This window comes from Typopeltis vanoorti, chromosome 5 (assembly GCF_054136105.1).
Source record: "Typopeltis vanoorti isolate ZY-2024b chromosome 5, IOZ_Tvanoo_1.0, whole genome shotgun sequence".
Classification (NCBI taxonomy): Eukaryota; Metazoa; Arthropoda; class Arachnida; order Uropygi; family Thelyphonidae; genus Typopeltis; species Typopeltis vanoorti.
Genome location: NC_143553.1, coordinates 20,387,390 through 20,883,863, shown reverse-complemented (window position 1 = coordinate 20,883,863; position 496,474 = coordinate 20,387,390). Strand labels below are relative to the sequence as shown.

At 37.8% G+C, this 496,474-nt stretch overlaps 1 protein-coding gene across 1 annotated transcript; it reads right to left on the bottom strand.

The window, feature by feature from the left end:
• Positions 1–119,179: 119,179 nt before the first annotated feature.
• On the bottom strand, positions 119,180–480,473 carry LOC150106258 (beta-scruin-like). The gene is made up of 7 exons (XM_090392967.1): positions 480,415–480,473; positions 457,438–457,635; positions 387,161–387,381; positions 349,375–349,556; positions 281,048–281,152; positions 230,859–230,975; positions 119,180–119,383 (listed from the first exon to the last, which is right to left on the bottom strand). The coding sequence occupies exons 1-7, from the start codon at positions 480,471–480,473 to the stop codon at positions 119,180–119,182; spliced, it is 1,086 nt and encodes a 361-aa protein (XP_090249093.1).
• Positions 480,474–496,474: the final 16,001 nt, after the last annotated feature.

Below are 496,474 nucleotides of genomic sequence, written 5' to 3'. Positions count from 1 at the left end.
GTTGACTGCACTCATATTATGCAATTATTATTATTATTTTAATAAATTAAAAAAAAAGAAAAAGAAAGAAAATTAAATAAATAAAATAAAATGAAATTGTTGAGATCTCATTTCATAGCTCTGTTTTCAATATTCTGCCTAGACTACTGAGAGATAAATAAGTTACCATGTCTGCATTAGAATAATATATAAGAAATTGAATATGAGAAAAAATTAGTCTTGGGATCCAAGGAAAAGAAATGATTGTGGAAGGATGGCATGCTAGACAAAAATAGGAGTACAGTGACTGATGCAGAAGACATAGCATAGTTGTTTAATGATCACTTTATTGGGATATTTCATCCCAAAAAAAATTTAATTTTATGACTAGAGTGTTTGAGATGAGAGTGTTTTAAGATGTATAGGGTAAGAAACTGATAGCTTCATTGATTTGGCTTTTCAATGAGACTCTGGCTATGGGAAAGGTGCCCAAGGAGTGGAAGGAGGGTAAGACTATTGAGTTTAGATATCAGGCATAAAAGGTTACAGTAGAATGGAAGTGTCAAACTATACTATGGACCAGTTTATTTTTTCTGTGGTTATTAAGATTTTGGAGAAATTAATAAGTTTGTATACAGCATTGGGCAGATGAGGGTAATAGGTCTGTAAGTGTCAGCATGGATTTAAGTGACACTCATTTTAATAATCTGATTGCCTTTTAAAATAAAGTGACAAGAGCAGTTGATGAGAAAGGCATGCACTGCCTTTCTTGGATTTTACAATTTTACAAAGGCATTTGACAGTGTGCAACATGATATGCAGATATTTAAGTTACAGCATATGAGTTTAGATATCAGGTTGGTAGTGAAGATTGGTAGTGGCTGTCTGAGTGACATTAGAGAGTTGTGTATGAGTGAGTGGTATCAAGGAAGTTGAAGGTTACAAAGTGGGGTTCATAGTGCTAAATTGTGAATGAAGATATTTATAATTAATAATACTTCATTCATAATTAACAAGACCTACCATATCATAAGCAGGATTTATTTAAATTTATTTTGTTAGTCTCTTGCTTATAAAATGTTATTTATGAATTCCTTTTTAGTTTTGTTAGTTAATTTTATTTATGTAATTTTTAAATATATTATAGACATGAAACGCTTCTATATTAAAGTGTCATTTATTTTATTTGCTTTATTCTTTTAATAATAATATTAGAAACTAGTGCAGAAAATAGGATAATATGTATAAGAAAAAGAAGAAATAGGTGGATAATTTAAACCAAATGCATAAAGGTTATATTATCCTGAGTCCATAAATCAGTCGTGGAAATGGAAGATTCTTTTAAGTTTGTGTTACTACAAAGTAAAAGTCAGCAAGGACTTAAAAAATTGTTGTTCAATCTCCTTAAGATGTGATAAAGCTATATTCTGGTAAGATTACCTATACTAAACTTAGTGAGAAGTAACGAAAATTAGTTCTGCCGAAAGTAAATTGTTCCTAGTTGTTGCATTCAGCGAGTTAAGATTTAATGTGTGATGTGCTAAGACTTTTTCCTCTTCAAGTGACAAGTGCTATTTTATTGAATTAAGTGTTCATTGACTGAACGAGAATATTGAGAGGCATATTTGTTGTAATTTAGGAATCTCGAACGTACAAGAACTAATTTTGATTAACTGAGCTTAGAGAATTACAAATAAATGTCTGATGGTTCACAAGTTGTATTCTTTCTGAATATCTTGAACTGATTTGATATTTTAAATGTTTTGAGATGTAACCTTGATCAGAGTAAGGTTATGATAGAAGTTCTCTGTAATAAGAAGAATAAGATCTGTTAAATATAATCTTTAATTATAAAGTTTAAGCTCAGCTGAGTAGTATACTAGAATCTTAATGAGAGCTTTATATTCGTTTAATTATAATGTCCCTGTTGGAATACTGTGTCATGATGTAATTTATGTGACACTGCATTGAATAATTTTGTTTGAAATGAATTTTGTATTTGCCTGATTGTTTCATTGCACCGCTCATTAAAATAATACGAATCTCAGCAGGAACCCTATGTAGTAAGAATAAAAATCTCGGCCTAAAATCAGCTTATGATAACCTAATATAGTTGAAGGTTGATTTATCTAAATTGTTCTTGCAATTCAGAATATGGAGTGGTGCAGTACAATATAAATTTTCTTCATATTCAATTGATATATCAGCCTACAACCAATTAAATACTAACGAGAGAGTTATGAGACGATAAAATTTGATTGAGCAGAAGTTACGATCCAACAATAGGACTTGGTATTGAGATCTGTATTGTTTATCCTTTATATTGATGACACTGTCAATGGAATGTAGCTGGATATGCAGATGTTTGCAGATGGTGTGAAATTGGACAGAACTATTATAAATAGTGGCAGTGTGGTACCCCATCAGGGGGATTTCCATAAGCTGGAAAGATTGGCACATGAATTAGAATAGTTTAATGGACTAAATGTAAGATTATTATTATTATTCATGGCACCTCCAAGGAGTCCGAAGACTCATCGCGGGAGGACACCCACTGTACAACTCCCTGTTTCCACTACTATACCAAATACCAAGCATCTACACCAATGCCATCTACCGCCCACAACCACCACCACAGTTAGTATTTTTTGTCTGTAAATTGCATGTGTTCTGAAGGGCCGATTTGTCTGTATGCGGGATGAAAAACCTGAGTTTCTGGGAAAAAAACCTTGCTACCTCCGTATGAGATCAGCTAACTCACCTTCAATTGAAAAAGTCCATATAAAGATTCCTCCCGTCACGATGGGAATCGAACTTAGGCCTTTTCTAATTGAAGGGCACAACGCACCATTGTTCTTCAAATTGCGGTACGGAGGCGCTAATAAGATCTTAAAGTTTGATAACCATTGATGGGAGGCTGCACATTCTGTTGGTGGAATTGTACTAGAGGAAGTGGAGGAGTCAAAAGGACTTGCTGTGATGACTAGTAGAAACCTGAAGTTTTTTTTTTTTCCTCCTTTCATAGAGATTTATGGAAGGGGAAAAAAATAGAGAACATTCTGTCAAAAGTGTTTTGTGAGTGAATATGAAAAGAGTGAAGAAAGTAAGAAGGATGATAGTGGTGAGCTGGTGATCCATTGATAAGAGGAGTGCTTGAGGAGAGTATGATGAAATCGTATTTTCCTAGTGCTACAATTAAGGATGTCGGTGATGTTGTAAGAATGCAGACAGATAAGGTGAAAGAGATGTTTATTTTAGCTGCTACAAATGATTTAACAGGTGTGGTATGTGAGAATACATGAAAGAGTTGCTAGTGCATGCAGAAAAGAAAAAGTAGAGTGAAAAACTAAACGCTGTCTGTTGTCACTATATGATAGAGGTGAGCTTAGACAGAGAGCTATGATTGCAAATGAATCAGTGCAGAGACTGCACAGGAGGAATGATGTGGAGTGAGTTTGATGGAAGGAAGGATTTATATAAGGTGAATGCCTTGCATTTGAATGAATTTTGTGTAAGAGTGTTGAGAGAGAATAGTTTATGGAAGTTTTTTCACTTGGCTATGCTACCAATTATCTACAAGTATCCCTTGTTTAACGATGTTTTGCTTAACGCAGGATTTGATTAACGCAGCAAAATTAATTGCGACAATTCCTTTATATATGCAGCAAGAGTTTTAATTAATGCGCCTTTAAATTTAGCATGCAAAAATATATAAGCCTCGAGGAGTGTTTCCTGGCCAAGAGAAAGTAAGTCAGTAGCATGATGATGTTGATGATAATCAACTTGGTCATCCAAACTCTCTTAATGATTTGTGTGGGAATGTGAAAGTTTTATTCTTTCCACCTTTCCAAACTTTCAAAGGCAAATGGAAGAAAATGTGATTACGCTCCAAGAATTTTGGAAAAAATTTAACATTAAACACGCAATTGAAAACATTCATGACTTGTGAGAGCAAGTGTCTTCTAGTTGCATGAGAGCTGTTTGGAAAAGGAAAAACCTTTTGTAGAATGTGGTTTTCAAAATACTGTGAACAACGTGGTTGAAGAAAATATTGCAATTGTTGAAGACCTTGGTTTTGATGGTGTTGATGCAGATGTTAAAGAATTATTGGATTCAAATTCAAATTTAAAAGATTTGAGGGACAACAATCTTCTTGAAATTGAACAACAACGCACATATGAAGACAATGAACAAATGGAATGTGAAGATAAGGTTCCAAAGGAGATAACAATCAAAGAACTGGATGTAATTATTATTATTATTATTATTCAGGCTTCCATGGAGTCAAAAGACTCATCGAGGGGAGGTCCCCCACTGAGAAACACAAAGTCTATCATACCACTTGTTAAACTCATTTATCGTTCTCGCTCTCACCACTCCATCAGGCAATGCATTCCACAGTTCAACCACCCTCCATGCAAAGAAACCACTCCTCACCCTCTTGCAAACAGTTTCCTTTCGTAACTTCCAGGGATGGCCTCTTGTCATCACTCCTTCCCGCTGTTCAACCAAGCGAAAGAACTTCCCAGTGTCAACTCTGTAACCACCTTTCAACCGTTTAAAAGTCTCAATCATATCACCTCTCCTTCTTCTATCCACCAAATTCTGCAGTCCACATTCCCTCAGCCGATCCTCATAACCAAAATTGTACAGTTCTGAAACCATCCTTGTCATCTGTCTTTGTACCCTTTCCACAGTTTATTTATCCCCTTCAAATTCTGGGGACCAAATCTGAGAACAATAGTCTAAGTGTGGTGTGGCAGTTTAGAATTCCTTAAGCAGCAAGTAATGGATATGGATCCAGATGTTAATCGAAGAATGCTTGTTTGCCGAGGTCTAGAGAGTCATTTTGCTTGTTATCATAGAATTTATGCTGATGAGAAAAAAAAAACTAAAACTGATCAAAGGCCTCTTGATAACTTTTTTGATTAAAAAAAAAATTGCAGTAACTAATGTAGACACAAGCATTTATTAAACATCTATTTTGCATTCATTTTTTATTTTTTCTAAAAGAGTATCATATAAAACGAATTATTAATACAGTAATCGATCGTGGACGAATTGTAATTTTTACCATTGATTATTATATTGAGCCATTTTATTTTATATTGAGCCATCTATTTTGCATTCATTTTTTATTTTTTCTAAAAGAGTACCATATAAAACGAATTATTAATACAGTAATCGATCGTGGACGAATTGTAATTTTTACCATTGATTATCTTTCTGAGCAATAAATACAAAATGTTATATTCAGGCAATGACAATCAAGGAAAAGAAGGAGTAGCCATAGTATTCAACACAAAATATGAGGCTAATCTTCTTGAATGGCAGTCAGTCTCAAGTAGAGTAATGTGGGCAAATATGAGAATGGGGAACTGGACAATGAGACTTATTTGTGCCTATGGTCCCACAGAAGGTTCTACTAAGGTAGAAGTGGAGGAATTTTTTGAGGCTTTAGAAAAAGCAACTGACACAATGAAAAAGGAAAAGTTGGTCCTTGTTGGGGATCTAAATAGTAGAGTAGGAAATGATTGTGAGACATACAAAAATATTTTGGGAAAATTTGGAGAAAAGAGCAAAGCTAATAATAATGGCAAATATCTGTTGGATTTCTGCTCAGGACATGGACTGGTTATTACTAACACCATGTTCCAACATAAAAATGTGCACAAATTCACATGGAGAGAAGAGGCTAGGAATAAGAAAAGTCTCATTGACTATGTTATTGTTGATAGTGATGTTTTCTCCCTGGTGCAAGACACCAGAGTGTACAGAGGATTTGAAATTGGAAGTGATCACTATTCAGTCTTGAGCAGGATAAAATTGAATTTCATATTGAAAAGAATACCATGTAAGAAAGTTTTAAAGAGAATAAAAGTTGAGCAGCTCTCAGATGTGAACTGTAGACTAAAATACAGAAAGATTATCGAAAAGAAAATGAAAGAGTTTGAGAACAGGAATCAAACCTTGGAGATTCAGTGGCAAACTCTGAAGGAAACATTGATTGATTCTGCCAGAGAGGCATGTGGTGAGGTTGTGTGCAAGGATAAAAAAATCAAAACTCCCTGGTGGACACAGGAAGTTAAAGAGGCAGTGAAGGAAAAGAAGAAAGCATATCAAAAGTTCCTAGCAAATAAGTCAGCTTTTACTCTTACAGAATACAGAGACAAATGTAAGAAAGCTAAACAGTGTGTAAAACTAGCTAAACAAAAGTCATGGGAGGACTTTGGCAAGAATATAGAAAATAAATATCAAGAAAGTGGCAAAATATTCTGGAGGTTGTTGAAGAAGCTTAGGAATGGAGGAAAGAGTGCTGTAAAAGGAATTAGAGATGATAAAGGTGAAATGAAAACAGGAGAAAAAGATATCCTTGAAGTATGGAGTAATTACTTCGAAAAACTGCTAAATGAAACAAGCAGTGATGACAGCATAGTGATAAAAAACACTGACCAGGCATGCAGTCAGGAATACATATCCATACTTGAAGTAGAAAAAGCCATCAAAGGCTTGAAATGTGGAAAGGCAGCAGGAGTAGATAATATTCGACCAGAAATGCTGAAGTATGGTGGTATAAGAGTCTTACAGTGGCTGCACTGCATAGTTCAGAAAGCCTGGACAGAGGGACGAATTCCCGATGATTGGAGTAGAGCTCTCATAGTACCCATATATAAAAAGGGAAATAAAACTGAATGTGAGAATTACAGAGGTATTTCCCTACTGAGAGTTCCTGGCAAGATCTATGCAAGTATACTTGAGAAACGGTTGAGAAGAATTGTGGAAGAAAAGCTTGGTGAAGAACAAGCTGGATTCAGGCCAAATAGAGGCTGTCAGGATCAGATCTTCACTTTACGACAAATAGTCGAGAAAGCATGGGAATATAACAAAGATCTGTATTTAAGTTTTGTCGATTTGGAAAAGGCATATGACAAGGTGCCAAGAGAGAAGCTATTCAATACGCTGCAATTATATGGTGTCAATGGGGCATTATATCAAGCAATACTTAGTCTTTATTTGAGTTGTGAGTCAGCAGTTAGAATTGAAGGAAGTACAGGAAGATGGTTTAATGTTAAATCTGGTGTGAGACAAGGATGTACATTATCCCCTCTGTTATTCATTATCTATATGGATCACATTATGAAGGAATGTGGTATTAAACCTGATATCAGAATTGGAGATGTTAATGTCAGCTCTTTGCTTTATGCGGATGATGTTATACTTCTAAATAAATCCGCTACAAGTCTGCAAGATTCTCTGACTAAATTGAATAGCTGTTGTAATAGATATGGTATGAAGGTCAGCAATAAAAAGACAAAGGCAATGAAAATAGGCAGAATCATTGAAAATGTCAACTGTGTTGTGAATGGAGAACCTGTGGAACAAGTAAAACATTTCAGCTACTTAGGCACAATTTTTACTGAAGATGGTAAACTAAATATAGAAATAGACAACAGAATCAGCAAAGCTGGTATCGTGGGAAGTCAATTGAATAAATTCATATGGAATAAGAAAGAAATTAGTCGGAACACTAAATTAGCTGTATACAAGCCTGTGTTCAAACCAATTTTAACTTATGGATCTGAGAGCTGGGTCAGAAGTAAAACACTTGACCAAAGACTAGAGACCGCAGATATGAGAGTCCTGAGAAAGATTAGAGGCGTGAACAGATGGCATCAATGGCAATATCATATTAAAAATGAGGATATTAGGAAAGAACTTGACATTGTCAGCATCCAGGAATGCGTTAGCAGAGCTAATCTCAGATGGTATGGTCACTTAAATAGAATGGGAGAGGAAAGATTAGCAAAACAAGTGTTCTCTGCCAGGTTGGCAGGAAAATGACCCAGAGGAAGACCAAGATATAGGTGGATTGATACGGTACAAAGTGCCTTAGACGATAGATATATAAGATCTGATAATGTTGGAGTCTTGACAAGTAACAGACTGATTTGGAGGAAAATTGTAGATAGGAAGTTAGTAATGATGTAATTTTTTTCATGTAGTACTGTCATATCCTGTACACCCCTTGAGGGTACATGGCAGGAATTTGATGATGATGATGATGATGATGCGATTTTGATATAGGCGGTAACATCGAGGGAATAATTAATCACATCAATCAAGAGATACCTGTATTTGATTTAATCCTTTATCCAAGTGTAAGCAAACAAAGTTTGTGCCTGAAGTATTTTCAGGATTGGGGCAACTCGTGGTAAAGGTGGAGTAAGTTCTGATCACTAGCCTTATTATCTCCCATAATGCAAAACACATCTCCTTGTGGACATGTATAATGCTATGCATTTAGGGAAGGGCCACTACCCAGACCAGTTTCAACCTTTACTGAGGTCTCATCAGTGGGAGCCAGACCCAGAGGTGGTGATACTAAGGTGGAAGTAATGCAGACATCATATCAACATATACCAGTTGCCAAAAGGTGTCAACACCTTATTATTAAAATTCTCTGTATTAGAGATAGTTGATGGAAGAAGTTTTTTCACTTGGCTATGCTACCAATTATCTATTTGGATTAATCCTTTATCCAAGTATAAGCAAACACTTGGATAAAGACAAAAGAGATGTATTTCAGCAGCTATGCATGGATACAAAACTTGGAATCTACAAAATTCTGATTTGGACTGAGCCATACAAAATAAGAAATGAATGCCTTATGAGGAGCATTGTATAGGGATTCCATTATCAGAAGTAGAGTGAATGAGAGGATGCACAAGGTTTATTTTATAGAAGCAGAATGAGTAGGGTGATAGGCACATTGGATATGAAGAGTTAGTAGTAAAAGACTTGGTAGTAGTACTAGAAACAAATGACTCAGTTAGAAACAAGGACAAGGTAAGTATAGATATCATCAAGTTGTTGAGGAATATAAAAGATAATAATGTGGTAGGAAAGTCAGTGTGCTGCCCAGATATGGCAGTGATGAGGTGAGGTAGAGAGTAAAGATCATGAATGGTATCTTAAAAATAATGTGTGAAGAACCGCAGTTTGTAAATGTGTGGAATGAAATGAAACTGTATAAAACGGACCTAATGCATGTAACTGTTTTTGGTGTGAGACATTTGGAGAGGAAGTTGCTGAAAGGAAGAGTAATTAATGCAAATGGATATTTGAGGAAGTAAGAATTGATGTGGAAAAGCAAAAAGGAAACAAAGAAGTGCTTAGCATGAGTGAGGAGAATGAGAGACCAGAGGTGCAAGACAAAGGAAATGAAGCATGGAGAGGGAGACTTCAGCAGGAGAAAAGTCAACACTGGAAGAGGAAGTGAATGTGTGAGTAGTCAAGAAAGGAATGGGATGACGAGGAATGCAGAGGAGGAAAATCATTTGGGTATAGAAAGTGTTCGGGAATGGATGGGAAGATATGAAGGAATAGCATCTAAGAAGTGGTATATGTACAATTTGTTATAGACTCAGAATGAACTGTTATTCATACTCATATTATTATTATATGGGTATTTCCATGCAGTCTGAAGACTCATTATGGGAGACCAACACTAACTTTTATACACACAAAACTATCATACTCCTAAAACTCATTCATTGGCAGGGCACTCAGAACTAATTAAGACAATCCATTCCACTCATTCACCACTCTCCATGCAAAAAATCTAGCCTGCACACTTCCACAAATTCCACGAATGACCCCTAGTTCTCTTCTATTTGTTACGTGTTGAAAAATTTCCTATGTGTCGATCTTATAAAACCCCTTTAAAATGTTATTTATATTGGTATTTAGACTATTTTTGCTTAGGAGTATCCCTTTTTTTATAATGTCATTGGCTTTATAGACAAATTTTAGGGCATTACTGATGTTTTAAATGGACAGATATATGAAGAATATATAGGAAGAAAAGCCAGCCATACCTTTGTGGGATGTTGCTGTCTTCTTTTTTTTTTCAGTAGCATCCTGGCATATGGCAATATACATTCATTGTTGAAGGAAGAAAGTATGACCTAAACGAAAGGAGGGTGGGAAAAGTGGCGTTTGAGAGATGTGGGAGAATTATTGGTGATCCGACCTCCCTTCTGCACAGGTCATACTTCCTTCCTTCAACAAAGAACACATATTACCATATGCCAGGATGCCACAAAAAGAAGATAGCCAGCAATATCCCACAAAAGTATGTTCAGTTTTTCTTCCTATATATTTTTCATATATCTGTCCATATAAAACATCAGTAATGCCCTAAAATTTGAGAAAAAAGCCAATGACATTATAAAAAAAGGGGTACTCCTAAACAAAAATAGGCTAAATAGCCATAAAAATAATATTTATTTAGAGGAGTAACATGGAAATTTTCCTAGAAATAATACCCCTTTAATAAGTAATAAGTTTATATCAAGTCCCCTCTTTTCTGCCTATTAACCAAACATGCACCTTCAACCTATCCTCACAAGTGGAATGTTGCAGGGATGGCTTCGTAGGGATAGTGGCTTGAGAAATGAGGGATGTACACTATATCACAGAGCCAGATGGAGTATGAGGGGAGTAATAATGGATATAAGAATACTAGCAACACAATGGTTTTTCTGTATACACATGCTAGGAGCATTAGGAATAAAGGGAATGAATTACTGGCATTGATTGACTCACTCTCTCCAAAGGTAGTTGGTATCAGTGAAACTTGGTTAACTGAGAACGATGTTCTAACAGGGATAGAAATCAAACGGTATAGAATATTTTGGCAGGTTAGGGAAGGCAAAGGTGGTGATGGAGTATTACTCATTATAACAGATGAATTGTGCATGCTCAAGGTGGAGAATCTCAGTGGAAATAACACTAATGGCATTGAGAGTTTGAGAGCATCAGAGGATCTGATTGCGACTAAGATGATATACTTACCCCGTTGGTGAGAGTGAGATCATGTAGCCCTGACTTGGATAATGAATAGGCATGTGAAAGCATCAAAAGAGATGCCTTAGAAACCAGCTTGTAGCAGTACAACAGATGAAAATATTTGAAGGAAGAGGGGGTCATAAGTACATGGGAGATACTTAAGATAAAATTATTGACAGCAGTGACAGATTGTAAACCTGGAGTGAAGAAGATAAAGCAATTTGGAGTCAAATGGATGACAAAAGAAATAAAACAGTGAAGAATTTATGGAGACATAACACACGTCTCAGAATAATTACTTCAGTTATCATTAAGAAAGTAATGTTTGACGTTTCAACCTCTGTATTGAAGTCATCATCAGGAAAACATACATATGTACAGGACACAAGCAATATGACACTACAATACACTATACAAAACTAAGATGAATCTAAATGTTTGTTAATCATTTTCCCCAGCCTGACCTCTGGTGGGAAAAAAAAAACACTGAATTACATTAAGCAATTTCTAAAGTCCTCTCATGTTAAGATTTTTTTTCTGTTTGGAGTTGTTATGGATGCTATATGGGTTGAAGATGTGTACTGCAAATTCTTAGAATAATTAATCCATCGTTCTTGTTCAGATTTGGATGATGCTTCAGAATTTCAGAAGCTTCTTTGAATTTTCTTTCATACAAGGTTTTGCAGTGTAGGGACTTGGTGCCTTTCCAGTCAATTCTGTGACATGTTTGGAATGCACAGTCTGACAGGCTTGTTTTACGATAGTGGAGGTATTTAATGTGGTGTTTGTGTTCATCTTTTCTAATTGGGATGATGCATCCTGTTTCCCCTATGTAAGGTAGCCTACAGATACACTGAATTTTGTCAACTCCTGGGTGGGCAAGGTATGGAAGATCTTTGGAAAAGCTAAGTAAATTTCTTAATTTTGCCATGGATTTGAAGGTTGTCGTAATATTGTATTTAAGTAGTGTAATAGACAGTGTTCTATCTATTTTTTATGAAATGCCCCTAATGTATAGTATGGCATCTTATAATCTTTTTTGCTTTTAATGACATTTTTTATGGAGGATCTTGTGAGCTTTTTTTTTATTTTTTATTTTTTTTTATTGCAGCCATTTTTACAAACGTTTGGTTAATAATTTAAAATCTTGGTTGAGAGCTTATTCACTGGAGCAAATTGTTAGGGCTCTGTGTTTGAGGGTGCTGTTGACTCCTAGTTTTTGTGCTGAATGATGGTATAAATTTTTCTGTGTGTGTGTAGGTTTGCAGTAGACTTTGAAGGAGAGGACGCCTGAGGGAAGACGTGTGAGAAGTGTGTCCAGAAAAGAACTTTTTCTAGACATATTTCAATCATATTTTCTAGGGGCATTTTGGAAAAAATAGATAGAACACTACTTCAAAACAATATTAAGACAACCTTCAAATCCCTAGCAAAATTAAAAATACTTAGCTCTTCCAAAGATCCTCTTCCATACCTTGCCCACCCAGGGATTTACAAAATCCTATGTACTTATAAGCTAACTTCATAGGGGAAACAGGGAGCACTATCTCAATTAGAAAAGATGAACATAAACCCCCACATTAAATATCTCCATTATGGTAAAACAGACCTATCAGACCATGCACTCCAAACATGTCACAGAATTGACTGGAAAGGCATCAAGTCCCTACACCTCACCAAAACTTGGTTTGAAAGAAAATTCAAAGAAGCCAGTGAAATGCTGAAGCATCATCCAAATCTGAACAAGAATGATGGATTAATTATTCCAAGAATTTGGAGGACCCATCTTCAATCCGTATAGTATCCAGAACAACCCCAAACAGAAGAAAATCTTAATATAAGAGGACTTTAGAGACTTAATATAAGAGGACTTCAGAGAAATGGCTTAATATAGTTCTGCTTTTTTTTTTTTTTTTCACCAGAGGTCAGGCTAGGGTAAATGATTAACAAATTTAGATACATCTTACTTTTGTATAGTGTAGTGTCATGTAGATTGTATCCTGTACATACGTATGTTTTCCTAATGATGACCTCAATGCAGAGGTTGAAAAGTCAAATTTACTTTCTTAATGATAAGTAAAGTGATTATTCTAACATGTGTGTTGTGTCTCCATAAATTATTCACTATGAATGATGATCACTGTGTACCCTTCAAAGAAATAAAAGGAGAATTGCAAAAGAACGATTATGAAAGGCATATAAAGAGAGGTAGATAACAGTTGCATGAAGAATATAAGGCTCAGACTAGGAAAGCAGCTAGTATTGTAAAGAGAGAAAAATTTGAATATGAGTGGAGACTGGCACTGCAATTCAAGAAGAATCCCAAAGAGATTTTTTATTATGTGGCAAGCAGGAGGAAAAATGATAGTGGGGTAGATTGATTTACATAGTTGAGCTAGTTAATGATCTTTATTAGAGTGTTCCATCCTGGGTACTCCAGGCTTTATTTCTAGAAAGTTAATGAGTGGTGAAGTGTTAGTAGTGAATGAAGAGGATGTATTCCAAATAATGAGTAAAATAAATGTCAATAAGGTAGGGGACTAGATTGAATTATCCCACATGTTTTAAGGGAATGTACTATGGAATTAACAGTGCCATTAATTTGGCTCTTTAATGAAAGTCTTGCAAGGAACAGTTTCCTGGAGAGTGGAAGTAGGGTAAGATAGTAGCATAGCATAAGGGTGGTGGTAGAATAGAGCTATCAACTGTAGGCCTGTTTGTATTTCTTTAGTAGTGGTTAAGATTATTATTATGATTATTATTATTATTATTATTTCCCAAGACTTCATGGAGTCAAAGACTCATCTGGGAGGTCCTTTTATCACACACACATCTCATCATACCGTTTCTTAAACACACTCAAACTCCTTGCAGACACCACACTCTCAGGCAAGGCATTCCAATCATTCACAACTCTGCACGAAAAAATCTGCCTCTCACTCCCCTACTCACACCCTCTTTATACAGTTTCCAGGGATAACCTCTGGTTCTCCCCTGATTTCCCACTATTCTCTGTAGAACTTCTCCACCATTGATCTTATAACAACCCCTTACCAACTTGTAGGTCTCTATCATATCTCCCCTCTTCCTTCTCTCCACCAGACTCTGCAAATTACATCTTCTCAATCTTTCCTCATACTCAACATTCCAGAGGTCAGAAACTACCTTAGTCAGTCACCTTTGCACCCTTTCCAACATCTCTTCATCCTTCTGAAAACCCGGTGACCAAATCTGGGCACAATAGTCCATGTGTGACCTAATCAAAGCCTTATACAATGGAACAAGAATCTCCCTACTTCTACACGTCAGTGTCCTCTGCATGATTCCCAGAAGTCTTTGTGTTGTCTTCACAATTTTGGCAATGTGTCCCCTAAATTTTAGATCCTTATCCACTATCACCCCCAGATCTCTTATTTCTTTATACAATGGAACAAGAATCTCCCTACTTCGACACGTTAGTGTCCTCCGCATGATTCCCAGAAGTCTTTGTGTTGTCTTCACAATTTTGGCAATGTGTCCCCTAAATTTTAGATCCTTATCCACTATCACCCAGAGATCTCTTATTTCCTCTACCTCCAACAATATATTCTCACCAAGCATAAATACTGCATCCCATCTTTGTTTTCCAAATTTTAAAACCTTACATTTTGCAACATTGAACTCACATTCCCATTTGCTTGCCCAATCACTCAATTTATTCAAGTCTTCTTGCAAGGCCACAACATCTTCACTACACTTTATGGTTCGTCCCAACTTTGCATCATCTGCAAACAACTGAATATCTCTCCAAATCTTTGCCAATATCATTAATATACAAGTTAAATAGTAATGGCCCTAAAAAAGACCCCTGAAGCACTCCACTAGTGACTTTCCTTTTCCTGGATATCAACTCCCCCATACACAACTTGTTGTTACCTATCAGATAGCTAGTCTCCAATCCAATGCACTAATCTAATATCCAACCCCATCTGCTCTAGTTTGACTGTTAACTTATCATGAGGTACTCTATCAAAAGCCTTTGCGAAATCCAAGTATATTACTGTGTATCCTTCTCCTCTGTCCAAGGAAGTAGTCACTTTATTGTAATAAGTAAGGAGATTACTAAAACATGACCTCCCTTTAGCAAATCCATGCTGTCCATCAAAGATTATACCATTGTTGTCAACCCAACTCTGGATCCTAGTTCTCACAAGCCACTCCAACAACTTAAACACAACACCTGACACAGAGATAGGCCAATAGTTTGATGCTTGAGTTCGATCACCTCCTTTATGAAGTCGCACAATCTTGCCCTCCTTCCACTCTTTTGGAGAAATTGGTAAGAACTTATACAAAGAGTTCTTATACTAACATACTTTGGGCATATGAGGGTAATATTATTAATGCAGGCACAACATGCATTTGTTAAAGGGTGCTCTTGTAAAAGATCTGTAAAATGATTGTAAAAGGTAATCTGGTTACCTTTTACAATAGAGTAACAAGAGCAGCTGATGAGAGCAGAAATACACTATCATTATTTTGGATTTTTTCAAGGCATTTGACGGGGTGCCACATGGCATTGGTGATTGGCTCTTTGGCAGATATCAGAGAGTTGTATATGGGGGAGCAGTATCAGGGTGTAGGAAGGTTATGAATGAAGTTCCACAGGATTCAGTCCTGGGACTGGTGTTGTTCAATCTTTATGTCAATGATATTGTCCCAGGACTACAGGGAGATGTTCAATTTTTTGCAGATGATGTGAAGTTTGGAAGGGTTATTAGTAATAGTGTTGATGTTGGCTCTTCAAGAGGATTGAAATAAGCTTGGAAAGGTGGGCAAATGAATAGGAATTTTAGTCCTGCACACTTCCACAAGTGTGGAAGGTTCAGATTGCAATTAAATGTAAAGTTTTGAAATTTGGGATCCACAGACAGGATGCTTCGTACTTACTTGGTGAATTATGCTGGAAGAAATGTGGAGGAAGCAAGGGATCTTGGTATGATTGTGGATAGAGATTTAAAGTTCTGGGGACATATTGTAAAGGTTGTGATGACATCTCAGGGAATTGTAACAATGTAGAGGAGAACACTGGCCATGAGAGATAAAAGTGTGTTGATTACACTGCATAAAGCTTTGATCAGACCACATCTGGATTTCTGTGCTCAGATCTGGTCACTGGGATTTAAAGGGGATGAAGTAACCTTTGAGAGGGTTCAGAGACAGATAACAAAAATGATATCAGGACTGTACAATGTTGATTATGAGGATATTATGAAGATTGCAGTTTGATGAATAGAAGGTAAAAGGGGGAAGTAGATTTGATTGAGACATTTCAGCTGTTGAAGATTTATTATCTATTAACATTGAGATATTTTTCATATGGCAGAATGAGAGAAAGGAGCAAGGAAAAGGAGCTATCCCTGAAAGTTGCAAAAGGAGGTGGTGAGTAAAAGGGTAAGAAGTAAGTTTTTGAATGGAGGTTGGTAGGAGCTTGAGCAGATGGTGAATGTGCAGACTATGGATGATTTTAAGGAGTACTAAGATAGACTTTGTGTTGACTAGTGTTACTCTCCCATGATGAGTCTTGTGATTGCATGGAGGTCAGGAAAATAGTATTATAATATTATTTTTTAAATCTCAGTGACAAAGTTTATTATTCTCGGCATGTATACATAATATTTATAAATATGCTACTGAAGTATGACTATCACATTTTCTGTTCACTACATATATATTCAGTACAGAATATTGAGTAAATAATGTTATATAAATATGTATAAACATTAATACTAACAACATATTTTAGATTTTTTCTTACATATATATTTCCAGTGATTCATTTAATATGTGATACACATCTCAATGTGATACACAGCATGTATCCTTTTCAACCAGAACTGCATAGCCTTACATTTTGCAACATTAAATCAACAACTATTATCCTTTGTCCACAATGCCAATTTATGTAAATCATCTTGCAGGATATATGCATCACCTTATCAACTATTTCTCTCCCCAGTTTTGTATTATCAGTAAAAAAATGAATATCCCTCCTCCCTCTTAAATCTTTCTGTATCTCATTAATATACAAATTAAAGAGTAGTGGTCCTGGTACTCCACTAGTCACTAATTGTCCTAGATTTCTACTCCAACATATACTATTCTCTGGTGTCTGTCTGTCTGTCAGCTAACCTCATATCCATGCTACCAGCTGCATATCAATTCCCATTTCCTCCAACTTTTGAAATAGTTTTCCATGCAGGCATTCTGTCAAGTGCCTTTGAAAATGCAAAGTCCACTTTAGTAACATGGTGTAGCCATTTCTCATACTGAATTTTGCTGTCACATTATTATAAAAATGTGTGTAAATTACTAAGGCAGGCCTTACTTTTACAAAGTCATGCTGCCCACCATAGATTACATGAAGGTGACTCCAAGACAAAAGTAGCAAATTACAGGCCAATTAATATCTCAGGAGTGGGTTGTTAAAGTATTGGAAAAGTTGGTTAAAGGTGAAATCCAGTAATCCGTGGCTCCACCGACTACTGGATTTAATTTTCCAATATTTTTTAATAACCACTCCTGAGATATTAATTGGTCTGTAATTTGTTACTTCTGTCTGTTTTGGAACCAACTTCATGTAATGGAACTATATTACTCTCTTTCCACTTCCTAAATCTTCTCAGAGCTGAGACTTAGATTGAACAGTTTCAACAGAGGAAATGACAATTCTTGTGCACATTTACGTAGTATACAGGCTGACATGCTATTCAATCCCACTGCTGTATTCACATTGATTTTTTTGTCTATATGTCTATATTTTTGTCTATACCTTCTTTTCATCTATCTCAATTTTGACATGAGTCTCTTTCACATCAGCAACTTCAAAATTTCTACCTGGAGGATTCACTTTGGTAAAGTGATCTCAAAATAGCAACTCAACTTTCTTTTGCTTCAGTCACTTTCCTACCATCAGCAATGATTAAATTCATCCTTCCATAGTCATTTCCCCTCTTACTTGCTATACAAATTTCATTTGTATAGCAAGTAACCTGAAATCAAGAAACCCTTTCTGGTCCATGGATGAACTCTTCACCTGCCTTACAATCAATATCAATATCTGACATGTGGAGAGAACTGATCCAACAATCTCCCAACAAACGGCTTCCCGGCTGAAGATCCCTATGATCCGCAGCCTGGTTTCACTCTTCCTAGGAAGATCTGGTTATCTGTCAACAGGATAAGAACTAACCAGGGCAGAAGTAGTTACTTACTACACAAATGGAAACCGTCAGGCTACCCTTATTGTGAGTGTTCCCCCATAGCCCAGGTGATCATTCATATTGTGAACGACTGCCCAAGGCACCAATTTCATGGTAACCTCCAAGACATTCACAAGGTGATGGATGAGACCCTGAATTAGCTTTCTGAACAAGATATTAATCTATAGCTGCATTGTACTATTTTCACCATAAGAATAAATAAATAAATAAACTGATACCAACAACCTTTGGTGAGACTAAGTCAATCAATGTCATAAACTCATTCCCTTTATTCCTAATCCTCCTATTTGTATACAGAAAAATCAGTATTGCCAGCCTTCTTATACCTATTATTTCTCCCCTCATACTCAACCTGGCTCTGTAGTATAGTGTACATCCCCCCCCCCATTTTTTCTCAAGCTACTAATCCCACATTAGGCCATTTCTGCAACATTCCATCTGTGCAATTATCCTGGCTCAACACACTCACTTGCCCAGAAAACAATAGTCTCTTCAAATGCTTGTGCCCTTCTGCATTCAAATGCAATCCATCTCTTGCTTACAGCTCCTTTCTATCCTCAAATGTACTCTATGCATCCAAATATTCCCGACATCTTTTCCTGCACACTTTCACTATCATCTCATTCATCACTGCTCTTCTCCACTCTGCATTATCATACTGAGGCAACACGCTCACTATATTTCCTTGGACATGTTTCTACCACACCATGTCTAACATCAACATAAATCTTGTGCTACATGATTCATGTTACCTCTCAGGTTATTCGTTCCGGCTATTACTATCATCTCCTCCACACTTTCACTCTTCCTTACTGCCATTGCATACTACTCTCTATCATTCCACCAGACAAGCACTCTTCTAGCATTCTACTCTACATATCCTGAATCATCGAATCTCCATACATGACACTCCAAATAGATTCGTTCATGCTTTTCTCACTGGCATCCCTGACTGTTACAGCTTTCAATCTTTGTACCCTTTCTCTCCCAATCTCCCTCTCACCTCTCTATCCCTTGTGTTCACACTCTTTCATTTTTCTGCACTTTCCTCTCTTCCACTGTCTCTCCCATTCTCTTTCCTTCCTCTCTCTTTCTCTCTCTCTCTCCCCTTTTCTCTCTGATGCTGTTCTCTTACAACTACTCTCATTCCTCTTACACCTGCCAACCTCTCTATCCTCCCAAGATCTTCATTCACCCTCTTCAACTTAATTTTCATTCATTCCTTTCATCTCTTCCTCAGCAGTTCTATTTCTCTCTCTGGGAATTCTGCTTTCAATTGCCATTTACATTCAACATGGACATCAGACAAACCCTCTCTGTTCACTAAACTACCCAAGGCTAAATCTATATGCAAGTCTTTAATATTCTCTCCATCTTCCAAAACACTACTGGCATCCACAAACTGAAAGTCACCTGTTTCAGAAGCACTATCTCTGCCATTGCTAAATCCCAAGATGACACTCATGCCTCCCAGCACCTCCCACTGTGTGCATTTCATGCATATATACACATTCCCATCTCGCTCTTCACATCTTAAATAATGGGATGCGTTCATACCACATGCGTAGTAAACTACAAAATGTTCAACTAGGTTATGAATAATGTAGTCTTTAAATGGGAGAAGGCTAGGACTGTTACTGAAACTGACATCCATCATGCTGAATATAATCTCTGTATCTGGAGACAATACTGCGATAATAAAATCCTAATGAAATACTAAACAAATACCACAGAATTATACAAAATAATCATCAGTTCAAATAGTGCAAACTTAAATACTAGTATTGTCACGGAATAAACACCTTACTACTAATACTTATCTCTTTTTAACAGCTCACTCATTGCATCTATCTTCGCATACTTGCAGCACTTATAAAAGGTTTTACTGTCTTCTTCTTTTTCCTCTTCTGGTGCATATGCCCCAATTATTATTATGTGACCTCTTAATGTTTTAAGTCTATTAGTCTTCCAGTCCAGTAGTTAAAATATACAATATTGTTCTTCATAGATTTGTGTATCAAACCTTATACCTGCTTGCTCTTTCTGATTTTTTTTTCCCTGTGCTATAGATTTGTATATAGTTATTTGTTTCTTTGATACCTTTTTGCTTTTTTTTTTGTTTCTGATACTGTATATATATCTTTACATTAGATTGGTTTTATTGTTGATCAAGTTTCTCTTTTTTTGTGTGTGATGCTTGTTACATTCCAAGATGAGATTTTCATTATATTTTCTTTCTTCCAGTTTCGTTTATCATTTCCTGAATCATGGTTGTTTCCCTAATAGTTTGTCTGGCTTTTATTTGATTGAGACTTGAAAGTGTATTAAATTTCCCCAGGACAGGTTACTAGCCTTTTGCTAAGTAAGTTCAGTGGTGAGTTGGTACCTAATGCCTCTGGACAGGCAGTTCTAGCAGCATTTACTCTTATAGGTATACCACCAATACTTGGTTGCGGGTGCCTCATTTGTACTTTTAGAACAGGTTCGACCATGAGAAGGTGAGGTTGGCATTTGAGTGGGAGAGGCTATATATTGCACTTCACCACCCATTCCCATGATTATTATTATTAGTGGTAGTACTTGACACTTCCAAGGTGTCCAAGGACTCAACTAGGGAAAGCACTCTACAACATACAATTCACTGACTCAATACTTAATCTATCAACTACACACAGTGTCATGAATGGCTCACTATACCACCACCATTAGTAGTTTTTATTTGTAAATTGTATGTGTTCTCTAGGCAGATTTTTTCAACACTGTTTACCAGTTTTGAAAAAGTCCATATAATGATTCGTCTTGTTATGATGAGAATCAAACTCAGATCTTTTCCCAATGAAGGACACAATGTGAATGCATTTACAGTAAGTATGGTGAGCTGTGTGTGTGGCAGATGAGTCTTTGATTCCATGGGGTTTGAAGATAAATAATAATAATAATAATCTTAATATCATCAAAGTGACCATTGTGCATTTCTTGAATTATTGATAAATTGTATTTTTGTTATGTATATTCATATTGTGAAATATAATTTTCACAAGCAACTTGATATAAAACATGTTCCTGTAGTCGATTTTCAACTGAATATCCTGTTTCAACTGAATCTGGGGAACACTAATGAAGGAGAGAGAGGAGTTATTTTTTGTGGATGATAACCAATTAGCAATTTTGTTGATAGGAAAAAATGTAGGGATTAAATTTTATCTCTTTGGGATCTTTGGAATTGCCTCGAGATGCCCACAATATATGGAATTGGGACATGCTGTACAGGTTTAAGTTTCTAAGAGATGGGCTTATAAGTATCAAGGATGTGTTTAAAATTCACTGTATTATTTTGTATTATGATGCTTTGGATGGTGTGACTGGAATGAGCTCATTCACCTGAGAATTGTTGGAATAAGTGTACATTAAAACCTTGCGATTAATTAATCCATCAGTTAATGTGCGCTAAGTGAAATCACGTTAAGTGAATACAATAAACAATAGGAATAATTATAATGCATCGATCAGTTAGTGTAAATTTGAAAAAAAAATCTAAGCTATATTAGAAGATAAAATCATCAGAGTTAATAAAAATCAATTCCTTAAATTTTTATTTAATGTCTGAACATTTGACTAAGTTACTTTTTTACAAAAAAATTAAGTAATGATGTTTGAATAGTGCTCGCCTTTTTCATTTTGTCATGCAATTTGTGATAGCTGGCTATCGCTTTAGCAAGATATCGGGAGACTTTGAAGCTTTGTTACAAATCAGGATCAGCATCAAACAAAATTTCCTTAGCATGCTCGATGTTATTGAAAACTAGTTGAAGTTCTTTTGCAGTTAGCTTCTTAGTCATAACATTATCTTCTCATTTGCACTCCTTATTTTCTTCTTCTTCATATGCATGCTGTTCTTCTAGTTGAAAGAGATCATTCTCACTTAACTGTTCTGAATGGGAATTGAGCAAGTTTCTCACATCTTTATTATCCAGTTCATTAAATCCAAGTTCTTTTCCAACTGTGCTGATTTCTTCAATAATATTATCAGCTCAGTTATTAAAACCAATGAAATTTCGCACAACATAAAAAATCTGCATTAACTGATTGATCACTCGCTTAAACGGGAAATGGTATCATTTCACTCAATCGTGCTAACTGATTATCAAGCAAATCGAATTCACGTTATGCGAGGTTTTCCTGTAATATGATTGGATGAGAATTATATCCTGACAGGGATAGAGATGAAAGTGTATGGTAATTTATGTGAAGAGAGGAAAGGAAAGAAGGAAGGAGGAATGTTGCTGATAACAGGAGTATGTGCACAAAAAATAGACATATATGTGTGTGGGGGGAGGAAGTACTAATGTCAGTAGCTTTGAGGTAGTATGTTGTGAAGTGAATGTGAATGGGACTAATTATCTAGTTGAATGTTGAAACAGGCCTGGGAATGTGGAGGGCAATGATAAGCAAATGTAGAAGCAAAATCAGTCATTACAGGTGATTTTAAATAGTGATATTACTATTACTATTATTACGGGCAACTCCAGGGAGTCATTGGATTCATCGAGGGAGGCCCCAAATCATATTCATCACAACTATTTGACATTCATACAGTATCTATCATACCTCGCCTTAAACTCATTCACTGTCACAGCATCCACCACAGACTCAGGGAGAGCATTCCACTCATTCACTACTCTAAAAGTAAAGAACCCAGCTCTAACACCTTTACTAACCACACTTTTGCCGTTTTCATGGATGTCCCCTAGTCCTCCCACAACCAGCCCTGTTCTCAAAAATATCTTCTGAATTAATTTTATAGAAACCCTTCAGTAATTTGAATGTCTCAATCATATCTCCCCTCCTCCGCCTATCAACCAATTTTTGCAACCCACAAATCCTCAACCTGTTCTCATACGGTTCATTCCACAGACCTGCTATCATCTTGGTCACTCGCCTCTGGATCCTCTCCACCTCCTCCCCATCAAGAAGAAACCTAGGTGACCAAATCTGAGCACAGTAGTCTAGATGGGGTCTTATCAAGGCTCGATACAGAGGAACAATAACCTGCTTGTCTCTGCTTGTCATCGTATTCTTCAGCAACCAAGTGATTTGATGAGCTGTTTTGGTCACTTTTGCAATGTGTCCCCTAAATTTCAATTCCTTATCTACCACCACTCCTAAATCTCGTGCCTCATCAATTTCCTGGAGCACGGTTCCACCAATGCAGTAAACTGCCGCCAATCTTTTCACCCCAAAATGCATAACCTTACATTTTGCCACATTAAACTGACATCCATTCTCCTTAGCCCAGACCTCCAATCTATCCAAATCATCCTGCAAAATTTTGACGTCATCTGCATTCACTATTGACCTACCCAACTTCGCATCATCCGCAAACAAATGAACTGTTCCTCTCAGATCATTTCCTATATCATTTATGAACAAATTAAACAGCAGTGGTCCAAGAACAGATCCTTGTGGCACACCACTAGTCACAGGCCGTCTTGTGGACTCTACTCCCGAGTAAACCACTCTCTGATATCTCTCCGTCAACCACCCTCCTATCCATCTCACCAACCCTATGTCCATTCCCATATGCTGCAATTTACTGATTAGAATTCCATGTGGAATCCTGTCAAAGGCCTTGGCAAGGTCCAGTAGAATCACAGTAAACCCATTACCCTTATCCAGTTCAGCCGTCACTGTGTTATAATACGTGAGCAAGTTACTGAGGCATGACCTACCCTTCACAAAACCATGCTGTCCCCGATACAGTATCCCATTTTCTTCTATCCAATCTTGTATTTTCCTCTTGACTATTTTCTCTAAGACCTTGACAGTGATTCCTGATATGCTAATCGGTCGGTAATTTACTACAGCAGTCTTGGAACCACCTTTATGCAGTGGAACTATTTTCCCCTCTTTCCACCCGCTCGGGACTAACCCAGACCCGAGACTCAAATTAAACAAAATGGTCAAGGGTACTGACAATTCTTTAGCTGCTTCTCGTACAACACGAGCTGGTATACCATCCAATCCCACAGATGTATTGACATTGAGGTTATGCAATAGACTACTCACCTCCACTTCATTCACCACAATTCCCGTATAATCTACTGGTTTATTCGTTTCTGCAATGTCACCACCTGGATGATATACTTTTGCAAAGTGCTCACTCAGTAACTCAACTATCTCAACTGATTCAGTTACCTCCCTACCATCGGCATTCTTTAAAATCAATCTGCCATGTACATTTTTCCTTTTACTTGCTACATATCTAAAAATCTGTTTAGGATTCTCTTTAGCCTGCATGGCCAATGTTCTTTCGTAATCCTTTTTTGCTTTTCTTACCACACTCGTCACCCTTCTGGCCTGTGTTTTATACCGTTCATGTGCCTGCCGGTCACCCTTCTCCTTAAATTCCCTCCATAGTTGTTTCTTTTTTTGCAACTCAAGCTTAATGGTGTTATTCATCCATTTAACCCCTACTTGATTTATTATTCGGACTCTAGGTATAGAGTCAGCCATTGCTTCATGCAAGCACTTCTTAACTACCTCCCATGCACTATCAACTTCTAGTCCTTGCAGTTGTACATGCCATGGCACTGAACTAATCAAACTCCTAAGCTTGTCATACTTTCCAGCCTGATAATTCCACATGTACCCTGTCTTAATTGTAAATTCGACTCCTTTAGCCACCTCCCAAGTCAAGACCCTATGATCACTCTCACCGAATGGTGGCAATGTGGTCATATTTGTTACAGCCAAATCCTCAGATGTAATTACTAGGTCAAGCACTCTCTGACCCCTAGTATTTTCCATTACATGCTGTCGCAGATAGTTATCCCTTAATAACCGCATAAAATCCAGTTCCTTCCTCCCGTGTGTCCTCTCCTCACTCCAATCAATGCGAATATAGTTGAAATCTCCCATAATAATCACCCTCCTTCCACCCATTTCTTCTATTTGCTTGTGTATACTGTCACCACCATCTTTTCCATCACCTGGTCTATAGCAGCACCCAATTGTATATTTAGTTCTGCTAGCCACAATCTCACACCAAATGGCCTCAAATGTGCTCTTTTCTCTATCCTGCAATTCAACTTCTATTCTCCTTGGCTGGAGCTCATCAGCTATCATCAACAATACTCCTCCCCCCATTTTATTCTCTCTGTCATTCCTGAACACACTATACCCATCACATTCAATCCCACTAGTTATATCATCTACAGTCAGCCATGTTTCACTAATACCTATAGCCTGTGGTCTGGAAGTGCCAACCATGGCCAAAAACTCTTCCTTCTTGTTCCTAATACTCCTAGTATTAGTGTACATGAATTTAAGACCCCCATTAGCTCCAACCCTACCTTGATGCCTTATATTAACTATCCCACTCAGATTTGTTGTCCTTATTTGCTCTGGCATATTATATTCATTCTTACATTCAACTGCCTCTATAAGGACTGTATCTCTACTCCCCCCCCAACAAATCTAGTTTCCCTGAATTTGCACATCCACTACATTCAGCAACACTTTCTCAAGTCTTCTTACACCGTAACCATTCAAATGCAAGCCATCCATCTTATATAGATCCTTTCGCCCATCAAACTCACTCCACACATCCACAAATTCCACACCACTCGTCATACATAACCCACGCATAAAGTCATTTGCAATTATAGCCCTCCTTTTAAACATTTCACTGTCATACCGTGGCAAAAGACTAATCATTCTAACTCTCTCACTCTTTTCTTTTGCTACCTCAAACAATTCATTCAGGTCTTCTATCATTTCCATTTTATCTCCTTTCAAATCATTCGTACCTGCCACAACAATCATTTCTTTCACCCTTTCCTTTTGCTCTCTAATAGACGCAGTTACGTCCTTTATGGTCGCACCAGGTTGGTACGATTTTGTCAAATCCTCTACTAACACACCTCGTACTAACGAGTCTCCATACAGCACTCTATCCTTCATTTTGTTCATGTTCACATTCATACGTCTATTTTTCCTGTCATACCTTTTATTATTGGTTGGTTCATTCAGTCTACTTTTGTTCATGCACTCTAGCTGCTGTTTTGCTCTTTCTATCGCACTATTCAACAACGCAATCTCACTCAATGCATCTATCTCATCTTTTTTGTTCTCTGAGAAACCATTTATACTATCATTCACACTTTCTACATTCACACTCTCACAATTTTCATGTACAACCTTGCCGTTTCCTGTCATATCCCTGTTTCCTTCATTCTGAAGGTTGACAAAAATATCACACTCACGATCCGAAATACACTTCAATTCCTCATTCTCCCTATATTTTCTACACACATTCAATCCTTTATTATCATCTAACCACACTCCGACCGCACTCCGCAAAGCGTACATTTCACAGCTAGTACACTGACTCATTTCTTTTATGCTACCGTTCTTTGATAACGATGGCTTTATTCCATATAGAATGGAATAAAGAGATGGAATCTGAGAGTAATGATAATGTACATTTAGAGATTTTGAGGGATAACTCCTTACACAGCATGAAATGGAGAGTAAATGATAATCAAAATATTTGATTTCATTATTTCATCAGGGGACTTTTCAGTATGTGGCCAAGAAGAAAGAAAGGATTCAGATGAAAATGTAGAATGGCACCAACAGTAGATGATATTGTTCAGAAATTTAATGAACAATTCATCAAAATATTTTGTAATTGGTAATTACTGCAACAAGCAGAGCTTGAGTGTAGGGAGAATGGACGAAGGATTCATGATGAGTGAGCAGGATACACATGAAGAATTAAGTAAACTTGATGTTAATAAAGACTTGATGATATATCATCTTATGTCTTAAAGGAATATACCATTGATTTAAAGGTAGCATGTCCTTGTTCCACTTCACAAAGAGGCTAATAAAATTTACACTTCAAATTATAGGTCAAGCTCAGTGCTTTGAATAGTGATTCAGATGTTGGAAAGGTAGGGGAAAGCTAAGATATAAATATAGTTTCTATCCTAGGCTGTATCCAAGAACTCAGAATTTAAACTGATAATCACAGCATTCTTTATGATGGTCAACAAGGGTTTGTTAAAGGAAAATCATGTTTTAGCAGTCTGCTTATATATTGCAAGGTGATTGGCAAGTACAATGGGCAAGGGAGAAGTAGATTATTATTATTATTTCGGGCTACTCCAGGGAGTCCTTAGACTCATCGAGGAAGGCCCTAAACATCATGTCCACACAACTATTTGACATTCTCACATATCTATCACACCTTGCCTTGAACTCGCTCACTGTCATAGCACCCACAACAGACTCTAGCAGCTTATTCCACTCATTTACCACTCTAAAAGTAAAGAACCCAGCTCTAACACTCCTGCTAACCACACTCTTGCCCAGCTTCCATAGGCGTCCCCTAGTTCTCCCACCACCAGTCCTGATCTCAAATATATCCTCTGAATTAATCCTATAGAATCCTTTTAGCAATTTGAATGTCTCAATCATATCTCCCCTTTTCTGCCTATCAACTAGTTTCTGCAACCCACAAATCTTCAACCTGTTCTCATATGGTTCATTCCATAGACCTGCTATCATCTTAGTCACTTGCCTCTGGATCCTCTCCACCTCCTCCCCATCAAGAAGGAACCGAGGTGACCAAATCTGGGCACAGTAGTCAAGATGAGGTCTTATCAGGACTCGGTACAGAGGTACAATAACTTGCTTGTCTCTGCTCGTCAAGGTATTTTTCAACAACCAAGTGAGTTGATGAGTTGATTTAGCTAATTTTGCAATGTGCCCCCTAAACTTCATCTCCCTATCTACCAACACTCCCAAATCCCTGGCCTCATCAATCTCTTGGAGTACAGTTCCACCAATGTGGTATACTGCTGCTAATCTTTTCACCCCAAAATGCATAACCTTACATTTTGTCACATTAAATTGACATCCATTCTCCTTAGCCCAGAACTCCAATCTATCTAAGTCATCCTGCAAGACTCTGACATTTTCTGCATTCACTATTGCCCTACCTTGCATCATCAGCGAACAAATGAACTGTTCCACTTAGAACTTTCCCTATATCGTTAATGAACAGATTAAACAGAAGTGGTCCAAGAACAGAACCCTGCGGCACACCACTAGTCACAGGCCGTCTTTTGGACTCTACTCCTGAATAAACTACTCTTTGATATCTCTCCATCAACCACCCACCTATCCATCTCACCCTATATCCATTCCCATATATTGTAGTTTACGGATTAGAATTCCACGTGGTATCCTGTCAAATGCTTTTGCCAGGTCCAGCAGTATCACTGTAAACCCATTTCCCTTATCCAGTTCTGCCGTCACCTTGTTATAAAACTTGATCAAGTTACTGAGGCATGATCTACCCTTCACAAAGCAATGCTGTCCCCTGTACAGTATCTCATTTTTAACCAATCCATTCCTGTATTTTTCCCTTGACTACTTTCTCCAAGACCTTGACAATGACTCCTGATATGCTGATTGGTTGGTAATTTGCCACCATAGTCTTGGATCCTCCTTTATGCAGTGAAACTATTTTCCCCTTTTTCCACGCCTTCGCGACTAAACCAGACCTGAGATTCAGATTAACAACATGGTCAAAGGCACTGATAATTCCTTAGCCGCTTCACGCAAGACCCGTGCCGGTATACCATCCAGTCCCACAGATGTATTCACATTAAGGTTCTGTAATAGATTATTCACCTCCACTTCATTCATCACAATTCCCGTATAAACTAAATGGTTCCTTCATTTTTTCAATGTCACCACCTGGATGATATACTTTTTGCAAAGTGCGCGCTCAGTAACTCCACTATATCGACTGGTTCAGTGACCTCCTTACCATCGTCATTCCTTAAAATCATTTTGCCATGTACAGTTTTTTTCCTTGCTTGCAGCATACTGAAAGAACTGTTTGTGATTCTCTTTTGCTTGCATAGCTAGTTTTCTTTCATAATCGGCTTTTGCTGTTTTTACCACACTCATTACCCTTCTGGCCGGCACTTTATATCGTTCATGTGCCTGCAAGTCACCCCTTTCTTTAAATTCCCTCCACAGTTGTTTCTTTTTTTGCAGCTCAACGGACCCTAGGTATACAATCAGCCATAACCTCCTGTAAATGCTCCTTGACCACTTCCCATGCTCTATCAACGTCCAGCCCTTGCAGTTGCACATGCCATGGCACTGATCCAAGCAATCTCCTAAGCTTGTCAAACTTGCCAGCACGATAATTCCACATATACACTGTCTTAAGCAAAAATTCTACACCTTTAGCCACCTCCCAGGTAAAGACCTTATGATCACTCTCACCAATAGGCAGCAACAAGGTCATATTCATTACATTCAAATTGTGAGATGCTATTAAAAATTCAAGCACTCTCACACCCCTAGTATTTTCAATTACATGCTGTCTCAGATAGTTATCCCTTAATAATTGAATAAAATCCATTTCCTTCAATATGTGTCCTCTCCTCCTTCCAATCAATGTTACCATAGTTGAAATTCCCCATAATAATTACCCTCCTTCCATTCATTTCATCAATTTGTTTATGCATACTATCTCCACCATCTATTCCATCACCTGGTCTATAGCAGCACCCAACTGTATATTTTATTCTGCCAGTCTCAATCTCACACCAAATAGCCTCAAATGAGCTCCTTTCACTATCCTGCAATACAACTTCAATTCTCCTTGGCTGCAGTTCATTATCTATCATCAATAACACCCCTCCCCCCATTTTATTGTCTCTGTCCCTCCTAAACACACTATAACCTACACATTCTATCCCACTAACTATATCTTCTTCCATCAGCCATGTTTCACTAATGCCAATAATCTGCGGCCAGGAAGAGCCAATCAAGGCCAAAAATTCTTCCTTCTTGTTCCTAATACTTCTGGCATTAGTATACATGAAATGCAGTAATCCCTTTGTCCCACCCCTATCTTGATGCGTTATTCTAAACGTCCCATTTCCATTTTTTGTCCTTAGTGCTGGCTCGGGTACATTATATACATTTTTACACTCAACTATCTCACTGAAGTTTGCATATCCGCTCTCTCCCCTCCTTGGTAGTTCTAGTTTCCCTGGTTCTGCGCATCCATTTTCACTTCATTCAGCAACACTTTTTCCAGTCTCCGCACACCAAGTCCATTCAAATGCAGGCCATCCATCTTGTATAAGTCATTTCGCCCATCAAACTCATTCCACACGTCCACGAATTCCACACCACACCGTCTGCATAACCTGCACATAATGTCATTTGCGATTATGGCCCTCCGTCTAAACTCTTCTCTGTCATACCGCGGCAACAGGCTCACCATTTTAACTCTGTCACTCTTTTCTTTCGCTACCTTTAACAATACTTTCAAGTCCTCTCTCATAAAAAATTTATCACCTTTTAATTCATTCGTATCCACCACAAATATTAATTCATTCACCTTCTGTTTTTGCACTCTAATACTCTCACTTACATCCTTAAATTTCGCATCTGGTAAGTACGATTTAGTTACACTCCTATCTATCACTCCTCTTAATAACGAGTCACCATACAACACTCTTTCCTTCATTTCAGAAACTCTCCCACTCTTATGCTGTTTATTTACGTTAGCCCGAATCACTCTGGAAAGAGTTTTGCAGGTGCTCTAATTGCCGCTGCGCATTTGTATCACTGCGCGCAACCTAGCGATCTCACTTCCTAGAAATAATTCCTCATTTTTTTTATCATTCAAACCATTTTCTCTTTCTGTATAGTTGCTCTCACTCTTTCTTAGATCAGTGCGCTCATTGCCATTTTGTACATCGCAATTCCCTATCAAGCCACTATTTTCACTCTCATTCTGGCTTTCTTTAACCATAACTGTCTCACAACCTGACACATACTTCAACTCCTCACTTTGCTTACACTTTCTGCACATTCTCCCACCACTATCACTTTCAATCCAAACTCCAGCCTCATTCGGGAATGCATACATCACATTGGACAAATTCTCTCACATTATAGTTTTTGAACAATGCCGTCGTATTTTTGGACGCCATTTTCTTACGTCGCATTGCCGCCATATTCAAATCTATGAAACGTATCGTTAAATCTGAATTAAATAACGGAATTCACACCAAAATCACACAGACACAACAAGCTACCAGAATTAGACAATATTACGTTATGATTTTAACGTATATTCTAATTATCATTCAAAATTATACTTAGCTTTCAGGAGCTCCCTGAAAATACGACTGACCGTCTGGCCCTCTAGCCTTTGACAAGGGAGTATATTTAGATTTTGAAAAAGTCTTTGAAAGATTACCATATAAGAAGTTGTTAATTATACTGGAATGGAAAGTATTATATAATAGTTTAGTGCAATGAATAGATAATGGTTACCTGATAGGTATCAGTGAGATGAAGGATGGTGTCGGTGGAGTATGACTGAATAGGATAAAAACTAATTTTGTGCCCCAGGGTTTTGTTTATAGACTACTCCTGGTAAACTTAAATGTTAATGATATCTGGAAATGACTTGAAAGGTTGTGTCATAGATGAGATATATGGTTTTATGAGAGGATCTAAAGAGATCATGTGAACGAGCAGATAAGTTAGCTGCCAGTACAGTGTTTAAAGTGTAAGGCTCTAAAATTTGGAAAGCATGGATGGGATGCAGAATAGGTGATAAATATACAATTGGTCAGGATGTCTTGCAGGAGGTTGAGAAAATAAACGATTTTGGAGTGATGGTGATTAGGACCTAAAATTTAGGGTGGTGCATACTGCTAAAATTGTGAGGCCACCACAATGATTATGGCATTTATTATTATTATTATTATTACATGACACCTTCAAGAGGTTCAAGGACTCTACACAAACAATCATCTCAATTACTGCAACTTATACAATACTCTATTGATCATCTTCATGTGATGATGCTAGGCACCATCTATACACAACATCTGCCACCCACTAATAGTAATTTTTAAGTTGCCTATGCTGGCCAATTTGCCTGTACACCATATGAAAAACCTGAGGTTTACAGAATAAAAACCCTTCTACTTCCATGAGATCAGAAAACCACACATATCAGGTTATCCCAAAAGCAATGTCGTTTTTTAATTTGTAGTTTTTCAAAAGACACTTGAAAGATATGTTACCAGTACGAGACCACATGATTTGGCAGATCGCTGGTTGGCATCATTTATGGTTAGAACTAGGAGTGATTGACTGAGTGATGGAGACAGAGAGTTGTAGAGTATGTGGCCTCCCTCAATGAGTCTTTGGACTCCGTGGAGGTATCTGATAATAATAATAATAATAACAATAATAATAATAATAATAATAATAATAAAAGTGTCTCAGTTTATCTAAACAAGAATTTTTAAACTTTATAAGTACTGCTAAGCCGAGGTGGCCTCATTCGAAGGAATTCCACTTTGCAAGAACATCATAACACACATAAGTTATTGCTTAAATAATCCTTTATTACTATGGAGGTCGCTGAAGAGCACATTAGGCACATCATGCTTTATGAAGTCAAAAAAAAAAGGCAACAATGCTGTAAACATTGTAAAAAAAATGTACAAGAAGTGTATGGTGATAATGTTTTGAATGTGCAAAACTGCCAGTGATGGTTCTAAAATTTTTGACAAGAGGATTTTAGCTTGCAAGACTCCCCTCACTCTGAGCATTCTGTCTCTCTCGACAATGATATGCTGGAAGACACTACTGCAAGAAATGCTAATGCAACGGTTGAAGATTGTGTGCAAAACTGTTGAAGATTTAACAAAAGATCTTAATTCATCATCATCGACCATCCATCACTATTTGCAAGAACTAGGAATAGTGTCCTAAGCTTGGCAAGTGAGTTCCTCAGGAAATGATCAACAATCGAAGAGAGTGCATCAGCATCTGCACTGCTCTTCATTTTCGAGAAGTTCAAAATGCTTTTGAGTCGTGTAGTCTCTAGTGATGCAAAGTGGATACTTTACAAGAATATTAAGCACTGAAGGCAGTGGATTCATTCAGGGAAACAGCCAAAACAAGATCTTCACCCACAGAAGATTTTTGTTAAACATTTTGTGGGACAGGGCTGGCATTATACTCTTTGAACTGTTGTCACAAAACCAAACAATCACAGCTAAAATATAGTGTGAACAACTCAATCTTTTTAATGAAAAACTGAAAGAAAAGAGATGGTCTCTGGTCAATCAAAAGGGTGTTATTTTTCACCATGATAATACATGCCCTCGTAGTGCAAGAATCACCTGTACCAATATTGAGGAACATGGCTGGGAAAATCTTCTACATCCTCTGCATTCTCCTGATCATACACCTTCAGATTACCACTTATTTCAAAGTTTGCAACATTTAATTAATGAAAAACAATATGATACATTAGAGGCACTGAAATTGAGCCTATGCTTCTTTGCCTCCAAACCTCCTGTGAATCTATAGAAATGGCATTATGAAGCTTTCACAATACTGGAAGAGTGTTATTGATTCAAATGGAGAATACATACTTGATTAAATTAGCAAGTAATTTATCTTTTATATCCTTTCAAAACTTAATGCTAAAAACAACATTACTTTTGGGATGACCTCTTGTCATCCCAAGATTCCTCTTGTCATGACAATAATTGAACTCAGGTCTTTTCCAATGAAGGGGAACAATATTCTGTTGTTCTTACACTTGCATTATCAAAGCACATTATGCAGAGGAAAATTATATGTAGAAGCAAGGAAGTTTCCTTGTATAAAGCCCTAATTGGGATGCATACTGATGCAGATTTGGACCCTGGTTTGCAGGGGGATGAGAAATCTGGAAAAGTCCAGAAACAACCAACTTAAGTGGTTTCTGGACTCTGGAACATTGAATATGAAAAAAAATTTTGAGAACAGTGCCATTTCTGGCATGCAAAGACGGATGCAAAGTGTGAAGTGAGCTGAAATTTGATGATTGTGTGGTATTTTGTTAGTATTTTACTGTCTCAGTATTATCTCCATGTGTATTGATTGTATTCAATATGGCGGCCACAGGGGGGGCGCTACACCTAGCCTCCCACTATTTAAAGACTACATTATTCATAGTATAGTCAATGATTTTGTAGCTTGCTATGCATGCAGCATGTCTGCATGCTATTGTTTAAAAATGTGGCAGTGTGAGACAGCAATGTATATGTATGCATAAAATATAGGCAGTGGGAGGTGCTGGGAGACATAAGTGTCTTGATCTCAGGATTTAGCAGCTGCAGAGATAGTGCTTTGGAAATATGAGATTTTTAGTTTTTGAATGCCATTAGTAAACTGGAGGGTGGAGAGAATGTTAAAGACATATATATGGATTTAGCCTTGAGCAATTTAGTGGGCAGAGATGGGTTGTCTGATGACCATGATTGTGTGTGTGTGTGAATGTAAATTGAAAGCAGAATGTATGGAGAGAGAGAGAGAGAAAAACAGAACTGCTAAGAAAGAAGATGGAAGGAATGAAGACTGAATTGAAGAGGGTGAATGATGATCTTGGGAGGATATAGAGGTTGTTAGTGTGAGAGGAAGAAGATTAATTGTAAGAGAAGAGTATCAGAGAGCAAGGGGAAAAGGAAGGCAAGAGAAATGGAAGAGGGAGGAGAAGAGAGGAAATTACAGAAAGTTCCAGAGTGTAGAAGCAAGGCATTAGAGAGGAACATGATGGAAGATGCAGCGGAAGAATAGAAATTGGAGAAAGCTGAGAGATTGTGGAAGCAAGAGATAGAGAGGAATAAGAGGGAGGAGGAGAAACAAGACAGATTAAAAGCCATAAGAGTCAGGGATGCCAGTGAGAGGAGGATCAATAAATCTGTTCGGAATGTCATAGATGGCAATTCTATGATGTGCTTGTCTGGTAAAATGATAGAGTGTGAAGAGGGGTGAAAGTGTAGAGGAGATGACTGTAATGATTGGGATGAATGACTTGGGAGGGAGCGGGTATTGAGCAGAAAGAGATTTGAGGTTGATGTTAGAGAGAGAGTGCGACAGAAATGTAACTGAGAAGGTTGTTCTAACAGGGTTAGAAATTGAAGGGCATAGCATATTACAGCAGGATAAATATGGTGGGAGTCTTATCATGATAAGAGATAAATCGTGTGCTCTCAAGGTGAAGAATCTCAGTGGAAATAACATTAATTGTTTTGAGAGTGTACAGTATGAGATAGATGTTTATACGAGGGTTGTTTGAAAAGTTTGGTAAAAAATAAGTTAAACACATTTTTTTGGAAAAAATCACCTTTATTTCTCAACATAGTCTCCATCGAGGTCTACACATTTGGTCCAGCAAGTTTTCAATTTTTTCATCCCATCTAAAAATAGGATTTGTCAAATTGTGCAAAATAGCCATTGACAGCCTTGATGACATCCTCAATTGAAGAAATTTTTTACCACCAAGCCAAATTTTTAAGTTTGGTAACAAGAAGAAATCGCTCGGGGCCAAATCCGTTGAATACGGTGGATGTGGATCCAATTCAAATCTCAATTCATGCAATTTTTACATTGTGACAGCTGATGTTTGGGATGATGCATTGTCTTGATGAAAGGGCACTGCTTTTTGTGCACCAATCTGGGCTGTTTTTACTTCAGTTTTTCTTTTAAATGGTCCAACAATGAAGCATAATAGACTCCTGTTATTGTTTTACCCTTTTCCGAATAGTCTATCATGATAATTCCATAGGAATCCCAAAACACAGTGGCCCTCACCTTCCCGGCTGACAAAACAGTCTTTGCTTTTTTCAGCAGGATAGAAATTTTCACTGGCTCTTTCACTGGGCATTGTCAACTGTTTTGACTGCTGCTTGGACTCAGGTGTGTAGTAGTGGATCTAAGTTTTGTCTACAGTCACGAATTGACACAAAAAATCCTGTGAATTGTGATTAAACATTGCCAAACACTGCTTTGAAATGTCTGTTCGCATGCGTTTTTGATCAACAGTCAACAATCGCGGCACCCATCATGCACAGATTTTTCATGTGCAATTTTTTCGTGCAGGATATTATACACTCATTCAGTTGAGATGCCTACAATCTCACGCATTTCCACTAGGCGGTCTTCCATAATGACACCATTGATTTTGTCACTCATTTTCTTCATAGTGATCTCAGTTGGGCGTCCAGAGTGTGCTTCATCTTCGATGGATTTATGACCACGTTTAAACTCACTTATCCAAAAATAAATAGTCTTTAATGCTGGTGCAGAGTGTCCCCATGAACTGCATCTAACTTCGGCTTTCATCTGTGTGGCCGTCCACTTCTTCAAATAAAAGTGTTTTATCACTGCATGAAACTCATTTTTCTCCATTTTTATGAAAAACGAGAACACGGTCATTTTAAATGTTTGCCAAACAAGAACTACGCATCACACATAGCAAAATTTTGCCAGGGGTCATGAAAACGATGATACACACTGACACTAGTATGAATGAACGAATTCTGTTGCCTTCTATTGGAAATATATCAAACTTTTCAAACAACCCTTGTAAGACAGGATATTTAGTGTGATGTTGTTATAGACTAGAAAATATAGATGGTGACGAGCAGAAAATGTTTAGCAAATTAGTTTGGCAAGTGAAAGCGAGCGATCATTATGGGGAATTTCAACAATAGTGATATAAACTGCAGAGGAGATACATGCAGTAATAAGAGAGCCTGAATTTTTGGATTTCTTGAGGGACAACTGTCTTAGGCAGAATGTTATGTAAACAACATGAGGATCAGGAGTATTGGATTAAAAAGTACAATATGAGGAGACTGCAGCCAATAAGACCTAGAAAAATCCCTGAATAGTTCTATCTGCTACATACTGATAGAACTTTCTGGAATTTTTGTTTTTGGTTATTATTGGCTGCATTTCTTTTTTTGTATTGACCACAGATCACAGGACTATAACATTACATGGTTATAGGTCCTGTGACATACAGCATGCTTCTCATATTGTATTTTTGCTTTCCTTACTAGCCATGTTACCTTTCATGCCTGTTCTTTATACTTCTCATACAACTAATTATTACCTTATCCCCTTATCTGGTAATGTGTCCCTCCCCCCTCCTCCCTTACTTCATGAAAAATCCACTTTGCATTAATTCTGAAACTGCAATTTTTTAAACCTTCTTTCTTCATATTCAACATTCCAGAGTCCAGAAAAAACACTTAACAACTCAGTTGTCCTTATCATCTTCCTATAAAAATAATTATGGAATAATGATAATTAATTAATGGAAATGGTAGATGATAGGTAACCACTTTGGAGAATACATTAGAAGTATTTAATGAAGAGTTCATCAAAGTATTTCATCCTGGTAAGTGTGATATCATACAAAGCAAGGACAGTATTGCAAAGAGGACCTAAGAGTGAGTAGGAGAACATCAAGAATGTTTTTAAGAAACTGATATGATTGCAATAAACTAGCTGGTGAGGGGGGGTCTGTACAATAAAAATGAGGAGGAGGAAGAAAGAGTCCATTCCTAGAAGCTGTATAAGGAGAGTGTAAGCATGAAAGTGAGTACAAAGTTTTTTGTTTGAAGAGTAGTAGGTAATTGGAGGACACCACCTGGGTGCATGATGATTGTGAATACAGTAAATGAGCTCAATGTATAGTTTGAAAGCAGGAAGGGTTTCCAACAAATATTTGCACTTCATGGAGGTGTATGAAAATACTTGTCCATGAAGTGAAAATAACTACATAATGTTACACATAGCAATGCTTTTTAGTTGTGGGGGAGAATGGTATGCAATGGCACCTTTATTAACAGTGAAATGAGAATTACGGACAGGGTTGTCAAAATTAAATTATCCATGTTTAAGGCCTTGTGGAGCACGAATACATTGTGCATGCAGCAGCAGCAATATCTGAGAAAAAATAAAGCGGTTCCAAAATTCACCAGCAGGGGCTGTATGATGTACTGAATATAGATTATTATTATTAGACACCTCCAGGGAGTCCAAAGACTCATCGAGAGAGAGAGCGTGCCAACAGCATCGACCGATTGATCCCCTCCAACTACTAACCACGCTCAAACTTGCTTAACCTTTTGCTGAGCCATTAGTAGCAGAGGCTCTACCAATCGACCAACCTTTTGATGTAGTAATTTTTCTGTGCGTGTAAGATGGAGAAAAGTGACACAAGCATAAATAACATATTTTTATTCACTTCTATTATGCATTCGCAGGCTGTACTGTTCAATGTGTTGCCCTTCCTTGTATGCCACAAACTGCACCCTTTGCACAGTCTCTTCAACGACAGAACACAGCTGATGGAGATTGATGTTGCACAGATGCTGCATTATGTTGTCTCTTAGCGCTGGCAAGTTATTAGGATGATCTTCATAAACCCTGTCTTTGAGAAATTCCCAGAGCCAGAAGTCACAGGGGGTTAGATCAAGTAAACAAGGCAGGCATGCAGTGGGAAATACTTAGCTGATCATTCTGGCTCTGTAAAATGTTCTCGAAGAACCTCCAGTACAGATCAACTGATTCCCATCCTGCATGAAAATGACTGAATTCATGCATGGGTGCTGCTGTATCTGTGGCACAACAAAATTGCTTATCATATCATGATACCTCTTGGCAGTAACTGAGCAGGTCAAGGATCCAACTGGCATATGTCCTCTAAGAAGAATGGTCAAATGATAAACAACACTGTAAACCCGCACCAGACAATAACTTTGAATAAATGCAAAGGAATTTGTTTGATTGCATGTGGGTTTTGCATAGTCCATATGTGGATAGCAATTGTGGGTATTCACAGCTCTGTTTCAGTTGAAAGTGAGCCTTATCTCCCCACAAAATCATCCATGGCCTCCAATTCCATGTGAGAAAAGAATGTTAAAGCAAATGTCAGTTGACTTTCAAAGTCCTGCAGGCACAACTCCTGTGTCAGTATTATCTCAAATAGGTAGAAATGCAGAATCTTCCATAGAATTTTCCAGACAGTTGTGTAAGAAGCATCCATAAAGGTTCCTCACATCATGGAAGGGAATCAAACCTAGATCTTTCTGACCAAAGGGCTTCGTCTATAACGACTGAGCTATGGAGACTGCAGAGAAGTACCATATGAACTTTAATGATGGATCATTAATGATGTGTTATATTCAGGCATATAATGTGTCAACTCAGAATATGAAGATAAACTTCTTGTCTGGAAGGCAATTTCGAGTAGAGTTACATGAGCATCAAAATGGGGAAGCGGCCACTTATGAAACTTATTTGAGCTATCTGATAGGTATCAACAAGTTGTGTATGTGGGGAGCAATATCCAGGAAAAGGAAAGTCACTAATGGTGTGCCTCAGGGGTCTGTTTTAGGGCCATTACTGTTTAGCTTGTATATTAATGATATTGATGAAGATTTGGATGGATATTTGAGTTGTTTGCAGATGATACAAAATTGGGATGAACCATGAAGAATAGAGAAGATGTTGTGGTCCCTTACAAGAAGACTTGAATAAATTGGGTGATTGGGCACGGAAATGGGGATGTGAGTTCAATGTTGCAAAATGTAAAGTTTTAAAATTTGGAAAACAAAGATGGGATGCAGAATTTATGCTTGGGGAGGATATATTGTTGGAGGTGGAGGAAATAAGAGATCTGGGAGTGACAGTGAATAAGTATCTGAAATTTAGGGGACACATAGCCAAAATTGTGAAGACAACACAAAGGCTCTGGGAATGATGTGGAGGACACTGACTTGTAGAAGTAGGGAGATTCTCTATAAGGCTTTGATTAGGCCACACGAACTATTGTGCCCAGATTTATTCACCTGGTTTTCAGAAGGACAAAAAGACGTTGTAAAGGGTCCAGAGGTGACTGACTAAGCATGAAAAAAACCTGCTTCTCACTCCCCTACTCACACCCTCTCTAAGGTAGTTTCTAACCTCTGGAATGTCAAGTATGAGGAAAGATTGAGAAGATGCAACTTAAAAGAGTCTGGTGGACAGTAGGAAGAGGAGAGATATGATAGAGACCTACAAGTTAGTAAGGGATTGTTATTGGATCAATGCCAGAGAGGTTCTACAGTAAATAGTGGGAGATCAGGGGTCATCCCTGGAAACTGTATAACGAGGGTGTGAGAAGCAGGTTTTTTCATGCGGAGTTGTGAATGTTTGGGATACCTTGCCTGAGAGTGTGGTGTCTGCAGAGAATTTGAGTGTGTTTAAAGCATGGAATGATGAGCTGTGTGTATGATAAAAGGACCTCCCGGATGAGTCTTTGACTCCATGGGGTCTTGGGTAATAATGATAATAATATTTCCAGAGAAAATTCTCCTAACGAAGAGGAGTAATTTTTCAAGTGATTAAAGAAGACAGCTGAATAACGAAAATGGAAAAGTTGGTGCTATTAGATATCTAAACATCAGGGCAGGAAAATGAATTCCAGACATACAGAAAGGTATGCCTGGGATCATTCTCAATAATTTCTTCAAAATCTTAAGAAGAAATACAAACTGGTCTAAGCTTGACACATTATATTGAGGTATAAAAGTCTTGCAGTTTCTATACTGCATAATTCAGAAGGCCTAGTCAGAAGGTGGAATTCCAGATGATTGAAGTAGAACTCTCATAGTTTCCTTCTATAAAAAGGAAAATAAAACTGAATGTGAATAATTACAGTGGAATTTCTCTACTAATTGTTCCAGTTAAGATTTATGCAAATCTAATTGAGAAGAGAGCAAGAAAAATTGCAAAAGAGTAAATATGGAGAAGAACAAGCCAAGTTCAGGTGAAATAAAGGTTGTTAAGATGATTTTTGTTTTATGACAAACAATTGAGAACTTGTAAAAATATAACAATGATCTATATTTAAGTTTTGTAGATCTGGAAAAACCATGGGATATAGTCTATATTCAGTAGTTAGAATTGAAGGAAGTAGAGAAAGGTGAGTTTGATGTAAAATCAGGTGTGAAACAAGGAAGAATTCTATCCCCACTTATTCATCATCTGTATGGATCACGTTTTAAAAAATAGTGGAATAGTGGCATTAAACCTGATATCTGAACTGGAACTATTAAACTTAGTTCTTTGATTTATATAGATGATGTATTCCTATAAATCCTGTGCAAGTCTCCATTAATATTTAACTATAACCTGAATGACAGCTATAACAAATTTGGAATGAAAAGTAGCAATAAAAAGACCTAAATTATGACAAGAGGCAGGAATTTCAACTGTATCCTCATGGAGAATGTAATGAACAAGTAAAATATTTCAGCTATTTAGGCACAATATATTAGAAAAATACTTTAAACACTAAAAAAAATTCAAAATGCCAATTCATCTCACTTCAATAACCATCAAATAGGCATGACCCACTCTAAATTTAGAATATATATTATAATAATTAATAAAAAAAAAACATTTTTTTCTTTCTCTCTTCTGTTGACAAACCATACTTCACAAAAATATACATAATGGGTATGATGAGTTTCGTGAGGATAGAAGCGGTAAAAAGGGAGGGGGAGTGCTATTGATGATAGAGAAAGAGTTATGTCTATACAAAGTAGAGATGCAAGAGGGAAATAGTGGCAGTGGTTTTCAGGCAGTATGGTGTGAGATAGAGGTGAATGGAATCAAATACTTGGTTGGATGTTGTTATAGACCAGGTAATGTGGATGGGGGTGATAATGAAAGGTATAATCAAATTAGTCAAGCAAATAAGAAAAGGGTGATCATTATGGGCAATTTTAATTATGGCAATATAGACTGAAATGATGAGATAGCAACTGAAAGTAAAGAAAATGAGTTTGTTGAGTTTTTGAGGGATAACTACCTCAGACAGTATGTAACAGGGCACATGAGGATTGAGGGTCTAGGACTTAGACATCTCATCAGAGGATGTAATTATAAATGAGGTGTCAAATCATCCTCAATTGGTGAGAGTGACCATGAGGTGATTACCTGGGTGGTTGATAGCAGTATGAGGACCTCTGTGAAAAAAGGGTATAAATGGGAATTACAGGAGGGGGTGATTATGAAGAGCTCAGGAGACAGCTTGCGGGTGTAGCATGGAATGAGGAGTTAGCTGGAAAAGAGATCAATGCAGCCTGGGGGATTTTCAAAAACTATCTAGTAGATGCAATGTCTAAGTGTATTCCAAGGGTGAGAAGGTTAAATAAGGTAGGTGTGAGATGGATGAATAAAGAGATTAAGCATGCGATACAGAGAAAGGGGGCATTGTGGAAGCAGCATAAGAGAAGTGAAGTGGAAATAACCAATCCCATGAGGTCTACAATGACCAGGCAAGGAGGGTGACTTAGTTGGTGAGGGAAGTAAAGTGAGGTATGAACAGCAGTTAGCTAATGAAGCCAAAAAGAATCCTAAGGAGTTCTTTCGATATGTAGCCAGCAAAAGAAAGAATTATGGAAGGATGACAATGACAGGAGAAAATGGTAGAAAGACAGCTGTTGCAGAATGTGTGGTCGAGATACTTAACGAGCAATTCATAAAGGTCTTTCAATCTTGTGAATGTGACTTCATGGAGAGATTGAGAGCAGTAGATGATGGGAAGGAGAGACTGACTGTAAGTGAGCAAGAGGTGTATGGAGAGTTGAGTAAACCAGATGTTAACAAGGCTGTGAGACTTGATAATTATTATTATTATTATTATGTGACCAGGGAGTCCAAAGACTCATCAAGGGTGAATGTGCCAACACCATCGAATGATTTCGCACCTTCTAACTACTAACCGTGCTCAAACCTGCTTAACTTTTTTTTTGCGAGCCATTAGAAGCAGAGGCTCAACCAATCGAACAACCTTTGCTGGCTAATATATCACCATGTATTCTGAAGTAATGTGTCAGGGAGTTGACACCTGTCTTGACATATTTTTTTAATATGAGTCTTGCACTCGGTCAAATTCCTAAGGAGTGGAAGGAGAGCAAGTTTTTGCCACTTCATAAAGGAGGTGACTGAACTCAAGCATCAAACTATAGGCCTATCTGTGTGTCAGGTGTTGTGGTTAAGTTGTTAGAGAAGCTTGTGAGAACTAGGATCCAGAGTTGGGTTGACAACAATGGTATTATCTTTGATGGACAACAAGGATTTGCTAAAGGAAGGTCATAGCAACCACAAACAAAAATCTCAATACAAGAAGACTTGGTGAAGTTTTTTTCCCCCCCCTGAACATTCAATAGCAACCTGTACTGTACAAATCCAGAAGATAATTGTAATATAATAATATGAACTGTATAATTCCAGAAGAATCCTAGTACGTGAGGACTTTAGGAGAGTTTATTCTAGTTTTTATTGGTAATTTTTTTTTAAATCACTAGAGGGCAGGCTAATAAAAAAAAAAAAAAAAAGATTAGTTAACAACGTAGATGTAATTTACCTGTATAGAGTGCAACAGCATGTAGCTTGGTTCTTATACCCATGTATCCTTCTGATGATGACTTCAATACAGGGGTCGAAACATCAAGTTATTATTTTATTATTAATGAGTAAAATAATCTTTTCAACATGTATGTTTTGTGTCCCTAAATTCATAAATATAAAGGGAGGGCATGTTTAGTAGTCTACTTATTACAATAAAGTGACTGCTTCCTTGGACAGAGGAGAACGATACACAGTAATATACTTAGATTTGCAAAGGCTTTTGATAGAGTACCTCATGATAAATTGATAGTCAAACTAGAGCAGACGGGGTTGGATATTAGATTAGTTTGGATTGGATTGGATTGGAGACTGGCTATCTGATAGGTATCAACAAGTTGTGTATGGGGGAGCGATATTCAGGAAAGTCACTAGTGGAGTGCCTCAAGGGTCTGTTTTGGGGCCATTACTGTTTAACTTGTATATTTACGATGTAGGTGAAGATTTGGATGGGGATATTCAGTTGTTTGAAGATGATGCAAAGTTGGGATGAACCATGAAGGGTAGTGAAGACGTTGTGGCCTTACAAGAAGACTTGAATAAATTGAGTGATTGGGCATGGAAATGGGGATGCGAGTTCAATGTTGCAAAATGTAAGGTTTTAAAATTTGGAAAAAAAAAGATGGGATGCAGAATTTATGCTTGGTGAGGATATATTGTTGGAGGTGGAAGAAATAATAAGAGATCTAGAGGTGATAGTCGATTAGGACCTGAAATTTAGGGGACACATAGCCAAAATTGTAAAGACAACACAAAGGCTTCTGGGAATGATGGGGAGGACACTGATGTGTAGAAGTAGGGAGATTCTTGTTCCGTTGTATAAGGCTTTGATTAGGCAACATGGACTATTGTGCCCAGATTTGGTCACCTGGTTTTCAGAAGGATGAAGAGATGAAAGGCGCTTGACTAAGGTAGTTTCTGACCTCTGGAGTGTCGAGTATGAGGAAAGATTGAGAAGATGTAAGTTGCAGAGTCTGGTGGATAGGAGGAAGAGGGGAGATATGATAGAGACCTACAAATTGGTAAGGGGTTGTTATAGGATCAATGCTGGAGAAGTTCTACAGAAAATAGTGGGAGATAGGGGGAGAACTAGAGGTCATCCCTGGAAACTGTATAAAGAGGGTGTGAGTAGGGGAGTGAGAGGCAGGTTTTTTTCATGCAGAGTTGTAAATGATTGGAATGCCTTGCCTGAGAGTGTGGTGTCTGCAAGGAGTTTGAATGTGCTCAAGGCATGGTATGATGAGCTGTGTGTGTGTGATAAAAGGACCTCCCAGATGAGTCTTTGACTCCATGAGGTCTTGGGGTAATAATAATAATAAAGTGAGAGCCAGCAGATGAGTCAAATGAGAAACATGTAAAACTTTCAAATAAATGATCCGTAAGTTCATAGTTCTGTATTTATTACTTAGTAAATATAATTCTTCAGAGAGCTACTGATTTATCTGCCACGTCTGGATATGCTGCTGATGTGTGGTATCATCGGAAACTTGTGGTATCATTAACATATAGTATACTTGGCATTTTTTTTTTTTTTAATGAGAATCCCACCCATGACAGATGGTAAACTTATAGTATATTGACACTGATAACATGGATAGGCCAAATGCTATATAATCCTGATTCATTCTCTAGAGATTCACCTTGGAACTTTTTTCAAGTCACTTTAGCCTTCCATTAAACAGGATGAGTCTCACAATAGCCTAGTTATGAAATTCATCTATTACCTAAAGGCATTCTAAAACATCTGTGCCTGTAGTAGGATTTGAATGCACTAATTAAATCATTTCATTTAGTAGATTAAAAAATTAAATGATACTTTTTGACTTAATGGTATGAACATTAATTTTAATTGTTAATATTTGTTACATTTATTAAAATATTACTATTAGAATTTACAAGAAAGGTAGACATTCCATACCTGTGACATAAACAACATCACGCATAATTGCTGCTGCATGATGGTTTCTAGGTTCAGGCATTAAACCAAGAAATTCCCACCTATCTTTTAAGGGATGATATTTTAGTACACTTTTCCCTGAAACATAAAATTCATTATGAATAAATAAATTTAGTACAAATCATGATTTGAATATTTTTAATGGAACTAAGTATCAAATTAAATCACATTGGAATGAGAATAATGTACTTACTTACTTAAATAAAGCGCCAATAGGCTTCACTTTGGTGATGTAACATTAGGCTTCACTTCGGCAATGTAATGAGAATAATGTATACTATTAAAATCCCCATTTTAAATTAATGAGACAGTCAAATTTCACATTTTTTCCCCTTTTTTTCATCTAAGTTTCCAGAAATAGATACTTAGAACTACTTTTATTGGGATCCAGAAAACAAATCAGGTTTTCTAACAGTATGTAGAGATTTTGTGTTTGTGTGCATTAATGTACACATTGAATGCACACACTGACTTAAGAGATAGCCATTTTTTTAGAATGAAGTGTAAATGATACACATTTTGCTGTCATCATGGTAATAGTGTAGTTAGTTCTAGTTATATTCTCCATTCAATGAATGGACACAGCAAGTATTTTTTAAATGTAATAAAAATAATGGACTTTGATTATGGTCATCTCCTTTAGTGCAAAGTGCATTATTGATGACGATGATGGCTAGAATGGTACTAGCCAAGATAAGTTTTGTTTTATATATTAAAAAAAAACTTTTAGTGAAAATTTATTTATAGCGGTAACTGATATTGAATGAGTAGTAATTACTGAGATTGTTAGTAGATTTTGTAGCAAAACTTGTGTAATACAGCTTACAGTAAACAAAGGCAAATGGCAATGAGAAAAAAAAAAAAAATAGATGCACAGTGGGAAAATCAAATGTGGTGGTGAACAGTGTGGATTTTTCCAAGTTGACTTTGAAATATCAGAAATATTAATTAAGGTTATTATAATTTCTTCAAATAATAGGAAAGATCTAACAGATAAGCGTAGGTGTTGATGGTTACTCATGACTTATTTTTCACAGTATTAACAACACCACACGCGCTTTTATCACAAAGATTTTTTATTAACGCTTATATTTCGCTGATTTTTCAACACAGCATCATCAGAACACAACACACTTGTATATGCGACAGTGAGTGAAAACAATATAATTGCAAAAGACAAAAGATCTAAAGTCCTATTTTTGGCACCCTCTAACGAAAAAAAAAAGGAAAAAAGACCACCTTTTTCTGACCACTGAACTCCAATACCTGCGCCATACGTTCTTAACCAATGGCTACAATCCCTACAAAAGAGATAAAATACTACATAGGCCCATTACTCTGCCCTCCCCTAATACACAAGAATACAACATGACCATTTCTATTCCCTATATCAGAGGTACATCGGAATAGATAGCCAAAGTATTGTTGAAACATGGCCTTCGCTTGACTTTCAAACCTCATGTCAAGCTGGCAACTCTGATCCGCTTGCCTAAGGATAAACTTCACCCTTTAGCACACCCAGGAGTGTATGAAGTTCCTTGTGACTGTGACTTGGCCTATTATTGGCAAACAGGAAGATCAGTAAACATCCGCCTGGAAGAACATGAAAGATACATTCGCTACTATTACTATGGCAAGTCGGGACTGGCAGACCATGCTTTGGACATTCCTTCACACAGGATTAGATGGAGGAAAATTAATGTGCTATTTAGGAGTCATCATAGATCTGAAAGATTATTTTTTGCCTCAGCAATGGCTTTGAAGAATTCTCCCAACCTTAACAAATATGGTTGCATTAATTTGCCAAAAATTTGGAAGACGGTTATCCTAAGAAAAACTCCTGGATAGCTTCTTTTTTTTTTTTTTTTTTGTTAGAGGGCGCCAAAAATAGGACTTTAGATCTTTTGTCTTTTGCAATTATATTGTTTCAGTCACTGTCACGTATATAAGTGTGTTGTGCACTGATGATGCTGAGTTGAAAATCAGCGAAATATAAGCATTAATAAAAACATCTTTGTGATAAAAGTGTGTATGTGTGTGTGGTGTTGTTAATACCGTGAAAAATAAATCACGAATAACAGGAAAGATATGATGTTTTCATGATCAGATTACATCATCTAGGGATGTGTTTGTGAATGGTGTCTCATCTTCCTTCTGTTGATGAGAGTGGCCATGAAGTGATTACCTGGGTCATAGACAGTCATATGGATTTGGGGGGGGAGAATGTATGTGGATATAAGAGGCTGGTGATTATGAAAAACTTCAGGGACAACTTGGAACTACAGCATGGAAAGAGGAATTTGATGGAAATGAGACAGATGATGCTTGGGCACAAATCAAGAGATATTAACAGCAGCAATGTCTGAGTATATTCCATTTCCGTTTCTCAAAATATACTTACATAAATCTTACCAGGAACACTCAGCTTGGAAATACCTCTGCAATTCTTGCATTCAGTTTTATTTCCCTTTTGTATATGGGTACTATGAGAGCTCTACTCCAATCATCTTGAATTCGTCCCTCTGTCCAGGCATTCTGAACTAGGTAGTGCAACTACTGCAAGACTTTTAACCTTCATACTTGAGCATTTCAAGTATGAAATGCTCAAAAATGTTCAAGTATGAAATGCTCTAAAAGGAATTAGAGATGAGAAAGGTGACATGAAAACTGGAGAAAAAGATATCCTAGATGTATGGAGTAATTACTTCGAAAAATTGCTAAATGAAGCAAGCAGTGACAGTACAGTGGTAAAAAACACTCAACAAGCATGCAGTCAGGAATACATATCCGTATTTGAAGTGTTTTTTACCACTGTACTGTCACTGCTTGCTTCATTTAGCAATTTTTCGAAGTAATTACTCCATACATCTAGGATATCTTTTTCTCCAGTTTTCATGTCACCTTTATCATCTCTAATTCCTTTTACCACACTCTTTCTTCCATTTCTGAACTTTTTCAACAGCCTCCAGAATATTTTGCCACCTTCCTGGTATTTATTTTCTATGTTTTTTGCCAAAGTCTTCCCATTACTTTTGTTTAGCTAGTTTTGCACAGTGTTTAGTTTTTTTACATTTTTCTTTGTATTCTCTAAGAGCATAAACTAACTTATTGCCAGGAACTTTTAATATGCTTTCTTCTTTTCATTAACTGTCTCTTTACGTTCCTGTGTCCACCATGGATTTCTGATTACATATAACCTCACCACATGCCTCTCTGGCTGAAACAATCAATGTTTTCTTCAGACCATACCAATATTTCCAAAATCTTAACTATGATGGCAGAAACAAATTAAATTGGTTTATAGTTTAATATTTTAATTTAGCACCATCATCATATGTCACTAAAGTAGAATTGTAAAGATCCAAGCTCTAAAGGCCTAATAACATTTTTATATATGTTATTCTGAATAGATCTGATGGGCTTAAGTATCCCCTTTAGCATAAAGAAATACTCATACTGCAGTGATGTGGCAATGTCTAACAGCTTTCTTTATATAACTGCTCTATAAGAAAAGGTTTTATATATGACTAGTCTTTTTTTTTTCAAAGAGTTCTATGTTTGGAGGAGAGTACATGCTTAACAAGTACAGATATTGTCAATTTGTCCAAAGTGTTACAGACCACCTCAAGACAAGCAGGAGGGCAATAGAGTCTATCCTTTGGTCACAGCTTAGAAAGAAAAAATTTTATTAATTAGGTGAAAAGTCACTCTTTAACAAATGGATTTAAGTAATTTTGAGATTTTTTCAGAGATATATCTTTGATATATGGGATGGCAATACAGTTGACACAACCTTCAGAGACTGGTGACACAGAAACAATGTAACTCTTAATAGTTTTATTTATAAATGACTTAGTAATGCTGTTAGGCAAGAAGACAGTTTGATAAAATGTAATTCTTGTATTAATAATGCCTCACTGAGTGATTATCATGCATAAGAGATTTAGTGGCTGATTTTGGAGTAGGATGGTGTTGTGACCAAGCATGGATTAAGTTTAATGTGTTTTATTTTTTCTATAGAGAGAAAGCCAGTGGCACCCTGTTTCCCATCTGCTGACAAAGCATAAACTGGTCTAAGGAAGGAAGGAAATGCATTCTATAGTCACCTCAAAATCCATAAATCTAATGATCAGGACTTATTGACTGCATAGGTTCATCTTGTTAGAAAGCTGCAAAACATATGTGTAATTTACAAGATATGTTACATTTTTATTGCATATATGAGTCCCAAGAGCTTTGCTTTAGTAACAACCAATTACAATTACTGCTTCTCCTAGATTTACTATTATTATTATTCAGGCCTCCATGGAGTCAAGAGACTCATCATGGGAGGTCCTTCCTAGGAAACACAGAGACTATCATACCACTATTTGAACACATTAACCGTTCTTGTTGTCACCACACTATCAGGCAATGCATTTCACAGTTCCACCACCCTCCATGCAAAGAAACCACTCTTCAACCTCTTGCTCACAGCTTCCTTTCGTACTTTCCAGGGATGGCCGCTTGTCATCATTCCTTCCCGCTGCTCCACCAAGTGAAAGAACTGCTGTACTTTCAAGAACAGTGTTCACTCTGTAACTGCCTCTCAACAATTTAAAAAGTCTCTATCATAACACCTCAATCTTCTATCCACCAAACTCTGCAGTCCACATTCCTTCAGCTGATCCTCATAACTAAAATTGCACAGTTCTTAAACCATCTTTGTTATCTGCCTCTGTACCCTTTCCACAGTTAATTTATCCCCTTCAAATTCTGGGGACTAAATTTGAGAACAATAATCTAAGTGTGGTCTGATCAGAGTCTTATACAACGGAATGACAACCATTTTTATCTCTGCAGGTCAGCGTCCTTCTCAGTATTTCAGCAATCCTATGGGTTACCTTCACCATCTTTGCAATATGTCCCCTAAATTTTAGGTTTCTATCAATCATCTACCCCAGATCCCTTGTCTCCCCTACTTCCTCCATACAGCACCTCCAATTCAGTATGCAGTCTCCCATCGATGTATCCCAAACTTCAAGACTTTACATTTTCTGCATTAAACCAATACCCCATTCATTTGCCCATTTGTGCAGTTTATTCAAATCCCCTTGCAGGATTGCCACATCTGCACTATTACTAATAACCCTGCCAGCTTCACATAATCTGAAAACAACTGAATATCCCCTTGAAATCCGTTTACAATGTCATTGATATAAAGGTTAAACAATACAGAACCCAGTACTGAGCCCTGTGGAACCTCACTTGTAACCTTCTGCCTCTTTGATATTACCCCACCATACACAACCCTCTGAGACCTATCAGATAGCCAATCCTGAATCCAGTTAACTAACCTGACATCTAAACCCATGTGCTGCAAATTAAGTCTCAGCTTATCATTTCGTACCCTATCAAATGCCTTTGCAAAATCCACAAAAATGGCACCTTTCCCTCATCAACTGCTCTTGTCACTTTATTATAAGAGGCAATCATATTACTAAAGCAAGAGTGTCCCGTAACAAATCCATGGTGATTCTCACAGATAACATTACCCTCATCTGTCCAACACTGTATATAGTCCCTCACTAATTTCTCCAAGACCTTAACAACTACTGATGACACACAAACTGACCTATAATTAGACACCTCCAGTCTGCTACCCCTCCCCTTATGCAATGGCACTATCTTACCTTCCATCCATTCCCTGGGTACCTTTCGGGTAGCCAGACTTTCATTGAAAAGCCAGATCAACGGAGTTGTCAGCTGGTTAGCACATTCTCTCAAAACCTGTGGTGAATACCATTCAGTCCCACAGATTTACTGACATCTAGAGTACTCTGTATTTGGAATACACTCTCCTCTTGCACCTCTAATCCTCGAACCTGTCCTATCCCTCTAGTATTAAAACCTATTTCTCCAGGATGAAATACTCCAATAAAGTGTTCATTGAACAATTCCACTATGTCCTCTGCATCAGTCACTCTATTCCCATTTTTATCCCACAATGTCATTCTTCCACAATAATTTCTCCTCCTACTGTCCACATAGCTAAAACATTCCTTATGATTTTCTTTGGATCTTCATGCCAATCTCTTCTCATATTCCAGTTTCACCTTCCTTACCTTACCATACTAGTCACTCTCCTGGCCTGAGTCTTATATTCTTCATGCATCTGCTCTCCACCCCTCCCCTTATATCTCTTCCAGAATCTCTTTTTCACCTGCAGTTCCTGTTTGATATTGTTTGTCATCCACTTTACACCAAATTGTGTTCTCTTCTTCACTCATAGAATACAGCTTACTATTGCTGTTAACAAATATTCCTTCACCATTTCCCAAGCACTAATGATATCCTGGCCTTCCAATTCTGCCCTTCATGGAACTGCCCTAAGTTGATATCTAAGACTATTATAATCATCCGCCTTTTAATTTCACATATGTTCCTTTTTCTTTGATACTCCTGCATGTCTATTTAACTTCCATTTCAAAACCACATGGTCACTCTCTCAAACTGGGGAGGGGAGGAGATGCAAACTCAGTTATTATCAGCTCTTCTGATGCTATGAACAAATCCAAAACTCTTGAACCTCTTGTTCCCTCTATTACATGTTGCCTAAAATATTTGTCCCTCAAGAATTCTAGAAATTCCATTCCCTTATAGCTACATGCATCTTTCTCTTCCGAATTTATACTGCTGTAGTTAAAATCTCCCATAACAATCATTCTTCTTGCACTTGCTAAGCGCAAATGTCTAAACATCTCCTGGTCCGTACCCTCTGTGCACCTTGGTTTGTAGCAACACCCCACTAAATATCCCGTCTTGCCTATCTCTACCTCACACCATATGCTTTCAAAATCATTACTGTCACTGCCTTGCAAAGCCTCCACTCTTAGAGGACATATGTCATCACTTACATAAGCAGTATTCCCCCCACCATGCTTTCCCTTTCAATCCTGCCCAAAAAATGCTGTATCCTGCTACTTCAATTCCTGTTATTATATCATCTTCCATCAACTACATCTCTTGGTATCTGTTAAAGATCTCTCCAAGAGCTGCAATTGTGCATTTATTCTGTTCTAGCATCAAAAGTGGATGGGTAGCAGATCTACTCTTAATTTTACAGGTTTTATCCCAGATTGATATTATGTTAGTTGATCTGGTTACTTCTTCTGTAACCAGATCAGTCAAACTGGATCTACAAGATCCATTATATATATATAGTGAAACCAATGGGGTATCCATAACTACAGAATAACATGAATTTCACATTAAATAACTTTTTTATTATGTTAATATTTCATTTTATGTATCATAAGACATCATCATCAGTACAATTATCGAACAAAAACAGAAATCAAATTCAAAAAACAGCAGCGTGCTTGCTTAAATTGGAATCCCTCTACATATAGTTGCATGTTAATGGATTAAAACTACTGGGCTGAAATTAAAATTAATTAAATTAAATTAAAATATAACAGATAAATTATTTAATACAATTCAGGATAGCAATTTTCCAAACTTTAGGATTAGTGAGACAGTCATTCGGATTAAGATTAGGTCTATGAAGTAAGGCTTCAGCACTTTCATTATATAAATGTTCATGTTCATATTATGGATCTATGTAGTAGCTTAGTGTTTTTTCATTGGATCCTGTGGTTAGTGTTTTCATTTCCATGTTGTGTAAGGCCAGATTTGTTTATTTATAGATCTGCCTGTTTGTCCATAGTGAGACAAGTTAGACAAATATGGTACTTCGTATACACCAAGTAGCATCATTGGTGAGAGTTTGTCTTTTGGAGAAGGTAGCAAGTTGTGGATTTGGTTGATGGGTTTATAGGTAAACTATAAAATAAATTTTTTTTTTTGATAAACTCCATAACAATTTTATTAGAGGAAGATATTATGTTCATTTGATGGATCTGATTAGCAACTCATTTTGGGTTTGTGAGGTTTTATTTATGTATCAGATTTTGAGAACTGTGGATGGATAGTGTTCATGTATCTTCCTAAAGAAAAATATTCAAGACATTAGATTCAACACCGATACTTGGAATTTTGTTAATTTTGGATTCCTCTGTGGATACATAGCTATCAAACTTTTCTTTTTACATGTCTGAAATACATTATGGAAAATTATGGAGACAACTACCATGTTAGAGCAAAACTTTAGTTTAATATAAACCAAAACGAACACTCGACATTTTGATCTTCATATCAAGATCATCATCTGGAGCATACACATATATACAGAGAAATAAGCTGCACTACAATCTACATAGTTTGCTAAAGTTACTGACCAACTGTTACAAAAATTATTGGCCTGCCCTCTGATGAAAAAAAAAACCTTTATTACATCAAAGCTAGAGTCCTATTATTATTATTATTATTATCCATTAGGTTACAAAATTAAATTGGACTGGAGAGCAACATGTTTTTTTATATATATATATATATAAAATAAATTAATTAAAAAAAACTATGTTTATACATACAAAATTTCAACCGATTGGTATGGAATCTTCTTCTTTTCAGCCATTTTCTGTCAACTGCTGAACGAAGGCCTACTCCATTTCTTCCCACCTTTCTCTGTTCTTAGCAATGGTTGACCAATTTTACCCAACAAAATTTGACAATTCATCACTCCACCTTCTTCTAGGATGTCCTCGTTTCCCTTCTTTAGGAATTCAGTTCGTTAATATGGTGGTCCATCGCTCATCTTCTCTTCTGGACCAATTTCCATTTTAGTCGCTTGTGGTGAAGAATGATGTCAGTGATGCGAATCTGGCTTCTTATCCAGGTGTTTCGCTTCTTATCTTTTAATGAGATGCCTAGCATCAACCTCTCCATTTTTCTTTGAGTTCTTGTTAATTTATTTTCCAGTGCTTTTGTTAGCGACCAAGTTTCACAACCATATGAAATGACTGGAAGTATACAATGGTTAAATGTCTTCCTTTTAAAACAGAGAGTGGGACATCATTCTTTTGAAAAATGCTTTTCAATTTTCTGAATGCATTCCAGGCAACTTGAACTCTCCTATTTATTTCCTTTTGGATTCCACAGTTTAGATCAGTGAGATGACCTAAGTATGTATATGAAGAGACTCTTTTGAAGAAATTGTTTTCTATTCTTATGTTTTGTGGTGTTACAAAATGATTAAGCATGATTTTAGTTTTTTCTCCGTTTATCTGTAGACTAACTTTTCTGCTTTCATGATATAGGTCTTCTATGATTATATTAAGGTCTTCTGGAGTGTTTGCAAAAGTTATGATATCATCTGCATATCTTAGGTCTGTTAAGTTTCTGTTATTAATTTATATATCAAGGTTTGTCCAGTTTATATTATTAAATATTTCTTGAAGGACTGCTGTAAAGATTTTGGGTGATAGAGCGTCTCCTTGTCTGACACCTTTTTCAATTGATGTTTTACTGCAACTCGTGTGAAGTTGGATTGCTGCTGTTGAAGTGAGACATATTATTATAATAATAATTATTATTATTACTTAAATATAAAGCGCAAATAGGCTTCAATTCAGCGATGTAACATTATTTTAAATTAAGGGGATATTAAATCCCACATTGTTTCAAAACCGAATAAAAAAACTCAAAGATCGGAATCAAAGAGTTTCATGCCAAATATAGTAAACTATAAAAGTATCGGCGACTACTAGTGTAAGCTAAAGCACGTAGTACAAAATAGGGCAACTCGTAGCAAAGGTGGGTAAAGATCTGATCACTTTTGGAGACTACTAGCGTAATCTAAAGCACATAGTACATGTAGTACAAACTAGGGCAACTCGTATTTTTGAATTTGTTATACAATCAGGATATTTTAGCTGGCAAAACAAGATCTATAGACAAGTGGAAGGTACTGCCATGGGTAGCCCTCTGTCTCCACCTTTGGCAAACTATTTTTTGAACCATTTAGAAGATACCTTGTTCTCATCCATTCATCCTCAACCCTCTCATTGGTTTCGTTATGTTGATGTCTTTGCTATTTGGCCTCATTCTGAAAATGAACTTACCACATTTCTACAACCAATCAATAGCCTTCACCTACACATTCAGTTCACCATGGAAAAAGAAAAGGCTGGTAGTTTACCATTCTTGGACATCCGCATAACACACACGGCATCCGGTAATTTTTTCAACCAGTGTTTATCAAAAACCTACCTTCACTGGCAGATACATCCATCAAAAGTCTACTCATCACATCTCTCGAAAAAATTGGTGTTATCCATTCCTTAATTAATACAGCACATCAGGTGTGCTCATATCCCTCAAGCTTACAACAAGAACTTCTTACAATCCAAAAGTTAATGGAATTTAATGGTTACAACCCTAATCAAATCCAGCAGATAATGGACTCCTATGTTCCAACATCTCAGGATTCGTCAAATATCACAGGGTTCCAATCCCTTATATTTCTGGCATCTCGGAACTGATTGGTAGAATTTTGAAGAAGTATCATCTCATTCCCGCATATTGTCTGATCAACAAAATTTCTCATCCGTTGGCATCTACAAAAGACAAACTGGCACACCTCTATCATTAGCTGGCATTTACCAGATACCGTGTGAATGTAATCTAACATCTTTGAAATCTTAAAAGTCTCGTCTGGCACAACATAGTATTGACACTAAACACGATATCCAGTTCGATAAAGCTCGTTTTCTCCATAGATGCAGGTTTAAATATGAACGCCTTTTCAATGAAAGTCGTAAAGCCCTTTTACATTAGCCAAATCTGAATATCAGAACAATTTCTCTCTCTCTCCCCCAAATGTTTGGGAGATTCTTATCTTATGTAACCATCCAAATTAGTTGTTTAATAATATTTTTAATAATATTATTTATTAATACTAATTTGTAGCATGTGGCAAAAGCTTTTAATTGGTAAACTTGGTATTTCTTCTGGGTCTGACCTCCACTGATGAGGGTTCTACTGAAGAGGTCTAAATCAGTGTTCTATTATACACTGCTTATGGTACAGCTTTTACTTTCATAACCTTTATTTAGACCCTTTGGTGGATGCACTGCCAAAGGAGATGAGCAGTTCACCTATCTGAGCATCAACCTCTAGAAGCCACCTGCTGGTGGCTTCTAGAGGTTGATGCTCAGATAGGTGGTTGCTTTTTGCCTACCACTGAGTGGAGTTGAGGCTTCTGCAGGTTTTGTCTGGTGGAACCACTGCTGAGTTTAATGGAGTATAATGAGTTAGAAAGATCCTTTTGGATTACTCATTGAGGTTAGAGTCATCTGAAGGAATGCCTAGATTTTGTAGATGATTCTTTACGTATATATAACCTGCTTCCTGGGGAATAGAGCAGTTCTTCTTGGTAGCATGTTTTTGCCACACTGAGTAGAGTCACTCTGTGCATCAATAATAATAATAATACTATAAAAGTACTTTTCCACTCTCTCATCTCATCATATCATTCTTCAGGATCAATCATATGCATAAAACATATCAGTCATTCAAAGAAATTTTAAACCAATTTTCATTCACCAGAGATCATTTCATGATTTTAATTTGCCATCATCTAATAATAATATTGGATTAATAACTGTGTATGTTTCTACTTCACAATGTTTATTTACTTTTCTCTCATTTTAATATACTGTGTAGTTTTGTGTTCATAGTCAGCTATGTTTCAACTCAAAACAGAAAAAGCAACTAGACCACTCATTATATCCACAATTCCTGAAAGTAGGTCTGTCTTTCTACTATCTTTGAAGATATATCAGTAGTTCTACTTTTAGTCAAATATTAATTTGCTACAGTATTTATATCCACAATTCCTGAAAGTAGGTCTGTCTTTCTACTATCTTTGAAGATATATCAGTAGTTCTACTTTTAGTCAAATATTAATTTGCTACCGTATGCAGGGGTGTGCAAACTGTAGCTTGCGAGATGCATGTGGCTCCCGAGACAATACTGGTTTTCATTGCCATTTTTTCTAAACTTTTATATTAATAATCTATAGTGGTATAGTATGTACCAATATTAGAATATTTTATTTCGTAAATGCTTTAAAGATAAGTAAAAAACACATATTTTAAAATTTTACATTTTTAGCTATTAAATGGTACTGGCCAAAAGGGTTGTTAATATGGATTTTATTATCGTATTTGGTTGGTAAAAAGTGTTTCGACATTTTATGACCTGTGTAGCTCCAGCCAAAATTAGTTCCAAAAGTGACTACTATGATCGCTGCATTACCCACTGCCTCTGTTGCCTGGACTCTGTGTCATCACTCTTCATGCAGTACACACAAGTTACGTGCTTGTGGTGGTAGCAGAACATAACTAGTGAATTTTAGTGTAGATAAGTACTTTTCTAATTAATAAATAATTAAGATTGATTTGAGTGAAAGTTGTGAAACCCTTGTTTAAAATGACTGAGCAACAGAAGAGTATAAAAAAGGAAATACAAACAAGAAATGAGAGTGTTTAACTAACAATGGGAGGACGATTTTAACTGAAACAATATGAAGGATTGTTTCAGTATTGTTTCAGTTTACTGAAACAATATGAAGGAAACTTAGAAACACTTCATAATGATTTTGAGAATAGGTTTGAGAAACTAAAAAAGGTAAAGCCATGTTTTGGATTTCTTGTGAATCCTTTTGTGATTGATGTCATCAACGATGGATGTCCTGTTGTTGCACCTTTTACCGCGGATGTTGCTTCAATAGAGCCAGAGTTTACTGAGCTGCAAGAAGATGTGGGTTTAAAGCTGGTACATAAAAGGTCATCTGTAACTGACTTTTGGAAACAAATCCCAGAAGCAAAGTATCCCAATCTTCAGAAAACTGGCTTCCAAGGACAACTTACTGCTGTGAATCTTTCTTCTCTGTAATGAAATTTGTCAAGTCAAAACATCGTGCTATCCTCACTAACAGCCACTTCACTAAGCTTCTTAAAACAGCTTTGACATCCTACTAGCCAGATTTTAAGCTATTAACTGCAAAAATGAAGAATCAATCAAAGCCTTCAACGAGCAGAGATTAAACATATTCTTCTTTGGTGAGTAGGACTACTATATAGTTGTATATTTTATTATTTATAAATACAATTTTAAAATAATATTTTCTGCAGCCCTTGAACATTCAAAAATGTATTATATGTGTCTCTTATTACTGAAGAACTTGCCCACCCTGACCTATGCCTTAATAATGTGAATAGGCAAAAGCAAGGATTACTTATGGATACCCCAGTTATACTGGAGGAAGTTGGGGAGACAAGAGATCTGGGGTTGATGATTGATAGAAACCTGAAGTTTAGGGGACATATTGCAAAGGTGGTGAAGGTAACACAGAGGATTGCTGCAATTATGAGAAGGACACTGACCTGCAGAGATAAGACAGTTATCATTCCGTTGTATAAGTCTCTGATCAGACCACACTTGGATTATTGTTCTCAGATTTGATCCCCAGGATTTGAAGGGGATAAATTAACTGTGGAAAAGATACAAAGACGGATGACAAAGATGGTCTCAGGACTGTACAAGGATAGTTATGAGAATTGGCTGAGGGAATGTGGACTGCAGAGTTTGGCGGATAGAAGAAGGAGAAGTGATATGATTGAGACTTTTAAACTGTTAAGAGGTGGTTACAGGGTTGACACTGGGGAGTTCTTTCACTTGGTTGAACAGCGGGAAGGAGTGATGACAAGAGGCCATCCCTGGAAGTTACGAAAGGAAACTGTGAGCAAGAGGGTGAAGAGTGGTCTCTTTGCATGGAGGGTGGTTGAGCCGTGGAATGCATTGCCTGATAGAGTGGTGAGGGTGAGAACGGTCAATGAGTTTAAGGAGTGGTATGATAGACTTTGTGTTTCTCAGGGGGAACTCCCCTCGATGAGTCTTGACAGACTTTATGTTCTTAGGAAGGACCTCCCACGATGAGTTTTTTGACTCCATGGAGGCCTGAATAATAATAATAATATACTCATACCAGACATCATTATAAGAATGAACATAAAACAATCTGTTTCTCTGACTAATGAACCTTTGTGACATTCATTATGAAGTCAGAGATGCAAAGGTGGCCCACAAGTATAAAAATGTCACTGACTTTGATCTATTATTATTATTATTCAGGCCTCCATGGAGTCAAAAGACTCATTGTGGGAGGTCCTTCCTAAGAAACACAAAGTCTATCAAGACTCATCGAGGGAGGTCCCCACTAAGAAACACAAAGTCTATCATACCACTCCTTAAACTCATTGACTGTTCTCGCTCTCACCACTCCATCAGGCAATGCATTCCATGGTTCAACCACCCTCCATGCAAAGAAACCACTCCTCACCCTCTTGCTCACAGTTTCTTTTTGTAACTTCCAGGGATGGCTTCTTGTGATCACTCCTTCCCACTGTTCAACCAAGCGAAAGAACTACCCAGTGTCAACCCTGTAACCACCTCTCAACCGTTTAAAAGTCTCAATCATATCACCTCTCCTTCTTCTATCCACCAAACTCTGCAGTCCACATTCCCTCAGCCGATCCTCATAACTATCATTGTACAGTCCTGAAACCATCTTTGTTATCCACCTTTGTACCCTTTCCACAGTTAATTTATCCCCCTTCAAATCCTGGGGACCAAATCTAAGAATAATAGTCCAAGTGTGGTCTGATCAGGGTCTTATACAACGAAATGATAACTGTTTTATCTCTGCAGTCACCGTCCTTCTCATTATTGCAGCAATCCTCTGTGTTATCTTCACCACCTTTGCAATATGTTCCCTAAATTTCAGGTTTCTATCAATCATCAACCCCAGATCTCTTCTCTCCCCTACTTCCTCCAGTATAACTCCTCCCATAGAGTATGCAGTGTCCCATCGATATTTCCCAAACCTCAAGACCTTACATTTTGCAGCATTAAACTGACCCCCATTCATTTGCCCATCTATATTATATACTATATTATATTTATAACTCATCATAACACTAAATATGGGTATAGACCATATTGGTCTGTTCCGGTCACATTATCCATCCAATATCCTTTGGATATTGGATATTTGCAACTTATGACACTTGAGTGAAGTTTAGAGGACAATGTCTGTCCCTTGCATTATTCCTAAATACCATTAACTCCAAATTCCTGAAACCTGGAACTTCCACATGCCTAGTTACCTTTAAACTAGGGTTCATATATTTTTGAAAAAAAAAAAAAAATACAGGACACTTTCGGTTTGAATAAACCAACAAAATTTTATTGCTTTTCTTACTTACAAACATCAGCAAAGAGAAAATAATTTAATTAATTATAGCAATCTTAAAATTGAACTTTAAACAATACTAAATCATTGATCTTTGCTTGTGCTATACTTCTCAGATGACTGTATTTTCTCAAGTAAAGAATGATCATGTGTTACCAAGTTATGAAATTCCACACAGTCCTTATTGAAAAACACTTTAACAATGAGCATAGCTTTCACAGTTTCTACAGATCACCTATTCTTTTCGTTTGTCCATAAGGAGTTCATCCGAGAAAACAGTCTTTCAATACTACTATTTGTGTCAGGAATGCAGCAGAAGAACTCAACAATCTTCTTCAAATTTATTAATTCATTTACTCCAACACTGTTGAATAATTCACACCAAATTTCTTCTTTCTTCTCTGTAATTGTCTTTTTTAAGATCATCACCTCATCAAACAGTTCAGTTTCATTGATTTTTGTGTTTGGGCAGACCTCTTCAATAGTTGTTACACTCTTCTGCACACTTTTCCAACTGAGACTGGCTTTCAGATTTTTTAATAAAATCCAAGACAAACTTTCAAAAGTAAGAGTGTCAGAAGACCATTCTTGGATGTATTCTATACAGGTGTTATAAAATTCATTTTTATAATTACCATAATTCTTCTCAATGATGAGTCCATCTTCAATTAATGCCTTCAGTAAGGACTGTTGCTTCCTCGTTGCAAAATCATTATCTCGTCTTTGCTGAAGTTTCTCGAAGAGGCTTTCAATAATGGATTTTGCTTCAGCAAGAGTGACTTTCTCACCTTCAATTGCACAAATTGTTGCATGAAACATTTCAGATCAGCATTCTAGAAATGTGGCTATTAGCTGTGAAACTGGATTACAAAAGAAATTTTTTAGAAGCAATTGTGGTTTATCAAGTGAAAGAACATATGATTTGAGAACTTCGTACATCTCATTCATCCTTTTGAGAGCAGGGTACAGAGACAACCATTGCGTTTTTGAGTGCCCTGACACTGTCTTGTACTCAGTATTTAAAAAGTCATAAAAACCTTTGAGTGTATGTACTCTAACAGTATAGATATAAAAATGCTGATATAATTTTTCAGTGACAGCTTGAACGTCCATGGGCAATGTATCAGCTGCACACCGTATGGTATTATTTATGATATGGGATGAACAACCAACTCCTATCAATGTACGATTCAATTTTGATTTCAATTTATGAAAAACATTGTTCTTTCCTCTTCTGGAACTACCACCAAAATTTGTATAGGTATTATCTGCTGATAAGGCAACAACTTTCTTTTCAATATTCCACATTGTCTAGATATTTGCCATACATATTCTGTAAGTTGGTCTGCAGTTTCACACGATAAATCTAAAAACTCTAGAACCATAGTTTTGATGGCCTCTTCTGGTATGAAGTATCGAACTAGAACTTAGAACTGGAACTATTTTCAAAGCACTGTGGTTATAATTGTCTATCGTTATTGACACATAATTAGCTTTCTCAAGTTCGTTTCTGAAAACAGCAATTGCATAAGGTGCTAATACACTCACAATTATAGCTTGAGTCTTCTTTTGACCGAAGGTGAACTTTTTGTCATATAGTTTCTGGATTATTTTCGACGTGCAGTCCATCGATGAAACTCTGGTTATGCATGCATACATATGCAAATGTAGCTTTATCAGCTGCAAGATTTCTTTCCACTTCACCCATTGTTTTTTTAGAAAAATAATCTGACACTTTACTACTTACACTTTCATTTTCTGCTAATTTGTGTCTCTTCGTAGCGATGTGCTGCGTGATGTCTGACCAACCGCTATGTTGTATGCTGAATATTACATTACATTGTGTACATTTCACTTTGCCATCACAATTACATGGTATAATAAAAGGGTATTCAGTCCTTAGCTTTTCTGTGAGAACACACTTTCTCTTCGGCATTTTAAAGGCATATAAAATAATAAAACTAATTACGTTTCATAACAGATCTGTGTCATATCAAATAAGCCGTGCTTAGTTATTACAACGTCCGCTAGTTGCACTATTATCGCAACATGTCAGTACTGTCAATTGATAAGACAATTTTATGATCAATAACTAATATCGATTTCTTGGCAATTACATGTTTTATGTTTAAGAATGGGAATGTTAAACACAAATCCACAAATTACGGGACAATTGTGCATCCCGAAGAGTTTTATCGGGACGCCAGGACACAAACTCATAATAAGGGACAATCCCATAAAATACGGGACTTTACGAACCCTACTTTAAACCTTCCGAGTTGCCAAGCATGTAGTGGTTCCAGGCAATGAGTGTGTACTGATATATAGGGTTCAGCACTATTAGAAGACAGCATCTAGCAGGGCCATCAGATATTATTATCTGACTACATGACACTGCTTAAATGGATTAGTAAGCTCATTATGGAAGATGAAACTCTATAGAAAGAGAATGACGCAGAGAGAGACTTTTAAAATAAGAAGGAGAAACAGGTGCATGAGGGGCGTAAAACAAAAGCTAGAAAAAAAACAGGCAAAGTAAGGAAGAGAAAAATCAGATAATGGAGAGCAGGTAACTGAGCAAGATATATATTCAAGTAGCAACAGCAAAGTGCTTGATGTAGTGAGAACAGAGAAGATAGAGGCATGTGCAGGACATACTGCAGATCTTGATGAAACACAGCAGTTTGGTTATATGAGATTTTGGTACATGTACTTAGAGAATTTAATTATTTCAATTTGATTCTTAACATGAGCAAAATCAGTAAATCATAGAAAAATCAATATACTTAGAGCAGAATTAATGATAAAGCTGAACAGAGTATGAATTCAGGAGTGTGATGGATGGACAGAACACAGAATTCTGTAAGAACAAAAAATATAGGCCCTTCCCATAGCAAAGTCATGCTGATTTTGTTATTATGGAGAGGTTCTGTATTAGTAAGCAGTTCTCAGTTTATGATGGAAAATAATAATGCTCTGAATAATGCCAGCCTGGTTGGCCAAGCGGTTAGCATATCTGCTCTCCAGCCAAAAGGCTGTGGGTTCCAATCCCACCGTGGGCATGGATGTTTATGATTGTCTGTGGAAATACTAGTGGTGGTGGTGACGAGCGGTAGATGGCGCACTTGAGGTTAGTTGTAGTTGGTGGATTGAGTGGTGGTGACAGAGAGATGTAGAGTAGGTGTCCTCCATTGATGAGTCGTTGGACTCCCGGGAGGTATCACGTAATAATAGTAATAATAATGATAATAATGTTTCTGAAGATGTCATGGTCTGACTGCTGTTTTGAATGGTTGATTCTTGTCAACAACTAAATAGGAATCTTCTTCTCAGCACTATGGATTTAATCTTTTGTGCTATTGATGGGAGACTGCATACTCAATTGGAGGAGCTGTACTGGAGGAAATAGGGGGAGACAAAAGATTTGGGAGGGGGTGATGATGGATAGAAAACTGAAATTTTGGGAACATATTGCAAAGGTGGTAAATATGGAAGAAGGACGCTGACCTGTAGAGATAAAAGAGTTATCGTTCCATTGCATAAGACTCTGATCAGACCACACTTTGACTATTGTTCTCAAATTTGGTTCCCAGGATTTGAAGGGGATAAATTAAATGTGGAAAGGGTACAAAGGCAGATAACAAAGATGGTTTCAGAACTGTACAATGTTAGTTATGAGGACCGGCTGAGGGAATGTGGACTGCAGAGTTTGGTAGATAGAAGAAGGAGAGGTAATATGATTGAGACTTTTAAACTGTTGAGAGGTAGTTACAGAGTTGACACTGGGGAAGTTCTTTTGCTTGGTGAAACAGTGGGAAGGAGCGATGACAAGGGGACATCCCTGGAAGTTACAAAAGGAAGTTGTGAGCAAGAGGGTGAGGAGTGGTTTCTTTGCATGGAGGGTTGAACAATGGAATACATTGCCTGATAGAGTAGTGAGAGCAAGCACGGTCAATAAATTCAAGGAGTGATATGATAGACTTTGTGTTTCCTAGGAAGGACCTCCCACGATGAGTCTTTTGACTCCATGGAGGCCTGAATTTTTTTTTTTTATTGGTTTACATGTGATACGTACATTACATGCATTTGGTTACATATGATACATCTTGGATGAGAACTAATTTCTCTGCTTTCATCCTCGAAGCTTATATGTAAGCTTATCTGAGGATGACACCAGTTGGTTATTATTTATTGTTTTTTTTTGCTGTGTTGGGAAGCTACGAAATCTATGATTGAGAAATTCGCGCACGCGCGCACACACACACACAATAACTTGGAATGTATTGATGCGTCGCTGAACTGGAAGCCTGAATGAATATATTGTGTTTCATTAAGTTTGTATGGTATTTTGGGTGTGTTTTCTTCTTCATAATATGTCCTTAGAGCTCTTTTCAGGCTATTGTAGTTTGTACGGTTTCTGTATTCAAAAGGTAATTTGTTTATGATGTCTGGGACGTAGAAGTTTCACGTGGCCCTTCCGTAGTGATTATTGTATTTATATGTGATATAATTAGTTGTCTGAGGTCTTGTTATACGGTATGTATTTCTGAATGTCCTGTAGTTGGCATCGAAATAATGTTTTGGCAAAGCTGCATAGTGACATAAATGTTTTGCTGTCAGTATTTTGTGTTCTGACATTGCAATGTATATATCAGTTTTATCATTTTGTACTGTAGCAACATTAATTTGTAGGGTACATAGAAAGCATACGTTGTTATAGTGTATCTTAGTATATTTTGGCATAGTGCTTTGTATATTAGTGTTTTTAGGCATATGGGAACTATGTCTTTTAACCTGTAGAGTTTGCCACTTATTGTTCGGAGTTTGTTGTGTAAATGGTTTATGTGACTGTTCCAGTTCATATCTGCATTGAAGTAAATTCCAAGGTATCGTATTGCTTCAACCTGTGTGATTATAGTGGCTTTGCTGTTCTGTGTGTTTTTTATGTTGGAAAGTGGATGTTGCATAGTTATATATTTGTTATCAACTGGTCGAGTCAGTGGATTTCTGAATATCATTAATTTTGTCTTTTCTGAGTTTAGGTGTATGGAGTTTTTCTTGAGCCAGTCTATGATCAGATTTATGTCATGTTGCATATTTGTTTGGGCTATGCTTGCATTATTATGGATGGATATTATTGCTGTATTGTCTGCGTATTGGAATGTCTTACCTTTGAGTGGAAGCTGATTAATATCATGCATGTAAATGTTGAATAGAGTTGGGGAGAGTACAGCTCCCTGTGGTACTCCACAGGTTACTGGTAGCTCTCTGCTTCGGTTTGATCCGATACGTGTGATATGCTTTCTATTTCGTTCAGAACGTTCGCATTTCTGACAAGATTTGAGACACTGATTAGCCATATGTCCGATCTCCATGCAGTTGAAACATTTACATTTGGGGCAGTCACCACTGAAGTGATCATTATGAACCACACTGCAGGCACTGCCTTTGTACTCTGGGATGTACCAATGTTGATAAAATTTGGTAAGGGTGTCTTCATAACCATGAAGGTGATATCACCAGAAAACCAGTTTGGATCTTCACCTGATAAATCCTTCCATATGTTACCAATCTTATCCCATTTTGAAGAATTTCATTACTGTTCTCTATATATTCCATTGCAAATCTTTCAATTTTTACTGTTTTAATCTGGTTCCTGACCATTACAGGAATAATTGCACTGCCTTTGAAAGTAAAACCTTGCAATAGTTTTCCCTTGTTTCCACATCTTTAGCTACAATTAAATATTTCCCTCTGCTATATGGGATGAAAGAATAAATGTTGTTAGCACCGACTATCTCTTTTAAAACCTTAGTCACACATCTTGCTTTGTCACATCCGGAGTTTCAATTCCTAGATTTCGCACCCTTGGAGGAATTGGTACCATTATCTCAGGTAGGGAAAAAGACTAAAACATCTGCATTGATGGTAAGAGGGAAAAAAAAACCTTTCAGTTGTAAGACTGTGAATTAAATAATCCTGTGATACAGAAAAAATACTACACCAGCAGTAAATGCTCTATTTGAGCTAATATAAAACGGCTGTCATCAGTGGCGGCTGGTGACAATAGAAACAGGTGGGGCCAAGGGCCAAAAACAATTTAATTTTTTTATATTTATAGTTATTATTTCTATTACAATAATGTTTAGTCAGAATCTACTGATGCGAGCTATTAATTTTTTTAAATTGTTAGGACGTAACATGGGCTCAAACATATTAATAACACGAAAACTCGAAAGATTTGCAGTTGCGGGTATAGCTCAACTGACTAGAGCAAAAAAAAAAAAAAAGCTCAATGGACTGGAGCAGTAAACTGGAAATCCAAAGACACTGGTTCGACTCCAACTGGCTGCCCTGCAAAATGTTTTCATTTTTCAAGTGTTAAAACAAAAAAGTTATTATTTCTATTATTTATTTTATAAATCAATGTTGAAACTTCCGAGATTCTGAGAAACGTTTTTCCAATAAGCTATCAATTTGTTCATAGCTAAAATGTATTGTTTATGGACGTAATAAAAATTTAAACTTTAAAATAAATTATAACAAAAAACGACAACAATAATTAAACACACTCAAAACAATAAAACAGATCAACAATGAGAATAAATAATAAGACAATGAAAGAATCGCCCGCTATTTAAGTACAAACGCAGTGACTGGGCCAGACTAATCTGACCCCCAAGATAAGAGTTGCGCCCGGTAAACAAACACGATCATTAGTGTATGTGCTTCACAATCAAAGAATCGCGTGCAATGTATGTACATGAAAATACAGTGACTGGGACAGACTAAACTGGCCTTAAGATAAGCGTTGCACCCGGTAAACAAACACGATTGCTAGTGCACTTGCCTCGTACATGTCCTGTGTTCTACACGTATAAAATAGGGTCAGCCGTGGCTGGCCCCAGAGACAGTACTAAGTCGCATTATACAATATTGCCAAAAAATAATTACAAGAAACATATTTTTTAAAACTAAAATTATTGGGCTAGTTATACAAATATAGGTGGGGCCCGGCCCCTATAGACGATCCACCACTGGCTGCCATGATACCACCAAATGTAATCCCATAATGCTTTACAATAAAACTGTAAAAAAAGAAACCAGTTCTGGTGGGGGCAAAATCACCACTAGCACTAATAAAATAAAATCAAAGTAAAAAAGAAACAAAAGAAAACCAAAGTATTTATCCTGCCGAAATCCAAGGTGTCATCAGTGGGAGCCAGAACCAGAAGGGATATCAAGGTTCAAGAAATGCAGAAATCATATTTCAATATACAATTAGTCAAAAGGTGTCACACCTTATTACTAAAATACTTTGGATTTTCAATATCCATCTCTGGATTAGAGATGGATATTGAAAGTTATTTCTCTTGGTTATACTATAAATTAAAGATGTCAAGAAATTATATTCTTGGTTTCATCCTTTATCCAAGTGTAAGCAAATAAACATTTGCATGTGAAGTAATATCATGACTGTGGCTACTTGTATACAGAGGCTAATGACATAACATTAATCACCTTAGTATCCCATAATGCAACATGCATACCCAGACTGGTTTGAACCTTTATCAGTGATGTCTTATCAGTGGGAGCAGACCCAGAAGTTCTAAATAAAGGTCAAAACTAGTCTGAGTAGTGGCCTGGCCCTTCCAATAATGCATAGCATTATATATGTCCATAAGGGTACATGAATTGCATTATGGGATATTAAGGCAATTGATGTGAAGTCATTAACAGTCTATACAACAGTAGCCCAGTTGTGAAGTGACTTCCCATGCAAACTTTGTTTGCTTACAGTTCGATAAAGTATGAAACCAAGAATATAATTTCTTGGAATCTTTAATTTATTATCGGTGTTTATAATTTGCTATCATAAACTTAGCTCATCCTTTATGCAAAAGAATGATTTTGCTCTCCTTCCACTCACTTGGAACTTTGCTAAAGCTGAGACTTAAACAGCTTAGTCAGAGACATCACCAGTTCCACTGCACATTCTCTTTAAATGTGAGCCAATATTCCATTGATCCCACAGCTGTATTTCCATTTGGATTCTGCAATATTCCAAGTACCTTGAATTCATCAACTATTGTTGATGAATTAGAGGTACTTGGTCCCTCGAATCAGTCCCTGTCACCTCTGCCATAACTATATCTTCACTTGGATATTATACCCTTGAAAAATGGTTTCTTAGTAGCTCAGCAATTTCACATGCCTCTGTTACCTCTCTGCCATCTGCACTCATTAAATTTATCCTTCCATAGTCATTGTTCCTCCTATTTGCCATATACTGAAAAAATTCTTGCACATTATTTTTTGCTTACACAGCTAGCTTCTCCTCATAATCTGATTTTGACTTCCTTATAGCACTTGTCGCCTTTCTTGCTCGTTCCTTGTACTTTTAATGAGTTAGCTTGTCATCCTTTCCTTCAGTGTTACATGGAGATCAGCACTGATTTTACACAAATTATGAACTTTACAACCATGTTATAAATAATTATTTTAATTTCCCGATGTTTCGACCTTCATATACAGAGACAAGCTAAATTACATTTCTCGCAGTATGCTGAAGAGACGATGACTTCATCCACGGTTATTCTACTGGCCTGACCTCTAGTGAAAATAAAATAAAATTACAATAAATAAATGAAATAAATTAACTACATCAAAGCTATATTCTATTAAGACAACATCAGAGAAACATTCTTTCATATATATAGGTTTGTTACAGTAAAAATGATGTCCTAATTTAACATGACAATTATTATATTAGATTTAGGATCTTGGAAACATATAGGACAAATTTCCTTCTTGTATCACAGTGCTCATTGCGCATGCACTACATTCTGGCTATTTTGTATGGCAAAACACTTTCTATTTACAAAAAGAAGGCACAGCCATGGGCTGACCATTATCCCCCCCCCCATTGCTAACTTCTACCTGGAACATTTTGAGCAACATGCTCTAGATTCCTCCCCTTTAAATCCCAAAGTCTGGCTTAGATATGTTAATGATGTTTTTGCTATCTGCCCCCATAGCAGCCAGACATTAGACTTTCCTCAGCCACCTAAATAAACAACACAAACGCATACAATTCACAATTGAGATTGAAAAGCAAAACACATTTCTGTTTCTAGATACACTTATCACACATCTTCCTTCTGGCAGTCTTTCCTTCACTGTTTACCGAAAACCAACACACTGGCCAAGATGGGTAAATGAATGGGGGTTTCAGTTTAATGCAGCAAAATGTAAGCTCTTGAGGTTTGGGACAGATTGACGGGACGCTGCATACTCTATGAGAGGAGTTAAACTGCAGGAAATAGGGGAGAAGATATCTAGGGTTGATGATTGATAGAAACTTGAAATTCAAGGGACATTTTGCAAAGGTGATGAAGGTAACACAAAAGATTGCTGCAATAATGAGAAAGACACTGACCTGCAGAGATAAAAGAGTTATCATTCCGTTGTATAAGACCCTGATCTGACCACACTGAGACTATTGTTCTCAGATTTTTGCCCAGGATTTGAAGGGGGATAAATTAACTGTGAAAAGGGTACAAAGGCTGATAACAAAGATACTGTCAGGCCTGTATAATGTTAGTTATGAGGATGGGCTAAGGGAGTGTGGACTGCACAGTTTGGTGGATAGAAGGAGGGGTGATATGATTGAGACTTTTAATCTGTTGAGAGGTGGTTACAGGGTTGACACTGGGGGAGTTCTTTCACTTGGGTTGAACAGCGGGAAGGAGTCATGACAAGAGGCCATCCCTGGAAGTTACGAAAGGAAACTGTGAGAAAGAGGATGAGGAGTGGTTTCTTTGCATGGAGGGTGGTTGAATCATGGAATGCATTACCTGATAGAGTGGTGAGAGCGAGAATGGTCAATGCATTTAAGGAGTGGTATGATAGACTTTGTGTTTCCTAGGAGGGACCTCCCTCGATGAGTCTTGATAGGCTTGTGTTTCTTAGAAAGGACCTCCCACGATGAGTCTTTTGACTCCATGGAGGCCTGAATAATAATAATAATAATAATATATACATATAAACTCCTACCACCACCCAACACAAAAACTAGTGGTCATTAATAATCTAAAAAATAGGGCTTTGAAGATTTGATCTAATGAACAAGCACTTAAAGATGAATTAAAAGTTATCAGCAATACCTTCCTAAAAAATGGTTACAGCCAAAATATTATCAACAAAATTCTGTAGAAGACCTCACTTAAAAACAAAAACTTACTCAACTCATCCAAGGAACCACTCCACTCACTTAAAAACAAAAATAAACAAGACTACAATAAAACTGTAACCATTCCATACATTAAAGCAATATCAGACAAAATAAACAGAATACCACAAAAATACAACCTTAAAACCACCTTTAAACCTCCTGCAAAATTAAAGAACTTACTCAACTCATCCAAGGATCCACTCCCTCAGCTGTCCCACTATATTCATTGCACCTGTAATTTGTCCTATAGGGGAAACAGGATGCACAATTCCTATCAGAAAAAGGAACATAAACAACACATTAAATATAATAACTACAGTCAAGCTGGTCTTTCTGACCATGCCCTGAACACTTTACATAGAATTGACTGGAAAAGTACCTGTTGTTTACATCACACCAAAACATGGTATGAATGTAAATTTAAGGAGGCCTGTGAGATTCCTATCATCACCCTAATCTTAACAATAATGGTCTAAAAATTGCAGGAATATGGAAGACACATATTCTACCCACTTAACCTTTCTCCCTAAGAGTTAATTATAAACAAGACCATTGGTAATTCAGGATCCTAAATCTAATATAACAATTGTCATGTTAAATTAGGAAATCTTTTTTACTATAGCAAAACTATCTATATGAAAGAATGTTTCTCTGATGTTGTCTTAAATAAAATATAGCTCTGATGTAGTTAATTTATTTTATTTCATTTATTTATTGTAATTTTATTTTATTTTCACTAGAGGTCAGGCCAGTAAAATAACTGCTGATCAAATCATTGTCTCTTCAGCATAGTGTGAGAAATGTAATTTAGCTTGTCTCTGTATATATATATATACACATGTGTGTGTGTGTGTGTGTGTGTGTGTGTGTGTGTACACCAGATGATGACCTTCATATGAAGGTCTAAATGTTTGAAAATTAAAATAATTATTTATATCATGTTTGTAGAGTCCATAATTTGTGTAAAATGAGTTAGCTTGTCAAAACATCTTTTTTTTGCAACTCTTGATTAATGATATTACTCATACATCTAACTCCTACCTCATTTACCCTTCTGACCTTTTGTATATGGTGTGATATTGCTTCTTCTAGATACTCCTTGACTATACCCATCCTTTCCTTCCAGATCTTTATGCCATTGTATTGCTTCAAGCTGTCTCCTAAGTGTATTATGATCACCTGCCTTATGTTCCACATATACTCCTTCTTAACTGGAATTTCCATGTTTTACTACCTTTCAAGTCAAGACCACATGATCACTTTCCCAAATTAGAGGTAAGGTAGCCACATTAGTTATGGATAGGTCTTATGATCCTATAACAAGATACAACACTCTCCATCCCTCAGTCCCCTCAGTCACATTCTGCTTCAAGTAGTTATCTCTCAGTAAGTCCATAAATTCCATTTCCTTCGTGCCACATGATCTTTTCTCCTTCCAATCTATGTCTCCAAAGTTAAAGTTCCTCACAATAATTAATCAACTTGTATTCATTGTTCTAATCTGCTAATGCATGTCTTACACATCATCCCTGGCCTATAGTCGAAAGCAATTTCGTATTTTGTACTATTGGCCTCAGTCTCACACCATACTAACTCAAAAGAACTGTAATCTGCTCAACTGACTCCTACTCTTGTTGGCTGCAATTCATCTGCCATCATCAGCAGCACCCCATACCCTGTCTTGTGTAATCTATCCTTCCTGAAAATAGTAAATCGATCACATTCTATCCCTGTAACTAAATTATCTGCTGTTAGCCAAGTCACACTAATGGCTATAACTTTTGGCAAGACCCTAAGCAAAAAACTCCTTGCTTTTATTTGTGATGCTTCTGGCATTGGTATATATAAACTGTAGTGTCACCTTAGGTCCAGAACCACCTTTGATTCTTGAATTGACTACCTGATTTGATATTATTATTATTATTATTATTATTATTATTATTATAATGTGACACCTCCAGGGAGTCCAAAGACTCATCAAGTGAGGACACCTACTCTAGAACTCTCTCTCTGTCTCCACCACTCATCCCGCCAACTACAACTAACCACAACTACACCAACACCATCTACCGCCCACCACCACCACCTCTAGTATTTCCACAGACAATCACAAACATACATGGTCACAGTGGGATTCAAACCTGCAGCCTTTTGGCTGGAGAGTGAATACGCTAACCACTCGGCCAACCAGGCCAGCAAAAAGTGCCTCAGCAAGGCAAATCTCATCCCTGCAGCTCCCTCGAACTGAGTGTGCTCTTGAATGTTATTCACATCATTAGCACTGCTACTATCCGCTATACAGCGGATAGACACAGACTTTTCATGGGTACATTCACACAGACTTGTCTCCATCTGCCTTAATTTCTCTGGTTTTCTTGACTTTGTACTTCCACACTATCAGTGAACAAAGCTCTCTCTAGACACCTAACTCTGAATCCATTTAAGTGCAGTCCAACAGTAGTGTACAAATCTTTCTGTCAATCAAACTCATCCTTAGGTCCACAAACTCTACATCATTCCTTCTGCATAACATAATCTGTGGATTGATTTATTCCATAACATTGCCCTTCTCAGTTCACATGTATCATAGCATGGCTGCAGACTCACAAACTTCACCTTCTTGCTCTTCTTATTCACTTCTTCCAATAACTCTTTCATATCCTAACACATCTTTTCATATCGTTTATACATAAACAATTTCAAAGCAGAATTATGTATTATCAAAGAACAAGCCAGATATCTTAAAATTAACTTTTAACTTATATGAACTTATAGTCCACAGTTAGCCTAGTGGCTATGAGCATCACAACCATGTGCCTGGAAAAGGAGTGTCCTGGGTTCGATTCCCATCACTGACAAGAGGAGCTTAAGGATCTTTCTCAGACATTGCCAAGTTAGCCAGTCTTTGGTGTGGGCAGCGGGGTTTTTCTCCCCAGTTTACCTGGGATTTTTTCTCCCGCAAGCAGGCAAACCGGCCCAGTGAACACACGCAGCTATGGTGAGGCAGCCATAGAATATACTGGGAGGCATAGGGCTAGTCATTTTATCCTAGGGATGGTACAACTTAGAAGGGCTTAATATAGTTCTGTAACAGGCCAATAGGCCTAACACATAGAAGGGAGAAGAAGAAAAACTTATATGAACATGAATAAGAAGAGCATATATCAAAAAATAAATAATTTAATAGAATCAGATCACCATTTAAGCCTTACTTTGGATTAGTGGACCAGTACTGGAAATAAAAGGTATTTCATTCAGTATGGCTGTTTATTCAGATGATGAAAAAATTTTTAACTTAGGATTAGTTCATATGCCTGGAAATAGGTTCCACTGATATTCAAAATATTGTGGACTCACAAATGAAAATTTGGAATAATTAAAAAAAAAAAAAAAAGAAAAGAAAAAAAAAAGCATATTGTGGCTAGATATAATGACAGATGGAGCAAGGGTGATACTGAAGTTTGGATATGAAAGCTCAGCTGAGACTCAGAAACCCTAGAGACTAGTGTAGTGAGGAAGGAGAAACTGTCATCTGATATATGAATGAATATTTGGTGAGGCAGCAAAGCATTCTCAGAAAATTCTACAGCATTATTATTATTATTATTCAGGACCCCTATGGAACCATAAGACTCACTGTTGGAGCTCTATATTAAGCAATATATTATTATTATTATTATTATTATTCAGGCCTCCAAGGAGTCAAAAGACTCATCGAGGGAGGTCCTTCCTAAGACATAAAGTCTGTCAAGACTCATCGAGGGGGAGGTCCCCCCCCTGAGAAACACAAAGTCTAACTTCCAGTTAGACTTTGTGTTTCTTTTCTGGAAGTTCCAGTAACTTCCAGGGATGGCCTCTTGTCATCACTCCTTCCCGGTGTTTAACCAAGCGAAAGAACTCCCCAGTGTCAACCCTGTAACCACCTCTCAACAGTTTAAAAGTCTCAATCATATCACTTCTCCTTCTTCTATCCACTAAACTCTGCAGTCCACATTCTCTCAACCGATCCTCATAACTCTCCTTGTAGAGTCCTGAAACCATCTTTGTCATCCGTCTTTGTATCCTTTCCACAGTTAATTTATCCCCTTCAAATCTTGGGGACCAAATCTGAGAACAATAGTCCAAGTGTGGTCTGATCAGAGACTTATACAACGGAATGATAACCCTCTCATCTCTGCAGGTCAGTGTCCTTCTCATAATAGCAGCAATCCTCTGTGTTACCTTCATCACCTTTGCAATATGTCCCCTAAACTTCAGGTTTCTATCAATCATCAACCCCAGATCTCTTGTCTCCCCTACTTCCTCCAGTATAACTCCACCCATAGAGTATCCAGCATCCCATCGATGTTTCCCAAAACTCAAGACCTTACATTTTGCTGCATTAAACTGACACCCCCATTCATTTGCCCATCTATCTAGCTTATTTAAATCCTCTTGCAGGGCTACCACATCTGCACTATTACTAATAATCCTTCCCAGCTTCGCATCATCCGCAAACAACTGAATATCCCCCTGCAATCCACTGGCTATGTCATTGATATAAAGGTTAAACAATATAGGTCCTAGTACTGAGCCCTGTGGGACCCCACTTGTAACCTTCTGCCTCCTGGAAACTGCTCCACCATACACAACTCTCTGATACTTATCAGACAGCCAATCCTGAATCCAGTTTACCAATCTGACATCCAGATTTCCATCAGTTGACCATCCATTAAGCAATATAGAAACAAAGAAACAAAATAAACAAAATTTAGAATTTAGCATTGTGTGGTCTGCATATATAATGAATAGATAGCAATTTGTCAATGAGAGAAGCATCACCTATATGTAATATTTTCTCCTTTAATAGCTACGGTCTAACACAACCGTAGCAATGTCTTGAAGAGCAATATTTCAAGAATTAGTGCATTCTCTTTTATAACAAAACCCTTGACTTGGCTGTTTATGATTCTGTGTATTTTTTGGGGACTATTTCCAGAAAAATTGAACACCAATTTCTCATGGGTTTGATAAGGGAAGGACTCCCTTAAGTAACTACGTTATTTAAGGGAGTCATGATTTTTCTAGATTTTGCAATGGTGTTTGTAGGATGCTGCATTACAGACTATTGAAACTGAGAATAAGAATAAATTGTTGGTAATCTGTTTAGAGGTCTGTTGAATGATAACAGCTAGCAAAAGAAAAAGAAGACAAGCAAGGCTACTGTTGTTAAATTTGTATAATAATGATCAGTTCCATCGTGCACCAGCTTGAGTGAGCTGAATGTTAAATTTTCAAGAATTTTGAGAACCAGTTGTTAAATAACCAATGGCTATAAACTGTAGTGGTATGCACTTCAATCCACAATGGTTAACAGCATTTGGGCAATAAGCTTAGAAGTTTATGGTGTATATGGTGACATGGAAAATACAGCCAGGGTGTTCTTATTTCAGGAAGGACTCAAACTGGTCTGTGGCCCGTGGAATTGTGTATATGAAATTATGCTTCCCCCCCCACACACACACACCACAGCACATGTACGGATTATCCCCATTAGCAGTTGCACAGGAATATATTATTATTATTATTATTTATATATAAGTTGCAAGCACACACATATAAACAGTTAAATCTACACCTGTAAAAAATGAGGATATTAGGATATTAGCATCAACGAATGTGTTAGCAGAGCTAATCTCAGGTGTGGTCACTTGAATAGAATGGGAGAAGATAGATTAGCAAAACAAGTGTTCTCTGCCAAGTTGTCAGGAAAAAGACCCGGAGGAAGACCAAGATATAGGTGGATTGATACAGTAAAAAATGCCTTAGACGATAGAAATATAAGATCTCATAATGTTGGAGTCTCGACAGGTACCAGATTGATTTGGAGGAAAATTGTTGAGAGGAAGTTAGTAACGATGTAAGTTTCATGTAGTACTATCATATCCTGAACACCCCTTGAGGATACATGTCAGGAATTGATGAAGATGATGATGAAATCTAAACCTGGCTCATGATGAGTACTGAAACAAATCAACAAAACCATCGTTATCTATTATCTCCCTCAGATAAGCTCTGCAGAAGCTTATCTGAGGAAGAAAGCAGAAATGCCTCTCAAACAAGTATATCAAAAAGAATGTATCAGTAACTTGACTGAATTTTTATAAATGAGTAAAATATCTGTATTAAATACAGAATCTATAAAATATATATACAGGTAGGTCTCAACTTACAATGACTCGACTTATGATGATATGCATTTACGACAGCCAATAATTATTATTAAAACTTCTCTAATTTAACTTTGCTGCCAACATATACATACATATATCACATTGCTTTTGTATATGCATTGCAGCATCACCATTAGTTGACAAGCAAAGCTTATCACCAATACACAATAGCCACTGCTATGATTCACCCACTTCTAACTTATCACAGCATTTGGCACGTTAGTTGATAATCAGCAGTCGAAGTGTTCGTTTCTCTCGTTGCAATTTTTTTATCTCATCATAACCCTATCATGTCCAGTAAGAGAAGTAATACTACTGATAAAAATTCCAACATAAAAAAGAAGGCAAGGAAAGCTTTAAGTTTGGATGTTAAAATGAAGGTCATTAAAGCATATGACAAGGAAAGAAAGTCGGTGAAATAGCACGAGAAGAAAAACTATTGCATTCAACTGTTTGAACAATTATAAAAGATAAATCAAGAATAATGGAGGCAGTTAATAAGAAATGTACAATTTTAATGAAAAAAAGAGAAGGAACAATTCATGAAATGGAGAAACTTTTAATAGTATGAATAGCTGATCAGATCAACAACAATATTGTTCCCAGAAAGCACACAGCCTATTTGACAATTTAAGGAAACAACAAGAAGATAAATACGGCGAGCATACATTTAAACCTAGTAAATGTTGGTTTTATCAATTCAAAAGCTGATTTAACTTACATAACACACGAATAACGGGAGAAGCTGCTAGTTCCGATTTTGAAAATGCCGAAATTTTTAAGAAAAATCTGAAACAGATGATAAAAGATGAAGGCTATTTGCTAGAGCAAATTTTTAACATAGATGAAACTGGACTGTTCTGGAAAATAATGCCAGAATGAACTTACATTCACAGAGAAGCAACATTGACGCCTGGTTTTAAGTCATTTAAAGATAGGAGTACGCTTCTTCTTTGGAGGAAATGATGCTGGTTTTACTGTTCACAAACCCCAAGAGCTTTGAAAAACATTCACAAGAATAAGTTGCTGGAGTAATCCTAAGGCTTGGATGACAATTGTTTGATTTGAAGACTGGTTCGTAAATTGTTTTATTCCAGAAGTACGTGACTACTGTCTTGAAAAAAAAAAATTCCTTTCAAAATTCTGTTGCTGCTTGAAAATGCTCCAGGACATCCTCTTCATATCAACGATCTGAATGAAAATATAAATGTGATGTATCTACCACCCAATACAACAACTGTGATTCAACCTATGGATCAAGGTTTGATTACTACATTCAAGATATATTATCTGAAAACTACATTTTCTCAAGCATATTAATATTTTTCTCAAGCTTTATTAATAAGGTCTAGCACCTTTTGGCTACTTGTATACTTCTATATTACTTCAATCTTAGCATTTCTTCCGGGTCTGGCTTCCACTGATGAGACTCAAGTCAAAACCAGTTTAGTAGTAGCCCTTCTCATTATGCATAGCATTATACACATCCAAAAGGATGTGTGCTTTGCATTATGGGAAGTGATATGATTACTAAGGCAAGTGATGTGAAGTCATTAGCCTCTATATACAAGAAGCTCAGACTTGAATATATTTCACTTGCAAAATATTGTTTTGCTTCCTTGGGCAAAGAATTAAAACCAAGTATATAATTTCTTGGTATCTTTAATGTATAACAGAACCAAGGTAAAAAAAAAAAAAAAAAAACTTTTAAAAGTTGAAAGTTTATTTTTCACTTGGTCAGACTATAATAAATTTAGTTTAATCCTTTATCCAAGTGTGTGCAAGCAAAGTTTGCACCTGAAAGTATCTTCAGGACTGGGGTAAAGTGGTACAACAGTGGGCAACTCCTTGCAAAGGTGGAGCAAGCTACCAACACGCCTATCTCAGTATCTCCCATAATGCAAAACACATCTCCTTGCAGATATATGTATAATGTTATGCATTAAGGGAAGGGCCACTACCCAGACTAGTTTCAACCTTTATTGAGGTCTCTTCAGTGGGAGCCAGGCCCAAGTGGAGATACCAAGGCAGAAGCATTAGCAAGGTCATCTCCTCCTATAGGAGCTGCAAAAGTGTGCCACTTTTTTATTAAATTACTCTGGATTTAGGGAAAGATGTTGAAAGTTTATTTTTCACTTGGTCAGACTATAATAAATTTAGTTTAATCCTTTATCCAAGTGTGTGCAAACAAAGTTTGCATCTGAAAGTATCTTCAGGACTGGGGTAAAGTGGTACAACACCGGGCAACTCCATGCAAAGGTGGAGCAAGCTACCAACACTCCTATCTCAGTATCTCCCATAATGCAAAGCACATCTCCTTGTGGATATGTATGTTGGTAGCTTGCTCCACCTTTGCAAGGAGTTGCCTGGTGTTGTACCACTTTACCCCAGTCCTGAAGATACTTTCAGGCACAAACTTTGTTTGCACACACTTGGATAAAGGATTAAACTAAATTTATTATAAACTTTTAAAAGATTTCTGTACACACAATCAAAGTCTTACCTGTAGTCTATAAATACTAAATGTTTTATTGGTTTATGCAGAGTTCAGAGGTCTGAATTCCATTTAACTTATTTTTATCAAAAATAAATTTTGTAAGGCTGTCTGAAAATGTGTTAAGAGACACTCAATTAACCTTGATACAGCTGCCATGCTGAGAGAAAAAATAAACAGCACATTCTACAACATATTACTCACCATATGAATAATTAAGAGGATCTCTAGGATGCAGTCCTCCCAGTACTAATGCTACTGGTACCGAGTCATCCTGTAAGTGATCAACAGATCTCATTGTTTGAGAAAATGAAGGCAACGGATCCACTTTTTTCAAACCAAGAACTTTCCTAAAAAACAATATAAAACAATAAAAACACAGGCATGCACACAGACAAACAGTTCTTATAACCACCTAGAAGAAAAATGATATTAAAGCAACTGATATAATCACAAACAATAAAGAACATACAAAGATATAAGAATATAAGTTACCTTCATAACTCTGCTACTAGCATGTTCTTTCTTGGGATTATATGAGTTGCTTTAATATCATGTATATTATTTCTGGGAAAACTCCCATGTTACTCCTCATTATAAACTATTATAATACAGCTATATTGCCTGCTTCAGTTTAGGAGTGCCCCTGTTTAAATGTCATTGGCTATTTACTCATGGGTTCTTAGGGCATTATGAGTGTAGATGTACTAAAAAGTATATGTAGCTTAAGGAATAGAAATTGCACATACCTTTTTCTGGGTGTTGTGGCTTTTCCTCTGTCTGCGATGTCGAGAACTGCAGAGTGTGTGTGTGGTGTGGAGGGGGGGGGTAGGCAGTTTGGTAGAATAAGTTAGAAAAAACCCGGGTTTTTTCTAACTTATTCTACCAAACTGCCTACCCCCCCCCCTCCACACCACACACACACTCTGCAGTTCTCGACATCGCAGACAGAGGAAAAGCCACAACACCCAGAAAAAGGTATGTGCAATTTCTATTCCTTAAGCTACATATACTTTTTAGTACATCTACACTCATAATGCCCTAAGAACCCATGAGTAAATAGCCAATGACATTTAAACAGGGGCACTCCTAAACTGAAGCAGGCAATATAGCTGTATTATAATAGCTTTAATATCATTTTGTCTAGGTGTTCATCAGAATTTTCCAGCCTTCCCTCCTTCATATATATATATATATATATATATATATTTAGAAAGATATTTAATGACTAAAAACCGAGAATTAATTAAAAGCATTAATGATAAAAAACACAACTAGTTTTGGCTTTTTATAGCCTTCATCAGGTATCTTTTTAGGAAGAGGAAACAACAATAAAAACTGAAGATTCTAAAAACTGAGAAGCACAGATAAATTTCAGTACATAATTGAAATAAAAAACATTGTATTAACATTCAAGTTGTTCTATTTTCCGTACCATTATTTGTTGTATGAGTGGTAGCAGACTCTCGAGAACGCCGGTACTGAATAACAGCAGTATGGCTCTCAGGGATGTTATAGCTTAAATTGTTGTTTAAATGTTCAGGATTAAGGACGATCTCCCTGGATTCCACTATCTTTCTTTCAAATTCATCATGGCAGCAGAAAATGTTATCAGATCTATCCCAGGAAATTGAGTGACCTTGAAAATCATCATGAGGATTATTAGAGAAGAGAATATGGCTGGATAAGGCACTGGTATGTGATCTTTTATAGGAGATGTCTCTTTTATGTTCCTCCATACGAAGTTCAATAGACTTATTAGTTTGACCATAATAAGGAACATTACAGTCACACCATAGTTTATATACGCCAGGATATTTCAGATTATGAGGCTTAGGCTTAGGATAGCTTATAAGAGATCGGATTTTTGGAAGTGTAGTGAATAATGTCCTGATATTGTATTTCTTAAGGACTTCAGCCAATTTTTGAAGACCGAACTGATGTATGGGATTGAGATGCTACCTTTAAAATTGGTAGTTTCTGTATTGCAGTGCCTAAGAGAATGTATAAGAAATTTCTTAATGGTTTTTTTATAATATCCATTTTGTTCAAAGACATGTGAGAGGTGATTAATTTCTTTTTGAAGTTCATCTGGATCGTTTAAAAGAGAGTGGGCTCTGTGTCACAAGGTGGAAATAGTTCTAAGTTTTTGTGGTGGAAAATGATGAGAAAGATTGTGAAGATATTAGTATGCGTTGGTTTTCTGTACATAGAGATTCTAAATTTTCCACAGCAGCGTGAGTTTTATATCCAGGAATGGTAGGGAGTTTTCGTGTTCTAGTTCGGCTGTGAATTTTATATTTGGATGTTGGTTATTGAGATGATGAAGAAAATCCATGAGAAAGTTTTTGCCGTGACTCCATATAATAAAAATGTCATCTACATAACACTTCTAAACTTTTGGTTGAAACGAAAAGGACAATATAGCTCTTGTTTCGAAGTCCTCAAGGTAAATATTCGCCAGAATAGGGGATAAAGGGTTCCCCATCGTCAAGCCCTGGTTCTGTTTATAGATGGTGTCTTGATTTCAGAAGTAGCCAGATTGAACGCAATGCTTTAATAAAGCAAACGTTTTTTTGGATAATTTATCCTTTAATAAAATTAATACTTCTTCAGTTGGTACATTTGTAAATAATGAAATAATATCTAAACTGGCTATAATATCATTCTCATTGATGGATATATCTTTTATATGTGATACAAAGTTTATGGTGTTGTTGATGAACGATGAAGACTTATTAGAGAAAGACTTGAGGTATTTTGCAAGATGTTTTGATAGCTTTTAGGTTGGAGAGTCAATACCTTCCACAATTGGGCGAAGAGGAATGTTTTCTTTATATATCTTCGGGACTCCATAAATATGTGGTATAAGTGGATGTAGGGAGCTTAGAGAAAGACGTACATTGCGAGGAAGTTCAGTTGTATTCTGTAGTAAATTATTAGTACTGTTTTGTAGTTCATGTGCTGGATCTTCCTGTAATATTGAATATGTGTTATTTTCAAGTAATTAAAGCATCTTACTATGGTATTCTTCAGAATTAAGGATAACTGTGGCATTTCCTTTATCTGCCGGTAAAATTATATTTCTGTTCTTTTTTAGATTTCTAATAGCTTGTCATTCAGCTGAAGAAATGTTATCTGTTGGAGGTTTTGCATTATTAATAATAAAATATGGATTCAATACGAAGAAGTTTAGCCAAATGAGTAGGAAGAAGTGAAGTAGCTTTTTCCATTTATGTAAGAAGAGATTCTTTGGGAATAAATCTTGGTGAAGGAATGAAATTAAGGCATTTGCTGAGAATATCTTTTTCGACATCTGTAAGAATATGAGAGGATTTGTTTATTACCACTTTGTCTGGACTGATGCAGGCTTTTGTAATATCACATGTATTTTGTACTCTCTTAAGATTCTCAAATTTCCTGATAAGAGTAATCTTATTATTATTTTGTATTTGTGTTGCTTGTGTTTTACTATTAGAAATAAACTCATTTAAGCTATCATTATCCAGAAACTGTCCAAGCTTTTCAATTAAAATTTCATTTATATATATATACAGGGTGTTCGGGATAAATTTGACATATTTATAATTAATTATATTTTTCCGTAAGTTACATGTATTAACACACACTTCTCTTCATTTAAAAGTTTGGACCCTTCTTCATTCATATACAAGATGTCAGAAAGGATGGATAGCTGGAACCCACCTGAATCATGGAAGAGAATAACTTGTATCATGATGATTCGTGCCCGCCATCAAAATAAGGATATTACGACTGCTGCCCAATGCTCCCTGAATACAGTAAAAACAATCAGGCATGAACTAGAGACTTGCAATGGTGACTACGAGGATGTAGCAAGAAGAAAGATCCCTAGCAGACGATCTGATTGCGTTCGTACAGCAGAATTCCTCGCAAATCTGCAAGAACAGGTGTTGAAGAACCCTGGCATTGGAATTCGGGCTTTGTTCGTGGAGTTGCTAACTGTAGTCAAGCCCTGGATAACAAGGGTAGCCAATGGTAGGCCGTATGTATGGCAGCAGGATTCGGCCCCTTGCCACACCTCTGGGAAAAGTCAAAAATGGTTGTCTGAAAATTTCTACGACTTCACCAGTCCAAATGTTTGGCCTCCAAACTCCCCAGACCTTAACCCCATGGATTATTTTGTATGGGGCGCAGTTGAAAAAGACACCAATCGCACTTCCAGTAATACAAAAGCCCAGTTAATGGATAAAATTAAAACAGTTTTTGCGGCCCTTCCCAGGGAGACTGTAGCATCAGCTTGTTCGAGGTTCCAAAGCAGAATTGAAGCTGTGATCGATGCTAATGGTGGTTATTTTGAGTAAATCTTGTTGATAGTATTGTAATTAACTCTGCCTGTAATGTTTTTTTGTCAATTCATTAAATTTAATAGATACAAAGAAGATTTTCTTTTTCCTTACGAAACTGTCAAATTTATCCCGAACACCCTGTATATATATATATATTTATAAATGAAAACAAGGGTGTTCAGTTTATTGAAATATCAGTACTAGGAGAGATAGCTGAATTGATGAAAAGAAACTGAAAAAATTACAAAGTATCGCAAGTTGCAAGTCGAAGTTGAACAAATTGGGCAAAAGAAAACGAATGTTATTCCCATAATTATTATTATTACGTGACACCTCCAGGGAGTCCAGAGGTCATCGAGGAAGGACACCTACTCTACATCTCTCTGTCTCCACCACTCAATCCTCCAACTATAACTAACCGCAACTACACCAACACCATCTACTGCCTGCCACCACCACTAGTATTTCCACAGACAATCACAAACATCCATGCTCATGGTGGGAATTGAACCTGCAGCCTTTTGGCTGGAGAGTGGATATGCTAACTGTTCAGTCAACCAGGCAGAAAAACTTCCTCTAGTCGCCGACTAGATTTGAACCACCAAGTTCTTTCTTCGTGCGGTCGAGCATCGTAGAGTGCAAACAGCACTTCTTTTGAGCTACACAGGCTCTCAATAATAGCATAATAATAATAATAATATTAATAAATAATAATATTAATAATAATAATAACATGTGCTTTAGGCACCATTCCCAAAACACTGAAAAAAAAAAAAAAAACATCTAGAAGCACTCGCGTTAGATGGATTAAAAACCAGGTAGTTGCAAAAGGCCGCTTTTGTACAGCACAGCATTCATATTCAGAAGGCATTTCCACAATTCATGGAATATAATCAGTCTTTCACTTAAGGCTGAAGAAGCAAATCAAGTTTGGATGAATATTATATACATATAATATTCATATCATATAATATAATATCGACTATAATATATATATAATATCAACAGATCTCATTGTTTGGGAAAATGAAGGCAGTTGGAACCACTTTTTTCAAACCAAGAACTTTCCTAAAAAACAATATTCATATCATATCATATATCATCATGCATATCAAGGATTTAGGCCTAGCATGGCCCGTTCCAGCCTTAGAAGTCATCGTTGAATCATTTAAGAGGACGTCCTGGTTTTCTTTTTCCAAATGGCTTGTTTAGGTAATCTTTCTGTTTTCATTCTTTGAATGTGTTCCATCCATTTATGTTTCCAACCATTTATCATATCATATATATATATCATGTATATATATACATGTAGAAAGTTTTTTACCTTGGGTATAATATATGTTAAAGATACCAAGCTATTTTAAATATAAACCTTGTTTTTTACTCCATTTCCCAAGTAAGCAAACAGACAAGTCAGTCAAGTTTGCGCCTGCAAGTGTTGCAAGTCTAGCTGACCCTGCAAGTAGTGCAAGTCAAGGCAACTCGTGGTAAAGGTAGAATAAGCTCTGATCACTATTCTTAATATTTACCCTTAATGCAAAGCACATCTCCTGGAGGAGATGTACCCAGACTGGTTTCGACCTTTATTGAGGTCTCGTCAGTGGGAGCCAGGCTAAGAAATACTAAGTTTTAAGTAATACAGAGCTTATAAATATTTTACCAAAACAAGTTACAAGATAAAATAAATATTTTAACAAGTTAAAATATTTATAAGCTCTGTATTACTTTTATTACTAATAAAGTTTTCTGTATTACTATATTACTAATATTTTACCAAAACAAGTTACAAAATAAAATAAATATTTTAACTTGTTAAAATATTTATAAGCTTTGTATTACTTAAAACTTAGTATTTCTTAGCCAGCCTCCCACTGACGAGACCTCAATAAAGGTCGAAACCAGTCTGGGTAGTGGCCCCTTGCCTTTAATACATATCATCATACATCTCCTCCAGGAGATGTGCTTTGCATTAAGGGTAAATATTAAGAATAGTGATCAGAGCTTATTCTACCTTTACCATGAGTTGCCTTGACTTGCAGGCTCAAACTTGACTGACTTGTCTGTTTGCTTACTTGGGAAATGGAGTAAAAAACAAGATTTATATTTAAAATAGCTTGGTATCTTTAACACACACACACATGAGGATTTTAAGAGAGAGACATACAGGAAGTCAGGTACTCGTTGAGGTAGGCCACATACTACCTACACCAGCTGTCATCTGTCATATCTGTTCTTGAATTCATTCATACTATTTGCACACAACATCCAATGGCAATCCATTCCAGTCACACACCATTCTATGAGAGAAAAATCTAGCTCCCACCCCTTCTCGACAGCATCCATTCTCAACTTCCAAGGATGATCTCTTGTCTTTGCCCACCCTCCATAAACTGAAAACTTCCATCAACTGAAATCCTGTGTAACCCTTTCAGAAGTTTGTAAGTCTCAATTATATTATCACTCTTTTTTTCTGTTTGCTAGTGTCTGCAGTCAACAAATTCTTAATCTGTTTTCATAATCAGTATTCCACAATTCTGATATAATTTTTAACACTCTCCTTTGCACCTCTCCACTATATCAGAATCACAATGGGAACCAGGAGACCATACATAGCACAATAGTTCAAGTGAGAGCTTCCAAAGGCATTCTAAAGAGGCAAAATGATTTCTTTATCTTTACTTGTAAAGGTTCTTCTCAGCATTGCAATTATCCTCTTAGCTGTATTTGCAATATTTGCTAGATGGTCCTTGAACTTCAACTTGCTTTCTACTAAAACTCCAAGATCATTAGCCTGATCACTTTCTTCTAGCATAAACCTGCCAGTGTAACATGATATCTCATAACACCAAAGTGCAACTCTTCATCTCCACCACTTGACATTTACTATACTGAACTGATAGTCATTTTTACATGCCCATAATTCCAGCCTATTCAAATAACTCTGCATGTACTGCATATTAGCTGCACTCTTAATTACCGTGCATATTTTTGCATCATCAGCAAATAGCTGTATGTGGCATATAAAATCCTTCCCAATATCATTAATGTATAGATTGAATAACAATTGACCACAGGACTGATTCTTGTGGCAAACAACCAGTTATCTTAAATCTTGCAGATTCACTTTCCCCATATACCACTTTTTGATATCTGTCAGTTAGCCATCCACTTATCCATGCCAATTAAATTATTATTATTATTTGACACCTCCAGGGAGTCCAAGACTCACTGAGGGAGACACCTACTCTACAACTCTTCATCTCCACCACTGAACTTCATCCACTAACCACATCATCTACTGTCCATCACCACCACTTGTATTTTCACAAACCTCTCCATTACTTCCACCTTAGTATCACCACCTCTTGGTCTGCCTCCCACTGACGAGACCTCAATAAAGGTCAAAACCGGTCTGCAAGGAGATGTGCATTGCTTTATGGGAGATACTAAGACAAGTGATGAGAACTTAGTCCACCTTTACCATGAGTTGCCTCAGTCCTGAGGATACTTCAGGCACAAACTTTGTTTGCTTACACTTGGATAAAGGATTAAAGTAAATCTGTTGAGTATCATGATCATTGTCACCAACTGGAGGCAGAATAGTTACTTCTTTATATAAAATAGCCTCTGACACTATAATCAAATCTAACAATCTTTGACCTCAAATCTGATCTGTCACATGCTGCTTGAGGAAGTTATCACATAACAGCTCAATAAATTCAGTTTCATTCTTGTCATGAGATTTTACTACTACCCAATCAATGTTCAGATAATTATCATCCACATTACTCGTTTCTCACTCATCTTTATTTGGTGATCCATTCCTTCACTGCTAGAAACTGATCTAACAAGTTTGTAGCAACACCCCACAATAATTCATTATCATTAGCAGTACATACCTTCCTCTCCTATCCTGTCTATCCCTCATAAATATACTGCACTTGTTTCACTTGATACTCGTTGTATGTCTGCCTCTGATATCAGGTCTCACTAATGTTGAAGTCATTTCACAACTGGGCTACTTGTGTATAGAGGCTAATGACTGCCTTAATATCCCATAATGCAATGCAATGCATATACCCTTATGGACATGTATAATGCGATACATCATGGGAAGGGTCACTATCAATACTGGTTTTGACCTTTATTGACGTATGTTTAAGTGCAGAGATACCTCTCCAAAAATTCATGCAATCCCTCAGATTACCCAACACTGAGTGACCCGAAGGATCATTTAACTCGGTGGTAGTTCCTCTCAGTGAGAGGCTCATCCCCACTGCCAAGAAGAACCCTCAGTGGTGGCTTTGCCCAACAACGGGCTCATACCACCCCCTAAGCAGAGCCTCTCATATCTCTGTGTGGCAACCACTTCAACGCTAAACTGCATCAGTGGCAGCCAGACCCAGAAGTAATACCAAGGTTGAAGAAATGCAGAAGTCATATTTCCATACACAAGTAACCTAACGGTGTCACACCTTATTATTAAAAGACTCTGGATTAGAGATGGATGTTGAAAGTTTCTTCACTTAGTAATACTATAAATTAAATATGCCAAGAAATTATATTATTGGTTTCATCCTTTATCCGATTGTAAGCAAACGAAATTTGCACGTAAAGTTGCATCACAACTGCATTACTTCAATCTTGGTATCACCTCTGGGTCTGGCTCCCACTGATGAGACCTCAATAAAGGTCGAAACCAGTCTGGGTAGTGGCCCTTCTCGTAATGCATAGCATTATACATGTCCATAAGGGTATGTGCATTGCATTATGGGATAATAAGGCAATCGATGTGATGTCATTAGTCTCTACACATACATGGAGCCAAGTCATGAAGAGACTTCCTGTTCAAACTTTGTTTGCTGACAGTTGGATAACGGATGAAACCAAGAATATAATTTCTTGGCATCTTTAATTTATAGGTTTCACTAATGCTTATAATCTGAGGTCCCAATGTATTGACCAAGGAAACAAATTCTATCCCTTTGTTTCTTAGACTCCTAGCATTTGTTTACAGACATAAGCTAAATGCATGTTTTTTTTTTTGTATACCTATCGCTGCAGTTTGCATGATCTTGACAACTTGCAGATCTCTTTTCTTATCTAGCACCGTACTTATGCAGATATTTTTGCAGGTGACTAATAAGCCTGATCCGAACAAACACAAATCGTTCTTTCCTCGCAATCATTTCATGATAATGCTCATTCCCATCATTAACACAGCTACATAACATTGTCATAATCTTACACACAGATTCATATTATTCCTCCGACCATAATTTAGTTTCCCTAACTCTGTGTGTTAGGCCTCTTAGTAATTAATAATTTCTCATGACTTGGATACACAACACACACACACACACTCAAGTATAAGTCATCCCATGTATAGAAATCCATTATCCCCTGAAGCTCACTCTAGACATAAAAAATAATCATCATCATCAAATTCCTGATATGTACCATCAAGGGGTGTACAGGATATGATAGTACTACATTAAAAACTTACACCATTACTAACTTCCTATTAATTTTACACAAATTATGGACTCTCCAACCATGTTATAAATAATTATTTTAATTACTTAAATTAAGGGGATATTAAATCCCTCATTGTTTTAAAACCGAATAAGAAACTCAAAGATCGGAATCAGAGAGTTTCTTGCGGAATATAGTAAACTATAAAGTATCGGCGACACTAGCGTTAGCCAATGCAAGTAATCCTAGTACGTAGTACAATACTGGGCAACTCGTTGCAAAGGTGGAGGAAGTTCAGATTGCTATTCTTAGGTATTTTCCATAATGCAAAAACACATTTCCTAGGAAATGTATGCTGTTATTACATTATGGAGGGAGGTCATTACCCAGACCGGTTTCAGCCTTTTTTGAGGCTTCATCAGTGAGTAGCTAGACCTAATACCAAAGTGTATAGTGAAAAGAACTTATGTACTCTGCGAACGAGTTTTCCAAACAGGTGCAACCATTAAGTTACTTAAGTATAAAGAGCTAATAAGCTTCATTTCGGCAATGAAAACATTACTTAAATTAAGGGGATATTAAATCCCGCATTGTTTTAAAACCGAATAAGAAACTCAAAGATCGGAATCAGAGAGTTTCTTGCCGAATATAGTAAACTATAAAGTATCGGCGACACTAGCGTTAGCCAATGCAAGTGATCCTAGTACATAGTACAATACCAGGCAACTCGTTGCAAAGGTGGAGGAAGTTCAGATCGCTATTCTTAGGTATTTTCCATAATGTAAATATAGTAATATAGTAAACTATAAAGTATCGGCGACACTAGCGTTAGCCAATGCAAGTGATCCTAGTACATAGTACAATACCGGGCAACTCGTTGCAAAGGTGGAGGAAGTTCAGATCGCTATTCTTAGGTATTTTCCATAATGTAAAAACACATTTCCTAGGAAATGTATGTTGTTATTACATTATGGAGGGAGGTCACTACCCAGACCGGTTTCAGCCTTTTTTGAGGCTTCATCAGTGAGTAGTTAGACCTAATACCAAAGTGTATAGCAAAAAGAACTTATGTACTCTGCGAACGAGTTTTCCAAACAGGTGCAACCATTAAGTTACTTAAGTATAAAGAGCTAATAAGCTTCATTTCGGCAATGAAAACATTACTTAAATTAAGGGGATATTAAATCCCGCATTGTTTTAAAACCGAATAAGAAACTCAAAGATCGGAATCAAAGAGTTTCTTGCCGAATATAGTAAACTATAAAGTATCGGCGACACTAGCGTTAGCCAATGCAAGTGATCCTAGTACGTAGTACAATACCGGGCAACTCGTTGCAAGGTCTAGCTACTCACTTCATCAGTGAGTAGCTAGACCTTGCATTGGCTAACGCTAGTGTCGCCGATACTTTATAGTTTACTATATTCGGCAAGAAACTCTCTGATTCCGATCTTTGAGTTTCTTATTCGGTTTTAAAACAATGCGGGATTTAATATCCCTTTAATTTAAGTAATGTTTTCATTGCCGAAATGAAGCTTATTAGGTCTTTATACTTAAGTAACTTAATGGTTGCACCTGTTTGGAAAACTAGTTCGCAGAGTACATAAGTTCTTTTCGCTATACACTTTGGTATTAGGTCTAGCTACTCACTGATGAAGCCTCAAAAAAGGCTGAAACCGGTCTGGGTAGTGGCCTCCCTCCATAATATAATAACAACATACATTTCCTAGGAAATGTGTTTTTACATTATTATGGAAAATACCTAAGAATAGCGATCTGAACTTCCTCCACCTTTGCAACGAGTTGCCCGGTATTGTACTACGTACTAGGATCACTTGCATTGGCTAACGCTAGTGTAGCTGATACTTTATAGTTTACTATATTCGGCAAGAAACTCTCAGATTCCGATCTTTGAGTTTCTTATTCGGTTTTAAAACAATGAGGGATTTAATATCCCCTTAATTTAAGTAATGTTTTCATTGCCGAAATGAAGCTTATTAGCTCTTTATACTTAAGTAAATTATTTTAATTTTCCAAAGTTTCGACCTTCTTCGGACTCCTGGGAGGTATCAGGAATAATAATAATATTACGGTATCATCTGGAGTATACACATACACACACATATATATATATACAGAGACAAAATAAATTACATTTTCCGCAGTACGCTGAAGAGACAATGATTTGATCGATAGCTATTCTACTGTCCTGACCTCTAGTGAAAGTAAAATAAAATTACAATAAATAAATGAAATAAAATGCATTAACTACATCAAAGCTATATTCTATTTAAGACAACATCAGAGAATCATTCTTTCATATACATAGTTTTGTTACAGTAAAGATGATGTTCTAATTTAACATGACAATTGTTATATTAAATTTAGGATCCTGAATTACCTATGGTCCTATTTATAATTAACTCTTAGGGAGAAAGGTTAAGTGGGAAGAATATGTGCCTTTCGTATTCTTGGGAGTTTTAGACCATCATTATTGCTAATATTAGGGTGATTGATAAGCATCTCACAGGCCTCCTTAAATTTGCTTTCATACCATGTTTTGGTGATGTAAACAACAGGTGCTTTTCCAGTCAAATCTATGTAAAGTGTTCAGGGCATAGTTACATAGAATTGACTGGAAAAGCATCTGTTATTTACATCACACCAAAACAACACGGTATTAATGTAAATTTAAGGAGACCTGTGAGATTCTTATCAATCACCCTAATATTAACAATAATCATGGTCTAAAACTCTCAAGAATATGGAAGGCACATATTCTTCCCACTTAACCTTCCTTAAGAGTCAATTATAAATAGGACCATAGGTAATCCAGGTCCTAAATCTAATATAACAATTGTCATGTTAAATTAGGACATCATCTTTACTGTAACAAAACTATCTATATGAAAGAATGTTTCTCTGATGTTGTCTTAAATAGAATATAGCTTTGATGTAGTTAATGTATTTTATTTCATTTATTTATTGTAATTGTATTTTATTTTCACTAGAGGTCAGGACAATAGAATAACTATCGATCAAATCATTGCCTCTTCGTCATACTGTGAGAAATGTAATTTAGCTTGTCTCTCTGTGTGTGTGTGTGTGTATATATATATATATATATATATATACACACACAGAGAGACAAGTTATATTCTCTGTATATATATAGAATTATGAAGAAATTCAACATAAAGACCAACTATACTACTCTGCCAAAACTTCGTTCTTTTCTGAGTCGACCAAAACCAAAACACCACCAACTGCATTTTCCTGGTGTTTATAAAATTATGTGCGACTGATCGACCTTATTTTGGCCAGAAAGATAAATCTGTTTCACTTCGTTTTGAGGAACATACACATGACATCTCCTACAGTAGAACACGAGCGAGCGCCCTTTCCAGTCATGTGCTCTTCACCACAAACTCTAACCTCGAAGAACGGCAACACCAAGTTGATTGGGACTGCACAACCAATTTATATATATGTAAGGATGAATTTGAAAGTAGTATTATAGAATCAAAAGAAATAGTTCTGGACCCTTCAGACTTCAACAACAATCTAAGCTACAATTTGCCTGATTCACATAGAACAGTAATCCAATACTGGCGCTCTAAAATTAGCTATCACACACATTCTACTCATGCCAACAGTAGCATGCGGTCACCTATTCAATTTTTTTTTTCCTTTTAATGTTACACGGTGATCAGCACTCATATTTGTAAATTTAGGGACAAAAAACACACGTGCTGAACAGATTATTTTATTAATTACTAATAAAATAAAACTTGATGTTTCGACCCCTGTATCGAGGTCATCATCAGAAGAATACAAGTGTATAAGGAACCAAGCTACATGCTCATGCCCTGTATACCGGTAAACTAAATCTACGTATGGTTGCACTAATTGCGTCTGTTCACCCAAAGATTGTCAGAATAAGTGAGACATGGTTAGATGAGGACGACATCCTGACAGGAATAGAGAGGAAAGGATATGACATGTTTCGTGAGGATAGAAGGGGTAAAAAGGGAGGAGAGTGCTATTGATGATAGAGAAAGAGTTATGTCCATACAAGGTAGAGATGCAAGAGGGAAATAGGGCCAGTGTTTTTGAGGCAGTATGGTATGAGATTATTATTATTATTATTCAGGCCTCCAAGGAGTCAAAAGACTCATCGAGGGAGGTCCTTCCTAAGACATAAAGTCTGTCAAGATTCATCGAGGGGAGGTTCCCCCCCCCCCTGAGAAACACAAAGTCTATCATACCACTCTTTAAACTCACTGACCGTTCTCGCTCCCACCACTCCATCAGGCAATGCATTCCACGGCTCAACCACCCTCCACACAAAGAAACCACTCCTTACCCTCTTGCTCACAGTTTCCTTTCGTAACTTTGGTAGGATGTTGTTATAGACCTCGTAATGTGGATGGTGGTGATAGTGAAATGTATAGTCAAATTAGCCAAGCAAATAAGAAAAGGGTGATCAATTAAAATCACCCATTATGGGTGATTTTAATTATGGCAATATAGACTGGAATGAAGAGATAGCAACTGGAAGTAAAGAAAATGAGTTTCTTGAGTTTTTAAGGGATAACTACCTCAAACAGTATGTAACAGAGGGCATACGAGGATTAAGGGTCTTGGATTTGGTCATCTCATCAGAGGATGTAATTATAAATGAGGTGTCAAATCATCCACCAATTGGTGAAAGTGACCATGAGGTGATTACCTGGGTGGTTGGCAGCAGTGCAAGGATCCCTGTGAGAAAAGGGTATATGTGAAACTACAAGGGGGGGGGGGGGGGTTGATTATGAAGAGCTCCGGAGACAGCTTGTGGGTGTAGCATGGAATGAGGAGTTAGCTGGAAAAGAGATCAATGCAGCTTGGGGGATTTTCAAACACTATCTAGCAGATGCAATGTCTAAATGTATTCCAAGGGTGAGAAGGTTAAATAAGGTAGGTGTGAGATGGATGAATAAAGATATTAAGCATGCGATACAGAGAAAAAGGGCATTGTGGAGGCAGCATAAGAGAAGTGGAAGTAACCAATTTCATGAGGTCTACAAAGACCAGGCAAGGAGGGTGACTTGGTTGGTGAGAGTAGCTAAAGAGAGGTATGAACAGCAGTTAGCTAACGATACCAAAAAGAATCCTAGGGAGTTCTTTCGATATGTAGCCAGCAAAAGAAACAATGATTATGGAAGGATGACATTGATTGGAGGAAATGGTATAAAGACAGCTGTTGCAGAATGTGCGGTGGAGATACTTAATGAGCAATTTATAAATAAATTTTACAGCCTCTTTCCTCAATTTATGAGTTTTTATAACAGCCTCCAGAATACTTTGCTACTTTCTTGATATTTATTTTCTATGTTCTTACCAAGCCTTCCCATGACTTTTGTTTAGCTAATTTTACACAGTGTTTAGCTTTCTTAAATTTGTCTCTGTGTTCTCTAAGAGCACACGCTGACTTATTTGCCAGGAACTTTTGATATGTTTTCTTCTTTTCCTTCACTGCTTCTTTAACTTCCTGTGTTCACCATGGGGTTCTGATTTTTCTATCCTTGCAGAGAAACTCACCACATGCCTCTCTGGCTGAATCAATCAATGTTTTCTTCAGGATTTGCCACTGACACTCCAAGGTTTAGTTTCTGTTATCAAACTCCTTCATTTTTTCTTTATTAATGTTTGTGTATTTTTGTCTACAGTTTACATCTGAGAACTACTCAAATTTTATTCACTGTAAAACTTTCTTACATGTTCTTCTTTTCAGGATGAAATTCAATTTTACTCTGTTCAAGACTAAATGATGATCACTTCCAATTTCAAATCCTCTGTACATTCTGGTGTCCTGCACCAGTTGGAAATCATCACTATCGACAATAACATAGTCAATGAGACTTTTCTTATTCCTTGCCTCTTCTCTCCATGTGAATTTATGTATATTTTTATGTTGGAACATTCTCATAGTAATAACCAGTCCACGTCCTGAGCAGAAATCCAACAGGCATTTGCCATTATTATTAGCTTTGATCTTTTCTCCAAATTTTCCAAAAATATTTTTATATGTCTGACAATCATTTCCTACTGTGCTATTTAGATCATCAACAAGGACTAATTTTTACTTTTTCATTGTGTCAGTTGTTTTCTCTAAAGCCTCAATAAATTACTCCACTTCTATCTTCATAGTACCTTTTGAGGGAACCATAGGAACAAATAACTCTCGTTGCCCAATTTCCCATTGTGATATTTGCCCACATCACTCTACTTGATATTGCTTGCCATTGATCATATTTTGTGTTCAATACTATAGATACACCTTCTTTTCCTTGATTGTCATCGCCTGAATATAACATTTTGTATTTGTCAGTAAAGCTGTGGGACTGGATGGTATTTCACCACAAGTTTTGAGAGAATGTGCTAAGGAACTGACAGCTCCTTTGACCAGGCTATTCAATGAAAGTGTGGCTACAGGAAAGGTGTCCAGGGAATGGAAGGAAGGTAAGATATTGACACTTCCAGTCTGCTACTGCCCTTATGCAATGGGCGGTAGCAGACTGGAAGTGCCTAATTATAGGCCAGTTTTTGTTTCATCAGTAGTTGTTAACATCTTGGAGAAATTAGTTAGAAACCGTACACAACATTGGGCAGATGAGGTTAATGTTATCTGTGAGAGTCAACATGGATTTATGAGGGGGTGCTCTTGTTTTAGTAATATTCTAGCCTTTTAAAATAAAGTTAGAAAAGCAGAAAATGAGAGAAAGGCATATACTGCCATTTTCTTGAATTTGGTGAAGGCCTTTTACAGGGTGCCACATGATAAGCTGATATTTAAGTTGCAGCACATGGATTTTGATGTCATATTGGTCAACTGGATTCAGGATTGGCTATCCAATAGGTATCAGAGAGTTGTGTATGGTGGCTAAAGTGGCTAAATCAGCTCATCAACTCACTTGGTTATTGAAAAATACTTTGACGAGAAGAGACAAGCAAGTTATTGTACCTCTGTACCGAGCCTTGATATGAGACCTCATCTCGACTACTGTGCCCAGATTTGGTCACCTAGGTTTCTTCTTGATGGGGAGGAGGTGGAGAGGATCCAGAGGCGAGTGACCAAGGTGATAGCAGGTCTATGGAATGAACCTTATGAGAACAGGTTGAAGATTTTTGAGTTGCAGAAATTGGTTGATAGGCGGAAAAGGGGTGATATGATTGAGACATTCAAATTGCTAAAGGGTTTCTATAGGATTAATTCAGAGGATATTTTTGAGATCAGTACTGGTGGTGGTGGGAAAACTAGGGGACATCTATGGAAGCTGGGCAAGAGTGTGGTTAGCAGGAGTGTTAGAGCTGGGTTCTTTACTTTTAGAGTGGTAAATGAGTTGAATAAGCTGCCAGAGTCTGTTGTGGGTGCTATGACTGTGAATGAGTTCAAGGCAAGGTATGATAGATACTATGAGAATGTCGAATAGTTATGTGGACATGATGTTTTGGGCCTCCCTCGATGAGTCTAAGGACTCCCTGGAGTCGCCCGTAATAATAATAATAATAATAATAATACTTCGCACATCATTTTCTCCTATCACATCACACTACTCGTCTCCCGTTCGTCATTCTCTCCAATCACACTACTCGTCTCCCGAATTAAAAAAAAAAAAATAAATAAATAAATAAATAAACAAACAAATAAATAAAAATATATATAAATAATTAATAAATAAAATAAATAAAAAACTACAATAAATTCTGCAAAAGTCCTCCTGTTTGCTATTGCATGTTAAGAAAAAAAAATAACAAAAACACTTCATCAAGTCTTCTAGTAGTGGGATTTTTCTTTGGCTTGTTCTGGTTGCTATAAAGGTTGCCAGTGGGTCCTCCACATTCTTGGAATTGTTAGGTCATCATTTTTGTTCAGATTTCGATTATGTTTCAGCATTTCACATGCTCAAACATAATCCAAATTCTTTAAATTTTCTCTCAAATCAGGTTTTGATGTGGTGTAGGGACTTGATACCTTTCCAATCAATTCTGTGGTATGTTTGGAGTGCATGGTCAGAAAGGCCGGTTTTTCCAAAACAGAAGTATGTAATGTGTCATTTGTGTCCGTCCTTCCTAATTGGGATGGTTCACCCTGTTCCCCTATGTATGATAGGTTACATGTGCATTGTATTTTGTATACCCCTGGGTGGGCTAGGTGCGGAAGAGAATCTTTGGAAGAACTGACTAGGTGTGTTAATTTTGTCAGGGATTTAAAGGTGATTTTGAAGTTGTATTTGTGTAGTGTTCTGTGTATTTATTCTGAAATGCCTCTAACATATGGTATGGCAATAGCATTCTTGAAATCTTTTTTGTTTTCACTAGTATCTCTGTGGAGGATCTTGTGAATAGTTTTTTTGCTGTATCCATTTTTTATAAATGTATGGTTGATGATCTTGTATTCCTGGTTTAGAGCTTGTTCATTTGAACAAATAGTTTGAGCTCTGTGTTTAAGAGTGCTTATGACCCCTAATTTTTGTGTTAGGTGGTGATAAGAATTTTTGTGTATGTACTGACCTGTGTGTATAGGTTTGTGGCAGACTGAGAAGGAGAGACAGTCTGAGGGAAGAAGTGTGACGAGTGTGTCTAGGAACGGAAGAGAGTTGTTTTTTTCCATTTCAATGGTGAATTGGATACGTTCGTGTTGCTTGTTCAGGGAGGCTAAGGAATGTATTTAAAGCTTCATGGCCGTGGGGCCAAATGGCAAAAATATCATCGAGGTATCTGAGTCAAAGTTTGGGCTTTAGGCATGCTGACTCTAGAGCTTGTTGCTCAAAGTCTTCCGTATAAAAGTTAGCTATTGGGGGGGGGGGGGTGAGCCCATGGCTGTATCCTCTTTTTGAAGGTACAAATTGTTTTGCCACACGAAATATCCAGAGCGCAGAGTGGAGTATGTGGAAAAAGAGGGCCATGATGTCGTGTGGAAATACGTTCTGTAGGAGCAAGATAGTATCATTGATCGGGACACTGGCAAAAAGGGAAGTTATGTCAAAACTGACTAATAAATCTTGGTCGTTGAGTGTAATGTTTTTAATTTTGTTCATGAAATGTGTATTTTTTATGTAGGAAGGGGACTGACCTACGAATTCCTTGAGTGTGGCCGCTAATTTTTTGGCTAATGGTAATTATCGCTGTTGATTCCTTGAACAATCGGACGTAGTGGTGTGTCTGTTTTGAGTATTTTTGTTTTTGGCAGGCCATAAATTCTTGGAGGGCAGGCATAATCAGGTATTAGTTTTTTTGTTGTTTCTTTGGGCCATGTGTTAAGGGATTTAATTAATTCAGTTTTTTCTTTTTAATGCATTTCGTGGGGTTGTAGTTTACAATTTGGTAGGTGTTGCGGTCCGATACTAAATGGTTCATTTTTTCTATGTAAGTTGTCCAATCTAAAACAACAGTGGCACTCCCTTTATCTGCTTTTGTGATTATAATATCATGGTTATTTTTTAGGGATTTGAGGGCTAGTTTTTCCGTTTTGTTTAGGTTGCTGCTTAGTTTTTTATTTGAATTTAGTATCCAAGATGTTCCTATGTGTATTTTGTTAGCTAGATTGGCAGGGAGGGATCTAAATGGTTCATTTTTTTCTATGTAAGTTGTCCAATCTAAAACAACAGTGGCACTCCCTTTATCTGCTTTTGTGATTATAATATCATGGTTATTTTTTAGGGATTTGAGGGCTAGTTTTTCCGTTTTGTTTAGGTTGCTGCTTAGTTTTTTATTTGAATTTAGTATCCAAGATGTTCCTATGTGTATTTTGTTAGCTAGATTGGCAGGGAGGGATCATAAACCTCTCTTGATATGATAAATGATATCAAGTTTGTTTACTGACCTCAGCGCAATGGCGTAGTTTAGACCTTTCTCCAGCAGTGAGAGTTCACCTTGGGTGAGATTGTAGTTTGATTGGTTGATAACCAGGTCATGGTCCGATGGTGGTTGGTTGCTCCTAACTTTGTTTGTGGGTAATTGGCTGCGCCTTGTTTAGGGGCATGTTTGTTTAGGGGCATGTGTTTAGGGCATGATCAGAAAGGCCAGCTTCACCATAGACATTAAATATAAAGATCGTTTATGTTCCTTTTGTTTGATAGATAGTTGTGCATCCTGTTTCTCCTATATATGGTAGATTACAGGTGTAATAAATACAGTATACTCCAGAGTAGGCCAGAGGAGGGAGCGGGTCTTTGGATGAGTTGAGTAAGCTTTTTAATTTTGCAGGAGGTTTAAAGGTGGCTTTGAGATTGTATTTCTGTAGTATTCTACTTATTTTATCTGATGTCCCTTTAATGTAAGGAATGTTATAGTTTTATTGTAGTCTGGTTTATCTTAGTTTTTTTATTGAGGTCTTGTTAGAATTCTGTTAATAGTGTTTTGGCTGTAACCATTTTTTAGAAAAGTTGATAACTTTAAATTTGTCTTTCAGCGCTTGTTCATTGGAGCAAATCTTCGAAGCCTTGTTTTTTAGAGTATTAATGTCACCAACTTTTTGTGTTGGGTGGTGGTAGGAATTTAGGTGTATATTGGAAGTTTTTTTTCCACTAGGTTAGACTATAATGAATTTAGTTTAATCCTTTATCCAAGTGTAAGCAAAGTTTGTGCCTGAAGTTCTTCAGGATTGAGGCAACTAGTGGTAAAGGTGGAACAAGCTCTCATCATTACTTGTCTCAGTTTCTCCTATAATGCATAGCACATCTCCTTGCTGGGGTGCATTAAGGGAAATTTGTTTGCTTACACTTGGATAAAGGATTAAACTAAATTTATTATAGTCTAACCAAGTGGAGAAAAAACTTCCAACATCTTTAATAATAATAATTTAATAATAAGGTGAGACACCTTTTGGCAACTTGTATATGTAAATATGACTTCTCTATTACTTCCACTTTGGTATCACCACCTCTGGGTCTGGCTCCCACTGATGATACCTCAATAAAGGTTGAAACCAGTTGGAAGCTTGGGTGATGAATGGCAATGCTGTAGCCCATGAAGTTAACTGAGGCACAGCTGTTTCTGTTACCCAGTCAGATGACAAATGAGCAGCTCTGCTCAGTGGTGGGGTGAGCCTGCCACAGGGTAGAGCCAATGCTGAGAGTTCTTCTCAGTGGCAGGGTGAGCCTGTTACCGAGGGGCACAACGCTGAGTTTTTGGAGTTTGACCTGTACTTGAACATTCAATAAAAGTTGAAACCAGTCTGGGTAGTGGCCAGTCTCTTGATGCATAACATTATATATGTCTGCAAGGAGATGTGCTTTGCATTATGGGAGATACTAAGACAAGTAGTGATGAGAGCTTTGTCCACCTTTACCACGAGTCGCCTCAGTCCTGAAGATACTTCAAGTGCAAACTTTGTTTGCTTACACTTGGATAAAGGATTAAACTAAATTTATTCTGTGTACATATTGGCCAGTTTGTGTTGGTTTCCGGTAAACAGTGAAGGAAAGACTGCCTGAAGGAAGACGTAAGACAAATTTATCTAGAAACGGAAGTGTGTTCTGTTTTTCAATATCAACTGTGAACTGTATGAGTTTGTGTTGTTTGTTTAGGTGGCTAAGGAAAGTGTGTAGTGTCTGGCAGCTATGTGGAAAGATTGCGAAAACATCGTCAACGTATCTAATCCAGACTCTGGGTTTAAAGGAGAGGAATCCAGAGTGTGTTGCTCAAAATGTTCCATATAAAAGTTAGCAATGGGGGGGGAGGGCAGATAATGGCGAGCCCATGGCTGTGCCTTCTTTTTGTAGGTAGAAAGTGTTTTACCACACAAAATAACCAGAACATAATACATGCACAGAGTGCCATGATATCTGGAGGAATTTTTTCTGTAAAAGAAGGATTGTGTCATTGATTGGGATATTCATAAACAGGGCAGAGATGTGAAAACTGACTAATAAATCATTTTTTTCTAATGTAATATCTTTGATTACATTTATGAATTGTTGTGTGTTTCTGATATAGGAGGGGGAATGACCTACCAACTCCTTGAGTGTTGCCACTAATTTCTTGGCTATGTGATAATTTGGGCTGTCTGTACCTTCGACTATTGGCCGGAGTATTGTGTTTTGTTTGTGTTTCTTTGGTAGACCATAGATTCTTGGGGAATGAGCATAGTGTGGAAGTAAATTTTTGACTGTATCTTTAGGCCATGTAGTAATTAATTTAAGTAGTTTCTCTGTTTTATTTTTTATTCTATTGGTTGGGTTGTAGTTAACAAGTTGGTATGCACTATTAATATTATTGTCTAAGTCTAGCAAATTCGTTTTTTCTAAATATGTGGTTTGGTTTAGAATAACAGTGGCACTTCCTTTATCGGCTCTAGTTATTATGATGTTCGGATTTGATTTTAGTGATTTCACCGCTGTTACTTGTTGTTCCGTTAATTTTCTTGTTATTGTTTTCTTAGGTTGGTCGATTGGTAAAGCCTCTACTACTAATGGCTCGCAAAAAGTTAAGCAAGTTTGAGCACAGTTAGTAGTTGGAAGGGGTTCAATCGTTCGATGCTGTTCGCACGTTCTCCCTCGATGAGTCTTTGGACTTACTGGAGGTGTCACATAATAATAGTAATGATAATGATAATAATAATTTATATTTAAAATGTTGGTGGTTTCTAAACTTATTTTATCTGCTATGGTATTTGGGATGAATCTTAAGCCTCTTTCAATATTGCAAATAAAATCCAGTTTGTTCATCGATCTAGATGCTATGGCAAAGTTTAGACCTTTGCTGAGTAGCGAGAGTTCATCTTTGTTTAAGATGTGGTGTGATAGGTTAACTACATTACTGGCCAATATATACACATAAACTCCTATCACCACCCAGCACAAAAACTAGGTGTCATTAATACTCTTTATTCTTTTTCTTTTATTCTTTTTTTCTATAGAGCATCTTTTTTCTAAAGAGTATTATTTTTTCTATAGAGCATCTGCTTTGTCTAAAGTACGACAGATTGCAGTTACAAGGAACTTGATATACAACAGGCAGAATGTCTCTGCCTGTTGTATACCTGATGAGCTTATTTTTAGAAGAGGGAAAATAGGTGGATATTTTGTTAGGATATAAGTGGGTGTTAAATCAAATTTCTTCAGAATTCTTGAAATTGGTTCTGAAATCCCAGAAATATATGGAATTGGTACTCGACGTATTGAAGTGCAGAAAGAACTTTCAACTATCAAACATCACATGAAATTAAATGGATTCTCCGAAAAAACTACACAACATCTGTTCGATTCCTACAATCCAATCCAGAACAACAAAGAATAAATATGTCGAGTTCCAATTCCATATATTTCCAGGATTTCAGAACCAATTTCAAGAATTCTAAAATATGATTTAACAGCCACTTATATCCTATAACAAAATATTCACCTATTTCCCCTCTTCTAAAGATAAATGCTCAACTATGTCTCTGCCTGGTGTATATCAAGTTCCTTGTAACTGCAATATGTTGTACTTTGGACAAACAGGAGGCTCTATAGAAAAAATAATACAAGAACATCAATCATACATTCTTCACAACAAATCCAATAAGTCTGAATTGGCACAGCACGGGATAGAGACAAGCCACAATATTCTCTGGTCCAAGACTCGCCTTCTACACAGATGTCGCTATAAATTCGAATGCCTCTTCAAAGAGAGTGCTGAGGCCTCACTTCAACACCCTAACTTGAATCGAAATGATTGTATATCCTTGTCAAAAATATGGTAAAGTTTAATCTGGATAACATGCTAAAATATATATATATATATATATATATTTATTTATTTTTCTTAATTGAGACCTTTAATTCTTACATTAGTCTTATGTTGTCTTTAACTGAATTTATAAATTAAGATGGTTATATGAAATTGTGAATTAATACCTATAATTTATTCATCACTCTGATGAAAATTACCTGTCTTTAATGCTTAGCAATATAACATATCACATTCTACTTTTGAATGATCAATTGTTTGTATTCCACCTTGTAAAAACTATTCTTGTCAAGCAACTGAGGATAGTCTATTAGTTTCAGACTGAAATATAATTTGCAAACATTATAATTGGCAAACATTAAAATATTCTTGTGTTAACGTATTTATAATGCGTTATAAATACGTTAACACAAGAATAGTTTAATGGGGGGTATTAAATTCATGTACACTAATGCTAGGAGTATTAGGAACATGAAGGAAGAGTTTTTGGCCATGGTTGGCACTTCCAGACCACAGTTTATTGGTATTAGTGAAACATGGCTGACTGTAGATGATATAGCTAGTGGGATTGAATGTGATGGGTATACTGCGTTCAGGAATGACAGGGAGAATAAAATGGGGGGAGGAGTATTGTGGTTGATAGCTGATGAGCTGCAGCCAAGGAGAACAGAAGTTGAATTGCAGGATAGAGAAAAGAGCACATTTGAGGCCATTTGGTGTGAGATTGTGGCTAGCAGAACTAAATATACAATTGGGTTCTGCTATAGACCAGGTGATGGAAAAGATGGTGGTGACAGTATGCTCAAGCAAATAGAAGAAATGAGTGGAAGGAGGGTGATTATTATGGGAGATTTCAACTATGGTCGCATTGATTGGAGTGAGGAGAGGACACACGGGAGGAAGGAATTGGATTTTACGCGGTTATTAAAGGATAACTATCTGCGACAGCATGTAATGGAAAACACTAGGGGTCAGAGAGTGCTTGATCTAGTAATTACATCTGAGGATTTGGCTGTAACAAATATGACTGCATTGCCACCAATCGGTGAGAGTGATCATAGGGTCTTGACTTGGGAGGTGGCTAAATGTGTGGAATGGGCTAGGAAAAATGGATGTCAATTTAATGTGGCAAAGTGTAAGGTTATGCACTTTGGGGTGAAAAAAATAGCAGCAGTATATTGCATTGGTGGAACCGTACTCCAGGAGATTGATGAGGCCAGGGATTTATGAGTGTTGGTGGATCGGGAATTGAAGTTTAGGGGGCACATTGCAAAAGTGACTAAAACAGCTCACCAAATCACTTGGCTTCTGAAAAATACTTTTAACATGCAGAGACAAACAAGTTGTTGTTCCTCTGTATCGAGCCTTGATAAGGCCCCATCTGGACTACTGTGCCCAGTTATGGGCACCATGGTTTCTTCATGATGGGGAGGAAGTGGAGAGGATCCAGAGACGAGTGAACAAGATGATAGCAGGTCTGTGGAATGAACCTTATGAGAATAGGGTGAAGCTTTGTGGGTTGCAGAAATTGGTCGATAGGCGAAGGAGGGGTGATATGATTGAGACATTCAAATTACTGAAGGGTTTCTATAAGATTGATCCAGAAGATATTTTTGAAAATATGACTGGTGGTGGGAGGACTAGGGGTCATGAATGGAAGCTGGGCAAGAGCATGGTTGACAAGGGTGTTAAGAGCTAGGTTTTTTACTTGGAGAGTAGTGAATGAGTGGAATAAGCTTCCAGAGTCTGTTGTGGGTGCTACGACCGTGAATGAGTTCAAGGCAAGGTATGATAGATACTGTGTAAATGTCGAATAGTTGTTCTTGACATGATGTTAGGGGCTCCCTCGATGAGTCTGTTGACTCCTTGGAGTTGCCCGGAACAACAATAATAATAACAATAATTCTTAGGGCTTTGAAGATTTCCTCCAATGAACAAGCGCTGAAAGACAAATTTAAAGTTATCAGCAATACATTTCAAAAAACTGGTTACAGCTAAAACTCTATTAACAAAATTCTCTACAAGACCTCAATAAAAAACAAAGATAAACCAAACTACAATAAAACTATAAGCATTCCTTACATTAAAGGGACATTAGATAAAATAAACAGAATACAACAGAAATACAACCTCAAAGCCACCTTTAAACTTCCTGCAAAATTAAAAAGCTTACTCAACTCATCCAAAGACCCAGTCCCTCTGCTGGCCCACCCTGCAGTATACTGTATTTATTGCACCTGTAATCTACCATATATAGGGGAAACAGGATGCACAATTCCTATCAGACAAATGGAACATAAATGACATATTAAATATAATAACTATGGTGAAGCTGGCCTTTCTGATCATGGCCTAAATACTTTACATAGAAGTGGCTGGAAAAGCACCAGTTGTTTACATCACACCAAAACATGGTATGAACGTAAAACGAAGCCTGTGAGATTCTTATCCACTACTCTAATCTGAATAATAATGATGGCCTAAAAATCCCAAGCATATGGAAGACACATATTCTACCAACGAAACCTTTCTCCCTAAGAGTTAACTATAAACAGGACTGTAGATAATCCAGAATCTTAAATCTAATTTAACAATTGTCATGTTAAAAATAGGACATCATTGTTACTGTAAGAAAACTATCTATATGAAAGAATTTTTCTCTTATGTTATCTTAAATAGAATTTAGCTCTGATGTAATTTCTAAATAATTAATAAGAAAATATATAAAAACATTTTTTTTATATATTTTCAGTAGAGATCATGCCAGTAGAATAACCGTTGATCAAATCATTGTTTCTTTAGCATACTGTGTGAAATATAACTCAGCTTGTCCTTGTATACTTGTATATACTCCAGATGATGACCTTAATATGAAGGTCGAAATGTCAGGAAATTAAAATAGTTATTTTAATAAGTATCTACCATATATTATTTTGATAAACCAAATAATATATGGTTTATATTTGGTCAGATCAAAATTATATTTTATAATTTTGATCTGACCAAATTGTATAGTCTATCTTTCAGCATTCCAATATGTTCTAATGTTTTTTATGGAATAGAAAGTATGGGGGGGATTAAGAATGACAAGGAATGAGAATGACAGATTATTTAGTAATGGATTAAGTGAGTGTGTGCATGGAATAAATAGTGCAGAAATACATACACAGAGATTGCTGAGCGATATACAAAAGAATGTGGGAGAAGATGAGGAACAAAAACAAGCATCAGTGGGGGTAAAGGATGTCAAGTTAAGAAGGAGCAGAAAAGATATTGTGCTGTATGGGGATTCTATAATTAAGGGTGTGAAGAATGGTAAAGTAATTAAAGCGTATTATCCAGGGTCAAAGATTAAGGATATAACTGAGGCTGTGAAATTGCAGAAAGATAGAGTGAGTGTGATTATTGCAGTTATAGGGACGAATGATCTAGGTAGTGAAAGATTTTCTGTGAGACAGAATTTGAAGGATTTAATGATAGCAATGGATGCAAAGAGCGTGAGTGGAAAGATCATGAGTGTGCTACCAAGATTTGACAGTGATGAATTAAACAGAAGAGCAATTATAGTAAATGGAATGATGTCAAGATTGTGTAAAAGCTTTTACAAAGAAATGAAACTGAATATTCATTTTATGAATGTCTGGGATGAGTTTGATAAAAGGAAGGAGTATTTTAAGAGGGATGGTTTGCACTTAAATGGATTGGGCACTTGGCATTTAGAACATTTATTCATAAAGGATAGAGTAAATGGTCAAAAACAGGGAAATGGGATTCGCTAGGGAGGCAGGTGATAGAGTCAGCTGTAAATAGTACTAAGGTCATTAACCCTGTGAATTTGGGATTAATTATTCACAGAAAATTAACAGTATACAGAGTGGGCTAATTCACACACAGGGAGATTATGGGAGGAAGGGAGTATTGTAGTTTATGTATACTCAGGGCTGGCGGAAGCGGGCATGGAGCATGCGGGCATTGCTACAAAGGAGGCGCCGCCACTGGGACACCGCTCATAAGTTCATTTTTAAGAAACAAAATTTTTATCATGAAAACAAAAAATTCTTAGAATGATCAATATTAAAATAAATAAGGCCAGATACACAGAATAAAAATTTTAAAAAATTGTATATTGCCGCCTCTTTATTCAGCCGGCTGTTTACAATTTTGGCAGCAAGAGCAGGCTAAATACTTACCTAAAGAATGTTGTGTCTACTGCAGTCTATCTAACGTGAAATGGTGAACAGTTTTTATGTGCAGAAACGAATTTTCGTACAAAACATTTGTTGCCAGTTAACCAGTCATATGGTACTCATCTCAGTAGGCTACTGACAGTAGTGCAGTGCGGACTATTATTTCATCTTTGTGTCATGTTGTGTAATAATTTCTTGTGGGTATAAAATAGAATTGGAATCAAAAATTAAAAAAAAAAAAGTTATCCGGTGCACAAAATCATAAGCGTCATGCTGCGAAAGAAGCAGATGTTAAGAAACAAACTGGGGCTCTTAATAAATTTGTTAAAATATTAAAATATTCTGATGCAGATTGTAACCAACTCAATACATCAGAAATCAGAGTTGAAGAACCAAGCATATCATCCAGTTTTCATGAAAGTACTATTGCAACTATTGAACAAGATAACAAGATGCATGATTTAAGTGAAAAACAGTTAGGAGATTTAGTTGTAGTTGACCACGAAACTAACACATTGTTAGTCTCTGTAAATTTAGAAGATCTAGGTGAATGGGTAAATACTAATGAAAAATTACGAGTTGTTTTAACTGACCTGTTCACAAGAAAATATAGTATATCCCATTGATACATACGGTCATAAATTTGGCAACACGTATTATAATAGAAAAATGGAAAACGGTCAGCTCGTGCCAAGAACATGGCTCATTTATTCCAAAACTTTAAATTCTGTTTTTTGCTTTTGTTGCAAACCTTTCGCACCTACCGAATCAAGTAGTCTTGTAGAAGGTTATAACGATTGGAGAAATGTAAGTACAACTATGCATAGACATGAGACTAGTTTAACTCACACGAAAAATTTCTTAAAATGGAAGGAAGTTGATAAAAATTTAAAAAATAAAACTACTGTTGATTGCCAGACTCAATGGAAAAGAAACACTGGAGTGTTTTAGAACGCTCCATTGAAATTATAAAATTCCTTGGAAGCCAAAACTTAGCTTTTCGCGAATCATCTGATAAATTATATGAAAGGAATAACGGCAATTTTTTAAAATTAGTCGAACTGTTTGCGAAGTTTGATCCCGTTATGGAAAATCATGTTGAAAGGGCCCTACAACGATAGTCAAAATTAAGATAGTCAAAATTAAATATTGGAAACTTTAAGTAATGCAATCAGGGATACAATTTTATTATCAATTCGAAAATCTAAATATTATTCCATAATTTCAGACTGCACACCTGATTTAAGTGAAACAGAACAAATGACCATTATTTTCTGGAAACAAATGACCATTTGTTTTCAGTGACATTGGAATTGTCAAGATCAGGGAAAACTTTTTAGGTTTTGCAGATATATCAGATTCCACAGGACGTGGTTTATGTGCAACAATAATGGAACAACTGGAAAAATGGAACATTCCCATTGAAGACATGCGAGGTCAAGGGTATGACAATAGAGAAAATATGAAAGGGAAAAAATATGGGCTCCAAAATTTGCTTTCAAACAAAATTCCTCGAGCTTTTTATGTGCCATGTGTTGCTCATACTCTAAATTTAATCATTAAGGATGCAGCCAAAGTGAATGCAGATACAATTATTTTTTATATTTTATTATTCAGGCCTCCAAGGAGTCAAAAGACTCATCGAGGGAGGTCCTTTCTAAGACATGAAGTCTGTCAAGACTCATCGAGGGGAGGTCCCCCCCTGAGAAACAAAAAGTTTATCATACCACTCCTTAAACCCACTGACCGTTCTCGCTCCCACCACTCCATCAGGCAATGCATTCCACGGCTCAACCACCCTCCACACAAAGAAACCACTCCTTACCCTCTTGCTCACAGTTTCCTTTCGTAACTTCCAGGGATTGCCTCTTGTCATCACTCCTTCCCGCTGATCAACCAAGCGAAAGAACTCCCCAGTGTCAACCCTGTAACCACCTCTCAACAGTTTAAAAGTCTCAATCATATCACCTCTCCTTCTTCTATCCACCAAACTCTGCAGTCCACATTCTCTCAGCCGATCCTCATAACTATCCTTGTACAGTCCTAAAACCATCTTTGTCATCCGTCTTTGTATCCTTTCCACAGTTAATTTATCCCCTTCAAATCCTGGGGACCAAATCTGAGAACAATAGTCCAAGTGTGGTCTGATCAGAGACTTATACAACGGAATGATAACCCTCTTATCTCTGCAGGTCAGTGTCCTTCTCATAATAGCAGCAATCCTCTGTGTTACCTTCACCACCTTTGCAATATGTCCCCTAAACTTCAGGTTTCTATCAATCATCAACCCCAGATCTCTTGTCTCTCCCTTACTTCCTCCAGTATAACTCCTCCCATAGAGTATGCAGCATCCCATCGATGTTTCCCAAACCTCAAGACCTTACATTTTGCTGCATTAAACTGACACCCCCATTCATTTGCCCATCTATCTAGCTTATTTAAATCCTCTTGCAGGGCTACCACATCTGCACTATTACTAATAATCCTTCCAAGCTTCGCATCATCCGCAAACAACTGAATATCCCCCTGCAATCCACTGGCTATGTCATTGATATAAAGGTTAAACAATATAGGTCCTAGTATTGAGCCCTGTGGGACCCCACTTGTAACCCTCTGCCTCCTGGAAACTGCTCCACCATACACAACTCTCTGATACCTATCAGACAGCCAATCCTGAAACCAGTTGACCAATCTGACATCCAGACCCATGTGCTGCAACTTAAATATCAGCTTATCATGTGGCACCCTGTCAAATGCCTTCGCCAAGTCTAAGAAAATTGCAGTATATGCCTTTCCCTCATCTAATGCTCTTGTAACTTTATTATAAAAGGCTAGCATATTGCTAAAACAAGAACGTCCTTTCACAAATCCATGTTGATTCTCACAGATAACATTACCCTCATCTGCCCAATGCTGTACACGGTCCCTCACTACTTTCTCCAAGATCTTAACAACTACTGATGACACACAGACTGGCCTATAATTAGACACTTCCAGTCTGTTACCACCCTTATGCAATGGCACTATCTTACCTTCCTTCCATTCCCTGGGCACCTTTGCCAAAGCCAGACTTTCATTGAAAAGCCACGTTAAAGGTATTGTCAATTCCCTAGCACATTCTCTCAAAACTCATGGTGAAATACCATCCAGTCCCACAGCTTTACTGACATCCAGAGTACTCAGTATCTGAAACACACTCTCCTCCTGTACCTCCAGACCTCATACCAGTCCTATCCCTCTAGCATTAAAACTGACTCCTCTAGGATGAAATACTCCAATAAAGTGTTCATTGAACAATTCCACTATGTCCTCTGCATCGGTCACTCTATTCCCATTTTTATCCCACAATATCATTCATCCACAGTCATTTCTCCTCCTACTGGCCACATAGCTAAAAAATTCCCTAGGATTTTCTTTGGATCTTAGGGCCAATCTCCTCTCATATTCCAGTTTCACTTTCCTTACCACACGAGTCACTCTTCTGGCCTGTGTCTTATATTCCTCATGCATCTCTTCACCTGTCTCCTTATATCTCTTCCATAGCCTCTTTTTCGCATGCAATTCCTGTTTAATATTGTTTGTCATCCACTTTACTCCAAATTGCGCCCTCTTCTTCACTCGTGGTATAGAACTTACCATTGCTGATAACAAATATTCTTTCACAATTTCCCACGCACTGGTGATATCCCGGCCTTCCAATTCCTCCCTCCATGAAACTTCTCGAAGTTGACGTCTAAGACTATTATAATCACCTGCCTTATAATTCCACATAAGTTCCCGTCTCTTTGATACTCCTGCATGTCTATTCATTTTCCAAGTCAAAACCATATGGTCACTCTCTCCAACTGGTGGGAGAGACGTCAACTCAGTTATTATCAACTCTTCTGATGCTATAACCAAATCCAAAATTTTTGAACCTCTTGTTCCCTCTGTTACATGTTGCCTAAGACATTTGTCCCTCAAGAATTCTAGAAATTCCATTCCCCTATTGTTACATGCATCTTCCTCTCTCCAATTTATACTACTGAAGTTAAAATCTCCCATAACAATCATTCTTCTTGCACTTGCCAAACTTAGCTGTCTAAACATCTCCTGGTCCCCATCCTCTGTGCTCCTGGGTCTGTAGCAACACCCCACTAAATATCCTGTCTTGCCTACCTCTACCTCACACCATACGCTCTCAAAATCATTTGTCTCACTACCTTCCAAATTCTCCACTCTTAGAGGACATAGGTCATCACTTGTCATAAGCAGCACCCCACCACCACGCTTTCCCCTCCTATCCTGGCGAAAAATGCTATACCCAGCGACTTCTATCCCTGTTTTTATATCTCCTTCTGTCAACCACGTCTCAGTGATCGCAATAATTTTTGGCCAGGCTGATGCTATCTGCGCCACCAATTCCTCTCCCTTATTCCGGATACTCCTGGCATTAGTATACAGCATATACAGGGTGTTCGGGATAAATTTGACAGTTTCGTAAGGAAAAAGAAAATCTTCTTTGTATCTATTAAATTTAATGAATTGACAAAAAAACATTACAGGCAGAGTTAATTACAATACTATCAACAAGATTTACTCAAAATAACCACCATTAGCATCGATCACAGCTTCAATTCTGCTTCGGAACCTCGAACAAGCTGATGCTACAGTCTCCCTGGGAAGGGCCGCAAAAACTGTTTTAATTTTATCCATTAACTGGGCTTTTGTATTACTGGAAGTGCGATTGGTGTCTTTTTCAACTGCGCCCCATACAAAATAATCCATGGGGTTAAGGTCTGGGGAGTTTGGAGGCCAAACATTTGGACTGGTGAAGTCGTAGAAATTTTCAGACAATCATTTTTGACTTTTCCCAGAGGTGTGGCAAGGGGCCGAATCCTGCTGCCATACATACGGCCTACCATTGGCTACCCTTATTATCCAGGGCTTGACTACAGTTAGCAACTCCACGAACAAAGCCCGAATTCCAATGCCAGGGTTCTTCAACACCTGTTCCTGCAGATTTGCGAGGAATTCTGCTGTACGAATGCAATCAGATCGTCTGCTAGGGATCTTTCTTCTTGCTACATCCTCGTAGTCACCATTGCAAGTCTCCAGTTCATGCCTGATTGTTTTTACTGTATTCAGGGAGCATTGGGCAGCAGTCGTAATATCCTTATTTTGATGGCGGGCACGAATCATCATGATACAAGTTATTCTCTTCCATGATTCAGGTGGGTTCCAGCTATCCATCCTTTCTGACATCTTGTATATGAATGAAGAAGGGTCCAAACTTTTAAATGAAGAGAAGTGTGTGTTAATACATGTAACTTACGGAAAAATATAATTAATTATAAATATGTCAAATTTATCCCGAACACCCTGTAAATGCCATTGTTTCTATACCCAGCATTATCCCTTCTAGACTCCACTGGGCTCAGTCTTACCTGACATTGTCTCCCTTCTCCCAAGTATCCACTCCCACAAGAGGCCACCCCTGCTATCATCCTCCCTGGGACACACTGACTCGTTCAGAACAGCAATCTCTCCAGATGCCTACGTCCTTCCTCATTCAAATGTAAACGGTCTCTCGCAAACAACTCCTCTCTTTCCTCAAACGCACTCCAAGCATCCACATATACCAGTCCTCTCTTGTCACACATTCTCGCTATTATGCCATTCAATATCACCGCTCTTCTGCTCAGCTCATCATTATCATACCTAGGCAACACGCACACTATTTTTCCTCTCTCTGTCTTCTTCCGTACAGTCTCAAGCAAAAATCTCATATCTCTCGCTGCCCGACTTACATTACCACTCAAGTCATTCGTTCCTACCATCACAATCATCTCATCCACCCTTTCACTTCTCTTAATTGCCATAGCCACCCTTTCTATTGTTCCTCCTGGAAAACACTCCTCACGCATCCTATCCTGAACACCACGGATCATTGAGTCACCATACATTATACCTCTTACTATTCCATCGCTCCTATTGTTTCCATTCTCTCCTCTTCTTTCATTCCCATACCTCTCTCTCTTCTACTGTTTCCATTCTCTCCTCTTCTAGCACTCCCATACATCTCTCTCATTCCCTCTCTCCTACTGTTTCCATTTTCTCCACTTCTAGCACTTCCATATCCCTCTCTCATTCTGTCTCTCCTACTACTGTTTCCATCCGCTCGTCTTCTAGCATTCCCATACCTCTCTCTCATTCCATCTCTCCTACCGTTTCCATTCTCTCCTCTTCTAGCACTTCCATATCTCTCTCTCTCATTCCGTCTCTCCTACTGTTTCCATCCTCTCGTCTGCTAGCATTCCCATACCTCTCTCTCATTCCCTCTCTTCTACTGTTTCCAATCTCTCCTCTTCTAGCACCCCCCATACCTCTCACTCATACTCCTTAAATTCTCTCTCTCTCCTACTCTGATTCGCCTTGCATTCATCTCTTCCATTCTCCTAATCTTATCTTTCATACTTCTGCTCTCATTCACTAGACATTCCACCTCCTCTTTCAACTCATCTATCTCCCTCTGCAGGTCAGTCACTCTTAATCTAAATTCACTCTCCCAAACAAAACCATCTCCTAAACTTCCACAGTCACTCACACCTTCCACACTATCAACCATTATTTTCTCATTCTCTCCTATCATACTACTCGTCTTCCTACATTCATTCTCCGTTCCTGGAGCAACAAAGTCGGATATCAATATATCTAATGTACTTATTTCCTCCAACTGCCTGCATTTTGCGCACATACGCTCTCCACTCTCTTTAACAAACCACATATGTAATTCCTTAGAAGCATACATGCTGCAAGTACTGCATGCCACAAAGTCCCTTATGATATTGCTAATAATTGAGTTCTTAAATGGCGGAGGACTTGGCGTTACGCCACTTGCGACTGCTGCTGAATCCACCATCATTCCTTACTGCCGAGTAGCGTAATCCTTAATAATTATTCAATTAATAAATAAGAGGGGAAAAAAGTACAAACATCAGAACATTTAAGTACTAATATAATTAAATAAAATGAAATATAACTAAATACAAAGTAACTTAGCTTCGTTTTGTCTTCCACCGTTACGCGTTCGATTCTGACGGTACCAACATATATTATATCGCGACAGCAACTAACTTCCGAAAAACAACCACTGAAGTACACTCGTATTCAGAGAAACAATTCAGCACTCAAAAACGCAGAAAAAAATTAGTTTCTTTGAAATTATTCAAGAAATATATAATTTCTTTTCATTCTCTTACAAATGTTGGGCAATCCTTTTAAAGTTCGTAAAAAATTTAACATTGAAACAACCATCAGAAACGCGATGGGAATCCACCCTCTACGATATCAATTACGAGAAATTTACGATGCACTTTTTGAAATTTTAAATAATGAAAATTTTAATAAAGAAACTCAACATGAAGCACAAACATTATGTGCTAAAATAAAGGACTACAAATTTATTTGCTCTCTTATAACATGATTTACTTAACAGAATAAACCCTGTGAGTAAAATGCTTTAAGACAAAAATATGAACATTACACTTGCTTTAGAATATATTGAAAACTTAAAAATATTCTTACAAGAGTATCAATAGGATACAAATTTTAAAGAAGTTCTAAAATGGCAAAAGAACTAAGTGAAGAAGTGGGCGGGGAACAAGAATTTAAAACTGGTATGGAAGTCAGACGACGAAAGAAGACACGACAATTTGACTATGAGCATCATGACGAAACGCCACAATTGCCAGAAGATAAATTCAGAGTGAATTGTTTTGTACACTTCTAGACATTGCAATGTATTCGTTAATAGAACGTTCTGAACAACTAAAAACATATTATGATAATTTCAATTTCTTGTATAGATTACTACAATTAAATAGCGAAGATTGTAACTAAAAAATTGTGACGATTTAGAGATTCTCTTGAAGGATGGCAACAATAAAGACGTAAATGCAATAGAACTATATGACGAGTTATGTACTTTCCAGGGTATTTTTCGGAAGGATAATTTAAATATTCAAAACCCTTTCGATATTCTTAATTTTATTGTGTCCAATAATTTATCTTTCCCTAACTTTTCAATTGCTTTAAGAATATTATTAACCTTACCTGTTAGTGTAGCGAGTGGTGAACGTTCCTTTTCCAAGTTGAAATTGATTAAAACCTACTTAAGAACAAGTAGGTCACAAAAAAGGCTTGTTAGTTTGGCATTAATAGCTATTGAAAATGATATATGTGCGGAATTAGACATTAAGACATTATTTCTAATTTTGTGAATATGAAACCAAAAACCCTAAAATTTTAATTTAAAAAAATTTCAAGTATATTTATGTAATTTAATTTATTTTCTGTTATTCTGTAGAGATGTTATTTTTTGAATACTTATATTAAATGTTCTAATTATTTCTGAATTCTTTTCTTATTTTCTCATCTATCTTGAGTTTCTTTTATTTTCCTAAAAGATAGTTCAACTTATAAAAATTATTAAAAATTTTTTATAAGTTACTAAGAATTTAGTAACTTGTAAAATGCAAGATTTTTTTTAAACTTTAGTTCAAATAAATGTTAACATTAATTAAAATTCATTTTAATTTTGTTAGCGATTCGGGTCGGTGAGAAGGCTATAATCCCTGTATCATTATATTCAATGATTAAAGTGAAGTGGCTTTATCAAAATGTGCTTTAACTTTTGAGAATTTTTTGAATATTCAGGTTTTTAACGATTATCCTGCCTAATCAACACCCCCGGTTCGTTACATTTAGTGAACCAACGTATGGCTGTTCTGTCAAAATTTATTTAAGAAATTTCAAATAATTTAAATTTTTATTATCGTAAAAGAACCACACACGCCCGGATCATTACAGGGGCACTTAGATAGACACTGCATGCGGATGACAAAGACCCTAGCGCCGGCTCTGGGTATACTAATGCTCGAAGTAGTCGGAATAAGTTTGAAGAATTTTTGTCATTACTTAGTATAATTTGGCCAAAAATTATAGGAATTAATGAGACTTGGTTAACTAAGAATGATATAGTTATAGGGATTGAATGTAAGGGGTACAGTATTTTCAGGCAGGACAGAGATGACAGAATGGGAGGAGGGGTTTTACTAATGATAGATGAAGCGTTAAAGCCAAAAAAGGTAGAAGTGCCTCAAGGTGATAGATATGTAGAGGTCAGTTCATTCGAGGCTGTTTGGTGTGAGATAGAGATCAACAAGGTGAAATATGTAATCGGGTGTTGCTATAATCCAATGGGCATAAGGGAGAATGTAGATAGTATGCACTGGCAAATTAGAATGATGAGTGAAGGTCGAGTAATTATTATGGGGTATTTTAACTTTGGGGACATAGATTGGGAGAAGGAATGGTCACAAAGGACAAAGAAAATGGAGTTTATACAGTTGTTAAGAGATAACTACCTGAGACAGCATGCAATGGAAGATACAAGAGATTCTAGAGTGGTGTTAAATCTGGTCATAACATCGAAGAACATATCAATAAGTAATTTAGTTACACTGTCTCCACTTGGGGAAAGTGATCATGTGGTCTTGACCTGGGAGATTGTAAGATGTGCTGAATATTCTGTTACGAAGGGATATATGTGGAATTACAAGGCTGGTGATTATGACAAGCTGAGAAGTCAGCTTTCAGCAATGCTATGGCATGAGAATTTGAAAGGGAGAGATGTTGATGATGCGTAGGAGATTCTTAAGGAGAATTTAAAGAACGCTGTATCAGAGTGTGTTCCCAGAGTCAGAAGGAGAAATCAAGTAGCAGTAAGATGGATGAATAATATTATTAAGCAAGAGTTGCAGATAAAGAAAAGGTTGTGGAGGAAGTATAAAGAAAAAGGTGATAAGCATTCCCATGAGCAGTACAAGGTACAAGCAAAGAGAGTCACCTGTATGGTAAGGAAAACCAAAGCTAATTATGAGAGGAAGCTAGCTGATGAATCCAAAAGAAACCCTAAGGAGTTCTTTTGCTATGTGGCAAGTAAAAGGAAGAATAATTATGGAAAGATTACTTTGATAAGTGTTGATGGTAGAGAAATAACAGAAGCAAATCAAATAGCTGAGTTGCTTAGTGATCATTTTGCAAAATGATCACTAAGCAACTATCACAACCAAGATGGTGCACCATCTTGGTTGTGATAGTGCAGTGTCAAATGTGTCATTGACTGATGAGAGTCTAGAGATAGACGAAATAGATGTGCTTAACATATTACAGAATCTTAATGCTAACACTGCAATTGGGTTAGATGGCATAACCAGGCTGTTTAATTTAAGCCTCAGTTCTGGTAAAGTACCAATAGAGTGGAAAGAAGGGAAAATAATTCCACTGCACAAGGGAGACTTCAAGACTGAGGTTGCAAATTATAGACCAACCAATATATCTGGAGTGGTAGTTAAGGTTTTGGAGAAATTGGTAAAAATTAGAATTCAGGACTGGGTGGAGAGCAATATGATACTTTATAAGGGACAACATGGTTTTGTGAAAGGTAGGTCTTGCCTCAGTAACTTGCTTACTTTCTATGATAAAGTAACAATAGAGTTGGATAAAGGAAATCCTTACTCAGTGATACTGCTGGACTTTGCAAAGGCATTCGACAAGATTCCACACGGAACTCTGTTGCATAAATTAGAGCAAATGGATATGGATCCGAAGCTGGTTATATGGATTAGAGGATGGCTGGTCAATAGATATCAAAGAGTGGTTTACGGAGAAGCTGAGTCCAGGAGAAGGCAAGTGACTAGTGGTGTACCTCAAGGCTCAGTGCTTGGTCCTCTATTGTTTAATTTGTTCATCAATGATATTGGGAATACTTTGAAAGGAAATGTCCACTTGTTTGCTGATGATGCAAAATTGGGAAGGGCGATGGTAAATTCAGATGATGTAGATGTCTTGCAGGATGACTTGAATAGGCTGGCGGTATGGACCAAAGTAAATGGCTGTCAGTTTAATGTGGCTAAGTGTAAGGTGATGCACTTCGAGAGGATAAGATCACATGCTGTTTACTATATTAACAGAAATGAACTGCAAGAAGTTGACGAGGCAAGGGACTTGGGAGTCATTGTGGACAGAGAACTTAAGTTTAAAAGGCATATTGCAAAGATAGCCAAAACATCACATCAAATTACATGGTTGTTGAAGAACACACTAACAAGCAGGGATAAGGAAGTTATTGTTCCACTTTATAAGGCATTAATATGACCGCATTTGGACTATTGTGCACAGATCTGGTCACCTGGATTTCTTGGTGATGAAGAAATGGTGGAGAGGATTCAGAGGCGAGTTACAAAGATTGTTGCGGGTCTGTGGGATGTTCCCTACCAGGATAGATTGAAGATCTGTGGGCTCCAAAAACTAGCTGATAGGCGTAGGAGAGGAGATATGATAGAAGCATATAAATTATTAAAAGGATTTTACAGGATTGATGCTGATGACATTTTTAAGACCAGTTCAGGAAGGGAGAGAACGAGGGGCCATTCCTGGAGATTATTTAAGAGTGTGGTTAACAAGGGTGTTAGGACTAGATTTTTTACTTGGAGGGTTGTGAAGGAGAGGAATGCATTACCAGAGGTGGTTGTGAATGCTTCATCTGTGAATGAATTTAAGGAGAAGTATGATAGATATTGTGTAAATAATGGTTAGTGCGTCAATGTGGGATCTCCCATGATGAGTCTTTTGACTCCATGGAGACACCGTTATAATAATAATAATTTCTAAAATGAATGCTGATCACCGTGTAACACTAAAAGAAAGGATAAGGTATGATGCATACTATGATGTGCATGTTTGGCTATATGATGAATCTTTAGACTGTATGGAGGCCTAGAAAAGTAATAATGATCATAAATATTTATAGATACTTCTAAATATTTATAATAGCAGATAAATATTTACTATTAACTTTGTAATCATATCTTACTTGGCTTTTTTGTAAGTATCATCCAGATAGCCAAGAGTACCAAGATTGGGATCCATATGTGGTAGCAAAGGAAGGTAACGACGCACCCATGTTCCTTTACCGGACAGTACAGGCACTACAGTATATCCTGGCGGTAAGGCTCCAAGGGCAATATTAACTGCAGAACTTGACATATTTGGGTCTGGTTCAGGAGGCCACTTCTAAAGATTTAAAAATTATTAAACCAATTATTAAAAACAGGAAAGTAATCATACTAACAAACTAAAGTAAACTATCTTCCTATCCATAACTGAAATCAAGAGCAAATCATAAAATCTGAACGATTCAACCATATATTATATGCATTGATTAGCCAGTTTATTAATTACACTTCCACCATCTGTGGCATCCACTGCTTCTATAATTTGGAATGGGCACTTGACAGTGTTAAGTGCCCATTCTAAATCACAGCATTCATTTTAGTAAAATTATGGAGACTACAACTGTGTTAGGAATTATTATTTTAATTTCCTGATTTTCAACTTTCATATTAAGGTTATCATCTGGAGTATACACATACATATATACAAAGACAAGCTACATTACATTTCTAACAGTAAGCCAAAGTGACAATGATTTGATCAATCGTTATTCTACTGGCCTGACCTCTAGTGTGAAAAAAAAACTACATCAAAGCTATGTTCTATTTATAACATCATCAGAGAACAAATTCATATAGATAGTTTTAATACAAAAAAGTAGTGGGGCCTAATTCATAATATAACAAGAGTGTTATATTAGAGTTATGATCCTGGATTGCTTACAGTTCTAATTATAATTAACTCTTAGACCAAAAGGTTAAGTGGGTAGAATATGTGCCATCCATATTCTTGGGATTTTTAGACCACCATTATTGTTAAGATTAGGATATGTGCATAATGCAGATATGAAGATTGAAATGTCAGGAAATTAAAATAATTATTCCTAACATGGTTGTATTCTCCATAATTTTAATAAAATGAATGCTAGTAACCATGTAACACAAAGAAAGGACTATATTATGGCAAGCAACCACACATTGTGTTTGTTATAGTACCAACTAAATTGCTAGAATATTCAGAACAGAGCATAAGAAAATTAATGGTACAATATCTACAACAACACCTGGTAATGAAAATCCTGTGTCTTATTATTATTATTACATAACACCTCCAGGGAGTCCAAAGACTCATTGAGGAATTATATTCTTGGTTTCATCCTATATCCAGGTGTAATCAAACAAAGTGTATGTGCGTGAAGTAACTTCATGACTGGGCTACTTGTATATAGAGGCTAATGACTTCATGTCAATTACCTTAGTATCCAATAACAAGGCACAGATCCTTAAAGACATGTATAATTCTATGAATTATAGGAAGTGCTACCACACAGACCAGTTTGATCTTTGCTGAGGTCTCATCAGTAGGAGTAGAACCAGAAGAGATACCAAGGTTGAAGTAATGCAGAAGTCATATATTTCCCATGGTATCTGGATACCAAACCAGTATCTCTTCTGGGTGTCTAGATCCCACTGATGAGACAATAAAGGTCGAAATCGGACTGGATAATGGCCCATAAGGCGCAGCATTATACATGTCTGTAAGGATGTGCCTTGCATTATGGTATACTAAGTCAACTGATGTGAAGTCATTAGCCTCTATATCAGGGGTGGTCACAACATGGTTCGCAAGCTGCATGCAGCTCGCATCCATGTGCCAAGCGGTTCTTCATGCTTTACCAGGAAAAAATAAACAAACAAGGAAAAAATAAAATTAAAAAAAAAAGCAAAGAGGGAGAGAAAAACAGAGTTAATAAAAATTACTGCAGTAAAAAAAGTTTAATTCGAAATACATTAAATGAAGTTTACTTTGAACAATCAGAATAATTTTAAAGTCGAAACACAATAATTTTAGTTATTTATTAGTAGAGGCCATCCTTCTATCCATTTTCTTACCAGCTCCTTAAAATTAGGTGTGTAATTAGTCAAAGCAGTTCTTACAAGCTAGTTCAAATGTTCATAATTTAAAACAGATCTATATTTAGATTTAATAAATTTAAGAGTCGAATATAGCACTTCACAGGAGTACATGGTCCCAAAAATGGAGATCAGTTTTCTGGCACACTGCTGTTGGATACCATTGGTCTGGAACTTGCTTCCAAAACTCATTTACGTAACATCCACTTTACTTTGTTGGCTTCAGTCCTTCGTCCTCTTGAAATTCAAAAAGCTCCAGTTTGTTTTGTAGCTGTGACATCCATCACAATTGGTTTTGAAATAGGATCAAGCACGTTCATGAAAAAGGATTTTCCAAAAAAGTGAATGTTGGATTAAATTCTCAAAGGTTGCAAAATCATTGTTGAGTTCTTTGGCCAGATAATTTAATTTGCTAACATAAGATCCCATTTCTAATTCATCCTGGCAAAAATTTGTCAGTATTTTCTTCGATAAACGAACTGATTGAAAGGTTTATTTTCTAAGAGTCTCTCTCTCTCTAGAAAAGTTGCAGTTTGCTTTGGAAGCTTAGCACGGTCTGTGAGATCAGTTGTTAGTTTTTCTTTCCCTTGATTTTTCACCGTTAGAAAACATCACTGAAAAATGCTATGCCTAACAACCACTGATCTTTGAGAAAAATTTCTCCTTCTCTCTAAGAAACTGTTTGAATGGGTCTAACAACAACAAAAAAACATTGTTTAATACACTGCTAACTGAGAGCCACCTTACTAAGCAAAACCATGATACATTATTAGAAATCTCGTCACAATTCAACCCATCGAGAAAGCTTTTGAATACTCGGTGTGTTTTAGCACTTGAACGAATAAAATTGACAATTCTTAGACCTACTTCTATTACGTGTTCAAATTTAAATCAGTTGGCAACTAGATGTTCCCTATGAATAATGCAATGTACGGAGAGGAAAGCATGATATGATTCATCATTCCCAAGGAGCCCCATGAGCCCTTTAGTTTTACCCCTCACAGTCGGAACACCATTGGTTGCAATGCGGACGATTTTTTCGTGCAATATCGAAGCTTTTGTAAGTGCAACATCAAGAGCTTCTTTGATGTCAGAGCCACATGTTGTATCTTTCAATGTTATCAGGTCTAATAGCTCTTCCCTTATGTCCAGTATCGCGAGATACAAAGTAGACAAATACAGCTAGTTGCGGTTTGTCCTAAATATCTGCAGATACATCCAAAGCCAGACTAAATACAGCACAGTTTTTCAAGTTATAGTGTAAGTTATTTACAATGTCAGCACTGATAATGGAAATTCTCCTTTCAATTATATGCCTGGAGACTGGCATCTGTTTTCAATCAAATTGAGTAGTTTATTTATTATCCGGGTCTAAAACTGAAATTATTTGCGCCATATTCTTTTTGACAAATTCTCTTTCCATGTACAGATGTTTTGCCTATGCAAAATAAAATGCTAAAATAAAACAAGCCTCGGTAGTAACATCAGGCTCTTTAGTATTCATGGACATCAATTTACTCTGACCATGCAGTTGTTCTTTCAAAGCCGACTAATAATCGGCAAAAGTATGATAGAAAAAATAAGGGTATGATAGTGAGTATAAACAAAATGAAAGAGCATGTGTTGTATGAAGATTTCTTAGTAATAGGTGTGTTAGTTGAGAGTTTAACAAAATCGTACCAACCTGGTGCGAACGTTAAGAATGTAAGCGAGTCAATAAGAATTCAAAAGTAGCAGGTGAAAGAATTGATAGTGGTGGCAGGTACAAATGATTTGAACGGAAACAAAAAGGCTATAAGTGAGGATGTGAAGGAATTGCTTGAGGTAGCAAAAGAGAAGAGTGAGAGAGTTGGGTTGGTGAGTCTGTTGCCAGAGTATGACAGTGAAGAGTATAGAAGGAGGGCCATAATTGCTAATGACTTTATGCATGAATTATGTTTGATGAGTGGTGTGGAATTTGTGGACGTGTGGAATGAGTTCGATGGGCAAAAGGATTTATATAAAATGGATGGTTTACATTTAAATGGATTTGGTCTACGGAGACTTGAAAAGGTATTTCGAATGTAGTGGAAGTGAATGTGCAGAATCAGGGAAACTAGAGTTATTAAGGGGGCAGGGGTAGTAGACATGCAGATTTTAGGGACACAGTTGAGTATGTGAATGTGTGTAATATGCCCACGTGAGTAGGAAAGACCACGAATCAGAGTGGGATAGTTAGTATAAGGCATCAAAATAGGGACGGGACAAATCGGCTTCTGCAATTCATGTATACAAATGCCAGAAGTATTAGGAACAAGAGGGAAGAATTTTTGGCCTTGGTTGGCACTTCCAGACCACAGGTTATTGGCATTAGTGAAACATGGCTGACAGAAGATGACACAGCTAGTGGGATTGAAATGTGAGAGGTATGGTGTGTTCAGGAGTGACAGAGAGAATAAAATGGTGGAGGAGTGTTATTGATGATAGCTGATGAGCTACAGCCAAGAAGAATAGAAGTGGAACTGCAGGATAGAGAAAAGAGCACATTTGAGGCTATTTGGTGTGAGATTGAAACTAGCAGAACTAAATATACAGTTGGGTGCTGCTATAGCCCGGGTAATGGAATAGATGGTGGAGATAGTATGCATAAGCAAATAGAAGAAATGAGTGGAAGGAGGGTGATTATTATGGGAGATTTCAACTATGGTAACATTGATTGGGAGGACAGGACACATGGGAAGAAGGAATTGGATTTTATGCGGTTATTAAGGGATAACTATCTGCTACAGCATGTAATGGAAAATACTTAGGGTCAGAGAGTGTTTGACCTGGTAATTACATCTGAGAATTTGACTGTAATGAATATGACCACGTTGCCACCAATTGGTGAGAGTGATCATAAGGTCTTGACCTGGGAGGTGGTTAAATGTGTGGAATTTTCAATTAAGAGAGTGTACATGTGGAATTACCGGGCTGATAAGTATGACAAGCTTAGGAGAGTGATTGGTTCAGTGCCAAGGCATGTACAACTGCAAGGGCTAGAAGTTGATAGTGCATGGGAGGTGGTTAAGAAGTGTTTGCATGAAGCAATTTCTGACTGTATACCTAGAGTCCGAATAATAAATCAAGTAGGGGTTAAATGGATGAATAACACCATTAAACTTGAGCTGCAAAAAAAAGAAACAACTATGGAGGGAATTTAAGGAGAAAGGTGACCGACAGGCACATGAATGGTATAAAGTGCAGGCAAGAAGGGTTACGAGTGTGGTAAGAAAAGCAAAAAAGGATTACGAAAGAACATTGGCCATGCAGGCTAAAGAGAATCCTAAACAGTTTTTTTGATATGTTGCAAGTAAAAGAAAAAATGTATATGGCAGAATGATTTTAAAGAATGCCGATGGTAGGGAGGTAACCAAATCAGTTGATATAGTTGAATTACTGAGCGAGCGATTTGCAAGAATATATCTTCCAGGTGATGACACTGCAGAAATGAATGACCCAATAGATTATATGGGAATTGTGATGAATGAAGTGGAGGTAAGTAGTCTATGGCAAAACCTCAATGTCGATACATCTGTGGGATTGGATGGTATTACCAGCTCGTGTCGTACATGAAGTGGTTAAAGAATTGTCAGTACCCTTGACCATTTTGTTTAATTTGAGTCTGGGGTCTGGGTTAGTCCCAAGGGGGTGGAAAGAGTGGAAAATAGTTCCACTGCATAAAGGAGGGTCCAAGACTGCCGTTGTAAATTACCGACCGATTAGCATATCAGGAATCGTTGTCAAGGTCTTGGAGAAATTAGTCAAGAGAAGAATACAGGATTTGATCGATGAAAATGGGATACTGTATGGAGGACAACATGCTTTTGTAAAGGGTAGATCATGCCTCAGTAACTTGCTCACGTTTTATAACACAGTTCTAGTAGCAAGGCTTATATGTTGGTCATACATAACTGGTAATTAGTTTACAGAATTAACAACACATATAAAGTATATTAATTAAAGGTAACTTTAATAAATAACTTCTATATTTCGGCAACGTAACGTTGCCATCTTCTGGAACATAAAGATATGGTATGTGCACGCAGGCACTAACAAAAGCAAATGTTGAAGAAAGCAAGAAACTAATATTGTTCCTAAAGTCCTAATGGTGCCCTCTGGTGGGCTAATTTGGTTGACTTGGCAGTTGGGCTGAAGTTCTCAAAATGTAAGTCTCCCAAATTTGGGGTAGTTTCATGCACCCAAATTTGTTGAGGTTAGGAACGTTTTTTAGAGCTGCTGAAGATTCCTTGAATAATCTTTCGTATTTAAACTTGCTGCGGTGTATTATTTTTGTTTTCTTCCAATGAATTCTATGGTGGGTATCTAAAGCATGGTCTGCCAGCCCAGAGCGGCTGTACTGGTGAAACCGGATGTAGTCTTTGTGTTCTGAAATCCTGATATTTGTTGTTCTGCCTGTTTGGCCAAAGTAGGACAATTTGCAGCTGCAAAGGACCTGGTATACACCAGTTAGGTCTAGGGGAAGTGATTGGTCTTTGGTAGAGCAGATAAGGGATGCGAACTTTTTATATGGTCTGTAACACGAAGTAAGATCATATTTTCTGAGGATATTGGTTATTTTCTCAGAGGTGCCATGGATGTAGGGGATGGTGATAGATTTGGTGTAATTTTTATTGTGGAGGGGGGGGGGGGTTGTGGTTTACTGGTTTGAGTATTTTTTGGATTTTTTTGGGGTTATAGCCATTGGCTAAGAAAGTGTTGTGGATGTGGTTTAGTTCAGTAGTTAGGGCGTTGTCGTCTGAGCAGATTAATTTTGCCCTGTTATATAGTGTTTTTATAACCCCATATTGTTGTGAGGGGGGGGGGATTGCTGGTGAATGTATCTGCCAGTATGGGTGGGTTTTCTGTAAACAGAGAAAACCAACGATCCATCAAGCTGGCGGGTGATTAAAGTGTCTAGAAGGGGAGGGTGTTGTTTTCCTCTTTTTCTAAAGTGAACTGGACTCTGGGGTATTGGTTGTTTAAGTGTGTTAGGAAGGAGTGGAGTGAGTCTGAGCCACGTGGCCAAATAGCGAACACATCATCCACGTAACGAAGCCAAATAGTGGGTTTTTGTGGGGCGGAGTTTAAGGCTTTCTCTTCAAAGGTCTCCATAAAAAAATTGGCCAAGGGTGGGGAAAGTGGTGAACCCATGGCTGTCCCCTCTATCTGTTTGTAGAACTTTCCTTGCCAAACGAAATAGCCTGAGTTCATTGTGAACTGAAATAGGGCTGAGATATCGGGAGGAAACTTAGCTTGGATGAGCTCTAGGGTTTCTTTGAGTGGGACATTAGTGAATAGGGAGGAACGTCAAAACTGACCATTATGTCAGTGTGTTGGAGTGAGAGGTTTTCTACACTGGCTTTAAAGTGGGCTGAGTTTTTTATGTGTGATGGTGTGTTGTCAGTATAGTGTGTGAGCGTTTTGGCTAAATGTTTGGCTAATTTATATGTGAGGGAATCAATGCCATCCACTATGGGATGTAATGGCACATTTTGTTTATGTATTTTTGGGAGTCCATATAATCAGGAGGGGTCTAGAGTTATAAGGTTTAGTTTGTTAGTGACTTCCACAGGCCAAGAAGTGACTTTCTTAAGGAGTCTGTGGAGAGTTCTAATCTGAGAGCTGGTATTGGATCCTACTTCTTCTTAATTTGTACTTTGGATCCGACATGTTAGTCACTATGATGTTCTTAAACAAAATAATAAGTTGCTAGTTGGTTTCTAATTCAAATATAAAGAAAATTTAAAATTAAAGACTGCGCCACTCTATATCTGAATCAGTTCAATAATTGAAGAAAAATCAACTTTCAACTATTTCTCCTTAAAATATATACTGGCCGAGTATATTTGACTTACTTAATTTACCCGCTTTGGTTCGAATATTTTATGAATGGTGCAGTAAAAGAGATTCGGGCAAAATACAACTTTTGATTAACAAAAACAAACATTTAATTTTAAAATCACAAATTTTACACTTAAGATCAAATCACTAATTAAGATATTATAAACACTTCAGCCTTTCTGATAATACTGTCATACAAACTCAGACAATGGTAAATTTGTTATCTCTAATACAGTCTTCTCACAGTTCCTTAAGTTCCAAATACAATAAAATCACAGTAACACCTCCTTACAAGCAAACACTTTTAAATTTACACTTTAGTTAATCTTCACAATAGTTACTGTTAACATAAGGAAATTCTAGGATGAAACACACTCACATCTCTGTATAGGAATATTAATGGTTGGAATAATCTTACCAATAATCTTCTATCTTCATCTACTTATACGTAAACACTTTTTATAACTGTAAACACTTAAACAGTATATGGCACTCATTAAATAAACCTTCTAAGCAATAACTGAATTAATCATCGGTCGCTATACACATAAACAAACGTTCTTGAATGAAATACTACTGATCACTTATGAATAAAGGCAATACACAATAATTCCTTAACTTGAGGTTTTATATGCACAGCTGTTCATTCTTCCTGCATTCATTTAATTCTTTAGGCAATATATTTCTAAGCACAGCTAACGGTAAATTTCAACTTTACGGCCTCTACTATTCTATAGAACTTCGTGCTTTGCTTCAAGGTTCTGTATGTCCTTGAAAGGTCGGCCCTGAAATTGAATCTCAACTCAAATATCGCTAGTCTATTTAGTAGTCACTCAGCTGTCTTCCGTAGCTATAATTGTTATTCTACAATTGATTAGCTAACCGCCTCTCGACTAGTAGACTTTATTAGCTGCTTGAGTGACTTGCCGACTTGCTATTATCGCACTGTGATTCCCGAATGCTCCGATTCCAACCTAATGCTAATCCTCTCTCTCTCTCTGTTTCCTATTATTCTTATTTTCCGCGTTCTTCCCTTTTTATATCCCTCCTTCCTGCCTAAATTCTTCTCGTGATTTCTTTCTAAAACTCTTTTCAATAAACCTCATGTGGTGTTCCAAAACGTGCTCGCTCACTTACATACATTTCCATGACAACAAAACAAAATATAATAAAATTGAGCTATTACATAAGGTTAAACTTTACAAACAGGAATAAATAGAGAATATTTACATTTCAAATAATGTGCAGTTAAATTATCAAATACAAGTTCTTATAATATTAACATAGTAATAATTAAAATAGCTTAATAATATTTAATACAGTCTTTTCATTACTAATACATATATCTTTGATTAAGTAATTAAATATTAGACAAATTTAAGGTAGTTATATGAATATTAAATTATAAAATAAGTTATTTACATTAAATAATTATAAGTTTAGCTTATGTGATGGAAGATCATGTTGGATTCTGAAGCAAATAATAATTACTCCGATCTCTATATATTCAGAATCCAACACTGGTAGAATTATATTCAATAGGGAAGTAAGTAGTACGGTCTAGTACTAAAGCATTAAGCTTACCTTTGTAGTCCTTTTGATTTAGCACCACAGTGGCGTTTCCCTTATCCGCTTTGGTGATTATTATTTTTTTGTTATTCTTCATTTCTTGTAGGGCTGCATATTTGTCTTTGGATAAGTTGGTTTTTGGAGGTTTGGCTTTAGTGAGAGTTGTCCTACTTTGGCCAAACAGACAGAACAACAAATATCAGGATTTCAGAACACAAAGACTACATCCAGTTTCACCAGTACAGCCGCTCTGGGCTGGCAGACCATGCCTTAGATACCCACCATAGAATTCATTGGAAGAAAACAAAAATAATACACCGCAGCAAGTTTAAATACGAAAGATTATTCAAGGAATCTTCAGCAGCTCTAAAAAACGTTCCTAACCTCAACAAATTTGGGTGCATGAAACTACCCCAAATTTGGGAGACTTACATTTTGAGAACTTCAGCCCAACTGCCAAGTCAACCAAATTAGCCCACCAGAGGGCACCATTAGGACTTTAGGAACAATATTAGTTTCTTGCTTTCTTCCTCATTTGCTTTTGTTAGTGCCTGCGTGCACATACTATATCTTTATGTTCCAGAAGATGGCAATGTGACGTTGCCGAAATATAGAAGTTATTTATTAAAGTTACCTTTAATTAATATACTTTATATGCGTTGTTAATTCCGTAAACTAATTACCAGTTATTTATAACACAGTGACGGCTGAACTGGATAAGGGTAATGTGTTTACAGTGATTCTACTGGACCTTGCCAAGGCCTTTGACAGGATACTACATGGAACTCCAATCAATAAACTGGAGCAGATAGGGATGGATAGGAGGGTGGTTGATGGAGAGATACCAGAGAGTGGTTTATTCAGGAGTGGAGTCCAAAAGACGGCTTGTGACTAGTGGTGTGCCACAGGGTTATGTTCTTGGACCACTACTTTTCAATTTGTTCATTAATGATATAGGAATGGATCTGAGAGGAAATCTTCACTTGTTTGCTGATGATGCAAAGTTGGGTAGAGCAATTGTGAGTGCACAGGATGTCAAAATTTTGCAGGATGATTTGGATAATTTGGAGGACTGGGCTAGGGAAAATGGATGTCAATTTAATGTGGCAAAGTGTAAGGTTATGCATTTCGGAGTGAAAAGATTAGCAGCAGTGTATCACATTGGTGGAACCATACTCCAGGAGATTGATGAGGCCAGGGATTTGGGAGTGTTGGTGGATAGGTAGTTGAGTTTAGGGGCACATTGCAAAAGTGGCTAAATTAGCTCATCAAATCACTTGGTTCCTGAAAAATACTTTAACATGCAGAGACAAACAAGTTATTGTTCCACTGTACTGTGCCTATATATGGGCACCAGGGTTTCTTCTTGATGCGGAGAAGGTAGAGAGGATCCAGTGACAAGTGACCAAGATGATAGCAGGTCTGTGGAATGAACCTTATGAGAACAGGTTGAAGATTTGTGGGTTGCAAAAATTGGTGTTAAGCGGAAAAGGGGTGATATGATTGAGACATTCAAATTACTGAAGGGTTGCTATAGGATTAATCCAGAAGATATTTTTGTGAATAGGACTGGTGGTGGTGGGAGGACTAGATGCCATACATGGAAGCTGGGCAAGAATGTGGTTAGCAGGGGTGTTAGAGCTAGGTTTTTTCTTGGAGAGTGGTGAATGAGTGGAATAAGCTGCCAGAATCTGTTGTGGGTGCTATGACCGTGAATGAGTTCAAGGCGAGGTATGATAGATACTGTGTGAATGTCGAATAGTTGTTCTTGACATGATTTTAGGGCCTCCCTCGATGAGTCTGTCGACTTCTTGGAGTTGCCCGAAATAATAATAATAATAATAATAATAATAATAACAATAATAAAAAAAGTTGAAAGTGTAGTTCGCCTCAGATCAGAACTAAGTGGAAATTCTTTACTAAAATTACTGTGATGCATGTCATAATGACGCTTGAGATTGCTGGCTTCGAATTGTGCAAGTGCTATTCGACATATGGCACACAGTGGTTTACTTTGTCATTTCACAAAGAGAAATTCCTCTTCACACTCTGGCCTAAATTTATGCAACATTTCTGAGCACTTGAAAAACTGTTCAACAATAACAAGCACTGTTAATACACTCACGCAACAATATGTTGAACGATACCGATAGATGACCACCGGAAGTGTAAACCAACATGTTTTGGCAGACAGGCATAGCTTATGCATCCCCACCTCCCCATGCACATACTCACTTATTCCCGTACCATCGCATCGGTCAAATCTAAGTCTTATGGGAATTATTTTAGCTCCAAAAGGACATGTAGCTGGCTACCCCTGCTCTATGTACAAGTAGCCTAGTCATGAGTTACTTCACATGCAAACTTTGTTTGCTTACACTTAGAAAAAAGATGAAACCAAGAATATAATTTCTTGGCATCTTTAATTTATAGTTTGAACAAGTGAAGGATGTTATATTCAGGAAACAAAGATCAAGGAAAGGAAGGAGTAGCGATAGCATTCAATACCAAACACTTCATTACACCTTGTATTTGATGCCAAAGATAGAAACACCATTAGATCATTAGCATGGTGTTTCTATCTTTGGCATCAAATACACTTTGATGTACTTTCTAAGGACAATATGTACTTTCTAACTTACCACACAGTTAACATCGACCTGTGTTACTGGAAATTGGTATGACACTACCTATAGCAAGATCCTTTCCATGACTGTTGGAATGTTAAAAAAGCAAATTGGAGAAATTATGCGAATGAATTGGATAAATGTGTTTGTTGGATACCTGCAAGAGTTGCGGAGTACAAGAGATTTGTAGGAGCAATCATATCAACTGCAAAAAAATATATCTCTAGAGGTTACAGAAACGATTATGACCCCAGATGGAATGAAGAGAGTGAATATCTCTACAGAGAGTTCCTGAAAAGTGAAGATCCTGAAATAGCAGATGAATTACTACATAGCCTGAACTCATCTCGAAAAACAAAATGGATTGATACGGTTGAAAACCTTGATTTCAAACGATCAAGTAGAAAAGCTTGGAATCTTCTCCAACAACTATCCACAACTAATCTACCTAAAAGAAAAAGCACAATTATCTCCCCTGAGAAAATAGCTAATCAAATCATTAATACGTCAAGGGCACCTACGGACCGTGAGCATACCAAGAAAGTTAAGAAAGAACTTAGAGCTTTAAAAACAAATGCCCCTGCTTTCTAACAAAATACCTCAATCTTCACTATAAATGAAGTAAAAGTCGTCATTAAAGATATCAAAGCAGGCATGGCCCCAGGCTTCGACGGTGTCCATCCTGAATTTCTGATTAATAGCAGGCCAAATACTATAAAATGGCTCTGTGAATTCTTTTCTGATATATTATTGACTGGCCGACTACCTAGCCAGTTTAATAAGTCAAAAATAATTGCTATTCTTAAACCTGGAAAACCACCCCAGGAGGGAAAAAGTTACAGACCTATTGCTTTATTGAGTTGCACGTATAAAATGTTAGAATTCCTTCTGTACAACCGATTGTCCATATCAATTATGCAACATGTCCTGATTGAACAAGCTGGTTTTAGAGAAAAACGTGGTTGCTGTGATCAAGTGCTCACTTTAACATCATACATAGAAGCTGGATTTCAGAAGCAAGAAAAAACATCAGCTGTCTTCTTGGACCTAACAGTAGCCTATGATACAGCATGGCATGATGGTCTTATATACAAATTTCTTAGCATTGCCCCATGTAAATGGACTTAATTTCCTCCATGCTCACTGAACGTTTCTGTCAAGTTATATTAGGAAATAAAATGTCCCGACAACAAAAACTTAATAATGGTCTTCCACAAGGGTCAGTATTGGCACCCTTACTTTATAACCTATACACACGACTTGCCTGCTACCATGTCATGTAAGTTCTGTTATGCTGATGACACTGTAATTGCCATTCGACACAAAAACACGAGTCAGGCTGAAGACGTACTTACAAAAAATCTGAAAACAATAGGTGAATATTACAAAAATTGGAGGCTCCAGCTCAATCTAGACAAAACAGAAGTATCAAGCTTTCACCTTAATAATCACATGGCAGATGTCACTTTACATATCTTCTTTGAAGGATGTTTACTACATTTGTGGCCTAATCAAAGCCTTATACAATGGAACAAGAATCTCCCTGCTTCTACACGTTAATGTCCTCTGCATCATTCCCAGAAGCCTTTGTGTTGTCTTCACAATTTTGGCTATGTGTCCTCTAAATTTCAGATCCTTATCCACTAACACCCCCAGATCTCTTATTTCCTCCATCTTCAAAAACATATTCTCACCAAGCATAAATTCTGCATCCCATCTTTGTTTTCCAAATTTTAAAACCTTACATTTTGCAACATTGAACTCAAATCCCCATTTGCTTGCCCAATCACTCAATTTATTCAAGTCTTCTTGCAAGGCCACAACATCTTCATTACTCTTTATGGTTCGTCCCAACTTTGCATCATCTGCAAACAACTGAATATCTCCATCCAAATCTTCACCAATATCATTAATATACAAGTTAAACAGTAATGGCCCTAAAACAGACCTCTGAGGCACTCCACTAGTGACTTTCCTTTTCCTGGATATCGCTCCCCTATACACAACTTGTTGATACCTATCAGATAGCCAGTCTCCAATCCAATGCACTTATCTAATATCCAACCCCATCTGCTCTAGTTTGACTGTCAACTTATCATGAGGTACTCTATCAAAAACCTTTGCAAAATCCAAATATATTGCTGTGTATTCTTCTCCTCTGTCCAAGGAAGCAGTCACTTTATTCTAATAAGTAAGTAGATTACTAAAACATGACCTCCCTTTAGCAAATCCATGCTGCCATCAAAGATAATACCGTTGTTGTCAACCCAACTCTGGATCCTAGTTCTTACACGCTTCTCCAACAACTTAACCACAATACCTGACACACAGATAGGCCTATAGTTTGATGCTTGAGTTCGATCACCTCCTTTATGAAGTGTCACAATCTTTCCCTCCTTCCGCTCCTTAGGAACTTGATCGAGCGCAAGACTCGTATTAAAAATATATGTCAAAGCAGGTGTCAACTCCTAGCACATTCCTTCAGAATACAGGGTGTTCGGGATAAATTTGACATATTTATAATTAATTATATTTTTCCGTAAGTTACATGTATTAACACACACTTCTCTTCATTTAAAAGTTTGGACCCTTCTTCATTCATATACAAGATGTCAGAAAGGATGGATAGCTGGAACCCACCTGAATCATGGAAGAGAATAACTTGTATCATGATGATTCGTGCCCGCCATCAAAATAAGGATATTACGACTGCTGCCCAATGCTCCCTGAATACAGTAAAAACAATCAGGCATGAACTAGAGACTTGCAATGGTGACTACGAGGATGTAGCAAGAAGAAAGATCCCTAGCAGACGATCTGATTGCGTTCGTACAGCAGAATTCCTTGCAAATCTGCAGGAACAGGTGTTGAAGAACCCTGGCATTGGAATTCGGGCTTTGTTCGTGGAGTTGCTAACTGTAGTCAAGCCCTGGATAACAAGGGTAGCCAATGGTAGGCCGTATGTATGGCAGCAGGATTCGGCCCCTTGCCACACCTCTGGGAAAAGTCAAAAATGGTTGTCTGAAAATTTCTACGACTTCACCAGTCCAAATGTTTGGCCTCCAAACTCCCCAGACCTTAACCCCATGGATTATTTTGTATGGGGCGCAGTTGAAAAAGACACCAATCGCACTTCCAGTAATACAAAAGCCCAGTTAATGGATAAAATTAAAACAGTTTTTGCGGCCCTTCCCAGGGAGACTGTAGCATCAGCTTGTTCGAGGTTCCGAAGCAGAATTGAAGCTGTGATCGATGCTAATGGTGGTTATTTTGAGTAAATCTTGTTGATAGTATTGTAATTAACTCTGCCTGTAATGTTTTTTTGTCAATTCATTAAATTTAATAGATACAAAGAAGATTTTCTTTTTCCTTACGAAACTGTCAAATTTATCCCGAACACCCTGTATGTGGTGATATATTATCAAGTCCCACAGCCTTATTAACATCTAGTTTATTCGAGTTATGTGGGTAAACTTCAAAATAGGGAAACGGACAGTGAAACTGATTTGTGCCTATGGTCCCACAAAAGGTTCCTCTTAGAAGAAATGGAGGAATGTTTTGAATCATTACAACAGGCAGCTGTTGTAATGATTCAAATTGTTATTGTTGACAATGATTCAAAGGAATATTTTTGGAAAAATTTGGAGAAAAGGACAAAGTTAATAATAATGGTAAGTATTTGCTGGATTTTTCTCAGGACACAGACCAATCATTACTAATACCATGTTCCAACATAAAGATATGCACAAGTTCACATGGAGAGACCACACAAGAAATAAGAAAAGCTTCACTGACTACGTAATTATTAACAGTGATATCTTCATGCTGGTTCAACATACAAGAACATACAGATCACTTCGAATTTGAAATTCTAAGTGATCATCATTTATTGCTAAGGAGGATAAAAATCGATGTTATATTGAAAAAGAACAGTATGTAAAAAAGTTTAAAAAGAATGATAGCTGAGTAGCTTTTATTGGTAAACTGTATACTCAACAAAAATCATTACTAAAGGAAAACAAAAGAGATTGAAAATGAACTAAACTTCGGAGTCTCAGTGCAAACTCTGAAGAAGACACTGACTGGTTCTGTCAGGGTGGTGTGTGGTGAAATTGTTTGCAAGAATAGAAAAATAAGAATCCCATGTATACACGAGAAGTTAAAGAAGCAGTCCTGAAAAAAGAAGAAAGCATAAAATTTCTTAGCAAATAAGTCAGCAGATGCCCTAAAAGAATACAAAAATGTAAGAAAGATAATCTATGTGTAAAAGTAGCTAAAGAAAAGTCATGGGAAGACATGTAATAATAGAGATGATAGATATGAGAAAGATAGCTAAATAACAGAAGCTATTGAAAAAGCTTAGAAATGGAGGAAAGAGTACTTTAAAAAGAATCAAAGATGATAGGGGCGAAATGAAAACTGAAGAAAAGGGTATCCAAGAAGTCTGGGGTAATTACTTCGAAAGACTGTTAAATGAAAGAATAGTGACAGGACCACATTAGAAAATTTTCAAGAGCAATGCAAAGATGAGTACATATCGATACTCGAGATAGAAAAATTCATCAAAAACTTGAAATATGGAAAGGTAGCTGCAGTAGATGATATTTGACCAGAAAGAAATGCTTAAGTATGGAGGTACAATAGTTTTGCAGGCTAAACTTCATAATTCAGAGGGGCTAGAGAGAGAGAGAGAGAGAGAATGCTGAATTCAAGATGGCTGGAGTAGAGTTGCTTGCATCTCTTATGAAAGCATACTTGAAAAGAGGTTGAGAAAGATTGTGGAAGAGATACTTGGAGAAGAACATGCAAAATTCACAGGTTGTCAAGATCAGATTTCAATTTTCAAATGCTAGAAGACGAGCGGATGGAAACACTAGTAGGAGAGACAGAATGAGAGAGGGATATGGAAGTGCTAGAAGTGGAGAAAATGGAAACAGTAGGAGAGAGGGAATGAGAGAGATGTATGGGAGTGCTAGAAGAGGAGAGAATGGAAACAGTAGAAGAGAGAGGTATGGGAATGAAAGAAGAGGAGAGAATGGAAACAATAGGAGCGATGGAATGGTAAGAGGTATAATGTATGGTGACTCAATGATCCGTGGTGTTCAGGATAGGATGCGTGAGGAGTGTTTGCCAGGAGGAACAATAGAAAGGGTGGCTATGGCAATTAAGAGAAGTGAAAGGGTGGATGAGATGATTGTGATGGTAGGAACGAATGACTTGAGTGGTAATGTAAGTCGGGCAGCGAGAGATATGAGATTTTTGCTTGAGACTGTACGGAAGAAGACAGAGAGAGGAAAAATAGTGTGCGTGTTGCCTAGGTATGATAATGATGAGCTGAGCAGAAGAGCGGTGATATTGAATGGCATAATAGCGAGAATGTGTGACAAGAGAGGACTGGTATATGTGGATGCTTGGAGTGCGTTTGAGGAAAGAGAGGAGTTGTTTGCGAGAGACCGTTTGCATTTGAATGAGGAAGGACGTAGGCATCTGGAGAGATTGCTGTTCTGAACGAGTCAGTGTGTCCCAGGGAGGATGATAGCAGGGGTGGCCTCTTGTGGGAATGGATACTTGGGAGAAGGGAGACAATGTCAGGTAAGACTGAGCCCAGTGGAGTCTAGAAGGGATAATGCTGGGTATAGAAACAATGGCATTTATATGCTGTATACTAATGCCAGGAGTATCCGGAATAAGGGAGAGGAATTGGTGGCGCAGATAGCATCAGCCTGGCCAAAAATTATTGCGATCACTGAGACGTGGTTGACAGAATTGGATATAAAAACAGGAATAGAAGTCACTGGGTATAGCATTTTTCGCCAGGATAGGAGGGGAAAGCGTGGTGGTGGGGTGCTGCTTATGATAAGTGATGACCTATGTCCTCTAAGAGTGGAAAATTTGGAAGGTAGTGAGACAAATGATTTTGAGAGCGTATGGTGTGAGGTAGAGGTAGGCAAGACAGGATATTTAGTGGGGTGTTGCTACAGACCCAGGAGCACAGAGGATGGGGACCAGGAGATGTTTAGACAGCTAAGTTTGGCAAGTGCAAGAAGAATGATTGTTATGGGAGATTTTAACTTCAGTAGTATAAATTGGAGAGAGGAAGATGCATGTAACAATAGGGGAATGGAATTTCTAGAATTCTTGAGGGACAAATGTCTTAGGCAACATGTAACAGAGGGAACAAGAGGTTCAAAAATTTTGGATTTGGTTATAGCATCAGAAGAGTTGATAATAACTGAGTTGACGTCTCTCCCACCAGTTGGAGAGAGTGACCATATGGTTTTGACTTGGAAAATGAATAGACATGCAGGAGTATCAAAGAGACGGAAACTTATGTGGAATTATAAGGCAGGTGATTATAATAGTCTTAGACGTCAACTTCGGGAAGTTTCATGGAGGGAGGAATTGGAAGGCCGGGATATCACCAGTGCGTGGGAAATTGTGAAAGAATATTTGTTATCAGCAATGGTAAGTTGTATACCATGAGTGAAGAAGAGGGCGCAATTTGGAGTAAAGTGGATGACAAACAATATTAAACAGGAATTGCATGCGAAAAAGAGGCTATGGAAGAGATATAAGGAGACAGGTGAAGAGATGCATGAGGAATATAAGACACAGGCCAGAAGAGTGACTCGTGTGGTAAGGAAAGCGAAACTGGAATATGAGAGGAGATTGGCCCTAAGATCCAAAGAAAATCCTAGGGAATTTTTTAGCTATCTGGCCAGTAGGAGGAGAAATGACTGTGGAAGAATGATATTGTGGGATAAAAATGGGAATAGAGTGACTGATGCAGAGGACATAGTGGAATTGTTCAATGAACACTTTATTGGAGTATTTCATCCTAGAGGAGTCAGTTTTAATGCTAGAGGGATAGGACTGGTACGAGGTCTGGAGGTACAGGAGGAGAGTGTGTTTCAGATACTGAGTACTCTGGATGTCAGTAAAGCTGTGGGACTGGATGGTATTTCGCCACGAGTTTTGAGAGAATGTGCTAGGGAATTGACAATACCTTTAACGTGGCTTTTCAATGAAAGTCTGGCTTTGGCAAAGGTGCCCAGGGAATGGAAGGAAGGTAAGATAGTGCCATTGCATAAGGGTGGTAACAGACTGGAAGTGTCTAATTATAGGCCAGTCTGTGTGTCATCAGTAGTTGTTAAGATCTTGGAGAAAGTAGTGAGGGACCGTGTACAGCATTGGGCAGATGAGGGTAATGTTATCTGTGAGAATCAACATGGATTTGTGAAAGGACGCTCTTGTTTTAGCAATATGCTAGCCTTTTATAATAAAGTTACAAGAGCATTAGATGAGGGAAAGGCATATACTGCAATTTTCTTAGACTTGGCGAAGGCATTTGACAGGGTGCCACATGATAAGCTGATATTTAAGTTGCAGCACATGGGTCTGGATGTCAGATTGGTCAACTGGATTCAGGATTGGCTGTCTGATAGGTATCAGAGAGTTGTGTATGGTGGAGCAGTTTCCAGGAGGCAGAGGGTTACAAGTGGGGTCCCACAGGGCTCAGTACTAGGACCTATATTGTTTAACCTTTATATCAATGACATAGCCAGTGGATTGCAGGGGGATATTCAGTTGTTTGCGGATGATGCGAAGCTTGGAAGGATTATTAGTAATAGTGCAGATGTGGTAGCCCTGCAAGAGGATTTAAATAAGCTAGATAGATGGGCAAATGAATGGGGGTGTCAGTTTAATGCAGCAAAATGTAAGGTCTTGAGGTTTGGGAAACATCGATGGGATGCTGCATACTCTATGGGAGGAGTTATACTGGAGGAAGTAGGGGAGACAAGAGATCTGGGGTTGATGATTGATAGAAACCTGAAGTTTAGGGGACATATTGCAAAGGTGGTGAAGGTAACACAGAGGATTGCTGCTATTATGAGAAGGACACTGACCTGCAGAGATAAGAGGGTTATCATTCCGTTGTATAAGTCTCTGATCAGACCACACTTGGACTATTGTTCTCAGATTTGGTCCCCAGGATTTGAAGGGGATAAATTAACCGTGGAAAGGATACAAAGACGGATGACAAAGATGGTTTCAGGGCTGTACAAGGATAGTTATGAGGATCGGCTTAGAGAATGTGGACTGCAGAGTTTGGTGGATAGAAGAAGGAGAGGTGATATGATTGAGACTTTTAAACTGTTGAGAGGTGGTTACAGGGTTGACACTGGGGAGTTCTTTCGCTTGGTTGATCAGCGGGAAGGAGTGATGACAAGAGGCCATCCCTGGAAGTTACGAAAGGAAACTGTGAGCAAGAGGGTAAGGAGTGGTTTCTTTGTGTGGAGGGTGGTTGAGCCGTGGAATGCATTGCCTGATGGAGTGGTGGGAGCGAGAACGGTCAGTGGGTTTAAGGAGTGGTATGATAAACTTTGTGTTTCTCAGGGGGGGACTTCCCCTCGATGAGTCTTGACAGACTTTATGTCTTAGAAAGGACCTCCCTCGATGAGTCTTTTGACTCCTTGGAGGCCTGAATAATAATAATAATAATAATAATTTACAACAAGCAATTGAGAATTCATAGGAACATAACTAGCATCTGTACTTAAAATTTATAGAAATGAAAAAGGCATGCAACAAGGTTCCCAGATAAAATTTCTTCAAAACACTACAATTATGTGGGGTAAATGGAACATTATAGAGAGCAATACATAATCCATAATTGTATTTACAAATTTGGGGACACAAAAAAACGCACGTGTTGAAATGATTATTTTACTTATTATTAATAAAATAACAATTGACCTTTCGACCCCTGCATCGAGGTCATCATCAGAAAGGTACACGTGCATATGAAAATAAGTTACCTGCTCTTGCACTCTACAAAATGTAAACTGAATCTACACTGTTAATTGATCTTTTACGTATCCTGACCTCTAATGGTCAGGCTAAGTAAAAGTCAAATACTACCATAGAAAGTTTTTTTTTTTTTTTTTTTGACTTGTACAGTTCAGGTTACTATTGAATGTGAAAAAAAAAAAGAGAAAAAAAAACTTCACCAAGTCTTCTTGTATTGAGATTTTTCTTTGACTTGTTCTGGTTACTACAATGGCTACAAATGGGTCCTCCACATTCTTGGAATGGTTAGACTGTCATTTTTGTTTAGGTTAAGATTGTGTTTGAGCATTTCACATGCTTCTTTACATTTCCTCTCGAAACAGGTTTTGGTGCAGCGTAGGGACTTGGTACCCTTTAAATCAATTCTTTGGTATGTCTGAAGTGTGTGTGGTCTGAAAGGCCGGTTTTTCTAAAATGGAGGTATTTAATGTGTCGTTTGTGTTCATCTTTCCTAATTGAAATGGTTCTCCCTGTATCCCCCTATGTATGGTAGGTTACATGTGCATTGAATTTTGTAAACCCCTGGGTGGGCTAGGTGTGGAAGAGAATCTTTGGAAGAATTGAGTAGGTCTCTTAATTTTGTTGGGGGGGGGGGGGGGTTGAAGTGGTTTTGATGTATTTGTGTAGTGTTCTGTCAATTTTTTCTGAAATGCCTCTAACATAATTCTTGAAATCTTTTTTTGTTTTTAGTGGGTATCTCTGTGGAGGATCTTGTGAATAGATGATCTCATATTCCTGGTTTAGAGCTTGCTCATTTGAACAAATAGTTTGAGCTCTGTGTTTAAGGGTGTTTATGACACCTAGTTTTTGTGTTGGGTGGTGGTGGTGGTAAGAATTTTTGTGTAGATAGACTGTGAAGGCGAGACAGCCTGAGTGAAGAAGTGTGACGAGTGTGTCTAGGAAAGGAAGAGAGTTGTTTTTTTCAATTTCAATGGTGAAATGAATATGTCTGTGTTGTTTGGTCAGGTGGCTAAGGAATGTATTTAGTGCATCGCAGCTGTGGGGCCAAATGGTGAAAATATCTTCGACATATCTGAGCCAAAATTTGACTCAGATACGTCGCTGACTCTAGAGCTCGCTGCTCAAAGTCTCCATATAAAAGTTAGCTACTGGGGGGGGGGGGGAGTGGTGATCCCATTGCTGTACCATCTTTTTGAAGGTAAAAATTTTTTTACCACATGAAATATCTAACCTCCCCCCAAAAAAATCCAAAAAATATTGAAACCAGTAAACCACAATCCCCTCCCCCTCACAACAAGGATTACTCTAAATCCATCACCATACCCTATATCCGAGGCACCTTGGAAAAAAATTACAAAAAAAAAAAAACATGACTTAACTTCTCGTTATATACCATATAAAAAATTGGCATCCCTTATCTGCTCTACTAAAGACCAACCTCCCCCCCCCCCCCAGACCTACCTGGTTTATACCAGGTCCCTTGCAGCTGTAAGCTGTCCTACTTTGGCCAAACAGGCAGGACAGCAAATATCAGAATTTCAGAACACAAGGACTACATCCGGTTTCACCAATACAGCCACTCTGGTCTTGCTGACTATGTGCTGGATACCTGCCATAGAATACGGTGGAAGAAAGCCACGATAATACACCGTAGTAAATACAAATATGAAAGGCTTTTCATGGAATCAGCTTCAGCCCTAAGAAACAATTCAAACCTCAACAAATTTGGCTGCATGAGACTGCCTCAAATTTGGGAAACCTACATCAGAAGTCCTTCAGCCCAATCGCCCATGAATACTAACATTGTCCACTAGGGAGCACCATCAGGAGTTTAGGAGAAATAATAGCTTCCTGCTTCTTCTGCACTTACTGTTTGTTGTGCCTGCGTGCACGTGTCTTGTTCTTAAGTTTCTTGAAAATGGCGTGACGTTGCCGAAATATTGAAGTATATTAAAATTTATTTTAATATATATATATATACTAGTTGACGTTGTAATTTCCTTAAATTATTTAGTAAAAAATGCATAACCAACGTTTAAGCCTTTCCACGAGAATGAAATATCGGGAGTGGAGTATGTGGGCAAAAAGGGCCATGATGTCGTGTGTAAATATGTTCTATAAGAGCATAATAACGTCAACGATCGGGACATTGGTGAAAAGGGAAGTCATGTCAAAGCTGACTAATAAATCTTGGTCGTCGAGTGTAATGTTTTTAATTTTGTTTATGAAATGTGTATTTTTTACAACTAAAATTAGAGCTATCCAACTAAGTTAATCTGAGATTTGGGATATCAAGATTACAGATGACTCAGACAATCACCTATTACTCAAAAACAAGGAAAAATTAATAATGAAGTTCCAAGCTCTAAAACAACAAGAAAGCACAAGACAATCAGGAATAACCAAAGGAGCAGCCAATCACAAAGCTACATCACACAGAGCAGCCAATCATTCACAAACGAAGTTAGGAGCAACCAACCACCATCAGACCATGGCCTGGTTATCAACAAATCAAACTACAACCTCACCCAAGGTGAACTCTCGCTGCTGGAAAAAGGCCTAAAGTACACCATTGTGCCGAGGCCAGTAAACAAATTACATATCATTTATCATCAGGTGAACCTAGGCAATCGCAGAGAGGCACGAAGACTATATATATATAGACTTATATAATAAATTTAGTTTAATCCTTTATCCAAGTGTGAGCAAACAAAGTTTGTGCCTGAAAATATCTTCAGGACTGGGGTAAGGTAATACAACACCAGGCAACTTGCAGCAAATGTGGAGCAAGTTAACATCACTCCTATCTCAGTATCTCCCATAATGCAAAACACATCATATTCAGTTGTTTGCAGATGATGCAAAGTTGGGAAGAACCATAAAGAGTAGTGAAGATGTTGTGGCCTTGCAAGAAGACTTGAATAAATTGAGTGATTGGGCAAGCAAATGGGGATGTGTGTTCAATGTTGCAAAATGTAAGGTTTTAAAATTTGGAAAACAAAGATGGGATGCAGAATTTATGCTTGGTAAGAATATATTGTTGGAAGTAGAGGAAATAAGAGATCTGGGAGTGATAGTGGATAAGGATCTAAAATTTAGGGGTCACATCGCCAAAATTGTGAAGACAACGCAAAGACTTCTGGGAATGATGAGGAGGACACTGACGTGTAGAGGTAGGGAGATTCTTGTTCCATTGTATAGGGCTTTGATTGGGCCACACATGGACTATTGTGCCCAGATTTGGTCACCTGGTTTTCAGAAGGATGAGGAGATGTTGGAAAGGGTCCAAAGGCGACTGACTAAGGTAGTTTCTGACCTCTGGAATGTCGAGTATGAGGAAAGATTGAAAAGATGTAATTTGCAGAGACTAGTGGAGAGAAGGAAGAGGGGAGATATGATAGAGACCTACAAGTTGGTAAGGGGTTGCTATAGGATCAATGGTGGAGAAGTTCTACAGCGAATAGTGGGAGATCAGGGGAGAACCAGAGGTCATCCCTGGAAACTGTATAAAGAGGGTGTGAGTAGGGGAGTGAGAGGCAGGTTTTTTTCGTGCAGAGTTGTGAATGATTGGAATGCCTTGCCTGAGAGTGTGGTGTCTGCAAGGAGTTTGAATGTGTTTAAGACCCGGTATGATGAGATGTGTGTGAGATAAAAGGACCTCCTAGATGAGTCTTTGACTCCATGAGGTCTTGTTTAATAATAATAATAATAATAATCTCCTTACGGATATGTATAATGTTATGCATTGAGGGAAGGGCCAATACCCAGACTAGTTTCGACCTTTATTGAGGTCTCTTCAGTGGGAGCCAGGCCTAGAGGTGGAGATACCAGGCAGAAGCAATGGCAGGCGCAAACTTTGTTTGCTCTCACTTGGATAAAGGATTAAACTAAATTTATTATAGTCTAACCAAGTGAAAAATAAACTTACAACTACTTAGTTCTTCTAAAGATCCTCTTCCACACCTAGCCCACCCAGGGGTTTACAAAATATAATGCACATGTAACCTACCATACATAGGGGAAACAGGGCGAACCATCCCAATTAGAAAGGATGAACACAAACGACATTAAATACCTCCATTTTAGAAAAACTGGCCTTTCAGACCACGCACTCCAGACATACCACAGAATTGATTTAAAGGGTACCAAGTCCCTACACCACACCAAAACCTGGTTCGAGAGGAAATTTAAAGAATCGTGTGAAATGCTTAAACACAATCCTAACCTGAACAAAAATGACAGTCTAACCATTCCAAGAATGTGGAGGACCAATTTGCAACTATTATAGTAACTAGAACAAGCCAAAGAAAAATATCAATACAAGAAGACTTGAAGTTTTTTTTTGTTTTTTTTTTAAAGATTCAATAGCAACCTGCACTGTAGAAGGCCAAAAAAAAAAAAAAAAATCTTTGTACGGAGTACTTTAGCAGGGTTTATTGTAGTTTTTTTTATTTTTTTATTTACCACTAGAGGTCAGGCTAAGTAAAAGATCAATTAACAGCTCAGATTCAATTTACTTTGTGGAGTGCAAGAGCATGTAGCTTGTTTTCATATACACATATATCTTTCTGATGATGATGTCAATACAGGGGTCAAAACGTCAATTGTTATTTTATGAATAATAAGTAAAATAATCATTTTAACATGTGTGTTTTGTGTCCCTAAATTCGTAAATATGAATGCTGATCACCATGTAACCTTAAAAGAAATAATCTATATTTGAGTTGTCAGTCAGCATTTAGAATTGAAGGAAATACAGGAAGATATTGTGATGTAAAATCAAGGATAAAAGAATGCACATTACCTCCACTCTTATTCATCATGTATATGGATAACTCAATGAAAGAAAGTGGTATTAGAATTGGAGATGTCAAACTTAGCTCTTTGCTTTATGCAAATGATGTTGTGCTCCTAAACACATTTAGTGCAAGTCTCCAGGCTAAACTGAATAACAGCTGTAACAAATTTGGCATGAAAATCAGGATTAAAAAGACCAAAACTATGAAAATAGGCCAGAGCATAGAAAACTTCAGCTGCATTCAGAGTGGAAATCTAATGGAACAATATGGCTGGTTAAATCTGGAAATAGACAACAGAATAAGCAAAGGTAGTATGGTAGGTAGCCAGCTGAATAAATTTATACTGAATAAGAGAGAAATCAGTCAAAATTCCAAACTAGCAATATACAAGACAGTGTTCAAATTAGTTTTAAGTTATGGATGTGAGAGTTAGGTTAGAAATAAAGCACTTGATCCAAGACTAGATAACACAGATATGATGGTTCTGAGAAAAATTAGGGGAGTGAACTGGTATGAATTTCAGAAACATATTAAAAATTAAGATATTAGAAAGGAACTTGGCATTGTTAGCATTCAAGTATGTGTCAGCAGAGCTAATCTAAGGTGGTATGGCCACTTGAACAGAATGGGTAAGAAATTTTTATCAAAACAGACTTTGATGCTAAGATGGCAGGAAAGAGACCTAGAGGAAGACCAAAGTTTAGGTGGATTGATTCAGTCAGAAATGCCTTAGAAGTACAGAATGTTAGATATAAGAATATTGGAGTGCTCACAAGTAACAGACTAATTTGAAGGAAAATTGTTGATAGGAGATTAATAATAATGTAAACTTAATCATGTAGTGAAGTCACAGAAATCTGAACATTCCTTGAGGGTGTGTGTATATATATGACAGAATGATCATTGACTCGGTTAACATACATAGTTTTATGAAAAAAATTGAATGACTAGAACCGAGAATTTAATTAAAAAGGTTTTAATATAAACACACTACTAGTTTCGGCCTGTAACAGCCTTCTTCAGGTGACATTATAAAAGAAAAAACACTAAACATTGAGGGTTAAAAGACTATGAACAACATAGACAGTCTTTATACATAATTAGCATGAAAACGTTGTAGTTGTATTTGAAGCTGTTCTTTCATTTGTTGCATTGTTGGGAGAGTGCGTGCTTGCTGCATCACGTGAACGCCAGTACATGATTACAGCTGAATGACTATCTGGGAGGTTGTAGCGTAAGTTGTTATTTAGATGAACAGGATTGAAGATGATTTCTCTCGATTCCACAATTTTTCTCTCTATTTCGTCACTGCAACGGAAGATGTTTGTAGATTTTTCCCAGCAGACTTTGTGACTTTGGTTATCATCATTAGGATTAGCCGAGAAAAGGATATGACTTGATAATGCACTTGCTTGCTGTCTCTTGTAAGTAATGTCTCTCATGTGTTCTTCCATATGCATTTCGACAGATTTGTCTGTCTGCCCAAAATAAGGAATATCGCAGTCACATAATATTTTATATACGCCAGGGTATTTGAGTTGATGATGACAAGGTTTTGGGTGGCTAATTAAGGAACGGATCTTTGGAAGTGGAGTGAACAAGGTTCTGATATTGTATTTTTTTAGAACTTTTGCTAATTTATGTGAAACAGTACTTATATAAGGAATAGATATATTGCTTTTGAATCTATTTGTTTCTTCTGAGTGATGTCTAGGAGGATTAAGAAGGAATTTGTTAATGATTTTCTTGGAATATCCATTAACTTCGAAAGAAGTTTTCAGATGGTTTATTTCTGTAAGCAGTTCATTTGGATCATCAAGAAGAGAACGGGCTCTATGTCCCAAGGTGGAAATTATTTCAAGCTTATGAGGAGGGAAATGATGGGACTGACTGTGCAGATATCTGTTGGTATGTGTGGGTTTCTATATATCGATATTTTTAGTTTACCAGAAGAGCGAGTCAGTTTGACATCAAGAAAAGGCAAGGAATTATCCGTTTCAAGCTCAGCAGTAAACTTAATACTTTGATGTCGGCTATTGAGATGTTCGAGGAAAACCACAAGGGATTCATGTCCATGGCTCCAAATAATGAAGACATCATCCACATAACGTTTCCAAACTTTAGGTGTTAAAATAAAGGAAGAGATAGCCTTGGTTTCAAAATCTTCTAAGTAAATATTTGCAAGAACCGGAGATAAAGGATTACCCATAGCCAGTCCATGATTTTTTTTTATATAAATATATATATATATATATATATTTATCAGGAAACTGATGATGATGATTGTTCCAGAAATATGACAGTGACCAACATACTTTGCCTGCCTGCTCAGTCGTTATATGTGAATACAAACACAACAGCATCTTCGGAATATTCACAATAAATTGAGCATCATGGATTCTACAATTTTGGATGCTGATCCACATAGATACATTAAGCAGTGGATCTCTACTGTGAACAGGCTCATCCTGAAGATGCCAAGTTGTACTGAAATATTGTGACTGAGCATGTCAGAGTCACGGTCATGCTCTTGGAAAAATATCCCAATGAACTGAGGTGCCAAACACTACTTTGAGTGATACATGATAATAAGTAGATGCAGATGGCCACTTTGTGAATAACTATACATATGTAGCTTTCGCTGCCAAGTCTCAGCTAGGTGGTCAAGGGATCAGGGCATGCAAAGATATGAATGTGTTGATTTACTCTTACCTTATTCCTGCATTATATATAGATGTTTTATCCAACAGTAAAAACCAGCATTTTTGTTACACTTTCACATAGTTCATTTCACATTTTTAAAGCTACCTTCTCTTACCACTTATGTGTTTATGCCTAGTGAAATCTTATGTAGGATAGTCTTATGTTTCTGCTATAGTAATATTGAACTTCTTCAATTTTAAATGGCTTCTCCCTGTCTTACTAGACATGTGGCTGATTAACACCCTGGCAATCTCCTGTGAAGGAGATAGCCAAGGTTATCAGCCATTGATGATTAGGGTTTGTGGGCAGGCATAAAGTAGCAAACAAATTAAGCCAAACAAGCATTTTCATCGAGTTTTTGGTTTTGGTTTTTTAGTTTGCTATTTTCGTAGAGCATGTTTTAACTGTTTAAACTGTCTCTACCATGTTTATTAATAGTGCTGTGCATTTTTAATAGTGTAAACAAGTTGACATTCATAGTGTTTTATTCATTTTGTGTAGCTATAAAATGGATACATCTCCAAGAAAGCATTGAAAATTATGTACTCTTTCTCAGCACACATCCATGACTCAAAGACAATTTGCCAATGAGTGGGTTTTGGTTCTGATCTCTCTGGAATGCTGTAGAGCGAGACAAAAGATCTGTATCCAGGACAATGTCAAAGGTGCAGCTGTGGACAATACTGCAAAGGCATGGCTGGAATTACCTCTGGTATCAGGTGGAGTCAATGTCTTGGAGAGTAGAAGTTGTTATTCATGCTAGAAGAGGACTGACACGTTATTAGGTAGTATCTCTAATATTTTGTACATTGAATGTGTATCACCAGCTAAATTTATCCCAATATCATTAACATACAAATCAAACAACAATGGTCCCAAAACAGAACTCTTTGGCACACTAATCTATCATTCAGTCTCATCTGCTTCAGTTTATTTATCAAATTGTGGTGTTGCAGTCTGTCAAAAGCCTTCGTAAAATCAAAGTACACCACTGTATATGCAATTTTATATGTTTGTATATGTATATATTTGTCTGTATATATCTGTATATTTGTCTGTATATGTATATATTTGCACTGTATATGTTTGTCTCCATGGACATGTCCAAGAAAATAATAATAATAAAAGGTATTTGTTTGGATACTGTAATGTTTGCAAATGCATTGCTTGAAATTTACATAATTTGAAAATGATATTCTGTGTTACAAAAATTGAATTGGATGAGCAAAATGAAATCTCAACAGAAGAAAGAGGTCCTGAAATAATAAAGAGAGAAGTAGAAACAGCAATTAAGGAATTAAAAAGTGGAAAGATGGAAGGAGTGGATGGAATACCTAGTGAAATCCTAAAACAACTGGAGGACAAAGGTATAACAGAAACATCGAAACGCTGCAACCTACAAAACAGAAGTATGGCCTAAAGATTTCACAGAGAGTATTCTTATACTAATTGAAAAGAGAAGCAATCATGTTAAGTGCAGTGACTACAGAACTATAAGCATACTCTCGCATGCCTCCAAAGTACTGCTAAGAATATTAAATCAACGATTGTATAATAGAGTGAAGTATTTTCTGGGGGATGATCAATTTGGATTTAGAAAAGACAGAGGAACTAGAGATACAATTGAAGTAATGAGGACCATATGCAAAAGGAATATAGAAATAAATAAAGAAGTTTATATATGTTTCATTGACCTTGAAAAAGCATTTGACATGGTGAAATAGGAAAATCTGATGGAAATGTTGCACAAAATAGATTTAGATTGGAGAGACCGAAGGTTAATAGCTGAATTATATATGAACCAGACGGCCATAATAAAGACAAAAGTAGGAAAAAACTAAAAATGTGTGATTGGCAGAGGTGTAAGACAGGGATGCTGCCCTTCACCGACACTCTTCAATATATTTGCAGAAGAAATCATAAAAGAAGCATTTGATGATGAGAAAAGAGGAATCACTATTCGAGGAAAAACAATACAAAATATTAGATTTGCAGATGATCAAGCAATATTAGCTAATACTGAAGATAAACTACAGCACCTAATGCAAAAATTTGAAAGTATATGCAAGAAATATCATCATTATCATCATCATCAAATTCCTGCCATGTACCCTCAAGGGGTGTACAGGATATGATAGTACGACATGAAAAAATTACATCATTACTAACTTCCTATCTACAATTTTCCTCCAAATCAGTCTGTTACTTGTCAAGACTCCAACATTATCAGATCTTATATTTCTATCATCTAAGGCACTTTTGTACCAAATCAATCCACCTATATCTTGGTCTTCCTCCGGGTCGTTTTACTGCCAACCTGGCAGAGAACACTTGTTTTGCTAATCTTTCTTCACCCATTCTGTTTAAGTGACCATACAACCTGAGATTAGCTCTGCTAATGCATTCCTGGATGTTGACAATGTCAAGTTCTTTCCTAATATCCTCGTTTTTAATATGATATTGCCATTGATGCCATCTGCTCACGCCTATAACCTTTCTCAGGACTCTCATATCTGTGGTCTCTAGTCTTTGGTCAAGTGTTTTACTTCTGACCCAGCTCTCAGATCCATAAGTTAAAACTGGTTTGAACACTGTCTTGTATATAGCTAATTTAGTGTTTCGACTAATTTCTCTCTTATTCCATATGAATTTATTCAATTGACTTCCTACCATACCAGCTTTGCTGATTCTGTTGTCTATTTCTATATTTAATTTACCATCTTCAGAAAAAATCGTGCCTAAGTAGCTGAAATGTTTCACTTGTTCCACAGGTTCTCCATTCACAACACAGTTCACATTTTCAATGATTCTGCCTATTTTCATTGTCTTTGTCTTTTTATTGCTGACCTTCATACCATATCTATTACAACAGCTATTCAATTTAGTCAGAGAATCTTGCAGACTCGTAGCTGATTTATTTAGAAGTATAACATCATCCACATAAAGCAAAGAGCTGACATTAACATCTCCAATTTTAATATCATGTTTAATACCACTTTCCTTCATAATGTGATCCATATAGATAATGAATAACAGTGGGGATAATGTACATCCTTGTCTCACACCAGATTTAACATTAAACCATCTTCCTGTACTTCCTTCAATTCTAACTGCTGACTTACAACTGAAATAAAGACGAAGTATTGCTTGATATAATGACCCATTGACACCATATAACTGTAGCGAATTGAATAGCTTGGCACCTTGTCATATGCCTTTTCCAAATCGACAAAACTTAAATACAGATCTCTGTTATATTTCCATGCTTTCTTGACTATTTGTTGTAAAGTGAAGATCTGATCCTGACAGCCTCTATTTGGCCTGAATCCAGCTTGTTTTTCACCAAGCTTTTCTTCCACAATTCTTCTCAACCATTTCTCAAGTATACTTGCATAGATCTTGCCAGGACCTCTGTAATTCTCACATTCAGTTTTATTTCCCTTTTTATATATGGGTACTATGAGAGCTCTACTCCAATCTGTTCAGGCTTTCTGAACTATGCAGTGCAGCCACTGTAAGACTCATATCACCATACTTCAGCATTTCTGGTCAAATATCATCTACTCCTGCTGCCTTTCCACATTTCAAGCGCCTTTGATGGCTTTTTCTACTTCAAGTATGGATATGTATTTCTGACTGCATGCCTGGTCAGTGTTTTTTACCACTGTGCTATCATCACTGCTTGTTTCATTTAGCAAATTTTGAAAGTAATTACTCCATACTTCAAGGATATCTTTTTCTCCCGTTTTCATGTCACCTTTATCATCTCTAACTCCTTTCACAGCACGCTTTCCTCCATTCCTAAGCTTCTTCAACAACCTCCAGAATATTTTGCCACCTTCTTGATATTTATTTTCTATATTCTTGCCAAAGTTCTCCCATGACTTTTACACAATGTTTAGCATTCTTGCATTTGTTTCTGTATTCTCTAAGAGTACAGGCTGACTTATTTGACAGGAACTTTTGATATGCTTTCTTCTTTTCCTTCACTGCCTCTTTAACTTCCTGTGTCCACCAGGGAGTTCTGATTTTTTTATCCTTGCAGACAACCTCACCACATGCCTCTCTGGCAGAATCAATCAATGCAAGAAATATGGTATGAAAATTAACACAAAGAAAACAAAAGTGATGAGAGTCTCCAGGAAACCAGGAAGTATAGCAAGTGAGACAATACAAATACCTTGGTAGTATAATACAAGAAAATGTGACATGGAAATAAAAGAAAGAATTAACAAAGGAAAATATGCATTTTATAGCAAGAAAAATTTGTTTTTTTAATAAAGGCTTAAGTGTCATATTTGGAGTATGACCTTATATGGGTCAGAAACATGGACAACTGGGAAGAAAGAAGCTAAAATGTTGGAGGCATTTGAAATGTGGTTATGGAGAAGAGTGGAGAAAATTAAGTGGACTGAAAAAAATCACCAATAAAGAAGTATTACAAAGAGTTGAAGAAGAAAGGAATTTACTAAAGACCATAAGAAGAAGAAAGCATAACTGGATAGGATATATGTTAAGAGGAGACAGCCTACTGAAAAGAATGATAGAAGGGAAGCGACCAAGAGGAAGAAGATGACTAATGATGCTTGATGATATAATGGGCACAAGAGGATATCAGGAAATGAAGGAGGAAGCAAGAGACAGAGGAAATTGGAGGAGGAGAATCTGCTGAGTTATACCATTGGACCTGTCAAGAGACAGAACACTAATGATGATGATGATTCTGTGTTAATTTTTTGCATTAATCATTCATCCTGTTTTTGTTAATAAAAAGTACTTAAGTGAATAGCTAAATGTTTGGAAATGTATTGTTTGAAAATGACATATCAACAGGACGTAAAAAACTATCAAAAATTCTGCCTGAAGTTGATTACTCTGAGTAGCGATTGTGATCACTACAGCCAGTCCCAAGCCTGGATAAAGGAGGAGGGCTGTGCATTGGGCTAGCAACTCAATCACATAAAAAATTATGCTACAAAACCAATACAAACAAGACCTCAGAATAGTGTTAAATGGCAACGGACCTGAAATGGAAAAAAGGATATGATCGGATTACAAAATAGGCAGAAAAAAAAAAGAATAAAATAAGAAGAAGAGATATCAAAATGGTAACTTGGAATGTAAGGACAATGAAACAAATAGAAAAGGTGAATGAAGTTGCTAATGAAATGCCGAAATATAAAATAGACCTCGCTGCACTACAAGAAATACGATGGCAAGGATAGGGGAGAATTGATAAACAACATTACAGTATTATTTATAGTAGTCACAATGAACAAACTGGTCAGTTGTGTACTGGTTTCATATTAAGCAAGGAAATATGGAAAAGTATGTTAGAATATGAAGCTAAAATTTAGAAAAATTTAGAAACATTACTGTCATTTCAGCTTGCACCAAATGAGGAGAAAAAAGAAATTGATAAAGATAGATTTTATGAGCAACTTCACGAAGTTTACAGTAAGACACAAAGGTATGATATTTTATTAGTTATGGAGACTTTAACGCTAAGATTGGGAAAGATGAAAGTCAAAAGCAACTGGCAGGTATATTTATGTTGCATAATAAAAACAATGAAAATGGAGATTTACTGAAGCAATTTGTGCATAAGATGCACATCATTTGCACATAAAGCAATTCACCTGGGAACTTGGAGGATACCAAGCAAGCACGAATGATGTAAACCAGATTGATCATGTTTTAGTCTCGAGATGTCATTTCTCCTCTGTCACTGATGTCAAGAGCTGTAGAGGTCCTAATTGTGACAGCAACCATTATTTAGTGAAAATGATTATAAGAGAAAGGATATCAAATGTGATAAAGATGACAAAAAAAAAGAAGGCTTGGTTATGGAACATAGATAAGCTTAGTAATGATGTAGATGAAGCTAAGAAATACCAAGATTACTTGAAAACCAAATTAACTAAAATTGAAAATAAAATAGCTGATAGATTCAATAGTATTGATGGAAAATGGAATAGAGTATAAAATATGATTACAGAAGCAGTTGTTGAAACGAGGTAAAAAGAAAAGAAAGTGTGATGAACAATGTGATGCAGCTATCAAAGAGCCAGAGCACAAATCAGATCTGATCTGATTTTCCATTTCAGTCATTTCCGATGTAGGTAACTTTTTAGGCATTGCCCACAAAGTATTCCTGGTGAGATTTTTACAGGGTAGTTCACCATTGCTTTTCCCCAACCTCCCAATTTTATCCGGGCTTGGGACCGACATTTCGCTGGGACGTATTCATGACTGTCATTCAAGTGTGTTCATGGGGCCAGTTTGTCTATATGTTAATCTTATTCCAAAAATGTAGTGATCAAAACAAGGAAGTATAAGGAGATAGGTAAAGAGAAGATGCATAAAGAATATAAGACACAGGCCAGAAGAGTGACTAGTATCGTAAGGAAGGCGAAACTGGAATATGAGAAGAGATTAGCCCTAAGATGAAAAGAAAATCCTAGGGAATTTTTTAGCTACAGTATGTGGCCAGTAGTAGGAGAAATGACTGGGGAAGAATGAAATTGTGGGATAAAAATGGGAATAGAGTGACTGATGCAGAGGACATAGTGGAATTGTTCAATGAACACTTTATTGGTGTATTTCATCCTGGAGGAGTAAATTTTAATACTAGAGGGATAGGGCAGGTTCAAGGTTTAGAGGTGCAGGAGCAGAACATGTTCCAAATACTGAGTACTCTGGATGTCAGTAAAGCTGTGGAACTGGATGGTATTTCACCATGAGTTTTGAGAGAATGTGCTAAGGAACTGACAGCTCCTTTGACATGGCTTTTCACTGAAAGTCTGGTTACAGGATAGGTGCCCAGGGATTGGAAGGAAGGTAAGATAGTGCCATTGCATAAGGGCGGTAGCAGACTAGAAGTGTCTAATTATAGGCCAGTTTGTGTGTCATCAGTAGTTAGTAAGATCTTGGAGAAAGTAATGAGGGACCATATACAGCATTGGGCAGATGAGGGTAATGTTATCAGTGAGAGTCAACATGGATTTGTGAAGGGGTGCTATTGTTTTAACAATATGTAAGCCTTTTATGATAAAGTTACAAGAGCATTAGATGAGGGAAAGGCATATACTGCCATTTTCCTACACTTAGCAAAGGCATTTGACAGGGTGCCACATGATAAGCTGATATTCAAGTTGCAGCAGATGGGTCTGGATGTCAGATTGGTCAACTGGATTCAGGATTGGCTGTCCGATAGGCATCAGAGAGTTGTATAGTGGATGAATATCAAAGAGGCAGAAGGTTACAAGTGGGGTTCCACATACTGGGACCTATATTTTTTAACTTTTATATCAATGACATTGTCCATAGATTGCAAGGGGTATTCGGTTGTTTGCGGATGCGAAGCTGAGAAGGGTTATCAGTAATAGTGCAGATGTGGTAGCCCTGCAAGAGGATTTGAATAAGCTAGATAGATGGGCAAATGACTGGGGGTTTCAGTTTAATGCAGCAAAATCTAAGGTCTTGAGGTTTGGGACACATCGATGGGACACTGCATAAGCTATGGGAGGAGTTAAACTGGAGGAAGCAGGAGAGACAAGAGATCTGGGTTTGATGATTGATATAAACCTGAAATTTAGGGGACATATTGCAAAGGTAGTGAAGATAATACAGAGGATTGCTGTAATAATGAGAAGGACACTAACCTGCAGAGATAAATCAGTTATCTTTCTGTTGAATAAGATTCTGATCAGACCACACTTAGACTATTGTTCTCAGATCTGGTCCCCAGGATTTGAAGGGGATAAATTAACTGTGGAAAGGGTACAAAGGTGGATAACAAAGATGGCGTCGAGACTGTATACTGCACAGTTTGGTGGATAGAAGAAGGAGGAGGTGATATGATTGAGACTTTTAATCTGTTGAGAGGTGGTTACAGGGTTGACACTGGGGAGTTCTTTCACTTGGTTGAACAGCGGGAAGGAGTCATGACAAGGGGCCATCCCTGGAAGTTACGAAAGGAAACTGTGAGAAAGAGGATGAGGAGTGGTTTCTTTGCATGGAGGGGTGGTTGAACCATGGAATGCATTAACTGATGGAGTGGTGAGAGCGAGAACGGTCAATGCATTTAAGGAGTGGTATGATAGACTTTGTGTTTCCTACGAGGGACCTCCCTCGATGAGTCTTGATAGACTTGTGTTTCTTAGAAAGGACCTCCCACGATGAGTCTTTTGACTCCATGGAGGCCTGAATAATAATAATAATAATAATAATAATTCATTTGTTTCATTGACTTCGAGAAAGCATTCAACAAAGTCTAACATAGTAAAATGACTGCACTCTTAGAAAGAATTGGATTAGATGGTAAAGACATCAGGATCACTGAAAACTTACATTGGATCCAAACGGCATCAGTTCAAGTTGATGACATTATTACAGACTCCATTAACATCAAACGAGGGGTAAGACAAAGATGTGTGCTGTCACCTCTTCTTTTTAACATACACGCAGAAGCCATATTTCAAAAAATCTTAAAAGGAAGAAAGGAAGGGATTAATGTAAATGGTGATATCATCAGTAACATCCGATACGCTGATGACAAAGCTCTCCTGGCTGACAATATTTAGGATCTTCAAAATCTTCTGGAACTAGTGGATGAAGAGAGTGAAAAAATAGGATTAAAAATAAATATCGCCAAAACTAAATTCATGGTCATAAGCAAGAAACCAATTTTTAATTCAGCACTTTCTTTAAATGGGAAACAAATAGAAAGAGCGCCAAAGTTTAAATATCTTGGATTCTGGTTAAATGAAGAATGCAATCCAGAAATGGAAATAAAAGTTAGAACTGAAATGGCAAGAAAAACTTTTCTTCTGATGAAATCAACACTGTGTAACTGCAGTTTAAATTTAGAGCTTAGAGTATGCATGGTTAAATGCTATGTATGGTCTGTACTGCTGTAAAGTGTAGAAAATTGGACCTTGAAGACAACATCGATAAAAAATTCTTGAAGCCTTTGAGATGTGGTTATACAGACGCATGTTAAAAATCCCACAGACAGCAAAAACGTCCAATCAGGAAGTACTGGAATAAGTGACAAAATCACCTGAACTTTTAGATATCATATAAAGAAGGAAAACTGCACATCTTGGTCACCTACTTTGTAATGAAAAATATAAGATACTTCAATTGATTATAAAAGGGCAGATAAATGAAAGAAGAGGACAAGGACGATGAAGAAAATCTTGGCTGGCAGACATCAGACAGTGGACTGGCATGAGCTCTGAGGGACTATTTAGAGGGGCTGAGGATCACTCAAAATTTGCCAAGGTGGTCGCCGACCTCAATAGCAGATGGCACTCAAAGAGAAGAATCTTTTTGTGAGGACGTTTACATAAATGTACTCTCTCTCTCATCACTATCTGATATTATTCTCTCATCTTTCAATGTTTCATTCATATTATCGCTTCTACAACAGCCTTATTGACATTCTGATTCACTTTTGTCATTAAGATCTCTCTCCACATCTTTCCCCACATTAATGGCACCACAAATGGATAAGCTAGGTGCAATATGTGGCCTTTCCCTGTAATTCAACCACATCTTCCTATGGTATGGCCTGTTTCCACTAAAAAGGTTCTACTGAACCCAGTAAGCACCCTTTTTACAAGGATATCTTCCTGCTGGAGGAAATGCCAACTACTAGATCTGATACGTGGATGATGAACTTCATCACCTGATAAAATACCACCACATAGCTTATTGGAGGTCTGAAGTGGTGAATGCCATGGTTTGTCTCCAGAGCAGTGGTTTTGGTTTCTGTCCCCCCCCTACCCCCTGCTTCCCCATTTAGTATGAATGTGATACCCTTCAAGGTTATGGCAAATGTACTTAGAGACCCAAACTTCCTCCATTTTAAGGAAATATTAGTAAAAATGGTGGTATATCACACACTAGCTGCCACAAGTGCAGATGCTCTAAACCTATGAGTAATGAGTCAGGAAGCTTCCTGGTCAGATGGCACATAATTCTACTACTCTTGCTTTACTGAACAGCATATTGTAGCTACATCAACTACTGTCCCACCTTTAGTGTTCAAATTATACACTTCATGATTACTTTCACCACGAAGGTGGAATCTGTGCCTTTGTGGGATCAGACATTCCTTGCCAGAGAATGGCTAATTTAGAATCCAATGCTTTTGACATCCTATGGCTGAAGGTGTCCTTGCTCCATATATTAACATTCATCTGCTGCATTTACCAGTGTCTCCAAACTTCAAAATCCACTATAACCTCTTCAATCTAACCTTTCTGATATCATCTTTCATCTCCATGAAGCTCAACCCTCTGCAATCCTGCTATTTAAATAGTGAGGCAACTTCCTAAGTGGCATTAATGTCTACAACTCCAACTGGCTCTTCTTTTCTAATACCACTGAAGAAGCTGTAAGAGATGAAGAAGTTTTTACTATAAGCAAAGACTGATGCAAATCACATGTGATGTAAATCCTACCCAAATTTCCAATAACTCTCTTTACTCTTCCAATACTCTTGATCAATCTCTTTTTAACTTCTTCTAGATATGCTGTCACCTCTCCTTTTGGAAACTCAGATCACAATCTTGTGCGAGTCTGCTCTCTCAGAGAGCAGACTCGCACAACCTTCCCTTCCACCACTACCAACCATGTGTCTTTTGGCACTGCAAAAGTATCAAGTGGTAAAACTTCTTCCTTTCCATGGTATGACTAACACTTCTGCTCTTCTGTCCCAAATTCCTGCTAAGAGTGAGTGAGAGAAATTATTCTTACTGGCATGAAAGTCTTCATTCCCCATTATACTGAAAAATTTCATCCACTTTCCAAGCCCTCATTCACATTCAACACAAAGTGTACTAAAACTGAAGGGGAAAAAAAAACTTGTGGCATGCATTAAGAACTCCAACTTCATACTCAGCCTATGCTAAAGCATGCAATAAACATCACATCTATTTCTTACTTCATAAAAGGCCAATAACAAAACTTACCTCCTATTCAAATGTTCCATTTGAATAGGAGGTAAGTTTTGAGTAAGAGCAACTTCTGCTCATCTGTGCTGTGTTTCCACTTTTATCACCCAGTTGGCACCACTCTTTTCCTCCTACTTCTGCATAGATAACCAAAGTGTCTCCCAGCATACCAGAATTCACATTAAATGTAAGTCTCCTCTGGTTTGCAAAAAGGCATCATAAGAATACTTAATGACTTGAACACTAAAAAGTCTTCCGATCCTGATGGTCTCTCTCTCTCTCACACACAACACAACACACACACACACACACACACACACACACACACACACACACACACACACACACACACACACACACACACACACACACACTATTCTCAAATACTGTGCTCCAGAGCTAATACATGTATCATCATCATCTCTACAATTTTTTTTTTTTACTTAGCTGGCACTTATCCCAACATGCAGAAACAAGCATATATCCAGCCTATTCCAAACAAAGGAGATACAAGTCTCCCAATGAACTACTAATAAATCACCATCACCTCTCTCTCTCTCTCTCTCTCTCCACTTCAAAATTATGGAGAAATTCATCAACAGTCAACCTGTCCACTACCTATAGGCCTGCCAGTTAATCAGTGACTATCAGTATGGATTCTGTCAATCTAGATCACAGCTGATCTCTTATTCTACATCACCTATCATAAGATACATACCATAGAAATGTGCTGTTGCTCTTGCCATTTCAGGAGCTTTTGACTATATTTCGCATCCAGGTCAGCAAAGAAAATTGCATCATTTGGTCTTTCTCTGTAACTGGGTAGCCAGCATTTGCTCTGGTTATTCAATGTGTGTCATGGTGGATGGCTCTCTCTCTCTCTCTCTCTCTCTTTAAGCTTTGGAACCAATGCAGGAGTGCTTCAGAGCCCTGTTCTATCAACTACCCTCTTTCTCATACACACGGCCTATTCTGAATCACGACTAATTCTATTCACAACTTTGCTTGATTCCAGTACACTCCATTTATTGTACTCATTTGACAAACCACACAGTGCTCAGACATCTCAAGCTTCAACATCGCCTTCAACCAGTGCTTTAAATGTTTTCCATACATCCTTCAAGTTTTGGTAGGATTGAAGGTGACAACTTGGCTATCTTCAATGCTGCCGAACTAGTCTTGCCTTTTAAATTATAATAGAAGAAATTATATTCTATGTTTAATCCTATGCCCACATGCAGAGTATATTCATGACTAGGCTACTTACATATAGAGACTGTTCACTTCACATTGATTGCCTTAGTATCACATAATGCAAAGTATACTTCTTCAAGATGTGCATATTGCTATACATTATGGGAAGGATCACTATCCAGATCAGTTTTGCCCTTTAGTGAGGGCTTCTCAATGAGAGCTACATCCAAGAAGATACTAAGGTTAAATCAACGTAGAAGTCTTGCCTTTTCTCTCACAAAAGAGTTCTCAGTCACTTATCTTTATCTTCAGTAATATATAAATCACCCAACAAGATCACATCTCTCTGAATGGACAGATATTTAAAAACTCTCACTTCTCCCAGCATGAGCACATCACATCAGTAGCTTCCTTAGCATCTTAAAAAAACTAGGTATTCTCTTTCACTCAAGATGCTATTTTTCACCCACTCAGCTTCTAACTCTATACCAATCTCAAATCTATCCATATTAGAAGTCTGCACATATGTTTGGTATGGTTTTCAGTCTTATGTATAGGATTGATAAAATGCTTTTTGCACTCACTAGCTAGTCTTGCTCTCCTTCAACAAATCTTTCCCACTTTTTAATGAACATTTCACACACACACTTTAGTGAATAGCATTTCACATGATGAATTTTTATGTTCTATTTCACATTAGAGGGTATAATGAACAATGTATATGATACATATGGCAGCTTTTTTAATAACTTATGAACACACACTTAGAAACAAACAAGCAAATCACTCATAAAAAAATAAACAGAAAGCCACTAAAAATCAATCAAATATCTCCAGTTATTTTCAACATATGACTTATCTTTGGCACTTAATGTCATTCTGTTATCAAATCCTTTTAATAAATAAAAATACTCTGTATGTAGTATTATTACACCATCATCATCAGGAAGTCCATAGACTTATCTAGAGGCTCTAAAAATTTCACCAAGCAATAACCAACATTTGCATGATATATGTGACACTTTGCTTTGAACTCATTTGCTGTCAAAGCACTTATGAAACTGACTCTGGGAATCCATTCATAATTCAACATTCTCAAGCAAGCAAGCAAACAAACAAACAAACAAACTAGCCATCACACCAGTTCTAATCACGCTCATATTAAATTTCCAGAAGAAATTAATTCTGTATTGAATCATTTCCTGTATATTAATCCTATAAAAACGTTTAAGCAAACTAAGTGAGCCAAGCGCTGTGGACGTGATTTGAAGAGCTCCTGACTCAGATAAGTTTTACTAGAAATAATTAAGTATATATGTGTAATTGCTTGAGTAAGAGCGGCTGTAAATGTTGTGCGCTACCGGTATTATTAGTGTGGGGGATTTTTCTTGCCTAAACTAAATTACAAAATCGTTATTATTAGATCCAGTAACCTGCAGAAAAAAAAAAAAAAAAAAAAATGGCTGTGACATTGTCATTCCATGATTTTAATTTAGATTTCAGTCGTTCGTTAAGTGTGAAGTCTGTTATATGTATTTCTTCGATTACATAAATGATTTGTGGATGTTTAGTGCGGATGGAAGAAGGGTGTGTGCGAAGTGTGACCTGAACGAGGAACTGATGAATGCAAATATGAAATTGATGACAGACAGTGTTAGTACCGATTGTGTCGCAAGTGCACGTTTGAAAGAGCGGCGAAAAAATGTTAAAAAATTAGGAAAAAAGAAAAAGAGCAATTTGAAAACCATAACGGATGTTAAAAGGGATGAAAATGAGGTGGAAATAAACGAAATTGAGAGAAAGAATGAAAGTAGAAATGGCGTAATGCAGAAATCGCAAGCGAAAAAAATCAAAAGAATAAATGATAGCAAAAAAATAATGAATGATGGCGAACGTTGGACTGAAAGTACTGAAACAAAGAAAGATGAATGACAGTAAAAGTGAGAAGAATGACAGCGAAAGTTGGATGCATGTTAGTCCGAAAGTATGGAAACAAAGAAAGATAAATGAGGGTGAAAGTGAGAAGAATGATAGTGAAAGTTGGGCATATGTTAGACCGAAAGTATGGAAACAAAGAAGGATGAATGAGAGGGAAAGTGAGAAGAGGGGGTGGAGAGATAGAAAGATTTTGGTGGAGATTTAGGTGGAGAGTTAGAAAAAATGATAGAGAGAATGTGTCGCGAGATTCGGAAAGTGAATTGGATTGGATATGGCAAGAAATGAAATGGATGCGGAATGAAATTAAGAGAATTCAGGTCAAAACTATTAAAATAAATCATGATGGCATGAAAGAGTTAACGAAAGATGAGTGAGTGGTGTTGTATGGTGACTCCATTATTAAAGGTGTGCTAGAGGATAAAATGCACAAGGTATGTTTTCCAGGCGGTAAAATGAGTAGAGTGATTGAGGCATTGGATATGAGGCGGGAGCGAGCAAAAGAGTTAATTGTATTAATTGGTACAAATGATTTGAGAGAGAACAAAGAGCATGTTAAAATGAATGTCAGGAGGCTGCTTGGAAAGATAAAAGAGAATAGTGTGACAGGAAGGGTAGTCAGTGTGTTGCCTAAGTATGACTGTGGTGAAATGAGGTGGACAGCAAGGATTATGAATGATATTCTGGCTGAAATGTGTGAGGAGATGGGAGTACAGTTTGTTAATGTGTGGAATGAGTTTGATGGGCGAAGTGAGCTGTATGGGAGCGATGGACTGCATTTGAGTGGTTATGGTGTGAGTCGCTTGGAGATACTGCTGCTGGAAGGTAGAGAAGTGAATAGAGAGAATGAATCAGATCAAGAGGGGAGTGATGTGGAAGAGCAGGAGAGTAAGACAGGAGAGACTGAAGAAGTGGATATGAATGGGGAAGTGAGCGGTATGAGTATAGAAAATGAGAGAATGGTGTGCAAGAGGAGCAGGGAAACGGGGAAGCTCAGGGTGGACAGGGGTACACAGCGTGAGAAAGGTGGATGCTCCAAGAGGAGGTGAGAGCATGTGTAGGCAGGAAAGAAATGGGATGACCAGGGATCAAGAGGAAACAGATGGAATTGCAAAGGGTTCTAAAATAAAGAAGCACAAAGGGAAATGGCCCCAGTCCAGCATGGAGGGATCACATCGGGTGAGTGGTATCAGTGGAACTAGCTGTAGATTCAGAAATGAGCTGTTGTGTTTGTATACCAATGCTAGAAGTATAAGAAACAAGGCGAACGAAATGGTTGCACTAATTGCATCTGTTCACCCAAAGATTGTTGGAATAAGTGAGACATGGTTAGATGAGGACGACATCCTGACAGAAATAGAGAAGGAAAGGTATGATGTGTTTCGTGAGGATAGAAGTGGTAAAAAGGGAGGAGCAGTGCTATTGATGATTGAGAAAGAGTTATGTCCATACAAGGTAGAGATGCAAGAGGGAAATAGGGCCAGTGGTTTTGAGGCAATATGGTGTAAGATAGAGGTGAATAGAATTAAATACTTGGTGGGTTGTTGTTATAGACTTGGTAATGTGGATGGTGGTGATAGTGAAATGTATAGTCAAATAAGCCAAGCAAATAAGAAAATGGTGATCATTATGGGTGATTTTAATTATGGCAATGCGGACTGGAATGAAGAGATAGCAACTGGAAGTAAAGAAAATGAGTTTCTTGAGTTTTTGAGGGATAACTACTTCAGACAGTATGTAGCAGAGGGCACACGAGGATTAAGGGTCTTGGATTTGGTCATCTCATCAGAGGATGTAATTATAAATGAGGTGTCAAATCATCCACCAATTGGTGAAAGTGACCATGAGATGATTACCTGGGTGGTTACCAGTAGTGCAATGACCTCTGTTAAAAAAGGGTATATTTGGAACTACAAGGGGGGGGGGGTAATTATGAAGAGCTCATGAGACAGCGTGCAGGTGTAGCATGGAATGAGGAGTTAGCTGGAAAAGAGATCAACGCAGCTTGAGGGATTTTCAAAAACTATTTAGTAGATGCAATGTTTAAATGTATTCCACGGATGAGAAGGTTAAATAAGGTAGGTGTGAGATGGATGAATAAAGAGATTAAGCATGCGATACAGAGAAAAGGGGCATTGTGGAGGCAGCATAGGAGAAGTGGAAGTAGCCAATTTCATGAGGTCTACAAAGACCAGGCAAGGAGGGTGACTTGGTTGGTGAGAGTAGCTAAAGAGAGGTATGAACAGCAGTCAGCTAATGAAGCCAAAAATAATTCTAGGGAGTTCTTTCGATATGTAGCCAGCAAAAGAAAGAATGATTATGGAAGGAAGACATCGATTGGAGGAAATGGTATAAAAACCACTGCTGCAGAATGTGTGGTGGAGATACTTAATGAGCAGTTCATAAAGATCTTTCAATCTTGTGAATGTGACTTCATGGAGAGATGGAGAGCAGTTGATGATGGGGAGGAGAGACTGATTGTAAGTGAGCAAGAGGTGTTTCTGGAATTGAGTAAACTAGATGTAAATAAGGCTGTGGGACTTGATAATATATCACTACGTATTCTGAAGGAATGTGCCAGAGAGTTGACACCTGCCTTGACATATTTTTTTAATACGAGTCTTGCACTTGGTCAAGTTCCTAAAGAGTGGAAGGAAGGCAAGATTGTGCCACTTCATAAAGGAGGTGATCGAACTCAAGCATCAAACTATTGGCCTATCTGTGTGTCAGGTGTTGTGGTTAAGTTGTTGGAGAAGCTTGTGAGAACTAGGATCCAGAGTTGGGTTGACAACAATGGTATAATCTTTGATGGACAGCATGGATTTGCTAAAGGGAGGTCATGTTTTAGTAATCTACTAACTTATTACAATAAAGTGACTACTTCCTTGGACAGAGGAGAAGGATACACAGTAATATACTTGGATTTTGCAAAAGCTTTTGATAGAGTACCTCATGATAAGTTGACAGTCAAACTAGAGCTGATGGGATTGGACATTAGATAAGTGCATTGGATTGGAGACTGGCTATCTGATAGTATCAACAAGTTGTGTAAGGGGGTGCAATATCCAGGAAAAGGAAAGTCACTAGTGGAGTGCCTCAGGGGTCTGTTTTAGGGATATTACTGTTTAACTTGTATATTACCAATATAGGTGAACATTTGGATAGCGATATTCAGTTGTTTGCAGATGATGCAAAGTTGGGACGAACCATAAAGAGTAATGAAGATGTTGTGGCCTTGCAAGAAGACTTGAATAAATTGCGTGATTGGGCAAGCAAATGGGAATGTGAGTTCAATGTTGCAAAATGTAAGGTTTTAAAATTTGGAAAACAAAGATGGGATGCAGAATTTATGCTTGGTGAGAATATATTGTTGGAGGTAGAGGAAATAAGAGATCTGGGGGTGATAGTGGATAAGGATCTAAAATTTAGGGGACACATCGCCAAAATTGTGAAGACAACACAAAGACTTCTGGGAATGATGTGGAGGACACTGACGTGTAGAAGTAGAGAGATTCTTGTTCCATTGTATAAGGCTTTAATTAGGCCACATATGGACTATTGTGCCCAGATTTGGTCACCGGGTTTTCAGAAGGATGTAGAGATGTTGGAAAGGGCCCAAAGGCTAAGGTAGTTTCTGACCTCTGGAATGTTGAGTATGAGGAAAGATTGAGAAGATGTAATTTGCAGAGTCTGGTGGAGAGAAGGAAGAGAGGGAGATATGATAGAGACCTACAAGTTGGTAAGGGGTTGTTATAAGATCAATGGTGGAGAAGTTCTACAGAGAATAGTGGGAAATCAGGGGAGAACCAGAGGTCATCCCTGGAAATGGTATAAAGAGGGTGTGAGTAGGGGAGTGAGAGGGAGGTTTTTTTCATGCAGAGTTGTGAATGATTGGAATGCCTTGCCTGAGAGTGTGGTGTCTGCAAGGAATGTGAGTGTGTTTAAGACACGGTATGATGAGATGAGTGTGTGTGTGTGATAAAAGGACCTCCCAGATGAGTCTTTGACTTCATGAGGTCTTGTTTAATAATAATAATAATAATAATAATAATACGCCTCTTTCATATCCCCCCCCCCCTTTCAACCTATCAACCAATTTCAGTAACTCACAAATACTCAACCTACCCTTCTAATAGAGCTACCACTATATTGGTTACTCGCTTCTGGATTTTTTCCAAATATGTCTATCTCCAAAAAACCTATGTGACCATATCTGTCTACAAAAGTCCAAGTGGGGCTATATTGAGATCTTTTGAAGAAGTATAATAATTATGGGTCTGCCAGAGGGTGAGGTACCAGCAAAATAAATATAAGTTTTGTTATTATATAGATAGATAGATTGTATAGTCTGTGAGTAGTTTGCAATTGGTTGCAGCCATAACTCAGTTTGCTAATGGTTTATCACCAAGTGCATCCCCATTTAAGGACTACATTTAGCATACCATGCAACAGAATGTTGTGGTGTACAGTGCTTGAAGCATGTACACATCCCAGGATGTTGGAAATGTGGCAGGTGAGAGATCGGGGTGTGCATGTCTGAGGGAAAATGTAGAAGAAGGAAAGAACTTTGTGATTTAGAAAAAAGATATCGACAAGCTATGACAGAAACAGGTAAATGCCGACCGAGAGATGAATAGAATGATTGATCATGTATGAGGAAAACAAGTGGAATGTGAATGAAAATATAAAAGTATGGAGCAAAGTAGATTTGAAACATTATGAAGTCATCAAAGTTGGCATTGATCAGGAGGATGAATATTGAGCAAGAGTAGGTAGTTGCAGAGAGAAAGAGAGAGATGCACTAAAAATGAAATGGAATGTATCAGGAATGAGTTGAGAAGCATGAAAGAAGAGATTAGGCAACTGGAAACAATGAATACAGGGAATCAAAGTAGGAGTGAGAGAGAAAGAGAGAGCAAGTTATGGGAATGATGGAGGGGGAGAGAACGGGAGAACCAGTGAAAGAGAAGGAATGAGAGAAAGGTGAGAGAGTGCAGGAACCAGGGATGAAGAGATAACAGAATGATAGGTAAGTGAAGGAATAAAAAAAAGAAAGTATTAGAGGAGAGAAAGTGAAGGATGCAGGTGAGCAAGAAAGAAACAGAGTGGCAAGAGGTGTGATGTATGGAGACTCAATGATCCATAGTATGTACAAGATAGAATTCCTGAGGAGTGTTTGCTTGGAAGAACAATATATAATGTGACCACAGCAATTAAGGAAAATGAAAGGGTGATTGTGATGGTGGGCATGAATGACTTGAGTGTGGATAGGGAGGCAAGAGATCTGAGGTTCATGCTTGAGGTTGTATGGAAGAACACCAAGAGAGGAAAGATGAGTGTGTTGCTCAGGTATAATAATACAGAGCTGAGGAGAAAAGCATCAGTAATGAATAGTATAATAGCCAGAATGTGACGAAAGAGAGACTTGGAATACATGGATACTTGGAAGGAATTTGAGGACAGAAAGGAACTGTATGCCTCCTCATTCAAATGCAATATTCTTGCATTTGAATGAGGAAGGATGTGGCATCTGGAGAAAATGTTGTTCTCCAAACAAGTCAGTGTGTCATTGCAGAGAAACTGGAATTATCAGGGTGGATGGTAGCGGGCACTCCTGCTACAATCCACCCTGGAATTTGGAATTTTTTAGCAATGTGGTCAGTAGGAGGAGAAATGATTGTAGAAGAATGACATCATTGGATAAAAATGGGAATAGAGCGACCGATGCAAAGGACATAGTGGAGTTGTACAATGAACACTTTATTAGTGTATTTCATCCTGGAGAAGTACACCCTCTGTCCAAAAAGAAACCGAACTTTTCGAAAATAAAAGAAACTAGTGGAGCATACTATTGTATCTTTTTGTTGTCGAAAATGGCAAATTCCATTAGTGTTGTATCAAGTGCTTAGGACATTTGTTTCATTGGAAGCCGAGTTATAGTGCAAAAAGTGACAGTGTGTTTTGACGAACGGTCGGAAAATGAGTTTCAAACAGAGAGCTGCAATTGACTTTTCTGTTAAACTTGGTAAATGTTTTACCGAAACACACCAAATGCTTGATAAAGCATATGGTGATGAATGCTTATCCTGTACTCAAGTTTATGAGTGGTTTCAGTGATTTCAAAGTGGTCGCGAGACATTTGAGGATGACAAAAATCCAGTCCATCCAAAAATTGGATTGAGCGAAGTTAACATCCAAAAAGTGTGTGATTTCATCAAAGAAAACCCGAAATTAATCTTACAGTTTTAAACCCGAAAACCTGTAAGATTGATTGAAGATGAATTGGGGATTCCAAAATCAACTGTACACAACATTTTGACTGAGAGCTTGGGTCTTCGTTAATTGAATTCGCGATTTGTTCCCCACAAGTTGACCGACAACCAAAAAATGTATCGAATTGAACACTGCAAGGACCTCATTAAAACCGCTCATAAGGACTCACACTTCCTTGAAATGATCGTTATTGGTGATGAAACATGGTGTTTTGAGTATGAGCCCAAAACAAATTGCCAGAGTGCTGAGTGGAGACCACCAGAAGAGGGGCATCTGAAAAAGTCGCTTGGAGAAGACAAAAGTAAAGACAATTCTGAATTGTTTCTACTATTCCAAGGGCATTATCCACAAAGAATTTGTTCCGTCTGGTGAAATGGTCAATGGTGAGTTTTATCTCGAAGTTTTGAAGAGATTGATAGCGAGTTTCATCGCTATCAATTACTTAATTCATGTCGTAGCGTATGGCATGAATATCATGATGCAGGCAACTGGTCACTTTTGCATGATAATGCGCATCTCATTGTTCTAACCTTGTGAGACAGTGTTTAAACAAAAACCAAGTTTGTGTGTTAGATCACTCGCCGTATTCACCTGATTTAGCACCCTGTGACTTCTTTCTCTCCCCCCACTTCATTTTTCAATGCAAGGAAAGCATATGACACCACTGAAAACGTTCAAGCAGCAGCAACCATGGCCCTCAACAATATCTCAAAAACCAATATAAGAAACCCATTTAACGAATTAATTGACCATGCAAAATGCTGTATCGAAGCTGAGGGAGAGTATATTGATTGAAATAAGTGATTTCAATAATTATAATTGGCCTGTGTTTTATTTTATATCAAAAGTTTGGTTTCTTTTTGGACATAGGGTGTAGGTTTTAATACTAGTTAATACAGATTCGAGGTTTAGAAGTGTAAGAAGAGAGTGCATTTCAAATACTGAGTACTCTGAATATCAATAAAGCAGTGGGACTGGATGGAATTTTGCCTTGGGTTTTTGAGAGAATGTGCTAAAGAACTGATAGCTCCCTCGACCTGGAAGGAGGGTAAGATAGTGGCATGGCATTGCATAAGGGTGGTAGCTGACCTGAAGTGTCAGACTGTAGACCATTTTGCATTTCATCAGTAGTTGTCAAGATCTTAGAGAAATGAGTAAGGGATTATATACGGCATTGGGATGATAACAGTAATGTTATCCGTGAGAGTCAACTAGATTTTGTAAGGGAAACTCTTGCTTTAGTAATATGACTGACTTTTATAATAAAGTGAAAAGAGCGGTTGATGAGGGAAAAGCATATTCTACCAATTTTTTGGATTTTACAAAGGCATTTGACAGGGTATGACATGATTAGCTGATATTTAAATTACAGCACATGGGTTTAGATGTCAGGTTAGTGAACTGGATTCAGGAGTGGCTATCTGATAGGTATCAGACTGTTGTGTATGGGGGAACAATATCAAGGTGGGTAGAAAGTTACAAGTGGGATCCCACAGGGCTTGGTACTAGGACCTGTATTGTTTAACATTTATATCAATGACATTGTCAATGAATTACAGGGGGAAATTGAGTTGTTTGCAGATGATGTGAAGCTGGGAAGGGTTATCAGTAATAGTGCAAATGTGATTACCCTGCAAGAGGATTTGAATAAACTGGACAGATGGGAAAATGAATGGGGGATTATAGTTTAATGCAGCTAAGTGTAGCTTGAAGTTTGGGATACATTGATGCTCTGTTAGAGGAACTACTGGAGGAAGTAGGGGAGGCAAGGGTTCTGAGGGGAGGGGGTGATGATTGATAGAAACCTGCAATATAGGAAACATATTGCAAAAGTGGTGAAGGTAATCCATGGAGGACTGCTGAGGATTGAGAAGGATGTTGACCTACAGAGATAAAAGAGTTGTCATTCCATTGTATAAAGTCCTGATCAGACCACACTTCGACTATTGTTCTGAAATTTGGTCCCCAGGATTTGAAGGGGATAAATTAACTATGGAGAGGGTGCAGAGGCAGATAACAAAGATAATATGAGGACTGTACTATGTTAGTTATGATGACAATGTGTGGGAATGTGTACTGCAGAGGAGTTTTAAACTGTTGAGAGATAGTTACAGGGTTCACAATGGGGAGTTCTTTTGTTTGCTGGAATAGAGGGAAGGAGGGAGGACAAGGGGCCAACCCTGGAAGCTACGAAAGGAAGCCGTGAGCAAGAGGGTGAGGAGTAGTTTCTTTGCCTGATAGAATGTTGAGAGTACGAATGGTCAATGGGTTCAAGGAGTTATATGAAAGACTTTGTGTTTTCTAGGGTGAGCCTCCCACAATGAGTCTTGTGACTCCATGGAGGCCTGAAACATCATCATCATAACAATAAATTCCTTCTTTTGATGTCAGTGGGTCCTTCAATAAACAGATAATCCAATGAACTATTTTAGCCAATTTTTCAATATTCCCTTTGAACTTTACCTCACTGTCCACCAGCATCCCCAAATACCTTACATTATTAATTTCCTGTAGCAGTCCACTTCCATAAATATAGCGTATAGATTGGAAATCTTTTCATCTCAAAATGCATAGCCTTACACTTTGCTACATTACACCAATAAACATTCTCCTTTGCACAATGCCAATTAGTCTGTTTCATCCTGCAAGTTCTTTATATTATCTTTGTTAAATACAGTCTATCCAGTTTTGCATCATCATAAAATAACTGAATATTTCCTCTCATGTCATTTTGTATATCATTAATGAACAAAATAAACAACAGTGGCCTGAATACAAACCCTACCTGCTTATCGCAGACCTTCCCTGTATTCTACACCTCTATAAATTACTCTTTGATGTCTATCCATTAGCCACCCTCTTATTCACATCACAAGCTTAATTTCCAATTCCATTTTCTCCAGTTTATGTAAAAGAGTTCCATGTGGTATATATTCTGTCAAATGTCTTTGCAACATTCAGTAGTATCACTGTGGGACCATTTCCTTTATCCAACTCGGCTGACACTTGATTATAAAAAGTGAGTAATTTATTGAGGTATGACCTACCCATGCTTACTTACACACAGTGTCATATTTCTATCCACCAAATCTAGAATTTTTATCTTTAGCCAATTTCATCAATATCTCGACCACCACTCCTGAAATGTAGATCAGTTAATAATTTCCTATTTTAGTCTTTGAGGCTCCTTGATCAGCAAGCACATTAGCAAATATTATACTGGTCAGCAAGCACATTAGCAAATATGCTTGCTGACCAGTGAGAATTAAAGACTAAAATCCATATAATTCCCACTTCATTTATCCTCCTGACTCTAAGCATGCATTTTACTACTACAGGTAGGTATTCAAAAATCTGGCAACCTCTGGACCTGAAGGGTGCTGGATTTTTGAAAATGCCAGATTTCGGATGGTTATATATGCTGTATATTTTTAACAGAAAATGACTACCTGTCCTTTAAAGAAAGAAAATTAAACACTAAATGAAAAGCTTATGAAATTTTAATGTTTCACCAACTAAATATAATGGTTCTACAGAATTTTAGTTCAACTGAATAAAATAGTTCATCAGAATTTTAATTAATAAAATGTTGATGGTGGTGAAAGCACATCTGGTTGACTTGAAACGATGTCACGACTTGAAATGATGCAGGCAACTTTCTGAATATTCACACTTGTGTTGCAATCCCAGCTCTTCATGAAACATTTTGGCTTGTTCCTTTAATAAATCACCAGAAATTTCCACACCTTCACTTACACGAAAATTAAACCAGGTTATGAGAACCTAGTCGAGTTCTGAACTTTTTCCCTCCGTCATTGACTTCCTTACAAACATTTGCTTTTTTGATACACTGTCAGAAAAGAACTTTAACAGTTTTTTTTCTGTTTTTTAATATCATACACCATTGAAGAGCCAATGTCGTATGTTTCACAAATAGTTCGCACAGACACGCCGCTATCGAGTTTTTTTAGCATTTCCACTCTCTCTGCGATCGACAACGCACGATGTTTATGTTTTACGCCACCTCTTTTCTTTGCTGAATCCATAATGGGGCTATACAGCAGCAAATAAATGATAAAATGAGATGGAATAAACAGGTTGTCACAATGCTTATCGACTACAGTGCCATCAAAACATAAACATAAACAGAAAACAGTGGCGCGCCAACGCAGTAAATTTGAAAATGTGCTCCGAAAATCCATGCTGGAAATCTGAAGGAACCGGATTATCGATGGCCGGATTTTTGAATGCCTACCTGTACTCGCTTTCAACTACTTATTTCCCATTTTCCACACACTATGAATGTCTGGTCCCTACATTTTCTTATGGCAAAGAATTTTTCCCAAGTGGCATATTAAGGATAGTTGGGGACCCTAGGCAAATTATATTTGGGGGCCCCAAAAAATAATAATAATAAAAAAGAATTTTAAAAAATAAAAGTTAGGTGACAAATAAATGAAATTTTGTACTTTTGAATTTTTTGAACTTCTGGATTTTTCTGCCTGTTAAAGGGTTAAAGGATGATAAATAATAAAATTTTTTATTTTTATTTTATTTTATTAAAAAAATTTTTTTTATCAATTTTTTTTTACATTTCATTTTTTTTACTTGCACTACACTCAAATAATGAAAACACGAAAAGTCATACTAAAAAGTTATTTTTGAAACAAACACCTCACTCTTACATGATTCAATAACAAATGAAGTTAAGGAGCAACCAGGTGAAACTTCCTATCTCGGCAATTCAATTAGTTTTCGTGACCTCGAAGCTGTCAACAGTGCCATGCGCCAACATTGGTAATGCGGTTTAATTTAAAGCGTAGATAGCGCATGCGCTGTTCAAAATACAAAATACGAAGCTTGTCAACTAGCACTGACATTGATATTGCGGCATTATTTAAAGCGTAGATAGTGCGTGCTGTTCAAAATACGTATTAAAACGTAATAATTGCTTTTAAAAAATTTTTGCTTCAAATAATCAAGATTTATGATGTTTACTGAAAACATTCATCTATTTCAAAACACTATAGGAAAATGTCTTGGCTTGGGGGATGTGAGTCTGCAGAATTTAAGGTAACCATAGTGTACCCTAGGGATCAAATCATGCTCCACTGTTATTCAATCTTTACCTTTATTATTATTATTATTATTACCAAAAGACCTCATGGAGTCAAACACTCATCTGGGAGGTCCTTTTATCACACACACAGCTCATCATATCATGCCTTGAACACATTCAAACACCTTGCAGACACCACACTCTCAGGGAAGGCATTCCAATCATTTACAACTCTGCACGAAAAAATCTGCCTCTCATTCCCCTACTCACACCCTCTTTATACAGTTTCCAGGGATGACCTCTGGTTCTTCCCCGATCCCCCACTATTTTCTATACAACTTCTCCAGCATTGATCCTATAACAACCCCTTACCAACTTGTAGGTCTCTATCATATCTCTCCCTCTTGTCCACCAGACTCTGCAAATTACATCTTCCCAATCTTCCCTCATACTAGACATCAAAGGGGTTAGAAACTACCTTAGACAGTTGTCTTTGAACCCATTCCAACATCTCTTCATCCTTCTGAAAACCCGGTGACAAATATGGGCACAATAGTCCATGTGTGGCCTAATCAAAGCCTTACACAACGCAACAACAATCTCCCTACTTCTACATGTCAGTCCTACACATCATTCCCAGAAGCCTTTGTGTTGTCTTCACAATTTTGGCTACGTGTCTGCTAAAATTCAGATCCTTATCTACTATCACCCCCAGATCTCTTATTTGATCCGCCTCCAACAATATATCCTCACCAAGCATAAATTCTGCATCCCATCTTTGTTTTCCAAATTTTAAAACCTTACATTTTGCAACATTGTACTCACATCCCCATTTGCTTGCCCAAACACTCAATTTATTTAAGTCTTCTAAGGCCAAAACATCTTCACTACTCTTCATGGTTCATCCCAACTTTGCATCATCTGCAAACAACTGAATATCGCTATCCAAATGTTCACCTATATTGGTAATATACAAATTAAACAGTAATGGCCCTAAAACAGACCCCTGAGGCACTCCAATAGTGATTTTCCTTTTCCTGGATATCAACTCCCCCATACACAACTTGTTGTTACCTATCAGATAGCTAGTCTCCAATCCAATGCACTAATCTAATATCCAATCCCATCTGCTCTAGTTTGACTATCAATTTATCATGAAGTACTCTATCAAAAGCCTTTGCGAAATCTAAGTATATTACTGTATATCCTTCTCCTCTGTCCAGAGAAGCAGTCACTTTATTCTAATAAGTAAGTAGATTACTAAAACACAACCTCCCTTTAGCAAATCCATGCTGTCCATCAAAGATAATACCATTGTTGTCAACCCAACTCTGGATCCTAGCTCTCACAAGCTTCTCCAACAGCTTAGCCCAACACCTGACACACACAGATAGGCCCATAGTTTGATGCTTGAGTTCGATCACCTCCTTTATGAAGTGGCACAATCTTGCCCTCCTTTCAGTCCTTAGGAACTTGACCGAGTGCAAGACTCGTATTAAAAAAAATATGTTAAGGCAGGTGTCAACTCCCTGGCACATTCCTTCAGAATACTTGGTGATATATTATCCAGTCCCATCCTACAGCCTTAACATCTAGCTTACTCAACTCCCCATACACCTCTTGCTCACTTACAGTCAGTCTCTCCTCCCTATCATCTACTGCTTTAATCTCTCCATGAAGTCACGTTCAGAAGATTGAAAGACCTTTATGAATTTCTCATTAAGTATCTCCACCACATATTCTGCAACAGCTGTCTTTATACCATTTTTTCCTGTCAATATCATCCTTCCTTAATCATTCTTTCTTTTGCTGGCTACATATCGAAAGAACTCCCTAGGATTCTTTTTGGCTTCATTAGCTAACTGCTGTTTATGCCTCTCTTTAGCTACTCTCACCAACCAAGTCGCCCTCCTTGCTTGGTCTCTGTAGACCTCATGAAATTGGTTACTTCCACTTCTCTTATGATGCTTCCACAATGCACTGTTTCTTTGTATCGCATGCTTAATCACTTTATTCATCCATCTCACACCTATCTTATTTAACCTTCTCACCCTTGGAATACACTTAGACATTGCATCTACTAGATAGTTTTTGAAAATCTCCCAAGCTGCATTGATCTCTTTTCCAGCTAACTCCTCATTCCATGCTACACCTGCAAGCTGTTTCCTGAGCTCTTCATAATCACCTCCTCCTTGTAGTTCCACATATACCTTTTTCTCACAGAGGTCCTCACACTGCTGACAACCACCAAGGTAATCACCTCATGGACACTCTCACCAATTCGTGGATGATTTGACACCTAATTTATAATTACATCCTCTGATGAGATAACCAAATCCAAGTCCCTCAATCCTCGTGTGCCCTCTGTTACATACTGTCTGAGGTAGTTATCCCTCAAAAACTCAAGAAACTCATTTTCCAGTTGCTATCTCATCATTCCAGTCTATATTGCCATAAATAAAATCTCCCATAAAGATCACCCTTTTCTTATTTGCTTGGCTAAATTGATTATACATTTCATTATCACCACCATCCACATTACCTGGTATTTGATTCCATTCACCTCTATCTCACACCATACTGCCTCAAAACCACTGGCACTATTTCCCTCTTGCATCTCTACTTTGTATGGACATAACTCTTTCTCTATCATCAATAGCACTCCCCCTCCCTTTTTAACCCTTCTATCCTCATAAAACACATCATACCCTTCCATGTCTATTCCTGTCAGGATGTCATCCTCTTCCAACCATGTCTCACTTATTCCGACAATCTTTGGGTGAACAGACGCAATTAATGCAACCATGTCATCTGCCTTGTTTCTTATACTTGTAGCATTTGTATACAAACACAACAGCTCATTTCTGGATCTACAGCTAGTTCCACTGATACCACTCGCTCGATGTGATCTCTCCATGCTCGACTGGGGCCATTTCCATTTCTGCTTATTCATTTTAAAACCCTTTTCAATTCCAACTGTTTTCTCTTGATGCAAGGTCATCCTATTTCTTTCCTGTCTACACATGCTCTCACCTCTTCTCGGAACATCCACCTTTCTCACGCTGTGTACTCGTGTCCACCCTGAGCCTCCCCGTTTACCTGCTCCTCTTGCACACCCATTCTCTCATTTTCTATACTCATACCACTCACTTCCTCATTCATAACCACCTCTTCAATCTCTCCCGCTCTTCCACAGCACTTCCCGCTTGATCTGATTCATTTTCTCTCACTCTACTCACTTCTCTACCTTTCAGCAGCAGTCTCTCCAAGTGACTCCACCATAACCACTGAAATACAGTCCATCGCTCCCATACAGTTTACTTCTTCCTTCAAACTCATTCCACCCATTAAGAAACTGTACTCCCATCTCCTCACACATTTCAGCCAGCATATCATTCATAATCCTTGCTCTCTGCAATCCGCAAATATCCAATGGCATATTATATTGACAAGATAATGCTAGAAAAACTGATCATGCTAGATATCTTGAAGTTGTAGTGGATAGGAATTTGAAGTTCAAGGGCAATATTCAAAGAGTGAAAATTTATGATACTGGGAAGGATATGACAGGAGACATACAGATATCTGTGATGGAAAGATAGGTAGGGTAATCAGGAATGCAACTGATATGCAGCAGCATTGGAAAAATTATTTGAAAAGGCATGAACTGAAGGCATGTGAAAATGGTTATCAGTTCAATGTTAACAGATATAAAGTTATGCATTTTGGTGTGCTAAGATATCTGATTGCATATTATATTGACAAGATTATGCTAGAAAAAAACAGATTATGCTAAGATATCTTGACGTTGTAGTGGATAGGAATTTGAAGTTCAAGGGCAATATTTAAGAAGTGCAAATTCAACTCAAACAATAATTGTGACAATGCAGAAATGCCCAGTGACATATAAGGATAAGGAAGTCATTTTGCCTCTTTAAGACCCAGAACCAGGACACAGACTTGGCCTCCTTGTTTCTGAGGTCTCCACAGATACAGCAGAGGGCATAAAGGAGAGTGCTAAAGATGATATCAACATTGCATAATGCAGATTATGAGAACATACTAAGATTTTGAAAATATCAAGGCAAGATGACAAATACCTTGATTTTCAATTTGGAATACCAAATCACAATACTCTCCAAGTATTCAACATTTACTTCCTATAACAAATGCTCTAGCAACAAATATCTGCTGAGTTGAGTCAATTTTAAAATTAACTAATTGGTGGAGATGCCCATGATGGTACATATAAATGATGGTGCAAACTATTACTATTATATGACACCTCCAAGGAGTTCAAAGACTCATTGATGGAGGGCACCTATTCTACAACTCTCTGTCTCCACCACTTCATCAACAACACCAAACCACTATTACCATCGTCATCTACACCAACGCCATCTACTGCCCACCACCACCACTGTGGTGGTAGTATTTCATGAGAAAACAGTGGTGGTGGGAGGGGAAAACTTATATGAACAAATGTTGGAACACTATCAGGAATCAGTATCAGTATAAGAGGGAGTAAAGTAGGATCTTAGTCATAGGTGATAGGACAGCATTTTAATATCACAGTTAAGAGATCAGCATTTAAGACACTGGTTATGAATGATCTTAAAGCTTCAATCATTTGTGTACTAAAGGATTTCTCAAATGAAGAAGAGGAATGGAAAGTTTTCTCATGAAAACAGTGAATACGATTTACAGCTAGAAAGAGAAGGTCACTGAAGTACAGGAAGAATTGTAGGTGAGAGCATTTAGAAAGAAATCTCATGAGAGGAAGTTTTCCACCATGATACAAAATTAATGACTAGAGAGGAAGCTGGAAATCTTATCACAAAGAGCAAGAAGGAGACCATAATATGCAGGGAAGGCCTCAATTCCAGAAATGATTAAATTACTATTATTATTATTATTAAGTAACACCTCCAGGCAGTCCAAAGACTCATCGAGGGAGGAGACCTACTCTGCAACTCTCTGTCTCCACCACTCAAATCCACCAACTACAACAAATTGCAACTACACCACCACTATCATTTCCACAGACAATCACAAACATCCATTCCCACGGAGGCATTCAAACCCGCAGCCTTTTGGCTAAAGAACAGATACACTAACCACTTGGATAACCAGGCCGGCAATCATCATCATCATCATCAAATTCCTGCCATGTTCCCTAAAAGGGTGTACGGGATATGATAGTACTACATAAAAAATTTACTTCATTACTAACTTCCTATCTACAATTTTCCTCCAAATCAGTCTGTTACTTGTCAAGACTGCAATATTATCAGATCTTATATTTCTATTGTCTAAGGCATTTTGTACCGTATCAATCCACCTATATCTTTGTCTTCCTATGGGTCGTTTACCTGCCAACTTGGCAGAGAACACTTGTTTTGCTAATCTTTCTTTGCCCATTCTGTTTAAGTGACCATACCACATGAGATTAGCTCTGATAACGCATTCCTGGATGCTCACAATGTCAAGTTCTTTCTTTTTTTCTCGTTTTTAATATGATATTGCAATTGATGCCATCTGTTCACGCCTATAATCTTTCTCAGGACTCTCATATCTGCGGTCTCTAGTCTTTGGTCAAGTGTTTTACTTCTGACCCAGTTCTCAGATCCATAAGTTAAAACTAGTTTGAACACTGTCTTGTATACAGCTAATTTAGTATTCCGACTAATTTCTCTCTTATTCCATATGATTTATTCAATTGACTTCCTACCATACCAGCTTTGTTGATTCTGTCGTCTATTTCCATATTTAATTTACCATCTTCACTAAAAATCGTGCCTAAGTAGCTGAAATGTTTTACTTGATCCACAGGTTCTCCATTCACAACACAATTCACATTTTCAATGATTCTGCTTATTTTCATTGTCTTTGTCTTTTTATTGCTGACCTTCATACCATATCTATTACAACAGTTATTCAATTTAGTCAGAGAATCTTGCAGACTTGAAACGGATTTATTTAGAAGTATAACATCGTCCACATAAAGCAAAGAGCTGACATTAACATCTCCAATTTTGATATCGTGTTTAATACCACTTTCCTTCATAACGTGATCCATATAGATAATGAATAACAGAGGGGATAATGTACATCCTTGTCTCACACCAGATTTAACATTAAACCATCTTCCTGTACTTCCTTCAATTCTAACTGCTGACTTACAACTCAAATAAAGACTAAGTATTGCTTGATATAATGCCACATGACACCATATAACTGTAGTGTATTGAATAGCTTCTCTCTTGGCACCTTGTCACATGCCTTTTCCAAATCGACAAAACTTAAATAGAGTTTTTTGTTATATTCTCATGCTTTCTCAACTATTTGTTGTAAAGTGAAGATCTGATTCTGACAGCCTCTATTTGACCTGAATCCAGCTTGTTCTTCACCAAGCTTTTCTTCCACAATTCTTCTCAACCGTTTCTCGAGTATACTTGCATAGATCTTACCAGGAACACTCAGTACGGATATACCTCTGTAATTCTCACATTCAGTTTTATTTCCCTTTTTATATATGGGTACTATGAGAGCTCTACTCCAATCATCGGGAATTCGTCCCTCTGTCCAGGCTTTCTGAACTATGCAGTGCAGCCACTGCAAGGTCGAATATCATCTACTCCTGCTGCCTTTCCACATTTCAAGCCTTTGATGTCTTTTTCTACTTCAAGTATGGATATGTATTTCTGACTGCATGCCTGGTCAGTGTTTTTTACCACTGCGCTGTCATCACTGTTTGTTTCATTTAGCAGTTTTTCAAAGTAATTACTCCATACTTCAAGGATATCTTTTTCTCCTGTTTTTCATGTCACCTTTATCATCTCTAACTCCTTTTACAGCACTCTTTCCTCATTCCTAAGCTTCTTCTACAACCTCCAGAATATTTTGCCACCTTCTTGATATTTATTTTCTATGTTCTTGCCAAAGTCATGGCAATTCTAATTTTTCTATCCTTGCAGACAACTTCACCACATGCCTCTCTAGCTGAATCAATCAGGGTTTTCTTCAAGGCTTACTGAATCTCCAAGGTTTGGTTCCTGTTCTCAAACTCTTTCATTTTTCCTTGAATAATCTTTGTGTATTTATTTATATTTATTCGCTTTAAAACTTTCTTACATGTCATTCTTTTCAATATGAAATTTAATTTTATCCTGCTCAAGACTAAATAGTGATCACTTCCAATTTCAAATCTTCTGTACACTCTGGTGTCCTGCACAAGGGAGAAAACATCGTTATCAACAATAACATAGTCAATGAGACTTTTGTTATTCCTTGCCTCTTCTCTCCATGTGAATTTGCGCACATTTTTATGTTGGAACATGGTGTTAGTAATAACTAGTCCATGTCCTGAGCAGAAATCCAACAAGTATTTGCCATTATTATTTGCTTTGCTCTTTTCTCCAAATTTTCCCAAAACATTTTTGTACGTCTGACAATCACTTCCTACTCTGCTATTTAGATCCCCAACAAGGACCAACTTTTCCTTTTTCATTGTGTCAGTTGCTTTTTCTAGAGCCTCAAAAAATTCCTCCACTTCTACCTTAGTAGAACCTTCTGTGGGACCATAGGCACAAATAAGTCTCATTGTCCAGTTCCCCATTCTGATATTTTCCCAAATCACTCTACTTGACACTGCCTGCCATTCAAGAAGATGAGCCTCATATTTTGTGTTGAATAAATACTATGGCTACTCCTTCTTTTCCTTGATTGTCATTGCCTGAATATAAGATTTTGTATTTATTGCTCAGAAAGATCTCATCAGTTTTTTTCTTTTTTGTTTCAGTCACCCCTATTATGTCGATCTGGTACTTATCTAATTCCTCCGCTAGCTCCATTTCTTTGCCATTCAGGCTTCTTATGTTGATAGTACTGATCTTTAATTCTGGTTATGTTGAGTTTGGGTGTGTTTTCAGATTTGTTCCTATAGCTGACTTTTTGCTGTTCGCCCTGGTTCCCTGGCGAAAACAACGGGGGTATTGTTTAACCGAGCGATGCCCCAGCCTGCATGAAATTTTGTCATGTTGTACCATCATTTTGTGTTTTGGTTTAACCAATAGGAATACAATTTGGTCAGCTAAATCTCAAATTGCCAGCCCATCCTCGTTCGTTCAGTATCCAGGAAGATACCGAACAGGGTGCACCACGAGAAGGTAAAGATTGGACATTAGGTCAGAAGCCCTGGTCGGTTCTCCGCATTCCTTTAAAGGCTATGTGGAGATCTCCTCTCAGTTATACAGCTTTGACCCTTAAGCACCCCACCAGGCCGGCAATATGCCTTAGAAATATTAAATATTAAATAATGTCCACACTGTCTGGCTGTGCAGATAATATGTTCTCTATTTGGCTGCATGGTCTGGATATACTCCACAATTTCTTAACACATCTAAAAACACTCCAGAATCCAGTTTACCTTGGAAAAGGAAAACAACAACAGTCTCCCATTTCTAGATACTTGACATGTCAGCCTGATGGATCCCTGGCATTCTCCGTCTACAGAAAACCTACATATACACATAGATACTTTCACCAGCAGTCACATCCCCCCCCCTACTCTTCCCAACAATATGGGATTATAAAAAAACCTATATAGGGGCAGAATTAATCAGTTTGAATAACGGTGCCCATACTACTGAACTTGACCATATCTGAACTGATCAATTTTGTCCTTTTGTATAGGGTTTCTATGAGAGTGCATGAGACTGTCCCAAGTTTGGGAGGGATGCATTTTGGGATTGTCAGCGTAAGAGCCAAGATAACCTAATTTATCCTAAACGGTGCCCCCCCCCCCCAGTGGGATAAATTGGGTTATCTTGGTCATAACAGAATTGGTAACAGAATTTAAGACTCTAGGCCTGACTTGGAGTTGCCTTTGTTCAGTCTCGTTTGCTCAGTGTTGGTGCCTGCATGCGCATGTTGCTGTTTTCTATGGTCCCTGATGACGGTAATGTAACACAGCAAAATATAGATAAGTATTAATTAAAATTTTATATAATTAATATTCTGGTATACATTGTCTTTTTATGAAAAATTAAAAGCTATCTGTAGTGAACAATTCTTCCAAGTTTAAAGGAAGAATCCATAACCAATGATTCTGAAACTCTGATCTCATGGCCATTCTACAGTAGGTAACCTTCTCAATGTCAATACTTTTAAAATTTAATCCTATTTCATGCAAGAAAGATTGCAATTCAGTTGGAGAAACTGATGTAATCACCTGATATTTCCAGAGTATGTGATCAAGTCTGATAAACAGGCTTACTCACCAAATAACCATCTTATGGTCCTTTAAAGGCTATGTGGAGGTCTCCTCTCAGTTATATCTATCTTCTATACACTTTACAAATGGCTTTCATTACATGTTCTGATAGGTGGCTCTCCTCAGATTTCTCTACCAGTGCAACAATACTCTCATGGTTTTGTACTATCATCCACTCTTGTCCCCCATACACACTTACCTTCAATAATACTTAAACCGTCAAACAAGATCAGACTTCTCTTCTTGTGCTGATTTTCACCTCTGGCAGCTTTAATTGTAGTCATAGCCTCTAATAATGTTTAGGGTCTCCCTCGATGAGTCTAAGGACTCCTTGGAGTTGCCCGTAATAATAATAATAATAATAAATTATATAAATATTAAATGCCTTAGAAATATTAAGGGTGACGAGAAGGTTTCTCCAAATGTTTCCATGGCATGTTAGCATGTATGCCAGCAAAGGTTGGTTGATTGGTAGAGCCTCTGCTACTAATGGCTCTCAAAAAGTTGAGCAAGTTTGAGCGTGGTTAGTAGTTGGAAGGGGTTCAATCGTTCGATGCTGTTAGCACACTCTCCCTCGATGAGTCTTTGGACTCCCTGGAGGTGTCACATAATAATAATAATAATAATAATAATAAATAATAATAGTAATGTATCCAATGGTGGGTGGCTAGGTTAACAAGGAGATCTGATGCGGAATAAGAATGGCAGAACCATACTGGTGATCATTAATTAACTAATGAGTCTCCAGCTAGTCAAGTAGCTGGTTATTGATGACCTTCTCGTTCACCTTTCAATGGTGTTAGTCTAGAGCACAACTAGAAGTAGACCAGGAAACTTATCAGTATGAAGATTAATGAGTTGTTAATGAAGATTTTTTCTTATGGCAAAGGATGATGATGTTACCATGCTATTACTGAAATGTATGAGAGAGAGGCAAGGGCAGGCAGAAATTACGAGTGTAGTCTGAAAACTTCTCAGCCTAACAATCAAAAAAACGAATTTATAATTTCAAAATTATTTTTATTTTTCAACATAATCTCCATTAAGACTACTACATTTATGGATTCTGGTGTGTAACAGTGAATCCAAATCTCATCCTAAGTAATAAATCGATGCACAAAATCAGTTTTATTCTGTTAAAACGCTCCAAGAACTGTTCAGAGATTTTCATGCAAGTGTGTTTTTGATTTGCTGTGAGCAAGCTGTTCACAGCAAATCAAAATTTGCACCATCTTGTGCAAAGCCGTTTCATTTGCAATTCTTCATGCAAAATATATCCTATACATTCATTTAAAATAACTATAGTCTCAGTAATTTCATGCACTTTGACTCGCTGGTCATCCAATACCATATCATGCATTTGATCAATGATTTCTGGTATTATTACACTTTTTGGATGTTCTTCACGTGGATCATCTTCAAGGTTGGTACGGCCACGTTTAAACTCGGCAGCCCATTTCTTAATTGTCGAAAACGAAGGAGAAGAGTGCCCATAAATTTTATGAACTTCGAATGAATTTCTTTTGGCATTAAACCTTCTTTTACAAAGAATTTACAACTGCACGATAGTCAATTTTATCCATTTCAGGGGATACAGACAACACTTTTGCTTCAGACAGCTGTATAAAACAAATTACTTGATAGAAGGACTTGCAATTTCACACGGATGCTTATGACAGATGTACCAACTTAGAAAAAAAAATCTTGCCAATAGCGTTGCCATCTATGGTCGAGGCCAAGAGTCTTTCAGACCACCCGCGTGTGTTGAACAGCATTAACAAGGGACCAAAAAGCGTGACTGTGAGTAGAACACAATGCAATTTTATTGCTTTTGGATCTTATGAAGTCTGCTTTGGATTTGTTGACAATTTTGTTACATTTATTTTGGAAGGTAGTGTTGGCTTAGTTAGAAGTTGTAGTTTCGATTCGAGAATAAAATGTATGCTGTATTCCTTTCACAAACTGATAAGGTAAATTGTATAGAGAACCAGTGTTTGGGCAGAGGTTTAGGGTTTGCAGTAGAGTGGAGAATGATGGTGTTTATTCTCTTAAGGAGTCTTTTTGATTATTTAGTCAGAACAGGTGTTTGGATCAAGAAATCTGGGTCTTTAGGTAGTGAAGAAGGTGGCCTGATAACCTTCTTGGTGAGATCTGAGAGAAAACTAAATAGGAGCAATTAAAGAACATTTTTTGGAATAGGCTGAATATAAGCTTATTTCCATGGTGTAGGGTAAATCCTGGTTGGGAAGGAAGGATTGAATGAAATGAGAGTATAGAATAGGCACAACAGGTAGGATACCCTCAGAACTAGAGGACTCAGAGTGTATAAGCTCTTCAGGATTGTTCTTATGCAGTGAATGGTTCTTGGTAAATTGGGGATACTTTTCCTTAGTCGTTAATGCAAAAGTTGGAGAAGATGGCTGAGGGAGTAGTGTATCTGCTCTCCAGACGAAAAGCTGCAGGTTCGAATCCTGCCATGGGCATGGATATTTGTGATTGTCTGTGAAAATAGTAGTGGTGGGCAGTAGATGGCATTGGTGTAGTTGAGTGGTGGCGACAGAGAGTTGTAGAGTAGCTGCCTACCTTCGATGAGTCTTTGGACTCTCTGGAGGTGTCACATAATTATTATTATTATTATTATTATTCATGACACCTCCAAGGAGTCCAAAGACTCATTGTACAACTATTGTAATAGGGAGGACACCTATTGTACAACTCTCCATCTCCACCACTACACCGAACCTCTACTACCAACAACATCGGAGCCATCTACTGCCCACCACCACCACAGCAGCTAGTATTTTTTGTCTATTATTTCCGTATGTTCTGAAGGGTGCATTTGTTTGTATGTGCGATGAAAAATCCCGAGTTTCCGGGAGAAAAAACCCTGCTACCTCTGAATGAGATCGGCTAACTCACCTTTGATTGAAAAAGTCCACATAAAATTCCTTCCATCATGACGAGAATCTAACTTAGGCCTTTTCCAATCGAAGGGTGCAAAAGTTGTATCCAAGCGCTTTGGTAAGGAGCCAGAACATTCAACCAGTACTTGACCATGAAATGAGTTTTCTGTTTGGTTAGATGAAAATCAGATTTGGATTTGCTTTTTTTTTTCCTTCTTCCCCCAGCTGGTGTGTGCTGAATAGGATGTTGGAGAATTGTTCTCAAACCATTAGTGACATGCCAACTTTTTTTTTTCTTGGAGTGCCTTGGCACATCTGTTGGAGAACCAAGGCTTGGATAGTAGTTGGAAAATTTTGGCAAAATGCCGATCTTTAAAGCCTTCATTCTTGTAAGAACTATTTCTGTTACTTGATCTGAGCAGGTATTTGTAACAAGAGAATAGAAAAACTAATCCAACCTAGAAATGAGAAGTAGAAGTCACCAGTTCATCCCATTTGGTACCTGTGCAACAGCAGAGGATGCTAAACTAAGAATGGCTGAGCAAAGAGTCTATTGTAAAGAAAACTTGGATGAAATTATTATCCGTATTATTAAGCGGAGAAGTGACACCTGCAGTGCAGAAGACACTTCCTAGAATTTCTTGTATTCTAGTGGGTGGACAACTATCTACGGTAGGTTGCTGCTAATGCCAAATACCTCTGCATCTCTCCCAGCTTGATTAGTTGAAATTTAAAAGGAAAGCAATGGATATGATGAGCTATGGATACTGATGTCATCAAGAAGATGATATCATTGATCACTGAAAACCAAGCTGTAGAGATAGATAAATGAAGAGGTCAGGATGCAACAAAGTTCAATCAGGAGAAGTCTAAGGTAGAGTAGATCAAACATGGTGAGGGAGTAAGGAAATTCAAGACCTAGCATTCTCTGACATCAGATGGTTACACACACACACACATGACATCTTTTGTCATGTGTCTCTCTCTCTCTCTGTGTGTGTGTGTGTGTGTGTGTGTGTGTGTGTGTGTGTGTGTGTGTGTGTGTGTGTGTGTGTGTCATGTATCATGACATCTTGTGTGGTACACATCATTAAAACTACTGTTAAGGCCATGAATGTTGGTGAAGTAGATATGGAATTTTTTTGTGTGTGTGTGGGGGGGGGGGATGAGAATTGTGTTATTTCTTTTTGTTTGAATTTTTGCGATTTTTTTTTCTTCCTTGGTATTGTATTTAATTTTTTTTTTTTTAATTTATTCCATACACAAGAGGTCAAGAGACCAATAATCACATCAGTAGCAGGTGCAGGGTACAGATGAGGACTGAGATAAAAGTTTATTGATTTTTTTTTTTTTTTTTTTGAAGAGCTGCAGGTTGTAGTTGTTTGGGAAGAATACTTAATGAGGAAGGCTGTTCCAGAGGACAGAGGTGGATTGAATAAAAGAGGAAGAGGAGAAGCAGTTTCAGAGTGCATTTGCAGTTGCACAATGAAGGGATGCTAGGCAGCTGCTGCTCTTGTATTAACAGGTGCAACAGAAAGTGGAAAAATGATAGTTGCCAATTCACTGGAGCAAGGACCATGGAAGTACCCGTAGAATAGACATAATTCTGAAACACTGCATCTGAGAGATAGAGGTTGAAGTGAATTTGTAAGAGAGGGATCATCAATGAGCCTAAGAGCTAGCATCTGGACAGTATCAAGGATTTTAAGGGAAGTTTTAGGTGCACCACCCAAATGTGAGCAAATTTAATCATTTTCATACGTATATCATCCTGCATGATCTTAATAGCATCTGTATTATTCTCCACAGTTTGTTATCATCAGGAAATAGTTCAATATATCCCTTCAGATTAATATTTTTCAAATATCATTAATGTGGATTAATATAGATGGAATATCAACACCATGCTAAAGGCTGAATTGGTTCAGCTGAATTGTTTAGGCCATTCACATGTTCATATAACTTAAGTCTCATGTCAGGAAAGAGAGTACAGGAAATAGAATGAATATATAAGAGTTAGATTGAACAAGGATGGTGCAAAAGAAAGTCTGGCTTTGGCAAAGGTGCCCAGGGAATGGAAGGTAAGATAGTGCCATTGCATAAGGGTGGTAACAGACTGGAAGTTTCTAATTATAGGCTAGTCTGTGTGTCATCAGTAGTTGTTAAGATCTTGGAGAAAGTAGTGAGGGACCGTATACAGCATTGGGCAGATGAGGGTAATGTTATCTGTGAGAGTCAACATGTATTTGTGAAAGGGCACTCTTGTTTTAGCAATATCCTAGCCTTTTATAATAAAGTTACAAGAACATTAGATGAGGGAAAGGCATATACTGCAATTTTCTTAGACTTAGCAAAGGCATTTGACAGGGTGCCACATGATAAGCTGATATTTAAGTTGCAGTACATGGGTCTGGATGTCAGATTGGTCAACTGAATTCAGGATTGGCTGTCTGATAGGTATCAGAGAGTTGTGTATGGTGGAGCAGTTTCCAGGAGGCAGAGGGTTACAAGTGGGGTCCCACAGGGCTCAGTACTAGGACCTATATTGTTTAACCTTTATATCAATGCCATTGCCAGTGGATTGCAAGGGGATATTCAGTTGTTTGCGGATGATGCGAAGCTGGGAAGGATTATTAGTAATAGTGCAGATGTGGGAGTCCTGCAAGAGGATTTAAATAAGCTAAATAGATGGGCAAATGAATGGGGGTCAGTTTAATGCAGCAAAATGCAAGGTCTTGAGGTTTGGGAAACATCGATGGGATGCTGCATACTCTATGGGAGGAGTTATACTGGAGGAAGTAGGGGAGAGACAAGAGATCTGGGGTTGATGATTGATAGAAACCTGAAGTTTAGGGGATATATTGCAAAGGTGGTGAAGGTAACACAGAGGATTGCTGCAATTATGAGGACACTGACCTGTAGAGATAAGAGGGTTATCATTCCGTTGTATAAGTCTCTGATCAGACCACACTTGGACTATTGTTTTCAGGTTTGGTCCCCAGGATTTGAAGGGGATAAATTAACTGTGGAAAGGATACAAAGACGGATGACAAAGATGGTTTCAGGACTGTACAAGGATAGTTATGAGGATCGGCTGAGGGAATGTGGACTGCCGAGTTTGGTAGACAGAAGAAGGAGAGGTGATATGATTGAGACTTTTAAACTGTTGAGAGGTGGTTACATGGTTGACACTGGGGAGTTCTTTCACTTGATTGAACAGTGGGAAGGAGTGATGACAAGAGGCCATCCCTGGAAGTTACGAAAGGAAACTGTGAGCAAGAGGGTAAGGAGTGGTTTCTTTGCATGGAGGGTGGTTGAACTGTGGAATGCATTGCCTGATGGATTGGTGGGAGCGAGAACGGTCAATGAGTTTAAAGAGTGGTATGATAGACTTTGTGCTTCTTAGGGGAGCACCTCCCCTCGATGAGTCTTGACAGACTTTATGTTCTTAGGAAGGACCTCCCACGATGAGTCTTTTGACGCCATGGAGGCCTGAATAATAATAATAATAATAATAATAATAATAATAATAATAAATTAATGCATCTAACAAATGGCCTATCAGAATCTCTCAAGTGGTAGTGAAGATTTTAGAAAATTTGGTAAGAACTAGCATGCAGAAATGGATTGATAAACAATCTTTCCTCTGCAAGGAACAGCATGGATTTACAAATGGGGGGGGGGGGATTAGCAATTTGCTCATATTTTTCATATTATGGCTGAACTAGATAAAGGGAATGGATACATTATGATGCTATTGGATTAAAGCATTTAATAGAATGCCACACATGAAAGGCTGTTAAATAAACTGGAGAATATCAGTTTGGAATATGAGCTCTTAACTTGGATAATTTGATGGTTGGCATTCAAGTATCAAAAAGTGGTATACGATGGGTGTGAATCTGCCAGATTTAAAATAACCAATGATGTGCCCAAAGGATCAGTGTTTGGACCATTTTTGTTAGATACACATATTAATGACATTGGGAAGGATCTAACAGGAAAGGTGCACTTGTTTGCTGATGATGCAAATATAGGCACAGCAGCTACTGATATCCAGCACTTACAGAATTATTTAGATAGGCTAGAAATTTGGGCAAATGATATGGCTATCAGTTCAATATTAGTAAATGTAAAGTGATGCACTTTGGCATGATGAGGTTTTTAATTTCAGATTATATTATTATTATTTTCTTGACCTCCACGGAGTCACAAAACTCATTGCAAGAGGTCAACACTAGATACTATATCAGCATAGGTATGCTACAAAAAACTGATGAGAGCTAGAAATCTAGGCATTATGGTAGATGTAAATTTGAAGTTCAGAGGTCATGTGCCAAAAATTGAAAAATACAACTCAGAGGATAATTCTGATATTGAAACAAACCTTGACTTGTAAGGATAAAGAAGTAATTTTGCCTGTCTACAAGTCCTTGATAAGACCACACCTGGACTACTGCATGCAGATTTGGTCTCCTGGGTTCCAAGGAGAAAAAGAAGTAGTGGAAAGGGTGCAAAGAAGAGTTACAAAGATTATATATCTGAAAATATTCGAGAATAGCAGTGTATGGAGATACCATTGTTAGAGAATTAGTTAATGAGAGAGTCCATATGGTCTGCTATCCAGGAGGAAGAATGAGTAATATAATTCATGTTTTGGACATGAGCAAGAGAATTAAAGGTGGTTGTGGGGACAAATGATTTAAGTGGACATAAGGAGAGTGTAAAGGCAGATATCAGTAAGTTATTCAGGAGTGAAAGAAAACAATATAGTGGGATCGGCTGTCAGTTAGCTGCCGAGATATGACAATGATGAGTTGAGATGGAGAGCCTGAGTAATGAATGGTATGCTGGCAGAGTTGCATGAGAAGTAACTGCAGTTTGTGGATGAATGGCATGTATTTCAGGGAAGGATGAAATTATACAGACATGACAAAATGCATTTGAATGGCTCAGGGGGGGTGAGTGAATTGGAGACACTGATGCTAGATGGAGGTGTAGCATGTGAAGAAACAAGAGATCTGAAGTAACAGGTCAAGTGAAAGATCAGGAGAATAGTATTCAAAAGGCTGAAATGCTTGGCAAAGGAAACAGTAGGAGTGTAACAGATGAAGAGGAAGAACAGCAATGAAAGAGGAAAAGGAAAATAGGGGGCACCAGGGCTCAAGTGCACAGGAAGACATGGCATAGAGAGAGAGAGAGAGTGGATGTTGTATAGGGATGATCAGCATAGAAGGAATAGATTGGTATGCGAGTGGGTAGTTGAGACCGAGCAGATATATGTGGTAAGAGCATGTATTGAATTGAATGCTGGGGGGGGGGGGTGAACTGCTGGCGTTAAAAATGCCACCTGGGTGGGCTGGACTATTTTTCGACAATTCTTTTATTTATGTTAACTTAGTAATTTTTATTACTTAATTAATAATTAGTTTTTAACAACTATACTTACAACTAAAATAAACATAAACATAGTGTTTTAATTTATTTCCCTATACGTCATTTTGACTTTTTGTAGTATTTTTGTGTGTATTGAGAGGAGCAGCAAACTCAGGAACTGCCCTTGGGGAAAAAAGTTCTAGCTATCCCACTGGGTAACAGGTAATATAGGAGAATGGGCAAGGGCAGGTGTGGTGGGAAGGTCACAACCAACAAGTGGCTTAACTTCAGTAGACTGGTTATAAACCTAAAAGTGAACTTCAGTGCTTATTTACAAATCGGAAATAAGGGTGATGAAATTGTTTCGCTGATTGAATAAATACATCCTAAAATCATTAGAATAAGTGAAACATGGTTAAATGAAGATGATATCCTAAAGGGAGTAGAAATGGAAGGGTAGAGTGTTTGTTGAGAAGCGATAAAGGACAAGAAGGGAAGAGGAGTGCTGCTGATGATAGCAGGGGAATTATGTTCACATAAGTTAGACATAAAAAAGGGAAATAGTCGCAATGGTTTTGAGTATGAGGTTGTGTGGTGTGAGGTTGGCATGAAGAAAAATTTAATTGAATGCTACTATAGGCCAGGGAATATGTAGTGTGGTGATGAAGAAATATATATATAAGCAAATTTGGTTAATGAACAAGGAAAGGATGATTATTATGGGTGATTTTAATTATGCTGGTCTAGATTGGAATGAAGAGAGCATTTGGGAATAAGGAAAATGAATTTCTTAAGTTCTTGACAGACAACTATCTCAGGCAGTATGTAAAAGAGATATGTGAAGATTGAGAGTTTTATTATTATTATTATTATTCCACCCTCCGTAAAGTCGGCAGACTCATCGTGAGAAGTTTTCATTCAACTGACAACATATTTATTATACCAAATCTTAAAATCCTTAACACTCCTTGCATTAACAACACATTCTCATCATGTGTTGTTAATGCAAGACATTTACTACAATTCTCCAATTCTCACCTTCTACTTTTTTTATAATCTCATCTGGATTAATCCAATAAAATCCTCTCACTAACTTAAATGTCTATATCATATCATCTCTTTACTCCTATCAATGTAACTCTGCAATCCACAGTTTTTTCAACCTCTCTCTCTCCATAGCTAGCAGTCCAAAGTCCTCATATTATGTTAGTCACTCACATCTGCACCCTCTCCAATGTTAACACATCACACTGAAAACAAGGTAACCAGATATGAGAACAATAATCCAAGTGTGTTCTGACCAGTGCGTTATACAGTGGCACAACCACTATTCTATAGTGGTTGTGCCACTATAGAATATATGTTATATATATATATATATATATATATATATATATATATATATATATATATATATATATATATATATGTTAGAATACTTCTTATCACAGCAGCACTACAATGTGCAGCCTTTGCAACACTAGCAATATGCCCTCTAAACTTCAGTGTACTGTCAACCATCACTCTCAAATCTCATGAACTTCCTGCAGTGCCACACTGCTGATATAGCAGGCAGCCTTATATTTCTGCACTCCAAAATGCAACGCCTTGCACTTATTCATATTAAAATTATAATGCCATCTTCCTGAAGGGAATTAACATCAACAGTGCTACTTATAATTCTCCCCAACTTTGCATCATCAGCAAACAACTGAAGATTCCCACTTAGTCCACATGATATATCATTTACAAACAAGTTAAACAGCAGGGGGGCCCAAAATCAGAACCCTAGGGCATGCCACTGGTTATCCTCCTTTTTTCTGAGACACTACTCATCATACGCAATCTGTTGGTATCGTTCACACAGCCAATCTCCAATCCATCTAACCATATGCTATCTGTTCTCATCCTCTGTAGAACATGCTTATACATCAATTTATCATGTAGTAATCTATCAAATGCTTTGCAAAGTCCAACAATATCACTGTATATGATTCTCCCATATCTAACATACTTCATCAGAGGATGTACTTATGAGTAGGGGGTTGTTTTCCACTTTCCTCCAGTTGGTGAGAGTGATCATAAAGTGATCACATGAGTTATGGCTAGCCATATGAAAACATCTGCGAGGAAAGCATATATGTTGAAGTACAAGGATGGTGATTATGACAAGCTTAGAATATAGCACTGAGCTACGGCATGGAATAAGGAGTTGAGCAGTAAGGAAATAAATGCTGCTTGGGAGATGACAAAGAAATACATAAAGCATCAATGTGTGAATGTATTCGAAGATTAAAAGGTTGAGAAGGTAGGTGTAAATGAACAAGGGGATGAAGCATGAAACCTGGAAGAAAAAGCAGAAGAAGGAGACACTTTGGAGGAAGCACAAGATGAATAATGACAATAAGCAGTTGAATGAAGAGTATAAAAGAGTATAAAGTGCAGGAAAGGTTTTTTTTTTCAATATGTGGAAAGTAGACTGAAGAATGATTACGATAAGGTGATGTTAATGGGTGAAAGTAAGAGATTGGTGACTGCTTCAGAAGACATAGGTTGAGGTGTTTAGTGAGCAGTTCATTAGGATGTTTCATCCTTAGTGCAAAATCAGAAGTTCAAGTGTAGAGAAAAATGAGAGAAGACTTAATGATGAGTGAGCAAGTGGTATATGAAGAGTTAAGTAAGTCAACGAGGCAACAGGACTTGATAACTTATCAGTCTTAAGGGAATTTTCCAAGGAGTTAAGGCATGGCCTATTCATTTAATAAGTCTTGCAACAGCACAAATCCCAAAGGAGTGGAAGGAAGGCAAAATCGTTCCACTTCACAAAGATAGTGAAGTGGAACAATTTCACATAAGGCTAAGGCAACAAATTACAGGCCAAACTGCATATTTGGAGTTGTGGATAAGGTATTGGAGAGATTGATGAGATATATATCCCATATCCCATAGTAGGGTTGTTCAACCCGTCGATTGCGATCGACCGGGGAGCGATTTTTGGTCAATCTCTTGTGTATTCCTCCTTACTTATAAATTTCATTAAAACTGAAAACATAATATTTTATTTATCACTATTTTATATTATTTTTAATTTGATTAAGTGTATTGCTATTGTTTATTTATTTTTCATTAAAATTTTAAAATCAGTAATTTTCGTATAAGTCCGGGGTAAATGAATTAATTTGGATCAGTGGAAGTCAAACAACGAGCCGAGTGAATACGATTATAAGCAAAGTGTAAAAACTCGATTGTAACTTAAATATTAAATATTCCAAAGCACATTACATCGATTTTTTACTTAGGTTAAGTCCCATGTGAATATTGTAAAAAAATAAACTTTGTTTGTCTCAGTATAGTTTGTATTAGATGTTTTTGTAAATAACTCTTTTGAAGCCAACTGTATATACTACTTTAATAAGAATATGTTAGAGTGTTATAAACAAAGGCAATGTTTTTGTCACCAAAGCTGTACATGGCACCATTAGAAAGACTGTTACTGAAACTTGTATGTATGAGAAAGGCTTGCAGGTTCTAAGTGTAAACATCTTCAAAAGTCAGTCAGAAAGAGTTCAAACAACTTTCCGATGGCCAGCAACTTACAATCAAAAGAAAGCAGAGGAGAACAAAAGGAGTGCTGAACTTGAAACTTAAGATGAAAGACTCATACCGATTCTTTGGGGGTTGCCAAACTTCATGTGAGGTCTCAGAGGAGGCCTGATAAAAAGGGACTGAAGCAAGCAGAAGGGATCCTGGTTCCAGAACTGCTGTCAGAGAGGAGGCCAATCGATCCAGAGTTGCCGTCAGAGAGGCTGCCCAGATCCACGTTACTTGAGAGAAGAGTTTCCTGCTTCCAGAAAGGAATTTCTCGGTTCGAGACATCGCTAGAGAGAGAGAGAGAGAGAGAGAGAGAGAGAGACTACTTCTAGGCCTCAGACAAGGTTTCAAATTGCCGAAAGGAAGAGTTCCAATTGCCGGAGGAAAGTTTCCAGGCCAGGTTAATGTCAGACATTCACCAGTGTGTTGCATTTTCATTACAATTTGATGAATCAAACGACTTCACTGATATTGCTCAGTTAATGGTATATATTCGCATGGTATTTCAAGATTATTCAAGTAAAGAAGAAATTTTGAAAATTAAACAATTATTGGGAAGAACTAGGGAAGAAGACATTTATTCGGCATTTGATGAATTTATGAAACAACACAAACTTCTGCTTTTTAAACTTGTGTCTATTACTACTGATGATGCTCCTGCAATGAAAGGTAAATCAGGCTTCATTTCATTATGTAAAAAACGATCACAAATATCCAGATTTTTTAACATACTACTGTATTATTCACCAACAAGTACTGTGTAGTAAAAGAATAAACACAACAGATGTTTTAGATATTACATTTAAAATTGTAAATTCTGTTTGAGGAAAAGCCCTGCAACGGCGGTTATTTAAATTACAGGCAGATGATGATATGAAACTTCTGTTGTAAATAATGTTCGCTGGCTCAGCAGAAGTCAATTTTTAGAAAGATTTCTTGTATTAATTAACGATATAAAATTTTTTCTTGATGAAAAAGGAGATATTTATCCACAATTGAGTGATAAAAGATGGTTGTTACACTTATCATTTTTAGTAGATTTCTATATGAAATTAAGCAATTTAAATTTAGAGTTACAAGGTAGAGAAAAAAATTAAATGGACATGTTAAGTTCAATAAAAAGTTTCCAACAATACTCACTTTTATTAAAGAAAAATATAAATGACTGCGAATTTAGACATCTCCCATATTTATTAAAATTTTTTGAACAAAATCAAGAAATTCTTTGCTATGATTTAAAAGAATTTATTCGTGAAATAGAATTAGTTGAGGAAGAAATAAATTCAAGATTTAAAGATTTTAATAAAACTGAAATGATTGTATCTTTTATCAATAACCCATTTCAAGAAAACTTGAACATCACAGAAATTTCAATAAAATTAGAGGGGCTGCTTGATATAAACCAAGCTGAAGTAGAACTTGAGATAATAAACATTCAGAATAGTTTACATTTAACATCAATAAACAATGAAGTCATTTGGAAGTATGCACATGAAAAATTCCCAATATTAACTGATATTGCGCGAAAAATTCTGTCGTGTTTCGGATCGACATATTTGTCAGAATCTGCTTTTTCAAATATGAATGTCATAAAAAATCAATTAAGAAACCAAATTACAAATGATCATTTGGATGATTGTCTGCGATTGGCCACTTCTTCATATCAACTTGACTATGAAAATATTGTGAGGTCCAAACAATTAAAAAACAAAAAAAAAGTAAATGCCAAATTTTACATTAACTTTTTTTTGTTTTTTAATCAACCAGCATTTCCTGTAACTTGTGAGTTTGTAATCAATCCATTGTTTTTTCTAACTTTGGTTTTCCAAATAGAGAAATAAATATTTTATTCCAATATATTTTTTTTTTTTTTTGTTGTATTAAAATATTTGTTATATTAAAATAATTAAAAGTGATAAATAAATTTTTAAATACACAAATAAAGTTTTTAGTTCTTTATTTTTTTTTTTTAGTTATTTATTTGTGCGTAATCAGATATCAGGTTGGGGGAACGTGATCTATATAAGAGAGTAGATCGCCGAATAACTTATATATGAGAGTAGATCGGCGAATAACTTTTTATAGAAGGTAGCTCACATAGAAAAAAGGATGAACACTACTGTCCTATAGGATACAAAAGTGGGTTGATAACAGTGGTATACTTTGTGTTTGTCAGCACGGGTTTGTTAAAGGGAGGTCATGTTTTACAAACCTGCTTATGCACTATAACAAGGCGACGAATGTATTGGAAATGGGAGATGTATATACAGTGGTATACTTAGATTTTGCAAAGGTTTTGATAGATTTCCACACCATGAGTTGCTCACTAAATGAACAGATGGGACTGCATGATAGACTAGTGAGTTGGAATAGGAGAATGGCTATCAGACAGTTATCAGCAGGTTGTGTATGGGGGAACACGATCTTGAAAGAAGAAAGTAACTTGTGGTGTGGTGCAGGGTACAGTTTTGGGCAACAGTGGAATTCAATGTATGCACCTGGCATGGAAATTTTGGAGGATGTTGAGGATATTAGCAACCTTGGAGTGGTGGTCGACAAGGATCTGAAGTTCTAAGGTCACATTGCGCAAGATGTGAAGACATCACATCAGATTATGGCTATGATTGATGCAAAGGAACTTAACTTGTAGAAATAAAGAGGTTCTGGTTCCATTGTACACAGAGTTCATCCCTAGTTTATATGGCGATAAGGATATATTGGAAGCAGTTCCATGAAAATTCATCAAAAACTGTACATTGAATGATAGTTGAATGAATGGCAATTCATTGAATAAATACTTAACTGAACAACAATTTAAAAAATGGCAAATTCATCAAAAGAACAATTTATCAAATAACAGTTCACTGAACGACAATTCGTTGCAAATGCAATTGATTTGAAAAAAAAAACATTCACTGATTATTTTTTGATGAATTCTTTCATAATTCATTGAAAGATGAATTTTCTTGAAAACTATTGTTTTAAAGTGTTCAGTACAAATACCTGTCACCCAGGATATATACAATATATGTAGGTGATCATTGAGTTGTTATAATTATTTCACTGTTTTTTGCAACATTATTATGTAAGAGTACCTGTTACTTCATCGTGTAAATAGTGATTTATCTCTAGATAGAAAAGTTTGTTCAACCTAATTTTTTCTCAACAAAAATGATGAAATCGAAATCAAAAGTAACAAATTTTAATATAGGTATTAACTATTATATGTCATTAAATTTCATCCAGCTAGAGTGGAATTATTGGTATTATTTCAAAACTTCCCTACCAAAAGTTGCAGACATCAGTGAAGCAGTTGAGAGTAAGAATGTGTATAACATGCCTGAGTTAGAATAACAAACCAAAATGGGATAGTTAGTATAAGGTGTCAAAATAGGGGTGGGGCTAGGGGTAACTTCTGCACTTTATGTACACTAATGTCAGGAGTATTCGGAATAAGAAGGAGGAATTTTCGGCCTTGGTTAGTTCTTCATGGCCGCAGGTTATTGGAATTAGTGAGACATGGCTAACAGAAGATGATATAGTTAGTGATATAGAATGTGAGGTGTATAGTGTGTTCAGGAAAGACAGAGAGAAAAGAATGGGGTAAGGAGTATTACTGATGATAGCTGATGAACTGCAGCCAAAGAGAATAGAAGTTCAACTTCAGAATAGTGAAAATAGCATATTTGAGACTATCTGGTGTGAGATTGAGGTCAGCAGAACAAAATTTACAGCTGGCTGCTGCTATAGACCAGGCGATGGAATAGATAATGGAGACAGTATGCATAGGCAAATAGACTCAATGGGGACAGGTAATTATTATGAGGGATTTCAACTATGGTAACATTGAATGGAGGGAGGAGAGGACAAATGGGAGGAAGGAAATGAATTTTATGCAGCTACTAAGGGATAACTACCTGAGACAACATGTAATGGAATATACTAGGGGTTAGAGAGTGCTTGACCTAGTAATTGCATCTGAGAAATTGACTATTATGAATATGACTATATTGCCACCAATTGGTGAGAGTGATCATAAGGTCTTGACCTGGAAAATGGCTAAATGTTTGGAATTTTCAATTAAGACAGGGAACATGTGGAATTACCAGGCTGGTAAGTACAACAAGCTTAGGAGATTGCTTGGATCAGTGGCATGGCATGTTAAACTGCAAGGGCTGTATGTTGATAGTGCATGGGAAGTGGTTAAGGAGCGTTTGAGGGAGTAATGGCTGACGGCATACCTAGAGTCCGGAGAGTAAATCAAGTGGGAGTTAAATGGATGAATAACACCATTAAAATTGAGCTGCAAAAAAAGAAACAATTGTAGATGAAATTTAAGGAGAAAGGTGCTTGCAGGCAAATGAACATGTACTGTTTGTGTGCCTGCAAGACACCTCTCTCCTGCTAGCACAGGCCAGAAGGGTAACTAGTGTGGTAAGAAAAAAAAATAGCAGATTATGAAAGGAAATTAGCAATGCAAGCTAAAGTGAATCCCAAACAGTTCTTTTGATATGCTGTAAGTAAAAGAAAAATGTATACAGCAAAATGATTCTAAGGAATGCAGATGGCAGTGAGGTAATTGAATCAGCTGAAATAGTAGAATTACTAAGCGAACACTTTGCAAGAGTATATCATCCACGCTGATATATTTCAGGAATGAGAGAACGAATGGCTGATACAGGAATTGAAGTGAATGAAATGAAGGTGAATAGTATATTACAGAACCTTAATGTAAATACATCTGTATGATTGGATGGCATAATAGCTCAAGTCTTACATGAAGTGGCAAAGTAATTGTCAGTTCCCTTCACCGTATTGTTTAATTTAAGTCTCAGCTCTGGGTTAGTCCCAAAGGGGTGAAAAGAGGGAGAAGATAGTTCCATTGCATAAAGGAGGTTCTAAGACTTCTGTTGCAAATCATCGACTGATCAGCATAACAGGAATCATTCTCAAGGTTTTAGAGATATTAGTCAAAAGCAAAATACAGGAATGGATAGATGAAAATGGGATATTGTATGGAGGACAGCATGGTTTTGTGATGGTTAGATCATGCCTCAGTAACTTGCTCACTTTTATAATACAGTGACAGCTTAACGGGATAAGAGTAATGGATTTACAGTAATACTGATGAACTTTGCTAAGGCCCTTGACAGGATACCACGTGGAATTCTAATCAGTAAACAGCAGCACATGGGGATGGATATTGGGTTGGTGAGATGGATAGGAGGGTGGTTGATGGAGGGATATCAGAGAGTAGTTTATTCAGGAGTGGAGTCCAAAAGAAGGCCTGTTACTAGTGGTGTGCTGCAGGGTTCTGTTCTTGGACCACTGCTATTTAATTTGTTCATTAATGATATAGGGAAGAATCTGAGAGGAATTGTTCATTTATTTGCTGACGATGCAAAGTTGGGTAGAGCAATAGTGAATGCACATGATGTCAAAATTTTGGAGGATGATTTGGATAGATTGGCAGTCTGGTCTAATGAGAATGGATGTCAGTTTAATGTAGCAAAGTGTGAGGTTATGCATTTTGGGGTGAAAAAATTAGCAGCAGTATATCACATTGGTGGAACTGTACTCCAGAAGGTTGACGAAGCAAGAGATTTGGATGTGTTGGATAGGGAGTTGAAGTTTAGGGGGGCACATAGCAAAAGTGGCTGAATTAGCTCATCAGATCATTTGGTTACTGAAGAATACTTTGACGAGCAGAGATAAGCATGTTATTGTTCCTCTTTATCGAGCCTTGATAAAACCCCATCTTGAGTAGTGTGCCCAGATCCGGGCCACTGGGTTTCTTCTTGATGGGAGGAGGTAGAGAGGATCCAGAGGCGAGTGACCAAGATGATAGCTGGTCTATTGAATGAACCTTACGAGTACAGGTTGAAGATCTGTGAGTTACAGAAATTGGCTGATAGGCAGAAAAGGGATGATATGATTGATACATTCAAATTACTGAAGGGTTTTTACAAGATTAATTCAGAGGAAATTTATCAGAACAGGTCTATTGATGGGAGAACTAGGGGCCATCCATGGAAACTGAGCAAGAGTGTAGTTAGCAAGGGTGTTAGAACTAGGTTTTTTACTCGGAGAGTGGTGAATGAGTGGAATAAGCTGCCAGAGTTTGTTGTGGGTGCCATGACTGTAAATGAATTCAAAGCAAAGAATGATAGATAATGTAAGAGATTTTTAAACAGCAAAATTATTTATTTATTTCGTAAGATGATTCAATGGCCATGAGCCCCTTTTCCAGGATGATACGGCACTATCTCAGTTCCCCCTATTTTTTCTGGGCTTGTGACCGGCATAGCTGATGAATCAGACCTATGGCTGGAGGGACCATCTTAAGTATTCCTGATTGTAATCCATGTGTGTTCACGGGGATGGTTTGCCTGTTCTGGGGGATGAAACACTCGAATTTCTGGGTGAAAAAAAACCCCGACCTTCGTATCAGACCGACGAACTCAGCTTTCATTGAAAGAGACCAGATAAAGGGTTCCTCACGCCACTGACGGTAATCAACCCAGGTTTTTCCAACCAAAGGGCTTCGTCTATACCAACTGAGCTATGGAGGCTCAACAGCAAAATAAAACCTGAGAACAGAGCAAGACTGTTCAACCAATGTGTATTGCCTGTTATGACATATGGAGCAGAAACTTTCAAGTCCAATCAAAAAGGAAATAATAGATAAAATGCAAAAAAACAGAAAGAAGAATGGAAAGATGTCTTCTAAACATAAGACTCAGAGATAAAATCAAAAATGAAGAAATAAGAGCTAAAAATTTTTAGATATTGGAGAAAATATATGAGGAGTGTTCAAAAATGACTGGCACAGAGAGTTCGCTGTGGCTACTGAGTGCACCTAGCCACAGATTTTGAGAACAAACTGCAATTGCCCCATTCTGCTATGAGCATTAGTTATTGAGTTACATCTGCTGAAGTGAGCATGTGCACAAGCTGTTCATTAGTTTAATGAGAAAGTGACAATGAAAGAGCTTGAAGAACAATGTATTTTACATAGCCATTTTAATTTCTTAACCAAGCATACAGGGAGGACTGTATGAGCCGAACGCAATGCTATGAGTGGTTTAAGCGTCAATGGATGAGTCGGTCAAAGATCGAGGTGATGTTGGTTGTGTTTTTTTTTTATTGGAAAGGTATTGTTCGTTATGAATTTGTACTACGTGGTCAGCTTGTAGACAAAGAGTTGAACCATAAAGGTTTAGCATGTTTGAGGGTGCTGAGCACAGGAAGAGGCTTGAATTGTGGGAAAACCAGACTTGGATGTTGCACCACGACATTGCACTGGCTTACATGTCACTTCTCATCTGCAGTTAAATGGCAAAACATCAGACATCCGTTATGGCCCATCCACCCTATTCTCTGGACTTAGCCCCAGCAGACTTTTTCTTGTTTCCCAAACTTAAAATCACTTTGAAAGCATGTTGTTTTGAAACCATAGAAAAGATTCAGGAAAATGCAATAATAGAATTGCGTGCCATCACAGAAAGTGCATTCCAGGAAGCATTCCAACATTGGAAGAAATACTGGGAACGGTGCCAGTAACAGGGGACTACTTTTAAGTGAACAGTGCTTAAAATGTTGTAAAATGAGCAATAAAGTGTTCATAGCAAAAGTTTGGTTTTTTTTAGAACACACCTTCTACTTTGAAAGAAACGGAAATGAATGGGCCACATCGCAAGACTCAAAGACAATAGAGGGACAAAAGTTTTACTGGAGTGGTGGCATATGAAGGTAGAAGATCAGCTGGAAGACCTGAAAGAAGATGATCAGATGATATAAGAAAAACAATTGGAACTCTTTGGCACCAACAAGCTCAGGATAGAAACAGATGGAGAGAATTGAAGACACCTATAGCCAGAAATGGCTATAAAAAGGATTAAAAGAAGAAGAAGAAAGCAGGCAAAAGATGGTAGATGTAGCTAAAGGAGTAAGTGGAGTTGACGGTATGGCTGAGGCTTGAATAGTAACGGTCAGGTCAGATGGTGGGCAAAATTGGTGATGAGTTAGCAATAATATTGTTTTGTAAGACATCATGCTTAGATGGGGTGGTGGTGGTGAGTTAGCAGAAGTGAGTGGTAAGACAGCAGACATGCAAGGTAAGAAAACTGTCATTGACATAAATGGCAGTGAGAAACTGAATTAAGAGATGAAAGTGGAATTGGTAAAGATGAGGCAAGAGATTAAATGTATGAGGAATGAACTAAGGAGAGTTACAGATTTTCATGGGAATGTGAGGAAGAATGGGACAAAAGATCTGAAAGAAATATTGAATGATTTGAGTACTTAGATAAAGTACTTACTGAGTACTTAGATAGAATGTAAGGAGGGATGTCATGAAGCTGTTAAGGAGAGTGAAAGATAATAGTGTGGTAAGTAATGTAGTCCAGGTTGCCCAGGTTTGATAGTGATGAGTTGTGAAGGCAAGTGTAGATTATGAATGCTATGCTAGAAAAGTTGTGTGAGGAGAAAGAAGTTCATGTTGTGAATATGTGTGATGAACTTGAGAGCCGAATAGAGCTGTATCAAAGAGATGGGCTACTTTTGAATGGATATGATGTGAGTCAGTTGGAGAAACAATTGATGGAAGAGAAATTGATGGGAAGGAAATCAATGCTGCTTGGTCTCTATGGGACCAAGGAATTATCTGGCAGAGGCAATGACTGAGTGTATTCCAAAGGTCAGGAGATTAAATAAGGTGGGTGTAAAATGGATAACTGGAGAGATGAGGCATGCAATCTGGAAGAAAAAGGCATTGTGGAAGAGGCACAATACGATTGGAGATAATCAGCATCATGAAGAATACAAAAAGCAAGCAAGGAAGGTGACCTTAACAAAAGTGTGGTATGAGAAGCAGTTAGCAAATGAGGCTAAAAGAAATCCTAGGGAGTTTTTTCGATATGTGGCCAGTAGAAGGAAGAATCATTATGGGAGGAAATGTTGGTCAGTGACAATGGGAGAATGATAAACACTGAGAAGGATATAACAGGTGTTTAATGAACAGTTAAAGTGTTCCATCCTTGTGATTGTAACATACTGCAGAACTTGGGTATGCAAAGAATGAGGGAGGATGATGGTGAGTGAGTAAGAGGTATATGAGGAGTTGATTAAACTTGATGTTGACAAGGCCATAGGACTTGATGGTGAATCACTGCATGTCTTGAGGGAATGTTCCAGGGAATTATCAAGCTTTAACTTACATTTTTAACATGAGTCTTAGATAAGATTGAGTTCCAAAGGAGTGGAAAGATGGTAAAATTGTTCTGCTTCATAAAGGAAGTGATAAGACGAAGGCTTCAAATTATAGACCAATCAGCTTGTCTGGAGTTGTGGTCAAGCTGTTAGAGAAGCTAGTGAGAACAAGAATTTGGAACTGGGTTGACAGTAGTAGAATTCTCTTTAATGGACAGCATGGGTTTTCTACAGGAAGATAGTGTTTTCTGCTTACTTATAACAAGGTGATGAATACATTGAACAAGAGGGATAAATTATCAGTAGTATATTTAGATTTTGCAAAAACTTTCAATAGATTGCCACATGGCAAAAACTAGTAGTTAAATTGGAACAAATGGAATTGGATAGTAGATTAGTGTGCTGAATTGGAGATTGGCTGTCTAATAGGTATCAATAGGTTGCATATGCATGACTTATTATTAACAATACCAACAAACTATTTTATCAAAGGATGTTTTATTAACTGCTTATATTTCGCTGAATTTCAAATCAGCATCATCACAGCACAGCACAGCTTGTATATGCGACAGTGAGTGAGTGAAACAATACAACTGTAAAGGACAAAAGATCGAAAGTCCTATTTTGGTGCCCTCTAATGTTGTAAAAAAAAAAAAAAAATTACAGCTATGTGGGAGTTGCTCTTAGAATAACAGTCTTCCAAATTTTTGGCAAATTAATGCAACCATATTTGTTCAGGTTAGGAGAGTTCTTCATAGCCGTGGCTGACTCAAAAAATAATCTTTTGGATCTGTAATGGCTTCTTAATAGCACATTCGTTTTCTTCCATCTAATCCTGTGTGAAGGAGTGTCCAAAGCATGGTCTGCTAGTCCTGACTTGCCATAATAATAGTAGTGAATGCATTTTTTATGTTCTTTCAGGCAGATGTTAACCGATCTTCCTGTTTGCCCATAGTAGGCCAAGTCACAGTCACAGGGAACTTCCTACACTCCTGAGTGTGCTAGAGGGTAAAGTTTATCCATAGATGAATGGATCAGAGTTGCTAACATGAGGTTTGATTGTGGTGCAAAGGCCATGTTTTCTCAGTAATTTGGCTATCTTTTCTGATGTACCTCTGACATAGGGAATAGAAATGGTAACGTTGTGTTCCTGTGTATTAGGAGAGGGAGGAAGGAGGTAATGGGGCTATGCAATATTTATCTATTTTGTAGGAATTGTAGCTGTTGGCCAAGAACGTATGGTGCAGATATTTGAGTTCTGTGGACAGAGCTGTATCATTAGAACAAATGGCTCTGGCTCTGTGTGTGTTATTAAAATGCCATACTGTTGGGGACTGGATGATGATGTGATTGTTTATTTAGATACCTTCCTGTGTGTGTGTGTGTGTGTGTGTGTGTGTGTGTGTGTGTGTGTGTGTGTGTGTGTGTGTGTGTGTGTGTGTGTGTGTGTGTTGGTTTTCTGTAAATAGAAAAGATAGTGATCCATCTGAAAGGCAGGTGACTAAAGTGTCAAGGAGGGGTAAACAGTTATTAGATTCTTTTTCTACTGTGAAGTGGATTTTGGAGTGTTGGCTGTTTAGGTAGGTGACAAATGCATCCAAAGTGTCTTGTCCATGAGCCAAATGTCAAACACATCATCAACACAGCGTAACCACACTAGGAGTCGTATGTAGCTGTGGTAATTACTTTGTTTTCAAAGTGTTCCATGTAAAAGTTTGTTAAAGGGGGAGGTAATCAGTATTTATATAGATATATAAATATCGCTTTCTGCCAATCGCCACCACATACCATACCGAATCAAAATCACTGAGGTAAGGTAGTGCAACACCAGGCAACTCCGAGCAAAGGTGGACCAAGCTCTCATCACTCTTTGTCTCAGTATCTCCCATAATGCAAAGCACATCTCCTTGCAGATATGTATACTGCTATGCATTAAGGGAAGGGCCACTACCCAGACCGGTTTCGACCTTTATTGAGGTCTCATCATTGGGAGGCAGACCCAAACATTGAGATACTAAGGCAGAAGCAATAGGAGAGGTCATATTTACCTATATGGTGTTGCATTACCTCAGTCCTGAAGATATTTTCAGGTGCAAACTTTGTTTGCTTCCACTTGGATAAAGGATTAAACTAAATTTATTATAGTCTAACCAAGCGAAAAATAAATTTCCAACACCTTTCTCTAAATCCAAAGTAATTCAATAATAAGGTGGTACATCTTTGGCAACTCCTATAGGTAAATATGACCTCTCTTATTCCTTCTGCTTTATTATCTCTAGGTCTCACGATAGTCCTTTAGTGTGATGTATTTTGTGTTTATACACTATACGGAAGTCCTTGAGATCCAGTTCAGTACAGAGTCCTGTAGCAGTGCCGGTAAGACTACAACTGCACGGTAAGTGTGTTTTTTTTTATTTTATTTTATTTTTTTGATTGGATACTTCACATTGATAGTTATGGAAAAACAGCTAAATGAGACAATATTCGAGGAGGTATATAAAGAATTCAAAAGACTAGGTGAACTACTTAACAACAATTGGCCGGGAAAAGTGAAACTGTACGACACATTTCCCCCTGAAAGTGTCCCAGACGTTATCACAGAAGGTCAGTCAGATTCAGTGCCTTCTACTCCTTCAGACTTTGTAGAAGAGCGAGCACACAAAAAGCGAAGAACAACAGAAGAACCACACAATGACAATAATGAAATGGAACAGAATTCTCGAGGTTCGGACACCTCCATTTCTCCCAAAGAAAAGGTGCCTCCGATCATCCTTAGAGAAAAGCAGAAGTGGGCAGCTTTAAGATCCACAATGTCTAATCTGCACATTGGTTTCATTAAGGCTAAAAACATGGATGAAGGCATAAAGATCCAGCCAGCAACAGTGACAGATTATAGAAGGTTGACCAAAGAACTGGACGAAAGAGGCATCCAGTATCATACCTTTGCGCTCAGTTCCAAAAAAAAATTAAAAGTGGTGTCTGTGAAGACATTGACACAGCAGAAATAACTGCTGACCTGAATTTTCAGGATCTGCCTCCAGTCAAGGTCAGCAGAATGTACAAAGCAGACAAGAGACTCCCATGCCATTAGTCCTAGTTGAGATTCATAAAATATACAAGGATATCTACAACTTAAAAACAGTTTGTGGTCTCATCGTCACACCAGAACCACTCCGGAAAAGATCATCTACTGGGCAGTGTCACAGGTGCCAGAAGTTTGGCCATGCCCAGAATCTTTGTAGAGCAGAATATAGATGTTTAAAATGTGGAGACAGCCACCCAACCAATACCTGCACAAAAGCCGAGGACCACCTCGGCCAAATGTGCCAACTGCAGTGGTCCTCATCCTGCAAACTACAAAGGATGTATTCAGCACCCAAAGAACAGACGGATGGAGGCAGTCAATCAGCCCTCCTCCTACAGTACAAGAACACCAGTGGCCCAGGCATCAAAATCGGAGACTCAGCAGCCACCGTCGGAGACCTCCAATAATAGAGACACGCAAAAGCAAACAAGAAGTTATGCCGATGTGACCCGTACAATTAGACCAATTCCAGAACAAAATCAACCAACAGCACCTAAAAACCTAACAGCTGTTATTACGGCCTCACTAGCAAACATGCTACAAAATTTCAGCCTATCAAACCCTACTGAAACCTCCACTAAAAGATTTCTTCGTGAAATGCAGGTCATCCTCACAGCTGTCATAAATGAATAGTAACAAACTCATTCCAGCATCTCTTCAGATAGTTGCTTGGAACGCAAATGGCCTCAAAAACAAAATTCTGGAACTCCGAGATTTCATATATAGGTATCAACCAGATGTTATTTTAATCAGTGAAACTCATTTAAGACCCTCAGACAATCCTACAATAAGGGGCTATCACCTATACAGAAATGACAGACTACTCTACAGAGGTGACGGCACTGTCATCTTCATTAAAAACTACATTAAGCACCACTCTGTGAGCAATCCTTCAACCACTAACCTTGAGATCACAGGCGTGGAAGTAGTTACCAGCTCCACTGGCAAACTGAAAATCTACTCAGCTTACAACCCTCCCCAAAAATCTCTACTTCACTCTGATCTAAATGCCATCTTATGCATCAGAGAGCCTACCATTATTGCCAGGGATCTGAATTCCAAGCATCCTGCATGGAATTGTACAACCACAAAGAAGAATGGTTGCATCCTTACCAATTACTTGACTTGACTTGACTTGAATAAATTGAGTGATTGGGCAAGCAAATGGGGGTGTGAGTTCAATGTTGCAAAATGTAAGGTTTTAAAATTTGGAAAACAAAGATGGGATGCAGAATTTATGCTTGGTAAGAATATATTGTTGGAAGTAGAGGAAATAAGAGATCTGGGAGTGATAGTGGATAAAGATCTAAAATTTAGGGGTCACATCGCCAAAATTGTGAAGACAACACAAAGACTTCTGGGAATGATGAGGAGGACACTGACGTGTAGAAGTAGGGAGATTCTTGTTCCATTGTATAAGGCTTTGATTAGGCCACACATGGACTATTGTGCCCAGATTTGGTCACCTGGTTTTCAGAAGGATGAGGAGATGTTGGAAAGGGTCCAAAGGCGACTGACTAAGGTAGTTTCTGACCTCTGGAATGTCGAGTATGAGGAAAGATTGAAAAGATGTAATTTGCAGAGACTAGTGGAGAGAAGGAAGAGGGGAGATATGATAGAGACCTACAAGTTGGTAAGGGGTTGCTATAGGATCAATGGTGGAGAAGTTCTACAGCGAATAGTGGGAGATCAGGGGAGAACCAGAGGTCATCCCTGGAAACTGTATAAAGAGGGTGTGAGTAGGGGAGTGAGAGGCAGGTTTTTTTCGTGCAGAGTTGTGAATGATTGGAATGCCTTGCCTGAGAGTGTGGTGTCTGCAAGGAGTTTGAATGTGTTTAAGACCCGGTATGATGAGATGTGTGTGAGATAAAAGGACCTCCTAGATGAGTCTTTGACTCCATGAGGTCTTGTTTAATAATAATAATAATAATAATTACTTAGGATCAAGCAACGCTGTTGTGGCAGGCCCCCACCGAACGAACTCATCTCAGTACGTTCGGCACTACTGACATCCTGGATATAGCTATCCTGCAGGATATTAAACTTCAATACAGCATCATATCTATGGATGAATTATCATCCGATTACAATCCAATTCTACTACAGCTGGGAAATCAAGAATACCTGTGTCCTCCACCGTGGGAGTCGTTCCATGGGAAAGACTCCCATGGAGGAGAACAAATGACAAATATCCATGGAGGAGGGCAAAGACCATAACAGTCTTTCCATGGAAAAGACTGTCAGCAGCACTCAAGGATTATATTGGACCTGTTCCTCACATACGCACAAAAGAAGAAGTAGAAACTGTAGTTACAAATCTCAGACAACAAATTAATTCTGCTATAAAGGTAGCTTCCTCCTACAAATCTGCCCGCAAGCCAGATCGTTTGCCTGAAGACATCATGAACTTGATCAGAGACAAAAACAAAGCTAGGAAAAGATTCCGTAACACGTTTGCACCACAAGATAAAACAAATCTAAACAGATTAAATGGCGCAGTAAGAGATACACTCAAAGCTCATAGAGACCAAGTATGGGATGAAAAGTTATCCTCCATTTCACCTACTGATCACTCCATCTGGGGACTACTGAAAATCAAAAACAAAGACAGATAGATCCCTTCCTTCAATATTCTCTGACCAGGGCCTTGCTCACACAGATGTAGACAAAGCAGAAGTTATAGCATACAATTTAGAGGAGCAATGCAGGCCTCTGTATGGAAACCTTGACTTTGACCACATATATAAGATTCACAGCAAGGTCAGACACTCACTCAAACTTCCTATCACCAGCACTGACCATATTGCACCAACATCACCTGCTGAGATATATGACATTATTAAAAAATTAAAGAACAAAAAAGCTCCTGGGCCAGACGGCATTACTAATCGGGTGATCAAACTTCTGCCCCGAAAAGCAGTAATGCACCTGACTAGTATAATAAATGCAATTTTAAGATTTCACTATTTTCCTTCCACCTGGAAACTGGCTGACATAATTCCTATACATAAGCCAGGCAAAGACCCACACCTACCACAAAATTATCGTCCAATCAGTCTCATCTCAAATCTGGGTAAGGTAGCAGAGAAGGTCATCCTCTCACGACTCCAAACCTCAGTAAATGACCTAAACATCCTCCCCAAAGAACAGTTTGGTTTTAGGCAACACCATAGTACTACCCAGCAAATCCACAGAATTGTTGAATACATCACCACCAGCTACAACTGGCACCAGTGCACAGGAGCTGTTTTCCTAGACTTATCCAAGCATTTGACAAAATCTGGCATTTTGGAATCCTACACAAACTTATCTCAGCCGGTACCTCACTAAAAATGGTTCATTTAATCCATTCATATCTTCAGAATAGATCAATGCAAGTAAAAATCAACGGTTCTACATCCTCCAAGCGCCACATCTTTGTTGGAGTGCCGCAGGGATCTCTACTGGCTCCATTGCTGTTCTCTATATTCATGTCAGACATCCCGCACAATCCTATGGCTTCCATTTTGGCCCTGTATGCGGACGATATGGCAATACTAACCAGATCTCTCAGATCCCATTTCATTACCAGAAAGCTTTAAGAAAACATTCTAAAGCTGGAGGGTTGGTTCTCTAAGTGGAGATTGGAAGTCAACCCCCAGAAAAGCTCAGCCGTTCTTTTCTCAAAAAGGCCAATGTCTCCTGTAGGAGATGTGTTACTATTCAATACTAAAATTCCCTGGTAGACAGAAACAAATTACCTGGGTGTAATTCTCGACAAAAAGCTATCTTTCAATCAGCACACCAAGTCTGCGTGCACAAAGGCATCTAAAGCCATAGCTCAGATCTATCTGCTAATTAATAGAAATAGAAGGCTCAGCAACAGAATCAAATTGCAACTATACCAGATGACGATTCGTCCTATAATCACCTATGCCTCTCCGGCCTGGAGCCACACCTCTAATGCTAACATTATCAAAATACAGCAAGTGCAGAACAAGTGCTTGAGAATGATTCTGAATGCCCGTGGTATGTTAGAAACAATCAACTCCACAGAGACACAAATATTCCCTATATTTTCTCTTTTCTACAATCCTTAGCATCCAAGTTTTTCCTAAAGACGTCCACACATCCCAACGATTTGGTTCAGTAAGCTGCAGCATACGATCCAATGGACATATTCAAATATAGAAGACCAAAAGCTATATTAGCATCCCATAGCGATACATAATCTCTGTGCCCATTCAGGGCGAGCAAACTGCTCATAAATTTTACCCTCACTGTAACCACAACAGATAGCAGGGAATATGAAAAGCATCTTGCTTCAACCCTAAAGACATAAATGTCAATTGTCAATTTATTATCTCCATGTTTGGGTCTGCCTCCCACTGACGAGACCTCAATAAAGGTCAAAACCGGTCTGGGTAGTGGCCCTTCCCTTAATGCATAGCATTATACATATCTGCAAGAAGATGTGCTTTGCATTATGGGAGATACTGAGACAAGGAATTTATTTCAGGTGCAAACATTGTTTGCTTACACTTGCATAAAGGATTAAACTAAATTTATTACTCTCTTCTTATCCTTTCTATCACCATGAAAAACATGATACTCTTTCATTTCTATTCCTATCAGGATATTATCCTTATCCAGCCATGTTTCACTTATTCCAACAATTTTTAGGCAAATAAACTCAATCAGTGAAACAATTTCATCTTCTTTATTTCGGATACTCCTGTCATTTTTAAATAAGCACAGCAGTTCACTTTTAGGTCTATAACCAGTCCTGCCTAAGCTACCTGTTAGCTGTGATTTACCCACTGCACCTAGTGGAGTGTGGAAATCATATTTATATTCCCTGCACTATTTTATCTCTTTTAGCAACTCCTGCTTAATGATGCTGTTCATCATTTTAACTCCCATCTCATTTATTTTCGTGACTGGGTAAACAGATACTTCTTTATTCAAATACTCTTTGACCATCTCCTATGTAGTAACATGTTCCCCACCTCTCCAAAATTTTTTACCATGGCACTACTCTAAGCTGACTGAACAGTTTGTCATAATCAGCTAATTTGTAATTGCACTTTTACCGTTTCTTAATAGAAAAGTTTATGTGTTGCTATCTCTCAGAGCAAGAAAACATGAGTGCAAGCAGAAGCTTTCTGGGTTACACTGGTTATTGCCAAATTTCTAAATGCTAAATTGCTAGATTTTCTGATTCTATGATCACAAGTAGTCCAGTCATGAAGATACTTCATGTGCAGATATTGTTGTATGAAGGATTAAACCAAGGATATAATTTCTTGGCATCTTTAATTTAAAACTAAAAAAGCAAATTAGCATTACAAGGAAACAAACAAACACCAATAAAATTAATCATCCAAAAAAAATAGTTCGCTTGCAGCTAATTATTATCTAAAACAACTTATCTTACAGGCCCTAAAAACTCAGTATAAGACTGTATGCCCTCTACGGGGCAACAAACTCTTTTGTACTATATTTTTTGAGTAATCGTTCACACATGTAAGAGAAAACTAAATATAATTTATTACTGCTATATATTTTGCTCAATATGTCATAAGCTTCTCCCTGAAGGGAGAAGACAGAAAAACTAAAAATCTCCCTTTCTCTCTCTCTCTTTTTTTTTTTTCTTTGATGTGGATGATTATTTTTATTAGTGTCTGTTTTGTTTTTTTTCCTTGTAAAAGTAATTTGCTTATGTAATTTTAAATTAAAGATATGAAGAAATTACATTCTTGGTTTCAATCTTTATCCATAAGCAAACAATATTTGCGCATGAAGTATCTTCACAACTGGGCTACTTGTAGTGATTTTTTTCTAGCGTAACGCACCGGAACAGTGTTCCGGCACCTTTTTTTTTAGTTTTTTCAATTTTTTAAAAGCAATTTTTGAAATAATGTTTGCATGTACATAAAGCGTGTGCATGAGTGTTACCAGGTGTCGCCCGGTAACCCGCATGCGCATGCCATTAGCATCTACGTTTGTGGCTATATGGATGTGTGATTGATAACATGCGAAAGATTTTTAGTAAAACACTTATTTATCTAAAAAATATCTTTACTGAATTGACGTAAATTTAACGTCATTATTTTCATATCCTTTTAACATTTTTTTTTACTTTTTAGTGTAAAAGTCTGACCCAGTTGTGAAGAAAATGAAAAAGATTTCCAATTACTTCTCAACCACCGGTCCCATTAATAAAAAGCCCAGAATAATAACAGACATGACGTCAAAAAATATGGAAATACTGGTGCCAGTTGATGTTTTAGAATCATCTCAAGCTAATCTTGAGGAGCAAGCCCAAACGGAAAATGACTGGCCGAATGGTTGGACATCAGATAAAAAAAAAAAGATTTTTGCTTGAATAATGAATGGTTCATATTTGAAAAAAAAAGAAACTTGGCTGTATGCATTGCAGAAAAGTTAGAATTCTTGGAATTGAAACAAAGATGGGAATGAAAATTTCCAAAGAATGGGCCAACAATGAGATTACATATTTTGACAAAGATAGGAAGCTACAGATGAGCTCACTTTGAAAAAAAAACAGTTCAATTACAGAGAATCTGCTGCACACAAAGCAGCGTTAAAAATTGTTTTTGAAGCTGAAAAAAAGACCCTTGAAAAGTTTTTTTTTAAAATCATTATCTCGTGAAAAATAAATAACCGCAAAAATTTTTTGAAATGCATATAAAGTAGCAAAGGAAAACCAATCATTCCATAATTTTGAAAGCGAATTTGATCTGCAAGAACTGAACCGAATTGAAATTATTATTATTATTATTATTATTTGACACCTCCAGGGAGTCCAAAGACTCATTGAGGGAGAGTGTGCCAACAGCATCGAACGATGGGTCGTATTCTTCATTCAACAAATGCATGTATTAATATTGCGAATCGTGTAAGTGAAGAAATGAGAAAATATGTGTTTAAAGAAATCGTTCAATTCCAAAAATATAATTTCAATGATAATTGAGGAATCAACAACAATAAGCAATAAAACCACTCTCATAGTGTATATTCGATGCTGTATCAAAGGTGTTGGAATTAATTGACTGATGAATTTATTTTTGGACTTGATCAAACTTGAAAACGTAACGGCAAAAAGTGTATTTGATTCCTTACTCCAATGTCTTAACTATTATGGGATGACAGAAAATTATTTTGAAAAACATTTAGTTTCTCTTGCATGCGATGCCATTGCTGTAATGTTAGAGTGTAAAAGTGGAATGAAAAAATTGCTGTCAGAAAAATTTCCTTCTATTATAGTTTGGCATTGTGTTAATCACATACTAGCATTATCAGTAAGTGATGCTGTAAATGATAAAGTTTATCATTTATTGATAAACTTTATGTCCTATATACCATGCTTTGCCATAAAAAGAATAGAGAGTTGCATTTATGTGCAGAATCACTAGAGGTTCAGCGGCTGCAAACTGGAAGAATTTTAAGTACTCAATGGGTGTCATCTAGTTTCCGTTCAGTTGTGGCTGTGAGGAATAATTTTGAATCTCTAGTGCAGCATTTTGAAGATGCGATACATGATCCTAGGAGAGACAAAAATGATAAATGTACTTATGATGGCTTAAGAAGAAAAATAACAGACTTTTGGAGAAACTACAGACTTTTCATTGGATCTAGGATTGATGTGACGCTCTCCAAGAATTATCTGAATTAAGTTTGGACCTGCAAGACAGTGACATGAGCCTTTACAAGGCAAATCAAAAAATAAATGCACTTGTACAAGTTTTTGAAGAAAGAAGACAGAATTTTGGACCCTATTATAGATGTGCTGCAGCTGCTGTACAATCTGCGCTTTCGTGGAGTTTTACTTCACGAAAAAGCTCCAAAAAATAATCCTCCTATTGATCCAAAAACATTTTATGCCAAATTGAAAGAGTCAATTGAAAAAAGGTTGTTTGATAGCGAAGATGTTGGGCTCGTGTGCTTGACCAAAAACAATGGCATGAAGATATTGATGCTCAGCTAACATTCGGAGAGGTGGAAATTAGAAATTTGTCAATCAGACTGCAACTAAATTAAAGAAAAATAATTTCTGGATTCCGTGAATACATTCTTGATAAGACATAAGAAACTGTGAGCAAGAGGGTGAGGAGTGGTTTCTTTGCATGGAGGGTGGTTGAGCCGTAGAATGCATTGCCTGATAGAGTGGTGAGAGCAAGAACGGTCAATGAGTTTAAGGAGTGGTATGATAGACTTTGTTTTTCTTAGGGCAAAACCTCCCCTCGATGAGTCTTGACAGACTTTATGTTCTTAGGAAGGACTTCCCACGATGAGTCTTTTGACTCCATGGAGGCCTGAATAATGATAATAATAATACCCAGAAAAACTATTGCGTTTGGTACATGCTCTGAATACCATTCCCATTTCATCAAGTGAATGTGAACACGGATTTTCGCAGATGAATTTAATTATCACTCCAACAAGAGCTCTGTTGAAGACTAAAACAGTTTCGGCACTTTTATTCATCAAACTCGTTGGACCACCTTTAAGACCTTTTGGTCCTTCAAAGTATGTTGATCTGTGGTTATTTAGAAGACGGCATTCAGCCTTAGATATTAAGAGCAAAGAAAGGAGTCGAGACGATTTGTTCGACGAGAAGTGGACAAAACTTTGGTAAACACTAGGAACGTCTCTTAGATTATATAATGTTTTTACAAATTTACTTTTACTTTTATATTTGGTCTTTGTTGTATATTTTAATTTGTTTGTTTAATTTTACATTTGATCATGTCTAAAATAAAAAATACTGAAGATAAATTACATTTAATTCATTTATGCGACTCCGTGACAGTAACAGCTGCTTTATATTTCATTTAAATTAAGATTTGAATATCATTTTCTTTAACAAAACAAAACTTTGCTAAACCCTATGAACTTCTCTTAAATTATATAATGTTTTTACAAATTTACTTTTACTTTTATATTTGGTCTTTGGTTGTATATTTTAATTTGTTTGTTTAATTTTACATTTGATCATATCTAAAATAAAAAATACTGAAGATAAATTACATTTCATTTATGCGACTCTGTGACAGCAACAGCTGCTTTATATTTCATTTAAATTAAGATTTGAATATCATTTTCTTTAATAAAAAACTTAACAAGATGTGAGTTCCAGCAACTTTTTTTCTAGAAAAAAAGCACTGGTTACTTGTATGTAGAGACTTCACATCAATTGCCTTAGTATCCCATCTGATATATCGAACAAAATATATAGCAATAATAAATTATATTTAGTTTTGTCTTACATGTGCGAACTGTTATTTAAAAATTTTATTACAAAAGGGTGGTTGCCCAGTAGAGAATGTACAGTGTCATGCTGAGTTTTTTGGAGCTGAAAGAAGAATATATCATCATCATCATCATCATCAAATTCCTGCCATGTACCCTCAAGGGGTGTACAGGATATGACAGTACTACATGAAAAAATTACATCATTACTAACTTCCTATCTACAATTTTCCTCCAAATCAGTCTGTTACTTGTCAAGACTCCAACATTATCAGATCTTATATTTCTATCGTCTAAGGCTCTTTGTACCGTATCAATCCACCTATATCTTGGTCTTCCTCTGTGTCGTTTTCCTGCCAACTTGGCAGAGAACACTTGTTTTGCTAATCTTTCCTCTCCCATTCTATTTAAGTGACCATACCATCTGAGATTAGCTCTGCTAACGCATTCCTGGATGCTGACAATGTCAAGTTCTTTCCTAATATCCTCATTTTTAATATGATATTGCCATTGATGCCATCTGTTCATGCATCTAATCTTTCTCAGGACTCTCATATCTGCAGTCTCTAGTCTTTGGTCAAGTGTTTTACTTCTGACCCAGCTCTCAGATCCATAAGTTAAAATTGGTTTGAACACTGTCTTGTATACAGCTAATTTTGTGTTCCGACTAATTTCTTTCTTATTCCATATGAATTTATTCAATTGACTTCCCACGATACCAGCTTTGCTGATTCTGTTGTCTATTTCTATATTTAGTTTACCATCTTCAGTAAAAATTGTGCATAAGTAGCTGAAATGTTTTACTTGTTCCACAGGTTCTCCATTCACAACACAGTTGACATTTTCAATGATTCTGCCTATTTTCATTGTCTTTGTCTTTTTATTGCTGACCTTCATACCATATCTATTACAACAGCTATTCAATTTAGTCAGAGAATCTTGCAGACTTGTAGCGGATTTATTTAGAAGTATAACATCATCTGCATAAAGCAAAGAGCTGACATTAACATCTCCAATTTTGATATCAGGTTTAATACCACATTCCTTCATAATGTGATCCATATAGGTAATGAATAACAGAGGGGATAATGTACATCCTTGCCTCACACCAGATTTAACATTAAACCATCTTCCTGTACTTCCTTCAATTCTAACTGCTGACTCACAACTCAAATAAAAACTAAGTATTGCTTGATATAATGCCCCATTGACACCATATAACTGCAGCGTATTGAATAGCTTCTCTCTTGGCAACTTGTCATATGCCTTTTCCAAATCGACAAAACTTAAATACACATCTTTGTTATATTCCCATGCTTTCTCGACTATTTGTCGTAAAGTGAAGATCTGATCCTGACAGCCTCTATTTGGCCTGAATCCAGCTTGTTCTTCACCAAGCTTTTCTTCCACAATTCTTCTCAACCGTTTCTCAAGTATACTTGCATAGATCTTGCCAGGAACACTCAGTAGGGAAATACCTCTGTAATTCTCACATTCAGTTTTATTTCCCTTTTTATATATGGGTACTATGAGAGCTCTACTCCAATCATCAGGAATTCGTCCCTCTGTCCAGGATTTCTGAACTATGCAGTGCAGCCACTGTAAGACTCTTATACCACCATACTTCAGCATTTCTGGTCGAATATCATCTACTCCTGCTGCCTTTCCACATTTCAAGCCTTTGATGGCTTTTTCTACTTCAAGTATGGATATGAATTCCTGACTGCATGCCTGGTCAGTGTTTTTTATCACTGTGCTGTCATCACTGCTTGTTTCATTTAGCAGTTTTTCAAAGTAATTACTCCATATTTCAAGGATATCTTTTTCTCCTGTTTTCATTTCACCTTTATCATCTCTAATTCCTTTTACAGCACTCTTTCCTCCATTCCTATGCTTCTTCAACAACCTCCAGAATATTTTGCCACCCTCTTGATATTTATTTTCTATATTCTTGCCAAAGTCCTCCCATGACTTTTGTTTAGCTAGTTTTACACACTGTTTAGCTTTCTTACATTTGTCTCTGTATTCTGTAAGAGTAAAAGCTGACTTATTTGCCAGGAACTTTTGATATGCTTTCTTCTTTTCCTTCACTGCCTCTTTAACTTCCTGTGTCCACCAGGGAGTTCTGATTTTTTTATCCTTGCACACAACCTCACCACATGCCTCTCTGGCAGAATCAATCAATGTTTCCTTCAGAGTTTGCCACTGAATCTCCAAGGTTTGATTCCTGTTCTCAAACTCTTTCATTTTCTTTTCAATAATATTTCTGTATTTTAGTCTACAGTTCACATCTGAGAGCTGCTCAACTTTTATTCGCTTTAAAACTTTCTTACATGTTATTCTTTTCAATATGAAATTCAATTTTATCCTGCTCAAGACTAAATAGTGATCACTTCCAATTTCAAATCCTCTGTACACTCTGGTGTCCTGCACCAGGGAGAAAACATCACTATCAACAATAACATAGTCAATGAGACTTTTCTTATTCCTAGCCTCTTCTCTCCATGTGAATTTGTGCACATTTTTATGTTGGAACATGGTGTTAGTAATAACCAGTCCATGTCCTGAGCAGAAATCCAACAGATATTTGCCATTATTATTAGCTTTTTTTTTATGTTTAGTTATGTTTATGTTATATTTGATTTTCATTTTATGTTTAGTTATAAATTATGTTTAGTTTTCTCTTACATGTGTGAAGCATGCATGTCTCTATTAAACAACTAGTAACTGCTCTTTTGATCATATACTCAAAGGTACAAGAGTTCTTGTGAAATGGTAAAGTGCTCATTCATCTAAAATTTTCTGGAGTAAGTGAGATGTGGTTGGATTAACAATGATATCTTCATAAAAACAGAGTCAAAAGGTTATGATGATGATGATATAATTCATGAAAACAGGAAATGCAAGAACTGGAGAAGGATGCAGACAATTAAAAGAGAAAATAGTGACAGTTTTGAAGAAGTGATGTGGAGGTGGAAAAGTTCTACTATTAGTTGGATATTGTTGTAAGTAGGGAAATGTGGTATTAGTGACAAGACAAGACAGTGCAGAAGCAAATAAGGAAAATGTGATCATTAGACAATATGTAATGGAGAAGACAAAGTCAACAGCTTTGGAATTAATCATTTCATTATAGGATTCATTGCAAATTAACACGTTCGCTGCCACGCTACTTTGGCATGGTCTGTTCCCCTACGCCGAGCTGTTTTACTTCTTCAAGGTCAGTACGATAATCTCGTTACCGGAGGTAAACGACCTACGAGTATACTCGTAGTTGGCTTGTACAGAGCATATACGGTCTATGAGAATACACAGTTTTGAAGCTAGCCCCACAAGCCAAGCATTTTCACTTCTTCAAGGTCACTACAATAATCTCGTTCCCGGCGGTAAGCGTCCTACGAGTATACTCGTAGCTGGCTTGTGAAGCAGGATTACCCACTACGAGTATACTCGTAGTTGGCAGCGAACGTGTTAAGTGCCAAATCTCACCAGCTGAAGTGATCTCATCAGCATGAGGCTGGTGTATAGTCAGCATTACTGGTGGCTGACTATGCGAGAACTTCTGAGGATATATGCAGTACAGTAACGAGGGTATGAAGGGCCTTTGGCAAGTGTCTAACTTGCGCCGCCGATCCAAAAATGACAACAATTTTGAAAAATTTATATGCAACAAGTTAAATTTTACTAAATGCAATATGTTAAATACTTACTATTAACCCCATCAAAATGAGTTGCAGTGTGTTGCAGAATTTGTGTGTCTAAAGCAGCATATTGCTGAAATTTAAAAATACAATATAAAATAGTGGACTTTTATATCTATCTATTTATTTTTATTTGTTTACATTTTTTAAGTTTTGCATCCCAAACCTAGTTGCACCTGTGGCAGGCGCCTCTTTCGCCTAGCCCTCGTTACGGCACTGGATATATATGTGAATCCACAGTAGTGACTTCTTCTTCTTCTTCTGCAGCTTCTCCCACTTAAGTGGGGTCACTGTTTCTTATGAGTCTCCTCCACACCTTCCTGTCTTGGGCTGTCACCACATCCAAATTCTTCATCTTCAAATCCTCTTCTACCAGCTCCCTCCATCTCTTCTTTGGCCGCCCACGCTTCCGCCTTCCTTGCACATCCATCTGCATGACCCTTCTTCCCACATATTCGTCCTCCCTCCTCATCACATGACCAAACCATCTCAACCTTGCCTCCTGTATTTTCGCTCCTAAGTTCGTAACTTTCACTGTTCCCCTGACATAGTCATTTCTCAGATGATCCTTTCTGGTCACACCGCACATCCACCTAAGCATTCTCATCTCTGCTACTTCCATCCTGCTAATGTTATTTTTCCTCAGGGCCACAGTTTCTATAGCATATGTCATAGCTGGCCTCACTACTGTCCTATAAATTTTGCCTTTCAGATTGATCGGCACCCTCTTATCACATAACACTCCAGCCATCTCCCTCCAGTTCCTCCAACCTGCTTGTATCCTGCATCCCACTTCCTTCTCACCTCCTCCATCTTCTTCCACTGTCGAACCTAAGTATCTAAAGTCTCTCACCTTCCTGATGACATTTCCTTCCAGCTCCAGGTCTGTCTCCTGGCCACCGCCCACTGCGCAACACATATACTCTGTCTTACTTCTGCTCAGTCTCATACCTCTCTCTTCCAGTACTTTTCTCCATCTTTCCAGTTTAGTTTCCGCTTCTTCTCTTGAATCTACACAGAGCAAGATGTCATCTGCATACAACATTGTCCAAGGTGCATCTTCTCTCACCTCCTCTGTTACCACCTCCATCACAATATTAAACAGAAACGGACTTAATGCTGACCCTTGATGCAAGCCAACTGTTACTTGAAAACTTTCTGTCTGTCCCAAACAGGTCCGAACACTTGTCTTCACATTTCTGTACATTTCCTGCACCAACCTGACATATTTCTCCGGCACCTTCTTTTCCCTCAGACACCTCCAGACTTCTTGCCTTGGCACTCTATCGTATGCTTTCTCCAGATCAATAAATACCAGATGTAGCTCCCTTTGTTTCTCTCGATATTTTTCCATCATCTGTCGTAACCCAAAGATAGCATCTGTTGTTGATCTACCAGGCATGAAGCCAAATTGTTCCTTTGCAATCTCCACCTCCTCCCTCAATCTACCATCAAGAACCCTTTCTAGGATCTTCATTGTGTGGGACATCAACTTTATTCCTCTGTAATTTTTACAGTCTTGTGCATCCCCTTTACCCTTGTAGATGGGAACAAGAGTACTCTCCCTCCATTCCTCGGGTATATTTTCCTGTTGGCAAACTTTCATGAACAGGTCCCACAGCAGGTCAATTCCCTCTTCCCCCAGTGCCTTCCATGCCTCCACTGGAATTCTGTCGGGGCCCACCGCTTTTCCATTCTTCATCCTCTTCATGGCCTCCGTCACTTCCATTCTACTGATGTTCTGCACCATCCCCTCAGAAGGCTGCCCATCTCCATCATCCATAGTGACTATACTATGGAAAGCACAGAAGACAACTTAGAGCTTAGTGTGTAGTGAGAAACTGGGTAGAAACAATTGGGTACAGTCAAGAAATATTTAACAGCAGCAAAGTCCGATGTATTGCAAAGATCTGGAAGTTAAATAAGGTAAGTAAGAAATGGATGAACAAAGAGGTTACGCTTGCAGTATAGAAGAAGAAGAAGAAGGCATTATAAAGACAGCAGTAGATGAGTAGTAATAATAATCCGTTGCAGAAGAAGTGCAAAGACCAGGCCACAAAGGTAACTCAACTGAGAAGAATAGCAAATGTAGGCAGTAAAAGAGTATGCATGAATAGCTATAAACTAATGAGGAGAAGAGAATATCCCAGAGAATTCTCTGATATGAGGACAGTAGAATAAACAATAATTATGAGTAGATGATATTAGTTGGTGATGGTAAAATAGTAACCACTGTAGAGGAGATTATTATTATTATTATTACTATTATTACGGGCAACTCCAGGGAGTCATTAGACTCATCGAGGGAGGCCCCAAATCATATTCATCACAACTATTTGACATTCATACAGTATCTATCATACCTCGCCTTAAACTCATTCACTGTCACAGCATCCACCACAGACTCAGGGAGCGCATTCCACTCATTCACTACTCTAAAAGTAAAGAACCCAGCTCTAACACCTTTACTAACCACACTTTTGCCCAGTTTCCATGGATGTCCCCTAGTCCTCCCACAACCAGCCCTGTTCTCAAAAATATCTTCTGAATTAATTTTATAGAAACCCTTCAGTAATTTGAATGTCTCAATCATATCTCCCCTTCTCCGCCTATCAACCAATTTTTGCAACCCACAAATCCTCAACCTGTTCTCATACGGTTCATTCCACAGACCTGCTATCATCTTGGTCACTCGCCTCTGGATCCTCTCCACCTCCTCCCCATCAAGAAGAAACCTAGATGACCAAATCTGAGCACAGTAGTCTAGATGGGGTCTTATCAAGGCTCGATACAGAGGAACAATAACCTGCTTGTCTCTGCTTGTCAACGTATTCTTCAGCAACCAAGTGATTTGATGAGCTGTTTTGGTCACTTTTGCAATGTGTCCCCTAAATTTCAATTCCTTATCTACCAACACTCCTAAATCTCGTGCCTCATCAATTTCCTGGAGCACGGTTCCACCAATGCAGTAAACTGCCGCCAATCTTTTCACCCCAAAATGCATAACCTTACATTTTGCCACATTAAACTGACATCCATTCTCCTTAGCCCAGACCTCCAATCTATCCAAATCATCCTGCAAAATTTTGACGTCATCTGCATTCACTATTGCCCTACCCAACTTTGCATCATCCGCAAACAAATGAACTGTTCCTCTCAGATCATTTCCTATATCATTTATGAACAAATTAAACAGCAGTGGTCCAAGAACAGATCCTTGTGGCACACCACTAGTCACAGGCCGTCTTGTGGACTCTACTCCCGAGTAAACCACTCTCTGATATCTCTCCGTCAATCACCCTCCTATCCATCTCACCAACCCTATGTCCATTCCCATATGCTGCAATTTACTGATTAGAATTCCATGTGGAATCCTGTCAAAGGCCTTGGCAAGGTCCAGTAGAATCACCGTAAACCCATTAACCTTATCCAGTTCAGCCGTCACTGTGTTATAATACGTGAGCAAGTTACTGAGGCATGACCTACCCTTCACAAAACCATGCTGTCCCCGATACAGTATCCCATTTTCTTCTATCCAATCTTGTATTTTCCTCTTGACTATTTTCTCTAAGACCTTGACAATGATTCCTGATATGCTAATCGGTCGGTAATTTACAACAGCAGTCTTGGAACCACCTTTATGCAGTGGAACTATTTTCCCCTCTTTCCACCCGCTCGGGACTAACCCAGATCCCAGACTCAAATTAAATAAAATGGTCAAGGGTACTGACAATTCTTTAGCTGCTTCTCGTACAACACGAGCTGGTATACCATCCAATCCCACAGATGTATTGACATTGAGGTTATGCAATAGACTACTCACCTCCACTTCATTAACCACAATTCCCGTATAATCTACTGGTTTATTCGTTTCTGCAATGTCACCACCTGGATGATATACTTTTGCAAAGTGCTCACTCAGTAACTCAACTATCTCAACTGATTCAGTTACCTCCCTACCATCGGCATTCTTTAAAATCAATCTGCCATGTACATTTTTCCTTTTACTTGCTACATATCTAAAAAACTGTTTAGGATTCTCTTTAGCCTGCATGGCCAATGTTCTTTCGTAATCCTTTTTTGCTTTTCTTACCACACTCGTCACCCTTCTGGCCTGCGCTTTATACCGTTCATGTGCCTGCCGGTCACCCTTCTCCTTAAATTCCCTCCATAGTTGTTTCTTTTTTTGCAACTCAAGCTTAATGGTGTTATTCATCCATTTAACCCCTACTTGATTTATTATTCGGACTCTAGGTATACAGTCAGCCATTGCTTCATGCAAGCACTTCTTAACTACCTCCCATGCACTATCAACTTCTAGTCCTTGCAGTTGTATATGCCATGGCACTGAACCAATCAAACTCCTAAGCTTGTCATACTTTCCGAACCGATAATTCCACATGTACCCTGTCTTAATTGAAAATTCTGCACCTTTAGCCACCTCCCAAGTTAAGACCCTATGATCACTCTCACCGATTGGTGGCAATGTGGTCATACTTGTTACAGCCAAATCCTCAGATGTAATTACTAGGTCAAGCACTCGCTGACCCCTAGTATTTTCCATTACATGCTGTCGCAGATAGTTATCCCTTAATAACCGCATAAAATCCAGTTCCTTCCTCCTGTGTGTCCTCTCCTCACTCCAATCAATGCGACCATAGTTGAAATCTCCCATAATAATCACCCTCCTTCCACCCATTTCTTCTATTTGCTTGTGCATACTGTCACCACCATCTTTTCCATCACCTGGTCTATAGCAGCACCCAATTGTATATTTAGTTCTGCTAGCCACAATCTCACACCAAATGGCCTCAAATGTGCTCTTTTCTCTATCCTGCAATTCAACTTCTATTCTCCTTGGCTGGAGCTCATCAGCTATCATCAACAATACTCCTCCCCCCATTTTATTCTCTCTGTCATTCCTGAACACACTATACCCATTAGAGATAGTGGAGATATTAAATGAACATTTTATAGAAGTATTTCATGCTTGGGAGTGTATTATCATCATGCAAGACTTGACTGCAGTAAAAATGGAAGAGGGACGACTGATGGTGAACAAGCAGGAGGGTAGAATGAAGTAAACATAATCTTAATAATGAAGTAGGGCTTGATAGTATATGGTTGAGTTTGGAGAGAATGTTTCAGTGAGTTAATGACAGCCTCAACATACTTAAAAATAGTCTTCAGTGAGTGAGTCTCAAAGGAGAGGAAAGGGTGCAAACTGTTCAACTTCAAAAAGAGACATTAAGACTGCATCTTTGAATAATAGGCCAATCTGTGTGTCTGGAGTTGTGATTAAGATGTTAGAAAAGTTAGTGAGAACTCTGATCCACAATTAAGTCGATAACAGCAGCAATTATTTTTAATGATGAGCATGGATTTGTTAAAAGGAGGTCATGTTTAGCAAACCTGCTCATATTACAACCATGAAAAATGTACTGGACAAGGAAGATGTATATACAGTTATGTATTTAGATTTTGGAAGATAGACGACGTCCATACAACAAGTTGGAAACTATATTGAAACAGTGGGAGTTACATACTAGTGTAATGAATTGGATAGGTGGCTGTCAGATAGCTATCAGCAAGTTTTGTATGGGGAATAGTGGTATTCCAAAAGAGGAAAGAGCTGCAGAAGTTTGCTTTCGGACCATTACTGTTTAACACATTTCAGGCCATTTCTGGAAGCTGTGTAAGGAGGATGTAAACAGAAGCATGGGGAGCAGCTTTTTCCCATGGAAAATGGCTGGTGAGTGGAATGCTTTTTCTGAGAGTTTGAAAACGGTGAATGAGTTAATGGACACTGACATGTAGAAATGAAGAGGTTATGATTCCCTTGTATAAAGCATTCATTAGGTCGCATTATAGATTACTATGTTAATCACCTGGTTTTCAGATGAATGAGGATGTATTGGAGAGGGTCTAGAATTGATTAACTATACTGGTTTCTGGAATGTTGGATATGAGGAGAAATTGAAGACTTTGCAGAGCCTATTGCCAGAAGGAGAAGGGAAGGGATATGACTGAGACATATATTTTGGTAAGGGAATGTTACTGAATCAATGTGAAGGAGGCTTTTCATAGAATTTGGGGAGACAGAAGTAGAACAAATAGCCATTCCTTGAAGCTGTATATGGAAGATGAAAACAGGAGTGTAGGGGAATAGCTTTTACATGTGGAAAATGGCTGGTGAGTGGAATGTTTTTTCTGAGTTTGAAAACAGTGAATGAGTTCATGGCTTGGACTGATGAGCTCTGTGTGTGATAAATGGACTCCCTTATTCTCATCATGAGTCTTTTGATTAAGTGGGAGTGTGATGATAATAATAATAATAATAATAATAATAATAATAATAATAATTTTGACTATGTGAGGAAATGGATAAAGATGAATAACATGAGCATAATATTGGGGGAGGGGGAACACCTTTTTAATATTTTGTCATTCATATTGTTTATTATTTATGACAATACATTGATAACAAATGTCATATCTCAGTGGATATCACTAGGTCAAATTCACTAACACAAAGCATAATTCTGTAATGTTTTGGATGGTCAGCAAATAAACTTCATTGTCTCAATAAATGGAAAAAACACTCCATAAAATTTCAGAAAAACCATTCAAACCATTAATTAAATAAATGGTGTGTGCTAAAATATTATAAGAGTAAACAGACATTAAAATTAAGATAAATTATTAACATTTCACTGAAATAACGGGCCAAGCGCTGCAGACGTGATTTGAAGAGCTCCTGATTCAGATAAGTTTTACTAGGAATAATTAAGTATATAGGCGTAATTGTTTAAGTAAGAGTGGCTGTAAACATTGTACGCTACCGATATTATTAGTGTGGGGTTTTTTTTCTTGCCTAAACTAAATTACGAAATCGTTATTATTAGACCTAGTAACCTGCAGGGAAAAAAAAAAAAAAAAATGGCTGTGACATTGTCATTCCATGATTTTAATTTAGATTTCAGTCATTTCGTTAAGTGTGAGGTCTGTTATATGTATTCCTTCGATTACATAAATGATTTGTGGATGTTTAGTGCGGATGGAAGAAGGGTGTGTGCGAAGTGTGACCTGAACGAGGAACTAATGAATGCGAATATGAAATTGATGACAGAAAGTGCTAGTACCGATTGTGTCACGACTGCACGTTTGAAAGAGAAGGATAGTGGGAAAGAGTGGCGAAAAAATGTTAAAAAATCAGGAAAAAAGAAAAAGAGCGATTTGGCAACCGTAATGGATGTAAAAAGGGACAAAAGTGAGGCAGAAAGAAACGAAATAGAGAGAACGAATGAAAGTAGAAATGGCATGATGCAGAAATAACAAGTAAAAAAAACAAAAGAATAAATGATAGCGAAAAACGAATGAATGATGGCGAAAGTTGGACGCATGTTGGAACGAAAGAAAGATGAATGACAGTAAAAGTGAGAAGAATGATAGCGAAAGTTGGACGCATGTTAGTCCGAAAGTGCGGAAACAAAGAAAGATAAATGAGAGTGAAAGTGAGAAGAATGATAGTGAAAGTTGGACGTATGTTAGACCAAAAGGATGGAAACAAAGAAGGATGAATGAGAGGCAAAAGTGAAAAGAAGGGGTGGAGAGTTAGAAAGATTTAATGATAGAGACAATGTGTCACGAGATTCGGAAAGTGAATTGGATTGGATATGGCAAGAAATGAAATGGATGCGGAATTAAATTAAGAAAATTCAGGTCAAAACTATTAAAATAAATCATGATGGCATGAGAGAGTTAACGAAAGATGAGTGAGTAGCGTTGTATGGTGACTCCATTATTAAAGGTGTGCTAGAGGATAAAATGCACAAGGAATGTTTTCCAGGCAGCAAAATGAGTAGAGTGATTGAGGCATTGAATATGAGGTGGGAGCGAGCAAAAGAGTTAATTGTATTAATTGGTACAAATGATTTGAGAGAGAACAAAGAGCATGTCAAAATGAATGTCAGGAGACTGCTTGGAAAGATAAAAGAGAATAGTGTGACAGGAATGGTAGTCAGTGTGTTACCTAGGTATGATTGTGGTGAAATGAGGTGGAGAGCAGGGATTATGAAAGATATTCTGGTAGAAATGTGTGAGGAGATGGGAGTACAGTTTGTTAATGTGTGGAATGAGTTTGAGGGACGAAGAGAGCTGTATGAGAGCGATGGACTGCATTTGAGTGGTTATGGTGTGAGTCGCTTGGAGAAACTGCTGCTGGAAAGTAGAGAAGTGAATAGAGAGAATGAATGAGATCGAGAGGGGAGTGATGTGGAAAAGCAGGAGAGTAAGACAGGAGAGATTGAAGAAGTGGAAATGAACGGGGAAGTGAGTGGTATGAGTATAGAAAATGAGAGAATGGGTGTGCAAGAGGAGCAGGGAAACGGGGAGGCTCAGGGTGGACAGGGGTACACAGCGTGAGAAAGGTGGATGCTCCAAGAGGAGGTGAGAGCATGTGTAGGCAGGAAAGTAATGGGATGACCAGGGATCAAGAGAAAACAGATGGAATTGCAAAGGGTTCTAAAATGAAGAAGCAGAAAGGGAAATGGCCCCAGTCCAGCATAGAGAGATCACATCGAGTGAGTGGTATCAATGGAACTAGCTGTAGATCCAGAAATGAGTTGTTGTGTTTGTATACCAATGCTAGAAGTATAAGAAACAAGGCGGATGAAATGGTTGCACTAATTGCGTCTGTGCACCCAGAGATTGTCGGAATAAGTGAGACATGGTTAGATGAGGATGACATCCTGACAGGAATAGAGATGGAAAGGTATGATGTGTTTCATGAGGATAGAAGGGCGTAAAAAGGGAGGGGGAGTGCTATTGATGATAGAGAAAGAGTTATGTCCATACAAGGTAGAGATGCAAGAAGGAAATAGGGCCAGTGGTTTTGATTCAGTATGGTGTGAAATAGAGGTGAATAGAATCAAATACTTGGTGGGATGCTGTTATAGAACTGGTAATGTGGATGGTGGTGATAGTGAAATGTATAGTCAAATAAGCCAAGCAAATAAGAAAAGGGTGATCATTATGGGTGATTTTAATTATGGCAATATAGACTGATATGAAGAGATAGCTACTGGAAGTAAAGAAAATGAGTTTCTTGAGTTTTTGAGGGATAACTACCTCAGACAGTATGTAACAGAGGGCACACGAGGATTAAGGGTCTTGGATTTGGTCATCTCATCGGAGGATGTAATTATCAATGAGGTGTCAAATCATCCACCAATTGGTGAAAGTGACCATCAGGTGATTACCTGGGTGGTTGCCAGCAGTGCAAGAACCCCTGTGAAAAAAGGGCATATGTGGAACTACAAGGGGGTGGGGGGATTATGAAGAGCTCAGGAGACAGCTTGCAGGTGTAGCATGGAATGAGGAGTTAGCTGGAAAAGAGATCAATGCAGCTTGGGGTATTTTCAAAAACTATTTAGTAGATGCAATATCTAAATATATACCATGGGTGAGAAGGTTAAATAAGGTAGGTGCGAGATGGATGAATAAAGAGATTAAGCATGCAATACAGAGAAAAAGGGCATTGTGGAGGCAGCATAAGAGAAGTGGAAGTAACCAATTTCATGAGGTCTACAAAGACCAGACAAGGAGGGTGACTTGGTTGGTGAGAGTAGCTAAAGAGAGGTATAAACAGCAGTTAGCTAATGAAGCCAAAAAGAATCTTAGGGAGTTCTTTCGATATGTATCCAGCAAAAGAAAGAATGATTATGGAAGGATGACATTGATTGGAGGAAATGGTATAAAGACAGCTGTTGCAGAATGTGTGGTGGAGATACTTAATGAGCAGTTCATAAAGATCTTTCAATCTTGTGAATGTGACTTCATGGAGAGATTAAGAGCAGTTGATGATGGGGAGGAGAAACTGACTGTAAGTGAGCAAGAGGTGTTTGGGGAATTGAGTAAACTAGATGTAAATAAGGCTGTGGGACTTGATAATATATCACTGCGTATTCTGAAGGGATGTGCCAGAGAGTTGACACCTGCCTTGACATATTTTTTAAATACGAGTCTTGCACTTGGTCAAGTTCCTAAAGAGTGGAAGGAGGGCAAGATTGTGCCACTTCATAAAGGAGGTGATCGAACTCAAGCATCAAACTATAAGCCTATCTGTGTGTCAGGTGTTGTGGTTAAGTTGTTGGAGAAGCTTGTGAGAACTAGGATCCAGAGTTGGGTTGACAACAATGGTATAATCTTTGATGGACAAAATGGATTTGCTAAAGTGAGGTCATGTTTTAGTAATCTACTTACTTATTACAATAAAGTGACTGCTTCCTTGGACAGAGGAGATGGATACACAGTAATATACTTGGATTTCGCAAAAGCTTTTGATAGAGTACCTCATGATAAGTTAACAGTCAAACTAGAGCAGATGGGGTTGGATATTAGATTAGTGCATTGGATTGGAGACTGGCTATCTGATAGGTATCAACAAGTTGTGTATGGGAGTGCAATATCCAGGAAAAGGAAAGTCACTAGTGGAGTGTCTCAGGGGTCTGTTTTAGGGCCATTACTATTTAACTTGTATATTAATGATATTGGCGAAGATTTGGATGGAGATATTCAGTTGTTTGCAGATGATGCAAAGTTGGGACAAACCATAAAGAGTAGTGAAGATGTTGTGGCCTTGCAAGAAGACTTGAATAAATTGAGTGATTGGGCAAGCAAATGGGGATGTGTGTTCAATGTTGCAGAATGTAAGGTTTTAAAATTTGGAAAACAAAGATGGGATGCAGAATTTATGCTTGGTGAGAATATATTGTTGGAAGTAGAGTAAATAAGAGATCTGGGGGTGATAGTGGATAAGGATATACATTTTAGGGGACACATCGCCAAAATTGTGAAGACAACACAAAGACTTCTGGGAATGATGCGGAGGACACTGACGTGTAGAAGTAGGAGATTCTTGTTCCATTGTATAAGGCTTTGATTAAGCCACACATGGACTATTGTGCCCAGATTTGGTCACCTCGTTTTCAGAAGGATGAAGAGATGTTGGAAAGGGTCCAAAGGCGACTGACTAAGGTAGTTTCTGACCTCTGGAATGTCGAGTATGAGGAAAGATTGAAAAGATGTAATTTACAGAGTCTAGTGGATAGAAGGAAGAGGGGAGATATGATAGAGACCTACAAGTTGGTAAGGGGTTGTTATAGGATCAATGGTGGAGAAGTTCTACAGAGAATAGTGTGAGATCAGGAGAGAACCAGAAGTCATCCCTGGAAACTGTATAAAGAGGGTATGAGTAGGGGAGTGATAGGTAGGTTTTTTTTCATGCAGAGTTGTGAGTGATTGGAATGCCTTGCCTGAGAGTGTGGTGTCTGCAAGGAGTTTGAATGTGTTTAAGACACGGTATGATGAGATGTGTGTGAGATAAAAGGACCTCTTAGATGACTCTTTGACTCCATGAGGTCTTGTTTAATAATAATAATATTAATATATTAATAATATACAGCTTTGAAGGTAAGAGCTTTATACTAACTAAAATTGAAACTGCTGGTGTTTCTCTTGACTGATCACCAACTTGATCTTGAGGTGCATAACCAACATAACCATCACTGTGAGAGGAATACTGCATACCTGGTCCACCTCCATATCGCTGAAAACAAAAAAGTTAAAATGAAAATAAAATATAAAGAGTTAAATTTATTTATTTATTATTTATTATTATGATTATTACAAGAGACCTACAGGGAGTCAGGGAATTATTAATGGAGGCGACATATCAGTTATATCACATGCCATAATTTCTCTTGAATTCACTTGCACTGTCAGCACGTACAATGTGCAGATAAATGCAGCTCTCACTCCTTTCTTAATTGCAACTTACATGGATGCCCTATCATCCTCTCTCTCTCTCTCTGTGCTTCATAAAATAAAAAATTCCATTTACTGGTATCCTGTACAACTCTTTTAGAAGTTTGTAGGTTTCTATTATATCACCTTTCTTTTTCTTCTCTGCGAGCAACTGCAGTTGACAAATTCTCAATCTCTCTCTCCCCCCCTCATAATCTGCATCCCACAGCATATCATCTTTAACTCTGTCCTTTGCACTCTCTCCACTGCATCTAAATCACCTTAGAAACCAGAAGACCAAATCTGCACAAATTTCCAGATGATCTCATCTTTTCAAAGCTTGAAAAGAGGCAAAATGGCATCCTTATTCTGACATGCAATGTTCATTTCAGCATTGTAATTATCCTCTGGGTTGTATTCGTAGCCTTTGCTATATGGTACCTGAAATTCAACTTCCTATCTTCTGAGCCTCCAAGATCCTTAGCATGTTTCTTCTAGCATTATCCTCCCAATGAAGGATGACCTAGGTTCAATTCTAGTCAGGTTTTTCATTCTGAAAACTCAAGAAATATGACCAAAGGGCTCACACTATTTCAGACAATGACATATTCTATTAGGGTTAGGGACTGAGAGATGGCGACACTTGTCAATCGTCTCTTCATTGGATGCAGTTTATAATTAGTAGGAGTCTTGGGCCAAATATCTATGATTGGCTACCAGTGGAAAGTGAACTGCTTCCTCACTCCCCAAAAGATAGATATGGCTAAAACAGCCTGATCCCTGTAAAGGAATAAAAGGCATTAGCTAATATTTTTTATTTTATTTTACAGTATAACATTGGATATCTCATCAGATGTAAGTGCATAACTTTACATTTACTAACATTGAACTGACAGCCATTTTCACATGCCCAGAATTCCAATTCACACAAATTAGAATTCTGATTACCCTGCTTATCCTTGCAACATCAGAAAAAAAAGTTGTATATTTTCTTTTAAATCGCTCCCAATGTCATTAATGTAAAGACTGAATAACAATGCACCAATGACTGATCCCTAGTGAATACAACTGGTCACTGTAAATCTTGCAAACTGACATGTACCATACACCACTTTTGATATCAGTTAGTCAGCCATTGTTTTCACTAAGCTAATTGTTTATAATCCAATTCCATATAATAAATTAATAACTGGCTACTCTACCGATGGTGCAACATGTGCAATTGCATGGGACAGCAAGTTTTTTTTTTGGGGGGGGCAAAATTGGTCTAAACTATACGAAAAATAAATCATAAAAAAGTAATTTATTCCTTGTCTGTTGAAACCAGACTTCAGGATGTTTAATTTTTACATAATAATTTTTTACATTTTAATTTTTACATAATAAAACTTCATTGTACTGTATATTTTTTAAAAATCATAAATTTAAAATAATATAGTATTATGTTGTGTTTATTATCGCACTGTCAGTATTAATATCATACGACGTGACAATAGCAGAACACCTATCTTGCATTTATTTCTGATTCCGTTGTTGGCCATGAGTTCACCTTGACCTGAGGTTAAATCTCATTTAATCAATGAGGCCAAACGATCATTATGAGATAACTGGATAAGAGTAAACCAATTAAAGAAATAGAATAAATATCCATAAATACAATATTATCCATAAATACAGTGATTGTTAATAATACTTTTTTTAATACAGTTATCAGGATTTGGTTTTTAAAATAATTTTAACATTCCAATACATCTGATAAAAGAAAAAAAAGTATTAGGCGCAGAATATCACAAACCAAAATCATAAAAAGAACGCGACATTCAGAAACAAAGCAGGGCTTTGCATAAATATCTAAAAACTGAAACAGCTGATGTAGTACAAGAGAAAATAAGCAAAAGAATTGAAACCAAAAATTCTGAGCTCGTGGCAAGTACTTCTAATTGCAATCCCAGTAATGTCGATATTAGTAACAATGAGGGTGGCAAAATATGCCATTGCATGGGGCTGCAAAATTCCTAGGGCTGGTGCTGACTGGCTACTGGATGGTGAGAACATCACTGCATGGACTATAGAAAGATGAGTTAATTTCCTATTTTTTGTGTGATGATATTGTGTAATTTTTAGAATGAGTATTATTATTATTATTATTACGGGTAACTCCAAGGAGTCCTTAGACTCATTGAGGGAGGCCCTAAACATCATGTCAACAACCATTCAGCTTCCACACAATATCTATCATACCTTGCCTTGAACCCACTCACAGTCATGGTACCCACAACAGACTCTGGCAACTTATTCCACTTATTCACCACTCTCCATGCAAAAAACCTAGTTCTAACACCCTTCCTAACCACACTCTTGCCCAGTTTCCATGGATGGCCCCTAGTCCTCCCACCACCAGATCTGTTCTGAAAAATTTCCTCTGAATTAATCTGGTAAAAATCCTTCAGTAATTTGAATGTCTCAATCATATCACCCCTTTTCCACCTATCAACCAATTTCTATAACCCACAGATCTTCAATCTATTCTTGTAAGGGTAATCCTCTCTACCCATCAAGAAATTACCCTGGCACCCAGATCTGGGCACAGTAGTCAAGATGGGATCTTATCAAGGCTCGATAAAGGGGAACAATAACTTGCTTGTCTCCGCTCGTCAAAGTAATCTTCAGTAACCAAGTGATTTGATGAGCTGATTTAGCAACTTTTGTAATGTGCCCACTAAACTTCAACTCCCTATCCACCAAAACCCATCCCTGGCTTTGTCAATCTCCTGGAGTACAGTTCCACCACTGTGGTATGCTGCTGCTAATCTTTTCACCCTAAAATGCATAACCCTACACTTTGCCACATTAAATTGACATCCATTCTTCTTAGCCCAGTCCCCCAATTTATTCAAATCATCTTGCAAAATTTTGACATCATGTGCATTCACTATTGCTCTACCCAACTTTGCATCATCAGCAAACAAATGAATTATTCCTCTCAGATCCTTTCTGATATCATTAATGAACAAATTAAATAGTAATGGTCGAAGAACAGAACCCAGTAGTACACCACTAGTCACAGGCCGTCTTTTGGACAATACTTCTGAATAAACTACTCTCTGATATCTCTCCGTCAACCACCCTCCTATCCATCTCACCAACCCTATATCCATTTCTCATATGCTGCAGTTTGCTGATTAGAATTCCATGTGGTATCCTGTCAAAGGCCTTAGCAAGGTCCAGCAGTATGACTGTAAACTCATTATCCTTGTCCAGCTCAGCCATCATTGTGTTATAAAACGTGAGCAAGTTAGGGAGGCATGATCTACCCTTCATAAAAACATGTTGTCCCTCATACAGTATCCCATTATCATCTATCCATTCCTGTATTCTTCTCTTGATTACTTTCTCCAAAACCTAGACAACGACTCTTGATATGCTGATCAGTCGATAATTTGCAACAGCAGACTTGGAACCTCCCCTATGCCGTGATACTATTTTCCCCTCTTTCCACCCCCCTCGGGACTAACCTGGATTTGAGACGCAAATTAAACAAAATGGTCAAGGGCACTAACAATTCTTTTGCTGCTTCACGTAAGACCCGAGCTGGTATACCATCCAAACCCACAGATGTATTCTCATTAAGGTTTTGTAATATACTATTCACCTCCATTTCATTCACCTCAATTCCCATATAACTTGTTGGATCTTTCATTCCTGCTATATCACCACTTGAATGATATACTCTTGCAAAGTACTCGCTCAGCAATTCCACTATATCAACTAATTCAATTACCTCCCTACCATCGGCATTCCTTAAAATCATTCTGCTGTATACATTTTTTCTTTTACTTGCAGCATATCGAAAAAACTGTTTGGGTTTCTTTTAGCTTGCATTGCTAATTTCCTTTCATAATCAGCTTCTGCTTTCCTCACCACACTCGTTGCCTTTCCGGCCTGTGCTTTATACTGTTCATGTGCCTGCAGGTCACCTTTCTCCTTAAATTCCCTCCACAGCTGAATCATGGAATGTATTGCTATGTGATACTTTTGATTTTGGGCAATGATTGGTTAAATATTTTAGACAGTGGTATTTTCAATCTCTGCTTCTTGTTTAACACTCTGGGATAAAATGGTGATGAGAAGATCACTGTGTAACTTGATGATAATGACAAATGAAGTGAATGGTGTTGATTTTTCAAGAATGATACAGTGTCGTGGCCATCATTGTAATATGTATGCATGGCAAGATGTTGCAGATTCCTATGTGGAGAGGTTGAATAAGAGAGATAATGAGCATGGATATGCAAGTGTGACATAAAGATGGACCACAAGGCTTGCTTGAATCAGAGTAGGAAATGTAGTGAGCAAAATGGATCTCAAGAAAGAGTGTGCAACTGGCAAGAAAGTAGGTAAAAATAATAGCAAAGAAAAGAGTGTGAATGACAAGAATGCATATAAGAATGATGGTGAAAAACAGAGTGCAATTAAGGGAAAGATAACGAGAGGTGCTGAGGGTGAAAAGCCCGAGACAGTGAGAGAATAATAGCAAAAAAATGTGATGCAAGATTTTAAAGTACAGTTCGTGTGAGCAAAGATGAGGGAAATGAAGAGAATATGATGGAATATCATCCTTAAATAATCATTCTTTCTTCTACTTGCCTTGTGAGAGCACAAGGCTGGTGATTGTGAAAAACAGAGGAGACAGCTTGCAGCTGATTCATGGAATGAGGAGTTAGTGGAAAGGAGATCAATGATACTTTGGTGCAATTCAAGAACTGGCTAGCATAAGTAATGTCTAAATCTTTTCTAAGGGTCAGAAAGTTAGATAAGGTAGATACAGAATGAGTGAACCAAGAGATTAAGCATGCAATCTGTAAGAAGATGGCATTATGGAAGTTGCATAAGATGATAATAATCAGTTGCAAAGAACAGGCAAGGAAGGTGAATCAGTTGGTTAGGTTAGCAAAAATGCAATATGAGCAGCAGTTAGCTAATTAGGCCAACAAAACCCTAGGGAGATCTTTTGATATGTAGCAAGTAGAAGAAAGAATGATTATTTAAGGATGATATTGGTTAGTGAAAATAATAAAAGGTTAACCACTGTGAATGATATAGCTGAGATATTATATAAGCAGTTCATAATAGCATATCACTGTTGTGAATGTTGCAGAGCTTCCTATAGTGGAAAGAAAGGAGGAAGATTAATTGTTAGTGAGCAGGAGGTAGTAGGTATATAGCAAATTGATAATAAGGCTGAGGGACTTGATGATATATCACTGAGTGTTTTGAGGGAATGTGCCAGGGAGTTGTCATCTACCTTGACATACTTGTTTAATATGAGTCTTACATTTGGACCAAGTTCATACGAAGTAGAAAAAAGACAAGTTTGTATCGTTTATAAGGTGACAAGACTCAAACTTCAATTATATATTTAGTTTAATCCTTTATCCAAGTGTAAGCAAAATGTAATGCACCTGAAGTATCTTCAGGACTGAGCTCTGATCACTTTCCTTAGTATCCCATAATGCAGTGCATTATGGGATAGTAAGATGGGATAATGCAGACATGTATAATGCTATGCATTATGGGAATGGTCACTACTCAGACCGGTTTAGACCTTTATTGAGGTCTCTTCAGTGGGAACCAGACACAGAGGTGATACTAAGGTTGAAGCAATGCAGAAGTCATATTTCCATATGCCAGTTGGCAGAAACCAAAAAATATGGAAATATGCCAGTTTTTGGCAACTGGTTAAACTCCAACTGAAGAGACCTAAATAACGGTCGAAATAGGCCTGGAAAGTGACCCTTCCCATAATGCATAGCATTATACATGTCTGCAAGGAGATGCTTTAGCACAGTCCAAAAGTATTATGGTGCATCTATTCCCCTTGTTTAACTCAACTATTACTTAGCAACTTAGCGTCCCCGCAGCGTAGTTTGAAGAAAGGTGGAACACATATACACTTCAGGAATGGTGCAGGTTCGATTCTCGTCTCTGAGAAGGGGAATCTTTATATCAGTTTTTATTAGGAACGAATGACTTGAGTGGTAATGTAAGTCGGGCAGCGAGAGATATGAGATTTTTGCTTGAGACTGTACGGAAGAAGACAGAGAGAGGAAAAATAGTGTGCGTGTTGCCTAGGTATGACAATGATGAGCTGAGCAGAAGAGCGGTGATATTGAATGGCATAATAGCGAGAATGTGTGACAAGAGAGGACTGGTATATGTGGATGCTTGGAGTGTGTTTGAGGAAAGAGAGGAGTTGTATGCGAGAGACCGTTTACATTTGAATGAGGAAGGACGTAGGCATCTGGAGAGATTGCTGTTCTGAACGAGTCAGTGTGTCCCAGGGAGGATGATAGCAGGGGTGGCCTCTTGTGGGAATGGATACTTGGGAGAAGGGAGACAATGTCAGGTAAGACTGAGCCCAGTGGAGTCTAGAAGGGATAATGCTGGGTATAGAAACAATGGCATTTATATGCTGTATACTAATGCCAGGAGTATCCGGAATAAGGGAGAGGAATTGGTGGTGCAGATAGCATCAGCCTGGCCAAAAATTATTGCGATCACTGAGACGTGGTTGACAGAAGGGGATATAACAACAAGAATAGAAGTCGCTGGGTATAGCATTTTTCGTCAGGATAGGAGGGGAAAGCGTGGTGGTGGGGTACTGCTTATGATAAGTGATGACCTATGTCCTCTAAGAGTGGAGAATTTGGAAGGAAGTGAGACAAATGATTTTGAGAGCATTGGTGTGAGGTAGAGGTAGGCAAGACAGGATATTTAGTGGGGTGTTGCTACAGACCCAGGAGCACAGAGGATGGGGACCAGGAGATGTTAAGACAGCTAAGTTTGGCAAGTGCAAGAAGAATTATTGTTATGGGAGATTTTAACTTCAGTAGTATAAATTGGAGAGAGGAAGATGCATGTAGCAATAGAGGAATGGAATTTCTAGAATTCTTGAGGGACAAATGTCTTAGGCAACATGTAACAGAGGGAACAAGAGGTTCAAAAATTTTGATTTGGTTATAGCATCAGAAGAGTTGATAATAACTGAGTTGACGTCTCTCCCACCAGTTGGAGAGAGTGACCATATGGTGTTGACTTGGAAAATGAATAGACATGCAGGAGTATCAAAGAGACGGGAACTTATGTGGAATTATAAGGCAGGTGATTATAATAGTCTTAGACATCAACTTCGGGAAGTTTCATGGAGGGAGGAATTGGAAGGCCGGGATATCACCAGTGCGTGGGAAATTGTGAAAGAATATTTGTTATCAGCAATGGTAAGTTGTATACCACGAGTGAAGAAGAGGACGCAATTTGGAGTAAAGTGGATGACAAACAATATTAAACAGGAATTGCATGCGAAAAAGAGGCTATGGAAGAGATATAAGGAGATAGGTGAAGAGATGCATGAGGAATATAAGACACAGGCCAGAAGAGTGACTAGTGTGGTAAGGAAAGCGAAACAGGAATATGAGAGGAGATTGGCCCTAAGATCCAAAGAAAATCCTAGGGAATTTTTTAGCTATGTGGCCAGTAGGAGGAGAAATGACTGTGGAAGAATGATATTGTGGGATAAAAATGGGAATAGAGTGACTGATGCAGAGGACATAGTGGAATTGTTCAATGAACACTTTATTGGAGTATTTCATCCTAGAGGAGTCAGTTTTAATGCTAGAGGGATAGGACTGGTACGAGGTCTGGAGGTACAGGAGGAGAGTGTGTTTCAGATACTGAGTACTCTGGATGTCAGTAAAGCTGTGGGACTGATGGTATTTCGCCACGAGTTTTGACAGAATGTGCTAGGGAATTGACAGTACCTTTAACGTGGCTTTTCAATGAAAGTCTGGCTTTGGCAAAGGTGCCCAGGGAATGGAAGGAAGGTAAGATAGTGCCATTGCATAAGGGTGGTAACAGACTGGAAGTGTCTAATTATAGGCCAGTCTGTGTGTCATCAGTAGTTGTTAAGATCTTGGAGAAAGTAGTGAGGGACCGTGTACAGCATTGGGCAGATGAGGGTAATGTTATCTGTGAGAATCAACATGGATTTGTGAAAGGACGCTCTTGTTTTAGCAATATGCTAGCCTTTTATAATAAAGTTACAAGAGCATTAGATGAGGGAAAGGCATATACTGCAATTTTCTTAGACTTGGCGAAGGCATTTGACAGGGTGCCACATGATAAGCTGATATTTAAGTTGCAGCACATGGGTCTGGATGTCAGATTGGTCAACTGGATTCAGGATTGGCTGTCTGATAGGTATCAGAGAGTTGTGTATGGTGGAACAGTTTCCAGGAGGCAGAGGGTTACAAGTGGGGTCCCACAGGGCTCAGTACTAGGACCTATATTGTTTAACCTTTATATCAATGACATAGCCAGTGGATTGTAGGGGGATATTCAGTTGTTTGCAGATGATGCGAAGCTGGGAAGGATTATTAGTAATAGTGCAGATGTGGTAGCCCTGCAAGAGGATTTAAATAAGCTAGATAGATGGGCAAATGAATGGGGGTCAGTTTAATGCAGCAAAATGTAAGGTCTTGAGGTTTGGGAAACATCGATGGGATGCTGCATACTCTATGGGAGGAGTTATACTGGAGGAAGTAAGGGAGAGACAAGAGATCTGGGGTTGATGATTGATAGAAACCTGAAGTTTAGGGGACATATTGCAAAGGTGGTGAAGGTAACACAGAGGATTGCTGCTATTATGAGAAGGACACTGACCTGCAGAGATAAGAGGGTTATCATTCCGTTGTATAAGTCTCTGATCAGACCACACTTGGACTATTGTTCTCAGATTTGGTCCCCAGGATTTGAAGGGGATAAATTAACTGTGGAAAGGATACAAAGACGGATGACAAAGATGGTTTTAGGACTGTACAAGGATAGTTATGAGGATCGGCTGAGAGAATGTGGACTGCAGAGTTTGGTGGATAGAAGAAGGAGAGGTGATATGATTGAGACTTTTAAACTGTTGAGAGGTGGTTACAGGGTTGACACTGGGGAGTTCTTTCGCTTGGTTGATCAGCGGGAAGGAGTGATGACAAGAGGCCATCCCAGGAAGTTACGAAAGGAAACTGTGAGCAAGAGGGTAAGGAGTGGTTTCTTTGTGTGGAGGGTGGTTGAGCCGTGGAATGCATTGCCTGATGGAGTGGTGGGAGCGAGAACGGTCAGTGAGTTTAAAGAGTGGTATGATAGACTTTGTGTTTCTCAGGGGGGGGACCTCCCCTCAGTGAGTCTTGACAGACTTTATGTCTTAGGAAGGACCTCCCTCGATGAGTCTTTTGACTCCTTGGAGGCCTGAATAATAATAATAATAACAACTTTTCCAAAATCTTCAGCACCACTCTACAGGTACAGACCAGTTGAAAGTTAGACATATCAGTCTTTGTCCAGCCCTCATGCAACAGGATTATTATACATTCTTTCTCCTACTGTGCTGAGACTCAAATTATACAGTCAGGTAAAAGGAACAGCCAATTCAGCTGAATGTTCTTTCAACATCAGTGCTGATATCCCAACAATATATCCATTGCTGAATTCAGATTCAGTTTATGGAACAGCTCTTGTGCCTCCTTCTCATAAACTTGGGTTTCTTCCTCCAGCATCAAGGTAGCATTGATGTCTATGTTGTATACATTTTATATTCTTTCTTTCTTTCTTTTACTTGCAATATAATAATAGAATAATTTTGTTTTGTTTAGCTTGCTAAGCCATTGTTTTTCATAGTCACACTTAACTTTTCATCTTTTGGCCTGCACCTTATAAATTTCATTACTGACATCATCCATATGCACATGTTTGTACATATGGATAATGCATAATCCATTTCATTCCCACCTTGTTTTCTTCCAATTCTAGGAACACATTTATATAATCATTATTGCAATATTAATTATCATAATTAAATTTATTAATTGTTCTTGATATTAATTGAATATTTAAAGGTTAAGCATATTATCACATTTTAGTAATGCTAATAGAAACCCAACTTTTAGCAATACTTCTGATGTGGTCACTTCCAGATCTGAACTGAAATGTTTTGTAATATCACAGTTAATTAGAGGACAATAACAATGATAATTTCTCATAAATTCTTATATAAAAAAAAAAAAACACCGTTCAGTGGTTGGTAGAATTAGGTCTTGCAGAATATGTGTTGATACTATTGGATACAGAGGATATGAAGGAGTGTGATACTGTAGTGTCACACTCCTTCCAGTTAAGCATCACTGTCAGACTGCAGTTGAAACTAGTTATGTCACTGAGTTATTTTTTGCAAATTTGTCAGAGGAAGAAAGGATTCCATTATGCAGTGTTAATTTGCTAGACAGTTTTTGTTATGGGATTACAGAGTTTATCAAAAATCTAAACAAGATCTAACAAAATGGCAAAATAAGCAATTATTTGTAACTGAAATTCATAATCATCTGTACGTTTGGGACAGATAAGATTCAATCACTGCATGTATGCTGCAAAACATGCTACATACAAATGAGAGAATGAACACATGAATGAAAGAAAAGAAATTTTCTTACTTTCTATTTCTCTGTAGCATATACCAACCAGAGACCCTAAAGATTGCCAATTCAGGCTTACAAAATTTAGGATTTTCTGAAAAAAAGTGAAAATAAAATACATCATCCAAACACAACTTGCAATAAAGTCAGCATCACAGGTTTCTCTTCATGATGATTATAAAAAAGATGAGCTGTGTACATGCAGTAACATTCCAGTAAGTATCCAAGAACTACAATGGTGTCCAAATCCTAGGAACGAACACTATTTCTGCTACACAGCTCATCATAGAGCATGTTTTCAGTGGTGGTATATCCATTAAAATTAGACAAGACATCAATGGGCTAATGTACTCTACAGATGAGAGTCATTTTAGTCTTTTCTCCAATTCTAGACAACACTTGATCTGCAGTGAATGTGGTACTGCTTACCATCATGAGAATGTTCTTGAAAGGGATAGATATGATGGTGCTGGAGTCATGGTGTGGGGACACATTATGCTTAATGGATGCACCAAGCTATGAGTGTTGGAAAAAGGGACCATGACTGGTAAAGATATTTCAACAGTGGCGGCCCATAAAGTTTTAAGTGGGGGTGCTGCCTATACAAAATAATTAAAACAAACTTCTTTTTTTCCTAATTAGTAACCAATTTATTAATAAATAAATCTACAGATTTATTTATTAATAAATTAGAAAATGTGGTACTGCTTACCATCATGAGAATGTTCTTGAAATGAATAGATATGATGGTGCTGGGGTCATGGTGTGGGGACACATTATGCTAAATGGATGCACCAAACTATGAGTGTTGGAAAAACGGACCATGACTGGTGAAGATATTTCAGCAGTGACGGCTCATGAAGTTTTAAGTATCTTATTCAAATCCTCTTGCAAGGCTACACATCTGCGCTATTACTAATAACCCTTCCGAGCTTCGCATCATCTGCAAACAACTAAATGTACTAGGACTACTTGCATTAGCTCACGCTAGTAATTGCCAATGCTTTTATAGTTTACTATATTCGGCATGAAACTCTCCGATTCTAATCTTTGAGTTTCTTATTTGGTTTTAAAACAATGTGGAATTTAATATCCCCTTAATTTAAATAATGTTTATATCACTGAAATGAAGCCTGTTGGCTCTTGATATTTAAGTAACTTAATGGGTTGCACCTGTTGGACAACTGGTATAGCAGAGTATATAAGTTCTTTTCACTATACCCTTTGGTATTAATTTTGGTCTAGCTACTCACTGATGAAGCCTCAATAAAGGCTGAAACCGGTGTGGGTAGTGACCTCCCACCATAATGTAATAACAGCATACATTTCTAGGAAATGTGTTTTTACATTATGGAAAATACCAAGAATAGCAATCAGAACTTTACCACCTTTGCTGCGTGTTGCCAGAGTTTGTACAAGGACTAAATGCATTAGCTCACGCTAGTAATCGCCGATACTTTTATAGTTTACTATATTCGGCATGAAACTCACTGATTCCGATCTTCATCATCATCATCAAATTCCTGCCATGTACCCTCAAGGGGTGTAGAGGATATGATAGTACTAAATGAAAAAAATTACATCATTACTAACTTCCTATCTACAATTTTCCTCCAAAGCAGTCTCTTGTCAAGGCTTCAACATTATCAGATCTTATATTTCTATCGTCTACGGCACTTTGTACTGAATCAATCCACCTATACCTTGGTCTTCCTCTGGGTCGTTTTGAGAACACTTGTTTTGCTAATCTTGATTCGCCCATTCTGTTTAAGTGACCATAGCACCTGAGATTAGCTCTGCTAACGCATTCCTGGATGTTGACAATGTCAAGTTCTTTCCTAATATCCTCAATTTTAATATGATATTGCCATTGATGCCATCTGTTCAGGCCTATAATCTTTCTCAGGACTCTCATATCTGCGGTCTCTAGTTTTTGGTCAAGTGTTTTACTTCTGACCCAGCTCTCAGATCCATAAGTTAAAACTAGTTTGAACACTGTCTTGTATATAGCTAATTTAGTGTTCCGACTAATTTTTCTCTCTTATTCCATATGAATTTATTCAATTGACTTCCTACCATACCAGCTTTGTTGATTCTGTTGTCTATTTCTGTATTTAATTTACCATCTTCACTAAAAATCGTGCCTAAGTAGCCGAAATGTTTTACTTGTTCCACAGGTTTCCAGTTCACAACACAGTTGACATTTTCAATGATTCTGCATATTTTCATTGTCTTTGTCTTTTTATTGCTGACCTTCATACCATATCTATTACAACAGCTATTCAATTTAGTCAGAAAATCTTGCAGAATTGTAGAGGATTTATTTATAGGAATTTAACATCATCTGCATAAAGCAAAGAGCTGACATTAACATCTCCAATTTTGATATCAGGTTTAATACCACTTTCCTTCGTAATGTGATCCATATAGATAATGAATAACAGAGGGGATAACGTATATCCTTGTCTCACACCAGATTTAACATTAAACCATCTTCCTGTACTTCCTTCAATTCTAACTGCTGACTTACAACTCAAATAAAGACTAAGTATTGCTTGATATAATGCTCCATTGACACCATATAACTGTAGTGTATTGAATAGCTTCTCTCTTGGCACCTTGTCATATGCCTTTTCCAAATCGACAAAACTTAAATACAGATCTCTGTTATATTCCCATGCTTTCTCGACTATTTGTCATAAAGTGAAGATCTGATCCTGACAGCCTCTGTTTGGCCTGAATCCAGCTTGTTCTTCACCAACCTTTGCTTCCACAATTCTTCTCAACTGTTTCTCAAGTATACTTGCATAGATCTTGCCAGGAACACTCAGTAGGGAAATACCTCTGTAATTCTCACATTCAGTTTTATTTCCCTTTTTATATATGGGTACTATAAGAGCTCTACTCCAATCATCGGGAATTCGTCCCTCTGTCCAGGCTTTCTAAACTATGCAGTGCAGCCACTGTAAGACTTTTATACCACCATACTTCAGCATTTCTGGTCGAAGATCATCTACTCCTGCTGCCTTTCCACATTTCAAGCCTTTGATGTCTTTTTCTACTTCAAGTATGGATATGTATTGATGACTGCATGCCTGGTCAGTGTTTTTTACCACTGCGCTGTCATCACTGTTTGTTTCATTTAGCAGTTTTTCAAAGTAATTACTCCATACTTCAAGGATATCTTTTTCTCCTGTTTTTCATGTCACCTTTATCATCTCTAAGTCCTTTTACAGCACTCTTTTTCCAATCCTAAGCTTCTTCAACAACCTCCAGAATATTTTGCCACCTTCTTGATATTTATTTTCTATATTATTGCCAAATTCCTCCCATGACTTTTGTTTAGCTAGATTTACACAGTGTTTAGTATTCTTGCATTTGTCTCTGTATTCTATAAGAGCACAAGCTGACTTATTTGCCAGGAAGTTTCTTTTTTGCCTTCTTCTTTTCCTTCACTGCCTCTTTAATTTCCTGTGTCCACCAGGGAGGTCTGATTTTTCTATCCTTGCAGATAACCTCACCACATGCCTCTCTAGCTGAATCAATCAGGGTTTTCTTCAAGGCTTGCCACTGAATCTCCAAGGTTTGGTTCCTGTTCTCAAACTCTTTCATTTTTTCTTCAATAATCTTTGTGTATTTTAGTCTACAGTTCACATCTGAGTGCAGCTCAACTTTTAATTGCTTTAAAATTTTCTTACATGTTATTCTTTTAAATATGAAATTCAATTTTATCCTGCTCAAGACTAAATTGTGATCACTTCCGATTTCAAATCCTCTGTACACTCTAGTGTCCTGCACCAGGGAGAAAACATCACTATCAACAATAACATAGTCAATGAGACTTTTCTTATTCCTTGCATCTTCTCTCCATGTGAATTTGTGCACATTTTTATGTTGGAACATGGTGTTAGTAATAACCAGTCCATGTCCTGAGCAGAAATCCAACAGATATTTGCCATTGTTATTAGCTTTGCTCTGTTCTCCAAATTTTCCCAAAATATTTTTGAAAAAGCAACTGACACAATGAAAAAGGAAAAGTTGGTCCTTGTTAGAGATCTCACAATCATTTCCTACTCTGCTATTTATATCCCCAACAAGGACCAACTTTTCCTTTTTAATTGTGTCAGTTGCTTTCTGTAAAGGCTCAAAAAATTCCTCCACTTCTACCTTAGTAGAACCTTCTGTTGGACCATAGGCCCAAATAAGTCTCATTGTCCAGTTCCCCATTCTCATATTTGTCCACATTACTCTACTTGAGACTGACTGCCATTCAAGAAGATTAGCCTCGTATTTTGTGTTGAATACTCTGGCTACTCCTTCTTTTCCTTGATTGTCATTGCCTGAATATAACATTTTGTATTTATTGCTCAGAAAGATCTCACCAGTTTTTGTCTTTTTTCTTTCAGTCACCCCTATTATGTCGATCTGATACTTATCTAATTCCTCCGCTAGCTCCATTTCTTTGCCATTCAGGCTTCTTATGTTGATAGTACCGATCTTTAACTCTGGTTATGTTGAGTTGGGGTGTGTTTTCAGATTTGTTCCTATAGCTGACTTTTTGCTGTTCGCCCTGGTTCCCTGGCGAAAAAAACTGAGTCCTTGTTTAACCGGGCGACGCCCCAGCTGGCATGAAATTTTGTCATGTCGTACCATCATTTTTTATTTTGGTTTTATTTTTTATTTTGAAATCTTTTATTTTTTTTATTGTTTATCATTATTTTTTATCATGAAACTCTCTGATTCCGATCTTTGAGTTTCTTATTCGGTTTTAAAACAATGTGGGATTTAATATCCCTTTAATTTAAATAACTGAATGTCCTCTGCATCAGTCACTCTATATTCCCATTTTTATCCAACAATGTCATTCTTCCACAGTCATTTCTCCTCCTGCTGGCCACATAGCTAAAAAATTCCCTAGGAATTTTTTAGCTATGTGGATCCTTGATTTTTAGATCCTTGGATCTAAGAGCCAATCTTTTCTCATATTCCAGTTTTGCCTTACTTACCATACTAGTCACTCTCCTGGCCTGTCTCTTATATTCTTCATGCATCTTTTCTTCACCTGTCTCCTCCTTATATCTCTTCCATAGCCTCTTTTTCGCATGCAGTTCCTGTTTAATATTGTTTGTCATCCACTTTACTCCAAATTGTGTCCTCTACTTCACTCATGGAATACACCTTACCATTGCTGCTAACAAATATTCCTTTACAATTTCCCAAGCACTAATGATATCCCAGCCTTCCAATTCCTCCCTCCACGGAACTTCACCAAGTTGACGTCTAAGACTACTATAATCACCAGCTTTATAATTCCACATACGTTCCCGTCTCTTTAATACTCCTGCATGTCTATTCATTTTCCAAGTCAAAACCATATGGTCACTCTCTCCAACTGGTGGGAGAGAGATGTCATCTCTGTTATTATGAAAGTATTTAGAAAGCAAAGAAAGAAACAATCAGCATTTTGGTAGAGGTTTTGTGTAGTGGTGGAAACCGTTGTATAGTAGGGGTCCTTCCGCGATGAGTCTTCGGACTCCTTGGAGGTGTCACCAATAATAATAATAATAATACTTATAGTTTTTCAGTTTACTATGGATATACAAAAGGTCATATAAACAATAATTAATATTCAAGCAGAAATATAAATAATTGACTGAATTTACTAATTTCCATAAATTCATTATATTTTAGTGTGATTCAAAACAACAAGTGTTTGTTAAAGGGACGTCATATTTTAATAATGCATTTGTGTAATTCAGCAAGATGGAAGAAGCATTTAACAAGGGAGTTGCATATTCACTATCCACTATCTGAAAAGTTCTCACCCTAACAATGAAAAAACTAATTTATAATTTCAAAATTATTTTTATTTTCAACATAATCAATCTCCTTTAAGACTAATACATTTATTCCAGCAATGCTCCAGCGCCATTATCCATCCCTGTAGTGGTTCTCAGTAAGATCTGCAAAATACCCCTCAACAGCTGCAATCACCTCTTGATTCGAAGAAAAACACAGACCAACGAGGAAAAGTTTTAGTTTTGGGAAGAGACAGAAGTCAGAGGGAGCCAAATCTGGGGAATAGGGTGGATGTTCCAACAATTCATAGTGCAGATCTCTTAATTTTCCCATTGCCAAAACACTTTTGTGGGCAGGTGCACTGTATACTGATGAAAGATGATTTTTTTTTCTGCAAACTGGGTCTTTTCTCATAAATTTCTTCATGGTAAAAGACCTGTTTTTTTTTGGTGCTGAACAAACCGGCTTCTGTCCACTGTTTTGACTCTGGTGAATCCACGTCTCATCCATAGTAATAAATCAACACACAAAATCAGTTTTATTCTTGTTAAAACAATTCCAAGCACCGTTGAGAGATTTTCATGTGAGTGCGTTTTTGATCTGCTGTGAGCAAGCGCAGCACCCATCTTGCACAAAGCTTTTTCATTTGCAATTCTTAATGCAAAATATATCCTACACGTTCTTTTGAAATGTCTATAGTCTCAGCAATTTGACACATTTTAATTCGCTAGTCATCCAAGGATCAAATGCACCATAACGTGCATTTGATCAATGATTTCTGGTGTTGTTACATTTTTTTTGGATGTCCTTCACGTGGATCATCTTCAAGGCTGGTACGGCCATGGTTAAACTCAGCAGCCCATTTCTTAATTGTCAAAAGCGAAGGAGAAGGGTGCCCATAAACTTTTATAAACTTTGAACGGATTTCTTTTGGCGTTAAACCTTCTTTTACAAATGTTGTTTATTTTTTAACGGTATATATTAGAACACAGAAACTAAGTAAATAATTAATTTATTAACTTATTGCTGATATTTCGCTGGTGTTATAACCAGCGTCTTCAGAGCACAAAAACACAGTTTGTCACAATACGCGAGACTATAACAACATGGTGTAATCAATGGACTAGTTAAACAAAAACTGTACCAGCAACACAAAGACTAGAGGCCTGATTTTTGGCGCTCTCTATCTGACAAAAAAAAAAAAAAAAAAAAAAAAAAAAAAAAAAAAAAAAATGTTTTTCCTTAAGATGACTGTCTCCCAGATCTTAGGCAAGTTAATACAGCCATATTTGTTGAGATTTGGAGTGTGTTTCAGGGCTTCTGTCGCCCCTACCGTTAAAAAATAAATGACATGTTCGACAAACACAGGTCTGTCCACATGTTTAAGGATTCTTCTTTTACAAAGAATTTTATAGCTGCACAATACTCAATTTTATCCATTTCAAGGGATACAGACAACACTTTTGCTTCAGACAGCTGTATAAAATAAACTTCTCAATAGAATGACTAGCAATTTCACATGGATGCTTATGACAGATGTACCAACTTAGAAAAAAAAAAACTTGCCAATAGTGTTGCCATCTATGATCAAGGCTGAGAACTTTTCAGACCACCCTCGCACAAGTTAAACAATAATGCCCCCCCCCCACACACACACGCACAAAAATAATAAATAAAAACCTGCAGAACATCACTCGTAACTTTTCTCTTTTGGAATGTAGCATCCCCAAACAAAACTTGCTTGCTGATACCTATCTGACAACCAATCACCTATTTAGTACATTAAACTAGTATCTAAATCTCCCATTCATTTAAATTTAGCTTCTAAATCGTGTATCAAATACCAGTGAATAGTATCAAAAAAGTTGGGCATCTCACTGTGCAACACATTTGTCACATTGCTATAATGCATAAATAAACAATCCCACCTGATCACTGAGAACAATGCTATCATCAATCCAGTTTTGTATTCAGTTCTGTTTACCATAAACTTACACATACTGCCTGATATATATACACACAAACTCTTACCACTACCCAACACAAACTAGATGTCATTAACATATTAAAACATAGGGTTTTAAAGATTTGCTCAGTGAGCAAGTAGATAAATGTGAATTAAAATTTATCATCAATATCTTCCTGAAAAATGACTACAGCAAAAATACTATCAATAAAATTCTTCACAAGGCTCCACTTAAAAACAAAAATAAACTAGATTACAATAAAACTGTAGCCAATCCATACATTAAAAGGACATCATATAAAATAAACAGAATAATACAGATCTGCAACCTTAATGGCACCTTTAAACCTCCTGCAAAATTAAAGAACCTATTCAAATCATCCAAGGACGCACTTCCTCTACTGTCTCTCACTGGATCATACTGTATTCACTGCATCTGTAATTTGCCCTATATAGGCGATACCGGATGCACGACTCTTATGCAAAAAAGGAACATAAATGGCACATTAAATTTAATAACTATGGTAAATCTGGCCTTTCTGATCATGCCAAAAGAGGCCTGTGAAAATTATTTAAAGAGTCCTGTGAAATTCTTATCAACCACCCTAATCTTAACAATAATGGTGGTCTAAAATTCTAAGAATATGGATGGCACATATTCTACCTTCATAACCCTTTGGTCTAAGAGTTAATTATAATTAGGACTATAGTAATCTTGGATCCTAGCTTTAATATATTGATATATTGATATAACATTGATATAATTGATATAACAAACACTTATGTTAAATTATTGATTAGGCCACCAATTTTGCTATATTAAAAGTATTAATACGAATTTGTTAATACTTTGTGAATTTGTTGAATTTGTATTCGATACATATTTGAATCTGATGATGATGTTATAAATAGGATATAACATTGATATAGTGTTTTTTCCACAAGATATCAGGCATTAGAATAACAGTTGATGAAATCATTGCAAATTTGGCATATTGTTTGAAATGTAATATAGCTTGTCTCTGTACGTGTGTGTGTGTGTGTACTCCAGATGATGACCTTAGCATGAAGATCAAAATGTTGGGAAATTAAAGTAATTATTCCTAACATGGTTGTAGTCTCCATAAGTTTCCGAAATGAACTGCCTATAACTTTTAGCTTCAGTTTTATCATCACCTTTCTGATATGGAACAATTTCTCCCTCTTTCCATTCCTTTGGAACTTGTCCTCTCACAAGACTTATTTGATACATATGTCAAAGCTATTGTTAATTGCTTGGAAGACTATTTGTGGCAGTACATCATCAAATTGTATTGTTGTATTGACAACAAAGTTACATACATCATGTGCCTCCTTCTTAATCACTATCAGTCCCTCTCTCATCCATCCCTCCACACTTGAACTAATCATAATGTCACACCTGAAGGCGTGTGACACATTAAGATGAAATGATCATCAAACACCTGAAATACATCCTTTGCAGCAGTTACCAATCAACGATTTTCATCCATTATCAAAATAATCATTTTGATAATGTTAATGGATGAAATTTGTAGATATTCTCACTTACCAAAAGAATTCAACAGGATTTTTTTTTTTTGGCTTGATTAACTAATTTCTGATCATAATGAACTTTTATTGTTCTAACCATACAAGTTATCTTCCTGGTCTACACGTTGTACTCCTCATGAAACTGATTATTATCCATACTGTGCTCCACCACATTGCTGGTGCATTCATCCAGTGTATACCGATCTAATTAAGCTTTCTGTTCTATGAAATATAATTAGACAGTGCTGCTGTTAAATAGCTCTTGACCAGTGCCCAAGTAGCATTTATTGTATCTCCTTTCTGCTAACTCTTCGTTTGATACTACTGCTTTGAGCCTGTCTTCTAAGCTGTTTGTAATCTTTATCCTTGTACCTACATATACTTTCCTCACAAAAGCCTTCATATGGCTGGCCACCATCAGATGATCACCTCATGTTTATTCCTCTGATAATCGCATCCTCTGATGATATAATCATATATAAGACTCTCAGTCCATGTATGTGCTTTATTATATGATGTCTAAAATAGTTGCCCCATCCATCTGTTCATTCGTCATCAGATGCAATATGGTCATTCTCTTGCTTGGCGATGTGTCACACTGGTCCTTGTTAGGTGGTCCTGCTGTATGCTTTCTGAAGGTTTCTGAAGATCATTCACTCCAGAAACATCATCCATTCATCTCATTGAGGGTATATCCCTTCCACTTTTTCCATGAGCTATTACTGTTTTGAGAAGTCCTTCTTCCATCCTTTCAATATGTCAAAAGTATTTCACCTTTCTTTTGTCAATTTCCTTGAGGAGCCTTAAAGCTCTTCTGACCCTTTCTATCACCTATCTATTTGTATGCCTTTCGGTATATGATATCCTCAACAGCCTTCTGTAACACTACACCTCGAAAGCAGCTATCCTTTTCCTTCCAGATTTCTTTAGCTTTGAAGTCTCACATTTATAGGTTGCAGGCGGAAAAACAGTTACAACCAGAATCCTCAACTTTGTGGCGAAAGATCTATCCTTCTTTTAGGATTTTCTAAAATCCTAAAATTTGTCTAATATCCTCTGGATTTTAGACAGATCTTTGACTGACAGCAATCCCTAATCTTCTAACATCTCCTGAGCAGTAATTCTTCACATTAATAATGAATCCCTGGTACTTAAACTTGCTGACTTCATCAATTTTTTTCTCCATTAACGTACTTGTTTATCAGGAGCTTCACTATCTGTATTTCCTTGGTCTCAAGACATTTTTCCTTATTTCTAGATGCCAACTCTTCATTCTAATCTCTATTACCATAATTAAAATCATCCATAATTATCACCCTTCTCTTGCTCAATTTGCCCATGCATTTCTTTGTCACTTTCTAGGCCAATAGCAATTACATATCTGTTCCCATCAATGTCCATCTCACACCATGATGCCTGAAAATAATTTATATATATACAGTAAAACCCCGTTTTTACATTCCTGCAATTTATGTTTTCCTGCCATTTATGTCATGTCCCATTGGTCCCGTCTTAAGACTTATTCTTACAATATATTGTTTTCCTGCCATTAACAACTTGATGTGGACGTTATTTCCCGTGATTTGCATTTTTTTCTCGGGTAGCAATACTGATTTTCGAATCGATTTCTGCGGAAATCTGTGCATTTCTGTTCCCAGATGGCGTTGCTTTCTACTGTAGTTTCGTTTCCGCCATTACGGTGACTTGCACACTTGCAGCAGTAATGTAGTGATGAGCGATACTGTGATTTTTCAATCACAGTACGAATTGATATTGCAGAATTTCTGCTATTATATGATGTAGAATTTCTACTATTATATGATGGTAATTTAACGTGTGAGAGTTGCTTTCAAGTTGAGGTGGTGGATTATCCATGTTAGTAACATGGAGAAAAAAAGACAGAAAATATATTTTGGTAGAAGAAAAGATGGCAATTCTGCGAAGTGTAGATTGGCATGCCGAAACACGTGTGCATTTAGCAAACGATCTTGGACTCTCCGTGTTCACTTTAAACACGATAATTAAAAAACAGGTCAAGCATTGAACTCAATGCAAAGCAATGTGGTGCTATGTCAAAAAAAAAAAAACGAAAGCAAAAACAATTAACAATTAAAGTTTTTTTAAATAGATAAATGTAAGTAATTGTAAATTCATTTATTTTCAGTTGTTAAATTTTGTAATCTAGTATGTAGACTCACATACTAGCAGTAAGTCATCTTTCAGCTTATTTTTAATGTTTTTTTACATTTCCTGCTATTTACACTTTTTTCCATCAGTCCCCTGAAAAGTGTAAAAAGGGGTTTTACTGTATATATATATATTGATCCTATACACTAGAGGTCAAGGGAGCTATAAGCACATCAGTGCCATGTGTTGTAGATGAGGACTGAGACAGAAGTTTATTGATGCTTTTTTTTTTTTTTTTTAAGAGTTGCAGGTTGTAGTTGTTTGGGAATCCTTCATGAAGAAGGCTGTTCCAGAGGACAGAAGTAGACATAAAAGAGTACAAATAGAAGCAGGTTCAGTGTATTTGCAGTTACATAGTAAAGGGATGCTGGGCAGCTGCTGCTGCTCTTGTATAAACAGGTACAACAGAAAGTGGAGGAATGATGGCTGCCATTTCACTGGAGCATTGACCATGGAAATACTTATAGAACAGACATAGTAATGAAACACTGCACCTGTGAGATAGAAGTAGAAGTGAAATTGTAAGATAAGGATAATCTATGAACTTAATTGGTTGCCTCTGGATGGCATGAAGGATTTTAAGGGAAGTTTTAGGTGCACTACTCCAAACATATCAACAGTATTCAAAACATGAGTGGATTTTTGATTTGTATATAGTTAAGAGTTGATTGGGTTTATTACTATTATTACATGACACCACAGGAAGTCCAAAGACTCATCGAGGGAGGGCACCTACTCTACAACTCTCTGTCTCCACCACTCAATACACCAACTGCAATGAACCGCAACTACACCAACACCATCTACTGCCCACCACTAGTATTTTCACAGACAATCACAAACATCCATGCCCACAGTGGGATTTGAACCCGAAGCCTTTTGGCTGGAGAGCAGTCGTGCTAACCAATCGGCCAACAAGGCCAGCCAGGTTTAAAATATAAATTAAAGATGCCAAGAAATTATATTCTTGGTTTAATCCTTTATCCAAGTGTAAGCCAATAGTTTGCACCTGAAGTATTTTCAGGACAGGGCAACTCATATATACAGGCTAATGACTTCACATCACTTGCATTAGTATCCCATAATGCAAAGTACATATCCTTATGGATATGTGTAATGCTAGGCTCTTGAATGCTAAGCTTCTTGGATGTTGAGAAGGTTATTGATGTGATGTGTTTATACCAAGAAAGACCGAAGGTAAATCTAACAGATAAGCTTAAGTGTTGATGGTTATTCGTGACTTATTTTTCATGGTATTAACGACACCACACATTTTTTTCACAAAGATGTTTTATTAACGCTTATATTTCACTGATTTTCAACTCAGCATCATCAGAGCACAACACACTTGTACACGCGACAGTGAGTGAGTGAAGCAATGTAATTGCAAAAGACAAAAGATCTAAAGTCCTATTTTTGGCACCCTCTAACAAAAAAAAAAAAAAAAAAAACAGCTATGCAGGAGTTTTTCTTAGGATAACCACCTCCCAAATTTTTGGCAAATGAATGCAACCATATTTGGTTTAAGGGTGGGAGAATTCTTCAAAGCCATTGCTAACTCAAAAAATAACCTTTCAGATCTATAACGATTCCTAAATAGCACATTAGGTTTCCTCCATCTAATCCTGTGTTAAGGAGTGTCCAAAGCGTGGGCTGCCAGTCCAGACTTGCCATAGTAATAGTAGCAAATGTATCTTTCATGTTCTTCCAGGCGGATGTTCACTGATCTTCCTGTTTGCCAATAATAGGCCAAGTCACAGTCACCAGGAACTTCATACACTCCTGGGTGTGCTAAAGGGTGAAGTTTATCCTTAGGCGAGCTGATCAGAGTTGCCAGCTTGACATGAGGTTTGAACGTGGAGCGAAGGCCATGTTTCAGCAATACTTTGGCTATCTTTTCCAATGTACCTCTGATATAGGGAATAGAAATGGTCATGTTGTATTCTTGTGTATTAGGGAAGAGCAGAGTAATGGGCCTATGTAGTATTTTATCTATTTTGTATGGATTGTAGCCATTGTAGCCATTGGCTAAGAATGTATGGCACAGATATTGGAGTTAAGTGGTCAGAGCTGTATCCAATTCATTAACCAATTCATGTTAAACCACCCCGTATTTATGGATTACCAAAAATCCACGAAACTAATAACCCCCTATGCCCCATAGTCGAGAGCATAGATAGTCCCACACATAAACTGGCCCGGTATTTAGGCAAGTCGCTTGCCCCCCCCCCCTACTGGCAACTCCTCTACGTTTGTAAAAAATTCAGTCCATTTTAAAACACTGGTTAAAAATCCAATCCTAAAAGATTCAGACATAATGGTTAGTTTCGATGTCATCTCCATATTTACCAATGTATCACTTATAGACACTTTTGATTTAATCAAGTCTAATTTTCCCCATGATATTTTTGAATTATTTAAATTTACCACGAATGCAGGTTACTTAACATGGGGAGGAAACTTCTACAAACAAATTAATGTGACTGCTATGGGTTCCCCCCTCTCTCCCCCATTACCAAATTGTTACATGGAACACTTTGAAAACAAAGTACTTACCACAGCTACATACAAGCCACAAGTGTGGTTACGCTATGTAGATGATGTGTTTGCCATCTGGCTCCGTGGACAAGACATTTTGGATGCGTTTGACACCTACCTAAACAGCCAACATCCCAAAATCCACTTCACAGTAGAAAAGAATCAAATAAGTGTTTACCATTTCTTGACACATTAGTCACCTCCTTTCAGATGGATCACTATCTTTTTCTATTTACAGAACGCCTACGCACACAGGAAGATACCTACATAAACAATCATATCATCATCTAGTCCAACAGTACGGCATTTTAAAAACACTTACACACAGAGCCAGAGCCATTTGTTCTAACGATACAGCTCCGACCACAGAATTCCAATATCTGCGCCATACGTTCTTAGCCAACGGCTACAATCCCTACAAAATAGATAAAATACTACACAGGCCCATTACTCTGCCCTCCCCTAATACACAAGAATACAACATGACCATTTTTATTCCCTATATCAGAGGTACATCGGAAAAGATAGCCCAAGTTTTGTTGAAACATGGCCTTCGCTCCACTTTCAAACCTCATGTCAAACTGGCAACTCTGATCCGCTCGCCTAAGGATAAACTTCACCCTTTAGCACACCCAGGAGTGTATGAAGTTCCTGGTGACTGTGACTTGGCCTATTATTGGCAAACAGGAAGATCAGTGAACATCCGCCTGGAAGAACATGAAAGATACATTTGCTACTATTACTATGGCAAGTCGGGACTGGCAGACCATGCTTTGGACACTCCTTCACGCAGGATTAGATGGAGGAAAAACTACTGTGCTATTTAGGAGTCGTTATAGATCTGAAAGGTTATTTTTTGAGTCAGCAATGGGTTTGAAGAATTCTCCCAACCTTAACAAATATGGCTGCATTAATTTGCCAAAAATTTAGGAGATGGTTTTCCTAAGAAAAACTCCTGCATAGCTGTTTTTTTTTTTTTCGTTAGAGGGCACCAAAAATAGGACTTTAGATCTTTTGTCTTTTGCAATTACATTGCTTCACTCACTCAATGTCGCGTGTATAAGTGTGTTGCGCTCTGATGATGCTGAGTTGAAAATCAGTGAAATATAAGCGTTAATAAGACATCTTTGTGAAAAAAGTGTGTGGCATTGTTAATACCGTGAAAAATAAGTCATGGACTGAAGGTAAATGTTAGTTCAAGATCTGATATTGTCTGGTGATTTGTGTATTACTGAGGGTAAGGTAGGTGAGCTGGGATCTCTTTTGCACAAAAAAAAAAAAAAGGCAAGATTGTGTTTTGGTGACATTGAATATGATGATAGAGTGAGGTCATCCTCACCACATTGGAAGATAGTATGTAGATCAATGTTTAAGACACAAGTTGTAGATGATCTTGTAGCCAGGGGTATCAGAGTACTGTATGGTTTGTTAAATGAGTTGGTGAGTGGAGAATACTGTGATCTGCAAAACTGTGGATAGGATTAGTAGTTACTGTAAGTAGGTCATTTATGTATAGGAGAGAGAGAGAGAGTGTGTAGGTAATAAGACAGAGCCTTGAGGCATTCCAGCATTGAAGATGAAACTCTGTGAGTCATCTACCATGACTCACAACGAATGACCAGCGAAAAGTTGGTACCAAATTTCAGATGGTAGCAGGGAGACCAAAGGATAACAGTTTGTTTAGTAGGCCTTGATGCCACACACGGGTTGAAAGCTTTGGAAATGTCAAGGGCAAGAGCACAAGTTTCTCTGAACCTTTCCATAGTATATGTCCAGTGGCGAGTGATGTATGTTATGAGATCAGCTGTGAATCTTGAACGACAGAATCCATGCTGGTGGTGGCTGATTAATTTGTGAGCCTCTAAGTAGTGGAGTTGGCAATTGAAGATTTTCTACATTATTTTGGAACAGATAGAAGTGATGGCAATTGGTTGGTAGCTTGATGATAGACTTCTATCACCCATTTTGGAACAAGATGGATATGAGATTGTTTCCACTCACTGGGATAAGTAACAGATATGTATAATAAATTACAGAGACAGTGCAGGACAAGTGTGTTAGCTGTGGACCACATTGTTTGAGAACAATTGGAGAGATGCTATCAGAACCAGAAGACTTTTAAGTATCCAAGTTATTTAGTAGTTTTCTGATGTCTTTTTGCTGAAAAACTGTAGGAGATACAGTGCTGGGATTCCAATATGGTAGGAGGTGATTTCCCTTGGTCATCTATGCAGGAGTTCAAGGAAAAGAGTAATGCCAGAGAAGTCAGCTTTATCTTTGGATGAAGTAGCTGTGGTGCTATCAGAATGACAGAGAGAGTGTAGAAGTGCAGGTGAACAGAAGTTGAATCCAATGGCTGCAAGGGACCAGAAAGCATGGCTTCCATTAGGACAGGAAGCAAGTTTTCTGCTGTTGGCCTATATGAAGTCAGATATGGATCTGTTAATGACTGATTTGCATATGCTACATGCTTAAGTATAGGCAGAGTAAGAGTAGCAAGTTGGAGTTCTCGATGTGAGTCACATGCAGTAAGCTGAATTTTTTCTTTGAGTGCTTTGATACATTTTCGGTTGAACAAGGACTTGGAAAGTGGATGAGAAGTGGGGTGAATGTGGAATGAAGGCCTTCATATATACCAGTTAGTCTAGCAATTAGTCAGACCAAGGAAAGGAGGAGTAGAAATTCCTGAGGTCATACCAATTGGCTCCGTTGTACTGCCAGATGATGCAAGGTGAGGAGTTGTTGAAGGAAGGGCATTTGTGAGACAGCAGACTTGTATAAAATTGTGGTCTGCATTGCCGAGAGGAGAGGCAACCTCTATGGTGTATCTGGTGAATGAAGAGGATTATTAGAAATTTGAGTGGGTAGACATAGGATTTGTGTTAGGTCATTACTTATAACAAAGATGTCTGCTTCTTGTCATGCTTAGTAGGTGGTTGGAGTAGGGGAGACAGTTGGAATTCTGGACATTGAGGGAACCCAGGAAGATGATCTCACTATTTGGGTAGCTGGATTGCATGTGGGTGAAGTTCATTGAAAGGAAGGTGAAGAGATCTGAGTGGTTACCAGTGTTTTAAGACCAGTAAATGCAACAAATGAATGTTACTAAATGAGGTGGGAAACGTTGAGTCATAGAAGGTCAAAAGGAGGGGATTCTAAATTAGCATTCTCTGTCAGGCTATGCCAAATTTCACAAAGGCACAAGTGCCACACTTGTGGTGAAAAGAATTGTGAAGTGTGTAGTTTGGGCACTGGATGTGGACAGTTGTAGCTGTAGCTGTGAACCGGGTTTCTGTTAGGAATAAGACGTCTAGTATGGAAGACTGCGAGTGATGGTGAATGTCATTTATATTTGTGTTAATATCACAGATGTTAGTAAAGTTGATGTGAGAGTGAGTTTTTAGTGAAGACATTCTGGCATGATTTGTATGTTGTGACTGGTTGTCATCTGACTTGCTTTTGAATGGATTAGTTTATGAGGGAGATTAGTTTCTGCTGCAATATCACTGTTATTGTTTGTGAGAGTCTTCATAAGTGTAATCATAAGTCTGGTTAGACTTATTAGAAATAAGGAGAATTACATTACAAATGCCACTATTTCTCCATTGCATCTCCACCTTATGCAGGCATAATTAATTCCTGAGTGATCATCAGCAGCAATGGCACTCCCGTCTTGTCATTCCTACTATCATTAAAAGCACTACTTCTCCATTTCTCTTCCTGTCAGGATATCATCCTAATGCAACCATGAGTCACTAATTCCAACAATTTTTGAGTGAAATTCAATGAATACCACAATTTCTCCTTTATTTCTGATGCTCCTGACTTTTGTAAATAAAGAGAAATTCATTTTCAGTTCTATAAAAAATAGATGGATTAAAGGTGCTCAGGATATTACAAGAATCTTAATCCAAATATAGACATGGGAATAGATGAGATATCAACCCATGCATTAAGATAATCTGTAAGGGGACTGACAGCTCCTCTGTTTGGGAAATTACCAAAGGAGTGAAAAAAAAAAAAAGGCAAAACAGTTCTGTTACATAAAAGATGCTCGAAGACAAAGGTGTCAAATTACAGGCCAATCCAATCAGTATCTTGGGAGTGGTGATTAATGTTTTGGAGAAGATAAAAGGAAGAACTCAGGAATGAGTGAACAGGAATATGACACTCCATGGGGGACATCATGATCTAGTGAGATCCTGCCTAAGTAATTTGCTTACTTTTTATAATAAAGTTGGATAAAGGACACAACTACAAAAAGTGATACTGTTAGACTTTGCATTCAGCAGAATATCATACAGATATATATTACAGATGATATGGATAAGAGGATAGCTGATGGACAGATATCAAAGAACAGTATATGGGAGAAATGAATTTTGGAGACATTGGGTGACTTGTGGTGTACTGCAGGGTTCTGTGTTTGGGCAACTTTTATGATGATGCAAAACTGGGAAGAGTGAATGTCAATGAAGATCATATAAAGATACTGCAGGATGGCTTAGATAGGCAGGCAGTATGGGAAAGGATAACGGATACCAGTTTAAAGTGGCAAAGTGTAAGAAATCACATGTTGCTTACTACATTGATGGACCCGGACCAACTACAGGAAATTGATGATCCTAGGATTTCTGCATGATTGTAGACTGGGAGTTGAAATTCAGAATGTATGTTGTAAAGTAGATCAAAACAGGTCATCAGATTACTTGGATGTTGAAAATCACTGATAAGCAAGGATAGGGAGGATATTATTTCTCTTTATTAGACTCTAACAAAGTTATATCTGAATTACTGTGCACAGATCTCTCAACCGGATTCCTTGGGGACGAAGATATTTTCAAGAGGATAATGAGAAAAGTGAGTAAGATTGTAATAGGTCTGTAGGTAAAAATTGAGTTTTTAATCATAAAAGAGTGAATATGATAGAAACATAAGTTAATAAAGGGGTTTAATAAGAGTGACATAGAAGATGTGGAGAGAGAACAAGTGATCACTCCTGGAAATATGTAAAAATGTAGTTAGCAAGTGGTTGAGGACTACATTTTTTGTTTGAAAGATGGAATGGCTGCGAGTGCTTCAGTGGGGAATGTTTTCAAGGAAAAGTATAACAAGCACTACTTGGAGATGTCCAAGAAAAAAGTAATAATAACGATATTTCTTGTGTACTTCAAGATGGATGGATTCATAATACAACAAGATGTACGAAAAAGGAATTCTGAATACACCTGAAACTGAGTGGGGAGGGAGGGAGTTGATATTTAGGAGAGTGGATATGGTCAGCCAGCTTAAGAGATGCTCTTTGAAATTAGTATAGAGGAAGGTGGATTTGTGGATTCAAGAATTTTTGCATCTTCCCTTATATATCTTTAAAGTTCTAGCTTTGTTTTATGAAGTTTTTGGGATATAGTAATAGTAACAGCATTACTGTAACCCGTATATTAAGAGAAATGAGTGATACAAGGAGGGACAATTATTTTGTTAATTTTTTAGCATTGTAGCCAATTACAGGAAGGTACAATGAATAAAGGAGGGAATATGCAAGGTGGTGATAAAGAAATGTATAAGAAACTTTAGTTAGTGAACAAGGAAAGGGTGATTATTATGGGTGATTTTAATTATGGCAGTATAGATTGGAATGAAAAGATGGATTTCTCGAGTTCTTGAGAGACAACTATTTCAGGTAGAATCTAAAGGAGGCATGTAAGGATTGGGAGTTTTAGATTGGATCACTTCATCAGAGGATGTAATTTTGAGTGGGGTTTTACACTTCCATCCAGTTAGTGAGAGTGATCATGAAGTGATCACATGAGTTATGGCTAGTCACATGAAGACTTCTGCGAGTAAAGCATATATGTGGAAGTACAAGACTGTTGACTATGATAAATTTAGAAGACAGCTTGGAGCAACAGCATGGAATGAGGAGTTGAGCGGTAAGGAAATAAATGGTGCTTGGGAACTGACAAAGAAATATATCAAAGCATCAATGTGTGAAAAATATTCCAAAGGTCAAAAGGATGAAAAAGGTAGGTGTAAAATGGATGAATAAAGAGATTAAGCATGAAAATTTGAAGAAGAGAATACTGTGGAGGCAGAACAAGATGAATAATGGTAGCAATCAATTACATGAGAATATAAAACAGCAGGCTAAGAAGATGACTCAGTTGTTAAGAATGGTAAAACTATAGTATGAGAATAAATTAGCAAATAAGGCCAAGAAAAACTCTTGTCAGTTTTTCAATATGTGGCAAGTAAAATGAAGAATGATTATGGTAAGATGTTGTTAACGGATGAAAGTGGGAGATTGGTGATTGTTGCAGAGGACATAGTTGAAGCGTTCAGTGAGCAGTTTATTAGGATGTTTCATCCTCAGTGTGAAATCAGAAGCTCAAGTGTAGAGAATGAAATGAGAGAACACCTAATGATGAATGAGCAAGTGGTATATGAGGAGTTAAGTAAGCCTAATGTCAATGATGCAATAGGACTTCATAACTTATCACGATATGTCTCAAAGGAATTTTCCAAGGAGTTAGCATCAGGTATGGCCTATTCATTTAACAAGTCTTGGAACAGCACAAATCCCAAAGGAGTGGAAGGAAGGAAGGAAGGAAGGCAAAATTGTTCCACTTCACAAACGTGGTGATAAGGCTAAGGCAACAAATTACAGGCCAAACTGTATATCTGAAGTTGTGGTTAAGGTATTGAAAAGGTTGATGAGATATATATCCTATAAGATACAAAAGTGAGTTGATTACAGTGGTATTCTTTGCGCTTGTCAGCATGGGTTTGTTAAAGGGGGGGGGGGCATGTTTTACAAACCTGCTTATGTATTATAAGAAGGTGATGAATGCGTGGATAGGCTTATGTTCGTCACACATGTTGAATTGGATTTAAACAGTATTGATGCGAACACAGATTGACAAGAAAATAATTATTTATTAACTTAAAAGCTAATGTGTGCTCTGAAGATGCTGGATATAATAATGAAATATTAGCTTTTAAGATAATAAATAGTTATTTTACTTGTTTGTGTGCTCTGAAGATGCTGGATATAATACCAGCGAAATATCAGCTTTTAAGTTAATAAATAGTTATTTTCTTATCAATCTGTGTTCCCATCAATACCGTTTAAATCCAATTCAACATACATTCATACAATGCATACAATGAAATACTTAGATTTAGCAAAAGCTTTTGATAGATTTCCACACCACAAGTTTTTCACTAAATGAAGGCAAATAGAAATGCATGATAGACTAGCGAGTTGGATAGGAGAATGCATATTAGACAGATATCAGCAAGTTGTGTGAAGGACACTATCTTGAAAGAGGAAAGCAACTTGTGGTGTGCTACAGGGTACAGTTTTGGGAAAATTGTTGTTTAATTTGTATATTAATGATATAAGGATAGGTCCAGCTGGTGATATACAACTATTTGCAGATGAATACAAAACTGGGGACAGTGATGAGGACTCAAACAGATGCTGTGTCTTTACAGGAGGACTTGAATAGATTGTATGAGTGGTTAAAAGTATGGAATTGCTAATTCAATGTTGTAAAGAGTAAGGTTCTGAAATTTGGTAGGCAATAGTGGGATGTAATATATATTGATAGATTTGAGTGGTAGTGGACAATTATCTGAAGCCACCCTACACAAGTTGTGAAGACATCACATCAGATTATGCAATGATGAGGAGGACCATAACTAGTAGAAATAATGAAGTTCTGGTTCATTGTACAAGATCTATATGGGTCAGACTCCATATAGATTATTGGGCATAGATTTGGTCCCCTGGTTTTTGTGGTGATGAGGATATATTGGGAACCAATTACGATCACAGTCAGTCTTCTACCTGTGGTCGTAACTGGTCTTTGGTATGCTGGATATGAAGACAAATTGAAGGAATGCAGTTTGCAAAGCTTTGTGAATAGGAAAAAACCAGGGGATATGATTGAGACATTTAAGTTGGTAAAGGGTTGTTACCAGAAGACATACTTGGAAATTGTATAAGGAGAGTGTGAGTGGGGCACATAGAGAGTGGTTGGTCAGTGGAATGCTTTGTCTGTCATTGTGGTGAATGTAGATACATTGAATGAGTTTTTAAAGTACAGTTTGATTGACTTTGTGTGTAACACTATTTGTCTCCCGTGATGAGTCTTTGAACTCCATGGAGAGCTGGTGTTAATAATAATAATAATAATTTAAGAACAATTCAAAATATAACAGAAAACATAAAATCTCTGAAAATGATCATATGAGGATAACATGAAATGAAAATACAGATTCTGAAAGTAAAAAAAAAAAAAAAAAAAAAAGTAAGGAATAGTACAATACCGTATAGAAAAGAAAAAATAATGAATATTAGCAATGATTTTTATAGAGAGCAATGTACAAAGAAACAGATCCTCTACTAAATTTAGATGAGGCAGATACTGAACCATCAATTGCAATGGCAGAATTATAGAAAGTTCTCAATTCAGCAAAGGATGATAAAATTCTAGAAAATATGGTGTATTAGTAGAACACACGAAATCAGAAGGCTGACAGTTCTCTAAGGCAGTGTTTCTCAAAGTGTGGTACACAGACCTCTGAGGGTCCACAAAAGGTCTTCAAGGGATCCGTGGCAATTTTTGGCTATGGATCATTAACGCATGGAATAAAATTTCAGTTTGAGATTGTAAAACGTTCCTATTGTATCACTGAATAAGGTACAGAGACATCTGCAGGCTGTGTAATATGTTTCTCAACAAACAGTGCAATTAGAGACAACTGGGATAAAAACGGCACTAACTAACTAACGAATCGCATGACCCCTCCCACATAAAAATGCCGTATAGTAGACAATCAAAACTATATGGTGCACCGGCAACATATGGTTTTGTTTGAGTGAACGTGTTAAAACTAAGAAATATATAGTGAATGTGTTTCAGATATTATATAAGGAATTTGGTTGAAGAGAATTAGCATTTCTTACTGAACTGTCGGCTTGCCTTTGTCAATTAGTAGTGCGATCTTTTGTTAATACGGCACCAATCATATGAACGTCTTCATAGCTGCTTTATCTCTACTGGCCCCATTGCTGTCTGTTTCGAGTTCTGCTTTCACTAGTCATTTGTTGAAGGACTGTTTGTTAAATACGGTAATTTTTTTTTAGCTTTCAAATTCTAAAGTATGGAACACTGGTTAAAGACTGGATTTTTAAAATGCGCAAAAGAGAGGAACATAGTAGATACAGGTAGCTGTCAGCAACAAGAAAATGTTGATATTGTATCTGGATCAAGTGAAATTGATAAGTGTGTGTCGTCTGACATCTCTAAAGAACCAACTTGGAAGAAGATGAGAAAACTTCGTAAGTACGATATAAATTACTTGAAATGTGAATTTTCATGGACAGGAAATGAAGAGGAACCTATTCCATTATGTGAAATTTGTGGTGAAACTTTAAAAAATGAAAGCATGAAACCATGTAATTTAAATCGCCATTTTGAATCGCAACATTCAACTTGGCCTGGTTGGCCGAGTGGTTAGCGTATCCGCTCTCCAGCCAAAAGGCTGCGGGTTCGAATCCCGCCGGAGGCATGGATGTTGTCATTGTCTGTGGAAGTACTAGTGGTGGTAGTCGGCAGTAGATGGTGTTGGTGTTAGATGATGAAGGTTGGTGGAGTAGTGAGACGAAGAGTTGTAGAGTAGATGTCCTCCCTCGATGAGTCTTTGGACTCCCTGGAGGTGTGATATAATAATAATAATAATAATAATAATAATAATAACATAATGAATGCAAGGATAAACCTGTTGAATATTTTCAAAATAAACTAAAAAATTTAAAAGAATCTCAAAAAGTGATGTCGATCGTGTCAGGAGGTGAAAACATGAAGGCTTTAGAAGCTTCATATCGTGTGTCATTATTAACAGTAAAAAGTGGTGCAGCGGAATCAAGTGGTGAAACTTTGGTCAAGCCACAGCAAATACCGTTAATTGTGATCGGAGATAATGCAAAAAGATCATTTGATCGGATTTGCCTTTCAAATAGTACTGTTCATTGAAGAGTCACTGAAATGGCTGAAAATATAAAACAAGCATTGTTATCCGATATACGTAAGAGTCGTCATTATGCGTTGCAGGTAGATGAATCCACCGAAATTACAAATTTGGCAAATCTTCCAGTGTTCGTTAGGTATAAAAAAGATCAAAAAATTCATGATGACCTTTTATATTGCCAACCCTTGCCAGAACATACAACAGGAGAAGAAATATTCAACAGTATAAATACATTTATGCATCAAAACAAGCTTGATTGTCAAAGTTGTGTTGGAATAAGCACGGACGGAGTGTAATCCATGGAAGGATCTAAAAAAGGGCTTATTTCAAGGATTCAACTATTGCATCAAATGCAAAGTCGACACACTGCTGCGTATACAGGGAGGCTTTGGCTACACATATGATGACCTAAGAAAAGTTCTTGATGAAGCTGTAAAAATCATAAATTATATTAAAGGCCGTCCTCTAAACGCCAGACTTTTCTCTCAACTTTGAAAAGAAATGGGAAGCAACTAAACACAACTTCTTTTCCATACTGATGTTCGTTGGCTTTCTCGTGGAAAAGTCCTTACTCGTTTATTTGAACTTCGGAATGAACTACAAGTTTTTCTTGATGAAAAGTTTGAATTGAAAAAGCAGCATTTACATAATTGGAAATGGCTCAGTCAATTGGCACCTGGAGATGTATTTACTGTATTAAATAGTCTTAATTTATCTTTACAAGGCAAGGAAATTTCTATATTTCATGTCCAAGATAAAGTGAACGCCACATTGGCAAAAATGAAGTTATGGCAAAAGCGGGTTGGTAACGGAGAATTTGACGCATTTCCATCGTTTCATGAATTGCTCGCAAGTTCAAATGAACAAACTAATGATGATGTGAAAATTACTATCATGCAGCATTTAAAAAGCTTACAAATGAATCTAGAAAAGTATTTCCCTGAATTGGACATTAATATTGAGTGGATAAGATAATAAAAACAAATTTAAGCCAAAGGATCTATCGTCAATAGAAGAACAACAACTTTTAGAACTAGCTTCTGATGGTTTCCTAAAAAATAAATGCAGCAAGAATACGTTATCATCATTTTGGCTACAAATACAGAATGAATTTCCTGAATTTCCTGCATTATAGATGTTGAACCCGCATCTGAGATTGAAATTAACAACTATAGAGCCATAAGCAATTTCACTCCTCTCGTTGATGATAAATTATTTCAAGTAAGTAAAACTTTATAGTATCTTTATAAAGTTTGTTCTATTAAAAATAAATCATATTTTTTGTTTACATGAACATATAAATTCAAATAAAATAGATATTTAATTTTTTAATATTTTAAATTAATTTTTAATTCTAATTAATTAATTTATTTTAAATTAATTAATTTATTTATGTTTAATTACTTAATTAGGGGGTACTTCGTAATAATGATAATTTAAGAAGGGGTCTGCGGATATCTGAAGTTTGAGAAACACTGCTCTAAGGTGATAAAAATTTCAACAACACATTAATTATAGAAAACATTCTGCTACAATGGTATAAATCAGTAATTATTTTTATATAAAGAGGACAGGAAATGTTATATCAATAAGTTCTCAATAATAATCTCCCAATAATAATAATAGTAATAATAGAAATAATAACTATAGCTCATTTGTTTGCTATCACGATTGTACAAAAATTTTATATCTATTAATGGGATTAATGGGAGGAGATGGGAGTACAGTTTGTTAATGTGTGGAATGAGTTTGAGGGACGAAGTGAGCTGTATGGGAGCGATGGACTGCATTTGAGTGGTTATGGTGTGAGTCGCTTGGAGAGACTGCTGCTGGAAGGTAGAGAAGTGAATAGAGAGAATGAATCAGATCGAGAGGGGAGTGATGTGGAAGAGAAGGAGAGTAAGACAGGAGAGATTGAAGGAGTGGAAATGAATGTGGAAGTGAGTGGTATGAGTATAGATAATGAGAGAATGGGTGTGCAAGAGGAGCAGGGAAACGGGGAGGCTCAGGGTGGACAGGGATACACAGCGTGAGAAAGGTGGATGCTCTAAGAGGAGGTGAGATAATGTGTGGGCAGGAAAGTAATGGGATGATCAGGGATCAAAAGGAAACAGATGAAATTGCAAAGGGTTCTAAAATGAAGAAGCACAAAGGGAAATGGCCCCAGTCCAGCATGGAGAGATCACATCGAGTGAGTGGTATCAATGGAACTAGCTGTAGATCCAGAAATGAGTTGTTGTGTTTGTATACCAATGCTAGAAGTATAAGAAATAAGGCGGATGAAATGGTTGCACTAATTGCATCTGTGCACCCAGAGATTGTCGGAATAAGTGAGACATGGTTAGATGAGGATGACATCCTGACAGGAATAGAGTTGGAAAGGTATGATGTGTTTCGTGAGGATAGAAGGGGTAAAAAGGGAGGGGGAGTGCTATTGATGATAGAGAAAGAGTTATGTCCATACAAGGTAGAGATGCAAGGGGGAAATGGGGCCAGTGGTTTTGAGGCAGTATGGTGTGAGATAGAGGTGAATAGAATCAAATACTTGGTGGGATGTTGTTATAGACCTGGTAATGTGGATGGTGGTGATAGTGAAATGTATGGTCAAATAAGCCAAGCAAATAAGAAAAGGGTGATCATTATGGGTGATTTTAATTATGGCAATATAGACTGGAATGAAGAGATAGCAACCGGAAGTAAAGAAAATGAGTTTCTTGAGTTTTTGAGGGATAACTACCTCAGACAGTATGTAACAGAGGGCACAAGAGGATTAAGGGTCTTGGATTTGGTCATCTCATCGGAGGATGTAATTTATCAATGAGGTATCAAATCATCCACCAATTGGTGAAAGTGACCATGAGGTGATTACTTGGGTGGCTGCCAGCAGTGCAAGGACCCCTGTGAAAAAAGGGTATATGTGGAACTACAAGGGGGGGTGATTATGAAGAGCTCAGGAGACAGCTTGCAGGTGTAGCATGGAATGAGGAGTTAGCTGGAAAAGAGATCAATGCAGCTTGGGGGATTTTCAAAAAATATTTAGTGGATGCAATGTCTAAATGTATACCACGGGTGAGAAGGTTAAATAAGTTAGGTGTGAGATGGATGAATAAAGAGATTAAGCATGCAATACAGAGAAAAAGGGCATTGTGGAGGCAGCATAAGAGAAGTGGAAGTAACCAATTTCATGAGTTCTACAAAGACCAGGCAAGGAGAGTGACTTGGTTGGTGAGAGTAGCTAAAGAGAGGTATGAACAGCAGTTAGCTAATGAAGCTAAAAAGAATCCTAGGGAGTTCTTTCGATATGTAGCCAGCAAAAGAAAGAATGATTATGGAAGGATGACATTGATTGGAGGAAATGGTATAAAGACAGCTGTTGCAGAATGTGTGGTGGAGATACTTAATGAGCAGTTCATAAAGATCTTTCAATCTTGTGAATGTGACTTCATGGAGAGATTAAGAGCAGTTGATGATGGGGAGGAGAGACTGACCGTAAGTGAGCAAGAGGTGTTTGGGGAGTTGAGTAAACTAGATGTAAATAAGGCTGTGGGACTTGATAATATATCACCGCGTATTCTGAAGGAATGTGCCAGAGAGTTGACACCTGCCTTGACATATTTTTTTAATACGAGTCTTGCACTTGGTCAAGTCCCTAAAGAGTGGAAGGAGGGCAAGATTGTGCCACTTCATAAAGGAGGTGATCGAACTCAAGCATCAAACTATAGGCCTATCTGTGTGTCAGGTGTTGTGGTTAAGTTGTTGGAGAAGCTTGTGAGAACTAGGATCCAGAGTTGGGTTGACAACAATGGTATAATCTTTGATGGACAGCATGGATTTGCTAAAGGGAGGTCGTGTTTTAGTAATCTACTTACTTATTACAATAAAGTGACTGCTTCCTTGGACAGAGGAGAAGGATACACAGTAATATACTTGGATTTCGCAAAAGCTTTTGATAGAGTACCTCATGATAAGTTGACAGTGAAACTAGAGCAGATGGGGTTGGATATTAGATTAGTGCATTGGATTGGAGACTGGCTATCTGATAGGTATCAACAAGTTGTGTATGGGGGTGCAATATCCAGGAAAAGGAAAGTCACTAGTGGAGTGCCTCAGGGATCTGTTTTAGGGCCATTACTATTTAACTTGTAAATTAATGATATTGGCAAAGATTTGGATGGAGATATTCAGTTGTTTGCATATGATGCAAAGTTGGGACGAACCATAAAGAGTAGTGAAGATGTTGTGGCCTCGCAAGAAGACTTGAATAAATTGAGTGATTGGGCAAGCAAATGGGGATGTGAGTTCAATGTTGCAAAATGTAAGGTTTTAAAATTTGGAAAACAAAGATGGGATGCAGAATTTATGCTTGGTGAGAATATATTGTTGGAAGTAGAGGAAATAAGAGATCTGGGAGTGATAGTGGATAAGGATCTAAAATTTAGGGGACACATCGCCAAAATTGTGAAGACAACACAAAGACTTCTGGGAATGATGAGGAGGACACTGACGTGTAGAAGTAGGGAGATTCTTGTTCCATTGTATAAGGCTTTGATTAGGCCACACATGGACTATTGTGCCCAGATTTGGTCACCTGGTTTTCAGAAGGATGAAGAGATGTTGGAAAGGGTCCAAAGGCGACTGACTAAGGTAGTTTCTGACCTCTGGAATGTCGAGTATGAGGAAAGATTGAAAAGATGTAATTTGCAGAGACTAGTGGAGAGAAGGAAGAGGGGAGATATGATAGAGACCTACAAGTTGGTAAGGGGTTGCTATAGGATCAATGGTGGAGAAGTTCTACAGCGAATAGTGGGAGATCAGGGGAGAACCAGAGGTCATCCCTGGAAACTGTATAAAGAGGGTGTGAGTAGGGGAGTGAGAGGCAGGTTTTTTTCGTGCAGAGTTGTGAATGATTGGAATGCCTTGCCTGAGAGTGTGGTGTCTGCAAGGAGTTTGAATGTGTTTAAGACCCGGTATGATGAGATGTGTGTGAGATAAAAGGACCTCCTAGATGAGTCTTTGACTCCATGAGGTCTTGTTTAATAATAATAATAATAATAATAATAATAATAATAATATTATATTAAATAGAATTACAGAATCATCCAAAAAATGATGCACAGTTATATAAATGAGTATACTTTGGAGCAAGATTATCTACAACAGTCATATCAGAAGTACTAACGTAATAATAAATATTGGAGAATGATTGTGGGGATTGTGGGGATACCACTGCATGAGGTTGAGGGAAGAATGGAGCATCAAATTATAGCCTAGTTTGAATTTCTTCTGTAGTTGTTAAGATTTTAAAGAGATTAGTGGAGACTGTATACAGCATAGGCAGATGAGGTAATTTTATCTATGGCAACCAGCATGGATTTGTTAAGGGACAGTCTTGTTTTAGTAATCAAATTGTCTTTTATAATAAAGTAGCAATAGCAATGATGAGAGAAAGGCATATAGCCCTTTTTTTTTCTTTTTTCTTTACAAAGGCAATTGACTGCATGCCACATGATAAGCTAAGTTAATATGGGTTTAGATATCAGGTGAGTGAATTAGATCTAGTATTGACTGTCTGATCAATATCAGAGAATTATGTATGAAGGAGCGGTATCAAGGAAGCAGAAGGTTATGAGTGGAATCCCTCATGACTCAGTATTGGGATCTATATTGTTCAACTTGTATATCAATGACAATGTCGCAGATTGTAGGGATATATTCAGCTGTTTGTAGATAATGTGAAGCTAGAAAGGGTTATTAGTAATAGCCAGTGTGGTAGCTCTTCAGGAGGATTTGAATAAGCTGAACATATGGACAAATGAATGGAGGAATTGCATTAGAAGAAGTGGAACTTTGGGTGAATGATTGAGAGAAATTTGAAGTTTAGGGGACAGATCACAAAGGTGATAAAGATAACCCAGAGGATTGCTGCAATACTAAGAAGGACACTGACCCAGCAGAGATAAGAGTTGTTTTTCCATTGTATAAAGCCCTGGTCAGACCACATCTGGATTATTGTGCTCAGATTTGGTTACTAGGATTTGAAGGGAATAAATTAACCTTGGAGCATGTGCAAAGATAGACAACAAAACTGATATCAGGACTGTGCAATGTTGGCTATGAGGATAGAGTAGGAGTATGTAGACTGCAAAGTTTGGTAGACAGAAGTCCGCGCAGTTAGCTTAGTGGCTTTGAGCTTCGCAACCACATGCCTGGGAAAGGAGTGTCCTAGGTTCAATTCCCGTCGACGATGAGGAACTTAAGGATCTTCCTCAGCCATAGTCAAGTTAGCCGGTCTTGGGCATGGACAGCAGAGTTTTTCCACCAGTTTAACTGGGGTTTTTCATCATGCAAGCAGGCAAACCAGCTTGAACACACATGGAATACAGCCAGGAATACTGACCCAGCCATAGGCCTGATTCATCAGCCTGTGCCAGTTCTGGAGCCGGGATAAAATTTTGGGGGGGCTAGATGGTGCCGTATCCCCCCGTAAAAAGGGGGACTCATGGCTACTGATTTAAATTATTGAGGAGTCATTATAGGGTTGACACGAAGTTCTTTCATATAGTAGAACAAGAGGAAGGAGCAAGGAAAAGGTGCCATTCTTGGAGTTACAAATGAAAGTGGTGAGTAAGAGGGCAAGGAGTGACTTTTTTTTTTTTGCATGGAGGGCAGTTGGTGCATTCCAGAGCCCAACTGCCCTCCATTATTATTCAGGAACTCTATAAGCCATAAAACTCATTGTGGAAAGCTCATTTTGAACAACACAAAGTAGGAGCATGAACAGTCAATGAGTTTAATAGATGGTATGCTAGACTTTGTGTTGTTCAAAATGAGCCTTCCACAATGAGTTTTACCTGAATAATAATTATAAAAATAATAGTGATATTAATGTTAGTAGATTATCAGACTAAAGATGGACAAAATGAAGCACTGAGTGAATAGCAAGAGAAGAAAACGTTGCCAAAGAACCAAATTGAGGAGTGCATTTTGATCTAAGGAATGATGAGATGGTGGATATTGGCAAAAGGCAGAAAGAACTGGAAAGTTAAGGGGAGAGACCTTTATCCAATAGTGGATGGAAAGGAAGAAGATGTCAGAAATAAGGATATTGGCAAATAAAAAAGTTCTGCCAAAAAAAAAAAATTGAATGAAAGATCTGAAATGGGTGGAGTTTTTTAATATAACATGAAGTATGATCAGTTAGGGAGTTAACGATTCAGCCACTTGTTTGGCAACTTTAAAGGAGGGTGGATTGGGGTGGAGGGGAGAAATAGTATCTACTCTAGGGCAGAGAGGTTATCAATTTGTTGTTTCAAAGATACTTGTGACATAAGACTAAATGATATAATCACGTAATCACAAGAAAGATATTTATTTAACCAAATATTTCAGTCTGCAAATAGCAGACCATCTTCAGTGGTATTACAAGAACAGTTTAAAAAATACAAGCTAGAACAATAACAATAGATCGTTAAAATTAGAACACTCCCGTGATGTTATATCACTAAGTATGAAACGGAATATATTGAAGTAGAAACATGATTGAATTTGCTATTTAAAAAAAAAAAAAATAAATAAATAAAATTAATCAATGAGTAATCTTGATTAGACTTTCCCAGATTTTTGATATAGATATACAGTCATTACGATTCAGGTTGGGGCGATGGAGCAAGGCCTCCACGCTTTCCTTGAACAAACGTTCGAACCTATGACGGGATCTATGTAAGAGGCGAGTCCTGTACCAAAAGATGCTGTGGTCAGTTTCAATCCCATGTTGAGCCAATCCAGACTTTTCAGGTTTGTTGTGAAGAATGGATGATTGATGTTCTTGGATTCTTTTATCAAGAGAACGTCCAGTCTGTCCAAAATAAGAGAGATCACAGTTGCACGGAATTTGATAAACTCCAGGAAGAGATAAAGTTGAGCGTTTGTCTTTAGGAGAAGGAAAATGAGAAGACAATTTGTTAATAGGTGAATACGTAGTTGTTAAATCATATTTCTTTAAAATTCTTGCGATAGGTTCTGAAATACCGGAGATATAAGGAATAGGCACTCGATGTATTGAAACTTTGTTTTGTGGAGGATTATAAGAATTGAGAAGACATTGAGTACTTTTTTCAGAAAAGCCATTGAGTTTCATGTGTAGTTGGATAGTAGAAAGTTCTTTCTGTAGATAATCAAAAGTAGAACAATTAGTTTTGGCTCTTCTGATGAGGCATTTTATAATTCCTGTTTTTTGACATGGATGATGAGCTGATTCTTTAAGAATATAACAACCTGTGAATGTTGGTTGTAGTTGTAAGAATATTTGAAGGTGACCAGATGAGGAGAACGTCTAAAAAAGATAACTGGTTGTTTTCTTCTAATTCCATAGTAAACTTTTTGCGATGATGCAAGGAATTAATACTGTTTAAAAAAGAAGGTAAAGCATTTTTGCTGTGAGGCCAAATAGTAAAGATGTCATCTATGTATCTATATATACAAAGTTTCAATACATCGAGTGCCTATTCCTTATATCTCCGGTATTTCAGAACTTATTGCAAGAATTTTAAAGAAATATGATTTAACAACTACGTATTCACCTATTAACAAATTGTCTTCTCATTTTCCTTCTCCTAAAGACAAACGCTCAACTTTATCTCTTCCTGGAGGTTATCAAATTCTGTGCAACTGTGATCTCTCTTATTTTGGACAGACTGGAACATTCTCTTGAAAAAAGAATCCAAGAACATCAATCATCCATTCTTCACAACAAACCTGAAAAGTCTGGATTGGCTCAACACAGGATTGAAACTGACCACAGCATCTTTTGGTCCAGGTTTAGATCCCGTTATAGGTTCGAACGTTTGTTCAAGGAAAGAGTGGAGGCCTTGCTCCATCACCTCAACCTGAATCGTAATGACTGTATATCTATATCAAAAATCTGGGAAAGTCTAATCAAGATTACTCATTAATTAATTTTATTTATTTATTTATTTTTTTTTTAAATAGCAAATTCAATCATGTTTCTACTTCAAAATATTCCGTTTCATACTTAGTGATATAACATCATGCAGCGTGTTCTAATTTTAACGATCTATTGTTAGTATTCTAGCTTGTATTTTTTAAACTGTTCTTGTAATACCACTGAAGATGGTCTGCTATTTCCAGACCGAAATATTTGGTTAAATAAATATCTTTCTTGTGATTACGTGATTATATCATTCAGAGAGGTTATCAGAATTATCCATTTTAGGATAATCCATGTATGGGGAGGGTAAAAGTTATAATTTCTTTAGTTAATTCAGGGGCTATGAAGGTGACATTTTCAAGAATATCTTTTTATTTTGGATATTTATTTCTGGGAAATAGTGGGTTCATAACCTAAAGATTCACATGCGTTGCAGTCCCTGGGCCAAACATTCATTTTATGATTGTATTTATTAGTGATGAGGACCACAGTAGGTACCACTGTGGTCCTCAATGCTAGCAAATAGGTATAGCTCAGTAGAATTGGTGGAATCGAAGAAAAGGTGTCGTGAGTTCTATTCTGGTGGTTGACATGACGAACCTCTTCTAAGCCTTTTTTGCCGGCCTGGTTGGCCGAGTGGTTAGCGTATCCGCTCTCCAGCCAAAAGGCTGCGGGTTCGAATCACGCCATGGGTATGGATGTTTGTGATTGTCTGTGAAATTACTAGTGGTGGAAGTCGGCGGTAGATGGCGTTGGTGTTAGATGATGAAGGTTGGTGGAGTAGTGAGACGAAGAGTTGTAAAGTAGATGCCCTCCCTCGATGAGTCTTTGGACTCCCTGGAGGTGTTATAAAATAATAATAATAATAATAAAATGATGCTGCTCAAAGACTGCACTACTTATATACCTTTAGATTATGACCAAACTAATTCCCAGAAATATTAAATATTAGACTTCCAAAAAAATCACCTCATGGCTCCCAGAATTAAATTAAAAAATTCAAACCATTTAGTTTCTGCTGCCTCCTCTAGAATAGAGATTACCCAAAATTCACAAATTATTTCACAGATTTCAAAATTCAATGGCTATAAAGTCAACAAAATAACTGTTCCTCACTGCATCTTACACGGGATCGCTTGTAGGCCAAAGATAGATAAGTGGAAGGAGACTTCCATATAGCCCTTTAAGAAATGCAGAGAACCAACTGCAATTTCTGAGAAAACTTCAACTTCTCATTAGTAGATATCTGCCTGGATACTGGACAAAACGAGTATGGACTGGCAGTTTCAGATTCATCTGACCAAATTGTACTTAGTATTGGCTTAAACAAAACAAATGATGGTACAACATGATGAAATTTTAAGAAGCTGGGGTGTCACTTGGTTAAATAAGGAGGACCCAGTTTTCATTAGGGAACCACAGGAAAAAGTCTGGTGCTAATATAAACTTAAATTCTACATCAGAAGATTTCAAGATAGGTGCCATCAACATAAGAAGTGTTAATGGAAAAGAAGTGAAACTAGAAGAACTGGATAAATACTAGTACTATATCGACATAACTGGTGTTAACAATGAAGGAAAAATATGTGAGGTTCATCTAAATAATAATTGCAAGATGTTATATTTAGGCAATAATAATCAGGGAAAAGAAGGAATAGCTACAGAATTCAAAACACTGAACACAAGGATATTTCTTTTTGAATGGCAAACAGTATGAAGCAGTATGATATAGACAACATCAGAATGGGAAATGAGACTGGGACAATGATACTTAATTGTGTCTATGGTCACATAAACGGTTCTACTAAGGAAGAAGTGGAGGAATATTTTTGAGCTATTAGAAAAGGCAACTGACTTAAAAAAAAGAAAAGAAAATGTTGGTCTTTAAGGTGATCTAAACAGCAGAGTATGAAATATTCTTGATGCTTCTGACATTAATGTTCACACACAATAGTCAATCATTAGGCTGATAAAACTGTAAATGTTAAAACATCACAAGTTTAACACATTCGCTGCCAACTACGAGTATACTAGTAGTTCATATATGAGCTTCACAAGCCAACTATGAGTATCGTATGTCGACTTACCGACCTCCTATGCCAAACACGAGTTAACCCTTAGTATAATTACCTTAATTTGGACCCTTGGATTCTGAATAAAGTGAAGAACACATCTGGGGGCTTGATAGAAGGGAAATAATTTCAACTAAAATATAGTATATTATGTATGTGTCTCAGAAGCCAACTATGAATGTACTCGTATGTCAATTACCAACCTCCTATGCAAAGCGCGAGCTAATCCGTAGTATAACACGTAATTTGTAAATCAATTTAAAACTGATAAAAATCAATAAAAATAATAAAATGAAATCAATAAAATAAAAACCAATTTATTCAAATTACGAATGATATACTTCAAAACAATTTTCCACGCACAATGGTGGTTTTTCCTGGCAAACAGGACAATAATAACATGTTTCGCGTCGTTGTTTGTTTCATGTACATACTCGGCATGGCTTTGTCGGCGAATATTTTTTTCTGTAGGTGGTAAAATTTCCAAATAATGAAGATCTCGAATCCTGCTGATAATCTGTGATGCTGTAAGCTTATCCATTCCAACAAAAACTGAGATAAATCGATCTCTAAATTTTAACGCAGTCATTGCATTTCCAGTAATTATATTATAAAATTTATGTGCTTTTTGAATGTATATATCAAGAATGCGTATTGCCAATTTCTTTGGCCATCTAATTGTCTTTCGCAAGAGGGAATAGTAAGAAAGCATTTGATCAGAAAGATCGATGTCTGACACATCCAAATTATAGTCCCTAACGATATTTGGTTTTAAATGAATTTTACCATTCTGATTTTTTGCATCAACTATTTAAAATTTGTGCATATTTGAAATGGAAAGAACTTTTCTCTTATCCTTCCATTTGCGATGATGAATTCATTAAATTCATCATTGCTCATATTAGCGCAAACTTCTAATTCTTTATCAGTAAGTTTTCTTTTACTGGTCATGGCGAAACTGAAGGTTTTTAGAGACTAGATGCAATAAACACATTCGTCAGTGCATGCAATATATGGGTGGGGGTAATACGAGATTACTCATAGTTGGCATATGAAACCAAATTCTGTCTGATAAGCCGGCTACGAGATTACTCGTAGTGACCTTGAAGATGCGAAAGCGCTTGGTGTGCGGGAATAAACTATGCCCAAGGAGCGTGGCAGCTAACATGCTAAACAAAGTGGAGTGGGTTCCTTAACCAAATCCCCCAACAAATTTCCACAGTCTTTACTTTTGCTTTACAAAACTAGCTTTGACATTCTGGTCATCTCTAACATATTGTCATTCTCTCTCTCTTTCTCTCTCTTAATATTATTATGTTCACAATTTTGACTTATCAGTTTATTACATGCATCCATGATTTTATGGAATTACCCAGACAAATCTAGTTTCCCTATTTGCATTCACTCTTTCAATGCCAACAATTTCTCATAGCACTGTAAACCCATTCAAGTGTTATCTATCCCGCAAGTGAAAATATTTTAGACAATCAAAATCACCCCCACACATAGTGCACATCAATTTCTCCTACATAGTCAACCCAGTGAGTCACTTGCAATTGTGACTTATCTTTTCTCTTCATTCATACTATACTTATTTCATTTCAAATTATTTCTGATCAACATACTGATATCATCAACTCCTTTTATTTGCTTACATATAACCAACTCATGTCATAAATTATCACCTGGAAAACACACTTTCAAGTTCATTCATCTAGCTGTCTCTAATTATGGAATCAACACCTACATGTATCGTGATAAAAGGTATCCTTTATTATCATAGCTTTATCTCCTATTTCTGCTTTTATACCTCGTGTGTAGAGGCTTAAGTGCTGTGAGGACATCATGTTGGAGGCTTAATGGATTTTTTACAACACTCAAAAAGAATTAAAATAGAATTTAATACTTCCTATATTTCGTCCTAGTCACTAGGACATCTACGGGGATTACAAAAACAATTAATGTAACATGCACACACAAATCTTACAATACTAAGCCCAACCACGTGGGTGATACTAAAGTCCTATCTAGGTGGAGCGCCCTCTAAGGGTGGTAGTAGGTGGCCTGGAATGTAAGGTGGTATCTCTGGTGATGAGTGTTTCCCAAATCTTCGGAAGCTTAATGCAACCATATTTATTAAGATTTGGTTGGTTTCTGAGAGCTGCTGCTTCTAAGAAAAGTCTCTCTTTCTTGAATTTGCTGTGGTGGAGCATGGTGGTTTTCTTCCATGATACTCTGTGGGTGGTGTCCAAAACATGGTCAGCCAAGCCTATATAAGCCCTACCACAAACTTGCTACCCTTATCCGTTCTACGAAAGATCAGCTCCCTCCTCTCTCGCTGCCTGGAGTTTACAAAGTACTCTGTTCCTGTAAGCTGGCGTACTTTGGACAGACAGGCAGATCAGCATCCATTCGCCTGGAGGAACACAAGTCTTACATCTGTAAATACAACTATGGCCATTCAGGCTTGGCTGACCATGTTTTGGACACCACCCACAGAGTATCATGGAAGAAAACCACTATGCTCCACCACAGCAAATTTAAGAAAGAGAGACTTTTCTTAGAAGCAGCAGCAGCTCTCAGAAACCAACCAAATCTTAATAAATACGGTTGCATTAAGCTTCCGAAGATTTGGGAAACACTCATCACCAGAGATGCCACCTTACATTCCAGGCCACCTACTACCGCCCTTAGAGGGTGCTCCACCTAGATAGAACTTTAGTGTCACCCACGTGATTGGGCTTAGTATTGTAAGATTTGTGTGTGCATGTTACATTAATTGTTTTTGTAATCCCCATAGATGTCCTAGTGACTAGGACGAAATATAGGAAGTATTAAATTCTATTTAATTCTTTTTGAGTGTTGTAAAAAATCCATTAAGCCTCCAACATGATGCTTTTATACCATTTTTTACTTCTTTATGCATTTTAGTTACTTTCTTACCTTACCTGCTAGATGCCAAGTGATTTTGTAGTTTAACTCATATGTGGTTATGAATACAAAGAAGCCTCAAAATTTCCAATATCATGCCACACTTTTCTTTTTTATATTTCTACTTTCATTTCCCCCTTCTCACACTGCTATCACTTTCTTGAAATCAAACACCTAGAAGCATCTCTACCAGCCATGCTAAACTCATTTATTCCTGATTTGAATTCTGCTTGCATTCAGCATTGTTCCCATTAACAGGTCAAATGTGCTACTGCATACCTTTTACATGTACTATATTGAATGAAGTTTATTATATTGAATTCAAACAGAGGATTCATTGCATCTAATACCACATACACATTTTATTATTATTCGTGACACCTCCAAGGAGTCCAAAGACTCATCATGGGAGGACACCTATTGTACAACTCTTCGTCTCCACCACTACACCGAACCTCTACTACCAATCATCTACATCAGCACCATCTACTGCCCACCAACACCACAGCTCGTATTTTTTGTCTGTAAATTGCATGTGTCCTGAAGGGCCGATTTATCTGTATGCAGGATATAAAACCGGAGTTTCCAGGAGAAAAAAAACTCTGCTACCTCCATATAAGATCGGCTAACTCACCTTCGATTGAAAAAATCCATATAAAGATTCCTCCTGTCATGATGAGACTTGAGCTTAGGCCTTTTCCAATCGAAGGGTGCAACGTACTATCGTTCTTCCAATTGCACTTACAATATATATATATATATAAAATAAACATTCAACACGCACGCACATACACAAATTAATTACAGATACACTTACATTAATTATTTAATTAAAAAAAACACTGACCAAAGAAAAAAGTTATCTTCTCAGTAGCAATGATAACACATCACAAATATCAGCAGCAGCATCATTTGAGAAGAAATCATGTTTTCTTGAAAGTAGGTGTGGGCATCCTGTAAATCAACATTTCTCAGTATTACAGTATTTTTAATAATATACCTCCCTCTGATACATTTTTCATCACATTAGTTACCCTGAGAGATATGTCTAAATTCTCATTCTGCAAGAATTCATGACTCAGTTATGTGTTCCATGAAATACATTAAGTTTTCTGGTAAAATGTCATCTTGACATCTAATGATTAGAATTGGATGGGTAGACCTGCAGACAAAACTCTATGAGTATTATATGAAGAACTCTTAGGTTACATAACCATAACAATTTCCTTTTTAAAATATTTGCACATAAATAGCAACATACTTAGTGGAAGCATATATTACTATTACTACTACAAGCAATAGAAGTAAAAAAAAAAAGTTCCAATTTCTTACAAGAGTTTTATTTTTCAGTGAAGATCTGGTTGAATAACCTTTGTATAATGCTTGTATCTTACTTGCTGCGAAATTCATTGTATGATGGTCAGGACTGATACCAATCTAAAAAAAAAAAATCAATATATAAACTGATAAAAGTATTCATATATTATACACATATGACAAAGATTTGTTCAAACAAAGTGAGATTTCATTTATTTATGAAAAATAAAAATAAAAATAATTAAGAATGATAACAACAGCATATGAGGAATTGTTTTAAAACTGATTCCACATATACTTTAATGAAAACCTTTTCCAATATTTTTCTGGGGTCAAATTTTTTACTGGAATCAACAGGATTAAGGGGAAAAAAATATAGTATGTTAAACAGTGAAAAACAAATAAGAAGCAGAAAGGAGGAAAGAAAACTCAAGGGATGTACATATATGATACCCGTGTCAGGGGATTGGACAATAAGATAATAGGTTGTAGATACCGTACAACTAGTTTTAACAATACTAACCACAATTCCACATCACGTGTAAGTAATATGCAAAGACATTTGACAGGTTTAGTCATGGAATTTTGTTACATACATTGCAGTATATGGAGATGGATATGAATCTGGTGATTTGAAGAACAGGGTGGCTGATGGAAAGATAGCAGACAGTATGTTATTCAAAAAGACCATAAACTTTCAGAGGAAACATTACAACTACTAAAAAAGAGAGACGAAATATGAAACAAGACAAAAACTTAAATTCTAAAATAGAACACACAGAACTATGCAAAACAATAAGGGAAAATATGGGAAATGAAATAAGATCTTATAACACTAAAAAAAAATAAAAGAAACAATTGAAAACAATAAAAATATGAAAATACTAAGAAAACATTTATCAGTTGGCAAAAGTCAAATAACTGCAATAAAAGACAAGAATGGAACCACAATAAGGAACCAAGAACAAATCCTAAGCAGTCTAGAAGAATTTTATAAAGAACTCTATAGTGATCCTTCAATAGATAAATCAAATATAAATAACTCTTCTCCACTGCATATAGAATTCATCCCCCCTATTCACTTCAGATGAAATAAGACAAGCATTAAAACAAATGAAAAATGGAAAATGTCCTAGTGAAGACCAAATCCACATAGAATTAATTAAATGGGGATGAACAATATAATTCACCATGTCACAAACCTACTAAATCTATGCCCAGAAGAGAGGAAGATATCAGAAAACTGGAAAAATGCTACTTTGATACTGTTATTTAAAAAAGGGGACAAAGAAGAAGTAAAGAACTATAGACCAATTAGCATTCTCTCCAATCTGTACAAAATTCTCTCAAAAGTAATAACAAACAGGTTAACTCCTCTTCTAGACTCAAATCAACCAGTTGAACAAGCAGGATTCTGTAAAGGCTTTAATACAATCAATCATATTCATGCAGTAAAACAAATAATAGAAAAGCAGAAGAAAACCAATTGCCTCTCAGTTTAGCCTTTATTAATTATGAAAAAGCATTTGATTCCATCAAAACTAATGCAATAATCAAAGCACTCCAGAATCACGGAGTTCCTGGAGAATATATATGGACCTCCTCCAGGAAATATACCACGCTGCAACAGCAACAATCCAACTTCACACAAGTAGCAATAAAATATCAGTTGAAAAAGGTGTCTGACAAGGAGACTCTCTATCACCCAAAATCTTTACAGCAGTCCTTTAAGAAATATTTAATAATATAAACTGGACAAACCTTGGCATAAAAATTAATAACAGAAACTTAACCCACCTAAGATATGCAGATGATATCATAATTTTTGCAAACACTCCAGAAGATCTTAATATAATGATAGAAGACCTATATCATGAAAGCAGAAAAGTCGGTCTAAAAATAAACAGAGAAAAAATAAAATCATGTTTAATAATTTTGTAACACCAAAAACCATAATAATAGAAAACAATTTCTTGGAAAGAGTCTCTTCATATATATACTTAGGTCATCTCATTGATCTAAACTGTGGACTCCAAAAAGAAATAAATAATAGAGTTCAACTTGCCTGGGATGCATTCAGAAAACTGAAAAGCATTTCTAAAAACAATGATGTCCCACTCTGTTTAAAAAGGAAGACATTTAACCAGTGTATACTTCCAGTCATCACATATGGTTGTGAAACTTGGTCGTTAACAAAAGCACTGGCAAATAAATTAACAACAACTCAAAGAAAAATGGAGATGTTGATGCTAGTCATCACATTAAAAGATAAGAAGTGAAGCACCTGGATAAGAAGCCAGACTCACATCACTGACATCATTCTTCACCATAAGCAACTAAAATGGAAATGGGCCAGACATCTATCCAAAAGAGAAGATGGGTGATGGACCACCGTACTAACGAACTGGATTCCAAAAGAAGGGAAACGAGGATGTCCTAAAAGAAGGTGGAGTGATGAACTGTCAAATTTTGTTGGGAAAAATTGGTCAACCCTTGCCAAGAACAGAGAAAGGTGGAAAGAACTGGAGGAGACCTTCATTCAGCAGTGAACATAAAATGCCTGAAAAGAAGAAGTAGTAGTAGTCATGGAATTTTGTTACATACATTGCAGTATATGAAGATGGATATGAAGTTGGTGATTTGAATAACAGGGCGGCTGATGGAAAGATAGCAGACAGTAGGTTATTCAGTAGCAGAGACCAGGAGAAGGCCTGTAACTAGTGGTGTGCTGCAACACTCTGTACTTTGGCCACTGCTATTTAATTTGTACATTAATGATGTAGGAAATGATCTGAGAGGAAATATTCAGTTATTTTCTGATAATGCAAAATTGGGTAGAGCAATAATTAATAAAAATGAAATAGAGATCTTGCAGGATAATTTAAAGAATGGTAGTATGGGCAAAGGAGAATGGATGGATACCAATTTAATTTAAATATAGTTAAGTTTATGCAGTTTGGGATGAAAAGATTACCAGCTGTGTATGACATGATGGAACTGAACTCCAGGAAACTGATGAAATTAAGTGTTGGTAGATAGGAAGTTGAATTTTATAGGTCATATTGAAAAAAGTGGCTAAAATGATTCATAGGATTACCTGGCTACTGAAGAATATCCTATTCAAGTAGAGATATGGAGATTATTATACCTCTTTATGAGGCCTTGATAAGGTCCCATCTGGAAATGCAAACAGATCTGGTCACCTAAGTTTCTTGGGGATAAAAAAGAGGAGAGAGGATCAAGAAGCAAGTGACCAAGATGGTGGCAGGTCTATTGGAATGCTCCTCATGAGGTTAAGTTGAAGACTTCTTGATTATAGAAATTAGTTGATAAGTAGAAAAGTGAAGTATACTGTATATGGTAGTCACATACAAGTTACTTAAAGATTTTTACAGTATTGATACAGAGGAAATTCTTCAATACATGACTAGAGAGAAAGAACTAAGGGTCAACCTTAGAAATTGTTCAAGCCTGTGGGAAGCAAAGTAAGGGCTAGATTTTTTGCATGGAGAGTTGGAGAGTGGCAAATGAGTCTATTGTGAGTGGCTTGTCAGTGAATAAGTTCAAAGTAGGGTATGGCACGCGTTGTATGAATGTTGGCTAGTGCTTGTGGAGATATATATAGCAGACACATACAAGTCACTCAAAGATTTTTTTAAAGTATTGAAAAGGAGAAAATTCTTCAATACATGACTAGAGAGAAAGAACTGGGGATCAACCTAAGAAACTGTTCAAGATTGTGGCAAGCAAGGGTGTAAGGGCTCTTTTTGCTTGGAGAGTAGCAAATGAGCCTGTTGTGAGTAGCTTGTCAGTGAATAAATTCAAAGTAGAGTATGGCATGTACTGTATGAATATTGGCTAGTGCATGGTTAAAGTTTGAACCCTCCCGCAACAAGTGTGTAAGCTCCATGGAGATGTCTGTGTAATAACAATAATAATAATAATATTCATCTTACTGGTATGCAGTAAACACTCACTATAGCGCACCCATTCACAAAATCGTTGGCACAGATCATAGCATCAACTCTACTGTGAAAGAAAATGCTTTGTAGCAAACACTCTGGTATGACAAATTACTCGTATGGTCCCAATGCAGTCAAGGTTGGTTGTATAATTAAATATTATCGTTATCATCAGACCACCTGGTGTCAAAATACTCATCATAGGAAGTTACACTGTCCTACATATGTCATAACATCACATACAGGAGAAATTCACACAGTCACTCCTCAATATTTCGGCATTTGATCAGGTTTGGTACAGAGTACTGCTCAGCAAACTACCATTGGTCTGCCTTTCACTCTCTGCAACTGAGTCATTAGCTTTCTCTTTGGTTGTTCACTACCATGAGTCATGGTAAGTGGTTTCCTCCCCTCAGTTTCTCCAATGCAAGAGTATGCCAGGGCTCTGTGCTTTCACCCATTCTCTTCCTCCTGTATATAATGACCTATTCTCACTGACTTCAAATCCTATTTATAGTTTCAAAGATGTATCTTTATTACTCCTATCCATAATTGGACACCTTGTAGTGTCCAATTATTAGAAACCTCAAGATCTGCCATAACCAATGTCCTAAACTCTGATCTTGTTGCTATACTTCAGTGGGGTAGAACAACTCTGAAGACTTCAATGCCACCAAAACTCAGTCCTTTCTAATCTTTCAAAAGAAAGATTTCATATCTCTTCCCTTAATTTTCAATAATACCCCAGATATCCACACATGATCAGATTTCTCTTCTTTGGCTGACCTATATCTTCCGCCTTTGCTGACACAAACATCTCAGAACAAGAGCAGGGACTGAAAAAAAATCTCAGTGTAGCTACTAACTCTGTATAAATCCCAAATCAACCTCACATAATTGGGATGAAGTATCAAGATCCTCTCTAAGATTGCTTGATGCTATCCAGAAGGTTAACTGATGATGACTCCTCTCTCTCTCTCTCTCTCTCTCTCTCAGATCCACTCCAATCCCTCTATCCTAGATATCCAGTTTCTGTCTTATGTCTGGTCTGCAGGTACTTTCATGAACAATACACTGGTCTGCTGAACTGGTCAATATCATTTCAACACTTTCCTCCAAAATCATAAGAACAAGAGCAATGTTATCCTTGATGAACATAAGATTTTAGCAATTTTGATGTAGGCAATTTGTTCACCAATGTTCCTACTGATGATCACCTTTCACTGCTACAAGATAAATTCTCAAAGAAGGTTATGGCACTCCTCAAACACTGTATTTCATCTGAATACTTCAAATATAAAAATAAAATATACAAACCGAACTCTGATATAGCCATGAGGGGTACTCTTTTGCCAGTTTTAGCAAATCCTTACATGGAAATATTTGAAAACAAGGCCTTGTTTTCAAATATTTTCGAAAGAAAAGAAAATGAATAAAGGATGAAACCATTATGGAATGAGTACGTTGATGATATATTCTTAGTCTGGAACCAACTATGGACTACTTTCAATTCTGCTTTTCATGAGCACCTGAAACAGCAACACCCAAACATAAAATTCACCTATAAATTAGAATCTAATGGTTCACTCCCATTTCTGGACCTGCTACTAATTAAGAAATCGGGTAAATTAAAGTCTCTGCATTTAGAAAGCCTACACATACTGACAGATATCTACATGCCTCATCCCATCATTGTACACCTCATCCACACCAGGAACAAGAGCCTGCTGACTCATAACTGAAAAGGCCAAACTAGCTAAAGAACTTGAACATTTAAGAAACACTTTCCTTCAAAATGGCAAAGTGTAAGGTTATGCATTTTGGGGTGAAAAGATTACTAGCTCTATACTAGTTTTGGAGCAGTTCCACCGCACTGGTGGAACTGTACTCCAGGAAATTGAGGAAAGCCAGAGACTTGGAAGTGTTAATGGATAGGGAGTTAAAGTTTAGGGAGCACATGAAGTTACTTCATGTGCAGACTTTATTTACTTACACTTGAATAAAGGATGAAACCAAGAATATAATTTCTTAGCATCTTTAATTTATAATATAAAAGTGGAAAAACTTTCAACAAATATAATGCTATGCATTATATTTGTAGAAAGTATTTTACCTTGGGTATAATAAATGTTAAAGTTACCAAGCTATTTTAAACCTGGCTTTACTCCATTTCCCAAGTAAGCAAACAGACAAACAAGTCAAGTTGCACCTGCAAGTGTAGCAAGTCTAGCTGATCCTACAGGTAGTGCAAGACCAAGGCAACTCATGGTAAAAGTAGTGTAAGCTCTGATCACTAATCTTAATATTTACCTTTAATGCAAAGCACATCTTCTAGAGGAGATGTATGATGTTTTGTATTAAAGGCAAGGGGGCCACTACCCAGACCAGTTTTGACCTTTATTGAGGTCTCATTAGTGGGAACCAGGCTAGAAATACCAAGATTTTAGTAATACAGAGCACATAAGTATTTTACCAGAAGAAGTTACCATTTATTATATCCAAGGTAAAGTATTTTACCGTGGATATAATAAATGTTTGAGGGATAACTACCTCAGATAGTATAATAAATGTAGTTTAATCCTTTATCCAGGTGTGAGCAAACAAAGTTTGCACCTGAAAGTATCTTCAGGACTGGGGTAAGGTGGTACAACACCAGAGCACTCCTTGCAAAGGTGGAGCAAGCTACTAGTAGACATATCTGCAAGGAGATGTGTTTTGCATTATGGGAGATACTGAGATAGGAGTGTTGGTAGCTTGTTCCACCTTTGCAAGGAGTGCCCTGGTGTTGTACCACCTTACCCCAGTCCTGAAGATACTTTCAGGTGCAAACTTTGTTTGCTCACACTTGGATAAAGGATTAAACTAAATTTATTATACTCTAACCAAGTGAAAAATAAACTTTCAATACCTCATATAGTATGTAACAGAGGGCACACGAGGATTGAGGATCTTGGATTTGGTCATCTCATCAGAGGATGTAATTATAAATGAGGTGTTCTACAAAATTATAAATTTTGTAGCATGCAGGACTTGCAGAATGTGTGCATCCCGGTGGTTGTATATGTAGCAGGTGAGAGAAGGGGGAATACACATATGCGCAAAATGCAAGCAATGGGAGGAACTTGGTGAGTTAGAGATGACAATAACTGACCTTGTTGAGACTATAACTTATCTCATTGAGTGAGAGATGGGAGATTCTCCACGTAGAGAAATGAGTGGTATGATAGAGGGCAAGAGAAATATGAATAAAATAATGAGAGTGGGGAGAATGGAAAGATTGAATGATTGTGAAGTTTTAGGAGATGGTCTCAATTGGAAGGATGAATGGCAAATAAGAGTGGCTGACTTGCATAGAGAGATAGATGAGCTGAAAGAGCAGGTGGAATGTCCAGGGAATGAGATGAGAAGTGTGAAAGATGAGATTAGGCGAATGGAAGAGACAAATGCAAGGCGAATCAAGGTAGGAGAAAGAGAGAGTTGTGGAAATTGTAGAAGAGGAGAGAATAGGAATGGTATAAGAGGAGGAATGAGACCGAGAGTTATGGGAATGATAGAAGAGGAGAGAATAGGAACAGTAGAAGAGAGGGAATGAGAGAGAGTTATGTGAATGATAGAAGAGGAGAGAATAGGATAAGTGGAAGAGAGGGAATGAGAGAGAGATATGGGAATGATAGAAGAGGTGAGAATAGGATAAGTGGAAGAAAGGGAATGAGAGAGAGAGAAAGATATGGGAATGAGAGAAGAGCAGAGAATAGGATAAATGGAAGAGAAGGAATGAGAGAGAGAGATATGGGAATGATAGAAGAGGAGAGAATAGGAACAGTGGAAGAGAGGGAATGAGAGAGAGAGTTATGGGAATGATAGAAGAGAATGGAAACAGTAGGAGAGAGGAATGCAGGGGAACACTGGAACCAGGGATAGAGTGATATCAGGAAGGCAGGTAAGTAGGGGAGCACAGAGAGAAAGTGTTAGAGGAGAGAGAGTGACTGATGCATGTGAGCAATTGAGGAATAGAGTGGAAAGAGGTGTAATGTATGAGGACTCAGTGATCCGTGGTGTTCAAGATAGGATGCATGAGGAATGATAGGAAGTGTGGTTTGGCAATTAAGAGGGGTGAAAGGGTGGATAAGATGATTGTGATGGTATGAACAAATGACTTGATTGGTAATGTAAATTGGGCAGCAAGAGATATGAGATTCTTGCTTGAGGGTGTAAGAAAGAAGAGACAGAGAGGAAAGATAGTGTGTGTGTTGCCTAGGTATGACAGTGACGAGCTGAACAGAAGAGCGGTGATATTAAATGGCATAATAGCGAGAATGTGTCAGAAGAGAGGACTGGAATATGTATATGCTTGGAAGGCGTTTCAGGCCAGAGAAGAATTGTATGTGAGAGACCGCTTCCATTTGAATGAGGAAGGATGTAGGCATCTAGAGAAATTGCTGTTCTGAATGAGTCAGTGTGTCCCAGGGTGGATGGTAGTAGCAGGAGTGGCCTCTTGTAAGAATGGGTACTTAGGGGACGACATCAGGTAATGCTGAGTCCAGTGGAGTCTAGAGGGGATAATGCTGGGTATAGAAACAATGGCATTTTTATATTTATACTAATGCCAGGAGTATCCGGAATAAAGGAGAGGAATTGGTGCCACTAATAACATCAGCCTGGCCAAAGATTATTGGGATCACTGAGACGTGGTTGACAGAAAAGGATATAATAACAGGAATAGAAGTAGCTTGGTACAGCATTTTTCAGCAGGATAGGAAAGGAAACTGTGGTGCTGGAGTACTGCACTCTTAGAGGACAACTTATGTCCTCTAAGAGTGGAGGCTTTGGAAGGCAGTGACACGAATGATTATGAAAGCACAGGGTGTGAGGTAGAGGTGGGCATGACGGGATATTTAGTGAGGTGTTGCTACAGACCAAGGAGAATAGAGGGTGGGGATCAAGAGATGTTTAGACAGTTGAGTTTGGCAAGTGCAAGAAAAATGATTGTTATGGGAGATTTTAACTACAGCAGTATAAATTGGGGAGAGAAAGATGCATGTAGCAAAAAGGGAATGGAATTTCTAGAATTCTTGAGGGACAAATGTCTTAGTCAACATGTAATAGAGGAAACAAGAGGTTCAAGAGTTTTGGATTTGGTCATAGCACCAGAAGAGTTGATAATAACTGAAAACAGGTTGAAGATTTGTGGGTTGCAGAAATTGGTTGATACGCAGAAAAGGGGAGATATGATTGAGACATTCAAATTGCTAAAGGGTTTCTATAGGATTAATTCAGAGGATATTTTTGAGAACAGGACTGGTGGTGGGAGGACTAGGAGACATCCATGGAAGCTGGGCAAGAGTAAGGTTAGTAAGTAAGGGTGTTAGATCTGGGTTTTTTACTTTTAGAGTGGTGAATGAGTGCAATAAGCTGCCAGAGTCTGTTGTGGGTACTATGACAGACAGTGAATGAGTTCAAAGCAAAGTATGACAGATACTGTGTGAATGTTGAACAGGTGTGATGAACATGATGTTTAGGGCCTCCTTTGATGAGTCTAAGGACTTCTTGCAGTCACCCGTAATAATAATAATAATAATAATCATAATAATAATAATAATAATAATAAAGAAGTTTGACAGAAGATGTATTATAATTTCATAATTGATGGCTTCAGGACCTACTGCACTACAGTGAGGCAGTAAAAGAGTTCTTTTTAGTTCTTCCTTAACAAATGAATAATTGTACTCCAGATCATTGTTAGAAAAATGTGGCACTTGTTTCTCTTGTTGCTCTGTCAATATTAAAAATTTAGGATAATATGAAGCTGCTGCTGAGATTCTGGCAAAATTTTTGCCGAAAGTATGTGTTGGTGCTGATCTCAACGAGATCAGCACCAACACATCCATTATGGTCTAAGGTAGAATCTATTATTCAAAATGAAGAGTTCATTATTAGTAGTCATCAGTTTGTGTTGGCACTAGCCCATTAAAGTCACCCATAAGAAGTATGCGATCAGACTGTTGCAAGATAATGTTATCAAAATTGATTTCATTTAACTCAGCATCTGGTGGTACATAAGTGAACATAAGTTATTACATTAAATCTTGATATCATTGATATTCTGGCAAAACCTATGACAGTTCTATTGTAAACATTTTATTATTGTGTTGTAGACTTGTCTGATTTTCAGGAGGTTGAGAACTCACTTCTGTCACTGGCCATCCATACTTCCCAAAATCAATTGATTTGGAGAAGTACAGATGGCCAATGTCTATTTCTTCCTCTGATAAAATATTCAATACATCAACTGATGTATCAGGATTACCTGGCAAGTTTAATTTACTTTCAGTTGATACCAAAGTATCAATTTTTTTCTGGTGAGGTATCTGGTGGTTTATCTTTAAGTTATATCTTTGCCATAAATTTTTTGACAAAAGAGTTCTCATCAAATGGAACCATTTCTGGAGTAAGACTATGGGGCATGCAACTGATGCGCTCAACAGAGAAGCACTCATAGTCATAAAGTTTGGGTATGGTGAAATGAACAGATGGTGGGAGAGACATACATGTTTGAGATGCTGTTGACATGTTCTTAGATGACACCTTCTCAGCATAAGAGGAAATTAAAACAGGTTTAGTGGTTGTTTTCCTCTTTGCATCCTGATATGATATATTTTGTTCTTCTGTTTTAATCTTATGTATTTGTTTAATTTTCCACTTCTGGTATGCACGGGAGAGAGCAGCATGTCAGTAAACTGCATCTCCCTGACAGTTGAAAAAACATTTAACATTTGTTGCCTTGCAAAAGTTGTTATTATGCTTTTTACTATCACATCGTACACAAGTGGTACACCCACAACAGTTTGGGCATGCCCATATTTCTCATATTTAAAGTATCATAGCAGATTAACAGGATACTGCTAATTTGCTAAGAGGATACTTCCAATATCCTGCTTTATGGATGTTGCAGGATGTATCAAAGTAAAGATGATGATCCTGGTCAAAATTAGGTGACTATCCCTATGTATCAGGATATACCTCACACCTGTCACTTCCTGATCTTTAAGCAGTGAACATCAAGGAGTGCCCATTCTGATATCACTGCTCTAAAAGAATTGAATGTTTTATGAAGTGTTACTATGACTGGTATTCCACCCCAGTGATGTTGCTCTCAGCAAGGTCTCAGAATGTTGCTGACATGATGTTTTCTCAAGGATATTACCAGAACATAGTTTTCTTAACACATTTGCTGCCAACTATAAGTATACTTGTAGTTGGTAAACCAGCTACACAAGCCAGCTACAAGTATACTCGTATGATGCTTACTGCTGGCAACGAGATTACTGTACTGATCTTGAAGAAGTGAAAATGCTTGGCTTGTGGAGCTAGCATCAAAACTGTGTATTCCCATAGATGGTATAAGCTCTGCACAAGCCAACTACGAGTATACTCGTATGATGCTTACCGCCGGCAACGAGATTACCGTACTGACCTCGAAGAAGTGAAATTGCTTGGCATGGGAACAGACTATGCCGAAGTAGTGTGGCAGTGAATGTGTTAACAGTTTTGGGAGATCCTACCAGTTATTCTAGACTTTTTGAATAAAGAAGGGTGACATTTTCCCTATTGTGTGTAGATGATTAGAAACACTGGTACAGAGAAAGATGTTGGAAGTATATTTTCCACTTAGTTAGGTTATAATAAATTTAGTTTAATCCTTTATCCAAGTGTATGCAAACAAAGGTTGCGCCTGAAGTATCTTCAGGACTGAAGCAACTCGTAGTAAAGGTAGACCAAGCTTTCATCACTCCTTATCTCAGTATCTCCCTGAAAGATGTTGGAAGTTTATTTTCCACTTGGTTAGACTATAATAAATTTAGTTTAATCCTTTATCCAAATGTATGCAAACAAAGTTTGAGCCTGAAGTATCTTCAGAACTGAGGCAACTAGCAGTAAAGGTAGATCAAGCTCTCATCACTCCTTGTCTCAGTATCTCCCTATCTGAGACAAGGAGTGATGAGAATTTGGTCTACCTTTACTATGAGTTGCCTCAGTCCTGAAGATACTTCAGGCACAAACTTTGTTTGCATACACTTGGATCAAGGATTAAACTAAATTTATTATAAACACTGGTACATTTAGACTAGTATCACACATCTTTTGTTTCTTACTATTTCTTTTATCAAATGATGTACTAAAGTATCAGTACTTGGTTGGGACTTTGTTAGGGACTCTGAAACATTTGAGCATAAAGATTCATGCTCAAGGGAAGATGTTTTGTTTGTTTCTATAGCAACTCACCCAACACAGAGCCACACATGAATACCAAATGAGCAGCAAGTAATGACTGCTCAGGAGTTCAATGACAGAGCTACCTGGGACACTAAAACAGCACCACAGCATGCCTTGGGCCTCGACCCCCAGACCATGGTGTGAGAGATTTACTGCAACACTGCTGACCCTTGCAGGAAAGGAAACTAGCTGAATGATCCTGGCCAGGCAATCTAGGATCACTCATCTTGCAGAGTCCAAAGTACTGCAAGACTACCAGCATGTCCATGGGTCACAATGCATTCAAACATGGGATCTGGGTGTTGGATCCAAGTAATGGTGGTCTGGAAATATGGATAGTAAAAAACGCCTCAGGAGAAATATTAGGGCCAAGAAATATGGGAAGAAAAGCAAAGAAAATGGGGGAAGAATGAAAAGGACCAGTACCATCAGCGAGGTCCCCGTCACTATAAACAGGTGCTCCATGCGAGAGCATAGAATGCAGGACTGTGAGTGTGAGGCAGGAATATAATAGACTATAGGAGGCAGCATATTTCTGTGAAGAGCAAGTGTGTGTGTGTGTGTGTGTGTGACTTCTACCCACAAAAGGTTATAAAAATCACATTAATACTGTGGGTGTGCTAAGGATTTTTTCTCTACTTTTTATTAATTTTTTACACTATTTGTATTTTTTATTTATTTCTTGCATAATCCAGAACCATAAAAACAACACACAGAACTGTTTGAAGTGGGGGAATGAGTCTCACACCAGGTGATGACAGTGATTTCCTACATAAAGACCAGTACAGTAATGAGGGTATGAAGTGCCTGTGGCAAGTGTCTAACTTGCACCCACCTAACCCAAAATGACAGAAATTTTGAAAAATTTAAATGTAACAAGTTAAATTTTACTAAATGCAATATGTTAAATACTTGCTATTAACCCCATCAAAATGAGTTGCAGTGTGTCGCAGAATTTGTATGTCTAAAGCTCTATTTATTTATTTTTATTTTTTACATTTTGCACCCCAAACCTAGTCTCTTTCGCCATGCCCTCGTTACAGCACCGATAAAGACAATCACAAATATTCATGCTTGTGACAGGATATGAACCCACAGCCTGTTGGTTGGAGAGTAGATGCACTAACCACTGAGCCAGCCAGGATGACAAATTTGCTCACATTTTTAATAATAAAGTGACAATTGCGCTGACTGATAAAGAAAATGGTAAAGAGTGATATTACTGGACTATGCAAAGGCATTTCACAGGAAAATGGATGACAGTATTACAGGATAAGGATATTATGGGATAGATAAATGGATGGCTGATGCACAGACATCACATATTATATGGTGAACTGGATCCAGGAGACCAACTATTACCTTCATCGCTTCTGTTTCTCGTGTCCTATAAACTCAGGTAACCAGATGTGGCCATATCAAAGCATTTTAAGAAATATAATAACCACTTGATTTCTTTTGTATGGTGCATTATTCAAAAGCTAGGTAATACTGTGAGCTATTTATCAACTTAACATCTTTGGAAAAATGAATCCTTATTCTGGATTAAATCTTAGGGTTTCAACATAAGAGAATCGAACTAGTGTTGATTTTGCTCTATGTTAGGAAAAAAAAAAAAAAAACTAATAAAATATTTTGTGGTAAGGCCTGAATATTCCTTCTCATTAGCAATTAAAGGCACAAAGCCCTTTGAATCCTGTACAACAAGTAGTACTTACGAAGAAGAAGAAAGGTCATTCTTCTTTGCAATACCTACAAAGAAGGAAAATATAATCCCACATGCAGTAGTACCTAAAAATCCCCTTCAGTGAATAAGACAACAAGCACAGAGAATAGAAAATTATTATCGCTCTGCACAAAAGCAGAAGTGAATCAGAGTGCAATGGTTAATCAACCTTGAAGGCAAGATGGCGAAAAAACAAACTTAATGAGCTGAGAGATGTTCGAAGAGAGTGAGGAAGAAATGTCAGGACATTAAAATTGTCATGGTGATATACATAACAAGAATAGAGAAATTTACATGCAGGCAAAACACATCGCATCAGTGGGAGCTACATCCAGAAGATTCTGAGGTTAAATTAATGGAGAAGTTCTAGTTTTTCTATATGTAAGAAAATAACGAACAAGAATAGTCATACCCTGAAGTTATGTGGTAGGTGGGACCAACAAAAAAAGCACGTAAGTCAAATTTGCGTAACTCGGAGTATAATGTTGCATGTAATTTATATATATATACAAACATACAAAATATTAGTTAATTGGTACCAAAGGTTTACAAAAACCACATATTTTTTAAGAAATATAATCATAATTGTAGTTTTTCGAACATAAAAAAAAGAAAGTTATTTCAATGTCGATGGTTTCATAAAATCTAATAGATTCGTTTGTCGGCATAATGTCTTTTTCTTGTCTCGCAAAATTTCTTCATAGCAAGCCAATGATTTTTTTATTCCTTGCCTTGTGGCTACAATTCGTTCCTCGTTAGAATCTATGTCCTCCAAAATCTGTAAACCTTTCTTTTATGATTGTTCTTACTGTGGATTCCTGTAGATCAAACTTCTTTGCTAGCTCACAAATTTTCATTCTGCCTTCAAAATCCTTAATAATGTTGAGTTTTGTTTCCAAAATCAATGTTTTTCTTTTCTTGCTAGCTGCAGAAGAATTGGACTTGCTTCTTTCGGATGACATTATTATTTTTATGTGATAAAATTTTTATCAAGAACATAACATTAAACAATTGCAAGGTTTGTAGACTATAAAAATCGTGTATGAATGGAGACTGAACGAAACGCGTCAGTGTTTCGTTCAGTCTCCATTTTTTCAGTAATCTGTTTACATATTACATGGTGATAAACACACTCAATAAAGGAGATGCATATACAGTGGTGTGTTTGGATTTTTCAAAGGCATTTGATAGATTGCTGCATAACAAGCTGGTAGCTTGTTATGTGCCACCCTACTCTAACACAGAGCCTTAGATCTGGGATATAAGTTGGATAGCTGATTGGCTGTTAGACAGGTATCAGCAGGTTCAATGTGGAGGAGTGGTATGCCAAAAGAGAAAGGTCACTAGTGAAAGAAAACAGTGATCTCTTTTGGGGCAATTTTGTTTAACTTGTACGAGGGTGGTCTGAAACGTTCTCGGCTTCGACCATAGATAGCAACACTATCGGCAAGATTTTTTTTTTCTAAGTTGGTACATCTGTCATAAGCATCCATGTGAAATTGCAATCATTCTATCAAGTAGCTTCAGACAGTTGTATTTTATACAGCTGTCTGAAGCAAAAGTGTTGTCTATATCCCTGGAAATGGGTAAAATTGAGTATTGCGGTTATAAAATTCTTTGTAAAAGAAGGTTTAACAGCAAAAGAAATTCATTCGAAGTCATAAAAGTTTATGGGTACTCTTCTCCTTCATTTTCAATAATTAAGAAATGGGCTGACGAGTTTAAATGTGTCCATACCAGCCTTGAAGATGATTCACGTGAAGGATGTCCAAAAAGTGTAACAATACCAGAAATCATTGATGAAGTGCATGATATGGTATTGGATGACCGGTAAGTCAAAGTGCATGAAATTGCTGAAACTATAGGCATTTCAAAAGAACGTGTAGGATATATTTTGCATGAAGAATTGCAAATGAAAAAGCTTTGTTCAAGATTGGTGCTCGCTTGCTCACAGCTGATCAAAAACGCAATCTCACGAAAATCTCTGAACATTGCTTGGAGCGTTTTAACAAGAATAAAACCGATTTTATGCATCGATTTATTACTATGGATAGCACTTGGATTCACCATTACACACCAGAATCCAAACAGCAGTCAAAAACAGTGGACAGAAGCCGGTTGTTCAGCACCAAAGAAGACAAAGTGGGTTCCATCAGCAGGAAAAATTATGGCATCGGTGTTTTGGGATGTTAAAGGCATTTTGTTTATTAATTATCTTGAAAAGGATAAAAAGTAACTGGAGAATATTATTCCAATATTTTAACCAGACTAGATGAAGAAATTCGTGAGAAAAGACCTGGTTTGCAATCTAAAAAAAATCACCTTTCATCAGGACAACACCTGCCCACAAAGATGTTTTGGCAATAGGAAAATTAAAGGATCTGCACTATGAATTGTTGAAACATCAACCTATTCCCCAGATTTGACTCCCTCTAACTTCTATCTCTTCCCACCCAAAACTAAAACTCTTCCTTGCTGGTCAGTGTTTTTCTTCGAATCAAGAGGAGACTGCAGCTGTAGATGGGTATTTTGCAGATCTTACTGAGAACCACTACAGGGAGATGGGATAATGGCACTGGAGCATCACTGGAATAAATGTATTAGTCTTAAGGGTGATTATGTTGAAAAATAAAAATAATTTTGAAATTATAAATTAGTTTTTTCTATGTTAGGCTGAGAACTTTTCAGACTACCCTCGTACATTAATGAGTTTGAGAATGGCTTAACTGGAGATGCGCATCTGTTCACCAATGATGCAAAGTTGGGAAGGGCTATGAGAAGTAGAGCAAGAGTTGTGGCCTTGAAGGAGCATCTGAATAGACTATGTGAGTCGGCAAATTATTGGAGCTATCAGTTTAATGTTGCAAAGTGTAAGGTCTTTGGTAGGCAAGGTGGAAAAATTTTGAAGGAGTGGGGAGATGAGAGATCCCAGAGTGAAGGTGGACAGAGACTTTAAGTTTAGGGATCGTACTGCTAAAATTGTAAGAACATCCCAACGGATTATGGCAGTAATCAGGAAGACATTGACATGCAAAAGCAAAGAGATTATGGTTCCACTATATAAGGCTTTGATCAGGCCACATATGGACTACTGGGCACTGATTTGGTCGCTTGGTTTTCAGGGAGATGAGGATGTATTGGAAAAGAAGGTTTACTAAGTTAGTGTCAGGTCTATGGAATGCCAGATACAAGGAGGGATTGAGGAAATGAAACTTACCGAACATTGTGAACAGAAGAGGAGGTGATATGATTGAGACATAGTGAGGGGTTGTTACCAGATTAATGTAGGGAAGATATTTCATAGAGTAGAAGGAGGCAGGAGTAGAACTAGAGGTCATCCATGGAAGCTGTATAAGGAGGATGTGATCAGGGCAGTGAGAAACAGGTTCTTTGCTTGGAGAATGAAATTCATTGCCTAAAAGTGAGATAAGTGGGGGAACTGTGAATGGGTTCAAGGCACAGTTCAATGATCTTTAGGCAGGAGAGAGTAAAGACCTTCCACAATGAGTCCTTTGACTTCATGGATGTCAGATAATAATAATAATAACATGAATTCAGAGATGTTGTTTGAACTTTAAAAGAAATAATTAGTGACAAATACACCATATGGAAAGAAGTCAATGAACACCATAGTGTGAGGAACAAAGAGCCTTGGTGCCCACCTTAATAAAATGTCGAGCTTCCTTTCATTATAGTGACTGCATCAATATTAGAGGGCATACTTTCCATAAGCATATGATAGTAATCATTAGGAATTTTGGCCCTTCACTCATGTAAGCATGTAATGAGGACCTGGACAGTTGTGGGGGGCAGATGTCCCATTTCTTCATCCGACACAGCAGTTCATCCCACAGACGTTCAATAGGGTTGAGATAAGTGGTCTGTGGAGGCCAGTGAAGTGTGGTTACATTAATGTCCACAAACCATGCAGCTATAGAAGCAACCTTATGACACAGTGCATTATCTTGCTGAAAGGGACAATGGTCAGTTCTGTATAAATGCCACAAAGTAGGAAGCATCACATTGCATTGTTCAGAATATTCAGATAATTCTCAGAGTTCAATGTTTGTGGAACCACAAACAGAGGTTCAAGGCAATACCAAGAAAAACAGGACCATAACATCATGCTGCCACTTCCAAACTTCATAATTGGGATTTTGTACTTTGGTAGGAGAGGTTCAGTGGGCATCTGCTACACCCACACCCATCCATCATAACTCTATAGCACAGGTTTCCAAGCTTCAATGGCCCACTATACATGCTCTTTGCACCACTGAAGATGATGCTATATATTGGTTCAGGTAATGTGGGACTTTCATATTACAGTCTTATCATGGAAACCCATCTCGTGAGCCTTAGTTCTGAATGTTTTTGTGCAGATCCTTGTTCCACTCGATGCCCAGAACTCTGCATTCAACACATAAGCTGGCAAATGGCAGGTTTACATATTATCCTTCCAGCACCCTACAGTCACATTCAGTGAGGATGTTGCATCATCCATTGTGAGCAGTGCTTGCAGTTGATGCTCTGAGATTCCATCTCAGTATGTATCACTCATTGTTGAACTGGGATGGATTTGTCAACAGTTTACCAAACAGATAATCCTGCAACATGGCATCCTCTCACAATGCCTATTTCAAACTCCTTTTCAAATGAGTTCCTTTCTTGCATCCTTTTCACACGGACACAGATGCACTGTCTTGGGAGTATCGTCTTCCTTAAATTTGGCAGCTACAACCACGTGAATCATTACATGGCGTGATGCACCTTGCTCGTGTGTGTGTGTGGGGGGGGTATCCATTGACTTCTTTCCAAGCAGTGTATGCATACCTTCACCTCTTTTGGTGAGGTCGATAACAGGGCATTGTGAGATCATCTCACAATAGATAAGCTACTACTATCAAGTTTTCACATGCAGATCAATTAGTTACTCATATAATGATCATGAATCAGGTACATATAGTGGGAAAGATCTAAAATTCATAAAGTTTTTTCAAATGTGATTACAGCTAAAACATGAATAAAGAGAATGAATGAATGCGAGAAAAAAAGGTGTGGAAATTGGCATGTATTTCCTTTTCTATGAAAATGGAACAGACAGTTCTCAAATAGCTGATCAGAGAGTCATGGAAGAGTGGTAGTTAATTTCCTGGTAATTTATTAGCAACGTGCACATTGTGGTACCTTTAACCATCTGGGCACAGATTACCTGAAACCAAAATGTTTAAAGTCTTTAATAAGCTACATTTCAGGACAATAACAACGGCATCTATGTAGGAAATGAGATAAACATGCTAAAGTTAACACCTGTCCACATAGAACCTATACAGTGTAGACTGGAAATTCAACTGAACTAATCTTCATATATAAAGAAAACAACTCCTACAGGCAACAAGTTAAGCTACTATAAACTAGTGCTATATATGAACTATAAACTAGTGCTATATATGAACTATAAACTAGTGCTCCAGCATTTTATCACTACTGCAAGAGTTTCTCATTCAAATTAAACATCAAACAGAAATCCTAACAGCAGGTACTAAGGAGCCAATAATGTCTGCACAACCAGTAAGTACTTTTAGTGCATATAATCAGTTATATTTCAATCTAAAAATCAGTCATGTGCAAGTGCCCACTATGACCACCATGTGAAACAAAGATGGCAGCAACAAAAGCCAATGATGAACAAGCACCCTGTGTCTTGCCAGCGTAGCGCCGTCGATTGCCAACAAACCCAGCAACAGTGCTGTAGCTGTAAAATTGATATCAGCGATAAAAAAAGGGTATAATGTGCGAGTTCTATTGCCTGGATACACGCTTCCTATGGAAAAATGGACAAATCGCCGCATAAGATATACATCGATCTTAACCAGCCCTATTTCTGTTCGCTGTGCCTCCCATCTGTAAAACAGCTGCTGAACTTAAAACGAATTAAAAACCTCGAACAACACATCAATGTTATGAATGAAATTCTTTCCTCCAAAATACGAGCACTAGAAACTAAGCTCAAACCAACTGATGATCAGTGCTGTAACGCAAGTTCACCATGCCCACGAATGAACTCCGTGAGCTAATTGCATCAACGGTGCATGACTCAAAGGAGTAAAAACAAACAATTCAATGCCATTATTATGAACTTTCGAAAGGACAATGGAAAAACACAATTTTATTACATTTTATCATTACTGCAAGAGTTTCTTATTCAAATCAAACATCAAACAGAAATCCTAACAGCAGGTACTAAGGAGCCAATAATGTCTGCACAACAAGTAAGTACTTTCAGTGCATATAATCAGTTATATTTCAATCTAAAAATCAGCCACGTGCAAGTGCCCACTATGACCACCGTGTGAAGCAAAGATAGCAGCAACAAAAGCCAATGATGAACAAGCATCCCATGTCTCACCAGCGTAGCACCGTCAATTGCCAACAAATCCAGTGCCACAGCTGTAAAATTGATATCAGTGATAACAAAATGGGTATAATGCGAGTTCTATTGCCACTGGATACACTTCCTGTGGTAAAAGGAACAAATCAGTGCACAAGATATACATTGATCTTAACCAGCCCTATTTCTGTTCGCTGTGCTCCCATCTGTAAAACAGCTCCTGAACTTAGGCAAACGAATTGAAAACCTCGAACAACACATCAATGCTATGAATGAAACTCTTTCCTCCAAAATACGAGCACTAGAAACTAAGCTTGAACCAACTGACGATCAGCGCCGCAACACAAGTTCACCATGCCCACGAATGAACTCCGTGAGCTAATCGCATCAACGGTGCACGACTCAAGAGGCCAAAAACAAACAATTCAATGCCGTTATTATGAACTTTCCAAAGGAAAATGGAAAAGCACTAAAAGAAGACATCATCAAATTAACAGAAGAATGCAACATTGATTCTAAAAATATCATCAGGTGCCATTGTTTTTGACCCACAAATGAAAGAAAGGACAGAACGAACTTTCCACACCTCATAAAAGTAACTTGCAACCCACCAACAACCAAATCAAATCTAATAACAGCAATCAACAATAAGTTCAAACACACTTGTTCCCAATCGAGCATTCGTGCTCAACCAGATTTAACACTTCCACAAAGAGAACAAGAACGCCAGTTTCGAAGTTACTAAACCCCACCTACTCTTTTTGGCAGAAACTCAAATCTCACCTTGACCCCAGCACTATTTGTCTCAACCTTCCAAACTACACACTTTTTAACTCCTTTCGACACAAGGGTGGCGTCTGTGCATACATCTGCTCCGAAATACCATTACAGAGAGCAACCAAACTAGATTCGCCTAACTTTACCTTCTCTGGATGAAAATATCCCTCCCCAACTCAGTCAAATTCATATTATTATTATTATTATTATTATTCAGGCCTCCAAGGAGTCAAAAGACTCATCGAGGGAGGTCCTTCCTAAGACATAAAGTCTGTCAAGACTCATCGAGGGGAGGTCCCCCACTGAGAAACACAAAGTTTATCATACCACTCTTTAAACTCACTGACCGTTCTCGCTCCCACCACTCCATCAGGCAATGCATTCCACGGCTCAACCACCCTCCACACAAAGAAACCACTCCTTACCCTCTTGCTCACAGTTTCCTTTCGTAACTTCCAGGGATGGCCTCTTGTCATCACTCCTTCCCGCTGATCAACCAAGCGAAAGAACTCCGCAGTGTCAACTCTGTAACCACCTCTCAACAGTTTAAAAGTCTCAATCATATCACCTCTCCTTCTTCTATCCACCAAACTCTGCAGTCCACATTCTCTCAGCCGATCCTCATAACTATCCTTGTACAGTCCTGAAACCATCTTTGTCATCCATCTTTGTATCCTTTCCACAGTTAATTTATCCCCTTCAAATCCTGGGGACCAAATCTGAGAACAATAGTCCAAGTGTGGTCTGATCAGAGACCTATACAACGGAATGATAACCCTCTTATCTCTGCAGGTCAGTGTCCTGCTCATAATAGCAGCAATCCTCTGTGTTACCTTCACCACCTTTGCAATATGTCCCCTAAACTTCAGGTTTCTATCAATCATCAACCCCAGATCTCTTGTCTCCCCTACTTCCTCCAGTATAACTCCTCCCATATAGTATGCAGCATCCCATCGATGTTTCCCAAACCTGAAGACCTTACATTTTGCTGAATTAAACTGACACCCCCATTCATTTGCCCATCTATCTAGCTTATTTAAATCCTCTTGCAGGGCTACCACATCTGCACTATTACTAATAATCCTTCCCAGCTTCGCATCATCCGCAAACAACTGAATATCCCCCTGCAATCCACTGGCTATGTCATTGATATAAAGGTTAAACAATATAGGTCCTAGTACTGAGCCCTGTGGGACCCCACTTGTAACCCTCTGCCTCCTGGAAACTGCTCCACCATACACAACTCTCTGATACCTATCAGACAGCCAATCTTGAATCCAGTTGACCAATCTGACATCCATACCCATGTGCTGCAACTTAAATATCAGCTTATCATGAGGCACCCTGTCAAATGCCTTCGCCAAGTCTAAGAAAATTGCAGTATATGCCTTTCCCTCATCTAATGTTCTTGTAACTTTATTATAAAAGGCTAGCATATTGCTAAAACAAGAGCGTCCTTTCACAAATCCATGTTGATTCTCACAGATAACATTACCCTCATCTGCCCAATGCTGTACACAGTCCCTCACTACTTTCTCCAAGATCTTAACAACTACTGATGACACACAGACTGGCCTATAATTAGACACTTCTAGTCTGTTACCACCCTTATGCAATGGCACTATCTTACCTTCCTTCCATTCCCTGGGCACCTTTGCCAAAGCCAGACTTTCATTGAAAAGCCACGTTAAAGGTACTGTCAATTCCCTAGCACATTCTCTCAAAACTCGTGGCGAAATACCATCAGTCCCACAGCTTTACTGACATCCAGAGTACTCAGTATCTGAAACACACTCTCCTCCTGTACCTCCAGATCTCGTACCAGTCGTATCCCTCTAGCATTAAAACTGACTCCTCTAGGATGAAATACTCCAATAAAGTGTTCATTGAACAATTCCACTATGTCCTCTGCATCAGTCACTCTATTCCCATTTTTATCCCACAATATCATTCTTCCACAGTCATTTCTCCTCCTACTGGCCACATAGCTAAAAAATTCCCTAGGATTTTCTTTGGATCTTAGGGCCAATCTCCTCTCATATTCCAATTTCGCTTTCCTTACCACACTAGTCACTCTTCTGGCCTGTGTCTTATATTCCTCATGCATCTCTTCACCTGTCTCCTTATATCTCTTGCATAGCCTCTTTTTCGCACGCAATTCCTGTTTAATATTGTTTGTCATCCACTTCACTCCAAATTGCGCCCTCTTCTTCACTCGTGGTATACAACTTACCATTGCTGATAACAAATATTCTTTCACAATTTCCCATGCACTGGTGATATCCCGGCCTTCCAATTCCTCCCTCCATGAAACTTCCCGAAGTTGACGTCTAAGACTATTATAATCACCTGCCTTATAATTCCACATAAGTTCCCGTCTCTTTGATACTCCTGCATGTCTATTCATTTTCCAAGTCAACACCATATGGTCACTCTCTCCAACTGGTGGGAGAGACGTCAACTCAATTATTATCAACTCTTCTGATGCTATAACCAAATCCAAAATATGCTGTCTCTATCGCTCCCATAATGCCACCAACCACTCTGTGCTCTTTAATTTCCTCTCCTTAAAAATAGACTTTCTCCAGTGCCACTTTCCCAACAGTGAAATCATCATCCTAGTAGATTTTATTGTTCACAACACAAACTGGCTTTCCTCCTGCAGCTGTACAGATCTTGCAGGCAGAGATGCTGAAACATTTGCCATCACTAATGACCTTTCACAACTTGTTCAGAGGCCAACCAGAATACTGATAACATGAACCACTCTACAAATACCTAGACCTACTCTTGACCAATGATCCTTCCAAATAAACAGTGAATGTAGAGGGTCCTTCTAGGCAACTCCAACCACAACCTAGTGCTCATCTCCGCTCCCATGCAACAACATATACACAGCCACTCCCATACAAGAGTAGTTTGGCATTGTAATAATGCCAAGTCGGACAGCCTCTGCAACTTCTATGCCTCATTCCCATGGCTGGACTATTGTTTCCAATCTTCCAACCCACGTACACCAAACTTATAACCAAAGTAATCCTCCATGGCATGGAAACATACATTCCCCACAGTACTCTGACCTGCTATTCCCTAACTAAACCCTGGTTTTCCAAAAGATGCACCAAGGCTGTACAAATGAAAAACCAAACATACCATTACTGGTTCAAATTAGGAACCGCATCCTCCTTTAGAGCTTATACCCAAGACCGAAATAAATGCAAAAAAAAATCGATGCTTCCAAAAATAGAGTTGAAAAGAGCAAAAAGCAGGAAATTAGCAGCCTGTCCAAATGGTAGCCAAGCCTTTTGGTCTCTCGCCAAAGCAATCGACTGTAACTTCTGCCCAACACTATTCCCACCTCAGCCACACCCAGATGGCTTCATTGCAACATCACATACAGAAAATGCCAATCTCCTAGCCTCACACTTTGCTTCCAATGCATCCATAACTGACAATGGCAAATGTTCCCCAACCATTCCAGATGCCCAACATACAATGTCCACCATATCCTTTTGCCAGAAAAAGATCAATAAAATACTGTCCAAATTAGACACAAAAAAGTCTCCTGGCGCAGATGGCATTCTTCCAATTGTCCTGAAGGTTTGTGCACCAGAACTGACTCCTCCTATGTCACCTATATATACCGTCTTACTCCACTGGTATCTATCCCACAGCCTGGAAACTGGCCTATATTCAACCCGTTCCCAAGAAGGGCAACAAGTCATTGCCGTTCAACTACTGCCTCATCTCGCTCACCTCAGTCCTATCTAAAGTAATGGAAAAAGTCATCAATTCCCAACTCCTACACTCTTTTGAAGCTACCCATCTAATATATGACCACCAGTATGGATTCTGTCGCTGCCAATCAACAGGAGATCTGCTTACATATGTCACCCATCTCTGGATGAATGCCATGGAGAAGTTTGGTGAATCTCAAGCAGTTGCACTTGGTACCTCCAAGGCATTTGACCGGGTCTAGCACAAGGGCTTACTAAGCAAGCTGCCATCGTTTGGTCTATCTCAAGACCTCTGTAATTGGATTGCCAGCTTTCTGTCTGAATGCACACTATGTGTGGTGGTGGATGGTTCCTTATTTTCTCACCATTCAACTAATGCCAGGGTTCCACAAGTTTCTATCCTCTCACCAACCCTCTTCCTACTATACATCAATGACCTACTTCAGCTGACCTCCAACCCAATACACAATTTTGCACATGACAGCACATTGCACTCCTATCTTTCTCTTGATAAACCTTACTCCACACACATCTACAGAACATCAATCACCACTGCCCTCAATTCTGATCTCCAAGCCATCCTCCAATGGGGTTCAGATAACCTAGTCAAGTTCAATGCTAATAAAACCTAGTACTGTCTTATTTCTCATAAAAGAACCATTTTCTCCTGGTATTATTATTGACAACAGCCAAATTTCCAGACAATACGAGATTTCTCTTCTTGGAATTACCCTGACATTAAGCCTCTCCTGGCATAAACACACATCAACCATTGTATCCTCAGCTTCTAAAAAACTAGGATTTCTCTTTCACTCAGGATGTTACTTCACCCCTGAACAGTTGTTAACCTTATACAAATCACAAATCTGCCCAAGCATTGAATACTGCTCTCACATAGATCGGTCTCCGCACCATGTGTATTCTACAAATATTTCCATGGAAAATGTTCATCTGAAATAGCATCACCCTCACTTAGTACTAAGCTTGTTGGAACACATGCAGCTGCTGCTCCACATCCCTTCACAGTGCACCTTGAAACCCACAGAACAAGTTTCTTCTCCTCCTCCTTCATTCTTGCAACTGCTGTACTATGGAACAGTCTTCCCCTTGCTATGTTCCCCAAGGAATACAATATACATTAATTTAAATCAAATGTGAACAAGTACCTTCTTTCCCAATCCACCACCCATACATAGTACTAATGTACTATAGGTTGATTAACCAACCTCTTGTGTATGGGCTCAACATAAAAAAAAAAAAAAGTTTCCTGAGTAAGGAAAATAAAAAGATAGAAAATTTAAAAAAATTTACTTTTTGAAGATCATACTTTGAACATATTTTGAAGAACATAGAACATATCAGTCTTCTGTCAGGCAGCACCAATAAAAAAAGTATATTGTGTGAGTTCTGTTGCCACTGGCTACATGCTTCCTTAGCAAAAATAGATGAATTGGGACACAAGCTATTCATCGACCTCAACCAGCCATTTTTATGTTCACCGTGCCTCCCCTCTGTAAAATAGCTCCTGAACTTAGGCAAATGAATAAAAAACCTCAAACAGCACGTCAATGCTATGAACGAAACTTTTTCCTCCAAATACAAGCACTGAAAACTAAGCTCGAACTAACGACGATCAACACTCGACGCAAGTTCAACCATGCCGATTAGATCTTGCAGCCAGAGATGCTGAAACATTTGCTGTCACAAACGACCTTACACAACTTGTTCAGATGCCAGCCAGAATACCTGATAACCCAAACCATGCTCCAAATACCCTAGATCTCTTCCTCACAATGGGGGTGGGACCCCAAAAGCTCCCTCAAAATGCTTGAATCAATACAGAGGAGAGCAGTTAGACTTATTAATGACCCATCTCTTATCAACACACTCACTCCACTTTTGCACAGATGATTGGGCTCTGCAATATGTATATTCTACAAATATTTCCATGGGAAATGTTCATATGAAATAGCATAAATAATTCCCCCACTTAGTACTAAGCTTGTTGGAACACATGCAGCTGCTGCTCAACATCCTTTCACAGTGCACCTTGAAACTCACAGAACAAGTTTCTTCTCCTCCTCCTCCTTCATCCCTGCAATTGTTGTACTATGAAACAGTCTTTCCATTGCTGTGTTCCCCAAGGAATACAATATACAGTCATTCAAATCAAATGTGAACAAGTACCTTCTTTTCCAACCCATACCCATCTTTTTTCCTAACCTTTTCTGAGAGCAATGTAACTAGCAAGTCTTTTTAAAGACAGGATACAGTGTTCACTAAAAAAAAATGAAGTGCTCTTGGGACATGAGTGGTAGAGACAGCTAACTCTTTTAGGTAAGGGTGGTGCTGCTGCCCTACCAGTCACTTGGTGTACCAGCCAGTTGTTATTTGTTACAAATGCACCTTGTGTCGCCACCTGCAAAATACACAAGATCAACCAACTACCAATTGGCAGAATCAGTGGAAAATGCTGGAAATCAAGTTTGGATTTATGTGAAATAAGTATAGGTAATAGACAGCAAACAGTCCTACCACAGAATGTATAGACAGTAGCCAGGATGATCTTGAGGTTTTGTCATTTATTATATGGTGTAAATCTAAAACTATTTAAAATCAAACAATTACCTAAAACCATATAATAAAAGATATATTATCATTTTAATGCTTTTTTTATTTTGCAAATTTCAAATTTCATGAGTTAAAAAAAACAACAACTTTTTTTCCACTCATGAAAAATGAAGTTTTTTATTTTGCTTACAGACATATTTTTAGCCACGTTCCCCTTTCACTTTCAAAAATTATATGGTCAGATACCATAATTATAAAGAAACCTCCCGAGTAAATCAAACCATCAACCTTTTGCCCATATCCCCACATAGAGAATATATATATATATCTTCCAAGGATATGGAAGAAGAAGTTAGAAATCAAGTACCTACAAGCTGTTGTTAGACCATGGTATAGACTAAGATATCAGAAATATCAAGAAAAATGAATTAATGGATTTCACAAGTGGTTTGACAAAACCAAGAGCTGAGAAAATTAATAAGCAAATAAATATATCATCCAATAGAAAAAAAAAAAGATTAAATTGCAGTCGTACAATCATCAGATACCAAGGGTGGGTCCACAAAACCCTGTAAAACCACTTACTCCTCCATCAAACCATCAAAGGTTTAGAAGTCATCTTTGAAATATTTGCAACAAAAAACATCTTACCCAAAATTACATCATCACAAATTAATTACACAAATACAAGTCTGGCACATCAAACCACCTAACTTCAAATGGGAAGGGAAGCAGATCGAAGACCTCAATACAATGATATTGAACTTTCGCATTGCAGCAAGGGATACATATAAACAACAAAATTACAATAACCAAAGTAATAAACTTTAATGAAAGTGCAGATATTTCTTTGATATTGTTTCTCTATTTACCAACATTCTGTTATCTGACACTATTAGTTTACTATATAATGATTTCCTTCCTGATGTTCTGAATGTTTTTGAATTTGTTATACAATCAAGATATTTCAGCTGGGAAAACAAGATCCATACAAAGATTGAAGGCACTGCCATGGGTAACCAGCTGACTACACCTTTGACAAACTATTTTTTTAAATCATTAGAAAGATACCTTGTTCTCATTCATTCATCTGCAATCCTCTCTTCGGTTTCATTATGTCGATGAAGTTTTTGCTCTTTAGCCTCATTCTGAAAATGAACTACCACTTTCCAACATCTGATCAATAGCCTTGCAGACATATATATATATAATGCCGGTAATTAGCCATTCTTGGACATCCTTCTCACTCGCCCAGTCTCCGGTACTTTGTCAACCAGTGTTTATCAGAAGCCTACCTTTACAGGAGTTGGAAGGGGACCAATCATTCGATGCTGTTGGCACACTCTCCCTTGATGAGTCTTTGGACTCCCTGGAGGTGTCAAATAATAATAATAATATCCATCAAAAGTCTGCTCATCACACCTTTCAAAAAATCGATGTTATCAAGTCATTAATTAATTGAGCACATAATGTGTCCTCCTCACCTTCATGCTTATAACAAGAACTTATCACTATCAAAACTTTAATTGAATTCAATGGTTACAAACCTCATTAAATCCAGAAGATAACTGACTCCAAAATTAAAGATGCCAAGAAATTATATTCTTGGTTTAATCCTTTATCCAAGTGTAAGCAAACAAAGTTTGAGCTTGAAGTAACTTCATGACTGGCCAACTCGTATATAGTGACTAATGACTTCGCATCGCTTGCCTTAGTATCACATAATGCAAAGTGCATATCCTTGCAGACATGTTAATGCTATGCATTATTGGAAGGGTCACTACACAGACCAGTTTCGACCTTTATTGAGATTTCATCAGTGGGAGCCAGACCTAGAAGTACACCAAGGCTGAAGTAATACAGAAGCCATATTTCCATATAAAGCAACCAAAAGGCTACTTGTATATGAGACCTCAATAAAGATCAAAACCAGTCTGGGTAGTGATCCTTCCAATGAATAGCATTATACATGTCAGCAAGGATATGTGCTTTGCATTATGGGATACTAAGACAAGTGATGTGAAGTCATTAGCCTCTGTATACAAGTCGCCCATTCGTGAAGTTACTTCTTACACAAACTTTGTTTGCTTACACTTGGATAAAGGATTAAATCAAGAATATAATTTCTTGGTATCTTTAATCTATAGTATGGAAAAACTGTTCAACATAACTGACTCATAAGATCCAAAACTTAAGAATTGTACAACAGACCACAGGGTTCCAATCTCTTAAATATCTGGTATCTATGAACATATTAGAAGAATTTTGAAGATGTATCAACTTATTCCCACATATTTTCCTATCATCAAAATTTCTCATCTGTTAGCATCTACAAAAGACAAACTATCTCCTATATCTTTAGCTGGTGTATACCAAATTCCTTGTGTAATTTGACATACTTTGGATAGACAAGCCATTCTGTTAAAAAAAGAATCAGTAAAAATCAGTAAGCTGAATACATGAAAATTCAAAAATCTGGTCTAGTCCAGCATAGTATTGACCCTATATTGGGTGGAATGAAGTTAATTTTCAAAATAGAAGCAGTTTTAAATATGAACACTTTTTCAAAGTTGCGAAACCATTTTACATTATACAAATTAAGTGGATATTAAATCCAACATCACTTCAAAGCTGAATACAGAAACTATAAAAGTTCTGTGTGAAAACCGACCAAAGAGTTTGCGAGAATACACTCGCTGCCATACTACTAGTTGCAAAAGCCAAATCTCATAGGAAGCACGAACACTCAAAGCACCCATATATATTAGCCTCCTATTGGTCCATTTTGATAAGGTATGCATCGCTGACCTGAAGCCGTTTGTCTATTTATTTCAATAATAATAATTATAATTATTATTATTATTATTATTACGAGTATTTCCATGGAGTCAGTAGATCATCACGGGAGACCCAAACTAGCAAAACAATATCTGTTATATCTCTTCTTGAATTCATTTACAGACGAAGACCTCACAAGCAAGTCGGGCAATGAAGTCTACTCATTCACCACCCTCCAGGCAAAAACCTTGTTCTCACACCCTTGTTAACCACACTCTTCTTTAATTTCCAGGGATGGCCTCTTGTTTTTCCATCACTATCACACAGCCGAAACATTTCCCCTACATCAATCCTATAAAAACCTTTCAGTAATTTAAACGTTTCTATCATATCCCTTCTTCTCCGCCTATCAACCAACCTCTGAAATCCACAAACTCTCAATCTATCAATGTAGGGAGCATTTTTACATCACTCACCAACTTCGTCACTCGTCTCTGAACCCTCTCCACAGCCTCCTCATCTTCAAGGAATCCAGATGACCAGACCTGAGCATAATAATCAAAATGTGGAAGTATCAATGCTTTATAAAGGGGAATAATAACCTCTTTATCTCTGGATGTCAGTGTGTTCCTCAACAACCAAGTAATCCTATGTGCAATCTTGGACACCTTAGCAATGTGTCACCTAAACTTCATCTCCCTATCTACCAACACCCCTAAGTCCCTAGCCTCATCGTTAATGATAGTCAATAGATCGTTAAAAATAGAACACGGCATGTGATGTTATATCACTAAATATTAAGTTTAAAACGGAATATTTTGAAGTAGAGACATGATTAAAAAAAAAAAATTAACGAGTAATCTTGATTAGACTTTCCCAGATTTTTGATGTAGATATACAGTCATTACGATTCAGGTTGGGACGATGGAGCAAGGCCTCCACGCTTTCCTTGAACAAACGTTCAAGCCTATGACGGGATCTGTGTAAGAGGCGAGTCCTGGACCAAAAGATGCTGTGGTCAGTTTCAATCCCGTGTTGAGCCAATCCAGACTTTTCAGGTTTGTTGTGAAGAATGGAGGATTGATGTTCTTGGATTCTTTTTTCAAGAGAATGTCCAGTAGGTCCAAAATGGGAGAGATCACAGTTGCAATTAATTTGATAAACTCCAGGAAGAGATAAAGTTGAATGTTTGTCTTTAGGAGAAGGAAAATGAGAAGACAATTTGTTAATAGGTGATTACGTAGTTGTTAAATCATATATCTTTAAAATTCTTGCGATAGGTTCTGAAATACCGGAGATATAAGGAATAGGCACTGGATGTATTAAAACTTTTTTGTTTTGTGGAGGATTATAAGAATCGAGAAGATATTGAGTACTTTTTTAAGAAAAGCCATTGAGTTTCATGTGTTGTTGGATAGTAGAAAGTTCTTTCTGTAGATAATCAAAAGTAGAACAATTAGTTTTGGCTCTTCTGATGAGGCATTTTATAATTCCTGTTTTTTGACATGGATGATGGGCTGATTCTTTAAGAATATAACGACCTGTGAAAGCTGGTTTCCTGTATACCGTAGTTGTAAGAATATTTGAAGGTGACCGGATGAGGAGAACGTCTAAAAAAGATAACTTGTTGTTTTCTTCTATTTCCATAGTAAACTTTATACGATGATGCAAGGAATTAATACTGTTTAAAAAAGAAGCTAAAGCATTTTTGCTGTGAGGCCAAATAGTAAAGATGTCATCTATATATCTTACCCAAAAAGATGGTTGAGGGAAAATAGATGAGAAGAGGACTTTTTCTAAATGTTCTAAATAAAAGTTGGCTAAAGCAGGAGAAAGAGGACTTCCCATGGCTGTTCCTTCTACTTGGCTGTAAAATTTATTTTGACATACGAAATATCCAGAATGTATTACGAAATCGAATAGTTTTATAATGTCTTGAGGAAAGATGTCAGCAAGTAATTTTAAAGTTTCCTTGAGAGGCATATTGGTATATAAAGATTCTATATCAAAGCTAACCATAAAATCTGTAGGTTGTAATGAGACATTTTTTAATTTTTCTAAGAAATCTGAGGAGTATTTTAAAAAAGAATTAGAGTTGCCAATGTAAGAATTCAATAATTTAGCTAGATATTTGGCTATACGGTAAGTAGGAGAATCAATACAATCTACTGTTGGACGAAGAGGATAGTCAATCTTATGGAGTTTTGGAAGGCCATAAAATCTAGGAGGTCTTGCAAAATGAGTTTTAAGTCTTTCAATTGTGTCTTTATCTAAACTGATGACTTCATCTAAGAGAAAATTTAATTTCTTTAGTTGTCTGTTGGTTGAATTATAATCAATTTCTTGATATGTGGAGCGATCTCGAAGCAAAAGAGAAACTTTTCTTCTGTAATTTGCTGAGTCCATAACTACTGTTGCTTTTCCCTTGTCAGCTTTGGTGATAATGAGGTGATTATTTTTTCTCAAGGACTGTAAAGATTTCATTTCAGAAGGAGATATGTTGGAAGGAGGAAGTTTGGCCTTAAGTAGAGAAGAAGCGGCTTCTAGGCGAAGAGCATTAGCTTTATCACTAGTTAGATGATTGAGATTCCTTTTCAATGTTAACTAGGAAATCTAGATATGGTATTTTATTTGGAACAATAGAAAAATCATGGTGGGGGAGTTTCAAGGAAGCAGAGAGTTACAAGTGGGGTCCCACAGGGCTCAGTACTGGGATCTATATTGTTTAACCTTTATATCAATGACAATGCCAGTGGATTGCAATCAGCAAATGAATGGGGTTTCGGTTTAATGCAGCAAAATGTAAGGTCTTGAGGTTTGGGAACCATCGATGGGACACTGCACACTCTATGGGAGGAGTTATACTGGAGGAAGTAGGGGAAACAAGAGATCTGGGGTTGATGATTGATAGAAACCTGAAATTTAGTGGACATATTGCAAAGGTGAAGAAGGTAACAAAGAGGATTGCTGCAATAATGAGAAGGATGCTGACCTGCAGAGATAAAACAGTTATCATTCTGTTGTATAAGATCCTGATCAGACCACACTTGGACTATTGTTCTCAGATTTGGTCTCCAGGATTTGAAGGGGATAAATTAACTGTGGAAAGGGTACAAAGGCAGATAAATGTACAGTCCTGAAATCTGAAGATGGTTTCAGGACTGTACAATGATAGTTATGAGGATCGGCATAGGGAATGTGGACTGGAGAGTTTGGTGGATAGAAGAAGAAGGAGAGGTAATATGATTGAGACTTTTAAACTCTTGAGAGGTGGTTACAGGGTTGACACTGGGAAGTTCTTTCACTTGGTTGAACAGCGGGACTTGCATAATAGTGTTCCATGGGATATCCTGTCAAAGGCCTTAGCAAAATCCAGAAGTACCAATGTGTAGCCAGTTCCTTTGTCCAACTCAGATGTCATTCTATTATAAAAAGTTAATAGATTGCTAAGGCAGAATCTACCTTTAACAAAACCATGTTGGCATCTATAGAGTGTCATATCCCGATCCACCCATTCTTGAATTTTGTCTTTAACCAACTTTTCGAATACTTTTACCACTACTCCTGAGATGGTGATTGGTCTGTAATTAACAACTGCAGTTTTAGAGCCACTTTTATGCAAAGGAACCACTTTGCCTAACTTCCACTCCTTAGGGACCATACCAGTGTTCAAACTTAAGTTAAATATCCAAGAAAGAGGCGTTTACAATTCCTTTGGACATTCACGCAACACCCGAGCTGATATTCCATTTAACCTACAACAGTGTTTGCATTTAAATTTTGCAACATATTAAATACCTCTGATTTCTTAACTTCAATTCTCACATTAGTTATTGTACAGAGATATCCTCACTTGGGTGATAGACTTTTGAGAAGTGATCATTCAGTAACTTGACTATTACATCTGATTTTGTCACCTCAATACCATCAGCACCCACTAAAGTTATCCATCTGAAGTCATTTTTCCTTTTACTTGCCACATAGCAGAAGAACTCTTTGGGATTACCCTCGATCTCATTGGCTAAGGTCTTCTCATAATCTGAATTAGCTTTTCTTACTATGCTGGTAACCTTCCCAGCTTGAGCCTTGTACTGCTAATGGGTGTACTGATTGCATTTCTCCTGGTACATTCTCCATAACAATTTCTTTTTTTTGCAGATGAAGCTTGATACTACTGCTCATCCATTTCACGCCTACCTTGTTTGTCTTCCTGACCATGGGGACACAATCTGCTTTCCTCAGATACCTGCTGATTTTATCCCATGCACTGCTAATATCTTTCCCCTGCAATATGTTCTGCCATGGGATGGCTGCAAGCTCACTCCGAAGCTTGTTATAATTGCCTGACCTGTAGTTCCGTATATACCCCTTCTTAACAGAAAAATCCACAGATTTTGCAACCTCCCAAGTCAATACCACATGACTGCTTTCACCAATTGGAGGTAACAAGGACACCTTACTTATGCATGCATCCTCTGAACCAATAACCAGGTCCAACACTCTCACACCACATGTCCCTTCTTTATGTGCTGTTTCAGGTAATTATATCGTAGAAGATGTATGAACTCCATTTCCATTTTGCTATGTGATATTTCCTCCTTCCAATTGATATCACCAAAATTAATATCCCCCATAATAATCAATAAATCTGCACTCATTGCACTAATTTGCTGATGCATGAATTCAATATCTCCTCCTGTTCTCCCTGGCCTATAGCAGCATCCAACTGTATTGTGTTGTGTTGGTCACTAAAATTTTTAAATTAGTCCAATATGAATCAGAACGAACATCTCTCTCTCCCAAAAGTTTGGGAGATTCTCATTTTATGTAAACATCAAAAATATTTTAAATATTATTTATTCATATTAATTTCTAGCTCAGAGCAACTGTTTTTAATCGGTATACAGATTACTGTATGCACCTTGTATTCCAGTTGTGGAAAGTTTTTCCACTTGGTTATAGTATAAATTAAAGATGCTAAGAAATTATATTCTTGGTTTAATCATTTATCCAAGTGTAAGCAAACAAAGTTTGTGCATGAAGTAACATCATGACTTGCCAACTCGTATATAGATGGTAATGACATCATGGACTTTACAACCGTGTTATAAATAACTCGTTTTATTTCCTGACGTTTCGATCTTCATATTAAGATCATTATCTGGAGCATATACAAATATACAGGACAAGCTAAGTTACATTACACACAGTAAGCTAGAGAAACAATGGCATGACCTCTAGTGAAAAAAAAAAATTACAAATTAATTAATTATTTAGAAACTATATCAAGCTAAATTCTATTTATGATAACATGAGCAAACATTCTTTATTATAGATAGTTTACTTTCAGTAACAATGATGTCCTATTCTTAGCATTACACTTGTTATTTTTGATTTAGGAGCCTGTATTATCTACAGTCCTGTTTATAGTTGCTCTTAGAGAGGAAAGTTCTGAGGGTCAAATACGTGCCTTCCATATGTTTGGGATTTTTAGACCACCATTATTGTTCAGATTGGGATGATTGATAATAATCTCACAGGCTTCCTTAAATTTGCATTCATACCATGTTTTGGTGATGTAAACAACTGGTGCTTTTCCAGTCAATTCTATGTAAGGTGTTCAAGGCATGATCAGAAAGGCCAGCTTCACAATAGTTATTATATTTAATGTTGTCGTTTATGTTCTTTTTTGTCTGATAGGAATTGTGCGTCCTGTTTCCCCCTATATATGGTATGTTACAGGCACAATATATACAGTATACTCCAGGGTAGGCCAGCGGAGGGAGTGGATCTTTGGATGAGTTGAGTAAGCGTTTTAATTTTGCAGGAGGTTTAAAGGTGGCTTTGAGGTTGTATTTTTGTAGTATTCTGTTTATTTTATCTAATGTCCCTTTAATGTAGGGAATGGTTATAGTTTTATTGCAGTCTGGTTTATCTTTGTTTTTAATTGAGGTCTTGCAGGGAATTTTGTTAATAGCGTTTTTTTCTGTAACCATTTTTTAGAAAAGTATTGCTGTTAATTTAAATTCGTCTTTTAGCGCAAGTTCATTGGAGCAGATCTTCAAAGCTCTGTTTTTTAGAGTATTAATGACACCTAGTTTTTGTGTTGCGTGGTGGTAGGAGTTTATGTGTTTATATTGACCAGTATGTGTCGGTTTCCAGTAAACAGTGAAGGAAAGATTGCCAGAAGGAAGACGTGTGACAAGTGTATCTAGAAACGGAAGTGTGTTCTGTTTTTTTCAATCGCAATGGTAAACTGTATGCATTTGTGTTGTTTGTTTAGGTGGCTAAGGAAAGTGTCTAGTGTCTTGCGGCCATGGGACCAGATCGCAAAAACATTGTCAACGTATCTAAGCCAGACTTTGGGTTTTAAAGGAGAGGAATCTAAAGCATGTTGTTCAAAATGTTCCATATAAAAGTTAGCAATGGGGGGGGGTAATGGCAAGCCCATGGTTGTGCCTTCTTTTTGTAGGGAGAAAGCATTTTGCCATACAAAATAACCAGAACGTAATACATGCGCAAAGAGCGCCAGGATATCTGAAGGGAATTTGTTCTGTAAAAGAAGGATTGTGTCATTGATTGGGACATTCATAAAGAGGGCAGAGAGATGTCAAAACTGAAATAAATCATCTCTTTCTAATGTAATGTCTTTGATTATGTTTATGAAGTGTTGTGTGTTTCTGATATAGGAGGGGGGAATGACCTACCAACTCCTTGAGTGTTGCTGCTAATTTCTTGGCTAGGTGATAATTCGAGATATCTATCTCTTCAACTATTGGCCGGAGTTGTGTGTTTTGTTTGTGCATTTTCGGTAGCCTGTAAATTCTCAGGGAACAAGCATAGTGTGGAAGTTGTTTTTTGAATTTATCTTCAGGCCATATAGTAATTGATTTAAGTAATTTCTCTGTTTTCTTTTTTATTCTATTGGATGGATCGTATTTAACGAGTTTGTGTGTATTATTGTCCGAGACTAACAGATTCATTTTTTCTAAATAAGTGGTTTGGGTTAGAATAATGGTAGTACTTCCTTTATCGGCTCTAGTTATTACAATGTTCGGATTTGATTTTAATGATTTCACTGCTGTTAATTCATGTTTCGTTAAGTTGCTTGTTATTGTTTTTAGGTCTCTCCAGATTAGATCATGCCCTGAGGCAAACAATTAAATATCGCCGCTGATGGATTCTAAGACAAAAATATAAGAAAATCTCCAATTGCTATTTTGTTTTTATTACAAGAGAAACATTAATGCAAAACGATTGCATAATAATATTAATTAAATGTTTGCCTTATGGGGATATCACACAATAAAACTGTTCATAAGCTCGTCTAAATTTAAATTATAGGCTATGTCTGCCTCTATCGATATAGATGCTAGACCAATCAATCTTTCTTGGGTCATTGCTGTTTGCAAATAATTTTTAATCAGTTTAAACTTGGAAAAACTTCTTTACGCACTTGCTACGATAAGAGGAATTGTTAGCATACCGACTGCGCCTACCTCACTATGGCTAAACAAGCGCCCTTATTAAACCATGCTGTGAGGCAGGCAGCCTCTATGTTACACTCTGTCGACAGTATTGATTGTTTTGATATGATTATATTTAAAATGTTGGAGGTTTCTAAACGTATTTTGTCTGCTATGTCACATGAATCTTAAGCCTCTTTCAATATTACAAATGAAATCCAGTTTGTTTATCAATCTGGATGCTATGGCAAAATTTAGACCCTTGTTAAGTATACTGAGAGTTCATCTTTGTTTAAGGCATGGTTGGATAGGTTAACTACGTTACTGTTACCTGTAGGCGATTGGTGGCTCCTGTTGTTTCTTACTCCTGGTTGGTTGTTACCATTCACTGTGGAGAAATTTGAATATGACTGTTGGTTTTGTTGATCTTTTAGTCTACGAAATTTGGAAATGAGATTTTCTTTCTTCGTTTGAAGGAAATGGTTTGCCGTGTTGTCCGTAATCTTTTCAAGGATCATCCAAATATCTGTGTTCAAGTAACTTGGAAGTTCGGATTTTACATTTTGTACCTGGTTTAGAGTAACGGCTAAGTTCTTTCTAGTATCCTGGATCTGTTCTCTAAGTAGCGCTTTTTCCATATGGTGGTATATTCTTTGCGCCTTTCTTGAGGTAAATTTTCTCTTTAGTTTGATGCAATTCGGAATGATATTGCTGTACCTACACCGTTTTAAAAAAGCCAGTCGATTGATCAAACCAGAAACATGAATCTTCATAATATAATAACTATGGTGACTATAATAACTTAAGGAAGCCTGTGAGATTATTATCAACCACCCCAATCTGAACATTAATGATGGTCTAAAAATCCCAAACATATGGAAGGCACATATTTGACTCACGGAACCTTCCTCTCTAAGAGCAACTATAAACAGGACTGAAGATAATCTAGGATCCTAAATCAAAAATAACAATTGTAATGCTAAAAATAAGACATCGTTGTTACTGAAAGAAAACTCTCTATAAGAAAGAATGTTTGCTCATGTTATCATAAATAGAATTTAGCTTGATATAGTTTCTAAATAATTAATTAATTTGTCATTTTTTTTTTTCACTTAGAGGCCATGCCAGTAGAATAACCTGTGATCGAATCACTGTTTCTCTAGCTTACTGTATGTAACTCAGCTTGTCCTGTATATTCATATATGCTCCAAATGATGATCTTAATATGAAGATCGAAATGTCGGGAAATTAAAAGAGTAATTTATAACACGGTTGCAAAGTCCATAATTTCTAAAATGAATGCTGATCACTGTGCAACACTAAAAGAAAGGCTAATCACATCACATTATTTGCCTTGGTAATTCATAATACAAAGCACATATCCTTGCAGACATGTATAATGTATACATTATGGGAAGGGTCACTACCCAGATCAGTTTAGACCTTTATTGAGATCTCATTAGTGGAAGCCAGGATTAAAAGCAGGTAGCCAGGGAGTGGATAAACATCATCATCATATTTCTGCCATGTACCCTCAAGGGGTGTACAGGATATGATAGTACTATATGAAAAATTTACATCATTATTAACTTCCTATCTACAATTTTTCTCCAAATCAGCCTGTTACTTGTCAAAACTCCAACATTATCAGATCTTATATTTCTATCGTCTAAGGCACTTAGTATGGTATCAAATCACCTATATCTTGGTCTTCCTCTGGGTCGTTTTCCTGCCAACCTGGCAGAGAACACTTGTTTTGCTAATCTTTCCTCACCCATTCTGTTTAAGTCACCACACCACCTGAGATTAGCTCTGCTAACGCATTCCTGGATGTTGACAATGTCAAGTTCTTACCTAATATCCTCGTTTTTAATATGATATTCCCATTGATGCCATCTGTTCATGCCTCTAATCTTTCCTAGGACTCTCATATCTGAAATATTTTACTTGTTCCATAGGTTCGGCATTCACAAAGCAGTTGACATTTTCAACGATTCTACCCATTTTCATTATCTTTGTCTTTTTATTGCTGACCTTCATACCATATCTATTCTATTACAACAGTTATTCAATTTATTATTATTATTATTATTATTCAGGCCACCAAGGAGTCTAAAGACTCTTCAAGGGAGGTCCTTCCTAAGACATAAAGTCTGTCAAGACTCATCGAGGGGAGGTCCGCCCCCTCCCCGAGAAACACAAAGTCTATCATACCACTCTTTAAACTCACTGACCGTTCTCGCTCCCACCACTCCATCAGGCAATGCATTCCACGGCTCAACCACCCTCCACACAAAGAAACCACTCCTTACCCTCTTGCTCACAGTTTCCTTTCGTAACTTCCAGGGATGGCATCTTGTCATCACTCCTTCCCGCTGTTCAACCAAGCGAAAGAACTCCCCAGTGTCAACCCTGTAACCACCTCTCAACAGTTTAAAAGTCTCAATCATATCACCTCTCCTTCTTCTATCCACCAAACCCTGCAGTCCACATTCTCTCAGCCGATCCTCATAACTATCCCTGTACAGTCCTGAAACCATCTTTGTCATCCGTCTTTGTATCCTTTCCACAGTTAATTTATCCCCTTCAAATCCTGGGGACCAAATCTGAGAACAATAGTCCAAGTGTGGTCTGATCAGAGACTTATACAACGGAATGATAACCCACTTATTTCTGCAGGTCAGTGTCCTTCTCATAATTGCAGCAATCCTCTGTGATACCTTCACCACCTTTGCAATATGTCCCCTAAACTTCACGTTTCTATCAATCATCAACCTCAGATCTCTTGTCTCCCCTACTTCCTCCAGTATCACTCCTCCCATAGAGTAGGCAGCATCCCATCGATGTTTCCCAAACCTCAGGACCTTACATTTTGCTGCATTAAACTGACACCCCCATTCATTTGCCCATCTATCTAGCTTATTTAAATCCTCTTGCAGGGCTACCACATCTGCACTATTACTAATAATCCTTCCCAGCTTCGCATCATCCTCAAACAACTGAATATCCCCCTGCAATCCACTAGCTATGTCATTGATATAAAGGTTAAACAATATAGGTACTAGTACTGAGCCCTGTGGGACCCCACTTGTAACACTCTGCCTCCTGGAAACTGCTCCACCATACACAACTCTCTGATACCTATCAGACAGCCAATCCTGAATCCAGTTGACCAATCTGACATCCAGACCCATGTGCTGCAACTTAAATATCAGCTTATCATGTGGCACCCTGTCAAATGCCTTCGCCAAGTCTAAGAAAATTGCAGTATATGCCTTTCCCTCATCTAATGTTCTTGTAACTTTATTATAAAAGGCTAGCATATTGCTAAAACAAGAGCGTCCTTTCACAAATCCATGTTGATTCTCACAGATAACATTACCCTCATCTGCCCAATGCTGTATACGGTCCCTCACTACTTTCTCCAATATCTTAACAACTACTGATGACACATCAGACTGGCCTATAATTAGACACTTCCAGTCTGTTACCACCCTTATGCAATGGCACTATCTTACCTTCCTTCCATTCCCTGGGCACCTTTGCCAAAGCCAGACTTTCATTGAAAAGCCACGTTAAAGGCACTGTCAATTCCCTAGCACATTCTCTCAAAACTCGTGGTGAAATACCATCCAGTCCCACAGTTTTACTGACATCCAGAGTACTCAGTATCTGAAACACACTCTCCTCCTGTACCTCCAGACCTCGAACTAGTCCTATCCTTCTAGCATTAAAACTGACTCCTCTAGGATGAAATACTCCAATAAAGTGGTCATTGAACAATTCCACTATGTCCTCTGCATCAGTCACTCTATTCCCATTTTTATCCCACAATATCATTCTTCCACAGTCATTTCTCCTCCTACTGGCCACACAGCTAAAAAATTCCCTAGGATTTTCTTTGGATCTTAGGGCCAATCTCCTCTCATATTCCAGTTTCACTTTCTTTACCAAACTAGTCACTCTTCTGGCCTGTGTCTTATATTCCTCATGCATCTTCTCTTCACCTGTCTCGTTATATCTCTTCCATAGCCTCTTTTTCGCATGCATTTCCTGTTTAATATTGTTTGTCATCCACTTTACTCCAAATTGCGTCCTCTTCTTCACTCGTGGTATACAACTTACCATTGCTGATAACAAATATTCTTTCACAATTTCCCACGCACTAGTGATATCCCGGCCTTCCAATTCCTCCCTCCATGAAACTTCCCGAAGGTGAAGTTTCATGGAGGGAGGATTAAACCAATTGAATCAAGCAATACTTAGTCTTTATTTGAGTTGTAAGTCAACAATTAGAATTGAAGTACAGGAAGATAGTTTAATGTTAAATCTGGTGTGAGACAAGGATGTACATTATCTCCTCTGTTATTCATTATCTATATGGATTACATTATGAAGGAAAGTGGTATTAAAACTGATATCAAAATTGCAGATGTTAATGTCAGCTCTTTACTTTATGCAGATGATGTTACACTTCTAAATAAATCCGCTACAAGTTGCATGCAGGAGTATCAAAGAGACGGGAACTTATGTGGCGGATTTATTTAGAAGTGTAACATCATCTGTATAAAGTAAACAGCTGACATTAACATCTGCAATTTTGATATCAGGTTTAATACCACTTTCCTTCATAATGTAATCCATATAGATAATGAATAACAGAGGAGATAATGTGCATCCTTGTCTCACACCAGATTTAACATTAAACTATCTTCCTGTACTTCAATTCTAATTGTTGACTTACAACTCAAATAAAGACTAAGTATTGCTTGATATAATTCTCCATTGACACCATATAACTGTAGTGTATTGAATAGCTTCTCTCTTGGCACCTTGTCATATGCTTTTTCTAGATCGACAAAACTTAAATACAGATCTTTGTTATATTCCCATGATTTTTCAACTATTTGTCATAAAGTCTAGATCTGATCCTGAAAACATTAAACCAAGAATATAATTTCTTTGCATCTTTAATTTATACTATAACCAAGTGATAAAACTTTCAACATCTCTCTCAAATACAGAGAATATGTTAGTAATAAGGTGTGACACCTTTTGGCCACTTGCATATGGAAATATGATTTCTGCATTATTTCAAGCTTGGTATTATTTCCGGGTTCTCTGGCTCCCACTGATGTGGTTGCCTGTTGATGCAGGATGTTTTCCCTGGGTTATGAGCAGCTGTGCTCTGTAGTGGGTTCAGCTTGCCATTGGGAAGAGCCACCGCTTAGGGTTCTTCTCCATGGCAGGGTGGGCCTGTCACTGAGTGGAACCACCACTGAATAATATGATCTTTTGGGTCACTCAGTGTTGGATGATCTGAATGACTGCTGAGTTTTTGGAGGCTTCCCCCCTCTTCACCTTTACAAAGGTCTGGGTAGTGACCCTTCCCATAATGCATAGCATTATACATGTCTGTAAGGATATTTTCTTTACACTGTTGGATACTAAGGCAAGTGATGTGAGGGTCAATTAGCCTCTATATACAAGTTGCTCAGTCGTGAAGTTACTTCACGTGCAAACTTTGTTTGCATACACTTGCATAAAGGATTAAACCAAGAACATAATTTCTTGGCATGTTTAATTTATTGCATTCCTGTTCTTTGATTTGCTTGTTTTGCCACACACTGATGATATACTGTTATTTTGTATTTTCCATGTATATAATCTCATGTTCATCCATTAAGATTTTATGACTGGATAACTTTTATTTCATATTTAAGGCAGTGTAAGAAACTCTTGCAGTGAGCCATGTGATTAAAAGAAAAAGAGGTAATGCTAACTGAATGAGAGTTCATTGGATACCGAGGCAATATGAGGTGTTTACGTTGAGCTGAAAGCTGTATATTAAGGTTAAAACTAGTCTGGATAGTGGCAGAGTCTATCTATAATGAATAACAGTATACACATCCAAAACAAGATGGACTTTGTATAAAAAGGATACTAAGACAACTGATTAGAAATCAACAGCTTCTACATACAAGTAGCGTTGCCGGCAAATAATGCAAAGCTAGGAACAGCTCCATTAGCCCTTCAAGGAGTCAAAAGGTTCATTGTGAGAGGTCCATGCAAAGAATCTGCTCCTCACTGGGGATAGAGTGAGGAGAAGAATAAGTTCTTATCTCACACCCCGCTTTTAGGGAAGAAATCTTCTATCCGTCTCTCTCTACACTATGAAAAATTTCCTCCATATTAATTTGGTAACAATGCAATAATATTCCCTTTCATTCTTCTATTCACAAGGTTCTGCAAACTGCACTCTTTCAATTTGTCTTCATACCCAACATTCCACAGACCCAACACCAACTGAGTAAATCTTTACTCGACCCGCTCTAAGCATTCTTATTCCCTTGAAACAAGAAGACCAGATCAGTACAGAATAGTCCATATGTGGTCTGATACAGGCCTTATTCAAGGAAATAACCTCTTTACTGCTGCACATCAAGGTTCACCTTATCATTGCTATAATCTGCTGCTATGTGCTTGCAATTTTAGCACAATTTTTAATATTGCCCCTGAGCTTCAAGTCTCTGTCCACAATCACACCCAGATCTCTCATCTATTAAATCTTTTTCAAAATTTCCCCATTACTTAATCTGCATTACAACCTTACTTATCAAATTTCAAGACTTTGCAACATTAAACTGATAACTCTACTCACTTGCCGACTGACAGAGACTATTGAGTTCCTCTGTAAGACCACAATATCTGTTATTATTATTATTATTATTACATAACACCATCAGGGAGTCCAAAGACTCATAGAGGGAGGGCACCTACTCTACAACTCCCCATCTCCACCAACCATCATCATCTACCGCTGACACTACCACTAGTATTTTCACAGACAATCATAAATATCCATACCCATGGTGGGATTCGAACCCGTAGCCTTTTGGCTGGAGAGCAGATACGCTAACCACTCGGCCAACCAGGCAAACACTGGTATATTTCTAGTTCAGCCTGTTTCAATAGAATTAATATACAAGTTAATTGTGTCAAATCAGATCCCTGCAGCACTCAGCTAGTGAGCTTCCTCCTTTGGAATATCACTTCCCCACTGATAACAATCTATCTGACGGTCAATCAGCTAAACAACTCACTAATCTCTAATCCAATCCCATGCATTTCAATTTAGTTACCAGCTTGTCATGTGGCAATCTGTCAATGGGCTTTAAAGAATTCAAATACACATAAACCATTCCATATGCATCTCCTTTATCCACTGAATTCATCACGTGGCTGTACTATGTAAAGAGAATGCTAAAATATGACCATCCATTAGCAAACGTCTGCTGACCATCATAGAGAATAATGCTATTATCAAGCCAGTTCTGAATTATAGTCCACACCAACTTTCTTAACACCTTAACTACAACCTCAGACACAGAAAAACCGATAATTTGTAGATTAGCATCAGCATTATCCTCCTTTTGTGAAGTGGAACAATTTCTTCCTCTTTTGACACCATTGTGACTTGCCTCTTGCAAGATTCATGATATAACAGATATGTCAGTAGTACCAAGACAATGTAATATATCATGAAGTCCTACTACCTTATTAATATGAACTAAACTTAATTGTTCATATATGAGGGTGGTCTGAAATGTTCTCGGCCTAACAATGAAAAACCAAATTTAATAATAATACCCCTCTACAGCTGCAATAATCTCTTGATTCAAAGAAAAATGCTGACCAGAGAGGAAGAGTTTTAGTTTTGGGAAGAAATAGAAGTCAGAGCGAGCCAAATCTAGGTAATAGGGTGGATGTTCCAACAATTCATAGTGCAGATCCCTTAATTTTCCCATTGCCAAACACCTTTACGGGCAGGTGCATTGTCCTGATGAAAGTCGGTTTTTTTTCTTTGCAAACCGGGTCTTCTCTCACGAATTTTTTCTTCTAGTCTGGTTAAAAGATCGAAATAATATTCCCCAGTTATTTTTTTTTATCCTTTTCAAGATAATTAATAAACAAAATGCCTTTAGCATCCCAAAAAAATGATGCCAAGACCTTTCCTGCTGAAGGAACCCACTTTGTCTTCTTTGGTGCTGAACAACTGGCTTCTATCCACTGTTTTGACAGCTGTTTGGATTCTGGCATGTAATGGTGAATCCAAGTGCTATCCATAGTAATAAATCGACGTATAAAATAAGTTTTATTCTTGTTAAAATGCTCCAAGCAATGTTAAAGATACCAAGCAATTTTAAACCTGGTTTTACTCCATTTTTCCAAAGTAAGCAAACAGACAAAATGTCAAGTTTGCGCCTGCAATTTATGCAAGACTAGCTGATCCTACAGGTAGTGCAAGACCAAGGAAACTCGTGGTAAAGGTGGAGCAAGGTCTGATCACTAATCTTAATATTTACCCTTAATGCCAAAACACATCTCCAAGAAGGGGATGTATGATGTTTTGTATTAAAGGCAAGGGGCCACTACCCAGACCAGTTTCGGCCTTTATTAAGGTCGAATGGGAGTTCATGTCTCTCATCATAGGCCTTTGGAGAATAAAGCATGCTGAGGGTCAGCAAACAGTAAGAGAGGAGAATAATGAAAGAAAGAGTAGGATAGTAGGAGGTAAAAGAGGCCTCAGTCAACCTGTTTAGCCTTATATGGCTAATTGGTCTGTGACACATATTCTATATTTATCTGTTCAAAAAAAAGAAAAAAAAATTTAACCATAAAAATTTTGACTAAAGTTCACTTATAAATTTATCCTTAATAATTTCGTCAGTTATCTATGAAGGAGATCCATTGATCTGTTTTGAAAACAGTATTTTCAGTTAGAACATTTTTTTTTATTATTTTTTTTTCTTTTTTTCTTTTTTTTTTTATAAATTACATAAAAATTAAAGGATTTAAGGTCCGGTCAGTTGAACTGAAAGGGAAAAAAATAAGGAACTTACAGACCTGGTACCACTGGGACTTAGAATGGGATAGAAGACTGGCACGGGAGATGCTGCTCACAAGGAGCAGCACCACCTCGCAGTAAGCCTTCGCAGCCCAGGTTCTCAGATGTACCCCCTTTATTTGGAGTAAAGGAAACCGTGCCAGCGAAAGCTTTGTGGCGAGGAAGAACACAGTGGTTGTTACTTTTCCTAGGGAGAGTTAGGTGGAGTTTTGGAGATACTAAAGAAATATACAGGGCTTGATGCGTCCCTGTATAAGAAAGCATATTTTCGGTGGTTTGCAGTATTTGTTCACAAATTTAAAGTCGCCTAGTAGCTGTCTCTCTTGCGCAAGAAATTTAGGAAGGTAAAAAAAGAAACCTTTCCTTATTCCTGTGTACATAAAATTTGCGTCCCGTGCTTGGGATTTTTTCCGTACCTTCCAGATGTGATACTTTAAGACGTTAATTAAAAAAATGGCAAATTTTTGGGTCTTGTTGACTGGTGGCGGGAATTGCAGGTGTATGACCTCTTCTAGTGATAGCATCGGGATTCCCAGTGCTGTGCTCAGTCTTTGCCAGACGCGTTGGGCTGGTGGGCAAAAATAAAAGAAATGCTCCACCGTTTCCACGCCCCGGCAGACATCACAAAAGGGATCGCACGGCCTGGGTACGTACCTAAATTTAACCTGTTTCACCAGGAGCTGCCCATAAGCTATTCGCCAGGCGAGATCCCGATAAAAAGGCTGTCCCCAGCTATTCTTGATGTTTTTAAAGAGAATTTCATTGTTTGTCGCGAGGTTTGGTGTATCACGCCTGGAGAGTTGGAAGAAATCCCAGTATACTGCTTTCGGTTTGTGTGTGAGGATTTCTGTTCCTTTGTCTCTAAGTACTGTGAGTGATTTTACTAGTGTGCGGTACCACTTGGGCACAACCCTTGCACGGGGTCCAGCATAGTCCGTGGTTCCAAAGAGGGGGAGGAAAAGTCCTATAAAATATCTAATTAGGAGGCCTGAAATATGGTTTGAGTTTGAGGCCTTCCATACGGTTTTGAATGTATTTGCATAAAACAAGCTTTTGAGATCAGGCAGAGCGTACCCCGCTTCTTCATGTTTTAGTTGCAGGTATTGTTTTTTAACCTAATGTTTTTTTTCGTTCCAGAAGAAATCTATGAGTTTTTTGGATAATTGGTTTTCTTGTAGCAGTGTGATGCCTGTGATATTGACTGTGTGCATCAGCATTGGGGTAATGATTGTTTTTATCACTGTGGCTCTGCCATAAAAGGAGAAAAAGGTCGGTTTGAATAGACTTATCTTTTCCGTACTTATTTCCTGTAATTTTTTAACTGGTAAAGCTAGCGACCCAGAAAAGGGAACTCCTAGTTTTGTTAGCGGCTGTGTATGCAGCGCTAAACCGTAGGGAAGTCCCGTGTTATGGAAATTTCCAAAATTTTTGATTTTGTTTTTTTGTGCATTAACTCGGAGACCACTGACTATGCTGAAGTTTTGCAGTATGTCAAGATAAATGCAGATAGACTCAGAGTCTCTGAGTGTGGCCACTACATCATCTGTATATGCTACTATTTTGCACTGTTTGAAGACTTGGGGCAATGGAATACCATTAATTGCAGGGGTGTTCTCTATTCTTTTGATGAGGGGTTCTAATGCTAGGGAAAAGAGAAGGGGAGCTTAGTGGGCAGCCTTGCCTAACCCCTCTCTTTATAGGGATTGGTTCTGTCAGAAACCCATTAATAGACAGTTGTGTCGAGGCCTCCGCGTACATATGTTTAATTGTACGCCGAAGTCTAAGGCCTATGCCTACTTTTTTTAGGGTGTCCTGTAAGTACGTGTGGCTGAGGCTGTCGAACATTTTTCCCAGGTCGGTGGAGAGAAGTGCCAGGGGGTATTTTTTTTTCCTTGGCCAGTCTGATTAGGTCTCTTAGCAGGAAGAGATTAAATTCCATAGATCTACCTGGGATTCCGTAGACCAGTGAACTTGTTATTATGTTTTCTATTCTGCCCTTAATGCATGTACAGATAATTTTTGCGAAAAGTTTATAGTCTAGGTTAGTTAAGGAGATGGGATGACAGTTATTTGACAAGGTCCGATCTCGGTCGTTTTTGGGGATAAAGATTGTATAGCTCTTAGCGAATTCCTTGGGGATGTTTCCCGAAGTGAGGAATTCGTTAAAGATCTTTACTAGTGCTGGCAGTACAAGGTCCCAGATAGATCTATAGAATTGTATCCCCAGTCCGTCTGGCCCTGGGGTCTTTTTTTGTCTTTATCCTTTTGCATGTGGCTTTTATTTCAGCTGCAGTTATCGGCCTGTCTGCAGGGCGCTAAGATGCTCGGGAAAACGTTTGACGTCCCATTCACTGAAGTCATCCGTGCCCTGCTGGTCAGCGAAGATGCCGAGATACTGTTGGTGAAAGTGACGGAGTATTTCATGGGTTGAATTTAGAATCTGGCCTATCTCCTCGAACTGGTATATCGTTCTTTCATCGTTTGCTGCCACCCATTGTTGATTGTAGAATGCAGCGGAGGGTGTTTCCAAATTTCTGAGATAGAGTCTCGTATGAAAGTCGAGGCAATCGACTCTACTCTGACGCTCTTGCTGCAGCTCTATTTCTACCTGTCTGATAAGATGTCCGCAGGGAACTCCACTCCGTTCGCTTGACCGGTACCAGCCGAGTTCCTTGTAGAGATCCCTCAGCCGTTTACGTTGTTGGTAGACCCTTTCGCGCCCACATTTTTGAAACAGTTTCTTAGCCTGCCACTTAAAGTGCAGCCAGTTTTCGCAGTCCCAGTTGATGTTTGTCCATTCATCACAGAGTTTTTGTAGCTGGTCGCTATAATTAATTAATAAGGTTATAACACCTTATGGTAACTTGTTTTGGTAAAATACTTACAAGCTCTGCATTACTAAATCTTGGTATTTCTAGCCTGGCTCCCACTGATGAGACCTCAATAAAGGTCGAAACCGGTCTGGGTAGTGGCCTCTTGCCTTTAATACAAAACATCATACATTCCCTTCTTGGAGATGTGTTTTGGCATTAAGGGTAAATATTAAGATTAGTGATCAGATCTTGCTCCACCTTTACCACGAGTTGCCTTGGTCTTGCACTACCTGTAGGATCAGCTAGTCTTGCATAAATTGCAGGCGCAAACTTGACATTTTGTCTGTTTGCTTACTTGGGAAAAATGGAGTAAAACCAGGTTTAAAATTGCTTGGTAACTTGAACATAACTATAACCAAGTTAAAAATACTTTCTACATTTATATCTCCTCCTGAGATTTTTATTTAATAAGGTTATAACACCTTATGGTAACTTGTTTTGGTAAAATACTTACAAGCTCTGCATTACTAAAAGAGACGTAAAAGAGAGCTCCAGTTTCAGTTCGAAGAAGAAAGAACCTGTGCCTTCCAGTCCAAAAGAGGATGCAGTTCCCGCGGGCCCGAAGAGAGAGTTCCATGCTCACTTTCTACAGTAGTACCTCGGCATTGGTAAGACCTTTTTTCTTATTATTGGCTCTTTTACCCATTCCTTCTGCTATCTCTTCGCTTGTTGTGAGGCATGCCGGGCATTCCCCGACTTCGCCCTTCTTTACCTCCCCCTTCTACAGCCAGTAGTTAGGTCTTCCACCAACAATGCCGTTATTCTTACCCAGAACTAGAACACTTGGCATCGAAGTCAAGCGTCTCCCAGATGAGCGGACGCTAGTGAAAGCTCTGATTGATACAGTAGGGGCAGAAAACATATACGGTTTCACACCGTACTCAAAAGAAAGATTCCAAATTGTAGTCAAAAATGACCAAACAAGAAGCAAATTATTAGAGGGTTTCCCCTGTGCGGGACAAATGATCAAACCTTATTTAATAGGGAGTTTACGGAAAACATTAAGAATAACTAGATTTCCCTTGGAATACCTGGGGAATGAGGACAACGTCAAGAAATTTTTTAGCCAATGGGGCGTTATTAGTATCAAAGCATTTGAACATGCTGATTACAAAGGCTGGAAAACAGGCGACATTGAAATACAGATGGATATGAAAAAGGAAGTTCCCAACTTCATTTTAGTATGCCAAACAAGGGTCATGGTTAACTACCCGGGTGTTAAAAGATTGTGTTTCCGATGTAACTCTGAGGGTCACCTAGGGGCAGAATGCCTAAAACTACAGTGCAGAAATTGCAAATCAACAGAGCACAAAATAGTAAACTGCACAGAAGCTTGTCTTAAATGTGGGGACTTGACCCATAAAGTGGACACGTGCTTGCAAAGAACACTCTCAGAAGCAGCTGGAGGGACCGTAACACCGATCAGGGCTATGGGCTATACCCCTCGGTAAACCTGAGGTATCATCAGGGAGCGATTTTCCAGAGCTCCGGCAACAGACCGAAAAAGAAACACTAGCAGAAAACACAACCTCCATGAAACCCGTAACGGGTAAGACACCCAGGGCAACCCGCCACATCAAGGAAATAACAGCCAAGATCGAAACCCGCAGCAAAGAGGAAGAAGTTGTAACAACCAGCGCCCCAATAAAGCGCACAAGAGAGGCAGAAACAGAAGAGGCAAAAAAGGCTAAACAAAGCAGCCTACTCTCGTCAGAAGATGAAATGGACAACATCCAAACTACAAGCCAACGCGAAGGCGTTGGCTTATAGTTTGAGGCGGTAACAAAGACAGGAAACCTATCTCCAGTAGCGGACCAACCTGCAGAACCCCATTCACATATCTGCAGCACAGACATTTATAGCGTCACAGAAATGGAATTTCAAAACGACCTCGTTATGGATATTAAAAACAGCTCCGATAGTGAATTGCACGTGGAACATGTAGAGCAACAAACAGACAAACCCCCCCTTCCTCCAAATACCAACATGGATTTTAAAATTGCCACTATAAACACCAACGGTTTACGCAACCCCTTCGCACAAAGCACTGTCTGGAAGCTCATGTTAAGGTACAAAATTAATATCCTCCTGATTCAAGAAACCCATTTTTATAAGCATTGGGACGTGGAGAACTTCTCGAGAAGCTACCCAGTCACCAGCTACTGGTGCTTTGGGGATGCTCACTAGCGAGGGGTGGGGATACTAATTCGCCCCCCAATCGCGGGGGGTTCTTCAACGTCCAGAAGGACGCCATGGGACATCCAATAACGGTGGACTGGAAGTACGGTGGCCGTACCATCCGGCTTGTTGCAGTATACGCCTCGAACAACCTATACCACAGAAGAGGCTTCTTCTCTGCCCTTGAAAACTACCTCTTGGGAGCAGAATACCTAATAGTAGCTGGGGACTGGAATTGTGTGGAAGACACACGTTTGGACAAAGTAGGAGGGAACGCATACTCCGGAACCGGCCGAACCGCCGCTCTAAAAAGATGCCGTGTAAATTTTGGTCTCGTCGATGTCTGGAGGAGGAATAACCCATTGAAGGTAGAAACAACGTGGTGCCGCGGCCAGATATCGACGAGACTAGATAGGGTGTACGTGTCCCAAAACTTGGAACAGTATGTTCAAAGGACACGTCACACCACAACACACAACGTGTCAACAGACCACAAATTGGTCATTTTAAAAATTACACTCCCAGAGGTTATGGAAACAGCCAGAGGTCCTTGGAGGCTTTCTCCTACATTTCCCAGTCTTTTTAGCGACCAGCTACAGAAACTCTGTCATGAATGGACAAACATCAACTGGGACTGGGAAAACTGGCTGCACTTTAAGTGGCAGGCTACGGAACTGTTTCAAAAATGTGGGCGCGAAAGGGTCTACCAACAACGTAAACGGCTGAGGGATCTCTACAGGGAACTCGGCTGGTACCGGTCAAGCGAACGGAGTGGAGTTCCCTGCGGACATCTTATCAGACAGGTAGAAATAGAACTGCAGCAAGAGCGGCAGAGTAGAGTCGATGACCTCGACTTTCGCACAAGACTCTATCTCAGAAATTTGGAAACACACTCCGCCGCATTCTACAATCAACAACGGGTGGCAGCAAACGATGAAAGAACGATTTACCAGATCGAGGAGAAAGGCCAGATTCCAATTTCAACCCACGAAATACTTCGTCACTTTCACCAGCAGTATCTCGGCATCTTCGCTGACCAGCAGGGCACGGATGACTTCAGTGAGTGGGACGTCAAACGGTTTCCCGAGCATCTTAGTGCCCTGCATGACAGGCCGATAACTGCAGCTGAAATAAAAGCCACGTGCAAAACGATGAAGACAAAAAAGACCCCAGGGCCAGACGCACTGGGGATAGAATTCTATAGATCTATCGGGGACCTTGTACTGCCAGCACTAGTAAAGATCTTTAACGAATTCCTCACTTCGGGAAACATCCCCGAGGAATTCGCTAAGAGCTATACAATCTTTATTCCCAAAAAAGACCGAGATCAGACCTTGTCAAATAACTGGCATCTCATCTCCTTAACTAACCTAGACTATAAATTTTTCGCAAAAATTATCTGTACACGCATTAAGGGCGGAATAGAAAACATAACAACAAGTTCACAGGTCTATGGAATCCCAGGTTGATCTATGGAATTTAATCGCTTCCTGCTAAGAGACATAATCAGACTGGCCAAGGAAAAAAAATACCCCCTGGCATTTCTCTCCACCGACCTGGAAAGAGCGTTCGACAGCGTCAGCCACACGTACTTACAGACACCCTGAAAAAGTAGGCATAGGCCCGAAATTTCGGCGTACAATTAAACATATGTACGTGGAGGCCTCGACACAACTGTCTATTAACGGGTTTCTGACAGAACCAATCCGTATAAAGAGAGGGGTTAGGCAAGGCTGCCCACTAAGCCCCCTTCTCTTTTCCCTAGCATTAGAACCCCTCATCAAAAGAATAGAGAACACCCCTGCAATTAATGGTATTCCACTGCTCCAAGTCTCCAAACAGTGCAAAATAGTAGCATATGCAAATGATGTAGTGGCCACACTCAGAGACTCTGAGTCTATCTGCATCTATCTTGACATACTGCAAAACTTCAGCATAGTCAGTGGTCTCCGAGTTAATGCACAAAAAACCAAAATCAAAAATTTTGGAAATTTCCATAACACCGGACTTCCCTACGGTTTAGCGCTGCATACGCAGCCGCTAACAATACTAGAAGTTCCCTTTTCTGATTCGCTAGCTTTACCAGTTAAAAAATTACAGGAAATAAGTACGGAAAAGATAAGTCTATTCAAACTGACCTTTTTCTCCTTTTATGGCAGAGCCACAGCGATAAAAACAATCATTACCCCAATGCTGATGCACACAGTCAATATCACAGGAACCCCACACTGCTACAAGAAAACCAATTATCCAAAAAACTCATAGATTTCTTCTGGAATAAAATATACATGAGGTTAAAAAACAATACCTGCAACTAAAACATGAAGAAGGGGGGTACGCTCTGCCTGATCTCAAAAGCTTGCTTTATGCAAATACATTCAAAACCGTACAGAAGGCCTCAAACTCAAACCATATTTCAGGCCTCCTAATTAGATATTTTATAGGACTTTTCCTCCCCTCTTTGGAACCACGGACTATGCTGGACCCTGTGCAAGGGTTGTGCCCAAGTGGTACCGCACACTAGTAAAAACACTCAAAGTACTTAGAGACAAAGGAACAGAAATCCTCACACACAAACCGAAAGCAGTATACTGGGATTTCTTCCAACTCTCCAGGCGTGATACACCAAACCTCGGGACAAACAATGAAATTCTCTTTAAAAACATCAAGAATAGCTGGGGACAGCCTTTTCATCGGGATCTGGCCTGGCGAATAGCTTATCGGCGGCTCCCGGTGAAACAGGTTAAATCTAGGTATGTACCCAGTCCGTGCGATCCCTTTTGTGATGTCTGCCGGGGCGTGGAAACGGTGGAGCATTTCTTTTATTTTTGCCCACCAGCCCAACGCGTCTGGCAAAGACTGAGCACAGCACTGGGAATCCCGATGCTATCACTAGAAGAGGTCATACACCTGCAATTCCTGCCACCAGTCAACAAGACCCAAAAATTTGCCATTTTTTTAATTAACGTCTTAAAGTATCACATCTGGAAGGTATGGAAAAAATCCCAGGTACAGGACGCAAATTTAATGTACGCAGGAATAAGGAAAGGTTTCTTTTTTTACCTTCCTAAATTTCTTGCGCAAGAGAGACATCTACTAGGCGACTTTAAATTTGTGAACAAATACTGCAAACCACCGAAAATATGCTTTCTTATACAGGGACGCATCAAGCCCTGTATATTTCTTTAGTATCTCCAAAACTCCACCTAACTCTCCCTAGGAAAAGTAACAACCACTGTGTTCTTCCTCGCCACAAAGCTTTCGCTGGCACGGTTTCCTTTACTCCAAATAAAGGGGGTAGATCTGAGAACCCGGGCTGCGAAGGCTTACTGCGAGGCGGTGCTGCTCCTTGTGAGCGGCATCTCCCGGGCCAGTCTTCTACCCCATTCTAAGTCCCAGTGGTACCAGGTCTGTAAGTTCCTTATTTTTTTCCCTTTCAGTTCAACTGACCGGACCTTAAGTCCTTTAATTTTTATGGAATTTATAAATAAAAAAAAAAAAAAAATGTTCCAACTGAAAATTCTGTTTTCAAAACAGATCAATGGATCTCCTTCATAGATAACTGACGAAATTATTAAGGATAAATTTATAAGTGAACTTTAGTCAAAATTTTTATGGTTAAATTTTCTTTTCTTTTTTTTGAACAGATAAATTGAGAATATGTGTCACAGACCAATTAGCCATATAAGGCTAAACAGGTTGACTGAGGCCTCTTTCACCTCCTACTATCCTACTCTATCTTTCATTATTCTCCTCTCTTACTGTTTGCTGACCCTCAGCATGCTTTATTCTCCAAAGGCCTATGATGAGAGACATGAACTCCCATTCGACCTCAATAAAGGTCGAAACCGGTCTGGGTAGTGGCCCCTTGCCTTTAATACAAAACATCATACATCCCCTTCTTGGAGATGTGTTTTGGCATTAAGGGTAAATATTAAGATTAGTGATCAGAGCTTGCTCCACCTTTACCACGATTTGCTTGGTCTTGCACTACCTGTAGGATCAGCTAGTCTTGCATAAATTGCAGGTGCAAACTTGACATTTTGTCTGTTTGCTTACTTGGGAAAAATGGAGTAAAACCAGGTTTAAAATTGCTTGGTATCTTTAACATAACTATACCCAAGTTAAAAATACTTTCTGCTCCAAGCAATGTTCAGAGATTTGTGTGTATAGTTTCGGCAATTTCACGCACTTTGACTTGCTGTTCATCCAATACCATATCGTGTACTTGATCAATGATTTCTGGTGTTGTTACACTTTTTGGACGTCCTTCACGTGGATTATCTTCATGCTAGTATGGCCATGTTAAACTTGGCAGTTCATTTCTTAATTGTCAAAAACACAGGAGAAGAATGCTCACGAACTTTTATGAACTTTGATTGAATTTCTTTTGGTGTTAAACCTTCTTTTACCAAGAATTTTATAACTGCACAATACTCAGTTTTATCCATTTCAAGAGATACAGACAACACTTATGTCAGACAGGTCTATAAAACAAACTACTAGCTAGAATGACTTGCAATTTCACACAAGATGCTTATGACAGATGTACCGATGCTGAATAAAAAATCTTGCCGATAGTTTTGCCATCTATGGTCGAGGCAGAGAACTTTTCAGACCACCCTCATACCTCATGCTCACTCACTATCAAGGCATCCTTCACAATACTTTCTACACTCAAGCTTCTCATGATGTCCCCCTCATGAGATTTAAATATCCTGATAAAATGTTCCTTGAATACCTTAATTATATCCTCTGATAAAGTTACAAATTGACCATCACCACTGACATCATCAATTCACAGTAGTTCTTTCTTCTACTTGCCATATATTAAAAGAATTCAGCACTTTTCTTGACTTGATTTAAGAATTTATATTTAGAATGCACTCTTGCTGTCTTTACTAACCAAGTTAACTTCCTGGCCTACTCTTTGTACTCTTTATGAAGTCAATTATTACCCACAGTCCTTCTTCCAGATTTCATTCTTAATCTTTTCATTCATCCATTTTACTTCTACCTTATTCAGCCTTTTCTTTTTTGTAATACACTCAGACATTGCTGCAGTAAAATATCTCTTGATTAGTACACAAACATAATCTGTGTCGTTTCCATGTACTATAGCTCTAGTTGTCTCCTAAGTTTTTCATGATCACTAACCTCGAAGTTCTAAGTATATCTCTTCCTCACAGAAGTTCTCACAGACTGGCTGCAACCCAAGTCATCATGTCATGTCATGGTCAATCTTGCAAATTGAAGGAAGATTTCACACACCATTCAAACTCATATCCTTTGATGAGATATTCAGATCTAAGAAATTCAACTATATTTTGTATTCTGCAACACATTAAAAAAAAACAGTTGTCTGTTAAGAACTCCTTATTCCTTGATGCTGTCTCTTCATTTCAAACAATATAACCATATTTAAATTCACTCGCAATGATCATCCTTATCTTGCTCAATAAGCCAATTTGTCTATATATAGAGGGGATAATGCTGGGTATAGAAACATTGGCATTTTTATGCTTTATACAAATGCAAGGAGTATCCGGAATTAAGGAGAGGAATTGGTGGCACTATTAGCATCAGCCTGGCCAAAGATTATTGGGATCACTGAGCCATTGTTGATGGAAGATGATATAATAACAGAAATAGAAGTAGCAGTGTACAGCATTTTTTCGGCAGGATAGGAGGAGAAAACGTGCTGGATTACTGCTTATGATAATTGACTAATTATGTCCACTAAGAGTGGAGGCATCGGAAGGCAGTGACACTAATGGTTTTGAAGGCATATTGTACAAGGTAGAAGTGACCGATACAGATATTTAGTGAGGTGTTGCTAAAAACCAGGGAGCACAGAGGGTGGGGAACAGGAGATGTTTAGACAGTTGAGCTTCGCAAGTGCAAGAAGAATGATTGTTATGGGAGATTTTAACTACAGCAGTATAAGCTGGGAAGAGTAAAATGCATGTAGTAATAAGGGAATGGAATTTCTAGAATTCTTGAGGGACAAATGTATTAGGCAACATGTAATAAAGGGAACAAGAGGTTCAAGAGTTTGGATTTGATCATAGCATCAGAAGAGTTGATAATAACTGAGATGACATCTCTTCCACCAGTTGGAGAGAGTGACCATGTGGTTTTGACTTGGAAGATGAATAGACATGCAGGAGTATCAAAGAGACGGGAACATATGTGTAATTATAAGGCAGGTGATTATAATAGTCTCAGACGTCAACTTGGGGAGGTTTCATGGAGGGAGGAATTGGAACACAGGGATAATCATTAATGCTTGGGAAATTGTGAAGGAATATTTGTTAGCAGCAATAGTAAGCTGTATTCCACAAATGAAGAAGAGGATACAATTAGAAGTAAAGTGGATGACAAAACAATATTAAAAAGAAACTGCATGCAAAAAAGAGGCTATGGAAGAGATATAAGGAGACAGGAGAAGAGCAGATGCATAAAGAATATAATACACAGGCCAGGAGAGTGACTAGCATGGTAAGGAAGGCAAAAATGGAATATGAGAAGAGATTGGCTATAAGATTCAAAGAAAATCCTAGGGAATTTTTTAGCTATGTGTGGCCAGTAGGAGGAGAAATGATTGTGGAAGAATGACATTGCGGGATAAAAATGGCAATAGAGTGACTTATGCAGAGGACATAGTGGAATTGTTCAATGAACATTTTATTGGAGTCTTTCATCCTGGAACAGTAAATTTTAATACTAGAGGGATAGGACAAGTTCAAGGTTTAGAAGTGCAGGAGGTGAACGTGTTCCAAATACTGAGTACTCTGGATGTCAGTAAAGCTGTGGGACTGGATGGTATTTCACCACTGGTTTTGAGAGAATGTGCTAAGGAACTGACAGTTCCTTTGACCTGGCTTTTCAATGAAAGTTTGGCTACAGGAAAGGTGCCCAGGGAGTGGAAGGAGGATAAAATAGTGTCATTGCATAAGGACAGAATCTAATTATAGGCCAGTTTGTGTGTCATCAGTAGTTGTTAAGATCTTGGAGAAATTAGTGAGAGACCATATATAGCATTGGGCAGATGAGGATAATGTTATCTGTGAGAGTCAACATCGATTTGTGAAGGGAGTGCTGTTGTTTGAGTAATATATTAACCTTTTATAATAAAGTTACAAGATCAGTAGATGAAGGAAAGGCATATACTGCCATTTTCTAGACTTCAGAGAAGCCATTTTACAGGGTGCCACATGATAAGCTGATATTTAAGTTACATCACATAGGTTTGGATGTCAGGTTGGTCAACTGGATTCAGGATTGGCTGTCCGATAGGAATCAGAAAGTTGTGTATCGTGGGCAGTTTCAAGGAGGCATCGGGTACAAGTGGAGTCCCACAGGGCTCAGTACTGGACCTATTATTGTTTAACCTTTATATCAATGACATTGTCAGTGGATTACAGGGGATATTCAGTTGTTTGCAGAAGATATGAAGCTGGTCAGGGTTATTAGTAATAGTGCAGATGTGGTAGCCTGCAAGAGGATTTGAATATGCTAGATGGATGGGCAAATGAATGGGGGTCAGTTTAATGCAGAAATGTAAGGTCTTGAGGTTTGGGACACATTGCTGGGATTTTGCGTACTCTATTGGAGGAGCTATACCGGAAGTAGGAGAGACAAGAGATCTGGGGTTGATGATTGAGAGAAACCTGAAATTTAGGGGACATATTGCAAAGGTGGTGAAGGTAACACAGAGGACTGCTGCAATAATGAGAAGGACACTGACCTACAGAGATAAAAGAGATATCATTCTGTTGTATAAAATCCTGATCAGACCACACAAGACTATTATTCTCAGATTTGGTTTCCAGGATTTGAAGGGGGATAAATTAACTGTGGAAAGGGTACAGAGGCAGGTATCAAAGATGGTTTCAGGATTGTACATTGTTAGTTATGAGTATCGTCTGAGGGAATGTGGACTGCAGAGTTTGGTAGATAGAAGAAGGAGAGATGATATGATTGAGTCTTTTAAACTGTTGAGAGGTGGTTATAGGGTTGACACAGGGAGTTCCTTCACTTGGTTGAACAGCGGGAAGGAGTGATGACAAGCAGCTATCCCTGAAAATTACAAAAGGGAACTGTGAGCAAGAAGGTGAGGAGTAGTTTCTTTGCATGGAGGATAGTTGAACCATGGAATGCAATGCCTGATAGAGTGGTGAGAGAGAGAGAACAGTCAATGATTTTAAGTAGTAGTATGATAGACTTTGCGTTTCCTAGGAGGGACCTCCCACGATGAATCTTGATAGACTTTGTGTTTCCTAGGAAAGACCTCCCGTGATGAGTCTTTTGACCCCATGGTGGCCTGATTAATAATAATAATAATATTTCTTTATCTACACCCGCCACATTCCTTGACTTCTAGCAACATCAAACTAACATCATTTCAACTGGAGCCTTCCACCTTACTGCTTCAAAATCACTTCCGTTATTTCCTTTACTATCATCAGCAGTACTCTCCCTCCTTCTCGCTCTTCCTTTCACAAAGAAACATCATACCTTCCATTTCTATTGCCATGATATTATACTCATATTGATATTATACTCATCCACCTATGTTTCACTTATTTCAACTATTTTCATCAAATAAACTGAAATCAACATAACAATTTCACCTCCCTGATTTCTGATATAACTGGCATTTACAAATAATCACAGCAATTCATTTCTAAGTTTATAACGAGTCCTATTCATACCATTGCTTATCTGTGGCTTCTCTACACCTGCTCATTTCATCTCACTATCATATCTCTTGAACTTTTAAGTATATTTCTTCCTCACAGAAGTTCTCACAGACTGGCTGTAAGAATTGTATTTCTCATTTATCTTCCCACATTCAGCTACTTCCCGTGCATCCTACGCCATTCCACTCCTGTGCCGATCATTCTGATACATGGATGCCTACATTCTCATTACTGGTTTTGTGAATCCAATATTCCTCACCACTGTGATGCCTCCCCCATCTCATTTCCCTGTCCATTTGCATTCCTGTTCTCACATTCTCACCTTTCACACTTTTCTCTTCTCCTTTCACTAACATTTCATTCCACTCTCTCTCTTGCTCATTCTCATCAACTCTGATTTTGTCTGATCTCTTCTTCACATTAGTACACTTCATCATCTTCAGCTGATTTACATGGATTCCATTTGAATGCAATCCACCTCTTTTATACAATTCCAATGGCCCCACAGAATGCATTCAACACATCAACAAACTCCTTTCACCTCACACATATTTATTTGTGCACTATTCACAACTTTGCACACCACTGCATATCATCATTGTGATACCTAGGCAACACAGGGACTACTCTTCCTATTGCACTTTTGTCTTTCACTCTCCTTAATAATCTCATGATATTGATGATCACATTCTTCCTATGCCTAACCAAGTCATTCATTCCTGCAGCATCAATTACTTCTCATATCCAAACCATCTATCATTCTGCTATTTTCCTCCTGGAAAACAGACCTTGTACACCTTTTCATTTGCCACACCTTTAATAACAGACTCACCATTCAGCTCTCTCATGATTCATTTGCCTTCTTTTTCTCCATTATTTCTCATTTTAGTCTTTTGCATATATCCACCAAGTGTCTAATCTCATTTTGCATATGTGTCATCTCATTTCTCATCTTAATCATCTCATTTTTCAACTCTTGAATTCCATCAGTCATGCTCTATTTTGTTAAAGGTAATCACTTCCATTTTTGTTCCTTCACACAGGCTCTCTTCCATTTCCACAATCATTCTCGCTTTCAGCCTGTCAGTCATTCTCTTTTCTATTCCCATAATTATTCCCACCTTTACTCTCTGAGTCTGTCTTTACTCTCACAAAATTTACTAATAAAAACCTACTAACAATTTTGATAATTACTATGCACTGAATTTCAAATATCCACCAAGAATTTATAATAAATAAATTTTTGCTGAAATGCATACATTTTTTTACCAATATTAAATAAAATAAAATTTATTTTTTCTGAAGCAGTTCTTGTAGTGATCTTTCTCCAATGTGTGAATCACCAGAAAAATAGCCAGAATCTTAAAGAAATAAAATCTCTGCACAGCTTTTCAGCCCACCAAAAGCTTGCTATCTCCTTATCCAGTCTAAACACTAGAACACTAAAGATCAGCTCCCAACCTCTGTGTGTCTGTATATAAAGTACGCTATTCCTACAAGTTGGCCTACTATGGATAGACAGGAAGATCAGTGAACATCCACATGAAAGAATACAAAAAAAAACACATCTACAGTTATGACTATAGTCAATCGGACCTTGCACACCATGTTTCAGACATGGCTCATAGAATAAAATGAGAAAAAAGTCTATCACAGTAAATTTAGAACAGAAAGACTGTGTGTTTGGAATCTGCAGCTGCTCTAAGAAATCATCCTAATATGAATAAATATTACTGCATTAATCTTTCCAAAATATGGGAAACACTAATACTTTGAGATCCCAGTTTACATCCTAGGCTGCCTACAGGTGCTCATAGAGGGGGGGGGGGGGTTGCACGTAGTTGGGACTCTAGTGTTTCACCCATTTGTTTCATTTGGTTGTGTGTGTGTGTGTTACAAGTCTCATATTGTACTCCCTGTCATCTATATTAGAAGAATCAAATATTATTTTAATCCTTTCTCAGTGCAGTTTCACTTTATTAAGCCTCTAACATGAGTTTCTCAGATCACTTAAGTCCACGATAATGTTTTCCATATCCCCTTATCATGCTAAAGTCTTATGGCTAGCACTTCTATGAACCTTTATTCTCTAATCTGAAACTTTAACTTCGTTATTATTATTATTATTACCCAAGACCCCATGGAGTCAAAGACTCATCTGGGAGGTTCTTCTATTATACACACAGCTCATCGTACCGTGCTTTAAACACACTCAAATTCTCTGCAGACACCACACTTTCAGGCAAGGCATTCCAATCATTCACAACTTTGCATGAAAAAAAAAACCTGCTTCTTACTTCCCTACTCACACCCTTTTGTTTACAGTTTCCAGGGATGACCCGTGGTTCTCCACTGATCTCCCGCAATTTTCTGTAAAACCTCTCCAGCATTGATCCTATAACAATCTCTTACTAACTTGTAGGTTTCTATCATATCTCCACTCTTCCTCCTGTCCACCAAACTCTGCAAATTGCATGTTCTCAATCTTTCCTCATATTGGACATCAAAGGGGTTAGAAATTACTTTAGTCAGTCACCTCTGGACCCTTTACAACATCTCTTCGTTCTTCTGAAAACCAGGTGACCAAATCTGGGCACAACAGTCCATGTGTGGCCTAATCAAAACCTTATACAATGGAACAAGAATCTCTCTACTTCAACAAGTTGGTGTCCTCCGTGTTATTCCCAGAAGCCTTTGTGTTGTCTTCATAATTTTGGCTATGTGTTCCCTAAATGTCAAATCCTCATCACCTATTTTCACCCCAGATCTCTTATTTCCTCCACCTTTGACAATATATCCTCACCAAGCATAAATTCTGCATCCCATCTTTGTTTTCCAAATTTTAAAACCTTATGATAGTGCGCATTCTTTTGTGAATTGTGCTACATTTTTTTCTCAGTAACACAAGTGTTATTTAGTGGTTCTGCTATTGGAGTTTTGTTTTTACTGAGTTTCGTTGGGTTACTGAGAAGGCCAGGTCACAGTCAGCAGCATTGCGGTGGAAGAGAAGATAAGTTTTCGCAATCAAGTATAGTTTATTATAATGTAATATTTATATATATATATATATGTTTATATATATATATATATATGTTTATATTTAGCATTTATTTATTTATATATATATATCTGTGATACAGTGATCATATATTTTTTTTGTGATTAGATTAGTAGTTACGTACATGGCAGTAAGGAATGATGGCAGACGCACTAGCAATCATAAATGGCATGTCACCGAGTCCTCCGCCATTCAAGAACTCTATTATATGTAATATAATAAAGGACTTTGTGGCACACAGTGATTGCGGCATGAATGCTTCCCAGGAGTTGGATATCTGGCGGTGAGAGAAGGGGGAGTACGTATATGCGCAAAATGCAGACAATGGGAGGAAATTAATGAATTAGATATATCGATAACTGACCTATTTGCTTCAGGGATGGGAAATGAATGTCGGGAGACGAGTTGTGTGATAGGAGAGAATGAAGTGTGAATGAGAAAATAAGAGTCGGGAGTGTGGAAGGCTTGAATGACTATAAAGTTTATGGAGATGGTTTTGATTGGGTAAAAGAATGACAAGTAAGAGTGACTAATTTGCAGGAAGGGATAGTGAGCTGAAAGAGGAGGTGGAATACCTTGTGAACGAGATGAGAAGCATGAAAGATGAGATTAGGAGAATGGAAGACATGTATGCAAGGTGAATCAGAGTAGTAGTGAGAGAAAGTTTTGAGAATGATAGAAGAGGAGAGCATAGAAACAGTAGAAGACAGGGAATGAGAGAGAGGTATGGGGATAACAGAAGAGGAGAGAATGGGAACAGTAGAAGAGAGGGAATGAGAGAGGTATGGGAATGATAGAAGAGGAGAGAATGAGAACAGTAGAAAAGAGGGAATGAGAGAATTATGTGAACGACAGAAGAGGAGAGAATAGGATAAATGGAAGAAAGGGAATAAGAGAGAGATATGGGAATAATAGAAGATGAGAGAATGAGAACAGTAGAAGAGAGGGAATGAGTGAGCATTATGGGAATGAAAGAAGAGAAGAGAATAGGATTAATAAGATAAGTAGAAGAGAGGGAATGAAAGAGAGTTATGGGAATGATAGAAGAGGAGAGAATGGAAACAGTAGGAGAGAGGAAATGGTAAGAGGTGTAATGTACGGTGATTCAATGATCCATGGTGTGCAAGATAGGATGCGTGAGGAGTGTTTGCCTGGAGGAATAATAGATAGCAATAGCAATTAAGACGGGTGAAAGGGTGGATGAGATGATTCTGATGGTAGGAACAATTGACTAATGAGGTAATGTAAATTGGGCAGCGAGAAATATGAGTTTCATGCTTGAGGTAGTATGAAAGAAGACGTAGAGATGAAAGATAGTGTGTGTGTTGCCTAGGTATGATTGTGATGAGTTCAGCAGAAGAGCAGTCATATTGAATAACATAACAGATAGAATGTGTCAGAAGAGAGGATTGGAATATGTGGATGCTTGGGCAGCATTTGAGGACAGAGAGGAATGTTATGCGAGAAACCACCTGCATTTGAATGAGGAAGGACATAGGCATCTGGGAAGATTGCTGTTCTGAACGAGTGTGTCAATGCACAGAAATTAGAATGCCCAAGGTGGATGGTAATAGGGGTGGCCTCTTGTGGGAAAGGGTAACTGAGAGAAGAGGGACAACATCAGGTAGTGCTGAGCCCAGTGGAGTCTAGAAGGGGTAATGCTGGGTAGAGAAATAGTGGCATTATTATGCTTTATACTAATTCCAGGAGTATCCGGAATAAAGGAGAGGAATTGGTGGAGCTGATAGCATCAGCATGGCCAAAAATTATCGGGATCACTGAGATGTGGTTCACAGAAGAGGATATAATAACAGGAAAAGAAGTAGCAGGTTACAGCATTTTTCGGCAGGATAGAAAGGGAAAGTGTGGTGGTGGAGTACTGCTAATGATAAGTGACAACTTAAGTCCTCTAAGAGTGGATGCTTTGGAAGGCAGTGACATAATGATTTTGAAAGCATATGGTGTGAGGTAGAGATAGGAAATACAGGATATTTAGTGAGGTGTTGCTACAAACCAAGGAGTACAGAGGGTGGGGACCAGGAGATGTTTAGACAGTTGAGCTTGGCAAGTGCAAGAAGAATGATTGTTATGGAAGAGTTTAACTCCAGCAGTATAAATTGGGGAGAGGAAGATGCATGTAGCAATAAGGAAATGGAATTTCTAGAATTCTTGAGGGAGAAATATCTTAGACAACATGTATTAGAGGGAACAAGAGGTTCAGAGTTTTGGATTTGGTGATAGCATCAGAAGAGCTGATAATAAGTGTGATGACATCTCTTCCACCAGTTGGAGAGAGTGACCATGTGGGTTTGACTTGGAAGTTGAATAGACATGCAGGAGTATCAAAGAGACAGGAATATATGTGGTATTATAAGGCAAATGATTACAAGTCTTAGACATAAACTTGGGAAAGTTTCATGGAGAGAGGAATTGGAAGGTCGGGATATCATTAGTGCTTGGGAAATTGTAAAGGAATATTTGTTAGCAGCAATAGTAAGCTGTATTCCACAAGTGAAGAAGAGGACACAATTTGGAGTAAAGTGAATGACAAAACAATATTAAACAGGAGCTGCATGTGAAAAAGAGGATATGGAAGCGATATAAGGAGACAGGTGATGATCAAATGCATGAAGCTTTTAAGACACAGACCAGGAGAGTGACTAGTATGGTAAGGAAGGCAAAACTGGAATATGAGAAGAGATTATTCCTAAGATCCAAAGAAAATTCTAGGGAATTTTTTAGCTATGTGTGGCCAGTAGGAGGAGAAATGATTGTGGAAGAATGACATTGCGGGATAAAAATGGCAATAGAGTGACTTATGCAGAGGACATAGTGGAATTGTTCAATGAACATTTTATTGGAGTCTTTCATCCTGGAACAGTAAATTTTAATACTAGAAGGATAGGACAGGTTTGCGGTTTAGAGATACAGGAGGTGAACATGTTCCAAATACTGAGTACTCTGGATGTCAGTAAAGCTGTGGGACTGGATGGTATTTCATCACGGGTTTCGAGAGAATCTGCTAAGGAACTGACAGCTCCTTTGACCTGGCTTTTCAATGAAAGTCTGGGTACAGGAAAGGTGCCCAGGGAATGTAAGGAAGGTAAGATAGTGCCATTGCATAATGGCAGTAGCTGACTGGACGTGTCTAATTATAGGCCAGTTTGTGTGTCATTTGTAGTTGTTAAGCTCTTGGAGAAATTAGTTAGGGACCATATACAACATTGTGCAGGTGATGGTAATGTTATCTGTGAGAGTCAACATGGATTTTTGAGGGGACGCTCTTGTTATAGTAATATGCTAGCCTTTTATAATAAAGTTACAAATGCAGAAGATGAGGGATAGGCATATACTGCCATTTTCTTGGATTTAGCAAAGGCATTTGACAGGGTGCCACATTATAAGCTGATATTTAAGTTGCAGCACATGAGTTTGGATGTCAGGTTGGTCAACTGGATTCAGGATTGGCCCACCGATATGAATCACAGAGTTGTATATGGTGGGGAAGTTTTAAGGAAGCAGAGGGTTAGAAGTGGGATCTCACAGGGCTCAGTAATGGGACCTATATTGTTTAACCTTTATATCAACGACATTGTCAGTGGATTGCAGGGGGGGATGTTCAGTTGTTTGCAGATAATGCAAAGCTGGGAAATGTTATTAGTAATAGTGGAGATGTGGTAGTCATGCAAGAGGATTTGAATAAGCTAGACAGATGGGCAAATGAATGGGGGTCCCGGTTTAATGCAGCAAAATGTAAGGTCTTGAGGTTTGGAACACATCGATGGGATGCTTCGTGCTTTATTGGAGGAGATATACTGGAGGAAACAAGAGATCTGGGGTTGATGATTGATAGACACCTGAAATTCAAGGAACATATTGCAAAGGTGATGAAGGTAACACTAAAGATTGCTGCAATAATGAGAAGAACGCTGATCTGCAGAGATAAAAGTTATCATTCCATTGTATAAGACCCTGATCAGACCACACTTAGACTATTGTTCTCAGATTTGCTCCCCAGGATTTGAATGGGATAAATTAACTGTTGAAAGGGTATAGAGGCGGATAACAAACACAGTTTCAGGACTGTACAATGTTAGTAATGAGGATTGACTGAGGGAATGTGGACTGCAGAGTTTGGTGGATAGAAGGAGAGGTGATATGATTGAGACTTTTAAACTGTTGAGAGGTGTTTATAGGGTTGACACTGGGGAGTTCTTTTGCTTGGTTGAACAGAGGGAAGGAATGATGACAAGGGGCCATCCCTGGAATTTACAAAAGGAAACTGTGAGCAAGAGGGTGAGGAGTGGTTTCTTTGCGTGGAAGGTGGTTGAACCATGGAATGCATTGCCTGATAGAGTGGTGAGAGTGAGAACGGGCAATAAGTTTAAGGAATGGTATGATACACTTTGTGTTTTCTAGAAAGGGACCTCCCGCGATGAGTCTTAGACTTGTGTTTCCAAGAAGGACCTCTCGTGAAGAGCCTTTTGACTCCTTGGAGGCCTAAATAATAATAATAATAATAATTACATTTTGCAACATTGAACTCACATCCCAATTCCCATGCCCAATCACTCAATTTATTCAAGTGTTCTTGTAAGGCCACAACATCTTCTCTACTCTTCATGATTTGAGATAATGTAGAAGGAAACTAATGCAAAAACTGTAGATTTTAAAAGTGTTTTTAACAGAGGTTATTTACCTATTATCACATTTATTCAGCGCCCCCCCCTTTTTTATTTGAATAAGTACTTTGTTAAATACCCTGCAAATATGTCAATGCTGATGATAAATTTGATTATATTTGATTAAATTTGATAAATTTGATTATATTATATTTGAGTTTAGTACTCAAAGAAATAATTCAGAATTAGGAGATACAAAGAAATTAAAAATAAAAATGACAGGTATTTAATATGGTAATACTGATATTAGATTTCATACCCATTTGTTTTCATTTCTAGCTATATAATCTATTGGAAGCCCAATAGCTGCAGAGCCAGCAAGTGGACGAGGAAGGGCTGCTCCATCTCGCAAACTGTCACGTTCATGATCGAAAACATCATTTTCTGTAAGAGCTTCTTTAGAGGCACTTGTAATTCCACCCAAAATATAAACTCGTCTACCTAGAAACAGTTTTATTGAAAATATCAGTTTACTCTTAACAGATAAATATCTTTTGAATTTATCTAAGAAGCAATTGTTTAAGATTAAATTCCATATGAAATGTAATAAATTTAATATAATACTTAAATATATAATTATTCTTCAATTACCAACAACTATGACTTTTATGAAAGAAATGTAGGCACTTAATAAGAGAAATACAAATTACTTTTATTTAAGGTTACGTATTATTCATGTCCTCAATTAGAAGAACAAGCCTATTTCATGACATCACAAGATTTATAACATTATTTTTATTATTATTATTACCCTAAAACCCCATAGAGTCAAAGTCTCATCTAGGATGTTCTTTTTCATACACACACAGCTCATCATATTGGATTTCAAACACACACAAATTTTTTGTAGACACCATACTCTCAGGCAAGGCATTGTAATCATTCACAACTGCATGCATAAAAACTCTCTCACTCCTTTGTTCACAGCCTCCTTATACAGCTTCCAGGGATGACCTCTTGTTTTACCCTGATCTCCCACAGTTTTCTATAAAACGATGGGAAATCACTGACAACAACACTTTGTTTCATTGCTTATTGAAGTTCCTAAGTTATCTTAACAGGAGGCATCTTGCTTGGAGAATTGCATATGGCCACCCTCCAGTCAATACTATCAAATGGAGATCCAATCTGTGACATCTGTTACCGATTGGAAACAGTAGATCATGCATTCTACAGCTGTCGTCTTGTCCTGTGTATTTAGAACAGATTATGTAATGTGTTGGGCATTCCATTACTTACAACGGAACAGGTTATTTTTTTGCAGTACCCACTACTTGTGAGCAATGGGAAGAGAATTTTGAGTTTTATAATTAATGAATTAAAATACCATTTATGGAAGATTAGAAAGAAACATGGATTTGAAAACCATCAATATGAGATACAAATGCTTTATAATATTGTATTGTAGAAATTTTATTGTTCAGTCAAATGATTTTTGTATTTAGAAAGATGCATTTTAGGAGAAAGAAGAATTCATCAGGGGGAGATAAAATTCTGTCTATTTTTACTATGAGAAGTTTTTTAAACAGTTCCATTCGCTTAGTTGAATGTGGTCTTAGGGTCAATTGCAAGGATGACTGGAGAGCAATCCCAGGCAGAGAAGGCCAACTCAAAGCAGTTGACTCAGATAAGGCTAACCACCTGAGAATCTTGTCATCTTTCATTTAAGTTTCAATTGGTGTTTTGGTTGTTCATCTACATCAGACTGGTGAAAAAAAAAAAAAAACTGATAGCTTTGGCTATATGATGATATAAAAAGAGCTGAAGCCTTTTCTCTATTTCTCATATTATCTATCTGGCTTTTATTTCTCCTAATACTATCAGGCTGTCTTGCATGCATATACTAACTGCTATAAGCCTATGATGAGCACAACTTTATTTTTTTCACCTCAATAAAGGTTGAAACCAGTCTGGGTAGTGGTCCTTCTCATATTGCATAGTATTATACATGTCCATAAGGATAAGTACATTGCACCGTGGGACTAATGCAATTAATGTGAAGTTATTAGCTTCTATATGCAAATTGCTCGTAATGTTACTTCACGCAAATTTTTAATTGCTTACACATGAATAAAGGATTAAGCCAAGAGTATAATAATAATAATTATTATTATTCAGGCCTCCGTGGAGTAAAGAGACTCATCACAGGAGATCCTTCCCAGGAAACACAAAGTCTATCATACCACTCCTTGAACTCATTAACCATTCTTGCTCTCACCACTCTATCAGGCAATGCATTCCTCCACACTCAACACAAAAAAAAACACTCCTGAGCCTCTTGCTCACAGCTTCCTTTTGTACTTTCCAGGGATGGCCCCTTTTCATCGCTCCCAAGTGAAAAAACTCCCCAGTTTCCACCCTGTAACGGCTTCTCAACAGATTAAAAGTCTCGACCATATCACCTCTCCTTCTTCTGTTCACCAAACTCTGCAGTCCACATTCCCTCAGCTGATCCTCATAATTTATTGTACAGTCCTGAAACCATCTTTGTTATCCACCTCTGCACCCTCTCCAAAGTTAATTTATCTCCTTCAAATCCTGGGGACCAAGTTTGACAACTATAATCTAAGTGTGGTCTGATCAGGGTCTTATACAATGAAATGATAACTCTTTGGGTTAGCATCGTTCTCAGTATTGCAGCAATCCTCTGGGTTACCTTCACCACCTTTGCAACATGCTCCTTGAATCTCAGTTTTCTATCGATCCCAGATCTCTAGTCTCCAGTACTGCTCCTACAATCGAGTATGCAGCCTCCCATCAATGCATCCCAAACTTCAAGACTTTATATTTTGCTGCATTAAACCCACACTCCCATTCATTTTCCCATCGGTATAGTTTATTCAAATACCCTTACTGGGATGCCACATCTGTACGATTACTAATAATAACCTTCCCAGCTTCACATCATCTGCAAACAACTGAATATCCCCTTGCAATCCATTGGCAATGTTATTAATATAAAGGTTAAACAATACAGCTCCCAGTACAGAGCCCTGTGGAACCCCACTTCTAACCTTCTGCTTCCTTGATATTGACCCACCATACACAACTCTCTTATACTTATCAGACAGCCAATCCTGAAGCCAGTTGACTAACCCGACATCTAAACCCATGTGCTGAAACTTCAATATCAGCTTATAATGTGGCATGTACTTTTACAAAATCCAAAAAAAAAATGGCATCTCCACCACTCCTCAGTTGAGTGGTGGAGATGGAGTTGTAAAGTAGATTCCCTCCCTTGATGAGTCCTTGGACTCCCTGGAGGTGTTATGTAATAGTAATAATAATATTACTGAAGTAAGAGCAACCCTTAACAAATCTATGTTGTTTCTCACAGATAACATTACCCCCCTCACAGCCAAACGCTGTATACAGTCCCTCATTAATTTCTCCAAGACCTTAACAACTACTGATGACACACAAACTGGCCTATAATTAGATACTTCCAGTCTGCTACCATCCTTATGCAATGGCACTCTCCTACCTTCCTTCCATTCCTTCGGTACCTTTCCTGTAGCCAGACTTTCATTGAAAAGTCAGGTCAAAGGAGTCAGTTCTTTAGCACATTCCCTCAAAACCCATGGTGAAATACCATCCAGTCCCACTACTTTACTGGCATGCAGAGCACTCAGTATTTGGAACACACTCTCCTCTTGCACCTATAAACCTCGAACGTGCCCTATCCCTCTAGTATTAAAACTTTCTTCTCCAGGATGAAATACTCCAATAAAGTGCTCATTGAACACCTCCACCATGTCCTCTGCATCAGTCATTCTACTCCCATTTTTATCCTACAATGTCATTCTTCCACAATCATTTCTCCTCCTACTGGCCACATAGCTAAAAAATTCCCTAGGATTTTCTTTGGATCTTAATGCCAATCTCGTCTCATATTCCAATTTTGTCTTCCTCACCATACTAGTCACTCTCCTGGTCAGACTCTTATATTCTTCATGCATCTGCTCTCCACCCCTCTCCTTATATCTCTTCCATAATCTCTTTTTCACCTTCAGTTCCTGATTGATATTATTTGTCATCCACTTTACACCAAATTGTGCCCACTTCTTCACTCGTGGAATACAGCTTACTATTGCTGCTAACAAATATTCCTTCACAATTTCCCAAGCACTAATGATATCTCACCCTTCCAATTCCTCCATCCATGGAACTATCACAAGTTGATATCTAAGACTACTATGATCAACTGCCCTATAATTCCACATATGTTCCCTTTTATTTCATACCCTTTCATGTCTATTCATCTTCCAAGTCAAAACCACATGGTCACTCTCCCTCCAACTGGGAGAGAGATGTCATCTCAGAAATTATCAGCTCTTCTGATGCTATGACCAAATTCAAAAGTCTTGAACCTCTTGTTCCCTCTATTACATGTTGTCTAAGACAGTTGTCCTCCAAGAATTCTAGAAATTCCATTCCCTTATTACTACATGCATTTTCCTCTTCCCAGCTTATACAGCTGTAGTTAAAATCTCCCATAACAATCATTCTTCTTGCATTTGCCAAGCTCAACTGCCTAAACATCTCCTGCTCCCCATCCTCTGTGTCCCTTGGCTAGTAACAACACTCCACTAATATCCTGTCTTGCCCGCCTCTACCTCACACCATATGCTTTCAAAACCATTAGTGTCACAGTCTTCCAAAGCCCTACTCAGAGGACATAAGTTATCACTTATCCTCAGCAGTATTCCACCAGCACATTTTCTCCTCCTATCCTACTGAAAAATGCTGTACCCTGCTACTTCTATTTTTGTTATTATATCATCTTCTGTCAACCAGTGATCCCAATAATCTTTGGCCAGGCTGATGCTATCAGTGCCACCAATTCATCTCCTTTATTCCAGATACTCCTGGCATTAGTATAAAGCATAAAAATGTCACTTCTTCTATACTTATCATTATCCCCTCCAGACTCCACTGTCCTCAGTGTTATCTGATGTCGTCCCCCTTCCCCCAAGCGAACACAATTTCTTGGCATGTTTAATTTTCATTTAATTCAGACCAGATAGAACACATAATAATAGTTAATGGAACTATTATTATGTGTTCATTTATTATTATTAATTAATATTATTAATTAAGCAGAAATAAATGTAATAACATCTCCAAAAATTAATTTATTATTATTATTATTATTATTAACATATGACCTCCATCATGGAGGCATGCACTATCACACACACAAAACTCATCCAACCATGCCTTAAAATGATCTAATGTGTCTATTTATATGACACTCGATCAATGCATTCCACTCACAACCACCCTCCATGCAAATAACATACTCTTCACTCCTTTACACACACCCTACTTATACAATATGGCTACTTGTTCTACCCCCCCCCCCCCCCGCACACACACAGCATTCGTTGTTTTCTTCCATGTTAACCTGGCAACAATCCCTGACCAACTCATACATCTTAATCACATCCTCTCCTCCTCCTATTCTCAAGGCACTGCAAATTACATTCTTTCAATCTGTATTCATACTCCATATTCCAAAGACCACTTACTACCTATATGAATCTTCTCTGGACCCTTTCTAACATATCCTTGTCACCATGAAAACCATATGACCAAATCTGTGCACAACAATCCATATGAAGCCTGATCAAGCACCAATGCAATTGAATCATAACCTGCTTATTTCTGCATGTGTAGATCTCTGCATCATTGCCATTAGGTGATGTGACCTGTGAATTTGAGATCCTCATCCACCACTACTATCAGATCTCCCATCTTCTCTACCTCCTTCAAAGTTTCCCTATTAAGTGTATATTTCATATCCCATCATTACTTACCAAATTTCAAAACCTTACACACTGCAATACTGAACTGGCAGTTCTGCTTACCTGTACTTCATACAATCTAATCAATTCCTCCTGTAATTGATTAGATTGTATGAAGATCTGCTTGGCTCTTCGTTGTTCTACTAAATTTTGCATCATCTGCAAATATGTGCATATTACCAATTAAACTCATCCCAATATCATTAATAAACAAGTTGAACAACAATGGCCCCAATACAGGCACTTGCAACACTTTATTTTGTCATATACAACTTCTGATAACTATCTGACAGCTAGTCACTGATCCAACTCAATAATCTTTTATCCAATTCTATCTGTTTCAATTTCTTAATATTTTCTAATGTGGCAGTCTAGAAAAAGTTTTTTGCCAAAATCTAAGTACACCACTCTCTTATGAATCTCTCTTATTCAATACATTTGTCACCTTGTTATAGTATATAAGTAAGTTGGTAAAATATGATATCCTTTTAACAAACCCATGCTGACAATCACAGAGAATACTGCTGTTATCAATCCATTTCTGTATCCTTGTTCTCATTAATCTCTCCAATACTTTAATCACAACTTCCAATATATAGACTGGCCTATAATTTGTAGAGACAGCCTTATTACCATTCTAATGTAGCAGAATAAATTTACCTTCTTTCTGCTCTCTTGGAACCTGTGCTGTTTTAAGACTCTAATTAAACAGGCAAGTAAACGCTACTGCAAATTCCACAGAACTTTCCCTTAAGACATGTGGTGATAGGATATCAAATCCTATCACCTTATTAACATGAAGAATATTTATTTTCTCATATACTTTATGCTCACTCACAATTAAGCTATCCTCCCCTATGTCCTCTTCACTTGAATTTCTCATAATTTTACCATGATGAGGATCAAATATCTTTTAAATTGTTCACTGAATACCTCAACTATGTCTTCTACAGCAGTTACTATAATACCATTTTCGTCCATTATCATCAGCATCTTACCATAACCATTCTTTCTTTTACTTGCCACATATCTGAAAACTCTCTAGGATTTTTATTGGCCTGATTGCTAATTTCTGTTCATGCTGTAATTTTGCTGTTCTTACTAACTAAGTTACCTACCTAGCCTGCTCTTTCCACCCCAATACTTTCAATGGATTGCTACCATTATTCATCGTGTGCAGCCTTCATAGCTATCCTCTTCTTCCAGATTTCATGATTAATCCCTTCTTTCATCTGTTTGACACCTAGTTTACTCAATCTTTTGACTTTTGAAATATATTCACACACTGATGCTATTAGTATTTCTTTGTCAGTTCCCAAACAGCATTTATTTCCTTACTGCTCAACTCTTCATTTGATACTATAAGTCCAAGCTGTCTCCTAAAGCTTGTTATAATTACCAGCCTTGTAATTCCACATATGTGGAAAGGATATATCCTTTTCTCATAGAAGTCTTCATATGGCTAGGCACAACCCAGGTAATCACTTCATGATCACTCCCACCATCTGAAGGAAAGTGCAAAAGCCCACTCATAATCATATTCTCTGATGAAATGATCAGATCTAAATGTTTCGATCCTTGTGTTCCTGCCTTTATAGACTGCCCAAGATAGTTGTCTGTTGATAATTCAAGAAATTGATTTTCTTTATTCTCAAATGCTAACTCTTCATTCAAATGTATATTGCCATAATTAAAATAACCCATAATAACCACCCTTCCCTTGTACACTAACCCAAGTTGCTTATACATTTCTTCATCATCATCCTCCCACATTCCTTGGCCTATAGCATCTTAAATCTTTAAGTTCCTGTCAACCTCCACCTTACACCATACTTAAAACCAATGCTCCTATTTACATCCCACATTTCTACTTTTTTATAGACATAATTTGCCTGCCATCATCAACATGACCAACCCTTCCTTTATATTCTTTCTATTCATATGAAAAACATCATACACATTCATTTCTTATCCAACCATGTTTCACTTATTCCAACAATTTTTGGCTGAGTAAACTCAATCAACAAAACCATTTCATTTTTTTCCCCTGATTATTCAATTATTTCTGATGCTCCTGCTATTTATAAATAAACATCACAATTCACTTTAGGTCTTACAAGCATTCCTTCCCATGTCACTCATAAATTGTGATTTCCCCACACCTAACCATTCCCAAATGCCTTTATCATCACTTATTCTATCTATCTCGTCAGACTTAACTACATTCCTTTCCTATACTGACCATCATCATCATCATATACACTTGTTTACTTGCTTCATAAGTTAATTTTCTAGCATAATTTTTAATACAGCACAATTACCTTTAGATGACATTGGTTTCATTTTCAGATTCAAAATTGTGAGATTCAGTTACTTTGTTAATTTATACAATTCAAATATACCTCACTAAATAAAACTGCTTCATTATCGGTAAACATAAGATTTTCTTGGGAGTTTCTGTATAAAGACTACATTCTAAGATAAAAATGCACTAGTTCTACTTTTCACTTCACTACCAATTGAGAGTAGCTAAAGAGAGGTATGAACAGCAGTTAGCTAATGAAGCCAAAAAGAATCCTAGGGAGTTCTTTCGATATGTAGCCAGCAAAAGAAAGAATTATTATGGAAGGATGACATTGATTGGAGGAAATGGTATAAAGACAGCTGTTGCAGAATGTGTGGTGGAGATACTTAATGAGCAATTCATAAAGATCTTCCAATCTTGTGAATGTGACTTCATGGAGAGATTAAGAGCAGTTGATGATGGGGAGGAGAGACTGACTGTAAGTGAGCAAGAGGTGTTTGGGGAGTTGAGTAAACTAGATGTAAATAAGGCTGTGGGACTTGATAATATATCACCACGTATTCTGAAGGAGTGTGCTAGAGGGTTGACACCTGCCTTGACATATTTTTTTAATACGAGTCTTGCACTTGGTCAAGTTCCTAAAGAGTGGAAGGAGGGCAAGATTGTGCCACTTCATAAAGGAGGTGATCGAACTCAAGCATCAAACTATAGGCCTATCTGTGTGTCAGGTGTTGTGGTTAAGTTGTTGGAGAAGCTTGTGAGAACTAGGATCCAGAGTTGGGTTGACAACAATGGTATAATCTTTGATGGACAGCATGGATTTGCTAAAGGGAGGTCATGTTTTAGTAATCTACTTACTTATTACAATAAAGTGACTGCTTCCTTGGACAGAGGAGAAGGATACACAGTAATATACTTGGATTTCGCAAAAGCTTTTGATAGAGTACCTCATGATAAGTTGACAGTCAAACTAGAGCAGATGGGGTTGGATATTAGATTAGTGCATTGGATTGGAGACTGGCTATCTGATAGGTATCAACAAGTTGTGTATGGGGGTGCAATATCCAGGAAAAGGAAAGTCACTAGTGGAGTGCCTCAGGGGTCTGTTTTAGGGCCATTACTATTTAACTTATATATTAATGATATTGGTGAAGATTTGGATGGAGATATTCAGTTGTTTGCAGATGATGCAAAGTTGGGACGAACCATAAAGAGTAGTGAAGATGTTGTGGCCTTGCAAGAAGACTTGAATAAATTGAGTGATTGGGCAAGCAAATGGGGATGTGAGTTCAATATTGCAAAATGTAAGGTTTTAAAATTTGGAAAACAAAGATGGGATGCAGAATTTATGCTTGGTGAGAATATATTGTTGGAAGTAGAGGAAATAAGAGATCTGGGGGTGATAGTGGATAAGGATCTAAAATTTAGGGGACACATCGCCAAAATTGTGAAGACAACACAAAGACTTCTGGGAATGATGCGGAGGACACTGACATGTAGAAGTAGGGAGATACTTGTTCCAATGTATAATGCTTTGATTAGGCCACACTTGGACTATTGTGCCCAGATTTGGTCACCGGGTTTTCAGAAGGATGAAGAGATGTTGGAAAGGGTCCAAAGGCGAATGACTAAGGTAGTTTCTGACCTCTGGAATGTTGAGTATGAGGAAAGATTGAAAAGATGTAATTTGCAGAGTCTCGTGGGGAGAAGGAAGAGGGGAGATATGATAGAGACCTACAAGTTGGTAAGGGGTTGTTATAGGATCAATGGTGGAGAAGTTCTACAGAGAATAGTGGGAAATCAGGGGAGAACCAGAGGTCATCCCTGGAAACTGTATAAGGAGGGTGTGAGTAAGGGAGTGAGAGGCAGGTTTTTTTCGTGCAGAGTTGTGAGTGATTGGAATGCCTTGCCTGGGAGCGTGGTGTCTGCAAGTAGTTTGAATGTGTTTAAGACACGGTATGATGAGATGTGTGTGTAAGATAAAAGGACCTCCTAGATGAGTCTTTGACTCCATGAGGTCTTGTTTTAATAATAATAATAATAATAATATACACTTTTTTGTCTATACTTTTTTGAAAGAGTTTGTTAGATATTAAAGCACAAGGGAACTTAACTATACTTTGCTGGAATAGATTCCATTCCAGTTAGGATGCAGTAAGTGATATGGTATATAGAAATTTCAGATATATGAAGTTTGCTGTGTTTTCCAATTTCTGATTACTTTATTCAGGTAAAAGTTAAATAACTGAAATCGCTGCAGCTCTGACACACCCCTAAATATAATGTCTAGTAAATGATGAATTTTTTTTTTTTTTTTTAATTTTTATTCATGGCATATTCTTTGGTTTTCATAGATATTTCATATTACTTTGATGAAATGTTAAGGAACATTTCGTTATTGCATTACTTCCTACAGTTCTTCTCTTCTGATATTATCAAATAGTTTCATAATTTATAAAGAGTAGTTGGCATTCACTGTTGAATTCCTTATTTTTCTCTACAGAATATTTTCATTATCATCATGAACCATGGGCTCACTGCCCATTGGTGTCCGATGCCTCCTTCACTATCTTCTTCCACCTTTCTTTGTCCAGTGCACAGTGTTGCAGTTTCTGTACAACAGAATATTTTAATATAAATATATTGTCTGGCTTCTTCAGGATATCCTGAAACACCTAGATGGCACATCCAGTTGATGGGGGAATGACTCTAAGATATGAGAGGTAGGAGGAAATTGAAATACCTTATCTGAGCCAACAGAGAACAGCAGCATCTGCTTCCCATGTTCGGAACAGCTGAAAGAACCATTAAGGTTGGTAAGATGAGTGGTGATGCACTGACTATTGGACATCACCTAATAAACAAGATCTGTGTGCCTAACTAAACCATCAGGGTTGGATCAAAAAGTCAGGTACTGAAAGAAGTGCATTAAGATCAAAACCAGCAAGAAACATACATACTATCAGTAGGAATGCAGAATAGCCATACTTTATGGGCTCCTGGCAAGTTAAACTTGCTTTACAAGGAGAGTGAGCAATACTGATGCAACATCATTGAATTAGCAGAGATGTAATCGACTAAGTCAGGAGGAGATGAGAGGCGGAAGAATTATCTGGACGGGAAAGAGTATAAAACATGAGGTAGGAGTTGAATTTATTCTCAGTAAAAGAGGAAGAGATGCATTATTAGGATACAAACCAGTGAATGAAAATAATAATGGCAAGATTTGCAGCCAGATAATTTAACATCGCAATGGTTGAGGTCTATTCACTCACTTTGGAAAGTACTTGAAGTAGAAACAGAATTATTCTATAACAACTTGGAAATTATCTTGAAATCAGTACCAAAGAAAGATATACTAATCATTGGAGGAGACTGGAATGCCAAGATTAGAGTGGACAATAAGGGACTGGAAAGAATAATGGGAAAACATGGATTATGGAGAAAACATTTAAAGAGGAGAAGGAATGCTAGAGTTTGCCTTGAAACACTACATGGTAATTTTCAATATGAAATTCAGCCAAAAGACTGCAGAAAGTAGACATGGAAGAATAAAGAATATGATGGATATGATGTGGAGAGGGTTCAGAGAAGAGTGACCAAGTTGGTGAGTGATATAAAAAATGCTCCCTACATTGATAGCTTGATTGAGAGCTTGTGGATTGCAGAGATTGGTTGATAGGCGAAGAAGAGGGGATATGATAGAAACATTCAAATTACTAAAAGGTTTTTATAGGATTGATGCAGGGGAAATGTTTCAGCTATGTGATAGTGATGGAAGAACAAGAGGTCACCTGTGGAAATTAAAGAAGAGTGTGGTTAACAAAGGTGTCAGAACAAGGTTTTTTGCCTGGAGGGTGGTGAATGAGTGGAATTCATTGCCTGACTTAGTTGTGAGCTCTTCGTCTGTAAATGAATTCAAGAAGAGATATGACAGATATTGTTTTGCTAGTTTGGGTCTCCCGCGATGAGTCTACTGACTCCATGGAGATACCCGTAATAATAATAATAATGATACTAATATGCAAGAGATGGATAGCATTAGTTCTGCAGTGTCAAACATTTTAAGAAGCAGACATGGAATTGGGTCATATCTTATTGATTACCAAATCAATAAGTTATGACCCAATAAGTTTAAACTCAAACAACATGCAAAACCACAGTTTAAAAGTAAGAATGATATAAAGATACTGAGCAAAGAAATCACCGGGATATACAAGAAAGTAATTGATGAAGAACTGAAATCCATTATGGAAAAGGAATTGGAAGACAGGAACAACAAAGTGGTGTCTGCAATCAAGGGAGCAGTGGAAGAAACAGTCCCAGAGACAGAAAAACCAAAGAAAAGCTGAATCTCACAGGAGACATTAAAGCTAATTCAAGAAAATAGAACACTAAAGATTAGGAAAGCAATTCTGTGAAAACGGAAGAACAAAATGCAATGAAACAAAGCAGGCAGTTAAAAGAGACAAATCAAAATGACTAGAGGAATAATGCAAGAATATCAATAAATACTATGGTGAATACAAAATAAGAGAATTGTACAAGATGATCAAAAAACATCAACAAGAAATGGAGTCCAAAGCAGAGAACCATAAAAGATCAGAACAGCAAAATCTTTATTTATTTACTTATTTAGTATATGACTCACACATGAAAAGTTACATCACATTAATCCTTAATATATATGAACACAATAATAGACATATGTACAATAATAAGACATAAGACATTCATAAAGGAGACACTCAAGAATAGGCTCCAACTGTATGTCTAGGTTGATTATCCAGTTAACGCACTTTGTGTAGCATGGATGAATTCTGACAGGCTTCCATTGTATGCACGTTAAGCACATTCTACTTAATATCATTAATTGTTTGGCGGGATGATCCACAGTCGCACCTGGGTGAGGCAATCATGCCCCATTTGTAAAGGTGGTCTGCACATCTGCCATGATTCATGCGGATTCGGTTAAGGGTAGACAAAGTTTTCCAAGGTAGGTCAAGGCATCTATGTTGGGTCCACTAATTCATGGAAATCCCCTATTGAAGTGTTACACCAGGACTCTTTTCACTTCTCCTTCATGTTGAAACTTGTCTCTGCAAGATATTTCGCTGTTAAGATTGGAGGGTGCCTTGACTTTAGCCTATTTCTATGGGTGGGATGTCTTTGTGGATTGGAAGATTTTGAATTTCCATGATTTTGTTGTATTCAGGTAGAAGAAAGTTGGATCTGTGGATATGTGGAGGTGGGATGTTGCTTAGCACTGGGAGCCAGTGTTGGAGTTGATTTCACATTTCCAGAAATAAGGCTCATAGTGGTGTTAAGCTGAGCATCAACCAAATACACATATATGCTGTTCAGCCATACAGATAAGCAGTATTCAGCTGCAGAGTAAACAAGACCGAGAGCAGTGCAGTGAAGCGTTGTTGAGGCATCCCAAGTTGTTCTGCATAGTTTTTGCAGTATATTGTTTCGTGTTTTTAGCTTGGATGCTGTGTTAATAAGATGTGGTTTAAAAGATAGAGTTCTATCCAAAGTGATGTCCAGATATTCTGGGAATATGTTGTAGCTAGACAGTTTATGGTTGAAGAAGACCTCGATTGTTTGTTAGCCTAGTTATTGTTCAAACATGAAACTTCTGTTTTGCTAGGATTTGGGCATAATCACCATTTGCTGAAGTATTCATCTAGGACTGCAAGGTCATTGTAGTAAAATTGATGTGTGTCTAGTGGATAGAGCAATGTCATCAGCATAGCAAAACTTCTTGGAGGCTGTATTAGGCAAATCTACAATGTATAAGTTAAAAAGGAGTGGAGCCAGAAGACCCTTCTGGTAATCAATTCAGTGTTCTTTGTTTGCTTTTCTTCTTGTTCATACACACTTGGAACAGGCAGTTGCTTAGTATGTTATCAATTAGTTTTGCTATTGTTCTACATGAGACTGCACAGAGCAACTTGCAGATTGCACCATGCCTCAAGACTGTATCATAAGCTGTGGTAAGATCTACAAAAGCTACAGCTGTTTTCAAGCATTGTTGATAACCTGCCTCTATATGTGTGGTGAGTGACAGAACCTAATCACAACAGCTTCATTTATGTCTGAATCCAGCCTGTTCCACTGGGACTTGTTCTATTATCTTAGGACAGTGATGGCGAACCTTTTTACCCAGGTGTGTCAAATGTCTTTTTTTTAAAATATCGACATTGTTGATGTGCCACTTGCGTACATGCATTATAAATTTAACTACATAATCACAGATGGTGACTTATACATATCATATTAGGCTATTTATTTAATAGGACATTGATATAAAGTCTATGAATTCATATTATACAATTAATTTAATAAAGTGAAATTATAAAACTTACGTTACATTTAATGACTTTTCTGTTGCTGAGTACTGGTATAAAGTTGCTTTATAGAAGGGCTATAGTGTGTATACATTTTAATGCTACACAGGTAGTGCTCAAATCATTGCTCAATCTATTTCTCCCTTTCAATTTGATATTATTTAAGGTATAAAATAGAGTTTCACAAGAGTATGTAGAAGAGAAAATTGTTAGAAGAGCTTTAGCAAAGATTTTAAGAACATGAAAGTTTTCGGGAAGGCTATTCCACACGCTTAGAATTTCACAATCTGAATTTTTACATGCGGTATCATGCAGACGTGCCCACTCAAGTTCTTCTAATTCATTTCTAAGAGCAATAGGCTTTCTTTTCCAGATAGAATTACACTGGAAGTTGGCTAGTTGCATTTCTAGATCTTTTAAATTCAACCACTAAAAGCCATCTAATTTAAGATCCATGAATTATGTTTCATCAGGATACTTTACGAATTGGATTGTTTGTTCCAACATTCAAAATTGCTTAAATCTAGAAGAAAACTGCTCAGTTACTGACTTTAGAACTTCGATAGATAGGTTGATATGTTGTTCATGATTTTTGGGGCTGGTTTTGTTAAAAAAATTTTTCTCTTGGGAAATACTTTCATTGAACCGAGACCTACCTTCGCCTTAACTGAGAGCGATCTTACATGATTTATCACAGTTTTTTCATCAGAATACCAATAGCTTTCAACATCCAAAGTGTGTCGCCTGAAACCATCAAGTGTGTCAGTGCTGACATGTGTGTCATAGGTTCACCATCACTGTCTTAGGAGCAATTCCATTGAGGATGAGCCTTTCTAGGAGCTTATAACAGGCACTAAACAGGGTGATTGGTCAGTGATTTTATGGGTTTTTGTTGATTTTTCCTGGTTTTAAGATGGGGATAATTTCTGTCCTCTTAAACTCTTTCGGAAGTCTACCAGGCTGGACAATGTCAGAGAAAAAGCAAGTCAACCACTGTCGAGCTTTTTGGCCTGTCTTCAACAGGAAATCAAGGTGAATTCCATCAAAACCTGGAGCATTGTCTGGTTTCATATCCATTAGAGCAGTGTTAACACGTTCGCTGCCACGCTACTCAGTCATAGTTTGTTCCCGCATGCCAAGTGCTTTTCGCATCTTCAAGGTCACTACGAGTAATCTTGTAGCCGGCTTATCAGACAGAATTTTGTTTCATACGCCAGTTATGAGTAATCTCGTATCACTCCCATCTTCAAGGTCACTACAAGTAATCTCGTAGCTGGCTTATCAGATCAAATTTTGTTTCATACGCCAACAACGAGTAATCTCGTATCACTTCCATCTATATATTACATGTGCTGACGCCAGTGTTTATTGCGTCTAGTTCAGTTTTAGTTTCTAGTCTCTAAGAACCTTCAATTTCACCATGACCAGTAAAAGAAAACTTACTGATATAGAAGTAGAAGCTTATGCTAATATGAGCGATGATGAATTTCATGAAATATTTGGTTCCGATTCCGAAGATGATCCTACAGACGACTCTAGCGGTGACTCCGATGATGAAGAAACTTTTGAAGATGAAGTTAGCAACCAGCCAAATACATCAACATCAACTTATTGGGAAAATTCAGAAGAAGAGTCCCCCCACAATTTGACTTTGTTGAAACTGCAGGTTTTAAAAAATTGACACTGGAAATTTCAGTATCAAAAGGTTAGTCGAACTTTTCTTTTCTGAAGATTTTCTCACAATTTTAGTAGAACAAACCAATTTATATGCTTTACAAAATATTGAGGAAAGCCGAGTTTAAAATTGATTTACAAATTATGATGTTATACTACGGATTAACTCGCGCTTGGCATATGAAGTTGGTAATCGACATACGAGTATACTCGTAGTTGGCATCTGAGGCATATACACAATATGCTATATTTTAGTTGAAATTATTTCTCTTCTACCAAGCCCCCAGACATGCTCTCCACTTTATTCAGAATCCAAGGGTCCAAATTAAGGTAATTATACAAAGGGATAACTCGTGTTTGGTATAGGAGGTCGGTAAATCGACATACGAGTATACTCGTAGTTGGCAGCGAACGTGTTAATATCTTCAAGAGTGAAAGGATGCAAATATAAAGGGTCTGATGGTCTGTTATTTTTCAAATACGTACATTCTCTTTTTATTTGAAGTGTGTGTTTTTTGTCCTTGCCGGTATATCTTGATGTGTTGACATGTATGTGATGCATGTTGGATTAAGAGAAATAGCTGATTGTTCCTGGACAGATAGGGTGCCACTATTTAGTTTTGAAAGAAATCTTGATGAACATAAGAAACAGGAGAGAGAGAGAGAGAGATGAAAAAAATACTGTTCAGAGTTATATAAGACAGAGGGAGATGCTGAGATCTAAAAGAGATTAATTGGTGAATTCAAAGAAGTATCACTACCAAGCAGAGAGGGAGAGACAGATATACTGAGGGAAGAAGTTGTAAAGGCAGTAAAGCATGTGAAGAACCATAAAAGCTGGGAATGATGAGATCACTATAGAGATGATAAAACATGATGGCAAGAGAATGACAGATGATAGATGAACTACAACAGTTGTGTAACATTGTATGGGACAAAGGCAAAGCACCAAAAGTATGGAGAGGATCAATTCTAATACCCATCCACCCCCCAAAAAAAAGGAAGCAAAATGGACTGCAAACGCTACAGAACAATTGCTCTAATGGGTCATGTGAGAAAAGTACTTGTGATCATATTAACAAAAAGAATAAGTCAAAGAGAGTAATTAACAAGAAAATCTGGAAGATGAGCAGGATTCAGAAGAGACAGAAGTACTATGCACCAAATATAAATGTTATGATTATGTGTGGAGAAAGCTCTACATAAATAAATAACTACATAAAAAAAAAAAATGATGCCTGCGGTCTAAACTTTCAGAAAGCATTGATATACTCAAATCTTATGGAGCAGACAGGAACCTGATATATCCATTGCAGAATATCAATGACAATGCAGAGGCTGCTGTGAGAAATTGTGGAGAAATATGTAATATGGAGAATGGTTCTAGATAACAAGAGCCATGAGACAATTAGACAGTCTATCCCTGAGAATCTTTATCATGCATTTGGAAAGAACAATAGATTTCATAAAGGAGAATATAATGGAAGTTACAATTCATGGTACAAAAACAAATAGTTTGTGTTTCGCAGATGATGTAGCCATCACTGAAAAAATATGAAAAAGAACCAGAAAGAAGAGTGCTGAAGTGAGGATGGATGAAGGGAGATGAGATGATAATGAACATTAAAAAACTAAAATAGTGATATTTGGAGAGAAGAGGATGAAAAAGTAAACAAAGATCGATGGACGAGGTTACGATTTAGACTGTAAAAAAACAGATAAGATATCAGATAACAAAAGCAGAAGTGAACCTACTACAGGTAACAGAAAGTTACCTGTAGTAGGTGTCCAGCAGTGTCAAAAAGCTGACACTGCTGGAAACATGCATTTTTCCACAAGTGCTCTCAATGAAAGAGATTAGGATAATGGTCATAGACACTGTGAGACAAATATTAGCTTTTGCAAGAATATGCTGTCGAAAGAGTCTATGAACTAAATGGGTGCAAAAGGTAACAAATGAAGAACTGTATAGAAAAGTAAGCTGTAAAGAGAATCTAATACAATAATTCAAAGAAAATAATTCGAAGGAAACTATAGCTTTTTTTTTTCCTGGACATATCTGCAGGATGGATAACAGTATAAGGATCAAAATAATAATACTTGGTACAATGGACGATACAGACAAAACAGGAAGGCTGAGACAAGAGCAGATAGATTACATTAATGTAAAGAAGTGATGTAAAAGGATTACAAGGATTCAAATCACCTGCAATAGACAGAGAGAGAAATGGTTTCAATGGTGAGACAAACAATAGATACCAGACTCATATGCTTTGATGATGATGGTCTGTGCATATTTTATAAAGTCTTAACATTATCTATTCCAGTCCTTTTGAATAAAGAAGGGTGATATTTTTCCGATTAGCTTTTCATCTGTAGCATGGATGATGAGATGCATTGGTATGCTTATACCGGTGTCAGATGTCTTTTGTTTCTTACTTGTTCATTAAATTATTTATTATTATTATTAATATTATCATCTCGGCCAACTCTAAGGAGTCAACAGACACATCAAGGGATGCCCTAACATCATGTCAAGAGCAACTATTCGACATTCACACAGTATCAATCATACCTCGCCTTGAACTCATTCATGGTCATAGCACCAAAAACAGATTCTGGCAGCTTATACCACTCATCTACCACTCTCCAAGTAAAAAACCTAGTTCTAACACCCCTGCTAACCACACTCTTGCCCAACTTCCATGTATGGCCCATAGTCCTTCCACCACCAATCCTATTCTCAAAAATATCTTCTGGATTAATCCTATAGAAACCCTTCAGTAATTTGAATGTCTCAATCATATCACCCCTTTTCCGCCTCAACCAATTTTTGCAACCCCCAAATCTTCAACCTGTCCTCATAAGGTTCATTCCACAGACCTGCTATCATCTTGGTCACTTGTCTCTGGATCCTCTCCACCTCCTTCCCATCAAGAAGAAACCCTGGCACCCATATCTGGGTACAGTAGTCTAGATGGGGTCTTATAGAGGCTCGATATAGAGGAACAATAACTTGTTTGTCTCTGCTTGTTAAAGTATGTTTCAGCAACCAAGTGATTTCATGAGCTGTTTTGGCCACTTTTGCAATGTGCCCCCTAAACTTCAACTCCCTATCCACCAACACTCCCAAATCCCTGGCCTCATCAATCTCCTAGAGTACGGTTCCACCAATGTGATATACTACTGCTAATCTTTTCACTCCAAAATGCATAACCTTACACTTTGCCACATTAAATTGACATTCATTTTCCCTAGCCCAGTCCTCCAGACTATCCAAATCATCCTGCAAAATTTGAACATCCTGTGCATTTACATTTACAATTACTCTACCCAACTTTGCATCATCAGGAAACAAGTGAACACTTCCTCTCAGATCCTTTCCTATATCGTTAATGAACAAACTGAAAAGTAGTGGTCCAAGAACAGAACCCTGCAGCACACCACTAGTCACAAGCTGTCTTTTGGACTCCACTCCTGAATAAACCACACTCTGGTATCTCTCCGTCAACCACACTCCTATCCATCTCACCAACCCTATATCCATCTCCATCTACTCCAGTTTACTGGTTAGAGTTTCATGTGGTATCCTGTCAAAGGCCTTGGCAAGGTCCAGTAGAATCACTGAAAACCCATTACCCTTATCCAGTTCAGTCGTCACTGTGTTATAAAACGTGAGCAAATTACTGAGGCATGATCTATCCTTCACAAAACCATGTTGTCCCCCATACAGTATCACATTTTTATCTATCCAGTCTTGTATTCTTCTCTTGACTAATTTCTCGAAGACCGTGACAACGATTCCTGAATGCTAATCGGTCAGTAATTTACAACAGCAGTCTTGGAACCTCCTTTATGCAGTGGAACTATTTTCCCCCTCTTTCCACCCCCTCGGACTAACCCAGACCAGAGACTCAAATTAAACAATATGGTCAAGGGTACTGGCAATTCTTTAGCCGCTTCACATACGACACGAGCTGGTATACAATCCAATCTCACAGATGTATTGCCATTGAGGTTTTGCAATAGACTACTCACCTCCACTTCATTCATCACAATTCCAGTATAATCTATTGGATCATTCATTTCTGCAATGTCACCACCTGGAAGATATATTCTTGCAAAGTGCTCACTCAGTAATTCAACAATATCAGATGATTCGGTTACCTGCCCTATCATCGGCATTCTTTAAGATCATTTTGCAAAATACATTTTTTCTTTTACTTACAACATATCGAAAAAACTGTTTAGGATTCTCTTTAGCCTGCATGGCCAATGTTCTTTCATAATCCTTTTTTGCTTTTCTTATCACACTCGTTACCCTTCTGGCCTACGCTTTATACTGGTCATGTTCCTGCAGGTCACCTTTCCCCTTAAATTCCCTCCATAGTTGTTTCTTTTTTTGCAGCTCAAGCTTAATGGTGTAATTCATATATTTAACCCCTACTTCATTTATTATTCAGACTCTATGTATACAGGCAGCCATTACTTCATTAAAACACTTCTTTACTTTACCCATGGACTATCAACTTCTAGCCCCTTGCAGTTGTACATGCCATGGCACTGAACCAATCAATCTCCTAAGCTTGTCATACTTACCAGCCCAATAATTCCACATATACACTTTCTTAATTGTAAAATCTACACCTTTAGCCACCTCCCAAGTCAAGACCTTATGATCACTCTTACATATTAGTGGCAACGTGGTCATATTCGTTACAGTCAAATTCTCAGATGCAATTACCAGGTCAGGCACTCTCTGACCCCCAGTATTTTCCATTACATGCTGTTGCAGATAGTTATCCCTTAATAACCGCATAAAATCCAATTCCTTCCTCTCATGTGTCCTCTCCTCCTTCCAATCAATGTTACCATAGTTAAAATCTCCCATTATAATTACCCTCCTTCCACTCATTTCTTCTATTTGCTTATGCATACTATCTCCACCATCTATTCCATCACCTGGTCTATAGCAGGTGATGGAATAGATGGTGGATATTTAGTTCAACTGTATATTTAGTTCTGCTAATTTCAATCTCACACCAAGTAGCCTCAAAGGTGCTCTTTTCTCTATCCTGCAGTTCCACTTCTATTCTTCTTGGCTGTAGCTCATCAGCTATCATCAATAACACTCTGCCCCCCCATTTTATTCTCCCTGTCACTCCTGAACACACCATATCCCTCACATTCAATCCCACTAGCTGTGTCATCTTCTGTCAGCCATGTTTCACTAATGCCAATAACCTGTGGTCTGGAAGTGCCAACCAAGGCCAAAAATTCTTCCCTCTTGTTCCTAATACTTCTGGCATTTGTATACATGAATTGAAGAAGCCGATTTGTCCCATCCCTATTTTGATGCCTTATACTAACTATCCCATTCTGATTCGTAGTCTTTCCTACTCGCTTGGGCATATTACACACATTCACACATCTTACTGTCTCCCTAAAATCTGCAAATCTACCCCCCCCCCCTTAATAACTCTAGTTTTTCTGGTTCTGTAACTTCACTTCTACCACATTCGACAACACCTTTTCAAGTCTCCACACACCAAATCCATTCAGATGTAATCCATCCATTTTATATAAATCCTTTCGCCCATCAAACTCATTCCACACATCCACAAATTTCACACCACTCATCAAACACAATTCACGCATAAAGTCATTAGCAATTATGGCCCTCCTTCTATACTCTTCACTGTCATACCGCGGCAACAGACTCACCATCCTAACTCTCTCATTCTTTTCTTTTGCTACCTCAAGCAATTCCTTCACATCCTCACTCATAGACTTTTTATTTCCTTTCAAATCATTTGTACCCACTACCACTATCAATTCCTTCACCCACTGTTTTTGCATTCTAATTGACTCGCTTACATTCTTTACGGTCGCACCGGGTTGGTACGATTTTGTTAAACTCTCAACTAACACACCTCTTACTAGGGAATCTCCATACATACATGCTCTTTCATTTTGTTTACACTCACTATCATACCCTTAATATCTCTGGTATCATTACTCGGTTAAGACTTTGTGAGTGCATCTGAAAAATTTGAGGACAAGGAATTTTTTTTTTTTTTTTTTGTCATCAGAGCTCTGCACCGAACATGGAGCCACACATGGATGCATAGTCTCCAGAAATCAATGAGTTCACTCATTGCTTTCTGGAATGTAATGGAATACCAGAGTTACCCCAGACACTACACCAGCACCTTAGCACGCCTTCGGTTCCATTCCCAGACCATACATTACTGCAACACCGTTGACCCTTGCATGCAAGTCTACAGCTGACTGATCCTGGCCAGGCAATCCAGGACCACCGATCTTGCTGAAACAGAGGCCAAAGTACTACTGTTTTGCTCTGCACTGCAAACACGACATCTGAACATTGGATCACTGTAATGGTGGTCTGGGAAACAGGATAGTAAAAAAAAAAAGACTCTGGAGAATACATAGAACACAAATTGAAGATAGCACACCTTTCCACAAATATCTAGGAGTACATAGAATTCTATGCTCATGTAGTTTGGCCTACATAGGACAGACAAGTTGGATTTTGAGGTAAGAAACAAGGAACATATTGCAGATGTTGACCAAAAAAGAAATAACAGATCTAATTCAGCCAGCCATATTACTAATACCAACCATGCAGATTCAGCTATGCCATATTTAGAAGAGAACTTTCATTCCAGAATTTTTTTTATTATTATTATTATTATTCAGGCCTCTATGGAGTCAAAAGACTCATCGTGGGAGATCATTTCTAAGAAACACAAGTCTATCAAGACACATCGAGAGAGGTCCCTCCTAGGAAACACAAAGTCTATCATACCACTCCTTAAATACATCGACCGTTCTCGCTCTCACCACTCAATCACGCAATGCATTCCATGGTTCAACCACCCTCCATGCAAAGAAACCACTACTCATCCTCTTGCTCACAGTTTCCTTTCATAACTTCCAGGGATAGCCCCTTGTCATGACTCCTTCCGATTGTTCAACCAAGCAAAAGAACTCCCCAGTGTGTCAGTCCCTGAAACCACCTCTTAACAGTTTAAAAATCTCAAACATATCACCCCCTCCTTATTCTATCCATCCTATCCACCAAACTCTGCAGTCCAGACTCCCTCAGCCGATCCTCATAACTAACATTGTACAGTCCCGACACCATCTTTGTCACCCGCCTTTGTACCATTTCCAAAGTTAATTTATCCTCTTCAAATCCTGGGGACCAGATCTGAGAACAATAGTCTAAGTGTGGTCTGATCAGAGTCTTATACAACGGAATGATAACTCATTTATCTCTGCAGGTCAGTATCCTTCTCATTATTGCAGCAATCCTCTGTGTTACCTTCACCTCCTTTGCAATATGTGCACTAAATTTCAGGTTTCTATCAATCATCAAACCCAGATCTCTTGTCTCCCCTACTTCCTCCAGTACAACTCCTCCAATAGAGTATGCAATGTCCCATCGATGTGTCCCAAACTCAAGACGTTACATTTTGTTGCATTAAACTGACACCCCCATTCATTTGCCCATCTATCTAGTTTATTCAAATCCTCTTGCAGGGCTACCGGCATCTGCACTATTACTAATAACCCTTCCCAGCTTCGCATCATCTGCAAACAACCGAATATCCCCTTGTAATCCACAGACTATGGCATTGATATAAAGGTTAAACAATATAGGTCCCAGTACTGAGCTTGTGGAACCCCACTTGTAACCTTCTGTCTCCTTGATATTGCTCCACTATACACAACTCTCTGATACCTATCAGAGAGCCAATCCTGAATCCAGTTGACCAATCTGACATCCAGACCCATGTGCTGCAACTTAAATATCAGCTTATCATGTGGCACCCTGTCAAATGCCTTTGCTAAGTCTAGGAAAATGGCAGTATATACCTTTCCTTCATCTAATGTTCTTGTAACTTTATCATAAAAGGCTAGCATATTGCTAAAACAAGAGCACCCCCTTCACAAATCCATGTTGACTCTCACTGATAACATTACCCTCATCAGCCCAATGCTGTACATGGTCCCTCACTACTTTCTCCAAGATCTTACTAACTACTGATGACATACAAACTGGCCTATAATTAGACACTTCCAGTCTGCTACCGCCCTTATGGAATGGCACCGTCTTACCTTCCTTCCATGGGCACCTTTCCTGCAGCCAGACTTTCACTGATCAAGGGCACTCTCAGTTCCTTAGCATATTTTCTCAAAACTCGTGGCCATCCAGTCCCACAGCTTTACTAACATCTAGAGTACTCAGTATGTGGACCACACTCTCCTCCTGCATCTCTAAACCTCGAACCTGCTCTATCCCTCTAGTTATCAAATTGAATCCTCCAGGACGAAATAGTCCAATAAAATGTTCATTGAATAATTCCACTATGTCCTCTGCATCAGTCACTCTATTCCCATTTTTATCACACAATGTCATTCTTCCGCAGTCATTTCCTCTTCTACTGGCCACATAGCTAAAAAATTCCCTAGGATTTTCCTTGGATCTGCAAATCTTTTCTCATATTCCAGTTTCGCCTTCCTTACCATACAGTCACTCTTCTGGCCTGTGTCCTATATTCTTGATGCATCTTCTCTTCATCCAAAGCCTCTTTTTCACATATAGCTCCAGTTTAATATTGTTTGTCATCCACTTTACTCCAAATTGTGTCCTCTTCTTCACTCGTGGAACACAGCTTACCATTGCTGCTAACAAATATTCCTTCACAATTTCCCAAGCATTAATGATATCCCGGCATTCCAATTCCTCCCTCCATGAAACTTCCCCCAAGTTGACGTCTAAGACTATTATAATCACCTGCTTTATAATTCCACATACGTTCCAGTCTCTTTGATACTCCTGCATTTCTATTCATTTTCCAAGTCAAAACCATATGGTCACTCACTCCAACTGGTGGGAGAGATGTCATCTCAGTTATTATCAGCTCTTCTGATGCTATAACGAAATCCAAAACTTTTGAACCTCTTTTTCCCTCTATTACATGTTGACTAAGACATTTGTCTCTCAAGAATTCTAAAAATTCCATTCCCTTATTGCTACATGCATCTTTCTTTCCCCAATCTATACTGCTGTAGTTAAAATCTCCCATAACAATCGTTCTTCTTTCACTTGCCACGCTCAACTGTCTCAACATCTCCTGGTCCCCACCCTCTGTGCTCTTTGGTCTGTAGCAACAACACCCCACTAAATATCCTGTCTTTCCCACCTCCACCTCACACCATATGCTTTCAAAATCATTAATGTCACAGCCTTCCAAAGCCTCCACTCTTAGAGGACATAGGTCGTCCCTTATCATAAGCAGTACTCCACCACCACGCTTTCCCTTCCTATCCTGCCGAAAAATGCTGTACCCACCAACTTCTATTCTTGTTATTATATCCTCTTCTGTCAACTACGTCTCTGTGATCCCAATAATCTTTGGCCAGACTGATGCTATCAGTGCCACCAATTCCTCTCCCTTATTCTGAATACTCCTGGCTTTGGTATAAAGCAAAAAAAACCATTGTTTCTATATCCAACATTATCCTCTCGACTCCACTGGGCTCAGCGTTACCTGATGTCGTCCCCCCTCCCCCTTCTCCCAAGTACCCATTCCTACAAGAGGCCACCCCTGCTACTATCCACACTGGGACACACTGACTCTTTCAGAACAGCAATCTCTCCAGATGCAGGCAGTCGCTCGCATACAATTCCTCCCTGCTCTCAAAAACACTCCAAGCATCCACATATTTGAATCCTCTCTTCTGACACATTCTCACTATTATGCCATTCAATATCACCGCTCTTCTTCTCAGGTCAACATTATCATACCGCAACACACACGCTATCTTTCCTCTCTGTGTCTTCTTTCGTACAGCCTCAAGAAAGAATCTCATATCTCTCGCTGCCCTCTTTACATCACCACTCCAATCATTTGTTCCCACCATCACAATAATCTCATCCACCCTTTCACCTCTCTTAATTGCTATCGTGTATTGCAATCAGGGTTGCTGAACAGCTCACAGAGTGGTAGCTGCACATGGTGGTTACAGAGAGAGAACGGTGTTGCACTTATTCATTTTCAAGGATCATATGGAAATCTCTCAGTAAATCTTTCAACACTAGAGATGTCAATATTGCCAATAATCACCTTCTATCACAAACTGCAGACAGCTAATGCATGTCGTGTGTTTTTATGTTTACTGTCTAGCAACAATTTACACCATAACAGTTATATATACAGACTGGATAACTGTTACAGTGCAAACAGGTAATAAGTATTACTTCTAAGTATTGCAAGCTGAATCCATATTATCTTCATTGGTGAAGGATTAAAAACAGATGATTTTTGTATATTTTGTATAATTTCTTATTTTTAGTATATTTTAATTTCTATCCAAAGCAAAGAATACTGAAATATGTATACCCTACCCATAATAAAAGGACAAAGTATTTTCCCCTCTCCCCAAATGAATTTTGAAAACAGAGCATTTAAATTAAAAAAAAAAATAATAATAATAAAAAAATTAAAAAAATAAGTACTATAAACATTTGTTTAAAAATCAAATTCCTGACCTTTTTATTTATATATATATTTTTTTGATGTGTATAGAAGAAGCCACCAGTTCTCTTTTAGGTGGTGAAAATAGTCAGTGTAATTTATTTATTTAGGTAACGACTAATAAATTCCTATCTTCTATGTATCACTTTAGTCATAAAACCTTCTTTCATCAAAATAATAAAAATAATGACTCATGAGAAGTAGAGCGAAGAATATGGGAAGAAAAACAAAGATAAAGAGGAAGAATGAAAAGGGACAATACCATCACTATGAGTAGGTGCCCTGCATGGATGAGAACAGGTGTAGGTATATATATAATATACATACTCTCTGTCCAAAAAGAAACCGAATGTTTCAAAAATAGAAGAAACGAGTGGAGCCATCTGTTGTATCTTTTTGTTGTTGAAAGCAGCAATCTTCATTAGTGTTGTGCAAAGTGTTTATGACATGTTTTATTAGAAGCCGAGTTACAGTGCCAAGAGTGACAGTGTGTTTTGACGAACGGTCGGTTGTCACGATATTCATGCCGTACATGATGAATTCTCGTTATCAATTATTATTATTATTATTATTATTATTATTATTACAGGCAACTCCGAGGAGTCCTAAGACGCATCGAGGGAGGCTCTAAACATCATGTCAAGAACAACTATTCAACATTCACAGAGTATCTATCATATTTTGCATTGAACTAATTCAGCATGGCATCCACAACAGACTCTGACAGCTTATTCCACTCATTCACCACTCTCCAAGTAAAAAACCTAGTTCTAATACCCTTGCTAACCAAACTCTTCCCCAGGTTCCATGGATGGCCCCAATCACCACCAGTCCTGTTCTGAAAAATATCCTCTGAATTAATCTTATAGAAACCCTTCAGTAATTTGAATGTTGCAATCGTATCACCCCTTTTCTGCCTATCAATCAATTTCTGCAACCCACAAACTTTCAACCTGTTCTCATAAGGTTCATTCCATAGACCTGCTATCATCTTGGTCACTCGCCTCTGGATCCTCTCAACCTCCTCTCCATCAAGAAGAAACCCAGATCAGGGCACAGTAATCAAGATGGGGTCTTATCAAGGCTCGATACAGAGGAACAATAACCTTGCTTGTCTCTGCTCGTCAAAGTATTCTTCAGTAACCAAGTGATTTGATGAGCTGATTTAGCCACTTTTGCAATGTGCCCCCTAAACTTCAACTCCCTATCCACCAACAATCCCAAGTCCCTGGCCTCATCAATCTCCTGGAGTACAATTCCACCAATGTGATATACTGCTGCTAATCTTTTCACCATTTTGGTTTCAGCCATTCTCACAGTGCATATGCTTCTTGGTGTGTGTTTATAATGTCTAAGAAAATCTAATCGCCTACTATATATGAAATTAGGTCAGTTATCCATTTCTTGAATGCGAGTAATAGTAAAGCAGCTCGAATTCATCGGCAAATTATTGAGGTTTATGGAGAACATACAAGGAGTGATCCAATGGTACGAAGATGGGTAAGACTTTTTAATGAAGGAAGGACAGGTGTGCACGATGATGAACGGACAGGAAAACCATTTTTAGTGACTGACGATTTGGTGCATTCAGTTGAAGAGAACATCCAACAGAATAGGGGATTCACTATGATGTCACTCTCAATGCAATTTTCAGAAATTTCATGTTCATGTCTTCATGAAATTGTGTCGGAGAAACTGAATTATCAGAAATTGTGTGCATGCTGGGTGCCGAAGTTGCTTACAGATCAACACAAAGTGAATCAACTGGGCAGTGCATTGGAATTCTTGACACGCTACCATGAGGATGGCAATGCTTTCCTGAGCAGACTTGTCACCGGGGATGAGACTTGGGTGTCGCATACGACCCCTGAATCCTAACAACAATCCATGGAGTGGAGGCACACCTCATCACCAGTTAAGACGAAATTGAAGACAACAGTTTCCACTCGGAAAATCATGTGCACTGTGTTTTGGGACAGACAAGGAATTTTGTTGGCAGACTTCTTGGGTCAAGGCTCCACAATCAACATGAGTATGTACTGCCAAACCCTTAAGAAACTGCGTCGTGCGATCCAGAATAAACGATGTGGCATGCTTTCCAGGGGTTTTGTTTTGTTTCATGATAACGCCCGCCCACACACAGCCGGTATAACACAACAAATTCTTGCCATCTTTAACTGGGAACAATTCCATCAACCCTCATATAGTCATGACCTCATGCCAAGCTTCTTTCACCTGTTCAAACATCTGAAATCTTTCCTTGGTGGCCGGTGGTTTCAAGACGACGAAAAGGTCAAAGAAGCAGTCGATATGTGGTTTGCATCACAGACACAACCTTCTGATGATGAAGGTATACAACTCTTGGTGCCCCATTATGATAAGTGCCTGAACAATGCCGAAAATTATGTAGAAAAGTACTAAAAGATGTCTACCTTAATTACTAATAAATTTTTTTTGTAAGTATATTTTTGTTTCTTTGCCAGCCCATCAGAACTTACAATCTGGACGTCCCTCATATATATATATATAATTTCCTAATAGTCAAAATTAGGCCCCTAAGTATTGCAGGTTCCATACTCTTTTTACTAGTAAAGGATTAAAAACAGATTATTTTGATATATTTTATATAAGTTCTTATTTTTAGTATAGTTAATTTCCATCCAAAGCAAAGAATACTGAAATATCTATCCATCACTGGGCATCCAAAGTTGCCGTATGGTCACTCCGATGCTCAGTGATATGCTGTAATATTATGGTGTTTCTTTTTATCTTATTTTCTGTGCCATTGTAATATTATGTGGTTTTCTATCTTACCGGCTGCGCCATTGTAATATTATGAGTTTTCTTTATTTAACCTCTCTTTGTTGTATAATATTGCTTTCTTTATCCTTGGCTTCTATAATTTTATTCATTTAGCTTTAACCTTATCTTTTTTCTTTCATGTACTCAGTTAATCTTATTTTCCTTTCTCTACTTTCAGTATTCTTTCCCTATGCCGGAGATCTCTAGAAATTTATTTAATTATTACTAGCTGCGCCACTAAAGTTCTCCAAATGGCATAAGAAATTATTTATACTTCTAGTACAGTTCCTCCTCTATAATTATATACAGTCGTGGCTAACTCTTAACTCAAAATTCGTACCAAATTCCAATCTATCCCGCTCACAGGATCGGGTTTTTTTTTTGAGAACAGTGCAGTTGCGAAAAAGATCAGACGGCACTCCTTTTAAACATAACAAACATGTTTATTTATACTAAAACAGTAATACAAGTTTTAATACTTTCCTTTCCTCTCTAAGCTAAGCACAAAAAAAAAAAAAACATCATATAGGACAAATTCTTAGGCATGCAACAAATATCAATGACATAAATTATTAAACAATTAAATTAGATAACTATTAACTATCAGTGCATTTACAGTTTAGGAATTTCCATGCTTTGATTAATCATAATCTCCAATTCCAACCTTAACATAAAATATAACACTCTTTAAGCAAACTACTTTGCATAACATTATATTTCTTAATTCTATAATCTTGTCAGTTCCGCTGAACCATTTCTTTACAATACAACCTAAGTTAAATTTTTCATCAATGTCTTACAATTACTTTAAAAACAGATTCTCTCTATGCGAACAAGTCTTCAATCTACTGTATATAGCAATTCTATAAATTCAGTCTTTCTAAACAGTCCTTCACATCAAAAATTAAAAAAAAAGTTTTGTAACAAAATTCAACTCACATGACTCCTGCAGAGGTACAATGCACTTAGTCGTATTTCCTTTACAGACTTATTCTGGATCCCTTTCTATGCTAGGGCTTGATCTATCACTTTAGATGTTTCATGGACACCGTGTTCTCCTCTGGAATTTCTCGCGGGGCTGGAGCATGATCTTCCAGCGTTGTAGGTTCTCGGACGTAAGGTCTGATGGTCAAGGCTTTGTCATCCTGGTCCTGGGCCACTATTCGCTCTGTAAGGTTTCACCTCCGGTTACCCTCTGCAACTTCATCCGGAATCTGACGTAGTCCATGGATTGACTCCCTCCTTTTCTCCTGGTGTCAAATCTGCCGATGCTCAAATAGTCCCTCTATTATCCTTTTATTTGGCTTCTCGCGGGACCCTGCGCGAAGGTTTTAGACTCCAGATATTCCCGCGCAAAATTTGAATTAAGGTCTGAGCCCCCCCCCCGTACCTTTCAGGTGCAGACTCTTATCCTACTAGAAAGAGCAGACTTCTAGATCTCCCTGAAGTGTACATTTAATCCCTTTTACAGCATAGTGTAACAGCTTCTGAAAGCTTTAAAATAGCTTGGTATCTTTGGCAGGTATTGGTAATAACTAATTTGTTAGCATGGGTAAATTCCAACAATCTTTCACCATGGGCATTACGTTCACCCAGACCAAACATGCCACACTCCAGCCTAACTCTCATACTCTTTCCCACTTTTGCATTTAAGTCTGCTAAGACGTAAAGTTTGTCTCTCCATGGTAGGCAGTCCAAAACAGTCTGTAAGTTTTCATAATATTCCTCACTCTCTTCTTCAGGCCTATCTGTGTAGGATGCATAAACTATCACGAATGACACATGTCTATGTAATACTTATGAAATATCTATGACTCATACAAAATCAAAAAACAAAATTACATTTTCCCCTTTCCCAAAAGGAATTCTGAAAACAGTAAATTTAAAAATAAATAAATAAATAAATAAACTAATTACTAAAAAAAAAAAAAAAGATCCAGATGGCTTAATTTCAGTGATATAAAATGGCAAAGTGGATATTAAATCCAATATTCTCTCAAAGCTGAATGTTTGTAGAAATTATGAAAGTTTTGTAAAAATTATCAGAGAGCTTACAAGAATACAATCCTTGGCATTAGAATTGCCTTAGTTGGCACTACTTAAAAGACATGAGCGCTGTCCAAGCATCCATATATTTGCCTTTTATTAGTACATTTTTTTAAGGTTTCACTGGCCTCACAGCTGTTTTGAACTGGTTGGTTCTCTTCAGAGAAGGAGTGTTTGTGCAGGGATCATCACTCCGAAAACTTGTGAAATCACTCAGATCGCCCAATAATGAGCGAAATAAAGTATCATTAGCTTGTCACTGAGCAGAGTGGTGGCTCTGCTCAGTGAAAGGCTCACCCTACCACTGAGCAGAACAGCTGATGCTCCAGGGAGAAGAATCTGCCAAGGAAGTCCTAATACAGGCTGCCCAAACAGACCCAAATCCCCAATGCTCAACAACTCCCTCAAGGCAGTGTACCTTAAGTGAACAAAATCTCTCATTCAGTACTAAGGAAATCAAATGTTAGAGAAATGTATTTTTCAAAAGTGAACTCGCAGTCAGTGCGTAAAAATAATTAGTTAAAAAAAAAAAGCCATGTGGAATTGTGCTACATTTTTCTCAGTAATATAATATAAAAATAACACAATATAAACAACAACTAAATTCCAAAAGCAGTGTTCTTCAGTGGTGCTGCTTTTGGAATTTAGTTGTTATTTATATTGTGTTATTTGTGGGTTACCGAGAAGACGAGGTCAGAGTCGGATGCATCTGAGGTGGAAGAGATAAGTTTTCGTTATTTAGTATAGTTAAATGTAGTTTATACTTATAGTATCAAGTAAGGAAATTAGCTTACAGTACAGCATATAACATAGTATTTAGCGTTTAGTTGTAGTAGCTCTTCGGCACAATTTGTATGATGGCAGTTGTTGAAGCTCCAATTACAAATGGAGTATCACGAAGTCCTCCCCAATTCAACGACTGCCTTTTCAGTAGCATAATAAAGGATTTTGTGACATGCAGGACTTGTGGCATGTATGCATCTCAGCAGTTGGATATGTGGCAGATGAGAGAAAGGGGGGGATGCATATATGCGAAAAATGTAGGCAACAGGAGAAATTCAGTGAGTTAGATGTTATGATATCCCACCTTGTTGTGTGAGGAGCGGGAGATTTTCAAGAGACGAGCAGCGTGATAAGTGAGAATAACGAGTGAAATATGAATAAAAAATAAGAGTGGGGAGTGTGGAAGGCTTGAGCGATTGTGAAGTTTTCGGATATGGACATGACTGGGAGGATGAATGGCGAATAAGGGTGGCTAACTTGCAGAGAGCGATAGATGAGCTGAAAGAGATGATGGAATGTCTTGAGAATGAAATGAGAAGTATGCATGAGATTAGGCAAATGAAAGAGATGAATGCAAAACGAATCAGAGCAGCAGTGAGAGAGTTATGGGAATAACAGAAGAGAAGAGAACAGAAATAGTAGAAGAGAGGGAATCAGAGAGAGGTATGGGAATGACAGAAGAGGAGAGAATAGAAACAGTAGAAGAGAGGGAATGAGAGAGTTATTGGAATAATAGAAGAGGAGAGAATGGAAACAGTCAGAGAGAGAGAGAGAGAGAATGAGAACAATGCAAGGGAGTGATGGAACCAGGAATAGAGAGATTCTAGGACAGCAGGTAAGTAGGGAGAACACAGAGGGAAAGAGTTAGAGGAGAGAGATTGAGGGATGTAGATGAGCAAACAAGGAACACAGTGGTAAGAGCTGTGGTGTATGGAGACTCGATGATACATGGTGTGCAAGATGGGATGCCAGAGGAACGTCTGCCTGGAGGAATGATAGAGCATTGCTTTGGCAATTAAGCAAGGTGAAAAGGTAAATGAGATGATTGTGATGGTGGGCACGAAAGACTTGAGAGGCGATGTACATCGGGTGGCAAGAGATCTGAGATTCTTGCTTCGGTTGTACAAAAGAAAATGTGGAGAGGAAAGATTGTGTGTTATGCTGGTATGATAATGATGAGCTAAGTGGAAGAGCAGCAATAATGAATAGTATAATAGCCAGAATGTGTCAGAAGAGAGGATTAGAATATGTAGATGATTGGGAAGGGGGGGGCATTTGAGAACAGAAAGGAACTGTATGCAATAGACTGCTTGCATTTGAATGAGGAAGGAAGTAGCATCTGAAGAGATTGCTGTTTTCTAAACTAGTCGGTGTGTCAATGAATGGAAACTAGAAATCCCAGGGTGAATGGTAGCAGGGGTGGCCTCTTGTGGAAATGGGTGATTGGGAGAAAGGAGACAACATCAGGTAACACTGAATCCAGTGGGGTCAAGACGGGATAATGATAACTATAGAAACAGTGAAATTTTTATGATGTATACTAATATCAGCAGTGTCTGGAATAAAGGAGATGAATGGGTGGCGCCGATAGCATCAGCCTGGCCAAAGATTATTGGGATTTCTGAGAAGTGGTTGACGGCAGATGATATAATAACAGGAATAGAAGTAGCAGGGTACAGCATATTTTTTTGCAGGATAGGAAGGAAAAATGCAGTGGTGGAGTACTTCTTATGATAGGTGATGACTTATGTCCGCTTAAGAGTGGAGACTTTGGAAGGCAGTGACATCAATGGTTTTGAAAGTATATGGTGTGAGGTAGAGGTGGACAATACAGAATATTTAGCGGGGTATTGCTACAAGCCAAGGAGCACAGAGGGTGGGGAGCAGGAGATGTTTAGGCAGTTGAGCTTGGCAAGTGCAAGAAGAATGATTGTTATAGAAGATATTAACTACAGCACTATAAGCTGGGAAGAGGAAAATACATGTAGTAACAAGGGAATGGAATTACTAGAATTCTTGAGGGACAAATGTCTTAGACAACATTTAATAGAGGGAACAAGAGGTTCAAGAGTTTTGGATTTGGTCATAGCATCAGAAGAGGCTGATAATAACTGAGATGACGACTCTTCCCTCAGTTGGAGAGAGTGACCATGTGGTATTGACTTGGAAGATGAGCAGGAGTATCAAAGAGAAGGGAACATATGTGGAATTATAAGGCAGGTGATTATAATAGTCATAGATATCAACTTGGGACAGTTCCATGAAGGATATAATTGGAAGGCCAGTATATCATTAGCGCTGGAAATGGTGAAGGAATATTTGTTAGCAGCAATAGTAAGCTGTATTCCACGAGTGAAGAAGCGGATACAGTTTGGTGTAAAGTGGATACCAAACAATATAAAACAGGAACTGAATGTGAAAAAGAGATTATGGAAGAGATATAAGGAGAGAGGTGGAAAGCAGATGCATGACAAATAAAAGACTCAGGCCAGAAGAGTGACTAGTATGGTGAGGAAGGCAAAACTGGAATATGAGAAGAGATTGCCATTAAGATCCAAAGAAAATCCTAGGAAATTTTTTAGCTATGTGGCCAGTAGGAGGAGAAATTATTGTGGAAGAATTACACTGTGGGATAAAAATGGGAATAGAGTGACTGATGCAGAGAATATAGTGGAGTTGTTCAATGAACATTTTATTGGAGTATTTCATCCTGGAGCAATAGGTTTTAATACTACAGGGATAGGGTTTCATAAGTTCCAGGATTAGAGGTACAAGAGAAGAGTGTGTTCCAAATACTGAGTACTCTGGATGTCAGTGAAGCTGTGGGACTAGATGGTATTTCACCATGGATTTTGAGAGAATGTGCTAAAGAACTGACAGTTCCGATGACCTAGCTTTTCAATGAAAGTCTGGCTATGGGTACCCAGGTAATGGAAGGAAGGTAAGATAGTGCCATTGCATAAGGGCAGTAGCAGACTGGAAGTGTCAAATTATAGGCCAGTTTGTGTGTCATCAGTGGATGTTAAGGTCTTCAAGAAATTAGTGAGAGACCATAAACAGCACTGGGCAGATGAGGGTAATGTCATCTGTGAGAATCAACATGGATTTGTTAAGGGGCACTCTTGCTTTAGTAATATGATTGAATTTTATAATAAAGCGACAAGAGCAGTTGATAAGGGAAAGGCATATACTGCATTTTTTGGATTTTGCAAAGGTATTTGAAAGGTTGCCAATTATAAGCTGATACTTAAGTTGCAGCACATGAATTTAGATATTTAGTAAACTGGATTCAGGATTGGCTCTCTTATAGGTATCAGAGAGTTGTGTATGGTGGGGTAATATCAAAGAGACAAGATTACAATCGGGGTTCCACAGGACTCAGTACTGGGACTTGTATTGTTTCTTTATATTAATGACATTGTCAATGGATTTGAAGGGGATATTCAGTTGTTTACAGATGAAGTGAAGATGGGAAGGGTTATTAGTAAGAGTGCAGATGTGGCAGTCCTGAAAGAGGATTTGAATAAACTAGACAGATGGGTGAATGAATGGGAGTTTCGGGGTTTAATTCAAAATGGGATCTATCGATGGCAGGATGCATATTCCATTTTAGGAACTATACTGGAGGAAGTACTGGAGAGAAGAGATCTGGGGATAATGATTGATAAAAACCTGAAATTCAGGGAACATATTACAAAGGCGGAGAAGGTAACCCAGAGGATTGCTGCAACGCTTATCTGCAGAGATAAAAGAGTTATTATTCTGTTGTATAAGTCCCTCATCAGACTACACTTAGACTGTTGTTCTCAAATTTGGTTCCTAAGATTTGAAAGGAATAAATTAACTGTCGAAAGGGTGCTGAGGCAGATAATAAAGATGGATTCAGGACTGTACAATGTTAGTTATGAGGGTCAGCTGAGGGAATGTGGACTGCAGAGTTTGGTGGATAGAAGAAGGAGAGGTGAAATGATTGAGACTTTTAAACTGTTGAGAGGTGGTTACATAGTTGACACTGGTGATTTCTTTCGCTTGGTTGAACAGCGGAAATGAGTGATGACAAGGAGCCATTCCTGGAAGTTATGAAAGGAAGCTGTGAGTAAGAGGGTGAGCAGTGATTTCTTTGCATGGAAGGTGGTTGAGCCGTTGAATGCATTGTCTGATAGAGTGGTGAGTGCAAGAACGGTCAATGAGTTCAAGGAGCTGTATGAGACTTTGTGTTTCCTTAGAAGGGCCTCCCACGATGTGTCTCTTGACTCCATCGAGGCCTGAATAATAATAATAAGGCTTCATTTTGGCAATGTATAATTACATAGGCAAAGTGAATATTAGTTTCTAAGGCCCAGGCCAATGATTGTATTCTCATAAGCTCCTGGTCATTTTTATGAAATTTTCATAGTTTCTACAAACATTCAGCTATGAAATAATGTTGGATCTGATATCTACTTTGCCTATGTAATTTTGCATAGCCAAAACGAATATGGCTCTTTTTTTTTAATAATTACTTTTACACATAGACCAAGAGTTCACTTACGAAAAATACATTTCTGTGACATTTGATTTCCTTAGTGCTGAATGAGAGTTTTTGCTTTCTTAAGGTTTCTGGCTGGTCTCTGAAGAGAATCAACCAGTTCAAAATAGCTGTCAGGTCAGTGAAACCTTGAAAAAATGCACTAATAAAAGGCAAATATACGGATGCTTAGAAAGTGCTCTCTTTTAAGTAGTGCAAACGAAGGCAACTCCGATGCCAAGGATTGTATTCTTATAAGCTCTCTGGTAATTTTTACAAAACTTTCATAGTTACTACAAACATACGGCTTTTAAATAATGTATGATCTAATATCAACATTGTGTATCTAAATAAATAAACATTTGTTTAAAAAATTATAAGATATTCTAAACATTACATAAGTAAAAGATTATATTTATATAATAAGAAATCATAAAGGTATTGGGAGGAGTTATACTGGAGGAAGTAGGGGAGACAAGAGATCTGGGGTTGATGATTGATAGAAACCTGAAGTTTAGGGGACACATTGCAAAGGTGGTAAAGGTAACACAGAAGACTGCTGCAATAATGAGAAGGACACTGTCCTGCAGAGATAAGAGGGTTATCATTCCGTTGTATAAGTCTCTGATCAGACCACACTTGGACTATTGTTCTCAGATTTAGTCCCCAGGATTTGAAGGGGATAAATTAACTGTGGAAAGGATACAAAGACGGATGACAAAGATGGTTTCAGGACTGTACAATTTTGGTTATGAGGATCGGCTGAGGGAATGTGGACTGCAGAATTTGGTGGATAGAAGAAGGAGAGGTGATGTGATTGAGACTTTTAAACTGTTGAGAGGTGGTTACAGGGTTGACACTGGGGAGTTCTTTCGCTTGGTTGAACAGCGAGAAGGAGTGATGACAAGAGGCCTTCCCTGGAAGTTACGAAAGGAAAGTGTGAGCAAGAGGGTGAGGAGTGGTTGAACCGTGGAATGCATTGCCTGATGGAGTGGTGAGAGCGAGAATGGTCAATGAGTTTAAGGAGTGGTATGATAGACTTTGTGTTTCTTAGGGGGGGGGGACCTCCCCTCGATGAGTCTTGACAGACTTTATGTTCTTAGGAAGGACCTCTCACAATGAGTCTTTTCTCCATGGAGGCCTGAATAATAATAATAATAATAATAATAATAATAATAATGTAAATTATATACTTGCCAGCTTTAGCTAAGGCCATTGCATGCTTGGGCGTTGATAAGCAAAAACGCAGTTCCCACTCTCCCATTTCTGTAACAAATACATATACAACACCAGTGCTCATTACATGCCCATCTTCAGATAAACTCTCACCAATACCACCCCACACCCATATTTCTCGTCTCAAAGTGGCTGCACAGCAGAATGCCCGACTTTCAGGTAAATGTGGTTTTCGAAACCAGCTAGATAGGGAAAAAAATGAAAACAGATTTTTATTAAAGCTGAAATTGTAATCCACTAAAGAATTCAATATTTTAAGACATAAATAAGTATTATTTCCTTTCTCATTATATTTAGCAGGTGAACATTTGGGTAACGTAGGAAAATCCTACGTCTAGATGTTTCATAAAAGTTAAATTATTTAAAATTTATCTTACTCTATTTGTCTGAGTGGATAGCACTTCTATTCTTCAATAAATAGATTATGGATTCAAATGTATGTATGGATGTCTGTGTAGGAATATGCCTCATATATGAATTTTCTTTTTTAACAGAGAATGGAAATGGCTTGAAAAAAACTTCCATGTTTGGTCTCTAACACAGTTTCTGTATTATATAACTCTTAGCTTACCAGTTAAAATAATGAACAACAGCATTACAACCTGCCATAGGATGGGATTCGAATAAGAAATACAAGCATACCCTGGTAATATTATTATTATCACAGGCCTTGCGGGGTTTCAAGACTCCATGGAGTCCTGAATCCCATCAAGGGAGGTCCTAAACATCATGTCAAATATTATCCAACATATGCAAAGTATCTATCATACTTTGCTTTGAACTCATTCACAGTCATGGCACCCCTTCACAACAGACTCTGACAATCCATTCCGCTCATACCCCACTCTCCAAGCAAAACACCCTTGGGAACTACACTCTTACTCAGGGAACTGTTTTCAAGATTTTCCCCTAGTTATCCTACTGCCAGACCAGTTTTGAAAAATTTCTTCAGTAATTAATCTTACAAAATTACTGAAGAACCCTTCAGTAATTTTGTATGTCTGAATTACCCCTTCTCCCCTTTTCCACGTGTCAACCAGTTTCTGTAACCCACAAATCCCCAACCTGCTCTCGTAAAGTTCATTCTGTTGAAACTACTACCATTTTGGTCACGTGCCTCTGGATCCATTCAACCTCTTCTTCATTGCCAACAAATCCTGGTGACCAGATCTGTATGCAGCAGTCGACATGGGGTCATATCAAGGCTCAATAAACAGGAATAATAACCTGCTTTTCTCTGCTCATTAAAGTATTCTTCAGCAATCAAATAATCTGATGAGCTGCTTTTTTAGCCCCTTTTACAATGCACCCTCTAAATTTTAACTGCATATCCTAAATCTCTGGCTTTTCAATTTCCTGGAGTAGTTCCATAAATGTGGTATACAGCTGGAAATCTTTTCACCACAAAATGCATAACCTTACATTTTGCCACATTAAACTGACATTTATTCTCATAGATGAAAAGGGGTGATATGATTGAGACATTCAAATTACTGAAGGGTTTCTATAAGATTAATTCAGAGGATATTTTTGAGAATAGGACTGGTGGTGGAAGGACTAGGGCCATCCATGAAACCTCGGCAAGGGTGTGGTTAGCAAGGGTGTTAGAGCCAGGTTTTTTACTTGGAGAGTGGTGAATGAGTGGAATAAGCTGCCAGCATCTGTTGTGGGTGCCATGACCGTAAATGAGTTCAAGGCGAGGTATGATAGATACTGTGTGAATGTTGAATAGTTGTTCTTGCCATGATGTTAGGGCCTTGCTCGATGAGTCTAAGGACTCATTGGAGTTGCCCGTAATAATAATAATAATAATAATAATTTACCCAGATTACCAGTCTATCCAAATCATCCTACAAAATTTTAACATCATCTGTATTAACTATTGCTCTACCCAACTTTGAATCCTCGGCAAACAACTGAAGTTCCTTTCAGATCCTTTCCTATATAATTAATGTACAGATTAAATAGCAGTGGCCTAAGAACAGAGCCTTGCAGAATGCCACTAGTCACACACCTTCTTCTAGACTCTAATCCTGAATAAACTACTCTCTGATATCACTCCATCAACCACCTCATCAACCCTATATCCATTAGAAGTTCATATGGTATCTTTCAAATGCTTTTGCAAAGTCCATCAGTATCACTGTAAACCTATCACCTTTATCCAACTCATTATAAAATGTGAACAAGTTACTGGTTACTGAAGCATGATCTTCCCTTCACAAAACCATGTTTCCCCCATACATTATCCCATTTCCATCCATCCATTCTTGAATTTTGCTCTTACCCAACTTCTCCAGTACCTTGACAACAACTCCTGATATGCTGATTAATTTGCTACAACAGTTTTGGAACCCCCTTTATGCAATGAATCTATTTTCCTCTCTTTCCACCCCCCTTGGGACTAACCCACAGCTGAAACTTAGATTAAACAATGTGCTCAAGGCATAAGAGGCATGATGGTATAAAATATGCTTCATCACTAAATTTAATTTTACTTCATATTTAAATGTAATAGGTTTATAAGTCTTCCTTCTTTTCACTGAGAGCAACACTAGTATCCTTACATATAGCTTCTACTCCCATTATTAACAACAATAAAATAATATAATAGTTACAAACAGTTTATAATTCAAAATCGAGGGGAGGCCCCCCCCCCTGAGAAACACAAAGTCTATCATACCACTCTTTAAACTCACTGACAGTTCTCGCTCCCACCACTCCATCAGGCAATGCATTCCACGGCTCAACCACCCTCCACACAAAGAAACCACTCCTTACCCTCTTGCTCACAGTTTCCTTTCGTAACTTCCAGGGATGGCCTCTTGTCATCACTCCTTCCCGCTGTTCAACCAAGCGAAAGAACTCCCCAGTGTCAACCCTGTAACCACCTCTCAACAGTTTAAAAGTCTCAATCACATCACCTCTCCTTCTTTTATCCACCAAATTCTGCAGTCCAGTCCAACAGCTTTACTGACATCCAGAGTACTCAGTATCTGAAACACACTCTCCTCCTGTACCTCCAGACCTCGAACCAGTCCTATCCCTCTAGCATTAAAACTGACTCCTCTAGGATGAAATACTCCAATAAAGTGTTCATTGAACAATTCCACTATGTCCTCTGCATCAGTCACTCTATTCCCATTTTTATCCCACAATATCATTCTTCCACAGTCATTTCTCATCCTACTGGCCACATAGCTAAAAAATTCCCTAGGATTTTCTTTGGATCCTAGGGCCAATCTCCTCTCATATTCCAGTTTCGCTTTCATTACCACACTAGTCACTCTTCTGGCCTGTGTCTTATATTCTTCATGCATCTTCTCTTCACCTGTCTCCATATATCTCTTCCATAGCCTCTTTTTCACATGCAATTCCTGTTTAATATTGTTTGTCATCCACTTTACTCCAAATTGCATCCTCTTCTTCACTCGTGGTATACAACTTACCATTGCTGATAACAAATATTCTTTCACAATTTCCCACGCACTAGTGATATCCCGGCCGTCCAATTCCTCCCTCCATGAAACTTCCCGAAGTTGACGTCTAAGACTATTATAATCACCTGCCTTATAATTCCACATAAGTTCCCATCTCTTTGATACTCCTGCATGTCTATTCATTTTCCAAGTCAACACCATATGGTCACTCTCTCCAACTGGTGGGAGAGACGTCAACTCAGTTATTATCAACTCTTCTGATGCTATAACCAAATCCAAAACTTTTGAACCTCTTGTTCCCTCTGTTACATGTTGCTTAAGACATTTGTCCCTCAATAATTCTAGAAATTCCATTCCCCTATTGCTACATGCATCTTCCTCTCTCCAATTTATACTACTGAAGTTAAAATCTCCCATAACAATCATTCTTCTTGCATTTGCCAAACTTAGCTGTCTAAACATCTCCTGGTCCCCATCCTCTGTGCTCCTGGGTCTGTAGCAACACCCCACTAAATATCCTGTCTTACCTACCTCTACCTCACACCATATGCTCTCAAAATCATTTGTCTCACTTCCTTCCAAATTCTCCACTCTTAGAGGACATAGGTCATCACTTATCATAAGCAGTACCCCACCACCACGCTTTCCCCTCCTATCCTGACGAAAAATGCTATACCCAGTGACTTCCATTCCTGTTGTTATATCCCCTTCTGTCAACCACGTCTCAGTGATCGCAATAATTTTTGGCCAGGCTGATGCTATCTGCGCCACCAATTCCTCTCCCTTGTTCTGGCATTAGTATAAAGCATATAAATGCCATTGTTTCTATACCCAGCATTATCCCTTCTAGACTCCACTGGGCTCAGTGTTACCTGACATTGTCTTCCTTCTCCCAAGTATCCATTTCCACAAGAGGCCACCCCTGCTATCATCCTTCCTGGGACACACTGACTCGTTCAGAACAGCAATCTCTCGATGCCTACGTCCTTCCTCATTCAAATGTAAATGGTCTCTCGCATACAATTCCTCTCTTTCCTCAAACGCACTCCAAGCATCCACATATACCAGTCCTCTCTTGTCACACATTCTCGCTATTATGCCATTCAATATCACTGCTCTTCTGGTCAGCTCATCATTATCATACCTAGGCAACACACACACTATTTTTCCTCTCTCTGTCTTCTTCCGTACAGTCTCAAGCAAAAATCTCATTTACTAAATTATATTCATTGCAAAGGCTGATCTATGGTCATTTCAGGATTGATTATTTATTTTGGCAGTGTGAAACTTCTATTTTTGGAAAGAGACACAAGAAATAAGTTGTTCAGCAAAAAAAAGAAAAAAAAAAAGATCAAATATCCTAGTACAGTGAAAAAAATTCGAAGTAACAGAGTACATGTAAAGACAAGTGACACAAAAGTCATTCGACCACAGTTAATCTGCTAATGGCTCTAAAATCACCATTAAATGATTAACAGCAGAGGAGGGTAAATACTTGATAAAAGATAGAATGCCGATGAAGTTTTGATCCATGAAAAAGTCTGGGGTAGTCTTGCTATTTCATCCATCTTGGCTGGTAGGAGGGTTAAGCAAGTATGCCAATGCCCTGGAACATTCTCTTAAGATGCATGGTGATATGTCATCAAATCCTATTGTCTTCTTGATAACAAGGTTATTTATTTCCTCAAATACCTCCTGCTCACTTGCGATTAAGCCATCCTCTCCTACAGCCTCTACACTGATCAGGATGAAAAACACTTATAAATTGATCACTGAATATAACAATGTCTTCTGCAGCAGTTACCATTCTACCACTTTCATCCTCTTACTATGATCATTCTTCCTTTGACTTGCCACATATCTAAAAAACTCTCTTGAGTTTTTCTTTGTCTGATTTGCTAATTTCTGCTCATACTCTAGTTTTGTTTTCCTTACTAACGGTCACTTTCCTGGCTTGTTCTTTATACTCTTCATGTAACTGATTATTACCATTATTGATCTTGTACTTCCTCCAAAGTACCTCCTTTTTCTAGATTTCATGCTTAAGCTCCACATTCATCCATTTTACACCTACCTTATTCAGCCTTTTGGCCTTTGGGATACATTCGCACATTGATGCTGTTATGTATTTCTTTGTCAGTTCCCATGTAGAATTTATTTCCTCACTGTTCGATTCCTCATTCCATGTTATAACTTGAAGCTGTCTTCTAAGCTTGTCATAATCACCAGCCTTATAATTCCACATATATCCTTTTCTCACAAAAGTCTGCATATGACTAGCCACTACACAGGTGATCACTTTATGATCACTTTCACCTACTGGAAGAAAGTGCAAAACCCCTCTCACAATTACATCGTCCGATGAAATGATCAGATCTATAACTCTCGATTATCATGTGCCCCCCCTTTACATGCTGCCTGATACAGTTATCTCTCAAGAACTCAAGAAATTCATTTTCCTTATTCCTAAATGCTATTTCTTTATTCCATTTATACTGCCATTATTAAATCACCCATAATAATTATTCTTCCTTTGTTCATTAATAAAAGTTGTTGATACATTTCTTCATCACCACCCTCCATATTCTCTGGCCTATAGCAACATCCAACTAAAATATCTTCTTGTCAACTTCCTCCTAACACCACACTGCTTAATGACTGCACTATTTCCCTCTTTCATGTCCACCTTATATGGACTTAATTCTCCTACTATCATCAGCACTCCCCTAACTTCTTGCCCTTTCAATTTTCACAAAAAATACTGTATCATTCCATTTCTATTCCTGTTACTATATCATCTTCATTCAATGAATACAATGTTAAAATTGTAATAACACAAGATACAATAAGTGGAAGAAATTAATTTGGATATGAAGATTAGTCTTATGAGGGGTGCCCTCTAGGGATGCAATTGGTTAGACTTAAATTTTAAGAATTAAAAGTTATTAAATCTTGGGGAGTATAATACAACCATATTTATTAAGTTTAGGCTAGTTTTTTTTTTTTAAAATCTGATACTGATTCTAAAAAGAATCTTTCAAGTTTGTATTTACTGTGACGGAGAACAATAGTTTTCTTCCATCTGTGCAAGGTATCCAAAGCATGGTCTGCTGGACCTAACGATCATAGTTGTGGTGACAGATGTATTCTTTGTGTTAATCTAAGGATGTTAGCAGATCTCCCAGTCTGACCATAATATAAGAAAAACATACATGTTGGAGTAATTATTTTACTTCTAATTATGAAAATAACACTCGAAATTTTGACCTCTGTATTGAGATCATCATCAGAAAAACATATGCATGTTTACTTGTTTAGTGTCATGTAGCTTATGTGTGTCCTGTGCATATGTATGTTTTCCTGATGATAATCTCAATACAGAAGGTGAAACGTCAAGTGTCATCGTGTTCTGGATGTTATATACACTTGATGGCAGAACCCCCAACACAAGAGAACTTTAGTATAAGAGGACTATAGATGTGGTTAATGTAGTTCCACTATAAAACTTTTTGATTATTATTTATTTAGATTTTTTTATCACCTGTATATTATTATACTTATAAGTACAAAAAAAGTTTATTTTATTTTATTAATTAATTAATTTATATTCATGCATAATTTTTTATTTATTATTATTATTTTATTTTAGATATGTGAAGAGCCAAAGGCTTCAATTCGGCGACATATAACTTGTTTAAGTTAAGGGATATTACATCCCAAATAGTTTCTTAGCCGAATAAGAAACTCAAAGAGTTTCATGCCGAATATAGTAGAAACTATATAAAGTTCGGCGATTCCAAGCGTAAGCAAATACCTGGATACTGCAGCACTGATCCCAAAGGGTAGTGCCCCAGCTTGCACTACCCTTTGGGATCAGTGCTGCAGTATCCAGGTATTTGCTTACGCTTGGAATCGCCGAACTTTATATAGTTTCTACTATATTCGGCATGAAACTCTTTGAGTTTCTTATTCGGCTAAGAAACTATTTGGGATGTAATATCCCTTAACTTAAATATTTTATTTTATTTCTTTTTTTTTACCAGAGGTCAGGCTAAGGTAAACAATTAGTATAGCATTTAGATTTATCTTACTTTGTGTAGTGTCATGTAGCTAGTGTCCCGTGCATATGCATGTTTTCCTGAAGATAATCTCAATACAGGTGAAATGTCAAGTGTCATCGTGTTCTGGATGTTATATACACTTGATGGCAGAACCCCTCAATGCAAGAGGACTGTAGATGTGGTTAATTTAGTTCCACTATAAAACATTCTGATTTTTATTTATTTAGATTTTTTTTATCACCTGTATATTATTATACTTGTAAGTACAAAAAAGTTGTATTTTATTTTATTAATTAATTTATTTATATTCATGTATAATTATTTATTTATTATTATTATTATTTTATTTTTTACCAGAGGTCAGGCTAGGGTAAACAATTAGTATAGCATTTAGATTTATCTTACTTTGTGTAGTGTCATGTAGCTAGTGTCCTCTGCATATGTATGTTTTCCTGATAATGACATCAATACAGAAGTTGAAACATTGAGTGTTATTTTCATAATTAGAAGTAAAGTAATTACTCCAACATTTGTGTTTTTGTCTTCATAAATTCTTCACAATGAATGTTGACCACCATGTAACTTAACTTTAAAAGAATTTTATTTATTTATTCGTGTGGGGTTCTCCCCATTCCTCGACTGCCCTTTAGACTAGTTGAGCCCTCCTAATGAGGGATTAAGTACGAATTTTTGATTGTAGCAGCGTGTGTTCACGAGGCCGGTTTGCCTGCTTGTGGGATGAAAATCTCCAGATAAACTGGGGGGGGGGGGGGGGGAACCCTGCTGTCTACGCCCAAGACCGACTAACTTGGATATGGCTGAGAAAGATCCTTAAGCTCCTCACGTTGTTGATGGGATTTGAACCTAGGACACCCCTTCCCTAGGCATATGGTTGTGAATGCATAGCCACTAGGCTAATCATGCAGACACTTTAAAAGAATAATATGATAAGTTGCAAGAACAAGGAACCTTTGAAATACCTGAAACAGAAAGGGAAGGAAGTAGATAATTATGGATGTGGAGAAGGGAAGCCAGCTGTAAATAAGGTTTGAAAACAGTGAAAGATTACATTTCTTTAAAGTTCTGGCTATTTTTTCTGAAGTGTCCTGGATATATGGAAAATTAATAGCATTACTGTAGCCTTTATGTTAAGAGAGAAATGTGAGGAAGTGGAAGGGACAGATAATTTGTAAATCTTTTTGGCATTGTGACCAGTGGACAGATAGGTTTGACAAATAAAGGTAAGTTCCAGAGTAAGGGAAACTTTCATGAGCAAATGTTGGAAGCTCTGTTGACAAGGGTTTTGATAACACCATATTATTGAGGTTGGGGATGGTGGGAAAGTTTATGTATGTATCAACCTGATGAGTGAGTTTTTCTGTAAACTGCAAAAGAAATGGTGCAATTGGGCAGATGTGAGATTAGAGTATCTAAAAAAAGACAAGCTGTTTTTGGTATTTTCTTTTTCAATAGTGAACTGGATTTCAGTGTGCGGACTGAAATCCAGTCAGGTGGAGGAGGAAAGAGTCTAATGTGTCTGAGCCATGTTGCCAAATAGAAACACGTGATCAATATATCTTAACCAAGTTGAAGGTTTGAGACTGGCAGTATCAAGAACATGTTTCCTCCATGTAGATACTGGCCAGAGGGGAAGAGGTGGGGTAGCCCATGGAAGTACCCTTAATCTGTTTATATATGGTGTCTTTGCAAAAGAAGTAAACAGTATGGATAGCAAAATTAAAGATATCAGTAATGGGGGAGGGGGAACCATTTCTCAGTAAATTTAGTGTCAGAAAGGAGAATATTTGTGAATAATGATGTGACATCAAAGTTTACCATGATATCATTATCGTTTAAAATTAAAACTGGATTAAGGATTTGAAATGTGTGGATTTTTTATATAAGAAGAAGTGTAGTCAGTAAGTGGAATTAAAGATTTAGCTAATTGTTTGGCTAATTTAAAGAAGGGGGGGGGGGGTAGTAGCATCTGCTATGGGATGGAGAGGATAATTAGATTTATAAATTTTTGGTAATCCATATATCCAGGGAGTGGGGGGGGGAGGAGGAATACTAAGAATACTATCAAAAATACAGATGACCTATTCTGGAAATTAAGCAACACTACTCCATCCCAGGATGACATCCTCTCCTCACTAGATGCAACTTCATTATACACCAACGTGGATGTTTAGACATCGTACACACACTAGTCTCCGAGGACCACACCCTACACACACGCACAAAATTAACACCAAATGACATCATTAGTTTGATTAAACTCACAATATCCGCCAACTTCTTTAAATTCAACAACTCCTTATATGTTCAAATTTTCAGTCTCCCAATGGGCCAAAACATCAGTGGACAATTAGCGGAGTTATTCCTGGCGCACATTGAATCACTTCTACTCCCCCCCCTCCCTCGGCATCACCTTCTATGGCAGATATGTAGACGATATTCTATGCATTGGCAAACCCTCACACATCTCCGCCTTACAAACATCCCTCAACGATTTTAGCAACAGACTACAATTCACCATGGAAACAGAACAGAACAAATCCATCAATTTCTTAAATCTTACATTAATCAGAAGTCATAACAGAATTGCCACGAAGATATTTCACAAGCCCACACATGTCGGAAACTACCTCCATTTCAATTCATACCACCCATATTCCGTTAAAAAATCAGTCATCCTATCACAATTTATCAATGCTTACAAATTCTCCACCAACAGCAATTCTCTTAACACTGAACTCAAGTATTTAACACAGGTTTTCAAAAATCGAAACTACCCCACGCATCTAATAAATTACGCGAACCTTACAGCAAAATGCCATCTTAACAATAATACAACAAAAGCAGACTTCCCGACACGCATGGTCATCAAATTGCCATACATCCGAAACACATACAAGGCTTACAAATACATTTTCAAAAACACGAACTATAAGCTAATATTCACCACAAACCATAAATTAGGAACTCTCCTAAAACCTACTAAATCTCTCACTCATAAAGAATTATTCGAACACCACAACGTAGTCTATAAATTCCCTTGTCAAAAAGACTGTGACGTCACCTAAACGGGCTCTACAATTAGGTCATTATGGACTAGACTACAAGAGCACTTCAGGGATTGCAATATTCCCATTCCAGAATATCTGAACACGAAAAAACATCGCAACATCAAAAAGAAAAACAAACCACAGAATACAGGGAAGACTGAAATTGCAGCTCACGCCCTTGAACTAAAACACATTCCCCAAAATGATAAAGCCACAATCATTGACAAACAAGAAAACGAAACGATGCTTAGAATATCCGAAACTATTGCCATAAAATGTGACGGAAATTCTATCAACGTCCACTGCCCCTACCTAATTTCCGAATGTTGGACGATCCAAAACTTACAAATTAAGCCTCGCCTCCGGCCATTTAGCGACAACAAATGCCCAAATTTGGCAGACACATCTTGCAGCCTTGACATAGCCCTACAGTCATTCCCACAAAGTTCCAACGATGGTCAGACGATGACCGAAACGGTCCGCACTCCGTAAACCCTTGCCCCAGTTTCCACATAAGGATACCCTTCCCCTTCCTTCCCCCCCCTCTCCCCACAACAAAATAATATATATATATATTTATATATATATTATTAATAGTAACCCGGGTTCCCAAACTTATTTCCCGTGTCCCAAGTACATCCCCATGTTCTTTCCCTCTCTTTTCCCCCCCCTTCCACAAGAGCTTGGATTTAGAAGGCATCTTTAAACCAAAATCAAGGTATGTACATAATTTTTCAACATTTTTTATTCTGCCATAATTGCCTCTACACTCGCCCGTAATGTCCTAAATTATATATATATATACCCCTTTTGAGTTATGTTAGCCAATGTATTAAATATAAGGGACACTCCTAAACAAAAACAGGCTAAAATAGCCGTTAATTATATTAATACTAAGAGGTTTTAGTTTTATAACAACTTCAGGAGACCAAGATGTGATATTTTTAGAAGCATTTTTAACGTTTTTCCGAGACTTCGAGGGATCATAATCCAGCAGTTCATAGGTGGTAGAGTCTCAGAGACGTACATTTGTTTTTAGATTATAATTAGTGGAGAGATTTCTTTTTGGAGATGACATTTGCAATAAGATGTTAGCTACACCAAGCCTGATGTTGGCAATATTAGGAGATAAGTTGTGCACACGCTGTTCTATATGCCACATGATTTCTAAACTAGAAATTTGCCAGGCCGCTACTGCAAAGTTGTGACCAAGGCTAAGCACACTAATGGTATTTTGTCGAGTCTTTTTGATGACAGGTTAATGACAACTTGTAGTGGCTGACTTTGCAGAGGAGAAGAAGAACTATGAAGATTATTACATTTCTTAATATGTTTATCTTTCATCTTCTGAAATTCTTTAGAAGCAGATTTCTCAGAAATATCAAACAGAACACTCCATAGGTTTATTTACCTATTTACCAGTATTCTCTCCACATGTCAGGTGTTGGTGGCAGGGCAGTTGAAGAGAGTTCGTCCATGGACCAGAAAGGCTTTCCAGATTTTAGGTGAAAACTAGGTGGATTTAAGAGTCTGGTGCAGGGGCAGGAGTGGGTTGCTCATTGCTTTATTAAATTCTTTAATCGAGGCTTGTCTTCTCCGTATGTTTGGTAGAACAATGTTAGATAGGACAGGCAGCCAGGAGAGAGGGGTGCTTCTCACTGTCCCACTAATTGTAGGACAGTGAGAAGCCACTTACTCAAGTCAACAGTTTATATTCAAATCTCATATCCCGCAATTTATTTAATAGATTTTCATGTAGTATCCTATCAAATGCCTTAGCAACATTATCATAGTGTATCCATTTCCTTTATTCCACTCAACCATTACATAATTATAAAATATGAGCAAATTGCTCAGATGTGATCTTCCTTTAGTAAATCTATGTTGTTCTTTGCAAAATATAGATTGTCTGTCAACCGATTTCAGTATGCATGGTCTTATCAACTTCTCTAAAATCTTCACGACCACTCCAGATATACTAATAGGTCAGCAGTTAGACATCACTTTTTGTACCACCCTTGTACAATGAGGGATATCATGAATTTTTTGCATTCCTGTGGGATCTTTCCTGAGATGAAGCTCAAATTGTAGAATGTAGCTCAGTAGAAGTGGCATTGCACTCAATGTCGCTTGACCACATGAAGAAAGACTAGGGGTTAGAATCTAGTCACTGACTAGAGGAATGTTCTGCCAGTCTGGCTGGCCGAGTGGTTAGTGTATTCAATCTCCAGCCAAAAGACTGCAGGTTCGAATAACGCTATGGGCATGTGATTGTTTTTGGAAATACTAGTGGTGGTAGGCGGTAGATGGCGTTGGTGTAGTTGTGGTCAGTTGGTGGATTGAGTTGTGGAGAGAGAGCAGGTGCCCTCCCTCGATGAGTCTTTGGATGGAGGTGTCAAATAATAATAATATAATCATTTGCTGGCCTGATTGGTCAAGTGGTTAGCATATCTGCTCTCCAGCCATATGGCTGCGGGTTCGAATCGCGCTGTGGGCATGGACGTTTGTGATTGTCTGTGAAAGTACTAGTGGTGGTAGTTGGCGGTAGATGGCACTGGTGATGATGAAGATTGGTGGAGTAGTGAGACGAACAGTTGTAGAGTAGGTGCCCTCTCTCGATGAGTCTTTGGACTCCCTGGAGGTGTGATATAATAATAATAAATTATACAACCAGGTCAAGGGTCTAACCAATTCAGTAAAATATTCCCTTAACACATGTTCTGAAATTCCATATCTTTCTCTATCTTTACTAACCAGTTATTAACTACATTATTCAAGAATGCTAGAACTTATTTTTTTCCGACATCTTTACCTCTTCATTCAATGTACTGGTAGTACTGTGTGCCATGTTGCATACACCAAGTTTGTAAATCTCAGAAAAGTGAGGATTCATTTTTGAACAATCACATTTGTTTCTGAGATGAGCAGACTATTGGTATCTCATAAAGTTATCCCATAAGTTATTTTTCCACATTCATTCTTTCTTTCACATGCAAGATAACAATAATATTTTGCTTTTTACTGCCTTCAGCTTGAACCAATAACTACTTTTCATATGCTGACTTTGCTTCCTATACAATTCTTGCAAATTTTCTGGGCTGTGCTTTATAGCCCAGAAAATTTATAGCCCATCGTTATTCTCATGATCATCTTCTTCTTGTAGATCTCTTGCTTAAATAAGGTTGCTATTCCATTTCACTCCTACCTATCCCATCCACAGTTGCACATCCATTTCACCCCTACCTTGTTTATACGTCAAACCTCATGGACACATTAGATATTGCATAATTGTAGAATCCTTTCCATTCTGTAACTGATGCTTAGAGAATGAACATGCTATTCCCTTAATTTTGTCATAATTTCCAGCTGAGTTCAGAATACAACCTTTCTTAAATGGGAACATAAATATATTTAACAACTTTCTGTGATCACTTTCGATGGCATGATCACTGTTACCAACTGGTGGAAGAACCATCAGATCTTTAAATAAGGCAGCTTCTGATGATGTGAACAAATGTACACTCTTTGACCTTAACTTCTTTCTTTCACATGCTGCTTGAGAAAGTTATCCCATAACAGCTTGATAAATTTCCTTTCATTCTTATTATTAGATTCTTGATGACATAACATTGGCCAACAAAAAAAAATTTTTTTTCTGCTGATTATGATCTGACACTTGTTTTTTACTAATTTGGGTGCGCTGATTTCAAATATCAAACCTATTTTTCTCTATCACGTCAGATTTTTCCTCTAGTGCATTTTCTTTTTGCTAATTTGTAAGTTTTTGATAGTTTTAAGGAGGCAGTACTATTTAGAGGATCAAAAACATCGATTTTTTAATATTATTTTCTGAAAGTATGTACTTTTAAAAATCTGTTCCTAACTTTTTATCAAGACATTCAAAAAATTCCCGAAGTTTTAGCCTATTATTCAATGCGGTGCGCAGATCAGAATCGGAGCACTCACCGCTCTCGCTTGTTAGTAAACGAATAAATGCGTAAGAACCTGCAACGGCACGTACTGACACTTTGAATGCAAGAGAGGCTGATAACCAACATAATACATTTCGGTGATGAAAAGTAGGTGATGACAACTGCCTAAACCAATTGAATGCTATATGCGTCATTGCGGACAAAGAACGATCGAAATCAGTCAATCGTTAATCGATCGTGAAAGTATGATGGTGCTTATAACGTTTCAATAAAGTCTCTGGTTTTCTTTTTTGTCTTGTTAATTGCATGTTAGTCGGCAGTGAAGAAAATACATCATGTGTACTACTTGAAAATGTGTCAATAGTGTAGATTCCTTCTGCTACATTTGTGGCAGCTTTACTGTTCCCAGTCAAAGGACAGATATCACCAATTTCGTTAAGAAAGTGTACTTTGCATACTTTGACGTAAAAATTGCAGATCAGGACAAGTCATGGGCACCAAATAAAGTGTGTAAGTCATGTGTAGAAAATTTACGACAGTGGAGCAAGGGAAAACGCCAAAAATTAGCTTTTGGCATTCCAATGATTTGGCATGAACCAAAAAATCACGTAAGTCATTCAATTCCGCTTGAGCAAAACGTTGCGGTCCAGAATAAGAAAAATATCGTGTATCCAAATCTCGACTCAGCAATTCGACCAGTTGCTCATTCCAATGAAATAGCCGTGCCAATTTATAAAGGACTTCCTTTACTTGAGGACGAGCATGATCGGGATATGCCAGATGTTCTTGAGGAGCAAGACCCAGATGTTGATTTAGACAATGAAAATTTAATTTCTAGTTCTAGACTGCAACGTTTTACTCAAGCGGAATTGAATGACTTAGTAATTTGGGCCTATCAAAGGAATCATCGGAATTGTTAGCTTCAAGATTAAATGAAAAAACTTACTGGAGCAAGATACGAAGAAAACTTTTTATCGTAGCAGGGAAAGTAATCTTGTACAATATTTTAAACACGAGTGTGGGTTTGTTTACTGTAACAATGTGTCAGTTTACTAACTGAAATGAGTGTTGTACAATATCATCCAAATGAGTGGCATTTATTTATCGACAGTTCAAGCAGAAGTCTCAAGTGTGTCTTACTACACAATGGGAATCTATGTGGCTCAATTCCTATTGGCTATTCAGTCCACTTAAAGGAAACATATGAGGACATTAAAAAGGTTCTGTAGTTATTAAAATATACAGACCATAACTGGATCATCTGTGTGGATCTTAAAATGGTGAACTTTTTACTTGGCTTTCAAAGAGGATATACAAAGTTTCCGTGTTTTCTATGCTTCTGGGATAGTCGAGCTAGAAACCAACACCGGAGTCAGAAACATTGGCCTCTTAGAATATCCTTAAATGTTGGAGAACAGAATGTTATAAATCAAGCTTTAATCGACAGAGAAAAAATCATTTTTCCACCTCTACACATCAAACTAGGCCTTATGAAGCAGTATGTTAAAGTTTTAGATTTACAAGGTGACTGTTTCCAATACATATGTGAAAAATTTCCACGACTTAGTTATGAAAAAATTAAAGCCAGTGTATTTGATGGACCGCAAATTAGAACTTTAATGAGAAACCCAAATTTCATCAACTCTATGAACGTAATTGAGAAAGAGGCCTGGACTTCATTTACGATGGTTGCGAATAATTTTCTTGGAAACAAAAAAGTGTGCAATTACAAAATTACCTAGGTTGCAACATGAGCGTAAAGCTTCATTTCCTATACAGTCATCTTGATAGATTTCCCGAGAATTTAGGTGCTGTAAGCGATGAACAAGGTGAAAGATTTCATCAAGACTTAAAAACTATGGAAGATCGGTACCAAGGAAGATGGGATTCTCACATGATGGCCGACTACTGTTGGAGTATTCAAAGGGATTGCCAAAACAGAACACACAGCTGAAATTGCTACAAACAAAAATTTATTCCCTGAAACTCATGTGTAAGTAAAATTGTTATTTTTTTATAAATATTCTTGTAATTTTTAATGAATATTGTTAAGTAGTTATGTATTTAATTATCGGCCTCTCTCGCATTGAAAGCACCAGTACGTACCGTTGCAGGTTCTTACGCATTTATTCATTTACTAACAAGTGAGAGCGGTGAGCGCTCCGATTCTGATCTGCACACCGCTTTGAATAATAGGCTATATCTTTGGGAATTTTTTGAATGTCTTGATAAAAAGTTAGGAGCAGATTTTTAAAAGTACATACTTTCAGAAAATAATATTAAAAAATCGATTTTTTTGATCCTCTAAATAGTACTGCCTCCTTAAAACTATCAAAAACTTACAAATTAGCAAAAAGAAAATGCCATAGAGGAAAAACCTGACGTGACAGAGAAAAATGGGTTTGATATTTGAAATCAGCACACCCAAATTAGTAAAAAACAAGTCTCATATAAAAGTCAGCAAAAATTGTGTTGGACTGCAACTTTCAGATAATTTAAGTCAGTTACCTATAATGATGCCTATGTGGACGTATTATATAGGATGAATTTGGAGGCACGAAAGAGCCTGTTTGCTGTGTGCAGTTTGTATGTGAGTGAAACAGGCAGCATGAAGCTGGGTAAATTGTTGTTGAGAAGAGAAGAGAAACGTGTGTAGCCAGTAGGAGAAATCAAAATTAGTCAATGGGACTATGAGTATAAGCCACCAATATCAGTGAGAAACTAATGATAAAGAAATGCAAGACAAGGAAGTCCTCAGAGAACACACAAAGTCAAAAGACTAGTTAAATAATGGGGATGCAGAATTGTGGGAAGAAAAAAGGTGAACTAAGGGCAAGCTACTAAGCTTATAGGCAAGTGATATTAGAAATAAAAGTGCAGAGCTTGTAGCCTAGATGAAATTATTGGTTAGCAAATCAACAGATTCAACGTGATATGGTTAAAAGAGGATGAGGTACTCACAGTAATATAATACGATAGTTATAGCATTTTTCAAAAAGACAAAAACAATAAAAGAGAAGGTAGAGAATTACTGATGATTTCAGAAGAGCTATGCCCCTTTCCATGTGGAACTTGATGAAAACTGTAACAATAATATCTTTCAGGCCATTTGATATAAGGTTGAGATGAGCATGAATTTTTAGATATTCTGCAGGGTGCTGCTATAGCCAGAAAATATAAAGGGCAATGATTGTGAAATGTTGAAGCAGATGAGACTATTAAGTGACATTAAGATTCTGGAAGCAGTAAATAAATTTTCAGTGAGGGGGGGATTGAATTCTTTGAGTTACTTAGAGATATTCCTTCTTTATGTAGCATGCAGCTAAACCAATGTGTGTGGATCATGAGTGTTGGAAGTAATGATATAGACTAATACTATAATAATAAAAGATGTCACCACAATACCACCAACAGAGAAAAGTTATCAAGATGGGTTTGCCATGGAAAGAATTAAGAATTTGTAGAATTAGGAAGAGAAGACTATGATCATTTACGAAAATTGGTGATGTACAGTGGCTTGACAGTTGAAGGGGGGAAATTGTGACTTTAGTAAATCAAGGTTTTCAATTAATGGTACATTTGTGAATAGTGAAGTGATTTCAAAACTCACCATTATGTCTGAACTTTTTGGTGAGTTTTGATATCACTTCACTATTCACAAATGTACCATTAATCAAAAAATGTACCCTTGATTTACTAAAGTCTCAATTTCCTTCTGATATATTTCAACTATTTAAATTCACAGTATAGGCAGGTTATTTTACATGGAAAGAAAAAATATACAAACAATTAGATGGGACAGCAATGGGCTCCCCCCCCCTTTCTCTCCCCCTTAGCCAATTTCTACATAGAACATTTGGAAAAGCTAGCTATCAATACAGCCACACTCAAACCAAGACTTTGGCTATGCTATGTTGATGATGTGCTTGCTATTTGGCCACATGGCCCAGAAACAGTGGATACATTGTTAGTGCATTTAAATAGCTAACACCCAAAAATCCACTTTACGATGGAACTGGAAGCTAATGACTATCTTCCCTTCCTGGATACACTAATCACACATCTTCCAGATAGTTTCTTATCATTCTTGGTTTATAGAAAACCCACACATACAGGGAGATATTTACACTAACAATCACCATCACCCATCTCAACAATATGGTATTCTAAAAGCACTAACCCAAAGAGCTAGAGAAATTTGTTCCGATGATATTGCTCTCACTGCTGAACTCACTCACTCACTTATTGGAAGGTTTTCCACTTGGTTATACTATAAATTAAAGATACTAATAAATTACGTACTTGTTTAATCCTTTATTCAAGTGTAAACAAACAAAGTCTGCACCTGAAATATAATCAAGACTAGGGCAACTCATATAAAGAAGCTAATGACTTCACATCACTTGCTTTAGTATCCCATAATGCAAAGCACATATCCTTATGGGTATGTATAATGCTATGCATTATGGGAAGGGTCACTACCCAGACCGGTTTCAACATTTATTGAGGTCTCATCAGTGGGAGCCACACCCAGCCCCTTCTGCATTACTTCAACTACGGTTGAAGTAATGTAGAAGTCATATTTTCATATAAGAGTTGAAAAGTGTCACATCTTATTATTAAAATACTCTGGATCAGAGATAGTTGTTGGAAGTTTTTCCACTTGGTTATACTATAAATGAAAGATACCAAGAAATTATATACTTGTTTAATCCTTTATCCAAGTGTGATGTAAGCAAACAAAGTTTGCTTATACTGCCCTAGTCCTGATTATATATACCAACTATATAATTTCTTGGTATCATTACTTTATAGTATAACCAAGTGGAAAAACATCCACTTGGTTATACTATACCAAGTGGAAGTGTAGTGACCCTTCCCATAATGCATAGCATTATACATACTCGTAAGGATATGTGCTTTGCATTATGGGATACTAAGGCAGGTGATGTGAAGTCATTAGTTGCTTTATACAAGTTGTTCCATACTGAAAATAGTTCAGGTGCAAACTTGTTTACTTACACCTGGATAAAGGATTAAACCAAGTATATAATTTCTTAGTATCTTTAATTCACTCACTTACATCACAGCTTCTTGGCCAATGGCTGTAATCCCCATAAGATATGATAACTAATATTTATGGAATTGACAGCGTATACTGGAAATATAGATTAAATAAACTTTAATATACACTGTTATGAGTACTTGTGTGCACGTGTCTTTTTAGTAAGTTCCCAAGAAGATGGCAACGTGATGTTCGCCGAAATATCGGAAAGTGTATATTAAAGTTTATTTAATCTATATTTCCAGTATACGCTGTCAATTCCTTAAATATTAGTTATCATGTCTAACCAGCGTATAAGCCTCTCAACAAGAATAACCCCATAAGATAGACAAAATACTAAATGCTCCCCAGAAATCTCCCCCATTGGCTACCACAGAAGACTACAACAAAACCGTCACTATCCCATATATTAAAGGCACATCTGAAAAGATATCCAGAGTGCTTAATAAACACCAAGTACGCACCATATTTAAACTCTAGGTGAAATTATCAACTGTCATCCATTCACCCAAGGACAGAATCTCTCCTTTATCACATCCAGGAGTCTATGAAGGGCCATGTTCATGTGAATGAGCCTACTATGGATAGACAGGAAAAACTGTGGACATCTGAATCAGTGAACATAAAAAAATACATCCATCACTAACGCTATGGCAAGTCAGGTCTAGCAGACCATGCTTTAGATATCACTGCACACAGGATCGATTGAAGAAAAAAAAAAAAAAAATGTACTCCACAGAAGCTTTTATAAGACAGAGAGGTTGTTCCTGGAATCAACAGAAGCCTTGAAACATACTCCAAACCTCAACAAATATGGCTGTGTAAATTTGCTGAAGATTTGGGAGACAGTCATCTTAAGACCAAATAATTAACACCTGATTTCTCTCTCTCTCTCTCTTTTTTTTTTTTTTTTCAACATAGATGGTGCCTAATTAGGACTTTAGTTTTTGAGTTGTATGTTACAATTGGGTAAACTAGTCCCATTGTTATACTGGATTGTGATGATCTCACATACTGTGACAAACTGTTTTTGTGTTCTGAAGATGCTGGATAGAATACCAGCGATCAGCAATGTTAACAAACAGTTATTTTCTTATCAGTCTGTGTTCTCATCTATACAGTTAAAATTAATCAACATCTACAACGAACACATAAGCCTTCCCACATATTTGAAATAGTTGGAAGTTAAGAAAGGTTGATGTTAATAATGTAACAGTACTGGATGAGATGTTGTTGTTGTTATATGCTATCTATTTGTTTTGACTCTTGGTGGTCCTGTGAACAAAGGCTCTCCATCCCACTTGGCCTTTCTCTCAGTAACTGTAAGTTCAAGTTGATAAGTTCTTTTATGCTGTCCATCCAACTCTTTTATGGTCTTCCTCTTCTCCTCATTCTCTCAATGTTTCCCCAACATAACTGCTTTTTCCAATAATTCATCAGCTCACATAATATGTCCCAAATACATCAACTTCTGTTTAGCGATCATTGCCTCCAAGAAGCATTCTATCTTTATATTCTCTAAAACCTACTCACTGGTCATTCTCGCAGTGAATGAGAGATATTACCATATATATTGAGGGAATGTGAAGATGAGTGAAGTTGAGTATGGAGGTGCAATGTCCTGAGAAAGAAAGATGACATGTTGATTACCACAAGGAACTGTATTAGGAGTATTGTTATTTAATTTATATATCAATCACATTAAGAAAGCAACTGGCATTAAACCTGACATCAGAATCTGCAATATCAAACTTAGCTCTCTGCTTGATACAGATGATGCTCCTGACCAAAATTAGTGCAAGTCTACAGTATTCTTTCATTAAATGAATAACAGCTAAAACAAATTTCGCAAGACTTTTTTTTCCTTTTCCTGAGTGCCATGAAGTTATGGCTCATCATGGGAGTTTTATTCTATAGTAGAATGAAGAACAGGAATGAGAACAAACAGCCATCTCTGGAAGTTGCAAACTGGAAGCAGTGGTACATTAAACTCTTCATTTTTCCTTAGCATTGTCTTAGTTGTCAACAGGAAAATATACCCGAGGAATGGAGGGAAAGTACTCTTGTCCCCATATACAAGAGTAAAGTGAATGCACAAGACTGTAAGAATTACAGAGGAATAAAGTTGATGTCCCACACAATGAAAATCGTAGAGAGGATTCTTGATGGAAGACTGAGGAAGGAGGTGGAGATTGCAAAGGAGCAATTTGGCTTCATGCCTGGTCGATCGACGACAGATGCTATCTTTGGATTATGACAGATGATGGAAGGTGATAATGATGCAAAGTTGGGAAAGACGATGAGAAGTAGAGAAAACGTTGCAGCCTTGCAGGAGGAACTGAATAGCCTATGTGAGTGGGAAATGATTGGAGCCATCAGTTTAATGATGTAAAGTGTAAAGTCTTGAAATTTGGTAGGCAAGTTTAGCATGAAGAGTATACAACTAACAGAGAAATTGTGAAGGAGGTGAAGAGGATGAGAGATCTGGAGTGACTGTGGACAGAGACTTAAGTTCAGGGGTCACACTGCTAAAATTGTTAGAACTTCAGAATGGATTATGGCAATAATGAGTAAGACATTGACATGCAGAAACAATGAAGTTATGGTTCTCTTGTATAAGACATGGATCAGGCTACATTTGGACTACTTTGTGAGGATTTGGTCTGCCCAATTTCAAGGTGATGGTTCAGAAAAGGTTTATTAAGTCAGCGTCAGATCCATGGAATATCAGATATGAGAAGAGGGAATTGAGGGAATGTATGTAAATTGTAGAGCCTTGTTAACAGAAGAAGGAAAGAGAATATATAATTGACACATATAAGTTGGTGAAGGGTTGTTGCCACATTAATGTGAAGGAGATTTATCATAGAGCAGAGAGAAACAAGGGTAGAACAAGAGACATTCCTGGAAATCGTATAAGGAAGATGCGAGCAGGGGAGTGAGAACCAGGTTCTCTGCATAGAGGGTGACTGGGAACTGCAATGCATTGGCTGAGAGTGTAGTGAGTGCAGAAACTATAAATGAACTTAAGGCATGGTCGTTATCATCATCATCATCATGCATATTTTTTTTTTTTTTTAATTATTATTACGGGCAGCTCCAAGGAGTCCTTAGACTCATCGAGGGAGGCCCAACATCATGTCAAGAACGACTATTCAACATTCACAAAGTATCTATCATACTTCACCTTGAACTCATTTACAGTCATGGCACACTCTGGCAGCTTATTCCACTCATTTACCACTCTCCAAGTAAAAAAACCTAGCTCTAACACCCAAAACCTAGCTAACCACACTCTTACCAAGCATCAATGGATGGTTCCTAGTCCTCCCACAACCAGTCCTATTCTCAAAAATATCTTCTGAATTAATCTTATAGCATTGCCTGTTCCGGCCTTAGAAGACATTGTTGAATCTTTTAAGAGGATGTCCTGGTTTTTGAACTTTAAGGCTTGTTTTGGTAATCTTTCTATTTTCATTCTTTGAATGTGTTCCATCCATTTATGTTTATATTTTTTAATTTTTTCTATTACTGATGCTTGGTTTAATTCTTTCATAATTTCTTTGTTTCTTTTGTGATCAAATAGAGTATACTTTGCAGTTTTTTAATAAACTTCATTTCTGCTGTTATTAATCTTCATTTGTCTTTTAATTTTAACGTCCAGATTTTACTTCCATGGAATAAAACTGGTAGGAGCTAATGTATTGTATACTTTTAGTCTGGTTTGTTTTTGAACTAGATTTGGTTTAAATATAAAGTTAATTACACCTGTTATTTTTAAATATTTTGCAATTTTTATGTTTATATCTTTTGCATTTTCATATGTGATCATACATCCTAGGTAGTTAAATGAATTCACCTGTTCTAAGATCTTGTTATCTATTACTATTTTAGTTCTTCCTGGATCTTGTCCTTGTGTCATCAGTAGTTGTTAAGATCTTGGAGAAAGTAGTGAGGGACCGTATACAGCATTGGGCAGATGAGGGTAATGTTATCTGTGAGAATCAACATGGATTTTTGAAAGGACGCTCTTGTTTTAGCAATATGCTAGCCTTTTATAATAAAGTTACAAGAACATTAGATGAGGGAAAGGCATATACTGCAATTTTCTTAGACTTGGCGAAGGCATTTGACAGGGTGCCACATGATAAGCTGATATTTAAGTTGCAGCACATGGGTCTGGATGTCAGATTGGTCAACTGGATTCAGGATTGGCTGTCTGATAGGTATCAGAGAGTTGTGTATGGTGGAGCAGTTTCCAGGAGACAGAGGGTTACAAGTGGGGTTCCACAGGGCTCAGTACGAGGACCTATATTGTTTAACCTTTATATCAATGACATAGCCAGTGGATTGCAGGGGGATATTCAGTTGTTTGCGGATGATGTGAAGCTGGGAAGGATTATTAGTAATAGTGCAGATGTGGTAGCGCTGCAAGAGGATTTAAATAAGCTAGATAGATGGGCAAATGAATGGGGGGTGTCACTTTAATGCAGCAAAATGTAAGGTCTTGAGGTTTGGGAAACATCGATGGGATGCTGCATACTCTATGGGAGGAGTTATACTGGAAGAAGTAGCGGAGACAAGAGATCTGGGGTTGATGATTGATAGAAACCTGAAGTTTAGGGGACATATTGCAAAGGTAGTGAAGGTAACACAGAGGATTGCTGCTATTATGAGAAGGACACTCACCTGCAGAGATAAGAGGGTTATCATTCCGTTGTATAAGTCTCTGATCAGACCACACTTGGACTATTGTTCTCAGATTTAGTCCCCAGGATTTGAAGGGGATAAATTAACTGTGGAAAGGATACAAAGACGGATGACAAAGATGGTTTCAGGACTGTACAATTTTGGTTATGAGGATCGGCTGAGGGAATGTGGACTGCAGAGTTTGGTGGATAGAAGAAGGAGAGGTGATATGATTGAGACTTTTAAACTGTTGAGAGGTGGTTACAGGGTTGACACTGGGGAGTTCTTTTGCTTGGTTGAACAGCGGGAAGGAGTGATGACAAGAGGCCATCCCTGGAAGTTACAAAAGGAAACTGTGAGCAAGAGGGTAAGGAGTGGTTTCTTTGTGTTGAGGGTAGTTGAGCCGTGGAATGCATTGCCTGATGGAGTGGTGGGAGCGAGAACGGTCAGTGAGTTTAAAGAGTGGTATGATAGACTTTGTGTTTCTCAGGGGGGGACCTCCCCTCGATGAGTCTTGACAGACTTTATGTCTTAGGAAGGACCTCCCTGAATGAGTCTTTTGACTCCTTGGAGGCATGAATAATAATAATAATAATAATAATAATAATAATTAAAGGCCATAGTTTTTGATTTTTCTGTTGATATTATCATACCATAATCTTTGGATATCTCATTTAGATCTAAAATAGCTTTCTGTAAGTTATCTTCAGAATTTGTAATTATTATTTGGTCGTCGGAAAAAAGAGTGTTTAAGTTCACAGTAGGAGAAAGTTTAATACTTGATGGAAGTTTTCCTTGATGGAAATTTTTATTCCTTTTTCTTATTATTTCATTTAGGTAAATATTAAAGAGAGTTGCTTAGAGGGAGCATCCCTGTCGGACCCCTTGGTTCATCTCTCTCATATATGATAGCTCATGATTTAATCTTATTTGTAATTGATCATTTGCATATATACTTATGATAGCTTTTAGGATATTATTTGGTATTTGTCTTTCTTTGGGGGGGGGGGGGGGTGGGGGGGGGGGGGGGTGGGGGGGGGGGGGGGTGGGGGGGGGGGGGGGTGGGGGGGGGGGGGGGTGGGGGGGGGGGGGGGTGGGGGGGGGGGGGGGTGGGGGGGGGGGGGGGTGGGGGGGGGGGGGGGTGGGGGGGGGGGGGGGTGGGGGGGGGGGGGGGTGGGGGGGGGGGGGGGTGGGGGGGGGGGGGGGTGGGGGGGGGGGGGGGTGGGGGGGGGGGGGGGTGGGGGGGGGGGGGGGTGGGGGGGGGGGGGGGTGGGGGGGGGGGGGGGTGGGGGGGGGGGGGGGTGGGGGGGGGGGGGGGTGGGGGGGGGGGGGGGTGGGGGGGGGGGGGGGTGGGGGGGGGGGGGGGTGGGGGGGGGGGGGGGTGGGGGGGGGGGGGGGTGGGGGGGGGGGGGGGTGGGGGGGGGGGGGGGTGGGGGGGGGGGGGGGTGGGGGGGGGGGGGGGTGGGGGGGGGGGGGGGTGGGGGGGGGGGGGGGTGGATAATCTTTCTCAGGACTCTCATATCTGCGGTCTCTAGTCTTTGGTCAAGTGTTTTACTTCAGTCCCAGCTCTCAGATACATAAGTTAAAACTGGTTTGAACACTGTATTGTAGACAGCTAATTTAGTGTTCCGACTAATTTACCTCTTATTCCATATGAATTTATTCAATTGACTTCCTACCATACCAGCTTTGTTGATTCTGTTGTCTATTTCCATATTTAATTTACCATCTTCACTAAAAATCATGCCTAAGTAGCTGAAATGTTTTACTTGTTCCACAGGTTCTCCATTCACAACACAGTTGACATTTTCAATGATTCTGCCTATTTTCATTGTCTTTGTCTTTTTATTGCTGACCTTCATACCATATCTATTACAACAGTTATTCAATTTAGTCAGAGAATCTTGCATACTTGTAGGGGATTTATTTAGAAGCATCGTTCGCATAAAGCAAAGAGCTGACATTAACATCTCCAATTTTGATATCATGTTTAATACCACTTTCCTTCATAACGTGATCCATATAGATTATGAATAACAGAGGGGATAATGTACTTCCTTGTCTCACACCAGTTTTAACATTAAACCATCTTCCTGTACTTCCTTCAATTCTAACTGCTGACTTACAACTCAAATAAAGACTAAGTATTGTTTGATATAATGTCCCGTTGACACCATATAACTGTAGCATATTGAATAGCTTCTCTCTTGGCACCTTGTCATAAGCCTTTTCCAAATCGACAAAACTTAAATACAGATCTTTGTTATATTCCCATGATTTCTCCACTATTTGTTGTAAAGTGAAGATCTGATCCTGACAGCCTCTATTTGACCTGAATCCAGCTTGTTCTTCACCAAGCTTTTCTTCCACAATTCTTCTCAACCGTTTCTCAAGTATACTTGCATATATCTTACCAGGAATACTCAGTAGGGATATACCTCTGTAATTCTCACATTCAGTTTTATTTTCCTTTTTATATATGGGTACTATGAGAGCTCTACTCCAATCATCAGCAAATTTTCAAAGTAATTACTCCATACTTCAAGGATATCTTTTTCTCCCGTTTTCATGTCACCTTTATCATCTCTAACTCCTTTTACAGCACTCTTTCCTCCATTCCTAAGCTTCTTCAACAACCTCTAGAATATTTTGCCACCTTCTTGATATTTATTTTCTATATTCTTGTCAAAATCCCCCCACGACTTTTGTTTAGCTAGTTTTACACAATGTTTAACTTTCTTACATATGTCTCTGTATTCTTTAAGAGCACAAGCTGACTTATTTGCCAGGAACTTTTGATATGCTTTCTTCTTTTCCTTCACTGCCTCTTTAACTTCCTGTGTCTACCTTGGAGTTCTAATTTTTCAATCCTTGCAGACAACTTCACCACATGCCTCTCTAGCTGAATCAATCAGGGTTTTCTTCAAAGCTTTTTTTTTTTATTATTATTATTACGGGTATCTCCATGGAGTCAGTAGACTCATCGCGAGAGACCCAAACTAGCAAAACAATATCTGTCATATCTCTTCTTGAATTCATTTACAGACGAAGAGCTCACAACTAAGTCAGGCAATGAATTCCACTCATTCACCACCCTCCAGGCAAAAAACCTTGTTCTGACACCTTTGTTAACCACACTCTTCTTTAATTTCCAGAGATGACCTCTTGTTCTTCCTTCACTATAACACAGCTGAAACATTTCCCCTGCATCAATCCTATAAAAACCTTTTAGTAATTTGAATGTTTCTATCATATCCCCTCTTCTTCGCCTATCAACCAATCTTTGCAATCCACAAGCTCTCAATCTATCAATGTAGGGAGCATTTTTTATATCACTCACCAACTAGGTCACTCTTCTCTGAACCCTCTCCACAGCCTCCTCATCTCCAAGGAATCCAGGTGACCAGACCTGAGCACAGTAATCCAAATGTGGAAGTATCAATGCTTTATAAAGGGAAATAATAAGCTCTTTATCTCTGGATGTCAGTGTGTTCCTCAACAACCAAGTAATCATATGTGCAATCTTGGACACCTTAGCAATGTGTCCTCTGAACTTCATCTCCCTATCTACCAATACCCCTAAGTCCCTAGCCTCAATCAATCTCTTGTAGTACCTTTCCATCGATGTAGTACACAGCTGGTAATCTTTTAATCCCAAAATGCATGACTTTACACTTTTCCACATTGAACTGACATCCATTTTCTTTTGCCCATTTTACCAGCTTATTTAAATCCTCCTGCAAACTTTCAACATCAGCTTGATTTTTTATTGCACTACACAACTTTGCATCATCAGCAAACAACTGAATATCTCCCTTTAAGCCGTTTCCTATATCATTTATATACAAATTAAACAACATTGGCCCAAGCACAGAGCCCTGAGGCACACCACTGGTCACCTGCCTCATTCTGGACTCGGCTCCTCCATACACCACCTTATGGTATCTCTCCCTGAGCCATTCTCCTATCCATATCACCAATTTAATATCCATTCCCATCTGCTCCAATTTGCGTAACAGTGTTCTATGGGGTATCCTGTCAAAAGCCTTAGCAAAATCCAGAAGTACCACTGTGTAGCCAGTTCCTTTGTCCAACTCAGATGTTATTCTATTATGAATAGTTAATAGATTGCTAAGGCAGGATCTACCTTTAACAAAACCATGTTGGCCTCTATAGAGTATCATATCCTGATCCACCCATTCTTGAATTTTGTCTTTAACCAACTTTTCCAATACTTTTACCACTACTCCTGAGATGGTGATTGGTCTGTAATTCAATACCGCAGTTTTAGAGCCACCCTTATGCAAAGGAACCACTTTGCCTAACTTCCACTCCCTAGGGACCATACCAGAGTTCAAACTTAAATTAAATATCCAGGTAAGAGGGGTTGACAATTCATTTGCACATTCACGCAACACCCGAGCTGATATTCCATCTAGCCTACCGCAGTGTTTGCATTTAAGTTTTGCAATATATTTAATACCTCTGATTCTTTAGCTTCAATTCTCACATTAGGTATTGCTATAGGTATAGAGATATCCTCACTTGGGTGATAGACTTTTGAGAAGTGATCACTCAGTAACTCGACTATTACATCTGATTTTGTCACCTCAATACCATCAGCACCCACTAAGGTTATCCTTCCGAAGTCATTCTTCCTCTTACTTGCCACATAGCGGAAGAACTCTTTGGGATTACCCTTGATCTCTTTGGCTAAGGTCTTCTCATAATCTGATTTAGCTTTTCTTACTATGCTGGTAACCTTCCTAGCTTGAGCCTTGTACTGCTCATGGGTGTCCTGATCGCCTTTCTCCTTGTAAATTCTCCATAACATTTTCTTTTTTTGCAGTTCAAGCTTGATACTACTGCTCATCCATCTAATGCCTGCCTTGTTTGACCTCCTGACCATGGGGACACAATCTGATATTGCTTTCCTCAGATACCCGCTGATTTTATCCCAAGCACTGCTAACATCTTTCCCTTGCAATATGTTCTGCCATGGGATGGCTGCAAGCTCACTCCGAAGCTTGTTATAATTGCCTAACCTGTAGTTCCGTACATACCCCTTCTTAATAGAAAAATCCACAGATTTTGCAACCTCCCAAGTCAATACCACATGATCGCTTTCACCAACTGGAGGTAACGAGGACACCTTACTTATGCATATAACCTCTGAACCAATAACCAGGTCCAACACTCTCACACCACGTGTCCCTTCAGTTACGTGCTGTTTCAAGTAATTATCTCGTAGAAGATGTATGAACTCCATTTCTTTTTTGCTACGTGATATTTCCTCCTTCCAATTGATATCACCATAATTAAAATCCCCCATAATAATCACTAAGCCTTCACTCATTGCACTAAGTTGCTGATGCATGAATTCAATATCTCCCCCCGTACTCCCTGGCCTATAGCAGCATCCAACTGTATATTTGGTTGCGTTGGTCACTATTTCGCACCAGACTGCCTCAAATGAACTCTCATTCACGTCTATCATCATGATATACTACTTTCTTTGGATGCAACACATCTTCTCTATCCTCCCTGAAAATACTGTACCCATCACATTCAATTCCAGTGACCACATCTTCTGCTGACAGCCAAGATTCACTAATGCCTACAACTTTTGGTGAGATTTCACTGACTAATGCCAAAAATTCTTCTCTCTTATTTCGAATGCTTCTAGCATTGGTATACAAAAATTGTAGATTCCCTCTAGATCTTGTACCGGCTTTAGAACTGATATATAAGTCACTAACTACCGTAGTCCTATGCCGATTTTTATCCCCTCTCTTCTGCAATTTATTCTGCCTATAAGGATCAATAAATACACAATCAGTGCTAAAGTTTCTCTCTCTTACACTCAACCTTTTCAATATTAGTTTCCCTGCCCAATAACTTCAACCTGTTCAGAAAACAATAACTTCATCAATCGCTTATGTCCTTCCATGTTAAGATGCAGTCCATCTCTAGCATACAACTGCCTTTTTCCTTCAAACACACTCCAAACATCAACAAACTCCAGACCTCTTTTTCTGCACATTCTTGCAATCATATCATTCATTATCATTGCTCATCTACTTAACTCGTAATTGTCAAAACGAGGCAGCACACACACTATTCTCCCATTGACACTTTTCCTCTTCACAATATCTAATAATGTTCTTAAATCTTTTCCTACCCGATTTATACTACCTCTCAGGTCATTCGTACCCACCATAACTATCATCTTGTCTGCTTCATGCCCTCTCTTTATTGCTAAAGCCACTCTTTCTATTGTCCCATCAGCCAAGCACTCCTCATGCATACCACTCTCCATACCCATAATCATAGAATCACCATATATTTTACCACTCTTAACTTCATTCAAGTCCACACTCATGGACTCATTCTCTACACTATTCAGCATGACTCTCCCAGCTTCATTACTCAACTCTCTATTTCTTACCCCCCCCCCACTCTCACTACATCTCATTTCTTCTAGGCCACTTGTGGTTTTATTATGTTGACTCCCAATCACTCCCATACTATTTATTACTGAATCATTCACCAAAGACTCACCCATATGTAATCCTGTTCTAGTTACTTCAGCTAAAGTAATCTCTATAGTCCTAATTTCTCTGTTTAACACATTAAACTCAGCTTTAACTTCCAGTATCTCCTTACCGATCACTTCCTCATGAAGAAGATGAAGGTCATTTTTCATTTTCATAAACTCCCGCCGAAGTTCTTCCACTACGGTCCCGATGTCAGCTTCCATTCCTAAATGCTCCAGCCTATCCCGACACATCTCACATACGTCGACATTTTCGTTCTTCTCATTTTGCCAGACCGACCACAGATCCTTCACATTTTTCGGTGCATACATGTAGCAGTTTCCGCAATGCATCCATTGCGAAAAATCTAACGCTGAGCCAGCCTTTCGTGTAGTAGAAGAAGTCCTGCGCGCCACTGACGTACGTTTCTTGTTGGACGTCATCTTTACACGTTGATATAGTGAAACAAACGGCAGTGAAAACACAATATATACAACACAGTTCTAAACAATAATACCACTGAAGGACACTTGTTTCTAACTGATGCACAATCGCAGCACAATTTGTGACAAAAAGCCACACTATATTTAACTTTAAAAACATGTTTTCTAGACTAGCTAAACTCGACCGCCACATTTACCAAGGACACTAGCGCCACTCCTATGTTCCATGCTTGCAATTCTAGTTTCTCTGTCCTATCGCACTCACTTGCCCAGAAAACAGCGCTCTCTTTAAACCTGCATTCTATGTTCAAATGAAATCCATCTTATGCATGTATATAGCTCCCTTCTAAGCCTTAAATGTATTCTATAAGAGGTCTGAAATATGTGGATATTCCAGACCTCTCTTTCCATGCATTCCTGCTATCATCAATTAGCACTAGCAATAAAAAGACCAAAAGTATGAAAATAGTCAGAAATATGAAAAACTACAATTGCAATTTCAATGGGGAACCTATAGAAAAAGTAAAATATTTTAGCTATTTCAGTACAATTTTAGTGAAGATGCTCTCACTAATTAATAGGGAAACAAACAACAGAATAAGCAAAGCTAGTATTAGTGGGCAGCAAGTTTAATAATTTTATAGACAATAGGAGAGATATTAACCAAAGCACTATCTAGCAGTATGCAAGTCAATGTTCAAACCAGTTTGGCAGCGTATGCCTTTACCTCATCAACCACTCTTGTGATATGTTATAATAGTCAATCAGATTACTAACACAAGCATGTCCCATAACAAATCCATGCTGATCCTCACAGATAACATAACTCTCACTTGCTGAATGTTGTAATACTATCTCCTACGAATTTTTATAAAATGTTAACACCTTCAGAAGAAATACAACCTGGTCTAGAGTTTGACACTTCAATTTGGCAACCACCTTTATGTAATGGCACAATCTTATCCTCCTTTCACTATTTGGGAATCTTTCCCATAGCCAGGCTTCTCAATGAAAAGTCAGGTCAGTGAAAGTCTTAGTTTTCTAGCACACTCAGTCCCACAATATCCCATTCAGTCCAATTGTTTTAATGACATCAACACTACTTAGTATTTAAAACACAGTTTTCCCATGCATTTCTAAACCTTGAATCCTCTGCTTCCCACTAGTTACAAAACTTGTTTCATGATCAAATAAACTGATCATGAAACAACTCTCCATTATGTTTTCTGCATCAGTAACTCTTCTCCTATTTTTGTCCTATAATGTTATTCTTCACAATCACTTCTCCTCATATTGGCCACATAGCAAAAGAATTCCTATGGATTTCCCTTGGATTTAAGGGCTGATTTCTTCTCATATTCAAGTTTTGCCTTCCTTATAGAAGGCAAAACTCGAGTTCTCAAGGTACACACCTTACCATCGAAGCTAATAAATTTTTATGTACTAGTTCCTATGCACTGGTGATATCCCACTCCTCCAATTTTTCCATCCAAGGAACTGTCTCAAGCTGATTTTGAAGATTAATTTAAGTGGCGCTAGCGTCGCCGTAGCACGTGGCGGTGAATTTGAGCTGTGCAGAAGAAAGTGATGTTTAATCGGTGAATAGTCCGCTTTTTCCCCCGTTTTTGAGTGCTAAATTGTTTCTCTGAATACGAGTGTACTTCAGTGGTTGTTTTTTTGGAAGTTAGTTGATGTCGCGATACAATATATGTTGGTACAGTCGGAATCGAACGCGTAACGGTGGAAGACAAAACGAAGCTAAGTTACTGTATTTAGTTATATTTCGTTTATTTAATTATATTTAGTACTTTAAATGTTCTGATGTTTGTACTTTTTTCCCTCTTATTTATTAATTGAATAATTATTAAAGATTACGCTACTCGGCAGTAAGGAATGATGGTGGATTCAGCAGCAGTCGCAAGTGGCGTAACGCCAAGTCCTCCGCCATTTAAAAACTCAATTATTAGCAATATCATAAAGGACTTTGTGGCATGCAGTACTTGCGGCATGTATGCTTCTCGGGAATTACATATGTGGCTTGTTAAAGATAGTGGAGAGCGTATGTGCACCAAATGCAGGCAGTTGGAGGAAATAAATACATTAGATATATCGATATCCGACTTTGTTGCTCCAGGAACGGAGAATAGGAAGACAAGTAGTATGATAGGAGCGAATGAGAAAATAATGGTTGATAGTGTGGAAGGTGTGAGTGACTGTGGAAGTTTAGGAGATGGTTTTGTATGGGAGAGTGAATTTAGATTAAGAGTGACTGACCTGCAGAGGGAGATAGATGAGTTGAAAGAGGAGGTGGAATGTCTAGTGAATGAGAGCAGAAGTATGAAAGATAAGATTAGGAGAATGGAAGAGATAAATGCAAGGCAAATCAGAGTAGGAGAGAGAGAGAATTTAAGGAGTATGAGTGAGAGGTATGGGGGTGCTAGAAGAGGAGAGAATGGAAACAGTAGAAGAGAGGGAATGAGAGAGAGGTATGGGAATGCTAGCAGACGAGAGGATGGAAACAGTAGGAGAGACGGAATGAGAGAGAGATATGGAAGTGCTAGAAGAGGAGAGAATGGAAACGGTAGGAGAAATGGAATGAGAGAGAGGTATGGGAATGCTAGAAGACGAGCGGATGGAAACAGTAGTAGGAGAGACAGAATGAGAGAGGGATATCGAAGTGTTAGAAGTGGAGAAAATGGAAACAGTAGGAGAGAGGGAATGAGAGAGATGTATGGGAGTGCTAGAAGAGGAGAGAATGGAAACAGTAGAAAAGAGAGGTATGGGAATGAAAGAAGAGGAGAGAATGGAAACAATAGGAGCGAGGGAATGGTAAGAGGTATAATGTATGGCGACTCAATGATCCGTGGTGTTCAAGATAGGATGCGTGAGGAGTGTTTGCCAGGAGGAACAATAGAAAGGGTGGCTATGGCAATTAAGAGAGGTGAAAGGGTGGATGAGATGATTGTGATGGTAGGAACGAATGACTTGAGTGGTAATGTAAGTCGGGCAGCGAGAGATATGAGATTTTTGCTTGAGACTGTACGGAAGAAGACAGAGAGAGGAAAAATAGTGTGTGTGTTGCCTAGGTATGATAATGATGAGCTGAGCAGAAGAGCGGTGATATTGAATGGCATAATAGCGAGAATGTGTGACAAGAGAGGACTGGTATATGTGGAGGCTTGGAGTGCGTTTGAGGAAAGAGAGGAGTTGTATGCGAGAGACCGTTTACATTTGAATGAGGAAGGGCGTAGGCATCTGGAGAGATTGCTGTTCTGAACGAGTCAGTGTGTCCCAGGGAGGATGATAGCAGGGGTGGCCTCTTGTGGGAATGGATACTTGGGAGAAGGGAGACAATGTCAGGTAACACTGAGCCCAGTGGAGTCTAGAAGGGATAAGTCTGGGTATAGAAACAATGGCATTTATATGCTGTATACTAATGCCAGAAGTATCCGGAATAAGGGAGAGGAATTGGTGGCGCAGATAGCATCAGCCTGGCCAAAAATTATTGCGATCACTGAGACGTGGTTGACAGAAGAGGATATAAAAACAGGAATAGAAGTCGCTGGGTATAGCATTTTTCGTCAGGATAGGAGGGGAAAGCGTGGTGGTGGGGTGCTGCTTATGATAAGTGATGACCTATGTCCTCTAAGAGTGGAGAATTTGGAAGGAAGTGAGACAAATGATTTTGAGAGCGTATGGTGTGAGCTAGAGGTAGGCAAGACAGGATATTTAGTGGGGTGTTGCTACAGACCCAGGAGCACAGAGGATGGGGACCAGGAGATGTTTAGATAGCTAAGTTTGGCAAGTGCAAGAAGAATGATTGTTATGGGAGATTTTAACTTCAGTAGTATAAATTGGAGAGAGGAACATGCATGTAACAATAGGGGAATGGAATTTCTAGAATTCTTGAGGGACAAATGTCTTAGGCAACATGTAACAGAGGGAACAAGAGGTTCAAAAATTTTGGATTTGGTTATAGCATCAGAAGAGTTGATAATAACTGAGTTGATGTCTCTCCCACCAGTTGGAGAGAGTAACCATATGGTGTTGACATGGAAAATGAATAGACATGCAGAAGTATCAAAGAGACGGGAACTTATGTGGAATTATAAGGCAGGTGATTATAATAGTCTTAGACGTCAACTTCGGGAAGTTTCATGGAGGGAGGAATTGGACGGCCGGGATATCACCAGTGCGTGGGAAATTGTGAAAGAATATTTGTTATCAGCAATGGTAAGTTGTATACCACGAGTGAAGAAGAGGGCGCAATTTGGAGTAAAGTGGATGACAAACAACATTAAACAGGAACTGCATGCGAAAAAGAGGCTATGGAAGAGATATAAGGAGACAGGTGAAGACAGGATGGGTGAAGAATATAAGACACAGGCCAGAAGAGTGACTCGTGTGGTAAGGAAAGCGAAACTGGAATATGAGAGGAGATTGGCCCTAAGATCCAAAGAAAATCCTAGGGAATTTTTTAGCTATGTGGCCAGTAGGAGGAGAAATGACTGTGGAAGAATGATATTGTGGGATAAAAATGGGAATAGAGTGACTGATGCAGAGGACATAGTGGAATTGTTCAATGAACACTTTATTGGAGTATTTCATCCTAGAGGAGTCAGTTTTAATGCTAGAGGGATAGGACTGGTACGAGGTCTGGAGGTACAGGAGGAGAGTGTGTTTCAGATACTGAGTACTCTGGATGTCAGTAAAGCTGTGGGACTGGATGGTATTTCGCCACGAGTTTTGAGAGAATGTGCTAGCGAATTGACAATACCTTTAACGTGGCTTTACAATGAAAGTCTGGCTTTGGCAAAGGTGCCCAGGGAATGGAAGGAAGGTAAGATAGTGCCATTGCATAAGGGTGGTAACAGACTGGAAGTGTCTAATTATAGGCCAGTCTTTGTGTCATCAGTAGTTGTTAAGATCTTGGAGAAAGTAGTGAGGGACCGTGTACAGCATTGGGCAGATGAGGGTAATGTTATCTGTGAGAATCAACATGGATTTGTGAAAGGACGCTCTTGTTTTAGCAATATGCTAGCCTTTTATAATAAAGTTACAAGAGCATTAGATGAGGGAAAGGCATATACTGCAATTTTCTTAGACTTGGCGAACGCATTTGACAGGGTGCCACATGATAAGCTGATATTTAAGTTGCAGCACATGGGTCTGGATGTCAGATTGGTCAACTGGATTCAGGATTGGCTGTCTGATAGGTATCAGAGAGTTGTGTATGGTGGAGCAGTTTCCAGGAGGCAGAGGGTTACAAGTCGGGTCCCACAGGGCTCAGTACTAGGACCTATATTGTTTAACCTTTATATCAATGACATAGCCAGTGGATTGCAGGGGGATATTCAGTTGTTTGCAGATGATGCGAAGCTGGGTAGGATTATTAGTAATAGCGCAGATGTGGTAGCCCTGCAAGAGGATTTACAGGGTGTTCGGGATAAATTTGACAGTTTCGTAAGGAAAAAGAAAATCTTCTTTGTATCTATTAAATTTAATGAATTGACAAAAAAACATTACAGGCAGAGTTAATTACAATACTATCAACAAGATTTACTCAAAATAACCACCATTAGCATCGATCACAGCTTCAATTCTGCTTCGGAACCTCGAACAAGGTGATGCTACAGTCTCCCTGGGAAGGGCCGCAAAAACTGTTTTAATTTTATCCATTAACTGGGCTTTTGTATTACTGGAAGTGCGATTGGTGTCTTTTTCAACTGCGCCCCATACAAAATAATCCATGGGGTTAAGGTCTGGGGAGTTTGGAGGCCAAACATTTGGACTGGTGAAGTCGTAGAAATTTTCAGACAACCATTTTTGACTTTTCCCAGAGGTGTGGCAAGGGGCCGAATCCTGCTGCCATACATACGGCCTACCATTGGCTACCCTTGTTATCCAGGGCTTGACTACAGTTAGCAACTCCACGAACAAAGCCCGAATTCCAATGCCAGGGTTTTTCAACACCTGTTCCTGCAGATTTGCGAGGAATTCTGCTGTACGAACGCAATCAGATCGTCTGCTAGGGATCTTTCTTCTTGCTACATCCTCGTAGTCACCATTGCAAGTCTCTAGTTCATGCCTGATTGTTTTTACTGTATTCAGGGAGCATTGGGCAGCAGTCGTAATATCCTTATTTTGATGGCGGGCACGAATCATCATGATACAAGTTATTCTCTTCCATGATTCAGGTGGGTTCCAGCTATCCATCCTTTCTGACATCTTGTATATGAATGAAGAAGGGTCCAACCTTTTAAATGAAGAGAAGTGTGTGTTAATACATGTAACTTACGGAAAAATATAATTAATTATAAATATGTCAAATTTATCCCGAACACCCTGTAAATAAGCTAGATAGATGGGCAAATGAATGGGGGTCAGTTTAATGCAGCAAAATGTAAGGTCTTGAGGTTTGGGAAACATCGATGGGATGCTGCATACTCTATGGGAGGAGTTATACTGGAGGAAGTAGGGGAGACAAGAGCTCTGGGGTTGATGATTGATAGAAACCTGAAGTTTAGGGGACATGTTGCAAAGGTGGTGAAGGTAACACAGAGGATTGCTGCTATTATGAGAAGGACACTGACCTGCAGAGATAAGAGGGTTATCATTCCGTTGTATAAGTCTCTGATCAGACCACACTTGGACTACTGTTCTCAGATTTGGTCCCCAGGATTTGAAGGGGATAAATTAACTGTGGAAAGGATACAAAGACGGATGACAAAGATGGTTTCAGGACTGTACAATGATAGTTATGAGGATCGGCTGAGAGAATGTGGACTGCAGAGTTTGGCGGATAGAAGAAGGAGAGGTGATATGATTGAGACTTTTAAACTGTTGAGAGGTGGTTACAGGGTTGACACTGGGGAGTTCTTTCGCTTGATTGATCAGCGGGAAGGAGTGATGACAAGAGGCCATCCCTGGAAGTTACGAAAGGAAACTGTGAGCAAGAGGGTAAGGAGTGGTTTCTTTGTGTGGAGGGTGGTTGAGCCGTGGAATGCATTGCCTGATGGAGTGGTGGGAGCGAGAACGGTCAGTGACTTTAAAGAGTGGTGTGATAAACTTTGTGTTTCTCAGGGGGGGACCTCCCCTCGATGAGTATTGACAGACTTTATGTCTTAGGAAGGACCTCCCTCGATGAGTCTTTTGACTCCTTGGAGGCCTGAATAATAATAATAATAATAATAATAATACAGATTTAAGAAATTATGATGTAATAAAATATACCCTAACTTAAGGGGAAATAACATTACCCAAACATTAGTCTACAAATAACATTACCCTATGAAACCAAATTACTGCTTAATAAATTTAGTTTAATCCTTTATCCCAGTGAGAGCAAACAAAGTTTGCACCTGAAAATATCTTCAGGACTGAATATATTGTGGATATGTATACTGTTATGTATATAACAGTATACATATCCACAATATATTATATACATAACATAGTATATACATAACATAGTATATATATAACATATGTTATATATATACATAACATAGTATACTGTTATGTTATGTATACTGTTATGTATATGTATACTGTTATACTCCTTGCGGATATGTATACTGTTATGCATTAAGGGAATGGCCACTACCCAGACTAGTTTCGACCTTTATTGAGGTCTCTTCAGTGGGAGCCAGGCCCAGAATTGGAGATACCAGGCAGAGGCAGTAGCAAGGTCATCTTTACCTATAAGAGTTGCCAGTGTTGTACTACTTACCAAGGTAAGATAGTACAACACTATATATTCAGTCCTGAAGATATTTTCAGGCGCAAACTTTGTTTGTTCTCACTGAGATAAAGGATTAAACTAAATTTATTATATTCTAACCTAGTGAAAAATAAACTTTCAACATCTTTCTCTAAATCCAGAGTAATTTAATAAAAAAAGGTGGCAAACCTTTTGGCAACTCCTATAGGTAAAGATGACCTTGCTATTGCTTCTGCCTGGTATCTCCAACTCTGGGCCTGGTTCTCAAGAGAACTCAATAAAGGTCGAAACTAGTCTGGGTAGTGGCCAATTCCTTAATGCATAACAGTATACATATCCACAAGGAGATGTGTTTTGCATTATGGGAGATACTGGGATAGGAGTGTTGGTAGCTTGCTCCACCTTTGCTATGAGTTGCCTGGTGTTGTACTACTTACCAAGGTAAGATAGTACAACATTATATATTCAGTCCTGAAGATATTTTCAGGCACAAACTTTGTTTGCTCTCACTGGAATAAAGAATTAAACTAAATTTATTATATTCTAACCTAGTGAAAAATAAACTTTCAACAAATTACGGCTTGTTTTCTCCACTTGTACCTGTATTATAATTCCACAAAGACTCCTTTTTCCTAGATACTACTGCATGTCTATTCAGCCCCCCCAAGTTAAGATTACAAGGTCACTCTGTAACTAAGAGTATTTATTTAGCATATGATGATACAATGACTGTGAGACCCCTTTCACAGAGAAGTATGGCACCATCTCAATCCCCCCCTAATTTTATCCGGGCTCAGGACCAACATAGCTGACAAATCAGGCCTATGGCTGGGTCACAGGTATTCCTGACTGTAATCTGTGTGTGTGTGTGTCCATGGGGCTGGTTTGCCTGTTCTTGGAGTAGAGAGGTCATCTCAGTTACAATCAGATCCTGTGACCTTTGATGCAAATTCAAAACTCTTGAACATGGTCTTCCTTCTACTACATGTTTCTAAAGACATTTGATTTGTACATGAAGAATTCTAGAAGTTCCTTTCCTTACCTATTGCATTCTGTTTCTTCTTCTCAATTTATACTGCTGAGAATGAAATCAGCTTGCTACAAGACTCTGTCTCATCATTTCCCTTGTTAACTCTGTCTTACAATATGAATGTGAGATTTGGACATTGCTGAAGGAAGATGAGAAAAAGACTATTGGTCTTTGAGATGAATGCTTCAGAAAACTTCTGAAGATACCATACACTGCACACACATGACAAATGCCAAGGTTAGAAGAAAACATTCCATTGCCAGAACACAAGAAAATATCATCACTACAATAGATCAGCAACAGCTCTGGTGGTTAGGACACGTAGCTAGATCAGATAGTTTATCTAAAATAGCACTCGGAAGGCTTGACTTCCGATAAAAAGCACAGAGGATGACTTAGAATCACCTGGATAGATAATATTAGAAAAAGGACTATTTCTTCGTTCACCACATTGTTAAGGAGATCCAAGATAGAAACACCTGAAGAGAGGGCATATTAGGACTATCACCTTTATAGTGCAGCAATGATCTACATAGAACTATGGGTGAAGAAGTTGAAATCTCCCAAAATATTTTCTGCTCTTTATCTTTTGTGTTGCTTGTCTTATAGCAACATCCCACTAAATATCCTATCCTGCCCATCCCCATCTCACACCATATGCTCACTGAACTATTAGTGCCATTTCTCTCCAAAACCTTTAAGAGGACACATCTCATCACTTATCATAAGTAATACTCCACCACCACATTTTTGTCCTTCCTATCCTGCTGAAATATGCTACTTCTACTCCTATCAGTACCCAAACATGTTTACTTGAATGAATAATCTCTGGACAGGCTGAGGCTGAATGCCACCAATTCAACTCCTTTTTTCCTGAAACTCTTGGCATTCATATACAGAAATTGTTGGTGTTTCCTACCCAATATGGTTCCCTCCAGACTCCACTGGAATTTGTATTACACAATACATTACCTTTTTGCAAAGAGGCTATTCCTAATCCTGCTACCATCTACCCTGAAGAATCTAGTATTTTTGAACTAGCATACTCCCCAGATGACGATATCTTTCCTCTGTCAAATGTAGTTCGTCTCTTGCATACAGCTTTCCTCTAACATCAAATACACTCCAGGAATACACATAATCCAAGCCACTCTCTCTTTCAACACATTCTCACTATTATGCCATTCATTATTGATACTCTTCTCCTCAACTTATCTGGGTAATATGCTCACTACCCACACTTCTCAAGCATTAATTTCAGATTTCTCACTAGTGATTCACACTACCTCTCAGGTCACCATCACCACCACCACTTCCTGCATTCCTGTCATCTTTCCATCCCTAACTCCTGCACTATCTCACCTTACTCTCATTCCTTCTCGTCCCCTGGTTCTTTTTATTATTATTATTTTATTATTATTACCAAACATAAATTAGAAGTAATAGAAATAAACCATAAATTAGAATTTGTAGAAAACATATGCATCGAGGTTAAAAATATCAAACAAGAGAACTCCTTGATATTAAATGCGATATACAGACCACTGAATTTAAGCACCACTAAATTTCTAGTGAATTAAACAGATGGCTTTCTGTCACAGAAGAAGGCACCTCAGAATACATGATAATAAGCAAGAAGAGGTAGTCCATGGGCAAGTGTACTTGCCTCTAAACATTAACCAGAAAAAAAGCGCGCGCACACACACACACACACACACACACACGTTTGTGTGTGTATATATACAAGGGTGATCAGAAAAGCTCTCGGCCTTGATCATAGATGGCACCACTATTGGCAAGGTTTTTTTTAAGTTGGTACATCTGTCATAAGCAGCCATTTAAAATTGCAAGTCATTCTAACAAGTAGTTTGTTTTACATGGCGGTCTGAAGCTAAAGTGTATCCTTTGAAATGGATAAAACTGAGTATCGTGAAGTTATAAAATTCTTTGTAAAAGAAGGTTTAACAGCAAAAGAAAGTCATTTGAAGTTCATAAAAGTTTATGGGCACTCTTCTCCTTCATTTTCGACAATTAAGAAATGGGCTGGCGAGTTTAAACATGGCTGTACCAGCCATGGATCATCTTGCCAGTCATCCATTACGATATCATGCACTGATCAAGTGCATGATATGGTAATGGATGACCAGCAAGTCAAAGAACATGAAATTGCTGAGACTATAGGCATTTCAAAAGAACGTGTAGGATATATTTTGCTTGCAGAATTGCAAATGAAAAAGCTTTCACAAGATAGTGCAGCACTTGCTCACAGCAGATCAAAATGAGCAGGCAGAAAAACTCGCATTAAAATCTCTTAACAGTGCTTGGAGCGATTTGACAAGAATAAAACTGATTTCTTCAGTCAATTTATTACTATGGATGAGAATTGGATTCACCATTACACACCAGAATCCAAACAGCAGTCAAAACAGCGGACAGTAGCTGGTTGTTCAGCACCAAAGAAGACAAAGTCGGTTCCATCAACAGTTAAGGTCATGGAATCGGTGTTTTGGAATGCTAAAGGCATTTTGTTTATTAATAATCTTGAAAGGGGTAAAACAATAACTGGGGAATATTATTCCGATATATTAACCAGACTAGATGAAAAAATTTGTCAGAAAAGACCCGTTTGCAGAAGAAAAAAATCATCCTTCATCAGGACAATGTACCTGACCACAAAGGTGTTTTGGCAATGGGAAAATTAAGGGATCTGTACTATGAATTGTTGGAACATACACCCTATTCTCCAGATTTGGCTGCCTCTGACTTCTATCTCTTCCCAAAACTAAAACTCTTCCTCACTGGTCAGAATTTTTTTTCGAATCAAGAGATGATTGCAGTTGTACAGGGGTATTTTGCAGATCTTACTGAGAACCAGGGATGGGATGATGGCACTGGAGCATTGCTGGAATAAATGTATTAGTCTTAAGAGAGATTATTTTGAAAAATAAAAATAATTTTGAAATTATAAATTCGGTTTTTCATTGTTAGACTGAAAATTTTTCAGAACACCCTCGTATATGTTTCATAGGCTGATTTACTTGGTGTGAGTCGCTCAAAGAGACTTGCTGGAAGGTAGAGAAGTGAGTAGAGTGAGAGAGAATGAATCAGATCAAGTGGGAAGTGATGTAGAAGAACAGGAGAGATTAAAGAGGTAGTTATGAATGAGGAAGTGAGTGGTATGAGTATAGAAAATTAGAGAATGGGTGTGCAAGAGCAGCAGGGAAATGGGGAGGCTCAGGGTGGACAGGGGAACACAGCATGAGAAAGGTGGATGCTCTGAAAAGAGGTGAGAGCAAGAGTAGACAGGAAAAGAATGGGATGCCCTGGGATCAAGAGGAAACAGTTGGAATTGAAAAGGGCTTTAAAATGAATAAGCAGAAAGTGAAATGGCCACAGTCGAGCAAGGAGAGATCACATCAAGTGAGTGGTATCAGTGGAACTAGCTGTAGATCCAGAAATGAGCTGTTGTGTTTATATACAAATGCTAGAAGTATAAGAAATAAGGCAGATGAAATGGATGCACTAATTGCATCTGTTCAACCAAAGATTGTTGGAATAAGTGAGACATGGTTAGATGAGGACGACATCCTGACAGGAATAGAGATGGAAGCGTATTTCGTGAGGATAGAAGTGGTAAAAAGGGAGGGGGAGTGCTATTGATGAGAAAGAGTTATGCCCATACAAGGTAGAGATGCAAGAGAGAAATAGTGTCAGTGGTTTTGGAGGAAATATGGTGTGAGATAGAGGTGAATGGATTCAAATACTTGGTTGGATGTTGTTATAGACCAGGTAATGTGGGTGGTGGTGATAATGAAATGTATAGTCAAATTAGCCAAGTAAATAAGAAAAGGGTGATCATTATGGGCAATTTTAATTATGGCAATATAGACTGGAATGATGAGATAGCAACTGGAAGTAAAGAAAATGAGTTTCTTAAATTTTTCAGGGATAACTACCTCAGACAGTAAGTAACAGAGGTCATACGAGGATTCAGGGTCTTGGATTTAGTCATCTCATCAGAGGATGTAATTATAAATTAAGTGTCAAATCATCCACCAATTGGTGAGAGTGACCATGAGGTGATTACCTGGGTGGTTGCCAGCAGTGTGAGGACCTCTGTGAGAAAAGGGTATATGTGAAACTACAAGGGGGGGGGGGGGTTGATTATGAAGAGCTCAGGAGACAGCTCGCGGGTGTAGCATGGAATGAGGAGTTAGCTGGAAAAGAGATCAATGCAGCTTGGGGGATTTTCAAAAACTATCTAGTAGATGCAATGTCTAAATGTATTCCAAGGGTGAGAAGGTTAAATAAGAAGGTAGGTGTGAGAAGGATGAATAAAGAGATTAAGCATGTGATACAGAGAAAAAGGGCATTGTGGAGGCAGGATCAGAAAAGTGGAAATAACCAATTTCATGAGGTCTATAAAGACCAGGCAAGGAGGGTGACTTGGTTGGTGAGGGTAGCTAAAGAGAGGTATGAACAGCAGTTAGCTAATGAAGCCAAAAAGAATACTAAGGAGTTCTTTCGATATGTAGCCTGCAAAAAAAAGAATGATTATGGAAGGAAGACATTGATAGGAGAAAATGGTATAAAGACAGCTGTTGCAGAATGTGTGGTGGAGATACTTAATGAGCAGTTCATAATCTTGTGAATGTGACTTCATGGAGAGATTGAGAGCAGTTGATGATGGGGAGAAGAGAGTGACTGTAAGTGAGCAAGAGGTTATGGGGGAGTTGAGTAAATTAGATGTTAATAAGGCTGTGGGATGTGATAATATATCACCATGTATTTTGAAGGACCAGGGAGTTGACATCAGCCTTGACATATTTTGTTAATATGAGTCTTGCACTCGGTCAAGTTCCTAAAAAGTGGAAGGAGGTAATCGAACTCAAGCATCAAACTATAGGCCTATCTGTGTGTCAGGTGTTCTGGTTAAGTTGTTGGAGCTTGTGAGAACTAGAATTGAGAATTGGCTTGACAACAATGGTACTATCTTTCATGGACAGCATGGATTTGCTAAAGGGAGATCATGTTTTAATAATCTACTTACTTATTACAATAAAGTGACTGATTCCATGGACAGAGGAGTAATATGGACAGAGGAGGACACAGTAATATACTTAGATTTTGCAAAGGCTTTTGATAGAGTACCTCATGATAAATTGATAGTTCAAATTAGAACAGATGGGATTGGATATTAGATTAGTGCAGTGGATTCGAGACCGGCTATTTGATAGGAATCAACAAGTTGTGTATGGGGGAGTGACATCCAAGAAAAGGAAAGTCACTAGCGGAGTGCTTCAGGGGTCTGTTTTAGGGACATTACTGTTTAACTTGTATATTAATGATATTGGTGAAGATTTGGATGGGAATATTCAGTTGTTTGCAGATGATGCAAAGTTGGGACGAACCATGAAGAGTAGAGATGTTGTGGCCTTACAAGAAGACTCGAATAAATTGAGTGATTGGGCATGAAAATGGGGATGTGAGTTCAATGTTGCAAAATGTAAGGTTTTAAAATTTGGAAAACAAAGATGGGATGCAGAATTTATGCTTGGTGAGGATACATTGTTGGAGGTGGAGGAAATAAGAGATCTGGGGTGATAGTGGATAAGGATCTGAAATTGAGGGTACACATAGCCAAAATTGTGAAGACAACACAAAGGCTTCTGGGAATGATGTGGAGGACAGTGACTTGTAGGGAGATTCTTGTTTGGTTGTATAAGGGTTTGATTAGGCTACACATGGACTATTGTGCCCAGATTTGGTCACCGGGTTTTCAGAAGGATGAAGAGATGTTGGAAAGGGCTCAAAGGCAACTGACTAAGGTAGTTTCTAACCCTTTTGATGTTGACTATGAGGAAAGATTGGGAAGATGTAATTTGCAGAGTCTGGTGGACAGGAGGAAGAGGTGAGATATGATAGACACCTACAAGTTGGTAAGGAGTTGTTATAGGATGAATGCTGGAGAAGTTCTACAGAAAATAGTGGGAGATCGTTGAAGAACCAGAGGTCCTCCATGGAAACTGTATAAAGAGGTTGTGAGCAGGAGAGTGAGAGGCAGGATTTTTTCGTGCAGAGTTGTAAATGATTGGAATGCCTTGCCTGAGAGTGTGGTGTCTGCAAGGAGTTTGAATGTGTTCAAGGCACGGTATGATGAGCTGTGTGTGTAAAAAAAGGACCCCCCAGATGAGTCTTTGACTCCATGAGGTCTTGGGGTGGTAATAATAAATAATAATATATATAGAGTGCTCTATATATTATCTTCCTCACATAAGTTCTGCTGAAGCTTCAAGAAAGAAAGCGGAAATGCCACCCAAACAAACGAAGAAACAAAAAAATATTATTATTGATTTGAAAATAGTATTGTGACAAAGTGAAATGAATGCATTCCATATTCCTATTGCATGGTAACAGAAAAGAAATTGACAATGTAAATTGTAAATCAAAATAAACTGTCAACTGAAACTGAAAAAAAAAAAAATTACTATTACTGATTCAAAAAAGAAATTATAAATATAATTAGTGAATTAAAATGAACTGCATATTGAAATATAAATGTAAAAAATAAAATACAGAAAAAAAATTATTATCAATATTATTATTAATAATAGTAGATCATGCTCAGGTACAAATGATTTGAAAGGAAACAAAAAGGCTATGAGTGAGGATGTGAAGGAATTGCTTAGGGTAGCAAAAGAAAAGACTGAGAGAGTTAGGATGGTGAGTCTGTTTCTGCGGTATGACAGTGAAGAGTATAGAAGGAGGGCCATAATTGCTAATGACTTTATGCGTGAATTATGTTTGATGAGTAGTGTGGAATTTGTGGATGTGTGGAATGAGTTCAATGGGCGAAAGGATTTATATAAAATGGATGGTTTACATTTGAATGGATTTGGTGTGCAGAGACTTGAAAAGGTGTTGTCGAATGTAGTGGAAGTGAATGTACAGAACCAGGGAAACTGGAGTTATTAAGGGGGGGGGAGTAGATATGCAGATTTTAGGGAGACAGTTAAGTGTGTGAATGTGTGTGATATGCCCAAGCGAGTTGGAAAGATCACGATTCAGAATGGGATAGTTAGTATAAGGCATCAACATAGGGATGGGACAAATCGGCTTCTGCAATTCATGTATACAAATGCCAGAAGTATTAGGAACAAGAAGGAAGAATTTTTGCCTTGATTGGCACTTCCAGACCACAGGTTATCGGCATTAGTGAAACATGGCTGACAGAAGATGACACAGCTAGTGGTATAGAATGTGAGGGCATGGTGTGTTCAGGAGAGACAGGGAGAATAAAATGGGGGGAGCTGTGTTATTGATGATAGTAGATGATCTACATCCAAGGAGAATAGAAGTGGAATTGCAGGATAGAGAAAAGAGCATATTTGATGCTATTTGGTGTGAGAGTGAATCTAGCAGAACAAAATATACAGTTGGGTGCTGCTATAGACCAGGTAATGGAACAGATGGTGGAGATAGTATGCATAAGCAAATAGAAGAAATGAGTGGAAGGAGGGTAATTATAATGGGAGATTTCAACTATGGTAACATTGATTGGAAGGAGGAGGGAATTGGATTTTATGCGGTTATTAAGGGATAACTATCTGCAACAGCATATAATGGAAAATACTAGGGGTCAGAGAGTGCTTGACCTAGTAATTGCATCTGAGAATTTGGCTGTAATGAATATGATCACGTTGCCACCAATTGGTGAGAGTGATCATACAGTCTTAACTTGGGAGGTGGCTAAAGTGTGGAATTTACAATTAAGAGAGGGTACATGTGGAATTATCGGGCTGGTAATTATGACAAGCTTAGGTGATTGATTGGTACAGTGCCATTGCATGTACAACTGCAATGGCTAGAAATTGACAGTGCATGGGAGGCGGTTAAAAAGTGTTTACATGAAGCAATGGCTGACTGTATACCTAGAGTCCGAATAATAAATCAAGTAGGGGTTAAATGGATGAATAACACCATTAATCTTGAGCTGCAAAAAAAGAAACAACTGTGGAGGGAATTTAAGGAGAAATGCGACCGGCAGGCTCGTGAACAGTATAAAGCCCAGGCCAGAAGGGTAACGAGTGTGGAAGAAAAGCAAAAAAGGATTATGAAAGAACATTGGCCATGCAGGCTAAAGACAATCCTAAACAGTTTTTTCGATAGGTTGCAAGTAAAAGAAAAAATGTATATGGCAGAATGATTTTAAAGAATGCCGATGGTAGGGAGGTAACCGAATCAGTTGATATAGTGGAATTACTGAGCGAGCACTTTGAAAGAGTATATCATCCAGGTGGTGACATTGCAGAAATGAATGAACCAAAAGTTTATATGGGAATTGTGGTGAACGAGGTGGAGGCGAGTAGTTTATTGCCAAACCTCAATGTCAATACATCTGTGGGATCGGATGGTATACCAGCTCGTGTTGTACGTGAAGCGGCTAAAGAATTGTCAGTACCCTTGACCATTTTGTTTAATCTGAGGTTGGTGTGGGTCCTGAGGGGGTGGAAAGAGGGGAAAATAGTTCCACTGCATAAAGGAGGTTCCAAGACTGCTGTTGTAAATTACTGACCGATTAGCATATCAGGAATCGTTGTCAAGGTCTTGGAGAAACTAGTTAAGAGAAGAATACAGGATTGGATAGATGAAAATGGGATGCTGTATGGGGGACAACATGGTTTTGTAAAGGGTAGATCATGCCTCAGTAATTTGCTCACGTTTTATAACACAGTGACGACTGAACTGGATAAGGGTAATGGGTTTTCAGTGATTCTACTGGACCTTGCCAAGGCCTTTGACAGGATACCACATGAAACTCTAATCAGTAAACTGGAGCATATGGGGATGGATATAGGGTTGGTGAGATGGAGAGATACCAGAGAGTGGTTTATTCAGGAGTGGAGTCCAAAAGACAGCTTGTGACTAGTGATGTGCCGCAGGGTTCTGTTCTTGGACCACTACTTTTCAATTTGTTCATTAACGATATAGGAAAGGATCTGAGAGGAAGTGTTCACTTGTTTGCTGATGATGCAAGGTTGGGTAGAGCAATTGTGAGTGCACAGGATGTCAAAATTTTGCAGGATGATTTGGATAGTTTGAAGGACTGGGCTAAGGAAAATGGATGTCAATTTAATATGGCAAAGTGTAAGTTTATGCATTTTGGAGTGAAAAGATTAGCAGCAGTATATCATATTGGTGGAACCGTACTCCAGGAGATTGATGAGACCAGGGATTTGGGAGTGTTGGTGGATAGGGAGGTTGAAGTTTAGGGGGCACATTGCAAAAGTGGCTAAATCAGCTCATCAAATCACTTGGTTACTGAAAAATACTTTAACAAGCAGAGACAAACAAGTTATTGTTCCTCTATATCAAGCCCTGATAAGACTCCACCTGGACTTCTCCCAGATATGGGTGCCAGGAGTCCAGATGGAGGAGGATAGGGAGGAGGTGGAGTGGATCTAGACGAGTGACCAAGATGGTGGCAGTTCTGTGGAATTAACCATATGAGAACAGATTGAAGATTTGTGGGTTGCAAAAATTGGTTGATAGGCAGAAAAGGGGTGATACGATTGAGATATTCAAATTACTGAAGGGTAATTTGAATATCTCAATTTCTATAAGATTAATCCAGAAGATATCTTTGAGAATAGGACTGGTGGTGGGAGGACTAGGGGCCATACATGGAAACTGGGCAAGAATGTGGTTAACAGGGGTGTTAGAGCTAGGTTTTTTTACTTGGAGATTGGTAAATGAGTGGAATAAGCTGCCAGAGTCTGTTGTGGGTGCTATGATAGTGAATGGGTTCAAGGCAAAGTATGATAGATACTGTGTGAATGTCGAATAGTTGTGTTTGACATGATGTTAGGGCCTACCTCGATGAGTTTGTCGACTCCTTGGAGTTGCCCAAAATAATAATAATAATAATATTAAGACTGACCTCAATGGTGTCAGGGACTCATTGAGGGAGGCCACGTACCACACACACACAAGCTATCATAATTATTCTTGAATTTATTCACACTGCTTTCACACACAACATCCAAGAGGGACATCCAAGGATGTCCCTCTTGTCCTTTCCCCACCCTCCATAAAATGAAAAATTCTATCAACTGAAATCCTGTATGACATTTTCAGAAGTTTGTAAGTCTCAATTATATCAACCTCTCTTACTCCTGTTTGCTAGTGTCTACAGTTTACAAATTCTCAATTTGTCTTCATACTCAGTATTCCATAATCCTGTAGAATTTTTAACACTCTCCTTTGCACTCACTCTCTCTCTCTCTCTCTCTCTCTCCACTGCATCAGAATCACAATGGAAACCAGGAGACCAGACCTGCGTACAATACTCCAAGTGTGCAGGTCTTTAATGATCCAAGGTCTTTATCAAGGCATTGTAAAGAGGCAAAATGACATCCTTATCTTTACATGGCAAAGTTCATTTCAGCATTGTAATTATTTTTTGAGTTGCAGTTACAATCTTTGCTACATGGGCCCTGAACTTCACCTTGCTATCTACTACCACTCCAAGATCCCTAGCCTGATCAGTTTCTTCTAGTATAATCTCACCAATATAATACGACAATTCCAGCCTCTTCCAATCATTCTGTAAGTGCTGCATATCAGCTGTATTTCCCAACAACCATATCTATCTTTGCATCATCATCAGCAAATAGCTGTATATTGCCTGTCAAATCCCTCCCAATATCATTAATGTACAGATTGAATAACAGTGGACCAAGGACTAATCCTTGTGGTGGTACACCAGTGGTTACCTTAAATCTTGCAGACTCAATCTCCCATATACCACTTTTTGATGTCTGTCAGTCAGCCATCCTCTTATCCAAGCTAATACTCTATAATCCAAACCCATATTCTTCAATTTATGCAACAGTCTTCCATGCTGTATTCTGTCAAAAGCCTTATCAAAATCCAAAACTATCATAGTATATCCATTGTCTTTGTCTAATTCAGTGGTAACATTATTATAGATTGTCAGCAAGTTGCTAAAACATGACCTTTCCTTAGTAAATTCATGGTGTTCATTGAAAAGTAGAGATTCTCTGTCAACTCCTTTCTGAATGCAAGCCCTAACCAAAATATTCACCACCACTCCTGATATACTGATTGATCAATAGTTGGATACATTTGGATACATTGGTCTTTACACCACCCTTGTGCAATGGGATTACCATACATTCTTTCTATTCCCGAAAAATATTCTCAGTTCTGAGACTCAAATTATACAGACAGGTCAAAGGAATAGCTAGGTCAGCTGAACACTCTTTTAGCACCCATGCTGATATCCCATCAGTCCCTATTGGTAAATTGTTATTCAGTTTGTGCAAGAGCTCTAATACCTCCTCTTCATACACCTGAGTTTCTTCATTCACTGAACAGGTAGCAGTGAATAGTGAAGAGGTAGTAGTGAACAGTGAAGAGATAACAGCTATTTTTGCTCGCTTCACATATCTCCCTCTCCAAGCAACCTACTCTTGCTTGACATTCATCCATATCACTATTCTCCAATCTACTACACTTCCTAATATTAATCCCTTTTCACATGATATCTGTCTTCCTCAACTTTGGTTACACTTCTCACCTTTCTCTGCTAGCATTCTCTTGTTCCTAACACGCTGCTGTCAAAGTCCATTATGCTAACATTAAGCTCTACAAATTTCCTATATTTTATGCAGACATGCACTCCTTTGTCTGTTACCTGCCACATTCCTAGCTACTGTGATGCAAACATGCCACAAGCCACCTGCCACACGTTTCAACCCCTTGTGGTATATTGTGCAAAAGGTGGTCCTTAAATGGTGGCAGGCTGGATGATAACATATCAGCAAAGTGAATTACAGTAGTCACAATTATTGATACACAGTGTAAAGAATGCTGCAAGATATACTAAAAATACTATGCTAAACAACAAAACCCTAAAACATAAATTATCCACTGTCTATGATCTGAAGAAACGAAATTTTCTGTAAATTTACAACTCAAATTTTTATCAAAGCTTATCTTTTTCCTCTGCACCTTGTTACTTATAGAAAGTATATTACTTTCCCCAATAACACCAAGAGAAGAAAATATAAATTAATTTATTGAATTTACTAACACTTCAATGGTTTTCTACCCTGCATCTTCAGAGCACAAATCATGTGACTATGACAAGCACACAAACAATACACTGTAACATTAGAAACAACTCAATTTGTAACTGACACAGAACTAATGTCCTAAAAAGGCACCCTTGTTAGGACATTATGGGGTGGTTAATTGTAAAATAATTGGAGATCTGGTCTCAGAATGACTGTCTCCCAGATCTTTAGCAAATTAATGCAACCATTCTTGTTGAGACTGTGGGACTGCTTCATAGCAGATGCTGATCCTAAAAATAGTCTTTCTGGTAGACTGATCTCCTAGTTTGCCCAAATAGGCCAAACTGCAGGCATAAGGAACTATGCACTCCAGGATGTGTAAGTGGATGAAATTGATCTTTAACAGACTGGGTGAAGGTAGCTTCATGAGTGGTTTAAAAGTGGAATGGGGATCATATTTGTATAGAAGTTTAGCAATCTTTTGGAATTGGTGCCTGCAGTTTGGCATACTTTGGACAGGCTGGTTCAATTAACAGCTTCCTTGAAGAACAACAAAAATTTTACATCCTTGCTCATCTTATATCGATTTGGGACTCTGGATATCTCTTCACATAGGATTATGGGAAGAAGACATCAGTTTTACACAGAAGTCGCTATATCGCCAAAAGATTATTTTAGAATCAGCATCTATTGTGAAGCACCCCCCCCCCCCAAGCTCAACAAGTATGTTGCATTAAATTGCCAAAGATATGGGAGACAGTCATTTCTAAGACCAGCTAGCCTTAATTCTCCAAATTAATTTTTCTGTTAACTGGCTCATAAAGGGTGCCTTTTTAGGACAGTAGGACAAACTGAATTCTTTCTAATGTTCTAGTGTAGTCCTTGTGTGCCTGATACAATTATAATTTGTGCCAGATACTGGGTAAAAAAAAAAGAAGCAAAATATTAGCAAGTTCAATCAATTAATTAATTTTTTCCTCTCCTGGTGCTGTGTATACCATGAAGTACTATTATAAACAATTCACAACACCTAAGCCTTTTGATATGTATACAAATGTTGGTCCTTTTTTAATTATGATATAGCTTGTCAAATCTTTTTGCTAATAGCCTGCTTTTTCAAGTTACTGTGGTTAGAAACAGGAAGCCAGAGCTAAGGATAAAGAAGGAAAACAGAAAACAGATAAAACTAAAAATATGTGTGACCAGATAACAAAGGAATAGGATGATCTGGGATGCAAAACGAGAGTAGGATTTGGAGAAAATTATAAGATTGCAAGGAATGGCAAAGGGCATGAATATCAGAACCATTTCTAAGAAGTAATAGTATCAAAGGGCTTGTTATAGACTGAGAAGGGAACTTCTATGCTTCTATGACTGCTTGGAATATCAGAAATAAGGGAAAGAAATTATTGCACTGATTTAGTACATTTCCCCAAAATTTTATGATTTAGTGATAAGTAGTTGGATGAGGATGGACATACTGATGGGAATTAGAAATGAAAGGACATGACACTTTTCAAGAAGATAGAAAGGGAAAGAAAGGATGGGGGGGGGACTGTTGATGATAGCAGAAGACTTATGAAAACACAAGATGTAAGGGGAGGAAATAGTATCAGTGGTTTTGAGGCAATATGGTATGAGAGAGATATGGATAGGATGGAATATTTAGTTGGATGTTCCTATAGACCTGATCATGGGGGATGATAGAGAGAAGGAAATATACAGAGAAATCAGAGCAGCAAATAATTAAAAGGTATTCATTATGGATGATTTTAATTAAGCAAATAAGTAAAAAGGTATTCATTATGGATGAATTTAATTATCAAAGAATGAAGAGTGGCTTCTCAAGGAGAAAAACAGCATCAAGTCCTTGAATTTTTGAGGGATGACCATTTTAGACAGTATGTAATAAAAGGTATGTGAGCATCAAGTTTCTTGGAAGTGATCATCTCATAAGAGGATGTTATTGTAAATGGGATTGAATCTCCTTCCAGTTAGTGGGAGTGACCATGAGGTGATCAGTTCAGTGATGAAAAGTGGACCTAGTATAAAGAAAGAAAGAACATATGTGGGCAAGGTTGGTAATTATGAAAAACTCAGGAGACAGCTTGGATTTGTATCATGGAATGAGAAACTGCTTGGGAAAGAGATTAGTGCAACTTGCACAAGTTGCACTAATTTAAGAACTATTTAAGAATTGTTTAAGAAAGAACTATTTAAGCATTGTTTAAGAACTATTTATCAGACTCAAAGGTCTGAATGTATTTCAAGGATCAGGCAGTAAAGTAAGGTAGATGTGAAATCACTTAATGAAAAGATTATGCATGCAATTTGAAAAAATAAAAAGCAGTTAGGGAGGCTGCATAGGATGACCTGTAACAGTCAGATAAGTAATGGTTGATAAGGTCCTAATGTTCAGGCATTACTATTATTATTATTATTATTACTTAAAACCTCCAGGGAGTCCAAAGACTCATCGAGGGAGGGCACCTGTTCTACAACTCTGTCTCCACCACTTAATCCACCAATGGCATCTACTGCTGACCACCACCACCACTAGTTTTTCCACAGACAATCACAAACATCCATGCTCACGGCAGGATTCAGACCCACAGCCTTTTGGCTGGAGAGCAGATATGCTAACCACCCGGCAATACTGTTAAAACTGCAAGGGCACTGAAATGGATTATAGTAATGATGCAGAGGACACTGCAATGGATTGTGGCAATAATACAAAGGAGACTGAAAAGTATAAGGGTCCCACTGACAAGACCTCAATAAAGGTCGAAACTGGTTGGAAGCGTGGGTGATGAATGGCAATGCTGTAGTCCATGAAGTTAACTGAGGCACGGCTGTTACCCCTCAGATGACATATGATAGCCTGCCATGGGGTAGAGCCAATGCTGAGAGTTCTTCTCAGTGGCAGGGTGAACCTGTTACTGAGGGGAACAATGCTGAGTTTTTGGAGTTTGACCTGGAGGTTATAGGTTGTGCAGACCGCATATAGATTGCTGCGTATGCAGATTTGATGGAAATAGTCTAGAGCAGAGCTTCTTAAACTCTGGGTCACGACCCCAAATGGGATCATGTAACCGAATGTGGATTTAGAGAAAGATGTTGGAAGTTTTTCCCCACTTGGTTAAACTGTAATAAATTTAGTTTAATCCTTTATCCAAGAGTAAGTAAACAAAGTTTGAACCTGAAGTATCTTCAGGACTGAGGCAACTCGTGGTAAAAGTGGACCAAGCTCTCATCACTACGGGAGATATTAAAACAAGTAGTGATGAGAGCTTGGTCCACCTTTACCACGAGTTGCCTCAATCCTTGAAGATACTTCAGGTGCAAACTTTGTTTGCTTACTTGGATAAAGGATTAAACTATATTTATTACAGTTTAACCAAGTGGGAAAAAACTTCCAACATCTTTCTCTAAATCCAGAGTAATTTAATAATAAGGTGAGACCCCTTTTGGCAACTTGTATAGGTAAATATGACTTCTCCATTGCTTCAACCTTGGTATCACCACCTCTTGGTCTTCTGGCTCCCACTGACGAGACCTCAATAAAGGTCGAAACTGGTTGGAAGCATGGGTGATGAATGGCAATGCTGTAGTCCATGAAGTTAACTGAGGCACGGCTGTTACTGTTACCCCTCAGATGACATATGATAGCCTGCCATGGGGTAGAGCCAACGCTGAGAGTTCTTCTCAGTGACAGGGTGAACCTGTTACTGAGGGGAACAATGCTGAGTTTTTGGAGTTTGACCTGCACTGGAACATTAAATAAAGGTTGAAACTGGTCTGGGTAGTGGCTCTTCCCTTAATGCATAACATTATACATGTCCGCAAGGAGATGTGCTTTGCATTATGGGAGATACTAAGACAATAATTAAAATATTTAAAATTTTAATTAAAATAATTATATATAATAAAATAAAATATTTTAAATAATTTATGGGTGCCTTTTTTGACAACTCGTATAGCAGAGTATATAAGTTCTTTTCGCTATACCCTTAGTATTATACTTGGTCTAGCCACTTACTGATGAGATCTCAATAAAGATCGAAACCGGTCTGGGTAGTGACCTCCCGCCATAATGTATAACATCATATATCTCCTAGGAGATGTGTTTTACATTATGAGAAATACTAAGAATAGCGATCATATCTTTACCCACCTTTGCTATGAGTTGCCCTAGTTTGTACTACATACTTGAACTACGTGCTTTAGCTTATGCTAGTAGTCGCCAATACTTTTATAGTTACTATGTTCGGCATGAAACTCTTTGATTCCGATCTTTGAGTTTCTTATTCGGTTTTAAAACAATGTGGGATTTAATATTCCCTTAATTTAAATAATGTTTATATCACCGAAATGAAGCCTATTGGCTCTTTATTTTAAATAAATCATTAGCTTTGTTTTTTCAGGGTTTATATATATATGTATATATATATATATGCTGTTTTTAATTAGTAAATTAGTGATCAGATTGATGTTGTGTTGCATAGTTGTATAAGCAATATTTGGGTTGTTGTGAATGGATACTATGGATGTGTTGTCTGGGTATTGGAAGATTTTACTTTTTAGGGGAAGATGGCTAGAATCGTGTGTGTGTGTGTGTGTGTGTGTGTGTGTGTGTTAAACAGAATGGGAGATAGAACACCTCCTTGTGGTGTTCCACAGGTTATCGGAACCTCTTTGCTGTACACTGATCCTATACATAGATCAGTGTACACGTGCTTTCTGAATTTCACGTATGCTTTGAACCACTGGAGAAGACAATCTCCGATTCTGATATGTGTTACTGCATTCAACAAGGGTTTTGTGTGTTAGTGTCTCAAACACTTTTCTTAGGTCAATAAAAACAACTAATGTTGAAAGTTTATTTTTCACTTGGTTAGACTATAATAAATTTAGTTTAATCCTTTATCCAAGTGTGAGCAAACAAAGTTTACATCTGAAAGTAATTACTTTCAGGTGCAAACTTTGTTTGCTCACACTTAAAAAAAAAAAAAACCCAATACTATTCTGTTTTTATCTAATGCAGCATTCATTAGGTCTTCCAGCAGTATTGCCTTTCCTTTATTTTTTTGTAAGCCATATTGTGGTTTTGAGATGATTTGGAATGCTCTCTAAACTTCAGCCTACCGTCAACCATGACTCCCAGATGTCTAATCTCATCCACGTCCTGCAATATGGCACCATCAATATAGTACACAGCTTTATATTTCTTCATTCCTAAATACAACAGCTTGCACATACTGATATTAAACCTACAACCCCCGCCCCTTCTTTTGTCCAAGTAAAAAGTCTATTCAAATCTTCCTGAGGAGAATTAACATCAGCAGTGCTACTTATAATTCTTCCTAACATTGCATCATCAGCAAATAACTGAAGATCCCTGTTCAGTCCACATGATATATAATTTACAAACAACTTATACAGCAGGTGCCCAAGAACAGAACCCTCAGGCATGCCACTGGTTATTTTTTTTTCTTTTTTTAAATACTACTCCACCATACACAACTTGCTGGTATCAATCAGAAAGCCAATTTCTGTTCCATCTAACAAATATACTAACTATTCCCATCCTCTGAAGCTTGTATACTAACTTATCATGTGGCAATCTATCAAACATTTGCAAAGTCCAAGAATATTATTGTATATATTTCTCCCTCATCCAACACACTTGTCACCCTATCATAAAATGCAAGTAAACTGCTAAGGCAGGACCTACCATTTACAAACCCATGTTGACCATCATAAAAAATGCCATGTCCATCAATCAAATCTTGTATTCTATTCCTTACCAATCCCTCCAACACCTTGACCACAGTTATATAGACTGGCCTACTGTTGGAAACTTATGTCCTAGAACCATGCTTGTGGAGTGGTAATATTTTGTCTTCTTTCCACTCCTTAGGAACCCTACTCACTGCAAGATTTTCATGAAATATCCAGGTCAAGAGTATAGCCAACTGTGGTGTGCATTCCTTAAGAATATGTGGTGATATGTTATTCATTACCAGAGCCTCATTAATATCTAACCAAACCAACATCTGATACACCTCTGATTCTTTCTCTTCCAATTCTCCTAACATTTGGCTCGCTTCTATATATTGTATGGCATCATTTACACCAGTATGATATATGCTGATCCGCACGGTTAGCCTAGTGACTTTGCGCTTCACAACAATATGCCTGGGGAAGGAGTGTCCTAGGTTTGATTCCCATTAAAGATGTGAGGAGCTTAAGGATCTTCCTCAGCCATAGTCAAGTTAGACGGTCTTGGGCGTGGACAGCAGGATTTTTTCCACAAGTTTATCTGGGGTTTTTCATCCAGAAAGCAGGCAAACCAGACCCATGAACACACAGGCTACAGTCATAGAAATACGGCAAGGAAGGCAACGGGAAACCACCTTGTGTCATTATCTCCCTAGTAATCAGCTGCAACCCTCTCAAAGAGAGGAAGCCACAGGTTCAGATCAGATATATGCTGATAAAGTGCTCATTCAGTAATTCCACTAAATCCTTTACAACTGTTATTTTGCTGCCATGACTACCAACCAGTGTTAACCTGCCATAAGTATTATTTCTCTTGCTTGCCATATAGCAGAAAACTTCAATTGAGTTAACCTTGGACTGACCACCCAATCTCCTTTCATACTGACGCTTTTCTTTCTTTACCATGGTCTTCACCTTTCTAGTCTGCACTTTACACTCTTCATGGAGTGTAAAGGAGTCAAGGAGTCAAAAGACTCATCGCAGTTATTGTCATCCGCCTCTGTACCCTTTCACAAGTTAATTTATCCCCTTCAAATCCTGGGGAGCAAATCTGAGAACAACAGTCTAAGTGTAGTCTGATCAGGGTTTTATACAATGGAATAATAACTCTTTTATCTCTGCAGGTCAGCGCCCTTCTCATTATTGCAGCAATCCTCTGCGTTACCTTCACCACCTTTCTAATATGTCACTTGAATTTCAGGTTTGTATCAATCATCAACGCCAGATCTCATGTCTCTACTTCCTCCAGTACAACTCCTCCTATAGAGTATGCAACGTCCCATTGATGTGTCCAAAACCTCAAGACTTTACATTTTGCTGCATTAAACTGATACCCCCATTCATTTGCCCATCTGTCTAACTTATTCAAATCTTCTTGCATGACAACCAAATCTGCACTATTAATAATAACCCAACCCAGCTTCGCATCATCCGCAAACAACTGAATATCCCCCCCGCCTGCAATCCACTGACAATGTCATTGATATAAAGGTTAAAGAATATACATCCCAGCACTGAGCCCTGTGGGACCCCAATTGTAACCCTCTGCCTCCTTGAAACTACTCCACCATACACAACTCTCTGATACCTATCGGACAGCCAATACTGAATCCAGTTGACCAACCTGACATCCAAACCCATGTGCTGCAACTTAAATATCAGCTTATCATGTGGCACCCTATCAAATGCCTTCGCTAAATCCAAGAAAATGACAGTATATGCCTTTCCCTCATCTACTGCTCTTGTAACTTTATTATAAAAGGCTAGCATATTATGAAAACAAGAGCGCCCCCTCACAAATCCATGTTGACTTTCACAGATAACATTACCCTTATCTGCCCAATGTTGTATACGGTCCCTAACTAATTTCTCCAACGATTTTAACAACTACTGATGACAAACAAACTGGCCTATAATTAGACACTTCCAGTCTGCTACCGCCCTTATGAAATGGCACTATCTTACCTTCCTACCATTCCATGGGAACCTTTCCTGCAGCCAGACTTTCATTGAAAAGCCAGGTTAAAGACTTTTCTCCCCCCCCCCCCCCATCTGTGGGACTGGAAATACCATCCAGTCCCACAGCTTTTCTCAGATCCAGAGTACTAGTATTTGGAACACATTCTCCTCCTGCACCTCTAAACCTCAAACCTGACCTATCCCTCTAGTATTCAAATTGACTCCTCCAGGATGAAATACTCCAATAAAGTGTTCATTGAACAATTCCACTATGTCCTCTGCATCAGTCACTCTATTCCCATTTTTATCCCACAATGTCATTCTTCCATAATCATTTCTCCTCCTACTGGCCACAATATATCCTAGGATTTTCTTTGGATCTTAGGGCCAATCTCTTCTCATATTCCAGTTTCGCCTTCCTTACCATACTAGTCACTCACCTGGCCTGTGTGTTATATTCTTCATGCATCTGCTCCTCACCTGTCTCCTTATATCTCTTCCATAGCCTCTTTTTCACATGCAGCTACTGTTTAATATTGTCATCCACTTTACAGCAAATTGTGTCCTCTATTTCACTTGTGGAATATAACTTACTATTGCTGCTAACAAATATTCCTTCACAATTTCCCAAGCACTAATGATATCCTGGCCTTCCAATTCTGCCGCCCCATGGAACTGTCCCAAGTTGATATCTAAGACTATTATAATCATCTGCCTTATAATTCCACATATGTTCCCTTTTCTTTGATACTTCTGCATGTCTATTCATCCTCCATTTCAAAACCACACGGTCACTCTCTCCGACAGGTGTGTGTGTGGGGGGGGGGATGCCATTTCAGTTATTATCAGCTCTTCTGATGCTATGAACAAATCCAAAACTCTTGAACCTCTTGTTCGTTCTATTACATGTTGCCTAAGATATTTGTCCCTCAATAATTCTAGAAATTCCATTCCCCTATTGTTACATGCATGTTCCTCTCTCCAATTTATACTACTGAAGTTAAAATCTCCCATAATAATCATTCTTCTTGCACTTGCCAAGCTCAACTGTCTAAACATCTCCTGTTCCCCTCCCTCTGTGCTCCTGAGTCTGTAGCAACACCTCCACTAAATATCCTGTCTTGCCTACCTCTACCTCACACCACATGCTCTTAAAATCATTTGTATCACTTCCTTCCAAAGCCTCCACTCTTAGAGGACATTAGTCATCACTTATCATAAGCAGTACTCCAACACCATGCGTTCCCTTTCTATCCTGCCTCAAAATGCTGTACCCTGCTACCAGTTTCGGCCCATACATAAGCACAGCGACACTGCAGCATCCCCAAGGGAAAAATTAAAATGTGTTTGTGTTTATAAATAATAACAATGATTACAACATTATATAAATGCAATACAACATGTTAAAAGTTACAGCTTATGTTTTGACATTGATTGAATAGTTAATAATTGGAATTGTTCATTTAACACTTTAGATTACAAAACAAATGCACTGCGATCTAACGCCAATAGTTTGCGCTTGTCATTGCACGTTACGTCATTCCCAACTGTATCTGCTCAAACAGCAGTGTATTTCTAGTATGCTTACGTGCCTTATTTCTATGAGATATGAAACGTTTATTATTGGTGCGTCTGCGTGGTGAACTATTTTTTGTAAATCTTATATTATTTTGTTAAAATAACATATAATTTTTTATTTATTATAGATACAAGGCTGAATTATGATGAGTTTCACTGTTGAAAATATGAAAAGAATAATATTTTTTCAATTATCGTTACACGAAACAAATGCACTGCAATCTAACGCCGATATTCGTTTGCCTTGTCGTTGCACATTACTTCATTAGATACACTAATGCACTGCGATCTAACGCCGATATTCGTTTGCACTTATAAATTTGTTTGCATTGCACACTTGCACATTGCTATTGATACGAAACTTTTATTATTGGTGTTTGTTCGTGGTGAGGATGAAATATTTTTAATAAAGCAATTTTTAATATGTAAATTTATTATTTAATAAATTCCTTACTGATTGGGAAAAAAAGTTTTTTTTTTTTTTTTTTTTTTTTTTTTTTTTTTTTTTTTTTTTTTTTGTATATGCAGCACCACCACTTAAAATTTTCACCGGCCACTGCCTTCTACTTCTATTCCTGTTATTATATCCTTTTCTGCCAACCATGTTTCAGTGATCCGAATAATCTTTGGCCAGGTGATGCTATCAGTACCACCGATTCCTCTCCTTTATTCCGGTTACTCCTGGCATTTTTGGGAAACTAAAATGCCACTATTTCTCGACCCAGCATTATCTCCTCTAGACTCCAATGGGCTCGGTGCTATCTGATGTTGTCCCTCTTCTCCTAAGTATCCTTTGCCAGAAGAGACCATCCCTGCTACCATCTACGTTGGGCATTCTAGTTTCCCTGCATTGACACACTGACTCGTTAAAAACAGCAATCTCTCGAGATGCCTATGTCCTTCCTCATTTAAATGCAAGCAGTCTCTCACATACAATTCCTCTCTGTCCTCGAACGCTCTCGAAGCATCCACATATTCCAATCCTCTCTTCTGAGACATATTAGCTATTATGTTATTCAATATTATTGCTCTTCTGCTCAGCTCGTCACAATCATACCTAGGCAACACGCACACTATCTTTCCTCTCTACGTCTTCTTTCGTACTACCTCAAGCAAGAATCTCATATCCCTGGCTGCCTAATTTACATTACCTCTGAGGTCATTTGTTCCTACCATCACAATCATCTCATCCACCCTTTTATCCTTCTTAATTGCCATAGCCACACTTTCTATTATTCCTCCAGGCAAAATCTCCTCACGCATCCTATCTTGCACACCACGGATCATTGAGTCACAATGCATTACACCTCTTACCATTCCCTCTCTCCTATTGTTTCCATTCTCTCATCTTCTATCATTCCCATAACTCTTTCTCATTCCCTGTCTTCCACTTATCCTATTCTCTCCTCTTCAATCATTCACATAACTCTCTCTTCTAATGTTCCCATTCTCTATCCTCTTCTATCATTCCCATAACTCTCTCTCTAATTCCCTGTCTTCTACTGTTTCTATACTCTCTTATCCTATCGTTCCCAAACTCCTCTCTCAATCCCTCTCTCCTACTGCTTCTATACTCTCCTCTTCTAACATTATCATCTCTCGCTCTCTCATTCCCTGTCTTCTACTGTTTCTATACTCTCCTATCCTATCATTCCCAAACTTCTCTCTCATTCCCTCTCTCCTACTGCTTCTATTCTCTCCTCTTCTATCATTCCCAAATCTTTGTCTCACTCCTACTCTGATTTGCCTTGCATACATCTTTTCTATTCTCCTAATGTCATCTTTCATGCTTCTCATCTCATCTCATTCCCAAGATATTCCACCTCCTCTAATAGCTCATCTATGCGTGTCTGCAGGTAAGTCACTCTAACTCGCAGGGCCGGCAGAAGCGGGCGCCGCTGCCTGGGCATGGTTAATAAGTTCGTTTTTAGGAAACAAAATTTTTATCATGAAAACAAAAAATTCTTAGAATAATCAATATTAAAATAAATAAGGCCGGATACACCAAATAAAAATTTAAAAAAATTGTATATTGCCGCCTCTTTGATCAGCCGGCTGTTTACAATTTTGCAGCGAGAGCAGGTTAAACTTGCCTGCAGAATGTTGTGTCTACTGCAGTCTATCTAAAGTGAAATGGTGAACATTTTATATGCGCAGAAACGAATTTTCATACAAAATTCGTTTCTGCGCATATAAAATTTAAAATATAAAATTTGTTGCTAGTTAGCCAGTTATATGGTATGCATCTCAGTAGGCTACTGACAGCAGCGCAGTGCGGACTATTATTTCATCTCTGTGTTGTGTTGTGTAATAATTTCTTGTGGGTATAAAATAGAAATGGAATCAAAAATTTTAAAAAAAGTTATCCGGTGCACAAAATCATAAGCGTCATGCTACGATAGAAGCAGTTATTAAGAAACAAACTGGGGCTCTTAATAAATTTGTTAAAATATTAAAATATTCTGATGCAGACTGCAACCAACTCAATACATCAGAAATCAGAGTTGAAGAACTGTGCATATCATCCAGTTTTCATGAAAGTACTATTGCAACTGAACAAGATAACAAGATGCATGATTTAAGTGAAAAACAGGAGAAATTTAGTTGTAGTTGACCACGAAACTAACACATTGTTAGTCTCTATAAATTTAGAAGATCCAGGTGAATGGGGAAATACTGATGAAAAATTACGAGTTGTTTTAATTGAAATGGGGCCTGTTCAAAAGAAAAATATAATATATCCCAGAGATACATAGGTCGTAAATTTGGCGACACGTATTATAATAGAAAAATGGAAAACGGGGAGCTCGTGCCAAGAACATGGCTCATTTATTCCGAAACTTTAAATTCTGTTTTTTGCTTTTGTTGCAAACGTTTTGCACCTACTGAATCATGTATTTGGCGACATGCATTATAATAGAAAAATGGAAAACGGGGAGCTCGTGCCAAGAACATGGCTCATTTATTCCGAAACTTTAAATTCTGTTTTTTGCTTTTGTTGCAAACGTTTTGCACCAACTGAATCAAGTAGTCTTGTAGAAGGTTATAACGATTGGAGAAATTTAAGTACAACTTTGCATAGACATGAGACTAGTTTAAGTCACATGAAAAATTTCTTAAAATGGAAGGAACTTGATAAAAATTTAATAATCAAAACTACTATTGAACAAATGACCAGACTCAAAGCATGTATGAAATGGAAAAGAAACATTGGACGAATGTTTTAGAATGCTTGATTGAAATTATAAAATTCCTTGGTTGCCAAACTTTAGCTTTTCGCGGATCATCTGATAAATTATATGAAAGGAATAATGGCAATTTTTTAAAATTAGTCAAAATGTTTGTGAAGTTTGATCCCGTTATGGAATAATCATGTTGAAAGGGCCCGAAACAATATAGAACACTATTTGAGTAAAGACAGACAAAAGGAAATATTTTTAACTTTAAGTAAAACAATCAGGTATACGATTTTATTATCAATTCTAAAATCTAAATGTTATTCCATAATTTTAGCCTGCACACGTGATGCAAGTAAAAAAGAACAAATGACCATTATTATTCGCTTTGTTTCCTGTGAAAATGGAATTGTCAAGATCAGGAAAAACTTTTTAGGTTTTGTAGATATATCAGATTCCACAGGACGTAGTTTATGTGCAACAATAATGGAACAACTGGAAAAATGGAACATTCCCATTGAAGACATGCACGGTCAAGGGTATGACAATGTGGCAAATATGAACGGGGAAAAAATAGGGCTCCAAAATTTCCTTTTGAACAAAAATCTTTGAGCTTTTTACGTGCCATTTGCTGCTCATACTCTAAATTTAATCATAAACGATGCAGCCAAAGTGAATGCAGATACAATTAGTTTCTTTGCAATTATTCATGAAATATACAATTTCTTTTCATTCTCTTACAAACATTTAAAATCCTTTTAAAGTTTGTAAAAAATTTAATATTGAAACAGCCATCAAAAACGCGATGGGAAAGTAAAATTAATGCAATCCGCCCTCTACGACATCAATTAGGAGAAATTTACGATGCACTTTTTGAAATTTTAAATAATGAAAATTTTAATAAAGAAACTCAGCATGAAGCACAAACATTATGTGCTAAAATTAAGGACTACAAATTTATTTGCTCTCGTATAACTTGGCATGATTTACTTAACAGAATATACCTGTGAGTAAAATGCTTCAAGACAAAAATATGAACATTACACTTGCTTTACAATCTGTCGAAAACTTAAAAATATTCTTACAAGAGTATCGATCAAATACAAATTTTAAAGAAGTTCTAAAAGAGGTGGTGGAGAAAAAGAATTTAAAACTGGTATGGAAGTTCGATGACGAAAGAAGACACGACAATTTGACTACGAGCATCAGCGAGCGGTGAATGTTCCTTTTCCAAGTTGAAATTGATTAAAACCTACTTAAGAGCAAGTATGTCACATAAAAGGCTTGTTAGTTTGGAGTTAATAGCAATTGAAAATGATATATATGCAGAATTAGACATTAAGACCATTATTTCTAATTTTGTGAATATGAAATCAAAAACCCTGAAATTTTAATTTAAAAAATTTCAAGTATATTTATGTAATTTAATTATTTATGATATTCTGTAAAGATGTTATTTTTTGAATACTTATAGTAAATGTTCTAATTATTTCTGAATTCTTTTCTTATTTTCCCATCTATCTTGAGTTTCTTTTATTTTCCTAAAAGATAGTTCCACTTATAAAAATTATTAAAAAATTTTTACAGGTTACTAAGAATTTACTAACTTGTAAAATGAAAGAATTTTTTAAACTTTAGTTCAAATAAATTTTAACTTTAATTAAAATTCATTTTAATTTTGTTAGTGATTTGGGTCGGTGAGAAGGCCTGAATATAATCCCTGTATCATTATATTCAACGATTAAAGTGAATTGGATTTGTCAAAATTTGCATTAACTTTTAAGAATTTTTTGAATATTCGGATTTTTAATGATTATCCTGCCTAGTCAACACCCTCGGTTCGTTACATTTAACAAACCAATGTGTGGCTGTTCAGTCAAAATTTATTTAAGAAATTTCAAATAATTTAAATTTTTATTAGCGTGAAAGAACCACACACGCCCGGATCATTACAGGGGCGTTTAGATAGAAATTGCATGTGGGTGCCAAAGAGAAATCTGCTTACTCGCCATTCATTTACCCAATCAAAACCATCTCCGTAAACTTCGCCGTCATTCAAGCCTTCCACACTCCTGACTCTTATTTTCTCATTCATACTTCGCTCATTATTCTCTCCTATCACACTACTTGTCTCCCATTCGTCATTCTCTCCTATTACACTACTCATCTCCCAACATTGATTTCTCGTCCCTGAAGCAAACTAGGTCGGTTATCGATATATCTAATTCGTTAATTTCCTCCCACTGTCTGCATTTTGTGCATATACGCACTCCCCCTTCTCTCACCCACCACATATCCAACTCCCGGGAAGCATACATACCGCAATCACTGCATGCCACAAAGTCCTTTATTATATTATGTATAATAGAGTTTTTAAATGGCGGAGGACTTGGTGACACGCCATTTGTGATTGCAGTTGCGTCCGCCATCGTTCCTTACTGCCACGTACGTAACTACTAAACTAATCGTTAAAAAATATATATGAACACTTTATCACAGATATATATATAAATAAATAAATGCTAAATAAAACATATATATATATAAACATAATGCTATATTCAAAGCTATATACTATTCTAGATAGGAAAACTTATCTTCTCTTCCACCACAATGATGCCGACTGTGTCTTCGCCTTCTCTGCAACCCAACGAACCTCCAAAATCAGAAACACTAAATAACACTTGTGCTACTGAGAAAAAAATGCAGCACAATTCACAAAAGAATTCACACTATGCGCTGTTAAAAAACACTTTTCCCTACCACTACTCAAATCACCCACCATGTGCTTCAGCATTGCTTTTATCAGATACTGCCTTGAGAGTTTGCATACATTATCAACATCTTTTTCGTTCAGCTCATCTACCCAACGTACTAATGCTAGCTGACTACAGAGCTTCCTATAATCACCTGCTTTATACTTCCACATGTATCCGTTTTTGGCAGTAACCTTTTCTTGTTTCACCACTTCCCAAAGAAGTACCTTATGATCATTCTCACCAAACAGCAGCAGTATTAATACCTCATCGACAACTACCCTTGTGAATTTATCACCAAATCTAAAACATTAAAGCCTCTAGTTGCTTCCATCACATGCTGTTTAAGATATTGATCTCTCTGAAATTCAACTTCCTCATTCTCCTTGATCACATACACTATCTCCTCCTTCCATTCTATATTCCTGTAATTAATATCTCCCATCAGGATCACCTTTTTTTACATGTCCGACCAAGCTGCCTAAAATCACAATTAGTATTCTCCACATTCCCTGGTCTATAACAGCATTCTATTAGATATGCTAACATGGTTAGCATATCTAATAGAATATAGAATAGGGCAACAACTTCACACCACACAGATTCAAGATCTGTGCATGCACTATCAACGTCCACATTTTGAGGACACAGTTCCTCTGCAATCATTAACAGCACTCACCTTCCTCTTTTCACAGTTCTATCCTTCTGGAAAATTCCCAACATCGCATCCTCCTCAGACAGCCAAGTTTTACTTATTCCATTTATCTTTGGGTGCACTGAGTCAATCAATACAACAAACTCAGCTCTTCTGAGTTTGTTGTATTGATTACAACATCCTGTTTTGAATACTCCTTACATTTGTATACAAACATAACAATCCATGTCTTTGAAGCCATTCTAGCAGCACCAAAATTCTCTATTCTAGCTGCTATACCACCCCCCCTCTCTTCAGTCTGACTACTCTTGTTTCTCTGATCCTGATTCTGATTTCCATTTCTACCTGTATAATCCTCACCTTTATGCATTCCATCATCTTGTGCTTCTGCAACCACATCTTCAACCTCATCCATTTATTTGTGCTATTCTGCTTCACAAGTAGACTCTGATCATTTACTACATCAACTTCTTAACTCTGTGTCTTCTCAGAAAACAACAGACTTTCTAAATGCCCAACACCAAAACCATTCAAATGTAATCCATCAGCTTTAAACCATTCCAACTTTCAAATTCGCTTCACAGATTTACAAACTGAACCCCCTTTGCCTCACAAAACTAAGCCATCTTACTGTTCATTATCTCTGCTCTATTTCCCAATTTGCTGTTGTCATATCTAGGCAACACACCTATGACATTCCCAACAACATTATTCTTCTTTACCTGTTGCAACTTCCTCAAACCTCTATGAACATTCTTTTTCTTCCCAAATAAATCATTTGTGCCCAGGACTATCACTAATTTTGATACCCGGTATTTCCTTTTCTGCAATGCATTAGTTATTTGCTTCACTGTTTCACCAGGAAACTTGTTTTGTGCACTTTAGTGGTAATCACTCCTCTAATGATCAAGTTCCCATATACTGATATATGACTACCCTTTACCTCTTTCTTCACAATATTACCTTCTTCCTTCTTATTATCATAGTAAAGATATTAAACATCAGATGTTTAATATCTTCTTCATGTTTCATTTCACTTTTCATTCACTAACTCTTATCTAAGCTCTTCTGCTATGGTCTCAACACTTGCTCCCATTTCAAATTGCTCTAATCTCTCAAGATACTTTTCACATACATTAATGCTTTCCTTCTTCTCATTTGCCCAAATATTCCACAGATCATTAACATATTTCAGTGCATACATATAGCAATTTTTGCAACGCATTCCTTGCAAAAAATCCAAGGCAGAGCCAGACTTTCGTATAGAAGCCTTCGTTCCACTGATGTACATTTCTTTATGGATGTAATTTTCAAAAGCAGAAGCAGTACCAACAAACAAGTAGTAAAGCACAATATAAATGACAAAAAATTTCAACCCCACCACCGAAGGACATTGTATCCATACTGAAAAATGCAGCACAATTTGCAATAAAAAGTGACACTACACACTAATTAAAATATTGCGCTAAAGAAAAGTGTTTTTCTTTAGCGCAGCTCAAATCTACTGCTACATTCACTTGCGGCACTAGCAACATCTAGTCAAATAAAATAAAACAAACATTGATGTATAAGGATAAAGAAGTTATTTTGCCTGTTTACAAGGCCTTGACATGACTTCAAATACAAGCTTGTTTAAGAGGTCATGCAGACACAGTAGAGAGAGAGAATAGAATGTAAAGGAATGTGTTACAGGTGATACTGAACTATGGGATATAGATTAGGAGAACTGAGATACTAAGGTATGAGATGATATGATAGAGATCTGCAAACTTCTGAAAGGGACTTATGGGATACAAGATGATGGGAATTTTCATTTTATGGTAGGCAGGGAGATGATAAGCAGTGATCCATGGAAGATGAGAATGAATGCAGTTAAGAAAGTGGTTATTACAGCTATATTTTTACCTCTCTCTCTTAGAGTAATATGTGATTGGAATGGTTTACTACCTTTGGAAGTGATGCGAGTGGAATTAGTGTGAATGAATTCAAGAAAATATATGACAGGTTGTGTGGGTGATATGTGGCTTCCCTTGATGAATTCCACTTCCTGAACGTCACTAGCAGGACCAGATAATAACAAAATAATAACCTAATAATAACTAAAGTAAATCAAGAAAAACTTTTGTTATTTAGCCTATTGTTGCATGAACTATTTTAAACACTGAAATAGTAAAAGTTTTAAGTGAAAATTTAGAATTTAACACTAAATAACATGCACGTTTAATATGCACATTATTCTTCTTACCTCTGTTGTGCAGTACCAAAACAATATACTCTGTTTGAAATGGAGTATCTATTCTTTCCCTCAGAAGTAATACCTCCAATCACCCATACAAATCCATCTAGATAGGTTACACCCATTCCCATTATAGGTTCAGGCACTGATTTGATTAATATCCACATATCTTTAAGAGGATCATAAATCTCAGCAGTAGATAATAACCTGAAATTAAAGCAATAATATTTTTATGCCAAAAATAATTAATTTATTAAAACATAAAATTAAATCCTCTCAACGATGGTGATATTATAACTTAGAGTATATCTGTAATCTAGTTCTGGTAGATATGGACATCAAATGTGTAATACAGTAAATCATGAAGTATAGGAACTTCTAAAGCTGGAAATATGAAATCTGGATGGAGATGGACTATTTAAATAAATTTTTGCAAAAGTTAACACTGAAAATTATGAAAAAAACTTTGGTAAAAGTGAGGATACCCCAAAATATTAAAGATGGAAATAGATGCTGCGATCAGAAAGAAGATGCAATCAGAAAAAAAAAAAAAGCTCTGAGAAGAGATGAAAAACTGATAGAGTTTTTTAAGTATGGAGGAGAAACAGCAAAGCATTATTTAGTGCAGTTCTTCAACCAAGTCTTAAATTCTGGATAAATTTGTAATAACAGGTAGTTGGGAAGAATAACTCCCATAAATAAAAAAGCAGTACACAGAAATTTACAAATTATAGATCAATAACCTCACTAAGTTACACATAAATGATTGATCAGAATTACACAAAATAGAATTAAAGCAACTTATGAGCAACATTCAGGAGAAGTGTAAATGGAATTAAGCAGAGGGTGATCTACAACTGATGCAATTTATACTCATTTACAATAGCTGAATTAATATGGAAAAAAAACACTGAAATCTTTACTGCTGTTTTATAGATTTCAAGCAAGCATTTGACTCAATAACCAGAAATAAAATACTTGAAATTTTAAAACAAAAAATAAAAGAAGCAAAAAATACTTAATGTCATCTCCAGTACTTAAAATGCTACAGTAACAATAAAATTTGGAGCAGTTGAAACTACTGAAATACCAGTGGAGAAAGAAGTCAATGTAAGGATGCCTGCTTTCACCACATTTGTTTAACCTGTGCCTGGAAGAATTAGTAACAAGGTCTATTCCAGAAAACATGGGAATTACTGTGAATTAACAAAATTTACATCATGTAAATTATGATATGATAAAAAATTACGTGATACCAGAATAGAGAGCATTGATAAAAGACTGCAAAATGTAAATATCGGTGATAATACTGAAAGTGTGGTGGAAGAAGTTCAAGAAAATGTAGGACTGAATAAAGAAATTGCATGCTTGCATGTAGGACAAAGCACGAGACTGAAAGGCTGCAAACAACAAGGCATTAGTCAAACTGAAAACAAACAAAAAACAAGAGGTCCAAAGCCAAAAACAAAACTGTAAGAAGAATGTGAAAGAGTTACTGAAAGAAGCAAAAAAAAAAAAAAAAAGAGCGAGAGAGAGTGCGGTTTGTGAGTCTGCTACCACACTATGATAGATGCAAACTGAGAAGGAGAGCAATGATAGCTAATGAATCAAAATGCAATTTGTTTAGAAGGAATAATGTATAGAGTTTATGAACCTATGGCCTGAAGTTGAGGGATGGAAAGCTTTGTACAATGCTGATGGACTACTATTAAATGAATTTGGAGTTAAATGTCTAGAGATAGATTTGTTCATTAAGAGTGTGGAAGCACAAAGTCAGGAAAACAAAAGCAATTAGGGCAGATGCAGACAAGTGTGTGTGTGGGGGGGGCACCCATGAAGCAAATGATGTGTGAATGATCAAAAAATGTCGAATCTAGTGTCTCTGAGGCAACAATATTAAACGGAGTAATCAATTCAGGATGTAAAGGTGGTTGGGGATCTAAGGCCCCCCCCCCCCCCCAGTTGATGTGTACAGTTTCTTTATACTAATGCTAGAAGCATCAGGAATAAAAGGGAAGAATTTTTGGCATTGGTTAGTGCAACCTCACTACTGCCTATAACTTTTGGCAATGCAACCTTGCCAAAAGATATAGGCACTAAATGAAACCCAATTTGGTTTCAGGAGAAACACGGGAACTAGGGAAGCCATCACAACACTATGGATATAGGGGAAAAGAACAATTGAGTGCAATAAAGATTTATATCTATACTTTGTGGATTACAAAAAAGCTTTTGATAATGTTAATCACTCTGTTTTATTTGATATTATGCATAAAATAAGAATAGATGGAAAAATTATCAGACTGCTGTTCCAAATATATAAAACTCAAGAAGCCAGGGTTAGATTTGAAGTAGAGTACACTGAATGGATTCCCCATAAGGAAGAGTGTGAGGCAAGGTTGTGGGATGTCCCCACTTCTTTTTACTTTCTGCAGTGAATGGATGATGATGAGAGAGGCCCTGGAAAACCTGAAGGATGGAATAAAGATAAATGGACATCTGATAAATAATATAAGATATGCAGATGATATCGTACTCATGAGGGAAACAGAGTAAGGTTTGCAAAGAATTTTGAATAGACTGAACAGGGTTGGAAAATAGAGATATAAAATGAAAATAAATTTTAATTTTCAGAAGACAGAAGTGATAAAGATTTCAAGGAAAGGAAATAATGGGTGAAAAATCACTCTGAAAGAATAGAATAGAGAATGTAAAAAGTTTGGAATACTTTTAGAGCTAGATAACAGATCTAACTATGAAATTAAGAACAGAATTAAAAAAGCAAAAGTAGTTTGCAGCTGGGGACATATGGATGTGAGTCCTGGACGATCAATAATGAGATGACTGGCCGATTGAATGCATTTGAAATGTGGTGCTTGAGAAAAATAGATCATATCAGCTGAACTGGCAGAGTGAGTAATGAAAATTTATTTTTCACTTGGTTAGACTATAATAAATTTAGTTTAATCCTTTATCCAAGTGTGAGCAAACAAAGTTTGCACGTGAAAGTATCTTCAGGACTGGGGTAAGTGGCTCAACACTGGGCAACTCGTTGCAAAGGTAGAGCAACTAACATCACTCTTATCTCAGTATCTCCCATAATGCAAAACACATCTCTTTGCAGATATGTATAATCTTATGCATTAAGGGAAGGGCCACTACCGAGACTAGCTTCGACCTTTATTGAAGTCTCTTGCGTGGGAGCCAGGCCCAAGTGGAGATACCAGGCAGAAGCATTAACAAGGTCATCTCTACCTTTGTTAGCAAACTTTGTTAGCTCACGCTTGAATAAAGGATTAAACTAAATTTATTATAGTCTAACCAAGTGAAAAATAAACTTTCAACATCTCTCTCTAAATCCAGAGTAATTTAATAAAAAGGTGACACACTGTTTGGCAACTCCTATAGGTAGAGATGTTTGCTCACACTTGAATAAAGGATTAAAGTAAATTTATTATTGAGTAATGAAAAGGCTCTCAAAAGATTCAAGGTAAAAAGAGACTACATGATTAGTATTCAAAGAAGAAAAATAGCATCTGCAGGACATGAAACGAGCGGTTCTTCTGGAGAGCTCCCCAGAATAGTATTTCAGGGGAAGGTGGAGGGAAGGAAAGGAAGAGGATGACCTCGACTGCGATGGAAAGACAATATCAAAGACTGAATGGGAAAGAGTCTTATAGAAGCAAGAGATAGAAACGAATGGAAGAGGACTGTTCATCAGCTGCAATCCTCTCAAAAGAGGCCACAGAATTAGATTAATACATTTTGTACCATGGTGAAACTAAAGAGTTTTTCTACTTTTTATCAATTTTATATATTATTTTGTGTTTAAAAGTTATTTTTTTACATAGTCCAAAAACCCTGTATACTAGAGACCATGAGGAACTTTTTTAGCTGCTTCAGGCCTAAAATAATGTGAGTTGTTAGGTGGTTCAAAGACTGTTGAACCAATTCCAACTGTCCAAAGCAGCATCCCAGAAATAGAGTGAAGGAAGGCCATGAACTACAACTGAAGTGGGTGAACAATATCTCTGATTATCTGCTTACTGAAACAGGAGAGCTACTCCAAATCAGATATGATCTGATTTGGAATAGCTCTCCTGTTTTTCTGTATGCTATGACCAGTAGTTAGTGTTCCCCCTTTCCCCAGACAACAGGAGAGAACATTTGTAATGGGCCAGTATCCATGTCAACTGGACCCAAGACCAATGGAGGTCAGTATTGTTTACAGTGAGTCTTGATTTACTCCACAAAAGCGAAACCAGGCGTACTCTGATCTGGAGAGAACCAGGGACACGTTATCATCCCTCTAATATCCACGAGAGGGATAATTATGGAGGTAGTGTGATGGTTTGGGGAGTTATCTCATTGGGTGAATGCACAAACTTACAGAGACAATGTCCTGGAACCTATGTTTCTCCATATGCAGATACGATAGGAAAGACATTTTTCCTACAAGGCAGTGATTCTCGTTCTCATCAAGCAAAGCTCATGGACCAATATCTTCATGAAGAAGCCTATCATATATATGGACTGGTCAGCCAGGTCTCCTGACATTAATACTATTCACCATATCTTGGATACTCTAATTAGACATGTTGCTGCTCTAAACTCCGCTCCGTTAAATGAGTTATTGAACACCATTATAAACATTATGAAACATCATTTCGAGTAGTGTATTGCTTAAAGGATGAACATATTCAAGGCACTTTGACAATCTCATTTTGACCTTGTTTTTCATCATTTTCTTTATGTGTCCATTTGTTACTGCATCAAACTATTTATTTACAATTTTCGTAGATGTTTCTTTCACATCTCATATTATTATTATTATTATTACCCCAAGACCACATGGAGTCAAAGGTTCATCTGGGAGGTACTTTCATCACACACACACACACACAGTTCATCATACTGTATCTTAAACACACTCAAACTCCCTGCAGACACCACACTCTCAGGCAAGGCATTCCAATCATTTACAACTCTGCATGAAAAAAACCTGCTTCTCACTCCCCTACTGACACCCCTTTATACACTTTCCAGGGATGACCTCTGGTTCTCCCCTGATCTCCCACTATTTTCTGTAGAACTTCTCCAGCATTGATCCTATAACAACCCCTTACTAACTTGTAGGTCTCTATCATATCTCCCCCTCTTCCTCCTGTCTACCAGACTTTGCAAATTACATCTTCTCAATCTTTCCTCATACTCGACATTCCAGAGGCTAGAAATTATCTTAGTCTTTTCGGAAGGACGAAGAGATGTTGGACCCTTTCCAACATCTCTTTGTCATTTTGAAAACCAGGTGACCAAATCTGGGCACAATAGTCCATGTGTGTCCTAATCAAAGCCTTATACAACGGAACAAGAATCTCCCTACTTCTACAAGTCAGTGTCCTCCGCATCATTCCGAGAAGCCTTTGTGTTGTCTTCACAATTTTGACTATTTCTCCCCTAAATTTAATCCTTATCCACTATCACCCCAGATCTCTTATTTCTTCCACCTCCAACAATATATCCTTACCGAGAATAAATTCCACATCCCATCTTTGGTTTCCAAATTTTAAAACCTTACATTTTGCAACATTGAACTCACATCCCCATTTCATTGCCCAATCACTCAATTTATTAAGTCTTCTTGTAAGGCCACAACATCTCTACTCTTCATGGTTCGTCCCAACTTTGTATCATCTGAATATCTCCATCCAAATCTTCACCAATATCATAATATACAAGTTAAACAGTAATGGCCCTAAAACAGACCCCTGAGGAAATCCACTAGTGACGTTCCTTTTCCTGGATATCGTTCTCCCATACACAACTCATTGATACCTATCTAATACACTAATATAATATCCAACCCCATCTGCTCTAGTTTGACTGTCAACTTATCATGAGGTAATCTATCAAAAGCCTTTGTGAAATCTAAGTATATTACTGTGTATCCTTCTCCTCTGTCCAAGGAAGTAGTCAATTTATTGTAATAAGTAAGTAGATTACTAAAACATGACCTCCCTTTAGCAAATCCATGTTGTCCATCAAAGATATTAACCACAACACCTGACACTCAGATAGGCCTATAGTTTGATGCTTGAATTCGATTACCTCCCTTATGAAGCAGCACAATCTTGCTCTCCTTCTACTCCTTAGGAACTTGACCAAGTGCACTTTCCACCAAATTGCATAAAATTCATCATATAGATTTTGAGTTATTGTGATTTTTCTCTCTGTTCCTTAATTTTGACACTTTAAATGAAACAAACGTAGTATGTTGGCAGAACTATGTGAGGAGAAAACAATGCATTTGTAAATATGAAGGATGCATTTGAGAAAAAGAATTTGTACAAAAGTGACAGGTTGCATTTAATAGGATCTGGTATCAGCCAGCTGGAGAGCGAAACTGTTGCTACAAGGAGGAGCAATGATTGATATAAACAGGAGAACAGGGGAAATAAGAGGCAAAGCAGAAGATTGCTGAGACTGAAGTAGCTGTAAATGAGAATAGCAGTAGTAGTGTGAGAGATGTTGATGAGTGAATAAGAATGTAATGCTGTAAAAGAACTCTTCTTATACAGTGTCTACCTGTGCAAAAAGAGTTCTTTTACTATGTGGCAATTAAAAGGAGGAATGGTTATGGAAGTATGACTTTAAAAAGTGCTGATCGAAGGAAAAGTAAATGAAACAAACCAAGTAGTTGAAGTGAGTGATTTTGAAAGGGTGTTGATATTGAAATGTAAGATGTGAGGTTGATTATATCTATCTATCTATCTATCTATATATATATATATATATGTATGTATGTATGTATGTATGTATGTATGTATGTATGTATATAATCAACATGTATAATGAATCACATATATATATTATTATTATTATTATTAAACAAGACCTCATGGAGTCAAAGACTCATCTGGGAGGTCCTTTTGTCACACACACATCTCATCATACCGTGTCTTAAACACACTCAAACTCCTTGCAGACACCCAGGCAAGGCATTCCAATCATTCACAACTCTGCACGAAAAAAAAAAATGCCTCTCACTCCCCTACTCACACCCTCTTTATACAGTTTCCAGGGATGACCTCTGGTTCTCCCCTGATCTCCCACTATTCTCTGTAGAACTTCTCCACCATTGATCTTATAACAACCCCTTACCAACTTGTAGGTCTCTATCATATCTCCCCCTCTTCCTTCTCTCCACTAGACTCTGCAAATTACATCTTCTCAATCTTTCCTCATACTCAACATTCCAGAGGTCAGAAACTACCTTAGTCAGTCGCCTTTGGACCCTTTCCAACATCTCTTCATCCTTCTGAAAACCCAGTGACCAAATCTGGGCACAATAGTCCATGTGTGGCCTAATCAAAGCCTTATACAATGGAATAAGAATCTCCCTACTTCTACACGTCAGTGTCTTCCACATCATTACCAGAAGTCTTTGTGTTGTCTTCACAATTTTGGTGATGTGTCCCCTATATTTTAGATCCTTATCCCCTATCACCCCCAGATCTCTTATTTCCTCTACTTCCAACAATATATTCTCACCAAGCATAAATTCTGCATCCCATCTTTGTTTTCCAAATTTTAAAACCTTACATTTGCAACATTGAACTCACATCCCGATTTCCATGCCCAATCACTCAATTTATTCAAGTCTTCTTGCAAGGTCACAACATCTTCACTACTCTTTATGGTTCGTCCCAACTTTGCATCATCTGCAAACAACTGAATATCTCCATCCAAATCTTTGCCAATATCATTAATATACAAGTTAAATAGTAATGGCCCTAAAACAGACCCATGAGGCACTCCACTAGTGACTTTCCTTTTCCTGGATATCGCACCCCCATACACAACCTGTTGATTCCTATCAGAGAGCCAGTCTTCAATCCAATGCACTAATCTAATATCCAACCCCATCTGCCAGTCACTTTATTGTAATAAGTAAGTAGATTACTAAAACATGACCTCCCTTCAGCAATTCCATGCTGTCCATCAAAGATTATACCATTGTTGTCAACCCAACTCTGGATCTTAGTTCTCGCAAGCTTCTCCAACAACTTAATCACAACACCTGACAGAGAGACAGGCCTATAGTTTGATGCTTGAGTTCGATCACCTCCTTTATGAAGTAGCACAATCTTGCCCTCTTTCCACTCTTTAGGAACTTGACCAAGTGCAAGACTCTTATTAAAAAAATATGTCAAGGCAGGTGTCAACTCTCTGGCACATTCCTTCAGAATTCGCGGTGATATATTATCAAGTCCCACAGCCTTATTTATATCTAGATATATATATATATATATAATCCACACATGAAAAGCCACATCACCTATAGCACATTAGTGCCATGTGTGGGCAAGAGGAATAGAAGAAAGTAGGAATCTGTTCAGATTTTGCTTGAACAGCTAAGGATTGTAATCTGAGGGAAAAGCAGAGTGAGGGAGATTGTTCCAAAGGACAGAAGTAGATGGAATGAAAGAGGAGGCAGTGAAGTTAGTTCGGTGAGTTTCAAGATGGAATGTAAAACGGTGTTGGTTAACAGTGCCTCTTGTTTTAATAAATTTGGAGGGGAGTGTGGTGGAGGAGAGTGACTGATGGAAGAATAGAAACTTAAGAAATTAGAGGTGCTTAAACTATAGCAGAACCTCAATACGAACATAGTCATGGGATTAGATGGCATATCGGCCTTTGGATTACAAAAACGTACAAATGAATTATCAGTTCCTCTGATTAAGCTATTTAACTTAAGAATCAGTATACTCAAAAAATGACAATGGAGCAGAAAGAGAGCAAAATAATCCCACTGCATAAAGGAGACTCCAATACAGAAGTAGGCCAATCAATATCTCAGTAATGGTGGCTAAAGTATTAGAGAAATTGGTAAGAGCCAGAATTCAAGACTAAGTTGATAATAATATGATACTTTATAATGGACAAAATATTGTTTTAGGAAGGAAGGTCTTGTTTTAGTAATTTGCTTACTTTTTATAATAAAGTAACAATGGAGTTGGATAAGAATACCAAATGATGCTGCAGAACTCTGCAAACGCATTTGACAGGATTCCACGTAGAAGTCTGTTGCATAATTTCAGGCAAATAGGGAAAGATATAAATCTGCTGTTAAAAGTTAGAGGATAACTGATGGACAGATATCACCGAGTGGCAGATCAGCTAAGTGCAGGATAAGTAAGGTGACTAGTGGTGTCCTACATACTTGGTCCTCTATTGTTTATTTGTACATCAATGATAGATACAAGAAATGATCTGATGAGTAATATTCAATTTTTTGTTGATGATGCAAAACTTAGAAGAGTGATAATTATTATTATTCAGGCCTCCGTGGAGTCGAAAGACTCATCGTGGGAGGTCCTTCCTAAGAACATAAAGTCTGTCAAGACTCATCGAGGGGAGTTCCCCCGCCTAAGAAACACAAAGTCTATCATACCACTCCTTAAACTCATTGACCGTTCTTGCTCTCACCACTCCATCAGGCAATGAATTCCACGGTTCAACCAACCTCCACGCAAAGAAACCACTCCTCACCCTCTTGCTCACAGTTTCCTTTCGTAACTTCCAGGGATGGCCTCTGGTCATCACTCCTTCCCGCTGTTCAACAAAGCGAAAGAATTCCACAGTGTCAACCCTGTAACCACCTCTCAACAGTTTAAAAGTCTCAATCATATCACCTCTCCTTCTTCTATTCACCAAACTCTGCTGTCCACACACCCTCAGCCGATCCTCGTAACTATCCTTGTACAGTCCTGAAACCATCTTTGTCATCCGTATTTGTATCCTTTCCACAGTTAATTTATCCCCTTCAAATGCTGGAGAACAAATCTGGGAACAACAGTCCAAGTGTGGTCTGATCAGAGACTTATACAACGGAATGATAACCCTCTTATCTCTGCAGGTCAGTGTCCTTCTCATAATTGCAGCAATCCTCTGTGTTACCTTCACCACGTTTGCAATATGTCCCCTGAATTTCAGGTTTCCATCAATCATCAACCCCAGATCTCTTGTCTCCGCTACTTCCTTCAGTATAACTCCTCCCATAGAGTATGCAGCATCCCATCGATGTTTCTCAAACCTCAAGACCTTACATTTTGCTGCATTAAATCGACATCCCCATTCATTTGCCCATCTATACAGCTTATTCAAATCGTCTTGCAATGCCACCACATCTGCACCATTACTAATAATCCTTCCCAGCTTTGCATCATCCAGAAACAACTGAATATCCCCTTGCATTCCACTGGCAACGTCATGGATATAAAGGTTAAACAATATAGGTCCTACTACTGAGCCCTGTGAGACCCCACTTGTAACCCTCTGCTTCCTTGAAACTACTCCACCATACACAACTCTCTGATACCTATCAGACAGCCAATCCTGAAACCAGTTGACCAATCTGACATCCAGACCCATGTGCTGCAACTTAAATATCAGCTTATCATGTGGCACCATATCAAATGCCATTGCTAAGTCTAAGAAAATTGCAGTATATGCCTTTCCCTCATCTAATGTTCTTGTAACTTTATTATAAAAAGCTAGCATATTGGTAAAACAAGAGTGCCCTTTCACAAATCCATGTTGACTCTCACAGATAACATTACCCTCATCTGCCCTATGTTGTATATGGTCCCTCACTACCTTCTACAAGATCTTAACAACTACTGATGACACACAGACTAGCCTATAATTAGACACTTCCAGTCTCTTACCACCCTTATGCAATGGCACTATCTTACCTTCCTTCCATTCCCTGGACACCTTTACCGAAGCCAAACTTTCATTGAAAAGCCAGGTTAAAGACACTGTCAGTTCCCTGGCACATTCTCTCAAAACTCGTGGTGAAATTCCATCCAGGCCCAAAGCTTTACTAACATACAGAGTACTCCGTATCTGAAACACACTTTCCTTCTGTACCTCTAAACCTCGAACCAGCCCTATCCCTCATCATTAAAACTGACTCCTCTAGGATGAAATACTCCAATAAAGTGTTCATTGAACAATTCCCTATGTCCTCTGCATCAGTCACTCTATTCCCATTTTTATCCCACAACATCATTATTCCACAGTCATTTCTCCTCCAACTGGCCACATAGCTAAAAAATTCCATAGGATTTTCTTTGGATCTTAGGGCCAATCTCCTCTCATATTCCAGTTTCGCTTTCCTTACCACACTAGTCACTCTTCTGGCCTGTGCCTTATATTCTTTATGCATCTTCTCTTCACCTGTCTCCTTATATCTCTTCTATAGCCTCTTTTTCGCATGCAATTCCTGTTTAATATTGTTTGTCATCCACTTTACTCCAAATTGTGTCCTCTTCTTCTCTCGTGGTATACAACTTACCATTGCTGCTAACAAATATTCTTTCACAATTTCCCACGCACTAATGATATCCCGCCCTTCCAATTCCTCCCTCCATGAAACGTCCTGAAGTTGACATCTAAGACTATTATAATCACCTGCTTTATAATTCCATACAAGTTCCCGTCTCTTTGATACGCCTGCATGTCTATTCATTTTCCAAGTAAAAACCATATGGTCACTCTCTCCAACTGGTGGGAGAGATGTCATCTCATTTATTATCAACTCTTCTGATGCTATAACCAAATCCAAAACTCTTGAAACTCTTTTTCCCTATGTTACATGTTGCCTAAGACATTTGTCCGTCATGAATTCTAGAAATTCTATTCCCCTATTGCTACATGCATCTTCCTCTCTCCAACTTATACTAGTGTAGCTAAAATCTCCCATAATAATCGTTCTTCTTGCACTTGCCATGCTCAACTGTCTCAACATCTCCTGGTCCCCCAACCTTTGTGCTCCTGAGTCTGTAGCAACACCCTACTAAATATCCTGTCTTGCCTACCTCTACCTCACACCATATGCTCTCAACATCATTTGTCTTACTTTCTTCCAAAGCCTCCACTCTTAGAGGACATAGGTCATCACTTATCTTAAGCAGTACCCCCACCACCATGCTTTCCCCTCCTATCCTGACGAAAAATGCTATACCCAGCTTCTATTCCTGTTGTTATATCTCCTTCTGTCAATCACGTCTCAGTGATCCCAATAATTTTTGGCCAGGCTGATGCTATCTGCGCCACCAATTCCTCTCCCTTATTCCGGATACTCCTGGCATTAGTATAAAGCATATAAATGCCATTGTTTCTATACCCAGCATTATCCCTTCTAGACTCCACTGGGCTCAGTGCTACCTGACATCGTCTCCCTTCTCCCAAGTATCCATTCCCACAAGAGGCCGCCCCTGCTATCATCCTCCCTGGGACATACTGGCTCGTTCAGAACAGCAATCTCTCCAGATGCCTACGTCCTTCCTCATTCAAATGTAAGCGGTCTCTCGCATACAATTCCTCTCTTTCCTCAAATGCACTCCAAGCATCCACATATACCAGTCCCCTCTTGTCACACATTCTCGCTATTGTGCCATTCAATATCACCACTCTTCTGCTCAGTTCATCATTATCATACCTATTCAACACGCACACTATTTTTCCTCTCTCTGTCTTCTTCCGTTCAGCCTTAAGCAAAAATCTCATATCTCTCGCTGCCCGACTTACATTACCACTCAAATCATTTGTTCCTACCATCAAAATCATCTCATCCACCCTTTCACCTCTCATAATTGCCATAGCCACCCTTTCTATTGTTCCTCCTGGCAAACACTCCTCACGCATCCTATCTTGAACACCACGAATCATTGAGTCGCCATACATTAAACCTCTTACCATTCTCTCTCTCTCCTATTGTTTTCATTCTCTCATCTTCTTTCATTCCCATAGGTCTCTCTCATTCCTCTCTTCTACTGCAATTCTCTCTTCTAGCATTCCCATACCTCTCTCTCTCCTACTGTTTCCATTTTCTCCACTTCTATCACATCCATTTCCCTCTCTCATTCCGTCTCTCCTACTGTTTCCATCCTTTCATCTTATAGCATTCCCATATCTCTCTCTCATTCCATCTCTCTTACTGTTTCCATTCTCTCCTCTTCTAGCACTTTCATATCTCTCTCTCATTCCATCTCTCCTACTGTTTCCACCTTCTCGTCTGCTAGCGTTCCCATACCTCTCTCTCATTCCCTCTCTTCTACTGTTTCCATTCTCTCCTCTTCTAGCACCCACATACCTCTCACTCATTACCTCTCTTCTGTTTCCTTTCTCTCCTTTTCTAACATTCCCAAATTTCTCTCTCTCCCCCCCACTCTGATTCGGCTTGCATTTATCTCTTCCATTCTCCTAATCTTATCTTTCATACTTCTGCTCTCATTCACAAGACATTCCACCTCCTCTTTCAGCTCATCTATCTCCCTCTGCAGGTCAGTCACTCTTAATATAAATTCACTCTCCCAAACAAAACCATCTCCTAAACTTTCACAGTCACTCACGCCTTCCACACTATCAACTATTATTTTCTCATTCATATATTTTTTTTTCATTCTCTCCTATCACACTACTTGTCTTCCTACATTCATTCCCCATTCCTGGAGCAACAAGGTCAGATATTGATAATTCGACACTTATTTCCTCCCACTGCCTGCATTTTGCACACATGCGCTCTCCGCTCTCTTTAACAAGCCACATATCTAACTCCCGAGACGCATACTTGCCGCAAGTACTGCATGCTGCAAAGTCCCTTATGATACTGCTTATAATAGAGTTCTTAAATGGCAGAGGACTTGGCGATACGCCGCTTGCAACTGCAGCTGAATCCGCCATCATTCCTTACTGCCGAGTAGCGTAATCATTAATTATTCAATTAATAAATTCCGTTAAATTAATAGAAAAAAAAGTACAAACAATTACAAGCAAAACAAAACATTTAAGTACACTAAATAAAATGAAATATAATTAAATACAGTAATGAAAACTTAGCTTCGTTTTGTCTTCCACCGTTATGCATTCGATTCCAATGGTAACCAAAATATATTATATCGCAACAGCAACTAACTTCCAAAAAACAACCACTGAAGTACACTCATATTCAGAGAAACAATTTAGCACTCAAAAACGTAGAAAAACGGGGGAAAAAATGGACTATTCACCGAATGAAAATCACTTTCTTCTGCAGAGCTCAAATTCACCACCACGTGCTATGTTGACACTAGCACCACTCCCAATAAATGAAGGTGATGTAGAGATCCTGACAGATGACTTAATCAGATTAGCAGTATATGGGGTCAAATAGCTTCCAGTTTAATGTGGCCAAAAGTAAGGTGATTCACTTTGGAAAGAAGAGATCACAAGCTGTGTGCTATATTGATGGACATGAACTGCAGGAAACAAATGAGTCTAGGGACTTGGGGTAATTGCAAACAAGGATTTGAAGAACACACTAATAAGCAGGGATAGAGGTTACTGTTCTCCTTTATAATGCTTTAATAGGGCCATATCTGAACTACTGCATGGACATCTGGTCAATCGGATTCCATGGGAAAGAAGAAATAGAGAGGGTCCAGAGGTGAGTGAAAAGCATTGTAGCAAGTCTGTGGATTGTTCCTTATGAGAATAGATTGAAGGTTGGTTGGTGGGTTTCAAAAACTAGTTGATATTATTTGAAAATGAGAAGGACATGATAGATGCATATTAAAAGGATTTTTTAGGATTGACACAGAACGCTTTTTTTCAGTACATGGCAAGAAGAGAGAGAACAAGGTGCCACCAAGTTAAATTGCCACCAAGTAAGAATGTAGTCAGAAAGGTGTTTGAAATACATTTTTGCTTTGTGGTGAATGGGGAGAAAGCATTGCCAGAGAGGGTTGTTGAGTACTTCATAAGTGAATGAGCTTAAGCAGAGGTGTAATCAGTAATTGTGTGGATAATGGCTACTGTGTGAATAATAGATTTCTGGCAATGATTCTTCTACCAATATAATAATGCCTCTGCTCCGATGCTTTGTGAGTGAAAGAGCTGAAGTAGAAGTATTATTATACAGGTATCTCCATGGAGTAAGAAGAATAACACATAAATTCACAACACACAACACATAATACAAGGAACACAAAGTTCAAGAGTTTTGGATTTGATCATAGCATCAGAAGAGCTGATTACAACTGAGATGGCACATCTGCCCCCCAAATGCAGAGAGTGACCATGTGGTTTTGACTTGGAAGATGAAGAAACATGTAGGAATATCAAAGATAAAGGAATGTATATGGAATCATAAAGAAGGGAACACAATTTGGTGGAAAGACAAACAATATCAAACAGAAAATGCAGGTAAAAAAGAGGTTACAGAAAAGATATAAGAAGGGGGTGGAGAACTGGTGCATGAAGAATATAGGATTCAGGCCAGGAGAGTAACTAGTATGGTAAGGAAGGCAAACTGGAATATGAGAAGACAGTGAGAAGAATATTATTATTATTATTATTATTAAGAGAGACCTCCAGGGAGTCAGAGATACTAAACACACACACACGCTATCATACTTATTCTTGAATTCATTCACACTGTTCCACTCACAACATCCAATGGCAATCCATTCCAATCATGCACCACTCTCTGAGAGAAAAATCTAGGCCCTCACCCCCTTCTTAGCAGCCTTCATTCTCAGCTTCCAAGGATGCCTTCTTGTCATTTCCCCACCCTCAATAAAATAAAAAATTCCATCAATTGAAATCTTGTATGATCCTTTCAGAAGTTTGTAAGTCATATCATCCCTCTTTCTCCTGTTTTCTAGTGTCTGCAGTCTACAAATTCTCAATCTGTCTTCATAATCAGTATTCCACAATCCTGATATAATTTTTAACACTCTCCTTTGCACTCACTCCAATATATCAGAATCAGTGGTTATTTTCAGCCAGGGACCCGGTCCCAGAACTTTTTTGTTACTTTTCTCCCTTTATGGTAATTATGCCTACATTATTGCATTATTATTCAACAACTGTTTACAGTTTTGAATGTGTATATAAAGTCAATATCAACAGCCACCTGATTATGAACTTGGGATGAAGGGGACGGGGAGGTTTGGAGCTTCTGGTAATGCACTATCTTCCAGTGATTGACAAGCAAACATTATTGCAGCATAATGTAGCAAAATGTTTACAGATTTGTAAGAATATTTTGTCTTTTCTGGTTAGCAACAGTCAGTAACCAACAACAGAATAGCAGATTAGTAGTTGTTTATCAGAGCTTGTGATCGTGAGAAGCACAAAGAAAATCGTGTAATATTATTGTGTTCATGTAGGCCTACTATTTCAACTATGGATAAGTACATTGGTACCTTCTTTAAACGGAAAAATAGCTCAGATGACAGTGATAACACAAAATGAGTGTGTAATGACAGTTTGTGTGTAGTTTTTGAAGAGAAAGAAGTCTGCAACGAATCTACAGAAACACTGGATTCCCTTCAAGCGCAATGTGATAATATTAATACGTTGAACAAAAGGAAAGATTTGTTGACTTGCTGGACACTCGACCAATGGATAGCATTCAAAGGTAAATACAATTGGTTATTTTGTAAGGATGGAGATTTGGGGTGTATAACATGCGCAGAGGTACAGATCCTATGCGCAAGTTCTACATATCAGGGAATTCACTTAGCATCAGAGTGGATAAATGGATTAATATGTACTAAGCGTGGAAAGGAAATACCACTGTTTATGACCGGTCAAAAAAACTGCCTGCAAGTCGATTACAACAATGGGCAGCGTATTCAATTATTAATCAAGACCTTGTAAAAAGAGAAAATAACATCCTTATCTTTACATGTGAACATTTATTTCAGCATTGAAATAATCTTTTGAGTTGTATTTGCAATCTTTGCCACATGACCCCTGAACTTCAACTTCCTATCTACTACTACTAGAGGGATAGGGCAGGTTCGAGTTATGGAAGTGCAAGAGGAGAGTGTGTTTCAAGTAATGAGTACTCTGGATGTCAATAAAGCAGTGGGATTGGATGTAATTTTGCCATGGGTTTTGAGAGAATCTGCTAAAGAACTGACAACTCCCTTAACCTGGCTTTTCAATGAGAGTGTGGTCACAGGAAAGGCACCCAAGGAGCGGAAGGAGAGTAAGATAGTGCCATTGCATAAAAGTGGTCAGACTGGAAGTGTCAAACTATAGACCAGTTTGACAACTACTGATGAATGTTGTTTAAATGCTGTACATGATTCTCATTAATTTCTCCAAGATCTTGGAGAAATTAGTGTGAATCACAGCATTTAAACATTATAGTAGAACAGTTTGGAATGAAAATTTCCATAGATAAAACTAAAACAATGGCATTTTGAGGACAAACTCCAGTTAGAAGTAAAATAGTTATTAATAATAAAATAATAGAACAGATAAATATTTTCAGTTATCTTGAACGTGAAATACCATATGAAGGAGAAAAAGACAAAATTAAAATCTTCAAAATGTTTACAGACTATAGGCCTCAATAGAACACTCAATCCAAATATAGTACAAAAAGAAACACACTTGAAAATATACAATACTTTAGTAGTGCCCACATTATTACATGGCAGTGAAATTTGGGCAAAAAAAACAAACAAGATAAACAAAGAATAAAAACAAGTGAAATGAAATTTATGAGAAGAACTGCAAAATACACAATATTAGACCAAAAAAAAAAAAAAAGAATGAAGACATTTTAAAAGAACTAAAAACAAATTCAATAGAAGAAAAACTAAAATTTAAAAACTAAAGAATTATAAACAAAAATGGGGGGTGCTTAAGGGTCAAAGCTGTATAACTGAGAGGAGACCTCCACATAGCCTTTAAAGGAATGCGGAGAACCAACCAGGGCTTCTGACCTAATGTCCAATCCTCACCTTCTCGTGGTGCACCCTGTTGGGTATCTACTTTGATACTGAGGATGGGCTGGCAATTTGGGATTTAGCTGACCAAATTGTATTCTTATTGGTTAAACCAAAATAAAAAATGATGGTACAACATGACAAAATTTCATGCCGGCTGGGGCGTCACCCAGTTAAACAAGGCCCCCGTTGTTTTCGCTAGGGAACCAGGGCGAACAGCGAAAAGTCAGCTACTGGAACAAATCTGAAAACAAACCCCAACTCAACATCACCAGAGTTAAAGATCGGTACTATCAACGTATGACGCCCGAATGGCAGAGAAATGGAGCTAGCTGAGGAATTAGATAAGTACCAGATCGACATAATAGGGGTGACTGAAACAAAAAAGACAAAAACTGGTGAGATCTTTCTGAGCAATAAATACAAAATGTTATATTCAGGCAATGACAATCAAGGAAAAGAAGGAGTAGCCATAGTATTCAACACAAAATACAAGGCTAATCTTCTTGAATGGCAGTCAGTCTCAAGTAGAGTAATGTGGTCAAATATGAGAATGGGGAACTGGACAATGAGACTTATTTGTGCCTACGGTCCCACAGAAAGTTCTACTAAGGTAGAAGTGGAGGAATTTTTTGAGGCTTTAGAAAAAGCCACTGACACAATGAAAAATGAAAAGTTGGTCCTTGTTGGGGATCTAAATAGCAGAGTAGGAAATGATTGTGAGACATATAAAAATATTTTGGGAAAATTTGGAGAAAAGAGCAAAGCTAATAATAATGACAAATATCTGTTGGATTTCTGCTCAGGACATGGACTGGTTATTACTAACACCATGTTCCAACATAAAAATGTGCAAAAATTCACATGGAGAGAAGAGGCTAGGAATAAGAAAAGTCTCATTGACTATGTTATTGTTGATAGTGATGTTTTCTCCCTGGTGCAGGACACCAGAGTGTACAGAGGATTTGAAATTGGAAGCGATCACTATTTAGTCTTGAGCAGGATAAAATTGAATTTCATATTGAAAAAGAATAACATGTAAGAAAGTTTTAAAGCGAATAAAAGTTGAGCAGCTCTCAGATGTGAACTGTAGACTAAAATACAGAAAGATTATTGAAAAGAAAATGAAAGAGTTTGAGAACAGGAATCAAACCTTGGAGATTCAATGGCAAACTCTGAAGAAAACATTGATTGATTCTGCCAGAGAGGCATGTGGCGAGGTTGTGTGCAAGGATAAAAAAAAGCAGAACTCCCTGGTGGACACAGGAAGTTAAAGAGGCAGTGAAGGGAAAGAAGAAAGCATATCAAAAGTTCCTGGCAAATAAGTCAGCTTTTACTCTTACAGAATACAGAGACAAATGTAAGAAAGCTAAACAGGGTGTAAAACTAGCTAAACAAAAGTCATGGGAGGATTTTGGCAAGAATATAGAAAATAAATATCAAGAAGGTGGCAAAATATTCTGGAGGTTGTTGAAGAAGCTTAGGAATGGAGGAAAGAGTGCTGTAAAAGGAGTTAGAGATGATAAAGGTGATATGAAAACGGGAGAAAAAGATATCCTTGAAGTATTGAGTAATTACTTTGAAAAACTGCTAAATGAAACAAGCAGTGATGACAGCACAGTGATAAAAAACACTGACCAGGCATGCAGTCAGGAATACATATCCATACTTGAAGTAGAAAAAGCCATCAAAGGCTTGAAATGTGGAAAGGCAGCAAGAGTAGATGATATTCGACCAGAAATGCTGAAGTATGGTGGTATAAAAGTCTTACAGTGGCTGCATTGCATAGTTCAGAAAGCCTGGACTGAGGGACGAATTCCCGATGATTGGAGTAGAGCTCTCATAGTACCCATATATAAAATGGGAAATAAAACTGAATGTGAGAATTACAGAGATATTTCCCTACTGAGTATTCCTGGCAAGATCTATGCAAGTATACTTGAGAAACGGTTGAGAAGAATTGTGGAAGAAAAGCTTGGTGAAGAACAAGCTGGATTCAGGCCAAATAGAGGCTGTCAGGATCAAATCTTCACTTTACGACAAATAGTTGAGAAAGCATGGGAATATAACAAAGATCTGTATTTAAGTTTTGTCGATTTGGAAAAGGCATATGACAAGGTGCCAACTATTCAATACGCTGCAGTTATATGGTGTCAATGGGGCATTATATCAAGCAATACTTAGTCTTTATTTGAGTTGTAAGTTAGCAGTTAGAATTGAAGGAAGTACAGGAAGATGGTTTAATGTTAAATCTGGTGTGAGACAAGGATGTACATTATCCCCTCTGTTATTCATTAACTATATGGATCACATTATGAAGGAATGTGGTATTAAACCTGATATCAAAATTGGAGATGTTAATGTCAGCTCTTTGCTTTATGCGGAGATGATGTTATACTTCTAAATAAATCCGTGACAAGTCTGCAAGATTCTCTGACTAAATTGAATAGCTGTTGTAATAGATATGGTATGAAGGTCAGCAATAAAAAGACAAAGACAATGAAAATAGGCAGAATCATTGAAAATGTCAACTGTGTTGTGAATGGAGAACCTGTGGAACAAGTAAAACATTTCAGTTACTTAGGCACAATTTTTACTGATGATGGTAAATTAAATCTAGAAATAGACAACAGAATCAGCAAAGCTGGTATCGTGGGAAGTCAATTGAATAAATTCATATGGAATAAGAGAGAAATTAGTCGGAACACTAAATTAGCTGTATACAAGACAGTGTTCAAACCAGTTTTAACTTATGGATCTGAGAGCTGGGTCAGAAGTAAAACACTTGACCGAAGACTAGAGACTGCAGATATGAGAGTGCTGAGAAAGATTAGAGGCGTGAACAGATGGCATCAATGGCAATATCATATTAAAAATGAGGATATTAGGAAAGAACTTGACATTGTCAGCATCCAGGAATGCGTTAGCAGAGCTAATCTCAGGTGGTATGGTCACTTAAATAGAATGGGAGAGGAAAGATTAGCAAAACAAGTGTTCTCTGCCAGGTTGGCAGGAAAACGACCCAGAGGAAGACCAAGATATAGGTGGATTGATACGGTACAAAGTGCCTTAGACGATAGAAGTATAAGATCTGATAATGTTGGAGTCTTGACAAGTAACAGACTGATTTGGAGGAAAACTGTAGATAGGAAGTTAGTAATGATGTAAATTTTTTATGTAGTACTGTCATATCCTGTACACCCGTTGAGGGTACATGGCAGGAATTTGATGATGATGATGAAACCAAAATGGATAGACACGTAAACCGATATGCCGATATCCTAAACAAATACTAAAATATAAGCCAAATGGAAAGAGAAGGCAGGGTAGACCTCAAAAATGGATATTGGATGGATAATGAGACATGAACAAACCAATATGGTCTATACCTGTAATCAGCATTATGATGTACAGCATTGATAGATGAGGGTAATGTTATCTGTGAGATTCAATATGGATTCGCTGAGGGGAGCTCTTGCTTTAGTAATATGATTGTCTTTTATAATAAGATGAAAAGAGCAGTTGATGAGGGAATAGTCTGCCATTTTTTTGGATGTACAAAGAAATTTGACAGGGTACAACATGATAAGCTGATATGCAAGTTCCAGAAAATGGGTTTTAGATGTCAGGTTAGTGAACTGGATTTTAGAATGGGCTGTCTGATAGGAATCAGAAGGTTCTATATGATGGAGTTGAATCAAGGCAGTAGAAGATTACAAGGTGGACCTCACAGGACTCAGTGCTGATACCAGTATTGTTTAACCTTTATATCAATGACATTGTCAATGGATTGAAGGGGGATATTCATCTGTTTGCAGATGATGTGAAGCTGGGAAGTGTTAGTATTAACAGTGCAGATGTAATGGAGCTGAAAGAGGATTTGAATAAACTATGCAAATGAATTGGGTTTCGGTTTAATGCAGCAAAATGTGAAGTCTTCAAGTTTGGGATATATCGACAGGAGGCTGCATACTTTGTTAGCAGAACTGTACTGGAGAGGAAGTAGGAGAGGCAAGGGATCTTGGAGGGGGGGGGGGGCTGATTTAAGAAACCTGAAATTCAGGAATATATTGAAAAGTGTTGAAGGTAACCCAGAAAACTGCTGCAATACTGAGAAGGATGCTGACCTGCAAATAGAAAAGAGTTGTCATTCCATTGTATAAAGCCCTGATCAGACCACACTTGGACTATTCTTCTCAACTTTGGTCCCCAGGATTTGAAGATTTGAAGGGAATAAATTAACTGTGGAAAGAGTGCAGAGTCAGATAACAAAGATGATATCAGGACTGTACAACGTTAGTAATGAAGTCAGGCTGAGGGAATGTGGACTGCAGAGTCTGGTAGATAGAAGAGGAAGAAGAAGAAGAGCTGATATGATTGAGACTTTTAAACTGTTGAGAGGTAGTTACACTAGGGAGTTCTTTTGTTTTATGTAATAGGGAGAAGGAGCGAGGACAAGGGACTTTTGTAACTTCCAGGGATGGAATTTACAAAAGAAAGCTGTGAGCAAGAGGGTGAGCATGTTTCCTTTACACAGAGGGTGGTGGAACCATGAAATGCATAGCTTGACAGAATGGTAAGAGCATAATCAGTCAATGAGTTCAGGGAGTGGTATGACAGTCTTTGTATTTTCTAGGATGGGCCTTTGACGATGAGTCTTGTGACTCAATGGAGGCCTGAATCATAATAATAATTCACAACAACCTGTGTCAACCCATTCCCCCCACCCATTCACCACCATCCCAGGAAAGAATCTAGTGTTAACACAAACTTTTATAAAATTTCTTGGGTGGAGGGCTCTTATCTCTCCCTTCCTACCATGTACTCAAAAAATTCTTTGGTGTCAATGTTATCTGTCAATGGTGTGAATGCCACAGATATATGGAACATTCCTCATATCTGCCACATAACTGGTCAGACCCTTCTGGATCCTCTACACCACTTCTATATTCCAAGGAAGACCAGAATATTCATCCAGTTGTCCAGATGTTTAGAATAATAACCTCTTTTTCACTGTTTGTTAGTGTGTGTGTGCTCTTCAACAGCCTTATAATTTGATGTGCTGTGTTGGCAATTTTTGCAATATGTCCTCTAAAATTCAAATCCCTGTCTGCATCTCCATAACAGCAGAAGACCACACAACCGTTTTCCACAAAACTCCCTAAAAAATTGATTCCCTGTCACTAATTACCTGGCTGCATCAATTTTCTTCAGTTCAGTACCATCAATATAGTAAAGTGGTCTCTCCATCACCAAGTGAGATGACCTTAAACTTAGCGATGTTAAACTGGCAACTATTTCCCTTTACCCATACTAGTGTGTTTAAGTCATAATGTAGGATTTCCACATCATCATCACTGGCTATCAATTGCCCTTCCCAGCTTGGCATCATTAGCAAACAACTGAATATTTCGCCTTAAACTATTTCCTCTGCTGTTTAATTTATATATCAATGATGTATAAATTAAACAGCAGAGAACGAAGCACCAAATCCTGTAATATACCACTAGTCATGTGCCTTCTCCCAGACTTTCCTTCTGTACCTCTAAACCTCAAACCAGCCCTATCCCTCATCATTAAAACTGACTCCTCTAGGATGAAATACTCCAATAAAGTGTTCATTGAACAATTCCCTATGTCCTCTGCATCAGTCACTCTATTCCCATTTTTATCCCACAATATTATTCTTCCACAGTCATTTCTCCTCCTACTGGCTACATATCTAAAACATTCCCTACGATTTTCTTTGGATCTTAGGACCAATCTCCTCTCATTTTCCAGCTTTGTCTTCCTTACCATACTAATCACTCTTCTGGCCTGTGTCTTATACTCTTCATGTATCTTCTCTTCACCTGTCTCCTTATATCTCTTCCATAGCCTCTTTTTCACATGCAATGCCTGTTTAATATTGTTTGTCATCCACTTTACTCCAAATTGTGTCCCCTTGTTCACTCGTGGTATACAACTTAACATTGCTGCTAACAAATATTCTTTCATAATTTCTTTCTTTCATCCAAGCACAACTGATATCACGGCCTTCCAATACCTCCTTCCATGAAACTTCCCCAAGTTGACGTCTAAGACTACTATAATCACCTGCCTTATAATTCCACATACGTTCCCTTCTCTTTGATACTCCTGCATGTCTATTCATTTTCCAAGTCAAAACCATATGGTTACTCTCTCCAATGGTGGGAGAGATGTCATCTCAATTATTATCAACTCTTCTGATGTTATAACCAAATCCAAAACACTTGAACCTCTTGTTCCCTCTATTAAATGTTGCCTAAGACACTTGTCCCTCAAGAATTCTAGTAATTCCATTTCCTTATTGCTACATCCATCTTCCTCTCCCCAATTTATAGTACTGTAGTTAAAATCTCCCATTACAATCATTCTTCTTGCATTTGCCAAACTCATCTGTCTAAACATTTCCTGGTCTCCACCCTCTGTGCTCCTGTCTTGAGTCCTGTCTATCCTGTCCTGAGTTTGGCTCATCAACCATCCTCATATCTGTATCACCAGCTTCATATCCATCCTGAATGCTCCAATTTATGCAAAAGGAGTCCATTGTGAAATATTGTCATCATTGGAAGTCTAACACTATCATTGAGCAGCTATTTCCTTTATCCAACTCAACTGTCACTTTATTATGAAAGTAATCTAATTACTTAGGTAAGACCTACCTATCACAAAACCATGTTGCCCCTATAAAGGGAGTGGAAAGAATCTCTTTCCACTCCCTTGGCACTTTTCAGAACTGACATATCACACCATCTATTACATTCTTGTAATAGATGGCTGACATGTCATCTAATCACATGGCTGTGTTCACATTAATGTTCTTCAATACAGGAAGCACTTTCAATTCATCTGTCTCTAGTCTTCCATCAATCAGTGTCACATCTGGCAATGGAATATCTTACCCTGGATGAGAAACACTTGCAAATTGATCACTCAATTAACTCTAATATTTTGGATGAGTCTATCACTTTCTCATTAACACTCATTAAAGTCATCCTTATGTGTTACTCTTCCTATTACTTGCCACATTGTGAAGGAAATCTTTGGGATTTCTTCTGGCTGCATCACCTAGCCTCCTCTCACAATTAGCATTCCCTTCCTTACCACACTGGTCATCCTTCTTGCTTATGCCTTGAAATGCTCATGTGCTTGCTGATCACCATTTTCTTTATACTGTCTCCAAAAGCTTTTTTTTAACTTCTGCTTAAGAATCTCTTCACTTATCTGATTGTTTTCTTCAAACACCTCTTTGGGTTTAGTTCTTCTACTATCATTAGAAAAACCTCTCCACCCATCTATTTTAAAAGATAGTGGTGGGAAAAATGTTTCAGGATATTGCAGAAGTAAGGAAAAGAAGAGATCATCCTCAGAGAAAGTTGAAGAGTAAGACTAGTTAGGGACAAATTATTTTCTTGGTAGGCAGAGACTGAAAAGGAAGAGAGGGCATATGTAGTATGAAAATGATCTGTGAAAAAAAATTAGGCGAAGAATGACAGATACTTTAGGAGACGAGAGATTATCTTTGAATGAAATAATGGACTCTCAGGAAGTCCCCACATGATAATAATATTTTCTTAATACACTATATCATTTAATGTCCATAGTGGTTCCTTAAGCTTTAACTTACTCAAGTTTAATATAATAAAAGACTGCCAATGATGATGATAATAATAGTAGTAGCAGTGAATTTATAGCTTTAGCAATATTTCCTGATTCTTGTTGAGAGGCTTATACGCTGGTTAAACATGATAACTAATATTTAAGGAATTGACAGCGTATACTAGAAATATAAATTAAATAAACTTTAATATATACTTTCCGATATTTCGGCAAATGTCACGTTGCCATCTTCTTGGGAACTTACTACAAAGACACGTGCACACAAGTACTAATAACAGCAATTGAGACTGAAGCTAGGAAGCTAACGTTTTCCTAAAGTCCTGATGGTGCCCCCTGACGGGCTATATTGGTAGTTCTTGGCCTTTGGGCTGAAGTTCTTCTGATAAAAGTTTCCCAAATTTGGGGCAGTCTCATGCATCCAAATTTGTTGAGGTTTGGCATGTTCCTAAGGGCCGAGGCTGATTCCATGAATAGTCTTTCATACTTGAACTTGCTGTGGTGTATTACTGTGGCTTTCTTCCATCTTATTCTGTGGCGAGTATCCAGAGCGTGGTCTGCAAGCCCAGAGTGGCTGTACTGGTGAAATCGGATGTAATCCTTGTGTTCTGAGATTCCGATATTTGCAGTTCTGCCTGTTTGGCCAAAGTAGGACAATTTACAGCAGCAAGGGACCTGGTATACACCAGGTAAGTCTAGGGGAAGTGGTTGGTCATTAGTGGAGCGGATAAGGGATGCCAGTTTTCTATGTGGTCTGTAACAAGTGGTCAAGTCATGTTTTTTTTTTTTTTTTTTTTTTTTTAAGATTTTATTGATTTTTTCCGAGGTGCCTCGGATGTAGGGAATGGTGATGGATTTAGAGTAATCGTTTTTGTGAAGGGGAGGGGGAGGTGGGTTGTGGATAACTGGGTTAAGTATTTTTTGGAAGGGGTAGCCATTGGCTGATAAAGTGTCACGGATGTGATTTAGTTCAGTGGTTAGGGCTTGATCATTTGAACAGATTATTTTGCCCTGTTGAATAATGTCTTAATAACTCCATATTGTTGTGACTGGGGGGGGGGTGATGGGATTGTTGGTGAATGTATCTGCCTGTATGGGTGGGTTTTCTATAAACTGAGAAAACCAAGGTTCCATCAGGTTGGCAGGTGACTAGTGTGTCTAGGAAGGGGAGGTTATTGTTTTCCTCTTTTTCCAGGGTGAACTTGATTCTAGAGTGCTGGTTGTTTAAGTGTGTTAGGAAGGAGAGGAGTGAATCCGGGCCATGTGGCCAAATAGCGAAAACATCATCAACGTAGCGAAGCCATATGGTAGGTTTTTGTGGGGCTGAGTTTAAGGCTTTCTCTTCAAACGTCTCCATGAAGAAGTTGACCAAGCTTCAGTCTCAATTGCTGTTATTAGTACTTGTGTGCATGTGTCTTTGTAATAAATTCCCAAGAAGATGGCAACGTGACATTTACCGAAATATCGGAAAGTATATATTAAAGTTTATTTAATTTATATTTCTAGTATACGCTGTCAATTCCTTAAATATTAGTTATAATATTTCCTGATATTAAATAATTACACTCAAGTAGATAACTGGGTAACTTATGTGGAAAATACCTATAAATATTTTACATAAAAATGGTCCAAGATGTAACAAGAACTAAGATAGTAATAGATAACAAGATCTTAGAACAGGTGAATTAATTTAACAACCTAGGATGCATGATCACATATGAAAATGAAAAAGACATAAATGTAAAAATTGTAAAATATTTAAAAATAACAGGTGTAATTAACTCTATATTTAAACCAATACTAGTTCAAAAACAAACCAGACTAAAAGTATACAAGACATTACCCCTACCAGTCTTATTGTATGGAAGTGAAATCTGGACAATAAAACAAAAAGACAAACAAAGATTAATAACAGCAGAAATGAAGCTTATGAGAAAAACTGCAAAGTATACGCTATTTGATCACAAAAGAAACAAAGAAATTATGAAAGAATTAAACCAAGAATCAGTAATAGAAAAAATTAAAAAATATAAACATAAATAGGATAAACAGGATAGGAAGAGAAAGCATGGTGGTGGAGTACTGCTAATGATAAGTGACGACCTAGGTCCTCTAAGATCAGAGGCTTTGGAAGTTTGTGACATTAATGATTTTAAAAATATATGGTGTGAGGTGCAGGTGGGCAAGACGGGATATTTAGTGGGGTGTTGCTACAGACCAAGGAGCACAGAGGGTGGGGACCAGGAGATGCTGAGACAGTTGAGCGTGGCAAGTGCAAGAAGAACGATTGTTATGGGAGATTTTAACTACAGCAGTATAGATTGGGGAAAAGAAGATGCATGTAGCAATAAGGGAATGGAATTTCTAGTGTTCTTGAGGGACAAATGTCTTAGGCAACATGTAACAGAGGGAACAAGAGGTTCAAGAGTTCTGGATTTGGTTATAGCATCAGAAGAGCTGATAATAACTGAGATGACATCTCTCCTACCAGTTCGAGAGAGTGACCATATGATTTTGACTTGGAAAATGAATAGACATGCAGGAGTATCTAAGAGACAGGAACGTATGTGGAATTATAAAGCAGGTGATTATAATAGTCTTAGATGTCAATTTGGGGAAGTTTCGTGGAGGGAGGAATTGGAAGGCCGGGATATCATTATTGCATGGGAAATTGTGAAGGAATATTTGTCAGCAGCAATGGTAAGCTGTATTCCACAAGTGAAGAAGAGGACACAATTTGGAGTAAAGTGGATGACAAACAATATTAAATACTAGCTACATGCGAAAAAGAGGCAATGGAAGAGATATAAGGAGACAGATGAAGAGAACATGCATGAAGAATATAGGAGACAGGCCAGAAGAGTGACTAGTATGGTAAGGAAGGCGAAACTGGAATATAAGAAAAGATTTGCCCTTATATCCAAGAAAAATCCTAGGGAATTTTTTAGCTATGTGACCAGTAGAAGAATAAGAAATGACTGTGGAAGAATGACATTGTGCGATAAAAATGGGAACAGAGTTATTGATGCAGAGGACATAGCGGAATTGTTCAATGAACGCTTTATTGGAGTATTTCATCCTGGAGGAGTCAATTTTAATACTACAGGGATAGAGCAAGTTCAAGGTTTAGCGGTGCAGGAGGAGAGTGTGCTCCACATACTGAGTACTCTGGATGTTAGTAAAGCTGTGGGACTGGATGGTATTTCACCACGAGTTTTGAGAGAATGTGCTAAGGAACTGACAGTGTCCTTGACCTGGATTCGGGAAAGGTGCCCATGGAATAAAAAAAGGTAAGATAGTGCCATTGGATAAGGGCGGTAGCAGACCGGAGGTGTATAATTCAGGCTAGTTTATGTGTCATCACAGTTAGTAAGATCTTGAAGAAAGTAATGAGGGACCATATACAGCATTGGGCAGATGAGGGTAATGTTATCAGTGAGATTCAACATTGATTTGTGAAGGGGTGCTTTTGTTTTAGCAATATGCTAGCCTTTTATGATAAAGTTAGAAGCGCATTAGATGAGGGAAAGGCATATACTGCCATTTTCCTTAGACTTCGCAAATGCATTTAACAGGGTGCCACATGTTAAGCTGATATTTAAGTTGTGGCACATGGGTCTGGATGTCAGACTGGTCAACTGGAATCAGGATTGGCTGTCCGATAGGTATCAAGGAGTTGTGTATGGTGGGCCAGTTTCAAGGAAGCAGAGGGTTACAAGTGGGGTCCCACAGGGCTCAGTACTGAGACCTATATTGTTTAACCTTTATATCAATGACATTGTCCGTGGATTGCAAGGGGATATTCTATTGTTTGCGGATGATGCGAAGCTGGGAAGGGTTATTAGCAATAGTGCAGATGTGGTAGTCCTGCAAGAGGATTTGAATAAGCTAGATAGATGGGCAAATGAATGGAGGTATCAGTTTAATGCAGCAAAATGTAAAGTCTTGAGGTTTGGGACACATCAATGGGATGCTGCATACTCTATGGGAGGAGTTAAAGTGGAGGAAGTAGGAGAGACAAGAGATCAGGGTTTGATGACTGATAGAAACCTGAAATTTAAGGGACATATTGCAAAGGTAGTGAAGGTAACACAGAGGATTGCTGCAATAATGAGAAGGACACTGACCTGCAGAGATAAAATGAATGGTTATTATTCCGTTGTATAAGACTCTGATCAGATCACACTTAGACTATTATTGTCAGATCTGGTCCCCAGGATTCGAGGGGATAAATTAACTGTGGAAAGAGTACAAAGACGGATGACAAAGATGGTTTCAGGACTGTACAATTTTAGTTATGAGGATCGGCTGAGAGAATATGGACTGCAGAGTTTGGTGGATAGAAGAAGGAGAGGTGATATGATTGAGACTTTTAAACTGTTGATAGGTGGTTACAGGGTTGACACTGGGGAGTTCTTTCACTTTGTTGAACAGCGGGAAGGAGTCATGACAAGGGGCCATCCCTGGAAGTTACGAAAACGAAACTGTGAGAAAGAGGGTGAGGAGTGGTTTCTTTGCATGGAGTATGGTTGAACCATGGAATACACTGCCTGATGGAGTGGTGAGAGCAAGAACGGTCAATGCATTTAATGAATGGTATGACAGACTTTGTGTTTCCTAGGTGGAACCTCCCTCGATGAGTCTTGATAGACGTGTTTCTTAGAAAGGACCTCTCACGATGAGTCTTTTGACTCCATGTAGGACTGAATAATAATAATAATAATAACAATAATAATAATAACAACAACAACAATAATAATAATAATAATAATAATAATTTTAAAAAAATCAGCTAACGCCTTTTTATTCCCGTATATATAGGGAGTAGGCAAGGCTGTTTTTAGCCCTATCTAACTTTTGGAGACTGAGTGGGCAGTTCAATCTCCACTGGTACCCAATCAGAGGTAGCTGGCCCAAGGCTATCACTAATTAAGAGGCACGCAGTGAAGAGTGACGGCTCAACAAGTGCCGCCATATCGTGGTCTCTAACCCTAACACTCGTATTTAATGTCTGAAATAATGTGGATTCTACGGTCGATTTTCTTGAGTTAATGGGACGAAAAACCCAAGTTTCCAGTAGAAAAAACCCGCTTGCCCGTGACAGCGGAAATCGACTAACTCAGAAACCAGTCGAAAAAAGGCTTAGAAAAATTTCCTCTAGTCGCCGACTAGACTCAAAATCAAGTCTTCCTTCGTGCGTCCATGCGTCGTGGTGTGCAAACGCCACATCCACTGAGCTACACAGGCTAATAATAATAAAATAGATGGAACATGTTTAAAGAATGAAAATAGAAAGATTACTAAAACAAGCCTTAAAATACAAGCCATTAAGAAAAAGAAAACCAGGACATCCTCTTAAAAGATTCATTGATGACTTCTAAGGCCGGAACAGGCCACACTAGGCTTAAATCCTTGATATGCATGATGATGATGATGATGATGACATAAAAATGGCATGATTATAATTATATGAGAACATCTACTGAGTTCAAAGGCTCACTGCTGGATGTCCACACATAACCATCATTCAAGCAATACTTCTCTTTAAATTCATTACTGACAGTGCACTTAAAACCACCTTATACAACCAATTCCACTAATTCACCATTCTCCAAGCAAAAAAAAAAAAAAACTAGTCTTCATATATTTGCCAACATTTGCCCAGAAGCGACCATTGTTCTCATCTGTTCTGCAATGTACTGCAAAATTTCCTAAGCAACTACTCTATAAAATCCTTTTTCATAACTTACAAAGTATGTTTCATATTCCCACATATTTCTACTTATCATCTAGACTTTGTGACTAATAAAATCCAGTCTTTCAACAAAGGGGAGCATTCCAGAGAGTAGTTACCATTTCTAGTGCTCAGCAATTTTATCCTCTTCGACATTTCTTCAAGAAATCAAGGACCTTAACTACCTGTTCACCATCATTTCCTAACCTCATCAATTTCGTATAGTCAATTTATATCAATGTAATGTGCAGATAGTAGTCTTTTCATTCCAAAGTGCATAACCTTACATTTTTGACACACTAAATTTCATACAAGAGTTTATTGTAGCTCATTACAAGTCTAGCTGTATTCATACTATGATTTTATACTATCCTAAGAGCCTCATCTATCTCTGTTATTCTTTTGCAACTTCTGACCATATAAAAAATCAACTATGTATTTTGCACTGTTCTCTATCTCACTCCATATAAACCCAAATGCATTGCTTCCTATGTCATCTTATTTGCTTAAAATAAACAACTTAGTCAGATGTACTGCCAATCGTTTTCCATCTTCTCGTGAGATAGGCATTTTCACATGATCCCTACCAAGTAGGAAATTAAATTCTTGGTACGGAGCAACATGTAGTGCAAAAATTACACTATTACTATTATCGTTACTGTTATTAGATGATATCTTCAAGGAATCCAAGAGTTCACTGGTGGCGGGAACAATACTCCAAAACTCACAACTCACCATCTCCACCACTTAACCACCTTACCGGCCATTATAAATCAAATATGCATCCTCGTACGCTTCGTATCCATCATATATTTCAATGTAATATCAATGGTATTACAATTTTAATATGCACTTCACATCCATGATAAACTTGACGTCTTTAACCACCTTACCGGCAATTATGGATCAAATACATATCCTTGTACACTTCATATCCATCATATATTTCAATCTAATATCAATGGTATTACAATTTCAATATGCACTTTGCATCCATGATAACCTTGATGTCTATAGATGTCTTGGTTGGTAGCGTGGTTAATCTTCCAACTATTCATGCCCACCACCACCAATAATATTTATTTTCTGTACTGTATATGAATATGATCTATAAGGCCATTATGAATGATAGAAATATTAAAATTAATTTTTTGCTCTTCAAAAATGACAGTATTTAATTAAAATATACTTACATGCCACAGTTATCTCTTCCACCTACCACCATAATTTTATCACCTGAAACCACTACACCATGACAAGCTCTAGCTTGATGCATATCTGCCCGTCGTCTCCATCTTCGTGATCGAACTGTTAACTGAAACGTGGTTGCTGTTGCTATCATTTCTCCATTTGAAATCAGAAATGGACTGTAGCCACCTAAAGTAATTCTATTTTATAATACAGCAATAGCAAAACCACACACACACACACACACCCATATACACTGCTTGGAAAGTAGTCAACAGACACCATAATGTGAGCAACAAACAGCCATGGTGCCCACCATGGCTGTAGCACACCAAGATGTAGGACCTCCTTTCATGGTGATGACTGCAGTAATCCTACAGGCATAATTTCCACAAATTTTGGAATTTTGAACCATTCTTCCTTTAGGCATGGAATGAGGTCCTGGACTGTTGTGAGGCAGGCATCCCTTGACTTAAACCAACACTCCAGCTCATCCCACAGATGTTCAGCAGGGTTGAAATAAGGACTCTGTGGAGGTCAGTCAAGTGTGGTGACATTCATGTTCACAAACAATGCAGTTATAGCAGCAGCCTTATAATGACATGGTGCATTGTCTTGTTGAAAAATACAATGTTCAGTTCTGTAGAAATGCCACAAAGTAGGAAGCATTGATTGTCCAGAATGCTCAGATACCTCTCAGAGGTCCAAAGCCAAACAAGGACCATACCATCACACCGCCACCTCTGAATTTCATAGCTGGAGTTATGCACTCCGATAAGAGACATTAACCAGGTATTCACCACACCCACATCCATCTATCCTATCTGCTCGGTAAAAGGTATAGCGTAATTTGTCTCTCTCCATAAAACAGCTTTGCAAGCTTCCACATCCCACTGTATGCACTCTTTGCACCACTGAAGATGATACTGCATGTTGGTTCTGGTAATGTGGGGGCTTCAGGTATTTGACTGGAATATGAATCTGCACAAAAATATTCAGAACATGGACTCATAACATGGGTTTTCATGCAGTACCAGAATATTTTTGTGCAGATTCATATTCCAGTCGAATACCTGGAACTTTGCATTCAATGTGTCAGCTGACAAATGACCATTTTTACATATTATCCTTCGTAGCACCCTGCAGTCATGTTCAGTGAGTGTGGCAGGTCGTCCACTGTGGGTATCACTTGCAGTTAACTCCCTACTCTTCCATCTCAGTATGGTATGACTGCATGTTGACCTTTGGATTGGCCCAATTTGTCAACAATTTGCTTAACAGATAGGCCTGCAACATGGCATCCCATGACAATGCCTCTTTGAAACTCCATCAGTTCTCTTCTCACAGCCATTTCAAAAGGACATGGTTTCACGGACTTGGAAGCATCATATTCCTCCAATTCCTCTACATGTTATGATGCTCTTTGCCCAGGCCGGTGTCCAATGACTTCTTTCTAAGCAGTGTACACCCACCCACCCACCCACCCACACACACACACGTACTATATGTATTTATGTATATATATGATATTTTTTTTACAGTCACATATCTATTTGCATTTAAAGTGAATACAAAATTATATATATATCATGTTGGCATGGCATAAATTGGAATCATGGAAACATTACCAGCCAACATGTTCATTTCCTATTAATACTGCCATTTTCTACAACAGGTTTCATCGTGAAGACAGTGCTGCCAAAATGGCAGAATGAATTCATGCAGAAGGAAACCTTCAATATTGTTAAGTAGAAACCTCATCTAAAATTTTGCCCAATTACACAGCATATCAAGTAATACATTCCATAATGTACTTTATTATTATTTTTTAGCAGCTAGTACAAACTACAAGCGTAAGCAAAAAAATTACAAAAATGTGAATTTAAAATCTCTGTAGCATAGTAGGAAGAACAACAGATACTTGTATCTTTTGCATGGAAAAGTCCCAAGTTCAATTCTCATCATGACAAGAAAAACATTTATATGGGATCTTCAGATGAAGGCGAGTAAAAACAGGTAAATTGCTCAGAGAACACGTGATTAACAGACAAAATACTATGTATTGGGAAGGATGTGGTGCAAATAGCAGAATGTGGAGTGTTTCATCGTAAATTACATAATAAGAGGCATCTTTCACAACAATTCTTCAGACTGCATGGAGGTGTAATATTATAATAAAAATATTGTTAATTTCATGATAACTGCATTTGTGCCTTTATTGTTGAAAGTTTATTTTTCACTTGGTTAGAGTATAATAAATTTAGTTTAATCCTTTATCCAACTGTGAGCAAACAAAGTTTGCGCCTGAAAGTATCTTCAGGACTGAGGTAAGGTGGTACACACCAGGGCAACTCGTTGCAAAGGTGGAGGAAGATACCAATACTCCTGTCTCAGTATCTCCTATAATGCAAAGTACTCTTGCTCCACCTTTGCAATGAGTTGCCCTGGTGTGTACCACCTTACCTCAGTCCTGAAGATACTTTCAGGCGCAAACTTTGTTTGCTCACACTTGGATAAAGGATTAAACTAAATTTATTATACTCTAACCAAGTGAAAAATAAACTTTCAACATCTTTCTCTAAATCCAGAGTAATTTATTAAAAATGGGTGGCACACCATTTGGCAACTCCTATAGGTAGAGATGACCTGCGAATGCTTCTGCCTGGTATCTCAGCTTGTCTCAGCTTGGGCCTGGCTCCCACTGAAGAGACCTCAATAAAGGTCGAAACTAGTCTGGGTAATGGCCCTTCCCTTAATGCAGAACATTAGACATATCCGCAAGGAGATGTGTTTTGCATTATAGGAGATACTGAGACAGGAGTATTGGTATCTTGCTCCACCTTTGCAACGAGTTGCCCTGGTGTGTACCACCTTACCTCAGTCCTGAAGATACTTTCAGGCGCAAACTTTGTTTGCTCACACTTGGATAAAGGATTAAACTAAATTTATTATGTGCCTTTATTGTGTCTGGTTTGCATGCAAGAAAATGAAATTTATGATTTGCTTGTTATTATTATTATTATTATGGTATCCCAGTGGAGTCTCAGGACTAATTCAGGAAGGCCACTTAACTCCAATCTTTTTATACTATCTGCCTCATCATACAGCCAAACTACCCTACAATAACTTATCTCATTTGGCTGTGACACATCACTTATCAACCTCACGAGAGGTCATCCCTGGAAATTAAGGAAAAGTGTGGTTAACAAGGGTGTGAGAACGAGGTTTTTCACCTGGAGGGTGGTGAATGAGTGGAATGCATTGCCTGACTCAGTTGTGTGTTCTTCGTCTGTAAATGAATTCAAGAACAGGTATGATTGATATTGTTTCGATAGTTTGGGTCTCCCGCGATGAGTCCACTGACTCCATGGAAATACCCGTAATAATAATAATAATAATAAAATGAATGTATGTCTGTTAATTATAAGTGTTTTTTGTTTGCTTGTTTATTTTGCAGGAGGAAAATCTTGTTAGCTTCATATGAGATCAGATAACTTACTTTCAGCTGAAATTCTTTATAAAGATTCTTTGAATTCTCAATGGGATTCAATTCCAGTTCTTTCCAATCAAAGAACATCATCACTATATGATGATGTTTATGCTGTTAAACTCTTTAGCCAACAGTTATTTGTTAATAGTTAACTGCTGGCACAGTTATAAAAACAAACAACAACTACGTCACTGCAGGATTCACTCCTGCAGTATAAGAGCAATGCCAAAGTTCATCACTGACAAAAATTCCCTTCACTTTTTTAGACAGTTTCAGCTGACATTAGCACAAAACGTTTATATAAAATATGATTTTATATAAAAATATATTTTATGTAAAATGTGAGACCAAGATTCAACATGACAACATTGAAGGTCTACTTGTTACTCCATGCACACAAACACTAAGGAAAGCAAAGTACAGTAACAGTATTTATACATCAAGCTGCCTCAGAGCCAGAACTTGAATAGTAAAACTGGAATAAACAGCAAACAAGTGCACTGGCAAAAATAAGATAATAAGACAGTGCACTTAGCTGAATTACAGGCAGCATGAGTGCCTCTGCAGCACAGCTGGAAGAATGACTGAATAATGTGCCTTTGAAAAAGAATTGAATTTGATTCTCATTGTGAAAAGCAACAAGGCTTTTTCGATTAGAAACTTGAATTTATCATCCCACATACAAGCAAGTCAGACAAAGAACACATGCAATTAACAGCCAAAACTGCTGTTGTGGCCAATAGATAGTGAATGTGTAAATTAGAGATCATGTAGAGTAGATGGTGAGTTGTGTCATGAGTAATGCCTTCCTGCAATTAGCTGTTAGACTCCTCAGAGGCACCAGATAACAAAATAATAATATATGAACATAATAAGTAGCACAATCTTTGCATCAATCGCCAACAAAACGTTGCCAATCATTTAGGGTAGGTAGAAAAAATTCACATATATGTGACATACAAATATACAAATATAAATATAAACATAATTAAAATATTTTAATGTTAATAATATACACACACACACACTACACACTAAGACTTTCCATCAGTTATATATTGAACAAATGATTTAGGCAGAGAGAGAATGAGAGAATGTAAGAATGGATATCAGGAAGTTACTCAGCACTGTTTCTGTTGCGCTGTCATCTTGTAACAGTGTAAGAGAAAAGTAGTGTGTGACCATGGTGTGATAGTGTCAGAGCTGACATGATGAGCAGATAATATCAGGTATGTTACAACCGAGAAATTTCCCCAAATCAGAAAGAATTAAAGATCCTCAAAAAATTGCAGTATAACAAAAACATCATGATAGTTAAAGGAGATAAAGAAAATCCATCAGTAGTGATCACAGATGAATACATAACAAAAATGAACAACCTATTAGAAGATTTCACTACCTGCACAGCTTTAGACAGAGATCATATGTAGCAGACACACACACACACACACACACACACACACACACACACACACACACACACACACACACACACACACACACACACACACACACTAAAACAAGTAACTTAGAAAGTTACTCAACTAGCAAGTAGAAAAAATTAGAAATCTATAACATCAAAACATCCTTTAGCCAAAGAATTTATGGAGCACCAAAAATTGATAAACTGGATGTTCCATTACATCTTATTGTAGTTGAAAGAGATTCTATAACCTCAAACTTAGTAAAATATCCATCAAACCTAGTAACTCCACACATAGGAAAAACAAAATCATATGTGAAGAATACCTTACATTTTATTGAAAGGGTAAAGAGTTTAAATATAGAACCTTCAGATGTCCTAGCCAGATTACATGTCAGTCTGTTCTCCAGTATCTGTAGAGATGGCATAGTAGATTCGATTCAGAAACTTTTTTTCTCTGGATATAGATAAATATTGGGAACAAACAGAAAGACTTGCTATAGATCCCTCCCCCTCCTATTACCATCTCTTCTGATTTTCCCTTTCAGTCGTTTCCGACTGTAGGTGACTTTGTAGGCAATGCCCACAAAGTATTCCTCGTGAAATTTTTACAGGGTAGTTCACCATTGCTTTCCCCAATCCCCCAATTTTATCCGGGCTTAGGACTGGCCTATGGCTGGGACGTATTAATGACTGTAATCTGTGTGTATTCACGGGGCAGGTTTTTCTGTTCTGGGGGACAAAAAACCTGAGTTTCCGGATGAAAAAAAACCCTACCTCCATATGAGACCGGCTAACTCACCTTTAGTCGAAAGAGACCAGATAAAGGTTCCTCACATCTCTGATGGGAATCAAACCCAGATCTTTCCGACCAAAGGGCTTCATCTATACTGACTGAGCTAAGGAGGCTCTACGTTCTCTTGAAAATGTCTTTATGAACAACTTCAAAAAGAATGCTATTAAAAATATCATTAAAAACCAAAAACGTGTATTATATTGAGGACATTCATTATTTGGTCATGAGCAACAGTGGACTAGAAAGCAATTTAAAGATTATCTGAAAAGCTTGCACCATTCACTCTTGAACTGGAAGATCACAGAAAATTACCATTCCTTGACATCATTCTTAAGGTATCAGAAGAAGAAAACCGAATCTTTTCAGTATACAGAACTCAAAAGATCTGAATATCGATCATTTCAGTATACAGAAAACCTGCCACAACTAGATGCTTACATGCTACTTCACACCACCTTCCATTCAAAGGATAGGCATGACAGAAACGATAAGGAAGAGATATTAGAATATTTCTAATACATCAGAAAAAAGCAATTAAGAACTTCTTTACAGTACTTTAAGGCATATTCTCTCCCTCGATAAGAATGAACTAAAGATGATTAACAAAATTCTTTGTTAATCAAAAGACACCTCTGAGAGTTCCATCAAATAAACAAGATTTCAAAAATGCAATCATGTTACCTTACATCAAGAATGTTAAGGACAAAATTGCTACATTGCATCATAATTAAAATGCAAAAATGGATTCTTTCAAAATATATAAGATTTCAAAGTTCTTTATCATCATCATAATCATCATAAAATTCCTGCCATGTACCCTCGAGAGGTGTACAGGATATGATAGTACTACATGAAAAATTTATATCATTACTAACTTCCTATCTACAATTTTCCAACAAATCACACTGTTACCTGTCAAGACTACAGCATTATCAGATCTTATATTTCTATTTTCTAAGGCATTTTTACCGTATCAATC

Coding starts and splice junctions, on each gene's coding strand:
- LOC150106258 (XM_090392967.1), bottom strand. CDS start 480,473: ATGGAGAGACCACTTTACTATATTGATGGTACTGAACTGAAGAAAATT. Junction 387,382..457,437: donor TTTGGTACTGCACAACAGAG/GTAAGAAGAATA, acceptor TTCCCTATCTAG/CTGGTTTCGAAAACCACATT. Junction 349,557..387,160: donor AATGGCCTTAGCTAAAGCTG/GCAAGTATATAA, acceptor AACTGTTTCTAG/GTAGACGAGTTTATATTTTG.